Source organism: Marmota flaviventris, chromosome 1, assembly GCF_047511675.1.
Source record: "Marmota flaviventris isolate mMarFla1 chromosome 1, mMarFla1.hap1, whole genome shotgun sequence".
Taxonomy (NCBI): domain Eukaryota; kingdom Metazoa; phylum Chordata; class Mammalia; order Rodentia; family Sciuridae; genus Marmota; species Marmota flaviventris.
This window is the reverse complement of record NC_092498.1, coordinates 87,198,794-87,772,439: the sequence shown is the minus strand read 5'-3', so window position 1 is coordinate 87,772,439 and position 573,646 is coordinate 87,198,794. Positions and strand designations below refer to the sequence as shown.

The 573,646-nt window shown below is 40.6% G+C and overlaps 1 protein-coding gene and 1 non-coding gene across 6 annotated transcripts; one reads left to right on the top strand and one right to left on the bottom strand.

The window, feature by feature from the left end:
* Positions 1 to 60,407: 60,407 nt before the first annotated feature.
* LOC114096240 (U6 spliceosomal RNA) lies at positions 60,408 to 60,510 on the top strand. Its single transcript, XR_003583387.2, has one exon. It is a non-coding gene; the product is annotated as a U6 spliceosomal RNA (small nuclear RNA).
* A 48,017-nt stretch (positions 60,511 to 108,527) lies between these two features.
* On the bottom strand, positions 108,528 to 508,680 carry Creb5 (cAMP responsive element binding protein 5). 5 transcript variants are annotated; one of them, XM_071613932.1, is made up of 11 exons: positions 508,641 to 508,680; positions 435,214 to 435,285; positions 429,053 to 429,146; positions 416,080 to 416,201; positions 358,671 to 358,843; positions 215,793 to 215,919; positions 210,026 to 210,136; positions 127,470 to 127,793; positions 123,401 to 123,628; positions 115,878 to 115,986; positions 108,528 to 114,980 (listed from the first exon to the last, which is right to left on the bottom strand). In XM_071613932.1, exons 2-11 carry the CDS (start codon positions 435,265 to 435,267, stop codon positions 114,817 to 114,819), a joined length of 1,506 nt encoding a protein of 501 aa, XP_071470033.1. In that variant the 5' UTR covers positions 435,268 to 435,285; positions 508,641 to 508,680; the 3' UTR covers positions 108,528 to 114,816. The 5 variants fall into 5 exon arrangements, with proteins under 5 accessions (XP_071470033.1, XP_027795510.2, XP_071470034.1 ...); XM_027939709.2 differs by lacking the exon at positions 508,641 to 508,680 and adding an exon at positions 505,154 to 506,334; XM_071613934.1 differs by lacking the exons at positions 108,528 to 114,980; positions 508,641 to 508,680 and adding exons at positions 115,005 to 115,322; positions 505,154 to 506,334.
* Between the last annotated feature and the right edge of the window lie 64,966 nt (positions 508,681 to 573,646).

Genomic DNA, 573,646 nt, shown 5'->3' with positions numbered 1-573,646 from the left:
GACTTAAACAACAGCCCTGCATTGCCTCCGCTGAGGAGGCTGGAGGTCTGAGGAGGTGTCTCAGGTGGGTTCCCTCTGAGGCTTCGAGAACCTGTCACACTGTTCTACCCTCTTCCCTGACTCCTGAAGGTCAAATCACAGTCTCCAGTCTTCTTAGGCTCAGATGCATCACGCGTCTCTGCCTTCATCTCCGCATGACGTCCTTCCTGTCTGCCTGGCTGTGTCCAAACCTCCCCCTTTTATGAGGTCACCAGTCACATTAGATTAGGGACCCATCCTACGCTAACGTGATCTCTTGCTAATTAATTGCATTTGCAGCAACCTTTTTTCTACCTAAGGTCACATTCTGGGGCAGTGGGAGGTTAGAATGTCAGCATATGGTTTTGAGGGGACACAATTCAATTCATAACAGCATCCACTTCTGGATGGTTGATTCTGTTTGGAACACTTTCTTAATTATTAATTAAACAAGGGAGGGGTGGGAGAAACAGCCAAGGAAATGGTAGAGCAGAGGTTTTTTTCTTTCTTTCTTTCTTTTTCTTTTTGTACCACATGGGTGCTTAATCACTGAGTCACATCACAAGCTTTTTTTGGGATTTATTTTTATTTTTATTTTTTTGAGATAGGATCTCACTAAGTTGCTTAAGGCCTTGCTAAGTTGCCGAGGCTGGCCTCAAACTTGTGATCCTCCTGCCCCAGCCTCCCTAGCTGCTGGGATTACAGGTGTGCACCACCACACCCAGCACAGCTGATGTTTTTGATAAAGAATTGGGATGCAGAAAAGTGAGCCTGTGGAATGAAGCCATAGGAGTCCCTCCTCCTCAGTCATCAGAGCAGACATCCTTTTGAAGGCAATGACAGCACCTGAATTGAAATAGGATCTATGAAGCCACAAAGACTTAAGCTGCCAAAGCTTCTGCAAACTCTCAGTGGTATGTGGATTTCAGCTGGGTGCAAAATGAGCCAAAGTCCCTGGTCTAATGCCTTTGGAAACATGGGCATTCCTTCCAAAAGAGGCCTTCCTCTTTTCCGGTTGTCTCCAACATGGTAGGGACTGATCTGGAAGGAACAGCTCCTTTGGAAGAGCCCTATCCTTTCAGCCACTTCACTTCCTACTAAATACATTTTCTATTTCCTTAATAAATGCCAAAGTAGCATGAAATCCGACCAAGAATGAGAACTGGTACTTTGTTAATTTGTACATATTATTTCTGTTCTCACAGAAGCCAATTGTATTTCTACAAGCTGAACATCCCTAATGTGAAAATTCAAAATCCAAAATGTTTTAAGCACCAACATGGCACCTCCAGTGGAAAATTCCTCACCTGACCTCATGTGACAGGTTCAGGTCAAACATAGCCTCATTAAAAACGATTATATTGCTATTCGTGGTTGTGAATGCCTATAATCACAGTGACTCTGGAGGCTGAGGCAGGAGGATCACAAGTTTGAGGCCAGCTTCAGCAACCCTAGTACCTAAAAGTGTGTGTGTGTAATTACGTCCAGGCTGTGTATAAGGCGCATATATATAAAACATATGTGAATTTCGTTTTTAGACCTGGGTCCTATCCCTAAGATCTTTCATTATACATATTTAAATATTCCCAAATCTGAAGAAAACATTTGAAATCTAACATCTTTCTGGTCCCAACTATTTCAGATAAGTGGCATTTAGTTTGTATTCCCATTTTCCAGACGAAACAATCAAGGCTAAGATTTCAGCAACTTCTCGGAAGAATCCCAGGAGACCAGAGGCAGCTGAATCCTACATGCTCCATATTTGGGTATCAATCTTTAGGAATGCAGATTGGATTTTTTAAAAAATCACATTGAGAAAAAAAATTCATGTGTACCTTCTAGGTAAAAATGAGGAAAAATAAGGATAATGAATTAGATGATTTTGGTATCCATGTCATCCTAAAATGCATCTGAAATTATGACTTCTACTTTCCTGTTTTGGATGTAAGAACGAAAGGATGTAGGCTATCCATCTGTATTTTTTTTTTTTTCTTAGATGGAATTTCAGTGTCTCATCGTGGAATTTCCTGGTCCTCAATCAAGTATGTAGATTCTTGTGTCCCAGAAGGCCATCTATTTTTGCCTGTAGTAGAATTATAATCTGGTCATTTGAGGGGCAATCACTTTGGAGCCCTGTATTTTTTTGTTCTCTTCTTAAGATATCCCTGTGCTTTTTACTGCTTCTGCAGATGGTCAGGGCTGACCACATGCAGCCTCATTTGCACTCCACTGACAGGAGGCCATCAGTCCCCCTGGCCAGAGAAGCGCTTCCGCTGCTGTGGAGCAATGTAGGCCAGCGAACAGGCTTTGACTGATTTAGTTCAGGAATACGGGGCTTGTTGGTAGATATGGTAATGATGCCAGTAAAATTCAATTACTGTGTCTCAGAGGACCATAACAAGCGATAATAAATTAGCAAACATGAGCTTTGGAGTATCTGAACTGAAATTATAATGGGGATATTGAAAAACAAACAAACAAAAATCCTGAACATTCATTTAATTATAGACGCTACAGTATTCTCCACCAAAAAATTAGTTCATCAACGAATCCTTTGTTCGTGTCATAAAAGAATATGCCTGTGACACAGCCAGCACATTTTATCTTAATTACTTGGTATTGTGGTGGCCCGGAGCACACCTGGTCCTGGGCAACCATACACAGGGAGGAAACAGCCGCCTGGAAGGGCCCCCCCCCCACCCCCAAGGCCAGGGCTCTAATCCACTCTGGGCTCACAGATGCTCCCGCCCATGGCCTTGGGTTTCAGGTTGCTATCCAGGGCTGCAGTATGAATGGGAGATGTAACCTCAGAACCCCAGCTAGTGCTTAACCACTGATATCCACCAGGAATGTCAAGGCTCCCATTGTCTCGTTAATTGGAGCCAGCTTTCCTGCTATCAGATCTCTGTCCATTCCTAACCTTTCCTCTCTGTCTTTCTTCCTTTGTGTGGCAGTTTATGGCCTCTCCTGTCTGTGCCTTCTATCCACGAATGGTGCACTAAAAAGGCCCTAATAGGGAGAAGGTGCCAGGGTCGCCTCCATGCCATATAAAGAACATGAAGAATCCGTTGAGGTTTCTTCTCTAGCATGAATTTCAAGTGTGTGAGGGAGAAAGAACTTGAGGCAGTGTGGATCTAGCTGGAAACTAGGATCCATCCCAGATAATGTTAAGTTCAAATGATTTGTTCTGGATCTCTTCCTTCGCTTTATTTTCTTTCTTGTCAGGATTGCAACATTCAAGTGTACCACACGGAACTGATGGACAGAGATGTATAAAAGAAGATGGCGAAGACACTCAAGATATTTTCTGAATCTGGAGCAGGGCATTTTCCATCTGTAGTAAATATCTTATGGATGTCTACTGGGACCCTGCCCCTTTCTTGGAGAATTAGTGCCCCTCCCAATCACTGCAGGATTATACTTCTTCATGACCCAAATTGTATTTCTACAACTTCTGACCTAAACTGGATACAATAGAATACCTCAGGAGTTGGACCATCAGCCAGTTGCTCTAGAGCTCCCCGGTGGTAGATAGAACTCTAGAGGTTGGGGCCACCATGTTCAGCCCCATGTACAGAGCATAAGAGTGTGAAAGTGCGGTTTTGCAAAGACTCTAATACGTTGAGAGAGGCAGAGACCAAGATGGTCCAGCCCTAAAGAGACAGGCCAGGCACTAGTTTGGTTCTGGGTGACTGTCTACTTTCTGCTTCCAGATTCCTGTGAAATCTGGCTGACTTTATCAGGTATCCATTGATTCTTCCAATAATTTCCCTCCTTTTTTGCTTTAATTGGTCTCAATAGGTTGTTTTGTAGTCCCTCAGTGTCCCCCACTTCTTTCTAACTAGCAAAAGAGTCGTAAGATATTATCATATAAAAAATTTCCTTGGGCTTGAAAGTCATTTGAAAACAAGGTCATGAATTGCTGTAGCGTGGTACTTTGAACACGGAGGCTCCATGAACTGAGTGTTGGATGGATGGTTAGAGTGGACAGCAGTGAGGGTGGACTTACTGTAGAAGGGAAAACCTTTCATAAAGAATGACCCACTGGGCTGGGGCTGGGCTCAGTGGTAGAGCGCTTGCCTAGCACCTTCAAGGCCCTGGGTTCGATCCTCAGCACCACATAAAAATAAATAAAATAAAGGTATTGTGTCCAACTACAACTAAAAAATAAATATTAAAAAAATATAATGACCCACTGTGTCCTGTTGGCCATTCCCCAGCATTTGCACGTGTCTTTCAGTAAGCCCTTGACCCAGTGCCATATCTCAGGAGGCCTCAATCCTTCACTACCTCTTACCTAGTTCATCTCATAGCCAACACCTTTTCCCCAACCATCTTTTCAGAGGCTTGAAAAAAAATCCTGATGTTAACAAATGATAAGATCTTAATAGATTATTTCAACAGGAGCAAGGGAGCTAGCTATTTGTGGCATGCTACCTTAGGCCTTGCCAAGATTTGGGGTGATTCTTCTCATTACAATGAGACGGAAGTTTTCAGGACATCAAGAGGGAGAAGCAGCCAGGGGACTTTACTGTCCCTCCATTTCCATGAAATGTCATGTTAAGCAGTGCTCATATTTTGCCCACACCACTTCCTGCCCTTTGTCAAGAAGGGATTTCATCCAACGTCCCAGCTGTTCTGGGGCCCACACGAGGAACACACAGAGGGGTTGCTCTTTGGGGCCTCTGTGCAGGCAATCAGTGACTCTCCCTGGGGCAAATGCCTGTGGAAATGTGCAAACTCTATCCTCATTTGGCACAATGGAGAGTAGAATTCTCTCCACTGTCTAAATAAAGGGTGACATGAAGTGGAGATTGTGTTCCCCACTCCCTTGGTGTTAGCTGTGTTCTGGAAGATGGGCATGGGGTGTGGTGTAACTTATATAAGAACTGTGATCACGGTTCATCAACCTTGTCCGTTTGTCTTAGGAAGAAAAATCAGAATATAAGGTGTTTAGTCAGCTGTAACACAAACCTCAATGTGCAAGCCCTGTAGTAGGTACTTTGAATGTACCTCATTTAAATGTCTCAGTTGCTGTACAGTTTGACTATGTTACTTGACTATGTTACTGTTAACTCACTAAGATGTTAAGTAATGTGCCTAAAAGGTCACCCAGCTAGCTGGTAACAAGTGGAGCATGGACCAAGCTTACGTTGATTCTGAGAACTATTTTAACTGCCCTCCAATGTAGTATTTCTCAAACTTGCCTGATCAGGGTGAGGTGAGTGCAAGTTAAACATCCGATCCTGGGTCCTACTGCAGAGCTAATGAGAACCATGAGAAGAAATGGTTATGGGAATCTACTCCGGGTAAATCTCATCAGGCAAGTTAGATAAATGCTGCTATAGTGCCTTCATGCTTTTAAAAAAAAATTGGTAATTCTTAGCAAGGTGTTTGCTAAGAAAGTCTTTTCTTTTTAATAAACTTTTAAAAATTTTGGAATCACTTTAAATATACACGTAAGTTGAGAAGTTGAGAAGTAGTGCAGATAATCTCATGTACGTCCTGTCACCTTGTTTCCCCTGTTAACATCTTAGAAGACCATATTTGTCGAAACTAATATGGACAAATCCCTATGAACTAAACTACAGAACATATTCAGACTTCACCAGTATTCACCCACAAACCCAATTATTGCCCTAGGATCCAGTCCAGGGCACCTCGATGTGTTCAGTGCAGAGCCTTTTGGTAGTACATGTGCTGTTTTAGTCAACTTTTCCTCACTGTAATCAAAAAGCCTGACAAGAAAAATGTAGAAGAGGGAAAATTTATTTTGGCTCATAGTTTCAGCAGTCTCAGTCCATAGGTGGTCAGATCCATTGCTCTGGGCCCAAGGTGAGAACATCATAGAGGGAGAGCTGGCCAATAAAAACAACTCAGAACATGGTCATCAGGAGGCAGAAAGAGTTCTGCTCACCAGAGACAAAATATAATCCCTAAAGACACACACCCAGTGGCCTACTTCCTCTAGCTACACCTTAACCTGCCTACATTTACCACCCAGCTAATCCATCAGTGATAATGTACTAATTAGGTTAAGGTTCTCATAACCCAGTCATTTCTCTTTCTAAATGTCCATCCGTGCATTGTCTCACACAAGAGCTTTTGAGAGACACCTCATATTTAAACTATAATATAGGCTGTGGACTAAAGTTAATCATAAGAGTATTCAACAGCCTAGCAATTGCACCCCTGTATGCCTGGGTAGTATGTGCAAAAATGTTTACAGCAGCACTTTTTAGTAGAAGAACACCTAGAAACAACCCATTATTGATATGGTTTGGGCTACCCTAACAAGTCAACTTATTAAGAGGAAAGGTTTATTTTGGGTCACAGTTTTGGAGATCCCATTGTGATGGGTTAACCCTGTTGCTTTGGGTCAGATAGCACATCATGACAGAAGCATGTAGCAGAGGAAACCACTCACCTCATGACCAGAAACAAAACATAGAGGAGGGGCTGAAGCCTCACAATCCCCTGTGGGGGCACACCTTCAATGACCTAAAGGCCCCACCTCTTAAGAAAAAGTTCCACCACCTCCCAGTATTGCACAACTAGGCAGCAAGCCTTCGCCACATGGACCTTTACTTAAGATCCAAACTGAGGCAATGGGGGTAATGACTGGAAAGGGGCAAGAACTTTTGGGGTGCTGGACCATTCTAGTCCTTGGTCTGGATGCTTATAACATGGGTGCCATTCAGTTGTGAAAATTCACCCAATGATGCATTCAAGACTTATGCAATTTTCTGCATATGTTTTATGCTTTAATTTCACTTCTTACACACACACACACACACACACACACACACACACACACACACACTTTACCCTCACTGATGGAATCAAAACCTCCAAGTTTGGATTTTGAAAAAGTGCTCTAATGATTCCAGTAAGCAGGGCCAGCTTCTTAGGTGTGTGACCTTTGTAGTCACACAGGGTCATGCTCAGGAGGGGGTTTTGGGGCCTGGTTTAATGCTATACCCTTGCTGTCTTAAAACTCTAATATGTTTTTTTCTTTGACTGGTGTTTTGTGAGTGAAGTTCTACAGGATAACGGAGCAGGAGTGTGTGCAGAGGAGGTATGTATATGATGTGTGTCTGCCTGTCCCGGCTACCACATTCACGTGTAGCTTTCTGGATATTCCATGAGCTCAGGAAGCTGGTGGGCTCAGGACACAAGGGTGTTGAGCCAGACTCAAAGTAATTGCAAGGTGAGGGTGTCAGGTCTACAATCAAGTGAGTGGAGGTGGCCCATGCTTTCTGTCCCAACCAGAACTTGCTTTGGATGCAGAAAGAAAGCAAAAGTGTCCTGAAAAGATGAATGGCCAAGAAACCCTGGTACATCCTGGTTAAGTCCATGCATCAGGCAACCATTTACCCTGGAGATGATGGCTCAGGAGGAAAGGAAAAGAGAGAAAAGCCCCAGGTTCCTTTCTTTCCTCATCTGTAAGCTGAATGCAGAGATTGTGGGTGGATTGTGTATATATCAAGAAGTGAGCTGAGCCGGAGCTCCCTGGTGCACACCTGTAATCTCAGCTACTTGGGAGGCTGAGGCAGGAGGACCATGGGTTTCAGGACAGCTGGGCCACTTAGTGAGACCCTCTCTCAAAATAAAAAAGAGAAAATGAAAAGAAAAAAGGAAAAAGCAATGAGCTGAGTTTGTTTTGTGTAGCATCTCTTTTGATAAGAATGAGATCTGCATGCATGTATGAGCTAGGAAATACAAATTGTATAATTTTGGTGATTTCATGTTGTTAAATGCTTTTTTCTACTTGCCTTGAACACTGGCATTGAATAATATAAAAGAACATGAAAAATCATACCCATAACTTCAAAGTCTGTTTTCTTTACTTTGCATGACAATAAAAAGCAAATAAAAGGCACATAACAAGTTGGGTTAGTGACTGAAGGGTAACAGCTTTAAATTTAGTTCCTTAGCTGCAGTTTTCCCCTACTTTTTGAACAGATCAACCCCACATTGTCATTTTGCACTGGGTCCTGCAAATTATGTAGCCAGTGCTGCTGACCTCAAACCCAGAGTCACTGTGTCAACTCAATACAGTGGCGGTTGTGCTGCTCTGGCCAGAGTGGGAAGACATGTTGGGCAGAGGACTTTTGGCTCTGCCATCAATGCAATCACAGCAATGGAGGGGGCTTATTCTACACTGCCTGCGTACCTGCCTGTATGCTCCAGGCAGGAGATGCTTCCACACCTAGATGTGACCTGGGGGGCCTGTCAGATCTTCCCAGAGGCCAAGTGCTTTTTTGGCGGGGAGGGCGAGATTGGAGAACCCAGGAGTGCTTAACCACTGAGCCACATTCCCAGCCTTTTAAACATTTGTTTATAGAGACAGGGTCTCACTGAATTGCTAGTATCTCACTTATTTGCTGAGGCTGGCTTTGAACTTGTGATCCTTCTGCCTCAGCCTCCAGAGTTGCTGGGATTACAGGCGTGTGTCACCAAGCTGGATGGCCAAGTGCTTTTTGATACAGAAAGTGAACTGGCAAATGCCACATCAAGAAGCATTTAGACATTTGACCTGCCCCAGGCATTTGGCTTTCTCCTGTACCACCCTATATCATACCACTTAATCATTTATGTGCACCAGAGGGCAATTTTCTTTTTTAGCTTGAGTATTAAATCAAAAAAATATCTTCCATATCTACAAAACCTGCCAACTCATTAAATACAGAATGGGGTGTTTCTGCACAAAGGCGGCTCAGCGGGTTTGGGATCGCAGCTTTAATTTATATCTGAAAACAAATTAGCCTAATGGAGCATAGCAGATACAAATGGCGGAACAGTCAACCTGCACTAGGAGACCAAACTCAGCTCTTGGGCTAATTAATGAGCACAGTGACATGCTCTTCCACTTCGAAAATTTCATTGCCCTGTGCCTTTGAGGATAGGATTTGTATTTTTAAAAAGAATTGCCAGCTGGTGTGAGGTCCATCTGCATGGAGCAACCCTCTGCATGGAGCGGGGTGTGCTGCTGGGACACTTGGAGAGCAACGCTGGCCGCAGGCACGAGGAGCGACCTTCCTGTGCGAAGCCAACTGCTGGTGGTCTGGATACACGGGTGCCTTTCTTGTCTTGGTGAGAGCTGTGGCCCCTGGTGGTAGAACTTGTGACCAAGGATCAGGCATAGTAAGTTGGTGGCCAGGTCAAAAGATCACCCATCCTCTCTCCTCTTGTTCCCCAAGCCAGCCTCACTGGTACCCTCCCACCAATTCCTGCCCCTCCCTCTTGTTCTCAAATCCCACCCCTCACCCACCATTTCTTCTAACTTAGACCCTGATAGAATTCTTGGAATTTTCTGGAATTTCACAGTTGTTTTCCAACTGGTCTCCTGCCTCCTTCTACCTGCCTGCTAGGTAGAGCTGTGAAAGGAGTCCCTTTAAAAATAGTAATATGGTTGTTTGGATCCTGGGATTAAAATCCATGATCTCCACAGCTGTGAAGACAGAGCCTTTCTCCTGGGAACCTGCTCTGGTCTGAATATATCCCTCCAAATTTATTCATTGACATTTCATAGCTAATACGGTAGTGTTAAGAGGTGGGAACTTCAAGAGGCCACTAAGGCAGCGCTCTGGTGAATGGGGTTAGTAACATTATAAATGAGGTTGAAGGGCCAGGCATGATGGCATATGCTTGTAATCCCAGCAGCTCCGGAGGCTGAGGCAGGAGGATTGCAAGCTGAAAGCCAGCCTCAACAAAAGTGAGGCCCTAAGCAACTCAGTGAGACCCTGTCTCTAAATTTTAAAAAGCTGGGGGTGTGGCCCAGTGGTTGAGCCCCTGGGTTCAATCTCCGGTACCTCCCCCCAAAAAATGAGGTTGAGGGAAGTGTCCTAAGCCCTTCCTGCCCTTCTGCCCTGTGAGGACACAACCTTCAAGGAGCCACAGTTCAGCTGGAAGCTCAAAAGGCCCCATCCATTCTGTCTTGGGGTGGGGGTGAGGCTTCACTGGGGCTTGCTTGTTCATCTCAAATTGTGTCCTCTCAGAGTCTCAGTCACATTGGATTTGGAGAGCTGAGATCTTCCCATGACCTACATCCAGCCCTTGGAGGTCTAGTGCCTGTGCTCACCATCTCAGGCTGCCTAAAGGCCAAGGTGAAGGTTGAATTTAAGTGATGGGGTGTTTCCATTTTCTATCTTCCATCACAGTGACCAGGAAACAATAAGAAGGAAGGCATTTGGCATTTGGATTAGTTAAGTGAATAACATCTGCATTGAAACTTTCCAAATGCCCAATCAGCTACCCCATAGGACGGGGGAGAAGGCACCAAATAGACATGAGGTCTGAATGAAAAATGCCCGCCAGAGCCTTTCTTGCCTGAAAAGAAAGCCCTTGGCCTCGGGGAGCCTGCCGGTGAGATCCTACTGGTTGCTTCCAAGACCAGAGCCCTGAGCCCATCACTGCCCAGTCTCTCCCAGATTTGGCAGGGCCCAATTCCTCCCCTTCTTCACTACTTCCTCCCGCCCACCCCTGAAGCTCATTTCCCTTCTTTCTCAGGCTCTGCTTGTTTGGGCCAGTTGCTAAGCAGCGGGGAGTGCTCTGGCCCTGCTTGCTGGCCTCTGTCTCCCTGCAGATGCAGATTCAGATTAACCCTATGTGGACAAACCCATTAAAAACCCAATGCAGTGTGGCAGTGCAGAGGACAACCCCAGCCAACAAGTCACATCTGGAGCTTTTCTAGCACCAGCTCCTTTGTGGGAAGCAGGGAGGTGGGATGGAATAGGGACCCAGGGCCACTTGCACTTATTCTAGAGTTCTGGCCCTCTTCAACTAAGTCTCAGTTTTCTCATCTGTAAAAGGACTTATTAAGATGATAGTTTCTGCATATGTCTGTTCTGAGAATTCAATGAGTCAGTATTGCAGTGTTCAGCACAGCATCTATGAGGTGAGAACTTGGCTAGCTTAGCTGCTATTAATGACTTTCAATTGACATATGTATCATCCGCTTGCACAGCAGTATTAGTTACCTGGTTAAGGTAACTATTAGTTTTCCCACTTTGGGGATGGAAAACATAGGCACAGAGAAGTAAAGCAACTTTCTCAAAGCTAAACAGCTCCACTAGGATTGGAGTCAGATTCCCTAAGGACTTGTACTGTGTTTTTCCTACTTTGTCAGTGAGTCCCAGAGATATCTAAGTCTCCAGATCAATACCCCCTGACCTTTCTTTGGGGAAGAGAAATTATTTGGAAGCAATTGACTCCATGGGCTTTGCCTCCTGCTTTGAAACACTACAATTTTGGATCAATACTAAATCAGCCCCAAGATGCAAATTATATGTGCATCCATTCCCTGTCTGGTTTAATGGGAATGAACAAATAATGTGGACTTCGATCCAAGTGAGAACCTCAGGAGTGGAAAAGGAAAAATTGACCTTGAAGTACACGGTATTGAATCATGAGTCCAATCCATAGATGTGACAAGGCCATAAAAAAATCTGAATTTCATAAAAGAAAAGATAATGAGAGTGTGTCATGCTATTCATGGGAAAGCAGATGATTTTAAGCCTTTTTCTTCAACCTTCTAATGATTCTAATTATTGTACTGATCCCACTTTTTAAAGTCAGTTAATTCTGCTGGTTACCAAGGAGGCAGAGGCTCACATTAGATTTCTGAAACTACTCTTCCTTTGTGCTGTTTTTAGCTCCAGGCTGGACTTCACCCAGCCTAGTCCTTGTCTCTCAGGGAAACCCAGGAAGGAGCGGTGGGTAGGACTTGACTCCTGGAGAATCAATTCTAAGGTTAGTCGATGCTATGTGTCATTTGATTATCACTTCCATAATTTTTGCTAAATCCTGGACCATTATTTCGTGAATAGTCTCCTTAAATTCACTCACTTATTTTGTAATTTAAAAAAATACCACTGGATTAGTCAGGATAGGATAGGCTTTGTTGCAGTAATAAACAACCCTGAATATCATAGTGGTTGCACCAGCAGAGTTGCATTCTTTTTTCTTATAAGAGCCAGTGTGAGTCAGATTGCTGTAGAGCAGCTTTTCTTGCAGGTAGACAATGATATTTCTATTCTGGCTTCTTCTCTCCCATAATGCCATCCTTTCAAAATGTAGCTTCCGGGTGCAGGGACCTGGGGGCAGGTTGCATAGTGGCTCAAAGCCTTAGCCCAGAGGTGATGATGGGTCCTTCTTGCTGAAAAGGGTGAGGAAGTGGAGGAGACCACAAGGGTATGTGTTGAGCAAGAATGCTATTGGCACAAGGACAGGAAGCCGAAGCTGACGTTATCACTGGCTAAAAAGAAGAGACGCTCATCAACACCTGTCCTGAGAGCCATGCATTAAATTTGAATTATTTTTGCCTGATAAACATTCTCAGCCTTGGGTTTATTAAATATTTAGTTTGTCCAAAAGCTATTGGGGGGGCAGGAAATGGGAGAGAGAGGAGAGAGAGAGAGAGAGGGAGGGTGGAGAAGGGGAGAGAGAGACAGAGACAGACAGGCCTTATTATTATTGGCCTTAAATGGAAACGTTCTCCCAAAAGAAATCAGACATATTGAAGGGTCAATGGATGATTAATTAATTGATTGATTAATTTTTAAAATATTAAATTTATTTTTAACTGATACATAACCTTACAAATTGTACTCATTAATGGGGTACCATGTGATGTTTCAATACATGTAAACATTGTGTAATGTTCTTGTTGTATGATTCAGTGCTCTCCGCGTCATGCCTGAAACCATCTCAGCAGACTTCATGTGCCACACTCTGTGAAATGCTGCCCTATGGCCTGGACCACCTGTCACCTCATCATCCAGCATGGGAAAGTTGTGTGTGTGTGTGTGTGTGTGTGTGTGTGTGTGTGTGGAGATTGACTGTGTGCCTGGTCCTGTGCTTGGGATCCTGAAGACACAGAACTGACAGTGACAACCTGCCCTTATGAGTTCATAGATGGGAGACAGAAGAGTCAACCCAGAGTTATAAGATGGCATTAATGGGGTATTCACTGGGTGACCACTGAAGGACAGCAGATTTTTTAGGAGAAGTTCTGTAATCTTCATGTTTGATTCCTCTTCATTGTTTAATTCCATTCCTTTTAAATTTTGCTTTCAGGAGTTAGGAGTGGCATTCTGTTCCAGGTGAAACCCATTGGTAGAAGCAACACAAAAGCCAGCCAACGTTTTCTAGGTACTTTGAATTGACAAAGTATCGAGACATCAGACATTCCCAGAAGGCCAAACCATAAGACACGTGGTACTGCTCCAGGATGTGCCAGAGCCGGGTTGCAAGTCATTGACAAGGTGAATAGCAATGTCAGAGCAATTCTGTTTACTGATTGAAGTTCCTAGCTATAGAGAATAGGTGGCAAGCTATTGCCTAGACCAGCTGGTCTGAGCTGTACCATGCACTGTTGACTCTGTGCACAAGTTGCCCTCTCAGTGAAATTGGAGGACGGGACCAAATGTGGCACTCCTGTGCCACGAGTGTTTTTCATGCAAAGGAAGCCCACCACCTGTGGATGGATGCCCTTTGGATTCTTGCTCTGTGAGCTCAGCCTCCACCATCTGCTATTCTGGTATTTGTTGGGCTACACTTTTAGGAGCTAGGGTACTGGTCTTTACCTCATCACTCTCTTTTCCATTCACTTGTTTTAGAACTTGCTGTGTGCCAGGCCCTCCTCCTGGTGCTCTTGCAATATTAATGAACTTAAACTTTACAATGATGGGTATGCATCATACCCATTTTGGAGGCAGGAACATGGAGGCACTGGCAAATGAAATAACTTGCTCAAGGTCAGTTATCTAGGGAGGGGCAGAGCAGGATTCAGTCTCAGGCAATGGGGCTTTAGAGTTGCGATCACCACCCTGCGCTATCTCTGGGCAAAAATGTTGAAAGCATAATGATCAAATGAGTCAGGCAATCATAACATACGCAAGAGAAGATTTTTTTTTTTAAATTAAAAAACGATGAGATGTCAAGCACAGTGGCACATGCCTGTAATACCAGTGGCTTGGGATTGAAGTAGGAGGACTGTGAGTTCAAAGCCAGTCTCTGCAACTTTGGAAGACCCTAAGCAACTCAGCCAGACCCTGTCTCTAAATAAAATATAAAAAGAGCTGCGGGATGTGGCTCTGTGGTTAAATGCCCCTGGATTCAAGCCCCGGTATACACACACACACACACACACACACACATACACACACACAAAATGAGACAAAGAAGTTGTTGTACATGCACTTGGGTTAAATTCTTTTAAAGCAGAACTAAGAGGGAATCATGCACTGTGGGAGAGAGAGAGAAGTGGGAAATGCCTACAACACAGTGGATCTGCCAGGCTTCCGATATCTTAACTCATTTACTCCTGACAATAACTGTAGGAGGTAGGAGCCATGACCGCACCCCTCATAGAGGTGTGGTTGAGTGACTTGTTCAGTCACCAAGCAGGTAAGTGGTGGAAGTCCTGTGGCAGACTAAAGTGCCTGGAGGCAGAGGAAGTGCTCCTGACCACAGCTGGGACTTTACATGAGCAGGCTCCAGAATCCACCTCTGAAAGCCTTTGTAAGCCCAGGCCTCCGTGGGAGATGCCTGACACTGAACAAGTTTCCTGGGTTGCAGGAATCTGGACAATGGATGCAGCTGCCTTGACACATTGGGCAGCTTAGAGGAAAGAAGAACAATACTTAGGGCCACACATCCACAACACAAGTCCATTCTGGGTTTAAAGTGCTCAAGGGACTGATGGTCACTCTCATTGGCGGGAATTGCATCTACCACCTGCACAGTTGCTTTGGACCAGGGTTCCTCAGCCTTGGCATGATGGACTTTTGGGGTGGTCTAATTCTTTGTTGTTTGGAGGAGTCTGTGCTGTGCATTGGAAGATGCTGAGCAGCATCCCTGGTCTCCACCCACTAGTTATGGGTGTCTACTCCCCTTCCCCAAATGTAACAAGGGAACATGTCCAGGCATTGCCCAGTGTCCCCTGGGAGGCAAAAATACTCCTGGTGGAAACCCACTAAGTTGATCTTATTCTTCAGGGTAGTGAGCCACGAAGGCTTCTAGGAATTAGCTTGATCTGATGTAGAGGAGTTCGTATACTCTCAAATTCCTTCCAACTTAACTCTTTTTTGCAGGGGGTGCTGGGGTGCTGGGGATTAAACTCGGGGTGGGGGGCAGTCAACTCGGGGTGGGGGGCAGTCAACCAATGAGCCACATCGCCAGCCCTTTTTTGTATTTATTTAGAAACATGGTCCCACTGAGTTGCTGAGGCTGGCTTTGAACTTGCAATCCTCGTGCCTCAGCCTCCAGAGCAGCTGAGATTACAGGCTTGCGCCATCCCGCCCAGCATCAGTTAAAGTTTGATATTGGTACGGTTATGGCTATGGAGAAGCGGGCTTGGAAACACACCCAGCACACTTCTTGATGGTCCTTCTATTGTATTTCCCTACACCGCACACTGTCAGCTGTGTGCATGTATGATCAAGTTCTTATTTTGCACCATATTGTCCCCTAGTGGTCACTAGGCTTCCTAGCACACCGAAGAAAGGCGCTAATAAAATCACTTTTTAAGAATGAAGCCCAGAAGGAGTCGGCTGGGGAAGTGGGCGTGGGCCGGGGCCCTGGGCTGTTCCCACCGCGCCTTTTCCTTGCAGAGCCCCACTCCCTGTTCCTGCGAGCCCACGCCCCAGCTTCCCGCACCCTACCCGCGACCCCGGTCCCAGCCCAGGGATGCCAGGCCTCTTTGCCCACATTTTCCGCAGAAAACGTCTATTTTCGACAGAAAGCCTCCTGTGGATACCTGTCCAGAAGCATTTTGTAAATGTCCCGAAGAGTTGCTGCGTGAAAGCCAGACAAGATTCAAACTGGAGAGGGAACTAAGGGGAGGGGGAGAGGAAGGGAGGGCAGAGAAGGGGGAGGGGAGGGGAGGGGAGGGGAAAGATTGTTTCTAAACTGGACCTTGAAAACTGACTTCCCCAGGATGTCCCTGCAAACGCCCCCCTTTTCCCCTCCCCTCCCCCACCCCCAGACCATTTAACGAACCCCAGTGGGACAGCAAGTGCTACAAATGCATGTATTTGCCATCTTAAGAGCTTTGGTAAGCCTACTTAAATTTCAGATAACTAGAGACTGTCTAATGGCTTCTCTTCCGTCAATAGGTGACATTATGTAATGAGTAATCCTATAAAGCCTTGGAGGATAGCTTTAAGAACACAATGATGTAAAGCAAGGGAATGGCAGCAAAGAAAGCTACTCTAGTCTTCCAGGAGCAAAGGCTCAAAAGTAACTTGACCTCCGCAGGTAGACTTCTCTATATATTTAACTGTCTCAAAATACAATGCTCAAAGAACAGGCCACCCAAGCCTAGAGGGTGAAGTCATGAGAGAGATCCTGTGTGTGTGTGTGTGTGTGTGTGTGTGTGTGTGTGTAAAGGGTCTGTTCCATTTTGTTTAAGGGCATGGGAGCTAGAATTTCTTTTAGCAGGTAATCGAAACAACCAACAAGTTTAATTCTAGAAATGGGCCCAGTGGCACACACCTCTAATCCCAGCAGCTTGGGAGGCTGAGGCAGGAGGACAACAGTTGAAATCCAGCCTTAGCAACTTAGTGGGGGCACTAAGCAACTCATAGAGACCCTGCCTCTAAATAAAATATATATTTTATATTTTTTAAAAGGCTGAGGATGTGTCTCAGTGGTTAAGTGCTCCTGGGTTCAATCCCAGGTATCAAAAAAAAAAAAAAAAAAAAGTTTAATTGTACATTAGAGCCACTGGAAGTGATGCTGAGCTAATAAAGCAGCTCTGATTTTAGGCCACATTAATACACCACAACAAATAACAGAGTCTAGAGGTCTGGTGGAAATTTGCAGAAGGCTTGCAGATTAGCAGCAATGGTTTCCCTAAGACCCAGGCTTCATGGGCTAAACAAACATTTCTTCATTTCTGTATTATACAAATGCACACTAAGTGAAGAAACTCCACTACTGCCTTAATCCTGCCCCATGTTTTAAATTTCTCCTTCTTGCCTGTTATCCCACACCTGTAATCCCAGCGACTATGGAGCCTGAAGCAGGAGGATCAAAAGTTCAAGGCCATCCTCAGCAACTTAGCAAGACCCTTAGCAACTAATGAGACCCTGTCTCAAAATACAACATAAAAAGCCTGGGGATGTGGCTCAGTGGTTAAGCACCCCTGGGTTCAATCCCCAGTTGGGGGGGGATCCCCTTTCTCCTCCTGTAAATAGCTTAAACAGCAGCCGGTTTTAAACACAAAGCATAAAGCAAGCATATATATTTTATGACAAGGAATCTGTGTGAATGTTGGTTTATGTTTCTGAAGCTCATTTAATCTTCGAATGGCTTTACCTGCTCTGACTCTGAGCCTGATAGAGGCTCTCTAAAGGCCCCGGGGACAAGTGCAGAGCTCATGTGAGGTTCTTACCTATGGCTTTGTCAGCATCAGTGTAGGTGACAACCCCAGTAATTTGTGAAGTTCCTCCTCGGGGGCACTGTGTCCAGTACACCCGAGAGCATCCAAACCCCACTTACAGCCTGCATGACCCAAGGGAGCTACCGTGTGGCCAAGGAGGCAGGAGGGCCACGGAAAACTGCCAAGTGGCTAAGTTGGCTCCGCCCTCCTTCCCTCCTCACGTCTCTTTTCCTCCCTCCCTTTCTCTCCATCCCTCTCTCCTTTTCTTCTTAAATTGACACATACATATGTGTGGGTACCAACTGATATTTCAGTACATATACACACCATGATAATGCACCAGTCAGGATAGGCATATCTGTCTCCTTGAATATTGATTATTTCTTTGTGATGAGAAAGTTCAGAATCCTTCTAGCTATTTTTGAGACATATATATCCATATGTATAGTCACCCCGTGGTACACAGGCATGACAGAACTCGTTTCTCCTATCTTAGACGATCTTGGTAACTTAGTCTTCAGTGACCAAACTCTCCCACTTCCTTCAGAACTTCAGAATCCTCTAATCAGGGGATCAGGATAAGGACAAAATCATAATGATTGACCATCATTGCCCATCAATATAATCAGTTGATCATGCTAACAGAATGGTGAAAAACCACAGGAGCAACATGTAGAGTTTGTCTTTAGCCATTCGCTGTCAATGGCAATATGAACCCATTGTCTTTTTATTGGATGGCCTCTTGAAGCCGTGTTAAGTTTGCTAAAATGATCATCGTAATAGGATACTTCTAGAAAGGTCACAGGAGGAGACCTCTAGAAAGATGACAAGAGAGGGAGACCTCTAGAAAGGTCACAAGAGGAGCATCATAAGAGGAAACTTCTAGAACAATCATAAGAGGGAAATTCCTGCCTGTTTAACAGGTTGCTGTTTTAAGAGACGCTCTTACAGAATAGATTCTCCTTCTAGGGAGTGAAACCCATCACCAAGCCTGCATGGAATCCTGTCCATTCTTGACCCCCCCTTCCTTTCTTCCTCCCCTCCTTCTTCTCCAGGAAAACTGTGTTGCAGGCCCAATGATGGCTTCAATTTATGATAAATTGTTTTAGCCCCTTTAGGGCTGAAAGGCAAAATATTTAACAACTGGAAAAGTATAGGCAGGGGCAGTTCCCAATTTTGTGAAGCTTGAAGCTTATATGATTTGAGGAGCTTTTTTTTAAAAAAAATTATATAGATAGACAGATAGAGACATATACTCACACACATATATTATACCTATGTATAATTCCAAATACAAAATTAGTTATAAAAGTGAATATCAATTCAGGATGGAAAATTATATCACACAAAATTACAGAGACTTGGAGGTTTAGGTACTATCTTTCCTGAAGATCCTGCATCTGACCTCAGGTATCACCTATTCAGAGTGGTCAGCAGCTGAAAGTAGATTGTGACCACACCCAGGTGGGTCCCAGTCACTGCCAAAAAGTGTTCTGGAGCCAGCTGAGGGCTGAGTAGCTCCTAGGGCGAGGATAGCAGTTTGTATGGGCGAGGTGAGTCTGAGTCCAGCCTTGCTCAGTGCTTGTGAACTTGAACCTCTTTTCTTTTAAATCTGTAAAGCAAGGTGATCGGAAGAGACCAGGTATAAAGCACACAGCCATATGCCCAGCATAAGCAAACACACGGGGAGCCTTTGCCTGATAGAGAAATTTATTTTAAAGATTGGTACTGAAAGTTATTTGTGTGTCTCTTTGCATTTGCCTCACATCTCACCCCCTTTCACTCTTCACGATGAGAGACATTGAATAGCATTGAAAAATCCATTCCCTAGTTAATTTTCTCCAGCTTGCCTTTTATACTGTCTGTCGGATCCAATCCATCATGTATGTAATCATATTATACATTGCCTCCTCCATGAATAAGAAATGAGTGGATGCTGTTTTGTTTTCTGCAGTTTCCCTGTCATGAGGGACAAGATGCAGGATGCAGATTTCAGCTCTATAGCTGAACGATGCAGATAATAAATCATTTTGTGTTTCTGGAACGGAAGACAGGCTCCCTGGGGGGCTCATGGTGGTGGGGGGTGGAAGATGGGGCTTCATGATCAGCACTTTGGAGCTAGTTGGCTCTGGCCACAGGGAATGAATGGAGAATTTAGGATACAACCACATTCACCTGGTGGGGTGTGGGGAAAACTCTACAGCCAGCGTTCCAAAATAGTCTGGGTAAAGTGCCTCAGACTTGCACTTTCTCTCAAGCGTCAACGAAGTATTAGGACTCAAAAGGGGTCCCCAGTGCTGAGGAAGGTTTTGCAATCTGAATGCCAGGAAAGGTTCCGGTTTCCTTAGCTGTAAAACAGGAAAAAAATCTCCCTTGCTTGCTTCAGTGGATCATGGGGAAAGCAAAATGTAATGAAAGTGACAACGCCTTGCCTATCCAGGGAGAGTGCAGAACATTGCCTTGAAAAGCAGTAGTCTGGGATATCAATATGAAGTCTTGATGATGAACTTCTCAAACAATCCACTTTTCAGCATTAATTTCCTCATACTCCTTGCATTTGCATGTTGCTGTTGCTTTATTGTTTACACAGTTTAGAGCAGTTAATATTAAACTGTACCGGCTACTTTGATTGAAACTTGGAGTGCTAGGGGAAAGCAACTCCTTCATGGTCTTGTTTTCAGGGACGATGATTTCTAGTGGATCGCGCCGCAATTTCGCAATGCGATGAAATAGCGCCACCGTGTGGTTTTAAAGCATATTATCCCTTGCTACTCATTTGCCTTTGAATTTTTAATTATACAATATTGGTAAATAAACGTCAGAAAGTCTAATTTCTGTTTAAATAAAAACATTTGTCTATACTCTCCTGCTTAGAATACATTTAAATATATATTTAACTTATTGAAGTTAAGTTAAATTGTTGAAATACCCCTCAGCTGAATTTGTGAATAGCTTAGTAGAGAAAGAAATTTCCCCTTATTCTGGGTATGGATGTACTTGCCCAGTACATCCATGAATAGCACGATTTTAGCTAAAATTCTCCTTTTGTGATAATTGTAATTAAGAAAATGTAATTTTCCTGGGACATGTTCCATAATCATCTGCTGGAAAGTATGCATATTTCACAAAATACATTTTATTAGAGATGTGGGGAGGGCATATACTGTAATTTATATTTATATTTAACAAGAAGTAAGAATACTTTTTAAAATAAGTGAACCCGTCTAAAACCACCTGCATTGGAGTTAATTAAGCAATTGAAGGCCAAAGCACTTTTGGGAAAGGTGTGATAAACCTGCATTGGGCTATTTTAAACAGAAAGACCTGAATAAGGATACATAGATTAGGAAGGATATCATAGCAAGGGATGGTTCTCTGCTTAAAAACAACAACAACAAAAGATTATGAACGACAATAACAAAAGCAACTAAGTATTTAGCAATGTACTGTGTAAAGCATTTTACCTGCATTGTTGTTGCATTTCATAACTTGGAAAGAAGTTCGATAATGGACATGTAAAGAATATAATGGAATAAAAAACATACTAGCCAATGGAAGCCAAACGCATTCAATTTAGGAGCTAAGCAAGTTTGGGCAAGCAGGACCTATAGCGATTCAGCGTAGAACACTCTGAGTGGTTGACGCCCTCTGGTGGCCATCATAGGAATTTACAAATTAAACACAATTTTGGGTGGGGGCGGGCGGTACCAGAGATTGAACTCAAAGGCACTCCACCCTTGAGCGACATCATATAAAATACCTATTTTGTATTTTATTTAGAGACAGGGTCTCACTGAGTTGTTTAGCGCCTCGCTTTTGCTGAGGCTGTCTTTGAACCCGTGATCCTTCTGTATGCACCAGGATAGGAGTTGGAGAGTAGAGTCCTGTCCAGGGGACCTGAAGCCACTGTTATGTGACCAACAAGCTATGGCCAGCCGTCTGATTTCCCCATTTATTGAAGTGGAAAAATAGGAAGCATCTTCTAATAGATATAACATAGACACTCATGTACATATTTGTGTGTGTGCATATACATAGGAAATGTCTAGAAGAATGGATGCCAAATTGCTAGTAATCATAACTTCAGGGAACTGAGATAAGGAGGCAGAAAAATTAAAACATTAGTCTTTCACCTTTATCATCCATTCACTGGTTAACAACAACTTGTATTTCTTTCATAATAAAGCAATCTTCAATAAAATTAGCCAGTGAAAAAGAGAACCTAACATCTGCCTCTCTGAAACAGAACATGCCAGAAGATGTAATAAACAAGTTAGGGAAATGTAATATGTTTTATGATTTATAACTGAAATATTTAATTGTAAATATTAGCCATCAGAGAGCCTGACTAACTTGGCGTACTCTGAAAGTTTTGGTGGAATCGGCCTTAGTTTCCTGATATTTTCTTTGCTCCTGAGCCCATAAAATGGAAGAGCTGACCTGACCACCAATCTACCATGTCTTCATTAGCTGATGAACCGCATGAACCAGCAGTTAGATCAAGAAATGTGGACAACCTCTTCCAATTTAGCTCTTCTGTAATTGTTGCTCTTGTTTTTTTTTTTTTTAAGTTCCTCTTTACAAAGCTGGCACAAAATGGGAAGTAATATTTTATAGACCAATATTATTAAAAGTCACCCTGGTATCATTTCTTAATACTGGATCAAAATATTTAAAGGGGTTTTGGAAATCCATATAGAGTACAATTATATAAAATAAGAATTAGTGACAGGGATATGGGGAAAAAAAAAGAACAGGGTAGGAACATGAAGAAGAGCCAGACACGAATCCATAAAGTGCATTCGTGAAAGTGAAGTTCTGTAAAACTTTTGGTAAACGTGATTCATAAATGTGGTTTGGAGTTTACCACGGGTGGAAACAAAGAAGAAAATAGGGTAGATTCCAGGAGTCACAGGTCTACAGGGCACAGATGAATCTGTTGTTAGGGAGAAACGACAGCTCCTGGGCTCTGGAGACCAGAAAAAAATGATTTCTTGCTTGAGTGGCTTCTACTTAAAAACAAGATGTTGTTCATCTGCTGCAGAGGAAGACCGAGGGGAGGAGGTGGGGATGATGCTGATACGGCTGGTTACTGGTCCTGCTTCCCCACATGCTGAAGTGTGACATTAGAGAAGCACGTAGAGGCAAGCATATAAAGCAGGGTTTCTTTAAAAAGGGGTAACATAGACTTCTCCAGGGAGGGAGAAGGGGGCCATAGCTGGTATGCTGGTATCCCAGGAAGTGAGGATGCTTTACCTTTTCATATGTCCTAGACTTTGTTGTCCTCCTGCTCTCTTCCCCTTATCTTTCTCCTTTCTAGGCCCAGGAAATGCTCCAAAGGTGGGAAACAGGTGGGCTGAAGGGGTCAGCGAGGAGTGATCCAGGCAGGAAGGGGGGCAGAGGTAACTAACAACTCCCTGTCGGGAGTGACAATCCCTGGGACAGGTCACCTTAGGAACAGGTTGAGGCAGGGGCAGGTTATCCTGATAAGGGTGGAGAAAGGGCTCCAAAGGAATCCAGGTTTCAATTCCTCCTTTCTCCTGGATGACACCCTGACTACCTGCCTGTCTACTTCTGGCTTCAGTGCAGGCTCACTCTTTCATCCTGGCTTGAAGAGGGCCACTGCTGTCAGTCTTTAGCCACCCCCCCCCCAAGTCCCTGCTGTCCTTTGTTAATGACTCCCCCCCTTGACCCCCAACCCACCCCCAACCTCTCCTCAGAGGGTCCTGAAACTTTCCAACTATTGGGCTGAGCTCCATGGACCGGGTCTACGGGACCATTTCACACTTCCTCTAAGTGTTTAATGACACAATTCTGCCTCCCTCCCCACTTAGGTCCCTTGAATTTAGTTTGTCTTCTCTGAGAAGGGCAGCTGCACAGGTGGGTCACATGATACATTTTTTTTAATAACAGTGGTCCCATTGCCTTGGCAACATTGTTGAGCATTTTCTAGAACGCTTGCCTATATTTACAATTCCCCTTTAGCTGTAGAGATCCCACATGAACCCTGATGATTAGGTTATGTCTGCTTTATTTAAAGCCTCCTGGGTGCTCTCTTCCTTATATTTCATTCTGGCCTTGTTTATTTCCTCTCAGCCATTGCCCACGGATAGTCAGGGTAGGGTCGACTATGACTCCATCACCTTTTAAATCAGCCTTCAAACAAGGCCATTCATTCCCACTGGCTGTTTGTGTCCCTTCCTCCTTGCCCCCTCCTTTGCGGGTTCTTCACTTACCATCCAAGTTCACACATAAAAAACACATTGCGCAATGACAGACTGTGATGTCCTCACCCAGGGCAATAAATGGACTATTCATCTCACCAACGTCTTGGCCTCAGAAGGAGACTTGAAAGGAAAATAAACAAAGTTGTGAATTTGTGTAGGTGGAACCTTCCAGATTTCCTTTCCCAGACAGTACAAGAAAATTAGGCCAAGTGCCCATAAAAATGTCGGCACTGACGTGCCTTGATTCTGCACAGTTTTCCGACACATGGGGCAGGAGAGTGGTGCTGGGCCCGTCAAGCTTTATACTCTAGGTAACGGATGGACCAACTCAGGGACCGGAGACCCTCTTTAGGACCTCTGTTTCCACTCGCTAATTTTGGTCATAGGTGGATGATCAAGGTCAAAAACAACAAACCGTACAAGTGGGCACACAAGGACCAAGGTCACGAATGGCCCTGAGGAACAGTCAGCCCACCCTGCCAGGAGCTCAGAACCTCATCCCACATGGCCTGTCATGTGTAGTTGTGTCTCTGCCCTGTTACCTGCTGTCCCAAATGTACCATTTACAGTGAGGAAAAACCGTCACTTCTTCTGTGGAAAGGAACACGTATTGGGCCTGCCACTAAGCTGCTGGTTGATCTTACGAGGAAGTGAGTCATAGTAACACAGATTTCTAACAAAGAAAGTGCAATTAGCACTAGCAGCGGCTCTGCCTCGTCATCTACATGCTCAATATGTACCCTAGCAATGGGTTTGGGGTAAACATTTCTTTTTCAAACATTTTGCCTTTTTAACGTGATGCTAGTTCCTTGGAGGCATTGGTTTTTGCAACTGATTAGCTTCATGGTGAGCTGATCCATTGTCATTTGAAAGTGACCTTTGATTCATGGAAACCTCATTTCATGAAGTTGCCTTTTCTGATATCATGATTGCTACCTCTATTTACTTTTAGTTTGCATTTGCTTGAAAATAGTGCCTATAATTTTCTTTCGATGCAAACAGTTTATGGTGAAATATAACACACACTGAAATAAAAATGCACAGCTTGATGAATTTTCCATAGTGACTATCCCAACAAAACTATTTCCCAGAACAGAAATAGAAAGTCACCAGCATCCCAGAAGATCCCCCTTAAGTCCCCTCCTAGTCACAACCCCATACTCAAGATGAACACTACCCAGACTTCTAACACCATAGATTCGGTTTGCTTATTATTGTACTTTATAGCAACGAACTCATACATCTTGTACTATTTTGTTTACTTCTTTTGTTTATCATTATGCTAGTGATAGTTGTCATGGTTTAGATAAGAGGTAACCCCGAAAAGCTCATGTGTGAGACAGTGTAAGAAAGTTTAGGGGTGAAAGGATTGGGTTATGAGAGCCTCAATGTAATAAGTGTATTAGCCCCATGATAAGAATTAACTGGGTGATAACTGGAGGCAGGTGGTATATGGATAGAGGAAGTGAGTCATCGGGGCATACCTTTGGGGCCTATATTTTGTCCCTGGTGAGTGGGTGAATGGAGCTCTCTCTCATCTTCCTGATTGTCATGTTCTGAGCTGTTTTCCTCCACCATGTTCTTCCACCATGATGTTCTGTCTCACCTCCAGCCCAGAGTAATGGAATTAAACATGTATGGACTGAGACCTCTGAAACCATGAATCCCAAATAAATGTTGCCTTCTATAAAACTGTTCTTGTCAGGTCTTTTGGTTATAGTAACAACAACAACAAAAGAGCTAAAACAATATTCAATGTCTCTACATAAAAATAGCACATAGATTCTCATTCCTGATCAGATCCATTTTATTGAACACACCACATTTTATCCATTCCTTGGTAAAGTGCAGTGGCTTGTTTCCAGCTTTTGGCAATTGCATAGAGCTGCTATGATCATGCTTGTACCTATCTGGGTTTAATATAAAACCAGGATGAAATTCATGGGTATTTGGATATGCTGACGTTGATTTAGTGGTTAGTGCCAAATGGTTTTCCAAAGGAGTTGTAGAAACTTCACTTCCAGTGACAGTGTGTTGGATCTTTAGTTGCTCCAAAGCATGAGGTTCTATCAGTTATTTTACTGTTGTCATTCTAGTGGCTGCTGGCTTCTCACTGTGGTTTCGGCTTGAATTTCCCTGATATATAATAATTCTAAACACCTTCTTGGTATTTATTGGCCAATTGAGTATTCTCTTCTATGAAGAAGTGCTTGCTCATGACTATTGTCTATTTTTCTATTGGTTTGTCTGCCTATTCTATTTAACTTGTAGAAATTCTATATATTTTCCATACAAGTCTTTTTGTGAATATTCATATTGCAAATATCTTCTCCTACATTTTTTCATTTAAATGATACATAATTATTTCCCGCCTTAATTGTTAGTACTTTTTGAAACTATTTTAAAAAAAAAAACCTTGCACATCCTAATTATAGTCATGAAGATATTTTCCTAATTTTTTTCTTTTTATATGAGAGCTTTTTAATTTTATTTTTATTTTTTACTTTTGTAGGGCTAAGAATTGAACTCAGGTCCCCTGTCATCTTAAGCAAGAATTTTACCACTGAGCTACACCCCAGACCAGTTTTTATACTTTGACTTGTTATTCAGATGGGATTACTTTTGTGTGTGGTGTGAGGTAAGGGATGACGTTTCCCCCGCCTCCTCTTATGGCTCTCCAATTACCCAGCACCATCGTTTTGATAGGGGAGGGTACTGGGGATGGAATTCAGGGCCTCAAGTGGGCTAAGCAAGTGCTCTACCCAAGTCCTAACCAGTACCACCTCTTGAAACATTTAAACTTTGCCTTCAGTGCTGTGGGATTGTCTTTATCATAAACCACACAATCATCTGTTTCTGGATTCTCTGCTCTGTTCCTTGATCTATATTTTGTGTGTGTGTGTGTGTGTGTGTGTGTGTGTGGTATTATCTAATTGTCTTAATTGCCTATGATTGATTTTTAACTCATTTGTGTCATTTTGGTTTATGGATGTCCCTTATTAGTGACATATAACTGTATTTAAATTTTTATAAACTCACCTTGATGATAATTCTGTTTTAAAAAGGGAGTTTTATTAAGGCATTTATATTTATTGTTATAATTGATGTGTTTGGACAAATTTTATGTTTTCTGTCTTGATTTATTTTATGTTTCCTTTCTTTATCTTATTTCTAAAACATCTAAAACCAAAGTAATCCAATCTAATTTTCCTATTTTTTTTTCTATTTATATGAGAGCTATATCATTTTACTTATTATTTTTTTATTTTATGGAGTTAAGAATTGAACTCAGGTCCCCCATCATCTTAAGTAAGAATTTTACCACTGAGCTACACCCCAGCTTATTTTTTATACTTTAACTTATTATTCAGATGGGATTACTTTGTGTGTGGTATAAGGTAAGCCTCCAGGGTCAGACTGCATCTACTCAATAAGCAACTCTGCTGCAGCCACCTGTGTTTTCCCTCAGAATTCCTGTGTCATGTGTTGAAAACCTAATTTCCAAATTCATATGTATTTAGCCTGTGAGGGGTAATTAGCATTTCATGAGGTCATGAGAGTGGGGTCCCCATGATGGCATTAGCAGTGTTGTAAGAGGAGGAAGAGATCTGAGCTAGCACACCTGCCCTGTCCCACCCTGTGCTGCCCTCTGCCCTGTCACCATGTGGGACTAGCTTCTCCAGATGCTGAGCAGATGCTGGTGCAGTGCTCTTGGACTTCCAGCCTCAGAACTGTAAACCACATAAACTCTATTATTTATAAATTACCCAGTCTCAGATATTTTGTTATAGCATCAGAAAGTGGACAAAGTCTCTGTGCTTTAGGGACTGGATCTTTTTTTTTTTTCTTTCTTCATAACTATCATCTCTCGTTGGCTTTCTCGTTTTGTCTTTTCTCTGGTTCTTCCTAGAAATTTTTCCACTTCATGGATTATTTTCCTAAAGTAATGCTTTTGCTTTTAGGTATTTTACTATCAATTTTATTTTTCCTAGTATAATTTTTAGCTTTCTAGGGTTTATTTAATCTCTTAGCCTCTGAGCCAAGAGACAGACATAAAAAACCATAATCGAGGAATAAAGCCTATTTCTACCTTTTTTAGTTTTGCTTTTTGGCCTGGCAAGTTGATTTTTGTATTGCTAACAAACTCTGAGCCTTACTGGTCTTGTTTTCAGTTCAGCTCCATGACCTTAATAAATCCACGGAAAACCTTCACTAGTTATGGTAATAAACCAAGGGTCAGTCTTAGTTTTGATGCTGTGATAGCTCGTATTTTCTGTGAAGGAGGACAGATTTTGGTGAAGCATGGAGAGTGGTTCCCTCTGAGATTGCTAACAGCCAGAATTCCCAGGACCTTCCTCCACTGTAACTGATGCCTATAGCCTTCTCATGTGCTTCTCCTCAAATATATTTTTAAATAACAATAAAAACAATACAGTTAGAGGCAACCTTTCCACCTGCGATTCTCATCGGTTCTTGCAAACCATTGAGTGCCATTCCTTATTTTAGCAATGGCTGCCTTTACAAGCCCAGGTGCTGAACAGAATTCTACCAGCTCTGTGACCTTGGATATCCTCTTATCAACTCATGATCTTGGTTTACTCAGTCCAGGCAATGAAGCGATTAAATTAAGCTCATCCTTTAAATTCTTTACAATTAAAAATCCTGCACTTTCATGAAATTCCACATACAGTCATGCTAAGTTTTACATCACATCAAAAATGGTCACAAAAACAAACCAGCTTGCAGAAATCAGTTTCTTGCATTAGTAAGTTTTCCTCCATAGTGATTTACTTTCATTGACTTTTATCCAGAAACTGCTGGCATTGTGATAGTAAAGTGCTGGTTCGTAACCAAAATCTACTTGCTTGGCTTCTCTTCACTGGTTAGTATAGTCAAGATAATATATCAGCACCATGTACATGTGCCTGTAAGAACTTTGCAAGTGCCACTTCACTGGCTTCTGAGATCAGTGCATGGCTAACACATTAACCCACACCTGGAGGATGAGTAAGATCTTGAAGAGGGGGTAGAAGAGGAATCTCTTAAACTGTGTGAAGTGGTCAAAAATAGGAGAGACTCAGTTATGCTAGAAAACACAAAGCTATGATCTATATCCTTTTCCATCACATGAATTTCCCTTTGTTTTCCTCCTCTTCTACCCCCCAAAGAAGACATTTCTGGGTGATGTTTTTCTGTTTATTTAAACCAAAATCAGTCCCTTTGTAGAAGACCATGGCAAAAATAATCAAATGGATCAATGCATCATCACATAATGCCAAAATATCTAGTATACAAGTACACAAATATACAAGTACAAGAAAATGTAATCCTAAGCCTGTGTATACAGACACACACACACACATATGGGTTGTGTGTGTGTATGTGTGTGTGTGTGTGGTGTGGTACTCGGGGATTGAACCCAGGGGAGCTTAACCACTGAGTCACATCCCCAGTCCTCTTATTTATTTATTTTTTTATTTTAACACAGGGTCTCTAAATTGCTTAGGGCTTTACTAAATTGCTGAGGCTGACTTTGAACTTGTGATCCTCCCGCCTCAGCCTTCCAAGCCTTTGAGGTGACAGGGGTGCACCACCGCACCCAACCAAGTCTGAATAGTTAGTCTGCACAGCTGGACCAGGGTACCGTGCACAGGTGTGTAACTGGCCCGCACTTTCCCTCTGTTTGATCCTTGGGAGTTGAGTATAGGGATCTTTGTGGGAACAAATGGAAGATGGACCTGTTTCTTTCACTGTTTAAACAACCCCCTACAATATAAAATAACAAAACAAGGATCATTTTAAATGTTAAAAGAAGTTTTGGTAAGGATTTTTAAAAGTCACTTCCAAAAAATATTTTTAGAGTCCACGATGGGAATGATTTTAGATCAAAGGCGTTGTTTCCAGCCTGTGAAATCCCATTTTGTGCCCACAATGAACCAAAGTTTAATCCTCAGGAAAGCAGGGTTAGCACAGACTTGCGGTATATTATACCAGAGGTTCTTAGAAACGACCTGTAAGATTCATGAAAAGCTTGTGCCAGTGAATTCAGAGGGAGGCAAAGGAAATGTGTCCACTGCTCAGCGCAGGCTCCATTTGTCTTCTGCCCTAAATGAAAGGCAGATGTTGCTCTGGATCCAGGTGAGACAGTGATCATAACTACACATTTATCTACTCAAGGGTTGAGGGCATATGACCATTACATCAAAGGCAATGCCAGGGACCCAGTGACCCTCAGCCAGGCTTCCAGACAGGTACAGGCCAGAATATTTTAAAAACAAGTCGAGTAGGTTACAAAATGTTTCAAGCAAGGTTTCTCTGTTCTGAGATCTTTTGAAAAAAACAATCAAACTTTAAGTCAATTTAAGAATATCTTTTAAAAAAAATTGAGGGAGAAATAGTAGCAGCAAAGCAAAGGTACTGCACATCTATTTAAAAATCTGTCATCAAGAGTTGTCACCTTCTAAGCAAAATATTGTCGAATCTTTGTGTTAGGAGGGAGCTAGGATATTATCTCACCCAACCTCTTTAATTCAAAATCGCTGAGGCCACAAACATTTGCTGAGCCTTATAGTGTACCAGACAGAAGAGAAAACTGAGACCTGGGCACGGTGGCACAGGTCTGTAATCCTAGTGGCTTGGGAGGCTGAGGCAGGTGGATGGTGAGTTTAGAGCCAGCCTGAGCAACTTAGAGAGGTCCTAAGTAACTCAGTGAGACCCTGTCTCTAAATAAAATATTTAAAAAGGGGTGAGGTGTAGCTCAAAGTTTAAGTGCCCTTGGGTTCAATCCCTGGTACCAAAAAAAAAAAAAAAGAGAGAGAGAGAGAGAGAGAGAGAGAGAGAGAGAGAGAGAGAGAGAGAAAGAAAGAGAGAGAAACTGAGGCCCAGGGAAATTAAGTGGTTTCTTCAATGTCACACAGAACCTAATAGTTGTTTTTGTAGTTTAGGAATTGCTCCTGGAGTTCAGCAGCCTAAAACCACACAGTCTTGTGGAATCACATTTCTATGGTAGGGAATCTGGTCACCCCAAGCTGGGAGCTTTGATTCAGGGTCTCCTCCCAAGGCTGCAATGGAGGTGTCCATCAGAACTGGGATCTCACATGAAGGCTCAACTGGGAAAGGGTCTACCTCGAAGCTCATTACCTAGTTGTTTATGAATTCATATCCTTAAGGTTTGTTGGTCTGGGGGCTTTAATGTCTTGCTGCTATTTGCTGGAGCTTTCTCGGCAGTGTGCATCATACCTGTAAGCCAGTAAGCCTGACAACAAAATGGAAGTCACTGTCCTTTGTAACCCAATCACAAAGTGACCCTGCTATCACCTTTGCCATATTTAACTAATTAGAAGCCAGTCACATGATCCATCCTACACTTAACAGAAGGGAACATATAAAGTCACAGTATGGAAGGTAGAGATCACTGGTGGCTATCTTAGGAAGTTCGCCTCTTATACAGACTTAAAATATACCACAAAGTGCTGCCTGCCACAGATAATGGACTTTATGTAAAAAGAGACAAATGGATTCCTTTATTCTGAATCACATAAAGTTGTATCAGAAGAGAAATCCAGTGGATTTCCATTAATAAAATCTTTATTTTTTAGTATCTCACCAATTGCTTAGTGTTTTAGGTGGTGATCCAAAAATGTTTTCATTATGGCAGTCAGAATCCAAAGGGCCCTCTCTCCTTTATCTACACATTAATCGATTTATATTAGGGTAACTGTGTAATTGATCACACTTGGGGGAGTGGAAAGGAAGAACTAATAGTAATTTGATGTCAGAATCTACAGTGGTGAGCGAGGATACCCCTGGGAAGCCTGGCCATGTGGCCACCTCCTCACAGTCCCCATATAACTCCTTCCTCAACCTGCAATGTCAAACGTGGGTGTCCAGGAAGGAAAGAGACATGGAGTTGATCCTGACCAGATAACTCTGCCATCCTCTGTCTGAGTTGGCTTCTCTGGGTGCCTTTTATGACCTCTGGAAGCCCTTGAGATTTTTGCTGCCCTCCTGTCACCTCCCTTCACTAGTTCTCACATAATTCTCTGTTGATTTGTGAACAAATATGAGATGTGCCATGCCTCTCTCAGGGTTTTGAGATAGTTCTGTTGTTCTTGAAATCTTCCCTTTTGTTTCATTTTTAATATATTCGATTGCAGTTATGCAGAATAGTTGGCTAAGTTTGCCGATGGTGGCTATTTGGATGAATGAGTCTTTCCTTGATGTGACATTGACACCATATTCTCAATCCAAACCAGCAATCCTACATTTCATCTAGTGCATACTTAAAAATGAAGATCTGAAACACCACTGCCTATTAGTTGTTAATTACTTTTTCTCTTTTAACACTCATGCTCTGTACTTCCAAACTAAGCACATAGCAGGCCTTCGCAGAATTAGTTGTTCATTAATTAAAGGCTGCAAGCATTTGAAAATACTGCTGAAACTCAGGGAAATATGAACTGGCTAACAAAGCAAGCATTTCTTTGGTAACCATGTCTGCTGAAGTGAATAGTTTCATTAAGAAACAAAAGCTGGTAAAATAATTACTTTGATTGAATTGATGCGCATACCACTTTAAACAGTCCTGAACATGGAAATCATTTCTGTATGCACATGGCATTGATTAAAAGCGAGGTCTAAGAAAGTTTCTCCTATGGAGGAATTTCCAGGAGTAAAATACAGGCACGTTGGAGTTTTTCTTCTGGAGATTCAGAGAACAGTGCATCCTCCATGTCTAAGCTTTCGGCTGGATATCTCTCAAAGTAAGTTGCAGCCATTCAAGGACAAGAACTATGGTAATCTCCCAAGTTTCACCTACACACGTATCTACCTTTTTCTTGACCAAAAAGCAAACAAAACACACACATACACACACACACACACAATCTTCTAAAATACTTCAAACTTTACAAAAAGGTATATGATCAGGCTGGGGTTGTGGCTCAGTGGTAGAGCACTCCCCTCGCATGTTTGAGACCCTGGGTTTGATCCTCAGCACCACATAAAAATGAATAAGTGAAATAAAGGTATTGTGTCCAACTATAACTAAAAAATAATTTTTTTAAAAAAGTATACAATCAAATACAATCAAATGCTTATAATAGTCTCACTTCCCACAAGCAACCATTATTAACTATTTCTTTTCTTTTTGGTAAATGGTTGTTATTACTGTGAAAGCAACACTGACTCTCCATTTTCACATCCACAGAAAAAGATTTTGTGCATAATATTCCAAGACATTTTATTGCACTAGTACAGGTAAAGGTTAAATCACTTTATTGACTGAAGCATATTATTAACAATTTCTTATGCATCCTTTTAAAATTTTTCTACATATATGTAAGTGCAATTTTTCTACATGTGTACTCACCTTATTTACTAATAACCAGACCTGAATATTTATATTATTCTCTATTATTAAAAACTTGCATACATGTAATCCTAGCAGCTCAGGAGGCTGAGTCAGAAGGATCATGAGTTCAAAGCCAGCCTCAGGAAAAGCAAGGCACTAAGCAACTCAGTGAGACCCTGTCTCTAAAATAAAATACAAAATAGGGCTGGGGATGTGGTTCAGTGGTCGAGTGCCCCTGAGTTCAAGCCCCGGTAACCGCCCGACCACCCCCCCGCCAACAAAACAAAACAAACTTGCTGTCATGAAAATCCTGGTCTTTGTGTATGAGTATAACCATTTATACTGAAGCAGAATTGCTGGACCAAAGAATATATAGGTTTTTTTTTTATTCTGATAAACAGTGCCAGACTGATTAAGTCTATTTACATCCCAAATGTCTCCAAATCTAGATCAACTCACAATTTTCCATCTATAGAGAATAAACACCCTGTTTCCCTACTTAGTTTATGTTATTAAATTGGTTCTGCATTGTCTCCTAAGTGAATAACTTTCTTTCTGATTCAATTTTCTTAAATCGTGATTAGGGTCGAGCATCCTTTGGTATATTCATATCACATTTCTATTTCATTTTCATTAAGCTTTGTGCTTCTATACCAGGTGCCCATTTTTCTTTCACACTCTTGGTGTATTCCCTCTGCATTTTGAATGTTTCCATTAGCTTTGGGTGGAGTTGCACATTTATATAGACATATACCAAATCCTGGATCAAGGGTTCTTCAGAACAATCTAACTGCCATAATGTTTTCATATATGAGTTTTATTACCCTTTAACTGTAATGGTGCTGGGCTTTAAAAAATACACAAGGCCTGTCTCTTGCAAAGTGGATTTCAATTTTTAATGTCAGCTCCTAGGGCCTCACTCCCATCTTTCCCTTAATGATGTGCTGGTGCTCCGTGTCAGGGTCCAGCGTCCTGTTTCTGTGAAGGCATTAACTTGGGTCCTGGTTTTCATTGGCTCTCTCTGGCCTGCTGTCAAATACTACAGTGATAATAAAAATAATTCTGTGCCTGGCTTTGAAGTGTTGAAGTTGAGGGTCACTTGGAGAGGCTGATTTTATCTGGCCAATGCGGGAGGGGTTTATGGAACCAGGGCTCATGTGTTTGTCTCTATCTAGCTAATGTGACTCTTCAGAGAGGCTATGTAAATAGAATATATTTATCCCTTCTTTTGATTTATGTATTTTCTTAAAAGTCATGATTTACATTCCGGTTCTCTGTCTCTCTTTATGTTGCTTTCTGAGAAATGCAAAACCTGTGGTGGAAATGAACTGTGTTCCAGGATCTGGCTTTTGGGAGATTTTCAAATCCAACTCTTCTTGGTGTCATTGGAGGTGGGGCTCTCCAGGCCTTCTTCCCAGGCCAGAGGCCTGAAGAGTAATGGATTATCTCCCTCTCAGCAGACTCCATGGGAGATATTCTCAGTGGTTTATGCATTCTAGCCAGAAAATCCTCCCTGCAGACAGAGGGGAGTGTTCTTCCTGCGTTCTCCAGCAGAGGCCCACTGGGATTGAGCCTGGCTCACAAAGTGTAAACCCCATGTACTGTAAAGAGAAGATCAAGGGCACTGTTGGCGCTGAGTGGTTGTTCAAAAGTTTCCAACTGTTCTAAGTTTGCAGAAACAGAGAGTGAGTTCTTGTTGCTTTAGCCTTGGGGAATACTTAAAGAAGGTGTCTTTAAACACCCTCTCAAAATGCCCAAATTTTTAGCAGGAGGAAAGAAAACCCTAATAGGAACAAAACTATCAGTTTCACTTGGGGATAAGAAAAATAGAAAGGCAGGAAGAAAATAAAATACAAAGTTTCCCAGAGCAGACTTTTATACTTGTCTGTGCAGGAGAAATTTGCAGTTTGAAAGCCAAACCATGGGTAACCAAAACATTGTTTGGTAGATCAAAAATATTTCCTTTTAATATGTAATCATATCAGAGTTAGGAGAATGCAACACCTTTCGTGATGAAGCAAGGGTTAAGCTTGGTAGATGGACAATGTGATTTTGGAAAATCAGCAAGAAAAATCTGTGAGTTCAATTGAAAGAAAGAAAGAGATTTCTTATAAGAAAGAAACCTTTGGGGTACAGTTATTTCCACCGCTCAAATTCTGGATCAGGATTATTGAAAGATTGATGCCATTACCAAGGACAAGTTCAACCAATGCAACTCTATCAGGGAATGTTTTTCTGGTTGTTCAGCAGAGCTTTAAGGACAAAAGGTTGGCAAACACAATTACTGGTCACATTAGGCTTTCATTTTGTGATTCGTATTCCCCAGGGGGGCTTCCAATTTGAGGTTTCAATTGACAAAGGGCAGATTCAGGGGATTATTTACTTTGCTCTCTTTCCATCTGGGCTTCCACATTAATCGAATGGATTCATATGGTGCCATTTTTTGTTTCCTTTAGAAATTTGGTCATGAAAATTAAGAATCATAATTCTAATATCTCACAGTCTGTGAGTAATGGCAGGATGCTTTATTACCCTGACCTTTCCAGTTTTCTAAGTTTTGATTTGCTGAATTCTTTCCTCCTCTTTCTTGCAGTTTACTTATTATGATTATTAATGAGGAAGCAGAAAAATGGCCATTCAGTCAAACTTTAGGGAACAGGACATAATAAATGGTCTCTGTCTAGGATCTAACATTTGCCCCTAAATACAGTAATTATTAGGTTGCTTGATGATATGCTGAATTTTACAAGGCTCTTATTAGGGAAAGAAAAAGAACATAATAAATCCACTAATGTGGGTAATGACTGGTATGGAAATTGAAAATGGTTCAAAATTAACCCACTCCTTTTTTCCATCTTCTAAATGCCCCCTGGGTCCTAATATTATTCATCATATAAATACACTCACTTTTCTCTCATTTCAACTAGTTCTGCGTTGCCAAGAAGCTCCAGAATTATTTGCAATTAAGTTCTATCTGGACTTATCCAGGCATTACCAACAAGCTAAACTAAATCTAAAGGAAAATAGAACAAATCTGCATTTGTGGATTGATTCACTGTCTCATATGCTCTTTATGTCTTACCCACTGTTAGTTCCCTAGCATTCTGAGCAACCTTGGAGCTGGAAGGCTCTCAGTAAATGCACACTTAGCCTTACCAATAGGTGCTCAGTGTTTACTGCTGGAGTGCCTCATCGCACAGACTTCTCTGTTTGGGCTTTCCCATTCTGTGTGATAAAAGGCAAACTTATGTTAAATGTGGGACTTTCCATGTGCCCTTTAAAGAAACCAAAAGACAGGGGGTGAAGGGAGCATGAAGAAGATGGAAGCAGGAAAAGTATAAAACAATGTTTTCTGTTCCATAATTTAAAGAACGCTGGAGGTCCAAATCTGTTCTCTTCACCATGTTCTTGTTTAACTTTCAGTTTTTATAAAACACTGCATTTATAAAATTTGTCTTTTGAATAAATTCTCTGTCTTTCCTAATTGTAGTATTTATTGAGGATGAAACTAAAAAGATGAAATGTGATTGAAAAGAGACCTCGGTGCCACCCAAACTCTCTCTTCTTTCATGATTAAAATTCTAAAGGAAACAAAAATGGCACCATATGAATACACTCGATTAATGGGAAAGCCCATATGGAAAAAGAGCAAAGTAAATAATCCCCTGAATCTGCCTTTTGTCAATTGAAACCCCACATTGGAGGCCTCCATGGAGAATAAGAAATTATATTATCAGTGTTTGAAAAAGTTTAAAGCTTAACTGAAATGAGGATGAGGTAGTGAGGGAAAAAGTCAAACATAACTAGGACCAAATTTCAGCTTTATGAAACAAAAACAAAGAATAATGAAGACAAAAATAAGACTATAGCCTTTTGTAAACTACAAAGATTAGAAAGTTGCTCAACCCAATATGAACCATCTATGAGAAAACAAGAGCAAACATCATACTGAATAGTAAAACACTAAAAGTAACCACATTAAAATTGAAAAGAGGGAAAAGATGTCCAGGATTATCACATAACTCAATACTATATTCTAGATCTCATCAATGTAATAAAATAAGAAAAAGTAACTCAGATCTCTAATTTAAACAAAATAAAATAAACAACTTCTGTGCAATATCATAAAAGAAAATCTTATGCAACAAGCTGAGAGGAAATAGTGATATGATATACAATAGACAAAAGGATTAATATTCAAAATTCATAAACAGCCTATTAATCAAGAAATGATCAACAAACCTCAGAATAAAGTTAATTCACACAAGAAATATTCAAATGGTCCATAGACTTCAGAATCCTGAGCCTCATTTTGTTAGTAATTCAACAATGAAATATCAAATTTTACTCACCTTTGGTAAAAATTAAAATGATTTATAGGTCAAGGATTGGAAAATATGGAGAAAATGATACTGATGAAGACTTTGAAAGGCAATTTATCTGTATCTGAGAGTCTGCTTCTAGCTGTGTAGCCTAGTGAAATACTCATATGAACAAAGATGTACATGTTCAATGCTGTTCAGCAGCATAGTATTTGCATATAATCTACACATATCCTCCCTAATACTTCAAGTCTTTCTAGCTTACTTGTAATACCTACTATAACCCATACATCACTTCATTCAAGTGGATTTAGCATAGTACTTAGCACATGGCAAATTTAAGGGTTCTTTTTGTTGGGAATTTTCTGGAAATTAAAAAAAAAAAAAAATATATATATATATATATATATATACACACACACACACACACACACACACACACACACATTTTTGATGTATATTGTATATTGTGTGAAGTAGTTATCAAGGCTATTTCTCTTCATATGGAAACTAATGACTCCAATGCTATTTATTATCCAGGCCATAATTTTCCCAGGCATTATCCTGACCCCATTGTTATCAAACAACAGACTTTATGTTCCTAATCTTTCAATTCTATTTCACTGTGTCAGTATCACTTGTTTTAGATATGGTAATTTTTTGGAAAGTGTTGATACCTGGCAGCTCCTTACTTTTAAGAATGCCTTAGTTATTCTAGGTCATATGCTTTTTTACATAATTTTTTTACATATACCTATTTGTCTATGTATTTAATTCAGTTAGTTTTTCCCCTTACATTTTTCCTATTTTATGCTTTGAAATTTTTTTTGATGCTTGTTATTTTAATGAATCATCATAATAGCTATTATTTATCAGGTGTTTAGTATGTGCCCAATACTGTTAAAACACTTCATGAACTAGATTTCTAAATCATGTTTGTTGAGATATAATTTATATATGGTACAATTTGCCCTATTTAGTTTTATTGTGATATAAATTTTGATAACACAAATATGAAAAATGACAACATATATGTGTGGATATATAGTATTACCATCAAGATACATAAAATGTTGCCTTGTTCTCCTTTTTTTTTAACAAATAGAGAAATTTATTCTAATATATTTTCATTTAACCCAATGGATTACCAACATAATTTGCAAAGAAAATAATTGTTAGTAAGTTATTTCATGTTCATTTTCTTTGTCCTAGTAATTCTTTGGAATCTAATGTCTATTTAACAAATAGCACACCTCAATTCAGACGAGACATTTCAAATACTCAGTAGCCTCATGTAACCAATGGCTGCCATGTTGGCTCCTTTCTCCATCTTTCACCTTTTGGTGAGACATATGCTGTAGGCTGCATGATAAGTTCCCTGTTATGTGGGAATAACTTCAGTTAGGTCACCTTCTCCTACAAGTTTCTCATAATGGCTCTTTCTTCTTTCGCCTCCTACCTCTCCAAGTTTATGAAAGGTGCTTCACAAAATCTGTGTTTCCCTCAACCTTGCCCTTACCTTTATAAATACCTTATTAAACAGTGTTTACTCTGATTGATCTTTTTCATCCTTGAATCTTGAATAATGGATCTTTAATTAGAAGAGAGTAAAATTACCTCATCTCATAATGCAAGCAATGTATACACACATACCAGATTGATTATATATTAAAATATAATGTATAAAATGCTAAAACTTTTTAAGAAAATATTTATGTAACTTTGTGAAGAGAAATGGAAAACAAAAAATACAAAATTAATAAAAACCTGAAAAATTAGATGATATTGTAGTTAAAATTTTAATGTGTAAAAATTTATCAAAAAGAGTTGAAAGAGATATAAATTGTATTACTGGTCATTTATATTTGTTTTTGATACTTACGTTGACTTGGTTTCTCCTTTGGTTGGCTTTTCCTTTACTGTAGTTCTTCCCTTTGCAGATTTTCATTTCCTCCTCATGGAATATTTTGCCAAGAATGTTCTGTAGTGCAGGCTTTCTTGCTGTAAATTCTTTTAGCTTTTGTTTGTCATGGAAGGTTTTTATTTCATCGTCAAATTTTAAGCTTTTTTTTTTGCTGGATATAAGATTCTTGGTTGGCATCCATTACGTTTTAGAGATTGGTATATGTTGTTCCAGGATCTCCTCGGTTTGAGATTCTGGGTTGAAAAATCTGTTGAGATCTGAATTGGTCTTCCCTTATAAGGTAATCTGATTTTTCTCTCTTGCAGCCTTTAAAACTCTATTCTTATTCTATATGCTAGGCATTTTCATTATAATGTGCCTTGGTGATGATCTGTTGTAATTTTGTACATTTGGTGTCCTATAGGCCTCTTGTATTTGATTTTCCAGTTCAATTTTCATGCTTTTTCCAGTTCATATTTCACTGAAGAGGTTGTACATTCCTTTGTTTGAATCTCTGAACCTTCCTCTATCCCAATAAATCTTAAATTTGTTCTTTTGATGGTATCCCATAATTCTTGGATATTCTGTTCATGGTTTCTTACTATCTTCATTGTGAGGTCAACTTTATTTTCAAGATTGTATATTTTGTCTTCATGGTCTAAGGTCCTGACTTCCAAGTGATATAGTCTGAAGGTGATGCTATCTATTGAGTTTTTTAAATTGGCTTATTGTTTCTTTCATTTCAAGGATTTCTGTTTGTTTTTATTTTTCAGTATCTTTCTCTCTTTCTTGAAGTAATCTCTTGCAAACTGTATTTGCTCTCTTATCTCTTTGTTGGAGTGATCCATTTTTGCCTGTATCTGTTCACTTATGTCATTCTTTAATTCCCAAATCATTTTAGTTATGTACATTCTGAACTCCTTCTCTGAAATTTCACCTATTGTGCTATCTATGGGTTTTCTTGTTGTGGTGTCTTGATTTGTTTGGGGCACTTTTCTCCCTTGTTTTTTTTTTATGATGTCTATGAGTCTTTCTCTCTTGCTGTATAGATCCAAAGTATTACAGCTTCTGCCCTATTGTCTTATAGTGTTTCTATAGGTTACCAATACCTCACTTTTAAGGAAGAGATTAATATTACAGCACTCAATGTATTCAACGTGTACCCATATATCAGTTACCTTCTATTTTTACATTTACAGTTTTGTCACTATAATCAGAAATGATGAGTTCAGTTATCTTCTACCTTATAGTCAGTAGGTTTGTGTCATGGTTTACATTTTCTAATAGTAGAAAGGAGGTCTGGGGGTGGGGTTGGCTGAGATGTTTATAAGGTAGGATGTGAGAATATGGAGGTACTGGATTATATGACAATTGAGAGGGTTATCCTAAGAAGTTGGCTGTTAGTAGGAGAAACAAGAGATAGGCAACCCCATGCAAGACTCCCTGTTACCTCAGCAACAGGATAACTGTTAGCATCCCTAGTAGGGAAACCTCTAGTGCAGCCAGGCTCACAGGGACCTTGGTGATGTCTTACCAGGTCCTTATTTTTGTCTCTTGATAGAAGTGACAATATCCCAGTTTTGTGACAGTGGCAGCCTCAAGCCTGTATATACACTGGTGTTGGGCTGTGGAGCCACGCTTTGGTAAGTAAGGAACCCCAGCACAGGGTGGCTCACCATGTATCTTCACATGCAGGGTGGGCCTCTCCTCCAGAACTCTGGGCCACCAGTGTGGTGGGTGGGCCTCTCCTCTGGATATTGGGCATGGTGTGGTGGGCAGGCCTCTCCTCCAAACTCTGGGCTGCAGTCCATGAATTTTATTAACCGTCTGACATTCACATAAAATATTTACTTACATTGATCCTATTGATTAGTTTAGATAAAATTCACATCTTTTCAGTACTGATGTATCCAATCAATGAACAAGGTATAAACTTCAGCTGATTTATAGCTGGCTTAATTCCTCTTAATAGCTTCTGCATTAAGTGTTGAATATGTTGATACATTTATTTCTGATACTCTTTTTAATACTATTGCAAATTTTATGTAATTTTTGTAGTATATAGAAATATAATTGATTCTTGCATATTCATTTTATAACTAGACAACTTGTTAAATTTATTATTGATTTTAATAGTTTATAACTTTGGACTTTCTACCTATGCAACCATATTGTCTGTGAATAATGTTAGGTTTACATATCTCTAATCTCATACTTGTATTTCTTTTTATTGACATGTCACTTGCTTGGATTTCCAATATAATGTTAAATAGAAGCGGTGAAAGCAAATATCATCATTCTCTATCTCAACAAAGTATGTGTTTGAGGTTTTTTTTTTTTCCCTAGAAACTTTTTATCATACTAAGTAAGTTTTCCCTCTCCTTTATTTTGTGAAGAGTTTTTAATAGATTTTAAATAAATTCTTAATTCAGAGAGGCTAATAATTTAGTTATAATTTTCCTTTCATGTTTATGAAGAAGATTGGGCTGTAATTCCTCACTTTCAACATCTTTGTCAGGTTTTGCTATGAAGGTTGCACTGGCAACATATTTTATTTCTCTGTTCTCTGAAAGAAGTTGTATAAGATTGGTGTTATCTTTCTTTATTGAGAAGAATTCACCAGTGAATTATATGACTATTATGGCTATTCAGATTTTCTATTTCATCTTGTGACAGTTTTTGTTTTTTGTTTGTTGTTTGTTTGTTTTGTGTTTGTTTTTGGTACCAGGGATTGAACTCAGGAGTGTTTAACCACTGAGCCACATCCCCATCCCTTTTTATTTGGAGATAGGTGCTGAGAGCCACTGCTGAGTCTGTATGGCCCCTGGCATTTTGCCAACAGTATTGATTGACAGGAGAGGCATTACTATCCGCCTCTGCCGCTACTTTTGAGTTCTCGCACTATTTTGGAGTTCTCGTGGGGATTTCCTGGGATTCCCCGAGAGTTCCCATTGGTTGGGGAAGTGCAGGAGGAGGGATTTCCGGGAGAGATATTTCCGGCTGGGGGTTCCTGGACGAGCCGCGTGGCATTCGGGAGAATTCCCCAGGAGCGTGTGTGAGGTTTTTTTTTGCAGTTCAAAAATAAAGTTTGTTCCTGCTTCAGTGGCTCGTGATTTGTGTCCAGCCAGACAGCGGCAATTGGTGGCCCGTACGGGGAACGTCTGAAGCTTTGGGGTAAGTGAAATTGCTTGGCCCTAAGGGAAGGCGAGAGAATGGGTGACCATTTTAAAAAGCAATGTGTTCTTGTTTTGATTTGTTTTGTGTTTGTTTCAAGCTGCCTATCCCTAGAATTTTCTCAGGCAGACTGGGAAAAATGGTTGGCTCAAGGTTTGAAGTTGTTCGCCCCTGAGGAAGAGATAGAAATAGACCACAAATGCACATGTCAAGAAAATAGGAAAATTGATACAACGATTTTTTGTTCTGTTTTTGTTTCATTCTGTTTTGGTTTTGTTTTGTGTTATCTTATTGGGTTGCATTATCTTTACAACAGATAATTAGTAAAAAACAAACTGAAAGAGTGTTAAGTAAATTCTTAGAGGTTCAGACCATGGAGAAAGACATTTTAGACCAAGCAAAACAGAAGGTCTCTCAAGCTAGTCAGACAGAGGAAGAAAATTTAAAGGAAGAAAGCTTAGAGGAGAAACAGCTATTAGGGAAAAAGCTACAACAGGAGGCTGCTACTAATACCGTTCTATCACCAGAGGGCGTAATTCAACCAACAGCTCCACCTATGGAGATAGCTGAGTGGCCCTCAACCCCAGTAGTTGATAGATGGGATCCTGAGACAGGACCTCAAAGATTAGCATGCCCTGTACTTGAGCAGGCAGGAGGGCAGCGAATTCACCGTGCTTTAGATTTCAAAACAGTGAAGCAGTTAAAGGAGGCTGTAACAACCTATGGTCCTCAAGCACCCTTCACTGTAAGCATGGTCGAATCCATTACCAACTTGGACATGACGCCAGCAGATTGGGCTAGTATGTGTAAGTCTGTGCTAAATGGAGGACAATATTTGTTATGGAAGGTTGCCAATGAGGAATTTTGCAGGGAGACAGCTAGGCGAAATGCAGCAGCCGGTTACCCTCAAAGAAATCCAGATATGTTGTTAAGAAAAGGACCTTATGAGGGTCAACGGCAACAAATTGAATATGATCCTGGCGTATACGCACAAATTGCTGTAGATGCGGTTAGGGCATGGAAAACTTTACAGGGGCATGGAGATTTACAAGGTCAATTATCTAAGGTAATACAAGGAACTAATGAACCTTACGCTGAATTTGTAGATAGGCTTATTCAAGCAGCTTCCAGAATTTTGGGGGATACAGAACAAGCAATGCCATTTATAAAACAACTGGCTTATGACCAAGCAAATCATTGCTGCAGAGAGGTCATTAGACCATGGAGACATGAAGATTTAAACACATATATTAAATTATGTAGAGACATTAATGAACAAGGACAAGTCTTGGCAGCAGTACAACAGGCTTTAGATGCCAGGCCAAAAACATGCTATAATTGTGATCAAACAGGACATTTTAAAAGGAGTTGCCCCATAGGAGGAGGGTTTAACAAAGCTAGGTATCAAAGGAATAGAATACCGGGTATTTGCCCACAATGCCACAGAGGGAGACATTGGGCTAATGAATGCCGTTCTCAAACCACCATAGAGGGTACTCCGTTATCAAAAAATGGACAAGGGCCAGTTGTTTACCCATGATATCGTGGAGAAAGGCATCGGGCTCCATTGCCAAAAAACGGACAGGGGGGCCCAATGCTCCGGGGCCCACGACCACAAATGTACGGGGCACTGGAGGAACCCAGAAACACCATGGAGGAACCCAGCAACACCATCAGGGTAGTGCCCAGGACACATTATCCATCAGATCTCATCAGACGAACCAGAGGGAGCGCAGGGTTGGACATCTGCACCTCCGCCAGAGCAGTACTAACTCCAGAGATGGGAGTTCAAATCATTCCCACAGGAGTAAAAGGACCTCTTCCCCAAGGAACAGTAGGCTTATTGTTAGGACGCAGTTCTTCTATGCTAAAAGGACTTATGATAATTCCTGGGGTAATTGATCCCGATTATGAAGGTGAAATAAAAATTATAGCTAGTTCTCCAAAGGGTATATCAGTAATTTCACCAGGAGATAGAATAGCACAGTTATTAATAATACCCAGCCTACATGATAAATTTTCCAGTAGTAGTATAGAAAGAGGTTCCAGGGGATTAGGCTCCACAGGTGTAGATTGGGCTATGCTGTCTTTGAATTTAGATTCTCGCCCAATGCTAAAACTAAATATTCAAGGACATGAATTTAATGGGCTACTGGATATAGGTGCAGACCTTAGCATCATATCTCGTCAAGAATGGCCAAAACATTGGCCGTTACAACAAGCCACTCAAACGCTTCGAGGCCTAGGAGTGGCAACTAATCCCCATATAAGTGCAAGGGTATTAGATTGGAAGGATCCTGAAGGATGTGAAGGAACTATACAGCCATATGTATTGGATCATCTTCCTATAAATTTATGGGGATGAGATGTCCTAGATCAATTAGGTTTGACATTAACAAATAACATCAATCCTAATGCGCCCACTACTAGGGCTAGACAAGGTTTCAGGAAAGAAAAAAGATTAGGAGAACAAAGTATAGCAGCACCAATTCAAATAGATCAAGGAATAAATAGACATGGACTGGGTTTTCAGAAGGGGTCACTGAGGCAATAAAAATTACTTGGAAATCAGATAGACCAGTATGGGTTCCTCAGTGGCCCCTGACTAAAGAAAAGATACAAGCAGCCCATGACCTGGTCAAACAACAATTAGCGGAGGGACATATACAACCTTCCATATCTCCTTATAATACTCCCATTTTTGTCATTAAAAAGAAATCTGGTAAATGGAGATTATTGCAAGATTTAAGAGCCATTAATAATGAGATGGTTATTATGGGACCTGCTCAATTGGGGATTCCTCAATTGTCTGCTTTGCCAAAAACCTGGTATGTTTTAGCTATAGATATTAAAGATTGTTTTTTTTTTCAATTCCAATTCATCCTGAGGATAGTCCACATTTTGCATTTACTATCCCTGCACTGAATCATGAAGGTCCTGATCAGAGATATGAATGGAAAGTACTCCCTCAAGGGATGGCTAACAGCCCAACTATGTGTCAAATTTATGTTAACAAAGCAATCCAGCCACTTAGAAATCAAAATCCTGAACTACAAATATTTCACTATATGGATGATGTATTGTTAGCACACAAAGACAAAAACACATTGCTAGAATGTTATGCCTCACTTACAAATTTATTAAAAAATTATAATCTAGAGATAGCAATAGATAAAGTACAATCAAATTTTCCAATTAATTATTTAGGAGTTCTATTATCCTCAACCATGGTCCGTCCACCAAAAATTCAAATACGAGTAGATCAACTCAAATCACTTAACGACTTTCAAAAGTTATTAGGAGACATAAATTGGATAAGGCCTTATCTAGGCATACCAACAGGAGAGTTGGGACCTTTATTTGATATCCTAAAAGGTCCATCAGATCCAAATTCACCCCGCATGTTAACGCCTGAAGCAAGAAAGGCATTAAAAATTATTGAAACATATATGGAAAATATGCATTTGGATAGAATTAATATAACTTTGCCTTTATTATTTATTGTAATACCAACAAAAAATATTCCTACAGGAGTATTTTGGCAAGAAGGTCCATTATTGTGGATACATTTATCTTATTCTCCTAACACTATTCTTACTAGGTATCCTGAGGCTGTAGGACAATTAATACTCAAAGGAATAAAAGCAGCAAAGGGAGTGTTTGGAATTTCTCCCAATAAAATTATTATTCCGTATACTATGGATCAAATTGATGAGTTAGCTAATGAGTTAAATACTTGGGCAATAATCATGTGTAAATCTAATGTTTCATTTGATAATCACTTACCATCTAATCCTTTGTTGTCTTTTTGGTCTTCACATCCTGTAGTTTTTCCAAAAATGACAAGAAAAACCCCTATCATGAATGCTCCAAATGTATTCACTGATGGGTCAAATAATGGTACAGCAGCAGTAGTTACCCCTGATCAAACTTTTACATTTTTAGTACACAAACAATCAGCTCAAAAGGTAGAGCTTAATGCAGTTTTACAAGCTTTTGTGATGTTTAAAGATTCTGTATTTAATTTATTTTTCGATAGTCAGTATATAGTTAATGCTATAGTATCCCTTGAAGATGCTGGTAGGATTTCCCCTTCCTCTACCGTTTTCTCTTTGTTTTCTGCTATACAAAGTCTAATCTGGGACAGAAAAGACCCATTCTTTATAGGACATATCAGAGCACATACAGGATTGCCTGGAGCCCTTAGTTTGGGCAACGATTTAGCAGATAAAACTACACATGACATACATATTTTCTCTACACTAGAAGAAGCTACACATTTTCATAAAAGGTTCCATGTCAATGCTAATACTTTACAAAAGTGTTTTAAAATAACTAAGGAACAAGCTAGACAAATAATAAAACAATGTCAAAATTGTGTGACCTTTTTACCACAAGTTAATCTTGGAGTCAATCCTAGAGGACTGATACCTAACCATATTTGGCAGATGGACGTCACACACTTGCCAGAATTTGGAAAATTAAAATATTTGCATGTTATAGTTGATACTTCTTCTGGATTTTTGATGGGCTCCCTTCATGCCGGAGAAAAACCTAAAGATGTTATAGCTCATTGCTTACAAAATTTTGCCACTGTGTGTGTTCCAAAACAGTTAAAAACAGATAATGGTCCTGGTTATACTTCTACCTCTTTTAAACAATTTTGCTCATAATTTGGCATTACTCATATAACAGGAATCCCATACAATCCTCAGGGACAAGGCATAGTCGAAAGAGCTCATCAAACAATTAAAATGTACTTATTAAAGCAAAAAGAGGGAATTGGAAAGGGGTATATATTCCCCAAAGATAAACTTAAAATAACCCTTTTTACTCTAAACTTTTTAAATTTGGATTCTTCAGGACTTAGTGCTGCGGAAAGGCATATGTGTCCAAAAAATGTACATAAGCCTAAGGTACTTTGGAAGGATATTCTAACAGGACAATGGAAAGGTCCTGACCCAGTGATTGTCTGGAATCGGGGGTCTGTTTGTGTATTTCCACAGGGAGAACAGCAGCCGATTTGGATTCCAGAGAGATTAACTAAGGTCCTGACCCAGTGATTGTCTGGAGTCGGGGTTCTGTTTGTGTGTTTCCACAGGGAGAACAACAGCTGATTTGGATTCCAGAGAAACTAACCAAAGCGAATTCTACGGACCAAAAAAAAAAAAAAACAAAACAGGTGATTTGACTCAAATCCATAACAGCTGATATCCAGAGCTCCAGTTTGGCTATTCTTACATCTGCGACAGTGATTAACCAGGATGCTTTTTTCAATATTTATTTTATTATTTGGCTTTTCCCATATCATAAAGTTCTATTTTATTTTTGAGCTCATACAGACCTAGGTTAATGTTTTTCTGATCAGTTTTATTTTTTGACTGTGGAGTTTTTAAACATTGCAATGGAGATTTCACCTAGGTAAAGCTACAAGGCCTTTACTATTGTCTTATGTGTTGTATGTTATGTGAGCACACTTCTGTTTTGTGTTGTATGTCTGTATGTGCGTATGTCCATATATCATATATGAGTAGCGCTCATGAATAAATGGATCCGAATTTTTTTTATTCACATGATTTTAATGGTTTAATTTAGATTGGGTAAACAGCTGTTGAAAATTGTTTTAATATGTGAACAAATAAGGAAGTTAACAGATCTGTTTGTTTACTTTCACCTTTCCTTTTCATTATATTTAATAATTCTGTTCAGGATAATGTAATTGTTTTCTTAGTGCCTGTTGGAATGTTACATAATTTTTTTTCTTAGCATCATTGCCAGAATTCCTATCTTCATCCCAGTGCCGGTGAAGACAAAGATAAAACCAAACTATAGCTTCTTCGATAGTTATCACAACAAACTGTATAAACTGATGTATCAATGAATAATAACTCAACAAGTAGTGCTCAATCAAGGAGTCGATTTACTTTGGGAGGAAATGGACATATTGACAGATTCCTCTGCTTTGAACTGCTTGCAGAACTTGCCTGGACTATGTATCACTTGTATGCATTGTGAACTATCTGTTGGTGCAGCGAATTGTGGTAGTGCTGGAGTATTTTTGCTGATGGTGTCACCGGTGGTACAATTTTTCAAAGGAGCACTCAATTGGCTTAGTGTCATGGCATTTTGCATCCTCCTCCCTTCCACTAGTGATGGTCTAAAGTTTGGGGGCCAACAGAGGTGAGGCAAAGAACCTCACCCCCCCACTGGTGCATAGACCTATCCACAAGGATGGCTGTATGCTGGACCGGTAGTCAGTGACGGGTATGATCCAATTGCAATGGTACCAACCTAAGACAGGAGGCTGATGCCTAGAGGTCAGTTCATCCGATGACAGGTAAGGATCATATGTTGAATTGGACTACCTAACAGGCACGGTCCCTAAGCCACATTGCTTGTTGTTTAATTAAACAGAAGGGGGGAGATGCTAAGAGCCACTGCCGAGTCTGTATGGCCCCTGGCATTTTGCCAACAGTATTGATTGACAGGCAAGGCATTACTATCCGCCTCTGCCGCTACTTTTGAGTTCTCGCACTAATTTGGAGTTCTCGTGGGGATTTCCGGGGATTCCCCGAGAGTTCCCATTGGTTGGGGAAGTGCAGGAGGAGGGATTTCCGGGAGAGAGATTTCCGGCTGGGGGTTCCTGGACGAGCCGCGTGGCATTCGGGAGAATTCCCCAGGAGCGTGTGTGAGGTTTTTTTCTTGCAGTTCAAAAATAAAGTTTGTTCCTGCTTCAGTGGCTTGTGATTTGTGCCCAGCCAGACAGCGGCAGATAGGATCTCACTAAGTTGCTTAGGGCTCACTGAGTTGCTGAGATGGCCCCAAATTTATGGTCTTCCTGCCTCAGCCTCCCAAGTTGCTGGAATTACAAGGTGTGCACTTGGACAGCTGACCTGGGACGGCTTTTGAAAATTCTTTGGTTTTCAATGAATGTGCTCATTTCATTTGCCTTTCAAATTTGTTAATATAAAGATAACCATATTTCCCACAGCTCTCTCTTCCCATAATAAAGCTGCAGATCAAACCACCTTAGAACTCAGTGGTTTAAAATAGTAAGTATTTGCATAGTTCAGAAATCTGCAGATCAGTGACATAGACAGAGCTCAGCTAGGTGCTTAATCTCCTTTGGGCTGGTCTCACTCACTTGTCTGGTGGCCAGGTGGCTGTAGGTGGTCTAGACTAGCACTAGCTGGGGCAGCTGGGGAGACTTGGCTCTTCCCCATGTATCTCTTGTCACCCAACATATTAGCCTAAGCATATTCTCATGGCATTGGCAGTCTTCTGTGAGAGCGAAGAAATCTCATTCACACATGCTTTCAAGACACTTTTGCATTTCTTTTGCAGGCTGCTCATTCTCCAAAGCATGCAACCAGTCTGAAATCAAAGTCATACTAGAAGAACTCTTTAAAGAGACATGCAAGAGGAAAGGTATCTAGGAAGGAGTGAAAAATTGGAGCTTTTTTTTTTTCAATTTACCATGATTATATATTTGTTTTACCCTTTGAATTTTGTCATATTTGTAGTAATGTTCTTTCTTGTTCCAAAACTGGTATTTGGTGCTATGTCTCTTTTTTCTTGATAACCAGCCATATTATTTTTAATAATTTTACTATTTTTTTACAAGCCAACTTTTGGTTTTGCCTATTTTCTCTATTGCATATTTGTTTTTATTTCATCAATTTTGGATTTCACTTTATTATTTTTTCCTTATACTTTCCTTTTTCATTTAATTTTTTATTGATGCATATTACACTCAACCTACTTCCTTTAAACTTTCTCTTTACTCTTCAGAAGCTTTACTTTAATATACCTAGGTGTGGTTTTCTTTATAATTATTTTTTGGGATATGAGCCACTTTATAAAGTGAGAACATGAAACCAGTAATTAGTTTTGAAGAATTCTCAGATCGTGTCTTTTCACATTTTTCCCCCTGGTCATTCTCTATTCCCTGAGAATACTAGAAAACATATTTTAGAATGTACCAACTGTGGCTCCATATGCCTCCTTTCTTTCCCCTATATTTCTTTCTTTCTGTACTTTAATTTCTGTTTTCTACTGACCTATCCTTTAGTTCATGAATCTTTTGTTGCTGGATCTAATCTAAAGTCAAATTTAATGTTATAAATGTTAAATTTCTAATTTCTGTTGGATGTAGGATTTTATTTTTATAAAATATATTCCTAGATTTTTGGTTAATTTCCATGTTATAAGCATATTAATAATAGACATTTAAAAATATCTGCCTGATAACCTAACATTAGGATTACCTGCAGGTATATTTTTAAAAAAAATTTTTTCCTGCTTTTTAGTCATTTGCTCCTACTTCTTAGAATGTCTACTAATTTTTTACATTTTCCATTTCTAACTAGTTTTAGACTTACAGAAGTTTCAAATACAGTACAGGTTGAACATCCTTAATATGAAAATCTGAAATGCTACAGAATGTGAAACTTTATGAGCATTGTATTATACTACAAGTAGAAAAGTCCACACTAAGAAACTTGGTTTCATGCACAGAATTTTTACAAATAGTGTATAAAATGATCTTCTAGCTATATGCTTAAGATGTATATGAAATACAAATGAATTTTACATTTAGACCTGTGTTTCATCCCCCAAATATTTTATTATATATGGTAAATATTCAAAAATATAAAACATTCCAAAATCTGAAAGACTTTTGCTCCTAAGAATTTGGGAAAGGGATGCTCTTCCTGCATGATGAGTTTCTTTATTGCTCTCCCCCAGCTCCTCCTAATGATAGCATCTTGCAAAATCATAGTACAATTATGAAAAGAAAAAAAAAAAGATGCCATTGTTACAAAACTATCCACTAAACTACACACCTAATTTGAATATCTACCCTAGCTCTCCTAGGACACAATTCCACAGTACAGTTAGTTGCTATCTCTTTAATCTCCTCAAATCTGTGACAGTTCCTCAGTCTTTCTTGTTTTTCATAAGTTTGAAACTTTTGGAGGACACTGATCGCGTATTTTCAATTTGGGTCTGTTTTATGCTTTCTCATTTTTAGTAAGCCTACTTCAGGGTAACCTCCTGCCCTTCTTCCTTATCAAGGGTTGTGAGATGTTAGTATGTCTTACTGTTGTTGATGTCGTCTCTGATCCACTGATTAAGGTGCTGTTCTCCAGTTGTCTTTACTGTAATGTTACTGTTTTCCCTTTGTAATTAATAAATAGCTTCAAGGAGATACTTTGACATTGTGCAAATACTTTCGTTTTTTTCTCAACTTTTGCCTAGAAATCACTGTTACATGCCTAATAGTAGTTTTCTACTTTCCTCTTCCCTTTTATATTTATTAATTGGAATTATTTTGTATGGAAGAGTTGTTCCACCCCCCACTTACTTTTTCAGTTGTTATTTATACACTACCCACATTAGGATAATAGATATTTATTTTCTTTCTTGAGTTATAGTCTGATGTTATTGTTATTTTTTTCTTCATTCAAATCATTCCAGCATTGACCATGAGGAGCTTCTTTGACTCCTGTCAAGAGGAGTTTTGACAGACCCCATACTCTTTGAGTATTTCCCTATTTTTGGCATCACAAATGTTTCAGACTGAGCTTGTCCTTACCCTGCCCAGCTCTGCAGCCCCTTCTTCAGGGAGCTTTGGCTCCTTTCATGGGAGATAAATGTTTACAAAATCAAGATCTGATCATGAGCTGGGCTTCTTTCTTGAAGCATGTATTTTTGTTCTTGTGTGTACACAAACATCATTTTATTTCTCTGTATGTATACACTCTGAAATCTTAAATTCATACTGAACCCTTGGGTTCTGATCTAGCATCACAGAGTCATGGTGAACTTTCCACTTTCCAAATTCATCACTTCTTTCTATGACAGTGGAAAAGTTGGTTTCCATCATCTACAACGTTTTCTCTTATGGTCAGTCCCACAATACCCATGAACTAGCTGTAGAATGGTTGACCCACATCCCTATGAGAGAGAAGAACACTAACCAGGCTACAGCATTTGTATACAATTCTTCTTGTATTTAGATTTCTAGTATCCAGTCAAAACCCTTATTTTTCAGTTATTTGGGTTTTCTTTTCTCTTCCCACTCCCTTCATTGCTGTTATGTCATTCATCTGTAGTAGGCAGGATAACATGTTGTTGTATGCTTTGTATTTCCTCTTTTCCTTTTCCAAGGGTTTAAAACCAGGCAAAGTAAGAGCCCAAATTTAATCATTTAGTAGAAAAAAAATGTTTTAAAGTATAGCACAGCTGTAAGATGAAATGAATCTACGTCCCTCAGTTATTTGGTGGAACAGAAATTCCCCACAACCTGTATGTGGGAGAGAAATAAAACTCAGTCTTATTCAAGCCACTGCATTTAGTAGTGCTTGGGGGTGGTATCTTTGTTTTAGCAGCTTAACTTTTACTAGCCTAACTAATACACCATCTATTTTTAAATAGATGCCATGCATGCTTTTCTGGAGACATCTTGAAGTTTCTCATCACCAGATTCTTAGAGTATACATAGACATGGACCAAGCAGATAATTATGAATGCATTAGTAACATCAATGAACAAATTACAATGCTAATGACAGTTAAAATGTTTTCTCATCATGCTTTACGATCTCTAATTAGAACACCTTTCATTTGAAACCACATCTCTGTAGCCAATATACTATAATTTAGAATGGCTTGCAATTCAGCCACAGAATGTTAATATTTTCCCCAGCCATTATAAAGCAAGAATTTAATAAAATCATCAGCTAGGTGACTCCTGAGGATAGTCTCCTCAGTTTTCTGGATGCACATAGGTGGAAGAAAACTGCCCAATCAGGGGAATGAAAACAGAAAGACACCTGGCCAGATGATAATGAGAACCACATCAATGTAGGGAAAGGAGAAGAGGCCCCCGAGTCCTGTTCAAATTCCGAAGTGTCAGAATATGAAAACCGTCCAAGGGAAAAATCATGTTTGTCCTACGTGCGCCATGACCTGAGGCCGGGCCTCTTTTGAAAGGCTTTCATGTTTAGGTCAGCAAGAAACTCAGGTTAGAAATGAAAGAACAAAAGGATGAGAGCAAGAAGGAAGGAAGGGAAGAAAGGAGGAGGGAAGTAGGAGTAGGAGAGATGTGTAGGGAGAAGCAAAAAGCAAGCTCCATAAGCTGCACAGAGAGGGTAGTTTATGTTTCTCCCTTGGAGGTCGTAAAACTTTCCTGCGGGGCCTCCCTCTGCAGATGTGTGACACACCCAAAGGAAGTCTATGCGGGGGCTCCTCGGAGCAGGAATCACACCTCATCTTCAGGCCCTTCCAGCATTTGGCCAGGTTTCTGTGAACTTTACGCTCATGCAGAGTTTCTTAGGCAGCCACCTCCCTTGTACGTGTAGGAAAAGAGCCAGAGGCAACAGAAGAGTAGCTTTTCTCCAAGGTCTAGCTTGGAGGCTTTTATATTTTCCAGTGACCCCTTTGCCATGTCACCATTTGTACTCCCTGTAGCTAAATCTTGCAAGAGCTAAGGACTCCCACACTAAGTTCTCTCCTAAGGTCATCAAGTAGAGCAGGAGGTAGAACAGAACATCCACATGAACTTCCCAATGAGAGCACAGCCTGGAGTCTCTCCTGAGGGAGAACAGGGGACCAGGTCTTCATGTACAGTTGGCCCTCTGTATCTGCAAGTTCTGCAGCCATGGATTCAAACAGTGTGGAATTTAAAAAAAAATAATAAAATAAAACATATGTACTGAACATATACAGATTTTTTAAATGCAATTATTTCTTAAATGATACAGTATAGCAACTATTTACATAGCATTTATATTAGAGATTATAAATAATCTAGAAATGATTAAAAATATATAGGAGTAGTTAGAATGGCAATCAACAAAAATACAAAGAATAATAAATGCTGGTGAGGATTTGGAGAAAAAGAAATGCTTATACACTGTTAGTGGGATTGTAAATTAGTACAACCACTATAGAAATCAGTATAGAGACTCCGCAAAAGACTAGGAAAGGAGTCACCATATGACCCAGCTATACCACTCCTTGGCATTTCTTATGGTTTGGATGTGAGGTGTCCCCCAAAAGCTCATGTGTAAGTCAATGCAAGATGGTTTACATGAGAAATGATTGGGTTATGAGAGCTTTAATCCAATAAGTGAATTAATCCCGATAAGGATTAATTTAACTGAAGGCAGACAGGGCGTGGCTAGAGGAGGTGGTTCACTGGGGATATATATTTTGTATCTGGAGAGTGGAGTCTCTCTTTCTGCTTCCTAATCATCATGTGAGCTGCTTCCCTCTGCCATGCTCTTCTGTCATGATGTTCTGCCTCACCTTGAGCCCCAAGGAATGGAGCTGGCTGTCTATGGATGGAGATTTCTGAGATGGTGGACACCTAAATAAACTTTTCTTCTCCTAAAATTGTTCTTGTCAGGTCTTACAGTCACAGCAGTGGAAAAACTGACTAAAACAGTATTTATCTGAAAGAATTAAAGTCAGCAAACTATAGCAATATATGCCTATTCGTGTTTATAGCAGCACAATTCACAATAGCCAAGTTATAGAGCCAGCCTGGTTGTCCATCAACAGATAAATGGGTAAAGAATGTGGCATCTGTACACAGTGGAGTTTTATTCAGCCATAAAGAAGAACAAATTATGTCATTTGCAGAAAAATGGATGGAACTTGAGATCATTGTGTTAAGAGAAATCACTATGACTCAGGACTCATACTTTTCTCTCACACGTGAAACCCAGAGAGATAAAGGGAAAAAGAAAAAACAAGGAGGAGGGATCTTCTGAAATTAGAAGTGAGATCAGTAGAGCTAAGTACAGGGTAAGGGAACAGGAGGGGGAAGGAGAAGAGGGAAAGGGGAGCTTCGGGGGAATGAAATTGACCAAATTATATTATGTGCATGTATGAATATGTCACAATGAATCCCACTATTATGTATAATTATAATGTGCCAAATTAATTTAAATAAACTAGATTATGAAAATAAAGCATTTTTAAAATACAAAAGTATATGGGTGTGTGTGTGTTTGTGTGTAGGTTATACATAAGTTCTATACCATTGTACATAAAGGACTTCGGCCTCCATGGATTCTGGTGTTGGAGGGAGGTGTGTCCTGGAACCAATCAACCCCCTGTGGATACTGAGGAACAACTATGTTCTTCAGTGGTCTTCTTATAGATTCTAGTTATAATCTATGGTCTCCATATGTATTCAGGTTGTTTGGTAAACTCTAGCATCACTGTCCCCACTCCTTCCTAGACAACTCAGCCCTTTCACTTTTTGACAATTTTTTCCCCCAAGAGCATGGTGATTTTAGCTACAGGACTGTTAATTATAAATTTACATTAATTTATACTGAGCAAACAGGAAAGAGAATGTAAATCTCATTAGCCCAACATTTACTGACAGAATTTTCTCTTTTATCTCTAAAGTTTAATGTAAACTCATAGTGCATGCTAACCTTTTCTTGTTTTCATTTGGGGGTGTTGGTTTGTCCATGTTTTCAAAAGTATCACTGTTAAGATGTTAGTGAGATACATTCAAACATTCTTTAACAAACTGATCTTAAGAGGCTGTTCAGAGGATTATGAAAGATAATATAAGCAAATATTATTTACAAGCTATTAGAAGGGGAACTAGGATAACTAAAAACACTTGATTAAACCCAAAAATGAGAAAAAAGAGAAAAAAAAAGTAACAGGTGGGACACTCAGAAAACAAATGGCAATTTCAAACTCAAATATATTGGTAATTATGTTAGATATAAATGGATGATAACTATAAGTAAATGACCAATTTTGTTAAAGAAAAAGAAAATGTCGGGGGCTGGGGATGTGGCGCGCTTGCCTGGCATGCGTGCAGCCCAGGTTCGATCCTCAGCACCACATATAAACAAAGATATTTTGTGTCTGCCAGAAACTAAAAAATAAATATTAAAAAATTTTCTCTCTCTGTCTCTCTCTCTCTCGCACTCTCTCTTTGAAAAAAAAATATAAGAAAAAGAAAATGTCACCCAGGTATTTGCTACTTTCACAAGATTCACCTTAACTAGGAATGATATAGAAATATTGAAAATAAAAAGATTGAAAAAGATTTAAAATATACATATTAAAATAATGAAACTAATCAAACTATTATATTTGGTGAAAAAATGAGCTTCAGTGTAAGAAATATGACTAGATATTAAGAGGAACTTTTTTCTTTTTTTTTATTTTTTCTTTTTAGATATACATGATAGTACAGTGTATTTTGTCATATTACACACACATGGAGTATAACTTTTTGTAATTAGGATCCCATCCTTGTGGTTGTACATGGTGTGGAGTTACACTGGTTGTATATTCATATATGAACACAGGAAAGTTATGTCTGATTCATTCTACGGTCTTTCCTATTCCCATCACCCCTCCTTTCCTTTCATTCTCCTTTGTCTAGTCCAATGATCTTCTATTCCTGCCCACCTCCACCCTTATTGTGTATTATCATCCACATATCAGATAGAACATTCAGCCTTTGTTTTTTTTGGGGGGGGATTGTCTTATTTCACTTAGCATGATAGTCTTTAATTCCATCCATTTACCAGCAAATCTCATAATTTTACTCTTCTCTGTGGCTGAGTAGTATTCCATTCTGTACGTGAACTACATTTTCTTTGTCCATTTATCTGTGGAAGGGCACCTAGGTTGGTAAGAAGGATATTTTATAATGACAAAAGATAAAACACATTCAATCCTGAATTTGGATGCAATAAATAAAATAGCCTCACTTTGTATAAAGAAAAAAAATAGGAGAAATAAGGAAGAAATAGGCATATTCGCACAATTCACAAAAAGTACAACCTTGTACGTTTTAACAAATTCCTCTCAGTATTAGATAGAACAAAAAGAAATTCAGCAAATATGTAGAAAACTTAGGAAGCAGGAGTAACAAACTATCAAATTTGTATATAAAGACTTCTATACAGACTACTTTCCACTGCACAGGGAGCATTTATCAAATGAAATCATATTCTTGGCTATGGAACAATCTCAACAAATCTCAAAGGATGGAGACCATGTAGAATATCTTATCTGAAAGTAGTGGAATTAAGCACGAAATCAATAAGAAACACTATGGGGAAATCCCTACATATTTGGAATTTAAGGTAAACCCTTCTGATAACCCATGGGTAAAGGAGCAATTACATTGAATTCAATAATAAACTGAACTAAGTGGTAAAATATGACAGATCAAACTTGTGGGATGCAGCTAAATCTGCACGTATAAAGACATGCATAGCTTTACAGCCACGTATTAGAAGGGAAAGCTAAAAGCAAACAGTCTAAGCACCTTTCTCAAGGGACTGGGGAAAGTTCAGCCAGTGAATTCCATTGAAAGTAGAAGGAAATGATAGAGATAAAAGCAAAATCACGGCAATAAGAAATAGCTATACAACAGAGAAAAATCAACAAAATCAAAAGCTTTTATTTGGAGAGATCAAATCCTACCAATTAGTAAATCCTTAGTAATACTGTTCAAGGAAATAAGAGCAGTCAGAGAGAGAGAGAGAGCAAAATCCAGGATATGAAGAGGAAGACATCTGCGCAGAAAACCTCCAGTTTAAGGAAGAAACAAAACCAATTTTATTCAAATTCTTCTCAGAGAGTTGAAAAAGAGGGAATACTTTCCAACTTATTTTATGAGATCTACAAACTGGGATAACAAGACCTGAAAAAGGATATTATGAGGAAAGAAAACTACCAGCTTCTCTCTTCAATAAAAAAAAGATTTTCAAAATTCCATGAAAATATTAGCAAATGAATCCAGTGATCTGTAAAAAGGATTAACCCTCAATGACCGTTTTGGGTTTCCTTAGAAATATAAGGCTGGTTTCACCTTTGAAAAACCTTTGTAACCCCTCACATTAGCAGAAAAATGATTATCCCAATAGCTGCAGGAAAAGTCTTCTTGATAAAGATTCTCAGCAAACTAGGAATTGAAGGGAATTTTTAAGATCCGATTAAGGGAACTGCCAAAAACGATCTAGCAATTGAGTGTGGAAAATCGCCTTCCCTGTGAGATCACAGATGAGGCCGGGGACATCTGTTGTCATTGCTTGTATTCAGCCTTGTACCAGGAAGAGGGACCAGGAAACAATGGGGTGACTCCCAGGCACTGAGACATAGTTGAAGCCCAGGGAAGAGTTGGCCCTTTGAAAGGTGGAAACTTGTGTCAAGTGCTTATTCCCTGAGAGGCCTGTGGTCTCAGGAGGTTTGCCCTTAGCAACAGGCATGACAAGGAGAATTTCAGTAACTCTGATAAAACCTCAGATTGACCAGGAGCTTCCTGACTACCCAAATGGCCCTGGAAAGAGGTGAGAGATTCTATCCCTAAGGACTGAGAACACTCTTGTAGGACCTAAGAGAGGCCTCAAAATGTTACTGTGTGATCGTTCATAGTCGTGATCCTCTGAACTTTCAGCAGGTATTCTAGTTTCTTCTGCTAGATTTCCAGGCCTTTGTCTATTCTGCAGTCTAGAGAGGTGAACTGAAAGTGGCAGGAAGAGCTCTGTTAGCATACAGAGGAAAGAAGAGGCTGGAACCTGGGATGGATGGGTGAAGCAAAGGATCCCGGAGGCTGGAGGAAGGCAGGAGAGAGGATAGGGATGTGGAGAGATCCAGCCCTGCGGGTGCTGTTGCTGTCAGAAGCCGGGAGAGAGGAGAGATTTGGGAAGCAGCCAAGGTGAATGGAATCTGTGGGGGACAGGGGAGGAAAGGGAATCTTTAGAAAGAGCTCTGGTGAGGACATGACACAAATTTTCAAGGCTTTCTGAAATCTTTCTTTTGGGGAGGGCAAAAATGCCCCATTTTAACCAGCTTGCCAAAATAAAATGCCCAGTTAAATTTGAATTTTAAATAATGAACAATTTTTAAGTATTAACATGTCCTGAATATTGCATCAGGCGTACTCACAGTAATCACTCTTAGTTGTTTATCTGCAGGTTATTTGTTATTTATTTATTTTGATACTAGGGATTTAACTCAGGGCCATTTAACCACTAAGCCACATTCCTAGCCCTTTTTCTACTTTGAGACAGGGTCTCATTAAGTTGCTGAGGCTGGCTTTGAGCTCTCAATCCTCCTGCCTCAGCCTCCCCCACTGCTGGGATTACAGGCATCCGCCACTGCACCTGGCAAATTATTTTTACTTTGGTGTCCTGTATTCTTATTCAGTAAAGTTTGCAATCCTATTAATATCAGAATTCTAAATGACACTGAAAATTTTGATTATGATATCACCATTATTTATCCATTGCAGTGTTCATTTGCATTTATATATATACTCATATACATATGTGTGTGTGTGTGTGTGTGTGTGTGTATATATATATATATATATATATATATATATATATATATATATATATATGTATATGGTATGTGAATACAAATGTAACTTATTAAAAATATCCTTTTAAGTTGCTGAGGTCAGTTGTGGCCTAAATGGGGAGTTTATGTTTCTGGTAGACTGTTGAGTGAGGAGGTTTTCCTAGGTTACGGGCACCAGGAGAGGTATGACCTGTAAGGTTTTACAGTGGAGAAGGAAGTGGGTCTATGGGAGCCTGGGCAGCTAGGTAGGAAAGGAGGGAAGCTGGGAGCACCCAAGACATGCTTTTGAGAATGGATTTGTATTATTCCTTATCTACAACTGGGACAACACTCAAAATTCTTTTTCTCACTTTTCCCATTGATTGTGTCCATTATTCCCTTCTTCAGCACATACTAATAGTACTACTATAGAGGCACACTGTTCCTGCTCAGACCAAAATTGCTGAACAATCATCCTCTATGATTTTAACATCTTTTGACTATTGGTTTCAATTCTGCTTGATTTTCATTACATATTTTTTTCTTGCCTGAATATATTTATTTCCTTTATTCGTTTTAACTTATTTCTGTCCAATTTCTCCTTAGTAAATTATTGATCCCCTCTCTCAAATCATGAATATGTTCTCTCCAGTAAGTGATATTAAAATACATATTTCCATGTTCACTTGTGCAGCATATACTAATATTGGAACAATCCAGAGAAGGTTAGCATGGCCCCTGCACAAGAATAATGTGCAAATCCACGAAATCTTCTGGATAAGCAGAATTAATATTGTCAGTGGCCATATTACCAAAACCCTATATAGATTTAATGCAATCCCATCAAAATACCAATGACATTCATTACAGAATTAGACAAATCAGTCATAAAATTCATTTGGAAGAAGAAAAGACTCAGAATAGCCAAAGCAATTCTGAGCAAGAACAATGATGCAGGAAACTTCACAAGATCCGATCTCAAATTATACTACAGAGCTACAGTAAGAAAAACGGCATGGTCTTGGCACCTAAATAAACATGGAGACCAATGGAACAGAACAGAAGACAAACCCACATACTTACAGCCGTCTTGATATGGGATACTTGAGAGTTGCCAAAAATATATGTTGGAAAAAGATAGCCTTTCAACAAATGGTGCAAGGAAAACAGACTATTCATGTGTTAAAAAAAATAAAGCTATAACTCTGTGTGTCACCCTGCACAAAAGTTGAATCAAAGTGGATCAAATATTTAGGAATTAGACAAGCAATTTTTAAACTGCTAGAAAAATCACAGGATCAGCTCTCCATCACACAGGTGCAGGCACCTACTTGCTTAACAAGACCCCCAAAGTGCAAGAAATAAAACCAGAATCAATGAGTGGGATGCATCAAATTAAAAAAGCTTCTGCACAGCAAAGGAGATGATTAATAGTGTGAAGAGAGAGCCCACAGAATGGGAGAAAATCTTTACCAGCTGCTCCTCTGATAGGGGATTAATATCCAGAATATATAAAGGACTCAAAAAGCTCAGCACCACAAAAACAAATAACCCAATCAATAAATGGACAAAAGAACCAAACAGACATTTCTCTAATGGTCAACAAATGTATGGAAAAAATGTTCAATATCTCTAGTAATCAGGGAAATGCAAATACAAACTACACTAAGATTTCATCCTGCTCCAGCCAGAATAGCATTTATCAAGAATAGAAATTATAATAATGCTGGCAAGGATGTGGGGGAAAAGGCACCCTTGCACATTGTTGGTGGGATTGCAAATGAGTACAAGTACTTTGGAAAGCAGTATGAAGATTCCTCAAAAAACTAGGAATATGACTCAGCTATCCCACTCCTTGGTATTTATCCAAAAGATCTAAAATCAACATACTATAGCAATACAGCCTCTTCAATGTTTATAGGTGCACAAGTCACAATAACCAACTTGTGGAACCAAGCCGCAAGTCCATCAATAGGTGAATGGATCAAGAAAATGTGGTGTATATACACAATGGAGTTTTACTCAGTCATAAAGAAAAATGAACTAATGGCATTTACTGGCAAATGGATGGAACCAGACAACAATAGGCTAAGTAAAATAATCAAGACTCAGAACATCAAGGTCAAATGTTTCCTCTAATATGTAGAAGGTAAAGCACAATACGGGAAAGGGGGGGATGGGTTGGATATCCTAAAGACATAGGGAACAATGAAGTAGAAAGAGATAGAGAAGGAGGGAGGAGAAACCAGAAAGGGGAGGAAATTCAGAATGAATCTGATAAAATTATGGCATGTGCATGTACAGCTATACCACAGTGAATTCCACCTTTACGTGTATCTATAAAGCATCAATAAAAAATAAATTGATGAGTGATAGGTAAACCAGTAGAGCAGAGAAAGGAGAATGGGGGAGGGAGGAGGAAAGATGGGGGAGGAGTCACTGAGAACTGAAATGAAACAAATCAAATTCCATATGTGTATGATCTTTATTAAAAATGAACCCAATTATTATGTATAACTATAATGCATTAATAAAAGAAACAAGGCAAAATAAAATGAAACTTTAAAGTAGAATTATTTAAAAAATGTATATATAGTCAATTCTTTGCAACTTTATTATTTCTTTGTTAGCTAATTTTCAACATGCTTTCAAATTTACATTCATACAGGTGTATATTCACCATGCCCAGGGCTGCTCTTTATGCACTTGGGCTGAACTGTGAGTCCTGTGTGTGTACATTTTCTGGGGTTCTTTTTTTTTTTGATCCTTCATAGAAAATATAAAACTCCATTCATAAGCATGACTTACAATATGTCCTGGGCACCACATTTAAAATATTATTTGGTTTGTATGAGTCTATTCCACTGAGGAAGTCCAAATAAACAGCCTAAGGAGTCAGTGTCACCACTGAATAGAATTTATTTAACATTCAGTGCATGGAAAATGCGCCAAAAGATTTGTGCTGTTTATACAGAATGAGTTGTAAAATGTGTGAGGGCTAAGAGAGTTTATAGCAGAGTCCCTAAGAGCCCCCTGAGAAAGCCCCCCATTCATCCGGTCACCTTGTCTTGGCTTTTTAAACATAAAGCTCTGTGTAAATAACGTGGAAGCCATGCTGGCATCACAGATCCTTTAGGATAGGCACCAAGTACCATTTTAGTGTGGCTCTGTTTTCTAGTGCGTTGATGGCTTTTGCAAAATATCTCGGCTGATGTCTTGAAACAAAAGCAGAAAAGCCAAATTTTACTGCTTTCATCTGACACCCTGGGAAACCTGAATCATTTGAGTTTAAAATGATTCAGTTCCCTTGCCTGACAATGGAATGTAATCAGCACATAGAATAATGAGCAGGCTTGTCCAGTGACATTACCTGAGACCAGTCTTAAGGAGCAGAAGCCAAATAATGGTTATCTGTGAATAAACAATGGGCCCAAATCCTTAACATCTTTTCTCTATTCTATTTATTAAAATGTTTAAACTTTGTTTCTTTCTTAAAATATAGTTGGTACCCAGTTACAAAGAAGCCCTGCCCTGTCAAGTATCAAGGGTTTATTATAAAGTCAGACTAAATAACATGGTATGAGGAAAATCTTGATCAATGCATGAGAGCAGAGAATCCAGCACTATTTCCCTCTATGAGGCAACTGGGTGGTTGGAAGAGGGGTCACTGTAGATGATCAAGGAGACAGGTGGGTGGGGTCTCACTGTCATTAAATACATTGAGATAATAAGGTATCTACATGGAAAAAAGTTAAATTGAATCCCTACCTCACATCACAGGCAGAAAAAACATCCCTAATAGATTATAAATTTAAATGCACGAATCAAAGCTTTAGATTTTTAGGAGACAATGAAGAAAATGTGTTTCTAAACTTGGGGAAGGGAGAGATTCCCCTAAAGAAGACACAAAGAAAGCCTGCTTTTTGCAATACTGGGGATTGAACCCAGTGACAGTCTTCATTGAGCTGCAACTCCAGCCTTTTTTATTTTGAGAGAGGGTTTCACTAAGTTGTCCTTGTCATTGTCTTCTTCTCCTTCTCTTTTATCAAAGAATCCACAGGTTTTGGAGATGTGATCCGGGATTTTCTCTCCTTTGAGATTTAGGCCACAAGATCATCAAAAAAAGCTCTTCCTCTGTCCCCTCATTTTTTTCTGAGGAATCTCTTCAGATTCTACTTCCTGAGCCCCCTCATTTCTCCTTCATTTTGACAGTTTTCCTCTGGTTATCTTTTTGTCTGAAAACTTCCCCAACTTTGAGTTCAGGCAGTCCTGATGCTCGTCCCACTCAAGCTGGGCATACTCAGCTCTTCTAAGACTTGAGTTTCACTTGCACCTCAGGCCCCAAGTGTAGCAGCCAGAGATGCAGAGAGGCCTAGTCAATGCATCCTGATGCTTGGGCAAAGGGAACACAAAGGAACTTGTTGACTATTTATCAATTTATTTACTAAACCTTTAGAGCTATTCCAAGAGCAAGTACCTTATTTAACCCAGACTTGAGCAAATTCTGAATGAGTAGGAATAAGATTTATATAATTTTATTTTCCCACACTGCATTGACTGGACTTGCATTCATGATACCAGGGTTCAATAAAGTATTTAACAGAACAGATTAAAATTTTTATTACACACTACCACACAAAGTTCTCCTCATGGGTCATAATAGATTGAATAATTGGTTCCATTCCGTTGCCTTTCCCTGTATCCAGGGGTTTTGCTACATGACTGCATTTTTTTCTCCCACTAAAGGTAGAGTGGACATTCCTGACTGCCTTACTTGGTTTCAGCCATGTGACCTGCTTTGGTCAATGGATATGAGCAGGCATGATTCAAATGGAGGCACTCTGCTCCCACCACGAGGACGCTAACTACAACTGGTCCATAAAAATGAACACTCCATAGAGCAGACCCAATCTGAACCTGCAGTCTGGAGCCAGACCCAAATGCAATCAGCAGTGCTAGTCTAGCCAAGGTGCAGATGCATTCATAGCATAAATACTTATTATTGTATACCACTGAGCTTTTGTGATTGACACAATGTTATTTTGACACCAGGTGACTAATTCATTGGACTAAGAATTACTATAGGCTTTCAAGGGACATCAAGCACCAAGGGACTGGTTGGCAGTAATGACAGTTTTTACTAGCACACCATCATCATCCCTCATCATCATCGTTATTAGGAGAGTAATTACTGAGAGCTCTGAAGCACAGCTTCTGAATCTGATTCCTGGCTTTGCTTCATAATAGCTATTTATCCCTGGACAAGTTACTGCTTTAAGGCATATATATATATATTTTTTTACCTCCTTACTGTGTCCACCTCTTGGAGATCTCAGTAATAATTAACTTATCAAAGTCACTGAGAAGTTCTACAAGAAAGAAAGCCTGAAATTTCTTTAATCTGGTTTTCTCCAAAATTTTTTTTCAAATCCTATTTATTTATTTATTTAGTAGAAAACCATTTAAAAACTCAGGAGACCTCCATGACTTGGGACATGCTGTGTATGATAATTTACCACTGGTTTTCAGATGTTGCCCAGTGGTCAGCAGCACAGTCAAATGCCCTCCCCGGCAGGAGTCTTTCCCAGGTTCTAAAATAGTTCCTTCCTAGACACAACAAAAACGTATTGTCTTTATCTCATTTTCTACTTAACGTGATACTAATCAGCAAAGTCTAACTCAAATCCTCCGATTTTAAACATTGAGCTCTTAGATAATGCTCTAGTATAAGATAGAACTCAATCCAATAATTTTAAAGTGGGAGATTAAAATCAAAATTATACTATCCACAGAACCACCACGCTTCCTTTGTTTTTCTCACATCTGTGCACACTGTTCCAAAAACCCAAACTTCATCTTTAGCTCTTGCCAGACTGCCAGATCTGCATTTGCATTCTCCTGTTGAACATTTTTTTCTAGCACATGACACTCAAAAAGTCCAGAATTAAATCAATCGTTAAGGAATCAATTCCTCCTAATTTATTCAGTACAGTTGATAATAACACCACTTTCACTGGGACCTAGGCTAGGAACTTTGAGGTTATTGATCCTTCTTGTCACTTCATCTCCTAATTTCAAGTGGTTACTGTTTTTTGTTTGTTTTGCTTTGTTTTGGTATCAGGGATTGAACCCAGGGGCCCTTAACCACTGAGCCACAACCTCAGCCCTTTTTAATTTTATTTGAAGTCAGAGTCTTGCTAAGTTGCTTAGGGCCTCGATTAGTGGCTGAACCTGGCCTTGAACTTTCGATCCTCCTGCCTCAGCCACCAGAGCCACTAGGATTATGGGTGTGCACCACTGCACTCAGCCAGTTGCTGGGTCTTATAGATGTTATCTAACTCGTCTTTATATTATTTACCTCCTTTTACTTCCATGATGATATTCAAGGTCAGGGATTGCTTTCTATGTGAAAGGTCAGATGTAGATATTCCAGGCTTTGGTAGTGGGGAGTGGGGCATGGGGGGGTGCATATGGTCTCTATAGCAACTGCTCTTTTCTGTCCTTGTAGCTATGTTTCAATAAAAACTTATGTGCAAAAAAACATGATGAGGGAATTTGGAGGAAGGCTGTATTTTGCTAAGCCCTGCTGTAGGCCAGCCTTTATCTCCACAGCTGGCACTTGCATTTGTTTAGAAATTTACAGATGTGTGTGTGTGTGTGTGTGTGTGTGTGTGTGTACGCTTTGTGAGCTGCCAGACATTCCACACTATAAACATTATCTTAGTTGACAGAGGAAGAACCTGAGGTTTGGAGGAATGACGTGACTCCCTGAAGACCCTCAGATAGTAGTGATGGAGCCAGAATCCAAACCTAAGTTTTCTGCCAGAAAACCTAACCTTCTGCTCTTGGAAGTGATCTGAAGCACTATCTCTTCAAAGGCCACCAGGTTTTTTCTTCCATCCTCAACATTTAGCCCCATGATGGGATCACGCCATTTTTCTAAGGCCCAGCCTGGTCCTTGTGAATTCTCTACTCAAAAACTTCCTTGGACTACCTGGCTGTTCTGTTGAAAAATTGCCTAAGACCTACTTTTATGCACCATCTTTCTTGTGAAGAATTTTAAGACCTACCCAATGGTCATGGGTCAGGTTCTCTGGAAAACAATGTCTGGATGGAGTTTAACATACAGGATGATTATTAAGGAGCCCTCTGGGTCAACACCCATGGAAGGGAGGATAAGAGCAGAAACTGCAATGAATGACAGATTCAACCCAAGCCTAGGAGTTTTGGAGCCACAGTGGTCCTTAGAAGGTGTTGCAAGTAAGCCAAGATGGTCATGCCTTTCACTTCCATGTCAATTGGTCAGTGGATGTGCACATCTCAGGATGGGGCATGGCCTTAGACAAGGTCACTTTCTACAGACGGAATGAGTTCTTGAAGGAGCTACCAGCTGAAAGTTACAACTACTCCTGCAGCTAAAACACGTCCTTCACTGAAAGGGGATTTCTCAGTGTCCACTACATTAACTGCATGTTGAAGCCCTCAAATTAACATTTCTTATACAGTTTACTAAAGTCTCTTTGTATCATAGTTTTGGGTAGACTCACATTATCATATTGCTATAATTCTGTTGTCCCTTTCTTTGTAAGTTCCTGAAATGATGTGGACAGAGAAAAATACAGACTTCAGAATCAGATACAACATGTGTGAATCTCAGTCTTAACTCTTCCTAGCTGTGTGAGTGTGGGCCACCTGCTTGATCTGACTGGACTTCTGTTTCCTGATATAGAAAATCATAGGACCTACCTCAGAGAGTCCTCATGAGAGCAGCAGGAAATGACAAGTACAAAATGCTTGACACATGGAAGTGTTCATTAAATATCAGTTTCCTCTTTTTTAAGGGAAGAGATTCATTTTGGTGCCCAACTGAAGCAACTGTCATCCTGCCATAAACACAGAAGGCACTTGGTACATCTTTGCTGAATGAAACCTTTGCAAGCTTTTGGAAATTCATTCCTACTATGTTAAGAGTTCCTCATGTTGGAAGGCCTATGCATGTTAGATCTAACTGAGAGACTTTGGAAAGAGAAAATAAGTGAGAGAGTGAGACATGGGGATGGGGAGAGGGAAGTAAAACTCTTTTAATGTTTCTTTGCATGGGTTTGAGTGTGTGTGTATGCATGAGGCTGTTGGGACCACTGGGTAAACACTTCATGAGTGTCTCATTGAAAATCCATTGCTTAAAACCCATCTGTTTTAAGAACCATAGGGCAACAACAGAGTCGCAAAAAATGTACCAAGGCTTTGTTCTCTTAGTTGGCAGTGCTAAGACAGTTCTGACCCTCTCCTTGAGGCTGTAATCTCTTTTGCAGCAAACAGCAGTAAATGTCAGCTCTGAAAGCCACCCAGTTTGACAGCAAATGATTTAAGCACTAAGGGTGACAAGAAGACCATATTTTATTGAGCCACTGGGCTGGCTTTGAAAACTTACTTGCTGGCATTTCATATCAGCCTGGCAAACATGCCTACAGTAGCAGATGGAAGTGTCAGCCTGGGAGTTTATATTTTTTTAAAAAAATCTCAGCTTGTAATAAAGGATGGAAATTGGAGCTGACTTGCTATATTTCTTAAAAAAATAATTTTGGACATTCTCGCGGTCCATATTTATTTAAGTATAAAGTGGGTTATTTCAGAGAATGATACTGTTCAAGTCCCAAGTAGAAGCGAAACATGTATTTTGGATGCCATCACTCACAAATTTCAAGAAACCCTTGAGACTGGGAGCAACTTCTTGATTTATCTGAAAAAAATCATAATTTTAATGGGAATTGCAGTTAAAACTGGATTTTCCAATAAACAAAGCTCACTAACAGACAGCGGTTCTTATTGCCTTCAGTGAAGACACATCATACATATGTGCAGACTGTGATCTGCACAAAGGTGCCCAGCTGGGAGGTGAATGGGCACTGGAATCTAGGAAATCAAGCTCAGGCTGTACCTACCACCTGGCTGCATCCATTAAAAGGGAGTGTCTTTTTAAAAAAAAAAAAAAAAAAACTCAGATGCTTTCATTAAGGATAAATAATTTTAATAATTCTACTTCTCTTTATTATACATCAAAGTTCAAAAAAGCTCAAGGGAAAAAATATATACCCATGGATCCTTTTGGTGCTAGAACTGTTCTGCAGCTTGACTGGAGTGGTGGAAACACCAATCTATGCACATGATAAAACTGCATGGTACATAACACACACACACACACACACACAAGTGAATGAGTATAAGTAATGGGAAATCTCAATGAGCTTGATGCTATGCATTAATGTCAATAATCTGGTTGAGATATTGAGCTACAGTTAAATGGTACTATTGGGGCTGACCAGGCACTGGGCAAAAGAGATCTCTATTATTTCTCACAACCAAGTGAAAATACACAATGACCTCAAAATAAAAATGTTTAATTAAAAAAAAATAGATATCCATGATTCAGGGGAAGCTATGCCTTTTACTGGGTGGTCCTCCTCTTGTTTATGGCAAAGTTTTAACTTTCCTGGCTAGTGGGAAAAGATGAATGGCTAGCCCATTTCATGAATAATAATGCGACTTGGCCAGGACTTCAGGGAAATGATTCTTGATCACTGTCTGTGCATATTACAACCACCTTATCTCGAAGTTGTCTTCCACTGACATTTTAGAGAGAATATAAATATGGGTGTGCATGTTTTAAGTAAGTCCCAAGAGGCAGGAGCCCAAGCTTACAAATCTTCAGAAGTGTTTTAATAGTCTGTCAAACCAAGTTGACAATGTTTTATCCATTATGGAAGCTATTTCCATAATGATAAAATTAATGGTTTAGAAGGAGATGGAGAGATTCTTTGACATCTAAGCACAAAAGTCATCCCAGGGGTTTTGCAGATAAATCAAACCCAGTGTTCTCTCTGTTAATGAAGAAAACCCATTGCAAGAGCATGCCTCTGTTCCAGAAACATCATTAGCAGGGAAGGAAATAATAATGAAAATATTGGGAAATGTTCCAAGCTGTCAGACAAAAGGCTGTGCAGATTAAGAAAATATTAAATACTAACTAAAAGGAAGGCAAACATCACAGGAAACACAGACCACACTGTGGGCATTCTGGTTTTCCTGCTTTCTCTCTCTGCAGTTTGGATAAAGGACTTCAGGGGCAGAGAGAGGCACCCACAAATGGGGAGAGTGCATTTTCTCTTGTCTCCTTTTCTCCACTCTTTCACAACTCCTCATTCAGTCTCCCTTGTTTTTTTCCACGAGAAATGAAACCACAGGGGCATAAACTCTAGGCAGTTTTTTTTTTGGCTGGTGTGTGGTAGGGGAGGTTACTGGGGATGTGGCTCAGTGGACCAGTGCCCCTGAGCCACATCCCCAGCCCTATTTTGTATTTTATTTAGAGACAGGGCCTCGCTGAGTTGCTAAGTGCCTCACTAAGTTGCCAAGGCTGGCTTTGAACTCACAATCCTCCTGCCTCAGCCTCCCGACCCATTGGGATTACAGGCTCACTCCCCTGCGCTGGGCCTCTATGCAGTTCTGACAGCACACCAGGGACCAGGTTGTAGATGGCTCATTCCCTCCTGTCCTTCTTTGTTCTGTCTCCTGTCCCTCTTATCCCTATTGTCTCCTTTAGATTTATCTACTAATGCTCCACCAGTGCTACAGGAAATTAAGATGAATACTTTTATCCTTTGAATAGCTTTAGTCAAATAAATGCACATTAAATGTGTCTGTCGCAGAAACATTTTTTTATTTTCTCAGGCAGCTTCAGAGAGGGATACCATCCCTCAGGCGGAAGGTACTCAGTGCCTCTGTGCTTTTCTCATAAAACGGATGGTTTCATTTAGTTTTGTCAATGCTAGCAATGAACTTGGCCAGTGGGCTCATCTGAATTAACCAGATGCAGAGCCTTTCATTATAAAGCTTCTTGAAGCAGAGCTGATGCATGTAAAAGGCAAAAGGCAGGTGAGTTTCTTCCCCATTGACAATGTTAGAATTACAGAAAATTAATTTTAATAAGTGAAGAAAACGTTATTGAGAAGGATAGAGTTTAATGGGTTGGTTGAGGATGGTGCAGAGATCTGCTGATCATAGTTAGAAATAGCACAATAAGGCTATTTTTGTGAATGAATTTCATTTTATTTTTTTTGGAGCATTTGACCAGGAATCACATTTGTACCTTGTAAGGTTCCTTTTATCTAGCAAATTGAGCAAAAAGGATTAAGATCATAGAAGACAGAAATCATTTATCTTTTATAGGACCTTATTCTAGAGTCTAAATTGAACCTACCTGAATTTCTATCCCATGCTCTCTCCTCTTGGCTCCACATCCTACCTGCAGTGGATTCCCATGGCTCTTTGGATTTCAGGGTGATGTCTATAGTCACCAGTGTTGGGTCTGATCAGATCTGTTAATGATCTGTTCCTACCCACTGCTGCCTTGCTCCTGCCTTGCTCCTCCTAACTATTAAGATAGTTAACGATCTTATTAACTATCGTCATTCCTCTGGTCTCATCTTACCTTTTATGCCTCACTGCCAAGCAGTGCCCAATCTTCTCTTGATTGTGATAGTCACCTAGAGTAGCCAGGCTGATCTGGGCTAAGATCAGTTTCCTCATGTCCAAACCCTTCTCTCGGGGTCTCCCTAAGACTTTATTAGGTTCCTGGGGCAGAGATGAGCCGGGCTAGGTATCTGTAATCCTTGCCAAGGTGTTGTCTGATAGTATTGCAGTGTTTCCCATAAGGAAAATTTCAATCTCAAAAACACCAACTAGGGGCTGGGGTTGTGGCTCAGCAGTAGAGCACTTGCCTAGCACATGTGAGGCACTGAGTTCTATCCTCGACACCACATAAAAATGGATAAATAAAATAAAGGTATTGTGTCCAACTACAACTAAAAATTAAAAAAAAAATTTAAAATGCCAACTCATTTTCTTATTCTCAAACATTTCTTTCTGTCTTCTTTTTTCTTTTTTAGAGTGATGGGTATTAAACTCTGGGATGCTATACCTCCAAGTTACATTCCCATCCCCATTTTAATTTTATTTTAAGACAGGGTCTTACTAAGCTGCCCAGGCTGGCCTCGAACTTGTAATCCTCCTGTCTCAGTCTCCCAAATTGCTGGGTTTTCAGGGATGCATCATGCCTGGCTCAAAGGCATGTTTTTTTCAAATAGATGCAGAAGATATTTCAGAACAGGAAAGGGGATTATCTCTGCATAGCACATCACATCCTTGTTATGGTCTGTGCATTGTTAGAACATGGAACCTTGCTAGCCATGTCATCTGAAGTTTCTTTCTCCTGGGAGGGGGAATTCACAGTTATTTCTGCTGCCTAGGTCTTTTCTAGATAATACTCCTGGGAACTCTTCCCTCAAAAGTGTGCAGCAATGCTCAGTGATTGTCTTAGAATCTCATCACTTTCTTTTTCTCTGGAATGCAATGAATGTTTGCATCTTTCTTAGGATGACATGGTTAATCTCAAGATATGTAAAATAGCATGCAGTTCCATGGTTGCTGTGCTTTTGACAAATTCAACTGATCATTTCTAAGAAGAGATGGAAAGGACTGTAAGAACAATGGAGATGAAGAAAGAAATGGAACCACTCTTCTTTTTTTTTTTTAATTGCCCAGTTTGCTGTTAAAATAACTCAAATATTGTAATAAAGAGAAACAATATTGCCTTCTATTAAGCTTGAAAAGGATGAAAGGAGTGTTTTTTTTAAACCCTGGAGGATTGTTACAAAAATCCAGTTTATAAGTATCAGCTACTAAATTACAGACAAGAATTCAGATTCCAGATACCTGTAGGGTACAACAGTACAATCAAGAGCAATTAGCCAGGCGCAGTGGCACAGCTTGTAATCCTAGTGGCTCGGGAGGCTGAGGCAGGAGCTCCTTGTAGCTCTGTAGTGTCAGGATCCCTTTTGCTTAGGTTTGTTCCCCAAAATTTTCATTACTTTTTAACTAAAAATGGTAATTGATGTACACTTTATAAAGAACAAGTAAAGAAATAGTGATCAGAATTTCATTTAAACTTAATAATTATTCACCTGAAGAAAAACTAAAAAATTAAATCTGATCTGTATTTCAGGGTGATCTGGTAGGAAAGAAACTTTCCATTTAAGCAAATTTTTATTCCAAATTATCTTCCTCTGCACAATGAGATATTCTTTACTGTTGTCCTTATAAGTAGCAGATGGGAAAAGAGCATATCTTAATGTCTACAAGCATGGTGGAAATTAATAGGTTAGTGTTGATGCTCCATCTTAAATGTCTGAGATAGAAAGTGCTTTTAGGACAGCAGATTCTTATTAATGATGTGGTATGAAGGAGAGAGAACTCAATAGTCACTAATGTCCCTGGTCAATCATGTTTTCTAAATCTCTTTGTAGTCTGACCTGAGTTATGTAACTTGAAAAAACTGATAGTCATGAACAAAATATTAGCATAAAATTGAATGCTTCTAGCACTAGAAAAAAGATTATTTCCTGCCACGTGTTGTGGTGCATGCCTATAATCCCAGCAGCTCAGGAGGCTGAGGCAGGAGGATAGTGAGTTCAAAGCCAGCTTCAGCAAAAGTGAGGTGTTAAGCAACTCAGTGAGACCCTGTCTCTAAATAAAATTCAAAATAGGGCTGGGATGGGATTCACTGGTTGAGTGCCCTGAGTTCAATTCCTGGTATCTGCCCCCATCCCCCAAATATTACTTCCTATGTGTTCTTCCCTATAGTCTATTCATTAAAACCCCGTGTGTAGAGCTCCTCACTGACAAGGAGGCTGGGTTTTGTACTATGCGCATCCATATTAGGGCTGAACAGCCTGGCCCCAGGAGAGCCAGTCACGGTGGGGAACTGCTGCCATCTTCCAATTAAGGTTTGAATCTGTAATATCTTGCAAATGTTGATGTATTAAAGACTTGGTTCTAGGTGCAGCAGTGTTCAGAGGTGGAACCTTCTGGAATTTGGATCATGAGGGCTCTAACTTCATCAGTGAATTAATCCTTTGCTGGATTCATAATTTGATGGCATTATTGGGAGGAGGTAGAAACTGTAGGAGGGGGGCTTAGTTAGAGAAAGTAGGTCACAGGGGCTTTTCCCCTGCTGCTGCTTCTCTCTCTCTCTCTCTCTCTCTCTCTCTCTCTGTTTCCCAAACACCCAGCTGTGCCCGCCATGCCTTCTCTGCCTCACTACAGGTCCATAACAATGGAGTCAGCCAAACATGGACTGTAGTCTCTTGAGCCAAAATAAAACTCTCCCTCTTTAAGTTAGGTATTTTGTCACATGGATGGAAGGCTTACACACCTCCTCAACTCACACACTTAATATTTTTCCATATGGGTATCTTCTCTGTGCACTGCTGAGATAATGAGCCTTCTTTTCCATAGTATTGTTTGCTCTAGATCCATAATATGTCAGAGGGAAACAATGCCTTCCAAATCATTCAGTTGAGCCATCCCATTTTGAAGAACAGGAGAAAAGCCCTAGAGTAGTGGTTAGAGTAAAATAACATGGTTGGTTAGGGCATGGCAAATCAGACTGGATCTTCATTTCTAGACACGATTTTGATGAATTAATTGAAGTCACTAAATTTCTCCCATACAGATAGCTTTGAGGCATGGTGTTGTGGTCAATGATTTATGTATTAAAACCATGTATTTTTCTAACACTGTGGAAAACGCTGTCCAATTAAACTTTCTGTTATGATGAAAACAGTCCACATCAACCGTGTCCTGGTGATGGATGGGCACTTGAATGACGAGTATGACTGAGAAACTGAATTTTCATTCACTTTTTACAGTGCTCAAGTAATAGAAAGTTCCATCTACCCTTTACCCAGCTTCCCCTGATGTGAACATCTTATAGAACTCTGTTACATCTGTTAAGACAAATTAAGGAAGAAATTAACCTGGCCACAATTCTATTAACTAACCTACAGACTTTAATGAGACGTCACCAGTTTTTGCATCACTGCTATTTTCTTTGCAGGATCCTGCGTGGCATCTAGTCCCCATGTCTCCTTAGCCTTGAAGACCTGAATTTTTAATTGAAAATTTAATTTCAATTTAAATGGTCACATGTGGCTAGTGGTTACTAAATAAACCATGTGGCTGTGGAGTGCACAAAGCACGTTTCCATTCATGGCAGAGGAGGAAAGGCTGTGACTTAGGTTTGTCATATCACTACTGAGTGGTGGCTGAAAGCTTCCAGGGTTTTCTGAGTCTCGGCTGCATGCATTTTTCTACTGTACCACAGCTGCTTCCCCACAGTGACACATGTGACTTAAAACTCACAGGAGACTTTGTTGTAACATTTATTACTAAGATATGTGGAAAAATCTATATGTCTTAGGGCATCTTTTAAAAAAGCAAACAGCCTTTAGAGTGGAAAAGGTCTCACTATTCTGGAAGAGCGGCTTCTCCTCTTGCTGACCTCCAGATCGATGGTGGATCCAAGGCCCCAGTCCTAGGACCTCTTTTGTATTTACACTCTCTCCCTCAGTGATCTCATTCAGCTCTGTGGCTTTAAATAACATTTATAAATGGATGGGCCCAAAATTTATATCCTTAGGCCTAACCTTGCTGTGAAGCTCCACCTGCTTCCCTCTGGAGGGATGTGAGCGCCTACCAGGCACCTCCAATTTAGAATTCTTCCGTGTGTGTGTGTGTGTGTGTGTGTGTGTGTGTGTATGTGTGTGTGTTTGAATTGACACAGAATAATTGCATCTATTGATGCAATGCAGTGTGATAATTCAATATGCATATGCAATGTATAATGATTAAATAGAGTAATTAGCATTTCTTTGTGATGGGGAACTTTGACCTCCTCTTCATTATGTTGAGATAGATGATAAATTGTCAAACTTAGAATTTTTGATATTGTCATCTCAGTAAAGGGCATAGCTTATCCAATTACTCAAACTAAAAACCTAGAAGTTGTTCATGATCCCTTTCTGCCTTGTTTTTACTTACAATCTCCAACCATCTGCAATTGCTGTTTCTCCAAAATACATGCCTGCTTACCACCTCCTTCAGAGCTCCAGCATCTAACCAACCAGTCTCTTATCAAATCTTATAACTTCCCTCCTTAAAAAGCATCGAATGGCTTCCCACCGCCTTGGAAATGAAATCCAATCAATTTGTGATGGCTTATAAGACCTTAGAAGATCTCCATCTACTTTTCAGACTTCATTCTCTTTATGCTTTACTTCTGACATTCTGGCCAATCCAGAATGGAAAGACCAACCCATCAAATAAGAACTTATTCACCTCCTTGCTTCGCAGCTGCCCATCCCTCTATCTTCAAGTTTCACTTCCAGCATAGCTGGTGTCTGTTATTGGTGTATTAATTGAACTCTTACTTCCACAGAGACCTTCCCTGACTGCCCACTCACTCTCTTCCACATTGCTCTGATCATGTCATTAACACTTACCCACTCTCTGAGGTGACCTTATTCATTCTTTTTGTTTCCTTGGTTATTTCACTAGGATGTCATCTCTGTGAGACATGAGACCAGGGACCTTGCCTCAGTTGGGCATCATATCTTTAATGCCCATACACATTTAGGTTAAGATCAAAACTCAATCACCATTGTGCCATGAATGAATGGAAGAGAGCTCACCTACTAATACTTATATCTTGGGCCCTGGGGAGTAGTGAACATTTATTTCTATTGCTTGTTTAATGATTTTTCTCAGTGGCATTTCAAGGTTACACCATCTGTCTGGTGAGATTAATGAAGTGATTGGCTACAGCTCATTGGGCCTCATAGTCAAACAGGTAACAGAACAACACACCAGAAGTTAAAGACTTTAGGGGCTAGGGCTGTGGGCTCAGTGGCAGAGTGCTTGCCTGGCATGCTTGAGGCACTGAATTTGATCTTTAGCACCACATAAACGTAAAATATATTGTATCCTCTTAAAACTAAAAAATAAATATTAAAAAAGAAGTTAAAGCCTTTATATTAATTAGGCTAGGCTAGGTGAGGCTGCAATAACAAATAAAACCCAAACCTCATTAATACAAAAAAGATTGTAACTCACACAAATGCCAGTGCAGTTTGGGTCACTCTCTAAGAACCTCTTCTTCATATGGCAACTCAACAACAGAGACTTTCTATGCTATGATTGCATAGCATAGTGGCATTCACAATAAGTGGCTTCTAGTTTCACAGCCAGAGAAAGGGAGCTGGTGGCTCACAACACAGCTTCCAAGTGCTTTAGGCCACAGGGGACAAACATATGTCTGATCACAGCTCACTATTCAGAACAAGCCAGAAGACCTTGGGGGCTTACAATACCAAGGGATAAATGAATATCTGGTGAATAGAAAACGTCTCTGCGACAGTCCACTCTCACAGGCACGTAGAACAGCTAACACCTCTCCAAGGGTGTAATCTGAAATTCCATCTAATCATTGCATCCAGCTCAAAGTGCCGGGTGTCTAAGTGGTATGCTTTGTATACTATCTCCACCAAGATGGGGCGAGGCTCACGTAACCCATAGAGCTATGAACTGAAAGGCTGAGTTAGCTTCTCTACACACAACCACTATCCATGAGTGACAGGGCAACCACCAACACCTTCTGGTAAGAGAAGATTGTGAGACACTTGGCAGCGTCCAGTCAATATTCAGGTCCAGGGTTCCCCAGAGCCTTTGGTTTCCACCCTCTAGAAGTTCCATCCTTTTTCATTGTTTTCTGTGGTCAAATGTGAGTGAGTGTTGGGGAGCACCCCAGAGCATTGCATGGCTTTCACAGCCTATCTCCTACTTCTAAAATATGGGGCCCCAGGTCATTATAAGTCTCAAATAATCTCTTTCCAACAAGTAGCAGTTTTCTTATCTATCGGCTTCCAGTTTATTCTGTAAGTCAACAATCTCATCCACCATAGTTCTTTTAGAGAAATTATTTATTTATTTCTTTGCTTTCTTACCCCTCATGGCCAGGGTTAATCGTGCTGTCTACTTTGGAGAATATCTACTCCTTTCAGAGGATTTTCCCTGAACCTTTTCATCCATCAGAAAGGTGTTATTGGGCACCACACTGTTAGTAGAATTTTTCACCCTGAGTTGCTTTGGGTCTTTGTTATTCAACTGTTTTCCTAGTACTTAGGTATCAAGGAGGGGTCCCTTGACCGACTCATCAGGCCTCACATTTCTTAAATATATATCCTTTCTTTTCTGCTTGCAAATGGCCATTTCGTCCACGAGAGCTTCTCCTTCTCTTAACACCATGCTACACGTAGTCCACGGCCCCCTCTTCCCTAGGGCTACAGGTCCACTGCTCCTTCAGGCTCTTCAATTAATGTCTTCTACACAATAGCAGCAACAGACTGCATCCCTCGGAATACCAATTTTCCAAAAGTTGACAATGGTTTCCTTACCCTCCACTGCCTATCTGCTGGCACAGAACCACAGATTCCAATTTTGAGTTCTTCTGTATGGCAGCGCCCTTGGGTTAGGTGATGTCCCAGATCTCTTCAAACCATTGTGTCCTGTGATTCCAAGGTGCTGCATATTGATTCCTCCTCCAGTAAACCCCACTGCTCAAACACTATTGTCCAGAGCATGTGCATGATGCTCATAAAGAAATCAGTGTAAAGAGAAAACATGGTGTGTAGTTTCCTCCTTTGCTTGCTTAAAAATAGCAGGAGATGAAAGAGGCAGCCATGTGAAATGTGGGGGAGCACCGCAGGAGATAAATGACACCTAATGTTACCACCTAGAATTAATCATGGTTAAAAGTAATGGATGTGCTTCCAGCCCTTGCCCTAAGCATGGCTATGCAAATGTATACTAATATACTTTTAAATTAAAATAAAATTCTATTATTTATATTTAAAAACAAGAAGAGGCAGCAGTGTGGTGCGATGGTGTATGTCTTCCACATTTTGGGTGCACTGGTACCATGGCCATCCAGTAAAAGAAGAGAGACAGAGAGCAATGGAAAATGTAGGCAGCATGAGAATAGAGGGTGGAAATGGTGCTAAAGAATGTAAATGAAGCCCCGTGTGGTGGGGCACACCTGTAATCCCAGCTGCTCAGGAGGCTGAGGCAGAGGGATAAAGAGTTCGAAGCCAGCCTCAGCAACTTAGCAAGACCCTAAGCAACTCAGTGAGACCCTGTCTCAAAATAAAATACAAAAAAAGGGCTGGGGATGTGGCTCAGTGGTTAAGTGCCCCTGAGTTCAATCCCTGGTAGCAAAACAAACAAACAAACAAACAAACAAACAAACAAAAACATGGTTGAGAGGAATAATTCCTATAATCAAAGAGGGTGTGGTGAGCACAGCAAGGAAGACTCAGCTTCCCAAGTCTCTGGCAGCCACTCAGGTAAGGAGTTTATGACCAGTTCCTCCTGCAAAGGACTCAAAAAAGAAAGAGGATTAACCATTAAAGCTCAGGGTCTCAGAGAGCTCTAGTATTGCTAGACTTCAATTACCTCCTTTAGATGTTTGAGTTTCTGTTCATCCCAGGCTTGGTAAGAGTGACAGCCAAGGTGGTGGAGGGGTGGATTACCATCATGGTGGAAGCTGGTGGGAAGAGATCAGGCCCCAGGCACCATCCTTACATGAGGCTCTTCCTTCAGAACTGAAATTCTCTGAGCACTGGATGAGAACACTACTTCAGAGGAAGTTTAAGAAGGCCTCTCTGCAGGAAAAAAATAAAATAAAATGGACTCCTCCCCTGATACTTAATTAGCTATTTGACTTCAGGCAAGTTACTTAACTGCTTCATTGTTTCTTTCTTGGTCTATAAAATGGGGATAATAATAATATTTTGCTTGTGGTGAGAAACAAATAAGATAATCTACATGCAAAGCATGTGTTCAGTGCTCATCAATTGCTAATGGTACTAATGATGGTGATGATGATGCTACTGGTGTGTAGGAGTGAGGGAGGCTCTTAGCTGTAGCTGCCCGTCGGGAGCTTGTCACAACTCAGTGCCTAGGCGGTGCCTCATCCATGGCATCAAAATTTTCTGGGAGTAGAATCCGCACATTAGCACTTTGATTCCAATGTGCAAAGTAGAGAAACGCCCATTGAAGTTAACACATTTGAACAACATACTTCCTCTACAAGCATATTACATTAATCAGGGATAATTTGAAGAAATTGTATACTAAAGTGGTGAAGAATGGTCCACAAGAATAGTGGGTGTGAATTGATTCATTTTTGTATGTGTTTGGCCAACATTACTCAATCTCTTTCGCATTAAGCACTTTAGCAAGTGCTGGGGATTCAGGAATGAATGAGAGAGAAGCTAGTCTTGAGAAACCAGCGGTCAAGTGCAAGAGCTACAAGAGAAAATCTATCACAAACTTCAACAGCAATGTCTCCAATGAAAGAAGAGTGCACAGAGGGGTCCCAACTAATTTTATTATGGCTAATATCTCTTTAAAAGAAGCACTGAAATCAATCCATCAAAGGTTTTTTCCAGTTTGTATGGTGGGTATTTGTTATGTTGGATTTGGGGTTTTGTTCCTTTCTGCATATTTGAAATTATTTCACTAAAAAGGAACATGTTATATTGCTCTAAGTTTTACAGTGGGGAGAAGTTTTTCCATGCTTATATGATTATATCAAAATGGATTCTGCAGTTGTGTATAACTAAAAGGAACCAATTTTTTAAAAAAAAATACAATGGGAGCAAAGAGGAGGCTATTTGTCAACTTGTACACAGGGGTTATAGGAAGTGGACGAGAGTCACGGAATGTTTTCAAGAAATCACTGATACTTTAAAAAAAATTTTTTTTATTTAGTTTTAATTGACAAATTATAATTGCATGTATTTATGGGGTAAAATGTGATGTGTATGCACGTATGCATTGTGGAACGATTAAATCAGTCTAATTAACATACTCTGGCCTCACATATTTATCATTTCTTTGTGGTGAGAACATTTAGAGGCTACTTTTAGTAATTTTTGAAATATATAACACAATATTACTAATGTTAGCCACTGTGCAGTACTCACTAGAACTTTCTCTTCCAGTCGAACTGAATACTGTACCCTTTAGCCAACATCTCCCTCTTTCTGTCAGGCCCAGCCTCTGGTACACACATTTCCACTCTTCTCTTTCTGTAGGTTCAACTTTTGGGATTCCACATATGCCCGAAATTATGCTGTGTTTGTCTTTCTGTGCTTGTCTTATTTCCTTTAGCATGTGGTTTTCTAGTTTCATCCGTGTTGCTGCAAATGACAGGAAATACGGAGTATATAACAATGAAGAACTATCCAGCCTTAAAAACAAAAATTCTGGCATTGAAGCTTTTAAAGTAAAAAGGTTTCACAGGGAGAATTTCATTCTAGGAAGATGAAGGGGAGAGAACAGAGACATGGAAACAGGGGTATCATTAGAAGACCATTTGCTCTGAGTTGAGATTTGTGAAGGCCTAAGTCTGTGAGGGGGTTTGAAGAGGAGAAGAGACTAGAGACACTCTGTAGTGAACCCATAAACCTGGATACTGATGGGATGTGCAGGTGTTAGAAGTGTGTCCTGAGTTCCTGGTATAGGCTCTTGGTTTGTGTCGTCATTAATTCAGCAAGTGCATGCTGGGTAGACAACAGTTGAGAAGCAAGGAAAGGAGGAGGATGAACTACTTTGGTGATGTGTTACATTGGTGTGCTCACAGTACATCCAAGTGTCCCCAGCAAGAGAACACATGGATTCAGGATGGGAGTGGGAGCCAGGGACACAGATGTGGGATTATGGATTATCAACTTGATTGGATTGAGAGATGTCTAGATTAAAAGACCTCTGGGTGTGTGGATAAGGACGTTTTCAGACATGACTGTCACATGGGACAGCAAACTGAGGAAGGAGACCTGCACTGAATGGGGACTTTGCAGTCCAGTAGGCTGGGGACTTTGCAGTCCAGTATGCTGGGGGCTTGGATAGAAAAAAGGTGGAAGGAGAAAGACAATACAAATGCCAACTCCATTCTTCTTGAGTGGGTGCTTAGCTTGCTACTGAGAATGCCTTGTGACTCTGGACTCCAGCTCCTTCGCTCTTCCAAAGTGGACTCTGACCAGCAATTCTCCAGGAAGTTTCCAAGCCTCCAGTACCAGATTGGACCTGCATCATTGGTCTCTCTTTTTCTGAGGCTTCTTGGACTGAGCAGCTCCTGCTTCTTTCAGCTGTCCAGTGTGAAGACCCAGTGGCTTTTGGAGTACTTCTGATAATGTAAGCCAATCTAATATCTAATAAATTTCTTTATATACACACACATATACATATATAGATAGATATAGATTTAGATATAGGTAGATATAGATACATATATACAGATCTCCTGTGGTTATGTTCCTAGAGAGCCTAACTAATATAGGTCTTCATCAGCAGTTCATCTCCCAAAGTAAGGGAATAGATTCACTCTGGAAGGTGGCCAATGTAGAACCCTTGAACACATCTACTTTAAAAATCATGGAGCCCAGGTGACAGAACACACCTGTAATCCCAGCAGCTCAGAAGGCTGAGGATTGTCAGTTCAAAACCAGCCTCAGCAACTTAGTGAGGCCCTGTCTCTAAAGAAAAAATAAAACAGGTCTGAAGATGTGACTCAGTGGTTAAATGCCCCTGGGCTTAATCCCTGGTACAAACAACAGAAAGAGAAACAAAAAATCATGGAGACTGGAGTCAGGGGAAAACCATTCTACTAGGGCGGAGAAGAAACAGACTAAGAGCAGGTAAAACCAGAAAGAGTTGTGACTGAGCCAAAGAAGGTGCATATCTCAAGAAGAAGATGGCCTGAAAGGTAAAAGTCCATGAAGAAGTCACTTGGATACTCAGGGGGGGTTATCACCGAATGCAGCAATTCATTTGTGGGCCAATGGTGATTACAAAAATGAATCAGAACACCCAGTTGTAGAGGGAGGGATTTGCAGCATGGTGGGTACTCAGGAAACACTTGTTGGATTGAAACGTGCTGGGTCACTGCCCTTATTGAATAGGCCTGGGCCCCTGGGGAGGGGTAGGAGAGGTTAGAGGAGAGATGAAGTCTTTCACTGGATTCACTCATTTGTTCTGAGAGCAGTGGTCTTGCTCATCCATCTATATTGCAGGCTCCCTCTCCCCAGCCTGGTGGAGTGTGCTTTTGCCAATAATCTACAGTTCAGATCCATTACCAGTACGGTCACCCCTTTGCCATATATAGAAACAATAAGCACAAAGAAGACGCGCTGTGGGGGTGGGTGACTCAGGAGGTTTGGCAATGGGGTAAACAAGCATTTTCCCTCCGTGGTGATAGACCGAAGGCCCTCCAGGCAGAGACTGCTGTCTGCTTCTCCTCGTTGGCGTCCTCCTCCTCCTACTATATTTTTGTATAGCTCCAAGCATGCCACCAGTACCCACAGCAAACCATTAATTAACACTGGGTTTTGGTCTAGGTTTGAAAACTGTAATGGTGCCATGCAGAGGTAGGGGTGTGTGTGTGTGTGTGTGTGTGTGTGTGTGTGTGTGTATGTGTGGTTTTCACAAACCATAATAGTCACTGCCTCTCTCATTCAGTGCTTAATTCTTAGCCTCTAACATAGTAGGTACTGAAGCTTAAATAAGAGAGGCATCCCAGTCTGCTCTGTTCTTACCTCCATCTCCAGGATACAGTGGCTTCTTTCCACCACCAAGGGACATCCAGAAAGTATCTATTGACAAAGGTTGGGAGGACAGAGATGGCTTGGAGTCATCTGGTGCTCTGGATTTCCTTAATACTTTTCCTGATTTGGGCTGTGTGGGTTGTGTCAGCTAGAGTTCAACCAGAAACACAGTATATATATAATAAATCTTTCTATATATATATATATATATATATATATATATATATATATATATATATATATATAGAAAGATTTATTAGAAGGAATTGGCTTGCACTATTGCAGGAGCTGGCTAAGCAGATCTGAAATTCACTGGGCAAGCAATCAGGAAGAAAGATCTGAAGCAGAATGGAACTCAGGGGGCATGGCCGAAGCTGTTGTCTGCAGGTGGACTTTCTTCTCTGTCTCTGGGAGTCTCAGCCCTGCTTTTGTGGACTACAACTGATTAAGTCAGGCCCACAGCATTATCTTGTTTAATCACCCTTACTTCACATCAGTCCATTAGTGACCACAATGACATCTGCAAAGCCCTTCATGGTAACATCTACATTAGTGTCTGATGGAATAACTGGGGACCTTAGCTTAGTCAAGTTGACATATCAAAAAAGGCATCACATGTGGTTAAGAATAAGGTGAATAAAAGAAGAGGTGTGTGTGTGTGTGTGTGTGTGTGTGTGTGTGTTTAGAGGAGGAAAAGGGAGAAGGAGTGATGCTGGAAGTCTGGGCCCTCCATGTCCTTCATGCCCTAACTCTGCAATCCCAGGAACCCCCAAAGTCTGTCTAGGGAAGGTAATTGGTGTGTAACATTACTCAAGGAAACTGTGACCTGAGGCTCTTCAAACCTTAATACACTGAGGTAAGTTTCCTGGTAGAGCCCAGTCCAGTGTTTTAGAGAGGCGGCAGCCCACCCTGTTTCCTTGGGGACCCAATCACACAGCTGGACAGGGCTGCTTTATTTTTCCTCCTGGCTCCCTCTACTACATGAAGTTCCCCATCGTGGCGCCAGAGGGCGCCCGAGCTGCGGCAAACACCGCTGACTCCCAGAGGAATCCAGCAGGTGCGGCGACGCTGGGGACCCTGGAGCAGGGAACCAGTTCCCTAGGTGACTGGCTTCCGGTACCCCAGATCACCTACCAAAGCTGCCTCGTTTACGTGCTCCTTTCAGGGACGGGCAGACGGACTCCCGGGAGCCGTTCGATTTCCTTTGTAAGGGGCAAGAAGGGTTGGTTGCTGGGAGGTGGCGGTCCCAAGGGAGGAGAGACTAGGACGTTCTGCGCCTCAATTGTCAACGTTTCATGGGCAACTCTTGAAGCCCGCGGACAACTTTTTTTTCTCCGTGTTAGGGTGTCAAAAGATCCGCTGTTTGTGGGAAAAGGACCTGGCGTCAGCGCGTCCTGGCAGCTGCCTCCCTGACACACGCCCTGCACCCCTGCTGCTGGGCAGGTCTGCATTTCCCCCACACTTAGCTGACCCTCTCATCAGCAGCCTCTTTCCTCCTAAAAAGTCAGAGGTCCAAGGTAAAGAAACAGATGTTTTTTGTAGCCTTGATTTGCTAAATCAGTTGACTAATGTCACCAACCCTCTTTCCCCTCTTTAAACATCCAAAATCTTCATGGGATGTTTTAAAAAGCAATATAAAATTTGAAAGAAAAAAATCACTACAGGATTCAACTAAGGGTTTAATGCAAGGGCACTATTAAAAAAAATTTGGCATGGATTTTTGCAGTTCTCAAAGGTGCACAGTGAACAAGAACAAAGAGAAGAACAGACAGTTGGAAATGGTAAAGAATAGTTTCCTACTCATAATCTGCGCTCAGAGCACTCATAATCTGCACAAGAGGGACATTTAAACACTCAGAGAGACTGAGCAATAAACATATTTCTTACTCAAACCCAGCAAAGGTCAGGGAGGGAAGCCCTGCTCTTCTTTCCTGTCTGATGTAGGCTGTGCGTGGCCTTCGCTTGTGTGTGGTTTTGGAAAGCTCTGACAGCAGAGGGTGTCTGGGAGACCTCTCAGTTGTCAAGGGTCTTCTTATGTTTCCTAAAGAAACTTGACCTGGATTCATTATGCCATGTCACAGAGCAAAGAGAATTAAATATTTTTCTAAGGCTGCAACTAATCCTGAAACTTAACTATGGGGGGAAGGGGAATCCATCTATGAAAGGTTTGTGAAATTTTTACTGGAAATGTACAAATATGTTGTATTTAAAGAGCCTCAGATGAGGAAAATGGCATTTTCTCCCCCGCCCCGCCCCCCAATGTTTTTCAACTGTTTATTCCCAAACCTCTGTTCATAGACTTCAATTAAAGAGCATAAAATCTTTTTTTGAGTTATTTAGGAATATATATATATATATATATATATATATATATATATCTGTATGTATATATCAGTGAAAGCAAGGAGATTCTTTGAAAGATCTTGCTAATGTATATTAGAATAAGACCAAACCTGATATTTATGATGTTTTTTTTCCTTAATTGAAATTGTAGGTCCACATTAAGGATTTTTCCCTCCCTTTATAAACATGGGCACAGTACTGTAACTTCCTTTATTTACAATCAGTATATCCCATGGTTAACAAAGAACTTTTTAGAGAAAAATGTGCCCTAATGAAATTCAGTCATTCTTTATAAAAAGAAAAAAGGATCTTTTATATGCATTTTTATATGCATTAAATATATAAGCATGGTGTGTACCTGGTAAAGTTGATTTTTTTGCTGACAGTGTAACACAGGTAAATCAACAGAGTCCAAGGCACATTATAGGGTACAGTTTATTGGGTTTTACCTTCAGGTAAAGACTTCTATTAAGAATATACAAGAGCCTGCATACCTAACCTGCCTTGTTTTCCACAGGGCTGTATACATAATCTCTCTTTTTAAATTTGTTTAATCAAAGCTTGCTATATTGAATACATTTAATTGGAATCCAGTGGTTAAAAAATATAAAAATTTACTGCAGTAGAAAAGTTTTGATTAGTACTTTCCATTAGCAAGTGTTGTAGCATAAACTCTCTAACAACGTGTTTGCATTCAGACAAGAACTGACTTAGCAAAACAGGTGATGCTTTCAACTGTACAAATATATTATTTCCCATAAATATCCCTAATGAAAGAGGTGGTGTGTTCCAGAGGAAGCAACTGCAATGAAGACTTTTAAATCACCTAAAAAAAAAGAGGTTCCAACCTTGATAAATATGTGCACGAGGACTGGAAAGGTGAATTATTAGGTGTGGAAAGCTGAGTCTAGAAAATCTGTCCTTCACAGATAATGGAGTGAACTTTGTGAGCATGTGGCAGATGGGAGCCGGGAACCAATGTTGCTGTCAGGGTCTCACCCTTTCTTCCCACCTCAGGAAAAAAGTGACCTTAAATAAAAAGAAAGGGTGTTTCATCCAAATGGAATGTTTCAGGAAAACGAGTCTACGCTAGAATTTTCTAAAATGAAATAAAAAAAAAGAAAGAAAAAAAATCTTAATACTTTTTCATGTAATTGAAATTTAAAGTGTTTCAATTCTGAGAATTTTTTGATTAATCATCATCCAGTATTTAGCTCAGTTTGCGCTTCCTAGTTAACAACAAAAATAAAAGTAAAATGCAGATTTTAAAGGGAATTTTGGTTCCCCTTTTCCATTGATGAGCCTCCTACCCAGGAAGGTCTCTGTTCCTCTACTGTGTGCTGGAATCTGGAATCAAGATGGGCGTAGCTACACCACTGGCTGTTTCACAAGTACCAAGTCAGGTTGTGTCTCACCAGTGAGGGAACCTCTGACTTCATATACCACATGGAAAAGCCTCATGTACTGGACACAGAGGTCTGAGTCTAGATTTTTCTGTTATGTAATTTCAGCTAATTCTTAAGAATGAGTTAAGTGCAATGAGCATTTTCAAGTTTATCATTATCATTATGCTTTGGTAAATTCCTAGCAACTGTAATGCTGTGTGTGTGTGTGGGTGTGTGTGTGTGTGTGTGTGTGTGTGTGTGAGAGAGAGAGAGAGAGAGAGAGGGCACAAGGGGAAGAGGCCAAACAGAGCAGCAAGAAAAGGGGAGAGGTCTTGGGAATGTAGAAAGTCCCTACTGTGTTATACTGTATGTTCTTTTCTACAATCGCATTCCTAATGCATTTAAAGAAGAAGAATATTAGGTAGGAAAGCAAATCCCCTCTTCTTTTTCCAAAGTGGTGACAGTGGTAGGAGACTGTCCCGTTTCTTTATTGGTCAGCTGCAGTGGATACACAATGTGAAGGATGTCATGTTGGTTCACTCCGTGTGTATAGTATTCATATTGAGAACTGAAAAAGTTCAAAGAGGAACTTGTGCACGCACGCTTCTCTGTTTCCCTTCAAATTTCATCGCCCTTAGCTGACAATGAAAACATGAAGAGCATCTCATTCTTTGTTACATCCCAGGGTTCTTTGCAAAATTAATACCTCTATCTAGTGAATGTAATTCCATGACAGCAGCAAACAATGCAAGTTCCACTGCTGTGTGTGAACAGAATGGTGTATTGTGAGAATACTGTGCAGGAAAATGACATTCCATGTTAGAAATGTTTGATTTGATTGTGGTGAAAAGAAAATGTTAATGTATTCAAATCAAATCCAAAGCAGTCAAAAGAAGCACACTATGTAAAAGAATGTCAAGTTCCAGATGAAGGGTCTTTGATTACTCTTCACCTAACATTCTGATGTCAGTTCAAATTTTATTAATTAAATCTAAAATTACATAACATCCTAATCAAGGGAAATAAAACTGTAGTTCAAAGCCTGAATGGAATGCAATTGTATTCCTTTTAGGTATCAAGAGAATCATTTTCCCAGTCTTACTTTCAAATAGGTTTGACTGAATGAGAACTGAAAGTATTGATTATTTTCATATGTTAAGAAGTAGCTTAATTTACATATAAGCCACATACTATTAGGTCATTCAGTAATAATAATAAACACCTTTTATTAAGCATCTGTGAGGTGTCTCACCCTGCATAGGGTTGGTTTCCATAAAGAATTAGAAGGATACAGTTTGTCTTGTGGAAGGCATAGATCCATGGCTGTCAGGAAATTATGCAATACATCTTGGGATTCAGGTTTCTCTGTACTTTATAAATCAAATTTTTAACTTTCAAAAGATAACTTCCACTTAGTTCCCAAAGACTATAAATTCTGAATTTGTGGGGTGAGAATTAGTAAAATGTTTCTTTAACATTTCCAAAACCTGTATAGGTCAAGAATTTTGAAACATCCTGGATATGTTGTCTACTCAGGCTTCATTATCCCACTCTGTATCTTGAACACCTCTGTATCACCTATACCAACTATGTCTGCGCTCTCTTCCTTTGTAAATGTGTCTTTGAGGACTGAGACATTTTGGCCATTGCAGGATCTTCAATGTTGAATGAAAGAATGAGCAAACACATTTTACAAATGTGCCCCCAATTCACACTTTAAGGAAAAAAAATTTTCATTAAGAATATAACTATTTTTAATACAAAGTAATAGATAGTCTGAATTAAAATTAAATCATACAGAAAAGTGTAAATAATAAGATAAATATCCCTCATGATTCTACCCAACATTCAATGACATCCACTATCATTTGGACATGTATTTGTCTAGACATTTTTCTAGGGATATAGACATACCTTTTAAAAGTCAAAAATGTGCATTTATACTACACAGCCTAAACTACTTGTTCACTTAACAGTACTGTATCAGGTGTTAATAAATACAAATCTTTATTCTGTTTTAAAAGGTACCCTGCATATTTATCAAAAGGAATGTAATCAATTATTTACAATTAACCACTGTTGTTGTTGTTATTCAGGTACGTTTTATTTTGTTTTAAGATGAAACCACAAATTAAAAAGAGCAATAAGGAAGGCATCCCCTCTTTCCAGCAAGGACCAGTTTAAAAACCTCCATGTGAACAATCAGTCCTTCTCCTTTGCTGGAAGAGTGCTTCTGCTTCTGCTTTTCAAGGATCTTTTTCCGAAGGTGTATAGTGCTAAAGGAAATTTGGTTTCTTTAGCTAATATTTGGAGTGTCAGGAAAAGAAATCATGAAATACCTGGATACTTGCATTCCTTCTGATTTGGAGAGTAGGATATTCTGTAGATAGAGAAAGCACAGCACTCTTCAAACTTGCACATAATGATCAGAAAGTTCTGACTACTTTTTATTTCAATGAAGACTCTTGCTGTTGTGAGAAAAACTTCCTTCTAAAATCTGTTATTCAGGTAGTATTGACTATTTAAGAATAACCTCTCTGTAAAATACTTCAGTTCCTTGTTTGGGAATGATAGGTAATCGAAATAAGGGACTTTAAATAATGGTTATTATTTTGTAGATGTTGAGCTCATAAAATTATTGCTTAAAAAAGTAAAAAAAGGACCAGGCATGGTGGCACACACTTATAATCCCAGCCACTCAGGAGGCTGAGACAGGAGGTTCTCAAGTTCAAAGCCAGCCTCAGCAAAAGCAAGGTGCTAAGCATCTCAGTGAGACCCTGCCTCTAAATAAAATACAAAATAGGCCTGGGGATGCAGCTCAGTGTTCAAGTGGCCCTGAGTTCAATCTCCAGTACCCACCCTGAAAAAAAAAAGTAAAAAAGGAAAAATGGTTAGAATATTTCACAAGAACTTAAAAGAACAGCAAAACTGCTTGCTCCTGTTGTACCCTTTCTGCTCATTTTTCTGTCACTCAGATGTGATTTTTCAGTGACCATCTTCACTGTCATTTACCTATGTCTGTCTGTTAGGTCAAAAGATGACATTTTCTAAGGTGCTATGAAATCAAAAAACCACCAAGACCCACTCCTTGGGAAGCACGTGCTAAGGAGGGTATAAAAAGAAGAGGGATCTCTAACCAAAGTTCCATTCAGAAACTTCTAGAAACAACAGTAGTGCTTCTTGGTGCCCCTGAGTACAGAAGAATCTGGGGAGATTTTAATGCTTCTATGGAATTCTCCTATTTCTTTGAAATCTTCCATCAATGGCTGGATTAAAATCCTTGGTCCTACATGAAAATCCAGCTTTGCCGTGGCTGGGAAGGAGGCTGAAGGTTCTTTGGTATTGTCTCGGTCCCATCATCTCCCGCTGAGGACAGCCTGCCTGGTAAGGAAGGCCGCCTTTGGCTTGCTGTCCCCAGAAGGATGACGACTGCCCTGGTTGTTTGAACAACATCTTTCTTGGTCATATTTTGATAGTTGCCCACTGTTTTTCTAACACAGATGAGGAAGGGTGAGCCTCTTAGGGGAAGTTACTGTTTCTTTCCTGAGATGCTCAGTAAGGAGGATTAATGTGGGCCAGGGTGGGGAGCAGGGAGGACCCGGCTAAAATCTTGGCAAGGGCTTAAGAGTGGGCCCCACCTAATAGCTGACAGAACGCACGGTCCTGATCCAAGCTGTTCCACAGATGTGAGCCGGGTGCCTCCCAGTTCCAGCTGATGTGGCTTAGCGATGAGATGAAATGGCACCGTCCCCTCAGGAACCCCCATTGCTGAAAATTTTACTCAGGAGATAGGCTGCTTGTGATAACAGTGTGTTAGGGACCCAGCCTTTCACACCCGTCCTTGGGTGACCTCAGACACAGGAGGCAGAGACAGTGAAGGAAACCTTTGCAGAGGAGAGCCTCCCGTTGGTGGTGACGCTCTGTGCCCCTGAGAACACGCGGACTAGCGTGGGAGCCCAGCCACATGGCTGCAGGGTGTGTGGGGAAGAACTGAGGTAGGCGGCCGGGCTGCTGATGCAGATATTTATTATTTCACTGAATGACTGCTGAGTGACAGGGGGGCCTTACATCTTAGCGGGCTGGCATCCATGGAACATATTTCCAACGTGAATCGCAAAAGAAATAACAAAAATATGAAATGGCTAATTAGGCAGCCATTTCACAAAAGCCCTGCCTGATGACAAGTTTCTTGGTCAGTCTCGCCATTTGCTAGTCTCCAAGCAGAATGAAGTCAGAGTCCCTGAATCCTGGACTCAGTGGAGGCTGGGCGTGGGGGTGGGGGGCAGGCAAAGAAAGAATAAGGCTGAACTATTCCACGTACCTTAATACATTTATAATGTGTTGGTGAATTAATTGCCTTTTGGAAAGCTCTGGGGGCACTTCAGTTTTGGGTTGGAAGGTGTGACCTCCAGTCATAGAACAAGGATTCTAGTCAAGTCGGCTTGCCTGCTTGCTTTTCTTTTCTCCTTTCTTTCTTTCTCCCTTCCTTCCTTTCTTTCTTTTTTCTTTTCTCAGTATTGGCAATTGAACCCAGGGGGTACTCTACCACTGAGCTACATCTCCAGCTCTTTTTATTTTGAGACAGGATCTTACTAAATTCCTGAGGCTGGTCTTGAACTTGAGATCCTCCTGCCTCAGCCTCCTGAATTGGGGAATTACAGGCATGTGCTCAGGAAGTGTGCTTTTTTCCAAGACATGCCACTGCTTTCTGGAAGCATGTGCAAGACCATGGGCTCTTATTTCCCCCTGTACAAGTGGCACAGAGAACTTGAATGCTTCAAAAGAAGCATTCAAAACAGGTAACCATGCTCTTGAGTGACAAAGACCTATTTCTATTCATCTGTGCAGGAGTAAACAGTGTATAGCAAAGATGAAAAGAATGAAAAATGTTTTCTCCATTGTTTCAGGCTAACAATACACAGCTCCTTATTTAGAGAAAAGAGCCCAGAGAAGACAACACTCTGGTAGCTTCCATAGCTTCCACAAATGATCTTCTAAGCATTGGAAGAAAGATGGTGAATTGCAATAGTGTTTGGCTTAACTACATAAAGGGAGAAGATCCATCCAAGAAGCAGAGAGGAAATACACACAAGGTGGAAGAGAAGGCAAAGGTACTTCGATTCTCTTTTATCTTGGTATGTATGGACTAACAGGCCGACATGGTAGGAGTTATTTCCTTGAACATTCCATATCACCTTAGGACCTCTTTGTTTCGGTGCTTTGCTCTACAAACTACCCTCAAACTCAGTGGCTTAAACCAACCGTATTGTTTGCTCACAGTTTTATGGATCAGGCATTCAGGAGGGGCGTGGCTAGGCAGTTCATCTCTGAGCTGCATCTCATTTACTTTGTAACTCTGTGTGTATATGGTGTGCCCACACACGTGTGTGCTCAGCATGGGTGCTGGGGATAGAACCCATGGTCTTGCACATGCTAGGCAAGTATTCTACCATGGAGCTATAGTCCCAGCCCCTAACCCCTGTAACTCTGATGGAGCTCTCTCTCTTTTTTTATTTAATTCAGTTAAATGATGCCAATGAACTTAATAAATGAATAAATCTCATCTGAATCCAGGGCTTAACCCTATGGTTCTCTCATGTTGGTCTGGCTGAAAGAGCGTGAACTGGAGACATAATGCAGGTCAGCTGGTGGGAGTTTCCTCCTGTACAAGTGGCACAGAGAACTTGTATTTTCAGATGCAAAAATGAGGATACAGAAGCTGTAATCCAGGGCAAACCAGCCTTAACTGACCTTCCTTGCCATCATTCCCATGGCTTTGGCTCCCTGGTGACATCCCCACATGAGTGTGCCTGAGTGGGCTCCTTCTATTGCTCAGACCACCGATGTGTGTAAACACACACACAAGCCTATATGTTTACGTCTACCTGCCTGCCTACTAGAGAGAGGGACAGGGAGCGGGGGAGAAAGAGGAACTGCTTAAAATGTGACTTTGGTAGGTAGGATCGTTGCTCCTAGTAAACAGTACGGCCTTGTTGTAGAGAAGTGAAGGACACTCTCATACTGCTCAAATCCAGGTCATATTAGAGCACATTTTACTTACACAACTTTCTCCAACTACATTTTACCACTAAGGAAAAAACCGAGGCTGAACCAGGAAGGCTTTTTCCTGCCTGGATGGGGATGCAGCTTCCTTGAAGGGCTGATACCACTGGCAAGAGAGAAGTTAGAGCTGTGGCTGCCCAGCTTGCTTCTTTCCAGAAAATGGGATTTAATTAGACATTCTTTTCAACAGCTCTTACTAATCAAAGGATTAGTAAGGCCAAGTATAGCCTCTCAGGAGGAAATATCTGGAAGAAAGATGATTTTGTGCACCTTGAAATAGGAGTAGGGAAAATATGGAAACAAATATTTTTGGCCTTAGGGTTGGGAACTTCAAAATGCCATATTCAGTTCTTCAGAGTCTATTTTTCCTTTTAGATTAAATGTCCCTTTTACTCAGATTTTAAGGTCATTTTCTTATGCTTTCATCACATTTCTTCTGTTTATTACCTTTGGACTTTACCTATTGGCTAGAATAAAGAGGGTATTTGTTACACTGAGGCAAATTTAGACAAAAGTTTGTGCTTGCCTAGCCGGGAAAGTGTTTGGAGGACCCAGATGATTCAGGTCAATTGGTGATCTGCTCTGAGCTGAAGACCCTGCCGCCAGGGACTGTGAGGTATCAAGTGAGTCTAATCCAAGCCAGGCGTGGAGGCTGAGGCAGGAGGATTGTGAGTTCAAAGCTAGCCTCAGCAAAAGTGAGGCACTAAGCAACTCAGTGAGACCCTGTCTCTAAATAAAAATAGGGCTGGGGATGTGGCTCAGTGGTCGAGTGGCCCTGAGTTCAATCCCTGATACAAAAATCCTCTCCCAACTTCAGCCATATCGAACATATTTATCTGGTAAAATTGGTTAGCACAGAGGCCAAGTATTGGGTATGAAGTCAGGCTAATATAGGGGAAGGGGTCTCACTGCACAGAAGGTAAGTAGCATGGTTAGAATTCCAACCAGGGAGCCCCATGGGACTGCTTGATGGGCACATGTGTGTGATTCCAGGGTAAAGAGTTCCACCAGGACAAATGGCCCCCTCTGGACAAAGCCAGTGGCATTAGCAGGGAGATGGCCAGGAGCTGCACTGCGCATTTCAGTCCAGGTGTGCTTTTCTGGAAGCTTGCAAGTTACAAGTTCATCACACCACTTTTGGACTAACTTGAAGGAGGTAAATGGGAAAAGTGAAGGCCCTAACTTGTGCATTATTAGGCAAAAAAAATATTGCCAGTGGACATCAGAGTCCTTAAGTAGGATTTTTATATTTTTATTTTGTGCTGGGGCCAGTTGGGTGTGTGTGTGTGTGTGTGTGTGTGTATCGGATTGATGATAGGTAGAGATGATATAGACAGATAGATACTAGATAGAACATTTATGTCTCTGACATTATTATAGAAATCTATGGTATATATTCAGTTTTCTGAGCCCTTTCTTGGTGCCAAGCTCTGTACTAGGTGCCATATGGGATTATAGAAATGAATAAGCCACACCACCAATCCCACAGATGCTATCGTCTAGTGGGAGAGAAACACACATAAATATTGATATGAAGCACATTGTGATAATGCTATGATAAAGAGATGACTAGAGCCCCGAGGGAATAGATGGTTAGATACATTCCCATTGGCAATATCTTGGAAAAGGTTTTATGGAAGAAGAGGGTCGTGGGCCTGGGCTTAGAGGATGTGGGAGCTCCGCAGGGTCAGTGGAAGGATTCCTGGCAGAAGGGGCCAGATGAACAAACCTATCATCCAGGGAGAAGGTGCAGGCCTTGCACAGGGAGAGGCATCTCTGTAACGGCAGGGACAGAACATAAAGGTGGTGAAAGGACAGAGAAGTCAGCAAAAATGTGAAGGTGCAAGGTAGTTTGGGGTGAACCAGTGGAATTATATTTGGATGCACCAAGTTACTGATTCTGGGCTTTGCTTGGTACACAGTGAAGAAACATTGAGAGTGCAGGACTTGGGGCAGGTGTGTGTGTGAGCCTGTGTGTGTGTGCTGTTTTGTGCATGAGTGTTTGTGTATTTGTATGCATGTCAAAGAAGGAGAGAAAAGGGAAGGGAAAGAGAGGGAGGAAAAGAGACACAGAGGAGATCTGTGCTTTCAGAAGGAACTCAGGTAGCATTTTGGCAAACAAGGACAGGAATGGAGACAGGGAGGCCAATGCTAAGGCTTGCTGACTGGTGAGACTGGAGGCCAGAGGTGGTATGAAAGCCTGGGAGATGAGGATAGGAACTCTGCAGGACCAAGCCTGCATGGTCTTCTCATACCTGGGATGGGCCACAAGAAGAAGGAAGAAGTTTGCCCATCCATGTATGCTTTCATTATTTCACGCAGGAACCAACCTGGGGATTGGGTTACAATGGAGGCCAATCCCAAAACACTGAGAATAGGTTAGGAAATCATGAGATTAATTCAGGTCCAAGGTACACACACTTGGGATTTGTACTTTTAGAAGTGATGGATGAATGTAGGGAACCTATGGCTCATGAATGATGACCTTCATTCATGGAAAGAAGGTCTCATCAGAATATGTGACCTTCCCTCCTTAACGTTTCATTTAGTGTGACTTAATATATTTTTGCTCAGAAAAAAGAGCACTAAGAGAAAAAGCTATTGTTTTCACTAAGAGAAATACAAGAGGTGTGTGTGTGTGTGTGTGTGTGTGTGTGTGTGTGTGTATGTGTGTGTGGGTATTCACATACATGCAGCCATTTGATGCCTGAAAGATATTTAAAGTGGGGTAAAGTATTTTTTCCCTATAAAAATCACCTGTTCTTTGCCTTTTCTTATGATTGCAATGTTACAGGTGCAAGTTTTTAATCTTTTTAAAGTGAAATTCACCTAGATGCGATGCCTCTTGGACCTGAATTATTTTAGGTTTAGATAGAACCTGGATTGTTTTCGCAAGCCTTGGAGACGCACCCACTCAGGTTCATTCATGGTTGGACATTTCTTGGTATTTACTTACATAACCCTATCAGGACACAGCTTCAATATTTTATCAGGTTTAAAGGGGAGTTTTCATCACATGGCATTGTGTGGCCTGCAGAATGGACTAGGAAGGAGAAAGAAGGGTCTTGGCCTGAACTAAGTGACATAACTTTAATATACATTCTGATATTGAAATTTTATCCACCTGATAGAAAGACTGCAGGTCAGTATCACTGTATTGGTTTTGCTTGTATCATGAAGCTGGCCATTATAGTGCAGCATGCTTTACTTAAGAGCATCTCCCCTAGCTGGCTTAATGGACTCCTGGACATAAAAATTGCATACTCCTGACCTGTGCCTATGCTGCCCCCATGTTCTGGGGAACTGGGCAGAGTCTAAGTGCTTGATTTGGCTGTTTGCATACCAAAAGGAAGCTCAAATTATTCTTATAAGTGAATACTTGGAAGGGAAGTGGAAATTTATCCATTAGCTGAAAGAGCGGAACGCACTATAGGATGTAGAAGAAGCACTCTATTTGATTATTAAGTGTTTTGTAATCTGAAACTGTAAGTTAACAATAATAAAATGACGTGACCCAGGGGCAGAACAATTTTTTAAACTTTAACATGGGAGAAACAACACCACTGTGGCTACTCAGAGAAATCGCCTGGATGCTTTCAGAAATTTGAAAACATTCTCATATAAGTAAATATACTTCCCACATCATGTACAACTACAAGAATGGGAAGTTATACTCCATGTATATATAATATACCAAAATACATTCTATTGTCACGTATAACTAAAAAGAACAATTTTTTTTTAAAAAGAAATATTTTCCACCACCATTTAGAATCACCCTAGGAAGCAAGTGTTTTCTATCTGATTTTTTTTTTTTATTGTAGTGTTAAGGATGGAACATGGAGCTATTCCCCTGGCCCTCTACCTGAATTTCTAACTAGTTCTTTGAGTTTTGTCTTTCACTAAACTGTCTAAGGATGAGAAACACAGTCCTAGTTGGAGATACTTGCAGTTGCTTTTCTATGAAAGCTCCTCAGCCCCCTTGTTCTGATCTGGCTTCTTGGTAGGTCAACCTGTTCTTAAATGAAATCAGTAGATTTCAAATTTGCATCAGCTAGAAGTCTGGTGGATCACAGGAGTCTTCCTTCCCAGAGTTTCCAGTTTGAAAAGTCTGAAATGGATCTTGAGATTTTGCATCTCTTACAGGTGGTGGTGGTGCTGGGACCACACTTGGAGAACCACTGAATTCAGAATTATTTTTTCCTCTAAATTATTAACTTTCTTACTCGATTATATTGATGAACATTCTATTGTATCAGTGTAAATGGATCTGCATAAATTATTTGGTACTGCATAGTTTCCCACGATATAGCAGCCCAATGATTATTCTATAGTTTCTATAGATAGATTTTTCTCTGTTTCTTTTGGTTTCTCGGACTAAGACTTTTACTGTTGTGACCATTATGTATCGAGAATCCAGTGATTTCTAAGGCATCTTCACTGCTGTGAACAATCCAATGAGCTTAATGGAAGCTTTTCTCTGGTGATAACTGATCAACTAACAACAATAACAACAACAAAAAATAAAAATCAAATTAGGAATCATAGGAATGAACAATGTGACTGGGTGAAAGGAAGGCCTAAGCAAAAATTGAGATGGAAAGTGAACAACAAAGAGATTGAAATAGAAACAAGCAGTTGAGGCTGTGTATTTATGAATGAATGAAACCTGCACCTGCTCCAGTGAGGATAAGAGGTCTTTTTAGCCCTTTTGGTTCTTTCCTACCACTTCCTTTGCATGACTGAGGTCTCTACACTAAGGCTACCTGATGGAGAATCTGTACCTATAGGAATACTTTTCAAATTTTATGGCTCATCAAAGATCTGAGGCTTCTTGTTAAAAATGTCAACTCTGTGTCATATGTCTGGGGCCAGGCCTGAGATTCGGTGTTTCTAACAAGCTGCCAGGTGATGCCAGTGTGGCTGGTCCACCATCCCCAGGGCCAGCACCCGTGCAAGCATGCAGCAAAGTAGCAGGGCAGGGTAGGCCCCAAGGAACCACACTGCTTTCTTAGGATCATCGCGCCATTTTGTTATCTTGCAGCCATGCCACCAAATGTTAGCTGGCGTCACTAAGACAGGGGTTTATGTTTTACTCCCTGTGATTGAAGTGATCCTGAGACCTGAGGGTTCATATCATGATATTATTTAGTTATTTTTCAAATCTCTAAGACAGGCATCTTTCTCCTTTGCTAAATTGTTAGACTGTCTCCACTTTTCAAATGAGTCTCATAACTTGGTTTTGAAGTCAACTGTAGATTTCTGGCTCTTCTTGATTCTGAGTACAAAGATGAACAAAGGCAAAGTGGGCAGTGATCCCACAGCTGCCTTTGAACACTAGTGCTTTGGTGGGTATACAGCCCCCAGCCTAGGGAGTGGATAGTATCTGCTGATTCTTTTCATAGGAACAGGGCAGCTTTTTTCATTTGCATAAGTTCAGTCCTTTTCAATGCCTGATGTGTATTCGACCCCAGTGAGCTGCTGGTCAGGGCAGTTCAATAAATTTTTATTGAGCACCTTGTGCATTTATGACCCTCATGAGGATATCAGTCTAGGTTTTTAAGTTGATCATAACCCAGGAGAAACACTTAGACAAAAGAGGAATTCATTTAGATGAAGACTGGAATAGAGTCACTAATCAGTGACCCAGAAGTGAGGAAAGTCTGCTGGGTAATGACAATGATCCTGCATATCAGGATGGCCAGGTAAGTGTTCTTTGGATTCTTCAGAATCCCCTCCTACAATTCAGGTTTTCAGCTTCTGTGTTAACCAGACAAATCTGGCTATTTCCATGAAATTCACTGCTTTACCAAACTCTTCCTGCAGTCAACATACGCTATTCTGTGGCCTGGTGAAAGTGAGTTTTTCTTAGTCTGTATGCATTTCTTCAGTTTTGCAAAAGTAACATGTCCTCAGCCCTGTGGTGGTGTTCATGTAATGTCACCTAAGGAGATAAGTATTGTTGTCCTGATATTACAGGTGTAGGAACTGAAGTCTTGAGAAGTTAATTTGCAGATTCAACAGCCAATGAAGGAACCATCATTTAGGACTGGAAATGCTGACTTAACAACCATTGTACTCTCTGTGGACCTGTGGGCTTTGTGCGTTTATAGAAGAATGTTCCTTAATGCATTGCTCATTTACAATTTTTATTTTTATTATCCCTGATGAATTTCTGCTGTACTGTACTATTCAGGAAAAACTTAAAAATGTTTAAAAAGTAAATAAAACTAAGTGGCTTTGGGAGATTGGTTTTGTAAACTCCTTAATGTGAATCTAAATATTTTAATCTTTTATTAGTTAATGCTATTTTGATTTAGTCAAGAAGTAGCCCAGGCACAATAAAGTAAGTATCATCATTCCATCATTAATGTTTAATTCACAGTGTGTGGACTTGGAGATGATTGTTATAGTAATTGGATCTGCCAGGGCAAAGTCCCTGGGATCTAAGAGAAGGGCTGCTCACCCAAACACACAAATGAGGCCTTTGTAACTGGGACCATGTTGGGAGAATTTCATCTGAATGAACTAAAAAAATCAGCGTGTATCCAGTTTTAATTTATCTTTGAGTTTTAGTTAAATGTTCTCTGTTTTCCTGTTCTTGTTTTATTTTAAAAGAGAATTTCCTTATTTTGTTGTTCTAGTATGACTTGATTTGAATGACAATGATATATTTAATTTCCAGGGCCAATAGGAAAAATGAAACAAAACAGTGGCCTAGAAATCAGGAGGCCTGGTATCCAGTTTCAGTTGTGTGACCTTGAGTGAGTCATTAATGAACTTGGGCCACTGATTCCTTGCTGTAGAATGAGAAATTTGAACTAGCTGCTCACTGGTGGTTGCTTTCAGTTCTAAGCCCTCCTTTTCTATTATTGCTTCTTCCTACTATCAGAAGCATGAAAGTCAACGTCTGTTCCTTTCTTCTGCATCAGTCAAACCAGGAAAATTGCTATTTAAAGAGCAAAATGAGACAAACAAAAACATCTCAGTGGGTTAACAAAACAGAAATTATCTTCTTGCTTCTATAAACTCCAACATGGCTGCCTGCCAGTCAGCTAGCCTGTAGACCCAGTTTTTTTGATGGAAAAAAAAATTGAGAACTTTTTATAAACAACAGGCATACACCAAACATAATTCTGATGACTTTATGCATGTATTTTTTCATTCAATTTTTATAGCAGCCCTATGAAGTAGATACTACTATTAGACCCCTCTTCTATAACAGGAAACTGAGTCACAGAGAGATTAACTACCTCACTCAGGTTTAGACAGCCTGAAAACAGTGAAGCCAAGCTAGAGACCCAAGTAGTTTGTGCCAGAGCTTCCCTCTTGAGAGCATGTGCTTGTGGAGGGAAGTTTCTTTGAGTTGCCTCTTTCTTGGTGCCTGCCCATAATAATTGGCTGAAAACTAAGGGACATGTGAGAAGGAATGTGTGAAAGGTCTTCATAAACTGGAAAACATCATAACCTAACGTGCTGCTCTCTGAAACCACTCCTGGCCTCAGAATCTTCAAAGGCTTCCTGCTGTCCACCGCTTGAAGTTTCAATTTGTTAAATGTGTTGGACCTTCACCATCTCGCTTCCAGATTTCTTCTCTCCTCCTCGCGCCCCTCCCCAACAATATACAAATCACCTTCCCAGAAGAGGTTCCAAATATTCTCACCCATTTGTCTATCCAGTCTCTGTACATCATTTCCCTGCACCCTAGGCCAGCACTCAGCCTAAATCATCTTTGTACCCTGGTGGTACTAACAGTAAGTGCTAAATAAAGAGAAGGAGATCCATAAATAACACAAGATTTAAGGTGGTCGAGGTGAACTCCATGAGATTCAGGTAGAGTGGCTTTGAGCAAGAAGCTTCTGTCTTGCAACTCTGTTCTCAGGGCATAGGAGATGGCAAAAAAGCAACAGGAAGCTGTAGCCCTCACAGTTCAACCAGAATGTTGAACTTATGGTTGATGAAGAATCCTGTACAAAATGGAGTTATTGTGTGACACTGTTGTGAAGGTTCTAGGATCAATCTCCAGAATATAATGGTTGATGTAGTTACCTATGAAGAGGCTTCATTTAATTGATTTGTACAGGAGGCCTAGTCTTGCCTCACCTTTGAATGAGAGTTGAAGAAGAAAGTGTACACAATTAAATCAATGCTCTGAGTTCATTGAAATGGAAACACATGATCCAATATGGCAGCTGCTATCCATTCTTCATGTCTTTTTTGCTAACAGAACCTCATTGTGTTTGGGATGGTAACATGCCCAGGCTCTAGGGATGGATGGTGGATGGTCTTAACCAGTGCTTCCAAACTTTATTCATGACTTAGCCCATAGAATATGATTATATTTGCATACCACACTGTGCTAATCTGGAGGGAATTTGTAGACATTAATATAAGGCTTGGATAAAAAAATATATTACATTCTCTTTAAAGTATTTAAGTAGGATAAGAAAAATAAAATACAATTATTTTGAAAGATATATATTATTAAATTTGGATAAAAATTTTCAAATCAAATATTTTCTAATTTTTTGATGAGAAACACAAGCACATTTCTAGAAATCTAAATGATAATACTAGGTTTTAGATTTGAAATGGTCAAATATGATTTCTCATCCAGCTTCTTGATGATGACTTCTTCAAATTCTTGATAGTCATCACAGTTTTGCTCACACAAATTGGTGGCTAAAAATATTGACACCATATGTACAACCATTCCAAATTTGTAATAGTTGAAGTGATTTTTTAAAAAAATCTGACATTTCTTTGACAGATAGAATTTCAAAATTTCACTTGATAATGTGAGGTCTCAATTGTAGTGAAAATTTTTATATCAAATGATTCAAAATAATGATGAAACTCTATTTGCAGGATGCATAGTCAGCCTACAGATAGGTTGGATGCTATCAAAATGGCACATCTATTGCACAAGGACATACCCTTGATGCAGGTAAAACCTTAAATTAAGGATGTGTAATGCGAGCTGGGCCTATCAGGGACCCCCATTTAACTTCTTTTATCCCCAAGCTCTTATGAGCTCACCTTGGTTCTTGCAGTCTCCCCATTGCACCCCTGACATAGGAACATTTCCAGCAATGTCATAGACTGCTTGTTCCTTGAGCTGGCTGCTCCAGGGTACATTCAGGTGGAGCATGCTCCCATGTCTCTACCAAGCGCCAGATGTTTCTCCCTGTGGTCACTACTTGAAGGGACCAAGGCACATCATTGAACAGGACTCTACTTAGGCCTCCTTCCTAGGAGTTCTGAAAGAGCATGATTATGGCCATAAAAAACTAGTCATCCCCAAGAGACAGGGATCCATCTATACCGCACAATTATAACCAATAGGCCACACCCAACATGGCACTCTAGCTGGGAAACTTAGGTCTAACTAGTGTGATGAGCCTCTTCCCCATATTCCAGTCTATTTGAAAGGTAAGAGTAGCCAAGTAACTTAGTTCTAGTCAGGGAAATCCAGTTAAATTGTCTGAGAGCATGAGTAGTTCTTTTTTTTTTTCTCTTGAGTGGAAGAAAATAGATAAACCTGATGCTGATCCCTCCTGCTCCTTCTGCCCTGAGTCGGGGTGTGCGCTGGAGCTTCAGCAGCTGTCTTGTGAACAGGAAGCAATGAGCATCAGGAAGAGACCAGGAGTACTACAGAGCTGCTGGTGTTGCCATCATCGAGTTCTAGGACCAGTGCCAAGGATTCTAGCTCCAGATTTTTCTTATTATATGAGAAAAATAAAGTCCTATTTGTTTAAGCCAGTGGATGCTGAGTTGTCTGTTATTTGCATTCAAACATCTTCCTTATACAGTCATTTTACTATATACCCAAGGACACATAAAGAATGAAAAACATTAGACTCCTTTATCTATTTATGAAAGTATTCCTTAAGACAGTTCCATTCATGGGCAAGTATAATGCTAGTTTTGCAAATATTCTTTAAGAAGGAGAACATAAATTTGATTATTCTGTGAAATGAGTGTGGATATTCTGCAACACACATAGCTTGTCCATCTGGAGAGCACCTTTCCCACACATTCTGTGGTAAGACCTTGACGTGTGCAATGAGAATGAGCTGCAGCTCCTTGCACAAACTGGGCAACCCAACACCTCCTTTCCTATGTTAACAGAGTGGCACAGACTCCAAGGCCTGAAGAAAGACTTCTCATGGGAGCTTGAGTAATGGAGCATTGGTTAGCTTCTATTGCTTCCAAGCAATAGGACCCATTTGAACTGTCATAAACCAAAGGAGACATTTATCAAAAGGACCCTGGGCTAACTTATGTGAAATCAGGCTGTGTGCAGAGTTGGGTTTGCAGTGAGTCATTAAGAACTGCTTAAACAGGAAATAAGCATTTGCACAGCTCTGTGTCTCTTGCTTCTCCCTCTGTCCTGTTGACTTTCTTTCTTTCTCTGGCCATAGACTAAATTCCTTTGCTTGCAGAAACATGGCTCCTGGTAACTCTTTTGAGTTTTACATCTTTTAGATTCAGCTACAAGAAACACACACACACACACACACACACACACACACACACAAACTCTCTAGGTTTCCTGTCCCAATAGCTCCTTGCTGGGACTCATTGTTGCATAATGAGTTAAGGGAAGAGTATTAGACCAAGAACCTGTAGCCAAAGGGTGGGTCATGGGAACTTCTTGCAGGAGCCAGTTGGATGGAGTTGGGAAGAGAAATTTTCCAGAGAAGGAAGTGGTAGTGATTGTGGGTGGAGTGCCACAGACAGCCACTATAGAAGCTGTTCCCACCTTAGCCCTGGGTGAGTTTGTCCTGACACAGAAGACACATATGGAAATCGGCATTGGCTTAAGGTCACAGGAAATCAATAGGCAATTTGGCATTAAAATACAGAAATATTAATTTTTACTCCAATTGTTTCAGTAATTTAAAAATAATAGTTGCAGATGGACACAATACCGTTATTCTATTTATTTATTGTCTATCTGGAGAGCACCTTTCCCACACATTCTCAGTTTGAATGTGGTGCTGAGGATTGAACCCAGGTCCTCACGCATGCTAGGCAAGCCCTTTTCTACTGAGCTACAACCCCAGTCGCTGTAGTAGTCACTTTTAAACTCATATCCCTTTTAAGTTCATGCTACCATTCTTTGGAGCAATTAGCATTGCTTTCTTGCAGGCTTATTGAGAAGAACCATACTGTTCTCTTGACACAGAGACTTCTTTAAAAAGAAGTTTGGGAACAAGGGTGGTTCCTAACCTTATCCTGGAGAGATATTATTCTAATATCCTTGCAAATACAAATGTTTTGGAATCAACTATGAGATTAAAAGAAAAATACAGCAATGATCTTTTTTGGAAAGAATACGTGTAAGGTCATTTTAAAGTCAGACAGTAGAAAACCATTACAAAATGTGACAAAATAAAATCTTCCTTTTGCTGATGGTTAATGCTTATATTTTGAATTTTAAGGCCTACAAGCTGGGTCATAATATCTAGAAAAAAATAGCCTAATAAAATTACCATTATCTAATCTTCAATGAATATTTGTTTAAATTCCAAGCTTTCAGTGGAACAAGAATTCATTAACCATTCATTCAATAAGTATTTGTTAACATCTGCTCTAATCTGACTTTGTGCTGGTCTCCCCTCTGTACTTTGATCTCTTGGTATGTTTTGAGAATAAACGACTAGATTTCTTTTTTTTTTTTTTTTTTAGAGAGAGAGAGAGAGAGAATTTTTTAATATTAATTTTTTTAGTTTTCGGTGGACACAACATCTTCATTTTATTTATTTTTTTAATGTGGTGCTGAGGATTGAACCCAGCGACCTGCGCATGCCAGGCGAGCATGCTATCACTTGAGCCACATCCTCAGCCCAAACGACTAGATTTCTATGAGGTAATTTAAGCAATACCAACTATTTCTCTTCAGCAACCATTTTCTTTCTATTTGGAAATCCTGTTATCTCTTCACAAGAAGCTCCAAACACATGAAACCCTGTTTCCCCTGACAGAGCTGATGGGATTCAGGGCAGTGGGTAGAGGACCTGCCTAATATGGCCAATCAGTTCCTGTCCTGCAGAATTGGAATAAAAAGATGGTGACCTCAGGGATTGGCGTTAGACCTTGAATTGGAAGACTATAGATGTGCTGGTGGGTGAGGCCATCATCTTGGAGCAAGAAATGGTGGGCCCACCCAGAAGCAATTGAGTGAGTATACAAACCAGTTCACACAGAGAAAAGCAGAAATGGAGCAGAATAAGTTCCTATGGGGCTTGTCTGAGAGAAGAGCCATTTATGACTTTCCAGCGGCTTCCTTTTGATAACTGCTCTAGAACCTAGTTGGGCTCCATGAGCTATCTGTTATGTCTTTATAAGACATCCTCTATCACTTGAGCCTATTGGACAGTGTTCCTGTTTCTTTAAGCAAATCCAGTTGGTCTAGGAAGTAAATCAATCAAGATCAAAGTGAGAGAGCCAAATTTAAATAGAGAATGCTCCACTTATAATGTAATCATAGAGGGTGGATTGTGTAAATGCAATATGAACCATTTTAGATTCTCTTGCTAAATGAGAATGAAGGAGTAAGAATGTGTTAGGCATGAAGTAGCATCTTCTTATTTTATTCATTTAAAGGAACATGTAGGCTGCTGCCCTGAGAAAGTACCAGGACAAGTAACTTACAGGAGACTTTTCCTGGTCTATTGGGTCTATGTTGTAGTAATATTGCTTTCAAGAGATTTGTGGAAGTTTTCTGCCAATTCAGCCTCTAATGGCACTAAGCCAATGTGATGTGAATAAAGACGCAGTAACAGACAACACACAAGATGAAACATTGGTTACTAAAGACTTCAATGGCTTTATTTGGGATTATATATAAAACCATTTTCAGCAATATGTTTTTGCTAGGTCCACTAACAGACAACTATTTTTCAGATGTTATAGATACCCATCCTTTCAGTCCCTTCAAAAAGTTATCTATAGTTGTCAAAAGGAAGTAGTCCCTGAAGAAGCTCCATGTTTTTATCATCTCACAATGAACATATAGTCATGTGTTATTTGATGAAGGGGATATGTTCTGAGAACCATGTCATGATGTAATTGTATTGTTGTACGAATGTTATAGAGCATATTTAAATAAATTAGGATAGCTACGCCATCACTAGGCAATATCATCTAATGGGACCATCCTATATGTGGTCCATTGTTGATCGAAATGTTATTATGTGATGTGCGATGGTCTGAAGGTCCCTAAACACAAGATAAGTAGACCTGACTAAAAAAAAAAAAAAACTGCTTTTGTTGAATATGAAAATATGTAATGGGAAATTAAAATGCCATCCATTTAACAACCAATAACCAACTGCAAATAGCCAAGTGTAAGGTGGAAGAACATTAGAGACACATGAGATGAAAGGTAGAAAGATTAGAGTTGTCTATATTCAAAGTATAAATCTAAGATCATAATTTTTTTTTAACCAATAGAAATGACTTTTGAAACTGTAACTGAGCATGGGATGGATATTAGAAAGACTTTCTTGGGAACTATGAGAATGGTGAAGAGCCTAAATGCAAATGCAACAGGAAGGATTGCAGCAGAAAAGCACTCATTTCATTCAAATTATTTCTGTCACAATTGCAAATATGTTGTATTGCAATTGTGTATGTGTTGGATGACATGCCCTGGTATATGGTTATAAGATATGGCTGCTCTGGCCACTGGACCAGGTGGGTGGATATTCTGAGAGTAAGAAAGAGGACAAAAGGGAAAAGACCGGTCATCCTTCCCACAAATTTTTATTGTGTGCCTGTCATGTGTCCAGTGTTCAAGAGCTTGGGTCACAGGGGTGAACAAAATTGAAAATGCCTCAGCTCTTATAAAGTTTACATTCTGTTGGGTGAGTCGGATCATAAAAATAACAACAAAATATACATTGTGTTACATGGTGAAGAGCACTATAGGAAAGATGAGAAAGAAAGATGAAGGTGAAGGAATGAAAAAGAAAAATGAGGGTGATGGAATGAGAAAGAAAAACGAGGGCTAAGGAATTTTGTATAGGATGGTCAGAAAAGTCTCCATGGAGAGAGGGAGACCCTTGAATGAGTGAGCTGTGCTATAGGTGGGTGAAGAAAACTGTGAGTAGAGAGAATGGACAGGTTGTGAAAAGACTCAAATAGATGGTGCTTGAGATGTTGGAGGCACTTCATAGGTTATATCATGGAGCTGGAGGGGTGGACAGGGAAGTGAAATGGTGGATGAGTTTAGGGAATTAATGGGGTGAGGTCGGTCATGGAGGGCTTTTAGAGAACTTGAAGTAGACGGTGGTAATGATGTTTGTTTTGCCCTGAATTTCATGAGAAGTCGCTATCAAGTTTTGAGTAGTGAAGGGACAGGGTTTGACTTCCGTTATCAAATCTTCCTTCTGGCTACCAGTTAGGAAATTATTGTAATGATCCAGGTGAGACACACTGATGTCTGAGACAGGTCATAATAGTACTGCTAAATGATAGTTAGGATTCTGATCTTGCTGACAGATCAGACATGAGAATAAGAGAAAAAAGGAGAATGACTAAAAAATTAATAAAGGAATGAAAGTCGGAGGAGGAAGGAAAGGAGGGATGTGTCTAGAACACATCAAGGGGTTATCACCGCCCTTAGGGCTTCTCAGGAAGTCAGGGAAAGAACTCCAGGAATCGATTGTCTGTGTTACTAGTATGTGATCCTTGGCTCCTAGACATACAGGAATATGATCTAGACTGGGATGCTTGTATTTCTTGCCTGTTAAGATGTGACAGTCCCAAACTCTTATAGTAAAATGAAGTTATGTGGCCAACCCACTACAGATGTATTAGATGTGACCTCAGCTAGTGTTATGGCTTGAATATGAGGTGTCCCCCAAAAGCTCATGTGTGAGACAATGCAAGAAGTTTTACAGGAGAAATGATTGGGTTATGGGAGTCTTAACCCAATCAGGGGCTGAACTGATTGGGATTAACTAAGCGAGAAAACTGGAGGTGAGTAGAGTGTGACTGGAGGAGGTGGCTCCTCTGTGGGGGTGTACCTTTGGGGTATATATTTTGTATCTGGCAAGTGATCTGGCAAGTGAGCCACTTTCCTCTGTCACACTCTTCCGCCATGATGTTCTGCTTCACCTTGAGTCCTGAGGAATAGAGTCAGCTGCCTATGAACTGAGACCTCTGAAACTGTGAGCCCCCAAATTAAACTTTTCCTCCCCTAAAATTGGTCTTGTCAGGTCTTTAAGTCACAGCAGCCAAAAAGCTGACTAAAATAGCTGGAGAGTTGATGAAAGTGGGAACATAGTAACATCAGGAAAGGAGAACTCTCACCTCCTCCTTTCCTTAGATAACGGTGACTCTAAAAGGGTAAGCAGTGGTGTCCTAGGCCTGAATGAGAATATGTGAGGAACAGATATCACTAACCCCAGCCCCGAATTTCATCATACGAAGGTTACATATATTATTTGCATTTGAGTGCTTTATTATATTGGAATTGCAGTGATATTAACATTTGTACAAATGCACAAAATCTTGTCTCTTCTTGCTAGAAAGAGATGTAAAAATCTGACCTAGTCCAACAGTCTTAATGAACTCATTGTCCATTGGTAACAATAAATGTGTTCAGGATGCAACAAAAAGCTTAACATAAAATTAAACATATTAAATGCTGCAGCAAATATTTACATGTATGTACCCCCAAGTTTTTTCTCCTTCCAATAGGAAGGTGGTTGCTTTACAGATAGACAGACAAACACAAATGCTTTGCTGTTTACAACGACAAACAACCCCAAGTCCAGAACTTAAAGTGACAGCACCTTTTTTTTTTTTTTTTTTTTGGGTGGGGGGACTTCCTTAGTCAACACTTACTTTACACAGTGCTAAACTTTTTTTTTCTTTAAATTATAATTTTGGACAATATTTCTATTTCCATTGTCCTAGAACATTGTGTTTGAACGGAGCCTTTTTTTTTTCTGGGTCTTTTCAGAAGATCCCCAATCTCATGCCCTCACCAGGGAGGACATTTCAAGCTTATATTTTTTCCAAAACAATGGTGGTAGGCAGCTTCCTCTCTCTGGGAGGTGGATGGGGTTAGCAGAGGTTAGAAGGAGAGGGGTGAGCAGGTCTTCTTGTCTACTGGCTGTCTGGTTGGGAAGGGTCCTTTCTCGTAAGCCCACTGTACTTGGGCACTGCTGATACCTTCCAGTGTGTCCTGCCGTGTAGGAGCACTGGCATTCCAAAGGAGCCAACTAGAATCTAATAAGCTTGTTGTGCGGAAGATTTTAATGATGTATTTAAAGCTAATTTATTCAGGTCCCACATTCTCAGTCCTGAGGCCAACTTATATTATTTTTTAAAAAATTCTATAAAGTTCTATCATATAAAGCTTAGTGTAAGAAAACCTTAAGTAGCTTAGGAAGAGCTTTCTAGATCCTGATGTCTAATGAGCTAGATATTGTAAGTTGGTTTAAATATAGCAGTTGATAATTATTGATTCCTTTCTGATAATAAGCTTGGAAAGGTATCACAGTGCCACTTTCAGAATATTAATCTTTTAACAAATGCTGGCAATTTGGCTTTTCCCCCCTCTACAGCTTGCACTTAAATAGGTTTTTCTTTTCTTCAAAAAATAGACGATTTATAAGGAAAAAAATATATAAACATTCTTTAAGCAATTTGGCTACAAGCATTACATCACCGAAAAACTCCACAAGAAATAGTAAAATATTTTGAATGGACATACACTTTTTCATTTTCACAACAATGACAAGATAGTTTTTTTTTTTTTTTAATTTCTTTGTGTGTTTATTTTGGTATTGGATCTTACTTGTAAGTTTATTGCTCCGGAGTTTTCTTATTCTTTCTTAGACTATAATTGTGAAATAGAGGTGCTGTCTCTAATCATGTTAACAAGGCAACACTGTATTTTTTCGAGACCTAGGAATGAAATCGATAGGGCCATTGCTATGTCGGCAGCCCCAGGAACTATGGCTAGGACAACAGTCAAACGTGCACCATGATGCACAAAAGAATAAGTCTCCTGGCTCATTCAGGACACTTTGGTTTGGAGGACGAGATAGAAAATTCTTAAGTAGCTTAGCTGCTGCCTCTCACATCTGTTGCATAATATAACATTTTTTAAAAAAACATGCTAAGAATAAAGGACAAAGACTATAAACCTATAGTGTACTGGCTCTTCTTGGCATTCTTGTAGCAGGCTTCACCTAGGCTGGTGTGAGAAACACGTCTTAGCTATGCTACTCACGAATGCGCACAAATGTACCTGGTGCAAATATTCTGTAAAGTATTTTAAATGACGCAGCTCAGAGCCTTAGAAGAAAGGCTGAGGAATCCTTAAAGGGGGGGGGGGGGCAAAGGCAAGTTTAAAGATAGGGAAGAAGTTAGAAAGAGAACAAGAGAAATGGAAAGGAATCAAAAAAGCTAAAGTGCAATTTTAAAATATAAATTATTTTAAAAGCAGAAAAGAGATTCTAAATTGCTCCTGTTCGCATAGGCACGGTTTTATTCAAATGTAAATGGGTTGTTTCCTTTCCCTTCTCAGATACACTGCACAATGGGGCTTGAATGGCTTAAAGCTGCTGCATCTTGTTTGGGAAGGGGCGGGAAACTCTAAGGAGGCTGAGCAGTGCAAGGCCTTCTGGGAGATGGGGAGAGAATCAGAGATGAAGCTGTTTTTGCACTTTTACAAGAAAGCTGTTCCAGTTATAGTTACTGATTCCCTTTAGCGAAACTCTGCTTCCTAAATTAAAGAGCTTACTTTAAAAAATGAAAAGAAGAAATAAATGTTAAAAAGAAATGGTTCAGAATGTAGATTTAAAAATAACTCACAGAGCAATACAAATCCTCGAAATATCTATGCACAGAGATCTAAGCAAACATTTCCACCAAATGATGGTGAACAGCCATTTGAAACCCTGAAAAATGAAAAAAAAACACACAACTAGGGTAGTTCATTATGGACTAATACTTTAAAAACAAGTAGATCCTACAGAAGAATACTGTTCAAATGGAATGTTTAAAAATAACATTTATTAATAAATATCTTATAAAATTCTAAATTAATAGATTCCTGTTCAAATTTTGCTTTGGTCCTTGAATTCCACTGTATACACACATACATACATATACACTTTCTTAGATGGTTTTAATTAATCAGAAAGAAGCACATTCTATCCTAACTGGATGGCTAGTTTTATAGCAGTTACTGATGCTTAAAAGACCAAAGGCTGGTCTTTTACTGTAGCTGGTTTAGGGCTTTAATGACAAACTCAACTAATCTACTAAAATTTGCTTAACTAACAGGCAACAACTACCTGAATATTGTCTGTTGACACCTCTCTCTGGGAACATGCACTGCACTTTATTTCATTGACTAGATGAGCTACCAAAGGGCATTTGCTCTAAGTCACCCTACTTATTATAACATATGCCTTGACGGCACACAAGCCTCTTGTCTCCCTCAGGGTGTGCTGAGACAGTGAGGTGACCTGCATGCACCATGATGGGAGGGTATGAGTGCAAAGGGAAAACATCAGACTTGACACCTGGCTTTGAAATTAGTACATTCATCCATGGCTGGGACTTCTATCCCTGTCCCAGCCATCTTAGATGGAGAAATGCGTCAAGAACAAATAATTCAGATGCAGAAACCTCCACTTAGGTGAGGATTCATCAAGTAGAAATGCTTTCAGGTGTACTAAGTTGTTAGCCCCAGCACATTAGGCAGGGGAGGCACTGTAGAAGTTTCCAGTAAGCTGGCAATGGCTTCCGAGGCAGATCCAGCCAATGAAGAAAGCCACACACAAATGAGAGGCAGCGCTACAGGGACCTTTCCTCCCCAGGATGGCGCTCTGAAGGCCATTTTCACTGACTTGTAAATATGTATACATGGCTGGAGAGAGAACTGGCTTAAAAAAATGTTTTCATAGATTGGCAAGATTTGTGATCTGGTGAAGGCTCGGCCTTTAGGTGAAGTCCTGACTATTGGTATGCCAAATGCTGGATGTGACCAGTGAATCTTTCTGTTTGGGATCTCAAGCACTGGCAGCTAGCTGGCATTTCCCATTTACTGTATTTCCATACTGTGAATGAACATACCTAAAGGCCCTGCATCTAACAAGAAGGCAGTTTACTCTAATTATACGTTGAGGCGGGTTTGCTAACGTGTGTGGTTGGTTTGCCTACTTAGCATAAAAAACAGACATAATTGAGCTATAAATAATGCACATCAGTCAAACTGTCGAGTTGCTGAATTAAGCAAACTCAGGCAAGTTCTTAACTGCAAAGGCTTTCAGTTTAACAACTAAATATTTCAATCAAGAGAAGTAACTAAATCATAATTTTAGTGACAGGTCACTCCCTGGGCATTTTGATATTACTAATGGATTTTTTAAAAATCCATTTCATTAAGTGCTATGCATCAGAAAAGAAAGCAAAGTTTTTGTTTACTTAAAGCAAAACAAAATGAAAAATTTTAAAAAATACCCCCAAAACCCCAATCATTCCAGTTCCTTCTTTTCCTTTTTCCTGTGTGCTGGGGGGAGGAGGACATATAGATAGTATTAGGAAGGAATTCTAAAAAAAAAAAAATTTTTTATTTCAAAACAGCAATACAAATGCTAACTTCTTTTTAAAACTAAATCTTAAACATTTCTTAAGAAGCCAGTCAGGTTAAACCATTGTTACTGTTGGAAAAAAACATAACTATGAATTCAGTATTTAAAATACTTGAAAATGATATGTTTCTCCAAAATATAATAGAAAATCCTTTTCGTTTGCATTTTTTTATGCTTTTCTTTTTTCATTTTTTTTCTTTTTTTTTGTATTTGTTCTGATTCTTAGACCATATATCCAAGTCCTAAGTTGTACTGAACCCTCAAAACCATCTTTCAAAAGCACTGCATACATGGAAAGATTGTTGATAAATATTGATTTAAAAAGTAAGTTATTAGATAAAACTGAAACTAGTTATAAAAATCATGCTTCATGGTCCTCATATTTTCTCCTTTTTTTTTTCTTCTCCAAAATAGATTCTTAAACTATGGTGAGAGAAAAAAAGCCACATCCTTCCCTTTTCTGAATTCTTATAAAAGTGACACTTTCTGTAAAATACTGTTGTTTTAAAACCCATACAGAAACACACACACACACACACACACACACACGGAGGTCAAGCATTCAAATGGAGATGAAACACCAGCACCTGCCTAGACTGCTAGAGAGAAACACTAGCCCCTATTATTTGTGAAATGCAATATTAAAACATGAGCACAGTAGAATGGCTTGTTCCAAGGAGGCACGACTGTGGTTTGGGTCCTATCTGTTTTTTTTTTATTTTTTTTATTTTTATAATGGGCAAGTTCACGTAAGCTGTTGAACATATAAATCAGAATTATTCAGAAGGGTGGAGTGAGCAGCCTGTGCCACTTATATCCATGGGATTCCGTCAGCAGCCACGGAGCGCTGTGACTGTTCTGGGAGCTGAGAGCACCCCAGGGAAACACTGGACTTGCTTTCTACAGGAGTGAGTCTGCTTTCACCCACCAGAACAGCAGAGCTAGTTCTATAGGCTTAAGAAAAAAAAAATAATAATAAATCTTAGGCTATTAGCAGCTGATGATTGAACAATGTAATCTGTGTAGTGAATAGAGCCCTTCTGAATTATTACATAGTGCATGGATTTTCAACATTATAGACAGGTTGTATAAAACCAGTTGTAATTCTAGGGTGTGATGTTATAGCCCCGCAACATAATTTGGACTTTCACAATTGGGGCTTACAAATCTCCCTCTCCTACTGTCTCCACAGCTGGCATTCAACAGTGCTTCACCTATAACTAAACCACCTTTATTTACTCTGATTATTAAAAACCTTAAATCAGGCACATTAAACATCTCCTGGTTACTATTTTGTAAAAAGCGAGAATTGAATGAACTCCAGCTGTGGGTTACAGGCAAATTAAGCAATGGCTAAGTCCATATTTTTGAGGTTTGCTTTTTCTTTTCTTTAAACATTATTTTTTTCTTCACATGTAATGCTAAAGGGGAAAAACATAAAACAGAAGAAGGTTAAAATGAAGAGTAAACAGGGAGCCAAGATAAAGTGTAAATAGAGAGGGAAATTGGGCATTTGAGCAAGTGGACCAAGAGAAGAGGAGAGGAGGGGAGGTGCTTGGTGGTTTTATTAGGACGTGGGTGGATCTTCTAATTTGTTTTCTGGTAAGACAGAAACAGTTGCGGAAAGGCTGTGTGTTTAATCTGGGATTCTGGTGATGTCACAGCGCAAGCTCAACATGAGTTATGACGTCATCAGATTTCCTACCCAGTTACCTTGATCAGTCTCACTTGACATCTAGGTATGCCTCATTTTGGCTAAAAGCTGTGTTTTAACAAGAGTCATTGTTTCAGACAAAGGGCTGGACTGATAAGAAGGAAACTATGGCTATATACAGAAGAGGTTCCGTTTATAAACAAGTAACTGGTACCAGAAAATTGGAGAAAAGCACCAAAGCGTTTCCCAAGCCGACAGATATTAATTGCATAACTCCCTTTTTTTTTCTTATATAACTAAGTATAAAAGACAACATTTCCATAGTAACTATAAAAATGAAAGCCAGTCTTTGAAGGGCTGAGGAGTCTTCCAGCTCTGAGTTAATTCTAAAAATGCCCTTAGGAGAAAGGGTGCATGGTATGCTACAGCTCTTCTTGGAGGCAAGGTCTGACCCATGCATTTTAAAGGATTGGATTCAGGTCTGTTCGGTGAGTAGTGAGCTGACTGAGGGTGGAGCTTCCCACCACCTCACTGACTGATGAGGAAGTAGTGATGGTGTTATGCTGGATGACCTGCTGCTGTGAGCAAGCTGGGACAGGACTTGCGGGAGGACTACTCTCCGGACCTAGGAAAAAACACATATGCACACACCAATATAGCTTTTTCTTGTGTGGACTTGCAAACTCCTCAGAATAAAAACAGGACCAGACATTGACTTGACATGGAAGGGTTGCACACATTGTCTTCTGGAAGTTGAATTCAAATTTTCATTTTAAACTGGGGTCACAAAGCTATACCTCCCGGGTTTATCATTACAAGCCAAGCCATGCTTCCTGTTTCGGCAAAATGATTTCATGTGTTTGAGTCTTGATGTGTGAACTTCCCCATCTTGGATTCTCAGATAAACAGCCATATATCAAATGTGGAAAAATACTCACATGTGGAGGGAGAATCTGTGTTGCTCAATCTAAAAAATTATTTGAAAATAAATTGATCTTCAGCCACAGATCACTAGTCCTTCCCCCAAACCCTATTCAACTAGCATTTAACCTACTGACTTCCGGGTGCAGAAACTGGGATCAAGATCAGTTTATCTAATGGTAAACTGAAAATGGGTCACTAGCTTTTCAGCTCAGTGGGTCCCATGCAGTGTATGCTAAGGCACTGGAAGCAGTTCACCAAATGCCTTTTTCCCAGTTTACAGATTTCTCAAGTAGACAAGCCACTCACTGGTGAATGGCTTCTAGCAGGCTATTTTCTTACCAGCTACAAAACAGGAATTTGATAGTATTTTGCAATATAGAATGCCAGGGAAAGCATAGCCCAAATCACCAGGAAGTGGTGTGTATGATGTTGGATTGGATCAGTAAAGAGGGATCCTCCTAGCAGAATAGGCATTCACGGATTCCAGTATATATGCCTGGGAGTACCACTACCCTTTCCTTTGCTCTTTCAGTAAAATTCAATACAAAATTTGTGGCAAAACACTGGATACCAAAAAAAGCAAGAGTCTGGGACTTACTTAAATATCCTTGTGATTCTTTCTGCATGGCTGTTATTGGGCAGTCTTTATGTGTTAACAATAACTGTTTCAGCTGGGCCACCTCATTTTTCAGCATAGACACTTCATTCTGGAAAGAGACAGATTAAACTCATGTTGAGAAGACCAGAGAGTATAACCCAAAGCCCTATGCCGTCTCAACAATGAAACTAGCAACCTTTTCTATTATGTCTGAGTGACAATAAGACCATTTTATTTAAAAGGGGTCCATCTGAAGGTTTGAAGCTCGCCTTCAATTTACTAAGGACTTAGTTAGACTTTAAATCAAGAGCTGAACTCTAGTCAAAGGCCAGACATGGAAGGGTTTCACACATTTTAGGTGTGCTCTCGAGCCAGGTGATGCAGGTGAGAAACCCCACTGCACACTTTCTGTCTGATTCTAGAAAGATAACACCCATCCCAGATCTGCCAACTTCATTTGTAAGACAGAGATAGAAACACCACAATATCATATGAGTTATTGTGAGGGTTAAGGGAGGTAGCAGATGTAAAACACTTGGAACAATGCATAGTGCATGCTAAATATTCAATAAATTTAGTCATTATAACCTTCACAATTTCATGGTTACATTCCATACAAGGACAAGGAGAAGCACATACAAGAAGTTCCATTTGGGTTGTGACTGAGCAACCCAGCCTGTGGCCCACTTTGAAGGGAGCATTGAAGCACATGGTACAGTGTTGGCTATCTGCTGTCAGGAAAATGTCAGCCCAGGGAGACAAGAAGTAATAACATTTGGGGCTGTGATTGGATTAATCTGATCAGTCTGTTAACTATTTTGGCTAATTTCAGTCTATAAATTCCTTTCTTCTACAATATCAAGATTGTAGGAGTTTTCTTATTTACTCAGATAAGTGCCTTAAATTTTTACTTTTATGTAGTAATCCACAAAGACTTGTTCATAGCTTTGTAGAACAGTGTTCTGGGCACCCATTGTCTACAAATATGAATGTGGAATAGATGGTTGGCTGGAAGGTGCTTCCTCTTGATAAAAGTAAACTATAAACATCACACTATCTAAAATAAGCTGTTTTAAAATTGTGATAAATAATACCCTCTCTGGCCAAGGCTGATTTGTGGCTGGCAGGCATTATATTTCACATGTAGGAAAATTTTTAAAAGCATGCACAGAAAAGGGTATTGAATGTTGCTGTCATTAAGTTGTATCTACACTTGCCGTATGAACTTGGCTTTTCAGGCGTGTATTTTTCACATAGAGAAGTAAGGATGGGATTCTAAATGTTACTTTAAAATAACTAAAACTTGTTTCAAATAACATCTCCCATTTCCAAAGTTATTTAAAACACTGAGTACAACATTATAAGTAACTGCACACTGAGTAACATTAATAACAAGGTAATAAAAATCTCATCTACAAAAGCATTTCCCTTTCTCCTCTGAACTACAAAATAAAAATGCCTGTTTGAGAAATTAACCTTAATGATGAATAAGTCACTAAATTGCACAGGAAAATTGCTCTTAAACCTGAGAACATTCATGAAGGTAAACAGTACGTCCCACTTCCCAATGAGTAGGATTGATAAGGGGTCCTGTCACAACCCAAACTGACCCTTGTCAACCCCTTCATTTATAGGATAATTTATGTTAGCCTTAAACGCTAACTCTTTCCTCTCCAAAATTATGCCAAAATTCTTGTTTTTTCCCAGTTCTCCTTCTGCGTAAAATAACACGATCAAAGAAAGTCATTGTTAGACCATCATATAAAATAAATCTCTGGTTAAAAATAAAACAAAACCAAAAAACCCACAAAACAAAACCAAAAAACCCACAAAACTGACAAGGAAACGCAGATTGTGTGTGTGTGTGTGTGTGTGTGTGTGTGTGTGTATGCTTCAGGATGAAATGTCATGTTATTTGCATTTTGACCACAGGAATAACATTTTTCTGAAATCACCATTCCTGGACATCTGCCCTCTGAGTAGAGGTTCTCAGCTTCAGATAATATGGACAATTGTTTGAGAATGGAATTGAGTTCCAAATTTAGTGCATTCACACTTTTCTACTGTGATTTAGAAAACGATAAACAAGCCAATATGAAACGAAAACTGAGTTTTCTCGCTTTCTTGAACTTCAGGAAGAAAAACTAATCCTGCTTGGTGGCCATCTTGCAGAGGGTGAGTTTAGGCTCCTTTTCTTCTGCCACCCTGTTCCAGGCAGTTAGACCCTTTGAAGGTAGTACTTGCTCTCCAGGCATGAAGAGTTCATTGCTTCTTTAAAGAAAACAATATGAATCCCTTTCTCTGGGTTTCTACACACACCAAACCATTTCACAATGAACCTTTTGCTTCTATAAAACTGTTTTACTATAGAACAGCAGCAAATTACAATTCATACACATACACTCCTGATCTGTTTCCTCTGAATAGCAAAACACTTTACCGACAAACCAATATGTTCTAAGAATAGAAACCAAGGCCCTGAGAATTTCAAAGGTCTATAAAAATGTAAAAACACAGAGAGTGTAGTAAAAACTGACCATCACTTAAAGATTATATGTGAGTATGGACATATTTCTAGTGTAACGCGCTAGTCATTGTAGTCATGTTATGATTGAAAAATAAATAACTAATATCTTCAGTAAAGAAGAAGAGTCAGCCTCTTGTTCAGATCATATACACACATAACTATGATACTGTAAAGATTAAGTAAAGACCTAAAAGGCACAGAAATTCATGGTGCAGATCTATCAGAGAAAGGAACACTCAGCTGGTGGGTGGGCATAAAGGGTTAGTCCCAGGATTCAATCCCCACTACTGAGAGAGAGAGGGAGAGACAGAATGAATGAATCATGGCTGTTTAGTTCCTAAATGGCTTCATCAACCAGGTACAAAACAAGACAATTGTACTAGTTCTCTAAGTTCCTCCCAGAAAGAGAGCTTCTTATTCCATGAGTGTTTTTGTGTTGCTTTCTATTGAAAAACTGAATTACCTGATTCTCTAATGAAGAACCCAATCTTGATTTGTATTCATTCATTGACTACCATTAATATTCTCAAATATATTTATTAATCTTTCAGGTCTTGGATTTCATAAGGAATCCAGCTTCAGCATCTCTTGTGCTCCCTGGCCTCATCAGGGCAGATTCTAAAGCAATATGTCCATACGTGTGTCCACATTGTGAGAGACTATGGCACCTTCAGCAGTTTCCAGAAGGGCACTTTGGCTTTAGAAAGGTCAAGAATCACTGTCCTAGAAAAGGAGAATGGGTTGTGTACTCTGTACTTGCAGAATTATTTTAAAGATTCCATATTGAAAGACCGATTGATGTAGGAAATGCAGAATTACTAGACCATATTTTAAGAAAAATCCTTTCAAGGTAACATAAGTAGATTCACCTTGAATTCATGTTGGAAGGGAACAACCAGATAGCAAATGTTTCAAAGTGCATGAAAGAAATCAAATGTGGCCTCCAAGTCCAATAGGGAAATAAAAGCCAGGACTTCTGGAGGCATTTTCTTACTCTGAATTACCTTACTTTATGAATCAAGGAAAATCACCTGTTGTAAAATTCCCCTATATAGGTTATAATAAGAGTTCTAGGTCTCAGTAGAAACATACTTTGCAAAAGCAAAGTATAAATAGTAAGTATTGACTCTTTTGTGGTAATCAATCTTCATTTTTTTAAAAAAAATTATAAACTAATTTGAGTTTGCTACTATAAAGCAGTAAGCCATTTAAATAGAGACTGTAGGAGGAAAAATCCAGTTGGACTGATCTATTTTTAAATCCATAAGTTTTTCAATACTATGATAACATTCTTTAAACAAGTAATCCAAGGAGTCCCTAAAAGCTACAGTTACAGTTTCTTTGTTTGGGGAATGTCATTTTGATATGTGATAAATCCAGAATGTTTTTTTTTTGGTGTGAGCAGTAGTTCGTGCCAAAAATATAATTATCAAAATGGGCCCTACGATGTACCCACCGCCCCCTCTTGTTTTTAGATTAGCGGAGACCAGGTTTGGTTCACTCTGCAACAAAGGGCTTTCAATTTGTCAAGCAACAGTTCCCATCTGGCCTATTCTCTTGCCAAGTCCCAGACCTGGGCTTGTGTGTCTAAAATTTCAGCAGCAACTTAGACCATGTGTCTTTGCACTAAAAAGGAAAAGCAATTACTTCCATGCACCCATGGAAGTGCAGATGATTTCCATATCCTCTACTGAACTCAAATGGTCTACTGAGCACCACATCAGTGGTGATTTTTAGCCACTCTGTATCACAAAGAAGGATGTGAATTCCTTTAGTTTAAGGTCTTTTTAGAATGAAAGATCGAAAAGCAGTGGGTTAGGTTCACAGAAGTCTTGCTGGATTCCTCCTTCTGCTCCTTACTGGTTGGGTGATATCTGGGAAGTCTCCTCATCTCTCTGAAACTCAGTTTCTCCCTATATAAAATGTCAGTTTGGGTGGTTTCTAATTTTCCCTTAATTCTTTACACCTGTGCTGACCTCTTGGTCAGATTTGTTGTGCGACTAGGAAATGAAGCCTGGGGTTTTGATTTTTGTTTTCTTAGGTTTGGTTTTTCCAATCTGAAATGCTGGAGCCTAACTAGAAGGTTCTATGCTGGAAAACAACCCCACCATGGCAGCTGGCCATCCAGACCTTGGGTATTCCGTTTGGCTGGAGTTTGTTTGCTTAGCACCTTCCATTTCTGTTTACTTAAAATTTGGCTTACTGAACCAGCCTCAAGAGAGACACCTTTTTGTGTTGACAAAGGTCTAGTGAGAGGGAAAGGGTCACTCAAAGGTAGCAGAATCTGCAGCATCCTCTCCAGCATCACCGGGCAAGATGCAGAAGCTGCCACGTCACAGAAAACACTGGACGCTTGTGGCTTCTGTCCTTCTGCAGAGCAGTGGTTGGAAAATATCAACAACTTAGTCTTTTAAGAGGTTTTTCCTTCTTTGCACTCTGCATTAATAACCAAAGGATATTAGTTTCTGTTACATGAACTCAATAGATTTTTCCCTCCTGGTTTTCAGGAGCTAGATTTCTTAAAATCTCTTTTTCCTAGCCATTTTTCTCTAAAGAAATGAAAAAAAGAAATCAGTGGTCTAGTAAAGGGTAAATTTACCTTGAGTATTTTGTGAAAGCAGTTATAAATATGTATATGTCAAGTCATGAACTCATCTGACCTCAAACTCAACTAGCATCATTGCTTTCCTGGCTCTCTCCTAGGACCTGGAGGAATTCGGCAAGGATGCATTTTACTTACTACTGACTTAAAGACTGCTTGTATGTGATAAGTGCCAGCTGGTAAGCCAGTGGTTTTTAACCAAGGCTGATTTTGCACCACTACCATGATCCCAGTTCTAACCACAGGGCATTTGGCAAGGTCTGGAGACTTTTTGGTTATCACTGTTGGGGGTGGGGGGGATATGCTCCTTTGCTCCTGACACCTAGTGGGCAAAGGCCAAAGATGCTGCTCAGTAGCCTACAATACATAGATCACAACAAAGGAAGATGGGGCCTAAAAGCCAACAGTGCCAAGATTAAGAAAACCTGCATGTTTTCACCATCCATCCGCAGCCCTAAGGACTGGGAGCAAATTCCTGGATCCCCTCTTTAGTCATTGCAGAACGACTGTGCAATATTTTTTAGTTCTACACAGACCAGAGCTTTTATTAACATGTATGTGCAAATCAAATCATTTAAAAATGATTTAGTCTTATCCTTACCAATAATATCTGTGAAATTTCAGGTTTCAGGTTCTAATTACATTTTTCAATAAATATCAAGATGAAAGTGTGACTATTAATATTCAAACACTATCTGTGTTCTACCTCAAAGCTTCTCAAAAATTACTGTGCCTGCCAGATTCTAGGAGTGGCTTTAAAGGTACTTAGGTCCAGCCATTCCTCAGTGGATTGACACCCTGAAATCACATCCATGCCAAGGGTGGCCAATTCATAGCCACTCCAGAGATGGAGAATTCATCCACTGGTTCAATAAACACTTCTCAAGTGTAGCACTCTACTAGACACAGGGGAAAGACAGGGGCAGGGGTAAAAAGACACAGTCCCAACCTTTATGTAGCATACAAACTGGGGTGTGGGGCAATTGGTGTGTTATTTTCTTCCCCATATCTTGTCATGTTTCCCAGTCTCTTGCTTATGTCCATCTCAAAAAAGCATAATACATTTGGGAGAGGAGGAGTCAACATCTGTAAGTTATGAAATTTCATCCACGTATAACCAAAACTTTCCTCATCTACTTTCCCTTTGTACACTGAATGCCCTAAGGGTATTTCCATTCAGTGAAATTGAAACTGCAAAGGCTGCTGGGCTGCCGTGGTGGTGCACACCTGTAATCCCAGTGGCTCTGGAAGCTGAGGCAGGAGGATCCTGAGTTCAGAGCCAGCCTCAGCAACATAGTGAGGCCCTAAGCAACTTAGCTGGGGATGTGGCTCAGTAGTTAAGCTGCCCTGGGTTCAACCCCCAGAACCAAAAAAGAAAAGCAAAAGTTTTGGGGATTTGGCACATGAACTGCTTCTTCCTAAGGATGCACAAAGGACCAGATGTTGGGTGGGGTGGGGAATGAAGGTGATCTATGAACTTTTAAGGTGCATAGCCTCCCTACTTTGGCCTCCCTACCTTGGGCACCTCACCCATTTCTGCTTATTGGCCATCCTCTCAGTTCCTGGAGGTTATAATCTCACTCTTACTGCTATCTCTATTTGTCACATGTCAATTGTTTTTGCGGGTGAGCACTGCTCTTCTTTTGATGCCAGAACAAAGGCCCTGAAGCGCACTATGTGTGCTCTATGCCCTGGGTATTAGAGTTTCCTCGGCTTCTTTCCAAACACTCCAGAAGTGGCCTTATTATAAAATGTCCCAGTTAAGCCATTCATGAAAAGCAAAATTCATGCATGATTCAAATCTTACTGAGTTTGAAAACAAGATGGAAATTTGCCTTTTCTTTCAGAGCCAAATAACAACCATAAACCTTCCTTTCTTCCACTCAACAAAAAATATAGGTCATAGGGCATAAGCCAAAGGGATCCTTTCAACCTGGCAAAGTTGAACAGCTACCTTTCAGTTCAAGACTTATTCTGGGTCAACTGGTACTGTGTCAACTGCTCCATAGACATTAGTTCATTTATTTCTTCTAAACACTCTCTAAAGGCACCATTCTCATTTTATACATGAGGAAACTGAGTCAGGGAGGTTAAACTCAGCAACACTGCTGAGCCAGGGTTTGAACCACTGTCTGATCAAAGCCTGAGCTCTCAGCCCTACGACTTAGCTGGGTGAGTCCTCCCTTTTCAGAGCTTTGTAGGTAGAGTGACTGAAAACTGAATGGACTATTTTGTTTGTCTCAGAATTAATAAAGCTGGATGAGTAGGCTTGAGCCTCCTATGAGGGCGAAGTGTGTGGTAGGACTCTGTAAGTCAACAGGAGCCTGGGAGGCAGGAAATACCAACTGTGCACAGGGCCTTGGAGAACTGGGGAAAGAGACAGTGGCCTTGCACCTGAAGCTGCATGTTTGTCTGGGTGAGTTCTTCTGCTTTCTTTTCCAGTGACATCACCCAGACCTTCCTCTTCTGTCTGCAGCGGGTGGCAGCGGCCCTGTTCCGTTCCAGAAATTTCCGCCGCCTTTCGTCGGGATCTTCATCCACCACCCTTCGCCGGCGTCCCCCTGTGGGCTGGGGCGGCTGTATGGTCTGGGTTGGCTGCATCTGTTGCGAGGCTGGTGAAACCTGTGGGCACAGAGAGGGAGGAGGCCATGGTAACCGGGAGGGACAAGGGAAGAAACCGGAGCTTACTTTATAATGCAGAGCACAGGAAGCCAGTTGCTTTAGTAAGCACATCGAACTTGTTTTCTATGAATGAGATAAACAATGAAATCACACCCACCAAAGAAAAGAAAAAGCATCACTGAGCTTTAATCTGATGTTTTACCCAGAGACAGGAATGACTTATGAAAAGATGTTGTTGGGTGGATTTTTCCCTGACAGGCATTTGGCCAAATCATGATAGATGAAACATTTTTTTTTCTTCCTTCAGGTGTAAGAAATGTTTTTATTTAAGGTACTTTCCAAAGAACTTTCAAGTAGCCAATGGATGGCTATAGGGTGAAAACAGAGGGGTCCAGGTTGCCACGTCACTGACGACTGTTATCTGCAGAAAACCTCTGGCAGGTTCTTTTCATTCAAGGGGTGTTACAACCGCCTCCCTAGACAAATTCTGGGACTTTGTCACCACTGTGACTCTTATGGAAAGAACCCCGTGAAGCAGGAAGATGGCTGGAATCCTAGTTTCACTATTTCACAGTTCTTCATGCCCAGGACTAGCTGGACCTGCAGACTCTAGATGGGTCTGCTGATCCTCAGAGTTCTGAGCAAGGTGGAGGAGAAGTCTGAGAGCCTCCCAGGTGATTGGGAGGCCTGGCCTTTGATGCTGAAGCTGCCCTGATTCCGCTGCATGTGTAGGACACAGAGGGACAGCAGACATGACCACATACCTGCGTCATAAGGAAGTCCTGGGAGTGGCAGAACACTTTATTAAAAAGTTTTACTATGCTTATAGACTTCTTGTAAGGTCTGTATGGGACTCAGTGACATCTAAGGCTTTGGAGACCCCCACACATGTAGCTTTATTTCCCTCCATAAGGCAGACGTGCAGCACCTTATGAAATTTCTACAGCTGATTCTTTATATGTCTGGACACTTAATGCTTTCCCTAATTCACTTTGCTCCTTCCTCCTTCTTCATTCTTAATAAAGGGTGCTTTCCCCCCACCTCTCCTATTTCTCAGTCACTCAGGTTTATGGCTGTAATACCTATAAAGTTGTTTTACAAGAGACATTTAACCTGCAGAAATAACAGGCAAAGAGTTTTAAAAATGAAGTCAAACAACCTTTTTGACCACATTCCAACCCTCTGATTGACATCAATCAGGATGACTGTAATTGTACTAATGATGGCTACGGGTTGACATCAGCTGACTGATGGTGATAGATTTCAATCCTAACCTCTATCAAACCTTCAATGACTAACTGTAAAAGAATCAGGCTCAGGAGTGAGGTCGGACTGCATCTCAGTAATTTTATCTAAAGCAAAGACATTTTCTAAAATTCTTTATTGGCGACGCCTTTCCTCCTGATCACAGAGGAATAGCAAAATAAATTGTCTAAGGTCTTACTCATCAGAGTTGCTGATGATGACATAATCCTTGTTATTGGCAAAGATGTAGCACTGGTCATTTCAGAGGCTAACTCCTGAGCTCACTCCTGACAAGCCAAGCAGTAGGAGAGAAAGTGCTCTGTGATGGTTTTTGCCTTGATTGTTTCTTTTGTGAATAATTAGCGATCTCTTATTGCCAGTCTCAGGCAAGACTAGGCAAAACTGGTTTTCCATCTCTATTGCAGGGACCTCTCTCTCAATACCAGGTCCTCCCCTATTTCAATCAACCTGCAACTGGTCATGCTTTTCCTGTGCCTTTGCCCAAATGGGGTAAGCCAGATGGGGGTGGTTTTAGGTGCAGTGCAGGTTCTGGGTTTAAGGGAGGTGGGATGTTGGTTAAAAGAAATTCCTGATGTCCATGAAGTGACACTTGGACCTACAATATGATTATTTTTGCATAATTATTAGAAAAATTGCAAATGCAACCCTACAATCAGAAATTGTATTCCTGGTAAGTATTAAGACTTATCATTTTATATTAAAGTAGAATTTTCTTGGCAATGATACTCTGCCAGTTTGGATCAAATAATGAATTGTGATTTTTTTTAAAAAGCAGGGTTTATTCCAAGTCATCTCATAGTCTCAGAGATAGAAGGACTTTTACAAATGTCTATCCCTACTGTACAGATAATTATACTATTAAGCAATATGACAAGATCTCTGTGATCATCCAAGTTGATAAAATTTGAAGACTGGTATTGTAGAATACAGTCTAAATTATCTTATTCAAATTTTAGCAAGACCAAACCAGGATGCTTTTTTCTTTTTTTTTAAGTATGGGATAAAAAAGAAACTGTTGGTACAGCTAATTATAATAGCAATTAACTAATTGCATATACAATTGGCCACTTAATGACTTGAAACAGAGGGCAATTGGCTAATTGGTACTTAGCTAATGAATGACTTTTATATATAAGGAGCTATTAAACTTGCTGGTGAATAACTTTCCCAAGAAGGCAACCAAACCTTGATGTTTTTCCTTTCCTTAAAAATTCAGTACATATGAGACTCGATTTGCCTAGCTTTGATCTGAGAGTTTCCTTTCTCTCTTTTAAATTCATGCCCCACTGCAACATTTTACTAAAAATGTGACTAAAAAGGTCCAGGTAGTATTTTATTGCTCAACTTCTTCTGAATTGTTTTGGTTTGGAATTTATCATTGCTAACACATTTTGAAAACTTCTACAGAGATTTAATACTCACAAGAGCCTATGAATGTAGTCTATGATTACCCCACTTTGTAAAAACCGAGATTTAGGGAGGTTCATTGTTCTTTGTCCACAGTCACACAACAAGAAAATTGGAAAGAGAACCATTCTGCCACTCTAAAGCTCTTGTCTTTAGAGAAGGAAGATGGAGGAGACAGTGAATAAGCGCTACTGGCGGTCCCAAGCGTCCGACACGGTTCTGACACAGCTGGTTGGGACCTGGCAGTGTAGGATGGGTGGAGGGGACTGACGAAGCTCATCCTACTGGAGGATCCAAAGTGTCTGGGGCCAGCCATGTTCTTGGATGTGTCCTCCATCTGCTTACTAAAACCCCCTCCTGTATAGGGACTCGCCTCTCTCCTTGGTCTGGGTGACATAATGTCTGCCTGGTCCCCCAACTCTCTTTCAGTTTAGTCTAAATGCTGGCTTTCTTTTTAGCCACTCCTGGTGACTCTCCACCCTTGGGATTTGGCCTTTCTCTTGGTCTGATCATCTATGAGCTTGGCTCGCTCACTCTCTGCTTCCTCCAACGCATTTCACATTTGGTGGGATGAGTCACCTCTCCTCAGCATTTACACAGTACCTTACGCCCTAGCATCCATTACGGAGCTTCTTTGTCTGCATGAATTGTTACTCTTTAGATTTTAACATTTACTGCCACTCAGGAATATTGCCCTTTGTATTTAACTTCCATTTCACAGGTGACAAATTTGAGTCCCTAGGATGTTTTAAACTATAACAGATAGACCAGGGTTAGAATTAACTTCATTTTTCTCATTTTTTACTCATCTTTCATCATTAGCTTAAATTCCTCTTAATCCTCCCATTATCTTACTGTTTTTAGAAGCAGCTTTGAAATATGCTGCAAAATACATTTCGGAGAACTTCAAGTTTATAGTCCTCCCTCCCAACAAAATGGGCTTGAAATTTACTATAATATTCAGAGAAATTATGATCTGATAGTGCCTTATGGGTAACTGCTGCCTCAGGAAATGAACACAGCTCCCCAGAAGGTCCTATGGAACACCCAGGCCTGTCAAGCAAGGCTGCTGCAGGGTCCCCCACCCCCACCCCCCCCACACACGATTAGAGCTTGCACCCTTATCAAGAAGAACTAGAAGAGGAAATTGGTCATGGAGAGGGTCTACCTGTGCTTGGCTGCCGGTGTGCAGGGGCGGGTGCGGAGAGGTCTGGTGATGTGCTGGGTGTGCGTGAAGGTGGGAGTGCGAGTGGTGGTGTGGGTGGTTCTGCTGGTGATGGGGCTGAGGGTGAGCGTGGTGTGCTGGGTGTTGGTGCTGGTGTGGGTAGGGGTGGTGGGCTGGCAGCGTCTGGTGCTGATGTGGGTGCGAGTGCATGTGGTGGTGTGGCGTCTGGTCCTGCCGGGAGCCCATCATTTCCATCATGTGTCCCATGGTGTTCATATTCCCGTTGGACATGGCAGCAGGGTGGTGAGTCAATGCAGCCTTCAGCCTCTGCAACAGAACAAAACAAGTAAGGACAATGAGCTCACTAGTGGACACAATGGGAATTTTGAAGCAAATTGACTCATGGGTTCAGTTTGATAATATTTTACAGTACTATTGTCAACATTGCTACTCGTAGCAGGATAGCTTCAGTATTAACACATACTCATATATTGTGGGAGGTAGGAGGAGTAATGTCAGCCATAGCTGTTAAAGATTCAGGTATTCCACTAAAAGTTATTTCCTACTCTGTAATCATTCACCATATTCTATTGATAGTCAAATGCAAGTGCAAACCAAACAGAACCATTCAATATGATAACGCCACTGAACAGAGGGCTCCCATCTGATAAGTTGCTATATTTTGTAAGGATCAGAAGAATTAAAGATTCTACCTCTCAAAAGAGTTCTCAGATGCATGGAAGAAATGTTTCAAATTTTCAAATGCAGGAAGACTGCTGTTGTTAGAGTTCAAGTTAGCAGTAGTGATCCATAAGCTTTGGAGGCAGTATGCAAGTCCTCTTCAGTTGTTACCAAGTCCTCTCATGGTCCCTTCTGATAATCTAACTTTTCTCACATGGTTACTTTCTTCCAACTAATTTTTTTTGGGGGGTGGATACCAGGGATTGAACTCACAGGTATTGGACCACTGAGCCACATCCCCAGCCCTATTTTGTATTTTATTTAGACACAGGGTCTCACTGATTTGCTTAGCACCTCACTTTTGCTGAGGCTGGCTTTGAACTCGTGATCCTCCTGCTTCAGCTGCTGGAATTGTAAGCATGTGCCCCTGCACCTAGCTATTTTCTTCCAACTTTGACAAGGAAGTGAGGAAAGTAGAATGATCTCAAGTATTGCATTTGTACTCTTCTGCAATGGTATATTTCTAGCACAAAAGCATTGCTCTTTAACTCTTTAACCAGCAAACAGCACACAAAAAACTTCTACTTGAACTTAAAGCAGGAGTGAGCCAACTTTTTCTATAAAGAGCCATACAGTACATCTTTTCAACATCATGGACCTGACAGTCTTTGTTACAACTCCTTGTGCAGCCATAGGCATTATGTAAATGAATGAGCATGGTGTTTATTTTCCCAAACACCAATATTTAGGGACAGGAAGTTTGAATTTCATATAATTTTCACATCATAAAATGTTACTCTACTTTTGTTTTTGCCTCCTTAATAATTTAAAATGTCAAAACCATTCTTAGCTCTTAGTTGTACAAAATCAGATGGTCGGTTATAATTTGCTAAGCCCCTTCCAAAGAACCAGTGGGTTATCAATATATCCCAGCTTCTTCAAAATTGTTTTTCTTCTATGTAGGCAGTTATCATCCTCATCCCAAGGGGCACAATGAGCAAAGTACTGTGGAAGACAGTTACTCCTTGGAAATGTATCCTATCCAGAGATGAGAGTCTAACTGGCAAGCGCACGGTGGCTTCATCAAGTATTTACTAGGGGTTCAAGTTCTCTTCAGATTTGGACTCTTATCTGCCTGATGGCAGTGGTGTGTAATCAGTGAAAGAAGAGAGAGTTGCATTTAAATGATGATCAAAGTTACCTTATCCAGTTCTGTACAACATTCATGATTCTTAACCAACAAACTATTAGAAAATACTAATTCAATTAATCAAAATCTTTAGACATAAAAAAAAAACCACTCCATTAGGTTTTTTTTTAAGGAGGGAAGGATGGCATAGTCAGTGATGCAGATAGTTGTTGAAAACATTTCCTACATCCTGATCCACTAGCCACCCAATCCACCTGCCTCCTCTCATGAAAAGGTGTTCATGGGACTGCATGGTAATACCCAAGTGCATAAAGATGATCCTGAGGAAGCTTGCTTCCTGAATGCCTGGGAAAGACAGACACTGGCATTGTGTTGACCACTAAAAAGGAAAGTCAACTATGCTCCTCCTTTCAAGGTTTAGAGATGATTTCACTGTTTTTATAAAAATGCTCATTATAAAAAATTTAAGCAATGCTTTAGAGTGCAATGACATCAGCCCCACAGGAGCCAAATGTGTTGTTTATACTGGTGGGTGAATAACATTCCAGACAATTCTATATGCATAGGTAGAGATGGACAAACAAGTAGGATCATTTTACAACAGGGGAATCATGATAAAATTTAAAAACTCTCTGACAACAGCACAGCAAATGAATGCCGTTGAATTGCTCTATGTTTCTTTAACCTGAGAAAGTTTCTTAATGATATTTCCCAATTTAAGGGTGAAAAAAAAGCATGAAAAAAAATTATGTTGAAACCATGATTTCTTTTTAAAATTGATTTAGTAGATAGTATTGTTGAACTTTCTAAACTATGTTTTTATAATTTCATTACTATTAAAGTATATAATTGCATAGTAAAAGAAAGAAAATCAACTACTGCCTAGCCTTCTTCTCCTAAGCCCCTGTCTCATTCCTTACATGTAACTTTTGCATTTGTATTCTTCTGAAGTGGTAGATTTCTAGCACAATACATGTATCTTCAGAAATTTGCTTGGCATTTAGAAGGATATGTTCATGCAAACCCTTTTTCTATTAGGTAACCTTGTAATCTGCTTTTTGTCACTTTATCACTATATCTTTAACATCTTTCTATATCAGTGAATAGAGCTGACAGTAATGACTACCATTAATTGAGCACTCAATATGTGCCGGACCTTATTCCATGTTTTATAAATATTAAATCCCTAAGCCCCTGCAAAGCTAAAAAGAGAGGGGAGAGGCAGGGCCACATTCCCGAACTCAGCTGCTGGGAAGGAGGGAGGTGCTTTACCTCATAAGCCTGTTCTCTGTACCAGAAAGAAGGTGTGGGAAGGCATGCTATTCACCCTTTTCCAGAAACAGGAATAAATTGTGTTAAGCCACCTCTCCATCATCAAAAGGAAAGGCAGAAAACGATGAGAAGGGGTCAGAAAAGGTGTCAAGATGAGAGGTCATGCTGTGAGGTCCAGCGGTAGCCATGTGTGTCTGTTAGCAGACAACTGGAGCCCCAGGCACGCACACTCTGGAGCTTGGTGGAGGGAGGATGGATAGAGAGAATTTCCAGAAAGCTCACCTGCAGCACAGAGCTACGCAGGACTCAGCGTCTTCACCTCTTTTGTGCATTGCAAGGAACTGACACCCCCACCCCCATTTCAAAATACAGATAAGGAGGGCTAAGTTCTGCACCTCCCTTCTCCCTCCTCCACTTTCTATACCTTGGGGAGTTAGAAATGTCTTTGTATTGTTCAGGGGATGAGGATCAAAGCTTCCATGTGTAAATCAATCAGTGTAAAACAATTCCTGATAGTGTATGGTCCCAGTAGAATTATATTCCTTTTTTTAAAAAAATTTAGTTTGTAGGGCTGGGGATGTGGCTCACTGGTAGAGTGTTTGTGTAGCATGCATGAGGCCCTGGCTTCAATCCTCACCACCAAAAAAAAAAAAAAAAAAAAAAAAAAAGCTTGCGTTTGTGTTTAGTTATATGGTTTTTAGTATGATTATTCTATTAATATCCATCAATCATCCCAGATCATAAGTTTCAGGAGAACAGGAACCAGGTTGGATTTTGCTCAGTGTTAATTTCCCAGCTTTAGCACAGAGCCTGGTACATATTAGACATGGAATTAATATCTTTGGAAGGAATGGATGAGTGGAAATGTGAAGGAATGAATGAAACCTTCTGAGGCTCATGATGAGGGGTGCAGCATTTTTTTTTGTCCTGGGTGGCTGCAAGTGGTATTTGTATGGGGACATGATTTTATTGGTCAGCCAGGTTAGGACAATCAACTGCAGGAGGCCTGTGGGCAGATGGGCTATAAAAGCACTATCAAAAGATCTCGGGCTCCACACCCAGCCTGCCCTCTAGAAAACAATAACAGAGAAAAAAAAGAAAACACAAATAATAAATAAGAGGAATGAATGCACACTAACTTCCTCTTGATATATTTTCCCTAAAATGAGGCATGGAAAATGAAAAAGCTCTTTGGGAGTGGGGCATCATCGTGTTGTCTTTTCAATGCTACAAACAACTTTTCCCCCTTTAATTAGGAGCAAATGGAGCCTGACAAATAAATACTATGCACCAGATCTTCATCTCTCAAATAATTAGCTTGTACTGTTAAGGGAAATTACTTGATTGCCTCAAGTCTGTTCTTGCATGTTCTATGCCAAGACAATAACACTAGCAATGCTAATAACATTCCATTTAACTATTTATTCACCCGACAAATATTTACTGGGTCTTGACTATGTGCCAGGCACCTCACTAGGCACACTATTACCTGCCCACTGTCTGAAGCAAAGCAAACGGAAGATACATAAAAACAAAGCTTTTTTGAAAGCACTGGTGAGAAAAAATACACTCTGACCTATGGAAATGAAGGATGAGAGTCTCCCTCAAAAAGCCTCAGGCCTCTGGGTTGAGTTTACCCTCTAAACGTCAGCTGCCATCATATTTGAAGGAAAGCAGTGAAGATAAATGATTATCAAGCTGCTCTGCATGTGCCACATTTAATATTCTCCATGTCACTTCAAAACAGTCTGGGACAATTCTCAAAGTCCTAAGGAGCCTGCTGCTTCCCTATATACTGGTGCCAATAAGAGTAACCGCACTGTAAATCATTAAAATATACCAAATATAGATATTTGTACCCCACTCCCTGAGCGATGATAAATGACCAGTAAATGAGTCCAAGCTGTATTTTGCAGAATGATTTTTTCTTTTTGAAGCTGAACTGTGTCTTGTTTTAAATAACATTCTGCCTAATGCCAAGAAAAGGCAAGGGAGAGAGAAGGAAATTAATGAGCAAATAAACATATTTTTCAGCTCTGAAAACAAGGGCTATGACTGAGAAGGTCCCGCAGCATAGAAAGCAAGAAGAAGGCAAAAAAAAAGATTCCGTTGACTTTCTATCCTTTTTTTACCACATTCATTTACTTGAAAGAGTGAATTGGGAGAGACTCACAGAGCGTGACACACAGCTGGATCCAGTCAATAGGGGTCATTTTCACTTGCTCTGTGTATTTTACCAGCTCGTTGTTCACTGTTCCTGATGGGAGGGTGGGTTGCTGCCCTGGATCTAAGTTGGGACCCAGCCGCTCTTTCACTTCCCACATAGCTTGGTGTGCGTCCCAGCTGGTCTTGTGTGGCCCAGGTACACGCACCACCGTCATTACCGCCACAACCATGCCTGCGTTCCTGCAGGAGTATGCACCCGCCCACACCCACCCCAGGCAATTTCTCTCTCATTAACAGCTTGCTCATGCCAACTAGGAACATTTGTAGGACTTTAAAACTTTTCTTCTCCATCTTCAGTGAGGCAGATTGCTTGGACTTTATTGACTCTGAAAGCCAAGCCGAATTATTAAACATTATTTGAAAGTTAGTTGAGTGGTGGGGGGGAGGTTGGAGCATTCTTTCTAAAAAAGTTTTAATTTTGGCTGTTGTGGTTTGTTCCAGAAAGGAATATGATATCAAAATGTAGTGTTTCTGGGTTGACCACACATAAGAAGCTGTCTACATACAAATATGGCAAAATCTGTATTTCCTTTCTAAGGCAAAACAGTTACTATGGGTATCCTCTCCATTGGTGTAATGTGTGTGTGTGTGTGTGTTTTCTCATTCCCCCAACACCCCAAATGTAGCAGGTCACAGAAGTGGTCAACGCAGGCTTTTGAGTGGCCAGAAGGTTAATGGTATGAGACTATAAATTTTCACTGGCTGTGTCTTTTAATACTAATGATTAGTGACTTTGTTTTAACTATCAAGGATTTCTGAAATTAAGTCTCCAAGTTAGTAAAACAGCAGCAATAACAACAACCCCCAAACTGATATTTATCCACTGAATTTAATGATTATAAATGATTATAAATGCTCTGAACTTGAGGAGAAGTAGAGGTAGAAAGACAACTGTCCATGATGATCATGGGACAGTTATATACTATGAGCTTCATTGGCCAAGGTAGAAATAGTTTTAATACCCAACACACCTGGGCTTCAAGATGAGAATTATCCCATGATCTTGGCCACACAATGAATCTTAAACTCCTATTTCAAGCATATCATTAAGATAATGAACCAAAATCATACTGTCTTAATCATTTGGAATGAAATTCCCCTCTTTCAAAATTCTCGTAAAGTAACTCAGCTTCAATAATGCACAATTTAAATATACTTTTGCTTTAGATTTTGGTTTGATAATAAAACTTCAGATAAGTTTATCAGGTTGGGAGGAGATATGACCTAGGAAGAAAAGAACAGTGCCTGACTCAGAAAGAAAGAAAAAAAATCATATGATTTTTCATTTTATAGCATTAAAAACTATTAATTCTGAAAATATTAGAAACGATGTAGTCAGTGCAAACACAAAAAAGTTGAATTGTAGATTGATACTCAAGCTTATAGGAAAATGACTCAAGGAAATCTCACAAATAAGAATGGTACCTGGGAAGAGTGGAACATCACTGATTCTAGTGTAAGCAAGGGTGAGAACTAGCTTTTGATCACACCTAAGAGCAAGGTGATACATTGCACTTTGATGGTTACAGAGCCCAACAAACCCCAGAGACAAATCTTAGCAATTTCACTGCTAGCCTTTTTCATATTAATATCTAAATCATATATTAATTACAGTTCTGCAAGAGTGAGCCTTCAATTTATTCTTGTTAAATGAAGAAATTAATAAGTGCACATTTGTAGAATGGTTTTCTTTCAGATAATCACTTCTCTGCATCTCTTGGACTCAGCAACTGTCTGTTCTAATTCATCACAATTGTGAGCATCTCTGAGGTTGTCCACTTTAGTAAATTTCAGGACAAACTGCTGTTCTGAGGGCCAAAGCTAGTCTTAACAATACTAAGACAGCTTTTAAGTCTCTTGCTAAATAAACCACATATCCAGGTGTCTTCATCTACCTATCAAAAGAGGCAGAATCCCTATTCCATCAGAAAAGGGATCGCAGCTGGTGCTTGCTAAGTGTTAGGAGTCCATCTCTATTGGAAAACAGAAATGCATGAATGTCTCAAAGAAGGGAAGAAAAGCCTGCTATTATGGAGAACTTCAGAAAAAGAAGACGGATGACTTGAAGTGAGAAGTCTTGATTTTAAAGCCTGGCTCCACCAACCCGGGCTGTCACCTGGAGCTGCAATTCCTTCTCCATGAAATGGAGATATGTGATGAGACAAGAAACTATAAACCATAAGGAAATATAGAATTAGTGTGACAGAGTGGTGCTGTCTTAGGGATGGGGGTTGAGTGGGTGGAGAAGGGATTGATAACCAACTTTTGAGGAAAAAATAAGAAAACAAATTAAAACTTTTTTTGCTTAGTATTAAAATATTTTGTTTTGCTTTTGCTTTTTAAAAGTTCAGAATAAAGCACAATGGAATATTCATTCATAAAAAGAAATGAAGTACTGATATATGCTACAATATGCGTGAATCTCAAAAGCATTATGCTAATTGAAAGAAGCCAGACATAAAAGGTCACGCTTTGTATGATTTTATTTATACGAAATATCTGGAATAGGTAAAGCCATAGAGACACAAATAGATTAGTATTTGCCAGGGAGGGAGGGAGGGTGACTGCTTTACGGTCACATGGTTTCCTTTTGTGGTGATGAAAATATTTTGGAATTAGATAGAGGCGATTGGTTATGCAACATGTTGAATGCATTAAGTGCCACTGAAATGTACATTTTAAAATGGTTAATTTTATATGATGTGAATTTTACCTCAATTTTGAAAATAACTTAAAAAAAAGAAGCAAAAAGCTGAGGGTGTAGCTCACTGGTAGAGTGCTTGTCTACCATGTGTGAGGCCTTGGAATAGATCCCCAGTTTCTTAAATATATATATAAAAAGTAAAAGGTAAAGCAAAATAAGAATCTCTTCTTCTAACAGGGTGCTGATAGAAACTCCCAGCTTCATTGCATGATTAATAATATCCATTACAATGTCACCACAAGCAAAACAGAGGTGTGAAAATGATAAAGGCCAAAAACATATTTTTGCCCTAGAAAGTTAATGCCAAGTTTTTAGTATTTGTCTCTAGGGGATTGACGCCTCTGCAAGATACCAGTACTCTCCTTCTCTTGCAACTTGAACATCTTCTAGCTGGTTTACAACTAACAAAGCTACGCAGCAGCCATAGCCATCACTGTGTGTGATACAACATTAGTAGAAGGTGTTCTAGGCAGCCACTGTAGAATCAGGACCCACCAGAACTTGTCTACTAAGAGAAATTTACCAGGACACAGTGTAACAGCTTATGCTTGATTAACAGAAATGAAACAAAGAAAACTAACCAAAAAAAAAAAATACCCTGTCCAAAATCTTAAGGAAGATGTAACTGAAGGATGCAGGAATTTTATTTAACTCTGTAAAGATCAACACAACAGTTGGTGTGGTTTTTCCAGGTGCATCCATAAAACTGGATTAGAGAACCAAAATCTGATTTGTCTCTGCTCAGGCTCCCATGTATCTAAGCCTGTGTCACTTCATTGGCTTACCCCCACCAAAGATGTCAATATCACATTTTATAGGTTCTGGGTTTTCTCTGGGGAGTATGGATGGACATGCACCCTGATCTCATTTTGTCACCTACTGGGATGAACATCCTTGTATTCATATGTCTTGGCAGGTTTTCCTATTTCAAAAAAGTGTTCATTGTTAAAAGCAATTCTGATGCATTGACCTGTACATTAGGTTCAGTTTTGGGGTAGAGATGGTGGCAGTGGTGGTGGTGACAGTAGTTTATACATGCATGTGTGTCAGAAATGGGGGTTATTAAGGGATATAGAGGGAAGGGATAAGGGGGATGCCCGACAAGTTCAGCTTTAAATAGACTTTTCTTATTCCATCAATAGTTCCATACCTGGGTGAAACATTATCGATCTGTTCTGCCACTGAACTCCTTTGGCACTATAGGATGACCCCTGGTATTAATTCAGCCCTGGAAGATACTATATGCTGGTTTCCTTGGGAATTTTAAAGGTACTGAATATATGGTGAATGTAAAATAAGTATTTGTGGATTGCCTGCCTGTTTGCTGCCTTAAAGTCTCCTAGAGTGGTGCCTAATCGTGTATTGTCTTTGAAGCATTGGCTAGCAATTTTCTCCACTGAAAGAACCCTTTCTGGGGATGACAGCAGGAAGAATAATGCCCTTTGTCTTGCTGGCACACACCACTCACCCCTAAAGACCCAGCACCTGCAAACCTGAGTAACTTTAGGTGAGGGCTTATTTCCAGCTTTTATAGAAGAAAATTCTATTGGAAAAAAAAGTAATCCCTTGTTATTTTATTTTGGACGAGCATTTAATAAGAAACATAGGCAGTAACATATGTTAGAAAAATACAGATGAAACATAGAACTTTGCATTTATAACTCACTATGGAAAATCCATGCTAATGCAGCACTGAGTTGGGGATTTTAATTGCACAGAAGTCAGGAAATTCAGAGTTCAAGTTCCCACAGAAAACTTCACTCCATATGTGTATCACAGGGCCTTTCCTGAGTGGGTGACCTAATTATTTTGGCAAAAGGTGGTTAAATAAATAGTGATGGAAAGGATTTCTCCTCAGTGTTACAGTTCCCATAATCCCAAGCAAGATGGTCAGCTGGTAACCTTAGCTACATAAAAGGTACCCTTTTTAATGTATGACAGTGCCTAGGTATGTGCTTGGTGACCATCATGACAATAATCCCACTGTAGCACTTGATGTAGGAGGTACAAGACTTGGGAGTGGGATGCTCTAGGGGAGCAGATAGTTGCTGCCATATCACCCAGTTCTCTGGCAGATCCTTCCCCACGGTCTTGTGAGGGCGGCTGCATTCAGTAGGCACTGCCTTTAGCTCTATCCCCAAGGAACACCTCAATAGCTCTAATGCCCAAACTTCAGAGTCTGAACTTTTGACTAAAAAGCCCTCAGGGAAGTGGAGAGGAGGTTTCTCTGAACACACTCTGTCCAGCCCTTAGGAGAGTTATCCAAATCAGTTGCTCTGTAGGCCTGTCTTCTTTTGGTTTCATTCCAGTTGTGACCAGGGGCCATCAGACCCCTGCTGGAAACATTTGGTGTTCTAGCCCAGGGGGCCTGAAACTCACTGTAGTTAAGAAGTCTCCAGATCTTTCCCTCTGATTATGAGGTCGATGATTGTAAGGAAGTATGGTTAACTTGTCCCTTGGTATCCACATCTGAGGGTGTATGTGTGTCCAGTCCTGCTGGTGTCACTGGTCACCATGAACCAGTACCCACCCTGCCTTTGAGAATTCATCATGTTTAAAGAACTGACTTAAGTGAAGCCCAGCTTATGAGGAGAAGGGCCTTTCCCATTGAAGGGCTGCTTTCCTACAAGGCAGATGTTCTACTCTGGTATGGAATAAAAGCATTTTCTCCCACATGATCACAGGAGGAGAATGGGAGGAAGCAAGGGAGTCTGTTTCCTGCTTGACTTACTTTTAGGACTCTGTGAGTGATGGTGGTCCAAGGCCACTGGACCAATAGCCAAATCACTGGGAGGTTCTACCGCCCTGTTGAACAAGAGTCCCCGGCCTGCCTGTGTTTGGTCTGAATTATATGGTCCTTAACCTAGCAAACCCATTTGACAACATTTATCCTTAGTGCTTGAGCTTTGAGCAACTGAGAATCCATCATGCTACCTGTGAACCGTCTGATCTCTCTGAGCAGGACGGGCCTCTAGAAACCTTTGAAAGACTCAGGGTGAAGGACAATCATCACAAACAAGAAGATCCATCACAGCACAGTCTGTAGCGCTTTAGGCAAACAGCACCAGAGAGAACGGGGCTGTGAGGGGGGAAGCCAGAACAAAACACAAAACCTCCACTTTCCCCTTCACTTCTACATTTAAAGCATTTCAAAGAAGAGCCACTCACTTTATGAAGAATCCAGCCACATGTGCATGTATACAGTAGAAAGCCACACTTAGGAAGAGCTTTTGAAATATGCCTGTGAAGATGTATCTAAATCATGCTGGTTCTCACCTATACTTCAAAACTTCCATTAATACCTGAGTATTGGAAAATATTGAGTATTCTATGTCTTTTTTTCCCTCTAGTTTCAGAGATTTTGTAAAAGTTTTTTTTTCAGATGGTATGACAATCAGAATGCATTAACTGCTTGTCTCATTTTTAGCAGAGGAATCACAGGCCCTTGCTAAGCTATCTCTTTACCTCTCTGTTTCTATTATCTCCACGGTATACAATTCAAAAAACCAGAAAAAAAAAAAAAGAGATCTAAATCTACTGTTTTACTGCCTACAATATAAGTAATGTGTGTGTGTGTGTGTGTGTGTAACCATCTCTTTAAATCACATTGTCACAACTGAGCACCATTCTAAAAATGCCAAATAGAAAGCTTTCTGGTTGATTTATTAATTGAAAATGGCTTCTCCAAGAATTTCTCTCTTAACAAGCTGAAGATATCATTTTCATGATCTGTCTTCTTTCCCAGCTCAAGCGATTTCTTTTCCAACTCCACATTTCTCTTAAGCAATGGCTCACCAGGGAATGACTGGAATGACTGTGACACCGTAGCTCTCCCTAAGTCAGGACCTTCCTTCAGAAAGGACAAAGCTCTTTGCAGATATTGACAAAGATCAATCCCCACCTTTTGGTGATGTAGAAAATTTTTGTGAAGCAATGTCAAGTTACCTGCTTGGAAGTTAGTAAAGGAAATGGGAGAAATTTGAAACTGAGTTTTGTTCTTTGTGGTGCAGCCTGGTTAGCTCAGCAGTTTCCTGCTTAGAGGAAAAATGGCGGATAATAAAGAGCACAATGGAGAAGGCAAGAAGGAGAAAAAGAAGCAAGGGCAGAGGGCAGGAAAGAAAACACGGGAAGAGGGGCAAGTGTGAAAGCAAATTGGCTCTGTTAGAGGTGGAAAATGTGTTCCACCCAATGGTTCTGGTATTTATTGATTTACACTGAAAATGCAAGAATTATTGTACGAGAGAAGTAAACAGAAGATTGAGTCAGAATATTCCAAACTCAAAGCAAGCTCAGTTTACTTTTTGGTAGAACTGTCCATTCTACTGTGTTTTCCAGATAAATCAATTACCAAAGTGGTAATATCAAGTGGTTTCTTTCCTTCACCATATGCCAGCAAGAGTGTCTGGATTTGATATGGTGCATGAGGAAGGAATAGCACCCTATGGGGCTGTTTTTGTATGAGTAAGTTATATTTAGAAATGTGCCCACTTCTGTAAGGTTTTCAAACCACACATGGTTAACCAGAGGCTAACAAAATGGTTAACCAAATGTGTCAACCACTAAGCCAAGTGGAAATAGTGATGGCAGTTCTAGCGATGGGGAGTTGTTCTCCCATTTCTATGACACATTCCGACCAACAAACCAACCTACCAGGACCCAGCCTGCCTTTGAAAATTCATCATGTTTAAAGAGCATTCTTAGGTCTTCAGAACTGACGTAAGTGAAGCCCAGCTTATGAGGAGAAGGGCCTTTCCCACTGAAGGGCTGCTTTCCTACAAGGCAGATGTTCTACTCTGTATGGGATGAAAGCATTTTCTCCCACATGTTCACATTAAGTGAGCTCACCATTGGTTTTAGTCTGACTAACTGATGAGACTAAGCCCATCTGAGTGGGAATCATTTTTAAAGCAGAAGATGGATTGTTTTTCTTGGTACCAATTCAATGCCTGCTATTTCCCCCTCTCTTTTTGCTCAAACGAATCCTTTGATTTCTTTCCAAAACTCATTCACTATGGGAAGTGTATCATTATTAAGCTTCCTTGGTGGGTTACCACATATTGTATGCTTTGCCAAAGAGGGCGACTGTCAATAGTCAAGTAGTCGGCTTTTTATGGCTGGGTAGCATTCGCTATGAGTAGTGCTATTTTTTTTTTAAATAAGCTAAGTTGACTTGTATTATTTAGTAGCTCAAAATCCTTTCTGGAAGTGGGAGGGATATGTACTAAAATTCAATTTGTAAACAAAGAAAGAAAGAAATATACTCTTCTGTGACCAACCCCAACTGTTTCCCCTAAGTTAAAAAAAAAATCGAAATTAGATTCCAACAAGAGAAAATATATCTAAGTGCTTTTGTTCATTCTATTCAATAATCTTTAATTTGATCTGGGTGCCCAACATTGCTTCCTTGATGTTCTTGGATGGAAGATTAGAGACAGAGGGAAAGTGGGTGGAAATAGAAGCATGTCCTCATTTTTTTAAAGTCTCTTTCTTTTTAACTATTTTTTATTTTTCATTTAAAGATAGCATGTGCACCATGGGATAGGATTTGGCATTCTAGACATGCGTTTGTGTGACCCAGACTGATGATGCAGGTACTAACTACTACACAAAATCTACCTTCTAGAAAAATAGTTACCTTTCTCTTTGAGTCATTTTGGGCCAGGTTTCCCATGCAGAGATGGTGAGCTCTCTGAATGGGACTGTCTTTTCATTCCACTACTCTTGGAGTAGTTTTGATCTCAGATACCATTCAGATTTCTGTAATATCCATTATCAATAAAGTAGAGATTCTCCTGGGCTGACAGTGGGGTCATGTCCTGATAAACCCATCGTGTGATGAAATCAGTTGAAAATATATTTAATACACTTAATGTACTACAAACTGCAACTTAGGAACACAGAATAGCATCAATTCTATTTTCCATCTTGGTCTCCTGGCTGACTGCGAGATCATGGGAAATAATATATCTTACTAGCCCAGAAAATGTTCAAAATTTGAAATTCTAAGTATAGTTGTATAGTTTCTTTCTCTGTTTTTTGTACTAGGGGCACTTTAACACTGAGCTATATCTCCAACTCATTTTTTTTGACATAGAGTCTCCCTAAGTTGCTTAGAGCCTGGCTAAGTTGCTGAGGCTGGTCTTGAACTTGCAATCCTACTGTCTCAACCTCCTGAGTTGCTGGGATTATAGGCGTGCACCATCTAAGTATAGTTTCTACTGAACACATATTGTCTTTGTACCAGATAAAAATTAAACAGAACCACTGTAAGTTGTAGACTAGCTAAGTATTATCAAAGGGATGCTACAACAAATAATCTTTACCTAATGCTGTAAAGGGGGTGGGGGTTTGTTTCAAAGATTTGCCTTTCAAACTCAATGAATGGACCTGTTGGGAAAACTGACCTATTTTAAAACTAAGACAATCCTGGCCGGGATGTGGAGAGGGAGTTGGAAGATACTGTGCAGCATTAGTGCGACTGAGTTCCTCCTAAATGAAAATAAGTACCCAGGTAAGAGGCGAATGCACACCCTTAAGTCAACTGTGATCATTTCAGAACTTAATGGTTTCAAAATAAAAAGATGAAATCCATCACTCTCATAAATCAGACCTAATGACTGCATTAATTGATTCATGAATTTTAGATTTAGTATTCACTTGAGTTTTAAGTCTGGTTCAAAGAATACCTATAAAATATGGAAGGTGAAAAATTCAATATAGTACTAGTGTCTACAGTGACAGAGGTAGATTCTGTTTATTCTGAGAAAAGAAGTTGTCAGGACAACTGAGTGAAACATTTCAAATGCAATTTAAAGTCAGACTCTTCAAGTAACTGGAAAAAACAGTGAGACTGCCGTTTAAAGGAGATTAACATATTAGATGCACCTATGAGATTTCCATAATTTGGGGCCACCAAAATACAGAGGGACCTAAACTAACAACTTCTCATGCTCATGAGCTCCTGATGGAGCATGATGAGGCACAGCTTGAGCTCTGATGTCCTGAAGCTGGTCATTAAATGTTCCACACCTTTTTATTTAAAACCAAAAGAGGGTTTTCATCTGGCTCCACTTCAGCTAGGCTAATGGCAGCTTCCCTCCCAAAGATTCCTTCCACCCTTCCAACTGGCAAGTACTTGCTTCATTTCCTTGGGTACTGTAAGCGTCACGCAGAATGACTGGCTGAGTGTGGCAGCTCTTCATTCTGCACTGCCTTGGTGCTTGGAGGGAACGTGCTTGCTCATTCTTTCAACACATTTGCTTTGTGCACAGTAAGAAATGACAAGTAAAGATGCAGCCCATTCCCAAAGAACTCAAAATGTAATTGACTCCATTGTGCAAGATGCTATGATATTACAGGCGAAATAGGTATTTTTCTATTGAGATTTTTAGATCAAATTTAGATTGCTTTAACTTGAGTTAGAGAATGCTGGTGTTTGGGGGCTAACTAGCATTTTAAAACTGCAGCATATCAGATATATGTAGTTAACTTGAGCCTAAACTGAAATTTTTAATCATGGCTTAACACAGTGATTGAGGGCAATTCTGCCCCTTGAAGGACATCTGGCAATATTGGTGACATTTTTTGTTGTTGTTATACTTGGAGGAGGTGCTACTGGTATATAGAGGGTAGAGAGCAGGGATGCTACTAGGCATTCTAGAACTCACAGGACAGCGGCTAACACAGGGAATTATCCAGGTCAAAATTTCAATAATGCCAAAGTTGAAAAATCCCTGCCTTAACCTGAGAGCCAGGCTAACTAAACTATGACTAAATGACATCTATTAATAAGTTATTTATTTCATTTCTTTGAAGGAGACATCACAGACCATTGTGACATGGGTATGAAACTGGCTGGTTTCAAAATCCAACTAAAACACAAAGTATCTTCTTTGTGACATTTCCTCCTTATGCTTATCAAATTCATCAGTCTACTCTGTGGCTTGGGATGGCTGTGATAACAGTAACATCACAAACTTGGTGCACGTGGTGGTGCAAATTTATAATCCCTGCAACTCAGGGAGCTGAGGCAGGAGAACCACAAACTTGAGACCAGCCTCAACAACTTAGTGAGACCCTATCTCAAAATAAAAAATAAAAAGGACTAGGGATGTAGCTCAGTGGTAAAGCACCAGTGGGTTCAATCCCCTGGAACCTCAAAAAATTTTTTTTTTTTAGTTTTTTTTTTTTAACCAGAGATTGTAATGATAGGAAGAATTTTGGAGCTTCCTGGGCAAAGACTATTTCATTGTGAACACTGAAGGACTGAGGGTCAGTGAGATTATGGGTCATAGGATCACATGATAAGTTCAAGGTTGAAGGTTATTGGAACCCAGGCCTCTTGACTGCTGCTCCAGGCTTCCTCTGCTAGCCTGGGGACTAGTGTGGCACTCAACTGCATCTAGAATAGTAAATAAGAAACAGAGATGACATATGAAAATGCTAACAGCCATGTGCTCTGCATTTTCGGTGGCATCAACTCAATGTGTTTTGAGGCTGGGCTGCTTCTCATCAGGAACCACGGAGACAGTGTGAGCCACTGTGCCATGGGGGACTGGCTGGCCAGGGTCTGCTAAGCCCACAGGCATCTGTGTCTCCTCAGCTGGAGATAGGTGCTCTCCCAGCAGGCAACATCTGTCACCTTCTGGTGTGCCGGTCTGTGCAGGAGACAAGGCAGATCCCGAGAGCTTATAAGGAGTGCTTTGAAAGGGCTCCACCATATTCTCTTTCACCAATGGTGGCTGGGGCCCTTCTCTTGCTTTCTTCCTCTGGCTTCCTCAAATGGTTATGAGATTATATTCTGTTATCTCTCAAGTCATTCCAACCCTGTAGAAGTCTTTCAAAGGAATCACACAGCAAGTCTAAGCCCTGTCATTTTTCACTTAGTGAATTATTAGATTGGCATATGGACTTAGGCTGGTAGGATAGGAAAAGAGATATATACTACATTCATCAACAGAAAAGTCAGAACACAGGCTCTGAATTAACGAGGGACTTTAAGACTTCTACTTTCAAACAATCACCAAAACTCAGAGATTCCAATTACATTCTCATATACTCTTTTAGTGGAGAGGTTCACCATTTATTTAGTCAATAAGTGGGGACAGGGACTCTCCTCTTACTCCACCCTACCTTTTTTGTACAAATAATTTCAAATGAAGGCTCTAGAAATACACAAATAGGTTTCTATATAACTTTTTCTTATTTCTTTCTCTTCTCAGATCTTTTGTTAAACATCAAGTGCCCAAACAAGGTAAATTTTAATTTTCTATTTCATGTTGCTCATTTTCTTTGAAAGGGTTGGGGGAAAGGCATATACAATGGGTGGAAACAAAACTGGATACAAGTTGGCTATCTCCTCTTTCAGTGATCTCTCACTATTGGTAATATTCTCTTGAAATTGCCCCATTCTGTCTCTCTGATGCAGTGTGTACTGCCTCATGACCAAGGAGGTAGATCTAAGCTCATGGCCAGGTGAGTGTGTGCATGCCCAGGATGACATGGGCCAGGGGAAGAAGAAAGTACAAGGGCACATGACCAGGTGCTAGAAATAATGTAGAAATCTGCTCTGAGATTTTCCTATAGCCCTTTAAACAGGATCCTTGTTATAATTTCTGGATTCTGTCCAGTGGAGTTCAAGTGCATTCTTCAGGGCAGCCAGTTACTGTTCCACAGAGGTGTGAACGCGCTGGAGTTTAACAAGCACAATACTTCACATTGTTGGTTCAGAATAACTTTAATTCCTCTCTGCGTTGCCCCACCCCCAACCCCATTAAGAAGCTGTTGGATCCAGAGAGGCCTAGCCTGGCCAGGACTGGAAATTATCAAAGAATTCACAAGAAAGCTGTAGCAAACATTCTAGTATAAAATATAACCAAACACTAATGAAGAGCACAGTTCCCATTTTTTGCCTGATAATCGTGGAGGTCTGACTTTAGCAGTTACATGAAGTTTGTCCCCAAAGGTCTATTTTCTTCAACAAACAAAAACAAGCCTTCTCTTTATCAGATTCCAAAGTAGCTCTAACTAAGGGTAATTAATTAAGGAATTAAGGTGCTGTTCCACATAGGCAGTGAAGCACAGAGGCTCTGGAAAAAAAAGCTCTTTAAGCTTTTGGAAGCCTGTGAATCAAACAGATCAAGAACCCTGCCTTCACCCCAGCCGACATCTGGTGCCAGTTCCAGACAGTTCCATGCCGATGATTTGTATATTATTACACAAGGCAACATCCTAAAAATGCGAGCACCTCTCAGAGAATTACAGTGTTAAACTGGGACATACGACCCAGATGCTTCCTGAGGCGGTTGAACCCCGGGAGGTCTCTATACCGCGGTGAGTGGAGGCAAAGGCCTAATGATGTCTACACATGGGTTGAGCCTGATGGGGACTGTTTATTTTTCTAACTTGGAGCAACTGCACTGGAGACCATCAGAAAAAATGAATCAAGAAAAGTGTCCTTAAATTGTACAGAACTGTTATAGATTGCATGATTCTAGGGAATGATCCTGAAGAACAGCTTGTAAAAATCAATACCTTTAACAATAGTGACTTGTGATGTGGTTGAAGGAGACAAAGAAAAGAAGGCAGAAGAAGAAACTGAGGAAAAGCTTCTAAGGTGCAGAAATGCGTGAAAAGTGAACGGCACCACAGGCAGCCCCAGCCATTAGGAAGCATCTGGTGAACCTTTTGCAAAAGGCTCGAAGAAAGCTGTTTGGCATTAGAGGTGGAGCGAGAGAAAGCAGACATCATAACCTCTCGCTCGTGAACCACATCACACCCCCTCCCTTAATAAGAATCTTGTGGGCTCAAACCACAGGCTCATATCCGAACCTTTCCTGCCAGGGCAGCAGACAAATCTTGCTTTCCCACAGACCGGCGCGGAATGTCAGCATCCCACCACAGAGCTGGGGCTTAAGGATTCATCATCGGGGCAGCCAAATATGTTTCTCCACTCAGAACGACTCTGTTCTGGACCTCAGCCAGAACGACAAGACCAGGGACGGGGAGAAGAATCCTATAGCTAAGCAAACTGAGGAGTGGGGCAGGGAGCTTGAGAAAGGGTTGAAAGTGGCTAATTTTTCCACTTTGCCCCTGCTGTGGTTAAAAGCAGTGACAGATAATTTATCACACATTTTGATGGCATGCCAGCTGGCCATTAAAAAAAAATAAGAAAGAGTTGTTTATTAATTCAATTAGCTGGCTTATTTATCAGGGCTGGGTTAGCGGGGGCAGCAAGGAGGCCAAAGGATGCCCATGTCAAGCTGTCCCTTGCAGGCCCTGCAGGCAAGTGGAGATGCACATTCTTAGCCTCCAAGACTTGAAGTGTCCTACTAGCCCTGTTTAGCCTGAGTGCTTGGAGGGTGACAAGAGAGCCCATCAATTGCAATGAAATACTGGGGCAGGGAGATGCTCAAAACAGCACAAAGTCATCTGAGTGATGACAGTCATTAGTGTTTACCACTTTTTCAGGGGCCACTAGCAGACATAGTACTTTGTCCTTCTCTGGTTCATTTCTTTCTTTCTTTTTAATTCGTTGGTTATGTACAAGTCTGCTGATGTATCAGCATCTGCCCAGGATCAGAAAAATCATTTGTTTAGTAGGTGATTTATTAAGAAAAATCCACAAAAGGTTTATTGGCTGCTTTATGCCAATCTCTGCTTGTGATGTTTTGACTTTGGTTACTGGTTATAGTTATTCCTCATGTGGTGGGTAAGATCTGGGCCTGCCTTAACAGTGAGTCAGCAAAGGTACAGGTTTTAATTAGTTTATCCCAGGACCCCTTATTTCACTACATGTCCCTACTACCTTGCTCCTGGCTGGCCCAGTTATGTGGCGACCCTGGACTGTACATCTGTTGCTAACACTGGGTCAAAAAGTAGAAATGATGGGGGTTGGGGTCGGGGGAGGAAATTCTACAAATTTATTATTTTCATTGAAAAACAAAACAAATATAAGCAAATCATAGCGATGTATATATTTAATTTCATTTTTATTCAGAATATAAAAATTTCCTTTGTGAGCCTTACAAATAAAGTATTGTATAAACTTGAATGAAGACAAATACACAGTATGTTTTCACACGTAATTTACAGTAAGGGTTTAAAATGGCAAGAAAGGAATCTAATGTATGAATATGATAATCTTTTTTGTGACTCAGCTGGTTAATTAAGCAGCAATGTGACAAAGATGTGTCAATGATAAGGCCACACGGGTAACTTTAGCAGGGACATTACATATTAAGGGGAGATGTGATTTTTTTTTTTAAAGTCATTTCATTTGTTTATTTTTATGTGGTGCTAAGGATTGAACCCAGTGCCTCCTCACACATTGCTGGACAAGTGCTCTGCCATTGAGCTATAGAGCCAGCCCAGGAGATGTGAGTTTTGAGCCTAAGCCAGGACTGGGTCTGGGGCAAGAAGAGTGAAGTGCCTGAGTACTCTGGAGATAATTATGCTGGCTTCTCTATATCATGCTAAGATTTAGAACCTCTTCAGCCCTCTCCTTCCCTCTCTTCTTTTATTTTACCTCCTCCCCTCACCATTGGTAGACTCCATTTCCAGCTCATTGGTTACAAAATAGCTTCTCCCTCAATAATTTGCTAATTTCTAAAGGGCTTAAAGAAATACCAAATCCTTGATGTGGCTCTTTTGGATAACATTCTAAATACTTGACTTCTAATACCTTAAGAAAGGTCTATTGAGTTGGATAACAGTAAGTGGAATTAAATCCTGTCTTCCTGTTGACATCTTCGTCTCATCAGTTGTGACTAGCAGGGAGCTTCTGCTTTCAAAAATGGGAAGTTTTAGGAGACAATGCACTAGTATTTCTTTCATTTCTTCTTTTTATTTTCAGGTCAACTTAACCAAAAAGAATTAATTTTAAAATTGGTATATTGTGCCTCTCTTTCTTTTATTATTTCTTCTTCTTCTTCGTGTTCAAGTTTTGTAGTTTAATGTGGCACTTTAAAAGATGCTTTGCAGACCTTTAAGAAATTTTTTCAGCAACCTTGGGTCAAAATCTCTTTTACTGTATTTCTAACTAAAGTACAGGAAGGTATACATGTATGCAAAGTAAATGTATTTTTGAGAAGTTTATTCATGTAAGAGAAAACTCAACATAAAATTCAGTTATTTTAAGTCAATGTGTTTTTGGATTCAGCAGAATCTCTAGTAAAAGTTCATTTTTAGTTTTTATGAAATTGTAGGAAAGTCCAAACCCTCTGTACCAGCACACTGTATGCACTATGTACAATATTTCAAAAAGTTAATAAACTCTTATGCTAAATAATATACTACTTGATTGACAGGAAATTTCATGGAAGAATTCATAGCTTTTCTTTATAACCCTCTTGTCCAATCTCTCGATTTATTTTCAATGAGAAGTTACCATGTTAACAGTGAGGGAAATATTCTTGCATTGAGTGCAAGCCACCTCAGCCCCAAACCTTTACTTCGAAGTCTTGGTAGGAATGCTGTCAACAATTTCCCCCTGGACACTGCTTGACCTTCCACGTAAATATTTCTCAGATTGACTTCTAAGGTTTGCTACCAGAAGGTTCTCATAACTGAACAATAATTTTACCTTTCAAGACTGATTCCTTTTGAAATGAAAACACTGCCAGATAATTTCACTCATGCAGATTTCTTTAAAATATGCACCAACATTTTAGATATTCTTAAATTTCTTACTATAGCTATGGAAAAACTAGGTAAAAAACCCAACATAATTTCATATAAATTAGGCATATTAGTGATATTTCAGGATTCCTCTTGATATTTTTTCCCAGAGAATCAGAATCCCATCAGCTTTGCTGAATGCAGGACAATTAGAAGGCACTCATCTCTTCAAACAACTTCATTTGTTATTGTCTCTGGGTCCCCAGGGCATCTGCCCCTCAGAGGGTAGACTCAGCTATACCCCTGGTTCCTCCACTTGTGACAGCAAAGCTGATCCCATCCACAACTTTTTTAGGATGTAAAATATTTGGAGAAGTGTTGATAGGAATGAAACTTTCCTCCCTCAGGATTCAATATACAGAACTAACAATTCTATTCCTCAAGGTCCAGTTAAATATGCATTTGGTATCTAGCATTCCATATCCTGGCTAAGTCAGTTTGAATATATTTTACTCTGCTGGCATACAAAAAAAAAAAAAAAAACTTACAATAAAATAAGGGGAAGTCTAAGTTGCAGCTACTGAATCTCAAAAGAAAAAAGCACAGTCTTGAATGTGGGTATATGATTCAGTATATTCCAGAAACAACAGTAGAAACAATCATTATATCAAAGTACAGGTGGCAGGTGATCTAAACAGGTCTGATTTTGAATCACTTTACTACAGCATCAGTTTTGTTTCGACTGGGGAATGCCATTTCTATACTTGGTTAAAGGCTACTTTCTCCATTAAAAATGGGAAGGTTGGGCTGGGGATACAGCTCATCGTAGACCTTTGGCTAGCCCATATGAGGCCCCAGAGTTCAATGCCCAGCATAGCAAAAAAAAAAAAAAAAAAAAAAAAAAGAGGATGGGAAGGTTGTATTTTCTCTGTGCCAGGCATGCCAACTTGGGCAGGGAATTATTTGACTGAATACTAGTTTGTTGGCATTCAGTTTCTAGGACATACATGAATATTCTTTAGCATTCCTGCAGTTTTCTTGCCTCACATACAGGATCTACTCAAATGGGGTTGATATAGTATGGGAATTGGCAAGAAGTAGAGAAGAGGATCTGGCTCCTGTCCTCAAAAAAATCGACGACAGCTTAACAATCACAATGCCACAGAATTCAAATTAGGGGAAGGGACAGGATGGAAAGTGGCTGTAGGTGGAGACAGATCCTGCCAGCCTCTGAGGTGGCCAGGAAAGCAAATCATAGGCAGTTTTCTGCTGAGTGGTGAGGAGAGTTGGAGGGGCACAACTCCAAGTGTCTAACAAGGCTTAGAGACCTAGTCTAGATATAATAAGAGTTTCTTAGAGGATGTATATTTCTTCTCTCTCTCTCTTCTCACTGCCAAGATTCATTGTTTACTTCAAGTGACCCTGAATAATCACGACCTCCATCTACCCTTCTAACTAAAAGCAGATCATAATTTTGTTGGATCAATTTCATCTGTAAAAGGAAAAACATGGTCATTGCCACCAATCAATGACAATCAGGGTAGGTTGTACTAGGGAGCAGGCGTAATTTAGAAAAACAAATTATTTGTGCTATAAGAATATTCATTTTCCTCCCCTCTCCTTGAACTAAGAATTAATCAGAATGCAGAAATGCAAAAAAACAGATTAATTCCATTTAACAACTATCCCAGAATAACAAGTCTTACAAGCCCCTTTCTTTAATTTTTAAACTGTGGACTGCTTTGTGTCCCCACCCCCTTCCTTTCCCTCTGAAGCAGGCTGGAGATGGCAGGCCTCACTCCAGAATAGTACCCTTTACTCTTCTTCCAGGAAAGAACTTTTCAAATAAGGTCCTAAATGCCCATTCAGTGCTGGTGAGCACATATACACCTACACACGGCCGAGACATGCCAACTCCTGACACGGGAATTTTCAGAAGCACACCAAAGTCTCTGTTTGATTTAAATTTATTTATAATCACATAAAATCCAATTTGGAAAATTGATGCATGGGATTTTCTGAGTCACCAGAAGCTCTTTATAAGATTGCAAATGCATCAAGAAAGAAGAAATCTGTCTTAGCATGGCTGATATTTCACAACGGTAAAAATGATCAGTTTCCTCAGTTAATAATGAATGAGATGGATTTTTAAATCAGATATGCTATTAAATCCTAACATTAAGTCAACATATATTTGACATATCTGACTCATGACAAGGAAGACACAGGGGCAAAAGTAGCCATCACTTTGAAATAAGTTTATTTTGTTAACTTCCTTTTTTAGTCTTATTAAATTATTCACCTAATGTCTAATATTCTGAGTTCATACTAACTAATTAAAATAGTGATCTTTGTCCTCCTCTCCGAGTCATTTTTTTTTTACAATACACTAGGATATTTCTGAATTTCTTAGGGAGCTTCCAAAAATAATAATAATAAAAACAATTCAAATTCATTTTATACTCATACTCCTTATTACTTATAAGTTCATGAAAATAGTCTTCAAATCTGTAAATGGATTTCTTGAAGAAAAGCATGAAGGTTTTTATTATCTAAACTAGTAGTGGGGTATAATCATATCTCCAACATTATTGGGATTCACATATTTATAACACTATTTGTCTAACAATCATTGACTGATAGTCATATCTCAAATAGGGAAGTGAGTAAGGGTAGTTTCCCATCCCTACATATTTGATGTGCCAAAAGTCCTGAAAGTGTTATTTGATTTTTTTTATTATTTTTTTTTTGTGTGTGTGTGTGTGGTTCTGGGGATTGAACCCAGGGCAGATACTCTGCTTTCAGATAAATAATCATTCTCTTGTCACTAGTTGACTTAATAATCACACAATGTTTTCTTGTTAATTGCATATTAAATTACAAAGTACAACTAGAAAACTATTTACATAAAGATGCTTTTCAAGTTACGACAAGTTCTCAGAATTTTCTTGTAAAATATTGCTCTTTCCTAATCTTTCCATGAAAACCCCCCCTCCCCCATAATGTAAAAGCAATTCAGCATGGAAACATCCACAAACAGTAAGAAAATGATCAACAAACAGCTCTCCATCAGAGGTATGGTCCCATAAATCAGAGCATATTCGTATGACAACATGTCATTCGACCAAAGAAATCATGTTCTCAAAGACTATACATAGACAAAAGACCAAAAGAAAATATTCCATAGTTATCTCCGAGTAATTTGGTTATATTTTCTTATTTTTACTAATTTTTCCTTTCAGTTTTTTCAGCACTTTCTAAAAATTATTTTTTGAAAATACTCTATATCATTCAATTTAAAAACATATTTAAAAATTCACCAAAACAAGTTCAAAAGAAACATTGTGAAGATTTATATTTTGCAATTAAAAAAACCCTCCAAAACAGTGATGATTCACAAGTCCCAGAACTTTCAATGGGCAAACATCTGGCCAGCAGATTAATTTATTCTTGTTCTGATTGTTTTGCAGTGATGTTTGCAGGACTTCCCACTGTCTTTTTTTTTCTTTTCTTTTCTTTTCATTCAACTCTGAATTACCTACCTTGTTACTGAAATGTAGTTAATGGAATGCTTTGTATTTTTAAATCAGGTGGTATTTTTCTACTAGTCTTTTTATACCAGAGCCACTTAAATTAGGTAGATAAAATGAACTAGGGAAGGAAATTGCTATAAGAATTTTCTTTTTTCAATGAAACAATATCAAACTGAGGTTAGTGTATAAATGCAGCCTGGAATAAGACTATTTCATTCACAAAATGGAAGGGCAAATATGAAATTGTGAGGGAAATGTAAGTACAGTGACACATCAGGGAATACTATTGTGAGAGCAGACATTGTTTTCAAACTCAAAACATTAAATCGAGGGCCACAGTCATGACAATTAAGTTAGGAATGGCTTTGGAGTGTGGAGTTCCTTACAATGATCTACTATGTAAAATGGTGCAGCCACTTTGGGAATCAGCTTGGCAGGACCTCAGAAAATTAAACATAGGGGTAGTGTAGGACACAGTGATTCTACCCAAGAAAATATTACCAACCGACTGGAATATACCCAGGAGAACTGAAAACATTCGCCCACACAAAACCTTGTGCAGCGAGGGCTCACTGTGGCATTAGAGTCAAAAAGTAGATACACACTAAATGTTCAACTGATGAATGAATAAATACAATGTGAACTAGCCATACAATAGAATATTATTTGGTAATTTAAAGGAATGCTACAAATGAAATAACTTTGAAACATTATGTAAAAGATAAAAAGCAGTTACAAAAAGCCATATATGATATGAATGGATTTTTATGAAAGTATCCCCAAAAGGCAATCTATAGAGACAGAAAGTAGATTAGAAGTGTCCAAGGGCTGAAGTGGGGGCAGAATGAATGACTGTTAGTGGATAAGGAATTTCTTTGGGGGATGATAAACACACTCTGAAGTTAGATAGTGTTGATGGTTTCACAATTTTATAAATATAACCCAAACCCATGCAATTGTACACTTTAAAGGGTGAGTTTTGTGGGATTTAAATTAGAGTTCAGTTCAAAAACATTTTTAAAAATTCTATTATTGGCCTTCTGATTATGAGATACAGCTCCTCCAAACAAAAATTAAAGATAATATAATTTCTAAATCACTTCAAAGACATTTCAAATTCTGGCTAAAAAAGTTCAGTTTTATGAATATGTTTAGATTGAAACATAGAGTTTTTTTAAAATTCTTTTTTTGATGTTGATGAACCTTTATTTTATTCACTTATTTATATGTGGCGCTGAGAATCGAACCCACTGCCTCACACATGCTAGGTAAGTGCTCTACCACAGAGCCACAACCCCAGCCCCAAACAGAGATTTTTAAAAGACTTAACCTGAACTACTAAGTGAGAATGGTTTTTAAGATGGTACAGCTTGACTTCCTGGCCAAGGGAACGTCCACAAGATTTGACTTCTAACTCTACATCAGATATTGATTTGGTATGCTCAGGGGAAGGTAACGTAGTGTAAGTTTCCCCCTTGAAAAAGTTGATAATAATTTCTAGCTGTCTTGTAGAATGCAAAGGAACAAAAGAACAAACATGTATGGTCTCCACAGGGATCATGGGATCATGGCAGGGAGAGGATTAAAAAATACACAGGCAAATGACCCGTCTGTGTCATATTGTAGTTAAGTGTCATCACACTGACTTAAAAGTGGCATAAGAGCAAATGAAAACACTTAAATGTGCATGAAGAGAGTGATCAATACATTTCGATGATGGAATCAACTAACCGTAGAAATTGATGAGCTCTAATAATGGACATACGTCTGATAATTGTAATTGTGAATATCAACAACAAAAACGTTTTGGAAGAATACACACAGCATAAAACCACTTATAGACAGGTTAAAATAGCTAAATACGCCATATTGTTAAGGAACATACAAATATATTATGTGAGAATATCCCTGGATATGATAAACGGCCATTCAGATAGTGGTCTTCAATCCTCAAGGGGCATCTGCCATATGGATAGGTATTTATTATGTTGTTTCTTGTATGGTTTTATATGTCTTAAGCACTGCATGATTATTTTTAAAACTTAGAGGGAAATTCATAGGTCACTTTCTACGGGGTTTCACAGGAGGATAACAGAAGACCTCTAGGCGTTGGCTTCTGAGCTGGGCCTTAAGACTGACGGTTTTCACAGGCAGAGAGGAAGAGGAAGGTGTTGCAGGTGAAGGGAATAGTGTAAGCTAAGAAAAAAATAACAAGCATTAGGGACCACAAGTTTTCTTTAAGTCACACAAAGCATTTTAGGTTTCAGCTTCTTACAGACTTTTCAAACACAGAACACAAAGGACAAGGCGATTTCACGAGTCGTGGTGTCGAAAGCTTGATGCATTGAGAACAGAACATAACGAGAATTTCAATCTGTGTTCGGAGGGTTGCAAACTTGTTCCTTCTTTTTAATAGTGAGAACAAATTGGGATCCCTGGAATATACCACTTGGGAGATGGTGGGAGAATAATTTTATCCACCAGTATTAAGTTGTTGCCTGAGGACAGCTGAGTAAATAGTAGACTGAAGTCCGTTTGAGGGCTGCCAGCTAGTTACACCCATAATTTCATCTCTATTAACAAAAACAACTCACACTGTCGCAGTGCCCTGCTTTGGCTACCCCGCCGTTTGCAGTATTTGAATTATGGAGTGTCACTTGAGGAACATTCTATAGCAGTGGGGGCTGTGTTTTGATGTCCATTTGCTACCCGCCCCCACTCTGCTGATTTATGACATACCATGCCGAGACCTAAATCAAAACTAGAAAATACGTGTGAAATAATGCAAAACAGAGTCGAAGGGTTGGCAATTCCGTAATTATACCTAAAGGGAAAATAATTATGTAATACCATATGGCAACAGCCAGTCTCCGAATAACAAATGTCCATACTGTAAATGTAGAATTCTGGGAAGAACGCACAGGGTCTTTGAAGAGAGGCCGAGGAAAGTCCTGCCTTTTAAAAGGACCCAGAGATAGCTTTGTGAACGATATTTGGCCTTTGATAAGACCGTTTTTAACCCAGGAAATGAAGGCTCCAGCTAGGGCACTGACAAATGAAAGCAGAAAATGGGACAAAACTCTAATTATTTACTGTTTCTGCTCAGTCTAGACTACTACCTGCAGCAAGCCATTGGCTTTACCTGCCAGTTCTTCAAGTTTTGGAAATGTGAAAGCAACTTATTGATATAAAACAGAAAACTCTCCAAGTCACAACAGCAACTAGGAACTAGGAACTAAGTCAACCTCAGAAACAACTCAAACTGGAGAAAAGAAAGGTAAAGATAGGAAAGGAAGATGGAAGAATTCCCCAGGAGTCAGGAGCAGGGAACGCTCCTCTGTAAGTCTGTAGGTTCGTGAACAACCTCTATGTAGAGAGAAATAGGAGAGAAATGACCTGGGCGACACTCCAGCGTCAATCTTCGTGCTGGAAAACTACCCTCCTCTCCTGGGCATGGCAGAGCCCTGGCCTGGGAACTGAAACGAAAGTTGCTAAGAAAAGATTAGGTGACTAAGGCTCCTGCTAGCCAACTTCCCTCACTAAACACCAGTCCTGAATTTATGTTCCCTGAGTCCCTCAAGTCTCTCACCTGGGGGGAGCCATACGAGGCACTGGCCTGAAGTTTTGTGGACTCTGGGGACAGGGGTGACAATGGAAGCCACTCTAAACAGGGAAATCGGGGAACAATATGGACTTCTTTAAGATGGAGCTTGCCAAATGATGGTCTTCAGGCCCAATCTGGCCAGCTTTGTCTTTGGAAGTTAAGTTCTATAGGGACACGGCCATACCTGTTAACTCAGGTGTTCTCTATGTCTGCTTTTGAGACATACCAGCAGACTTGGGCAGTTGTTACAGGCACCATGCAGTTCACAAGGCCTAACATTTAAATCACTGTTTGTTTGTTTATTTACAGAGTAGGTATGATGCTAACTTGTCTCAAATTTCTGAGCTTGAATGATCCTCCTGCTTCAGCCTCCCTAGTAGCTATGACTAAACATGCAGGGCACCATGCTGGGCCAACCCTGAAATATTCATTAGGTGGCCCTTTTCAGAAAAAGTTTGCACCTGTGCTTTAACATACCATTATCTGGAATAGCTTTCAATTGTTAAACACTTGAAAATAATTTATAAGACTAGCCATCGAACTGGACATAGCCTTTAGGTAATTACACGTAAGCTTTAGAGCTGAAAACGACTTTCCTGGGTTCTTTATGATTATTTGGCATTGAATATATAAGTATCTTATATATTATTATACAATTAAGCTATAACATTTGAGAGTGGATTTTTTTTTTTTATTTGGCTCTGCACAAACAACAAAAACCAACCTGACAATAGAAGCAGGTAGAGCACAATACAAACAATCTTAAAGTGATTTTTTTCTGGAAACCAAGTTAGTTAGGAAAGTTTTAACTTAAAAAAAAAGATATTAAAAAGGAAATTCTGAATGGGAACTTAAAGGAGGAATGCACGTGTTTAAAAACAATGGTTAACAATTCTGAAGCCCTTTAAAATACTGCCTGGTAATAACTCATTGCATTCTCAATATAACTCATGTGTTATATATTGTGCTGCCCATTTTATAAAAATGGAATTGAGATCCGTGAGGTTAAGAAAGCTGCCCATGGTCACTGACTGGCAAATCGGTAGACCAGAGAGGGACACATGTGTCACCTTCAAATCCAAGCACTTGGTGTTTTCCACCCTGCCTCACATCCAGGGCACAGGAGGAGGAGGGCTTGTTCGGGGAAGATGAGCTTTCTCTTCCTAGATCCATGGGAGCTTGGACAAGTCTTTTAGCCTCTCTAGTATCAGTTTATTATTATTATTTTTTTAAAGTGCTAGTTTTATAAAGGAGAAGACATTTTTCTTTGTTCTATGAAAACTATAATGAAAAATTTTACTCCATTTAGCTTTAAAATGTCTTTAAAAGAGAATTTGCCTTCTTCTGTTTCCTTTGTTCACAACAATCCTTGCTCTTTCTTTTCCAGTATTTGACAGAATGAATGGGTAACTGGATGTATGGAGTAGGTTCTGCGGTGGACACACCTGCCCCTGTTGCCCTGAGAGGCAGGACCCACTGTCCCTCAGCTCACAGCCTCTGCTACTGGGTTGGGCTTCACGTCCCCCTTACCCTTCCCTGTGCCCTACTTCCCACTTCCAGTTTTGCCCTGGCAGTTGCCCCTCAGCCTGCCCAGGTCACACTGCTGCCCTGGTTGTTGTTTGGCCTCAGCTCCCAACACCTTTGGGTTGTTACCATGTGCATTTTTTAAACCAGGGCCAACAGGTTCCAAGCGTCTAGCCATCTGAAGTAGAGTCTTTCTAAAGAGAGATTCTGCCAAATTCAGAAAACTCCATCAGCGTCTGCTCTCTGAGGAAGTGGCTTTTACAAGTGAAACTATCCCATGTCCCTTAATGTCTGCGCCTGGCAGCCAAGCTAGGTGGCTGCCCAAGAAAGTGGGCGAGTTTCAGAGAACTACAACTACCCTTTGCTGTCTAGTTTTGACCAGGCCAGGAAGAACAAGGTGACTTTTTGCTCCTGACAAATTTATTACCAGGGGAAAATAGAGACTCACACATCAACCATGCAGAGGAGGCTGGGATACTCCTTGACTCCAGAGAGCACATGTACTAAACCTTTTCTTAAATGACCAAAGAAAAAAATGACAAACAAGAAAAATGTCTTCTCCTGAGAGATTGGGCCCCACCTTCCATCCACCCACCCACCCACAGGGAACCATAAATTAGATATTACAAATTGGCAGCTGATGCCTTAAACATTATGAAGTGCCAGGTCTGGGCCTCAATACAGATACTTTTTTGTTTTAAGCACTTGCCACTTAAAAATACACTTAGAAGTTTCTGGAATGGATAGGGCTATAGATGAAATGTCCACCAAGAGAGAAGTGAGGCCTGCTCCTCACATGGACTAGGAGCCTGATAAGAATCACTTCACATATTCACAAAGTCCCCAAGGTAGGTGTCATTATCTTCCCATTAAAGATGAAGAGGAGCCCTAAGACCCAGGGTCACCAGTGAGTCCCATACCTTCATCAGGCAGTGTCCAGGACACAATCACAAAGTATACTTGGTAAATCTCCCCTATCCTAGGAATGCTCCTTGATCCTCTGAATTTTTCCCTTGAAAAGTCCTAGAGAAGGTGATTGTGAAATTAAATGTCTTGTATTTCTCCCCTAAAAGAAGATCCATATATATTTTTTCTGCTTATAGAACCATGAGGGCCTGAAAGACTAGTTAATCAAAATTCTATCACAGAACAAAGAAGGAAATTGAGGCATTGAGATGCAGAGTCATTTATACAAAAATAGAAACTAATCAGCAGCCAAGCTCTCCTTTTTGCATGATTTTAGTGTATACAAGGAGATGATTTAACATACATCTGTTCTTTGGAAGGCTTCCTACAACCAACTAGTTAACTTCTCATCTAGTCACCTTTGTTTAGTTTTGGCTTTTATTTAAGCAAATTTCAAGCATACAATTTGGTGTTGTTAGCCAACGTCACCCTGCTGTATAATAAATCCTCTGAGTGTGTTCATCTCTTAACTAAAAGTTTATACCTTATGACCAGCATCTCCCCTTTTCTTCCACTCTCCTACCACCACATATTTTCCCTCTCTTTTAACATAAGAGAGACAACACAGTGGGGAAAAAAAAATTAGTACTGATGTTGCAACTCAAAATTTAAGGACCATTCGTTTTTTTATCCACAGTCAAAACCAATCAGTGGATGATCCACTGAAGTGACTGCCTTTACCAGAATTGGGTTTTCTCTCCTTTTCCTTAGTTATTTTTTTGGTCTTGAAAACCAAAACACCGACTGGATTAATGAATGCAAAATGGATCATGATGAAAGATCCAAAATCTATCCACTTGTTAAAAAACAAAACAAAACAAAACACACAGTTCTATTCTTCTCCTTCCCGTAGTTTATTCAGGAGGGCTAGCTAATGAAGACATCCCTGGGCAGGACTGCCCGAGATCATGTAAATGCCCTGCTTTTGTTGGTTCTTGGTCCCTACCCTGCCTTTGGTGGTGGGATTAAGTTTACCATAACTGGAAGCAGATGCCCCAGTGTAACGGCCTTCCATAGATGCCCGAGCAAGCTTGGAATCAGCTACTCCAAGCGGCTACAGTTCTGCTCTTGAAGGCAGAACGACCAACCAAGTTGAAGCTGAAGCATGGACTCTACCCTTCCCTCCCCCTCTTGGCTGGTCTTCCTTCTTCACACCTCCCTTTTCCACAACTCTAACCTCCTTTATTAAAATTTCCATCAAAGGCAGGAATGAGGCTGTTGGGAGAAGTTGTGGGGGGCCTGTTCCAGTCAGCTCAAGTTCCCTGTCTGTCACTGGCCAGCAGTAGCTCGCTCTGGCCATGGCTGTATAGAGCTGTGGGGCCTACTGCCAAGAACTGGCCTAATTTCACCGTTGGCAGTAGCCCTCTCTTTTGTGGTAATGGAAATGTCTGATTTTAAGGCAGGAAGAATGCGCCAATGATCCCACGCATCTTTTCAATCTGATCCAATTTCTAGCTTCCTGGATTGTCCTCTTGAACCAACTAATAGACCTCTTAATTTTGGCCATGGTCACACTCCAATTGTTCCTGTGGGGACCAGAAAAATTACATTTCAATCAGGTACCCAAGGATGTGTCCCTGGTCGTTCTTAATAAGGACCTAACTCCAAGGCCCTGTTCTATCCATTGGAATGTATAATTAACTCAACTATTTCACAGCTTCAACAAGACACACACTTTGGGCTTCTGGACATGTTTGTTACATGCCTGGGAGGTTCCTAAGCAATCCAGGCTTCTGCTGAACGAGGTTACAACTGCAGGATTGGCCAAAACAGGACTGATTTATCCAACTGAATTTAAGTACAAGAGAAAGAAAACAATAAAATAAATGTCATCTTTTTACCATCTCCATACTAATGCTTTACCATTTAGACCATAGATAAATGTGTTTTTCTTTATCATGCCAAAAGACTGAGTTTACACCCAAGGACTCATGGCTATAGTCACAATGCTCTATGATGCTGAGTTACTGCAATATGACCGCAGCTTCAACTTAGTCGTTCTGCCTTCAAGAGCAGAACTGTGGCTACTTGGAGGCAGAAGCTCATTCCAAACTTGCTTGGGCATCTATGGAAGCCTTTTTTTTTACTGGGGTGTATCTGTTTCCTGTTTCCAGTGAGCTTAATCCAACCACCAAAGTCAGGGTAGGGAAAGAGAACCAACAAAACCCAAGGTGTTTATAGGACTGAGTCTTCTGAATATTCTGGAAGAATGAGCAAGGTCTCACTTTGCTTAGGAGAGGGGAGAGGGGTGAGGCAGATGGGAGCTCTCCTCAGTGAAAGCTGCTCAATTCAGATTGTATTAACTGGTTAAAACCTCCTTCTCCTGGGAAGATGGCCAACTGGCCAATTCATTTGGGTGGGAGGAATCTCTCTGTGGCAAAAAATGGTAGGACTGGATTAGATTCACTACTAAGTGTCATTGTTTGTGCAACCCTCTTGACCCTTGATAGGAAGTGAGTGCTTAAAACCTTACTTACTCATAGAACAAGAACTAGAAGAGACCCTATGTAGGCATTCCCATCCCAGACACACTGACACTGTCCTCAGGAGGTTGCCCTGTGTCCTCTGATCCAGAAAGGAAAGGCTCACGGACTATAAAGTAACCCACTTCATGCTGAAGGAAGGTCTATCTTCCTGCAACTTTACCAATTGTTACATCTCAGATTGGATCTTGGGGCTCCTTTACCCCTTCTTCATGCAATACGGATTTTAGATTGCCCGTTCTGGTGAAGAAAAAGAACATCACCTCACTTCTAGATTCATGACAAACAGAAGGCAGTGGGTATAGGTGCCTCCAATGATACTGTCACCTCCTCAAAACCTCTCTATCTCCAAACCCTCTTACTTCCTGCAGGAGTCTCTCTGCATTAACCGGTCCTTATTTCCTCCTGAAGGTCCCTCCCTCCTTTAAGGCCCTTTGGTCACTCACACACTCCAGACCACCCACCCTCATTTTCCTCCCCACACCCACTCCTCTCTTTCCGGATACATCCAACTCAGATTCAGCTCTAGCCAAATGAGTCTCTCGGTGCAAAATCCTAAGATTCTATGGTTGATCCTTTTGTGTGTCTTTTTCAATTGATCTATTTTCAAATACTTTATGAACTTTCAGTTTTTCCAAAAATCTTTTCTTCAAATTTCAATTGTTTCTTCTTACAATGAAATTAAACTCTATCATATTCGCAGACCACCTGAATGGATACAAAATTCCTTAAGTAGGAATTAAATTTTAGATGCGTCCTGGGAAGGACTACTCTTTAGGGAACTACTTTTAGGTGGAAGAAGATATAGGCAAAATTGGCTGCTTTTGTTTCCTAGTTGATCACTTTGGAAACAAGAATTGAATGGATACAAGTGTTTTGCTATTGAATAGTTTTGAAAGTAACTTTCTTTTACATGAAGAAAAACAGAAATAAAATTGAGAGTGGCAGGAAGGGTGTATGGCAATCAACAGTGTGCCTGCTCCCCTCCCCAATTCCAGGTCAAAGATTTAAAACACTCGTCAATCTATGCCAATATCTGCCGTGATTCATCTTGGCATATTTAGAACCATTTTGGGTTGAATGATTATTTTGAAATATCTCCAATCAGAACCACTGCCAAGTTCAGAATCAAGGTTTGTTATGATATTTACTAATAGAAAGATTCCTAAAAGAATAGAGCAAATCTCAAAGAAAATAATGTCATGACTATTATCAACATGGAAGAAGACTGGCTAACCCAGGTCAGAATTTCCATTTTCTCTTTCTTTTTCTTAGATGTATTTCCCATGCTGTCAGTGATGTACTGCATGTAGCTCAGTCTGGTACACATAATCATAATGAAAATAAATACAAAATAAATTCACACACCAAGCAGGGCAGCATGAATTAAAAAATGGTCTAGGTTATTTGGGTACATAAATCATGAATGAAGTCATTTTGGCTTTGTAAAAATTAAGTCATGACATGAAGACAAAACAAAGAGAACTGGGTAATTCCCTTTCCAGGATTTTTCTCCCCATATGCAATTTGAAACTAAGTGTGTATTACTCTTTGTTATAATAAACACACAAACAAAAGATGCAGAAGTAGACGTCAGGGTAGAAATAACATTTGGTGTCCAATTCTGTGTTTGAACTGGTATAGTGATGATTTGTATATACTTCATATTTTATAGAGGTTCAAAGTCTGAAATCACCCTGTTTTTCAAGAGCTGTCTTGTAAATACACCTTCTCCATGCTGAGACAGCATGGTCATCCATGCTAGAGGGGACTAGTGAGTTAAAGGGCCACAAAGTCAGGAAAGTTTAGCAAGCTTATCTGACCCGGCGCCTGAGGAGACTTCCTGGTTGTTATTTAAGGCTTAGTTACCCAGGAAGGCTATTCCCAGGTCTCCATTTTCACAGCTAAATATCCATGATCTGAAGGGCAGTCTTCAGGCTTACAGCTGAAAACTTGACATTCCTACCCCAGGTGCTCAAATGTCTGCCACGCAGTACCCCATTCAACTACTAGGCTTTCTGGAGGAAGCTAGCTAACAGTTAGCCAAGGTTTGATGGGATGGTATAAATCCTATACTGAGAGCCAAGGTTGGAAAGATCGCTTTATTTTTACTTGACAGCTTTTTATTTCTCATTTAGTCAAATAATTTCTAAATAATTTTAAAGAGATGGCAAAAGACATAAAGAACATAAACATGGTAGTTAAATTAATGTATAACATTTAATGAATTCTTATAAAGCACTTGTTTTTAAAGACCTTGTCTTTTCCCACTGTACCAAGAAAACTTCTGGGACTAGGGTCAGGGATGACTTGAAGTTAATTCCCAAACTGTCCAGCATACAGGCATTAACATCAGCTCTCTGCTCCTCTAAGTAGAGAGAGGAGACTTAAAACAGGGTGGTAACAATGTTGGCTCTCTCTTCACCTCATTGATTGTTTCTTTTGCTGAGAAGAAGCTTTTTAGTTTGAATCCATCCTGTTTATTGATTCTTGATTTTATTTCTTGCACTTTAGGAGTCTTGTCAAGGAAGTTGGATCCTAACCTGATGTGATGAATATTTGGGCCTACTTTTTTCTCTACTAGGCACAGGGTCTCTGGTCTAATTCCTAGGTCCTTGATCCACTTTGAGTTGAGTTTTGTGCATGGTGAGAGATAGGAGTTCTGTTTCATTTTGCTGCATATGGATTTCCAGTTTTCCTAGCACCATTTGTTGAAGAGGCTATTTTTTCTCCAATGTATGTTTTTGCCACATGCATGTCAGATAGAGCACTAATTTCCAGGATATATAAAGAACTCAAAAAAACCCCAAAACTTAACACCAAAACAAAACAAAACAAAAAACAACCCAATCAATAAATGGGCTAAGGAGCTAAACAGACAATTCTCAGAAGAAGATATACATTCAATCAATAAATATATGCAAAAATGTTCAACATCTCTAGTAACTGGAAAATTGTAGATCAGACCTACTCTAAGATTTCATCTCATACCAGACAGAATGGCAGTTATCAAGAATACAAACAACAATAAATGTTGGCGAGGAGGTGGTGGAAAAGGTACACTCATACATTGCTGGTGGGTCTGCAAATTGGTGCAGCCAATTTGGAAAGCAGTATGGAGATTCCTTAGAAAACTTGGAATGGAACTATCATTTGACCCAGCTATCCCATTCCTCAGGCTATACCCAAAGGACTTAAAATCAGCAAACTATAGTAATGCAGCTACATCAATGTTTATAGCAGCTCAATTCACAATAGCTAAACTGTGGAATCAACCTAGATGCTCTTCAATAGATGAATGGATAAAGCAACTGTGGTATATACACAATGAAATATTACTCAGCATTAAAAGAGACTAAAATTATGGAATTTGCAGTAAATGGATGGAGTTGGAGAATATCATGCTAAGTGAAGTAAGCCAGTCCCAAAAAACCAAAGGCCGAATGTTCTCTGATAAGTGGTTGCTGATCCATAATGGGAAGGGGTATTGGAAAAATGGAGGAACTGTGATTGAGCAAGGGGGGGGGCATGGGTAGGGAGGGAACATGGGTGAAGGAAATATCATAGAATGAAATGAACATAATTACCCTAGGTACAGGTATGACTGCATATATGGTGCCATGCTACATCATATACAACCAGAGAAATGAAAAGGTGTGCTGCAATTGTGTACAATGAATGAAAATGCATTCTGCTACCTAATTAGAATAAATAAATAAATAAATAAATAATGAAGTGTTGGTCTCCATTTGGAAATGTGCTCTGTTATACCTCCTACTATCTCCCTCTCCTTCAATATTGCTGGATTTGGGATTCTGTGCAATCTATGAGAAACAGATTGTCTACAGAAAATACTAACATTTTGTCTCTAAAATACTAGCCATTTTGTCTCCAATTTGGGAGCTACATTTCTCTTTTTATTGTTAGTGCTCACCCTTTCCTCCAATTTATTTTTCTTTTTCCTTTCCTGTCAACCTATGTCATGGGTCCAGGAGAGGAAAAAAAAATACAGCAATCTATAAAGACATGAATCAGGCCAATGTAATTTTTGTAGCATCTGCTTCTCCTGAGAGGGGAACGCCTAAACAGGGAACGACAATAAATGAGCATTTCACTTTACACCTAAAACATATTCATGTTTCTTGGAGTGAATGCTGGTAGGGAATATTAAATGAATATTCTCATATTTGAAAGTGCTCATTTCATACAAGAGTAAAAACACCTAGCAAATACAGACACTTGTGAGCCTGACCTTTCACAAAAACTTAGAATGTATTCAACAAAATCACCAGGGACGACGTGAATAGGTCCACCATCCCTTCTCCTCTGGACAGTTCCTATCATGATACATGTTGCCACCACAAATGAAAGAGCCAACGGCTAATCTATGGTGAATTCTGCCTTGGCATCCATTCCAATATTTTATAATTCAAAATAATAAAAAATGTCACTCACTTAAATAATGGTGAGATAATCAGCTCATTTTTTGTCACCATTTTGGTGACCAGATATTTCATAGCTGTGTAAGCAGAGCATTTGATTATAAATTTCATAATGTGTACATCCCCAAAAGACTATGTGAAGGCAAACTCAGTCAGATCAGACACTGACTTGACCAAAGATGATTTATGAGACATCAGCAGAATACGTGACCCTTCTAAATCTCATTATCCTCAGAAATAAATTCTTGACAACATCAGAAACAGAAATTACCATCAACATTTATATTTGGACTCTAGGGAAGAGAACTAAATTCTCAATTACTTCTAAAAACATATAAAACTGACCTAAGTTAAAAAAGAAAACCTTGCAGTCAATCCACAAAGAGGGACATTTATATATCAGAGGGAGATAGATAGTAGCTTTGCAAATCAATAATATTTGCATAGAGTTTTAAAAAGTGGAAAAACATAATATGAAAATAGAAAACAAATAAATTATAGCTCAGACTTTCTTCTAACCTCCCAGAATCCAATAGTCTGAGACTATCCAGTATGAATATTTGCACTAAGCAAATATTTGTACATATAAACTCTCTCGTTTTAGTTTTGATCTTTCTCTTAAACATTATGAATTTTACAGCTTGGCAAAGGGTTGTGTTTGCCATCCAAAACCCAAAAGACTACTTTTAAAGATTAGAGTATAAACTTCTCTGTGAGCCTTTTTAGCAGAGAATCAGGCCCTGCATTTCAGCTCTGGTTAACACCTAACACTGTGCAATTTGTTATAATGTTAACATTACATAATTTATACTTTGGTTGAGATTTTTTTAAATAATGAATGACATAAAAGCATGCAAGAGAACTTAAAAAAAATGACTTTTATATCCATCGGGTTGGAACTGAAGGAAATTTCTCCAGCTCCACAAACAAAATTACTACCCTATTGTCATTAATATCCACATAGCCCTTCATTGCATCACACTCTCAAATATCATGAATAAGAAAAAAAGATCAGGAAACATTTCTCATGGAAAAAAAAAATATCTGCTATAAATCCTCAAAACCCCAAACTAAGAGCTGGAAAATTTGTCCTGAAAATTTTACTGAGAATCTCTGAAAATACATTGCAGGGCCCTTCTTGTTTTTCGGGTCTATGTTGTAAGTGGCAAGGGCCACGGGAAAAGTGGTGCATTGAAACAGCCCTAGCTTTTAAAGGTTAAAGTGTGGTGGGATAATTGAAGGTTGATAGTAGAGGACATTTAACTGCATGGGGAACTTCAGTGATGTTTAATGACATTAAAGCAACAAGCCCAAGGTTTTTATATTCCTGAAGACTATAATTTTCCCCCCTATTCCAAGCCCTTAAGAAATAGTGGCCTATCTTTAAAGCAAATTATAGAAAGAAAAGGGGACCCGCCTTTGAGACACTACATATAGCACTCCTAAGAAGAAATAGATATGTCTGTGTAATACACACACCTTATATGTATTTTTTTTTGATACTAGGAATTGAACTCAGGGGCACAGGACCACTGAGTTACATCCCCAGCACCCGCCCCCCCCCAACTTTTTTGTATTTTATTTAGAGTCAGGGTCTCACTGAATTGCATAGTGCCTTACTTTTGCTGAGGCTGGCTTTGAATTCATGATCCTCCTGCCTCAGCCTCCGAAACCACTGGGATTATAGGTGTGCGCCACCACGCCTGGCCTTCACCTTGTATCTATTGACAGCTACTAAGGAGGCAGAAGCCATGTAAGGGATTCCTGTGCTTGAGGTGGCAAGCATGTTTTCATATCACAACAGAGTAGACCATTAGAAAAAGCTCATGGGAAAGACAAGGGAGTTTCTGATCCAATCACCCACAAGAATCTCAGGGACTGACAAAGATACACAAGTTATACTTTAAGCACGGTTGGGCACTTTCTGCCATCATTCCCAATTTTTAAAGCTTCTGACAACCTGCATCTTTCAGGGTAAACTCTGTGAAGGTAAGAATCAAGGTCCACAATTAGGTGAACAATTTGATAAATAAGACCCTTGGGAACCCTATATATATATCCCAATCGTTGATTAAAGTTAAGAATCTTTAGTGAATTTGTTACATGTCTCAGCTATAACAAAATAAAGCACTAAAGATGTGTGAGGAAACAGGTGACTGGAAAGAAATGCCTGTCTCTTGGTTTCAGGTTGCATGAAGGCCATCTAAGAGTGTCAAAAAGAAAAAAGAAAAAAAAACACAATAATTTAAGAGTAACTATTTTTTGAAGAAAAAATATATACACTTAGGCATACAAGATGCTTTTTCTGTTTTCCTTTTTGTTGATTAGGAGGGAGCATTTGAGGTACAGAATGTTTAGGAACACGATGACATGGAAATACAAATTATTATGGGATGGTCAGTATACCACAGCATTATTTTGCCTTAAATTCCATAGACTTATTTGTCTTGCAGCAGGATATTCACACCTCATGCTGTGTATACAATTTCAAGACCTCGCCAGCATTAGTATAGCAACAATAATGCATAGAAGAGAAAATTTTGTTGTAGTTGTTTCTGTTTTAACCCCAGGGGCACTTTACCACTGACTTACATCTTCAGCCATTTTTATTTTTTATTTTGAGACAGGGTCTCACTAAGTTACTGAGAGTCTTGCTAAGTTTCTGAGGCTGGCCTCAAAACTTGGCAATCTTCCTGCCTCAGCCTCCTGAGTCACTGGGATTATAGGCATGCACCACCACAGCCAGCTTGCCAGAAAACTCAAACCACCAAGTATAATAGATTGAAGTTTCTTTTAAAAATAGCATAATCTCTCTGGCCTGAAAAGGTGGCACATCATTTCGACATCTAAATCATGAAAATTTTTTTAATACAATAACCAATTTTATTTTATTTTTTTAATTGATTTTATTTTTTTGAAACACGACAGCAGAATGCATTACAGTTCTTATTACACATATAGAGCACAATTTTTCATACCTTTGTTTATATACTATGTTTACACTAATTCATATCTTTATACATGTACTTTTTGGCATTACAATTCTTGTTACACATATATACCACAATTTTTCATATCTCTGTTTGTATATAAAGTATGTTGACACCCAATTCGTGTATGAAAATTCTATTCATACAAAATTTGCTTTAGAAAAATAATTCTTTTATCTAGGATTTTGCTTTGAAATGTGAAACTTTTAAGTGATTTCACCCTAAATGACAATGAAAATAATAGCTTTTGAGAAATGTGGTAAGCAAGTTTATGAAACAATCTAGTATGGGTGTCACTTGCCACACTGCATGAATGTTTGGGGAAATCTATACAGCTTTAATTTTCATGCCTTTGCTAGTAAGTCTGCCTTTCTTTTCTCTTCAAACTTTCTTCCTATAGAAGTTTGAGAATGAGATCACTTTTATCCTTAACTAGTTATGGTATAGTTTAGATTCGGAGGTTTGACACAATTTTATCTTGATGTCGAAAATTCATTTCTAAAAATGGTTTGGCTTCCAAAAACAACCAGGATCACACTACTTTTAAAAATGATTTAAATTTACAAAAATCACAGAAACCTTCTCAAGTCTTGGCATATATAATTGGCTTATTTTCCTGAAATATCACTCCCCCCAACAAATATTTCCACAAAACAAATGATAAACACACACATGTGCGTGCACGCACACACGCACACACACACACCACAACATTTAAAGTGACTACCCATGGGAAAGAATTTGGACTGTGTCCCAGTCACACAAAGTGTCAGCTACATGACTTGCTCTAACTGAAAAGCCCCTGCCCTATTTGCATTTGTGATGTTGGTAGAGTGCCATGAGAAAGGAATCTTTAATTAAGGTTTGAGTTTAAATCTAATTGGATAAATGTACTGTGTGGAGATTTATGCTGGGTCCTTGCTCAGCAGCTAAAAAGTTCCCCACTCAAAAAACATTCCACCATCACCCTTCTTAGGAATAAAGTTGTGCTCACTGACTCACCATTTGCCTTGAGCAGAAACCTATGAATTTTAGAACAAAAGGGACCCCAAGGACCTCCTAGTCCAACACCCATAATTTATAGGTTAGGAAACTGGAGTTCCGAGCAGTTAGCATCTTGCCCAAAGGCCCACCCCTGGTTAACAGCAGATGTGGAAGTCCATCTAGGGTCTCATCCAAGTTCTTCTCTGCTCCAAGGAACACATTTCACACCTAAGCAAACAACTATATATAAAAATATAGTACTTCTCACCTTAATTTATTCTTCTTTTGAACATGGGATTGTCAGGCATATACTGATTGATGTGGAATATTTGGATATTTGAATGACTTTCCTTGATTTCTTTTCTAACCCTGTCAGTCTTACAGTGCTCCGTGCCCTGTCATAGACCCCAGTCAACAACACCTACTTTGGCTTAAATGTGTGGGCAGCAGAGGAAGTTCCTGTGGACAAAGTCCTGAAAGGTCTTCCTGTGAGGTTAGCATCCTGAACATGCTGCTTTTGGTGCAAGGCAAAGAATATATGTTCCTGCCATGTGGAAGTACAATGGGAGATTAATCAGCATTTTCAAAGTGCTTTGAAAATCAAAAGTATTACTGTTACACCTAATTAAATTTCACTCTTATATGTTCAGCAACAATTTCATTTGTATTTGCTTCTGTGCCAAGAAAATAGCATTAATATGGAAGACAGTCATATGTGGGTATGGTCTCTTACCTTTTCTTCTTTGATACTCTATTATCACTTTTTCTTGTCTTTAGACATAGAATCTGCCACAGTTATTAGTCAGTGCTATATTTGGCAGTGAAATACCTCTTTTATAAATGCTGTAGATTAAGCCCAGGACCTCATTTATACTAAGTAGATCTCTACCATTGAGCTACACCCTCTAGCCCCGGAGTAAAATCCTTTTGAATAAATAGGTTTTTCTGTGTGGCAAAACAGTTTACTAAAAAGGTAAATGCTGATTCATAAAGAGGCAGCCATAAATGATAATATATGCCCTACCCAAGTTAGGGTAAGACTGCCCATCAGATGAACACAGACGTGTGGAGACAGCCTGGGCTGAAGCAAAAACTGTGGCGGGTCTGAATCATCCCTTGGGATCTTCGAGGTGGTATCATCAGCGGGACCTTGTAAACACCTTTCCCTACTGGGCAGGCCACTGTCTTAACCTGCCGAGATGCATCAGAATGGCAGAATAATTTGGTTGGTCTGGTTTTGCTGCCACATGTAGGCACCCAATGAAGTCTCCAGGGAGAGGAGAGAGGTGTGTGTGGAAACTCAATCTGATTTAGAAATCAACTCTCCTGTAGGTAATGTTGTGCTCTAATAAAGACCTGGAAAATACAGACTCAGAGGGTGTAATTAACAGAGTTGGGAAATCAACAAGCCAGAAAACTGTTGATAGAGAAGTATTTCTATTGTTCAAAACATATTTTGCGCATTAGGAAAACAATGCCAAATTCTTTCTCTTGGCATCTACCCTTGAAAGCACATCAGCTAATGAAGGGGCATCAGAGCTGACGTCATAGTATAACCGGCGGCCGGAGACCTATTTGTATGTGGTTAGACGCTAAGTTCTAGTTTACTGCTGATGTCATTAGTCAGACTTGCATTAGTGATACTGGCAAGTCTTCTTTTGCCTCCACATAACAAACAACCATGACAAACCACAGACAAACATCCACCTGAGCACTTCACGTGCTCTGAAAAGGTGCATGGTGCGTCCGTTCTGAACAGTTCCCACTGCAGGAGCCGCAAGAGCAGTGATGACACAAGACGCCCCTGTTTTACATTCACTACACAAAGGCAAGTGACCCTCCATCCTTGCCTGAGCACAAATGAATGGAAGTGCTTTTGCAGCACACTTACTTAGCTAGAAATGCTGGCAGCCGATGCTCCATCCACTTGGTGAACTCGGCAGGAAATAAAGAAAATGAAACCCTCATTTAAGAAACGTGGTTTGATCTGCATGAATGTGTACATTGTAAAACTCTAATTGTGCATCTACAATTTCTGGTAGACTGCACATATCTACTGTAAAACCCACAAAGCATACCGCACATCTGCTCTGGCTATTGAAATTCTAAGATAGTGTACTTCAAATACATTTTTCTAAGAAATCCCTTGTAAGTGTAAACAACCAAAGTCAGTCTCCACTTTCCTGGCAAAGGTAAATGTCAAAATTGAATAAGTTTATATTTTGTAGCTTGTTTTCTTTATTTTGAAGCTATTTTCTTTTGACTTATCAAGATACTTAGCTCAAACTCTGTTGAGTTTCCAATACAATCTTGGTTGTTGTTCACAGAGGGATGCTGGGCAGGTATTCCCAAAGCTCACTTAATCTTTATCTGACTTATGAAAAAAAAGAAAAAGAAAGAAAGAAAGAAAAAGATGTGTGTGCGTGCCCGTGGCTCTACGCACACACGATGCATGTACCCATTGCTGGGGTAATCGCCAAAGTGTTTTCTAACAAGGGAAGTTAATCACCCCAGTGCAAACTAGGGTGCACAGGACTAAACCCTTTGCTCCTCCATTGGCCTCTGGACAGTGTGTGCTTTTCATTAATGCTGTTCCCTCCGTGGAATTCCTGACGTTCTCACTTTAAATACACTTTTCTGTAAGTCAGCTAACAAAACTAATTAAGAACTGTGAAAGGTTATATTGATAGAGTAAAAATATATAAACCAGCTCTGACAATTCTCCTGGAGGACTCCATACATCATGGGGCTTTGTGCTCTACTTCGGGCTCTCTTTGGCTACAATATAAATAAACTAAAGTAAAATCTCACGTTTTAAAATGACTTTAAAGAACCACACATTTCCTGAAAGAACCATTTCCAAATTACATGTAAACATGTTTAATCAGTCTTTACTGCTCTAACTGGCTGGGGGATTTCACAAGGGCATGACTTGGGGACACTTGGTGACCTGCCGTCTGGTGGCACAGACCCTCATGCTGCCTACATGGGTCGACAGTTTGCTGTCTCGCCGAATTGACAAGTTAGCTCAGTCATGACTGATTTGATTGACTTTTCCCGATGGACTGCCCTCTATTCACATACCAGCCTTGCCCCGCAATGCACTGGTGCTTTGAAGAAGACAGACACTCCACCAAGGATCACAACAAAGACAAAAACTATAAATCACAGAATTTATGGTGGTATTGCTGAATGAATGGTCGAGTGCAAAGCAGTGCCTTGTCAGGCTCTAGAAACAGCCATTGCTCTCAAAGCCCCAACATCCTCACATCTGAAAGTATGATGATCAAGGCAACAGAGACAATAATGGCTCCGAGGCTGATGCTACATGACAGTTTGGGTGCTACTACCCTGGCACCACCACCATTACCACCATAGTTCCTGCAGTTACTACAACTGTTTGCTACACCATTATGACAAATGACTACTACAGTGCTGCTATCGGTGCTCCAGTATAGACTGCTGCCGGTACCACCACCACTACCACAATTAACACCGTTATTCAATATCTTCTTCTCTTCAGATTGGGGCCCATTGTTATCATGACACAGCACCTAAAGCATCAACTCCGGGAAGGGGACATTTGGGTTCATCAGCTCTGCTACTTACTAACCGGGTGACCCTGGGCAAATTACTTAATCTTTCTGTCCCTCCATTTCCTCCTCTGTAGAACAAGAATGCTACTGGTAAACATCTTGTGAGACTGTTGCAAGAATTCAGAGTGTGGATACTTATAAAGCATCTAGAACAGTGCTTGGCTTAGGGACAACACTTTGTAACAGTGTGCTACAAAGATTAGCACGGTTGACTGATAACTGCAGTAATGCAACATGATGGGCGGTAACTGTGTTTAACTTGGTACCTGTAAACAACATGTTGCAAACTGTCAAAACTCATTTATTAATGGTTGATTATACAATCTTAGAAAGGTGAGTGCCTGAGTCAATTACTCATGACACGACTGAGTGGCTGTGCCCTGCAGATCTAAACACAAAGCAAGGACAGCCCATTGATCTCCTCCTCTGTTTTTCTCTCTGTCTGAAAACTGCTACCCACTCCCAACAGATACCTCTGAACATTCATTAAACTCTTGCCCAGGTCAAATAGATAGATGGCTGGGGTGACACAGATAACTGATGGGATGGTTGAGGAGACCAGTTTGGAGACCATTAGGGCTCGTCATGGTGATTATGGAAGTTTGGGGTCCTCAAGTAAAAGTCCTGGAAGAGATTCCTAAGTGCAAAATAAACAGGTCTCTATCTTGCTGAAATGAAAGGGCTACTAGGCACAATTTGCTTTTACTGAGTGAGAAAAGGAGCTGGCAGTTCCCTTTGACTAGTTCTAGCCTTGACTTGCCTTCTATGACGTTTCTCTCTTACATGCAGGGCCATAGGATCCCTAACTGGGCCAAGGCCAGTAATTGAGTTCCAACAAGTAAGTAAACCCTTCAAGGTTGAAGACTTTGCACACACAAAACTACCTAAACTGTACTTTCTGTGCTTCTGCAACTTCCTATAGCAATTAGATATAAGTTGCTTGAGAAAATAGAATACATTTTATTCTTTTATACCCCCAGGGACTGTCATGGTGCCCAGCACACAGCAGGTTTAAACAAATGTTTGCTAAATCAATCAATGAGTTTGTGAACTTGATCATCTCTGAAACACTTTAGAAATATCTTTAGCTTCTGACACACAGATTTTAGGGGTTACCCTAGTAATAGTTGGATCTTTGGTTGACAGCATTCATTTCATTCTTTTCATAGTGAGCAGCTGTCAGGCTCAAGTTCCACAGTCATCAGCAGAAATGAGCTGGGTTCAGTGTCCAATCATTGTTTAATACTGCCCAAAGTGGAACTTGTAACATCTCTGGCTTACTGAGGTTTATTATTATTATTATTATTATTATTATTATTATTATTATTATTAGCTGATATGTGCTTCCTGCACATCACTTCCAGATTCATCTTCCAGAAAAACTGATTTCACTGTGTCCCTCCCTGTTCATAATCCTCCAGTGACTCACTATTGCCTAAGAGATAATGGCCGTTTCCTCAGGCTGGCACTCCAGAGCCTCCAAGGTCTGGCCAGAGCCCAGCATGTCTGGCTAACCGGACTTCGGTCTCTCCTTCACAAACCCATCTCTCAGCTTAGCAGGCCTGCTGCCGATCCCTGGACAGGGAGAGTTGGTCATCTGGCAGTGGGTACATCTATTGGAAAGCTGGTGTCTTCAGTAGCTCTCTTTTCACACTGTTTTCTTCAATTGGAGAAGTCAGAGCATGTTCCTCCTTCCATGACCTCTCGTTTCCTGCTCCTTTGCCTAGTCTTCTCTCCAAGTCCACCAAATCCAGAACATTGGTCATAAACTGTATTTTTTACATATCACTCAAAACTGTTCCCCCAATTTCTGGAAGCTGCTTGCTTTTCAGACTTCTCATATAACCCTCCCATAACTGCTCAACCTAATCAACCTTAAACTTTCATTTATCCCTAATACTGAGGACCAAAATGCAATCTATAGGATTTGATAATTTTAAAGATCCAAACTTACCCATTGTTACTGATGAAGTTCAGGGAGGGCCACCCTATCATTTTATGTAATGCCTCAGGGTCAAGCCTCAAGAACAACAGTTTTCCAAGAGAGATTTTAAAGGCTGCTATTATTCTGGTATCAATGGCACCTAGCAAGGTAGACAGGAGCAAAAGCGTGGTACCGTATCTTGAAAATGTGTTATCATCTAAATCAGATGATGAGTGGAGAGGAAAGCAGGAGATAAAAAGGTAGGAGAGCTAGTTGGGGAAAAAGAAGTGAAGTTTTGTTTTATGTTCTCACAGCTCTAATAAGGACCGTGTTGGCACAGGGCTATTTTCCAGCATGCTCTTGGCAACTGAGTTATTCCTCTAAATGTGTTGGACACATAGGCACAATATAAACTGACATGCATTTTTAACTATCTGCTGGTGGCTTAGCCTGCCACTGCATGGAGGTAGGGGGGACACATCACAGTGCTGCCCCCTAACTACAGCAGTGAACCCTCCTAAGAAATGGAAGGTCCTGCCTTCTCTTTCAGAGCAGGTGGCCAATGTGGATGTACAAAGGAGCAGAAACTCTATACCACCATGCTCCTGAGAGCATGCTTCTCATGGTTCTGGCTCTCTCCTGGAACATTTGAATTATTCATGACACACAGTGCCATCACTACAAACAGGCAAGCAGGAGCTGCAGCCCGGCACAAACCAACTGAGCGCCTGTGATGTGAGAATAGAAGTTCTGTGGCTTTAAGAAAGAGCTGGTGCACCAGGCAGCAGCAAAGCCTGGGGTAGCTTCAGCTGTGATCTTACCTCACTCTGCCTGCTGCAGTGACCTCACCCACCACAATGCCACTATTCATGCACCCGGAGTGGAACGCTGCACAAAAGCTTCATTTAGGCACATAAACATGAATATTTAGCTTGTTTGATTAAAAATGAAACCTAGATCTTTGGCTTTCTGCAGTGGATGGGGTTGAGGAAAGTTTGTCTGTTTGTTTTCTAAAATATATTTAAAGACCTAGAAAAGAATAATTGAAAAAGTATTTCTCTCAACCTTACCCCCCCACCCCGTGAAGAACTATATTCCCTGGTAGGGATGTTTTTTCTCACTCTTTCTTCTATCATAGTCTTTTAGGTACCACAGATTTTCTACTTACTTTTAGAAAGTCAACCATGGAAAATCTAATTATTGAAACTTTTTCTTCAATTTTTCAAATTTTCATTCATTTTATTTAACCAAGCAGTCCATTATGCCTCTCTGTGAACATATGTGCCTACACAGACCCATATATACTTAGAATAAATTCCAAAAGTGCATGTCATTCAGTTACTTTCAAAGTTGTAATCTACAGAGTTGTAAAGGGGAATTGGGAAGAGGTTTCAAAGAATCCACTTCCCCAAAGGTACCTGTGGAATGATTGTTAATTTTAATTTCTCAAAAAATATATTTTCCTTGCTAATAAAATATCCCTTAAAGAATTAGAAAAATAATAAGTTTTTAAAGATGAAAATAAATATCTGTCAGGATCTAACCCTTAATTTTCTGATCATTGGCATTTCCACCAATTTTGTGTGGTGTGTGTGTGTGTGTGTGTGTGTGCACACGCATGTGCATGTGTGTGAGAGAGCACAGGCAAATAAGAGTATGAGAGTGAGAGGTTTATGGATATATGTTATCATAATATTATATTTATTTTTCCATATAATATACTATTGTGCCAATGTGACCTGAATTGTTGCACCACATTTCACTATTTTCTTATCATTGAGCATTTAGATTATTTCAGATTTTCCAAATCACTTCCATAGTACTTTATAATAGCATCACAGTGAATATTATTGAACATAAATTTCTCCTGGCTCTGTGATTATTTTTCTAGGATTAGTTCTTTTAGGTGAAACTGTAGGATATAGACATCTTCAAGGCACCTGGTATCTCTTGCCATGATATTTTCTAGGGAGTGAAATCATGTGTAAGCCACAGAACTGATATTTTCTCAGCATATCTTCTTTGGTATTAAGTATGCTATGGATTGTTATCTCCTCAACATTTCTTTCCACCAAAAAAAAAAAAAAATGTTTATTTTCTTAACCTTCTAACGATTTCTGAGTTTAAAAAAATCATTTATAAAAGAACAAGAGTAGATAAGCTCTAGTTTCTTCTTTTAGCAACCTGACAGGTAGGAAAAATTCCACTGGGTTTTCTAACTATATAAGGGGATAAGAATATTTCATGCATTATTTGAGAAGACAGACATTATCCTGAAAGAGAATACTACAGGAGACACTAAAAGAGTTGTATAACTGATAGGGCATGGTGGCACATGCCTGTAATCCCAGCAACTTGGGGAGGCTGAGACTGGAGGATTTTGAGTTCAAAGCCAACTTCAGCAACTTAGTGAGGTCCTAAGCAACTCAGCAATACCATGCCTCTATTAAATAAAATATTAAAAAAGAGCTGGGGATGTGGCTCAGTTGTTAAGGCCCCTGGGTTCAATCCCTGGTACGAGAAATAAAAAATAAATAAATAACAGTTGTATAACTGTGTACATTTATTAGACAAGTCATATTTTAAATACACTACACCTAAGATGGCTACTTAAATAGAAATCTTCAGTTAGTTCTTTGGAAAAGTGAAGAATTTCTTTGTTAATGCTGGAAATTATATCAGTGTTTATTGTGTAAATACATATTTCTTTGTGAAGATTTTCTTTAAAACCAGGTATTCCTTCATCTCAAAGCATCTCCTGAGATAAGTGTCAATTACAAAGAAAAAAGTGGCAACTTTACAGAGGAGGCATATGGCAGATCCACCATGACAGGTCACTGGACAGATGCAGTGATAAGGGCTTATATCACAATAATAAGATTTATCATCATCATGCACCCTCTGACAGGACCCCCTGAAAAGACATGTCACTTCTAGAGTATTCCTCTAAAACACCCATAATCTCAATCTAATATTGGAAAAACACAAATTGGGGGACCTTCTACCAAATCACTGACTGGCATGCTTAAAAAATGTTAGATCTTAAAGAAAAGGCATGATCATAGACTGGATGGGATTAAGAAGACATGGCAACTACATGCAATGTGACTCTGCATGCTGGAACAGAAAAAAGACAGTGGGGGAAATGAGGAAATCTGAATAAAGTCTGTAATTTAGCTCACAGCATTGCACCAATGTTCATTTTCTGGTTTAGATCCTTGTATTATGATTATAAAAGACAGTGACATTAGGAAAAGTTTGGTGAATAGGAAAATTCCCTCTACTATTTTTTGAAACTTTTCTAAGTCTGAAATAATTTCAAATTAAAAGTTAAAAAATAATTAGAACTGATAATTAAAAGAAAAGATGTACCCATGATGGACAAAAATTTCACATCACTAAGGAAGCAAGTCCTATCTGGAAGGCCCTGGATCCTCCTGCATATCTGCAAACCACAAGTAATTCCATGACTGAGCAGAAAAACACTGTAGTTTTGAAATGGCTACTTAAACCTGTCTTTGTTGAAATCTGAGAACATGTTATAGACAAAATGCTTCCAATCTCCACATGGTCAGCAGGCAAATTCCAAATGTGCCAGTTTCTCTTTTCTGAGGAAATGAGAACAGCGGCAATCCCTTGAAGCAGAGCTGAGGCTTTCTCAGAATACTGGGGATGGCAGCTGAGCTCATAAAGACACAGAGAGAATTGGGACGCCTCTCTCTCCACTCCATCCCTACTGGCCCTGGCTCAGTTGGCTGCTGTACCAAATTGCTTTCTTTGTTGGCTGGTGAGGAAGGGAAGAAAATTGCCTTATTTGTTTGGAAGAAGACTTGAGAATCTAAACCAAAACCTTTCATCCAGGGATATGTCATTTACTTCTTGATGAGATTATCAAACGTTCCATTTCTAATCTTATGATGTTTCAGAATCTGTACTCAACCCGACAGGTAATTGAAAGATTCCATAGGGATAATTAGGCCTATGTTGAGCACAGTTCTGAAAGCTGATGGAAACCTGAAACCTCATTACCTGTTAAGTGCATTCCATAAAAATTAGATTTCACCTCATGACACTTCAATTCCATATTTAAAATGAGAAGTTAATATATATTTAATTTGACAATTATTACATGCTAATTAGGTGTGAATGTTTCATAGAAAATATACCTTCTCGGGGTTTAATTGCCACATTGCAAAAACATCAAAATAAGACTTAATATATATGTTTTCATTGTCTTTTACTAATTAAAATGTGACAATTATGGAAACTGCAAGCATCTTTAACTACAATAAAAAAGAATCAGATATCTTGCCTTGAGCCTCAAGATATATTTATTATATTTTTTTGTGTACTGAATATCTATAGTACAAATTAAGCATGATTAACAGACAGCCATCCTCTTCTTTAAAACGAGATCCACAAATTCTCCAAAATGGCAATTTGGGAATTTATAATGTTGAATGAACAAGCAAGTCTAGACAATTCCATGCTACATACCATTTTATAGAAAGCTTTAAAAAGAAGCAACAATTTAATATTTTTAAACAATGCATGTATGTGTGGAAAAAAAAAACCACTATTTTTTAAATGATCAGGATTGATGAGCACAAATCAATCACTGCCCTGAGGTGGTGACCCCAAGGGTGAGGCAGGAGGACAGAATGTGGAATAAGCACATCAGTGGTCAGAAATACCTGGTGCCTGTCTCATTCTGGGGCTGGGCTGCATTCACAGATATTTGTTGTATCATTGTGCTTTATAGCATACATGTATGCTGCATATATTCTCATTTCAAAAATGATATCTATGGTTATGAACAAAAGTCAGAAAATACAGTAATATCCTTATCTGGGGTTCTGCTTTCTGATATTTCAGTTACTTGTGGCAAAACAGTCTGAAAATATTAAATGAAACCAGAAATAAGCAATTTGTAAGTTTTAAATTGCTGTTCTAAAAGACTTGATGAAACCCTCTGAAGGATGTGAATCATTCCTTCCAGTGTACCCACACTGTATATGCTACCAGCTTGTTATTCACTGAGTAACTATCTTGGTTATTAGATCAACTATCTTATTATCACAGTGCTTATGTTCCAGTAAACCCTATTTTACTTAATAGCGGTCCCAAAGTGCAAGAGAAATAATGCTGGTTATTCAGGTATATCAAAGACATGACATAAAGTGCTTCCTTTTTAAATGATAAGGTGAATTTTTTAATAAGGAAAGAAAAAAAATGTATGCTAAATTTTCTATAGTCTATAGTAAGAATGAATCTGGTCTGGAATTGTGAAGAAGGAAAAATAAATCTGTGATAGTTTTGCTGTTGCACCTCAAACTGCAAAAGTTATGGCCATGGTGCATGATAAATGTTTAATTAAGATGGAAAAGGCATTGAACTATAGGGGTCAGTGTTATTTGTGGTTTCAGGAATCCACTAGGGGCCTTGGATTGTATCCTCCATGGGTAAAGGAGGACTACTGTACACTTTATCATTTGCATACATTGACTCATTATTAAAAGTCATATTTTCAGCCTAATACTATATCTAGAAAAGATATACTGTACTTTTTTTATATTGTGCATGTTAAAAAAAAAAAAAAAACTATTAGTTGCCAAGAATGATGTCAAATTTCAGCTCTTGGCTAACTTCTTGGCCAAATGGATTCTACTTCTGAGGCATGTAAAACTATTTATCTTGCACAAAAACCTGGCAACTGCATTAAGCATTTCTTCTACTCATACTGATGTATTAGGTACCCCTAGCAACCTAATAAACATAAAATAACCTTAAAGATTGTCTTGAAAATCAGCTGATTCCATCATTATGGACATTGTTGTAATGAGACCCATAAAATGCAGATGATATTTCATAGCACTCAAAACGATAATTTAAAGTCTGACTTAGTACCAGCATCTATAGTCTTTTGTTTTAATAAGGACAATGCACAACCAATGTATGGAAGTTGACTGGATTTGGCCAACAGAACCCTGCCTCACAATTTGAAGTATCCAATGACTCTTATTCAAGAATAACTTCATCAAATGAGTTGATTTCCAATTAAACCACTTCTTTAACTGTTACTTTAAGTAGGTGGATGCTCCAACAGTTGGGTGCCACTCAATGGGGCTTGCAACAGAGGCAATGGAGACTCAGATCAGAGGAGAGCCTTGTAAATCAGCCCCATGAGCACTGAGACATCCATCAGGGCGGTGTGCCCTTTCTCCACTGCCGCAGTCATGAAGTCATGGGCCTGCCATGGGGCTAACATATTATTAAAATAAATCACTGGCCTGGAGACTTGCATTTAAATACCAATTAACTCATAAGTAAATGGGAAGGAGCTGACTTGTCTCACCCAGAATGTTGTTTGGAGGAGTTGCTGAAATTACCACTTCTTCTTCCATAGATGCAAAACACCAAGAGAACAAGGGGCTGCAGGCAGTGCTAAGGCAAATTCCCCTCCCGATTTTCTTCCACAAAGAAAGACGCAATTGGATCAAGGTAGCTTCAGTAGGCTCTTGAACTTTCAAGAGCATTAAATGCCCATTGATTGTTAAATGAAACAATCAAATAAATAAATCTCAGGCACTTTCTCTTTGCTCCTTTGCTTTATTTCTGCACAAAGCTGTGGCTACACTGCAGACCCCAATGGAATAAAAACTGCCTTGAGATAATTCTCCCTCTTCACTGAGTTCCTTTCTAAGCAGAATCTCACAGGGGCACCCAGACTCACTGTCTCAAGGGCCAAGACCTACAAACCATTTGAAATTCGTTATCGCACATCATGTGACAGTAATTCAGGCCTGTTTAAGCAGAGGCTTTCTTATTTAGCATTAGGGTCTTATGGCAAGTTCTAACTTCATTTTTTTTTTTCAATAGATACTGAAATCTAACTTCTCAAGGACACAGGTACCTCTGCAAAGCCTGCTCAGGGTATTTGAAGAGTCTCCTCCAGAACCCCGGACTGCTTCTCCTTGTTTCATAATCCTGAGCTCCAGTCACTTGTTCTCCTTGGCTGGGACACATTCTCTCTAGTTTACACAGGGTCGCATTCAGAATGCAGTCTCTGTCCTCAAGATTAACGACCCTGCTGTTGGATAGAGAGCTTTCCCTTGCCAACATACTGCTCTTTCTCATGACAGCTAGAGTTATAACTTGGATTTCAAAGGAGCCCTACACATTTATTGTCTCATTCATAAAAACCTAAGATACTCACAGATTTACCACTAAATCTGGCTCGTATGGAATTAGATTTGCATAGACTACCAGAGCTTGCACCCCAAATGAAACAAAACACTACACTTGAGCTCTTCCCTGTCCTAGTTCCTAGTGACCTACAGACATGTTATTAAAACCCATGGCCTATTAAGTCATTATTTTTTATCCTGCTTATCCAAAATCATCAGGTAACAAAACCATAACATGAAGCCAGCCACATGGCCACAGGCTCAGCTCAAGTATTTTGACCTGGCATATGGCTCTGGCTTTTCTCCTTTGGAAACAAAGGAGAGCACTGATTCTAGAAGGGCCTTTCTGGAACACCTTCAGGATTGGCTCCAGGCTCTGTCTCCTGTAGTCCCCTGAGAAAGCAAGCTTCCCTTCAGGGAGGGGAGCTATTAACAAATCAAAGGGGGAAACTGGTAAATGGCGGCTGGTTTTCTGCATCTAGTACACACTGTGAGGCTTTGGTCTTTGTAAAGTAAGGTCAGCTCTGTCTCTCCCGCTACACCACAGGTACCCAGTCATCCCGGCCAGCCCAACCTGGTGAGGTGTCCTTGTCAGAACTTCTGCAGAGGGAAAGCGAGGGTGTGCGTGGGGTGGGGGTGGACTTGTTGGGACTGGTCCTGAGTGTCTGGCTTCAAATTAGGATTCCAGAATGTGTGTGTGTTCTCTCAACTCAGTCCTTGGAGCAGAAAGGTGAGTCCTTTCACCCTCACAGATCTCAGGCAGCTGCCAGCACACCCTCTGACACTGCTTCCTCCCTTACCTAGGGGAAATTAGTCTTAATTCCCTTTGGACAGAATTCTACCTTGATGCAGCTGTCTCGTTGCTCAGCCACTTTGCAGTTCTAAATGCTTCTTTCTCATTATGGGATTCATTTTGGCTCCAGCCTTAATGAGAAGTGACAGATGCCTTCATCAAAGATCACAGAAGTGATGCTGCTGAGATTTAAAAAAGAGACTTTGAAAGGACATCAAGTCTCTGAGCAGGTGCCCTGTGTGTCCACATACAGGTACGTGTGCCCATGCACGCATGCACAGTTATGTCTCTCTTTCCCTCTTCCTGTCTTGTTCCTATAAGATTATACACAATGGCAGCCCTCATGGTATTTACTCACTGCAGAGAAAAGGAGTTCTTGAATTGCCTCCGAAAAGACTTGTTTCTCATATGACTGTAAATGTAGGGGTTTAGAAAATAAGATATGAAAAGTTTTCTTTGAACTTTTTTTTCCCCCCAAAAACAAAAGTTTCTGACTTGTTTTGACCTGAAAACCAGAGCCTAAAGCTCTACCTCCACCAGCCTTCCTGCCCTAGTATCCTAAGAAATGTCTGTGAACCAATAATGTTTTCTCAGGGGAATTTCATTACTGAAAGGGCTCATTAGGAAAGACATTAAAATACGAATTACCTCATAAACTATTTAGTTGTGTACCCAGTGGGAGTGAGCTTATTAGGATCCAAGCTTTTCACAAATAGAGCTAATCAATTAAACTTCATGAGAAACCAAAGGGATTTCAAACAGAATGGATAAGCCAGGGACCATATACAGAAGTGCTTGTCTGGAAGAGCCATCTCCCATAACTGGGAAAGGTAATGATCAGATTTTGGATCAAGAAGGTAATTCAAATATTCCTATCTTGGGCCATGATCTCCTGAGGTTCAACAGTTTCCAGATCAGTGTTTTTCCAGATTGAAAGTCCTAAGAACCTCTTGAGGGTGTCAATTAAAATGCAGGTCCACTTCTCTAACAAGCTCCCAGGTGACACTGAGAGGGTCCAGAGATCCCACTTAGAGCAGCAAGGTCTTAGATTATGAAATGTAGCTGCGAGTAGCCTTTATGGTTTTACAATGGGCCATCATAGACTAATGTCATATTGAACATCATATTTCTTGTAGCTCTGCATGGAGAGAAAGAAGGAGAAAGTAACTATCCTTATATGACCAAAATTCTCCTCTCATGTCACTGGAGAATTTATTTTTTTAATATTAATAGTAAACCTATCATGCTATGCCAAGAATGGAGACTTGTTAAATTAGTTGGAGATCTCTTTAGAGACCAACTGCTCTTTAAAAAATATGCATTTACTTTTGGCACATGGTAATTTTATATATATTTATGGAGTACAGTGTGATATTTCCATACATGTAAACAACATGCAATGATCAGATCAGGATAATTTTGTATATATGGAAGGGGAAGCCTGTCTCCCATTACTATTATATATATAATCTCAAACATACATAATTTCTTTGTGTTGGGAACATTCAAAATCCTCCCTACTAACAATTTTGAAATATATTCAATAGTTGTCAACCATAGTTACTTTGCTGCATTGTACAACATTAGAAGCTATTTCTCCTATCCATCTCTATCCCTGGATCTCTTAGCTATCTTCACTTAGAGACCTTTTTTTTTTTTTGATGAGGGGTTACTGGGGATTGAACTCAGGGGCACTTGACCACTGAGCCACATCCCCAGCCCTTTTTTGTATTTTATTTAGAGACAGGGTCTCACTGAGTTGCCTAGCACCTCGTCATTGCTGAGGCTGGCTTTGAACTCCTGGCTTTGATCCTCCTGCCTCAGCTGCCCGAGCTGCTGGGATTACAGGTATGTACCATTCTGCCTAGCTGAGAAATTAAGGGAAATTCTGCAGCGTGTTTACAGTGCTTTGATGGAAGGGTGGAGATGGCTTTTATTTTCCCCTCAGAGTGAGGAAACCTTATGCTCTACAGATTCACCTGCTGGCATTGAGCAGAATGGAAGTTTGGGGCTGAGATGGGCGTTCAGCAGCAGGATTGGAGAGAAGCACCTGTTCTTAGGCAAAAAGCAGGAGGAGCCTGAGGGTCCTGTTTAGCATTGACATGTTAATCCTGAAAGCTTTGGATTTAGCTTTGCTCTGTGGTCTCTTAGAAAACAGCAATGTCACTGCCTCACTAATCACTTTGCCACTTGGTGAAGGAAAACATCCGCATGCTTCAGCGGGCAGCCTGTCGCTGCAGGGGGGAGGAAGGAGAGCTCTCTGCTGTCTAGACAGCTCCAGCCCATTGCTTGGACAGCGGTGGCTCTAGTGGGTGAATCATCTGCTCTGGCCAAGGGGTTCGACTTTGCCCTGCACAAGTGGGTTTCTAAAGTCAGCGGTTCAATAGCCACTGGCACAGAGGAGGCACATCTGTACCTGCCTAGTTTCCAGAATATAGCTGGACACAACTAATAGGATCATGGTGCTGACATTATATCGAAGACCTCTGCTGCCCAAATTCATATATCCAAGACCTGATTCTCAGGACCTCATAATGTGACTGTGATTGGAGACAGAGCCTTTACAGAGGTAAAATGAGGTACCTACATCAGGTCTTAATCCAGAATGACTTGTGTCTTTTATGGGAAGAGGAGATGGACACAGACACAGCACAGAGGGAAAAGCATTTGAGGATACAGGGAGAAGACAGCCATCTACATACAATTCAAGAATAAGAGGCCCAGACCAGACCCTCCCCTGCTTAGTCTTGCAAAGGAATCAGCCCTGCTGACAGCTTGATCTTGGATACTCAGCTTCCAGAAATATGAGACAAAAATATTCTGCTCTTTAAACCATCAAGCCTGTGGTACTTTGTTACAGCAGCTCTAACAGACCAATACAGACACAATCGTTATCCTAAGTTTTCTGATGTCTGCTTCCCTGGTTTTTATTTTTTTTTTCTTGCTTAAAAAAATAGCCTTGCATCACTATGGACAATGAGCCATGGCACCTTAGGGTCTGTGTCTCCACTCCTGGTCATGAAAGCAAAGCAAGAGAAAGCAATAGTCTGCCATACTAGATGGAAAATTCCCAAGAACATCAGGATAGGTGAATGGTGGGGGTGAAGAATAATTCAGGTTTTAGGTATTTTAGGTAATTGTAATCTCTGGGTGGACAAAAACGTTAGTGTTGGCCTTATTAAAGATGAAGAAGAGATGAAAAATTGCCCTCTTTCTAATATGAACTATGCATAGAGAATTGCTTCAATTACTCCAGTCCTTGTGGGTGTGGACTGAATCTTTCTGCAGTCGGTTCCATCACTCTTATCTCTGGTTTCGATGCTAAAAAGAATCTATCAATTGCTCTGACATCAAAAAGTCAAAATATATCAATCGAATGTGAGAACAGCACACTGCGGTTATTTTTAAGGGCCATGAAAATGTCGATATCCAAAGCCAGTGGGAGATGTGTGCTCTTGCTAATGACCAATCCCAGGGACATTGATTTCTATTGTTTTATGATCATCATTACTCTGGTTTCTAAATCCAGTAATGGTGTGGAACTGCCATAGGAGGGTTCACAGTAATAAAAGAAGAGAAAGTTCAAGATGTAGTTAATATCAGAGATATGGAGCCATCTCAAAAGAATGTAATAAAACTTGATGGGCAAATGGGCACAGGACAAAGGGTTGTAGCTGGGGTAGTTTCAGAGACAGAATCCCCTCAGAAAGAAATGTGTTTTCTTTCCTTTCTCTGAATGGTGGCTGCCTTGTCTCTGGGAGTGATGGAAGGGGAAGCCTGTCTCCCATTACTATTCTATTATCAGCAGGAAGGGGGTTCTCAGATATTTTGCAGAATAAAGGGCTTTTGTGGACAGCTCTGGGAAAGTTACCATTTCTGACATGTCCCTTGAGGAAAATGGTGTTTAGAGTTCTGAATGACTGATTTTTTAAACACACTTTAGGAACACCACCCATGGGTGAGAATCGGGGCCCATCTTCCTTACAGTTGTTTGCAGAAGATTCACCTAGAATTTCTAGGGGCAGTGCCAGAGACAGTTTGAAAGGAGCTGAATTCCTCTGCATCTTTGGTAATGCAATAACCTCTAGTCAGGTAGAAATCGGTTCATTTAACAAGTGTGAAAAATCCCTTTGTGGCCAGGTCCTATGTTCATAATGTGTTCTTGGTGCTGAGAAGTTTAAAACATGAGATCCAGAGACAGCATTGCCCTGTTGAGTTTCTTTGGCTTGCATAAATATCAAACTACACTTAACTAAATGGTAGAAATGACATTCCAAGTCACAATGGAAAGAGAAAATAAAATTTCCCCTCTTTCCCAAAACATTCATGCCATCTTTCCCACTGCCTTTTTATTTTCCAAAGAGTTACATGCATTGGAGGATTTTCTTCTGGAAAAGGCAAAACTCTCACCCTGTTTTAAAAGAGATTTTAAGTAATGCTCTGGAAAACTGCTTATGCCCATATTTTGATTATCATTATACACAGTCTCTAAAGACCTATTTTCAACCAGGGTCTTGGTATACTTGACATATTTTTGTGTTAAAGGAGATCTTCCTTTCTAATTCTCTTGAATCCTTTCCTTCCTGGATGACTAGAAAAATTCCTTCCAAAGTTTTTTTTTTTTTTTTTTTTTTTTTTTTTTTGTGTGTGTGTGTGTGTGTGTGACTAGTGTTGTCCAAACAAGGAACATCATAACTCAAGAAATGGAAAGCCACGTGGCTTTTGTGATAAGCAAGACCTCAATTGTAAACACTCCCAGCACAGGAAAAATGCCAAACTGAAAAGGGAAGTGGATATTGAACAGATTCTGCTACCAAGAAATCTGCTTGGAAATAAATAGATGGTCAGAGATGAGTATTATGAGATCTGAATAAAAACTCAGAGAACAAAATATATATAAGTTCATGGTCGTTTACTGACATTTCCCCTGGATCTGTTCAAGCTCTCTTCCCTAAATTGTTATATAGATCTCTCACCTATTTGTGCATTAAAACTGCTTTTATAGACCTTTCTGGCTTCTAACCTAGATATTGGCCAATAGTTTACATAAATCTTAAAACTGCCTCCTCCCCGAATCCTTTCTTCAGCCACCTGATGCAAACAAGATCTGGTTCCACTTTTCCTAAACGAATCCACACTAACACCATTTAGAAAAAAAGACAATTCCATGTAAAATTGGCACAACTGCATAAGCTCCCTATCATACAAAGAGCAGAATGAATATGCCAGTGTGGGGGTCTCAGCTTCTCAGCTGCTTGCTGGACCCCAAAGCTCTGTGGAAGAACTTTGTGAAACTTACTTTAATGTTTTCTTAACTAAGGTAGGGTATTTAACTCGACCTCCCCATCTGAATCCTAATAGATCTTTAAGACCCAAATCACAAGCAGCAGCTTCCCCAAGACGGAAGATGGCCTAAACCTCCAATTCTCCTTCTTATGCTTGAAGTGATCAGTCTCTCCTCTGTACTGGAATATAGTTTTATTAGTAAATTTTTGACTCAGACCTTGTGAGGCCAATATGTGTAAGCTGTTTAGAGGTTGGGCCTGTATCTTGGGCATCTTTGTAAAATCCACAGCTTGACCGACTGTACCAACTAATGCTCTTGAAAAAAATAGATACATTTTATCAATTAATTTTTAAACTGACATTTTCATGTTCTTTCCCTCCAGCATCTCCAGGCTTCAACTCACTTTGTTTCTTTTCTCTGGAAAACCAGCCCTTCCCACCCTTCAGATCTGCTTGGATGATTGCTGTCTCATAGAAAGTTCAGTGACCATGGCAATGTTCTTATCTGTGATGTCCAATATGGTAACCACCAGCTACATGTGGCTGTTGAGCTCTTGGAATGGGGTTAGTGGAACTGAGAGCTGAAATTTAAATTGTATTTTAATTTAATGAATTTATATTTTAAATAGTCACAAGTGGCAAGTGGCTACTATATTGGAGAGCACAGGGCATTGGCTCAGCTGAGAAGCCTTCACTTTGAAGACACACTGGGGAGAATTCACTGCCATCAACATGAAGCTGGATGAGCCACTTACATTGTACTTGATTTTATCACAACATTATCATAATGTACTTAGTCATCTATTTATTTACCTGATTCTCTCACTGGAGTGTAAATTCCTAAAGGTTTGAGTTATATCTTATTCACAGTTGTATTTGCAAGAAGTGAGTATAAGCTGGCATTTTGAAAGTGTTCAATAAAGATTTTTTTGAGTACAAGAATGAGTGGAAAGAACTCCTCACTCAGTGAACTGGAAGAGACATTTCTTTACAATAAATCTAGAAAACAGATCTCTTGGAACAAAGTGAACTGGGAACTAAAAGATGAATGGTGATGATGTGACAAATTATCTCTTGTCTAGGGAACACACGCAGCTCTTTAGCTTATCTCTCCTCATATAAACTCTGTCTCATGCTCAACCGGAATTTAGGAACTACTTGCTTGTAGATCCCCCCCGGTCATGAAGCCATGACTCCGTCCAGACTTGCTCTGTAAGAAAATTCCCTGGGGACAAAGTTCACTGCAATGATGATGTGAGATAAGCAAGCTTTTTGCTGGGATCCCATGTTCTCACATACCCGGTGCTGGTCTACACAACAGATGGACTCTTTCATCCAACTTGAAAATAATCAGGTTTTCACACCCCGTTATCATGGGTATGGTTGTTCCAAAGGGCTTGTTGGCAAAGGACCTTTATAACCACCTCCATCCAAGGGACTGGGATCTTGAACTCCTTTACTAGCATTTCTTCCAAACCTATTTGCAGAGCATAAGGAAAGCTCTCGTTCCAACTCATAATGATTCTAGGTATTTTGGAAAAAAAATAAATGCCCAAGTTGGCATGGCACTTCTCATGTCAATTTAGGGTATATAGTTGAGTTTCAGGGCTAGACATATTCCAAATATTTGTATAATTTAAGTAAATAAGCATAGCAAAAGCCTATTTTAAGCAATGGAATTTCATATATATTTCTTGGTGAGCCTTTGGTCTTCTGTGTAATTTTATCCCTGATATTTTAACATTTAAATATTTAATGGTATAAAATGTTTTTATGTTCCTGTGTTTGTGAACTAACAAGCCATAAAACAATAACATGTGTTTGAAATTTGAAAGTATGCTGTGCTGAACTGTGTTTTCTAAAATAAGTCTAACTATTTGAAAAAAGTTTAAAAGTCATTTTTACTTTCATGTGTTTCAATTAATTGATAAATTTAAAGCAACAGCTGTGTGACTCCCATGGATTTCTATATCTAGATCTCTTAATGGACACAGTAGCTAAATGCATCGGTCAAAACTAGCAGTAAAATTCTAGAACTGAATTTTTACCACATCTTTGCTGAAGATCAAAAATGAATTACTTAATCTCTTAGTTTCAATTTTCTCTCTAATCTCTTAATTTTAGTTTTCTCCTCTCTGAGAAGTATGTTTTAAATGTCATGAATTAAACCAGTAATTAATAGTAAAAGAGAAGTATCCTTTGAAGCAGGAAAGAGAAATAAGAGAAGAAATTTCTATGTAGTAAATAATTTCCCATCCTTCATTTAATCTCCAAAATAACAGATGGAGAAATAGAGAGCAAATAAGCAACCAGGTCATGTCATTAAGATCTGCATACTCAGGCAGTCTGTTCCTAGTTTCAACCAGTGCTTCATCCTTCTTCTCAAAGAGAGAAGAACAAAGGAAGGAGAAGGAGGAAGAGGAGGAGCAGGAGGATTGGGAAGAACTCTCACTTTACTTTTGATTTCAGTGAAGGCAGTAATTTCTGTAAAAAGACTAGCCTCTATGTGAAAGGTATGGAAATACTCTGTAGATCTTAAAATATTAACTAGCAGTTGTTATTAACATTATTAAAGACACACAGACTTGGTATTTTCCTTTCACCACACAAGATTTCAAATGTTAAAAGCTAACCATGAAATTCCATGACCTATAGTAATTTGAACTACTGCTGAGGTGCAGATCTGAACTGCATTTGCTACCCATCTCCTGTTGGGGACAGACAGTCTGCCCTCCATCCAAGGTCACAACTGCAATGTGGGTTTGTTCTCCACTCCTTGCCCTGGGTGCAGGGAATTGATATCCTACATGCATGGGCCTGGGGACTCATGACAGGGCCAGGAAAACCTCTCAGGAATGTCAAGGAGTTATTATTGTTGTTATAAAAGAAAGAAAAAAGAGAGAGGAAGAGCCCTATTGCATAATTGACACTGATAATAAATATTTGCTGAGTCATTGCCACGTTTCCTTGGCTCTTCCCCTACTGAAATCCACTTGGCCATGTTGTTTTTAGGTTATGAAAGCAGAGATCCTGCAATGGAAGGGTCACATCTTCCCTAGAGTTACCAAGAATGGGGTTTCAGAGCTCAATTCACAATAGCTAAGTTATGGAACCAATCTAGGTGCCCTTCAACAGATAAATGGATAAAGAAAATGTGGTATATATACACAATGGAATATTACTCAGTCACAAAGAAGAAGGAAATTATGGCATTTGCTGGTAAATGGATGGAACTGGAGACTACCATGCTAGGTGAAATAAAAAGCCAATCCCCCAAATCCAAAGGCCAAATGTTCTCTCTGATATGGGAATGCTAACACACAATTGGGAACAGGGGAGGAAGATTAGAAGTTCATTGGATTAGATAAAGGTAAATGAAGGAAGGGAGTCGGGATGGAAATAGGAAAGACAGAATGAATTGGATGTAACTTTTCTATCTATCTATCTATCTATCTGAAAACCCAGCCAGCGAAACTCCACAAGAATGAGATGTATATCCACAAGAATGGGATCCTAATTATATGGTCCTTGTTTAGCATCTGGATTTGGCCACCTTAAGTGACAGCTGCCATTTTAAGGAAAAAGTTTCTCTTTCCCACTCAAGGGCCTTTCTGAGAGAGGCTCACCACTCCCTCAAACCAATCCAACCCTTAACCACCAGCAATTGACCCACCTAGCTCTGACTCCTGAGCCTCCCCAATAAAAGTCCCAGAACTCAAGCCTGTTTTGCCTCTCTCTCCTATAGAGAGATGGACTTTATTTGTCAGAGTTGACAAATAAATTCTCGTGTGTATCTCTGCCTGGTCTTTGTCTTTCATTTCTCACTTACCTGTCTCTTGTTTCTCGCTTTCCCTTCATTTTGGTGCTGAAACCCAGGATCAGGTTCCCTGGTGTGCCAGCTCCCCTCTTGGAAGGTCACTGAGCATCCCTGGGTCTGATCGGGATTCCATTGTGGGACCCGGCCCTCCATTCTGCCAAATGCCCTCTCTGCACCCATTACTGGACATTTCAAGTAAGACCCATGTCTCTGGTCGACCTAAATGACCTATGGGTCCTGGGAAGTGACTGTTGATCGTTCGGCACTCCCTGGGTTACTGTGTGGTCAGGGATACCCCCAGTCACAGCTTTCACAGCTACAGCTGATCCCTACTGTTGACCACGTCTACAGGTGGTCTCTTATTTGGGTCCTGAGTTCTGAAAAAAAAAAAAACAAAAACAAAACCATAGAGAATAATGGGGAGTTGTGCCAGGTGAGGCCTCTTAGCCTTGGGTTAATCTCTAAGGGCTTCTGCCCCTTCTGCTGGTTTCTGCCCCTACTATGTAGTCCTAGCTGGGCACCCAAATGCCATTACAGGTTCCTGCTGCAATGCTTACCCAGAGGTGGTGTCAACCCCTGAGCATAACCGTCCTCTCAACTAAGTGATACTAGAGACTGGGGGATACCCCACCTCTAAACTTACCCCCTACATCTTACCATGGGTGGCTTCCCATCCATTCCTTCCCATAGTCCCCTAGGCTTCCTCCTGGCTAACCTAGGGTCTCTCTCTTTCTCTCACCTGGCACCTAAACTTATCTGCTTGTACAATCAGACCTGGCCTCAATATCCTTTAGATAGAGACTCAAAATGGCCGCTTAACAACACTTTAGATCCCAATATTATCAGGGATCTTTTCAACTATTGTGAGCATTTGGGAAAATGGAAAGAGATATCATATGTTCAGGCCTTCTCCTCTCTACATTCTAAGCCCTCTCTCTGCAACACTTGCTCTCCTGCACAAGTCCTCTTAGCTCTCCTCTCCCCTATGCCTGCTTCCAAAGGGATACAAGATCCTACCCAGGACTCCTCCTTCAACCCAGAAGATGAGCCCTCACCATACCACAATTCTCTTTCTAATGAACCCTCCGCAGCAACTGTCCCCACGGCCCCTCTGCCCTTTTCTCCTCCTGCCACATGCTCATGAGCTGCCCCTGCCTAATCTGCTTCTCTGTGTTCTCTACACGAGGTGGCTGGGGTAGATGGTGTAATCCAGGTTCATGTGCCTTTTTCTTTGCCAGATCTTTCACGGATAGAAAAGCGGCTTGGGTTCTACACTGCAAATCCCACCATGTATATCAAAGAGTTTCAATATCTGACTTAAGCATATAATTTGACCTTCCACAATGTCCATATAATCTTGTCTTAACCCCCTCCTGATCGAGAAGCGCAGGCAAGTTTGGGAGCAAGCTAGAAATTACGCTGATGAGGCACATCAGACCTCCCCTTCCCATCTGATGGGCACTGAAACAGTCCCTGATCAGGACCCCAATTGGGATTATAATTTGCTTAGAGGAGTAACTAGTAGAAACCAATTCATTACTTGCCTCATGGCAGGATTTAGAAAGGCAGCTCATAAGACTATAAATTATGAAAGGTTCCAGGAAATCTTCCAAGATAAGAATGAAAACCCTTCAACATTTTTAGACCGCCTGACCAAGGCTTTATTGAATTATATTAATCTGGACCCTGAAGACAACTACTAATGACCTACTTTTTCCCCCAGAGTTCCCCCAATATTAAGGCCAAACTAAGGCGCCTCGAGACAGGTCCCTAACTCCCCAAGCTGAGATTCTGGAAGTGGTTTTTAAGGTATATAACAAGAGAGATGAGAAGGCCCAGAAGCATAAATATCAAGCTATCTGTCTGGGCTTAGCATCCCTGGTTCCACTGGCCTGTGGAAGGGTCCCTCGGGACCTCCCAGACCCTGTTTTAAATGTGGTCAGACAGGGCACTGGGCTCATATATGTCCTAAGCCTTGTAATCCTCCGGGCTTGTCCTAAATGCCATCCGAAGGAACACTGGACAGTTGACTGTCCCTGAGTCCATAGTGGCCCCCAGCCATCTTGCCCTTCTGGTTCCCCTTTCCAACTCTTAGGACTGGCTACAGAGGACTGACGAGGCCCACATCCCCATCACCTGACCGTTACTGTCACTCCTCAGGAACCCAGGATAACTCTGTGTATTTCAGGTAGGACTGTCTCCTTTCTCCTAGACACCAGGGCTACATATTTAATCCTCAATGTGTTCTACTACTCGTTCTATGACCTCTATTGTCAGGGTAGAGGATAAACCTTACCAACACTTACAAACAAGTACCTTATTTGTACTTTTGCTCTCTAATTTTTACCCACTCCTTTTTGTTCATTCCACAGTGCCTTGTTCCCCTTTTAGGAAGAGACATCCTCACAAAGTTGGGGGGGCTACACTTTCCTTCTCCCCTTATATATGCTTCCATCTAGACTCACCTGCTGTTTCCGTGATCCTCTCCCTTACCTTAGAATCATCTCCTATTCTATCTGCCAGTGCCTTCCCATTACCCTCTTCTGAGGTGGACCCTGATGTCTGGGATGTCTCAAGTCAATCTATCACCTCACACCACAAACCCATTCACATCTGTCTCAAAGACCCCCTCCATTTTCTGGCCCAATCGCAATATCTGCTCTCCCAACAAAAACTCTATCATTCGAGTCCTCTTGTGAAAGGGATTCCTTAGACTTACTCATTCTCCTAGTAACACCCCCATCTTGGCAGTAAAAAAGCCTAATGACTCCTACCACTTGATCCAAGACCTCCCTTCCATCAACTCTGCGGTCATCCCAATCCATCCTGTAGTAACCAGTCCTATACCCTTCTCTCCACCATTCCTTCAGGGACCTCTTACTTCTCAGTACTAGAGTTGAAAGATGGCTTCTTCTCTAATCCCCTCCATTCTGACTCTCAAAGACATTTTCGCCTTTACACGGACAGACCCTGAGTCTTATGACTCCACTCAGCTGACAATATTAAGGCCAAACTAAGGCACCTCGAGACAGGTCCCTAACTCCCCAAGCTGAGATTCTGGAAGTGGTTTTTAAGGTATATAACAAGATAGACGAGAAGGCCAAGGGTTGTGAGACAGCCCTCATATTTTCAGAAAGGCTTGGCTAAGGATCTAGTATCCACACGTCTCAGCCTATGGCGCTACAGTATGTTGGTGATCCCCTTCTTTGCAGTCCCTCCTTTGAGGTCAGTCATCAGGACACCAGTAAACTTCTTAACTTCCTTTCTGCTTGTGGCTATAGGGTTTCTCCATCCAAGGTACAGTTTTCCTAGGCAATGGTAACATACCTAGGCCTCCCCCTGACCCCTACACACAAAGCCATTACAGTTGATAGAAAGGGCCTTATTGTTAATATACCAACACCCTCTACTAAGGAAGAAATGCTCTCCTTTCTAGGTATGGCAGGATTCCTCAGAGCTTGGATTCCTAACTACTCTATATTGGCTAAACTTCTATATGATGCAGCCCGGGGCCCACTCTCTGAACCCCTATTGCACTCTGTTACAAAGCCCCTCACCAGGCTCCAGCAGGCCCTCCTCCAGGCCCCTGCTCTCCATCTCCCTGATCTTACAAAAATGCCCTTTTCACCTTTATGTGGCTGAAAAGCAGGGATTTGTTCTAGGGGTCCTCAGACACATGCTAGGGCCAACCTTTGCCCCTGTGGCTTATCTATCGAAAGGTCTTGACCCTACTGTTTGCCTATGAACGTTGGCCACAGCCTCTCTAGTCAAAGAAACTCACCTTTGGGGCCCCACTCCCAATCTTGACTCCCCATCACCTAAAGGAACTCCCTCACCTACGAGGGCTTACATTCCTTACCCCCCTGTCACCTTTTGTCTCTACAGGTTTCCCTGGTGGAAGACCCCAGTCTTACTTTCCACACCTGCTCACCTTTAAACCCTGCTACTCTCCTCCCCACTCTCCAGGACTCTTCCACCTCTTCTCCTCTTACCCATTCAGGCATTGAAACTCTGGAAGAGCTTCTTCCATCCCTCCCACATACAGGAAGGCCCGTTGCTCCAGGCAACATACACAGGGTTCACAGATGGCTCCTCCTTCCTTCAGGAGGGAGTTCTTTGGGCAGTGTATGCTACAGTTTCTCTGACCTTGGTGATGGAAGTGGCTCCCCTCCCCAATAATATATCCAATCAGCAGGATGAACTTGTTGCGCTCATCAGAGCCTTCACTGTGGCAAAGGGAGCCTCCCTTAATGTCTACATTGACTCTAAATACGCTTTCCACATATTCCTCTCCCATTCTGCTATTTGGAAGGAGTGCGGATTCCTTACCACCAAGGGAACTTCAATTACTAATGCCCCCTTTATCTCCGATCTCCTTTAGACCTCAAAGCTTCCCACTGCCATTGGAATCTCACGTTGTGAATCCCGTCAGACACCTCCTTTGTGACACTCGGCAACAACAAGGCAGACTCTGAGGTGAGGGCCACCAGCCTCCAACAGCCTACTCCACCTGCAGTCCTCTGCCTTGCTAGTCCCCCATGAACTCTTCCCCACCTGACACTCAACAGATGCTCACCTTCCTTCACAACCTCTTTCGCCCTAACACCACATCTTTAAAACAATTTCTCACTTCCCACCTTAAACCCTCTCCAGAGGACCTACAATTCCTCTCTACCCTCTCTGCCTCCTATGAAATCTGCCAAAAAACCAATCTCACCTCCAATCTCCGCCCACCTGCCTTCCCTTTATACCAGGCAAGAGGACATCTCTCTTGCTCTGACCAGCAACTGGATTTCATCCATATGCCCCGGGTCAAGCGGTACAAATTTCTCTTGGTACTTGTTGACACCTTCTCAGGACGGGTCCAGATGTTTCCTACCACCAATAAATGTGCCCCTACCATGGCCAACATCCTTGTTGAACACATTCTTCCCTGATTCAGCCTCCCCTTCCCATGTTTCACGGTCTGTAGCTAAGGCACTCAGCATCTCCTGGCATTTTCATATCCCCTACCATCCCCAGTCCTCTGGCAAGGTGGAACATATCAACTGGACCTTGAAGAAAATTCTCACTAAACTATCCCTTGAATTACATTTAGATTGGACTAAACTCCTTCCCTTGGCTCTTCTTAGGTCACGAGCTTTCCCAAAGAAGCCACACAACATCTCCCCTTTTGAGCTTCCATATGGATGGCCTATCTCCCTGCTCAGCTCACCACCCTCTGATTCTCCACTACCCCTGGCTCCTCATCTTTTCTGGCCCCTTCTTGCATACATTAGGAACATTCTTTGGCAATACAGTAATGCTGTTCTGGGCAAAGCCTAGTTCTGCCTCTTCCCTTCTCCCACTCTGTCTCCTGGTGACTTGGTATTTTTTACCCCACCCCCAAGAGGCCCCCCCTTTCTCTTCTCAACTCTCCACAAAATGAACTGGACCCAATCGGATCATTCTTACCACTCCCTCGGCAGCCCACCTTGAGGGCCCCATATTGGGTTTATAACTCTCATTTAAAACAGTTTTCTCTGCCCTTTTATACAGTGACACCCACAGGCCCTCTCAAGCTGTGTTTCTCCAAGACCAGAACCTCCAATCTTCCTTCGGTCTCTGAGGACCATGAGGACACTGCAGAACCTTTTTCATTTCTGCCCTCCTCCCTTATTCTGCACTCACCTCCCAGGGGTACTATTACCAGGAATTACCATTCCAATTTCTAGGAGACTTACAGCAACTTGCTCAAACCATACTAACCATACAATCCCAGCTTGATTCTTTAGCTGCTGGGGTTCTGCAGAATTGAAGGGACCTTGATCTTTTTACAGCCAAAAAAGGTGGACTTTGTACCTACAGGGGGAATGCTACATTTATGTCCATCTAATATAGTAAAGGACAACAACTCTAACAGGACCTTGAACATTGGAAACAACAGCTCTCCTCTACTGAAGGATGGCAGCTAAGTAACACCCTTCTCCAGTGGGCGCTTCCTTTCCTGACCCCTCTCCTTGTCATAGCCTTCTGTTAATGCTTGTCCCCCACATCATTAGAGTGGTTCAAGACCAAATCCAAAAAATCTCTAATCAAACTATAAACTAGCTTTTGCTATAGGAATACCAATCCCTCACCAAAAAATGGGGCATCGGGGTCAGCATTCTACCACCACTCAACCTCTGTCATCATTCCAATGACATCCTTCTAATGAGGGATTCAAACACTGCCCCTTCTCAGCAGGAAGCAGTTATAGAAGATTGACCTAGTCCCGTTCCCTAAGGGGTCCAATAAAAAAACCATAAGGGCCTTGCTTAGCAATTGGATTGCCATCTTAAGTGATAGCTGCCATTTTAAGGAAAAAGTTTCACTTTCCTGCCCAAGGGCATTGCTGAGAAAGGTTCACCACTCCCTCAAACCAACCCAACCTTTAACCACCCACATTAGGACCTACCTGGCTCTAATTTCTGAGCCTCCCCAATAAAAGTCAAGCCTATTTTGCCTCTCTCTCCTATAGAGAAATGGCCTTTATTTGTCAAAGCTGACAAATTAAACTCTCACGTGTATCTCTGTCTGGTTTCTTTCATTTCTCACCCATCTCTTGTTCCTCACTTTCTCTTCACTAATTAGAATAAGTTATACTCCATGTACACATGTCAGTATGCACTCTACTTGTCATGCATATATAAAAAGAACAAATAAAAAATAAAAAAAAGAATGAGGTCTCAAAAGCCAGGACTGGGTTTAATCCTTGGTATATCACTTGCTGGCTGAGTTATCTCAGTTATCCTCTGCACCTTAGTTCATCTGCTTGGAAAGATGAGGCGAGCTACCTCAGGGAGATAAGACGTGTAAGTGCACAGTCTAAGTGCTTTCTGTGTAATTCCTTACTGCACCTTTACCACATGGAAGGCGCACACTAAGATGGTTCACAATCTGCACCCAATGCACGTTTTATACTATATAATTAGTTCCTCTTTCATTCATTTGACAAATAGACATTTTGTGCCAACTATGTGCCATGTATTTAGATCCTTCTCTTTAGGGAGCCAGACACCAGTAAGGAGGTTACAGTCTGGTTAACAGAGGACTTACTCAACTTTAAAATAATAATTAATATCACCCCAAGGACTTAAACCACTGAGATTTCCTGTTTACCTTTCTTGCTTGAGAACGGATTTGGCAACATTTAACCATCCAGGAATGATGATAAAGTTCAGCCATTCTAAATTCATATACTTACATGGTGACTATGAAATGAAAATGGTCAGAGGCTGATTTGTCATAAATGGGATAAAAGCAGGATCCATATAATCCTACTTCAGGTCATTGTGAATGATATAAACACATATCTTGCTTTATTGGCAATACTTTAGTAAATATTTAAACAAAGAGAGTCCTGGCTAGATAAAAATAGAAAATGTGGAAGAGACACACTCACTGGAAGTCAATAATTTTGCAATAAGTAGTTTAATAATTATAAAAATCAGAAAGCTTAAGGAGTTTAGGAAAAAAAATAATAAAACACTGCTCTAAGCAAAAGTGTGATGTAAAACAAACAAAAAACTTCACAAAACAAACAAATACACAAAAACACACTATTAAAACACATTTTTATGCATGTACTTTTAGAGTGTAAATTTATAATTAATATAATAAAATAGGAAAACTGATTAATTGATAAGAATTTGAACAATGCCGTCATAGGAGTACAGCCTGCTCTGTCATTACTTTCCTGGATTCTAGTATTTGCCCCAAGTAAGGAAATTTGCCCTAGCTGCTCAGGAGACTGAGGTGGGAGCATCACTTCAGCCCAGGAGTTTGAGATCAGCTAGGGCAACATAGAAAGATCCAGTAACAATCAATCACTCAATCAATGAAATGAGCTAAAAAGAGGAAAAATTGCTTTGAAGTACAGAGGAAGGGACTGAGGTGTAGGTAAATGATAGAACAGTTGCTCGGCACATTGCAAGGACCTGGATTTAAACCCTTCCCACACCACTTAAAGCAAAACAAAAAGGAGAGAGAGAGAGAGAGAAAAAAAAGGGTACAGTATATAGTACACAGACTTAGCAAAGAAAATTCATTGAACAAATACAGAAAATGCTATCCAACATTACCCATGATATCAGTACAAAATGAAAAAAACTGGTGGAGATTTTGCTAATAAATAATAATGCTTAATACTTCTGAAAACTGCTATAAGATGGACATCTCATATTTCAGGAAGGAATAAAAGTATAATTTTTAAGAACTTTGATAGCATATATAGTCTTTAAAAATGTTTATTCCCTTTGGCCTGTCAATCCTTTCAGGGACTCTATCCTAGGAAATAACTAAAGGTGTAAATAGATAATTTCAGATCAGTTTTTTGTTTATTATACTTTTATAATCTAAGGAGTATTTCTAGAGAGAATACTCAAATATCCAGAATTAAAAATAATGTAATAATTAACTCGTTATGTGGTATCTATAGGAAAAATTACATAATTATTAAAATGTTTTCAATAAATTTTCAATGATAGGAAAAATGCATATGGTATGAAAAAATTTAAATGCAGGATATAAACTTCACTGTGAACACAATTTTTATATATTGCACATATAAGTGAGGAAAAAATTTTTAAAAATTATTTTAACCTATCCTCAAAAGATTTCCACCTTGTACTAATTATGACTGAAACTACACTGGAATCCATGAATGCATGCATTTTTTAAAAGTCTTGGATTAACACCGAAATGTCCAAGTATTTGATATAAGGCCACCTCACCTTCAGAGGGTGCCCAGTGGTCTCATGCAGAACTTCTCAGCAGAGCTGCACTTGACCGTAGCTGGCAGGACCCCCAGGTACCAATATAGGGATTTGGGAAATTATAGGAAGGATTTGCACCTGCTCAAACATCCCTCTACCATCCACTTATTATGGATCCTGAGATTCTACCTTGCAGAAATCAATCATATGAGTTAAACTCCTACCTTCTCCTGAAACTTTGAAAACATGAATAGCCATAATGTGGGATGACATCTTAAATCATCGCAACACCTCCATCTAAACTAGTATATTAGACTGTTTGATTCTATCAACATTTTGAGAGGCACCTAGCCTGTTCAGGAGAGTTGCTGATCTGGGGGTGTGGCGCTGGCCTCTGCTCTCAGGGAGTTTGCAGACAGGTACACAAACAACGAAACTCTATGGGGAAGAGACACAGAGATCAAGTGGAGTCCACCCTGGCTCTGTCTACCTGGGGGAGATGGAAAGACTTCCCAGGGAGAATGCATTTGAGCTGAGTCTTGACAAAAGGAGTGATGGAGTTTGCAGAGGTCAAAGGAACTGTAAGCAGAGAGGTGGGAAAGGATGAGCAAGGCAGTCAGACACAGCAAGAAGCCCGGGGAGGAGATGGCTTAGGTGAGTGATATTGAGAGGTAGAACTGAGTGGAGAAGGGGTTGCAAGGGAGAGGAACCAGACTGAAGCTCACGTGCTATGGAAACACAGGTGCTATGCAGTCCTACACAGAGTGTCCAAAGGGAGAAGGATGTTCCAGAAAGGGTTGCCAGTGAAACCCTTGGCCAACTCTGAAATTCTACCCAAGTGTGCTCCTTACACCTCAGATCCTGGTCCTGGGTTGAAATCAGGTTACTGACTTGCCTGGTTGCACCTTTAATCTCTGGAACACAAGACCACAGTTGGATGGAGATCTCGTTCTCCTTGAACACACCTTCTTCTCTGGTGACTGTGCATGTAGTTTCGAAGTACAACTACCCAGAGTGTGTGCCTTTATTGTTGGGACTTAACTATTCTGAGAACCTAGCAATTCCTCTAATTCATACTAAGGCAAATAAAACAATCATACAATACTCTCCAGCTAGCTTCTCAAACTAACAGGATAGAAAGAGAATTTTGAAAGAATACCAACAGAGAAAAAATATATACTCTCTGTTATTTTTAGACTAGAAGATTGGATTATCCCTTTTGTTTTTTATGAAAATAAAACACCAAACCTTTAAGAAAACTTTGCCTCCTATCTACCCCAATACCACAGCTTCCAACCCCTTCAAAGCCTGAATTTTCTGACAGATCTTCTGTACTTACCACATAGAAAACCAAGTCAAGGCAGAACCATCATCTCAAAGTGCAAAGCAAACTTTCATTATTAGTTGTGCTGGCAAAAATCTTGGGAAGTGTACGTACATTCCAAGAAAAAGACCAAAATACATCTCTGCAGAGCAGAGCTTCCCTGTAACAAGATTTGTTAAATTTCCTTTTCTCCCCCTGGCTTTTCTGACACAAGATGAACTTATTCCCACAGTGTTCCAAAACAGACAGGGACACACGTGTGCACACACGTACACACATACACGGGGAAGACGCGCTGAAAACGTTGAGAGAGGATGTTCTGAACCAGACCCTGTGCAGTTTCCTTGCCCAGATGCGTCTGACCTCAGGCTTGGGAACATTAAACAAACACAAAAACAAGACCCAGCAATGCGCGTGCTGGGCTGGATGACAGAGGCAGTGAGCAAATATTGGGATTGTATTTCACCTATTACCATGGTGACCCAAACAGGGTGGATACTGGCAGAAAGAGAAAGAAATAAAACTGGGAAGACAATGAGTCCTGGGAGAATGTCTGAGCGTGTGCAGGAGGAGCCAGCTGTGAGGGTGGAGAAGGGAGAGCCCTGAGAAGAGATCTGATCAGACTGAGATCTAGTTCAATAACCTTTAGTGCTTGTGTAAGCAGAGGGCTCCCTCAGCACTCCACATCCAGGGCAGCACAGAGCTGTGGGAGCCTGAAGAAAAAGTAGTGACGTGATGTGGAGCTATTATGTTGGTCTATGTTGGGCAAAAATCAAGGTAATTTTCATGCAACGCCAAGAAATGAAACGCTGACTGGCAAATGAGAACAGCTTTGTGTTTGGCTGTCATGACCACCAAGCCCCAGGATCAACCAGAGAATTGAGCCCATTCCTTGGGGCAACCTGATGGTTCCCTTCGATTCCCAGTTGACATGTAAGGGACAAGCTGTCTGACCCTCTGTCTCCACCAAGTACTTTGCTCCACTAATCGAATTCTGCAGAATTTGTTTCAGGGACAGTCCTCTTAGAAAGCACACTCAGGGTGGTCAGCAGAAGGCTTTCCCTGTCCACTCCTGACTAGCACTTGGAGAGGGAAGTTCAATGAACTTGACAATCAGGAATCTCGGTTCTAATTCCCTTCTACTAACAGCTTGTGATCTTAGACGAGTTCGGGTCTTTGTTTCTCAAAGGAAAGGATTTTGCTAAAATAATCTCCAAAACCCTTCTCTGCTTTGAAATTTGGTGATTGATAGACAGTTGATAATTTATAAATTCTTGTTTCTAAGAAAGATATAATCAAATGGATCATCTCACATGTTTGGGTTCTGACTGGCACATGGAATATAATTTCTTATAGGAACATAGTCTGTTCTGGGGGACATAAATAAATAGTTGCTAGCGCCCATCAGTGATTTCATAATCTGATTATTTATGTTTTATTATTATGTTTTACTATTTTATTATGTTTTATTAAAGAGGTGACAAATATATTCCCACATGAAATTTTTTATAGGTAAATTGGGAAAACTGGCAATGGCAGGTGAGAGGTCACACTTTTAGCCGACAGAATGGAGCTAGGGCTTCTATTAATTCTCAACGTGTAGCTTTTCTTCTTTAGTGACAAGAGCTAAACTCAAATTTAGCACTTGGCCATTCGGGACTATGGAGAAGACTTCTCTTCAGGTTTTACTCAATGAGGCTTACAGAATTTAATAGGCACAAACTAAAAAGTGGCCTGTCTTACTTGATAACACTAACCTTTACAAAGGTCTGCTTTTCTTCAGAATTAGCTGCCACAGGGACACCAGGGATGACCTGACATAGTGGAAACAGGACAAAAATCAAAGAAGAACAGAGCTCAAGGCCCGGTAATGGTGATATACTATTGTGTGATTCTGGAAACGTCACTTAAATTTTCTGTGCCTTTAAAATGAGGATTAGTAATATTTTCCTGCTGATCCTCCAGGGTTTCTATGAGGCTCCAATGAGACAGTGTATACGGGAATTTACAAAGCCCTTTACTAATATAAATTCATAGGATGATCATCCCTGCTACTTAATCAAAACATGATTAAGGACCAGGACCAAAGGCCCAATGCCTGGGTTCACATACCAGCACCAAATTTCACCAGCTATGTGTGTTTCCAGAAATCACCCAACACCTCAGCGTATCCTTTGGAAAGTGAGATGAACAGTATCTCCCTTATCAGACTATTGTCAGGACTAAATGAGAACACATGGCCAACATGCTTGATATGGTTCTTGCCACATACATAAGTGCTAGCTTAAGTTGGCAATCACTGTTTTCTACCTTAAGAAGGCAAATTGCATATTATTAAATGAGAGCACAGGTCGTTGTTGTTTTTTGTCACGGATCTTACATAATTCCTACTGGTCTACCCGTCAAACAATGGTTTTCAAGCTGTGAAGCAGGATGATTCTGAAAAAAAAAAAAACCAGTGGTCACTTTAGTTCAGACCATCATTGTGTTCTGATTGCTAGCTGCAGGACACAGGTCCTCTGGCTTGATTCAAAAGTTAATGAGCACTTCCTTAAAGCCAACAGCTCTTCCTGCCTGGCTGCAGAGCTCCAAGCAGACAGCCTGCTCATTCAGGGCCCTCTATTCCTAAACTTTTAGGAAACGAAGCTGGGAAAGATTAAGGCAAATAGGCAAATCAAAGAACTGCATTTCTCAGAACTGCCCGAGAGATGTTACCTGGAGACTGTTTCTTCAGGTGCATAGACTTTCTAGGCAGCTCCACATGGAGTCAGGCTTCTCTGTGATTTATCTGTTGGACAGTGGGTGGCCAAGGGGCACTCGTAGGCAAACAGTCATCCAGCCCGATAATTAGGGAGGGAAAAGGCAAACACAAACACACCCAGGTTGACATTCAAAACAAAGTGGATATTTAACCACGGATGGCTCATTATACTGCCATAGTTCTTGTCTGCCAGTGTGTGGGGAGGAAACCAGGAGCCAACAGCAGCACTGTTAGTGATTTATCAGTAGAGCTGACCGAAAAGGCACAGTCCTTGGGTAGAAACGGGAAGGCTGCAGCTTGTTGGCTAGCTTTGTTCTTAAATGATGGAGGGATCCCTCTTAGTCTTTAGTGGGCCTTGGGGTCCTCCCGTATGAAAAGAGGGGTTCAGACAAGGTATTTTCTAATTACCCTCCATTTCTGAAAGGCCTTGACAAGACAGTCTTTTTTTTCCATTCATTCATTAATGCATATACTTAGGTATTTATTCAATTAACCATAAACTCAACTACAGACAAGGTATTGACAATCAATGACCAAAATAAAGCATGGACAGATCATCACCATGGAAGAAACAGCTCGAGGTGTTGACAGCCTCTCTCAATTCATACGAGGGCAGCGATAATAGAACTTCTATTTTCTAAGGAACACTCATATTGCTTTTCTCTCAAGGGGAAAAAAAAATAGGATGGCTGCTGTTTGCCAGTCTCTTTCAAAGAAATCAAATGTAGTCAGCTCCTCTTTATAGGCTGCTTACTTGGCTTGGAATTTATCTGGTTTTATCCTTTCCTTCTCATCCCCACCTTTGTCCCTGCCCACTCCATCCCACCCTTTCTCCTTAGTGAGGTTTGGTCCCCTCCCATTATTTCAACTGGACTTGATTGAATTCAGACCTCATGCATGGGACCTTTTACATTTCAAGGAACCTAGATGTTGAAGGAAAGCAACTGAGAGAGACGGACATGGAGAATGAGAATAGACAAGACAAAAATGTGTTTGGGTGAAGAGGCAGTGGAGCTGGGTTAGTTTGTGTCTACAGAGCACTGGTTAAACCAGGGAGAAGCTCCACACCACCAACCACTCTGCATCTTCTCCAGGTGATCCGGAGGCTGAACTATCCTTGCCATCTTTTATATGTAAATATAAATAAACTTGATTTATATTTGATTTAATCTGAAAGTTACTGACAGCTTAATACTATGATATTTTTAATCCAAAGAATCAATGTAATGATCAAAGAGCTTTGATCACAAGTGAGATCAGCCTGTGCCAAGTGATGTTTCATTTAGCCAGTTTTTAAACCTCTCAGAGCCTCAGCAGTCTCAGCTATAAAGTGGGGACGATGCTTTTTCATGGTGCTATCGAGGACAAAATTAGGTCACAGCCCAAAATACCTTCTTCCTCATATCAATACTCTCTAGCCTTTACTAACCCCTTCCAAACTGAAGCTATGATGTGGGTAGGCCTCCAAAGCCCCCAGAGAACAGCCATTTATATGCCATCACTTCTTCTAATCAGTTTCTAGAATAGTGGTCACCTCATTCTTAGTGAGACACGTATATGGATGAATCCCCCAACCCCTTACTGCTTATTTGGCTACTAAACTTATTATCAATTTCTTTAAAACAAATTTCTTTCAATTTCATTAAACAAAAGTGAGATAAAATTGGCTCAATTCTCCCCAAAAGAAATGAACACACATCTGCGTGACTCTGGATGCCGAGTTCCTTCAATCCAGAGCCTCCTGAACACTGCAGAGACTGGAAACCTGTCCCACCGTGATTCACACTTCCCCCACCCTCCGACTTCTCCTCCCTCCCCTTTCCCATTTCTCTCTGCTTATGCCCTTTCTTCCCTCCCTTTCCCCTTTGAATGTTAAAAATGTCCACTAGGTATCCAGTGTATTTCTTCCTAGCCGACCCCATTTCTACCTAAACACCCAGAACCCAAGAATCTGGAAAGAAGAACCGATTGGGGGTAGTCAGAAAGATGGAAGTCTCTCAGGGCTTTGAGTCTGCTCTGCCCCAAGGAAACCTAGTATGCGCAGATGCACTTATATAATTGTGAAGCCATATGCCCACTGGCCTAATTCTGCAGAAAAGGAACAAAGCCATAAAACTAAAACATAATCAGTCAGAATGATGATAACCGTCGATTGGACAGTTCATTGATAGTAATGTACATTAGATCCAAAGATCGGCACGTGTGCTTCCTGATTTAGGATGGCCCAGATTGACACACTTGAGAGGTTGTTAAGAATACCCATTTTGCTCTCTCCTGCAACAGAAATAATTGAGGTTCTGCAAGGAAAACAGATGCATTCCGATGGGAAAGCCCTTAGTCAGATGGCCTCTAACAAAGTTGTGCTTTGAAAGCGAACCTGTCTTAAGCTTTTGTCCACCTCCCAGACCTCCACATTTCACCAGAGATTCGGGGTGATGTCTTTTGTCTGGGGCAATAGGGAGTTTGCAATGAACCCTCTGACACTGTCCCCAGGAGAGAAAGCCTGCGGTGGCACTGTGTGGGCAACACCTCCCTTTAGCTCTCTGGTTACTTGTGTGCTCTGAGAACACACCCTGCCGAGTGCATTCATCACAATAGCCCATGTGTGACCTAAGGAAAAGTCCTTGAAAACAGTGAAACAAGACTCTCAGTTGAAATCTGGAATCCATTCCAGTCTTACACAGGAAGAAAATTAGGCATAGAAAAACAAAGCCCATCGTTCAGAGAAACCTGGAGAGGCTCTGGCTGACATTAAAATCGAGCAAGATTTTTTTTTCCCCCCTCACTACTTTGGATTTCATAAAACATTTTCATCTGATCAGCCCCAAAGCTGCTAGAAAATACCATGTGGTTAGCTGATGGCAATGACCGGTTTCGCCAGTGAATAAAACAGGCAGAATAAGATCAGAAATGCTGAATGACATTTTATAATTCACTTACTTGACTCTTTTGCGCATAACTAAGTAAATGCTATTCTTCTAAACATAAGGGGGCAATACTACCATTTCCCCCTTTGGATTAATGTATTGGCAATAATAGGGGTAGTAGGGGTGGGAGTTGGAGGCAGAAAGAATAGCTGTGCTCCCTGGGCCCCAAATCCATGGTCGAGTTCATTAGCCCCGACCTCATGGGCCTGGAAATATTTATTCACTTAGAACATGAATCAGCAGAGTGGTGTGCTTGCTCAGTGAATCCAACTCAGCCAAGGTTTGTGGACTAACACTATTTTTATAAGTACAGACCAATTCTCTTTTGTTTCCAGCAACATTATTCACCATTAATTTGCCCTATTATATGATTTCTTGCATGCATGTAAATGATTCTTAATCTGTACTATTTTGGGGGGCATATTCCTTCTTTGCTAACAATTGGAGAGGCAGGGTGATAGTCAAGTGGTGGTAAAAAATCCAGTGAAAAATCAATTAGCAGAGAAATCTGTTTGGAATTGGAACTTAGAATCCATCTAAAGTTTGTCTAGAAAATCCCTCAAAAGGAAGACAGACCCTGAAGGAATAAGAAGATTCCAGAACCATCCAGATGGGGGCATACTGTCTCAGACCCAGAACCACAACACTATTCATTTGCAAATGAAGAAATTAATTTTGTTTTTTTCTTAAGTACCTTCACAGTTCATTTTTTATTTTCCTTAAAAAAAAAAAAAAAAAAAGAAGGTAAATGGCATTACTTTGGTCTCCAAAGCAGATGCCAGTTTGAACTTTATTCTGCCAGCAAGTATTTGGTTTGGCTCTGAAAGGGTTTGAGTTGAAAAAATATTTGCCGAATCCAAAAAGATTTAACGAGCTTTGCTGAGAGGCTGGTGCCATTTGGCACGTCACAGGGGCTGTGGCACAGTAAAGAGAGCTCTCTTGACCACAGATTTTATTTGCCCAAAGTAGCCAACACTGGGAGTTCAGTTGATTTCTCGGGTCAAGAAACTGCACATCAGATGAGTGAAGTTTCTAAGCGAAAGTGACCAAAATGGGCTTCAAAAAAAACTTGCTGACATTGAAAAGGAAGTCCCTGGGGCTGGCTCCACCCCGTGTGGGAGGTGATGGCTAGCTTTCAGAGCTGTCCATAACCTCCTCACACCAACCAACACGCACAGTCTCCAGTGCAGTCAGCAGACCAGATAAACCTCAAAGTTCTAGCAAATGCCTTCCTTATACAATATCAGACACTAAAAAATCTGCTGGGCTGTATTTTACAGTCACTTGATACTTGACTAATTTTGGTGTTAGAATTTAACTAAGCAAACACTGAATGACCTATTTTAAATAACTTCTCTAAATAGTACCAGCAAGTTTACTTTGTATTGCAGAGAGAGAGGGGCATGGCTTTATCAATCTTTAGTGGAATATAGATGCATAAATCTATCACTGAGATTGGAAAGAATGACCTCAGCGCACACAAATATCACGTTAAAAGTCACTGAACCTTGTCACCTGAAGTCACGCTTTTTAGTACAGGTTGCAAGGAAATGAAGCCTCTCATCCTTTCAAATCAATACCACATCTGAAAACTATAACAAACAAACCACAAAGCATTTCCATAACAGTGTGTACTTAAGAATTAAAGGTCTGTGTTAATGACATTTGGACCAAAAAAGTTCACTGAAGCTGTAATTACCTTGAAGAAGGACTTAGAACTTTGGATTATTTCACATAATGAGTAAATCCCACCCCAACTTCTATGGATCTCCCCAAACCTCAATTGTCCCTTTCATTAACACCAGCGCCAATGTAACACTTGGGACATGCTTATCTGATGCCAAGGGTCTGTAACAAATATCTTCAAAAGGAGCCAATCTCTAAACTCTGCCTTTCCAGAGAAAGAGCAATATGGGGGGCGGTGGAGGGGAAAGGAAGCCTTCTACCTGGCTTAACTAACATTTGGGTGTCAGAGTAAAAATCAGAAGAAAAATTCATGAAGTAATAAAAGGATGATTATAGCAGTTATTTACCATTTTGGCTTCTGAATGCATTGGCTGGACTTGGGGAGAAGCACAGGGGTTACTGAGATTTGGACCTTGCATCCCCATGATGCTGGAGTTCACTGACATTTGTCTCTCCATCTAAGAGAAAGGAAAGCAACAGAATTAGAAGTCTGAGAAAGACAGTCAAGGCATAGACAAAGATGCCACTTCCCTTTCAAGCAGATCCTTTAGCATTTCTTTGAAGAAGCCCCAGAAACCCACAGGCTTGGTACATGGTGAGCAATGCACTCCTGAGCCTTGAGCTGAACCAAGGACATCAAGGAATCACTCAAAGCTGTGCCATCTAGGAAGATTCCCCATGCAAAGAGAACTGTGATGTCATGAAAGATGATTTCCAAACAAAATCACTGAATATTTCCACTTTTGCACCCATTCCAAGTACCACTAATTATGCTAATTTTTATGGCTGTAAGAAATAATATATGCATAGAAAAATGCTAAAAGGATATATAATATACCAAGTGGTATCTCAGGATATCTTTGATATATTCCCCTATAAATTTTATATAGTAAACATGAATCTTTGGGGGAATAAGGAAAAATAAACAATCTTAAAAGCCACATTTCCCAATGCACTGGGTCTTCCTGTTGCTCCATTCCATAAATACAGTTGAAATGAGGCAGCAGGAGTGTTTAAGCCACTGCCTGGGTGTATCTTTTCCTTCTTAACTTGGTCAATGCCTCACTGAAGAACTGAGCCTTAGGTAGCTTCAGGGTTTGGATTACATATGAATGACTGCTCCCGCAGTATCCTCCTCTGGCCTTCTGTCTCTTCAGAATTAATATCATCCAAATACCTGAGCTGGGTTATGTTATTTTTGTCTTCAGGGTATGCCTATTAAGAAGTAAATGCAAGGTAAGTGTCCCTTATCCAATGTGCCTGGGACCAGAAGTGTTTCAGATTTAGGATATTTTCAGATTTTTCAAATATTTGCATATGATAATGAGATATGCTGGGATAGGACCCAAGTCCAAACATGAAACTCATTCATGTTTCATATACCCCATATATGCATAGGCTGAAGGTAATTGTATATAGTATGTTGAACACTCCCACATTTGACTACCACCATCATATGGGGGCAGATGTGGGATTTTTCAATTGTGGCATCATGTTGGCACAACCAAGTTTTAGGTTTTGAATTTTCAGATCAGGGATTGCTCAACTTCTACAGCAAAATTTTTATTTGAGTCAAGGAAGAACTGATTAATAATATTTTCTGTTTGGTAGAAAATGAACACTTCACAGAATAAGCTAAAGCAAGTACATTTATTATTAATATCACCCAGAAAATAACTAGACTTTCTTCAGAGGGAAAACCAATTCTTCAATATAATTACCAAAGGGTGAACATAAAAACAATAGCTGAAAATTTGGGGAGCCAGGTATTCACTCTAAGTTAACCTGGGAAGTGTTGGAAAATATGGGTGTTTCTAATCAGTGGAGGTTCAAAGGATGGAGCATGGAAATCCCACCAATTAGAGGGAAGCTTGAGTGTGATCACTGAACTAAATGACCGTGCTTAGTCAAGGGGTCTTCTCTTGCCGAGATTCTGCCACTGTGATTCCTTTTGTGTCTACTCCAGGGGTTGGGTACAATTATGACATTAGTCTTTGAATTAGTAAAAGTGTTAGCGAAAAGCTCTCTCCTGACTGACAGGTGGGTGCTTAGCCTGATTTTAGCCAATAAGCTGATCAGTTATCCTGCAAGGTGTGGATACAGGAAACTTTTAAGAGGAGCTAGTAAAAGCAAATTTTCCATGTATTCCCGAGTATTTCAGTAAAACTTTTTGAGCCTTATCAATTCAGTAAAAATAAAACATTCACTCCATGTATCTCCTAAATCTCTGGGCAGCCTAAAAGTCTAATCTTTCAATCACTTTTTAAAAAATTGTAAAATACATTTAACATAAAATGTACCATTTTAACCAGTGGTAAGTGCCATGAAGTTCATCAAGTTCAGTGCGATTAGATACATTCATGTACTCTAGTGGGTAAGTCATAAAGAAGTCAAGAGTTTAATTGCCTCCCAAAATGTATTGCTACATTAATACAAATTTGTATTACTACAAATCCTATCAGTATGTATAACCATAATGTACCAATAAAAAAAGTGGGAAAAATACATACTACTTATAATCCTCACTCTCAGAGGCTGGAAATGGGAGAGTCAGAATAGCATTTGACCCCTTCTTCCTCTTTGAGAGGGAAACCCAAGTCCAAATGAGCTTTTTCTCTTCAATTTTCCAAAGAAGGATCTTGTATAAGTACAGATGTTTGTCCAGTGTCTTCTAAACTACCAGCTGTACCAAGAGCGGAGAGCAGTCTGCTCGTGGCTTCTGAATCCAGAGTCAGCAAGCCTTCCATTTTTGGGAAAAGTTTTCATCTATGACTATTTCTACTCCATGACTCATCATATACTGGTTTCAAACTGGCTTCATTTTTCTATCTATTAAAAAATATTGCATTTTCCATCTTACTGACGATTGTCACATAGACATACAGCGTGGGCAAAGCGCCTCCTCGAAGTAAGGACAAGGCCCCATCTGCACTGTGAGCTCAACTTTAAAAAGTTGCCTGGAATTAAGAGGCCAGGAGATGGAACAAGTTTGTTCAATAATGGGTAATATTCAGCACTGCTGGTAAACATCCAGGCAGGGACTCGGGGGTGCTGCTCAGTGGCATAGTGCTTGCTTCGCATGTGCAAGGCCCTGGGTTCAATCCCCAGCACCACAATAACTCCCAAATAAAGAATTTTCCCCTCTTCACACACTGGAAAATAAAAGCTAGACTGTATATATGTCACTGAGCTTTTGTAATAGTAAATGTAAAGTTCATGTTCCCAAATTATTAATGCATTTGACTTTCAAGACAAGAAATTACACCCTCTGAAATCCTTGAAGGCAAAACCTGCCCTGGTCTTCTTAATCTCCATCATCTAGCACTGTGCTTGCATACAAAAGGTGCTTAACAGAAGTTTGTGGAATGAATAAATGATGACATCATTTTCCTTCTGACCTATGTTTTGTGAAATGTGCATCCTGGCAGCAGGCATTACAAATCAGGTATGAATCTCACCTTCACCTAAAGACACAGTCTGCAGATTTAAGCCCAGGGAATTGTGGTTTCCCAGAGCGTGATCTTTGGGAAAAGATCCAAGTTATAGCAGAGGAGCTGGTGACAGGACACTAAGGAAGAAAAGTCTGGATTTCTAGGGCCTGGAACTCTTAGGATCTACTTCTGAAAGACATTGTGTTATTTTCCATTAGTAACATTTGCTTCACATAAGACCAGGGCTTCTCAAGCTCAACACTGACATTTTGGATCAAGGAAATCTTTGTTGTGGGCAGTATCCTGTGTATTATAGGATGCTTAGCAGCATCTGTGGTGTCTACCCACTATATCAGCTTCCCCATGCCAGTCCAGTGCCGACAACTAACAGCATATCCGGTTTTTGCCAAATACCCCCTGGGGGACAGAACCACCCCCAGCCGAGAATCACTGCTCTTGGCTGACACCTACTGTCATGGCAGTTCTACACATCATGCACAAGGGTTTGAGAACTCCCGAGGGAGTGGCCTCCCTGCCTTTTAGTCCATACTGGCTCTTGACCATGAACCTGAATCTTTGCTTCTATCCTAAAGTATGAACAAGAGGTCAGGCTGTATGATGGGATAATGTGGAAACTGGTGCCAGGTATCTTTTCTCAGAGCCCTTTCAGCCCAAGTGTCCTAACTTTATCCCTAGGAATGGTCCACAGCTTAGCCAAACTGAGGTGGGGGAAAGTTGTCTGTAGTAGTATTTTTCTGAATACGGCATAGAGAATACTAATTTTGGACAAGAGGAAGTCAGAACCTAAAGGAAGACAACTTGTGACGGAAACTTCGGTACAATTGGTTTAGTTGAATAAAATCTGGGCTAACTGCACTGAGGTGCTGTTCTCCACCATCTAAAAAAAGTCTAAGGAGAGCATTGCAGGTGAAGTCAATTGGCATCACCTGTCCACCCTCTAGCTCAAGGTTACAGTGGCTGTTTCTAGCCTGGACAACCAGGCATCTGTAGTGGGCAGGCCAATAGCTCTCAACTGAATCCACAAGCCCTTCTGTATCCCCCAGCACCCTCCTACAGAAAGGAGCACACACAGTCCTTCACCAGGGCCGGTCTGACCTCTCAGGTGAGCTGAGATATGCATTCCATTTACTGCACTCCTAAACCACGTGATACTGGACAACTCTCTTCAAAACTTCTTACTCGGCTTATCATCTATGAGGCGATTATATCAGTAATTATAGATACCATATCCCCACAAGATTGCTGTGAGGATAAAATTATCTAAAAACATGCAGAATAACTTCAAATACTTTGCAAAATACTGCTAACCAGTTGTGGGAGGGTTTGGGTTGAATGTAGGGCTTTAGAGAACTCCTGCAGCCCTGTAAATAACACCACCAGTTATTTTCACCAACACACAATCTAGGGAAGAAAGAAGGAAAGGGAGGAGGTGGAAGGACAGAAAAACTGCTTTGTATTAGTCCGAATCATTCTGGTATGATTATCTATTACTTTCAGAAGGGATCATATGATGACTATGAGTAGAGACTCAAGAGTCAGACTACCTGAATCCCGATTCTATCACCTATCAGCTGTGTGACGTCAGCCAAGAAACTCAGTCTCTCTGCCTCTGTTTCCTCATGTGTAAGATCAGTATAATAACAGTACCTACCCTCATGGGATTGCTGTGAAAGTGAAGGGAGGAAATGTACATATCATTTAGTAGGTGAAAGAATGGGCTTTGGAGACAGAATTTCTGGGTTCAAGACTCCACAGCTCTGCTTTTCAGCTGAGCAAGTGACTTGCCTGACTTTGCTCCTTCAGAAGATGGGGACAGTAAAAGACTCATCTCAGAATGTTCCTTGTGTTAACAAAGTACTTGGAAAGTGACCAACATATGGTAAGTACTCAATAAATGCTGCTAGCATGATTTATAGAACATGATATGGATAAACACATATTAGCAGCTATTATGTATGATCATTATTATCGTTATTACTATAATTATAACTCTCAGTTCTGGCTAGACCACTCACTGGCAATTTAAAGCCACTGTATACAACTCAAGTTGGGGACTCCCGAGTGCAGTCATCCATCAGTATCTGCAGAGAACTGGTTCCAGAACACCCCTTCCCTTTTGAAACTAAAATCTGCAGACACTCAAATCTTTTGTATCAGATGGCTTAGCATTTGCTCATAACCTATGAACACTCTCCTGTATAATTTAAACCATCTCTAGTTTTGAACCAGTTATCACCAGCAAGAAGATGAGAGACCCTGTCTCATAACAAGGTGCTGAAGTCCAGGAAAGTCAGTAAGATGCCTGGGGATGGGCAACGGGGCCCCAAAGGCAAACTGGCACTTCAAAGCCCTGAACAAGTGCAATTTATGTTTAATTCCTGAAACAGGGTTGCAAGACTTTATTCAAGCTCAGCCCTCCCCTCTGAAGCAGCTGCTTTCTTGACAGACAGCTTAGAGGTCAGTTTTCCCTTTCCTCTTTTAAGAGTGGCAAGCCACAGGCTGGGGGATGTCATGAGTAGAAAAGTAGTGATAGAGTGCATGCCTAGCAAGCATGAGGCCCTCAGTTCAACCCCTAGTACCATTAAAAAAAAAAAAAAAGCTAAAAGAGTGGCAAGCCATAGTTGGAATGAGGTGCTCCAAAGAGACACCCAGAAACTCTTACTGGCATCAAGACGGCAGAAGATCCCGGCATTGTAGGGTTGGGCAGGGTCCCAGGCATGGAGGCTGGCATGGGCTGTCTCTGTCTGTTGTGGAGATGTAGCAGAGAAGATAGAGAGCCTGGGACAGGCCTGAAACAAAGAAAACAAACAAACATTATTTCCAATGCTCTGAGCCTGTCTCACCAGAGTCCAGGAGCAGTGGGGACACCACCCGTCCGACGTGCAGCCGATCAGACCCACTGATGGGACAGCCACATAATTGTGGATATTAGGGAAATAATAACAAATAAAATACAAGTCTGATTTCCTTTGCTGCTTCCTAGATAACACATCAAATTCTACTTCATTTCCTGATCCCTGTTATCTAACTGATGTTCAATAAAAACAAGCCAGTAAATCTCCCATAGCCATTACTTCTAAGGAAAGGGATTTTGTGGTGGAATCCTGGGTCTGAGCCTTTGAAGGGTCTCAGGGCTGGAGATCTGGCTCCATGTGTTCAACACACACTCTCCCACACCCCTGCCTGGAAGCTCACCTGGCTTTGCTCTGGATACACTTTCATTCTCTGAATTTGCTGGATAAACTCCATTTGTGAATTCCTGACAGAAATCGATTTTGACTTTTTCATAGTTCTCCACAATGAGTGGAAAGAAACAAAGTCAGGACACAGACCAAAGCAGCCCGCCCATGGGTCACAGCACTGTGGCCAGCCTTTCCCCAGTGAGCTTTCCATCACCAAGCTCTCATTTCCTAATAACTCGAGGTGTTAGGCTGTTTGACAGAAAACTGATTTGGGCCTGACCTGCAGAACTTGGGTAAGCATTCCTTCGGGGAGTACACAGTTTGAGCTGTTGTTTCAATTTGAAAAAAAAAAAAAACCCAGAAAACTTTAAGAGCCTTACATTGATTTAATGAGCCAGGGAATGTAGAGCTGAGGGAAAAAGGGAATTATTTGTGTTTATTAAAAATGGCAAACAACTGACCTCCCTGGCTAAATTTTGAATCTCCTGATGGGTTTGCTCTGGGGAGCAATATAAATGTCAAGCCATTAAATTAAAGACTTAACAACAAACAAAACAAATAAACCAAAAGCTCTCGGGCTCTCTGAGTCTTCCATGTTAAACCACTGTATTCTGAATGTTGGGCTAGAAACTTGTACTTTCAGAATTAGTGCATGTTCTAAAGAAAAAAGAAGACCCCCTCATGCAAAGAACTGGGTAAGGCTACAGCCGTATGCTCCAGGCAGGCCCAGGCCTGGCCTCCATTAGGGGAAGCACAATCTCTGCTAGAGTTCCCTTGGAGTAGGGAGAGGAGGCCCTTCTTTGGCATCTCTGGGTGACTCACAGGGAAGTGGGAGACTGAGCTGGGGAAAGAGAATGCCAACACGTTCTTTCTTCACATTGCTGTTAAAATTCCAAAGATTAAGTTTTCCACTCTTTTTGCCCAAGAGCTCTTTTGGAAATGTAGCTAACCATCATGGTCACACACATCCTAGAAGGATTAGTCATAATTAGTCAAGATTTATACGCTCAGGAAGGTGAATATATGGAACTAGAAAAGAATAGAAAGCCCTTTCACAGAAGTTATGTTTATGTACACAAATCACAATCTGTTTTATTAGTAGGATGTATGTATGCGGACATACCTAGAAAGGCTGATGTAAGGAGGTGGGAACAATGAAATGAGCATTTTTTCAGAAATGCAAATGAGGTACTAAGGGTATTTCCTGATGTATGCCCTTGGGGCATCTGGAGTACACACTGACAGTAAGGTGTGTACTCCAGGTGAAGGTCCTCAAGCTTTCCTAGTTTGGGGAAACTGCTGGTTCCAATGCTCCAAAATACCACAGAAGGTTGTGACTTCACCAGGTTCGTAAAGTATATTTCATTCAGAGGTGAATAGCTCGAGTCAGATAGGTATGGAATGTGGCCCTGTCAACAAAGCTTGTTTTATTTTCTCCAGTCTGAATGTTTTGTTTGGGAATGCGATTAAAAAGAAAACTGTTGTATGTCACAGCATATAATGTTCAGTAATAGTTCCTCCAAACCCAGGATTAATTATCTGGACTCCCCAGTTTCATAATAAGCAAGATCCATTGAGGGGACCCCTCATCACCCATCTACCCATTCATTAGTATCTACCCAATCTGCAGAGATGGATATACATGCATCTACATATGCATACACACACACACACATACGCGCGCGCACGCGCGCGCACACACACACACACACACACACACGCACGAACATGCACGCACACACATATACTGCCTGTGACCATATATCTGTCACTAGAGGAAAGCTTCAAGGGCCAACAGGAACAAACACACACTGTTATAGAAAAGACAATGAAAAACATTTCTTTGTATTACTTGGATTCACGATACCATGATTGTGAGCATCATTCACGTTCAGTTTCTAACCTGACATATTAAAAACAACTCTGGTCATCAGTTTTTATTGATGTGTTCTTTCTGAAAAAGAAATCAATTAAACAACTCAATAGTGATGTGAAAGGGAATGCAAAAGTAATTAAATTTAAAATGAGTTTTCATTTTACCCAAATGATGGAAACTATCATATGGAATAGTTGGGGAATGGTGTGTTTAATTTAATTCAATGCTCTGATTAGGTTAGTTATTTCCATGCAATGCACAGATCTACTAGATTTTAAAATATCAAGTATTTTCTCACTAATTAAGAAAGACTTTCAGGGTATTGGGCTCTCTTGGGATTATAATAACAGCTTCCAAATGGTACCAGTCAGACTGATTAGCAACATATACTTGGGTGGGAAAATGGTTATTTGAGATCCCTATACGTTTGAATTCTGAATAATTCTGAGGTTCACACAGACTTTATAAATTATTTCCCAACTCCCACTTATCATACTGATAGAGTTCTCTAGGCTTCTTGCTTAGGCTTTTACACCATAAAAACTGAAAAGAGTAAACTGCCTATCCATCCTTAAGTATATCAAGGAGCAGGGCTGAGGTATTGCTCAATGGTAGAGAATTGTCTAGCATGCACAAGTGTGTTTGATTCCCAGCACCAGTAAATAAAGAAATAAAATAAAATACAGGACCAGACTGAAGAATTTTCTATGTAACTAGGCCCATAGAAGCAAACATTTGTCTAGAATACTTGAATTGTTGAAGCAAGAGTGGTATTGGAATAATTGCATTAATTGTCTAACTCCATTTATGTGTTCTAAAAAATGAATTATTGTTATTTAATATAGTATATGGGCAGAAAACTTTTTATATTGCTCTTGAACAACGTTTCATATTTTTCAAAGGATTATCACAGCCCTAATTTCACATGACTTGAAACAATGCCACGTGGTAGATAGGTAGCATTATTCCCACTTTACTTGGGAGCAAACTGAATCCAGGTACGTTCAAATTTGCCCAAGGTCACACAGGTCATGAAAAGGAGCAGGGCTTATACTCAGCTTGCAATACAGAGCTTCCCCCAGTACACCTTGCTAGCTCCCACAACTAAGTTATTATTGATTTTTTTAATGCTAAAATAAACTCATGGTCCATTTCCTTTGATATTCACACTGCTCCCTGGACTTTGCATGAAGTAGTAAAACACTGGGGAAACTGCTAACATGCTAACACAAGAACTCTCTTATCCATGCGAAATTCTATTTTCTTCCTTCAACAAAAACAACAAAATAAAAAAAAGCAAACAAAGACCTCCCCAAACAACACATTAGATTCTGCAAGTAAGATGACAAAATAGCAATAAAGTTGTGAAAACAAAGACCCAACAGTCTTTCCTCCAGTGCAGGCTTGTTGCCATGAGCTAATAATTCCAGACTTTGAGCAAGCCGAGCCTCCTTTTTAATAACCATATGCCTCTAGGTAAAGTATTTCTACTAAAAATTATTGAGGCATGGAACAAGGTAAGATGTGTGAGCTCATGTTGGATTGTTCAATTACTAAACTGAGTCCTGCAGCATTAAGAGTTTTCCAACTTGACAGATTATTCCTCTTTATACACTTGTATAAACATACTGCTTACGGCTGAAATCTATGTAAGCTTTTCTTTCAATTAAAATGTCAAGGATGACAGACTGTGTTTTCACTGTCCTTAGTAGAATGATAGGTACCACAGCAAACGATTTCATGTCCTCATTTTTCCCCCCCAAAAAGAATGTTTTCCAGTCTGGGGGTGTCTGAAAATCCAGGACTGTGTCTGCCAGTCTTCCTTGTCCCCCGGGGCAAGCCTCGCTCTCTCTAAGGAGCCAAGGGCCAGAGTGTGGGTTTGCAAGGCCTGAGAGGGTCTCTGTGGAGTGCTCTCTTTCTCTGATCTTTGAAAGCCCTATGGTCCTTTTCAAGCCCTATGGTCCTGGATTGCCTATTCAACTGTCAGGACAGACAGATCAGCCAGCGATGTGCTCAGGCAAAGGAAGAGGACAGTGATGAAGAATATTATCTTGGAAAACTGGAACATCAGTGTTAGCATGGAAAGGCCATAGACATCAAAGAAACCTTAAGACAATAGAGAAATAATAATGTCAGGACTCGATGGGAAGCAAAATTTTAAAAACTTCAGAGCAAGCATATGGAAAGAAGGTTGGGGCAGGCAGTAGGAGATTCAGAGGTCATATTGGAAGAGACTTTTCTGAATTTTGGAGTTCTCCATTTCACCTGTCCAATGAATAGGCAGGCTGTAGGCGATCTCAAAGTCCTTTGGAGTTCTATTCCGTTCTCAGGTTTGACATGAAAGCTAGAGGCTTTTAATTGAGTCAGACTCTAAGCTCCATTAAGACATTTATTCGCCCCTCACTGCTGCGTGCCCAGGGCTTAACCCAGCATCTGGAAGGTAGGCGGCAGTCAGTGTCTACGTTCAGTGATATTAAATATTAAATGACAAAATAGCAATAAAGAATCTAGTTCTTAATACCAGGACTACATCTGGAACATGACTAGACCCCAAACAGAGGGTGTTCCGAGAAAGGGCCTTACAGTCTATGGGGTCCACACTTATTTCTCTTGTAAATGTAATATCATTTCACACACAGACTAGAAAAAGGGTATTGATTGCTCACTCTGCTTGCATTTGTTTATGAAAAGAAATATGTGCTTCTTTTGTGTCTTCTTTTTTTAAAAAGTATTTTTAGTTATAGATGTACACAATTCCTGTATTTTATTTTATTTTTAATGTGGTCCTGAGGATCAAACCCAGTGCCTCACACATGCCAGGTAAATGTTCTACCACTGAGCTACAACCTCAGCCCAGATCTTCTTAAATAAATTCTTTTGGCCTAATCTGACAAACTGGTTTTATCCAGGGTGGGGAGAGGGAATAGCTAAAGAAGAGAATATGAACACTTAAATCTTAAGAGAAGGCATTTTCTATTGTGAAATGCTTATTTACTCATTCTTTTACAAAGTGAAATTTTAAAATTCCTGTTTTTGAAAAGAAAGCAAATTGTCACGATAATCAGAATGTGAAATGGAAAGACGATATATTAATTTATTCCATGTGTAATAATTCTACTATAAAATGGTTAGTGAAGAACATGGGTTCAGGAGCCAGACTACACTACCTATGTTGAAATCTGAGCTCTGCCATGTACCAGCTGTGCTATTGTGGACAAATTACTTGATCTCTCTGTGCTTTGGGTTTCTCAATTGCAAAATGGAGGTAACAATGATATTTACCTCATAGCATTATTTAGATATACTACATGCTAAATAAATTAAATATGTTTAATAAAAAGTAATTTTATTCTGAAACACCAAACAACAGATAATCCCCTTATTTCAATCAAGAAATTATTTAAGTATGGAATCTTAAAGAACACTAGTCCTTACCTTTAATTAAGAAACTACACTTTGATCAATATAAAAATGTTCAATATTTCCTGCATATTTATTTCTTTAAAAATTCATCCACTTATGACCAAGACCTTCTATAGAAGCAAATGGACTTCTCTCACCCACAATTTTGGAGAATTGCAAAATGACTTCATGTTGTCTCTCAGAAAGAGCCCTTGCAAATATTTCCTTAGAATGGAACTAAAATAATTCTCCAGAGATCAGTCCTCAATATCTTGTTTTTCCTGAACAGTGACAAAATCCAACAGAAGCAATGATTGGGAAGACAAGAAAGGTGTTTAACCTACATTTAAAATCACATCATTTAATTATTGTATTAACTGAAAATAATTCAAGGAGACACAGTAGGATCCTGTTGCCATATCTTTTTTGAATGACTTCATAGTCTGCCCTAAGTCTCACCACCAATCTTCTAAAGATACACAGGCCAATACAATATTTCCCCTTTTAACAAAGGAGACAAAGAAATAGAAACATTTAGCTCTAGAAAGGTATGAATGCACCAGCAGCTTTAAAACATGCATTCTCACCAGGTACTGTGGCACACACCTGTAATCCCAGGTACTGGTAAGGCAGGAGGATCTCAAGTTCAAGGCCAGCCTAGGCAATCTAGAGAGATCCTGTCTCAGAATAAAAGTGAGAAAGGGCTGGAATGGAGATCAGCACTAAAGTGCCTGCCTGAACCTTGTGAGGCCCTGGGTTCAATCCCTAGTACCACAAACTAAATAAGCAATATAAATAAATTAATTAAAACAAAATAACAAGAATTTTCCTTTTCCAAGATTTCTTAGGTCCAACAGAAGATCTCTATTAAAAAGATGACACTTCCCCTCAAGAATTTCTCCCTCCCTACCTCAGAAAACTTGGAATGGGTCCATCATTTGACCCAGCTATCCCACTCCTCAGTTTGTACCCAAAGGATTTAAAATAAGCATATCACAGTGACTCAGCCACATCAATGTTTATAGCAGCTCAATTCACAATAGCTAAACTATGGAACCAAACTGGATGTCCTTCAACAGAGGAATGGATAAAGAAAATGTGGTACATATACTCAATGGAATATTACTCAGCCTTAAAAAATAAAAAAATTTATGACATTTGCAGGTAAATGGAGGGACTAGAGAGTATCATGCTAAGTGAAATAAGCAAATCCCAAAAACCCAAAAGCTGAATGTCTTCTCTGATAAGCACATGCTGATCCATAGTGGGGATAGGGAAGAATAAAGGAATTTTGGTTAGTGTAGAGGGGAGGAAGGGGAGGGGTGGGGTTGTGGGCATGGGAAGGATGGTAGAAAGAGAAAGACATTATTACCCTATATTACATGTATGATTATGCTACCCTATATTACATGTATGATTATTACCCTATATTACATGTACAGCCAGAGGAATGAGAAGTTGGGCTCCATGTGAGTGCAATATGTCAAAAAGCACTCTACTGTAAAATAAATAAATTTTTTTAAAAAGAATTTCTCCCTTCCTACTTTTCTTTTGATGACACATTTAGGTGTTCAGGAATTTTTTCCTCTATATCTATATCCTATTTTCTGCCTTACCCTAGTCTGCCATCTTATCCTATAAACTGGTAAAATAGCAATGTCAAAACAGGTTGCTATCTGGGGGATGGGAAGTCTGTCTCCCTGTGATAGAACGTGGCAAAGGTCCAAAGATTCCCACCCTCTAGCCTCTGCTGCCTCCTCAACTGTGACCCTGGACTCCACACACTCCAACCAATCCTGACCCTCTCCCACCTTCCAGAAAGTTCCAGCTTCCTTCCTGCCACAGATTCCTGATGTAATCCTTGCCTTCTCTAGGAAACCACACCAGGATGGACCCTTTTTGTAACACTCTCAATGTACCCCCTACTTTCCCCTATCATTTATCACTATTTAGTCAATCAATGAATCAATCAATCAATTACTCATCAAAGATCAATCAAGCACCTAACATATGTCAGAATGGGTGTTATCATTTCAGAGGGGAAAACTGGTTTGGCCATGTAGGTCATTTGCATAATTCTTTTACAAATTTCCAATTGGGCAGGATATAACAAACAAATTAGGTCTGTTCTGTTTTCTCTTAGAGTTTACCATCTCAGTTGATTGGAGTTCATCAATGATGCAGATATTTTTAAAAAAAAAATGAATTTCCTCCTAATTAGATAATAAATTTCATAAGTGAGAGATTGTGTCCGCCTTGTCTACCACAACAGAGACTTCTGAAACTTAAGAAAGTGCATGTGTCTTGTCGGTGTTTAATAAATTTTCTTGAATTAGTAAAAACAGATATCAAGGATCTTCTTTCCCATTAACAAGGGTTCTTGAGAAAACAATATTCAATAAATGATCTTTGCTAACTAATGAGAAGAACGTAATTGATCTTCAAGTCATCGGTGAAATTCCAAAATTTACATTAACAGCCTCATACAACCCCATTTCTATTCTTGAAAAGCATATGGGACTACCCCCAAGGCAATTTGTGCTTTTTGCCAGTGTCCCTGAAGTTGAACCCACGCTTTCAGATGAGCCCTAGACCCATTTGTTTTTGCATCACTTAAATTAATTTCCATTTGAAATTATATTTTAGGCATTTCATTAAAAAAAGGCCACGAATCATTCTGGACCACTCATCTGTCTCCAATATATATAATGTTCTAAAAATTGGATGCATGCCCTGCAACAAGGTCGCACTTTATAATGCTCAGAGCGTTTGCTCCAAGGCACCAGTTACAGCCATACTATGGTCAATTTAGCATCTTGGTTCTGCATTGTACGGACTTACTGATGTTGACAAGGGTGATTTTGGAGTACTCATCACCAGGGGTATCTGAAATTAAACATACCACACAATGCAAATTGGGGTCTCTGTCTCTCTCTCTCTCTCTCTCTCTCTCTCTCTCTCTCTCTGTTGTTTTGAATCAATTTTGTACAACTGATGCCTTAGTTTTATAGATGTGGTATCTGATGTCTTGGAAACCATACCTTCTTTTTCTTTAAATGAAAGCCTGGCTGTGAGAAAGCCAATGTTAGTAATAAAACATAATACAGCTAACAGATCTACATCCTGCTGGAGCCTTGGCGTGGTTTTATAGTGTATCGCTGCATGTACTCAGGCAGAGATGTTTACTAGTGCTTTCAAGTGTTTTAAGCGGAGAGAGTAGTAATAAGAGGAGAGATACGAATTTATGGTCATTCTGTTAAGACTATTAAATCAATCTTTCTTTTTTTTTTCCTCTTGGCTTCTTTAATGACTGATTTCTGTACCATTAATCTGAATTAGTCATGCAGTCAGCCTGATTCATTTAAGTTAACCAAAAACACGGCTGGATTGGTTTCTGCTGTACTATTGTAAGAAAAATAAAATCCATTTTCAAAATCTGATATATATATATTTTTTTCTTGTAATGAGCTAAAGGCTCTTTATAAAGATCTTTTATAAAAGACCCTAAATGCCTCAACAGTTTGGCTTTAGCTATGGGTCAGACGTTCAGGCATGAAGAGATGGCTTTTCAACAAGCCAATAACTTCTCGGTTGCATCAATTATTCATAAAGTTACACTCAGAAAAAGGCAAGTAAATGCAGATCAAAAGACACGAAATAAAAGACGATTTTGAACGTAGCTCAAACAAATGATGCACATCTGACTGGTTGGGGAAAAATATATATCTTTAAAGAGGCAGATCTCTAAATAAAATTTCTTCCTAATGTGAGTTGTTAATAAGCTTCCTCCTTGCTTCATGTGGACAAATAAGTAGCCCTCTGATTATAAGCCTTGTCATTTACATGAGATTGCTGCTTGCATTCATTCACCATAGATGAATAATTCATGAAAACTTTCACTAACCCACTTCCCTGGGTATCCTGTAGAGGCAGAGAACCCTGAGCTCTCACAGGCCGCAGGGACAGCCCCACCCCCACACCAAGCTCTAGGTTGGCTATTCTGTTTAGGTTTCTTTTGGCTTCAAAGCTTTTGGGTTATCATATTTTAATTGAGTAATCTGTGGTGGAATCCACAAGGAGACTCCCCCATACTCATATTCCAAATTGACAACTGAATTTTGTAGCCAAATGACAATTGCTTCAGTTTCAGGAGACTTGGGGGAAAACAGAACCTTGGAACAGACACATCGGGTCACCAGCAGCAGCCAGCTGCTCAGCCTGTGCATTTTACAAGGCTCTTCACTCTGATACCCTCCCGATTGCCTTTATCTAACCTCTCCTTGAATCTTGAGGCAGGGTCTCTTCCATACCTGTCCCGGGTGACCAGATTTATGGCACCCTCCACCCAGCCACTTGCTGGGATTATTTCAGCTCTTTAGGAGGTGGTGCTGGAATTTATTAGTTTCACTGATTCACTGGCAGGAAAGGGGATGTGTCCAAGGTCCAGAGGGAGTGGCTTTTGGCAGCTGTGACTCCACATACAGACTATGCAACCTGAGGCTGCTAAAAGAATGATTTCCCAAGTTCTCTTCTTAATGATAAAGTAACAACATTGCTGAGAGGATCTCTTGTTCTCCAAAGAAACCCTGGCAAGGAAGGAGGTATTGCCCCAGCCTCCCCAAGTTTAGCAAATGCCTCCCTAGGTTACATCTTGATGGAGGGTGGCAAGCTGTTCTCAACCACTGCCGAATCAAACAGCCAAAATCCATAGGAGGAGTGTATGAGAGACGCTAAAGAAATCCTCATCAGGCGAGGGCCAAACGTTATGGAACTTGGAGAAGTTTCCAGAAAAGCCCAGGAAAATAGTTGCTAAGCCAGAAAATAAGTCCCAAGGGGAAAAGAACAGGAATTAAGAAGTTTTCAGCCAATAGAAGAGACACTAGAGAAGGAAGGGAGGTGACAACCATGATCTTCAAGTTTCCAAATTACTAGATTCAGGGAATGCTCACCAGTGACTTTGAAACTCAGCCGAAGCAAAATAACAGTAATAAATGAGCAGCACATGGGATTTAAGTTAGCAAAGAAGATCTCCAAAGAGCAAATAGTGTAAAACAATTAAATGGCTAACTGAGGTTCTGGAATTTCCTCTTATTAAGCTCTTAAAAAAATAGATTTGACCCTGTCTGACCTGGAATCTAAGGAAAAGGAGGAAGAGGAGGAGGAGGAGGGGGAACTAGTTGGCAGACCTTGTGGAGTCCTAAGTTGGGTCCATTATTTTCACTTATTCCAGTCAGGGTGGCTGACAGAAATGACAGAGATAACGCTGGCTGCCATCAGAGACCAGGAAACTGAACAAAGCCACCTCGCGTGGCTGACAAGGCCCAGGCTCTGGGTTGCCTCCTGCCTCTGCCACAGACCCAGAGTGGAACCTGGGCACTTCATGTGACCTCTCTGCTTTCTCCTCAGGGAACAGCCAGGTGGCCATCATACCCACATCCCAGGTGTGGCGTGAGCGTGATTCAAGGGAATATTTTAAGTGTGTTTGGCCCCTGTAAACTGACCAATGCCTATTCTAGTCAAGAAATGACTCATCTTCAGAAAATAATTACTAGTATCCTTTAAAGTACAAATTAATGCTATATTATTCTAAGTTTGAGGGGTAAAGTGTTTAAGGAAAAGACCCAGAAACATCTAACTCTTCCAAGGGACCTTGGTGTCTTCCATAACTGTGAGGCCTGGTACAGTCCCCTTTCTCTTCTCTGGGAAACTTGATCCCATCTCTCTAGTCCAGGCTGGTCCATGCTATGTGCTCTCACAGCATGTGTGTACCCCTCAGGCTGGAGAGAGAGCACTGAGCTTGGCCCACAGAGCCCCACAGAGGTATGTTAAATGACTTAATGAGGTTACCTCATCCTACCCTGTCACTCATCTCCTGGCAGCTGTACCCCTGTGACATGTCCATGACAGGGATCATTTTTATTTTTATTTTTTTAGAGTGCTAAGCAAGCACTCTACCACTCAGCCACACCCCCAGCCCCATGACAGGGGTCTTTCTAAGAGTCATGGTAACTCAACCCACTCCTGATTTCTAGGGACTATCAGGTTAGCATTGACTTGAGCAAGGAGTCCAAGCAAGGGTGGAGTTTCTAGGAAACTGTACTCTTCCTTGTGCAATCTACCTTGAGCTACCTTTCCAGTTCTCCCACTTTACAGAAGCACTTATCATGAAGCTAAATTGATATTAATCTGAAACACTTAGTAGAATAGGAGCAATAAAGTTCATGACAATGATACTTGGCATTTATTTCATACTTTGCATACAAGGATCTCAAAGGGCTTTTCAACTAGGCTTTGCTATTTTCCAAATAATTCATGGATGGACTAGAAACACAAGCAAACAAGCCACTGTTAATGACTTCCCAGGGGACAGGGATGGATCTGTCATGAGATTGAGATTGTGGCTGTGCTATACATGTAAACACTCCCACTACACACAAACACCTGCAGACATGCACAGGATACCCGGTCCAAACACACTTTTTGCCTCTATTACCCAGGTCAACTTCAGAACCCAGTTTTACATTTTTATAGGTTTTATTTTGATATTTCTCCCAACCCTTTTAGGGTATTTATAATTGAAAGATCTGCATCTTTTCTTCAAAGGCATGCAGATTAAAAGGGCTTCCATTTCTTTTAAGTTCATTCTGAAAAACAAATTCTTTAGGTTTCAATGATCAGTTACAAGCCACACAGGGGTTTACATATTAAATGTCTCTTCTAAGGCATGTTTGCCTGCCCTGGTGGCCCTACATGTTGCCAAAGAGGGTGACTTACTCGGTTTTCTAAATTATTCCCCAGACAGTCCTACTCCTACCCTCAAACAAATGTGGTACCTCGGGTTTCAAGTTTAAAATATAGTTTGGTATCATTTCAGATGTCTTCCTACAGCTTAATAAATATCTTCCCTGGAGGCACTCAGGGCCTGATTTTAATTTGTGGTAGGGTTATGGGAAAAGTAAATGTCAATTTTAGCTACAGATAATAAATCACTAATAGAAACAGAAAGTGAATAACAGTGGACTTAAAGAACAGGTCCCTCTTTATGTTTGCCCATGGGGAGGAACTGTCCCCCCCAAAATCCCTTCACATTAGGTTGAAAGCTTAGTTTCTCCTCTGATCCCTAAAATTAAGTCTCTCATCAGAACAGAAAGGCTGAGTTGTACTTTCTCAGATGTTAAATTGAAGATCATAAAATGGTACAGCAAAAAAGTGGCCAAGCCCATCATAGCATGGCTTTGAACGTGAACAGCCCACAAGGGCACCGATGGCCTCCACCTCTCACTTGCCTGGTGATCCTGGGCTATGGCCTCATTGCCTCTAAGTTTCTGTTTCTTCACACATAAAGTGACCAAAACAATAGTCTTCAAGGACCTTTGCAACCCTAAACTGTTATGAGCAGATATGATCCAGAGTGGGTAACCTGACTTAGGGAGAGATCCAGAAATCTTACTTTAGGGAAGCAACAGATCTGTCATGAATAGATTTTCCTCAAAGTCAAGGACAAATGGGTGAGTAATTCCTCACTGGCTGCTCTTGAGCATTCCTTTTCTTGAACGAGAGAAAGACTCCCATTTTCCCTGAGTACAGGTAGCATTTAGCAAAGAAGGGCAGGGACCCAGGAGAGGGTATGGTTTCTTCTCACTTATGAACAATAATCATTTTAATGACTATGAAAATAAAGGCTTTACTCTTTTATGCACTAGAGTAAGTCATTTGTTGTTAAGCTGAATGACTCGAGGGGTAGGACAGATCCCCAAATCAGCAGTTCTGTCTTTTCAGTGTAGTGCTGTTAGATCCACAGGAACGAGATCTAAAATGGGTATTTGAGGTGTGACAAAATCCTCCCCGTCTATAAGTTTCCAGGAAAAACATTTTTCCTAGTGACTCGTAGATGCCAGGTGATCCTCTCAGGGAAAAAGCTAATTTTCCGCAAGTTCCAGTGTTGGGTCCTGTGGATGATCTGTCTGGTCCACAGTGCCCATGACTGTTTTACCTGTCCACTTCACTGAGCCACCAGTTGCCCAGAGGTCTATTGAAACATCATTTCTGGGTTTGTCTATAAGGGAGGTTCTGGAAAAGGTTAGCATTTGAACTGGTGGGCTGAGTAAAGTGCTATGCCTCCCTCATTAGGAGGGCACAGTGTGACCAGAGAGAACCTAAATAGAACAAAAAAGGTAAGGGAAGGTGACTTCTTAAGCTGGAACATTCCTTCTCAGCCTTTGGTCTGAGACTAATACCATTGGTGCTCCTGGTTCTTCAGATTTTGACTAGAATTTATACCATTTTCTTTCCATGTCTTCAGTTGGCAGACGGCAAATAGTGGGACTTCTCAACCTCCATAATCTAGTGAACTAATTCCTTATGGTAGAAAGGAAGGAAGGGAGGGAGGGAGGGGAGGAATGAGTGAGAAAGGAGAGGAAGGGAGGGAGAGAGAAAGAGAAAAAGAGAGAAAAAGAAAGATAGATTGAGCTGGGCACTGTGGCGCATGCCTATAATCCCAGCAGCTTGGGAGGCTGAGGTAGGATCGTGAATTCAAAGCCAGCCTCAGCAAAAGTGAGGCGCTAAGAAACTCAGTGAGACCCTGTCTCTAAATAAAATACAAACTAGGGCTGGGGATGTGGCTCAGTGGCCGAGTGCTCCTCAGTTCAATCCCTAGCATCCGGCCCGGCCCCCGCTGTCCCCCAAAAGAATGATTGATTCCTCTATTTATTGTGGGTTTGTGTCCTGATAAACCCATCTATTTTAGTTTGAAATGAGCTTTCCCCAAAATCTCCTGTGTTAATGCAAGACTCTTCAGAGGTGAAATGACGTGGATTGTGAGAGGTGTAAAAACTAATTAGTCCACCCTAATTTAAATGAACTGACTGGGTGGTAACTACAGGCAGATAGGGTGTGGCTAGAAGAGTTGGGGCACTGGGGCTGTGCCCTGGAAGAGTTCATCTTCCCTGTGGTCCCTTCCCCCTCTCCATCTCTGCTTTCTGGTCACCATGTCCAGAGCTACTTTCCTCCACTATGCTCTTTGACCGTGACGCTCTGCCTCACCTTGGGCCAAGCACAATGGAGTAGGCTGACCCATAGACTCTGAAATCACAGGCCAAAATAAACTTTTCCTTCTCTAAGTTGTTCTTGTCAGGTATTTTTGTCACAGCAACAAAAAACTGACTAACATACCATCCTAAGTTGAAAATATTGTAAGGCAAAAATGCATTTAATACACCTAACCTCCCGAACATCACAGCCTAGCTTAGTCTACTTTGAACATTTGTTCAAAACACCTACATTAGCTTATAGTTGGGTAAAATCACACACACACACACACACACACACACACACACACACACACACACAAACAAGAAGCTTACAGTATAACACAGTGTTTAATATCTCATGTAATTTATTGAATTTATTGAATTTCACTATCCTGAAAGTGAAAATCAGAATGGTTGTATGGATATGCTTTCACAACACCATAAAGTCAAAAAAATCATTAAATCAAACCATTTTATGTTGGGAATGGTATGTATGTATGTATGTATGTACGTATGTATGTGTCATCTCTTTCCTATTAGTTTGTTTCTCTGAGTAACTTTGATTAATACAGTGTCCCATCTTTTAGATTATTTTTCATAGAAAGCTTCCTACATCTCCTTAAATATATTTGAAAGGAGTAGCTTGGTAGAATCCAGGCCATAACTTGGACATCCTCATCCTGACTTCTAGTTATTCACCAAGTTCTATCGACTCCACCCCCCCCACTAGAGACCTGGAATCCATCCACTTGGCTTTATCCCCACTGCCAAGATCCTGGTCCAAAACACTGTGTTCTCTAACTTGATTTCTTCCAATAATTTCTGCCTCTAGTTTTCCTCCCCTCCAATCCAACCTCTGCAGTGCCACCAGAATTATCTTCATGAACCAAAGTTCTAGACTGACACTTCCCTGCTCAACATTCTTTCAAGCATTAAGGATTTTTACTAATTTATTTATTTATTTATTTTGAGAAGGCATTTTTTTAAATGTTATGCTTCTTGGATGTCTGCTCTACTACTTCCCACCTGGCTTGGTATGTTCCACCCATCATGGTTTCCTAGAATGTGCCCAGCTCTTCCTCCACCAGGGCCTTGATATATCCTATGGCCTTGCCTGAGATACTCAGTCATCTGCCCTTTTGTTGACAACTCTCATCCATCTTTTAGACCTCTGTTGATATATTGCTTAAATTTTTCTGTGGTCCCTTAATTAGAGGTATCTCTAATTTAGAAAGTCACAGCCCCCTGTGCTTGCCTTTCATGCTATTTCTAATAACATATTTGTAGATATGATTATTAGTTCAATGTTTGTCTCTTGCCTTAGACTCATCATTCCCTGATGACAGGTGCTATGTATATTTTGACTGCCAGAGATAAAGTCATAAAGTCATTCTGATTTCTTTTCTTTTCTTTTTTCTAGTTGTAGATGGGCACAATACCTTTATTTTATTTATTTATTTTTATGTGGTGCTGAGGATTGAACATACAAGGCAGGCAACTCTAATGCTGAGCTATAGCCTCAGCCACATTATGATTTCTTTTGACCCTGGGGAAAAGTTGTGCCTACTTCCTGGAGAAGGAGAAAGGAGAATACCATCTCACAGCTGGGAAGCTTTCTGGAAGTTAAGAGGGTGATTCAAAGTAATGACCACCAAAGGCTACCCTAAATGCTACTGGCAGTAGATTGCTCTGACACTTTGAATTACAAGGCCATTTGTCTTGACAAGTGCAAAAGGGAAAATGCCAAGCCAGGTGTGGTGGCACACACCTATAATCTCAGCAATTTGGGTTGCTGAGGCAGGAGGATTGCAAGTCTGAGGCCAGCCTCAACAACTAAGTGAGGCCCTAAGTAACTTAGCGAGACCCTATCTCAAAATAAAAATAAGAAGGGCTGGAGATTTGGCTCAGTCATTAAGCACCCTTGAGCTCAATTCCTGGTACCAAAAAAAAAAAAAAAAAAAGTGGGGGGATGCTCACTTAAGGGCTTGTGATTTTTGTTCTAGGGTAGTGCTGAAAAACTTAACTTTTCTTAGTATAATTAAATGTTTTTCCATTTTTGCTAATACTTTCAATGGCTGAAACTCTGCAGAAGGGTTAGACCTAACTTTTATGTCACGTTTCCAAGCATCAAACACTTGTGCCAAGTAAACCTCTTTAATTAAAATAAGGCAATAAGAAATACAATTATAAGTGCCATGGGATACGTTCCTTATAAGGAAGAAAACTGAAAAAAATACCGTATGTGTGTGTTTTCTCAAAAACAAAGCAAACCAAAGCAATGATTTTAAAGTCCAGAATGGCCAAGAGAATGCATTTTCTCTGTGGAGGGAGCTTAGGTGTGACAGAGCAGAGGGGATATGCAAGAATGACTGACTGCCTACTGCAAAAGCCTGGCAAATTCTTGGCCTATTGGTCCACAGCCAGTGTTTGTCTTCATAAATGAATTCCACATCTTTATTAAGTTAAGTAGTTCTCTCTTATTATTTGAAACATACTTTAAATATTTGGTTTTATGACGTCCTCGAAATTGATACAATTCCCTCCAGATCAAGGAAGTTGGAAAAAATCAATTAGCTATTTTTTTAAAACATTTGGAGCGATTATACAAAAATTACGCTTCAATTTGTTCATTATGATGAATATCATTTGACGTCATATGTGACCAACAGATGGCCACAATTAAACTTGTCCTTCTGATTAGTTGATTTTTTTTCATAGAAAATCCTTAAATGATTATTAAATAAACCTCTAGTGTGAGTTGATCTGTAGAAGTATATGTAGTAAGAATGAAAGATTTTAAATTAGAATCAACTTTTGATAATAAAAACTGCTGCCTGCAAAAAACCAAAACATATCCAAAGCTCAGAGGCCGCTCCTAGTCAGGCCCTCCACAGAAGCAAGTCACAGGGTGTCATCCCGAGAATGGATCTTATTAAGATGAATTTTATCTGACATAGATGGAATTTCAAAGTTGGCCTTTTTACAGATGAGCTAATTGGCTTTATCCAAAATAGAAGGAATTCTTGGGGCCATTTAAATCATTAGAATTGCTGGTTCAGAAGGCAGGGTAGGCTAAGGAAATGAAGTCCAGCCCTAGCAGAAACTAGACTTGTCTTCCACACTCTTCACAGCCCAGTTCTCAAAACCTTCTAATGGGTTTCACTGTTTTCTTTCTCGTGCTTATCATAATCAGCCAACCACACATTTGCATCCCTAATGGACCCTTTTCAAAAGTGTGTTGACATTTCAGTAGGTTTTGAATAGCTCTTAATGCTTCTCTCCATTTGGGTAGGTGCCCACAGATCTCCATATATGGATCTCAACCTATAGACTGGCTGCTTTACTCACAGAGCTATTTGTTTTTAATCCCTGGGAACCTATCTTAATTACACTCTTAAAAAAGTGAAAACTCAGAAGTCAGATGACTCAGAAAATGAGCATCTAGTTGGATATCCACATACAGGGCCACATCTTAACTCTGTGAAACTTGGGCCAGAGTCAAAAGTATCATCCCTGTGGTAAATTCACTTTTTTTAAGCTACTATTTTCATCAAAAGGAAATAGGTATAAATAAGACCATCCAGATAAACACAGGTTAGGGGAGAAAGCTGAGACTAACAAGGATCTCATCATTGGAGCACAAACTTTCCAGCATTTTTCTCCTTACATTTTCTACAAAGACTAAGAACCCAGAGAGCCCCTCTGCTCCCCACTGTGGCTTTAATTAAAAAAAACAAAACAAAACAAAACAAAAAAAACAATGTAACCAACAGACACACAAAAAATATTTTTAAGTTTTTTTTTTTTTTTTAAACACATTTACTTAGCTTCTGCTAAGGGATGAATAAAAGATCATCCCTTCCCTGAAGAAATTCATCATCTATTAAGGCAAACAGACAAGGCCTGGAAGTTGGTGCAGGGTGTAATGGGAGACACCGCCCCCCACTCTCCCACCCCGCCCCAAAGTGATATCTAATAACCTAGGAGGCTCCAGGGCACAAGCCCCAGCAGAAGACACAGTACTATCTCCAGGAAAGAAGAGACTTCGCCCTGAGCCAAGTGCGCATGCGCCTGTGCGAGCAGGCATGTGCATTGGGGGTCGGGGAGAGTGTTGATGGTAGAAGCTCCAAGCCCAGTTATCTGTGCAAGGCAGGGTCATGACTGTATGTCAGCAAAGGCGGAGAAACCATGAAATAACGACAATCATTCACAGTTGATTGTGAGATGAAAACACTCTCTCTGGATGATAACAGTCCCATCTAGAAATATAAACCACATGGCTGATGTGCATCCCATTCAGGTGGATCCCCTTTCCTATGCCAGATTGGGAACTACATATATTTAGAATTTTTTAAAATCCATCTTGCCAGTATTTCAGGTAGGTGGCTGAGTTACAAATTGAGAGAACTGTTCGATAGACTATACTGCAAGACTTTGATCCTTTTTGAATTAATTCGTCAGCAATGGAATAAAAGGAAGAGAGACATTTGGGGTAAGTGAGAGGGAGCACTTGGGCAGGGGACAGCTTTTCTTTGAATCAAAAAGCCCTTCTTAGCCCTATTGTTCTATACTGAGCTGCTTTCGAAAAGGTAAAAATGGAGCCAGAATTTGGCCCCAGTTTTTTCTGATTCTGAAGCCTTTTCCAAGACAGAAAATTGGGATAACTGTTTTTTTTTTTCCTTTCCAGCATTTGTACTTTCCATTTATTCCTTATTTTGAGCTCAATAAATGTTGATAGGCATAAGATGCTGATGGAGAAGGTAGATGTAGTACGTAACAACCACAGTTATGCACTATTTTTACTGGAAGCGTTGAAAGTCCTTTTCTGTGTTAGGGTGACTTTTACTCTCCTGCCTGGGTACTTTTTCAGCAACAAATTAATTTTGGTTCCTAGAGAGCAAGATGCTATGTGATATACTGCCCTGGCAAAATAAAAAATAGATTTTCCCCACAACTTCAAACATAGTGCTAAAATATAAAGATAGTACCCCCCATCTTTTTTTTTTTTTGGTCTACATTGACTTGAAAACTTTTGATAAAGTACATTGTTGTTCCCTGGTTTCTAAGCCGACATTGGCAGTCACTGAATGCATCCTTTCTTTCAAAGGAAAAGAAAGAAAGGAAGAAAGGAAGGAAGGAAGGAAGCAAGCAAGCAAACCTTGGTCATCCTGGCTTAAACACGAAAATGAAACAGAGGTACAAAACAAGGTAGTTTCACAGAGCAAATGGTGCAGCCCAACCCCCCCCCCCCCACTTACTGTATGCAGCTTGCGCAAAACCCACTCCTTCTGTGCTTCTGCATATGAAAAATTAGGCTGTAAAAGTGTCAGCCTTCTTTTGTCAGGAATAGCTAGTAAAAAATAATTGGAGGCCATTTAATAGATATGATGCACAACATTCATAAGATAGTTAGTCCAGGGATCCTTAATATGTTGCTCCTGAGCTTCCTCATGCCAGGAAGAAAGAATGTTGACATGTGGGGAAGTTATAATATGGCCTATTAAATAGAGAGGCTATAACAGAATTCAGCTTCCCAAGACCATTCCCAGCAAATTGAAAATCTCATCCTATGCCCTTCCTCCATGATATTGGGCATCTCTGCACTGCATCTGTTTTAACAAAACATCGGGTATTTCCCGCCCATCTGTTTCTATTGGATTCTCCCCCCTTCTCCAAAGGAGCTGGCATTATAATGTCAGACAAACGATTAGAACAACCATGCATAGTTCTAGACACCAATGAATAAAATATATCCAAGACTGCACATCCCTAGAGTGTATTATTCCACTTACAAAGTGGTATGATTGACATTGGGGAGTATGGCAGGGCGGATTCAAGTATTTTTGAGTTGTGGGGTTATTTTCTGGTAATTGCCTGACTTGAAACTTTAGTTTGTCAATCAGGCAGTTCTCTTAGCCCTATAAATGAGGTGCTTTTTTTTTTTTTTTTTAAGAGAGGGGGGAAGTGGGTATTAAAGGAGAACTGAGAAAGTGGCTAAGCTCCACGGGCCCTTTTCCTTGTCATATAATTGTTGTCAAAAAGATTCACTATTATGTCTGGGGATGAGGGAACTCCATGGCATTTCACTTTCAGTAAAAACGTCTCAAATCATTTTTCAAACATTTTGAGGTTTGGCACAAACCTGAAATCCATCTTGCCAAGCACTTTCCCCCCTTAATTTTTAAACCCATGTGTCTTTCAAGGGAAATTTAATCCGTATGTTTCTGATTCATTTACACTTAACTCATCAAAAAAAAAAAATGGTGTTTTGTAAGAGCTATTTGATGTTCAAGGGGTCTTACGGGCTTCTCTCTTTTTATAAGTCTGAAAAGCCTTTCTTTTTGAGAACCAGAAAATCGTATTTTACCAGCTATAAGCCAAATGATTTGAGCTATGTCTAAAATGAAGAACCTGCTGAATTTAGGAGGGAAGAAAACAGCAGGCACAAAGCCATTGATAAACATCCTCCTGTCTGCCTGCTCATAGCTGGTGGAAGACCTTTCAAACTCGCTCCTTCCCAGAGAGGCCTGTCCCCTGAGGACAAGGCCAGCTGTGAAGCTGAAACAGGAAAGAACTACACCCCATGGCAAAAATTCCCTCTGATTCTAGAGATTTGCAATTGAGATTCCCACCTCAGAATCAGTGGAAATAAAACCTGTTGCATCTCATGAGATGAATCTGTTGCCTAGGAAATAAAACAATCATCAAATGCCTGAACTAGGAAAGACAGAACGAGGTTTCTAGACGGGTAGTATTGGGATTATCTTCCAAGGACCTCTGGGTAGAGGGGGTGAGTAAGTTACTGGAGGAGATATGGACCAGATGGGGCTCTTGTTTCCCATTCTGGACTTCCACACAGCAAGATGTTGGTGTTTGTTTGTTTGGTTTTGTGGTACTGGGGATTGAATCCAGAGGTGCTCTATCACTGTGCTTCAATCCCAGACCTTTTGAAGAATCTTAGGGTCTCGCTAGGTTACCCAGGCTGGCTTCCAACTTGTAATCCTCCTGCCTCAGGCTCCCAAGTCACAGGGGTTACAGGTGTGTACCAGTGTGTCTGGTTGCACAGGAGGGTCTTAAAGAAAGTAATCTAGGATAAACTTAGTTTGAAAATAAGTGCCTTAATTTTTGTAAGAGGACATGTAGGTCCAGGAAAGGCATCTTAGAGTTGGGAGAGAGGGTATCCCAGGTCTCCTGACCCTGGCCCAATCACTGCAGTGACCTTCCCACTTTATCAGAGTTTTTCAAGTCTGGGTGCAATTCATCAGTAGGAAAATTTGCAAGAAATTGGTGAAAACAAGTTAATCTGACATCACTAGGACTTTAGGAAAATGAATGAGTATAATACACGGATCAAACAATATGCACAGTAAAGATTAAGAATGCATGTATAGAGTTGTCCTTCAGCATATTGGGGAATGGGTTCCAGGAACCCCCCCTGCCATACCAAAATCTGCAGATGTTCATGTTCCTTGCATAAGATAGCATAGTATTTGCACATAGCCTTTGCACAATCTCCTGTATACTTGAAATCATCTCTAGATTGCTTATAATACCTCATATAACGTAAATAGTTGTTCCACTGCATTGTTTAGGGAATAATGGTTAAGAAAAATATTCCATACAGAATTAATATTTTTGTCAGATATTTTTGATCTAAGGCTTTTGAAGCCTAGTTGGCAGAACCCACTGATACAGAACATTGTGCTGACTGCATACATATCTATAAGCTGACACATGATAATATTGGACTATAATATTAAATAAAATTCTTGCTGCTGTTACTCATATCAAAACAGTTTCAAAACCACTTTGCCATAGAGAAAACCATATTTTGTTCGCTGATAATGAAGCCAATGGCACTTTTCAGTTTGCCTCATTAGATATCAAAGGGCTAGAAAACTCAACATGCCCATTCAATCCTACTGACCACTGCCCTGTTCTACCAGAGGTGGCTTTAGCCAGTTTGGGACAAATAGGTAAAGAACAAATGGGTTGGGGAGGAGGTAGACAACTAATTGAGAAAAAAAAAATGGTCATGTTTGTCTTACAGTGACTGACAAACAGCAAGCAGGATTTCCCACGTGCATTTTCCAAACACTTAACCATCGTTAATTAGTTACAAATATCCTTCCAAGTTCGGGAGGCACAGTAGCTCATCTCCACACTACAGAGTTTTGGAGACTCCCAGAAAGCTGAATATTATGGCACCTGGCTAATGGCTGTGGGAAGATGAATTGGGTTAACTGGCCATGCAGAATCTTGTGATACAGCATTATGAACAGTGATGCTCAGCCAGCGGCCTCTGTACCTGCCAGACTAAGAGCTGCTTCTATGGGAAATGTATACAAGTCATTAAAAGCACTATGAATGACCTTTTGCTCTCTTTTTTTCAGAATCGTAATGAAGTGACAAGTCTTCTGTGGTCACAAGGTGGGGGGATCTCTTTGGGACTGAACTGTACAAAAATGGAGCTGTTTGGGAATTATGGTCTAAAAACTTCAGGTAGGGAGGCAGAGGGAGGAAGCAGCATGATTCAGAGTCCAGAAGTCACATCCTGCAGGTGGGTGGGTGCTGGTTCTGGGGTGGCTTCCAAGTTCAGTCCTCATCGAATATACACTCAGTGTAGCCAGGGCTCACCAGGGAGAGGGCAGGAAGAAGAGAATGGGGGGAAGCAAAGAGCTTGAACTCAGGTTGCTTATCTCATGTCATTTGTAGCTCATGACTTTTGGACCAAGGGTCAAGATGCTCCACCCCCCTAATGGGACCCCTTGTTTTTGACTGGGAGCCAAAACCAAGTTATCTTGTCTGCTTCCCACTCCTCCTTCCACACCAGAGGGTGGAATCTACCCAGCCAGGGGCCTCCCAGCTTCTGGAAGCCCTGCTAACTGTGGGGCTCTATGGGTCACTCTTCTGTGTCCCTGCACATTTAAATCTTTCTTTACACACTGCCCAACCCTCCATCGCAAGGAGCCGGGATTCCAAAGAGAACTGAGAAGGATTGGCTTGTGCAAAACGATGGAGTTCCTGGCACCAGAAGCAGACTGGCCGGGCAGGACAGAAATGTGCTTCCCAGGGCCTCAGAGCTTGATTCTTCCCCTGCTGCCAAGTGGCCTAATGGTATCAGGTGATTCTCTTCACATTTGTAGGTGACCTCAATTTCTGAATCTGTAAAATTGTTGAGTTGGACTGCATGATCTCTAAGGTTCCCACATGATCACTGCATTTATAATGCGAAGATTATTATTCTACTGCTAAGGAAGTTCCCGATGGTGAGAGTGAATCCAAATCAAATGACATTCCTTAGGTCCTGTACACTGACACTTCCTCTTTGTCCTTGGAGGAAGGAAATGGCAAAGAGCAGCCATGCCCTGAGCTAAGGCAAGATCCAAATGCAGAATAATCGTCTGGCTAGAGGGAGGTCACCACATGATCCACATTAGCGTAGATGCTGGTGAGAGCAAAACTAGAGGTGAAAACGCAACTCGAGAGCAATTTACAACTATGTTTACACTAAATGGGTTTATTATAATTGCTATTATTATGATTAATTCCAGAGGAATTAAATGGGATCAGCCCTCAACTGCAAAGTGTTGCTGAGCAGACTGAAGTATTATAATAAATAAGAAGGCCAGGAAGAGGTAGATGCAAAATAAAAATTAATTGATACCATGTAAAAAAGAAACCTACTGTTTAACTAAAAAGGATGAAAGAAAGACTCAGCTATTCTTGGTACTGAAATGAACGAATGTAGATCTCCTTCTTCTCCTCCTTCTTTTTTGTACTGAGGAGCAAACCAGAGCCTCATGCATGCTAAGCAAACACTCAACCACTGAGCTATATCCACAACCCTAAATTAGATCTTTTTTTTTTTTTTTGTACTGGAGATTTAACTCAGGGACACTTTACCACTGAGTCACACCCCCAGCCCTTTTTAATTTTTTTTTTTGAGACAGGGTCTCATTAAGTTGCCTAGGCTTCACTAAATTGCTGAGGCTCGTCTTGAACTTGTGATCTTTCTGCCTCAGCCTCCTGAGCCACCATGATTACAGGTGTGCACCATCATGCCCAGCCTTAAAGTAGATCTTAAACCTGATCTTCTGACCAATCAAGAGTTGGTAACAGCCAGTGGTATGATTTTCTTCTTACATTTCTATCTGCTCATGACCTCACTTGTATTCTGTAACTCAATTTACCTTTCTGGAAGAAAACTGATAAATGACAGTATTTCTCATCATATTTTTGATGCCTGAACTATATCAGCATCCAGACTTCCGAAAAGCTAGGTAGTTCTATTCTTAAATAACATCTACTTGGGCTGGGGCTGTAGCTCAGAGGCAGAGCGCTTGCCTAGCATGTGTGAAATACTGGGTTCGATCCTTAGAACCACTTAAAAAAGGAACAAATAAAATAAAGGCATGCTGTCCATGTACAACTACAAAAAAAATTTTTAAATAACATTTACTGAGCACTTTTTATGCTAAGTGCATTACGGTAGTTATAGATTCCATTTCATAGGTAAAGTAAAGGAGGCTAAGAAAGTTTCAAACAATTGTCAAAAATCACATAGCTAGCAAATGGCAAAGCCAGAATTGAAACCTAGATCTAAATCCAGTCACAGGGCACAAAGGCATTGGGCCATATTGAAAATGAATAATCACACTCCTCCTTTACAGAAGAGAGTGTGTGTGTGTGTGTGTGTGTGTGTGTGTGTGTAGAATCATATATTTTGTTATCTTTAACATAGGTGGTATACTTCTTTACTTCTTAAAGACAAAAAAAAAGACATAATAAAATTGGAGTGGACATATAAACAATACCAAGTATTAAGATGCAGAGAACCAAGGTGTAAAAGAAAAGTCTAAGAATCTAGGTTAAGGGAGACCCACCAAAGATGGGCACAAAGAATTCCAAATACTCTCAGATCCTAGTCCTATACAGACACAGAGTTACTGCCTAGTCACTGATGTGTGTGTCCAATACGCCTGTCCCCACTCCTTCATCAAAAAGAGCTTGTTTCGTAGAGTTTCCTTTAGCAGTGACATGGGGCCTATGGAGGGCAGAAGGGCAGAGCCAAGTGGACACATGGGTCCCAAAGGCTGCAAGAGGGCCAGCTGGCCTCCCTGCCATTTCAGCTCATGCTGCTCTCAACATGACTTCAATTGTTTAAAGATCTTTTGATTTAAAAAACAAAAATTTCACGGGCTCTTAAAGCGCAGTCGCTCCTGGTAGGCATTCCTTATACTAGACAGACTCTCGGCCCCGTTTTCCCATTAAGATGAGTGATTGAGTGAGTGCATTAATGGATACCTTGGCGTTGGTCTGGAGCCATGTTATTGCTTTTTCCAGGCTTTGCTTTTGTGGACACATCCAGTTCTATTTCAGACATTCAGATGGAAAAGAAAACATTTATAAGGTGGAATGCAATTTTGAGCATCACATGGAAAGAAAGGAAGACTTTGTTGATAGCTGGATGGATCGTGGTTATTTTATAACTACTGTCCCACTCTCTATAATGATAGCAAACTATTGATTAATTCTTCTTGGGCACAGTGTTGCCTCATCAATCATTAAATAAGCTCTCCATCCCATGTAGGTACAGGAAAAAAAAAGATGTATGGCCTTGTTATAAAGTGTTTGTGTACTATGTAGTGGACTCTAGAGTGCTAAATCAAGTCAACTCAGTTTTCAAGCATATAATTTTTTGAAGAACTGCTCTCGTTGTAACCAAAATTCATGAAAGCACCCAATCTCTAGCCCACATTCCAACCAAACTGGAAAAGCCTGCATAAAAGTTGTAAACTGAAATCTGGGCCACAGAATTTTCATAAGCCTGGTCCATGTTTGTCATTGCCGCCATTTTCCTTCCTCCTCTTGGTTATTTCCCCATGTCTGTGCTCTCTGACTGTCCGCTCAGGCAGAGACTTGCACATACATCTTTCTGTACTCTGATGCAAAGGGCAGTCCCCTTTGAGGGTCATGAGAACCAAATAAAGAGAAGGCCGGAAGGAAAAGCCAGGATCTCACTTGTAGCTGCTGCTATTTCTTGAAATTCAGGTCCAGATTCGCCCACCCTGTTGTCTGTCAGGCCTGCAGAGGTTAATTCTCAATACTACATTGTGTTAACCTAGTTTTTCTGACTAATGCTTACTATGTAAAGTCTTTTTTTATTTTGGGTCCTGGAAATTGAACCCAGGACCTGGAGCATGCTAAGCATACACTCTCTCTGAGCTACACCTCCAGCCATTAAGTAAAATCTGAACCCATGTTTATGTCGCACAGCTTGAGACACCCTAGGGCCCAATCCCAGCACAGATTTGCACATCCCACCATGGATGTGCCTCTTGAGCCCCATCGATGTCACATAATTTGCCCAACTCTGCCACCGTAGCTGTTTCTCACTTGTCACTTTTGAAGTCCCCTTCTCTTCAATCTCCCAAAACATCATTTATATACCTCCAGAAAAAATATGTGAGAGGGAGACTGCAAGTTTAAAAGGTAGCCTTGCCCAGCTGAAAATAGGCCTCTCATACACATGCTATTGCAAAGAAAAACTTATTTTAGAGGACCGGGGGATAGAAACCAGTTCTCAAGACTGAATTCATTCACTTCCCTTGAACTTCATTCATTCATCCTTCACAAAGTCCAACTGAGCATGAGTGAGACAACAAGAGTCCTTTCTCGAAATCCATTTTCTATTATCGACCCTCAATCCAACCACCTAGGCCACGGGGAATCTGGCAGGTTTTATCAAGTCCTAGTCTTCAACTCACTTTAACTAGAATCATCCTTTTACGCCTCTGTTTCTAGCACCTGATGGGTTCACAGACCTCACTGACTTCCAGAATTAAAAAGAAAGTGACATGAGATGGGAATAGTGGCACACACCTGTAATCCCAGCAACCCAGGAGGTTGAGGCAGGAGGATCGCACATTTGAGGTCATCCTGGGCAACTTAGTGAGAACTTGTTTCAAAATTGAAAGGGATGGGAAGTAGCTAGGTGGTAGAGTGCTCTTGTATGCCCTCCCCAGGATCACAAAAGAAGAAAGAAGGAGGAGGAGGAAGAGGAAAAGAAAAGAAAAAAAAAGAAGAACATCACAGAAGAGAGGCTGGGGAAAGAAGAGGTATGAGTGATGTCCACAATAAGATGGCAGTTAAAGTCTGGGGAGGCTGCACCTGCAGCTGGGATTGATGCCAGGAGTGTCCCATTCAGCCTTAAAAGTCACCTTCACCTGTCACCAAAGCTCCACATGTTCTGGATTATCCTCATTTTATAGAGAGAAAATAGAACCAATGACACAGAGAGGTTCTGTGGCTTGTCAAAGTCACACAGATAGAAAGTAGAAGAGTGATTTGAGCTGGACCACAGTGGCACACTCCTATAATCCCGGAAGCTAAGGAGGCTAAGGCAGAAGGATTGCAAGTTCAAAGCCAGCTTCAGCATTTTAGTAAGGCCCTTAGCAACTCAGTGAGACCCTATCTCTAAATAAAATATAACAAAGAGCTGGGGATATGACTCAGTGGTTAAGTACCCTTGGGTTCAATCCACAGAACAACAACAACAACAAAATCTGGAAGTCAAGGAGGTCTGAGATGATATCAAGTACAAGAACAGAGGCATAAAAGGATCTTGCTCTTTTCAGGAGACCAACCTGTACTTCTTTGACCAGTATCCACTGATGTGTTCAACAATGAAAAAATGGGAAGGCAAAGAGAAAGAACCCTGAGCTTGGCATTAACTTATGGCCACACTTAGCCATGGACAGATATCACTATGCTCCGTGCCCCTTTTGTTATGTCACCAAAACTCCTCCTCCTCCTTCATCTAACACTGAAGCATGGCTCCATAGACCCTGTGGAAGGCAAAGCCACAACTGAAGCCACACCCCCAGGAAATGGGAAACATGAACAATGTCATCAGGATTCCCCAACTGGCTATCTGAGGACTCATAGACAGGCACAGCTCTCAGCTCTCTCTTTACCAAATCATGGTGGTGGGGGAACGTGTATCCGTGATGGCAAGTGAGACCTAGTATGATTGGCAAGTCCGACCCTCCATTTTCATATCAGTGAAAACAATGTACACAGAGAAGAGTTCAAGATCTGAACTGGGACAAGTTGAATCAGATTGATGGATTGTATCAATGCCCATATCCCGGTTGTGGAATTGTACTAGAGTTTTGCAAGATGTTACCTTTGGGGGTACCTGTGTAAAGGGTATGTGTGATCTCTCTGAATTCTTTCTCTCTCTTTCTTTCTCTCTCTCTCTCTCTCTCTCTCTCTCTCTCTCTCTCTTTCTTTCTTTCTTTCTGTACTGGGGATTGGACCCAGGGCACTTTACCCCTAAGCTACATCCCTAGCCCTTTTTATCTTTTGAGACGGAGCCTCACTTAGTTGCTGAGGCTGGTCTCGAACTTGCGGTCCTCCTGCGTCAACCTCCCGAGTCTCTGGGAGTACAGGCGTGTACCACCACACCTGGCTCTGAATTCTTACAACTGTACGTAAATCTACATTTATCTGAATAAATTTTTCAATTAAAAAACAACAGCAATCAAAGAAACCCCCCCCCAAACAAATAAAGCAGTCATCAAATAGTGAAATTAATGGCTATTACCCTTCTGGGTTACCATGAGTAAGGGTGATGAACCAAAACAACAGAAGTGCCACCTAGTGTCACAGGTGACACAGAGAGAAGGAACACAGGAGAGGTGAGTACTCCTCGCATTGTCTCTCAGTCAGTCAAGGCATTTCTGATCATGGGTGAACAACTCACAGCCAAGTCAACATAAACTGTAATGCTCTAAAAAAAGCAATCATGCCCTCTTTATTCCTGAGGAGTCCCAAGCATACAATTGGCACTTGCCAAACTATGCACAATGACTAATAACCTTCACCATGGATTTCATTTCAGCTCGAGTAATTTCTCTCCACAGATCAGCGTAGTAATAGTCCTTCCCTACGCACAATTAATTACAATGAGGCTACTATCCCAGATACAAAAACAAAGACTTTATTAAAAGACTACTACTTTGGAATTTGACCAAGGAATAGAAATAGTGTCTAAAAAACATTTGTCTTTCTGGGGCTGGGGCTATAGCTCAGTGGTTAAACACCTGCCTCACATGTGTGAGGCACTGGGTCCAATCCTCAGTACCACATAAAAAATGGATAAATAAAGAAACTGTGTCCATCTGCAACTAGAAAAAAAAATCCTAAAAGAAATTTGTTTTTCTAACAAGTTCATAAGTTTCGCCTTTCATGATCTCTAAAAGTTTTAAATCTTAAATCTTATTTAAGAAATCGATATCTGTCCCTGAGGGGCCAAGGATGTAGCTCAGTGGTAGAGCATGTGACTAGCATGTAGGATACCTTGGGTTTAATCCATAACATCGCAAAACAAAACCACAGCAAAAAACAAAACTTGATCTTATGTTGGAATTATAGAAACATATCAGATCGTGATGTATTCTTTTGGAGGAATAATTTTGCCCCTTAACCCTGCCCTGCACTGTCTGAGCAACTGAAGCACAACAGCATCTGTGTTCTTAGCACTATTTCGTGAATCTAAAGAACATTCAGGAACTTTTCGGGAAATTTACCAGGCAGGTAAATTTCCTGTCTCTTCTACCACTCTTTTTAACAAACTAACCTAGGCAATTATGTCTCATTGAGGTCTTCTCACAGGTAACACTTAAAAAGTAAGAATTTCACTACATAAGGAATCTGCATTCCAGAAAGCAAAAGCAAAGGAGGAAAGAGAAGTCTCTCTGCATCCTTCCCCGTTCATTTCTTCTCAGGCACTAATTCATCTTGAATTTAAAATGTATCTTTCTCTGAAATGTTATGCCAAGTACCTTTCAGCATTACCCCAAATAAAAACAAATAAGCAAACAAACAAAACTCAAAAACCAACAACATAGAAAACAGACCCAGAACTTTCCAGAAAGAAGTGACTTGAAAGATCATCTAAGGTCAATTTGGGAGGGAAGGGCTTATTGCCCACCCCGTCAAGTCCTTCACTGTAAAACAGCACCCCCCGACACCTATGTTTAAGTGATGCCCTCAAGGTCAAGTTCAGGGTTAGCCTCTCATCTTCTACCTGATCAGCTATTTCCTCCAAAAATTACTTCTACCCCCCCCCCATTCCTCTGCCCAAAAATGGAGCAAGGGGAGAAGACCTATAAATGATCAATCACATCCACAACATTCATGAAAAAAAATCACGTAAGTGCCCCACACCTTAGTGTACACCCAGCTGAAGATGGTCAAGACTAGGAAGGACACACGAAGTTCAGGAGAACCCAGAGTCTAGATGTGGGTGTTGGGCTTACTCTTGCCTTCTAGAGACCACCTGTTTGTAACTAATGATGCTGGATTTTTTTCAAAACGCACTCAGCCTGGGCAATGCTAGATCTATTTTATGAAATAGAGATGTGGGAATAATTTTCAAAACATAAAAATCTCTCTCTCACTGTGAGATCCTTAAAGCATCAGGAATAGTATCATTGACCCCTCTTCATACATTAACAGTTTATTCCTTACTCTCAAACATTAACTAGCTGTTCCTGAAACAAATCAATCAAGAAGTTTTTAGCATCCTTCCCGGTACCCCCATATATTATCTTCATATTAACTCAGGAATCTGAGTCGTCAAGACAGCCCTGGATTAAGTTCACCGTCAAGTGGAACAACAGAAAGTTAAAATTCTCAAGTGAATGCACAATCGCTGTTCACCTTAGCTGAAATAATAGGTGAGGGTTTATAACGACTTTTAAGGATCATCATATATTACTTTAAAAATCCACACAGTCATTTCTTAATAATAAATGGAATAACATTTTCACATGCAATACAACCCACCAAATAGTTTTCTGGTCACTTATAATTCACCAGTTACACTCAAAAAGTTCCCCACACCCACACACCATCACTTTGACCCTTCCGTTCACGAAAAAACAACAGTTTTTGAGCCATTTAAATGGGAGGGAGGGAGAGGGAGAGAGAGAGAGGGAGAGGGAGAAAAAGTGAGAGAGAGAGAGAGAGAGAGAGAGAGAGAGAGAGAGAGAGAGAGAGAGAAGAGAGAGAGAAAGAGAAAGGAATATAGCCTGGTGGAAAATAATACACAGCTGTGATAATATCATGTTTTTTAAAATACCATAATATAGTTTTACTTTTAATAATAAAAGATAAAAAAGGGGCGTCTGTGAATAATTAGAGATTGCAGTCTGAAGCCAGTTACAGTCACTGCAATTGATAATAAACTGAAAACCCCTTGAGAGCAGGTAAATGCTTTGCAACCCTGACCCCCTGGCTCTCACGTTACTTAACTACCCTGCGGTTCTTGCATTACATCACCATTCGAGCGATTGGTCCCTGCGTTTTAACTCTCTCCCTGTCTCCTCTGATTAGGAGCGACACCGCAGCAAAGAAACTTCCACCGAGTTTGCTCTTTCTCGCTTCGCTTTTTATTTGTGGCCTTTTTGCTCCTGTGGCTTTGGTTTGCTTGTCTTTCTTTCTTTTTTTTTTTTTTTTTGTGCCCAGCCTGGTCTCTGCTCAACTCATTCAGGTCTCTGTACTAGAGCAACAACAACAAAAAACTCTGATCAAAGTGAAAAGAAATGCCTCTTTGGGGCAAGAAGAGGAGCGGAGGGGCTGAGGAAAGAGGAGAAGTAAGAGGAGGGGGAACAAAGACAGGCAGAAATGCGAACGGGCTGGGGGGGGGGAGAAAAAGAAGAAGAGGAGGAGGAGGATGAAGTCTCATGAACAGAAAGCAGTAGGGGCAAAAAAAAATCTCTAAAATCAAGAAAAAGAAAATAAAATTAAAAACAAACCTCATGGACATCACTGAGGCTGAATTCCCTCCTGAGGTGCAGAACATGAGCGCTCTGGAATGAGTGTGTGTAGAATTTGAGCCAAAGCTTAACTAGCTTGAGTGAGTCATATCCTTCCCATTTGATTCCAGGCCAAGTGATGATGTAATGCTCTGGCCCTTCTTTAGCGCCTAGCTCTGGCTCTCTCCCTCCAGCTCGCTCGCTCTCTTTCTCCTGGGCTCGCCCTCCTCCCCCTTCTCCTTTTTAGCTCAGTGCTGGTGAAGTCACCATTTAAATCTGGCAGAACTGAAGCAAAAACTTCAATGTAACCAAAACAGCCCCAGGCCGAGTTCCAGGCTCAGGGAGCCTTCGCGGTGCAATTGCCCTTAGAAACGGGTAAACAGAGGAGGAAACAGTGCCGCCTCGGGATGGTCTGACAGCTGCCATCAGAGAGCTCAGGGAGGGACCCTGGGGTGTGCAGCCAGGGGTCCAATGGTCCTGATAAAATAATAATAATAATAATGAAAAGTTGATTTTTTTAAGTGCCCCTGACTTTGCAAAAGGGGAAATAACAAGGAAGAAGCATGTAGAGATGGGGAAGCAGGGAGTGAGCACAGGTTGGAAGAACCTAGAATGAAAAGACCAGGTGACAGGGTTTCCATGGCCGAGGGCCCTTTTTTCCTGGAGCGGGATGGGATTTTCTGTTGCCGAATGCCAACCATCTCCCCTCCAGAGACTCCTTTGCATCTGACCTCCCTGTCAGCAAGGGCAAAACCACTTCTGCTCCAAACACGCGCCTGTGTCTGGAGCCATCAAGGACTGTGAAAATCACAGCCATTTCTGTGCTGGCCCATGCTGGCTGCCGTCTGATGGGTTAAAGCAAAAGAACCTTAGCTACAAAATACCTCCCTGCCTTTTTGAGACCAGTGGGCTGCTCTCAGGTGAACTGTCCAAACAGGGGATCCAAACAGGTCCCTCTTCCAAATGAGGCAGGCCACCCTTTTTCTTGCTGCAGGAGTGTGCGGGGGGCGGGTGGGGCTGTCCGTGAGTCTAGAGAGGGTACAGGGAGAACAAATAGTATGTGTGTCTCTTTTTTAATTACAGAGGTTGGAAAAACAGCCTGGGGAGGCAGGGGGGAGTCAAATCTTATCCTTCACAAATGTCAGTGAAGCCCGTTTAATTGCTTCACACTTCCTAGACCTGGTTGGGACACTTATCGGCTTTGTTAGCAAGGCTTTTTAACCCATCTCCACTCAGCTTTCTATTTCCCCTTGCCCTTCATACCTCTTTCAAAAAGAAAAAAAAATCTTTGAAAAAGGGAAATTCACGAGAATTTCTTTCTTTTCTTTTTTTTTTTTAACCACAAAAGCAGAAGAAAGGCATTAAGCTGCATTTTTTTTCTCCCCCTCAAACATGATCACAGCTTTTCTACAATCTGTTGCCCCTAATCGCTTTTGTGGTCAGGGAATCAGGTAAGTGATACAAAAGTTCATCTCTATGCACACTGCAGAGGAGAGTGGATCTTGCCTTCCCAACTCTGGTTTTGGAGAAATCTTGGCTTATTAAACCTATCTGCTGTTGGGGCTCAGGGTTGTTCCCGTGAATCCCTTGGAATTTAAATCAGCTTCCGGGACCATCTCTGTACTCAGGATGAAGGGTTAAAAAGCAAGATTTGTCCAACAGTCTGCATGACCCCTGGGGGCTGTGGCAGGAAGAGCTTTCTCCTGCAGACTGCCCTCTGGCATGACATCCTCAATTGATGCTGATGCCACAGTGGCTCCCAGTGACACCTTTATCAAGGCAGGCAGCTCTGAATTAGAGGTGATCAGCCATAATTACAGCTGGCGCCACTGAAGCCTGTGGCCTGACAGCAGCGAATGTGGTTGTTATAAAGTTTGGTCCACCATGTCAGTGGCCTGTATAACTCATTTACGTCTGACTCGCCAAGCAGCCATTGATTTTTCTTCTGCTGCAGGGAATAAATAAAACAAAATTTTCAATAGCTCCTACAAGCCTTTACACTTCAAGGCAGGTTGACAAGATTTTACATAAATGACTTTCTTGTTTTAAAGAAGCTATGAACCATGTTGGGTGGCAATGAGGAATTTTATTCTCCCTGTTTCACTCCCCCACCCCACCACAATTTCCTCCCTTCACCTTAGTTTTCATATTTAAATGTTTCTTTATGCTATTATTATAGATATACCAAAATGGATATGTGTAGAAGTTTCCAGATTTCTATCTTCCTACGAACTCAATGTGGGAAAATGCTCTCTCTAAGACTTTTCTTATACAATATCACAAGGACTGGGTGAAGTTGCCAGATAAAAGACCCCTGAGGTTTTTTGGTGAGGTAGATCCTGTGCAAAAGGGATCTTGTGCTAGAGTAAAGATTATACAGAGGCAACTGTTCTGAGCCTTCCCTGGAAAGCAGCAAGGATGGTAGCTGTGGCTGAAGTCAGGCACAGCCCTCTGGTGAGGCCCATGAACATCAGGGTCATGAGGAGGAAGGGACCTAGAGTTGCACCGGGGACCAACATGCCGCTGAGCAGTGGGTCTGGTGTTCTGGAGCCCAAACTCCAAGGACCAGGAGATGCCTGACTGTATCTGAGGAGAATGATGCCATTAAGCCACCAGGTCCTCAAGAAATGTGACTGACACTGTGGACTGATGACAGCGCATTGACAGACTGGTAAAACTTCAGCAGAGTGCTGGCCAGAATTGAAATCGACTTCAGAGTTGACAGGGGTCTGAACAGTCCCATTTTCACTTCATGGAACTGTTGGTTGGAAAGTCAGATCCCCTCCTGCCCTTCCAAATCAAGCATTATCACTGGCTGTTAGGTGTCTCCTCACTTGAAAAGAAACCCTGCTTTCCCCATTTTCCTTCCTGTGAGCAGCTAATGATAGGGAATATCCTGTTCCCAAAAGGAAATTCCCCTCCAACTCAAGCGCTTCCTTTTTTGCCCATATGGCCCTCAGGTGGCCTTGTCCACCCCCCTCCTCCCCGCCCTTCCTCATGCAAGCTGCTCCCCTGAAGAAGGGGTGCTTTGCAGATAGGAGTCCCTAAGATGCTAGATTCTAGTGGGAGCCTTTGGAGAAGGAGCCCCAGGCCACAGGCTGGGCCTCCGGATTAGCTGGCTGGCTCAGGAATGCTTACAACACCCTCCTCTGCAGAGCTGTCATCCTTGGGGAGAGGGTGGCGGGTACCGCGCAGCTGTTCTGTGTAACTCACTCATGGACTCCCAGCTCCTGATGACACGTTCGGCTCCAAAGAGGTGGAAACCTCTGAGATTTGAGCTCGGAGTTCAAAATGCTTTTGGACTCTCTCCAAAACAACACGACAGAAAAGGCACAACTGGAATTGCAGAGACTGAAAAGCGCAATAGCCGATAAAAGTAAACTCCATGTGCCGGGGGTGAATTTCTGAACACCTTATGGACACAGCCAACAGAGGACACAATAAAGACCCTTCCTAGGGAGGGCTGGGGGTTTTGTTTTTTGGATTTTTTTTTTTTTAGCTTTGCATTTATTTTTTTCAGGGAAAGGCATATCATCTTCTCTCTGACAGTGTTTTTAAAATTTAACCCACGATTCCTACAGTCCCAGGGGAGTTTGAGGGGCCAGATAATTTCAGAGTTAAATAAGCTATAATGACTATCACATGTACCCAGCCATAAACCTAGTATTAAAAATTATTCAGAAAAAAAGTGGCATCTCTTCCTTTTTTAATTTACAATAAGCATCCAGGTGGTTTGCGAAGGCCTCCTCTGCAAATTGCTTCCAGCGAACCTTCCGGTCACAGACCACTGCACACCCACATGGTGTCATTCAACATTCCCTTCGACTTGGGTGTCCCATGTTTTCACAGTGGACAGGGGCTGAGGGGCTGTCTGCAGCATGCATCCTAGGCCCTGTGCAAGCAGGATTAGCTGGCTGAGATCACTGGGCCTGTGAAAGCCAGCTCCAGGCACGACCAGGGAGAGAGTAAGAGAGGCATATGTCCTTGGTTATTCTTCTCTTATACTTACTGCATATCCAACAGCCCAACCTTGCACCAAGTACCCTCAGGCAACTTGCTGGCCTTTCCTGTGTCAAAAGGTATTTGTAATGCACCAGAGAGGCCAGGCTGAATGGGTCTCAGACAAGGAAAGAATCTCTAATGATGGAAGCATCCAGGAGAGCCTCAGGAATAGGTATTGGAAGGTCATGACAGCCTTTTGATTAGCTCTCAAATATCATCACTGATTCTGCCTACTCATAGCTTCTTTGTTTTCTTCTGATTTCTATTCTATCCTTACAATGTGTATGTCATTATATCTATCATAGCATCTGAAAGGTACTGATACTTGCTGAACATCTGTCAAATAAACAAATGAGAAATGAATGAATGAATATACTCTTCAGTCCAGGTATTATCCTTTTCACAATCTCCTCGCTGGACCCCCAGGCTTGGTAGGAGTGCCCATTTTGGTCATCCTGGACCAGATTGAGTGCCAGCAACAAGCCAGTTATGGAAAGCACCAATTCTAGTACTTGTCTTCCCTGCAGCCATGACTTCTTCGGGGCTGAAACTAGGCTTATTCATCTTCAGAACCTCAAACTGAGCAAGAACCTGGCTCACATGCAGTAGGTCCTCAAGAAATGTGACTGACACTGGACTGATGACAGCAAGGCTCCTCAATCTTTTCTGGAGATTGTCCCTCCTGAAAGTTCTTGTTCCCTTTTGCATTCCTGCTCACACTTCACATTTTTTAAGATCTGGAATCTAGAAGACCTAGAATCTAAAACTCCAGAACCCTGAGCTACTGAGTGGCCTTTTCCATGCTGCACTGTCCCTTTTCCTCTCGAGACTTTAATTTCTTCTTACTCCCATTTTCCTGTATCTACATGGTAAGGATGCCAGAAGGAGCTCCCCAAGGTTTGCCTCAGAGCAGCTGACACTAAACTACTGTCACCAGTGTCCTCCATGAAGCATCCAGGGGGAACTGAAACTTGAGGTGACAGGGACAGGAGATGGTGCTGCTCACATGGTTACTGAGGCATCCTAAGGAAAGAGAGACCTTCTCATGCTTGAACAAATGGTGGTGTGAGTCCTACTCAGAGTCCCTATGATCCAGGGTTGGGACTTCAGGAGGAACTAAAAACAAACCTAAAAAACTTTTGCAGGCAGCATGTTATGCAGGGTCAAAGCCTGCTGATGCTGTCACTGCACTGAATTCATGTTTAAGTGTTGAGCAGAGCCAAGGCAGGGCATAGGAGTTGATCAGGACTGGCTCAGAGCACTCCTGCCGGGGAGAGTTGGGCAGCTGATGAAGCAAGAAGAAGGTCTCTAGGGCAGGCTTGGTGGGGCACCTGGTTAAGGGAAGTAATCTAACAAATGCCCACTTCCCACTTGGACCAAATACAGTGACTGTGTCAGTCTGGGTGACAGCAAGGAAGGTACCGACCATGCACTGCTAAGCAAGCACTCACTCTGCAGCAGGGTGGCCACTGTCCAGCCCTGAGAGGGGAGGAGTGAGCTCCCCCTTGACTGTCGGGCTGTAGGGGCCTCATTGGCAACTCCTTGTCCAGGCCCTGGTTGGTGAGGACTCATTTGCTCCAGATATGCAGGAGCTCTGGTGGGCTCCATAACGTCATAGTAGGTTCCATTCTGAGCCCGTTGAGGGAAGAGGCCATGCCCCACAGATCTGGACTTCTTGGAAATGCTATCTTTCATCAACCTTTCTTTTTTCTCAATTGCATATCCTTTAGATTTCCGTTCTATTTTTCCCCACTGTATTTGTTGTTTGTGAAGAACATCAAAATTATGGCCTTTTCTGTCCTGTCTGCGAGGACATATGGAAAATGACATCTTTTCTTTGTATCCTAAGATAAACATATGATATGATCCTTAGTTATTATGAGCTGAGGTTTGAATAAAAGTTGTCTGATGTGCAATCAGGGGTGTGATCACAAAACCTCACCTCAATGTTTGGTACCAATGTACTACTAGCTCCTTTGATAATCCAGGCATAACTCATGACCTGGTTAAACTGTGTGTCCAGAAGCAACCAATGAAATACGCACAGTAGGCAGGATGGGAATGTATAGAGGGGATCCACTAAACATCATGATTGTGACCAGAGATTTTCCAAGAGATGAGGTTGAAATAGAGGCAGAGAGGAATGGAAGCTTTTATGGAATAACATCCAAAAGTAACAAATGCAGGGATGTGGGTGTAGCTCAGTGGTAGAGCTCTTGTTTAGCAAGCATAAGGCCTGGGTTCAATCCCCAGCACTTGGGGGGAAAATGTGAGAAATGTAGAGGGTTGCTTAACTCAGGCAAGAAGCTGACCTTACCTGGCTTGGCCACCTCCCTTCCACTCCTGAAAATCTCACCGAAGCCACACTTTGAACCAGCTCTGCAAACTTAATGCCTGAAGTTCTCCATGTACCCTACACTGCTGTATCTGAGGCTCCCCTTTTCTTGATGAATCTCCCCCTTTTATGTGAACGCAAATGTGTGGCTTTCAGAACCTGTCATTTACTAAACATTTTTTGTTCTTTTTCTGGAAAAGCAGTCCATGAAGACTTTCAAAAATCAGTGGAAAATGTTACCTCTTTGCACATTATCAATTCAAAACACTTGGGTGTCTTCTTTCTGAAAAATCTCTCCCAGTTCCCCCAAATATTTTGCAATTGCACATAAAGGCCTTCCCAGAAAGATTATCGTGGTCACTTGGTAGCAGTAAAGGATTGGTTCCAGGACCCCTGTGGATACCAAACTCCAAGGATGCTCAAGTAAGTCCTTTTTATAAAATGGCAGAGTATTTGCATATAACCCACGTAATCCTGTTGTACACTGTATGACTTATCTGAATGATAGTCCTTCAAATATACTCTGCTCCCTGTTTTAATTGTTGGGCATTTTTTTTTTTTTTACATGGAAAAAAAATCTACAAACGTAAGAATGAGTTTGAAGAGGGTTTTGATGGTATTAGAAATGAAAGGGAAGGCTTCACTGTGGAATTATGTTTGTGGTTTCATTTCTTTTCACATGGTTTCTAGCGGCAGGGCTCTGCGTATTTAATAACTGACCTTCCCTTACACCAAGAAGGGAAGTCCACCAGCACTGATTCATTAAAAGGGTCTCTGCAAGGAGAATTAGCCCTCCAACATGTTTGCCTGGAAGGAATGGGATTTTTTTTTTTTTTTAACCCTAAACATGAAGCTCTTGGGCTTTCCAAATGAAATTATCTATGTTTTTATTAACCGGGCCCCTGAGTTAAAAAGTTGGTTTTGATAAGGGAGAATAAATGAAAGAGAAAACTGCTGACATAATATTTTGGTTTCCAAACCCACTTCCACATTCTACTGTCCCTCTCAGGCCTGTACATGACTGTGGTTTCTGTATTTACACCAGAATCCTGGACCGAAAGGTGCAGTTAATCCTGCCTTACGCTGAAATTCGCTTCTAAAAACTTTAAGAAAATGATCCTAATGACTCTTTCGTCTGCACTAATATGTTTCTGTCTTTCTAGAAGTTTAGTACTGTGTGATTTATAAATAATTTAGTTTTGTACTCTCCATTTCCATGAGAGGGAAAGGGTTATTATAATGTTCAAGGGGTTTATTTAAGTTTGGGAGTAAAAGAGTTTAAATGTCTCATGCATTACAATGAATGGGGAATTCCTCTGACTTTAACAGAAATAGGAAGGAAAGTGACATTTGAGCACAGTCTGGGTCATTTCAGTGCCCTAATGCCCTTCCTTTTGTTGTTTTCTGAGATGGACTCCCAATATATTGCCCAGACTGGCCTTGAACTTCTGGCCTCAAAAGATCTTCCAGCCACAGTCTCCCTTTCGGAGTAGCTGGGAACACAGGCATGTATCATTGTGCTGGCTCTAAATCCTTTCTTTTAGTGTCCATGAAAACCAGAAAGCATGCTCTTAAGCTGGTATTAGAACATAGGTTTCTTGAGCAACAAGCATCCCTGAGAATCTAATGAAAGCATAAGCCTGGGACTCCAGGTTTATTACCTCCCAGTGTGAGCTAGGGTGTGGTTTAGTGATAGAGCTCCCATTTAGCATGGAATCCCCAGCATGAAAAGAGACAAAAACCACATTGTCATTGCCTTAAGTTTCTAGATAAGCTCTTTCACAGGCAAAGAAGAGCACAAATCGATCTCAATACCTTGAAGACTGATCCCCCAGCCTGGAACACTGACCAGGAGATATAGACCTTTCTTCTAGCTCAGTGGTTCTCAGATTTGGTATGTCTAAGAATCTCTGGGGAACAGATTAAAATACAAGTTTCCAGGTATTTTCTCATAGATTTTATAGTAAAAGTGGGCCCCAAGGATGTGTAATTTTAAGCAAAACCCCACAGGGATTTTGATATCTGATTTAATGATCTGTACATCACACTAAGGAAGATTGAATTCTACGTGGTCATTGATGGTCAAAGACATTTTATAAATAGGGGTTGGGGATGTCACTCAGGGATAGAATACTTGTCTAACACCCATTAGGCCCTGGATTTTATCCTTATCAACACACACACACACACACACACACACACAGGGAAATTTTCTAAATAACTTGAAGTGAATAAAAGAAGATAAATACATAAAAATGTGTATTTTCCCTGCTATTTAGATGTTAAAGGAGATTGTCCTTAACCTCCCATTTCTTAAGGTAATATATAGTAATCTATCCTAAAATGAATGATCCTTTAAAAACTGGCTACAAAGGCTTTTCCAAAACAGGATGCCTACTGTGGCTGGAAAGAAAACACGCATGTTCACAGTAACATAACACCCACCTACATGGTTTATGGAATTGTGGTCTCCAGGACCCTGATAAGATTAGAGTTTCCTGACCTGTGGCTAGTTCTGCAAGGCACTTCTCTTCTGTTTACTATCAAAGTCTCCAGATGTTTATTTTGCAATGTCCCTCATCTTCTAATGTGATAATCACAGGGAGGCTGATGTGGGGAGGGGCAGGGAGGAATATTAGTGTGCCTGGGGAGTCTGCTGTGGGGCAGTCCACACACCTTGGGCGTAACTGGGTTATTTTCTGGACCTGTAGATCATCAGTGGTGACCATGGTTCTGGATCAGAGTCCTGTGCAGGGCTCCCTTCTCCGGGGTCTTTTACCCATCATTCTCCCCCAAGGAAGTTAAAAACATTCCTCAAAATTTTTGAACTATTAGCCTTGTCAAGTGCCGTTGCACTTGAGAGGAGAAAATGCCAGTCTATCCACACCCCAAAACCAGAGAGATGGATAAAAGGGAGTGAGGATCACCATGCATGAGCCATCAAGGCTGCATCCATGGCTAAGTGGGAATTAAGTCTGAATTGCAATGATCCTCGTGTTTGATCAATTCTTTGTTATATTGATGTTGTCATAGGAACACAGAAACAACTATTGAAATGGTTACCACACCCACAGGCATAGGGAGCAGAAATGGTGGAAAACCTTGGTAAGCCCGGCACAGTGGCAAGTGCCTATAATCCCACTGGCTTGGGAGGCTGAGGCAGGAGGATTGAGAGTTCAAAGCCAGCCTCAACAACTTAGAGAGGCCCTAAGCAACTTAATGAGACCTTGGCTCTAAATAAAATAAAATGTGAAAAATGGCTGGTGGCTCAGTGGTTAAGAGCCTCTAGGTTCAATCCCAGTTACCAAAACAAACAAACAAAACCTTGATAGATGCTGAATGTCTGGGAAAATAATAACAGCAACAGCAATAATAATAATGATAATGATAATAATAATAATAATAATAATAATTATTATTATTATTATTCAATATTCCATATGTAGATATGGAAGAGAAAACACTGAGTAGCAATGTTCCAAGCAGTAAATGCCATGCACATGAAAGACGATGGTTCTGACAAAAGCCTACAGCATTTTTTTGGTTGGTCCCATCCTTCTAGTCTGTTCTGACACTTGTCGAAGCTCCCCACATCCTTTTCTTCAGGGAAGCCTCACATTGGCAGAAGAGGCACACCTCCAAGACTTGGAGAATGAAGAGAGATGAATCTTTATTCAAATCTCTAAATGAAAGAGTTTTGGGGCTGTAATCCTTTTTAAAGTTCTGAATACTTTTAGAAATAAAAAATATAGAATTGGCAGATGATTACCTTTTCCAATTGATGGGGACAAATGTCCTTGGTGTTGACTTCTTATGGCAAGCCTAGAGCCTTCTGTGTCTTAAATGTGAATTGTCATCGTGTGAATGGGTGTAGACGAGTGCTTTATTTCAAACTGAAATAGTGCCCACAAGGCCCAGTTGCTTAAGGTAGCACAATTTTGCAAGGTTAGGTGATTCTGAGCCTAAGAGGCCCTTAACTCACTCTGGGGCCCCTCCATCTTGATTGGTCAACATCTCTGTTGTTTTAACAAAGACATTTGTTAATAGTCTTTGATGTCTCTCTGTCTGGCAAACCTCAGCAAAACCCAGATCCTCTGGTCTCCCCTTTCACTACTTCTCTCTCTATTTCCTGACACCCTTTTTGTTCTTAATTGGCTTCAAGTCATCTCAAAAGATTTTAGCCAATAAAAACACATCTGCCTTATTACAAGGCTGAGAGTCCAAGGAAAGTCAAAGCTATACAGTCATCTACTGGCCCGTGGGACACCAGGTTAGAAGATGGCAAAGGGAGTATTTTGGCAGGAAGATAACACTGAGCTCTTGGTTCTGTTTCAGAGACACAACTGAAAACAAAATAAGCAAGGTGTCAGAATTATAATGGGTGAAAAGAGAAGGTAAGTGAATAAGCAAAAAAAAATAAATAAAAATAAAAGATTTCAGTGATGATTGCTAGGAAGAACATGAGAGTTCTGGGAACAACATAGGATTTTAGATTGAGGACTCGGGAAATCTTCTCCAATGAGAACATTTTTACCTAAGAAGTGCTAGGGAGAAGACACCAGTGTAGATACAGGGAAAAGGTATGCAGAGAGAAGAGCCTGGAAAAGTGGGGGCCGGAAAGAGTATGGTGTGTTGCTGCAATGAAAGAAAGGTGGTCGAGGAAGGAAGGAAGAGAAAGATAACCTGGAGAGACAGAGGCTTCTTGCAGAGACACACCACTGGAAAGTCAAAAGAAGTGAATGACATGGTCTGATTTTTATTTTAAGGAAATTGCATCAACTGCCATGTAGAGAATGGATGGTTGCAGAGGAAGCATTCAAGTTTGAGGAACAGTTGATTTTGCAATAGCCTAGATGAGTAGTTATAGAGGCCCACACGAGGCTGGTTGCAGAAGATGTGGGGGAGGACAGAGCCGGGCTAGACTGCAGCAGTGGAGACAGGAATTTCTGTGGAGCAAGGAGAAAGGACCAAGGATGACTCTGTGTTTTGACATCACCGAGTGCAAAAACGTTGTTTTGAATAACGGTGATGGAGAAGACCAGAATTATAGATGATTTGGGAGGGCCAAGAGTTTTGCTGGAGGCATATTAAATTTGAGATGCCTATTAGACATACAGATGGAGAAATCAGGAAGGCAGACGGGTTGGAACATCTGAGCTCAGCAGGGCGGTCAGGGCTGGAGACATCCACTGGGAATCAATTCTGATGGACTGTCTTTAACGCCATAAACTGGGCGCGTCTCAGGACTGAGTCATGCAGGATGCTTCCAGTAAGAGGTGGGCAGAGGAGAATTAGCCAGTAAGGTGGGAGAAGAACCAGGAAGGGGCCAGGAGAGAGTCCTGAGAGTCAGTTGCCAGGACCACGGTTACCTACAGTAACTAGAAGCCTGAATTTGTTAGAAACCAACAATTCCATCATCAGGTGGCTCTGACCTGCCCCAGAAAAAGATAAGATGTCTTATATTCAGTTCCTTGCACTTCCAGAAAGAAACTCTTATAATGCAGAAAAATTGAAGATTTCATTTGCAAGCAGCAAAAGATAAGGTGCTCACTAAAAACAAAAACAACCCAGCTGTGCGTGGTGGCACACACCTGTAATCCCCAGTGGCTCAGGAGGAGGCTGAGGCAGGAGGCTCGTGAGTTCAAAACCAGCCTCAGCAAAAGCAAGGCACTAAGCAACTCAGTGAGACTCTGTCTTTAAGTAAAATTCAAAACAGGGCTGGGGATGTGGCTCAGTGGTTGAGTGCCCCTGAGTTCAATCCCGGGTACCAACAAAACAAAACAAACAAACAAACAAAACATTCTATGTGGGGCCAAAAGCTTTTAGATTCTCCTTTCCAAGCTCCTTTTTCCTGTGTTATCATTGTCCTAGGGGAAGTTAAAACACTGCTCTGACACCTAAATAAAGATATGCAGTTTTTATTAGCAAGAGATAAACTTGATGTCCGTAAAAATTCTGCTTTATCCATTACCACCTCGAGACCTGGCAAAACAATAAAATTAAAATCACCCATGGGCATTGGATGGGAGACCTTTGGTTTCTATGGCTAGGGAGCAAGATGAAAAAGAAAATTGTAAAGCATGTTTCACAAACAATAAACTTTATTAATGTGTGTGATTTTAGTACTTCTACGCTGTTTCTCATTTTAAGATGGTCCCAGGGAGGTTTGGGGAATGTGGGCTTCCCACCAGGTCCTCAAAGCTGCTTTCTGAGAGTAGACAACAGGGGTGGACCTTTTCTAGAATCTTCTCCATCTGTGAGAACAGGTATCCTGAGGCAGATGTTAAAATGGAAAGGACCTTTTGGAAAGAATGATAATAGACATTGTATGAGACCCAGGATGCTCTGGGTAAGATAAATGAAGAGATCTGAGAAATTCACCACTCTGAATTTCAAAAAACAAATAATGAATTTTAAAATTTAAAAGCTAAATCATAGATGTTTATGAAAATCCTTATATTGTTCCAGGTAAATCCAAAGTTTACTCAACAGTCATGGCATTGGGCTTAAGTAAAACCATCCCTCCCCTGAAGATGACCTGTGCTGACTTGGGAAAGCAAGACAGGTGAGGGGTGTGAGTGTGGCGGGTGGTGGGGGGTGGTTGTCGCTGGAATCCAGGGAGCCTGGTAACCAGTGAGGCCAAATGCTCCAAGGGGAAAGAACTGAAAGAAGTCCCCCAAATTTCAAATTACCTTGTTGACACTCCTTCATAGAACATTTAGAGTGTAAACCTATGGAAGTTCAAAAGTGGTTTTGAAATTTGTTGGACTAGGATGATTGGAACTTTTTCATTCATTATGGCACGGTATACAAATCCTGTTTTTTTTTTTTTTTCCTTTTCTTTTCTTTTTTTTTTCTTTTGTGGTCCTGGGGATGGAAATTAGGGTCTAGCTTCACTTCCAGTCCCTAGTTAAATACACGTAACACACAGTTTAACACTTGTTTTGCAGGTGGAAAAAACTGAGGTGCCAAGAAGTTGAATCACTTGCTCAAAATTACCCCAGGGCCCCTTGTACCGGTTTCTGAGCTCTTTCTATTCTACTCAAGAGCTCTGGGATCTCTGAAGAGTATGTGTATGTGTGTCTCTCTGTATGGTATGAGTGTGTGTGTGTGTGTGTGTGTGTGTGTGTTTGTGTCTGTGTCCCATCCAATGATCTCCCTGAATTCACTCCAGTTTTCAGGCTCTGGGGAGTGGCGTGGTTTCCTGATGTGTCAGCCACAGGTTCAGGGCATGTCCTGTGAACCAGGTCAAGATGGCCATCTCTGTCAATCAGAGTTTATCAGAGCTTATTTCATTGTATGTTATTAAGTGCACTCGTGGTTTTGTAACTAAATAACTGCATTAGCAACACAGCATTTTTCCTGCAGTTCTCTACAACATCCTGGATCTGTTTTCACAAGAGGAGGAAGAGCAGCAGGGTCTCTGGCTTGATAATACCAACTTACAGGACTGAAAACCAAGCTGTCGCCTCCTCCAGCCGTGTTTCACATGGCTGCTGAAGTCAGAAAGGTGGTCTGACTTGGTCAAGAGTGCATAATTATTAACTAGATCCTAGATCCTGTGTCTTTGAATCTAGTATTTTTTCCCATCACACAACTGTTCTCCTTGTCTGATGTCCTAGATGTGTGTTTTGTTTGGGGAAGTGTTTTTTAAACTTGGTTGGCTAGATTGATTAGAACTTTTCTATTTTTTTCATTCATTACAGTAAAATACACAAATCCTTTTATTTCTTTTAGGTGCTAAAATGGTAATTAGGGTCTAGCTCTACCTCCAGCCCCTAGTAAAATACACATAATATACAATTTAAAATTTTAACCTTTTAAGTTTATAGTTCAGTGACATTAAGGCATGCTGGAACTTTTGAGGTAGGAAAGAATAAAAAAAGCACCATAATAATTGTAAGAAAAATATAAATTAATTAGTAAATTCTTACTAAATGTCAAGCAATGTGCTAAGAACTAATATGTACTCTCACTAAATTCTGAAAATAAATCTGGTTTCTATTCTTATCATTCTTTTACAAATAAGGATATAAAAGTTCAGACAGGTTAAGCAACTTGCCCAAGGTCACAGAGCTGGCATGTGCCAGAGTCAGATTCAGACAGTTAATTGATGTGTTTAGACTCTAATCCACCACACCTTCTTGCTTTTTCTTTGAAACCATTAAATAAAACAAAACCCTGAAAAGCTCAATACTTTCTTGGTTTTTCTGTCCATTTTTTTCTTTTCTTTTTTTGTTCTTGTTTTACTTTGTAATATTTGGTTTTCCTTATTTTTTTGCCTGGTTTTAACCTTTACATATTGATGGGCAACCGAGCAACCCAAGTCTTAGCAGAATTTTAGAAGAGGAAGTTGAGGCAACAAAAAAGATCAAAAGTCCCTTGCTTCCCCCCAATCAATTAGAATCAGTCTTTTCTAGTTGAAACTAGCCATGTCCAAGACTGGATCAAGGTAACAAAATCATCCTTATGCAAAAGCAGACCATACAGAGCCTGTTTTCTGAGAAGAGCTCGTGGAAAGCAAGAAACATCTATCTAAATGGGGGAAACCTGAATACATTTCACAGTAAGTGTCACTAAATGATTTAGTCAATCTAGAACATACTGTTTGATAAAAGATTGTTGTAGAAAATGTAATTTGAGCTTCATTAACAAACAAGGAACATGTACATACCATATACAGAAACAGGCATACACTGTGTATTTTTATATTAGGGAATGTTTGTTGCTTGACCTATATTTATTTATACTCTCAGGCATTTCAGAGAGCATATGGAAGATAGATGGAATTTAAAAAAAAACATTTGGTCAATTATATTTCCCCACGATCTACTTTTTGTATACAAGAGTTCATAATATGAAATGTTCCTGTTATTTTGGGTAAACTGTTTCTCTTATCTCAATGTGGGATAACAGAAACACAGCAACCCAAATTTAGGTGATCATTCTTAATGGAGAGAGACATATATAATCACTTACTAAAAGACAGTGAACTCAAATAAGCCCTGGTATTAAGAATGTTTTACTTATTCTTGCAGGTGGCAGAGAACATTCAGAATGCTGCAAGAAAGGACAGCAATAGCAGAAGTGGTACAGGAAACAAGACAAGAGGCCCCCCTGTTGAGGCTGGTGCACCTGAGACCAGAGCACCCCTTGGCTTTGAACTTGGAGTTGCATCCTCATGGGGGGATTGGAGGGGCACGGCAAGAGGCATGGGGAAGCAAGTGGAATTACAGAGACAAGGGCTCCTGACACAGGAAGCAGGCTTCCAGAGCCCTCTGTGAAGCAAAAAAAAAAAAAAGCTTTCTTTCTATGAGCCTGGCATGTAGCCACAGTTGTAAAAACCAGCCAAACTGTCCCCTGTTGCCCCCGATATGACAGTCCTATGTTGGAGATGGAGTGTCATTGTAATGCATTGTTCTTTCTTTTCATTTTGAAATAATTTCCAATGTTCAGAAGAGCTGCAGGTCACAAAGAGCCTTCCTGGAGGCCTCCCGCCAGCTCCCCACGATCAACATCTCCCACAACCCTGGTCACTCATCAAAACTAAGAAATTAATGTGGAAACACAGTATAAAACCATTAACTAAATACAGATTTTATTTGGATTTTATCATTTTTTTCATTAATTTCCTTTCTTTTCCAGGAAATAATCCAGGACACAAACATAATAATGGACTTTTAATCATTTTATTTCCTTGCTCAAACATAAGCTCTCAATTACTAACCAAAGTAAATGCTGTTTAGTTACTTGGTCATGTCCCCCTATATTTTTAGAGTCTTTCTTCACTATTCACCAACATGTGCCATATAGTTTGGTTAGCACCAATCTCAACATTTTTGCTTTCTCTCAATGCATCCTGATCTTTCCCACGTCCACCATGTAGCCCATGCTGTTCCTTTGATTTAAAGCTCATATTCCACAGCTCATAGCTCTACCCCTTATTTAGGGTTCATATCAAATGCTTCTACTTCAGTATGAGTACAGGGAAGGATCCCACCTCAGGGCAATAGCACAGCACAGGGCAAAAGGGGCAAGGCCTGGCCCCCAACAGAGGGAGGAAGCCCAAGTCCCTGAATGAGGGTATCACAGTGAATTTGAAAAGAAACCTCACACTCTCACACACTGGTACAACCCAATTCCATGGAAAGCTCGAGACGCAGCAACATACCTCATTCTGATACAGGTTGAAATTCTGGCATGAAAGTAATATCGCTTGAGTATTTCATATGCAAAAATGCCTGGAACCAGAAATGGTTCTGATTTTGAGGGTTTTTTTTTTTGTTTGTTTGTTTGTTTAGATTTTGAATATTTATATCTACATAATGAGACCTCTTGGGGATGACATGCAAATCTAAACTTGAAATTCATTTATGTTTCACATATACCTTATAGACATAGGCTGAAAGTAATTTTATATAATATTTTAAATAATGTTGGGCATGAAACAATGTTTTATGATGTGGAATTTTGCAGTTGTAATGTCATGTTGGCACTCAAGTGTGGAGCATTTTTGATTCTGGATTTTCAAATTGGAGATGCACAAACTGAAAAAGAGCTCATTCCTGTATTTCCTACATGTAATACTCCATTACTTTATTTAGAGTAAAACTTGTTCTCACCAGGCACAGTGGCACAGCCTATAATCCCAGAGGCTCAGGAGGCTGAGGCAGAAGGATCTCGAGTTCAAAGCCAGCCTCAGAAAAGTGAGGTGCTGTCTCAGTGAGATCTTGTCTCTAAATAAAATACAAAAAAGGACTGGGGATGTGGCTCAGTGGTTGAGTGCTCCTGAGTTCAATCCCCAGTACCCAAAACAAACAAACAAACAAAAACCTTGTTCTCACCCAATCTCTGTTTATAGGAAAATTCAACTTTTTGTAAACTTATTTTGTCTTAATTTTTGTATTTTTCTCACTTCTTTACTGCATTTAACATTCAATCAGATTTTTTTTTTTTTTGCAGCATAAGCTTTAGGGGAAAGCATATGTCTTAATGACTATAGCAATTCTTTTGTAGGTAATAAAACTTCACTCATATTTACATAATGTTAACATAATTTTATATAGTTATATGCATATAAAAATAATTTCTAAAAATTTAATGAAGTTGAACATATCCAGAGATATTTTTAAGACCCAGACAATGGAAAATAATATGTGACCCTTTATATTGGAATGCAGAGTGCATATTTTTTTCTTCAATCAAAACAGATTCAATATACTTTTTATTAATATTCTTATATATCTATAAGTGTCAAGTTAGCAAAGAAATTTAATAGAAAGTGAACAACATAAAATGAGATCAAGCTGAATGTACTAGCACACACCTGTAATCCCAGCAGCTTCAGAGGCTGAGGCAGAAGGATTGCAAGTTCAAAGCCAGCCTCAGCAATATTGCGAGGCCCCAAGTAACTTAGAGAGACCCTGTCTCAAAATAAAAAATAAAAAGGGCTGGAGACGTGGCTAAGTGGATAAGTATCCCCAGGTTCAATTCCTAGTAACCCTTTCAAAAAATAAGTAAATAAATAGTGAGATCACACATTAAACCTGGAAGGGAAACTACATGAAGTTTCCTTATACATCCACACAATGATGAATTCTGAAATAAGTAGATTTAATAGAGACTTAAACATGATACAATTTGACTATAGAGCATCTTAAGAAAAAGTCTGATTTTTGTCTATATGCAGTATTCAAGGCAGGAGAATTACATAAGAAAATATATGATTAACTTAATGTCATTAAAAGATCAATGCATTTTAAACCTTTAATTATCTTATACAATATTATTAGTCTCTTTTTTTAAAGGTAAAGCAAAAATTTTAAACATCTGTTAAAAATAAATAAATATTTACCACTTTCAGTTTTTTAAAATGTCTAATACAACCTTCAAATAAAAATTAAAAAGTGGACTAACTTCAAGAGCAATGAACAGATATTTATCGTTTCCTGGGCTTTGCCATTTTAGGGAGACAGGCTATATGTGACTTCAAAAGCCATCATATAGTAAAATACTTTTTCTATTTGTAAATTTAGACATTTTTGCAAGTTTATAGATGAAGAGAGCAAATTTTTTTCCTATATAACATCAAGGGAGTATTTTTCTTAACTGTTTAATCTTTTGTTCTTTGCTTCCATTTTTTTTTAAAAAAATCACCTCATGGGGGCTGCTTAGAGAATAAATCCTGTCCCAGAGAAAATACTCCCGTAGATTTATTCGTATCCTTGAATAAGGACATGAGCAGGTTAAGTATATTTTATTGAAGAAATAAAATATATTTGCAGTTCCTCTTACATATTAGCAAGTGGTTTTTATTCTACAACCTCTAAATATTCTATATCTTTAAGAATTTTAAGCCTGGCATGGTGGTACACACCTGTCATCCCAGCAGCTTGGAAGACTGAGGCAGGAGGATAGCAAGTTCAAAGCCAGCCTCAGCAATGGTGAGGCACTAAGCAACTCAGTGAGACCCTGTCTCTAAATAAAACACAAAATAGGGCTGGGGATGTGGCTTAGTGGTCGAGTGCCCCTGAGTTCAATCCCTGGTACCGAAAAACAGAAAACAAACAAACAAAAAAAGAATTTTAACACTTTCCAAACAGTAGCTTCCTAAAGAGTCCCAGTAGTATTTAAATTGTCAATAACAAAACTGGATGCAATTTCAAGCAGCAACTTGACAGGAAGGTTAGGTGCTTACAAGAGCACACTTCCTCCAAGGAATAGCATCCCTGTTAATTCTGAGAGGTGTCCTGCCTTGAGTGGGACTGAGTGGCCCATCCAGGGACTCAGGCATCTGAACTTCCTGAGCGGTTCGCTTTCTGCATATGTTTAGAGTGATTTGTTCAAGGGCAAGTCTCAACTGTCTCGAGGATTCCAAGATAATCAATTCTGTTTTCATTCTCTACAAAAAGGCAGCTCCCAAATGTTGGCCCCAGTGACCTACCTGATCCAAGTCAAATCTGTGACAAGCAAGCCACTGTAGCTGAATAATTAAAGGAATCATCTGTTGAAATGGGATCGACCTGTACCAATCATGCTTGACCTGATTCTCCTTCTCCCTTTCCTTTCCTCTTCCCTCTTTTTGGGCTATCCCATCCTGACTTTTATTTTACATTCATTTTTTTTTCCCCTTAAGCAAACAGGCATTGGACTGATTCTCAAAAAACTGCACCTGCATATGTAAAGGGCCTGTTAACACCAGGAAAGGAAAGTGATTTGGGCCTGATTCAAGGCAGGGAACTACCCACTGAATCATCGTTGACACTTCCAGGGTTTCTTTGGAGGTCTCCCATAAGAACAGGGACCCAACCCAACCCTGCAGAGCTCTAGCTGAAGGTGGTATGGCCACCAGCCATATTACTCATTGGGGATATTGAGTCATATACATTTATAAGGGGTGGGCCCAGAATATGAAATACCCTAAGGTGTTCTGTAGCTTGAATGATGCTGTGAGCCATGGAGCGATGGGGCTCAATTTCTGATTCTGGGTATAACATTCCAGTTTCATCTTCACAACACGTGTTTCTTATTTATTATCCAAACTTTCGGCAATCACTCCTTGGAACTTGACATTTGCAAATTTCCAAATAAGAATGTTTACTAATTATTCTTTTTATGAGCTGGAAATGGAAAATGATAGCAAAAAAGTACATTCTGTATAAAGTTTAGACCATTTGACCCATCATAGGTGGGATGACCTTTATAAGGGATTTTGTATCCTTAGAGTGTAAGAAATGTTCTTCGTTCTTTCTCAGGCTTTAAAATTGCCTCTTAGTATCTGTTCCATTAACCTCAAAAGCCAGAACATATCCATAGTGCGGGAACAGGAATTTCTAGCTGCTTCTACATCACTTCTCAGCCAGGCTGAATGTGATTTTTGAACAATGGCTTTGCAAGAAGATGAATAAATCTGCTACCATTTCAACCACTATTTGCTGATACTTATTGATTTAAGCCATTCCCCCTCATCCTTCCCAAATTCCTTTTTCTTACCAAAAGAAAAAAAAAATCAATAGATCTTGCTTGTCTGTCCCTAGTGCCTTCTTTATAAGGCTCCTAAATACATTCTTTTAAGTTTCATTTTAAACTGGGGCATTTGGTAAGTTGATAGTTACAGCATGCTCACAGCTGTGGGAAATCTGACATAAAAAATAACCAGCTCAGAAAAATGGCCCATGCACAACATCTTTGAGTTTTTATGTTTTATTAGCAATTTGGACTCATTACTGTTTGGGGGAGGAAGGAAGGGAGGTTGATGTTTCTGCAAGTTGTTTCTTTAATGTATTAAGCAGAATTTTCCAATCAGGTTTAATTCAGAGCCGGCGGCCTTTTTTGCTGGCTGCAGAGGATCTGGGCCATGCTGACCACTGGCCCCACTCTTCCACCCCCATTCCCCACCCCCATACTCCTTTGCTGAAATTCATTATCCAGCAACAGAGGTCAAGCTAGGTATTTCATGTAGCTTCCACAGGAAAATGAGATAACCTCCTGATCTCAACCCCAAACGCTCTCTGATCTTTCCCAGCTCTTGTCATTTTCTTAGTCTTTTGGGCAAAGGATATGATTGCCCGTTGGCTTACAGTGACCACATTGTCACTGGGGTTTTGAATTATGATAGCCAGAAAGAGCTGGGCAATATTTAAGAGCCTGAGATCACAGACTTCCCTGACACGAGACTTAGCCAAGTCTGTCTTCTTTTCAGAATCCTCATTATTTGCACCTTTCTGTGACTTCTGGGAGAACACTCACTCTCTCGGGCTCTCTTTTCCTCCTTTTCTGCTCTGTCATGGTATTAAACTCTCTTGCCCATCTGTAGGTGTTGCTCATTTTATTATGGAAAAGCATTAATGCAGACTGGATGAGTTCTGCTCCTAATCTCTTACGACCCTTAGTGGATCTTTGGAATATAAAGACACACTACATGCTGAAACGGTCCTCTGTAACAAAACTTGGGAAAAATCATCAGTTATCACATTTGAGAAAATGTTAACTACATCCACATCTCGTCTTCCCACTCCATTGCTCCTCCCCACCTCAGGAACAGAGGAGTTGAGATGGGAAAATTCTAGGCACTAGAGGGGTCTGAAGAATGAAAAAGAAACATTCACCACACTGAAACCATCACACTTGGAAGAAGAAAAGAAGGGAAAGAAAGAAAAGAAGCAAAGGGGAAAAAAAAACTACTAGTAGAATTTTCATCTTTCCTTAGAAAAACATTATGTTAGAAGTCCTACAAGGAGTTAAAACTGGAAATGACTTAGAATCTGAAATATCAAATCTTACTTGAAGGGTTGAATTGACTCAGTGCTTCTTGATGTGGCATATAGGTGGAAGAGAAGAATTTGAGTGGTAGGCTCAGCTTGTTTTTCCTAGGGTGGTAGCTCTCAGAAGGAAAGATAATAGAAGCTAAGTAAGCACAAATGAGAAAAGTCTCCTATGATGGATTTCTAGTATGGTAAAGCATTATATCCCCCAGTACTGGGGAGCAAACCCAGGGCCTCATGCATGCTAGGCCAGCACTCCCCCAGTAAGTGACATCCTCCACCTGCAGTACAGCTCCTAATCAAGGTCCTAGGACCAGTAGCAGCAACATCACTTGGGAACTTGTCAGAATGCACATCCTGGGGCCTCACTCCAGAACCACAAGTCAGATTCTCTTGGGAGGGGGCAGGAATCTGTGTAATTGCTGTCCAGGTTATTTCATGCTAAATTTGAGACACACTATAAACACTCTCATTTCTTCCCGGTAGCCTATACTTGGAAAGGAATAGTAATTACCAAGACCTCATTCAATCAAATAACAGTAGTACTAAAAAACACACAGGTATGTATAACAAGGTGTAGAAGAACACATTTGCTATAAGCAAATGAGAAAAGAAAATAGAATTATTTTCTGTGTAAACAGAGATTAGAATTTATCCACCCATCCATCTATCCCTCCATTATCTATCAAGATTAGAAGCACTAAATTTCTTGCTGGAAAAATCACAAATACTAGAAATATATGGAGAAAGAGATCACCATTTGAAAGCAGGCTTTTAGTCTCTGATATCTTAGATGGTTCCTACTGGCAAATATAAAAATGAAATCTTATGAGATTTATGGTCACATCTTACCTTAGAGAATTTTTTAGCCTTTGCACACAAGGGGAGAAATATTCCTGTAGGTAATATCAAATCCATTCGATTGACATACATAAGAAGTGGATTTTTTGCTCTAGGTCAAATTTCCATCTTTCAACAATATTGACTCCCTCACATATATTTTCCTCCCTAGCAATCAGTGAGTATCAGCTAATAAACCTGATAGTTAAGGAAAATAGGCAGATGATGGCTAACTCATAGACCAAAGGCTTCTCTGCCCCTTCATTATCCTTCCTGAGAGAACAGAGCCAGAGCCTGTCCAGGATGAAGGCTCTAGATAAGGTTCCTGACATGGCAGGCATGTTCATAGGTCATCTCATTAGGGTGAGTGTGCTCATCAACTGTTCATTGCTGTGACCAAAATACTTAACAAGAACAATTTAGAGAAGGAAAAGTGTATTCTGGCTTACAGTTTCAGAGGTTTAGTACATGGATGGCCAACTCCATTGCTCTGAGCCTAAGACGATGCTGAACATCGTGGCAGAAAGGTGTGGTGGTGGAAAGGTGTGGTGGAGGAAAGCTGCTCAGGATCTGGTGCCCAGGAGGCAGACAGAGAGAAGGGGTAGGTGCTACAAGGCAGATGAATCTTTCCAGGGCACGTCCCTAATGACCTACCTCCTCCAGTCACTCCCCACCTGACTGTGATTACCACCCAGTCAGTCCATTCAAACCAGGATGGACTGATTAGGTTACAGTTCTTGCAATCCAATCATTTAGCCTCTGAATAGTCCTGTATTAACAAGAGCCTTTGGGGGCCACCTCACATCCAAACCATAACAGTGTAAGGTGGTGGAGATGGGAGAGGCAGAGTGGAGGAGAGGTCATCATCGGCAGGTAAGCGCTTAAATCAGAGTTTTCAGAGAGAGATGACAAGTCAGCTTTATGGTTTGACCCCCAAAGACTTACTGCGGAGAGCAAAAATCAGCAACCTTGCACTGCGCAGGGTTCAGCTGGCCAAGTTTAACCACTGCCATTTCCTGCCCGGCAATCGTGAAAGCGCATTTCACTCACATGGCATTTGGAAGTCCTGGAGGTAGCATAAAATACTGAGCTGTGGTGAAGCCACCTGGTGAAGTCACTTACTGTTAGAGCTTTTTAGGTACTCCAAGGGCTCTGCCTCATAAAGCCAGGGGCCCCTTGGATATCTTGTCCAAATCACTTCAGGTTTCTTTTTCTCACCTTTTAAATCAAGATTGGTGGCTGACTGAGCAATAAGGTCCCATTTCAACCCACTAGAGTATCAAAGGAAAGGCCTGGCTTTCTTTGACTCACTCCCTTTTGTTTCCTATTGTAGGGATTTTTTTTTTTTTAACAAAATTCTCTGGGTGATCAGACCTGGGCAGCTGGAAAAGCAACATATTTTCCTGCTGTTCATTTGGGGACAACCACCTTGTCCCCGGGGGCTGGCACACACGGACCTAATACAAAATGCACTCATAGGAAACGGATCCAAACAAAGAACTGTTTCCCTATTACATGATGTTTCTGCCCAAGTACAACATGTCAGTTTCCTTCCCAGCTGGTCTGTTTGCCTATTGTTACAGGAAAAACGGTTGTCATTCATAATGTTCACAATTTGTCTACAACTTTCATAGTAAATCCTTGTTATCTTCCCCTTAAAAAAAATTATGTACTGGATTTTGAACATTTGGGGAGTACAAGGGAAGGATGCTGGTTACACAGGCAAGTGAATGAGGACCCTGTGTGAAGCTTGTAGGAAGCCAAAGTGAACCTCAAAAACAACTGCTACTTACTTGAGAAAAAAATAAAATCCAGAAAATACCAGAATTCTCTTGAATTCTGCAAAACTCTCTCATTAAACTACAGGGAGTTTTATTTATGAACTTTAGTTTCTAAACCCAGCAAGTAATTTAGGTCAGAAGACATGCAAACAGCCCAGAGAAAAGAGATGATGTGTTGAAAATACTTTGCTTTTGTGCAGAAAGAGGTGGAATCAATTCCCCTCTTGACATGTTGTTTTGGAGACTTGGATCCACTGAAGTCAGAGGGAGGGGAGGACGAGTGAGAGGAAGAGAGAATATTGTGGAAAAATCTATATTCTTATTTATTGTGTAAATTCAAGAAACACTGAACATCCAGTAAGATTGATAAATGTAAGTTATGAACAGTTGTGATATAATCAATGTTTGGGAAGAAAGGAGGCTGAATTGGGGAAAGGGAAACTTAGGTAGACATGAGGAGGAAGGAAGCAATAAAAGAAGGCTTTACTGAGGAGGTAACATCCAACCTAGGGTTTGGAGGCTAGGAAGAAAAATACCAGAAGCAGGAGACAGTAGGATCCTTGAAGTGCTTTTCAGGTACTCCAAGGATTTATATTTTGAACTTTCCCCTCTGCCCACCCCTGGGAAAAAAATCCCAGTAGGTGCTCAGTAAATAATTATTGAAAAACATTCAGATAGAGAAAATAGCACTGAGCAATACAAGGAATGGCCAAAGTGGTTGGAATGTTCCAGGCCTGGCAAGCAATGGAGAATGGCTAACGGGAAGGTTTGTGGGTAGAATAAAGGTGGAAAATTAGGGGGAGTTAGGCTATGAGAAGTCTTGTAGGCAATGCCAGGGAGGATGTCTTTTTCCTCTGGAATCTAGCACTTCCCAGCATGGACTGTAGGGAGCACAAGTGCCACCGAATACAAATAATGTAAGAATGAGAATGAGAACAGAAGAAGGGGAGATAGGACAAGAGGAAAGACGTAACTATATTTTTATAGGCTAAGCAAATATTAGATTAAACAAAGCTATTGAGGCTTTTATTCCATGGGATTTCTCACTTTTTAATAATGTAATATTTTATCTCCAAGTAAGCGTGGCAGTGCTGAATGCATTTCTCCCTATTGTTGATTTTTTTTGAGTGATTTTCATGCATCCTTCCACATGTAGATTATCAGTTCCAAGAGGACAAGGACTGTTTTTGTTCACCACCCTGTTTTCTCTGAATAACGCAATGCCTAACACATGAATGATGCTCAAAAATTGTTGAATAAATACCTGATAGTTTGGCTGGGTATTCTAGGGTCAAAATAATTCTCTTTTCTTTCTTTTTTTTTTTTTGAGGATTGTAGTTCTCTGTTTTCTAGTAATAGTGATGCTGATGAGAAGCTTGAGTCATTGTAAATCCTATGGTTTTATTGGCCATCTGTTTTTTTTTCTTTTAAATTTCCCCTAAACCCTTATAGAATGTTCTCCTTATTTTTACAGATAAACTATAAGCCATAATTGTTAAGCTATTCTGTGCAGGGCACATTTTGGCATTATCACCTGGGCAAAATACATCATTTACAGAGTAGAAGGGAGAATGCCAGTAACCTTAATTCATTTGAATGCTGTTCTTTAATGAATTTTTGTCCCAAGGCCACTCCATCAGAATTGTTGACTTGAAGTTTGGAGTATGACTGAGGGATGTGGAGAAACACTCACTAGCTTCTGGTGTCTTAGGTAACCATTTTTCTATTTTTTTTCCCTCTGTTCTAATAATGTCTTCTGAAAAATTCTCAAAATTTCAGATCTAATAATGATATCCATTGTCATCTTCTAGTAAAAAAGAAAAAAAAGATACACATGTGCATGTATGTGTGTGATGTATATGTGATGTGTGTGTGTGTTTGTGTGTGTCTGTCTGTCTTTCCTTTCCCTATTTCAAGAAATTGACTTGGTTTGCCATGTTCCACTATAGTATTTGTATTTTATTTTTGCATTTTAAACTCATAATTCATTAGAACTATAAAAATCATACTGAAATTCAATTAAGATTAATCTAATCCATATTAAAACAGATTTCTTCTATGTTTAAATTAGCAGGCAGCTTAAAAACTAAAAATGATTGCAAAATATGTTGTCACACAATGTGTATTTATATAACTTGGTTCCTAGCTCCTTCTGCCAAAGGATACCATGAGAATTAACAATAAAATGCTACTCCAGGGCTTTGGGCTGTCTGCATGCAAGTCCTATCTGGCTGAAGGACATCATCACAGCAAATGAAAAGAAGACTAGGACAGTTTCTGCAAAAAAGATTTAGGAAGAGCATTTTGTACCCAACACCTTATACTTCCTCCTTAGTGGAAAAGGTACTTAACTGCCTCTTTTGAAGCTCCATTTACCCTCTTTTGCTTTAAGATTTCCAACATCTTATCAGGCATTCAACTCCGAACACCATTTTTATGTTCTGATTTGCCACAGGAACTGATTCCAGCTGCTAAGGGGGACTTTCCAGACATTAATAATGGCCTGCAAAGGCTTTCCTAAGGCATGCCTAATAAACAGGAAAAAATCCCATCCGCCCAGCACACTTATTGAGTAGGTTGTTTAAAACATTGATTGTCTTCCACATTTGTGAAAGGACTGAGCCAGTAGGTCAGTGTTCCGAGGCCGAAGACCAAATACACTGTTCATTCTCATTTTTCAGATCTCTCAACATGAAGACTTATGATAAATTATGACATATGCATCCTCTTCAGAGTGATGATTTAAAGACTCAAGACCTAGCCAATAAAAGAACCATTGAGAAAGCATGCAGTTATTGCAAAGAGCCTATAGCATATCTCCATGCTGTTATTTCCCCTGTAGCAGGAGGCTGCTCTCTCTGCCCACGTTTTTCACCAGTTGTGCAGCAGCTGTTAGCCCTTTCCTTATCCCCCTCCCCAAACTAGAGACTCAACATGGCCTTCCCATCACCCCTTGCTTTAATCATCTTGGAGTCTGAGAAAGCCAGGCTGCATCCTCCTGGGACCTCCGTGAGCTGCTGGTGGGCCGCTTGGCCAGACCTCTGTGAGCTGTCTACTTGATAGTGTCTCTCACGTTTCTGTGTGCCTGAGTGCAGACGTGCTTTGTTCCCGGATGCCTGAGCTCCCTGGTGCAGCTGTAGGGACTGGCTTCTCTTGCAATGAAGATAATTGCTGCATGTACAGAACAGAATTCTTGCCTCCTCCACCACTGTTAAGCATCTCCAGCCTGCCCGAAACTCCAAAGAAAAGTCAATCGGACAAAAGCAGCTCTTAAAACAAAACAAGCATTGAAATAAGTTCAAGGGCAGAGGTAGATGGGAGCAATGTTTCTGACTCTAATTCTGTTTCTTTCTGGCTTCTCACAATCATGGAGTTGATCATAAAATGAAACCTACTCTTTGACTTTGGAAATTTTATCCTTATTCTTTGAAAAGTAAAAGTCTGGGACAGGTCTGGGAGAAGTGGCTCCCCCCAAAAGTAATTAAAAACTCATCCTATCATTTGTTTGAGGACACAATTCCTGGTGTGGAAGCCATCCTCCACCCTGATCGGAGCTTCTGTTTACACTGCATGCTCTGCACTAAGAAGGGCAAAGGTGAAGAATACTCACGGTCACAAATGCGTTGTTCACATCAGAGTCTCCTAAGACAGACTAGAATGTGCTTGCTCAGTGAGCAGAGAAGAAATGAAACCAACAGTCCCTCATTTTGTTCAATCCGTGTTCTGTGTTGTACAAAGAGATTTATACATGCAAAAAGCAATAAAAACATCCCTCAGAATATTCCTATGGATGAGTTTATGACTGCACTCTAATGAGCCATGCCAGCCTATCTCTAAGCAGCTGGCTTAGGATGGCTGATTGGTTCCACTACTTTACAAAAGAGACACAATGACTAGAATAGAGAGCTTTGGAGCAATTTCTTATTTTAAAATATAGGCCAAGGAGTGTGGTACTGGTGGGTGGCAAGAAGTTCAATTGCAGAGACAAGGGGGACCGGGGATCACCTCAGATCTAACACTACCAGCAGGAGTTGTCAGAGCAGGCTCTGGCTTGGTTCCTGAATCACTCCTGAACTGGCTGGTTATATCTGAAAACCAATTGTTCAATGACAACCCTTTCAAATTTTGAAATGGTCACCTACTTCTCTAATACATGGCATGAGACTTTTTTTTTTTTTTTGCAACCACATACGCCAGGTATTTAAGGCCCTCTGTAGGTGTGGCAGGTGTGGGTGATGGGCTTGGTGCCTTGCAGATGGGATCATTGTGTTTTCAGAAGGGATTATGTGTGCTCAGGATCCTGTCTGCACAGAAAATAGTTCATCATTTGAAATACTCTTGAAAAGTCCCCTTCTCCTTTTCTTTTCTTCCCTTCACAATAGTCTTGTGTGTTGTCCTTGGAGTTAGCTGTTCTGAAATGTTTTTCAGAAAAAAAGAGGACACTGAAAGAGGAATTAAAAACCTTAGATGTAGAAGTACAAGGTCAGAAAATTGCTTTGTTATACTCAAAAAGAAATGCATTACAGATAAGTTGCCTGGAAGAAACTGTAGATTCCTTACAGGGGTGAAAGTGCTGGCTCAACAAAGAAAGGTCTCCTCTCTCCATGACTCCCTGGCCCCTTCTTCCTGGGAGAGGAAGTTAGGAGCTTGTACTGACGCTTGTTGTCCTGCAAATTCAAGACTGTGCCAAATTAGCCTTCTTGGGATGTCACTTCCCCAATTATACACATTGGGTAATTTATCTACTATGCTGCTGTGAAAATCATCCGATTTTAACTCTGGGACACTGCAAAGGAGGAAATGATTAGATGCAAATAAATGAGAATATTTCCTTTTGGTTGCTCATAAGAAAGTTGTACATGGTGATATCACATAAGAGGCTAAATGCCATATTATCCCATTAAGTCTGGGAATGAGGAATGCTACACTCATACCATGGCAGTGTATTTATTTATTTTTTAAGTGTAGTGATATTCCAACACAACTCTCCTCCTGATCTCATTCTTACATTTTCTTTGTTGTTTTTATTTTCAGCTGAACTAACTGTAAAAAAAAAAAAATTAAGTCTGATTAGTTTCAGTTTTTGTCAATACTGCCTTTCAGGCTATTGTTATAAATAAGTGTTATGATGTGGTCAGGTAGCCAACACACACAGGGACAGAGCTGTGCTGCATTTCAAACAAATACCTAAACATAACTCCATTTCTTTTTTCTCTGTCTCTCTGGGTTCTTTGTTTGTTTGTTGTGTGTGTGTGTATGTGTGTGCATGTGCACGCTGGGGATTGAACCCAGGGCCACTTTGCTACTGATTTACATCCTCAATTCTTTTTATTTTATAGTTTTAAGACAGGGTCTCACTCACTTTTCCAGGCTGGCCTCAAATTTGTGATCTTCCTGTCTCAGCCTCCAAAGTGGCTAGGATTATAGGTATGTGCCACCACTCATTTCTTCTTTCATAATCAATAAAAAATTATTCAGTTTGCTCAATTTCTTACATTTAAAAAATGTCTTAGAGTGTATTAATAAATTCTTGGGGTTGATGGTGATTAATTCAAATCTGGCTGTTATTACTTTTATGGTCTTTGCATAAAGTTCAGTTGACTGAGGATATTAAGAGCTTCCTAAATTGCCCTGTTGTGCAAAACAAAGCTACAAACAAAAATTCCTATGCATTTACCTGTGAATAGGGTACCATTATGACAGCTAAACTCACACATCTTGATTAACACAAATTCCTTTTTTGTGATTAAAAATGTGCATAACATAAAGTTTACCATTTTAAAATCATTTTAAAATGATTTTAAGTATACTGTTTAATAGAAACCTTTTACATTTTATTTAAAGACTTTTTGGTATAACTTTTCAGACAGACCAAAAATTTACAAGGTAATACAATAAAAACCCATGTGACACCCCCCCACACACACTCAGACTAAGACATAAAACATTACAAATGGGATAGAATGTTCACCTCTAAAGCCCTTTCAGATCCCAGTCATTCCTCTCCCCCTAAACTACCAAGGTTGTCAGGATCTCTAATATGGTGATCATCCTTTAAATATTTTTTTTTTAGTTATCAATGGACTTTATTTTGTTTACTTATATGCAATGCTGAGAATCAAACCCAGTGCCTCATACATGCTAGGCAAGCACTCTACCACTGAGCCACAATCCCAGCCCCATCCTTTAGATCTTTAGGCTTGTCTTTAGAATTTTATCTCATAGGTGCATTAGAACCTTTCAATTCTGCATCAGATATGTCATTGGTATCCACTGTGTTGCTTGTTTATGTGGAAGATAATAAATATAAGGAAGATAATAAAGCAATAGCTATCAGGTGGTATATAAATAATGTTCTTTCAACTGAAACTTTCAGTTTCAGTTATCAGGTGGTATATAAGCTACTGAATATATGCGCATATTTAATATATAAGCAATATGTAATATTCAATTGCTTATATACACCACCTGATATCTTCAAACCATTTGCAATCTCATCACTGATGACCCCATCCTGCAAACTTAAAAAAATAAAGCAGTGTAGGCAAAGGAATTATCCAGGGTCACAGACATCTCAGATGCAGGATGTAGAAGAAAATGGTGTGGAGCGCCCCCCACCCCCACCCCCGCGCCTATCCCTGGCCTGCGATGTTGTGCTCTAGTGCTTCATAATATATTTATAAGTGCTCCACAATATGTAATAAATCACTATGTATTGATTTAAACAGTGCCACTTGCAAGCCTCAAAGTGCTGTACTGTATTACATACATAAAGGAGTCAAATCGCTTCGCCAGTCACTGACAGGCAGAGGCAGTTCAGTTAGAAGCTCTGGCTATTCAAGCCATGTCAGCAAAACTCAGTAAGCTGAGAACTGGAAAGGGGAGAGTGAGTAGCATCCACTCCTTAAAGCAGCAAGCTTTAGCTAATTGCTGAGGGAATATGTGCTATATGTCTTAGATTTTTAACTGTTTGGATTGTATACACCAGTGTTTTCAGTTGAAGTATTTTGTCTGAATTCCATAGGTATAAGAATATATATTAGTTGCTAGAAATGAAAGACAGCTTTCAACAATGCAGAAAAGGCAAGCAAAGGGGGAAAATCTATATGTTCTCTGCAGCCCCAAGTGACAGGCACTTACCAGACCGTTTTTTTTTTTTTTCCCCAAATGTATTTGCATCTAAAAGAAATTCAAATGGTCAGAGCTTGAATATTTAAAACTCACTCTATAAGCAGTGGTATGCTGGAGCCTGTTATACCAGCATTGGGAGAGCCAATTGTTATAAATGTTCAAGAATCTTACAAGCAAGTTCTTTTTGTTTTTTTCATTTGGTGCTGAGGATTGAACCCAGGGCCTCACTCCTGTTAAGCTCATGCTCTACTCTCAGAGCTACATTCCTAGCCTATAAGCAGTTCTTAAAATTGTTGGTAGCACCGGGCATGGTGGCACATACCTGTAATTCCAGTGGCTCAGGAGGCTGAGGCAGGAGGATTGCAAGTTCAAACCCAGCCTCAGCAACTTAGCAAGGCCCTAAGCATCATAATGAGACCCTGTCTCTAAATAAAATACAAGGAAGGGCTAGGGATGTAGCTCATTGGTTGAACACCCTTGGGTTCAATCCCTGGTCCCCTCACAAAAAAATCCCCCCAAAATGCTGGTAGCTTGAAATGGACCATGGTCAGAGCATTTACACCATGGAAATGGGCAAATGCTACAAATCTCTCCTTTCTGCTCTCTGCAGATGGTTTAGTTGCTTCTACACATCCTTCGGTGGTAGAGTTTGCCCTTGAATCTGATTTTTCCTGAACTCTGAACAGCCTAGGGATTCATTCATAGATAGATGGATGGAAAAACATCAAGGTACCTGACAGGTAAATAATGTGAGGTGATGTCTAGCATGTTCTCCTGGTTGAGTGGGAAACTCACATTTTCCTAAAGTGTAACACAGGAAACGGCTAGCATGGAAATAGCTACTTCTAAAGAAATAAAATAAATGTATAATGAATGTTTTCACCCACGCTCAGTCAGGCTCAATAAAACACTACTTGCGTTCATGCTGGAAATCTGAAAGGGCATGCCATGTCAACGCTCTGACAAGTTCCAGAATTATTTCTGTTCCCAAGAAAACACTGCACCTCAAAATCCCATCACCCCAACGTGCCCCAAGGGGAGAAACAGCACGGATTCATATGCAGAATGTTTTGTGAATATACCCAGTTCTGCTTTTCAAATAGTAACTATAGTCTAATTATTGATGAAAGGCTCTGCCAGAATGAGAGTCGTCATTAAAGTGGTGGCTTCACATCTTTTTGATTAAAAGGAGTATTTTCTATTCAATATTAACATTTTGCATGGAAATTATCCAAGGTAATCACTCCAACTCCCTGCCAAATCCAACACAACTTGTTACTCATTTTCCTAATTTTACTTTCTTCCTAATTTTAGTTTCACTCATGTCTGGAGACAGAGCTCAAGGCCATACCAAGTCTGAAGATTTTCATACACAGAAGAAAACAAGATTGAACTTGGAATATCCACCACCAGGTTTTTCAGCTTTGAACATGTGTGGAAAAGCAGCTGGGTACCAATCATCTTTTACTGAATCAGAGTTTCCTTGTATTTAAATGACAGCCTGCACTGAAATTACACATTGGGGTAGCATCATAGGAATCGGCTGTGATCAACTCATTTGTAACAGAAACCTATGCCTAAGAGCTCATTCCAGGTAGATGTGTGTGACTAGAGGGTCACAGAATAACAGTTCATTCAGTCTCTAAACTGTACACAGGTACCTTGCATGTTCTCTCTTGCGCCTTCACAATATTACTGCAAGATATTATCTGAACCCATCTTACAGATGAGGAAAATAAGGCTCAAAGAAAAGAAAGGGACTTACACAAACTCAGACCTGCTCTGGCCCACATCTTTCCAATACACCTCCTGTCTCAGTATGATGATCCCTTAATTAGACCACATATAATATTCTCCCATCTACAACTGCTTTCTGTAAGTACTTATGTCTTAAAATTAGAACCATTAAAAGTTTAGGTTACTAGAACAAATTTCTTTAAAATCATAACGTGAAACCATAATTTCCATTAAAATTTTAAAATACTTTAAAAAATGGAAGCTTTCACATTAGAAGTGAAGTTATAAAATTATGAATTACAAAATGGTTATCCTGATATTTGAACTGTAATAATTCACTGAAAGTAGAAAAAGTCATTAATTAAAATATTATATTTCAGAGATTATATAAAATTGGAAATACTTGCTATAAGTACAACTTAAAAACACTTTATTATTTTGGGAAGAAAGGATTATTCCGTAAATAAAATGCATGATTTGGTTATTTTTACTAATTTGCCTGGTAATGTCAATATTTTCACTTTGAACTACAAAAAGCACTTAGATCATATATCATGTGTCTTGTTTTACAAATGAGGATACCAAGACTCAGACAAGTAGAAAGTGCAGAGCCAGAATTAGAATCTGGCTCTTAGTATTCTCATCTAGAGATTTTTCTTACTTCACCAAACAGTGAACTTATGAAAGTCTGGAATAGAGAAAACACAAGACCTAGGCATAGGACATCTGATAGAACAATGAAGAATTCCAGCTCAAAGGTAATATGCACAGGAAAGAATGCAAATAACACCTTCCATCTCTTTTGATGGGAAGAAAGAATTAAGTATAATCTTATGTCCAACACATGTTGGTACTAAGTTCCTGGTGGATGAAAAGGAACCAAAAGCAAGTGAAACAAATAGAAAGGCATTGAAGTTTGAAATCTGTGTTTCAAGTTCATTATTCTATATGTTGTTTATTCCCCATGTTTTATACATGTGCAGTTGTGACATTAACAAGGCACCCCGTAAGGCCACTTTTTAAGCATTTCCTGAGAATCACTGTTTGTTTCCATTTGCTCCCCCTACCCGACCCAAGAGTGCCCTTCTATCCTGTTTTTAGCATAGTCCACCCTGTTCTGAAGGGACAGCAACAGTGGTATTCTCCTAGATTGGCCTCTAGTCACTATTGTGATTTCTAATAAAAACTACCTGGCACATGTTACTGAAGTATATTTGCTACAAGACATATTTGTTTTACAGGTTAATTTGCCAGAAGGTATAAACCTACTTTTCCTACTAATTGAGGGGGAGGGGGAACAGTAGAAACAGAATCATGTCCTCCAGCCATGAGCCCTCTTTATATTCCCCATTCTCCTTTTTACTATCCCTGCAATGCAATGCATTGCTGCCATTCCAAAAAATAACCCGTGAAAGGGGTTTTGTACCACTAATCACAGTACTTTGCTTTTCTAGGGCACTGATGCTCACTATCTTTATGTGAAACCAAAGAGAAACTTTGAGAAAACTTCAGTGCATTGTGCCAACATCCCATAATCCAAGGACAATTAAGATCGCCATTTGTGGTTTGTTCTTTTTAAAACAAGAGAATTGAATTTGAGATTTCTGAAGAGCCGTCTGCTACTAAATATGCCTAGGTGAGTACAAACTTAACATTGGAAAGCAATCGGTGATGTTGTTTTTCTTTGTTATTAAGAAACACGTGTTTCAGACACTTCTGATTTATTTTACATCACTGAACAGAATAACCTGATGATTTGTTTCTTACTCATCTTCACATTAATTTCCTATGGAAAGTAAATGTGCTGGGCCAATTCTTAGTGGCTGGTGTCCTGATGTTTCCGTGTTCCACCTGAAGGATTTCAGACTATCTGGGTCTACATGATTGAAACAGCATGGCTGTGTCCTGGCAGAAGCAATCAGTTCGGGCAGCAAAATGATGTGTAAATGGAAATGGCCACACAATTGATTTGACCAAGGCAATCAATACTGCTTATGAAGACAGAAAAAAAAAATGAGCAGATCAGCGGGCCTAAGGTCCCCCTCAGTGGCTGTAAGTACATATAATATGCAAATTACAAAAATAGAAAGACTTTGTTTCAGAGAAGCAAAGTTTCTACGGGTACACAAAATGCACAAGTCAGCAACTGGCACAGAGAAGGTGTTTAACAAATGATATTGTTTTGCACCTCTGTATCTTGGTCACGTAATTTTTCACATATTTAATTGGATTATGCATTTTCAGTATCAAGTACAAATGACATAAATAGATACTGGGGCTACTGGCATACATACAACTCAAAAGGTTGCAGCAGATATAAAGGAGAGCCAAAGAAATGGTGACAAGAACATCAGCCAGTATGTTTTAAAGAGGATGTCTGGGTGGGTTTTGATAAGGGAACTTCCTCTATAACACAGTACAGTTTTTGATATTGCCCCAGGTGTTCTCCAGTAATTAGGTGACTAATTAGCTCATTACTACATGGCAATAATATAACTTTGATATTTCAGATGAGGTACTAATGAGAGATAAGTCATTTGTTCCAAAACATAATTCTATTCATTTATTCATTCAATCATCCATTCATCAAATAATTATTGATGAACTTCTTCTATTGGTAAGGGATTACCAGGGATACAAGACATTGAGACATGAGCTCTTCCTCAAAAACATGATAGTTTAGTGGGAAAACAGTGAAAGAAAAGGCAAAATACTCTTTCTGACTCTGAGTCAAACACATTCCAATGGATGAAAGAGGATCTGTACTACACATGTGCCACCTCTAAGGTCAGGGGTTGGTAAAACATTTCTGTAAAGTGCCCAATGGTAAATGCTTTCCTCTTTGCAGGCCACATGTTCTCGAATGCAAATGTTTCACACTGTGCCTTAGATAATACGTCAACAATGGGCATGGCAGTGTCCATTAAAACTATCAACTTCGACACTTAAGTTTGAATTCATGTAAGTTTCACATGCCGTGAAATACCATTCCTTAAAAAAAAAAAATCCCCCCCCCCAATCATTTAAAATGCATCTTTAGGTGGCAGGCCACACAAAACAGGTAGCAGGTTGACTTTAGCTGACATATTATAGTTAATCAACCCCTATCCCAGGTTAAAGGCATTTTGGTGGCTTTCTTTCCTTGGAAAATCTTGCTGGTGAACAGGAATCACAGGGATTTCAACTGCCTGCTTTGTATATGGTTCACCTTTGGCCACAGTGTGTGAGGTCATCCCTTACAGTCTGTGTGTTCCAGGAAAAGTGCTAGCAGGCTCTCTTCCTTCTCTCTGGTGAGTACCAACAGTCCCACGTTACTATGTCATCCAGAAAAACCACATTTTCTTCCAGAAGCACAGAAGCCTTATTGGTACATTAAAATTATTGAAGGCATAGCTTGAATTAGAAAGAGCAAAAGTAAAGGGACTTAGGAAAGTGTCAGGTTTCCTCTTGCATTTTATTTTTTTTAAATACAAGGATCCTCAAGTATATTATGAAAACACACAGTGATACTTTAGTAATTCCATAGAACCAAATATTTAATGGCTCTTTTTCAAATCTACCTTCTTCTCTTGGGAAGGTCTAAGTAGAGCATGTGAGGCAGGCTTGGCCACTTATGTGCTCTGATCTAGTCTTTGATTCTGGGACAGCAAGGCCAATAAGGGCAGAATGTGTCATTTGGTGCCATATTGACGATGGTGTCCAGTTTTAAGTGTGGGCAATGCCCAGTGTTAGTAGACAAGGACTCTGGCCAGACTCTTCCTACTCCTAACTTTCTAGGTAATCTGGAGTCACTCTGATCTCTGTCTGCTCCATAGGGTTGAGCCCTTCCTTACAACCTCTGGCTAATTCTGAAAGCCCAAATAACCTTTGAATAAATTCCCTTAAGATGATAGGAATGAGCTTTTTCTTCTCATCACCAAGAACTTCCACTGTCATATGATCTGTGTTATCTCTCATTTATATTTCCACAATCTGTGAACAACTTTTACAGGTTAATCAGTTTTTATCCAAAGAAAAAGAACCAGATACAAAAGATGTATTGTCACCATTGCTGTTGTTCTAGGGGTAGCTTTTTAGAAAATTTACACTCAAAATTAATTGCAAAATTATAATAGCAGCAATAAAAAATACCACTTGCAAAAATAATTATTTCAACCCACAAACAACGATGAGAGAGCAAAAGAAAGAAAATTCATTTCAAACCCTTAGTGGTATTTCCAACCTGCCCTTTGGGTTTCCAGGTCAAAAACATTCTTACATCTCTGAAAGATTTCTTTCTTCTGAGTTTAAATGCTTTTATGATATCATAGTAACCAGCATTATCTCTCTTAAACACATGAAATAATCCTGATCCAAAGGTATTTGGAGGATGGACTTTTGCACAATTAACACAGTCAGGGCAGAGCTGGTGTGAGTTGGAATGGCTTAAGAGATACAGTATGTTTCTCCCAAACTGGTTGCTTCTAAATATTTGAGTAGATGACAATATTGGGCCTTCACAGAAACGTGTAGCTGAGGTTCTTCTTTTCCACTTCCTCTTGGTTTTCTTGGCAATTATGAATTGAATAATTGCTCATGGAAAAAAAAAAAAACAAGGTTGGGAGGATTGCCCAATGAAGAGGGAATTTCAGGTTTTCCTAACTCCCTGGCTAGACTAGTCAGGGTTCTCCAGAAAAACAGAGCCAATAGAATATATAGGAAGATTTAACTTGAGGGATTAGCTCACATACTATGAAGACTGAGCAGTCTCATGATCTGCCCTCTGCAAGCTAGAGGCCCAGGAAAGACAGTGCTATAGTTTTATTCTAAACCAAAGGCCTAAGAACCAGGAGAATCATTGGTATAAAGTCCCAGTCTAAGGCCAAAGGTTCCAGAACTAGGAGCAATGATATCCCAGAACAGAGGATGGATGTCAGCCTGAACAGACAAATTCAATCCTCCTCTTCCTTTTTATTCAATGAAGGTCGTCCACAGAGTAGATGATGCCTACTCCCATTAGTGAGAGTAATCTTTACTAAATCTATCCACTCAAATGCTATTTTATTCTAGAACAAACTTATACATCCAGAAATAATGCTTTATCAGCCATCTGGGCATCCCTTAGCCCAGGCAAGTCCATATATTAGCTTAGCCATAACCAGGATGAAGATTTTTCTCCAAAGAGAAGTTGACTCATTTGCATGTCCACCCATTTCCTGGAACATGCCACCATCATAGAAACAGTGATCATAGGTCATTTCATTTCATCTTGTGTCCATTAAGAAAAAAAATTTCTCAAACTGAACACAGTAGTACATGTCTGTAATCCAGGCCAGTTGGGGGGCTGAGGCAGGAGGATCATAAGCTTGAGGCCAAGCTGGATAACTTAGTGAGACACAGTCTCAAAATAAAGTAAATATGGCTGGGGATGTAGCTCTATAGTAAAGCACTTGGGTGGATTCAATCCCCAATACCTTAAAGAAAAAGCAACAACAATGAAAACTAAAGCTAAAAGGAAAAAATAAAGATCCAAATAATCATAATACCTGGGTTAATATTCTTTTTCCACATTTCCATGTTTTCTAATCCATATAAGCTCAGGCACTTGCAAGATTCCTGTGTATGAATGGCACAGATTTGGAGATCAGAAAAAAATCACTGTAATTGGGCCCAGTATTACATTACGTGAATAATTAGCTCCTATCCAAAACCCACAGGCAAACCAGACACTTCATCAGGTTTTTCAGAAAAGAGCTAAAATCACCATCAACAGAACAACTGTAGTTTTGTGCTAGTATCTAGGGAGATCACATTTCCACTTTGAAATCTTGTCTTTTATGAAGACTCAAAGGTATTTAGGATTTTGTCACAGTAGTAATTATAATATCAAGGGACCCACAGTTTTTAGGATAAAGTAAAGAAATTATTCTGAAAGCCATCACCTTTCCACAGCTCCAGCTCCTTCTAAGCTTATTCTTTATTACTCATCTGAAGACTGGGCCCAAACCTAGTCATCTGATTCAAGAGGAGCAGGAACTAGGATAGGAGGAGAACTTGAACCCTATCTTGAAAACAGAGACCTTTCATCTGAAATCAAAGAGTTGGCCACAGACAGCTGGAAATCTCTCCATCCAAGTCTATTAACATGTCTTTGCTTCAATAAGCATAAATACCACTAGATTTTCTGTGGTACATATAACTAATCATCATTCACAAGTAAGAGAAATCAAGAAAGACCGGTAGAAAGTAGTCTGGGTGAGACAACAAAGCTAGCTCTCTGGAAAAAAAAATGGAAATTAACACTGAGGGTCAGTAGACACTCTTGATTTTTAACACATGAAAAATTTAAATGTAAACAGATAACACACTGGCCTTGATTAATCTTTTCTTTTTTAACCATTGGTAATATGTGCTGATAAAAAATTCACATTGAAGCATGTTTTTCAGTCCCTTCACCCTCACCCTTCGCTCCTGCCAAGTTCATTCATAGATGGCACCAAATTTTGTTTCCTGGTTTGCAGTGGGGTGAATGTTGGGAGCCTGAGAAAGGCTTACATTGTTAGAGAGAGCTCTATTTTTGCCATAACATGAATTAATTTCATTGATGAGTCAGATTCACATCAGAACAACCTGAAATTCCCATTGAAGGCCAGAAATACTTCATTTCTATTGATCTAGAAAGCCTGAGGACAAGGTGCTCATGAAAGGGTTCCTAGAGTTGGAAGATGCTACCTCTATTCTCTATAAAGTACCTCTATTCTCCTCCCCCTTATTGTAAATTCGCATCAAGCCATCACTCAGCCTAATGACGTGTATGAGATGCGCGCCTCTCGCACATTAACCATGAGACCCTCTGCTGCATCATCAGGCTGCTTTCCCATAGAGCTGACCTTTGGCTCAAAGCGGTGATCGTGACAGCAGCAAATCCCAGCACTTCTTGAACTCCTTCTATGTGCTGAGCACTTTCTAGCCTGATCTCATGTATTCTCTCATTGAGTCGCAGAACTGTTGAAGTAGGTATATCTATTTACATCTATTACCTCCCTGTTACAGATGAGCAGATAAGACTAAGTAAACTTTCTTCTTTTTTTTATTTGTCCTAATTAGTTATATATGACAGTATAATGCATTTTGACACATCATATGTCAATGGAGTATAACTTCTTATTCTTCTGGTTGTACATGATGTAGAGTTACACAGGCCGTGTAATCATATATACACATAGGGTAGTAATGTCCGATTCATTCTCCTATCATTCCTACTCCCATATCCCCTCCCCTCCTTTCACTCCCCTGTGCCTCTATTTTCTAAAGTATCTCTATTCTCCTCCCCCTTATTGTAAATTAGCGTCTGCCTATCAGAGAAAACATTCAGCATTTAGTTGTTTGGGATTGGCTTATGTCACTTAGCATAATATTCTCCAGTTCCATCCACTTACAAGCAAATGCCATAATTTCATTCTTTATGGCTAAGTAACATTCCATTGTGTTTATATATCACAGTTTCTTTGTCCAGTCTTCTGTTGGAGGGCACCTAGGTTGGTTCCATAACTTAGCTATTGTGAATTGAGGTGCTATAAACATTGATGTGGCTGTGTCACTGTAGTATGCTGATTTTAAGGACTTAAGTAAACTTTTTAAGGTCGTACAGTTTCATCAATTTAGAGAGGATGTGTCCAGGGGCAGGGGCAGGGGCTGGGAAGGGATAATGGCCAAATGTCCCTATGGGAAGGGGGGGGGTGGATACTAAAGTGAATGGAAAATGAAATGATCCTCTCTAATCAGTTTGGAATGGGAGGAGAGTGCCAAACACATGAAGACACCTAGACATTCGACCCATATGCGCTAGCCTTCCAGTGACCTTGGACAAATATGCCCTAAAATTAGCTGGAAAATTCCTTTTGGGAATTTGCAAATGTTTTTTAGAATTTCCCAGGAAGGATTGTTCCAGGGGGAAAAAAATCTATGATTCTGCTGATGGATTCTGAGATCTACTCACATTGTTACGGAAATTAAGTGAGAGAGAGAAAAACCATAGTCTAGAAGTTCAAGGTAGGTGCCACTACAAACTTTCAGAACTCAACAACTGAGAATTCAACCTTGGGCAAACAGGCTTTTTTTTGTGGGGTGAGGGGATTGATCTCAGGGACACTTGACCACTAAGCCACATTCCCAGCCTTATTTTGTATTTTATTTAGAGACAGCGACAGCGTCTCACGAGTTGCTTAGCACCTCGCCATTCCTGGGACTGGCTTTGAACTCATGATCCTTCTGTTTCAGCCTCTTGTGCTGCTGGGATTACAGGCGCAGGCTTTCTTGTAAGGTCTCTAGTACCCTGGTGTCAGCCAACCCATGGTGTGTGTGTGAAGCCCACTCCTAGCCACTAGTATGCCAACATGAAAAAATAAATGATAAAACCCAGCCTCGTGTAGTCTCTTTGGAGGACTTGAACAAATCTGTATATACTCTGAGCCAAGCCAATAGCATGCTTGTTTTTATCCACCTCAACCAAAATGCTAGCTGTTATAGATGTACATTAATATCTGCACCATCTCTACTCTGATTGCATCCAAAACCCACAAAGGACAGTTCAGCCCGCTAGGACTACAAACCTCTTTCTTACCAAAATTGGCTTGAAGCGAACATATGAGCCATCAATCAGAACATTTTGTGTGGAAGGAGTGAAGTTCACATCTGAAGTGTCTGTGGAAGTCCTAGGAAGCATGGCCCCATGGCTGGCCTAAAAGCTCCTTCCTTGATAAACATTAACAGGCTGATTGGCAAAGCACACTAAGGCATTTGTATGCAGAAATGAGCTTTGTATGTGAAATAACAAAATAAAGTTCATCTTGAACTATTTTTTAATGGAATACAACGAAGTTAATAAATGCATGATTCTGTTGAACTGAACGGTTATGTTGGTATTAGTAACAGCTTCTCACTTTCTGGTGTTTTAATTACGTCTCCTGGGATGGGGAGAAGGACTAGGTGGGGCATACAGATTTTAACAGTTTATTTGGTTGCTGTCCCTACCTTTACTGCTGTTGAACTTAAAAAAAAAAAAAAAAAAAAAAAAAACTCCACAGGCGAAAATTCTTTGCATTGCAAATAAAATAGTTTTTCCCTGGTTTTTATCAGCATAGGTCCCACAAGGAACCAACAGCCGGTTTATGTCAATGAACAAGACTTATTGTTTTCAGATTTATTTTTTTTATAGCAAAGAGAGAGAGAGAGAGAGAGAGAGAGAGAGAGAGAGAGAGAGCTCGTGTTGAACAAAGGCAACAAAGAACAATGAAGACTCTTAATTTGGGGTTCCAGCACAATTGCTGGGTGGAATAAAGGCCATCTTGTACCCAGCTATTTGTGGGAGAACTCGTTAATTTTAGTCCTCCTGTAACTTGCTTCACAGGATGGCAGGCACACACAGGAACACATACATTCACATGCACACACATGTCTGTCTTTTTACCCAGTGGACAGATGTGTTTGCTATGTGTGTAATTCTGGTTTCCATGACCCATCCATTAGAACAAATGGGATAGGGACTGGAGGTCAGAGAAGCAGAAAGGAATGAATAAAAAGAAATCAGGATATTTCATCTGGGTTAAGAATGGCCATGGTCCTCACTGAGCTGGATCTATAAAATCTTTTCTTATTGTAGTTCAACTCACTGTTTCCTCTCTCCTAGAGAAAATGATGGAGTTAGAAAGGTGAAGAACACACAGCACATTCTGGATTGGGGGCATTTTTCCTCCCTCCAGAAAAATAGTGCCTGCACTTCTCCACCTTTACTATACCTCAGGGCAGATCCCTCCTGGCAGAGTAGACAGAGTGGAAGTTGGAAGTCAAGGGATCTTTGTGTTGACTGTGGCCCACCACAAGGTTGCTGCATAATTGTTGGCACATCATTAAACTCCTATGGGTACAAGTTTCTTTAAATGAACAATGGGTTTTCCCAAGGGGCCAACTGGGGATTAAACCCAGGGCCTAAACCTGTATTTTACATTTGAGCTACAATCCTAAAAGAGGTCCAGTATTTCTTTTTCTTTGGTGGGGAGGTGGAACCAGGGATTGAACTCAGGGGCACCTGAGCCACATCCCCAGCCCTATTTTGTATTTTATTTAGGGATAGGGTCTCACTGAGTTGCTTAGCACCTTGCTTTTGCTGAGGCTGGCTTTGAACCTGCAATCCTCCTGCCTCAGCCTCCTGAGTGGCTGAGATTACAGGCATGTGCCACTGTGCCTGGTGGTCTAGTACTTCTTGATTTCCCCATTAAAATCATGACCTCATTGTCCATAACCCAAATATCATCTAATGGGAAGGTCACTTATCATGCTCTTCAACCCCAGCTTCTGGATTGTTCTAAGGAACAATCTTACTAATCATCAGGTCTTAAATTCTGTGAGGATCAGTCAAGGTATTTACTAACATTAACTAGATGATGTCAGCTCCCAGAGGCACTGCATTCCCAATGGGGATTCTTTAGATCAGTAACAAATATAATGAAATGCAGGCCCCTGACTTGATACAGATAAAGAGATGGTTTGAGGTGATATCTTTCAGGATGATACTCATCAGCCATTTGGAGAAACCAACCTTCTAAAAGGAACCCCAGGCAAGGTGCGATGGCACAGGCCTGTAATCCCAGTGGTTCAGGAGGAGGCTGAGGCAGAAGGATGTGAGTTCATAGCTAGCCTCAACAAAAGCAAGGTGCGAAGTAACTCAGTGAGACCCTGTCTCTAAATAAAATACAAAATAGGGCTGGGGATGTGGCTCAGTGGTTGAGTGCCCCTAAGTTCAATCCCCAGTTTCCCCCTCAAAAGTCAATAAAAGGAGCCCCAGTTGTGCCATAGATTTAGAATTGGGGCAAGGAGCAAAATGTGTTTTAGACTGGGGCTCAATTTTAAAGAATTGCCAATGAGTCTCTCAGGAAAAACAAACTAGATATTAAAACTCCTTCTCAGGACTCTGCTGCTACAATGACCAATGAACTGAAGGTGAGGAAACAATATTCTCTCAGTACAACAGGGAGCAGGTCTTGCTCTGGGGATTTGGGTGGGAATCGCCAGCTTGAAGAAGGGAAGGCAGGAGTGTCGTGCATCTGCAGGAGGTATATGATTTTCAAATGCTATCCTGCCACATTCCCAATTTCAAGGATCATTATCTTCCAGCATGTGGCCGGCTCACATTTTGTAATCAATTTCAATTATGGAAATTACTATATGAAAGCTACTTTCAGAGTTCTTTCCTAGGACCTCCATAAAATAGAAAAATGCTCTGAATCTAATTTTTCTTAATCTAACTTTATCCCAAGTGGTCATTTAATGGAAATAATATAAAACAAACATTGTACCCAAATGGTAAAATGAACAGCCAAGTATGTGTAGTTTTGGTTACTTGCTGTTGGAATTATTTCTGTGCTGTTTTGTTTTTTGTTTTTTTTTTTGGGGGGGGGGCAGGTCCTACGGATTGAACTCAGGAGCACTCGACCACTGAGCCACAACTCAGCCCTATTTTGTATTTTATTTAGAGACAGGGTTGCTTAATGCCTCACTTTTGCTGAGGCTGGCTTTGAACTCTTGATCCTCCTGCCTCAGCCTCCTGAGCTACTGGGATTATAGGCATGTTCCACCGGGCCTGGCTTGTGCTGCTGTTTTTTTGAAAGATGTCTGGTCAGCTTTTCACCAATATCATAGTGGTTTGGCATTCCTTGAGCTCATGTTTGAAGTCAAAACACTACAGAGGTGCTAACATTGAGTTCAAGTGGTAAAAATGGACAACCTGCATGTGATGTCAGCACACTGAAGGTTGTTCATCACATTTTTATGGGGTGAGCATCCTGGGTAGAGAATTAGGATCTGTCACTCAGGCTCCTGATTTATTATTTAGAATTTTACCATGTGTGGCTGAGCTGAGCTTACAGAGCCCCTGAGGGGGCAAAGGGAGGTACCCTCACTCACCTATAAAGTTCTGGCACAGGTCATCACTGAAGTTAACACTTTCAACCAAATTCTTCCCAGACTTGCAGACAGTGAAGCCCAGATTTTACCCTGAGTGGGGAGGAATGGGAATACAAGGGGCTTATATTCCTCACCCACTGATGGTATAACTATGGTCTTTGATATTCAACTGATTTGTGTGTGTATGTGTGTATTTGTGTGTGTGTGTGTGTTCTTGCTATCAGTTTTGATGGAAGTGGATTCATGTAAAAACCACAAACACAAGCAGATGTGAGTTCCTGTGGTCTCAGGCAGGGTTTAGTAGCCTTTTTTTCTTTTCTTTCTTTCTTTTTTTTTTTTTTTTTAACACTGCTGCTGGCCTGAGATGGAAATGCTTCAGGTGTCAAAGGAACCTTGTTCAGAACAAACTTCTGCCTGTCCCAATGCAAGTGTAGCAGGGAACTGCTTTCTCCTACATAGCAGATGAGACACCAGTGCAGAACTCCTTGTGGTCTGTTCTTGATGATTATCAAAGAAGATGAGGTGAGACCTTTGATTTCATGTTTAATTCCCACTGCAAGACTTAAGTTCCAGTGAGAAACCAAGTAGTAAGAAATGATGGGTGCTTTGTTTTCAATTCACTCAGGGACTATAGAAAAGTGAAATATGGATTATTTATATTGAATTTGAATATATTTTCAATGCTTACCTTTGAGAAAAAGTGTATAGCTGAGGTAGAACAGAATCACCACCATGTCCATATTTCTGTTTTTTAGTTTCTATCTCTTGAGACACAATAGTTAGGCTTCCTGAAATGTTTAACCCCTTTTCTACAGCTAGTGAATGGTTCTTGACATTTTAGTAGAGCATATCTGTTTTAAGAAATTTTGTTTTGTTGTATTCCAATTTGTTTTAAGAAAATAAATTACTTATAATAAAATGCTAATCAAAATTCTTTTTTTAGGATTCATATTTTAGGATGTTTGTATCAGATTATTATATTTAGAAAATGCTTTAGGTCACACAAAATAAGACTAAGGCCATGAAACTTACCATACCTTCCTTAAGTATTAGGACAAACTGGAACCATTGTGCTGAATCATAATTATTTATAATTACCGTATCATAATGAGTCCAGAGGAATGAATGTCAACTGCAACCTCCTGAGTAGCTAAGACTACAGGCACATGCCAAATGCATCCTAATTTTAATTACAAACTTTAAAAAAAGCTATACAAAATGTATTTCAAATGAGTAGACCTATTAATTTTCCTCTCATACAAGAAATAATCAGAGCAAAATAATGGATATAGAATCTTTGCTTCTCTGGAAATTGGGAGGAAGTATGCATTTTCTACTTAGGATCTACACTTTATCAGGAGAAAAAAATATAATATTTTATTTATTTATTTTTTTGTTTGTTTGTTTAGTGGTGCTAGGGCTTGACCCTAGGGTCTTCAGCACATGATGCAAGTGCTCTACTACTGAGCTACACCCTCAGCTCTTTTAATTTTGAGATGGACTACCACTAAGTTGCCCAGGCTGCTTCTAACTTGTAATCCTCCTGCTTCAGCCTCCAGAGTTGCTGTTGGGATTACAGAAATGCACCACTCTAAAAAGCAAATGTCAGGTTTTGTTCTGATTTGCAATGTGAGTTGAAAAATATCACCTGTAGCTGATCAGTCTTAAGTTTTTCCACATATAATATGAACCAATTTTTAAAGGATATATGGAATATGTCATTAATTTCTGAAGCTGTAATAATATCAATTGCATTGGTGCATTCTCTCATGTTTATGATTAGAAGAGGCTACATTTTTGCTTTTACCTATCTGACCCACCTAAATCATCTCTCTCTCTCTCTCTGTCCTCCTTTACTCCATTATCTGTTATCATGGAATTTATAGTCTAGGAGACGGGATTTTAAACAAATAGTGATATAAACAAATTATTTTATCATGGAAGTGATGGCCATGCAGGGAGAAGGTGGCTGGCGTGTGGTGTTGCCTTTTCTGAGGCAGGGGATGCAAAAGGAAGGGGAGGATGAGGAAGTCACCTGTGGCATGGTGCTGAGTCCCTGCCAGTCCTTTGTGACAATTGGCACCTGTGTAAATGCTTTGACCACATTCCAGACATGAAGGTTGCTACTCCTCCCTCTCTGTCTCCCCCACTCCAGCAGACTTCCTTCAACATGATCCCTCAATAAAGGGCATGAGCCAGCAGCACCAAGTGGCTTCTGGCCACTAGCTATGTGATTCTTCCCTTCACTTACCTCTTTTGTCAAGTGAAGAGTACTGTGTGAATATATTTACTTATTGAAAAAGGAGATCAAAATATGAAAACAAAAGAACAGCACATTAAAAAAAAAGTAAAGAAAAGAAAAAGGAAACTGGAACAGACAGTGTCTAAGGTTTCCTCCAGTTCAGCAACTCTGTGATTTTGTTGCTCAATAATGATTTGTTGGTTTTACTTGATTCCTTTGGCATGATCAGTTGATGGGTGGCTGGATATGCTTTGTTCATCTCTCCAGAAAGCTTGGCCCACAGATCTGAGCTGCATGCAACAACAGCATGGCTCGGGAGCAATTTAGAACCATCAGGTGGGCTGCCAAGAGTTTGGGAGGTACATGTCAACTGGCATTCACCAATCTGGAATGTGACAGGGCCCAGGAAACAACATGAATGAGTGAGCAAAACAAAATTAACAAAGACCCTGTGGAGTCGAAGACTGAGTCAGGTAGGTCTAAAAATAAAACCCTACGCCAACACAAATATGGATAGATGAGGATGGATGATTAGAGAGAGAGAGAGAGAGAGAGAGAGAGAGAGAGAAGAAAAGAAATCTGAAGAAAGAATAAAGAGCAAATTGTTACTCCAGTGGAGAGTTTATGTCTTCAAAATGGCTAACACTTCTCATTCCTGCCTGTCAATGGGGAGAGATATTCTAGGAACCTCCCAGGATAATAAAAAAGCCCAAAAGTTTGTCAAGATTGATTGATTTGTGGACATATCAAGTGCTTACTAGCACCTGGCACATAGTAAGTGGCTAATAAAAGCCCTCCTTTAGAACCATGGGCCCATCTTTTAAGTGGAGAAGAAAGAATGAAATATCAAAATAAATTGAGTGTAAGGTACAGTAGAGAAATAAGGTACAAAATCTAAAAAAAAACTTATCAGTCAAAGAAATCATCAGTTACTATTAATTCATTCAGTGTCTTCAACTATCACATCAACATATAATGCCTGGATCTTTGTCCCCATGTCAATCCTCCTCCCAGTTTTCACATGATTTGATGGCCTGATGGCAGATCTGGATTAAGAAAAGCTTATAGTCCCCTTCCCATGTAAAATAAAACTATTAAGATATACAGTTAAAAAAGAAAAAAGAAAAAGAAAACCCATGAACTAGGTCTTATATACCTGCCCTATAAAATATCAGCAATATCCTGGAATGTGCTAGATGTGAAGATGCACGGTCATCTAGCTTCCCTCTCTTGCTCTTCCTGTTTAAGCTGGAGGATGAGGCCCTTGAAAGTTTAGCTTCTGTACTAATTACAAGTGGCCTGTGACATAGTTCCAATAAATGAAACACAAGTCAAAGTCCCTAGAATAAATAGCCTCAAGTAAATCCTTGATGATAAATCCCTGATGGGTTGGCAGCCTATCTCCCCACCTCCAAGTTTCTTATTCTGTAAAAACAATTAAACCTCCTTTGTCTGTTTGTTTCAGCCCAATGCACTCCTAACTGATAGAGTGCTCTGCCCTGAAGCTGCTTCTATCTTCTCCAAAGGCAACAGCAATATGTATGAAACATACAGCAATGAAAATATAAAATTAAAGGCGAATAGTAGAGACACAGACTAAAGTTCAGAAAGGAAAATGAACAAGAGATAGAAAGGCAAGATGGACAGGCATGGTGGAACATGCCTGTAATCCCAGCTTCTTGGGAGTCTGAGGCAGAAGGATGGCCAGTTCAAGGCCAGCCTGATCAACGTAGTGAGACCCTGACTCAAAATTAAAAGTAAAAAGGGCTGGGGGGTATAGCTCAGTAGTAGAACATCCTTGGATTAAATCCCTGGTACTAAGGGGAAAAAAATAAAACAGGCAAGAAGGCAGAATCTGAAGGCTGGGTAGGTAAAATTTCAGCGGATGGATAAAAGGAGAAGAACCACACAGGCAAAGTTCTAGATGTGACATACTGAGGACAGCGGCTTGACGGCCAAGGCAATAAGGTAAGATACAGAGGAGAGGGCTTGCAAGTCCTGTAGAAGTCAGGCCGTGGAAAACTGGGCTCACCCAAGGCTTTTGAGCAATAAAAAAAAAAAAAAAATCTTGAAAATGGAGTTTCACAATGTAAGCTCATAATTTAAATAAAAATAGTCAAAATGGTGTAACAATGTGCAGTTTAAAATATTTTCCAAGAATGAAGTACTTGAGAATATATGGATGTCTTTTGCCCTTCCCATTAAAATAGAGCAGCTTAATTTAATTTCTGAACATGCATTTATCTGGTCAACTGTTCTAAAAGGGGATTGACATGATTAATGCTTTGGATGACAATGCTTTTTTTTAAAAGAAAGAAAACTTCTTTTGGAAACCCAGAGGTCTATTCAGAGATGGGTAGATTAAAGCCAAGATGACATTTGTGTGGAAATTTGTTTGCCATTCTACGAGGCTATCATGGGAAACACCAAGATCATGTGTGTAAAAACACTGTCAGTCTCCAAAGAAAAGATGGGCTCCAAATTGTTATCAATTACCTTCCTTTAACTTTTTATTCTGGGAATCTCGACTGATCAGATAGTCAGGAAGAGAAGACAGGATAAAGTTTCAGACTCATTGATTTTCTTTTCACTCTGTGAAAGAAGAGACAGACTCCTGGCTACAGATAACAGTGATGTAGAGATTTGGTCTCATTTTATAAGCAGCACAAAATTTGCAGCCCAATAACAGGAGACAGGCTAGATCATTATCTTTTAGATGTAAAAATGTATGGCCAAGAGATCCAAAGAGGCATGTAGGGCCACTGCTATATTTCTATTACTTTGGAGAAGTTAATGAAGCCCTTATATCCACACTCCTCCCTCCCTAGTCACCCCACCATGAATACCCTCCACTGCCACTGCTGTCTCTGGTAGTTCCAGGGCTGGCCATATAGCAAGCGGCCAGTGAATCCAACATCTGGCCAGCATGTTCATGACCACAGTGGATTCAGCACTGTGCACAGGGTAGAAATGGTACTTTTTGATAGAAGGGATACTCTCTTTACTTTCTGTTTAGGTGTTCTCAACAGTAATTTTCTAGATGTGAGATGTACACAAAAGCAGAGGTAATGCCTTATAATCCAAAAGCACAGGATGAGAGAATATGCATAGTGCCTAATTTACTACATATCTTTTCTACACACACGCAAGCACGCATGATTGAATTGTAGGGTTAAACTGATCAATCTTGTTATTTGTGGGAAGTCATTTTATTGTAAAAGAGTTTTGTTTGCTTTGTTTTAGTATCTTTCTTTTGGAATAGCAATGCATCCTTTTGGAAAATCAATGTACAGGCTAAAAGCACAGATTTTGGAGCCTGGCAGTCCAAGTTTGAATACCCTAATCTTGTCACTTTTTGGCTGTGTGACCTGGAATAAAATATTTCACTTCTCTGTGTCTGAGTTTATTAATCTGCAAATGGGAATCCTACCAGTGCCTACTTCATGTGCCTATCAACAGGATTAAATGAAGGATTATGTTTAAAGCACCTGGAGAAATATCTGGAACATGGCAAAAGCTATGGATGTTTTAGCTCTTGTTATAATTGGATCTATTGGAACACATAATGGCCATTAAGCACCCATTATGATAGATGCTGTTCTACAAACTGAGGACATAGAACAAGACAGTTGAGAGCTCTGATCTTACAGTACTTATGTTGCAGTGGAGAAAGTAGATGATAACAACAAACACAACATCATTCCAGATCATGATACATTCTGTGAGGAAAACTATAATGGAAGACATCATTGAGGGTGACTGAGATCAAAAATCCATGCTAACCTTCAAGCAGGGATGTCTCTGGAACTGAGACCTCAATCTCCTCTCCTCTGTAAGGACCACTAACCAGAAGTGAGTAATGGCATTCTTCATTCTCCAAGGATCCTGTTATATTAGGCCCTGCTTTAACATCACATGCTTCTTTCACACTCCAGAGCTATTTTTAAGGATGGTGAACAAAACTTCTAAAGATCAAAACTATGGGGAAAAAGTAAGAGCTTGTAGTCACCCTTAATGAAGGCATCAATAGGAGAGAGGGAGGGAAGCACCAGAGGACCCGCGTTGTTCCAGCCCTACATCTCTTCCCAGCCCCAGCCTGGCAGATCAGACTTCAGACACTCATGTCCTGTCATCAGTCAACTTCAGGAAACTTTTCAAAATTGTTGCCCAATCTGCAAGGACAGGAGGTAGAGGAAATGGAAAAGTGAGAGAGGGAGGAAGTTCTGCTCCTTGGTAGATGCTGGAAATCAGGCAAAACATTACTGCTATGTTTACTCAGTCCAGGAACCTAAAATTTTGGTGTAGAGGGATAAAGGCTGTTATCTGGTGGAAATGGAACAAACTTCACTAGGTTGGAATGTTCGTCTTGACTCTGATGGGAAGAACATGGTCTGAGCTGTGCTCTGCAAGTGGTCAATGCTATTTTCATTTACAGCAGAAGATTCTTACGTGGGTTTAACTTTTGTAGTTTACAGAGTGTCCTCATACACAAACATGATAAATTACCATTTAATCTCATTTCCCAGTTCAGAGCCTTTGAAGATGCCAATCCTAGGCTTGAAATTCTTCTTGTTCATCTTTCATCCACATTCATCTCAGAGAGACCAGCCTTATATACCTTATCTAAGTGGGGTGCCCTACCCACTCAGTTCCTCGATGCTGAGATATCTAATTTTCTTCAGAACCCTATCCGAGTTTGTAATTATTCATATGTTGGTTTTTTTTTTTTAATCCAGCTTCCTCACTTGACTGTAAGCTCCACAAAAAGGCAGCCACTTATGTCCCTTTTACCTTCCAGTGCCCATGCAATGCTTGGCCAACCAGTGTGTGGCACATGCAAGGTGTTCAACATTTTTTGAATTAAAAAATCCACACCACAAACCTGGAAGGTGGACATTTGTTTCAAATGGAGAAATGGAATCTCAAGGGGTCAAGCGCTTTGCTCGGAATCACACAGCTGGTTGACAGAGCAGGGTCTCTAACTTGGGGCTTTTGATGTTTGAGTTTTAAGGTTCTTTCCTTTTAAAAGGTGCCATGGAGAGACATGGGGTTTCTAGGTATCACAGTGGGAGGCACATTAAAGCAGATGATGCTAAGGAATAAACATCTCTGAATCTTTGCCCTAGAGAAGGATCAGGCATCCTGCCCAAGATACATTCCGAGTGGATAAGATAGAAAATTCCCACGTCTCTGGGTTCCACTGGTGGTACTGAGCAGTGACTGAGACCATGTCTCTGAGGCCAGAGCTCTGGCTTCTAATCCTGCTCCAACCACTTATTAGCTGTGTACCTTTGGTAAATTACTAATGTGATTACTTTCTTCATCTTTATCAAGGGGACCACAGTCATGCATGCATCAGAGTGCTGATATTATAGACACCCTGTGTAGAACACAAGAAAGAAACTCCATATTGAAAGGACCTATAAACATATCCCTTCACTGTGCAAAGATACTCTCTTAACTAGAAGAAAAGTGAAAAATGGTTGAAAATATATTCAGAATTTCTTGAGACTCTTAACCCCACTATTGTCCTTTTATATGAAAATCTATCCCATCGGAATGAATATAATTTGCAAGCTTTAACCCCCAAAGCTTTAGGCATTGTCTGTTTTGCTTCACCATGTGTCTCTATATTGCTATAGTTTTGAGCGGCTCTATTTTTCTCGAACTTTTTCAGCTGTTGCGCACCCAGCATGATGCCTTAAGATGCAATATGTCAGGTGAAAATGGAAAACATATGTATTTTCAGCACTTTGTTTCAAGTATTCATGGGTTTCCAAAAAACTCATATTTGAGAATTAACATTTTCCAACAGACTAGACTAAGACGTAGATGTCTCATTGTCCCTGAAGTTGCCATCAGAAATAGATAATCAGCTGTTATCAAAAGTGAACAAAGTTTGCTAGTTTTCACAGATTGGGTGAAATTACTTAACCAAACTGGGACGTTAGGTCTGGAAAGGAGAAAATGCAAGAGAAAAAAGACAGCTGTCATTTGGTAGAAGGGATAAATGAGTTGAGTATTATGTCAAGTGAGTAAAGATAAGTGCAAAGGGAAGACATCCCAGATAAACATAACTGGCTCCAGAGAAGCCGTACTTCCTAAGGATTCCAAGTCTCCGAGTAGCCATCACATGAGCGGGGCACTGCAGGAGCTGGCAAGTCCACACATTCACAGCACGGTCAGGTGGGCAGCCACCTCCCAGGGCTGTTTGGAAGTCATCCATTGGATAGGAAACTGGGATTGGGAGATCTCCGTGGTTCCTTCCAACCTAGAGAGTCCGTATTTTCTGAATGTGCCACAGAATTCCAAATCTATGCTTCTTCAGTGAGCACTGATCAAAGTTCTATGTTTACAGAAGCATAATCAATACTGACGCATCAATACTGACGATTCTCTGATGGGGTGGAGACTCAGTGTAACCAATGATCTTTACATGTTCATGATGTTTCAGATAAACAAAGATAGACTTTTATAATTCATTAGCACTGTCCCTTCTACAAAGCTGAGATACCTGTTTGGACTACCTGAATCAAGGAGAGTCAGCACTTCGGGGGGGGGGGGGGAGAAGACACACAACTCCCAAGAAGCAAAATGCATCCCAGAAGGGAAATGTTGTGACCTTGTGTTGAAGGGACCCTACCTAATCCTAGAAGGCCAATGGGGTCTCTGAAAGACACAGTCTGTTCGCCCCCTGACTGTCCCTGCTATCTTCTGGAGCAAAGAATCGCCCTGCTTGCCAGCCTGCCTGTTCAGTAGAATATGAGTTGTTTGTTGGCTGTCCCAGATCTTTTCAGCTCTGCTGACAGAGGCCAGAAAGAAGAATTCAGGGATGCACAGCAGCTGCGCAGCTTGGCTGACCTGTGTGCTGGGTGTGTGGTTCCAGAACAACTCTCCAAGGGAAGGCAGGAGGTGGAAGGAGGGCAGGGCCATAAATTAGTAGGTTGAATTCCCTACAGACATGCCTCTGGGTGTCTATCCTCAGCTTCTCTTTCTTAGCATACTTGGGTGGATTAATATAAGCAATCTAATCTTTGCAGAGTGTTTGCAATGTGCTAAAACATGTCTCAGGGGATTTTGCACGTATTATCTCATTTAATTTCTAAAAGAACTTATGAGCAAGTATTTTTATTACATCAACTTTCAGACAAGTCAACTGAGGCACCACTTGGCTCAAGGTCACATAGGTTGTATGTGGTAAACTCACTGTTTAAACAGGCTGATTTAGAAGTCTGGGCTCTTAAGCAGGAAAAGAGGATAGAGGGAGAAGCATTGGGAGTCTGCTTACAGGATTTGCTTTTCATTTGTTTATTTGTTTCTTGTTCTTGGAGTGAGTGAGTGTATGTGTGTAAGTTTCTAGAGATTGAACTCGGGGTACTCTACTGGTGAGTTACATCCTCAGTCCTGTTCGTTTGACTTTGAGACAGGGTCTCACTAATTTGCTCAGGCTGGGTTTGAATTTACCATCTTCCTGCCTCAACCTTTTGAGTAGCTGGGATTACAGGCTATTTGTTTCTTTTGTTTTCGATGTAGTTAAATCTATTCAATTGAAAGGTCATTTAATGATCTCTTCCCATGCTAGGCTATCTCTCCTTGAGCACTAATGGTTGCTTCTAGTACCATGCCTGGCCAGTGATTGGTACTTAGTCAATGGTTGCTGAATGAATGAACACAGCAGAGGACACATGGAGGGAGATGTGCCTGGAGACATCAGAGACACATTATATTAAAATCAATCACATGCAACATGGGGTCTCTAATTTCTCAGAGGTTGCTGTTTGACTCTATGGGGCCACCCCTTGAGGCTGCGACCCCTACTCTCCATATCACCACCATCCTCCTGTAAGACCTAGTATTCTCCAAGCATACACTTTCCTCTGTCCCAATCCTGCTGTCATTGACTGCCCACACAGAAACTGATGATTTTCTCTAGAGTTTTCCCCTCCTCTTACCCCTAGAAATGCAGATTTCCTGTACCACATCCCCGGGGCTCTGGAGGGGCTTGTTTATTTTCTTTGGGTGCTGAAATACCTTCTGCAAGGTTTTGAGGGCAAAGGAGATTGACAGATGCTAAGCCTTCTGGGGCCAATCAGAACTATGAGAGGTGACCGGACAGGAGATGGACAATAAGCAGGTGTGGCTGGTTGCTGTAGCAGCCCTGGCAGTATTGGTTTCAGTAAATAAACAGAGGTAAACTCAGGGAACCTGCACAGTCTTACCATATGTGCTCAATGTGCAGACTGCAGAAGTCTATGGATAGCTGTGTGCCTTTAGGGTCTCCAGATGAGGGATATGTGTGCCACCACCCCTTGCCAATACCCTGGAAAGAGTTGATCATGTCAGCCCTCACTATATAGTACCATGAAGGGCTGCCTGTAAAAATGAGAGACACTTCCTCCACTGCCTGGAGAAGTTTCTAGAGATTGGAAGAGAGTGGACCCTGTTGTGTGGCAGGAGGCAGATCAGGAGCTTTCAGATCCATTATGCCATTTAGATAATAAACAATCTTGCAAGGCAGGCATCGCGGTGTCCATTTTATAGATGAGAAATTCAGATGCATCTCCAAGTGCACACAGTAATGACAGTACTCTTCTTTGTCCCTAAGCCCCATAGGAATTTTGATTTTTCTGAACACTCGGTTAGGCACTACCATGCACATGACTTCTACTTAGGACCCTGGTTTGTCTTGGGCTGAAGATGAGTTGAAACTTCTCAGCCATGAAAGGCTTTGGCCAGAGGAAAACCACAGAACTTCATCTTTTCCCTTTAATCTGTGAATGACTGTAACTGTACAGCCTGAATCCCTTTCCACATATTAAGACACATGTCATGGGAACCATAATTGGCCATTAAATGAATTTTACATATTTCTGAGCTAAGGCCTTTCAGGGTTTTGGTATTCCAACTTAAGCCAAAAGATTTAATTTAGCCCAGTGTTTCTCAACCATGATCTCATGTAAAAAAATACTGATGCCCGGGCTATACCCCAGAAGAAATGATTCAAACCTTCTTGGGGAGGAGGCCCAAGCACTGATTTTTTTAAAAAAAATTTTTTAAATTTTTATAAATTTCTCCAAATGAGAACAACAGGTAGCCAGGACAAATCCACTCTTCAAACTAATGCTCCGAGTGTCATTTTATCTAATAAAACAAATGGAAGTTCTAGCCGCCTTGAAAACCCTAAGTGATCTTAGATTGTCCTTCATCTAATGTTGGCTATCAGAAACTCCAAGCTGATCATATTTTAGAACAAATGCCCAAGCAGCCAGGATAGAAGACAGGGAAGCAAGATTATATGCTAATTATGGAAAACCAGACGCCCTGGCAGAAGGCCAAGGGTGTGGCAGAACGGATGGCTGGTGGGGGACAGGAGAAATTTTAGGAAATTAGAAATTTTAATAACTTTGCCCGTCCAGGGTTGCAACTGGCTGCTGAATTGTTTCTAACTTATTGCAAGCTTTGAGAGCAAAAACAGATGAAACAAGAAACTCTTGTATCACATTCCCGCTGCTTTTCACTTCTCAAGCCCAGGAACAGGAAAAAAAAAAAAAAAAAAATGAAGCCTTCCCTGGGCTCCTTTCCCCAGATCTGATTCAAGGCCCCCAATAGGCTTGCTTTCTGAACACCAGGGGGAGTCAGACACAGTTTGCATTCTTGCTTATTGTTTAGATCTCTTCTTGAAGGGTCATTTCCTTCTCTCCCTGGAAAAAGAAGCAATGTATTTGTGCTCATTTAGATGAGTTAAAGCCACAAAATGGCATTTATCCCATCACCTCTTGGTCTGAAGTGGTGACACAGGGGACAGGTGAAGAAGCAGAGGCAGGTGACAGACCTCCTAGGTTTGAATCCTAGGTCAAGTACTTAGTAGCTTCCTGGCCAGGGAAGGTTACTTAACTTCTCATGCCTTGGTTTTCCAGTTGGTAAAATAGAGATGGTGATAATAACATACCTCGCAGGATCTCCGTGAGGACTGATGGGTTAACACACAAAGTAGGAACGAGGCTGGCCCTGGAGCAGGCTGTCAGTGAGTTAGCTAATGCTAGTCTCCAAGAGCCTATCAGCAAAGTTTTATTTGAAATTTGATCTCTTCTATACTTCGATCACTCTAAATATTTTATACTAAAAAAAAAACATACAACTTTCATCACAGGAAAGGTAAAGCCAGTGGAGCATTTCACAAGAAGTGATAGTTTAAGGCACACACACAAAAAAAATGATTTATTCTAGTGATCTATAATAAGAATAAACAAGAAATAATGAAACTTTCTTCAAGTGGCTAATAATAGGTATGTTAAATATAAAATGACCCAACCCCACCCCCCACCCCAAGAATGAACTCGTAAAATGAGTGTACTCTGAAGAAGAAAGACAAAAATCTGTTGGGATATCCTTATCACAAACTTTTTCCAGAGGATGTAGGAAATTAGGTGAAGAAAAGGAGCATATGGTACTTAATGACAATTTAGGAACTTTTTTTTAAGTCTGACAACAGCCAAAAACACTCTAACGGTAATTCTTTCACTGAAATGCATGTCCTTTTATAATTTCATAAAACTGTTTTCATTGAAATAGCTTGTCCACTATGGTACTCTGTCATTTTTAATCAAACAAGCAGCCCATAAGGAAGGCCTGTGTTGATTTCCTTTACATACAGATGGAGGGTGCATTTTTCATGGAAGGAGGCCATGGAATCAACGCTGCTGTATCAAACATTCCTGATGACGAGGGAGAACTCCGCTTGCATGTTTTTTCATACTAGCGCACATAACTTTTTTCCCCTGTGGATCTTCAGCGAGGCAAGGCAGTTGCCTTGGCTGTATGGAATTCAGCAAACAGAAATGCATGACCAGTGACCACACACTCGCATCTGGAGGAGGTTTTGGCTGGCTGCACTTTGGGATTTTAACTCCAGCCACTAACAAGGATCCCCTTCTTTTTGACTATATAAGTCAACTCTGAGAGCCACAGGGTACAGTGACTTTTTTTCCTAGATCCTTCCATCTCTGTGAAGCACCAAGAGTGTAGATGAGAGAGACCCACTCTCTTGCCCTCTGTACTTCTTATAGTTGGAGGTAACAAAGTCTGGCAGAAAATGGGAATAAGAGGAGAGGGTGTTAATTAAAAAGTAGAGTGACATATTCTTTTCACTGTCCCATCAACATGTGGAGGAAAGTGGATGGACTGGTAAAATGGCTGACCAGTCAAAGCCTGGCTGGAGTCCCACTCCGCACAGCAGCTCTGTAACTTAGACTGAGTTCCTTCACTTCTCTAGGCCTCATTTCCTCCTCTGTAAAATAGGGGTAATGATAGTCTTTACCTTATGATGTAGTCATGGAAATTAAAGGAAATGGTGCTTATAAAATCCTTTTCCTACACTGTATTTCAAAATTCATAGCAGTCCTTTGAGTTGGATGGTATTGTACTGTTTTTTTGGCTAATGGCAAAACGAGGTTCACAGATATGATATCACAGCTCCAGAGTCACCTGGAAGGTAAATGGAAGAAGCTGGGTCTACGAGCCAGGATGGCCAGGCTTTAAAGTTGGGCATCCAGGCACTTACTTATTGACCCATACCACAAAATCCCAGAAAACTCAGGCCAGTCCTTCCTTTCACAGGAGAGAATTACAATCAATATATCTTCAGTGATGAGGCCAAACTGATTTAAAACAAATGTTAAGGAGACAGGTGGGCCAAGGAAATCAGTACTTCAAAGCATACCCATTGGTTTTTCCTTGGTTGGTCCATATTCTAAGCAAGGAAGATCCAGCAGCATACTGAGAAAAAGCTCCACTTGAACACCAGAATAACAAGAGTATTGACTGGGGTAATGCAGAGGTAGAAGGTTCAAGAAGGAGACAGGTCCTGTTTTTGTGCAAAATCTATTAGTGTAGTAACGAAAAGTGTTGGTTAAATGTGGTATGAAACTCAACCAACTTGAACTGCACACAAACTTGAGATTGCCAAACCCATTATTATTTATTAGCCCTTCATCAAATATCTGTTATCAAAACCCAATAGATCTCAGCCAAACCAAGCAACAATTAGCATTTTTAAGCATAAATGGAAAATGAATTCCCAAAGCCTCAGTTTTTCTTGCTGCTTCTAACATTGGCCTCAAATCTACACTGAAAAACTTGGAAGAGAAAATTAAAATGAGTTAGTAAATGTCTACTTCTTCTTTGGCTTTAGAATTCACACAAATTAGACCTACAGAGTATAATGATTTTACTTAATTGGCCTGGATATTTAATTTGTATTTATTTATTGGTCTCTGTGTTTGAGAATGCTTTATGTATTCATGTGAATTTAAAACTCTGGCTTAGGGCTGTGGTTGTGGCTCAGTGGTAGAGCACTTGCCTAGCATGTGTGAGGCCCTGGGTTTGATCCTCAGTGCCACATAAAAAAATAAATAAATAAAAATAAAATAAAGGCAAAAAAAAATAGTGTTAAGAAAACAAACAAAAACCTCTGGCTTAGACAGAATACCTGTAGAGGGCAGCATGTCATATTCTTTTAATGGATGAATCCACAGTCTCTTGCTAATGGTGATGGTGATCATCGTTATCACTATCATCGTCACCATCCTTCTCATTATTCCTATCATATTCCCGGGTTTTGATCTTAGAGTAAATTTCAATTGCAAAGTTGCAGGGTAGACAACAAGTCTTATGAAGATTAATTTCCTTCATACTTTTTATGTATTTTTATTCAAAATCAAAAAGGTTCTCTTCTTTGCACACCAGAAAACTCTTCCACTAGGTAAGATGTTGGTATAGAATTCTGCCATTCTGCTATTGAATAATTCAGAACAATCTAACACAACATGCAAAGACTTAGCACTAGCACAGTGCCACAGGCACAGGAATCAAACAGAAAGAAAATTCCTTACCAAGATATGTTTTCACTCGCATTTAGTCTGTGGTCCGAAACAAACCCTCCCTCTAGAATCTGTTTCTTTAAGATTCTAAAAATAAATTGATCTGTAAGTGACTTTGCTGTAATACATACAGTGAGTCAGATCCAGAGTAAGAGCCATTTATAGAATGTGAACTAAACATGTGCCTGAGACAACCGTTTAACCCTCACAAACAGAGACACAGCATTTCAGATTGTGCAGGGTTGATCTGTAAAGCTACTTTGCAATATAAAGAGCCTTACTGTGACTTTGGTTAAAAATAGTAGAATATGGCTAGAGAATACCACAAGATCCAAATATCTGGTAATACCAAGATCAGCATGAGAGTGTAATGTGTAATCTATGTGTGTATTCTCAGAACATATTATAGATATGGCCATATGCATTTGTATATGAGTAGACACTGAATTTAATGCAGAGTAACAAGCTGCTGATCCATATATCCTTCTACAAATGAGTAGGTGGGAATATTTCAACTTGCAGTGCATAGTGATTTAGAGTAGGTGAGTGGCCATAAATAAGTCATTTAACATCTCACACCCTCAGTTTCTTCATCTATAAAATGAAAATAAATATAGTCCCTACCTCAGGAGATGGATATGAGATAATGTATATAAAGTACTCACCTCCACCCTGTTCATCAGATCCTTTCTGGTCCTGGTCTAATTGGAATTCACCTGAGACTTTCTAACCATCTATCCCCTAACGAATGAGTGGCAAGTATTAGGAAATTCCACCACAGTGTTTGGGTGAGTTTTCTGTTGTCACACAGTTTATTTGGATGACAGGCTCTTCCTCAGTTAAAACAATAAACCAGCCCTTTTAGACAAGTTTAAGGATGTTATCTCCTATTTCGTTCTCCCTGGCAGTTAAGGGATGGTGCAATTTCCTCTTCACTCTTTTCTAAACCTTTGGATGTTCCTTTATTTCTAGAGTGTTTCTTTATAGTCTCATAAATAGATAGCTCTCAGGGCCACATTTGGTGGCTACAGGTTGGCAGAGGTTTTCTTCTCACTCCTGCATGGCTGATGTCATGAGTTTCTCTAAGTTGACAGATGGCTGGAGGGAGGGCGTGTGAGTGCGTGTGTGTATGATACACAGAGACAGAGACAGATGAGAAAGTGTGGACTCTCATAAGAATTTGCCTTGTAACAAGGATTTGCTGCCCTCGTTGATGTGAGTCTCCCTCACAAGCACACCTGTCAACTGTTGGAGGGCCACAGTGCCTGCAGGTGGATCTCCAATCTGGCTCACTGCACAGAGTTGCACTGCCAGGATATGACTTCCTGTCATGAGGCTAACCTCTGACCACCTCCACCCTGTTCATCAGATCCTTTCTGGTCCTGGTTTAATGGGAATCCACCTGAGATTTCCTAACCATCAATTCCCTAACAATCACAAGTCAATCTGTGAATGGGCTGCAAGTATTACGAAATTCCACCATGGTGTTTGGGTGAGTTTTTCTGTTGTCATAGTTTATTTGGATGACAGGCTTTTCCTCAATTAAAACAATAAATCAGCCCTTTTAGCTTCTTTTCTCCTCTGGAGACATGCTGGCCTTGGTACACAAAGCTGCAGTCAGGATGCCTGCTGGGTATGACCACACCACTCTGCCTTTCAGGTGTGGCTTCAGGGTCACACTTGCGTCTGGAAGGTTGACTTCACCATGCACCACAGACACGCTCTGCTACACAGGGGGGTGAGATCATAGGCTGGCATGAATTTATCATTTTTTTTAACAAATGGAGTTGAATTCACTACTGACCTTGATAAGGAGGCTAGTGATACAGGCCATATAAAACAAAACAAGACAAACTAAACAGTGGGCAAGCACAGCATACGTGGCCGCTGTGTTCAGAAGGTGACACTACTGAATTTAGTCTGTGAAGGTCTTGTCACATGCAAGTCTAGAAATAGCTATGACCTAAACATGGGGGTAGGAGACAACCCATTTAGAAATGAATGGATACATTCCATTGTGGTTGTATAGTGTTTAAAATCTATTTTGGGGCCAAGGGATATTGTAAATATTTTCCCTTGTTCCTAACTGTCATAACCCAAACTTTCTGGCTCTCAACATTTTTCAGCAATCCTGCATGCCAATAATTTTTTACATGCCACCTAACAAACGTTATTCTATCAGAGATGCGGGATTCCCTGTGAGCTCCCGTGAATCCCCAGGGCCAGCCAAGACTAGATTGGACCTTGTGACTGAGTCTAGGCTGAATATCTCTAGGGGTTTCCCTACTCTCACTGCATAATTCTGAGGCCACTTAGCTCTGATAGCCCTTGGGAAATGCTGCCATATTAGGCATGTGGAAATGTCCATGTCATACCAAAATTATTTTGGAAGTAGAGATTTAACATGACATTTTAGATTAGAATTCAATTTCCAAATTTGGGGCTGGGGTTTATGTGAAGTTAATTTTGGGGACTTTTCTTTGGTTTTGCAAACTGTTCATGCCAGCGAGCATGCCTTCATTCTTCAGCATCAGTAAGTCACAGAACATGTCTCCTTCTCCATCTGACCCTCTCTTTGTTAACAGAATTTCTGTGGCAGAAGACACAACAATCTGTGTGGATATCATCTGACTTTTAAAGTAGCTGGCTGGATAGGTTTATTACCGAATTCAGGTCAATCTGTGATGTCCTTCCTCTTGACCAATTATTCTTGTTGGTGTCAATAAGATGGTCAAAATGGGAGGAACATTGGGCCAGATATGGAAAAGAAAAAGGACTTACACCCTTGTTGGATAAATGGTTCCTGCTGTTTCCATAGAAACAGATATTGATTTTATCTAGAAATCATTACCTTGTGAGTACTTTCATTATCTGATAGAATTTCTTCTGGAAAGAATGATGATATTTGATTAGGTACCGGGCCTATGTGAAGATCTAGTGATACCAAGCCATGGCCCCAAAGGCTTTCTTTAAAAAAATTTTTTTTTTTTAGTTGTAGTTGGACACAATATCTTTATTTTATTTATTTATTTTTATGTGGCGCTGAGGTCGACTCAGTGCCTCACATGTGCAAGGCAAACGATCTGCTACTGAGCCACAATCCCAGCCCTCCATAGGGCTTTCTTAAACAAAAGAATGCTCTTGTAGCACTTCCCACTGAGATCTCCTCATAAGTGGCACCATCTCTTCCAGCGATTTAGTTGTAGAAGAAATAAAAGGAATTTTTTATGAGCATCTTATTTCATCAGGTGGCTCTATCACATAGACCTCAACAACATCAGCATGTAGAACTCTGGGATAGCTATTTTTGGCACTTCTAAAATGTAGATTCCTTCTATTTTTGCTGCCTCAATAACAGAATAAATTAGAAATCTGTTATCAGTTCATCCACTGAGCTATTAATTTTTAATGCTTTCACCAATTGTTGATTTCAACTCTATGTTTAATGGAGGCAAGTTTTTATGTTGTCTAAGTCAAAATAATAAAGAAAAACCCACCAGTTAAAGATATTGTATCAGAATATATTTGTTACTGAGTAAAATTTGGTTTAAGTTGAAGATTAGGTAAGGATCCCAGCCTGGGGCTTATGGAGAAGTTACATCCTAGAAATGATATCACGAGGCCAACCATTTGAGGATTCACCTAGTAAGATACCAGGGTCCTGTTATTGATAAACCTAAACAAAATCATTCACCATTTTAATATCTTCTTTATCTTCTTATTCAATGATTTATTGGTTAAACTGTTATTTAGGCATTATCAAAAGATTACTTGCTAATTCTGTATTCAGTTCAAAAAGTCACTCTAAGGCTTAGAGTACATCGGTCTTAGTAATGACCCATTTGGTAACCTAGTGACTTGGGAGGCTGAAGCAGGGTGATTGCAAGTTCAAAGCCAGTCTTAGCAACAGTGAGGCCCTAAGCAACTCAGTGAGACCTGTCTCTAAATAAAATACAAAAAAAAAGGCTGGGGATGTGATTCAGTGGTTGAGTGTCCCTGAATTCAATCTCCAGTAACTCCACCCCCCCCAAAATAAGGACCCAATTGGTAAGAATGACCTGAATAGCTATATGGGAACATTTTTGTCTATATTTAGAATTGGCATCAGAAGTTCCCAATTTTCCAAACCACTCTTGTTTCCAGAAAAGGCTAGCAACACTCAAGCATTTGCCATGCTAAATGCTTCATGTGCAGTATTTTATTTAATCCTCAAAACCAACTGGGAAGTTAGTTACTACTATTATCCCCATTTCTCGGGTGAGGAAATGAGGCCAGGGGCAGTTAAATCTCTTGCCCAAGTTCTCAGAGCAGGAAGGGGTGGAGCCTGGTTTCAAGTCCCTGTTTCCAAATTTCAGGTACTTTTCTTTTCTCTGAAATCCAAACTCATCACGAGTGACGTTATTATTTCTACTCAGCAAGGTTTAATTTCCTCAAATGGATATCTTTTCAAGTCTTAAAAAAAGCCTAATGTTTGACTTGTTCCAAATTTTCCAAAGAATCTATGAGAGATTGCAAAAGTTACTTAACTATACAGATGAAATATTCCCTGGTTCAAACTACATTTTGGGGGTGGGGAACTTAACCCAGGGGTACTCTTACCATTGAGCCACCACCCCAGCTCCTTTTATTTTGAGATAGGGTCTCACTAAGTTGCCTAGGGCTTTGCTAAGTTGCTGAAGCTGTCCTCAACTTTGCAATCCTCCTGCCTCAGCCTCCTGAGTTCCTGGGATTACATGCGTGAACCACCGCCTCTGCCTCAAACTACCATTTTGAAAATTATTATTTTGACAATCTTCACTTAATCAAGTCCATTTTATTAAAATGGTGTCCAAATTATGCAAACATTTACAAGTATGTCAAATCTCACTTTTGAAAGTGTGACATGCAACATATGTCAAAATAATTTTTAAATCTATTTTTTTTTCTAATGAAACAGGCAGAAAAGTCATTCATTGATAGAGCTGAGGCTCAGAAAAGTAAAATAACTAACCTACCATCTCACTTTTAGCACGTGAGCAGGATCCAGGATTTCTGACCTTGTGCTCAGTGCTATTTCCCAGGAGCCTTTGCTCTCCACAAGACTTGGAAACATCCTCATGTTCCCAGGGTCTGCTCCATGTCCAGCTGGAGTAACAGGCAAGTCTACATGTGTGATTTTTCTCGCTGAAAAGAATGGAGTTTGTCTTGATATAGAAAAATACACAGGTAGTAAACTATGTTTTCTTTTATAGTCTCTCAAACTTCCCCCTGTTATTAGTAGGCCAATGAGAGAGAAGGCATTTGTTCAGAAGAACTGTTCTGCCTTTGGAGAATATTCCCTGGGATGTCCAGGCATCTTCTTTGTTGGTGAAGAGCAGAGGTGAATAACCCTTCTTTTCCAGAACCACACTATGGGCCTTCTACTACAATCTTAGAGCCATGGTAGTTGAGTTCAAATCCCACCTTTATTATTTTCTAGCTGTGGGCTTTTGAGTGAGCTGTACAACTTCTTCCTGCCTGTTTTCTTTAGCAGTAAAAGGGAGACCATACAGTTGGTATCTACCCCATAGGATGATTTAGGGGCACAAATGAGTTAAATGTAAAGTTCTAAGGGTACCAAGGAGAGCAAGTATTTTTTTTTTATCTGAATGAACAATCCCCTGTATTTCTTTATAAAGTAAGAATGATAAGCCCAAGAATCAGATTGGATTCAGCCTTTGGATGTTCTCTGAAAGTCAGAAAATGCTCTGGGCACATAGTCAATGTCTGGTGTTACCTTGGAGAGAAGGTTATAGTGTCTGAACATACTTGCCTTTGTACAAGAGGGAGTTTCCTCTTTCTCATAAATCAAGAAAGAAAGTCACTTGCATCTAGCCTAACCCCACTGAAAGCTTGTTATCCAAGGATCAAGGGCTTAGAGGTGTTGTCTAGCCAGGACTGGTGTTGACCCCAGGCCTGATAGATCTCCAGGGAGTCCTGCGGAGACTGTGCTTGCAGGGGAGGGAGGCATGTCCCAGCTGCCTGTGACTGTATCTACATATTGATCTAGAATCTGAGAGGCCTACGGGTCCTGCAGGATTACTTGGGCAGAGCCAACAGGCAGCCTGGAACCCTGAAAACTGAGACAACTATTTACTCTGTGGGTGGCTGCTCAGGGAGGCCTAAGGCAGTACTGGTTCTGAAGTCAGAGCTGTATCTGATAGCGAAGCATATACTTTGACTTGGGGTAAAAAAAAACAGAATGATTTTTCCATATGTCATTTCTGATAGGATCAGTATGAGTGCAGGTGGTACATGAGTGAAACTTTACAGATGTCTCCTTCCCTTCAGTAGCGCCCTGGTTTGCATCATGATCTTACCTAGTGACTCAAACACCAAGATCTGATGGTCTTTAAAAAGAAGACACAGACGCTAATGTGGCTCCCCCAGCCCTATCCTGGCTCACTGTATATTCAGTCCTCATTACTCCCTCTCTGCTGACTTCTCTGGTTGGACTTCTACCCAACATGCCATGCTTAGCTTCAATGCCATCTTCTTCACTAAGCTGCCCTTTCATGCTCCACCTAGAGGTAATCTCTGTCCTTAGAATATATTGCAGTGCTATCAAATTTTGCCTGATTTCATAATGAATTTGTAAAACATCTCTGTCCTACTAGCTTATAAGGAACTGCTTCTTGTCATCTCTGTGTCACTCTGACACGTAGGCCACATGTGCTTAAAGGAGTCATTCAATAGATGGTCATCCAGTGAATAAACAAATATTTGTTGGTGGTAATTAACTTGAACTGAGAACCTGGTAACATCCAAGACAGACTCTGAATTGTGTAAATGGAGCTTTGCTCTTTTCCCTGCTATTACTCTTCAAGGCTGTTTCCTAACATTGCCTGCCAGGAACTGCTCCCAACTCCCATGATTAAATTATTAAGTGCTAGGAGAGCAGCAGCGCCTTCTGCGATTAAGAACTGGGTGAAACTGTGAAGGAGGAAAGCCCCCATTTGCTTCTAGCTTCAGAGGCGAGATCTGCAGACATTATTTTTGTGCTGCTGCTATCCCAAGCCAGTGTGATTCAGATGGTGGATTTAGGAATAGCATTTTCTCTTTCCCTCTCCTGTTCATCCCTCAACCGGAGCTACTTTTAATCCAAATACTCAAGGTGGAATATCAGATGCAGTAAAGAGAGATCAGAGTCCACATTTCTTATCTGGAACTTGGAACTGTCTTAAAACGAGATTCCATGCTTCTGACTTGTTGTCAGTTGTGTGGGTAAAAGACATACAAGAGATGAGAGGAGGAGGAGGATGGTTTATCGGTCATATTTTTCCTTTACAATTTGAGATAAATTTTATTATATAAATAATTAATAAGAATATTTCAGGTGTTCTTCTAAATTATTTTTTTCCCTCCCAGAGATTTTGTTAAATATCCTCTATGCTGGCTCCATACAGCAAAAAAGACTTTCCAGGGGGAAAATTCCAAATTGAACTCTTTGAGTATAGGGACTCTTTCACATGGATGATTTTAATACTGGCTTCCAAGAATCCCAACACCTTTTTCTTAACTGTGTGAACTTCAGGCTAATTGTGAATTGGTAATGGTTTAAGTGGGTCAAATGGGTCCATAGGGAGGGGTCATTATCCTAATCTTTCCATTTTGATAATATGTTTGAAATTTTTTATAAGAAGAAAATTTAAGAAACTTTGTTCACAATTTTATCAAAAGACGGAGTCTTTATGATGGTGGAATGTGATGGACATTATTATCCAAAGTACATGTATGAAGACATGAATTGGTGTGAATATACTTTGTATACAAGCAAAGATATGAAAAAATGTGCTCTATATATGTAATAAGAATTGTAATGCATTCCACTGTCATCTATAAATAAATTAAAATTTAAAAATAAATAAAATAAAAAGGCTGGAAGCCTGGAAAGAATTTTATGTAGAAGTCAGAAGTTTTGGAAATGCAGGGCTCTTACAGCTAGTGGTATAGGAGCTGCTCCGAAGGAACTGACACATAGTATTGAATCTGTTTGACTGAAGCTGGAATAGACCAGAACATGGAGCCTACTGGGAGTGAAGTTGATGTCCCCAGGGAAAGAGAAGGCTCTCACTTAGTCTTGGTCTTATTTTCCACTTACTGGTGACAACGGCAGCCATGGCTCTGCATGCTTAAACTAACTAATGTCAAGACATCTTGAAACTATATATTTTTCAATGTAATTGAAAGATCACTCTATAACCACAAGATAAAATCCCCAACGGATAGCATAAATAGCTGCCATCTGAACAAGTTTAAAATATCATTGTTCCAACTTCTAAGACATAACATTCCTGAAGTAGATCTGAATGCATCCACAGGCAAGAAGCCTACCTGGATTGCAAGTTGCCCCTAAAAGGTTTCCCTCTTGCACTTTGAAAAAGACATCTTTTGACCATAAGTTACTCTGAGCCCATTTGTAAATTACTGCTGGGTTATTTAACAGAAATTGAGATTTAGCAATCCCAAATGCCTAATGGCACTTGTTCAGACACTTAATGGCAAGATCTGATCCAAATGTGAGATATGAAATACAACAATTTCCAAAAGAGACCCAGGTTAGCAAATGCCCAGTAATCAATGGGTAAAATCAAAGTGGGTGAAGGAAGCCCAAAGCTTACCTCTAGCACTGTCCTTCAAACTCCTAATACAATGTAGCAATCATTCTTCATTCAGTTTGCATAGACTCCAAATGATCTTTCCTTCTTGGTGTAATGACTTAATGATTTGACACCTATGAGTCATCAGTGGCTCTTTGTAAGGAGGATAGCATCCAACAGGGTGACAGTGGCATAAGGTAGCATTCATTTGTGTTTCACACTCTCTCCTCACACAGTTCTCCATCCTCATTGCATCTGAGGGAGGGTCTGGACCCTGACTCACTCAACTTCAGATTCCATATACCAATGAACCTTAAAAATTCTTAGACGGTCACATATTTCCAATGAAACCTCTTTTTGTTTTCAAGGGCAAATATATATTTTTATTATTTGGCCAAAACAAGCAAAATATTCAAAACGTTGAACTTCCAGGGCCCCTGCTATTTCATTAATGACTCGCTGAGGACTAGAAATGAAAACTATTTTCTTTTGTGGCTCTAGTGGGCAGCCCTGTATTTACCCATGAGGACATTCTGCAATGGACATCTAATCAGACACGCTAGTCCTCTGGGTAATTCCAAATTCCTGCATAGAAGGAGTTTGGCTTCTTTTCCTATAATGGCTATATTTGGGGAATGAACCAAAAAATTGGCCAGATTTTTCAATACATCTTTGAGAATGGTTAAGCACAAAAATCCAGTTAAACAATAATGGGATTTGTGTGTGAAACACGACACTCTTTGAAAATTTTTGAAAAAGTTGCTTTCCTCTTTCCCCTCCGACTAATAACAATTCAACGTTATTTAACATAATCCTACTGACAGGTAATTTCTGACACGAAATTTATTACCAGCTTGCCCTTTGAGGGCATGTTTCACTATTAATGTTTCCTTTTAAAAGCTACAGCATACATTAGATTCTCATACCGAGTTCCCCCATGTTTTCCTTGGAAACCCCTACTTTCTGTGGTATTTTACATTACCCACGTCTGTTTTAACTGTATCCTTATACACACTCGCACATGGGTGCACATGCACGCGTGCGCACACACACATACACACACACACACCCCTCTTCTACCAATGTCCAGGAACATACTCAACATGGAAGCATTTTATTTTACCAATCTTGGGTTTACCTAGGACTAACTAAACAACAACCTTTGTATGGCATAAATTTAAATAAGTTTTTCCCGGGCCTAAGTGGGTACATGCCTGAGGTGAGCCAAGAGGCTTGATTTTAATCCCGATCATGCTGGGAAGTGGGAGGGCAGCAGGTTGCGGATGCTGTCCATATAGGGCCTGTGAGACCTGCTGGAGGGTGCTTCCAGCCCTCGCCATGCAGGACATCTTAGACCATTCAGAATATATTTGTAATTCTGACTCATTCAGAGAAATGATTTTTTTTTTCCTGGTGAGTCAGCGTGAAGCTTGGTATTTCCCTACCTGTGCTAACCATACAAGGGCATTGCTACCTGCAGAGTTAAGTCATCTGCCCCATAAGGAAACACACACCATCTCTGCTTTTTCTGGAAGAGCTTTCCTGGCATCCTGAGTTCAGAGGCTAGAACTGACTTCCATGGTGTCCTTCCTTAGAGAGGGGGCATCATCTAAGGGGCCAGCTGGCTGGCAAAGTGGTACAGGGATAAGTGGAAGGAATGCTTGATCTCTCTCTCTCTCTCTCTCTCTCTCTCTCTCTCTCTCTCTCTCTCTCTCTCTCTCTCTTTATAACTTTGGGGAGGTTAGGTTTGTTCCGGTTTGTTGCAACATACATATAGCAAAATTCACTGTTTTTTGTATATAGTGCTATGGGATTTGGCAAATGTATGTGGTCATGCAACTACCATCCCAACTACAATATAGAATGATTTCATCACCTTGAAAAAATTCCTCAGCCCCCTTTGTAGTGAACTCCTCCCCCACTCATCATATTTGTTTTAAAATAATATTCAGATGATTTACGACAGAGACATGATTTCACCTGCAGGTTGACTCATGAACACCTTCATGACTTAGCCTTACTGCAGTTGTGGGAATTTCTGGTGTGGAACTTTTGGGACCCCAATGCCACCAAAAGACTGAGGCTGTTTTGGGGTAGACCTAGTACCTCCCTTTCACTCTAATGGGCAAATTGCTTCTGCAGGGAACCAGTAGGAGTAATTCAATGGGTAAATTCTCAACTTCCTGGCTCTTCTTCCAAGGTTAAGAGGTACAGCTGTATCTCCACCAAGTTGAAAGGGAAGATACTTTCTTAAGTCTCTTACCTCCACCCCATTCAAACCAGGGAAACCTGGGGACACACATGTGCCCCTTCATTGGCTTATGCATCTCCCCCTCAACAGACAGACAACCACCAGGTATACCCTGCGCTCGCTCGCTCTCTCTCTTTCTCTCTCTCTCTCTCTCTCTCTCTCATACACACACACACACACACACACACACACACACACTAATGCACACACATACACAAGAAACAGGCACACAATAGCAGCCAAGTGAGTCTGTCTTCCACTGTGGCATTAAATCTCCCAAGCCACTGACTGGACCTCCAGGGCCAGCACCGTGCCGAAACCTGTGGTGCAAATCCTCCATTCCCAGAAGCTGGAACTGATCCGAGGTCCTTGCACATTAGAGAAGAGTTAAATTCCTTGGTTACTGGGCCATTAGCAGCTCAGCCATCCATTTTTCATTTGAAGAAACCTTTTTAAAGGTTGCATTCTTATCTTCGGGAGGCCTGTAAATGCAGTTCTTGTGTTTTCATTGGGTTTATTCAGCCTGGGGGATTTAGGGCCCTCTGTTTAGGCAGTAAATTTTCCCTTTTGTGTGAATGTATGTGGTTAATATACTTAAAAATCCATCAGGCAGGGCTAACAAAAATGCAGCCGCCTTTACAGAGAAGTTTTTGGCAAGAATTTAGTCACTCAGGATGGCTGTGCGGTGCTTATAATTGAATTGTGGTCACTAAGCCCAATGCTATCAACTTCTGTAAAAACCCAAAGCCAGATACCTCTGAGGGTGCCTTTCACCACCTTCCCGCCATCCCCTTCCCTTCCTGGCAGCTCACTCCAGTCACCCAGCTGGCAAAGGGGACACAGAAAGAAACTCAAGAACAGGAGACATCGCTGGAGCATAACCATAGACCATGAAAGATGTGCTCCAGGGCCTGGAAGAGAGTGCCGGAGACCTAGAGCAGGACAGGGCTGGGGAGGCCAGACAAGCTGCTCAACAAAACTACGAAGTCTCCGCTAGTGGCCCCGGGAGGCTTCTGACTCGTGGCTTGAGAACCACGTTGAAACTTAGCTATTCCATCCCACTGGGTGGCACTCAGGACATAGATTCCAGGCTCTCAAGGTCCCCTGCTCATGGCAGCTCAGACAGTCTGTGGTCATCGGCTGACCTTTTTGCCTTCCTGCTCTGACCCTGCTGCCCACCTATCTATCATCTCTCTCTCTGGCATTTGTGCCAGGCCAGTGTGCAAGACAGCTGTGGGCTTCCGCCACCAAGCCACCAGCTCTGCAGCTGGGCAGCACTGTTGCCGTGGGAGACAAACTACCCCCAGGCACTGGGGTGCAACACACTCCCACAGGGCCATGGTTCATGGCCAGATTTGAACCATTGAGCCAAAATGTGGCTGAAGGGAAGAAAAAAAATTTTTCCATGAATGTCTCCCTCACCTATGATCAAAAATGAATAAAAATAAAAGTATATGCAAGGGAACTGTTCTACTTTAAAACTATCTCTCTCTCTCTTTTTTTTTTTTCATTAGACTAAGGGAGAGCAAAAATATATTCTATCCAGTGCAAGGATTGCATTTCTTCAACAAGTATCATTTTAAAGAGGCACTGGCTAAATACAGCAATAGAAAGAACCAGGGCCTTTGCTTGTCTAGCCCTTTCCTTGTGTTATGTAAAAGAGAGAAGAGGGGCTCTAGATTCAACCAACATCCCAGAGCAAATCCTTCTGAAAAATGGGCTCTGAAGCTATTGCATCTGCATGCAAGTAAGGTCAGGGCTCAGAAATTCAACAAGATAGAGCTGAGCATGCTAGTTGAACACCTGTAATCCCAGCAACTCTGGAAGGTTAAAGCAAGAGGACTGCAAGTTCAAGGCCAGACTCAGCATGATCCTGCTTCAAAATAAAATAAAAATAATAATAATAATAAAAAGGACTGGGCTATTGCTCAGTGGTAGAGCACCCCTAGGTTCAATTCCCAGTAACCTCCACCCCCACCCCCCCCAAAAAAATAGAAGGAGAGAAATTTAACCAAAGAGGAAAATGGCAGCACAGCTCAAATGGTGCCGTAGCAAAGAATAGACTGCTCCACAGACCCAGTACCTAAAAGAAACTAAGCCAGGCATAAGATGCAACAGAGAAGCACACATTTCCCCAGAATTAATTGAACACACAATTTATTACACTAGAACCACTGGGCTAATTCAAATGATTACTGAATCCTTTTGCCAGTGGCTGCAAATATATCTCAGGTCTACATTTTCAGAAAATATATCTGCAAAGCTATTTAAAGTTGCACTCCTGACATCGTACTTTAAGCTCCAAGAGGAGTTATTTGACTTTCTTATTACTACCATAGATATAATGTGATATACAAGTAGGTCATAGATTATAAACGAACACTGATGACTAATTGCTATTGATTAATATTTATGCCAATAATGATAAAATTCTTCTGCTAAATTAAGGTAATTTAAGAAGAAATATTGAGATCCCATTCTTCTCATATTTGAGTGTGGTGATACTTATGCTTACATATAACCCATAGTCCCTATCATTAACCTTAACTGACCCAAGGGTTGCTCATACATCAGCACATGTCAGGCCATCACGTTGCCCCTTCGCCTAATGAACTTCAGCATCCTGGCTTTAAAAAAAGTGTGAATGACTTCTGGAGGAGTGAACAAGGAAATCTGCTTTTCTAAACTAATTTTAGGGTCGTTGATGCACATCTGTATGCCTGGGATCTAGGCCTGGTTAATGTGCTGGGCTGTGGGGAGGGCGGAAGAGGGAAGGCAGAGAGGTGGGAAAAAAATATTAAGTTCCAGAGCAGCTTCTGGAACAGCCCAACTCTGCCTGGCTTGGATTAAAGGCTAGCAGGCAGTTTCAACTACTTACTAGTCCCTCTTTAACAACTCACCCCTCCTCCCTTTTTTTTTAAATAAAACCCCAAAGTTCCCAAAAGGTATTTTACTTTCTGATATTTTACTGCCAATATCCTATCCTTACCATCTAGGTTCCACCACCACCACCCCATACAGCAGCATCTAAAAATCACAACAGAAAAGAACATGGAAAAAGTATGAGATCCATGAAGGCGTATAAGGGGTGGGGGTGGGGGGCCAGGACATGAACACTCTTTGTGTTGCCTTCTCCTAAAAATAAGACACAAACCGAAATGAAGGACAAAGGGAATTTGTGAGTGTGTGTGTGTGTGTGTGTGTGTGTTACAAGAAGAAGCCTTACAAGATCTCTCAGAGCTCTAATGTCATGATTAATAAACAAAGCTCTCAGCCAATGACACTACCCAGGAAATGCCATGTCCTGTGCTGTTCAGTGTTTATTTCAAAGGGCAAAGTCTGGAGGAAAACAAAGGAAGCCAGAGCGAGGAAGAGGAATTCAGTTTAACTGTACTGCTGTGAGCGGTAAAAGCAAACCAAGTCAGTCTCACTTTTTTATCTTGTTAAAATAATATCTTTTCTGAGTATGCATATGGTGAAGAAAAACCTATGGACACTGATCTTCCTTGGGGTCAAAGTCAGTGGTCTTCATCATTTTGTGGTTTTAGAAATTAAAAAAAAAAAAGAAAAAAAAAGCATGAGACCACTTTCCATTGCATCATACTTGAAGAGTTTGGTCCCCTAACAAACCCAGAGTGTCTATTCATTTAATCTCTGAAATCCCACCTGTTTGGAAGTTTTTCAAATCCACAAAGCAAATACCAAAACAGATGCAATTTTCTCCAAAGACAGCAGAGCAGATCCAGCCTGTTATTTCGGATGGATCCTCCTGTCATTGGGTGCAGTAGACACACACTGGTGCTTTCTAGCCTCTGAAAAGTCTCATCATGACCCTGATGCATATCTGCACATTCCTTTGCTACTACTCAAGGGAACCCTGTTTCCAGAGATAGGTAGCTGTTCTCACACAAAAGCTGAGCAGGAATAGCATGGTGGGTGCCAGGAAGGTCATAAAAGTGTGGGATTGAATCAAGGAGACGCGGCGCGTGTCACAGTGTCACAACAAAGTAAAAGTGAAATTAATATGTCGATTTTTTTTAAGTTAAAAATAATAGTTCTACCATAGGCATGGGATTTCTTGAAGAAGAGAATGTAAACATCTCAAATTAGGTAGGATAGCCTTCCTTGGTGGAATAAATTCTCTTTCCTGGATGCTTTAGTCTTACAAAATATAAAAGTAATGGTTGCTATCCAAATATGATCCTAAACACATTTCCTCTGTATTAAGGACAAGATTATAAGACAAGCAGGGAGTTGGTAGTAAAGCTTTCCAAATCTTATTTTAATTCCAGTTTTATAAAAACAACTTTATTGAGATAAAATGTAATAAAAGGTGTCTATCTCAAGCATACAGTTGTCCAGTTTTGTACATGCATACAGCAATGTAACCACCAATACAAACAAAACAGCAGACATTTTTTGTCACTCAAAAAATTCTCCCATGCCCCTTTGCAATTAGCTTCCCTCTCTAGACCAACATGCTTTCTGTCACTATAGAATAGTTTGCCTGTTTCATGCAAGTGATATCATGCCAAATGCAATCCTTGTGTCTTACTTCTCTGATGGCCATTTTGCCAAACCTGTCATTTTACTCAAAACCCCATTCCCCTTTACTCCTATGCCTCATGGCCAGAAGAGCAACCTCAGCATTGATAACAAGACCCAAGATGGATGAGTGCCATTTTTTAGAAAGTTGCTAAAATAGCAGGAAATAAGGAGCAGGAAGCAGTAAAGGTCAATGCCAGTTCATTTCCTTTTGGGGGTATTAATTTTAGTACATTGTTTGGGTTTCCCCAAAAAGATATTTTTGGAATAAGGGAATTCCAAGCATGAAGGCCAAAAAGAGAAAATAAGATTCTTTGGATTTGCTTTCCCACAAATGCCTGCAGTGTTGTCTGGTGAATCAGATGTGAGATAAATGCATGTTGATGAGATCAGGGGGAGACCCGGGTCCTCTCACAATATCTAAAAGAACTCAGGCAAAATGCAAAAGGAGGAAAGAATCGTGGACTAATTCAGAATCTCCCACTACTGCTGTCACACAAGCTGAAACCTTCCCTACCACGACTTAACTCCATCGGCTTTCTTTTTCTTGTTAGGATCAGACGAAGGGATCCAGTTCTTTGGGGACTCAGTCCTGTATTTATAAGCCCCCTTAGGGTCAGCAGAAATCAAATTACCAAAATTATCAGGCTCTTCCCTTTCTTGATGGCTTTCATTACTTCCCTCTGACTTGACTTCTTCTTATTATTTTTTTTAAATGAGAAAAGACATAAATTGTTCTGTGACCCAAGCATTCACATAAACTGTCAAGTCTTGGATTCCAGTTTCCTTTGAGCTGTTGTCACACAGTGACTGGAAGAAAATACTAATTCTTTCAGGTCCCTGGGGTCTGATGCCAGTAATAAATCAATTTACATTTTTAAAAATAAAGTAAAGGGATACATTGGTTAAAATGATTTATTTAAGAGTCATGTTTGTCATTAAGAATCTTTCCTCTTGAAAAAAAAATCATTTCAATCTCAATAATATTTATTTTAATCAATGGTATTATAATACACCAAAAGAAAATATACCTAGGATACAAAGCAGAAAACTTGAACCAACATGCTCTACACAGAGAAGAAATATAGAGAGGGCCATATTCCTGACTTTTGTTATATCTTATTATTTTATCTTATTATATATTTAATATTTAATATTGCATTACTTAGTGAGAAATTATCTACTGGATTACTGACCTAGATAGAATGGTACTTCATTAATTGAGTAAATTATCTGACTAATAAAAGATACAACGAGCAGGTTAATCAAACCACTAACATAGAAGTAACTATTAAAAGACAAAATGTTTGATTTTTCTGAATGGAAAATTGGCACCAGGCTCTATCCAGTGGGCCATCTTGCCTTGTATTTTCTAGTTTGGTGATAAAGAGGTTTACAATCCTCTTAACTAACTATTCAAAGGATCAATGGCCATATAAAGGACCCATTCACTGACATTTATCAAAGTTCCTCCTGCATTCTCATGTGTATCTGATGGCAGAAAATAACCCAAAATCTCACCATAAGAATAAATTCTGCCCAACATTTATATCCAATATGATAGAAAAAGAAGTAATCATATTTATTTGGTATATAGACTGTGGGTAGAGGTGGTGAAATCTAGTAAAAAGAGTAAGGAGACAATTGCATCACTAGTCTTCATTCCTCATGTTCTGCTGTGGTGCTTTCAATAAGTCAAGATCCGGGGCTGGGGCTCTAGCTCAATGGCAGAGCAGTTGCCTAGCATCTGTGAGACATTGGGCTCAATCCTCAATACTACATTAAATAAATAAATAAATAAACAAATAAATAATAAAGGTATTGTGTCCATGTATAACTAAAAAAAAATTTTTAAATAATTAAGTCAAGACCCTTCTATTCTTAGCTTTTCCCCTTGTCAAAAAAGAAGAAAGAGGAGAAGGAGAAGGAGCAAAGTAGAGGAGTAGTGTTATTCCCCCCTTACCTGGATTTTGAAAAACAAAAAGATCTACCTCAAATGGTTCAAAACATTCAAGGACCACACAATGTCAAGGATCTGTATCCTTTTATGCACACTATCTTGCTAAATGTTGTGTACTAACCATATTCTTACTTAAGCACTGCCCTTAAACTTGTGAAACAACCCAGATCTCAGCCACAGATCCCCTGAGGGCACATTCCTTCTCATATCGATAAGAGTTACACCCCTGTGAATATATTTGTGTTACCAAAAGAACCCTAAATCCACAGCAAAACCTCCCACCCTCTGTTTGCTAAACTCATAGCACCACTGGCCGTAACTTCTAACTAAATGACTAAAATGTAGGGGCATAAAGCTTACCAGATTTTGAAACATAATGGGGGAAAAAATCCAAAATCCAAAATATGGGCAAAAAAGGGCCCCAGAAAAATCAGTTATTTCTCAAAAGCATCATGTTCCTTGGAAGATCCACAAGCTAAATATCAACTTTCATACCAGGATGTCACACACATTCAGACTGCAGTCATAGCTCATTAGAGGCCACTGTCAACAAAGACCAACTCTGAGACAACTTCCATCTGGTGGGGATGCCCAAGCTCTGAATAGTGTTGCAAGCCAAAAGCAACCACCTCTCAGCTTGCCATCTGGCTGAGTTAGGAAGGCTGCAAAAACAGATAAGGGAACTGGTACAACATGGAACAAGGATCCTGAGGAATGGCTGCCCACATCTTTACAGGTGATCAAAGGCCTCAATAGATAGACTCAATCCAAAGAAAGCTCAGTGGATGATATTAGCTAAGTCTTCTGGGCTGTGGGAAAATAATTACTGTGCTTGTTTTTTTAGTGTTCATCTAATTGTACATAAAAGTTCTGTCACTGGGCTGGGGTTGTGCCTCAGCGGTAGAGGGCTCGCCTAGCATGTGCAAGGCCCTAGGTTTGATCCTCAGGACCACATAAAAATAAGTAAATAAAATAAAGTTATTGTGTCTGACAACAACTAAAAAATAAATATTTTTAAAAGAAAAAAAAAGCTCTGTCACTGAACACTCATCTGGAAGCTGTGGGATATAGTGCATGTGTTAATTTGGGGGTAGGACACAGTTGATGACCCCTCAGATGCTCACAAAGAGCAGTCAACTAGTGGTGTTAGTGGTGATCATGAGCCCCTGTAGGGGAATCACCTCATCATGTCAGGTTAACTTGTGGAAATCAACACATTAACCATCAACTCAGAAATAAATATCTCCTTAATTCTTTAACTTTTTGTTTAGAAAGAATTTTAGACTGACAGGAAGTTGCATTAAAACATACCAGGACGTTCTATGTACCCTTCACCCAGCTTCCTCCCAATGGTACCATCTTGCATCATTATCGTGCAAAAACTAAAGCAGGAAATTGACATTGGTGTCATCCACGAAGGTTATTCTGATTTCACTTGTTTTACATGACCTGAGCTCATGTGTGTGTATCAGTTCCATGAAATTTTCTCATTATCATATTAAGACCCAAAACTGTTCCATCATCACCATCAAGATTCCTCATGATACCCTACCTCCAGGGCATCCCCAACAACCCTAACTCCTGGCAGTCACTAAAATGCTTTCCACTTCTGTAATTTTGTCATTCCAAGAATGTCATATAAGTAAGATCACACACTAGCTAACCTTTTGAGAATGGCTTTTTCCATTAAGTTTAATTCCCCTGAGATCTCTCCAGGTCACAGTGCACATCAGTAGTTCATTATTCTTTATTGTTGAATGATACTCCGTAGTGTGAGTGTACCACACAGGGTTAACCACTCACCCATAGAAGCACCTTTAGAAACACACTCTTTAAAATAGTCCAGATTTGTGAATTCTGACCTGCTCAAATTAGTAGTATGAAGTAAAAAGAAGTGCCCTTTTACCAGATAAAAACATGCCACACCATCATCTATTCACAAATTGATCATGTAAAAAGTATTATACATTCACCTTTTGGGTTTTACCTTTTGGTAACCATATCAAGTTCTTAATTATATAACTTAATTTCATTGTACTTACAAAAACTAGCAAAAAAATTTCTGCCTCGATTCACATTTTTTTCCCTAGATTTTAATTTGGCAATTTAACTACAGTAATGCTTCAATGGCTTCCAGAAGAGTCTAGAATTTTAACAGATAGCTAATATTTTCCCACATAGAAGAATTAAATTAGCAATCTACTGAGTAGTTTTGACCCACCTTTGCTTAGTCTTTCAGTCATTTCATACTCTGAAATATTCCCAGCACAAGAAGAAGGTACAAGAGTAAAATTTGGTCTTTCCTTTCTGTAGCTGTTAAGACACATGACCATGTGCCCAGTGGTTGTGAAAAGGCCTCTATTGCTGTTTTCATTTCACAGATGGGGAAATTGAAGCCTGGAGGGCATGAGGTCTCTTTTCTCTGGTTATACATCCACCAGGTGGTATGCTCAGACTCACAGGGGCTCCATCTAGAGCCTGTGCCCTCAACACTGTATAACCACCATGTTGCTACCTACAAAAAGTCCATCCGCTCACCTAGTTGCCAATGCCTTTTGTATTTCCAACCCTTTGTCCCACATTGCTCTGGTCTTTATGGATGTTTTTCCCTCTGTGTCTCATGACCAATTTCTTTCCACCCCCATGCTCACTTGTTAACTGAAGTTTACCATGTAGAGCCCAGGCATCACCTCCCCCAACCCACCCCTCCAAGAAGAAGAAATGAAAGAAGATCCAAGCTTCCCCAAAGGGAGACCAACATGGCAATTATTTAGAGGGAGGAAATCCATTTGGGGAGATTTTACTTGTTGCTCTCGTTTGGTCCTTTTGTTCCCTCATTTTGGATTGAATGCATCCAACTAGAAAATGGACAGAGGAAGAAAAAAGAACACAAAATCCATATTGGTTGAAATGAGGCTTTGCAGAAACCCTAGGGGAGTGAGGTTGACAAGGAGCTGGTGTAAGTCATGGCAGGAACATGTTAATCTGGGGTTAGCTATTTATTTCTCCTTTAGGAATGAACACATATTTAGCAACGTATTTAGAATATTTTTTGATAGCTCCAATTCCAGTTACCTCATACCTTTGGCTACAGGCTAGTGGCATAACTCTTTCCCATTTTACCTTTCATTTGTAATTGAATAGAAATAATCTGAAAAAAAAATACCTTTGTTTCACACTGAATTTTGAAGCAAACTAAAAGTTTCAAAAGACTGGCCTGCAAAACTTTTTTTTTTTTTGGGGGGGGGGGTACCTGGATTGAACCTCAGGCACTTAACCACTGAGCCACATCCCTAACCCATTTTGTTGTTGTATTTTATTTAGAGACAGAGTCTCCCTGAGTTGCTTAAGGCCTTGCTAAACTGCTGAGACTGGGTTTGAATTTGTGATCCTCCTGCCTCAGCCTCCTGAGCTGCTGAGCTTACAAGTGTGTGTCATGGCGCCCAGCATGCAAAACTTGGATCTTGTCCATAAAGTATGCATTATCTGGCTATCCCACCTCTCCCATCCACTTACTCCTGCTCTTAGTTCTCACATAATTAAATTAAACACACAAAGATATTTGCCTGCTATGGTGAGTTTTCTCACAAAAGGGATTCTCAGGAAAGCCATGATGAAAAAGACTGTGCATGTATGAAATAACTCCTGGGTCTTCATGCAGTCAGTCTGCTCTGATTAATGCCCAGTCTTGGTCTGAACACTGCAAGATGTCAAGACCGTTGTGCATTCCTTTTCCGCTTCCTGTTCAGCCATCTCAGCTTCAAATAGTATTTTCTCTCCAAACCACCAAGGCAGGTTAGGGAACTCAGAGAGGCAGGTGTTAGAGAAGAGCAGCTACGGGAACCAAGGAGAAAGGAAGATCTGGGGGCACAGGGGGCAAAGGGTGGGATTGGAGGAAGGGGAAACGGGAGTCCCTGTAATGGAAGTGTCCTCCAACACCTGCACACGCTCCCACTCCTCACCACAGTCCCCGTCCCCACCCTCGCAGTGTGGCCACCACCTCTTTCATCACTCACATGTTGATACCCAGTGAACTTTGTAAGAAATGGAAACAAAGTCACAGGTGGCCTTTCTACAGAGGCAAGGCATGTCGCCAAAGGATGGAGAGTAGTGTCTTAAAGATCACTCTATAAGGATTCACATCATTTTGGCTGTGTCTGACTTGTTAGGCTGCTTATGAGGACAAAGTTCCAGCTAAAGATACACCAGTGGGTGGGGAAGCTAAAGACACACACATGGAGAGAGGGGGGGGGGGAGAGAGTTCTGGGCTTGCCCTGAAACTTAAGACTCAATATTACTGATTCATCATATAGAAATAGATTATAAAATACAGTGCTATGCAGAGCTATGTTCAGAGCTATGTGGGTCTATCATTCACATAGGGGCTCATGATTTCCAGAGGCTTGGCTGTGGAATGGGACATCGATCTCAGCTACACAAAGTGTCTGTAAAGGACCTTCCCTCTATATCACTCCCCACCCCAACCCCATGTGCACACCGTGTTAATATCTGACCAAAGTGCTTGCTAATGTTATCTTATAAAATTATTCAATACTTCCAGATACTCTTCTAGATGGCATTTTAATCAGTGGGGCAAGGATGAAACCTAAGTGTCTGTGTGTGTGTGTGTGTGTGTGTGTGAATGCTTATAATTAGCATTATTTGAAAAAGAAAATCCAGGATTGTACAGCATATTAGCACTGCTTGCTTGCTGGTGGATAAAACGTTGCTCTTTGGGTTTCAGAAGTACTCTGAATGTGAACACTGGGTTCGAGTGAGTTTTTCCTGCTCAGTCCTCAAACTCTCTCTCGTATCTCTCCTGTATATTCTTTAAATGAACTTAAATGGTACTTTAAGAGAAAGACTTAAGCTAAAATAATTTAGTTCAAAGCTGGGACTTCAATCACATCCTCCAGATCAAACTGCCAACATAATTTGAAGAAAAGGGAATGTTTCTAATCTTGTGTAACTTACTACACAAAAGCAGGCATCCTTTCCCTTCAGAAAATTCTTGTCAAAATCTGTCAGCCACCAAAACAGGAGGAGAGTTGAAGTTCTGTGTAGAACATACTGACTTGGAAGAGCTGTGAGTCTCATTTTGCCTTTTCTATATTATGTAAGATAGTAAAAAACAAAAAAAGGCACGAGATGCCCTTCTTCGCCTTTATCAAAAATGAATAATGAAAGCCTCCTTAAAATCCACCATAGAACATAAAAATATTTCTGCCCTATTTTAAACCAAGACCCCTTTAAATTCTTCAGGGGAATCTTTCCAGCTCTATCTATGAGGCTCTTCTTCGTGTGTCAGGTCAACCTGCAGAATGTAAATTGAGCAAGGCCAACTCAACAGAGGGATAAAGTAATGATGGATAGAGTCAAGGAAAGAAGGAGTCGGGCCCACAAGATGTTCAATCACTAGTTCTGGGTTAGAGGTGAGTGATATTACACTAGCTTAATGGACCAGCCAGTGCTAATTAATCTGGGACACAAAAAATGGCCACATGCGTCACAAGGAATTGTTATAATTCTTCAAGGAAGTCTAGCGATCACAGAAATAATTCACAAGTCAAGTGCCGGATGATGCTCTTGATGGTAGCTTTAAAAATGTTCCAACACCCCTCACAAAAGAGCCTTCTCGCCCTCAGAATGGTCATGCCTTCCTTTCACACATCCTCTCTTAAATGAGATAACCCGTTAAAGTGCTTAAGTTCATAAATACATAATCTTGATTTCTGCCCCTTTGCTGCCTTTTCTGACTAAGAGAAATCAACTCTTTGCCAAAGAAGTATAATTGCAGGTCCATTTTTCTCCTCAGAATTCAAATGCAGTTAAATGCATTGTCACTTTTAGCTCTGGTGGAAGGAAGTCTAATGAAGCCTGGTGTTCTTTTTTTCCATTTTGTTCTCCTGTACCTTTGTGAAAGCTGTCAGAAGGAAAATGGAGTCGCTTCTGTCAACCTTCACAACACAAAAAATAATATACCAACTAAATCCAGGAGGTCATGAAGGAGTGGCTCTCACACACATATGCCTGACAACAAGCACCATCACAAAGGCCTCTGCGTGAAGGGCGCTACAATCCACAGAAAGAACATTCCCATAAGGACCTCTACCCAATCGCTGCCTGTCAAATCTTGGATTGATGCACCTTGTTATTGATTCTGGTAACCAGAGATTACTGTTTTGGAGTAATTTATGTAATCTTCCTCATTTTCCTTTAAAAGCTTCTCTTTGCCAACCTCCTTGAATACACTCAGGTTACCATGGTACAACGCTCTCCTTTCTCAAACCCATTATCTTTAGAGAATCTCTTGGTTGATTACTTGGGTTGACACTGTAGAGAGCATCCTGGTTCCCACATAGGCTGGGAATCCTCCTCAAGCAGAACCCAAAAGACTCTGAGCAATGCTATGGCTCTCCAAGGGCCCAAAGTCATGAGACAGGAGAGGAGGTTCTAAAAGTAAGACCCATGTGGTTCTAGGATGGGACTGAGGACTAATTACTTACTCCCCTAATTCTGATTCAAGGTCAAATTAAAAGAAACCTCCAAAGTGACGTTGGGCTCCTTGTAGGATTACTTGCATAAAATATAACTAGCATCTAGTCCAGACCCTCCAGATCCACTGTTGATCATTTCTGATCTGGAATCAAATCCCCCTAGCCATTCCCCAAGGCACTATTATCACATTTTATTGGTGAAGAATGCACTGGAAATGACATATCCTTCAGAGTTCCCAAGGGCCAGTTGAAAATGTAGTAGAGTAAGCAGTACCAGGAAATCAACTTTCCACTTGCAAAAGGGTATGTTCTTCTCTTGTATTGCTCCTGAGACAATGCTGCTCCTGGTGGCCAAATGTCTACACCTCATCAGAAAACAATAACAGAGGATCAAATGGAAGATCTCATTCAACTCCTATTTATCCAACCCTTAGGTTCCAAGATTGTCCTGTCAACATGCATTTTTTAGCTGGGAAAGGAAAAGAACTACACTGCTTATTCTGCCAAAGAGAAAATGGAACCAGCAACTTCTGAGTTTGCTTCTGGAAGGTTTAACTATCCATTAACTACGCTTTTGCATTCAGGCTAGAACATCACACATTTCAGAGTTCATACCAAATCATGGGCTTGGTCCCAGGGCAAATTAAGCAGGGAGTGTGTTGGAATCAACACTGTACAGTACTATCTTGGCTCTGAGTCATTAAACAAACTGAAATTCTTCTCACTATTGAAAATCACTATCATGTGTTAATAACAATAGTAATAATAATAATAGCTAATGCTTTGTGTCCTTATAATGAATACAATGCTGAATAGTTTACATATGTATTGTCTCATCTATTTCTGATGACAGCTATGTAACTTTATTGCTTATCCACACTTTAGGGATGATGTAACTGAGGCATGGAGAAGGTTAAGCATGTCCAAGGTCACATAGCAGTTAATTGGCAGGGCAAGGCCTTGGACCCCAGTCTCTCTGGCCACGAGTTCATGCTCTTAACCAGTACAAAAGAGTTTGCTCATGGCAAAAGAAACTTGTTTTATTTGGATAGAATAATAGGAAGAGACAATTCTAGTGTATTCTCCTTTCAATAATTTAATACAAACTGTTCAAAGTGAGCAATTGAGATGCTTCTCAGCAACTGTGACTCACTCCTTCTGGATCCCAGCGTGCTGTTATGGAAATAAGTTGCAGTTTAGATCATACTTTTGTTGTAATATATGCAATGCACTGCAAGAAATTCAGTTCTGAGATATCCAGGATGGCTAAATACTCTCTTTTGCCCTTTGGAAAGAATAAAGTTGAAGTTTGTGTGAGTTAGAGGGTCACTGACTTTGAAGTGACAGTTTTGTCTCAGTCCCCATTGGCTTGGTTACCTGAATATTTAGTAAAAATAATTTTGGGTGATACTATTCATGTTTGATGTGGGGGGAGACACTCACCACATTCTATGCAGCTGCCTTGCACCCCCACAATCTCATAAAAATTGCACCATATTATCCCAGAGAGAATGGGAACTGAAATCCAAATTTTTGGACTGAGAAGATAGTTCAGGGGTAGAATGCTTGCCTAGCATCTACAAGTCCCTGGGTTCAATTCCCAACAATGGAAAAAAAGAGAAAAAGAAATCTCGACATTGAGGTCCACCGAATAGACAGGGTTGTGTGATGTTGTGATTTAGGAGGTCTTTGCCTAAAGCACTGTGGTAGGCATGATGAAAGAGAGACCAAGGATCGTATTTCCCAAGGAACCCAGAACACCATACCAGAGGTAGGCGCGTGACATCCGTCTGCTGAGCTTGTGACGCCAGGGAACTTCAACTGGAGTGTCATGAAAACTGGCCTGGCCCCTCCAATTTCAAAAGCATCGGTTCCTATCCACTTTGCTTTGATGGTGCACAAAATGGGTCTGAAATGTGATCTCTAAATTATTCCCTAGGTCGCTGCTGCCAAAAGAAAAAGCCATAAGCCAGACCCTTTTCCATGTTCAATCTTCATCACTAGCTTTGAAATTAAGACTGTGCTGGTGGAAAGGGTTGAGAAGTAGAAAGAGGAGGCCTCTTTTTGTTCAGACTCTGCCAGAGTTATTTATGCCTAAAAGGTCAATTTAGATTCACAACTGGATACCAGCATTAGAAAGTGTGAGATATAAACAGAACCTACCAAAGATGGTGTGGGTACACCACAGGAATTGAGGTAGAAGCAGAAAAAAAAAGATAGACTCTTTAAAACTTAATCTTAAATTATATTATTGATCATTCATCATATATATGTATTTACATGTTATAAATATGTATATATGCATAATATATACAGTTCATATACCTAAAAATTCATGAAGGGCCTATTATGTGTCAGGTAACATGCTAAGCTCTGGAAACAAGTAAGGGAAAGGTAAAAAGAAAAAAATAGATCTGATCTCTGAGCTCATGGAATAAGAGTCTAGTGAAGGTGATGAATATTAACTGAATATTCATACAAATACCTATCTAACCATTGCCCACTAGGAGATGCATCTAGAAGTACAGCATGACTTGGTTAGGAAAGTTAGGCAAAATTGTTCTGAAAAATTTTAAAAGCTGGGCATATCACCAAACTACCTTAAACTCATTTTAACTTTAAGCAGGGGTCCTATAATACTAAGTGGCAGGCATAGAAAAGAACACTGACACTGGATTGTGGGGGCATGGGGACTGGGTGGCTCAAGAAATATTTATCAAGTGACTAAAGTTAGAAATACCTGAGGGATGTTCAGGGACCAAGTAGGGTGTCCGGAGACTGATGGCAACTCATGGTCTTGAACCACATAAAGATCAGAGAACCTCATGCCCTTGTGAAGCTGGAGTGGCTTGTAGAGCTGCCAGATAGAAATTCACAATTTTAGGAGAATGAGGAGGAAGAATTAGTGGGAAACTCCTTGGATGTCCAAGGCTTTGGTTACCTGGGACTCACATGTATAAAGGGTCCTGTTACAGGTAACTTATTCTGAAAGTTGATGCTCAGAATTTTGATATGAAAAATATTTTTTAGGTATAACATGGATTTTTATCCTTAATGCCAATCAGGGTCCTATTCCACCTTGCTCCATTCCCATTTGCTCTTTGGTAATTATCTACCTATTATCCACTCTGCTCCAGGCACCGGGTGTGCCCACAGTCCAGTTAGTATATGGCACATTCATGATCAATCATCTGGATGTGCCACAGAATGAGTTCAGAGACAATCTAAGGGGGCTGGGAAGACTTGAAAACTTTTCTCAAAAGCTAATTGCAACTAGACCAATAACTCAAGGAATGTTTGGGAGACGAGGCAGACTCTATTTATCCAGGCCTTAAAGAGAGTTAAGTGGGTTGTAATCCTTGAAACCAGAGTTGAGGAGGGAGGTCACTAGACTTCCCTTCCCTTTAAGCTGAACAGAGATCATATTCATCTAGGATTTAAATCCACTCCGCCCCCTAATAACAGAATGGAGCTGTGAAAGCAGTTACCTATTCTAAGATAGTTTAACCATTTGACATCATTTATGAGGCTAAGAAAAAGAATCCAGTGATAAGCCTCACCTTTTTATTTATAGTTCATAATTTTAAGTCTTGTTTAGGGAGTCCAGAGGGTAACATGGACACGTTTTTCATTTTGTCATGAGAAAGGAGGCAGATTTCTTATCCAGTGGGTGGTGTGGGGCTGGGGGAGTGTTTGCTAAAGTCAGGCAGATGAACTTGGCATTGCCTGCAGAAGTGATTGACAAGCTGGCTCTCTACTGCACAGGAAGGAACTTGAATTCAGGGGCTCAGCACAGCTTCTTTGCCCACCAGTGGATACTCGGCTCCCTGCTGCTGGTACTAACCTCTCAGGAGCTTGCAAATAGAGTCTCTTCCTGTAGTTTTACTCTTTCCCACTTGGCAGGCTTTATGTCACTAATGGATCCGAAATTAATGGGTCCTTTCTCCCTTCCTCTCTTGGATCTCTGACAAAGTCAGCACATTCTGGGAAATGTGGCAAGCAGTTAGTTATCACCTGTGGCACATCTTGCAGGGCTGGGCCTGTGGCTAACTCCCCTCACACTCATGGCTCTCCCATTGAATGCCTGGAATTGCAGGGAAATGAATGCAAAGCACATTCACCATCTCCTAAGATGTTAGTCATAGAAATTTCTCCACTTAGAGATGGCACACACCAACCATTCCTGTGGCAAAATCTTCTACGTGTGCATGAAATTCAATCAACCAACACAAATGGAGTAACACATCACACACAGTGATAGGTCTGAGGGTGGCTATTGTTATGGTCACTTCTTTCTTGGCATGAGGCTAGTAACTCAGATTGAGGCTGACGCCATTTGCTGTCAGTATTCGCATTTGGATTTGTCTTGCTAGAGTTGTTGGCTTGCTAGAGGAGGGTAGCTGCAGCAGTGCCAAAGCCATTCATACCAGACTACTTGGGTTTGAGTACTGGTTCCACCATTCATTATTTATGTGACCTTGGGCAAGAAACTTAACCTCTCTGTGCCTAAATCTCTTCGTCTGTAAAATAAGGGTCATAACGCTATCCGCATATTGCATATAAAAAACTGAGGCACACAGGGGTTCCGTGACTGGGTTATATAGCTATTACTGAGCACACCTATGAGAGCATCTTGTACATAGAACATGTCAACCAATCATTATCATCGTCTCTGCTGATGATCCATGGTGATCCTTATGCAGACACTTGGGAAGTACAGGCTATGCTCCCTGAACAGGTTTTGCTTCACCACCTCCTCCAGAATGAGGCTAATTGACCCAAGCAGAATTGAACTCTTGACCTCTGCAGGCTTAGTTAGCACTGCACCTTCTCCACTGAGCTAACCAACCATCCAGGCAGCATAAGGTGATGTAGGGCTACTCACTACCAAGCTTCAAGCTCTCAGTTCTAAAGGACGCCATCCATCTTTATCCCCTCATCCAAAATTCCTTCAAGATTTAAGTACACCTTCTAAATTAATCTGTTTCAAACATTTGCTTAAGAAATCAAAGAAGTAAAAGCACCGCCTGCTTCACTCAAAATTGAAAATAGAGATATCAGTCTCTTCCCCCACTGGTTCTGCATTGTATCCCCCCCAAGTTCTTTGCAAGAAAAAAAAATTATGTTGGCCACAGTTGCAATCAGCTTTAATTCATTCTTTATTGCTGCTCTGGTTTTGTGTTATTTGAGCTGGTTTAACTGTTAAAAGCGTTTCAAATGTTCACATGGTCTGCATTAGGTTACCGAATTAAAACAGGAACAGCCCACCAAATGTAGCTCTCTGAAATGCAAACCACATGAGTTTGATTTCTTTGTGGTATAACTTTAATTGGGTTCAGAGGTCTCCGGGACTTACCTGTCTATCTGCTCGATGATGGCCTGATCTGATAAGATGAACTTAAAGGACTGAGGGATCAGAATTGGTTCAACTCTAATTTCAGAGCCAATGCTGCATTATTGCTCCATCTCAGTTATGACTATCCAAATGCAACTCAATCGGAAATCGCAGCATAGGAGCTTTGTGCTCCTTCACTTGTGTGCTAGCAAGTGTCTGGCACACCCAGAACACACTGGTCGCGTGCACACAGTGCTGGGAAACTGCTAAGACAGTATTAGCAATACCATGTTAGCATTGCATGTAGTTAGCTTTGCCTCTTACCTCCCCTCTACACCCCATAGTCTGATAAGTCAGTCTATTTTCTGACTCAATAGAAAAGAAAACTTTGGGGACTCAGGCTGTCCCTTTATTGGTCTTCTGATGACACTAGCAACCAGTCTTCCCTGGACCCTGCCCACCTTCTGGAACAAGGTTCCATACCTTCTAACTTTAATTAAACTGCCCCCTCCCCATTTCTGGAGGTGGGTGAAAATGGCAGGCAATGGTGGTTTTATCCTTGGCAAAAGTTAAACTTCCCCCATGTAGGTTTCAAAGAAATAGTCTCATAACATAAGCACATGGACACTTGCTGAGTGTTACGAGCAGATACAATGCAAGCCCCCCAAAACATGAGGCTGGGGTGGAAGAGAACATGTGCCTGATCTAATATGGAGGACAAGGGAGGAGAGAAGCTAAAGAAGACTACTGAGTTGTAAGCGTGGCTACCTGAGGGTTGGTATCCTGCTTGAGAGATAAATAAGCTATGCTGTGACTTTCTGTATTGAAGAAAGACCTGGGAACTGGGTAGAAGAGACAGAATGTCCTTGCCCACTCTTCTTTCCTTGCTAAGAGACAACTTGGGGGACACAAGACAGAGACATCACAAGGAAAATCCATGGCTATTCTATCTGGAGTAACAGTAGGCATCTGGTTTACAACTAAACAATGCTCATTTTCATTCAAACAGTGGGAAAAAGACATTTTACCTGTCTCCTCAAAAAGTTCATTGATTGCACAAAAGATTCCCTTGGGGGATCTGAAAAATGTTCAAGTCTTTTTAACCTGACTATCCACACAAGTCCACGAACTCTAACCACCACAATGGAGCTGATATTTTGGTGGCAACAAGGATGACAGCTAATGATATCAAGTACTTACTATGTGCCAGGTAATTTTCATATAGTGTCTTTTTGAATTAGCACTACAACGTTAGATGGACATATTGTCTTCACTTGAATAGATGAGGACAGGGGACACTGATTAGCTACAACCTTCCCAGTCAATGTAACTTGGATTTGAATTTAGGTCCAATGATGCCAAAGTTGGTGTCCTTTACCAGCAGGTATGCTGCTTTTCCTATTGTCTCAGCAACAAGAGATTTAAGACAAGACAAAGGAGAGGCATGTGGGCATGGTGGAAGTTGCCAAAGCAGTTTGCAAAGTGAGGGCTTTAACATGGAAGCTGCAGGGAGCCCTTTCTCCTCCTGCTTCTTCCTATAACGAATATCACCAGGCCGGCAAAAGTTAGGTGAATCCCACCATCTCAACACATGAACCCTGAGTATCGCGGAATCATTCCCATATTTATGATTAGTTATTGATAATGAGGAATGCTGGATAGGAAAATGACATCCCACACTAAAAATGGCCATAAATAAGATTTGTGCATTTCACTTTTTGTAAACTTCAATAACAACAAAAAGAACCGTAAACAAATATGAAGCTCTAATGACACATTTACTGTAGTGGTTAGAGGTAGAGTTACTGCTATCTGCAATTTACTTTGAAATGCATCCAAAAAACTATGACGAACCAATGGATGGCTAGAGGGATACATAACACATATAGGTGTATGACAAAACAAGAACAGTAAAATGATCATTGTAGATGCTCGGTGGCAAATTCACCATGCTTTAAGCTTGTCTATATGTTTGAAGATTTCCATTTGTTTGTAGAATTTCAAAGGAAAAGTGACTATAATACAAATCTTACATTTCTTGGTTTCTAGTTTCCTGACTCAATACTTATTTAGAAAGTTGGGCAGGTGGGAAGAAACTACATGGCTGGGGAGAAAGCCAGCACCCACCTTTAATTATGTTTTCCTTTTTGGAAAAAAAAAATAGCAGTTTGGGGAACAACTCCTTGAGCACTTGTGCCCCAGATACACAATCTCAAGAAATATTCTCAAGCCAAGATATAATAAAAGGCAAAAGAATAAATAAAAAAAATACAGTGGAGGTGAGCAGAACATGCCAGAATTCAATATCACCACACACTGTCTTAGGAAAGGCTATTACTGAATTGCACACAATCCTTTTTGATTTTAGAAGTGAGACTTGGAAGACTGTAAGGCTTGTGTGTCCTTAGGAAAAAAACAGGTCCTTTGCAAATGTTTGCTGAATGAATAAATAAAAGATGAATATTTTGTTGATATGAATATATGGATGAAGATCAAGGTGTTGAAGAATACCAAAAAAAAGAAAAAAGAAGCTCATTATCTTAACTATCGTTCTCTTCTTATTTTTTTAATTAGAAGAATGCACATACATGATGTCTCCTTCCAACCCTTTTATACCCACCTGAGCATGCACACTTACACATTATATTCCTTCCATATTAGGTCACATGGTGGCCAGAGACCCAGAAATGAATAAAGCACAACCTCTGTTTTAAGGACATACAACTTAAGTAGAGGCAAAGGCCAAGCCACTGAGACACAAGGTCTGAAGGAGTAGGATTCACGAATAACAGAGATCTCCTCTGGTTTTGTTAAAAGAGGATCCTGTTACAATATGGGTCCTGGATCACAGGAAACATTGACACCATACATAGTAATGACCCCATCTTAGAGACACGGTGATCCAGGACATTAGAGGCCAAAAATAAGAGACCCCAGATGATTCCTCTATTTTTACAGAGAGGTCAAGAGACTAGTTCAAAATAGTCCTGGACCCTTGATCTGGAGTCATAAGCCTCTCCTAGCATCCTTACATGTGCTCATGTGACTGGACATGTGCTGGTGCTGGTGAGGCTGGGTAGGAAAGGACAAAGTCTGGGCCCATGAAGACATTTTAAGCACTGAAAAGGAGGTAATGTTTTCCACTAAAGGGCATCCAGTTGGAGACTGGTCTGAGCTGGCTGTCGTTTTATAACCTCTCAACACATGTGTGCAGTCAAGGCTGAATTTAAAACCTATACCGTGAACCTTAGGAAAATAAACCACATTAAACAAGCACAAATTGAAAATATTACACAAGAGATTTCACAGGAAATTGGTCCAAATTTAGCCTTGCTCTTTATGTATTTAAGCCTCTTATTCGTTGCTTAGAACTTTATATCAGGATTTTAATATGAGTCTGCTCTCCCCCTTGGTCCCCAACCCAGTCCACCTCCACAATGGCTTGCTTAGTTTTACAAAACTTATTATTATTTTTTTTAACTCCCAAAGAATCTTGCTACCTTTGGCCTGCCCGTTCGGTGCTCATTAACACAAGTTCTAAAACAGTACACTATGACTCACGGCATCAATGGTAAGGTGAGGTTGAGCTTATCCCCCCAAATCCACTGAAGGGCCACAGACATGCCTCACTTCTCCCCTAAATGTGTGTGTGACCCCAGCACGAAGCGCTCTGCACTGGGCAGACTTCAACCCTCATTTTACTCAAAACACAACAGCAATTAGGACAAATGTCATCAGCAGCAGCCCATCTGGGCATCTCACAGTCTCAGTTACAGTTCTCTTGCACTACTTTCCTTTCTTCCATAGATTTATTTTGTTCTACTGTTGTTGTACTATCTTTCTCTAAATCTCTTCAAGTCTCACCAACCCCCTCACTGCCACCGCCACTTTTTGGAAAGAAGTCAAGCAGAGATAAATAAATGAACTCTTTGGAATCCTACAAAGTAACAATTCAGCTTTTACAATAACAATAGAATTATTGCAGACAGAGGTGTGTTATCTTGGTTCCCTTCTGGATGCCATGGCTGGCTGGTTAACTCTCTCCACCTAGCTCAGGTTTTCTGCCATCAGAATGCCCATGCGATGCTGCCAGGATGCTCCTGTCTGCAGCTCTTTGGAGCCAGGCAGTTGCCAGGTGGGAAAAGTGGTGCCAAACCAGAGGGTGTTTTCTTAGGACAGACACACATGCCTAGAGGCCATGCTGGGGTGTCCCATTCTTTCCCACTTGTTGCTGCCAGCCAGAAGGCGACTGTAGCTGGAGTTTGTGCTCAGATCATTTATACAAGACTTATTGAATTGAAGCTTGTTTTGTATTTAGATGTGGATTCTTTTTTAAATGATTCTGACACCTGAGATCCAAATGCCTCCCTGCTCTTTACTACTCCAATGGAAACAGCTTGCTGGCGCAAGTGACTAAATTTATCCTGATCCCTTCTCTTCTCTCTTGTAACTTTCTACTTCTTGTGGAAGTTATAAGGCTTCAGAAGAGTAGAGAAAGCCATACAAAGAGTCCAATACTAGGACTTCAGCAGGAACGAGGTAGGACTGTCCAGAGGGCTGTCAGGGACAGCTATACCCTTGGGCTTTGACTGGGACTGAGCTGCAGGGAGTTTCTTTGTTATATTCTGCTAATTGTTGTTTTAGAAAAAATAAAAGAATATCTCAGATCCCTCTGTGCTCCTAGCTGATCTGGGGAACTCTCTGCCTCCTCCCCTTCTCCTCTGGTTGCAACAATCACCACCTCACCCACACGGGGTCTTTCATCAGGACTCTGAGGGAATATGTGTTTGGAAAATACCCAGGCAGAGGTCTGACCACTGCAGGTGAGGACCACAGACCCATTCAGTGGTTTGGCTAGGAGAATTGCTTCAATTTTCTGGCTCATTAAAATATTATTGGAATCAAGGTGACCTAGTAATTTGATAAGCACATCAAGAAAGGGAAAACCTAGGATCATTCTGGATTCTAAAACCACAAGGTTCTAAAGATATGAGAATTCAAAGTTACTATGGGGGATGCAAAGGCAAGAAAAGCCCTTTATATTCATTACACTGAGGAGTAAACAAACTCCCCTGACTGCAAATATTATTTTTCAAATATGCAAACCAGTTTTAACCTAACAAAACCCTACTCGATGACAGCCTCACCCCAGGTAATGTGGGCTTGCTCTCTATGCCCACCGCCTCAGGCTCTCTCTCTGGGTGGTCAGCTCACGGTGCCCTTCGCCACCAATACAATTCTGGTGGTGGTGCTTTATTGGATTTCTCGGAGCATTAGGTTTCTGAGAGCATATAAATGCAAGGATTTTTCCTTTAAATCACTCAAGAGTCTGAGAAGGAAGCAAAGGATCCTTCAAAAAGAATTAGGAAAAGTTAACAGATCAAAAGAACAATGCTGCCACATACACTTCTTCCTGTTTCAAAAGCATGGAAAAGAGTGCAGCTGCTCAAATCCTGAGCAGTCAAGGAAATCAGCACCAGCCTGCAAGCTGGGGGGGTGGTGAGGAATTAGGCTCCACCTAAAAGAAAGCTCTTGATTACCAAGTTCAGGATCTAAACACACACACACACACACACACACACACACACACACAGAGAGAAACAAGGTATCCCCTGTGCTATTCATCTTAGATCCATTTATGTGTTCTTCTGTTCTATGTCTATACATTAAGGTTGTTCAAGGCTGCTAGAATGACATGAGATGCTAGGAACTTCTAGAAGGCTGAGTTTTAAGCTCCATACCTACATGCAATGCTGACCTTCCACTCCTTGCAAATTATAGGGCAAACAGCTTAATCAACAAAAATCCTGTATTTCAGCATCCAGCAGGTACTACCGACCAGAGTAAGCGTGGCTGAAAAAAAGCCACAATTTTCTTTGTTAACCTCAGAGTATATTTTGTGTAACTGTGCAGGCCCAGGAAGATGCATCTTGACTAACATCTTTCTTAAGATATCCGTGGTGCTTCTGTTTGATCTGGGTGGCCCCTTGTTCCCTTTCTGTACAAATGGAGACTTAGGAGCATCTCAAACAGGTCGCAATTACAAGACAGATGCTCTCCTCTAGAAAATTTTTTTTTTCTTTTCTTGCTCTTAGTTTGCTTTTTATTCCTAATGTTGTTATCCCCACATCTGTTACAATTCAATAAAAGGAGAATGGAGTGATAGATTTTTTTTTCATGACAATTCTATTGGCAAAGCAGACTGGCCTACCATGACATGGAGACATGTGTATTAGTTTCCTAGGGTCTGCAGTAACAAATTACCACAAACTGGGTGGTTTGAATGCAACAGAAATTTATTCTTTCACAGTTTGGGAAGTTAGAAGCCTGAGATCAGGACATCAGCAGAGCTGGTTCCTTTTGGACACCCTGGGCGAGAAGCTATTTCTGCCTCTCTTTTAGCTTCTGGTATTTTTGGCAATCCTGAGCACTCCTTGGCTCCCAGCTGCATCACTTCCAGGTCTGCCTCCCTGGTCACGTGGCCTTCTCCCTGTCTCTGAGTTCCTGTGTCTTCTTATGGCCTGCTTGTTAGTACAGCTGGCATTGGATTTAGGGCACATCCAATGACAGAAGCTTATGCAGATACCCAGAGAAATTGAGGCCATCCAATCCATTATGACCCCATCTTTACTTGGATCCAATCTGCAAAGACTCTATTTCCAAATCAGGTCACATTCACGACACCAGGGGTCAGGACTTTGACATATTGTTTGGGAGGACATAATTCAACCCATAACAACAATAATAGTCAAAGATGGAAATAACTGAGTCTTGCCTGTGAGATGAGGACCCACAGTGACTAGGAAGGAGGAAGAAGTAAGGGACTATCCTAGAGAAGTGGATTTCTATTCCACTCGCCTACAGTGCAGGCTGGACTATGGGAGAGGTGAAATTGTGGAGAAAGAGGGAAAAACAGTGAAATCCTCGAGGGTTAACTCAGAACAGAGAAAGAATGGAGGTCTGCAGATTCAAGGTGCAGGTGAGGACACCAATGATCTCAGTCCACAAAGGCTACTGCACTGCCTCGCCTGGGTCTGGGTATCTCCTATGTCCCTCCTGTGGTCACAAGTGTCAGTGTATCCTGTCTAAAAGAATGAACTAAAATGCTATATTGTCCTTTGTTCTTGCATTTCTACCTTTCCCTGAGGTATGGAAATGCGAATTCCCAGGAAATCTTCATGTTTTCCCACTGACAATTCTCCCCCCTTACCTCCAGTTGCTGAAAGTTCTTTCATGTTTGCACCTTGTGACTCCCAGCCCACCCCCACCCCCACTGCCAGTCACTTTGGAAACCACAGCTTGCTTCTCTGACCTCACTGGCTTTCCACGAGGACCAGGGCCTTGCTGCTTCTCTAGGAAACTTGGTCTTCACTATCTGAGAATTTACTTTTCCTTGTTTGTAGTAGAAAGAGAGGAAAGAATTACCTACATTTGTGATTTTCTATTTTCTTGCTACAGAACCCTGTGTTCAGAGAAAAACTTACATAGAAACCCAAAGAAACTAATGAATGTGGAACTTCTATGGTCCATGGGGTGACCTGAAAGATGGTGTGTCTTGCCCCACTGGCTGGTCTCCATATTCCTCCATCCTCTTTGGAGACTGGCTTAGTGGATTCTGGTGCTCATATTCTGATAACTTATATTTATGTTGTAGCATGTAGATATCACATTAAAATGATTTGGGTTTCTTTTAACAGTCATTTTTGTAAAGAAAAAAAAATGTGCAACTGAGAAAACAAGAGTTTTCAGACTGTGTCCCACCTCTTCTCCCTCAGGGTCTGCCATCTAACCTGCCTTAAGTCTGACATTATCCAGTTCTGTCTGTCTGCTCCCCTAAAACTCACGACACACCTAATTTCAGAACAATTAACAAAATTTGCAAGTTATTTTCATGCTTGACTGGAGAAGGAGACCTCCAATTAAATCAATTAATGGATAGGCGATGTTTTATAGAAGAATCAGACCCATCACCATAAAATCCAATATAATAATTAGACTTTGGAAAAAGTCCAGCTTTCCAGAGAACCCCATCATGAGAACATGAAGGGTCAAATGCTTTCTATAGAAACACCTAAAAAATAAAATCACTTCCTACCTTAAGACTTAAGAATACTCAATACAACATTTTTTTAATTTAAAAAGTCAACATGGGCCAGATTCCGTAATTCTAGTGACTTTTGAGGCTGTGGCAGAAGGATTGCAAGTTCAAGGCCAGTCTCAGCAACTTACCGAGGTCCTGAACAATAAAGACCCTATCTCAAAACCAAAAATAAAAAAGACTGAGGACTTAGTTCAGTGGTAGAGTTTTCCTGAGTTCAATCCCCAGTACTGAAGGGGGTGAGAGAGTCAAAATGAAATTGATTAAGGACAGATATAAACAATATACTCCATCTGACTTTGTAAAATGTGGCTCCCTGGGAAGAACAAATTAAGGTTCCATTGTTATTAAACTCCATGCTAGTGGAAGCCATTTCCCTTGGCCATTCCCTATCCTTAAATTCCTAGAATAAATGAAAAATGAAAAAAAAAAAAAAAAAAACCCGGCAACTCTACACTCCCATGAAATCTTACCTGAGGACAGGCTTTAATACTACGAGAAAGCACTGGATTTCTGTTTCTTTACAGCACTATTTGGACATCTTTTATGAAAACCCAGATGGGAATGCTCCTTTGTAATACTTTACCACGAAACGGTTTTTCTGTATGTAATATCCAGGGCCACAAATCCCTGGAAATCACTACAGTGCAACTTTCATTTGCCTCTCGTTTGCACAGGGGCATTCAACCAAGGAGAGTGCTTAGTGAAGGGGAACAACAAAAGAAGCCAAACTGAACACCAAGATAAGGACAGGACATTCTTCTGGCACATCTGTGATAGGGTGTGACACAGGTTGACCCCTTCTTGGCTGACTGGCAGGTATTTATTACTCAGGCATGGTACCTCTCTTGATCTCAGGTCTTCTCTGACCCTGGCCAATAATCTCAGCAGCTTTGGACAGGACAAACTGAGCAGCAGAGGAGACAAAACTGGCATTGGCTCAGCTGTGCAGAGTCTGAGGTGCCAACTAGAGGCTGTTGGATTTTTAATTGTTTCTACTTCTGCTTCAGTAGTTTTAAGGAAGGGTCTGATTCAGCAGCTTGAGCTACACACAATAGGTGGGGGAGGAAGAGGTTAAGTAGGAGAAAGGCTTCCGCGTCCACAGGCCTCTGCCTGCGACTGGCACAGCCTTGGCAAGGAACCAAGGAAGTCTCGGGAAAATCACGTCTAGAAGAATCATCTTGTCATGCTCTTTTCTTTAGTGAGCCTCTTTGCCAAGGGCAGCTTCTGCTGCGAACACCCTGCTGGGTTAAGAACACCTGCCTGCCCCTTCCCTGAGGCCCCTCAGGAGGGCTTGGGGGACATCCGGGGCCCAGTTATTCCAAAACGATAAACACAGCAAAGGGAGGAGGAAATAGACAGAAGCTGGACTCCTGAGAGCTTGTGTGCAAAGAGGGAAAAAATACAGCAAGGATGTGAATCTCCCGCCTCCTCCCCAGGCTTGCTGTTTCTACCAGGGTGCCCCCATGCTCCCACACGTTCTCTGCAGACCACTTCTGGGCTCATCTCTCCTGGAAGATCCATCTTATTATTGATTTTTCTATTTTTAATTCAAAAAACACGGTGGCCCGAAAGGAACTAACTTTCATCTCCAGACTTGAGAAAAGCCAAGAATTCATACACCAAAACAAAAGAGCCTTCCGTGTTCCAGGGGCCCATTCATTCATACAGGTTCCATATCTGATGAACTTTTAATTCAATTTGAAGCTCAACGGGTATGAAACCCAACGAAGTGAACCAAGAGAAGGACATCGTCCAAACATGTTGAAGCACTTGCGGGTGACGGCTTGGTCCTTTGTGTTCCACAGCTCCTGTGAGAAGCCTCTGTCTCAGGCAGGTTCCAAACTGCCAACTCAATGAAGCAAATAATAATTATTCCTAATGGCAATAATAATTATGGAATGCAGTGGACCCAAGGTCAGGTTGGTTGTCTGTGGCCTCAGGTGGGGCAGCCAAAGTCTCACACATTCTTTGTAAATCTCTGTCTTCTTCTCTTCTCTCAGTCTTTCATACACACACACACACACACACACACACACGGCCAAAAAGATCTGGATAAACTCACTCTTCTGGTTTTCTACAAAGTCCTGTATTACAGAGTTAAATAAAAAGCAGCTATTCATACAAAGAAGGAGGCTTGGGGACATATCTAATAATTGACACCAAACACACACACACACACACACACACACACACAAACTCATTTTCCTTTTAGTTAAAAGTTTTTAACTTTCTCTCAGACTTACAGTCAGAGACATAGTTCAATGGCAGATGTGAATAATTTGATGTATTTCTTTCTTTCTAGGAGAGACAGAAAGAAAGGAAGGAGGAGAGAAGTTCGGGGCTCTGGAGGAGTGTTCCCCACCCCTATTCCACTTCAGATAAGTCATAATATTCTGGTAAATATTGAAGCCTCCTTGGCAAATCCCTGAGCCCTGGCTAGTGCCACAGCCAATTTCCTGTGAAATCTTCACCCTCCTCTCAGAGGGAGGGGCTCCATCTAAAGAGATGCCCCACCCTTCAGTCTAGGATTTGACTGTCACCACCCTTTAGGATGTTAGCATCAGCACTTGAGTATCACCCCACTTGCCAATGATGTCAAGGTGTCAGAGAAATAAAAAGTAGCTCTTCCTGGGAACATAATCCATCAACCAATTCGTCATTTTCTAGATAATTAGGAATTGTTTCCATTTTCTAAAAATTAAGCAAAGGAGCCAACATGAATCCCCCTGAGGTTTTTTTTTTCTTTTAATCTTATTACATTTCTCTGTTACTGTGATTATTCTTTAAAAGCATTTCTAAGGTCCTAGTGCATTTTATTGTCTTGTAAGGAGGAGATTATACAGGGACATTGGGGCATTCAGAAAAACCATGCTATGCAGAATACACAGAGTGCACCTGGAAAAATTCTCCAAGTGTTTGGAATAAGGTTATATGCATGCCAAAAGGCCTAAATTATGTTCCAGTAAAACAAAATATTATGAAATGTGTGTACATACACATACAATTTTCATTTGGGTGCACCTGGACTGTAAAATGCCTCAGTCACCTTTAACAGGATGCAGGTTAGCTTGGATTATTTTAATTCATTCTTTCAATGTTTTAGAGAGGCTATGATTTGGAATATGCATGTATAAAGTTGCATTTTTTTTTGTTTAGTTTTGTCACTAAAACTATACCCTGCCTCAATGCAGGATAGAGAAAGACTAAAAGTAGACTTTGATTCCACTGCATTTATTCATCCAAATGCCCCCACCCACCCACCCAAGCAACACTGGAGCAGAACTAGGCTGTATTCACTCACATTCTCTCTAATCTAGCATTTTACTGCTTATCTCTTCAGGTGCTCAATTTGAGCAAGACTTTGGGGGAAAATGTGAAGAAGTGTCATGATAAGCAGAAATCTCTGAGAGTCTGCCAAATGCTTGGTCTCCTTCCCCTGCAGATTCTGAGAAGAACATTCTGCTTCTGACAAGTGTTCAATGGCTTGGTGAGTTGGAGATGGGTGTTTATTGTTGCTGTTATCATTCTGATTATTCATGTATGAAATGTATATGGGTTCCATGGACTGAAAACAATCCATTGGAAGTCAGCTATAAAGTATGATGCTTTGGGCTTGTGAATTGCCATATCTGAACCAAGATATGATAGCTATGTAATTATTGAGGAACTCATTTCTAGCATTTCGAAGGTGTCTGGGGCCATCTGTTCTTTGCAAAGGTCTGTGACCCTGCAAAAGCAACCCAAGCACATTCCAGCATGTCTCTACCCCTTGCCCACAAGGGTCCTATCGTCTTGCAGGCTTTACTGGCTTAACCACCAGCCAAAATGCATTTTGCCGAAGGGGGAAAACTATAAAACTCCAAGTTCTTTTAAATGTGTCTGGTAGCATTAAGAATGTTTATTACTCTACAGGAAATTTAAGTTGATATTTACCAAAAGCACAACATACTTGGCAAATTGATTATTAGATTACCTGGTAAATGTGCATGCACCTGCCCTACGGAATTTCTTCTTCAATAGCCCATATCAACCAGTGTTGTTGTCATGTATGAGTCAGAACAAGAAGACATACTTCTGAGAGTTTGTGTTAGAATTATTGAGGATTGGGGCTAGAGGAGATCACTTATTAGAGAATCTAGTTTCATTCTTTCTTTTTATAAGATGGAAAAATAGGGCCCAGCAAGGTCAAGGGGCCTGTTCAAACTTGTAGAGCTTATGAGTATAGAGTCAGAGCCAGCAGAGAGGGCTTCCAATCCCTCTAGCAATGGCTTTGCACCACTCTGTTGAAACAGAATTTTATCCAAATATAACTGAAAATATAACTGAATCTTTTTTTTTTTTTTTGGTGGTGATGAGTATTGAACCCAGGGTCTTGTGAATGCTAGGCAAGCACTCTACCAACTGAGCTATATCCCTAGCCCATAACTGAATCTTAATACCAAGAATTAAGAATTCCATTTGCATCCAAATTGGATGTTTTTGTGTTATTCTCATTCAATCACACACACACACACACACACACACACACACAAATCCATGAGGTCTGTATAATCTTTAACAAAATCTTCGTCAGAAAGGACATGAAAAATGATGGTAGAGAGAAATCCATTTGGTCTAACAAATTAAAAATACATGTGAGATCTCATCATTTTGTACAACTATAATGCATCATTGAAAAATGTGGAAAGAGAAAAAAATATATATGAGAGAACTTATTGAATAAATTATCTTCTGGATTCCCAAATGCCCAATTATATAAAAATACCATTTGTGCATGGGCAGGGTAGGCTGTGTGGAAATCCCTAGAACAGTACTTCTCTCTTAACTCAGAACCTATTTATTAACCAGTTCAGACAAAAGTTATTTACACCTTATGAGTCAGATAATATTACAAAATTAAAATTTCCAAATAATCTGAAATGTTCGCTGAGACGTAGCCCTGTTAAATGGACATGTTTAATCTCAAAAAAAAAATGTGTATTTCCATTCCCAAAGGACCCACTCAATTGTATCAGGCTTTATTCCTAAGATGCAGAGCACTAGTCATTTCCATTGGGATTCTTCAGTCAATAGTTAGGCTTAGTCATGAGACTAAACACATATGAGCCATTCGGACCTACTAGGTGTTCACCCATGCTTCAAGCCCTACAAACAGGAAATGAAGAGTCAACCCTGATGACAAATACAGAAAGTACAGTTACCATTATATTTTACATTATGGCAGTGTGTATACCCTCACCCCAAATATTTAATTATTGGTACCTTATCCAAGGTTTACCCATTAGTTAGGAATATTCTAACTAATGACAGAAGCTAAAGCCCCGTATTTCTGGTCTGCCATAAGGTAACCCCCCCGAATAAAAATGCCAAAAAAAAAAAAAAAAAAAAAGGAACAGGACAATAGGTTGCATTTTCCAACTGAACTGTATGGCAAAATTATCATCCAGGTCTCTTACATCAGACTTGTTTTCTTTCTTTCCCTTTTAATGTGTCTTTCCAGTTCTATTGCCATACAATAGGCCACTTTGAGCAAAGTGAAGATGAAAAAACAACTGCTTGATGAGACTAGTTCGAGAGAGAAGACCACACACAGTCGTGGGCACATAGCACTGAGCCCTCACAGAACTTACCTTGCCAAGTCATTTTCAAAAATTAAATTTGTTATGAGAATCATTAGCATTTAGTGTTAAAAAGGACACTGAAGACACTCTGGTGATACTTACCCATTTCACAAGTAAGGAAGGAAATTTAAACCTGGAGAAGTCAAGTACCTTTGGACCCATGGGACAGTGTGGTATAAGTGGTATGGGTTGTAGTTTGGGTTTGGAGGACCTGGGGAAAAAGTCCATTAATCCCTGAGCCTCAGTTTACTCCAATATGAAATGGATATATTAATTCCATGTGACAGAACAATTACTTGTGCTAAATTAGTAAGTGATAAAAGGAAATGTGCTTTGTAAATAAAGTACCTGGCAAAAAGAAGAGGCTGCTGTTGTTCTGCCTGGGAGGGGAGCCTAGAAGTTGGGCCTCTCTGGCTCCCTAAGTCAGGAGCCTGTGGCCTGCTCTTCCAATCATCCACACACTCTATTCTATTCTCACCCCCTAGGTTACGTGAACATTTTCTGGAGCTCACATCATCTAGAGCTCCAACCAAACTCCCGAAGGAAAACAAACCAAAAGAGAAAATAAATTTGAGACAGAAAAGAAGCATTGAATGAGCATGTTGGAGCTGGGACCAACTTTGTTAATCAATTGAATCAATCCTTCCTAAGTATATGAAGGAAAACAGGCCCAGGGAGGCTGGAATTTGGCCAAGGCTGCAGAACTTTTAGATGGCAAAGCCTAAACTGAAACCCTTGACCTCTGAACTCATGACCAATACTTTTCCATGACTCCCCTCTGACCTGATGTGGCTTGGCTCTGAGCAAGCTCCTAATTTCCAGTCATAATTTCTCAATAGGCTGCACGAAAGAACAAATGTCTAGACTTACTATCGGCACAGACTGGATGATCCCGGGCTATTTAATCTAGAAACAGGCTCTCATCTGTGTCTATCTGTTCCAAAATAGGGGCAAAAGCCTGACAGTGACACTTTTTCATAAGCTCTAGGAAATCTGCACGTAAGGTCTAGAAATGAAACCTTCTCTCCAAGAGAAGGTCACAGGTAGTCACCTATCCTGCAGAAACTGGAATGAATCTGGAGGTGGTGGCCCTGCACCTCGGCAATGGATAGGGTCTTCCTACCAGCCAAGAAGCCAAATGCAGAGCAACTGAGCATTAGAGACAAGGACGGTCACTGCTGTATGTGACTTCAGTTTTCTTACCCATGAGGGGACCTGTTTAGAAGATCTTGAAGATACAGTCCCACTCTATGCCTCTATGGACTCAAGACATTCTCTGATCTCCAGGAGTACTGAGGAACTCCAGTATATTTCTCCTGAAATATCAAAGAGCTGCTGACAACTCAGTGTGTGTCCACCTCTCCTTGGCCACCCTGCAGGTGTGTAGATGTCAAGAAGCTCTTCACACTGCAATCAGATGGACTGAGCACTAGCCAGCTCCCTATGCATGTTCTCTCCTTTTACGCACTCTCCCTATATTCTCTCCTTTCACTTGTCTTCCATGACATGAGGTTGTCATAGTCAGGAGCATCGAGAAAACCTGTGCTTTGGAGTCCAACAGACCTACTTCCAGAACTCTGCTGAACTCACAACTAGAAACTTCGGACAAGTTCCTTCTCTTCTTGGAGCATAAAAGTGGAGTAAATAATGACTACCTCTCTGAGCCACTGGAGAATATAGGGAATCACATGCAAAGACAGCTCAGGACCTAACACATAGTAGGTGTTGAATACATATTACTTTCCTTTCTTTTCTTCAGTATTAGTCTGCCAATCAAGGGATTTTCTAACAGACAGCACAAGACACATCTAGAAATGATCTTCAATTTTCTTTCCCAAGTGGCCCAGCCTTTCTGGGTTCCAAGTGAAGAGCCAAGGCACCAAGACACAATACTTGCCTGAGAAGTGAGAGGTAATAGCCTGATTTGGAGACAAGAGCGAGGGTGTTTTTTCTGCTTCTTGGGACACCCAGCCACATGCTCCTGTGTTCTGGCTCTGCCCCCTTAATCTGGCCACAATACCATGTGGTGTTACAACTTTCGAATGTTAAGAAACATTATATTTCCTCAAGTATCAGTACTTAATGTTTCGTTCCACACATAAAACCCTGTGAGTGGAAGGCTGCCGGGCCCCCTTGTCAGAGGTAATTTCTCAAAGCTCTGCATGGGATTTAACGGGAGCCATATGGTTAAGTCTGTCGACCCTCCCAGAAAGCATCCCCCTGAAGGGCCCTCATAAATGTTCTTGGGGCTGTGAAAGATCCAGCAACTTTCTAACAATAAAGCTATGTTCATAGCCATGATATTCAGCAAAACACAGAGCAGTAAATAATGGCTTCTGGTCTGAATTACTCAAAGGGGCCTACAAGTTGTCCTAGCTACGGGCAGAGGAGCAGGACAGCCTGAGACCTGGCCCCCAGCACCTCTAGCAGGAAAGAAGCCAGCCTGCCTGTCCCCAGCATTATTAGCCTGGGGTGGACAGTGGGCTCAGGTTGGCTTGAGGCATTGAAGAAAACTCATAATAATGGATTCAGACCCATGCATCTTTACAGAGTTGCTCTGTTATTTAGATCTTTAAGCTGTGACTTTGGTGGACTCATCATTTACTGACTGCTCTCCTTACTTATGTATTTATTTTTTAGAGAAACAATGCCACAAACCATTTAAATATACTAACATTCCTTCTTGATAGCACTTGGGGTGACCTATCAATTTACACAGTGATGCCTTACAACCTTCCTTAATTGAAGAAATAGCACTGCTTTTGACGTCAAGTCCTGACTTGTAATAAGCTTTCCTTTTAATTACTATTAATGGTTTTCTGTTTGTTTATTTGTTTTTCTTGGGCATGCCCACGGGGCCACATCTGCCTGGCACACTGTGTCAGGGCTGCAGAGAGAAAGGGGATAAAGAATCATAGTGTGAGAGGAGGTATCACTTCTAATGAGCAACAGAACCTTTTTATTTTTACACAAAACAAGATTTGTTTCCATAATAATTTACATAAAATTTAAAAGTATTAATTAAAGCATTATAATATATAGAAGTTTCTAAGTTTTAGATCCATTCTGCCTAAGTACAGCCCCATGCAAATGGGATTGATGACCAAATGTCTAAGAGCTAAATATCTTATACACTTATACAACAGAATTAGAATTGGTGTAAAATCAAGGAGGCATTCATACATAAATGGCTTCCTATATGCATATTTCCAAGTTTCCTGATATAGCTGGCTAAGTCACTAGCTTAACTAGAATATTCCACGCTTGTATGTTGATGTTAGATGCATAACACTTTCACTGTAAACAATTACTGTTAAGTAATTCTCGCCAATAATCTAATGAACTAATGCATTTGCCTAATTCCCTACAGAGAATTAAAAAGCATGAAGAAAAGTTATAGACTATTTGGGCAGTACTTCCCATAACTGTCAGAGCTCTATACTGCTATCCATTCTTGTAGAACTCCACACTCCATATTACCTTTATTGTACTCCTAAAGAATTACTGAGCATGAATTAAAAGACTCTCTTAGGAAAGCTGGGATCTATTAAGATTGTTGCCACCTGCTCAGCTAATCATTGACTCCTAAAAAAAAAAAGGTCTCATGTGATAAAAGACAAGACAGGCAAAGAAAGAATTTCCACTACCCTTACCTGCTCATCCGCCATTTTTCCCAGGCTCTGCTGACTTGATCCTGAATTAATGAGCCTGTTACATGATATCTAATAAAAATGACTGGAGAGAGAGATACTGTTTGGAATCTGCCACATACTTGGTTCAAGGCTGAATTGATTTCATCTCTATTAACACATGCTTATTTTCTGTCTCTCTTGTCTCCACACAGCCCATGGCTCACCCCCCCCCCCACCCCCCGGTCTGGGAAACTTATCTTCTAAATTTCTACCATCAATCAGCCAATGACACTCTTCCCGACAGAGCGTCTGCCAGTTTGACTGAGCACAAGTAGTCACTAGTTTGGGGATGCCTCCCACACTCCCTAGAGCTGTGTGTTTTTCTAGCCTGCCTAACCACACAAGTGCAATTTGGGATATTTATACTTACCTCCAGTTTCTATTGAGATAATAGCACTACTTTTACAGAACGGAGCACAGGGCATGGTGAAGGTTGCTATGGGATAGGATAGAAGTGCATATTTTATTTTTCTATCTACTATTAACACTATTTATTTGGGTTGTGTTTTTTTGTTTTTTTTTTTTTTTTTTTTTTTGCATTTTAATTCATTTTAGTATGCATGCCCTGGCTCAATGCCTGCCCCCAAAGCATAAAAATCAAAAGATTCCAAGGACATGTACACTTGGGCCCCAAAGCTTTCTCTGGTAACTTGTACCACGTTCATTTTTCAGTTCTTTATGTCAATATCACTCCCGATACATTCAAGCCTCTAAGCTTAAATTTTATAGCATGCGAAGAGGAAGAAAGAAAAGAGAAAAAGTAGGGTGGCTTTAGAAGCCAAGCACCAGTGTAAGGGAAAGAAAGACGGGGGACCAGGAGCCAGGCAGTCCCCCTCCCACAAAGTTCCAGTCGTGAACACACCCGCTGGCCACAGTACAAGAGCAGTGTACGAGGGCACAGGTGGGTCCCAGCCACTCTGGCTGGATGCAGCTTACGCACTGAGCCTGAATGAAGACTTTCATTGCTGTTTGCTGTTTTTGTTGGCCAGTAGCCATGGCAAACATTTGCAGGTGGCTTGGCCAGATTTTGACACTTAAATATTTGAGGTTGTGATAAAAATCAGAATATTACTACAATATGGTTCTGTGCAGCCACACACATGCGTGTGTGTGCACACATACACACACACACACACACACACACACAGAGAAGAATAAAAAAAGCTATCTACAATTTCAAATGCTCATTTAAAGACAGAGTCTCCAGAGGGAACTCATGTTTTAAAATAAGTACTCATTTCCTCTTTGCTGAGAGAAATAAAAGAGTCAACCAACCCCAAATGTTACCACCTAGAGTTTCATACTGAACCCACTGGTGAGATGGGCTGGGCTGTTTCTCCATGAGCCCCCACGATCATCCGATCATCCGGGCAAGGTTTTGGATGGGTCACATGGAGGAAAATGGAAATGACAGGATGTGTGGGTTTGAATCAACATAGTAAGCACAACAGGGAAGAATCCGAAGAAAAGAAATAGCCTCCCTCCTGCTTTGGCAATGAGACAGAGTCCTAAAAGTGACAATTATCCCCTAGAACACACCAGGAGAGATATATGAAACCCCAAGATGGGGATTAAATGGGAAGAGGGAGTGCGTCAGGAGGTCACCCATACCAGAGAGACACCCCCATCCATCCAGGCAGAGTGACACTGTCTATGAATGTCACCCAAATGTACAGTCCTGGGCCAGCTGGGTACATTATTGACAGAGTCAACACCCATCTAAAAATTTAGTGCTAACCCTTAAAAAAGACTGTTTCATAAAAACCCGTGCTGTACTAACAATGGCGGAACACTAAGGGCCTCCAAGAGGGTAGTTGGTGAGGGCAGAGGCGGGCAGGCAGGAGAGCTCCAGGGGGGAAGGAATGCTGTAAAACTGCTAGTAAACTCCAGCACATTTTATGTTTTTTTTTCCCCCCTTGAAAGAAAAATAAAATAATTATAATTAGCTGGCCTAACGGTAAATTGTCTGCCCAGAACCAGACCCTGACCCCCTAAAGTGCAGGTGTCCCTTGAGATTTGGATGCTGCTGTTAATGAATTGGCTCCACCCTCTTAGTACATTATGGATTCTTGCATTAGATAATGACAATATTTTTCTCCCGTAGTCATTGAGGAAAAAACAAAACAAAACAAGAAATCTTGAACAGATAACTTGCTCATTTAGCATTGACATCTTTAAACAAAGCCAAGGATCCAAAGGGCCAGATTGATTTTACCCTTCTTCAATGGGAAACCAAATGTGCCCATGGCAAACTCACAGAAGGTGTCAGTACGCATCCTGATATGCCCAGAAATGTGAGTGCCAAGGTACCCATTCTAGAGTATTCTGAGAGGGGTGGGCCAGTGCTATCCTCCGTGCTCACATGATCTGGGATCTATGACAACATTTAAAAAGTAGCAGGGGCAGAGGTGTCACATTGACAAATTGGGAGGAAACTTCTAAATTTTTTCAAAAATCACCATATCCATTCGTCAACAGAAAATTCAAACTGAATACTGATGCATGTACCCACAGAGAAAGCTCCTCTTCCTGTTTTAAGTAGACACTTCTGGGAACATAGAGCAACCAGTTGTCAGCATCGAGCAATACACATTTATCATAGCTCTTTGGCTTAAGTTATTACCTTTTTTTTCCTAAGAACCCAATGTGCTCTTAAATCTTTTATTTCATCTTTACTCTTATGAGGTTGGAAAGAACAAACTCCATCCTCATTCTGGAGATAAGGAAGCTGGGCCAGAGATTCTGCATTTCTAAGAAGCTGCAGGGTAATGCCCAGGATGCTGATCATCAGACCACATGGTGTAGCAAGCAAGAGTTGGAACTGGATGGTGATACTGAGAACTGAGAGCAGTTTCTGTCACATGGCAAGGGGTGTCTGGGATTCTATGATGGGACATGTCTACCATTTTTTCCTCAATGGCTCAGTGTTGTCCTTTTACATAAATGAGAGGAAGAGGGCCTGCTTTGGTTTGTCTATTCTGGAAATGAGCAAGGGCCAGTGTAGAGGAGGAAGAGCTAATAAGGTGGTATTAACAAGGAAGAGAGGGAGGGAAGAAGGATCAGGGGAAGGAGGACTGTAGGAATAGCCAAGCAGCACAAGTGTCCAGGAAGGGAGGGGTGCATTCAGCTGGGAAGAGGCTGGACAGGGGACTTCCCTCCACCATCATCCGGCACTTGTCCTGAGCACTCTGCTCTGGTCTCCATACCACCAGCAAGTGTACCTGCAACCATTTTCAAGTTTACAAACGAGGACAGAGAACAACTTGCTTTCCTCCTCAACATCCAGGATCAAAACAGCCTCTGTCAAACAGGCTCCCTTTTCTCATCAAAAGCATCACTGTGAATTCTCAGCAGTATCACATCAGCCAGGAAAACCAACCAGTCTGAGCACCAGCATAAAGGAGAAAGTCCAGAACATTCCAAGGACCAGAGACAGCCTAGGAGGTCTCCTTACCCGATCTGGCGGTTGGTAGAAGGTGCCTGTGTGATGACAGAGCTGGACTGGGGCGATGGCATGGCTTGCTGAATCACAACGCTGGTGTCATGGTTGGGCATCCGGGTACTGCCAAGCTGGTGAGCTCCGGGCCCCGTCATGGCCCCACCGACTGTATTATGCATCGGAATATTCTGCCCAGAGACGACAGAGGAGAAAGGTCAGAGGGAGGCGATGTTTCTTTCTACTCCCAAGCTCTCAAAGGCCAAAATTGGGAATCTGGTCATGTCAACTAAATAGAGAGTTACGGCTTCTGGCAAGCCTTGGGCCCATTCATCTTGTAATAACTTACAGCTACGAGGAGATGAAAAATAACTACTCAGTCTGAGAGTAGAGCACAAAGGGAAATGCCCCGAAGTTGGCTTATCACTCTGCCGCCATCCTGATGCGAGGTTTACATCAGGGATATTTAGTGCTTACCCTTTCTGACTCAGTATGATATACGCTGCACTTGAAAGCCATTCTGCGGTAAGTGCATAATACATGATTTAGCGAATTTGGTTCTGCATCCTACTTTGAATGACAAGCACACTGCCTTATTTCTTGGCTTTCAGTCCTAGAAGAGTGGCCAACTCGATTTTTTTTTTCCCTTTCCAGGAAACTATAACTTTTCCAAATCCTTATCAGAGTACTCAACAATCAGTAGAATGAAGATGGATGATTCAAATAGCCGACAGGGCATCAGGGATCCCTGACAAGAGTCACAGTCACAGCATTCTTTACCTCCATCAACTCAACCTCTAACAATTGTATGGAACGCCAGAATGGAGAACAGTGACTGCTTGTGTCTTTACTTGATCACTGTCCTTTCCTCTAGAATGTAGGAAGTGTGTGTTCACAACTCCATCCCATGGTGTTTGAAACATGGCAGGGGTTCAAGACACACATCATGTGGATAAACTAGTGAAAGAACAAATGACACACCTGAGTCCCTCGAGGGGGTCTAGCAGCATGCATTTATTCCTGATGACTGAAATGAAGGCTTTTGGGGTTAAAGTTCAAGATTCAACTAAAACATATAAGGTAAAAATGGGTTTAAAAGACAGGAGCTGGAAGGTGAGAAAGAAATTCAGAATCCACTAAAGAAAGGTGAAGTGTACAGCCAATCAAAGTTAACAGGGAAAGGCAATAAGAAGACCTCTGTGGCCAGCCTGGTATAGCCCTGCAGCCTAGAAGGGGAGAGAAATTCCAGAGGTCAGCTGGACAAAGGGTTGAGGATGGGAGGGGAGGGAAAAATGGAGGGTCACTAGCCATGTACTTGAGGAAAAAATATATATCTGTCTACGCTTTGGTGTTAGCAAAGAAAAAAATAAATGTTACCCAAGAGAACTGGAAGGGGTTCTTTGAAGTTCTTCTGCAAAGAACAGGATTTCCTGCACTATGTGTTAAATGATGGTGATAACATATAAGGGACTGAGGCGGTTGTGTCCATCACACAGCACCTTTCCCAGGTTCTGATTTCTAAATCCTGACCACACAGTTTGTCAAGAGTCCAGTTGGAACCTGGGCACCTGGTGCAGACTGTGAGCTGATTGTGTTGTTGCGGGATCCCAAAGGCTTATACATACACACGGTCCAAGGGCACCTCTTCCATACTGGAAAGCTTTTCTGACATGGGCAAACACTGTGGTTGGGTAAAGTAAGATGAAAGGAAGTGGTGATTTGTGCTGGGGTGGCTGTGCAGGCAGGAGTTATGCTCTATTTCTTTGTATAGGTTCTAGAGATTAAGAAAATCAGATTTTAAATAATAAAAATAAAGGAAATTGTGGGGTATATATATATATATATATATATATATATATATATATATATATATATTTTTTTTTTTTTTTTTTTTTTTTAAGTTGAACCTTACCAAATGCATTTCCCCAGTCTCAATGAGATCTGGATGAGGTAAACAACAACAGGGATCATATTTCCCATTGTTTACATCCTTAAAAAAATTCAAATTTTTTCACCTGCATTGTCAATAACACTTCGGAGACTTAGAAGGATTCTCTGAGTCTCCTTCTAGAATTATTTCTACTGATCTATGCAACCAGAGGTTATCGATAAAGCTGTGCAATTTAATTTTTAAAATCTCAACCTTTAAACACACAAAGAAAAATATGCATGAAACCTTCTTGAGTTACCAGGGACCCCTCTTCTAGGTCATCCCCATGTGCAGCCCCCAAGTCCTGTACATTTAAATTAAGCATCTCTCATCTCTTTCTATCCTTTGTCCCTCCTTCCACCAACCTACACTTGACCTTTCCTGGGTAGACAGTGGGCGAACCGGCCTCCCTCATTCCTCTGGCCTCTCTTCCTTCTCCTTCATACACTACCGCTGCAGTGACCTGTCTGAAACTCAAAACCGATGACATCACACACAGCTCCCACTATGGGTCCCTCACCCTGAGCCCCTCAGTGGCTTTGGCAAGGTACAGACAGCACTCTTTGTGTGACCACCAGGACCTGTGTGGGACTCTTCCTCCCTCCCAGCTCACCAGACACCACCTTCTCTCTGGCTCCCTGGAATTCATCCGACCTTCCTGGATTTCTCCTGCCCTCTTTCTGATTTCATTGCATTTCAGCACAAGGTCTTGGAATATGGCTGTTTTCTGACCCAGATGCTCTTTCTCTGACTCCGCCTTCAACTCTCAGACTGAGCCTCATGCAGGGAAGCCTTCCCTGACCTCCCAGTGATGGGCACCACTTCCTCTTCCTTTGTAGGACTCCTTACAAGTTTATCATGGGTTTTGATGATCTGACTAGTAGCCATTTCTCTCTTCATCTTTAAGGACAGGGCACTGAATCTGATTTATCTCCCTTGTGTCTCTATTGCCTCAGTCAGTCCCTGGCTTATCATAGCAATGAATGAACGAACCTTCCTGGAAAACTCAAGAGGACAATTTTGGGGACTGCTAAATATCCTGTCTATTCACCTTGTAATCTGAAGTAAGCTAAATTTTAGATATTAAGGCACTTATTCAATTGTGGTCAGGAGAAATGGAGAAAATCAGGATTAAGAAGAAAGCCACACAATCTGGGCTGGTAGTACATGCCTTTAATATCAATGACTCAGGAGGCTGAGGCAGGAGGATCACAAGTTTGAGCCCAGTCTCACAATTTAGGAAGACCCCTAGTAACTTAGCAAAATTAAAAAAAAAAAAAAAAGACTGGGCATATAGCTCAGTGGTATAGCAACTGTGGGTTTAATTCCCCAATATAAAATAAAAAGGAAGAGGAGAAGAAGAAGACAGCCACACAATGTGTATATTGGAAAGTTGGAAAGTAAAGTCTTTGAAAAAATATTAAATGAAACCTTGAAAGAAGATGCTGAGAAGTGAGTTTCCAGTCTTTGAACACTTTGACATAAATTACCAACAACAATGCTTTACATACACCACAAAAAGCCTTGCTTAAAATCTGGCTTTATACCACAACATAAAACAAAACAAAACAAAAAAACACTTGGTTTGATTTCCTTGAAGTAAAGCATGCTAAATCAAATCAGATAAAAGAGTAACACCCTTCTCCCCAAAAAAGCTTAAGAATCTTTTCTAAGATTCACTGAAAAGAATAAGAATTACTGCTGAGGAATATATTTCACATTCACACCCACCATTTTTTAATAAAAAATATCTGAACACCTACCAATTGTACATGTGGATAGTGTACACTGATCAAATTCAACCTCCCCACCAACGTTTCAGATAATCTTTGTCTCTGCGATCTCCTCCAGAGAAGGAAAAAGCTCCTGAATGTCATGTTCTAACTCTTCAATAATCTCTCTTCCTCACACAGAAAACTTGCAAATTCTTCAGCCTTCTTTCCCCAGACCCAGAAAGCAATTCCAAAACATTTTGGAAAAATAATCTGGCAAAAACATTATCATTCCATGTTTAGAGAAGGTGATTTTATTTTTTAAGCATTACATAGTAACTCAAACATGACATTATTTTCTGAGTTTACATTGTCCCAATTATCAATTCAAAATCTGTCTCATTGATAGAACAATAGCATTTTCATCTCCGGATAAATTGTGAAAAACACAAGCAATAAGTATGTCTTGCAGAGTCATTTTTGATAGTCCAGGTGGGTAGATCTGAAGCTGGTGAAATGATGTCACCGAGTAGATGACACTGGGCGGATGTCCACATGCAGAGGAGGATCCAAGGTGCTCCTCCAAGCTCAGCCTTTGGCCTTTTCTTGTTCGATACTTTTATCAACAGTTTGGATGAAGATGTGAAAAATCATGCTTGTCAAATCTGCAGTTGACACAAAGTTGGGAAGCATGGCTAATGTTCTGGAGAGCAGAATCAGGTTTTCCTCGAGCCAACTGTGTGATCTGGCCTCTAAAAATGCTAACATAAATCTAAGGTTGTTTTAGAAGAACTGAAACGTCCAGATCAAGGGAAGTAATTATTCCGCTGTAGAGTACATTGGGCTGACCACATTTGGCCACCACATTTTAAGGGGGAAATTGACAAATGCAGGGGGGAGGGGGAGGTAACAAAAGCAAATAAGGCATCCAAAATGCATCCCAGGAAGAATGGTAGAAGGATCAGGGAATATTTAGTCTGAAGAGAAGATTCTGAGGGTCATGCTAAAAGCCTTCAAATATTTGTGGGATTAGACACAGTCTATGTTGCTCCAGAGGGCATAATTTCAAAAAGTGGAATCATGATGATAAAAGTCAATAATAACTGCAATTTGAGTACCCAGTTTGAATCAGGCACTAGGATAGATGCTCTATAAACTGTACCTCTCATCTTCACAATGGTGCTATGAGATAGGCATTATTGTCTTCATTTGAAGATGAATAAAAGAGTAAACTCCTCACCATCACCAATACCAGGCCACTCACCTCTGGCCACTGTTAGAGTCTATAAACAAGTCTGGATGGCGCCTGGCATTTTGCCAGAGGGAGTGGTTTGTGAAGTAACGCCAGCGAGCCATTAAGTGTGGAGATTCCTTATTGGTTGACTGCTGAATCAAGTTTATGTTAATTAGATAAGCTGTGTGGAATGTATAAATACCTCTGTTGTCCTACAGTAAACGGCTCCCACTCCTGCTGTATCAATCTACACAAGTTGCTTGTCATCCCCCCACCCCGCCCCCACCCCACCCGGTTATTTTGCTGCAGCCGGACTGTGGCAGGCCACCTTCACTCCTTATGGGACAATGTTTCAAAGACTCAAATTTGACCTTCTTCCAGAATACATTTATTAGCATGTAGAGATATCCAAAGACAAAATAAAATTTCTTCCTGGCACAGGAGTGAACCCATGACTAGTGGCATCTGTCAGGAATGTCACCAATGGGACATTGCAACAGAAGGAAGATGGCACCTCGTGAACTCCAAGGTCTCTTCTGTGGCTACAAGTCTCTCATTCATGATGCATACTTCATACTATGGCTCAAGTGTTTCCGGATGATTGGTAATGTGTAACAATTTTTGAAAATATACTAGCCTGGGAGTTAGGAGGTCTCTTCTAGTCCAGTCTCTCTTCCCCTCCTGGTAGGCATGGAATCTGGGTCAATCACTCAAGCTTCCCAAACTCCGTAACCTCATCATTAAAAAGGAGGATGTGGACCACATGATCTCCATGATCTTTTCCGGCTCAAATACATAAGTCTCCTCTGTTACATTTTATGAGACATTAAACATCCAAACAGACTTTTTAGACTGTGATTCATGGGCCTACAAACTTTGATTTTTCTCTACAGCCATAAGATTTTGTAGAAGGGAGCCTTCTGAAAATTATAGCTTTCGCCAGGCCCAAGGGCTTCCGATTCAATTCACAAAAAGGATTTAACCAAAAGTGTAATCCACCAGCCATCAAAGGTATTCCAAAGGAAATGATCTTCACCTGAACTTCTCCCTCTTTGGTTGAAATTCCTTAGCACATCCTTTGACTTCCTCCCTTAACATCCAGTGGTACTTTGCTCTCCCTTGGTCTGTTCTGAGACATAAAGGGTGTGAATGGGACGAGAACCAGGAGAATAATGAGTCTTGATTGCATGCTCAGTGAGCTTCAGGTGGAGTGTAATTGTATCTCTGCATGCATGGGCTTGGAATACAATATGCAAAAATACAACGCGGTATAAGTGAATGTACATCCGTGTTCTTAAAAATAACTATAATTTCAGGGTGTAGTAATGAAGGACCAGGGAAGCGGCCCACAATTGAAAGTGAGCATATAGGCAAGAGGAGGTTGATTCCCATAAGTTCCCAAAATGTTATCTTCAAATCTATATTCCATCCAACTGCCGGGGTGTGGAGACTTTATGGGTTTTTCCATAAAAAGCCAGGATCATCCCGACACACGTTTACAAGTGGAGTTGTGCAATCTCAGAGTCGTCTGCATCTTAATGGTGCCCAGGGAAGGTAGGAAGACTTTTAGAACTTCTCGGATGTAAACACCCACGGACTGCATCCAAAAGACTCGAAAGCCATTAGCAGAATAGCAAAGGTTCTAACCCTCCAGGAAGTGCTGGGCTTTCAGGAGGTGCAGGAAGCACACTAAAGCGTCTTGACTCTGCCTTTTGGAGCTCTTAGGAGCAGTGAAGGTATTTGGGGTCTTACAAAGAGGGCAGGCTGCTCACGACCAGCAGTATAGTGAGGTGTCACAGGTGATGCAGGACACTTTGCTATTTCTACAGTGTCCCCCTCAGCAAGTCACATGGGACAAGATAAATGGCACATGGTACAAAGTCATCTCAGGCAATCTCTGCAGGACCAGGCAGAGAGCACAGGGTACTGAGAAAACTCCAGCATTGATTACATGCATATAAGTTTTGCTTTTTCAGAATTTGTGATTTATTCCTGGAGAATTCTAAGAGGGACCATGGCACAAGAGGAAAACATGGGCACCGAAATCTGCCAGATGGAGGTTCAATTTCACATCAGCTCTATATCATCTGGAGCATGTTATTGAAGTTCTCCGAGCCATACCTTCCTCATCTCCCAATCAGAGATAATCATCTAACGGACAGGATTGTGGTCAGGATCATGTGAGATGACAGATGTTCCTGCCCAGGATTTGACAGCAAATATGCACATCTTTCCTTTTAGTAAAGTTCAGAATGTGAAGCTGTAAGAGGAAAGTACATTCTGGTGGCTATTTCCCAAGAAAAATGAGTAGAAAAAAAATATTAGTAATGGCTAAGACTTAGGCAACCTTACTGCATATCAGAAAACTCATTTATATCTTATTGTTGGTCTAAGACATAGGGATGGTGGTTATTCCCATTTCACAGATGATTCACAGAGAGGTTAAGTGACTTTTCTCATAGTCACACAGCCAATAAGTAGAATAACTCAGATGCAGGCAATTTGGCTTCAGAGCTCTTAACCAGCTTCATAACCATGAAGCTGTAACTGCCTCAACAGTCTTGAGGCAAAAATATTTCCTTACAGAAGGCAGCATGGCAAAAAAAAAAAAAAATTAAGTCTGCCTGCAAGTCATACAACAGACATTGAAAGAAGCAATCAATTAATGCTGGTGCATGATCCTGGGACTTTCAGCAGATCTGCCACACCACTAATATCAATCAGAGTCATTGCTACCACCTTCGCACCTGGAAAAGCCTGAGTGTACACTATTCATTCATTTCAGAATGGCTGAGGGGTGTTCTGCAGGTTGTCTGCAAAGGTGATTCCTCCTAGGTAGAGGAAAGGTGCTGCAGTGGGTGAAGGGTGGCTTGCACACCACTGAAGTGACCCTCAGTGGCCTCACACACTGGTCCACTGTGGAAGCAGAGAGCCCCCAGGGGCGGGGGGGGGAAGAGTCAGCCTGAAGTCTGTCAGACACTCACCAGCAGATCCATCCATTGGCTTGTGTTCTCCTCCAATCCCCAAACCTGTGTCATCTTTTCTAATACCAGGGTGGAGGCTGCAGAGCCCTGAAAGCATCCTGTGAGCATTTTATAGCTATTCATTTAATACTGTAGTAAAATACTCAAGACAATAAATGTCTTTTCAGGTGCCACCCTCAACTGTGAGAAACAGTTTCCAGGTGGCTCTCAAAGATCCTGCCCCTTCCTTTTCAGATGCTCAATGCCTGGGACGGTCCATGTTTCTATCCTCATCTTCCCCTTTATTGTCTGAGTTGCTTCTGCTGGATAGAATCACAGGGTGTTACAGTTGAGATATGGTTAGAGTGTGGCCCCCAGGAGTTTCACAGGTTGAAATTCAATCCCCATTGTGAGGTGTTGAAAAGGTGAAAACCTAACCCACTATGGTGTTTAGAGGTGGGGCCTTTGAGAGGTGATTAGGATTTGATAAGATCATCAGGGTGGGGCCCCGTGATTGAATTCTGGTGCCTTCATAAGGGAGAGAGATCAGAGGATCTAGGCACACACACTCCCTGACTCTCAGCCCATAGTGCCCTGCACCACCTCTAGACTCTGTCAGCAAGAAGCTCTCACCAGAAGCAGCCTTTTGACCTTGAACCTCTGGAAACATGAGCCCAAATAAACCTTTTTTTTTTTTCATATAATTTAGCAGTCTGTGGTGGTGTATTATTCACATTAAAAAAAAGGGGGGGCGGGTTGGTGAGGACAAGGACATATGGTTAAAAGGAAAGAAATGACTACACTGTATTCAGGTTACTAGAATTCAAGGTGAGTCAATGTGTGGCTGGTGTCTCTACAGATACCCTGGACCTTAGAGATTCGTCTCATCCACTGTAAATGGTTTTACTGCACTCACTCTCACTGGTAAGCTCCCTCATTTTTCAAGTCCTCCAGAAGGCTGTAGATTCCATCATGGCACCAGTCTCCTGAAACAGTTCTTCCCACCTACTATCTCCTACTAATGTCCCCAAGCCTTTCACAAGCCGGTCCCCACCAACCTCTGCAATGTCATCCGGCAATCCCTGTCCCCTCCTCATACCAGTCACACACAGAGGTCTTGATGGCTCCCAAAAATTATGCCTCCATTTCACCTTTGCACACAATATTTCATATTCCCCGTCAATTCATTCTCAAGACCCAGTTCCAATACCCTCTCTTCTGCGGAACCTTCTGGCACTCTTTCTGGCCTACTTCATCTTTTCCTGCTCTGGGCTCCCACCCAACCTGTCTATACCTCTGTAGAGCCTGACTTATCTCCATGAGCACTTCCTTCCAGAAAGAGTGTGCTGAGGTCACCTAATGCAGCCAGCGCCTGCCTCCGTACCATGCCCTTGGAGGGTATGTGATGGGGTCAATCACTCAGCAACTGAGTGAGTGGTATGCAATCCTAAGCAAATGTATAGTTTCTCTCTGTTTCAGTTTTTTCATTTGTTGAACAGAGACAACTCTAACCTTCAAGGCCTGTGTAAAGATGAAATTAGGTATTACAACACTTAACACAATGTTGGAGACATTCAGTGTCCATTAAATGTTGGTAGCCATTATTACAGCTGCTATTATTCTTATCATCATCACTCCCAGTGCTAATGCCAGCTCTCCACCAGGTGGAATCAATTCACCCCGCCTCTGTCCTCCACTGGATCCTGTCATCCTTCTTTCAAAGCTCTTAGACCACGCTGTATATATATATTTATTTTGAAAGCCAGTCTTGCTCCTCTCTGCTGTGAAAGCTTTGATGACACGGATGGGATATGACTTCATATCATTGTCTTCAGGGCTTAATGCAAGGCCAGTGCCATACATGTTTGCTGAGTGAATATATAGAAAACAGCAAATAGTGTCGTAGAAAGAAAAGACAGAAATAGTCAACACTCTCCTTACTGCAGTTACCCATAGTTTAAAGGGAGTACAGAAAGTCAGAGAAAGAAGGAGATGGAAAACGTGGGACCCTGATAAACACCTTCTCTCTCTCTCTCTCTCTCTCTCTCTCTCTCTCTCTCTCTCTCTCTCTCACACACACACACACACACACACACACACACACACATGCACGCGAAACAAATGCTTCATCCAGAGTGGACTGCACAGTTTCTGAAGGGCAAAGGGATAGTGAATAGGTCTTCCTTTTCCTCCAAACTCCACCATCTAGCATGTCGAGATCTTGTTTAACTGCTCCAGTCTGTCAATTTTACCTTCAGGGGTTCCACATCTGTCATCTTTTCTTGGCTATCTCACTAGTTCCAGAGATTTTTTTTTTTTTTTGCCTCCTATGGTGATCATGCAATTTCTTCCTACTGTTCCTCTGTCTTCCAATCCTTCTGGTTCCTCTGAGACCACTCCAGACCCACTGTGCAATTAGTTTAAGCAACTCAGCACTTTCCTCCCACCCACCACTTTTCAACTCAAAAGCCTGCTATAGCTCCCTAGTCCTCATATTAAAAACCCACAGTGGTTCATCCCCATGTAACATTGAACAATTATTAAAATTAAAAATTTATATCTCCGTTAAAGAAACAAACCCATAGTTAGCCTTGACTTCAGGACCCTCTATGTCCAGCCCCATCCCCTGTTACTCTACCCTCAGCAAACCCTGCACTGCAGCTTCCACTGGCTGGTTCACCATAGGACTCTCAAATGCAGATTCTCACCTCCACACCTTTGCCTGCACCTCCCCCATCCCTGGAATTTCCTCTTTCCTTCTCCACCTATTCTAAATCCTGTTCTCCACACCTCAATCTGTTGAGTGATCAACGTTTTCTCAAGTGCAAAATGAGGATAGTCAGCCCTTGCTTCCTTTGACTATAAAGTTAAGATGCCATCGGGTTTGAAAGAGTTTAGCTCTTTAGACTTTTACACACACATAGTATTTTACAATCCTGCTGTTCTTTCCTCTGTCATTCACTCTATGAATGACACCCTCTCATTCATAGAATCACTCCCTTCCTCTCTCCTTTTCAGGATCATCTTAAATGTCACTTTCTCAGTGTCACCTCCCTCACTGAAGCTACCCCCTGTTATTTCCTACCTCAGCATGCCATCACTTTCCTTTAAAGCATGCTTCACAATGTGCACTTGTTAGCACTATTATTTCCAGGTTGCTGGGCTATAAATCCCAGGAGGGAAGGGACAGTACTTGTCTTGTTTGCTCCTTCATCGCTGGCACCTAGCTCCATGCCTGGCACAGAACTAGATGACGTTTGGGTGAATGGGCAAATGAGCTGTGATTTCTAAGGTGATGATATGAGAACGCAGAGCAACCAGTACACAATTTCCTCTCGTTGACGTTGGGCACACAGTCATCTTAAGCCTGGGATCTGAACATAAAGAGATAATGTTTGCTGCTTGGGGTCCTCATAAGTCATATCAACACGCAGAGGCAGTAGCACAGAGCTCCAGTCTCCTCAAATGGCCAGATGTCCACTCAGCTCAAACCAGAGCACTGAAATCAATCAGGACGGGCCTCCTAAGCAACTGGAGGACAGACAGGAAACGCAGAAGTGAAGTGATTACAAACAAGGAATCTGGGTCCTGAGGCAGGTGCAAGGAAAAGAGACCAGTGGCAATAATGACAGGCCAGGCTCTCACACCTGTGTGGCTTAGGGGAAGAAAGGGTATTTAAAATCAAGAGAGGGGCACTTAGCGTACAGCGAATGGCTGAGAAGTCACAGACAACCTGGGCTGGTGGGCTGGAGGCCAAAGGCTCATTCTAGAATTACTAAACAAATTTCCCTCCCATCCTTACCAGAACTTTATCAAGTTACCAAAAACAAGAGCACTTATAAAACTACCACAGGGATGCTGACAGGTCTGTTGCTTCAGCGTTTCAAAAGAATACAAAACTTAATGACCAGAAACATAAACATGGCGCTCACGCGGAAGTGGCTAATGACACACTGCAGACCTGAGCAGGCTCCCCTTTGCCTCTCTCTCCCCCCCAGCCCCCCTTTCTCAGCTCCAGATCTCTCCTGGCCAAAAGAGCTGGAGGGGAGGGCCGGCCCACTGACATGGAATCGCTAGAAAACTCCCTTGTCTGGAGTCTTGGTTGGGCATCTGTCTTCCTGAATATTTGGTAATGCCAGGCTCCTACCATAAACTAGAAATGCTATCTTCAGTGGGAGGAAAAATGTGCTCCAAGATTGACTTCCTCCTCCAAAACAATAGAGAATGAGAGCTCACACTTCATTTCGCTTCTGGCAGAACCCAGCAGGTGTCTCTCCATGAAAGGCCTGGCTTTGTAGGTTGTTTCAGTACCTCATCAATGTTAGGTTGCTGCTACACTGTTCTGATGATCGCTATAAATTCAGGAGCTCTTTCTATTCTGGGAAGTGATTGTTTTAACCAGGGACCCTGGGATTGCCATAGCTTCCAATTAACTAAAGCAACGTTACTGGTATTGCTTCAATCTCAGTGTGAAACCGGAAGTACGCAATGGGACAGAGGAAGCCAGTGAGAAGTCTGGTCTGCATAGTTGATGGCATCCTAGTATAAAGAGAAACCACCTTTCTCTTGAGAGTAGCAAATCTAACAGCACAGGAATATTGGTCACAATCGGACACAACAGTCCCCAAAGAAGCTTCTGGATATCCTGTATGAATAGAGCAGATTTAAAATTTTTCTACTAGCAGCCACTTCTCTGGGTCCTCAGGGTTCCAGAAAAGTGCAATAAGAATCAATGAGATGGTCTTGTATTTATTTATTTATTTGGGTAAGGTACTATAAAAACCTGCCCTGTGTCACTGGTTTCCACTCCCATCTCATTCCTTACTACTTTTTATCTTCTTCACTTTTTTCCAGATTTGTGCTGTGCTCCTTGATGCTCTGCTAACATCCAGGAGTCTGAGTACCCAGACCAAAAGGATTCTCCCCATATACATACCCAGCTCCCTATTTCCCCTCTTCCGTGCATCTGTTCCCATGCTACCTTCTAATGAGGCTCCTATGTAAGGCCTGACCACCTGGAAATTACAACTCAGTCTCTTTCATTTCTTTTTCTCCTCCTTTAGTCCATCCTTTCCCATTGATAACATCCTTCCTCACTTATCCCAATCCAAGTGCACCAGACCATTTCTGATCCCTAGTTCTCAAAATGGAATTCAGGATGAGAAAAAAGATACGAGAAGACCAGATGGCTCTAGTCCCCCTCCCCGGACCCAAGGATCTCTTTTATAAATTTTCTCCCTTGGATCTCATATTTTAAAAATGCTTCTTTAAAAGGCATGAATTCATTTTCCTATATATTTCCCTGTCTTGTGACACTGTCACAATCTTTAATTTCTAAAATCTCATTTCATTTCACCATCAGGTTCCACAGTGTTTCACAGGGTTGGCAAAATTCTAGTCAAAGACAAAGAACGGGAGGCATTCATTAGCCCAGGCAAACTTGCTGCAGGCAAACATAAACTTTCGATTGGAGAGTTTACCTGCTATATCACTTGGGATACCAACAGAACCCAGGTGGCACTCAAATTGGATATTTCAAGGAGCATTTGATAAAGGGGTTGTTGCCATTGTGTGAGCAGAGTGCCCAGTGCCAAGAAGTCACAGAGTTCAGTGCCCTGGGGCTGGTTTCCACAGGTATCCTTAGGGTTAGGGAGGAAGAGGAAGGAGAGACTGCCAGGGCACAGGGGAGAGACAGCTGCTTAGAAAGGGCACTTGACAAGAGCTGTGCTCTTTAAAGAAGGCAACCAACTGAAGGAGTCAGGAGAGTAGATATCCAGACCTTGTCTCGCCCCCATCTGGAGCATGCTATGGGGCCTCTATGGCCACTCACCCCAAATCAGTGTGAAAACAAGTTCAAGGTGCTTATCAATGTACTATCAGCCTTTCAGGGCAGAGAGCAGAGTAGAAATGGGTTTAGAGGGGCAAACACAATACCCAGTACAGTTGCACGTTCATAAACTTGCACTACTTTTTTTTCACAAGCAATATATTTGTAATATGTTTGTTCGGATAAAATTTGTACAAGGAAACAAAATGAATGGGAAGGAGAAAAAAATCATCCATTATACCTTAACATGTAGAAAAAAAAAACATTTTATTCTCTCTCTCCAGATATTGCATACATATGTATTATAAAATATATTTTATCTATTATTTTACATATATGTGGTGTGTGTTTGTTTGTGTGTATGTAACCCAAAAGATCAGAAACCTCAGTCTGTCTGACTGATGCCTTTTAAAAAAATATATTTTTATTAGTTGTTGATGAATTTTTTTTTATTTATTTGTATATGGTGCTGAGAATCGAACCTAGGGCATCACACATGCTAGGCAAGTGCTCTACCACTGAGCCTCAACAGTCCCACCGGTACCTTTTTCACTTCATCTCATTGACTATGACTTTTTTTTTAAAAAGCAGGTTATTTAACTTTATTTCCTTTTTCTTGATTTTAAACCATCTAAATTCAGACTGTCACTAAATAAACTTGCTCTGCATTTACCCATGCATTCAAAAATCATGATTGGACTGATAAAAACAATAGAAGGCAGAGCTAAGACATGCCTATCCCATGGCATGCCCAAGTAACTTAGCTCCACCCAGCAAAGATGAGCCCAGACAAGCACGGCTCCTCTGAACCCAGTTACACACCCTGAAGACGAGGTCTCACTTTAAGGCCAGAGCTTCCTATTTGTCTACATTCCTCCTGGTGAAACAATTGGGCTTGGAATAAGAAGGGCTTTATATGTGGGAGTCACAGAAGGAAGAATCTGGCACCTGGTGTTTATGGACCATAAAGCCATTACATTGCTAAGCTCAACTCTGCTCTCCGCCAGTTACTGGGCAGGAGGAAAGTGGGTACATTTAGAAGCTGCATTTTTCTACCCTGGACAGCCAGGATTTATGGGTAGACTTGCTAAGCAGAAGCACTAATACCATGAAATATTTTTGTCCAGGCGCCCTCCCCCAGCAGCCTCCCATTCTTGTGTTACCGCACCAAGTCCATAGGTCCCTGATCTTCAGCCACTGGAACATTCTTGAGTTCATTTTCATTATGTTGTGCTTTAGTGACAGCTTCAAGGTGCTGCAAAATTGCTGATTTATTTGATAAACAAAGACAGAATGTTTACAAACTTAAAGATGAGGTCTCTGGGGATGGAGGGACCCACACAAGAATCCTATTGGCATTGCCAGAACGTTCGCTGAGTCATGGAGGGAAAGCCTATTGCTCCCCCATTGCATGCATATTCATATTCTCAAACTGACGATGAAGGTGTGTGTGTGTGTGTGTGTGTGTGTGTGTGTGCTCACTTACTGGCTTCACAAATCAACGTTTTTTAAAAAATATTTGAGCATTGTCTGATTATTTTTGAAAAACCCAATGATAGGCCTATGCATACAGAAATATGTTTTTCAGACATCTCTTCCCGTCTATCCAGTTTACTAGTCACTTTATGAAATAGTTTTCAGACCCTTTTTGATGAACTTAGAAAGTTAAACCTGCCCTAAAGGTCAAATAGAATCTCAGTTCCAAAAGCCAAGAGCCTTCGTGAAAGTGTCTATCAGTAAGAGGTGTGTTCGGGGCAAGAGGTGAACCATAAAGTGTTTGCGTTTCTTGTTATCTTCACCCCAGTGTAGCAGCTTGACCCACAAGCCTGTTATGTAGTTAAACCCAGTCCTGTTTTCCCCAGGTAGCTGACTGACTCTCTCTCTCTCTCTCAACTCCATCCCCTTTTCATGGCACAAGGACAATGTTTAAAGATAAAAATCTCATCTCCCATCTGCTGGCACAGGAAGAGAAACCAGTCCCCAGAGCCTTGGGGCCTCCTGAATGCCTTGTCTTGTATGTGGCTCCATTTACCCTGACATCCTTTCCATTTATGCCAACACTCTGAAGGTTTAGGAGAGCACATCTGCAGGAAGCTTTCTGTATACATGCCCAAGCTATGATGCTGGATGCAGTTCCCAGACAACAGACAGGCTGCTAGTGCAGGAAGCCCTCCCAAACAAGACTTAGGGAAAACCAAGGAGTTGAGCAGAATGCTCGGCAGGGGGCGGGGAGAGACTATGGGCTTTTGTCTTAATTTTTGTGACATGATCCAATTAGATCTATTCAACAATGCCCTCTAATTACTAGCACCGATGAAATCCGCCTTGTGTTCCAGCTCTCCCCCCAAGTCGGCCTCCCTCCTTGGCTATCCCATATACACATTCCACATTCACATACACAATATACCTGAAGCTTGTGACATGCTCAGCTAAATAAAGGATCACAGAAAGAAAAGAAAAAAATCTGGGAAAGCCCTCTGGGCCTTCCAGGAGAGGCTGTGGCCAACAGTTGACCATGTGAATAACAGGGTGGATGGAAAGGGATCTCAACCCAACTCCAGGCAGGGGTGTCTGTGACCAAAGGGGTGTTGGCCTGCAGAGTAACAAAACCTTTTATATGCAGGATTTAATTGTTAGGTTTCTGCTACAACTTAGAAAAATGAAAAGGAACCAGAAAAAAAAAAATAAGATCCATGGACATTCAAACAATTACTAACATGGAAGAAGCTGAGAAAAGAAAAAGAGGAGAGACATGATTAGCAGGAATAGTGACAGGACTTGAAAAGGATAAACCATATAAAACAGGAGATGGAGCATGAGCACAGGCTGGGACCACAGGAGGGAAGGAATTCCAAGTGGGAGGTAAAGATTCTGTTAGGAAACCCCCAAGAACCTGCTCTCAGAACATTACACTTGAACAATGCCATAAAGAGCCTCAAATTCAACTCCTTGACTTGACAGAGGGAAAAACAGCACAGAGGCAGAGACCAGACAAGAATCTAGGTCTCTGGACTCTTCATCCAGGGCTCTTTCTGCCAAAGTTGGGTGGTTTTAGAATTTTATTTCTGAGAAGTGTGTGTGTGGGGGAAGTCAATCTTATCTCATGTTCATTTTTGGACCTTAATAAATTGGACCAATAAGATAATTATTTCATCTTGTGGAAAAGAAAAACTAAGGGGCCCTTGAAGTAGGCAGGAGTTAAGGTCAAGTTCAGCAGATGAGCCTCTACCTGGCATCATGAGCAGGAAAAGGATTCTCTTGGATGGACACACTGACCTTCAGGTCCAGCTGATTTGAGTCTCTGAGAACACCAGACCTGAGGACACTCAATTACACAGGAAGGACACTGAGCTTCCTCCCAACACAGCACAGTTATAACATGGACTCCTAGTCACGATATTTTCTCAAAAACAAAACAAAGCCAAAAAATAGCAAAGAGCTGCTTTCGCTCTGACAATTCTCCCTGACGCTTAAAGTGTTCAGCACAATTAGGGCCATTTACTCCATGCACGCTGGATAATGCTCTGATAAAAACTTTAAACTGCAGAGTGTGGCTGTGGGGACAGGAAAACACGATCGCCTCTATGGTTTCATATACAGATTGTGTCATACTTAATGCTGAAATCATAAACTATATATTTTTACCCCCTCCAAGCTGCCTATTGTGTGCTTATAAACAGGAACCTGGCAGCATGTCAGGGGTGCAAATTGATTTCCTTTCCCAAATAAAATTTTAAAAAGCAAATAAACAAGGTTAGGCTGGCTAATGAAACATTACATGCCAGGCTGGGGAGAATTCTTTTCAAATGTATTTTCTTGTGCAAAAGCAACACAAAGCATCCGTGAAAGGCTCTTTCATAAACAACATGTTTACACAAACATGCATTACTTGAAAGAAAGAAAAAGCTATTGTGCATCTCATCTCCCATGTTATATTTGGGTTGTGTTTTATGAAATAAATTAGGGGTGAGTGGGGAAGGGAAGTCCAGGGATGTTAGAGAATTTGAACATTAACTGAAGCTGCTTAAAAGTAAGATGAACTTATTATCGTTTAGAAAGTGCTTTGATCTTAGTGTCTTTTAATTTATCATGGAGACCCAATAAACCTACCTTGAGTGTTATCTCACTTGCATGGAGAACACTGGGAGAGAAAACTAAATCAGGCTCACCATGCTCAAAAGATCTCCAGTTTGGCTGACTGGCCTCGGTGGAATGGTCTCCTGGAGAGTGGCCTCACTCAGAGCCTAGACCAGCTGCAAGCAGTTTTAGTGGTTGAATGTGTCAGAAATGTCTCTAGCAATTGCCTACTTCACACTTCACCACAGAGAATTAATTCCAACTCAGCTCTGGAACCAAAGTCCTCCCCAGTGGACCATGAGTCCCAGACCAAATCCTATATCACCCTCTCCCTCCTTCGCTCATCTTCGAAAACCTTTCTGTGGACAAAACCAGGTAGCATGAACCCTGATGTCATTCTGATGTGCAAAGTCACAAGCCACATGACGCGCAGACAGAAGGATGGGACAAGGTCAAGACTGCTCAGGGAAGAGCAGAGTTGCTGTCTGCTGCCGGTCACATAGGAACAGCGAAACTTTTGCTTCTTGTTTTGAACCCCAACAATGTGCCTTTGTCTTACACTTACTACCTGTCATCAGGGGCATAGGCATTGTGTACCAGCAACCAGGGACACCCGGAGGAAAGCTTCCATGATCTCAGGATGACTCTGAGGATAACAAAAGGAAAGGTATCTTTTATCCTACTCAGGAGCTTCTGTTCAGGCTTAAAATATAACTGAGCTAGCTAGTTAGAAATACAGGAAAAAAACACTCAGAAATCACCAGAGATCCACAGACCCTAAGGTGTTCGGCTTGGCAGGTGTGAAGTCGCGAGGGGGGGCGGGCAGGGAGGATGGAATAGTGCCTTGGAAGCCAAGTTCCCTCCTTCTGCCACTCTTCACCAGGCAGCCTCACTCAGGTCTCTGGCCCCCTCTGAGCTTGCTTTTCTCCTCCACTTTTAAATATATGGCAAACTCTGTCAGTCTGATGGCCCTGATGATGAATGAGGTAACATTTGTAAAATGCTAAAAGGTTTCCAGCTCAAATACAAATGCTTCAGACCAAATACTCTGGATAACAGTTAAAAAGCAAAAAAGGGTTAGTCACAAGTTGGCTGAGAGTATGACCCTGGGAAGGAATTGCAGAGGGGTGTGTGTCCTGTGGAAGGATTTGACCAGAGGGTGGGTGGACATCAGGGGAAGGGAAAAGAAGGGAAAGGAAGCTTTTGGGCTTGCAAAATCTAAAACACAGATTATTTTGCTTCCAAAAAAAAAAAAAGGCCACTGACTTCCAAAAGTTTTCCTCCTTTTTCATAATACCAGATAATTGAATTATATAAAATCTTTCTCTATGCATATACTCCTACAAGGTATATATCAGTGTGTGAAAGTAGATGATACAGAGCTTTTCATTTTTATGCCAGGGAAATAATACAACATGAGTCTGTTGGGGGGCCTATGTACCAAGGGAAACCATCAGCTTCACTTCCCTAGCTTTTTGTGGAATTGGAAGAATCAGATTAATCATTGGCAAATTGGATAACAGATGTGTTTCTCAGCAAATCCACATCAAGCCTTCAGAAAGTAATTACCCCCTAAAGCTCGTGGTGTTCCTATGTACATTTGGCTTCAACTAAAGCCTTCAGCCACTTTGTTTTTATCTGACTCAAAGCTGGAGCCTTGGGGTGATACTCCAACTGCTGCTTTAGATTATAAACTCTTAACAGCCCCTCGCTCTAGGGCACTGTGTTTATTGATGCTATGTAAGCAATTTACAGTCCCTTAATAGCGCCTTCACCACAATGTTACAGTGTTTAAGTTGTTAAATTATATTTAGAGCTTCAGGGAAAATTACCTCATTGGCTTCACTAACATGGGTTATTGATATCATGCAGGAGTTACGGCAGCATCCACCTGACCGGGGACAGCTGCAAGGATATTTTACAGGCAGGAGTCAAAGGTGGAGTGCAAAATTTGTGCAGAGGACTTGAGGAAGGTAGGGGCTGATCGGGGGAGATGGAGAAGGGGAGTCCTGGGGGAGAAAAGTCAGAGAAGACATGGGCCTGAGGAGAGCAGGACAAGGTCTCATGGAGCTACTGATTAAACTGGAGAGCACAGGAAGTGCCAGGCTTGGCCATTTTGATTTCAATTTCTCTTGGCTAACCCCACAACCGGGTAGTCTGTTCCTGGTCTCCTTGCCCTTTAGAAAGATGTCCTGGATCCCAAGTATCTAGGGCATGGCATTGACTTCCAGCTACTCTAGCCACTCTTGAAATGGGCTTGGTGTGGAGCATTTAGCTCTTCAGGGCTAAAATACTCCAAGGAAAACAATGGAAATGATAATGGGAAGAACAGGAAGGAGGAGCAGGAGGAGGAGAAGCAGCAACAACCAGATAAGCAGGGAAGAGGAGGAGGAAGAGCAAGAGGAAGAAAAGAAGGGGGGAGGGGGGATGCAAAGAGCAACAGCCGCAGCAACAGCCCAGTCTTTATCAGAATAAAGAGAGACATAAAACAAGGATAAAATATCTTTGAGCCTGAAGTTTAGTGATGTCATATGACTCCTTTAGAAAAGCAGCCAAAGGCCAAGGTATTAAAAATCCACCAAAGAGGCGAGGAAACAAGCCTGTGAAACCAACCGAGTGGTTGCTGTGCTCTGGGGTCTTAGTTCACGTGACATCTGCTGGCTCACAAACAGTTGAGGGTTGGAGGCAAATCCTCAGAAATGACCAGTGCGATGACCAGGAGAAAACAGCATCCCTCCTCCACCAACTAGGTTCTGCCCCAGATTTCTCACTCAGGCTACTTAATAGTCATTAATCACCAAAATAAAACAGGAAGTTTAAGAAAACAGTCACGCAATGAAATAAACCACATTGCTCACCAGGCTGTTTTGGCTAACATGATCTTAACAAGAGGTTAGGGAAGGAAACAGCAGATTGTACGTGATTCAAAAGGTAGAGAATTACAGGAGGGGAAAAGGGGATCTGGACCGTAAGCACAGTTTCCTAGCAGCAGCATGAAGAGCAGCTAGGTGGATAGGTACTGAATCTCAGAATGGGATCATGAACAAGAACTTTAATCTTGATAAAAACTCAGTAATTCCTCTTTGATTTGACAGATATTAACGTCAGGCCTAGCAATTCTGATTTAATGTCCAGGATTACAGTTCCCAAACTGTGTGCCAATGTGCACCAGGGGCGTGCATGAACTCCACAGAACATTTAAATATCTGAAGGACACGCAACAGTTTTTGACATCTGTTAGACAATGTGCAAACTTAGTTTTGTCAGTGTTTCAAAATTACATCATACTTCATGCCTTTAGATGAGATCTCATCTTCGGGAGGCTGGATTTGTGGTGGTTGTTGTGATAAAAAGTGAATACCACACAAAAATCAATGGGGGACAAAAAATGAAGGTGGTAGCATCCAACCCAAATCTACGATTTGAGGTGTTGCCCACAGTCCAACGGGGACACACATCCCATTAGGAAGTAATCGTGGTTAAGAATGAAATAAAAGCATTATTTTTATTCTTTTAATATCTGTGCATTATTTATTTCAAATTGCTACTAAGATGCATGTATAGCTATTAAGTTGTTTGGACTTAACTACTTAATAAGCAGAGTGGTACAGAATTTCTTTTGGCCTAGGCATGCCAGAAAAAAAAAATTATCGAAATACTGAGGGTGTCTGGAACTGAGAAAATTTGATAACCTCTGGCCTAGGGAAAACTGATAGAGAAAATGACTTGTGGCACTATTTAACAAAAGGAGTAATTAAGAAGCCAGGTACAGTGACACACACCTATAATGCCAGTTACTGAGGAAGCTGAGGTAGGGATTACAAGTTTGAGGCCAGCCTGGACAATTTGGCAAGATCCTGTCTAAAAAGGGCTAGAGATATAGCTCAGTGATAGAGTGCTGGCCTAGCAAGCCCAAGGTCCTGGGTTCAATCCCCAGTACTGAAAAAATAAAAGTAATTAGGAAAATACATAATGTGGGTTAATTAGCCCTTAGGACAGTTGGGCATGTGGATACAAGGATAACCTGCTATGTTTTCCAAAGGCCAGTGGAGGTTCAGATGGTCTGGAAATTTACTGAGCTAACATCATGAGAATTTCTATGCTCTGAATTTTGGAAAGTTCCCAGTGCATGTAAGACCAAGAGCCAGATATTTCTGCATATTTAACTTTCTTCACATTTATCTGGCCCCCGCAATACCCTAGTGCTTAATTATCTTACTGCAATATAGTCTTTTCTTTGAGGGTGGTTCCATGAATATCATCTGTCACTATTATTTGTCACGGACCATTTATTGGGTAAGCTTGAGACGGTTTAGAACATCTTAAGGGACATTTCATTGATGGTTAAGAAAACCACAGGGCCAAGGTCTAGTAGAGCTTACTGAAGTTGGGGCCCAACACCTCAGAGTTTAATGAAGGCGCCCCACATTTAATTACAAAGTGTATGAATTAGGAAGCTAAAAAGTTGGAGCTGCATGTATCAACACGAACCTTCAAAATGTCCCACCAATGGCCAAATGCTTCCAACATGAAAAAGATCAAAAGAGCAGCATCAAACTCATGTGCCAGTATCTCAGAGTTCAAGCTCACGTCCAAGCCAGAGATGGGACCGGAAATGTTTATCTGGACAAAAAATTGATCCAACCAAAATTCCCACCAAGAATTTCCTATAGAAATTGTTGAGGTGCTGGGGATTGAAACCAAGCACCCTGGACATGCCAGGAAAACCCAACAGAAAATGAATGAGAACTATGAATAGAAATCAAAAAAAGAGAAAGCCTACGTATCCAAAGGTTCATGAAGAGATATTCCAACTTACTAGTAATCAGAGAAATGCAACCTAAAATAAGAACAGTAAAGTGAATAATCAACTAGAAATGTTGGTGGTGATACAGGAATCTGGGAACTATATCTCATCATAATGTAAATTTATATGATCATCCTGGGAATAACTTGGATGGACTTAGGAAAAATAAATATGTATATTTTCATACAGGTCCATACAAGAATGATGATCATGACAAAGTCCCCTCCAATTTATGGGACCTAAGGCACAAAGACAAATGGATGCTCACATGGCCCATGACTAAATTGTTTAAAGTGACCAATTGAGTAACAAATATATTCTACCACCTACTTTGGCAAATATTTATAATGGCCTAGAAGGCCAGGTTTGAATTAGTAATTCTCAGTTCCAGTCTCTAGGGATTAAAAAAAATGTGGTACATTCATACAATGGAATATTACTATTACTGAGCCATTAAAAGAAATAAAATTCTACACCCACTAGGACATGAATGAATATTAAAAACATTATGCTCAATGGAAGTCACAGCAGGTCATATATGGTATGATTTCATCTATAGGAAATGTTCAGAATAGGCAAATCCATAGAGACAGAAAAATTCTGGGTGCCTAGGACTGAAGAGATGGGGGATAAAAAGTGACACCTGATGGGTATGAGGTTTCTTTCTGGAATGATGAAAATGTTCTAAAATTGATTGTGGTAATGGATAAATAAAATAAGCCAGAAATAATAAAGAAGTGTGCAAGAAGGAGAGACCTTTAAAAGTGTTCCAAGAAAAAAAAGTCATAGCTTTTTTCCATAGGATTTATGTTGGAGATGATTTGCCACATATTTCTCTCACATAGATGTAAGAATATCTTTTTTTTTAAAGTTAATGCTAACATTTATTAAAACCACTGTTTTCTCCTGGCTCCATAACAATTTAAAAGTTATTAGCTTTTGAAGAAAGTTGTTGATTTCTCCACAACTTATAGCACATCACCATTCAACTTACACGCCAAGTAACTATATAATTTACAGGGTTGCATGCAGATCTCAGAACATAAAATAAATGTATTAGAATGCGTGCCTACGGGAAGAGAGGGAAACGGGTGGGCAACTAAAGATGGGGGTGGGCAGGAAATAGAGTAAGAATGTGAATTTTCTCTGACCAGTGATGACAATGTACTCGAATCCGAGAAGTTAGTGTATAGCATTGATTAATCCAATGCTGTGCACTTGAGATTTAAAAGAAAAATGAACAAAGATAAGTATAGCAAACTTTTAAAAAATATAAATGTATTTATTGTTTCTTAAGGAAACAGCAACAGTGACTGATCTACATTTCTTTTAATGGTCTGAGCAATAAAACACGTAACCCACATAAGAGCGAGAAAGCTTGTACATCTGCTTCTGTACAGGCTAATGTAATGCTCAGGTCAAAACCAAAAACATATATCTCAGCTTCCCTTGGAAGGGATAAGGTGCTGCTTGAACAATAAGTGGGCAACTAGTGGAGAACTTCATATAAATTAATCACCCTGAGACCTACCAGGAAAAGATAAGAGACCATCCAGAGTGCCAGGAAGAGCTTCCAGATGGGGTGGAGAGGGCAGGTAGGCAGATGTATATGGTTGTATTTGGTTTGGTTTTGGTTTGCCTTTTGTGTGGGCAGTGGGAGTGAAGTCGCCTCCTTAGATTTTATTTTTAAGGAAGAATTTTTTAAAAATAAGAAACTTTGCTAACATCAAGAGGGCTGTCTCCAGGACTGTAATGTTGATCTATGCAGTGCTGAAATGCACACTCCTTCACAGTGACAGGCCAAATGCTGGCCTCCAGTTCTTTATCTGCCTCTTGCTACCGCCCCACTGGCTAACGCTCCTGGAGAGGGGCTGACCCCGCCAGCCGGTTACATTATGCTGATTGGTCTGTTACTCCTTACTCCTGCAGGGGCATTCAGCACAGAGCAGCTCTAGCTTCATATGGTCTCTGGCCTCCTCTGCACACCAACTGGCTTCATAGATCATTCTCCCCACTCCCTTTGCCCTCCCCTCTCGGCTCCTGCTTCATAGATGCAGATATTATCTTCCAGAGTCAACAGCGTACTTCCTACCTTTTAACAGACCGTTCTGCCTGCTCAGATCTACTCAAAGGTGAGCCTGGGCATTATCCTATAGTCTCCTCAAATGCTCTATTAATCGAAGGAGCCCTGTCCTCTGGAGAAACTTTGTTTTCCTAAGAAAATATATTGCCCCCATCCCTTAACTTACTGCAAAGCACAGAGCAAGTATGTCAGCCTGCTGAAGCGCCTGTGTTTTATGGCGCTCACATCACCCCAAAGGAGGTCTATTAGCACAAAAGTTAAATTAAAACATCATGCATACTAGGAGACCTATGCTAGGCTGTTCTAATTAAAAAGAGATAGTGCTAGAGCTTTGGAAAGCACATTGGAACACACTGTTGAGAGTACAGGCCTTTCTTCGAAACTTGATAATTCATTGACAGCCACGTCCCAACACCATATCCAAAGTTCTTGTACTCTGCATCAGCCAGAATTTACAAAGAACCACCCATGTGCCCAGCTCTGAGAGAGAAAATAATAAACAACACATGAAACTAGAAAGCAATGATACCAGCACCTACATATCACATCTCAAAGTCAGCTTCATTACATTAGAAGTATGCGATCTAGGGGACAACAATAAATGCTATTACAGAAAGAACTGCCATCAAAAATCTGTCCTGGGTGTGGTAGCACATGCCTATAATCCCAATGGCTCAGGAAGCTGAGACAGGAGAATCGTGAGTTCAAAGCCAGCATCAGCAAAAGCAAGGTGCTAAGCAATTCAGTGAGCCCCTATCTCTAAATACAATACAAAATCAATCGGGTTGGGAATGCAGCTCAGTGGTCAATTGGCCTTGAGTTCAATCCCTGGTACCCCCTCCCCAAAATCTGTTCTTCATCAGCTATAGACTGCAAAGGACCTCAGAATATTCATAAAACCCACCACTTACCAAGCCAAGAAAAATCATGGCATTTAATGACCACAGTGCTCATTTAATATATGATTAACTTCACTTTACAGGTGGGAAAACGAAGCTCAGGTGTGTTAAATAGCATGGTGAATTGATGTTATGTGACTGTCTCCAGGCACCTGGTCCAAGGCACCCACCTCAACCCTATATCCATTCCCCCTGGGTTCCAGCCAGTCTCACAGGAATATGACATTTCAGTGACATTTTCAGAATGCCTTATTTTTATATTAAACACAGGATTTGGAAACTCATATTCAAAACAAAATTTAACTTCCTCTTTTTCTCCCACAGACTGGACTGAGATCTGTTGTGATGAGATCTAACCAATACAAGCCTGTCTCTTCAACTCAAGGTATCCTTAACTCACACAGTTCTATAACCTAAAATAATATTTGGAGAAGAGGCTTTTAAATGATAGGCACTGTTAAGCAGTGGCTGCAAAGAATAACAGAAAGCTACTTGTAATAACACAGAAAGATGCCTAGGATATATAATGAAGCAATTTTTAAAGACATGGGGTAGATAATATCATTTGGATAAGTAGGAAAGAAGAGGTGGAGAGATAAATGAAAAGTCAGGCAAACACAAATGTGTAGCCTTTCTTCTGGAATGCTATAAATTATGGTATATGAATACAAATTTTTGGAATGACATAAAAGAAACTTTTAATGGGGTTCCCGAGCGGGGGTGGGGAGAGGCACTTTGGGAGGCAGAAGGAAAGGAAGCGGTCTTCTTTGTTTTACGTCTTCTTGCACCGAGAGCTCTCAGGGTGTACATGTTGCTTGAAAGATGATATATCATGAGCTTTGTAATGTTTTGAACAACCAATAAAAAAAAAATTAAAAAAAGAAACAGGCAATAGACATTTGTTCCATATAACACAAGTAACCAAATTTCAGATGTTCCAGAGGATAGGAAAAAAGAGCAAGCACTGAAATCCTTACAAGGCTAAAAGGATCGTGCAAGATAAAACACTCTGGAGACAAAAAATAATAATAATAATAAAGTTGTATGGATATTAGGCTTGTGAAGATGGTGGTCAGTGTAATTAGGATGATGAAGGAAATAATAATCAGAGGCAACAGAGTGAAGTGGAGTACAAAGATCCAAAATGCTGCGGAGGTTCAGAGGCCACCTCGAGATGGAAACAGCCAGATGGCACGGGCTGATTTGTTTTTAACAGGATTTAACATTAAGTAATGTACCCCCCAAAATGTACACCCAGTAAATTAAGGCTGTAATTCCATCTTGGTGTTATGGTGACATGAAAATCCACTCAAGCTTCTCTGTCAGGGTTTATGAAGTTATCAAAGCCCCTTGATGGAATTACAACACTATTATGCACAGCTGGAAGGACATTACTCCTTATCTTAACAGCAGTTAAAAGCACAGTGGCACAAAAGGGCACTAAAATACCAGCTCCCTATTAGTGAGCAGCAGGGAATGGGGACACACATACACACATACGTGCACACACACGCAGACACGCAGCACGTTCATGACCCCGAGCATTATTCATTATTGGTTCGAGGTGCAAAGTGCTACATTCTTTTTGTTGTCTCCCTCGTAAGATTTAGCAGAACTGTTCACAGATAACTCAGTGTCTGAAACCACCAGTTGTTTTTGCCACCTTCTGGACAGAAAGGGACACTGGCAGGTAATTAATCGGTTTCCCTTCCTCTAATAAAAAAAAAAAAGCCATAAACATAATAAGCAGGAAAAATGAATGAAGGTATTTAAAAATAAATAGCACACTGGTTAGGAGCCCAGGGTCTGGATTCCATCCGGGTTGGAATCCGTCTCCACCATCGACTAACTATTACTTTGGTCAGCTCGCTTTCCCTTTCAATGCCCCAGTTGCCTGTAAAACAGAGATCATAATGGAAGTTACTCCCCTGGGAGTTATGGGGATTAAGTGAGATAATATCAGTTCAATGCTCAGCTCAGAGTCCAGATAAAAAGTAAGCCTTTATCAAAGGTTAGCTGCTATTAGAGCATCAATAGCATTATTATTTTCTTTATTTAGTAATATGTATATTTGATAACATAGGGTAAAGCTATAAATAGTTGTGAAGTAAGACATGAATAAATTTAGAATCATGGATCCATAATAGGATTCTTAGTTAAAGGAACAATCAAGAGAGCTCTAATCTTTGAGTTCCACACAAAAGAACAACTGCGACTATTTTAACTACAAGTAGAATCCAGAATCCACTAAGATGAAGTAATTAATTTATGAATAAAAAAGATGGATAAAAGTGAAGGAGCATAAAAACAATAGGTGTATACTTTCCATAAGTTTATTACCTAAAATATATAAACACAAGCAATTGCCAACCTTCTGAAATATGGCTCACACCTTTTCTCTAAGGGTCTGCTGATTGAGGTCTACATGTTCTTTCTTGCATAAGCTACTCCAATATACAGTTGATGACTTCTAGCTTTAGATTTTTGACAGGAGAGCAAGGGCTTGATGACTGTTGAGAAGCAACCTGAATGCAAAACCTGGATGTGTTTTCATAAATACTTTGGCAAACTTGTATTAATTCATATAGTTAATTTGATAGCATTTCTAAGAGATCCTCATTTTAAATCTTTGCAAGCATTCAAATGAGGCCTTTCTGTTCATGCTCATATTTTATTCACTTACACAGTATTTCATCAAGCTATAGAATTGCAAGAATAAGTACAACTTGCATTGACCATTTGGAAATATAAACTGATGTTTGGTAATAACCCCAAAGGACAGGTAGTAGCAAGAACTTGAGGTGTTAGGGCATCGGCAGCGATACATAGATATGTGTGTGTGTGTGTATTTGGTACTGGTGATTGAACCCAGGGGTGCTTAGCCACTGAGTCACTTCCACCTGCCCCACTTTTATTATTATTTTTTTAAAAAAAAATTTAAGACATAGTCTCACTAAATTGCTTAGGGCCTCAAAAAGTTGTCAAGGCTGGACTTGAACTTGTGATCCTCCTGCCTCAGCCTCCTGAGCTGCTGGGATTATAGGTTTGCACCACTGTGCTCAGCTCAGCAGTCATATTTTAAAGAGAGAATGAAGAGCACCAGTTGCTCCAGCAGGTGGGCTCAGCAGGAGTCTACAAAACTCCCCATGTGCCCAAGGGTACCATGGCAGAGGGAGGTAACTGGGCTGAAGGAGCCCTGCTGTCTTTTACTTTAAGAGCTCCTGATGTTCTTAAAATCCCACCTGACTTTCCTGTTCTTAACTCTCCCTTGCCATTAACACCAAAATTCAAAAGACCCCAAAACTAAGATCAGAAAGGAATAACAACGTATACAGTTGAAGAAGCAGAAAAATAAGAGCGATTTTTAATATAAGCACAGACTTTGGTGACATGACAGTGATAGTGTTGCTGCTAGAACTTAAAAACAATTATCTAATTAATAGTGTAGGAGAATCTTTGGGCTGCGCTATAAGAAGATGTGGGCAGAGGCAGCCCCAGGCAAAACAAGCCTCCTCCAGCAATGTCATGCAGCCTCAGATGGGGGGCTCTTTCACTCAGCACTTGCAAACACAGATGAAGATCACAAGTATATTCCCTGCCTTCTTGTTGCCCCTCCTCAATCAGAACCAAAACATGTTCTTAGGGGCCCATCTAATAAATTCATTCACCACAGTGTGACAATAAGACTTAATGATATTTCCCCCAAGGGATTATATATTAAAACCAATAAATAAAATATCAAAGTGACAAACTAAAAGAATAAAGTCAAACTGTGGGATTATAGGGCATCCAAGGAGGTTTAGGATGCTCAGAGAAATTGTACTAACCTCTCTAAAATCATATTAAGCTGCAGACTGGACGCTCCATACTATAAAGTAGATTGAGAAGCCAGCATCAGGGTTAGTTTTGGGAATGCCCTTTATAAAATATGTTGAAGTCTTCAATGTTCCTTGAAAATATAAACTGGTCTCTCAAGACTCTAGGTTCTATGTCAGATCTCCCCGAAAGACCCCCGCCTTACACGTGCACCACGCATCCTTGGAAACAGCCATAACAGTTTATGCTTAATGAATGGGAAAGAATGTCGATTTCACTTGCTTTACGACTTGGGTGATGGTGGGCTGGAAACCAAAAATGTCTGTGCTTATTTTCAGAACTGACACCATGACGATCCATCAACCCCCATTTATTAAGTTCCCACAAAATGATGATGGTGGATTTTGTCCTTAAAGGATGTGAAAGGCTGGGAACATTGGCTTCTTTTCAGCTTCAAGGGACCCTGCCTTAGAGACTGAAATGGAGTGACTACGATCAGCTACCCTCCCAAAGAGGGAACAAACCTTCTCCTGGCCTGAATAACATAAAAGTCCACAGGGAACACCTGACGAAGATATCACTTAATGGCAGAATTATTGCTTCTTTTATTTGTATGGGGGGAAAAAAGCCAGGAATATAATGTGAATTAGAGAATGGGCTATTGATAATATCTTAAGAAACAGAGTTTTTCCTTCAAGTTTCCTACCTACTTTGTGCCATAACTCCCACACTGAATAGTCCCTATTTCTTGGGAATGCTGTGGGGCTTAAATGAGGCTTAAGACACAGGCTTACAATGTAGCAGCAAATGAGAGCAGTTATGTAAGTTGAGCTAGCAACAGCCAGAGGATGTTTATACTATCTAGCAGCATAACCAAAGTTAGCTGTTAACCAAATTAACAGTGTTAATTAACTCATCAATTCATAAAAGTCACATTTACTCAGTACTTACTATGTACTAGGTACCATTCTCAAACCTTTTGATGTGTTACCAAATTGAATGCTCATAAGACCTCCTTGTGGAAAACACTATTGTTATCTCCATCTTATACAGAAAGAAACAGAGGCACCAAGTTCAAGCAACTTGCTGGTGATATATACAATAACTTTTCCGGTAGATGAACTGAAAAATGGCGGAGTAAAACTATTTTTAAAAAATACAAGAGCAGGTTATTCGTTTCAAGCCATAAATTATTTACCTTATATATACTTTATACTCTGCAAATTTCAAAGAATTAAAATCATGCCACACTCTCTGATCACAATGGAATTAAGCTGGAATCAATAAGAGGAAGATACCTAGAAGATTCCTGAATGTTTGGAATTGAAACAAAATGCTTCTAAATAAACCATGTGTTAAAGATGAAGTCACAGTAAAAATTGGGAAATAATTTTAATTGAATGATAATAAAAAATATATTTGTGAGCTGTGGGCTTGGACACAGCTAATCCAGAGTTTGAGGGCAGCCTGGGAAACTGAGCAAGACCCTGTCTCAAGATAAAATAAAAAGCACTGGGAATGTAGCTCTGTAGTAGAGCACTCACCTCATAAGTGTGAGGGCCTGGGTTTAATCCCCAGCACTGAACATGCAGATTATGGGATGCTGTTGAAGTTGTGCTTGGAAGAGAGTAGACAGCTTTACATGAACAGTTTGGAAAGGAAGAGATCTGGAAAGCAATGATCTCAGTATTCATCTTAAGAAGTTACAAAAAGAAGGGCAAATTGCATCTAGAGAAAGAGGAAATTGTGACAATAAAGCAGAAATCAATGAAGTAAGAAATAAATATACAGCTGGGTGCCATACTGCACAACTGAAATCCCAGTGGCTTGGGAGGCTGAGGCAGGAGGATTTGAAGTCAAAGCCAGCCTCAGCAATTTAGTGAGGCTGTAAGCAACTCAGTGAGACACTGAAAATGTAAAAAATAATTTATAAAAAATATTTATCTCAAAATAAAATGTAAAAAAGAGCTGAGTACACTGCAGTTAAGAGTACTAGAGGAGTGAGACAAGGTTAAGCAGTAGCCATGAGTAGGTAGTAAAACAGGTTTTAGAGAAAAACAAACCAGGGTTAGTTCAACTCCAGGCTTTTCCACTTAGTAGTAAAGTAACCTTAGACAAGTTCCTTAACTACCCTGGGCTCCATCTCTTCATCTGTAAAATGATCATTAAAGGGCCACATTTTGAGGTCTAAGTAAAACAAAATAAGACTGTACATCTAGATAATATTGACAGGCAACATGTAATACAAGCAATTTTTATATGTTCAGAAAACAGTGATAGATATTTTTAAAAGTACTAATACTATTAATAATGTCACTGACTCTGGGCTGGAATGCAGGAGGAAGACTTTATTCATGGAGTCCCATAGCCATGGGCTGATGAAGCCCTCCCAGTACTGCCTCAGGAGGCTACCAAGTCCTAAGGCAAAGAACTTGAGATCTGAGCTGGGTGAGGCCAGGAAAGAGCAGGAATAGAGTTCCCACCACTAGAAGAATCAGAGCCTGAAGAGAATTAGGCAGTAGGCAGGCAGGGGGCAAAGAACATTCCAGGGGAACACACTTCTCATGATGGAGTAGAAGAAAAGAAGCAAACAGACTAAGCAGATCCTCAAGAGGGGATCAAAACATAGAGGCGGTACTGAGCCGCAGAGGGTAAGGCGTGCATTTTATTAATTTTTTTTTTCTTTTGCAAAAAAGATGTTTTGTTTTTACTTTCTTATTTTGGAATTTATTGATTGCAGTAATTTTTAACTTGAGATCGACCCTCTTAAATTTTTAAAACTTGTGAATGGAAAGTATAAATGGAAAGGGTCTCAATTTTTCTAGGTGGAAAGAGAAAGGACCTAATTCTTAGAGAAGCTTTAGGGAATTTCTTTTTTTTTTTAAATTTAAAAAAATTTTTTAAATTTGTTCTAGTTAGATAACAAGACAGTAGAATGCATTTTGACATATCATACATATATGGAGTGTTACTTTTCATTCTTCTGGTTGTACATGATGTAGAATTACATTGGTCATGTAATCACATGTGCACATAGGATAGTGATGTCTGATTCACTCTACTATCTTCCTCTCCCCATTTCCCCTCCTTTCCCTTCATTCCCCTTTGTCTAATCCAAAGTACTTCTATTTTTCCCTAACACCTAGTTCCCCCCACCGCCCCCCCTCTCCCCCACCTCCTGCCTTATTGTGAGTCAACATCCGTGTATCAGAGAGAACTTCTGCCTTTGGTTTTGGGGGATTGCCTGATTTCACTTAGCATGATAGTCTCCAGCTCCATTCACTGACTGTCAAATTAAGGCATGCATTTTACAATCAATTTTTGTCATTAAAATAGAGAAGAGGTCATGACAGATTCCCTCTCCTGTGCTTCCCAGGCTTCAAGGTGCTTGGTTTCTCACTGTGGGCTCTGCAGGTAGGGGGCAGGTCTTCCCTGCTGTGCTTGGGAAGGGCATCAAGACACTGTGAGGAGTGAGGAGATTGCAAGAAAGCCCTGAGATCATCCACTCATAGCTCTGTGATTTGATCTGATGCCTTTCAGTTAGATCACAACATATTTTTTCTCATTTCTTCTTTTTAGATAAGAAACCTGAACAGAACCCAGCTTCAAAATGTAGAATCTCATTGGGACAGAAGTTGGCATGAGCCAGCCAAAGACAGGAGGGCAGAAGGAACCGCTTCCCTAGGAAACTCACGCCAATGAGATTCCATTCCTTCTTTCCTCCTTTTTTCTCCTTTTCATGATTTCCTCTCATTTTCTTCCTTCCTCCTTCCTTTCCTCTTCTTTCCTTCCTCTTTCTCCCTGCCTTCCTTTTTTTCTTTCCTTTCTTCCTTCCTCTCTCTCTCCCCCTTCTTTCCTCTTGCCTCTTTGCCTAAGGAAAATGGCTTAATCACGTTGAATTTAAGATATCTGCCGTCAATAGGGGGAAAACCTTCCTCAGACCAGAATTGGTTATCAAATCCCACCCAACCCAGCACAGCCAGCAGGACTGCCCTTGCATGACCCTGTTGCATCTTGGTTAAGGAGAACATCTGGGGGGGATCATGTGCCGGCAAAGCACACCACCTTATCTCACTGAGTAATTCACCCAGGACTGGGAGGAACCTGCAAGGGGAACATCATTACATCAGCCCTGTGCTAAAAAACAAATTTCTAGAAAAAAAGCACAGAGTTTTAAAAATGTATAAGTATCAAGGCAGAAGTGATGTGGAACCTCAGGGGTTTGGGAATGCAGACTCTGGGTCAGATGAGCAGGGCCAAATCTGGGCTTTGCCCCTTAGGAGGCGTGTGACCTGAGAAACTTACTTCAACTCTCTGTACCTCTGTTTTCTGGTCTCCAAACTGGGGGAAATAATGGTGCCCCTTTCAGAGGCTTGTTGTGAGGATTAAGTGAATTAATATACATAAGGAATACATAAATATTTTTATGGTGATGAGAAGGCATCTGAAACTCCAGTCTTATTCAACAAATGTAAATGAAACCAAGTGAGATCAATGAAAAAGGAAGTAGAGAGGAAGAGAAGGGAAAAGCTGAGATTTCTACCCCAGTTTGAAAATTCTACTGTTTGGAGAAAGGAAGGTGAAGGAGGGTACCCGGGATGCCTGTGAGAGTGTCATCTTGCAGCCCTAAGGTGCTGCCCTCTGTGATGCCCAATCAGGTAGGGCCTACCTGAATTGCTACACAGTTTACAATCCTGTTTTCCCTTCACCCTAAGTGAAGGGGTTTTGCAGCTTTCCTCTTCCCCTGGGAGAGGGAGGAGCCAAGCCCCATAGGGCTCTGGGCAAGGACACTAGGCCAGGCTTAAGACACTGAGGCCAGGGCTTCTATCTGTCCTTCCTAGAAGGCAGGACCTCCCCATCTGCTTCATAAAGGCTCCCTTGTCTTTCTGCATGCACACTAATCTCTGACAGGCAGCTCCCAGGAGCCAAGAAGCAGTGGGAACTCTCTAGCAAATTGGGCAAGGAAACAGCAATCAGAAGCCAATGGGATCAAAGTGACCCCTACTTTTCTTCAAGAAATTCCTATCCCTGAGGCCCCAAGGCACTGTTGGTCTGAGAATTGTCTGCCCCAGTGTCATAGGGTAATATTTCTCCTAAAGCAGATACAGAGTCACTCTGCTGGGGTTGGGGTAGCAATTTGGGGTAGCCCTAGAAAGAAACTGAAAAATGAACTCCTGTGTCAAAAGTCAATGTTGGAGCTCCATATTGACCGGCCATTTTGACTCAGGAATGTTTCTACTTGGGTTTACTTTAAAATATCAAAACAAATCCAGGTGAGGTGGTGCATGCCTATAATCCCAGTGGCTTGGGAGGCTGAGGCAGGAGGATGGCAGGTTCAAAGCCAGCCTCAGCAACAGCGAGGCACTAAGCAACTCAGTGAGACCCTGTCTCTAAATAAAATACAAAATAGGGTTGGGGATGTGGCTCAGTGTTCTAGTGCCCCTAAGTTCAATCCCTGGTACCTACCACCCCCAAAAAAATCAAAACAAAATAGTGATGTGGACCCATCCTTTAGGAGAAGGAGGATGATATGGAGGAGGAAGATAAGAACAGGGAGCAACCTCTCAGGGCACTGGCTCAGGATGGGAACCCCACAATATGTTCAGATTTGGTTTTAGTGCCAAGAAGTAAATAAAGGCACAGGAAATTCATAATCCTTTAGAATAGAAGAGGAGGCAGGCTCTGCCTAACAGTAAGGCCACTGAAAGCCTTAGAGAGTGTCATGTAGAATAGAGAATTCAAAAATGTATGAAAATACCCCTTAGCCCTTTAGGAATTCTGAATGCAGTCCTTTTCAAGGACATTCTTTAAACATTATGTTTTTTTGGGAAGTCCGACAGTACTCTCTCATGAGACTCAGTGATGGTGACACTTAATTCATCATCTCCATGTAAAGTACAGGAAAAAATGAAACCAAGAATGTAGGCAGCCCTGAGGGAGCTGATGGGGTGGCCACAGTGTCCACACATTTGATGGTCCTGAACAAGTCACTTGGTCTCAGTGTCCCTTCTATAACTTGGAATGATCACTCTTCCTCCATAAAGTTACTACATTCATGTTTTTGCAAAGGTTGAGGAAGCTAGGTTAAGCATTAAACCTTCATCATGCAAGCTTTAAAGGTTGACTCTTTCAATATGCACTGTGATTCCTCCATGGATATTTTAAGTCCAAAGTGAATCGTCAGATGGTGGTTATTTGTTTTTGTTCTCAGAAAAGGAAATTAATCAACTATGTGCCACACATAGTTCTAAAGTATTAACTACATTAACTCCTCTCTTTGAGGTTGATAAATGTCATGTATCCCATGTTACAGATGAAAAAGCTAAAGTTGAGAAGAACAGAAATTCCCCAAGATTGTGCACAAGTAAAACCTGGGATGTAAACAGACAGCTTGGCTCAGAATTCTGTGTTTTTTCACATATGCTATTCTATTGTTCAAGGGACCAAGTTGTTACTTTAATGTTTTCGTAACCAATAAAATATACCTATTTCCAAACACTTTGCACATTTATTTTTCTCCATTCTCTTAAAAAATTAACAAAAAAAAAAATGGAAAAGCTTCCGATCAGTGAGGTCCCAGGCACTACTGGTCTGAGACTCTGTGATGTCATTAAGATAATACTGTTCCCAAAGTAGATGTTGATTTGCTTTTCCAGGGTTGGAATGACCAGAGCTGTATTAGATCTCTACTGCTGCACAATAAATCATTGCAAAACTTAGTGCCTTAAAACAACAGATGTATTCTCTCACAGTTTCTCCTGGCCAGGAATTCAATCATGGCTTAGTTGGGTGGTTCTGCCTCAGGGTCTCTCTTGAGGGGTTGTAGTCAAGATGCCCTCTGGGGATTAATCTGAAAGTTGAGGGTTGGTGGTGTAGTTCAGTGGTAGAGCACCTGCCTAGCATGCCTGAGACCCTGGGTTCCATCCCTAACACTGCCAAAACCAAACAAAACGACCATCTGGAGGTTTCACTGGGCTGGAAGACCTGCTTCCAAGATGGTACACTCCTCTAGCTATTTTGGTGGAAGGCTTCAGTTCCTGGCCACATGGACCTTTCCATAGGCTGCTTAAGTGTTCTCATGACATGATTCTGGCTTCCCCCAATCCCCAAAATCCCAGTATATAAACACATGTAGAATTCTCAAATTGAAATAATAATTTTCCACTGGTTAAGTTTTAACCTAAGTTTTTAGTTAGGGTCTCCACTGGCCTTTTTGCTAGACTATTTTCAGAGTTTCTATGTAAAAGAAGACCTGGATATATCTGAGAGATGGCGCTGTGGGTTGAATTGAGTTCTAACCACCAGCTAGCTAGTGACCTTATTTGGAAATAAGGTCATCATAGATGTAACTAGTTAAGGTGAGGTCATACTAAAGGAGGGAAGGCCCCCAATCCAATGAGAGAAGTCTCCTTATAAAAAGGGGAAATTTGGACACAGACACACAGGAAGAATGCGATCCGCACATGAAGGCAGAAATCAGGGCAATGGATGCTTCTATGAACCAAGAAATACTGAAGATTGACAGCAAGACACCAGAAACCAGGAGAGAGGCATAGAACAGATTCTCCCTCACAGCTCTCAGAAGAAATCAGTCTCACCAACTTGATCTTGGACTTCAGCTTCCAGAACTGAAAGGTAAAACATTTTTGTTGTTCTAGGTCACCTCGTCTATAGCACTTTACTACAGGAGCCTAACACAGAAAGCTACAGACCGACAGACTCCAAGGACAAGGAGCCATGGCTGTCTAGGCTCCAGGGACTGACCATGGAGCTTTCCTCAAAAGATTATACTTCTGACCTCTTTTCCTGCAATCCATTAAAACGTACAAGCAAACAAAAAGCATCTGACCTTCAAAAAGCACATTCCCAAGCAAAACTGGCAAAACCACAGAATGGACACTCAAGGTTTCCTGATCTCACCAAAGAAAAGAGGAAATTTCATTTCTTTTCATGACCACAAGGTATTTCCTAAGCTCATGAAGCACATTTTTTTTTCCCTGCAGAAGGTCTTGTCTTAAAGGCCACCACCATCCCTGTCCACTGGCCTCCACCATCCGACAGGATAAAAGATGGGAATGTGGGTGGAGATGAGAGGGGACACCAGACAGTTTCGGCTCTGCTTGTTTATTTTGAGATACACTTGTGCTTCGACTTGGACCATTGCAACTGTGGTCAAAGGACACAGAATCTGAAGAACACAAACAAAGCGAACTGTGGCAAAGGGCCAGAGTAAAGTTTTCTTCAGCAGCTTACAAGGGGAGCCATTTTGCATGGCCTTTTATATGCTAATCACAGCCCCTTCCGATGTATTGAACTTTGTAGCAAGAAGGAAAAATAAATAAATAAGGCTGACTAATGGCTCGTTTCCCCAGAGGCGGCTTTTTATGGGATCATATGTTTTTTCAGCTTCTTAGTCGCAGTTTCCTGCTTGGACGCTAGGAGCCCTTGACATTGGCTATGACTTCGAGCACTCTGGACAGCAGCCGAGCCGCCCCTGAGCGGCTGGACTGGGGTCCAGCTGGACCACAGCACCTTCCCAGGTCACAGCCAGGGCGAACCCTGTCCCCTTCAATGAGCAGCGCGCAGTGGCAAGTCTTTCATCACCTTCCAGGTCGAGCATGACCCTTCTTATCTGATGTGGTGGAGAAAGGGTGGGGGGGAGGATGATTGGGAGCCTGTTCCAGTTCGTGGGAATTCAAAAGCAAGCGCAGCAACTCGAAATTGTGGTCCGTCCTCTCATATTTGCCACTGTTCCTTCCAACATCAGAGTGGATGATGGGAATTAGACAGTATTGAGTGAAAAATCCCCTCTCTGCCACTGAGTGACGAAGAGCAAGGAGCTTCATTTCTTAGCAGTAAAATGGTAAGTGATGAAACCTGCCTCGTGGAGCTATTTTGAGGACCCCATGGCAAGTAGTAGGTGCTCAATAAATGATAGCTAATGTCATTATCAGGTCTTCCAAAGGCCCACACCATAAAGAATCTCTCCTGGCAGACGAACATATGGAAATATCAAGCAAAGTGTGTTGGAACGGACCACATCTTGCAGTTGGGTTGAATAACAAATAAACAAGCAAAAATAACAATTCAATGACAGTCTTCCTGTTCTCTCTGTGTAGCTTGGGCTACTTCTGAGTGGGAGAAAATAATTCTGGAATGTCTCTTGCTCAGTCCCCCCCACCCACGCACACCTTCAGAGGGCCATGAAGCAAGGGAATGGAGCAGAAAGAAGAGAGAGAAAGAGAATTTTTGTTCTTTTATTTTCCCACCTTGGACTATGATGCGGGGGGGGGGGGAGGCAAATGGGTTGATTAAAATGCACTGCCCTTGTACTCTTGGGTAATTGCAGTTTAATTATACTTAGACCAGTGGTTTTATCATGTTAAATTTGGGGAGAAGTCACAAGATGAGTCATGGAAAAAAGTTTTGATAAAATTGTGGAGACTCAGGACATCTGTGATTTTTTTTTCCCCTTGCCTCACTCCTTCCCTTCTTTCCTGACCCACCCTTCTCTGCCTGCCAGCAGGGCCCTCTGCGGGAGCCCTGTAGAAAGTTCCCTTCCACCCTCAGCATCTCCTCCTCAGCCGGGGGCACTGCCGGAGCAGGCCACCAACTAAGCTGCACAGTCAGTGACCTCTTCCCTGCATCCTCTGGTGGAAAAGCTGGAGCCTGGCTCCTGTGGACTTAGCCCAGGAAGCCGCAGAAACACACGACAGAGGAAACCAGTGCTGTGCTCCAGACCACGGAGCTTCCGGCTCCTGTAGAAGAACCTGGAATCTGCTGCTTTTCTTCATAAAATCAGGCTCTGGCTTCCAAGTCTGTTGCCTCAGAAGGACTGGGGTGTTCCCTTGCTTATGGGGTCTTATTGCAAAGTCACCAATGTTCTGCCCTCTCATTGCCTCTCAGAGGTTGAACCTTTAAAGAGTGAGGATCAGAACATCCCTAAAGTTGTGGAGGACAAAAAAGAGATTCTGACATCATGTTCAGAGGATGGCCAAGAGGGAAACCAGAATCATAGTCTTTGAAAACAGCAAGAAGCACACCTATTCTGCAATGGCAAGATTATCTTAAAAAAAATTAACAACATGTTAAAGCTTTAAAGTGCTTTCACATAACTTAGAATTGAAATGCTGAGCATTCCTACTGTCACAGGATTCCCAAAAACTATCCCGCTGGCTGTTTTTCTTCTTCATGAACTATTACCCTTGATTATAGAAGCATCAATGTGGACTTGAAGACCTGCTCACTTACAGACAGGGAGAAGCTACAGGCCCCAAATTTCAAGAAATCTGTGAACATGTTCAAAGTGTCTTTGGAGCACATGTCAACGTAGGTCTGATTTAACTGCAAGGCTGATAAAAATGGAGGCCTAAAATACTGATTTGGTCAGGACACATGGCCAGTGGGTCTGGATATCTCAAACTCTTTCCAGTACAGTAGAGCCTCGTAGGTTCTGTGGGATCCTTGTTCTGTGGAATGCTCAGGCTGGCTTGAACAAGTTTCTCTCATGTAGCATTTCTTGAACTCTCTGAAATGCCAATGCACATGGCAACTCTCCACAAGAGGGATGATATTAAACAAATAGTGAACATATTTGGCAAGGGAGTACTTAGCACAGTGATTAAAAAAAAAAAAAAAACAATAATGGTTTTTCAAAGTGTGGTCCCCAGACCCAAAGCGTCAGCCTCACCTGGGAACTTGCCACACATCAGACTTTTGTGGAGTCAGTGGAGGGAGGGGCCCAAAACATGAATCTTTGATGAGGACCACGTGATGCTGGTGTTTCTGAGGCAGCCTGTTTCTACAGAGAAGCCACTTTGGTAAACACTGAAATAGAAGCGGCTGTGTGGCACTGACCTTAGGGTATTTGGTTCCAGAAACAAAAGGAAAATCAGGAGGATAGGCTCTTCCTGAGGCAGCTGGTTTTCCACTTAGGAAAGGGTGATGTTAATTGTGGTTGTGATGGATCCAAACTACTTCTCAGAAGTTGGAGAAACCCATTTGTGCCTGCCTCACTGCAACTAATCAAATTTTCCCAAAAAGGCCAAGGTGTAATAACTCAGCTCTGATTCTCTGATGTGTAGCCCTTCTCTGGCACCTGGTGGAAAAGTCAAGATCCTACCAATCACTGGTGATTTACTATTTCACAGATTTCCCTTTCTTCCTTCCTTCCTTCCTTTCTTTCTTTTTTTTTTTTTTTTGGTAAGGGGTGCAGAGAAGGTGATCAGATGTTAGGCATCTGTTGTCACAGAAATAATGAAATATGGATGAATTAAATGCCACAAGAACAGAATAGAGGACCTGACAAGGTCTGTAACATTTGTGAGAGGAAAAAAAGAAAGACAACAGGGGGAAGGGAGGGAGGAAGGGAAAGGAAAAGAAAAGGAAGGGAGGAAGAAGGGGAGTGGGAGGGAGGGAGGGAGAGAAGAATGGATAAACTTTAAGGTTCAGGAGCTGCATGGTCCCACTGGTTGATCCTGTGCATAGACCAGATTGTCCCCTGACCACTTTCTCAGAGGGACCATGACTCACGGGCAACTAAGCAGCACTATTTTGTGCACAAGTGGCCTCAGCTGTCCACATAGCCAATGTGACCAGTGAACATGGCCAAATTCGCCCAAACCATGAGCTCTACTTTGATGGTAAATCTGTCCAAAGCAAGGTTTATATTTCTTTCCCAACAATACTTTGTGTTAACCAAAATTCTGGTAATCCAGTATGAGGCATGTCTTTTCCCAGAAGTTGCTCAAATGCCAAAGAAGGCAAAGGGAATTAGTAGAAGTAGGATAAATAGTTCCACAGGTAAGTAACTGAGGATTAAGTGAATATGTTCTAAAGATGTTAAGATTTGATTTTGATTGGTCCTGAGGACACTTTCATGATAATATTCTGAACAAATCATCCTTGAATACTTTTTCTGACCTGGAAGCCAGCCTAGCTAACATCTGTCGAAGCTTCCTAAAAATAAATATCACATATATTCCATTACCTGAGTTGTGAAGGAAAACATTGGGGAAGCCCTCAGACTTTTGACTTATGCAATAATCACCTGTAACAACAGAAAGATTATCTCCTACTCAGTACAGATCATAGTCCCGAAATCCACCTTGGCATTTTGACTAAAGCCTTTGAAGGTTTTAGTCTGGGCACACTGTAGCCATGATAGGGACTGCTACCTGAAGTCCAGGAAAAATTATAACCATACAGAATTGGCTTAATTTCCCATCCCAGATTTGGCACTGAAATCCCAGCAGCCTCTGTTTCTTGGGCATATTTGTAGTGAAGGGAATGAGAAAAAGAATGAGAACCACTGCATTCAAGCTCTATGAGCACTTTACATATGCATTTTCATGCCGTCAGTGACATCTTCTGACATAAGTGATTACTATTGCATTTTACAGATGAGAAGTCTGAGGCTCATAATGTTAGGTGACTTCACCAAGCACACCACTGATACTCCCAGTCTCCTGCCACACACACAATACACACACAACATACCTGCTTGTGTTAGGGTGAAAAACACTTATCATACTTTATTATAAGAACCTGTGTTTTCTGAGTGATGGCTTTTGTATCCCAATGGTGCTTGTGGCTAGTGACCAATACCTATGTGCTGGGTATGGTTTATCTTCAGTCATTCTGCCTCCTTCATGAATTTGAAAGCTTCTGAAGAAGAAAAAGGCCATTGAAACTCTCTGAAGACACTTCTCACCTCAGAGGTAGAGGCACTTGGATTCTCCTTGCCTCCGCTAAACCAAGTAATGTCATCTTGCTGGGTAAGGACATTCTGTCACTCATTCCAATAATTCTTCATGGAGCTTCTTCCATGCATAAGGCAGTGGGGTTGAAAATGACTGGTGGGGCTGGCAGAGCCCTGTGATATAACATGGCTCATCATCCCAAGGACAGATGCAGCAAATATCAAAACTTGAGACAGGAAATTGAAAGTGCCATGAGAAGAACTGAAAAGCATCACAGAATTCTGGGGAGGGGGGGTGCCAAGACTGCATCAGTGAAGGGCACCAGAGAAGGCTTCGAGGATCTGGTGTTTGACATGGGCTTTCATGAATGGCTTAAATAGATTCCATCAAGGCTGAGGGAAGCTGGAACACTTTGCAAGAGGAGATGGCTGTCTGAGCAGGCACAGTGAGGAGGTGAAGCTATGAATGGGTTTAGGGCAGGAGGGCATATTCTATTTTCCTGGAGCAGGAAAGTCATGAAGGATGAGAGAAAACTGGAAAATTAAGCTGGGGTCAGATCATGAGGAATACTCAGCTAATTTTGAGTAGCCACACCCGATGCTATTTCTACTGTGTACTTGATCCCAAAAGAGCTTAGGACCCATCAAGGAACCTAACTTTCCCCATATGACCAGCAGTTCCCTCACTAGAACGCAGCCTTGGCACCTGGCCCACCCAGCACAGCACCTGGGACACATTAAGCCTGACATAAACATTTGTTGGATTGAATTGGGAGGACATCATGGAAACATTCCCAGTGGTGGAAGCTGGGGGTAGAAGGAGGGTTTATGGCAAAGCTTTCCTTAAAGATCCAACATTTAAACAAATAATAGTCATGACAGCCTATATACCAGTGACCAATCTGTCCTTCCGCCAAAACTCCCATGACACCCAGAAACAGCGGTGCAGCAATGTCTTGAATCCCAAGGTTAGTCCACAGCACTGGCCTCACCAGTGGGCCCTCTTCAAGGCAGCTGTCAAACAGTATTCCTGTACTGGAGTCTAATGTAAGCTCCAAATACATTCTCACTCCACAAATGTTCATTTTACTCCAGGAAGGCTGCAGTCACCACATCTAGGCATGGGAGGAAATGTCTCCCAGCAGGAGGATGTCACTCACAGAATGCTAGAGATGGGAGGATTGTCCCATGGGAGGTTTGGAACTACAAGTATGCAATGGGTGAGCAGGACAGACATGGTGGATCACCTGTCTTTGGTGGCATTATAAAATATATATTGACATCCAGCTGCCTTTCGTTCTGAGGTTCTGGGGCAAGCCAAACTAACTGCAGCCATGTCTGCAGAACACAGAATAATCTGGAGCTGAGATTGGAGAGTCTATGGAAGTCTGAGGGAGGACTATTAAAAGCCCACGACAGAGTGGGTACAGTCGAGATATTTTCATGTTATTTGTGGAGGTCAACTATGGCTTGATGGGGTTTTTTGCAAAGTTTCTATAAGATACAATTTTTAAGTAAATTATATTAAAACACACATGGACCATACAAAAATAAAAGAAGGAGCAGTCTGAAATAGTGGGAAACACAGGAATTTTCTAGTAGAAAGCCCCATATAGAAAGACTGGGTCTGCAACTTCCTTGCTTTGTGACTTTCAACTGAGTATTTAAACTCTTCAGTTTTAACTGCTCATTATGTAAAATGAAAACAAAAAATACCTATCTCACAGGGCTGTTGTGGTGATCGGGGAATAATGTAAACAAAACTTGGAGAACACTGCCTGACAAAGAGTAGAAGCCCAGTGAATGGAAGTGAATTTCATTCTCCCCAGTTTCTAATTTCAATGTCTAATAATTTAGTGTCCTATTTCCCCACACTGTCTAAATGTGTGTAAAATAGGCTTTTCACTTATCTCCGTCTTGGAAACTGTGAGTTGGAAAGAAACTTCAGAGTCATATAGCCCAACCTGGATGTAATCCGAAAGGATAAATTAATATCCTTTCCTAGAATGTTCTCTTGGCACAAAGAACTCTCTCTGCACACTAAAAACAGCCCTATGTATATAGTCAGAGACAGAACCTTCTGGAGAAGGAGGACCATGGAGGGGGTTCTGAAGAAAGCCAAGAGAGATTCCCAAATACATGACTTCTCTGTGGAAGGTAAAAAAAAAAATCCAGTCCTTTGGTCAAAGCTATTACCATTTTAAAATCTACTAAATACAGGGATTGAAGCAGTAGAAGGGTTATAAATAAACAATAAATCATGCAATTATTACTGTTTGAATTTTGGCAAGATAATAAAAAGAGCAAGGGTATAATCAGGAAATAATAGAAAAGATCTGCAAGGCACCCCTGCAATTAGTGATAAACAGAACTTGGCTCAGAGTTGGAGGCCCAATATGGCTCTCATTAAAGAGCCTTGGGACCTGTTCCTGGGGCCAACGTCCGCTAGCTTGGGGAGAAGTGAGGTAACCAAAATGTCATTGCACAGCCCTCCCCTCCCCACAAACTTCAGATAATCTTTTACAACAGTATTATAACCACCTGGGCTGAAATGACTACCTTATGCCAAGTGAAGACCAATCCACAGCCTTCCGAAACTCTAATTGAGATGTTTCCTGTTCTCAGCTTTTAGACTCTTTCCTTTGTAATACCATAAACACACACACACACACATGCACATACACACACTCACATGCACACTCAGGTACGTGCAGACACTGTGCAGTGGGCGCCTTCACTATTTTTCCTTCCCCCTTTCCTTTCACCTTCTTTTATTAATGGTACCTCTTAAAGAGATAAATGCTCCCACACAAGTGATATCACTTAAACAGATAAATAGTCCACACTGGAAAGACACAGAGCGTATGAGGAAAAACCCTGTCTTATTAGACTGGAAACAGACACACTGTATTAATGCAAAAAAATCAGCATATGGTTCTAATAGGCTTTCTTAAAATGATTTATCAGCTGTGATTAAGCCCTCAACCAGTATGTCTATCTTCATAAATAAAGCAAAAGTGCACCTTGCTCTAAAACATATCTGCAGGATCTTATTACCCAGCCCAGCACACTGTGCTCCATTTACAATGTGGCTCTGGGGAGACAAGAATTTGTGTGCAATCACAAAGTGTGTGCTCTAGAGACACTGCCAAGATTTAGGACTCTTATCTCAGAGATAGTCTTACTAAAAGTCCATTACAATGAAGGCTTATCCCCTTTCCCTCCACCATGGAGCTCAGGACTGCTGAAATATGAACAGGTAATTAAAAGGATATGCTTGATTTTACAGTCCACCCAGTGACACAGAATCACCAAACAGCTGTTAAGGAAGGGATCTGGCACTGGGAGCAGGTTACCCCTGCCAGGGGGTCGTAGGAAGTGAGGATCATTTAAAAAAAAATCAGACTTGGTCTCTTTCCTCTTTTCTATAAAAAGGAAAAGGGAATGCAAATATTAGTAATCCTCCTCGTTTGGACCTCCTTCTCTGGCTGGCCAATACGTCAAATGGTCACAGTGATCAATATGAAAGGAAGGAGCCTTGCAAAAGACTAAGGCTTGAGGATGAGGAAGTAAGTGCTATGACTCGGAAATAAAGGGGGAGGAACCGGGTAAACAAGTGTGAGTTCACTAAGTTGCTTAAAAACGGCCTGCGTCAACTAGTTCATACAGAGGGATGTGGCTCTGTTGAAATCATTCTTACCCTTTGATTTTAAAAAGTCAGTAAGTCCAGAGGGATGAGCTGCCTAAATCCCAGGAAACAACCACACAGCATTTTCACAGGTAAGCCATTCCTAGCACACACCAGAGCACCATTGCTCCCTTCCCCTCATCGCCCACCCATTCGCAAAGGTCAGAGACATGTGTAGCCGCCTTCCACCGTCCTGCGTGAGCTTCTTGAACATCTCTCCTCACGAATATCTTCAGTTTGATTTAAGCAGAAACACAAGCTCTCAGTACTTTTTTACTACAAACCACTGTTACATGATTTAGACATCTGCTGTGGCACTGTGAGATTTTGTCAAAAGGCAATCAGATTTAAGAAGGGAAAGATGTAAAATCTCAGAAGAGAAAATAACACTTGAGTATTCCATAGATGTCATTTTTTTTCCCTGAAAAATATACCAGCACAGTTTATTAGGGGTGCAGCGTGGGGTAGTTGTGGTCTGTGACTATTGCATTCAATTAGGAGAACTATCATAATGAGGTCAAAGTAGCTTCTGTCTCCAGTGGTCACAGACTACACCCCTGGCCCTGGCCAGCTGTCTTGCAATATGTGCCTCTGTTCACAAGGGGGTCTGTGGGAAGGCATGTGTGTTTGAATCTGTACAAACTACAACCACTAATGGTAGAGCAAGTCCAAGTTCTCACTTTGCTGATGAACCAATCTGTCATGCCATCTTCACAGAGCTGTATTTAGATAGCAAATGTCTGTAAGTGCTGGTACTAAATGTCACTGAAGGCAATTCTAGGTCATGATCAGAATGCCTACAAGAACTTCCAAGAAATGGTCAAAGAATTACTCATAAAGCACAGATTTCCTACTTTGACTAAAACATATGCATGAATGTGTACATTCTTATAACACACACACACACACAAAAAAAAAAAAAAAAAAAAAAAAAACACTCCAGCAGAGATCAGGGACAAGGAGGTATTTCCCTATCCTGATGTATGGGGAAGACACTGCTTTCAAGCATGACATCACATTGTGTTATTGTCTCTGAGAATGTGGTGTTTGGATTTCTGTTCCCAGGATCCCTTTGGGACACTTCTTGAGGTCCACAAAATGTCTGAAAAGACATTTTAGGTGAGATGTTGCAGGAGTATATGAAACTAACACTCCCTACCTGGGGATCAGCTCTAACTTCCTTCAGATCTCAGTATATTTATCCAAAATACTTGTATTTATAATTTCTAGATTGTTGAAATGCCATTTTACAGGTGAGAAAACGAAAACACATGTGACTTAGAGAACGACGGAACAGAATTCAGATTCCTTGTCCTCATGCATAACTCAGATGCCCCTCTGCATCTGCTGTTCGTTCCACACCTGGGCTGGTGGGAACAGTGCAAGAAACATTCCAGGCTGTCACTGGGTGGACCAGCAGCATGGAAAAGAGCCTTCCACACATCGTACTGCAAAAGAGGCCCCCAGAATTCTGAACCATCTTGAGCATTCTCTTTCAGCACTGGGGGACCAACTGGTGGGGCTCCAAGGTAGGGCTGTCAAGCACTTTACATTCTGGAGCACTGAAACTTCCTCTCCCCAAGCTCTGGTTAGACAGCAATGAACAGGAATGCCTGGCTCAACGTGCCCACAAATCCAGCCATAGCCTTGCATTCATAAATCCCCTGGGAAAGTTCCCAATCTTTGTGCATAACAAATCATAGCAGGAAAGCCAGGAAGGAGGTGACTTTTCTGCTAATGGTTGTGATTCAGTGGGACCGGTACTGCATCATCTGTAGTCAATCAACCTGAGAATCACACCAAACACAACCACTTTTCTTCTTTGGGGAGATGGCTGCTTGTAACATAAAGCAAGCCACAGAAAAAGGCTGCTCCCAGCACCAGCGCAGGCCAGAATTGGTCAGCACTGAAGTCAACTTTCAAAGTTTTCATATAACAGATGGTGTATTCTGCACACAACTCAAATCTCAGGGACGCCTGTGGTTGCAGCCACACCAAATCCAAAATGTGAAGTTCTCACTTCAGAAAGAAGGTGGGAATACCCTCAGTGCCAACAAATGAAGCCCAAGCCTGCCCATGGGACATTCCCCCTTCTCCCTCTAGAACAAATACAATGACGCACTTGTGCCTTCTAGTTGAAGACCAAAATGTCATCTTACACTCTGCTTGCATCTTGCCAGTCATGAATTTATTCAGAAAAGACATGCTTAGAGGAGATGCTGAGAGTAAAATCCTTTTGAAATTTCACTTCATTCAGGAGCCAGAAAAGACATCGGGACCCATCAGATAGAACAGAGTCTCAGGCGCTAACAGACTAAGTGATAACCTTTAAGACTCCAGAAAGCAAAGAAGAAAAGAAAAACCAGTGAGGTGAAGCCTGCATCAGGTGACCCACTGAGCAGGAGGAAGGTGTCACAATGCGTGCCTACCCAAGGGACTCACTGTGACCTGAGCTTTAACCCTGCCAACCTGTAAGCCCCTCTGGTTGGCCAGAATAGCCAGTCCTAAAAAGTGAGGAATGCGGACACAGGTAATTCAGGGGAGGAAATCCACCCTTTTGCTATCAATTTTCCTAGATTTTTGGACTTTGGTGGGAGATGGGTGAAGAACCAGGAAAGTATCCTACACAGCTCTGATAGGAAAGTCAGCGATTGCACCACAGGTTGGAATTGAAGGTCAACGTGCTAGAAATATGGACAGGAGGAATGCCCGGAATTCCAGTTCCTGGCCTCAGACTTATCAGTATGGAAATAACTTAACAACACACAAATGTTAAGCAAGGTTCCCAGAGTAAATCATTCCCATTCCTGCCCCTACCCACACTTAACTTTCACCTGGATTTATGAGATGATGGCGGCACAGACGATTTCTTGCAACTATTATACCATTTTCCTTTCCTCTTTTAACAATGCCAATTTCTTCTCACATCTCTGTGAGGGGCCCAGGTAAGTAACCTTGTGACAGATGCTCCCAGAGTCCAATTTTTGGTCTGATTTTTCAAATGTGAGTGCTGTTTTCTGCCTGGAACGGAAGCTTCATCTCTTAGTCATTTTATTTGAATCTGGCCCAGAAAGCAGATCTGTTTTCCTGCTTGCCTTTGGGAGAACAGCAGGAGCTTCCTCTGCATATGCAGAGGCCTCCTGTGCCCAGGTATGCAGCTGCCTCTGTGGGCCTGTCTGGTGTGTTGGAAATCCTGAGTTACTCACAGCTGGGGAAATTGGTTCCTTCAGAGGAGAGTGTCCATTTGATGGTGTGATTCCATTTGGGTTAATACCTTGAAATCCTTTTCTGGCTTGCCTGCCTCCAGAGAGGTAAGAAGGGATTTAAACAAGCTGAGGACCCAACCCAGCCTGGAATAGAAAGATCACCTTGATGAGAACATCTCCTGCTGGGAAAAGCTGCCTTTTTCATAGCCCCTAAAGCCAAGCTTCATAATTGTTTTAGTGAGGATCATTCCAGCCAAATAATTCAATTGCACTAATTTTCAGCTACAGTCAGGCCGCCTGATGGGAAGGCAGGGTAGAGCCAGTGAGCAGGCACTGCAGGCTGCTCTGAGCTGACCATGTTGCCTGTGGAGCTCCAGGGTTCCGCTGAGTTTTGGGCTACTTTTTTTCCCCCTGGTCGCTTTTTTTAGCCAACTCTGACCTTTGATCTTTTAAGATATGTTTCATGAATAGAATGTTCTAGAAACAGGACCTGGTTGACCACATGATGATGCAGTATGTAGTAAAATACAGCAGATGCTATGTTGATCAAGCTTCCAGTGCACATCCAGCACCAACTCCTCTACCTTTTAACAATGGGCTTTCCACTGAACCACAAGAGAGAAAGGAAAAGCAGCTTCAAGAAAAAAGTTGTATTTTGTTGTTTTTCTTACTTTTCAACATTTTAGTGGGTTTTTTTCTTTTTGATTAAAATGCACCCTATTTGACAATAATGCTAGGTCTTGAAAGTTACCCTAGAGACCAAGTATCTTGGCCGGGCGTGGTGGCACAGGCCTGTAATCCCAGCGGCCCAGGAGGCTGAGGCAGGAGGATCACGAGTTCAAAGCCAGCCTCAGCAAAAGCAAGGCACTGAGCAACTCAATGAGACCCTGTCTCTAAATAAAATACGAAATAGGGCTGGGGGTGTGGATCAGTGGTTGAGTGTCCCTGAGTTCAATTCACAGTACCTTACCACCACCAAAAATAAAACCAAGTATCTTTCTTGAACCCTTCAGCAATAACCCCAGCAGGAAGTGGTGATGACTGAGCATGAGGTAACAAGAATGGAAAATAAAGGGAAGATCTGTGGCCTCTTTCCTAAGCACACGAAGGCAAGGAAAGGGGGGTGACAGAGCAAAGTTGAGTCCTGTAGGGAGTGAGTAAAATCTGCCTCTGACAATACCAACAGGACTCAGACATGGTGGGGTCTGTGGGCATAGCCCCCCAAGCAGCTTTGTCAGGAACAGCAGGGTGTATTCAAGGAGGAACACCAGTCCAGTGCTACTGGAGTTTAGAGGCTACTATCTGGGTGCAAGGCGAGGGCTAAGTGTATAAAGGAATTGTCTGGGTGGAGTTCAGTGCTAAGCTGCCAGAATTGCAGGTTTTCTATAGAGAAAGTGTAAATAGAAACCACCTGAGACTGAATATCTCCAAAAACAAAGGAGGCAGAGATGGGACCTTCACAGAGGTAGGAGAAAAGCCAGAACAAGTCATGCATACCACCCACCCAGTCTCCTCTGTCTCACTCCTGTGTTTCTTTGTTTTTCAAATGGGGGAAATATTACTAGTATAACTGTCTGTCATTATTCTCAGTTAACTACGGGGACCAAAATCAAATTATCATTAATAACATGTTTAAAATGTCCTATGTGAACCTGAATATGCTTCATGAATATGTAAATGCTTTGGTCATTACCATACCCAGTCATAAGTGAGCAGGAAACACTGATGCAAGTCAAGGAGAGATTCCCAAATGAATGACCAGATTTCTCTAGCAATTATTATGGTATCTATTAGACTGGATCCAATCCCTCTCACCATCTCTTCTACTCTGTAGCATCAAGTAGAAACAGGAGTCAACTTAGGGGCACCTCAGGGGAGAACCCCCATCATTGGGCACAGGAATGCACAAACTTTCCAATTCTGACGGAAGCCTCTGGAAACTTTGGATCAGTTCTCAAAAGGACATCCAGTAGAGACCTCCCTCTATTTCACCACAGTATCTTCCATATGATAGAAAATATAAATAAAGCATGAGATAAATAATTTAAACAATTCATACTAAACTCAGAGAACAAGCAAACCTGCCACAGGTGAGGAGATATTCATCTACAGTTACTGCTACCATGACCTTCCCCTTTTGATTTGCCTTATAAGGCTGGCTTGAAGGCAGAGCTTCAAACTTCCAAACTTAGGCCTAGAAGGGAAGTCCTCAGTCTCAGGAGGTAAGATAATTCTTTACTGTGAAAGTCGGTTGGTAAGGATTCATCTGTTAAGGTCCAAATTATCCAAATATACAACTCTCAGAGGGAGATGATAAACCAATACCTGGTATCCACTTCATCAGTATTCCTTCAAGCTGTGGGCACAAACTCATTTGATATCAAGGGGTCACTCTTTGAAAGATAATACAGTATGCATTTTGCAGCTTTAGGAAACCCTAATTTTCCACTCCAAACAAACAAATAAAAAGTCCTGTGAGTTTTTTTTTTTTTTTTTTTATTGTCCACTCTATTTTAAAGTCAAGGCAGAACTTAAGATCACACCCTAGTTCAGCCACATATGTGGCAGTGGATAACCGTCTTTAATAATCCCTGGTAGGATTGTACTCATTATTTCTAAATCCCAGTGACCTAAAACATATGAAATAGCTTCCCGTTTATCCACTGGTTTAGTCATTCCCCTGAGTAGGATGCAAAGATCAAGCCAGATTCTCTTTCAACATCAAATTCCACCTAAGATGAGGGCATAATTCTAACCTATGAGGAGGAAGTTGAATGCTATTCACATCTACAGTGTGCTGAAATGGGAGGATAAGAGGAATCCTTCTAACACAAGCCATGGGTATTCCAGCCAGTGGGGTTGGAAAGAAATAGGTTGTCATCTCCAATATCATCGTCGAGGGGTGTTTTCTTTCAGTCATGCTGATAAAAAATGGAAAAGATCAAAAACAGTCTCATCTACTAGGATTAAGCAAACACAGTGACTTCTCAAAACCTGGATAAAACCAAGTTTAAGTTTCAGAATATTCTTTTTCTCTAGAGTTCTGGGGGAGGAAGGGATTGTTTTACACAAGTATCTTAGAAGCAACATGCTAACACAACCGGAAACATGCAGCTGTTGCAAGTTTGCTCAACTTGACATCTTATTTCCCATCCAGCACCACTCATCCCTGCCCCACAGCATGGCCAGGCTGACTGGTGGCTCACAGGAGCAAGGCTGGTGAAAAGGCAAAGGGGCTCCCTCTCTGCACCCTCTCTCTCCAAGGAACTGGTGACATCAGGTAACAGGATTTCTAGGTTCAGAATGGAATCAGATTGAACAGCTTACTTTCTGAACCAAGGCTGACCTGGCCAGGCCCTCTTCTGTGACTCCTATGGAGCTGGGATCCAAGATCTTAAGATTGGAGCTTGTCCCTTGCTCCCATGTGCTAAACAGCCGACACCCTCTGGGGAAAAGACTGCACTTTTCATCATTTGGGCAGGAATTCTAGAGCATGGAAATGTCCTAATTTGCTATTTCTGCATCATAATGAGTCATATTCAGGTCCTATGGGAGAATAGCAACACTTAGCACTTATACAGCATGCTTTTCATCTCAGGTCTTTAACCATGTTAGGCTGTAATGTTATATTTCTCTCAGCAAGACAAAGGAGTTCATTTGTTGTCCCTTCAATTGCCCTTCCTTCCTCACAAATACACAACATCTCTTATATGTTGAAGTTATCTCCTGCTTCCTAGATGTATATTATTCAATCTCTTTTTTTTTTTAAAAAAAAGGTAATTAAATATAAAAGATTGATTCACCCTTCTTTTTGTTTTCTCTTATTAAAATCCTGTTTTTCTCTCCTCTAATATGGAACACAGAATCAGCACAGATTGTCTACTCAGCGTTTCCATAAGAGCTAGGGTTCTCTTCTTGACTTGATTCTTCAAGCTTTACAGTCTTCTGCATCATCTCTGGACACTGAAGAGCACTGAAGTCTCTGTCTTGGAGGATTCTGGAAGATTCTGTCCATCTCTATACTTAGAACTCTCTACTCCCTTTACTTCTGGCCCAGAAAAGTCTTTCCCATTCTTGTGGAATTACTACACCAGCCAGTCTCTCTTCCCCCTGAATTCCAGACTTGTACATCCATCTGCTGATCCACTATCTCCACTTTAGTTTAAAAACAAACCTCCCAATTCCGCCCCATGCCCAACCTGCTCCTCCCATAGACCACTCCATCCTTCTAGTTGTACAAGCCAAAATTCTGGTTTCATTCTTGATTCTACTCTTCCTATTACTCCCCAGTCTAATCCATCCCCAGCAAATTCTGCTGCCTTTATCTTCATACTGAATCCAGAATCTAACAACTCCTCCATCTCTACTGTGGGATAATCTGCTCTCATCTTCAATCTAGATTCTTTTAATATCTTCTTAACTGTTGTCTCTGCCACTGCCCTCCAACAACTTACTTTCAATTCAACAGCCAACGTGATCTTTCTAAAACAATAAGGCAGATCCCATCACTCCTCTGCTTAGAATTGTGCTGTGGCTCCCCATCTCACTTGGAGTAAAAGCCAAAGCCCTTTAAACGACCTGCAAGGCCCTCCTGGATCAGGTCTTGGCCTTATCGGCATCTCCCCCCTCAAAGAAGCCCCTTTGCAATGCCTACAACATGCAGCACGTCATCCAGCCACAGGATTTTGCACTTATGTTCTCTCAACTCCTAACACTCTTCTCCCCAGTAGGCACCTGGCTCAGCCTTCTCCTCTACATCTCTGCTTACATGTCCATCAGTGAGAAATGCCCTCTCAGGCTCTCAGCCTCCCAGGGCCCCACGCTGCTGCATATAGCACTTATCACCATCTGAAATGTTAGACAGATTCTTCACTTCTTTACTCTTTGTATTGTTTATCATCTTTATTCAATGGTATGTTTATCAAATGCCTTGGACAGTGCCTGGCATATGGTGGACATCTGAAAATATTTCTTGAAAGAAAAATTAGTGAACAAAGGTATCCTGTGTGTTTCAGGACATGGACTATCCTGAGTTCTTAGCCACAGGCAAGCTGAGATTTGTGATGTCTGCTAGTGAGTTACAACATGCTTTTTTTTTGGGGGGGGGGGATCTTATTAAAGAGTTATGAGGCTATGAGTTTACATTCACATAAAACTTTGAGACAATTATGGAATATGTTATCTGCTCTGTGTAACATTGATACAGATATTGGGGCTTTTTGACCTGCTGATACAGATATTGGGGCTTTTTGACCTGCTGACCTGTCCTTAACATATTGGGATGTTTGGGGCAAAGGGTTTCAGGATAATCTATAGAATGTGTAGAACAGGATTTTCTCCAATCGGCAGTTAGATGGCTTAAACAAGGATAAATTCTCTATTTGCTCTTTAACAGGATTTTCTTCTAATCCTCCCCATATTTGTGTATAAAGAACTTAGAGATTTCAAACAAGAACGCTTTTAAACAAACTCTCCAGATAAATTAATCCATCTTCCACTTTACAAAAAAAGTGCTCATGAACCAATGCAAGTCTTTTGTTAAAGGGCTCAGAGGCAAAAAAGAAAAACCAGAAGAACTGGAGATGTCAGATTAAAAGGAAATAACCATCTGAGAGCAGAGAAGAAGGAAAAGAGCAGATAACACTCCAGGGTAGCTAATAAGCTATGTGTTGAATAAGGACTTCGTGTCTCTACTTTTTCAAGAGGCAAAAGAATAAATGAAGTAGTATGTGGAGGTGGCAGTGTGCCAGAGATGTCCACATCTGGAGAAATGGTCCAGGGAATAGGTAAAAGGGTATTGTCAGATTGGGGAGCATCCCTCCTACTCTTTATTTCCGCACACCCTCCAGCTTCCAAAGAAACACTAGGTAGAATCCACCAACGGTTCATTTGGCTGTTGGATGAGTTCTGTGCTTTAGGCCTCCAGAGGATACCCTCTAGTGTAGTGATGGCCACCTGAGTAAATGAGACAAAGAAAGAGGAAGCCTCAACAGCCCAAATGCAGACCAGCTTCTAGTGCATGCAAGTGAGGCTGGGGCATGAAACTGTGGCGTCCTAAGAGGCAAACCATAGGGCATGCTGGCTGCAGGACTGCCACCCACAGACCCATCATGAATCATCCCCACAGACTATGAGAAGCATTTAAAAGAAAGAAAACACATAGTTCTACAGTTGCAATAGTCCTTTCTCAATGTTGTTTACCTAATTATTTTAATTTTTTAATTATTTGTACTTCTTCCCAACCCACAAGGCATTTACAGCAACTCACCAAACATGGTTAGCATAAAAATTTTTTTAATTAAAAATCAGGACCAGAGAAAATATGAACTAGAACTGAAAGTCTAGTACACAGAGGAAGTAAAATATGGCTCATCATAGTGTTCTAAAAAGTTCTCCAAGTTAAGCAATAAATTTGGCTTTTTGTTCACCTAGCAGTCAAAGCGAAAAGAGAAACAACCAGTTACACGATTCTCATGTCCAGGAGGAGAAAATATTTCAGTTCTTTGGGGGAAGCAAATCATTTCCTGGAATTCAGTTCTGCAAGAATTCCTCACACTGGCTTCGTATAGGAAATCATGTATAATGCAATGGAGAATATTGAAAACCACACCCCTACCGTGAGCTTCACAAAACCATTCTTGGTGAAATGTCTTTAGGAAAAGCAAGAGCATTAAAACCATTCTACCAGACATGAAGACAACATGGGCCAAGCAGACATCTTTCAATGGCTCTAAGAAGCCAACTTTGATTATCTCAAGAAATGACCAAACTTAATTCCTCTAACAGTCTTCTACATCAGCGAACCTACCAAATGAACTAAACTGATTATTCAACCAGAGGAAATTTACTAGATGAGACTTTCTACTTGTCCTTTGCTATTTTCATGGCTTTTCAAAATATATTTCCATTGCAATGAGATATAGAATTATACCTTGTATTTTTATCAAGTTAATTTTTTAAAGTGCTCATAACTTTATTATTTGCCTAGTAAATGGTACTTATTATATAAGTATTTGCTTTCAAACAAGAAAAAGGCACTCTATGTCATTTAGCTGGGTAGTGGACGAGAGTGTCAAATATAAATAGCAAAGTAATTATAAATAAATAAAATGAATTGAGATTTTGTACCCCTCTTATATTTATATCAATTCTTTTTCTGATTTTTTTCCCCCTAAAGCTGTACAAACTGAATACAAGCCCTGGCCTATCATGATGTAAGAATGTGACATGAAAAATCTGGTGGAGGGGGATTATTATAATTTCACAGAGAGGAAGATTCAAAGACTTTGAAACACTCAGAGAAATGTCAGTCTTTTAAAATTTCCTCTCCAGTTGGAACAGCTGAAACTTTGGAATTCATGAGTACCTAGCTGGCCCTTCCTTTCAATCATCTTTCACGTTTTAACTTTCTGTTCATGGACTGTGTCTAATTTGTTTTTCAGTACGCTGTGGACATTAGTAATGCTCTATGACAGTGACAAAAAAAATACTAAAAAGCATCCTTGTCACCTTTATCTGTGACCCCATCTTCTTTATTTCATCGTGTAAAGTGATTTTATAATCCCCACACAATGTTATGATAAAAATAGAATATATTCTAAAGGATTTCATAAAGTGAATTTCTTACATTTGTATTTATTTATTTTGAGTTGTAGTTGGACACAATACCTTTATTTATTTATTTTTATGTGGTGCTGAGGATCGAACCCAGGGCCTTGCATGTGCTAAGTGAGTGCTCTACCGCTGAACCATAGCCCCAGGCTGATTTTCTTACATTTTTAAAAGATATGCTTTTTTTTAAAAAAAAATGTTTTTTAGCTGTAGATGATCATAATACCTTATTTATTTATTTATTTTTATGTGGTGCTGAGGATCGAGCCCAGGGCCTCACAAGTTAGGCAAATGCTCTATGGTTGAGCCACAACCCCAGCCCAATTTCTTACATTTTTAAGAAGAAACGATCCATACTTGTAACTAACGTATTTATTTCACCAACAAGAGGTGTTCAATAATCTGACCAGGTAACATAAACAGGAAGTAATTATGAATCTGTGGAAGATTATGAAACACATACAGTTATAAGCTGGGCCCAAACCAGATAAACTCCCCTCTCCTGCGGCTGTGATTCAGCTGTTCTCTTACCCTTTGACTCTTGTCTTCTGTGCTCACCACCCATGTAAGGCTGATGCTAAATATTTAGCAAAATAAAACCACTGGTTGAAAATCAAAATAGTGAGTTTATCCACACAGCTTCAAGAATCAGGTAACTTTTTTTTTGCTTTAATTTAATATTTGATACATTTATTTTCTCATGATTTATCCGAGCTTTGGATTCTACCACAATCAGGGACAAACACTTGCAAAGACATGAAGTAATATTTCAAGCAACTTCAATGGACTCTGTGGTGTCACTTGCTTTCCGTGTAGAAGTCTCTAGCCAGTGTTAGGGAAGCACCTCTCCAGGTATCCTCCTAAGCAAACCTACCCGCTTGCTGCTCTCCTCCTCCTGAGCCTTCCTGAACTCGTGCTCAAAGGAGCAGTCCAGCTCGCTGAAGAGGCCCACCTCCTCGCAGTTCTTCAGGAATCTCGTTGGGGTCGGAGTCTGATCTGAAAAAAGAGGCCCAGTGATCATAAATGGGGCTCTTTCTCAAAAGCCAGTGGAAGCCTGAACTAAATCCATGAACACCCTCCCCTTGGCTTACTAAGATGCCTGCCATGCATCCACAACCTCCCAGTCCTTTAAATGAAATGACAGCGGGCAAGCAAAGAAAACCACCAACTCCAAAGTAGGAATACAATGGATGGAAGACTGTGGTATTTGGGGACCCCCCCACATCTCCCTCTGGACAACTTTACAAGACCTTGCTGCCCTCCACTTGACTGGAGTTCTTATCACTTGATTATGCATTACAATTGTGTAACTTTGTCTTTTTTTTTTATTCTTCTTCTAACTGAAAGAAAATGATTTAGCTAAAATCATTCCAAAAATCTTCTGTGCCAATGTTAAGCCTGACTTCAGGGGGGCAGAAAGAAAAGAAACAAAAGACTTTCTAAAGTTTTACAGCAAACAAAAAGAAACAAACAATCATGATAGTTCCTTTTTCTTAATGGGAAAAAACTTCAGCAATTCTATCTCATTCTGAGAATCATAGAAGGATGATAAAAGGTTCCAAGTCAAACACATTCAGTTTCCATCATTTAAAAATATCATTATTAATTTTATTTTCCTTTGCTGTAGCCAAAAGAATGTTCTGAGAATGTTCTTTAAAAGGAAAAGAATTTCTTTCATATTCTTGACTTTCTAGAGAGCTTACTACTTAGAAAACTGGAGAAGTTGAAGTCATGATTTGTGGCATATTTTTGTAGCATTTGCTGTTCATGAAATATTTTCATGTGCATTTTCTGGAATCTAATCTCATAAGATCCTAGGTGGTAGGTAAGGTGGAATTGTGCCTTTATAATCACTAAGGACAGTCATCTGCCTACTGAAGTGTACTTGAGTTGACAAGAATAACAATGTGTGAACTACCTTTGTAAGAAGACATAAAGTTCATGGAGGGAAGGATAGCCACATAATTTTTTTTTCCAAAATGAGAAAAATTGAGACCCAGAGTGATTGAGGGTCTTGCTTCAGTTCTCCTGGGTAAATGATGGCGACACCAGGATTACAACCAAAGCCTCAGTGTTATTTCCATTGTTACATGTGTTTTCTCTACCTAAGCCTATGATGGACACTGCCAGATTGATGGTGGCATTTGTCCACCAGACCTACATGTAGCCTCAGCATCTCCTTCTACACAGTTCTTAAGCCATCACCACCAGGCAACTGATGAGTACCCTGAATTTGAAACAAATCTGCCATTCCTACACTCTATAAATATCTATATTACAATAAATTAGAACTACATTTACTTCTCTAAATTATGTGGAGTAGTTAATCCCAGTAAATCAGTAAATATCCACAGAGCTTCAAAGACTATTTTAATATCCATGAAGCAGAAAATGGTTGGATATCTCCACTGAATCAGCTCTTCATTCACTATGAGAAAGGGACATTAAAATTCCAAAAGGTTGACTTGGATTCCAGAGCAGCAAAATCCCATCTGTATTCTTCCTTATTCTTAACCTGATCTCCAAGATATGAAGCTGTCTTGTTAGTCTGCAGAAAGCCAACCACAGATGATCATAAATTGGGCATTTATGAGATATGGAAAAGATCGGCTTTTGTTGAGAATTATTTTATTAGCACATTAATTAACTTATTAAGATGTATACATATATATCTATGCATTATATATTTATATATAAAACTATTGCATGCTTATTGAAGTCAAAATTAATATTTGTGCAGGACTTTGTCCTTTACAAACATTTTCACTCATATTCTGTAGAATCCTTGTACTTCTATAAAGTAAATAGGGTGAATAATATTTTTTAAATTGAAAAATAAACTTCCTCACAGAAGGTCTCACAACTTGTAGCCATCTCACGACTAAGTTATCGCTTACTGTCAGACACAATTCCTTTTCAATCTAAATTCTGTGCTCTTTGCCCTCCGGGGTCCAAAAGGTTCTAATGTATGTGTGTAAAAGACAATTTTGACAATCCAGATACCTATATTTGAAAACAGCATGATTCTGGAGAAGTTACTCATATTTCTTGTCCTTCGTATTTCTTATCTTTCAAAGAAAGTTCTGAAGTTTTCAGATTCTATAAATTCTAAAGTCACCCCTCTAATGGGTTAGCTTCAAAAGTCACTGTCCATAGGCCAAGAAATATTTGACTATTAAAAGGACATCAAATGGGAACATCAGTAATGGTGGGAACTAGTGATAAAGTCAGAAGTAAAGCTTAGATATGCAGTTTTCTGACTAGAAGATGTAAGGCAAATACAGAATAGAAATAAAAGGTGTGTGTGTGTGTGAGACAGAGAGAGAGACATAATTTTATCATGAATTGGTTAACCTAATATCTCATGGTTTTTCTGAAATAGAACCATTCTTGGAACCATTTATATCCTCCATACAATAGAGCTGCATGATAAGCCTCCCAATTCTCTAGTATCTCACAAGAATAATTCTGAGAAGACACCTCAAAACAGAACTGAAATATGAGGCCACTTGTCATCAATAGAAATTTAGCATACAGGTTTTTGTTCCTCTATGCATCTTTGGTAGAGACTGAGCACTTACAGGCCATGATTCAAGGCAGAGTGAAAATCACTCCAGCAGCCTCCATGAGACTCCTGAACTCTGAGAGGAGTCAGGAGACGGTCCATGAAATTAAATGCAGGACAGCAGGTGAGGGGCCAAGCTGTACGCAGCTGAGGGGAGTGTCTCATTTGCTCCAAAGCAAAATTATTCCCAGATACCAGCACACACCTACATACACAAACAAAGGAGTTGGATGGAGGTTCAGGGATTTGGAGGACATTGCCCATCATCTTGGGCCTCTTCAGTAACAGGAAGCAAAAGCCATGGAGTGAGGGTGGTCATGGGTTGCAAAGACAGCTGCTTCCACCTCCAGAGCAGAAAGCCCAGAAGGTGGTCCTAGGATTGTCACCAAATGTGATTTCTTTGCTGCAGCATATTTAAAAAAAAAAAAAAAAGTCCATATCTATATTCACATTTGGCTCTTCCTAATTTTTAATTCATCTTCTTCTTGTGAATGAGCTCTCCTTTCGAGTTATGACAGGAACCAGAAAAGAGAGCTTAGCTTTTAACATATATTAGAATTCAGTACAGGATCTGTAGTTGTCTTTGATCTCACCTGGTACCAGTTCCAAGCAAGCCAGGAAATGTACAAATGTTCAAAGAGGGGGACAGCTCAATCTATCCATGGTTTAAATAAAGTGGTGGAATTTCTCAGTCCCATGAATACCTATATGAAATAACTGCTCCTACTGGAACTAGACCTGAAGTTAGTGGTTAAAATCCATGTTTATAAACTAAAATGCTTGCAAAAGTTATCTTATTGAGATCCAAGAGCACACACCAGTGACTTCTGGCATCAGAAATTTCTATATGCTGAATAATAATAGCTTATGCTTTTGTAGTAAGGAGCGTTCATTCAGTAGAGATAAAAGATGCTCCCAGGTCTTACAGGAACTGGTTTCAATAGGAATTCCAAGCTGAGATGATTGATTAAGGTTTTATGCTCACCTCCTTTTTTTTTTTTTTTTTTAGTGCTTCCATTTCAGGGAGGAATATCTGAATAAGAGAAGGGGATAACTCCGAATCTCAAACTAACCTCAAAGTTAATAACTTTTGAATTTGAACTTCACCTGACTCGAAAGGTTTCATACACCTGTATTGATGCTGCCTAAACACCTGCACATTCCCCCGCTCTCCCAGAGAGTTCGCAAATAGCACACTGGGTTCCCAGGAGACCTGAGCACCTGGTGTAAGAGCCAGCAGAAAACCTTACCCCCTTCTCTTCCTATACCTGGTGGTCCTGCGGGAGTCCCTTACGAATTGGACAAGAATGATTGGTACCAAATAAAAGAGGGTAAAATCCTGGCATTTGCTGCAACATGGATGGAGCTGGAGAACATTATGCAAAGTGAAATAAGTCAGGAATGGAAAATCAAACTCTGCATGTTCTCTTTTATATAGAGAAGCTGAAAAGTTCAACTCACAGAAGTAGCAAGAGAACATGGGAAGGTTGGGTGGTTAAAAAGAATGGTTAACAGGATGGGGGTACAGTTGGATAGAGGGAGTAACTCCTAATGTTCTATAGCACAATAGGATAACTATGGGTGACAACAATTTGTTGTGTATCTCCAAAGAGCTAGTAGAGAGGACTTTGAATGTTTCCAACACAAATAAGTGAAACATGTTTGATATGATGGACATGACAGTTACCCTAATCTGATCATCACATGTACTACATGAATTGAAATATCACACTGTACTCCATAAATATGTAAGATTATTATGTGTCAGTTAAAAACAAAAAGTTAATTTTAAAAAATATAAGCCTTAAAAGGGATTTTAAGATGGGCATGGTGGCACATGCCTATAATCCCAGTAGCTCTGGAAGCTGAGACAGAAGGATCAAGAGTTCAAAACCAGCCTCAGCAACAGTGAGGCACTAAGCAAATCAGTGAGACCCTATCTCTAAATAAAATACAAAATAGGGCTGGGAGTGTGGCTTAGTAGTTGAATGTCCCTGAGTTCAATCCCCAGTACACTCCCCACCCCACCCCCCCAAAAAAACAGAATTTAAAAAATGTCTCTGCAAAGTTTGTCATATTCCAGTATTTGGTTCCTTGCTGGGTCTATTTCTTGAAATGTAAACAGGATTGTCTTTTCTTAGAAGCTCTGGTACTAGAACAGCTAAAGAAAGAACACTTGCCATGTTGACAGCCTACTTGCGTATTTATCCAGAAGAGGGCCACAAACCTGGCTTTATGATTTAGAAATTCACCCACCAGGTACAGAGTAGGAAATTCTGCACCTTCACCTTTGTGTGTGTGTGTGTGTGTGTGTGTGTGTGTGTGTGTGTTTCCATTTCAGCAAGGAATATCTCAGTAAAAGGGATAACTCCAAATCTCAAACTATATAAGTTTTGACACATTATTAGTGCAACAGACAACGCATATATGGCTAAAACTACTTTAAAAAAGAAAAAAGCAGCTCTCAAAGATTTCCATCAGCTCATAGTAGCTATGGAAGCTACAAAGTAAAATTATGGGAAAGGGACATTAAAATTTAGAAAACTGGAGAAAACTGGAGAAGTTGAAGTCATGATTTGTGGCATATTTTTGTAGCATTTGCTGCAAGAGAAAGGGATAACTCCGAATCTCAAACTATGCCTGAAAGTTAATAATTTTCAGTTATCAACTGCTTCAGCCCAGCAAGTATGATTATTATAATGTAGTATAGCATGAGGCTAAATTCTGAAACCTGATTTTAAAAAAAAGTTTGATATACTCTACATTTAATAAAAAATCACTACTTATTTGGTTTCAGAACTACATTTGAGTTATATTTTCTGTTTCCTTTTCCTCATAGTAATAAAGGCTAGATAGCAAGTCATCAATTTGGGAGGGGGGACACGGTTCCTTCGAACCCCTTCATATACTAGAGAACAATGTTAACTTTCTAAGCAAAACTTTCTTTCTTATTGGTCTGATGGTCTCAACTATGGTATCAGAACTATGCCAAGTAATTTTATGTCTTTTGATATTTAATTAATAGTGGCTAGAAATAGTACAAAAGTCTCACTAATTCAGATCAATTATAATAAAGGCCAGTTTGCGTTCATGACCATTCTAATTACAGGATAGTTTCAAGGCATCTTTATTATTTAAATGACACAGCTTTGACCAACAAAATATGGTTAAATGGAACTCCTCAAGAGAGTGGCTCAAATCAATAGTGAAAAGAACTAGAACAACTTTAGTAAATTTATTAAGAGTTATTGTTCTCAGAAAATAATGATGTTAAATTAAAAAAAATCTTAGGTACTTTTATATTGTTTTTAAAGTTATATTTATCTCTGTAAATTTTTAGCAAATGCCTTTTAAGAGGTATTTTAAATATTTAGTTCCTATCTGAATTTTAATCAATTACTAAGCAAGATAGTTGATATTAGATGAATTTTTAAACACATAATCCTTTGTAAGTACTCTTAATCAGTAAAAATTTAGAGAATTCCACAGAATTTTAGAAAGGCTTCTTCTTTGAGATAAATCTGCCTTTTATTGAGTGTGAATGTACAAAGGAAGCAACGGGATTCCCTTAATAAATCTGATATCACCACTCCCTTGCATCTATCCCATGAGCCAATGCTACCATGAGGCAAACCAAGGTGATATGCTTTTAAACAATAGCTGTGTGGTACTTAAAAACCACCCTGGCTAAGGTGATCCAGTGGAGAGATTGACACACACACACACGCACACACACACACACACACACACACACATACACACACACAGAGAGAGAGAGAGACTCTTAAATTGTAAACTGGAATCCATTTATTGTGAACATGGAGAAATGGTGGGCTGAATGTCCTTACAAGTACTTTTGAGTCAATCAGAAAATGCACGGCGGGCTGGGGCTATAGCTTAGTGCAAGAGCACTTGCCTAGCATGTGTGAGGCACTGGGTTCAATCCTCAGAACCACATAAAAATTAAAAATAAAATAAAGGTATTGTGTCCATCTACAACTAAAAATGTTAAAGGAAGGAAGGAAGGAAGGAAGGAAGGAAGAGAAAAAGGAAAAGAAAATGCACAGAGAAGGGCATTTACTGTAGCACATGCCCATGTGTAATCCAGGCCTACTGTCAGCCATGAGCTACCTGGTATGCTCCAATAGCAATGAAGCCAGGATTTCAATTTACTTTAGAGAGGCTGAGCTGGTAAGGATTATTAACCCAAGATATCATGCTCACCAAGTGAACCAAGGGACCCAAGGCAAGATCTGCCCTGAATAGTAGAAGCTAAAGCTAAAGTTTTCCTCTTAGTTCCTAATTGCCTGAGTTCTCCTACAGTCTTTGTCAAGAGGGACTAGTTTCCAAGTGCAATAGAGACTGTAGGCCAATTTTTCATATATAAAAAAATATTGCAAAGCAAGGCCTCCAATGTAGTCAGGTGAATTGTTCAAAATTCTATGTTGCTTGACCAGTTAGAAACATGGATAAGAAATGGACAACTCCCATAAAGGCCAACAGCCAACTGCATTCTATTAGCCACAATAGATGAGGCAATCTGGTTGGAAAATAACTCTTTCTTTCTTGCAATGCTAATGTGTCAGAATCTCCTCCTAAAGACTTTTGACTGTTTGCTCCATTTGAAGACTATTGAATAATATAAGAAAAAGCTGTTCACAACTCAACAAGGACCTAAGTAACTTAAATTAAAAGGACTGGAGATGTAGCTAAGTGGTAACATGACCCAGGTTTAATCTCCAGTACAATTTCAAAAAGTATATAAAAATATATTCATATATTTAAATCCAAACAAATCAAAAACCAAAATATGTTCTTAGTACGTCAACAAATCTAAGTACATAGTAAGAAAATCATAGACACATATGGTCTTTGGACAAACTACTTATTCTCTCCATCTTCCTCATATGGAAAAAAATGTGCTGAGGATTAAATAATGTGTGTATGTAAAGTACAGGGCACAATTACAGGCATAAGGTAAAACTATAAATGGCAGCCATTACAGTTATCATGCTGCCCTCTGGTGCAAGCTACCTCTACCACCCTCTGTTCCATAAAGGTGCAAATGATTTAAACATTGGGAAGTAACTATATACCTTTACTGTCAGTGGAATTGTCAAGAAGAGGAGGTAAGTATGGGCTCATGGGCTCATGGGCTCATGGGCTGTGTGTGTGTGTATGTGTGTGTGTGTGTGTGTCTGAGAGAGAGACAGAGAGTGTAATATTTATTATTTATTTCCTCAATCCCTTTTTTAAAAAATATCCCAGTTGATTCTAAAAAGAATTTGGAGTTACATATGGCACCTTCCCTCTGGTTCCCCCCTTAAAATGCCCATGAATTATTAATAGGGTTTGTAGCAAAGGGCCATGACCAATGGATTTGGGCTGTTGGGGTGATCATGACCAGTCTCTTGGAGACAAATGCTCCACTTCATTAAATCATGTTCTCGCTTTCTCCATGGTGAGAATTAGCTTTAGAGCCTGGAACTAGAGATGGGCCCTGATTCTAGACCTAGCCTGGGGACAGAGTTGGGCTCTGAAGGATGGTATCATCACTTGCGCCAGATGATAAGTGCTGAGAAATTGGGAAGGAAAATGGTAGGAAGAAACAGTCTTTGGACTCTCCTGTGTATGCCAGCTTAAGAGACAGCCAGCTGTACCACATCTGTCCTGCAGGGCTGCTCTATCCAATCTCACTATATGCAGAAGTCAGGGACAAAGGAACCCTGATTTTAGTGCTGCACATCAGATCTTTTTTTTTTTTTTTAATTTTTTATTGTGGGTTGTTCAAAACATTACACATTTCTTGACATATCAGATCTTTACACAAATGCAGAGAGGTTTTCCTGATCACCAGATTTGAGGTGGCCTGCTGGCCACTTGCTGTCACATTGTCAAGCTTTATCTTCATGGCATGTGTCACTAGTAACATCTCCTTATTCACTTATCTGGGTTGTCTTGTGGTTGTTTAATTCTTCCACATTCTACTACTGTGTGTTCCATGATAAGAGGGATCTTAAGTATCTTGTCCAGTGCAGTACACCCATGATGACCTCTGTGAGCTCTCAATAAATGTTTGTTAAATAGTATGTAGACGTGATAGAGGCGCAACTTCAGCTCCTCTCTCTGCTACTGGGCTGGTGCCTGCCCCAACTTCCCTCCAAGGACAGACCCATTTCCTGCAACATTAACAGGCCATGACCTCTGGGAGTGGGATTATTAGGCATTTAAAGGCCTTGTCCAATGCGTCTCTTTCTTAGGCTTCCCACCTGAGATGTTGATTGGGTTTTACTTTTTGGGAAAAGTCCTCAGCACTTTTGAACTTCATCTTTTTCCCCATGCAGTGAAATCAATTACCTTCTAAATCACACACACACACACACACACACACACACACACACTCAATCATGTATATCTCTACCCTGAGGGATGCCCATCTCACTCTCTCCACAGGAAAGATGGAACTCACTGGTCCCAAAACGTATGGCAAGAAATAAGAAAGAGGGGCTATGTGCTTCAATCTTTTTTTTTTTTTACAATTTGCATTTTCATTTGGAATATAATTTGCTTGTTTAGGTACAAATTCTGTACCTAACCTAAAAACAGATTCTCATTCTGTTTTTTGTTTTCCTGTATAAAACCTAATGACCCTGTTTAAAAAAAAAAAAAAAAAGTGGAAGTGAGTCAAAATTTGGGAATTCCTGTGTACCTAATTATTATACCATTAAAATAAACTCAAACACCATCATCTTTATTTCTATACTAAAATTTGACCATGGTTTTTAAATTGATGGATCTGTCACGTAATAGCTCGTAATTTTGCAACTTATATGAGGAAGTACATTGTCCTCTTCAGAGTCCTATTTCAAATTTGGCACTTAAAACCCCCAAGAGCCCAACTTCGCTCACCATGACATTTCCTCTCATCAGAAGTTTTTAAACTACAGTTAAAGGGAAGGATACAGAACCATCATATCAGTATCACGCAGACCAATTCAAAAGGATAGGACCAAGGTAGGAAGGGTTGTCCAAGCCTTTGCCTCCTGAACTCAACACCACCATCCCCATTTGTGTCCTTATTCTGTCCCTTTAGAATAAGAAGTTTGTTTATTGTCTATCCAGAAGAACAGACTCATTTCGATAAAATATCATGACTTCTGCTTTTACTATCCTACCCTGTGATAATTATTACTGATCAGTAATAGTCATTTTTGAGTAGCAAACTCTACTTGGAATAAATAAAATGGTAAAATGGGTCTTCCAATAAGTCTATGAAAGTATTTCAGATCTTTGGAAACTTCTCTTTGCTTTCTTCTTCTTTCTTTTGAGCGGGGGCAGTGCTAGGAATTAATTCAGAGCCTCATGCATGCTAGGCAAATGCTCTACCATTGAGCTACACATCCAGCCTTGGAAACTTATTCTTGAATGCTATATCTATGACATTTTAACACCATCACTAACTGCAACACTTGTAACTAATGAAAGATAAAGTGATGTTCAAAATGAAGGTCAACAAAATGGCAAATGTAGTAGCCATAAATACGCCTACTACATTTTATCTTCTTAACATATGCTAAACCCCAATTCATCTGAAATGCAATTTTATGTAATTGAGTATTGCTTGGGAAAAATGTGGTCCAAGAGGGACTTTAGAGTTTTGCTGTGCTGTTCATTTGAGGTTCGAGTTTTTATTCTTGATTTTACATTTTAAGCTATATAAAACCATTCGTTTTCACTCATCTATTCACAAGACAGGGCTGGAAGTAAATACATTTTAATGAATATGTTTTTAATAAAAGTAGACTCCAAAGTTTTTGATAAATTGAAATTCAAAATAGATACAAATAAACCCGACGGTCAAATTTGCAATGTCAAACTAGTATGTTAAAACTATCATTACGAAAAATGAAGTTTGAGATAAGTAAACACTGAAGTATTTCCTAGGGAAAAATAGCAAAGTAAAACACCCAGTAGACAGTCTATTATAACTCAGTGTGGACACCACCAGTATATTACACAGAGTAGACTTCACTTCTCCAAGTGCAAGGAAATGGAGCCGAACTGAATATTTTTGCATTCCCTCTAGTAAGAAAATCCCTATGAGATGACGAACATGCAAAGTGAGCAGCAAGTTTTCAAATTTAGTACTCGATTTCATTTGGAGTATGAAATGGTCTCATACCACTCCAACAGCAAACTTGAGAAAGCAAAAGAAAATAAACCACTACATTATTCTTACTGTTTTTTTCCTCATGTTTATTTCTCCCTTCATTTTCTCATTTTAAATTTGACATTGTGAAAATTAAAGTTACTTTTCTTCCCATGATTTTCCACCTGACACTGCCCATGATTGGCAGCAACAGCCACACAAACTAATAAGGATATGGTAAAAAATATTGAAAGGCTGCAAGAGATTAATCAAAACCCTATTTCCTATTTTAGGCAATATATAGAAGAATGCTTCAAGCGATTGTTCACATATCTTTGTCTGCTTTTTCTTGGATCATCAGGTGGCATTCCTTGTAGGACCAGTTAGCAGCCTGCCTGAAAGACACTACACTGGTACCTACCACTAAAGCAGAGATCTCCCTACACACCTGCCACTCCCTGATATTCACCTCTAAATCCTCTACCATCAGGCAGTCTATTTCAGGGATTCAATATGGGGAAAATATAGGAAGAATTTAACATTTTAAAAATTGGGAACTGCACAGTCTACAGCCTTGCTACTTGCATATGTACATGAGTATGAAGTCATACTCTGTGTGACTCCATAGAACATCATAAATGCTGAAAGCTAAAGGCCAGGCCATGTTCCCTAACCTTTCTAGGCTATTATAACTCTTACAAATTGGAGTTTCTGCCCCTTTGTAGGGAAAGTTGAAGCTATCCCCCAAGAACCAACTCACTCAAAACAAAACATAGAGGGGCTGAGAGAGAGGGAGGAGAGGGGCAGGGAAGCTCCATGGTTTTCCAAATCACAGCACATCTGTACTACTATCACCGACAGGTCTGGAAGCTGTGTGGACAGCTCTGACACTGGGAGTATCTGAACTTATGTCTAAACTGGCACCATCACAGAGTTCACATCAGGGATCAAGGACCCTAAACCCTGCCCTGTTCAGTGAGCCCAGAAAAGCTGCTCCACTCCTTGAGTGCTTCCTGGTAATAACCTGTCTGATGACTCTCCGAAGATTTACAAATAACTGAGATGATAAAATACTTGGAAAATGAAAGTGCCATAGAAACACTAAATATATGAGCCAGGTCTGCCAGAGAAGTTGGTTTCTCTGCTGATACCAATTAAAACATGTTCATAGATGTGTTATATCTTTCATGATGCCAGCAAGTCCAGGGTTCAGATGACATATTTCTATCCTGAGAAGGGTCACAGGAGATTATGTGACTCCCTTGCCAGGGTTTATGAAACATTTTCTCTGGAATTTTTCGGCTGGATCTTCACAATAAGCCTGGGCATACGCAATTGTTCCCATTTTAGGGGGAAAGAAACCAAGGTTCAGAAAAGTTCAACTATTTGCTCAAGATCATATAGCCAAATGAGACAGAATCCAGGCTAGAGTTCAGGTTCCTCACTCCTATTCCTGAGTGGCCCTGACACCCAAAATGGGAAGGAATGGCCTAAAGTAATTATTTGCATTATTTATTTCTGCTCACTTTTGCTGAGCACTTGCTGTGTTTCCAGGTATTATCTCATTTAATCTCCCACTTCAAAGCAGGTACTGTTTCCTATGGAAAGCTTCACTGACCACCTCAGCCTAAAAAGAGCTCTTTCCACTAAAGCTGCACAGCGTTTTTCTCTTAACAATACTAGTCTGATATATTGTGTATGATCCTTCATTTTAGCTAAGTTTTCACATGCATGCTCTATCATGATGTCCTTAAGGATAGGAAATATATCAATCTGTGCATCTTCCAAGGCACTCAGAACAGTACTGTGTGCACTACCAAAGCCTAATTAATACTGGTTGCATGATTGGAGGTATATGATTTAAAAAAAAAAAAAGAAAAAGAAAAAGAAAAACTTACATGGAACTAAGTTTCACAGTGATAAGTATTTCACATTCCAGAAAATGAGAAGCCTCAGCTCTTCAATTATTTGAGTGAACACTACATTAGCTGATTGCATTTCTGCTCTACCTCAGACATGTATATTTTCAAAGTACAGAATGGGCCAGGGGTAATCAGCCCACCCAAAGGAGAATAAAATTCTTGTATGGAACTGATCTGACCATCCAAATCTTCTTTGCTTATGGCCCCTTACCTGATAACATATTGTCTGTTTTTATTGAGGGAAACTTCAAAGTCATCTCATGCTTGTGCCTATGAATCATCAGATGGTCCTCTGTTGGGAAGCGCTGTGGCACAAATAGAAAAAAGGAATGGAAAGGAGAGATAGTCAGTTTTGTAGCACATATTTGTCATCAGAGAGAAAAAGATTTATTTAACATTGTGAATGTGACTTGCAAAAGCAAAACAATCAGTTCTGAAAAAAAGTATGAAAGCATGAGTAAAGTTACAAACTATTCTAAGCAAGCAAATGTGCTGAGATATTTCTTTCATTTATACTCAAATATATGTATGCATCATGATTTCCATTAGTTTACCAAAGGGTTAACTATATTGCAGAATCTGGCTGAGTGCTGATAATGAATAAGAGATCTTTGCTATCAATCATTCTCTGAGTCCCCACACCTTCCCTGGGAACTTTTTAAAAGGCCTCTACTTCTATTCCCTGGATCTAACCAACTGCACTGACTAATTAGTACATTATATTTTTCTTTAGGAACTAGAAGATTTCATCTGAGGGTAGGCTTTAAAATTTTGTGTTTTACTAAAGGATAAAACAGAAAGAGGTAAATTAAAATTATATATATGTATAATTATACATATATATATATATAAAATCATTACATGATTATATATACATATATTTCAAAAATGTGCCATGCCCTAATATCTGCCTGATGCTGGCAGCTTTCTTTTTAAAAAGAAATAGCATTTAAATTAATGTTTATTATGTTCACAAAAAATTAACTACTAATGGCAGCATGAAAAAATTAAAAATTTCCCATTTCTTCTTATAAACATAAGAAGACCATATCCAAAATAAGAAACTGGATTTAGATCTGTGAGGAACTGGAATTTTGCAAAACCATATGGAACTTTTCTGTAGTGGTTACTGTTTTACATAATAGTGTAAAATTAAGTCTAAGGCATGACAAGTATGCTAGACATTTATCTATAGATTAACCCAAAGTAGGAGAAATGCATGACATAGAAAAGAATTTTGATTCATGTCAGACTTTGGGAAAGAATTATATGCCATGCTTGACATATATACTACAAATGTACACCATGACATCTGTATAGTATGTTTCTGTTTATGAAGCCCTGATCCATCCATTATCTGTTTTTTATAAGTAGACATACAATTTTATAGTAACATGACAGCTTATTTTTAGTATCCTATTCTCTGCATAGTAAATGCTTATTTATTTTTAATTTTCAGGGAATGATATTATCATTATCAATAATGCTGCTCCCAACAGTGAATAACCACATCATGTACATACACAAGACGGGGATCATAATTAGGATAAGATATACTCCATGTTTATATAACTATGTCAAAATATACTCTACTATCATGTATAACTAAAAAGAACCCAAAAACTGTGATTTAACCCTCTCAAAAAATGCTGCTTCCAAATATTTTTGGCTATCTGATTTCTGGTCTTGAGGTGGGACTAGATTTTCTGGCCCTATTCTGTTGGATGGAGTCATGTGACTAGCTCTGCACATTTAGTCATGAATGAAAGTGACCTGTCACTCAGAGGCAAGCATGGAATTACTGGTGTAAGATCCTCTGTTATTCCCCTCATCTTTTTAATGGTGTATCATGGTGACTTGCAATACTGGAAATAGTAGTCACTCAAAAATCCTAAATCTCTGAAGAATTATGAAAAACATTTCTGAATTCTAAACAATTTTGAAGCGCTTCCTGCCAATCTATAATAGAAATGAGTTTTTATGTTTTAAGCCATAGAAGCTTTGGGGTGATTTTGTTATTGTAACAGATCCTAGCCTATCCTGACTTAGATTGATATGTTGTAATAATTAAACTTAACAGAGTATCTGCTTTATCAAAATCAAATAAAAATACAAGAAAAGACAATTCTGCTGAACATTTCCATTTTTTGACAATTTTTTTTAAAAATCCATTCAGAACTTCCTAGTTCCTCAAGATTGACAATATACATTTTCAATTTCAAAGACTATAGATTTGTATTCATGAGAACAAGGGAATTCCCTGGACTGAATGCCACGAAATATTCTAAAAGTAGTTCTTTGTGTAAACAACAATTATTTACTTTTCATTATAAGTAAAAATTGGAGAGCACAGAATTGGAAATGCATGGCAATTAGGCCAATTTCTGAATAGGCAGAAGTTTGTTTTATGTGACATGATAGTTCTTTGCCTCTGTTTCATCTCTTCTCTCGTCTTTATAACATCATATATGATTGCACTCAATATGCAACACTACCACATGTGACTTAGAGACAGGGGTTAAATATTTTTGTCTTCTTGTCAAAAACATAATTTTCATGATATACATACATATATAATCAACATGCTCATATCCCTCATTTCATATTGACCAGACATTTTTTTCTGTAAAATAATAGCCTAATGTTAGGATGTTAGACTACTTCTTAATAATTCCCATACTGGCTCATATTAACTATCATTACTTTCAAAAGGAGACACTATAAGACAACTGTAATTTTTAAAAATCAGGTAGGAAAATAGCAGCAAATTGTAAATAATCAAAATGTACAGTCTGCGACAGATGCAGAGCTGAGAGTTACTCAAAATGTGGTTAACGCAGAGGGCAAAGGGAGAGTGAAAGTAACAATGGACTATGAGATTTCAAAGAACAAGAGAAACGTGTCTCTCCTCCCGTCTAAGGATTTGTAACTTAAAAGATCTCACAGGTATCGCAGGCCATGCCTAATAAAGCCAAATTTCTTTCCAAGGAGAAAAGGGAAGAAAAATCCTTCCACCTCTCCCACAATCAAATCCTGATAATTCACTTTCTCCTTTTCCAATCCCAGCCTGCACTCCCTCCCTGCAGATTCCCAGGACATGGAATGTGCCTAAAGTAAATGTCCTGATGGTAAAGATTAGCCTGACTGGGAATTCCTAATATCCCACCAGGAGACACTTGGAACTACTGGGTGACAATGATATTTTCTTAACTCTAAGTCCTCCTCAATTGAAAGATGGGCATCTTGTTATGAGAGCTGGTCAGGAAGAAAGAAATGCTTCCACAGTAAATGGGGACATTGAGTCTTAGATGCATCAAGGTGGGAAGGAGGCTTGGAATTGTCATCTAAAATCAAGAAACTTTGTAAAATCCTTATTTCCCACATTTGACCAAGTTTTTACTCAGTCTACTCAGTGTGCTCAAGGAAACGACCTGCTCCTTCACCAAGATGTTCAAGGTCATTCACAGAGCCTATGTAAGGGCTGGGGGTGTGGATCCATGTTAGAGCTTGCCTAGCATATTCATTGCCCTGGGTTCTGTCCCCAGAAACTCCTTCTCCCCCCGCCCCCCGAATTAAATTTTAAAACGAACCCAGTTCAAACTTTATTGTCACCTCCCAGGATTTGCATGTGACTTCATGGATTCTCCTTCATCTCCACCTGGCTCAAGGAAGGAGCATGCCCACTCCCACTTGGGTGTCTGTAGGCCCTGATCCGGGGAATCAGCATGTCCCCTCCTCCTCTTTCGCTGGTTTCTTGCCCTTGACTAAATTCAGCTTGGCTATCCTTTAATTTTAAAAAAGCTACCTCCCTCTCAGGCTACCATTATATCACACTGCTTCCCGTCACTGCCTAGTGCTCCTGAAAGAGTCCTCTATGTTTGCCACCTCCGCTTCCTCACCGCCCACTCTCTCATTAATCCTTCCATCTGGCCTCCGCCTTTCTCTTCTCCCGGGTCGGGCGGCACTGGGCAACCTATCTGCCAAATGCAACAGCCCGGCCGGGTTCTCTAACTATCCCTGCTCTAGCAGCATCTGACACCAGTGACCACACATCTGTGGCATTGATTTATGTATACCCTGCCTGACTCCCAAAAGGAGGAAAGGTAGCATAGAGTAATTCATAAAATAATGGGACAGCAGTGATTAGAAGTAGGTAGACCACTCAAAGAAGGGAGTTTAAAGCCAGAAAGATAAAAAGAAAAAAAATTTTAAAAGCAAGGCTAAACCCAAAATGCAAACCATACGCAGTCACTCTCAAGCAGGGGCAGCTTTGCCCCTGCCCCCAAGGGGCATCTGGCAAAAATGTCTCAATGTCTGGGGTTGTTACAATGGTGGAGTGTGACCAGGGATCTGGGGGATACAGGTCAGGGATGCACAGCCCCACATCAAAAAATTATTCACCCCTAAATATTAACAGTGCCATGCTTGGGAAATTCTGCCATATACTTCAAGGACTTATGTGTAGCTCTATTCTCCCTGACTTGTCTAATTATCAGGTGGTCATGCATAATCCTAGACGTTACTAGGAATCCCAGCTTGCCCCCAATTCTCTTTTTTGCCTTTGCTAGGTGTCTGTTGATCCCCTTCTATTAAATACCTTTCTCTAAAAGAGCTTCCCATTTACCTCCCCAGGTAAAGTCAGTTCCCCTGCTTTATACTTCGTGGCCCATGGTCTTTATTCAAAACTGCAAATAGAGTCATCAGATCATGTGGTTATAGATTTGATGTGTAGATTAGAAGCTCTGTGAGGGTAGGGACACTGTCTTGTGCAGTGCTGTTTCCCCAGGGCAACCAGAGTGCCTGGCACCTCCTAACTCCACAAAAATGTGCTGAGTAACTTGAATGAAACTTAATGTCTCATTGTCACACTCAAAGCAAAGGAAACTGCTCAGATTATTTGATTCTCTTGGGCTATCAAGATTTCTGGTTTGAAAAAAAAAAATGCTGAGAATCAGTTTCACCTCAGTTAGGGGATCAGGTTTTTACCTGGTTAGTAAGATGATATTTTGCACTCACCATGGAGAGTCCTGGTCTAGCAGTATTTTCTCCAGTTACTTATCAACCTATCTGTGTTTTCCTAGTGCTTCCTACTTCAGAATGACCTTCAAAACCAGTTTGCTTCAAAATAATTTTCTCTAATGCTTTCCTTATTTACACTTCGGAAATACACATTGGCACAAAATCCCCTGGTGAAACTTCCAGGACTGGAGCACGGGACTCTGGTTGCTCAGTTCACGGCTGACAACACCAACTCATAACACCGGAAACATTTTTGTGTTTCTCTGGCTTCTTCCCTCTGGAAGGCTCCCCAAAATCTCCACATATTCCCTGGGGACATAAATAACGATGGTCCTCAACAGCTCTCATAGGCACTGCTCTGCCCGGTACTGCCAACCCCACCAACCAGATAGGCAGGGAGAGCAGCTTGGGTCCAGTTTAGGGAAAGGGTGTGACTAATTACCACATTAGGAAGATGCCTATGCTTTGAGTTTTAAACTTGTGTTATATCCCATAAAATGAAGATCTCAGTAGGAAAGCAAGCAGGTGTGATCATTTCCCACAAATGGAAATGATTAGAACTGGGAGCTATGCAAAGGGTCAAAAGTAGGAAAAGTCATTACTAAGTTCCAAAGAGAAACGGAAAACTCTGACCTTAGGTGATGGACATTTCTAATTTCTTTCAAAAAGGCAGGTTGCAGTATAATAATCCTAGCAGCAGTCGTGGTAAGGAGACAGAGTGTTAACTGAGCACTTATTGTATACAGGCCCTATGATAATCCCCAGGTAGCATCTCATCGGATCCCCACACCATTTCTACTTGATGAGAGTCCTCAGAAGCCGAGAGATTCCACCCAGTACAGCAGGAGTCTTTCCTTCTTGAGATTTAGATACATAGGGAAACCATAGGTGCTAAAAAGTAAAGTTATAGAGGGTTTCTTTGACTCAAAGGGGGTAATAAAACAAAACAGAATTTAAGCTATGATAGTAAGGCATTTCACCAGTCATCCAGAGGCCCAGATAGTATTCAAGTGGCTTCTGGAAAAGTAAGCACTTCCTTTTCCCTTTCTGAAATGACAGCCCTTCATATCTAATGGGCAGGATGCATCTGGTTTCACCTCTAGGGGGATGTGATGGGCGGAAATGTTCAACACCACTGTACTTCAGAGGTAAGAGAGGAGTATTTTAACTATTCAAAGAGGAATATAGTGAGGGTGAAGATGATGAGGATGAGGAGGAGAGGCAGACTTTGACAGTATCTTGGTAAAGAAGGAAAGCTCAGGGCAGGCATGGTCGCCCAGTGAGAGCTTTCCTGTCGGAGGGCGGGTGCATTTTCTGTGAGCTGGAGGGAGCACTGAGGATCTGCACACTCACCTGGGAGCAGCCTGGGGCACTGCAGACAAACGGCCTCTCCTGCTCCAAATTCATCTTGGATTCCTCATAAATCTGAAGGGTCAGAGGGAGAGGGAGGAAGGAAAACAGAAATTCATGAATATCTCCTGCTTCTGCCTGAGACTCATGAGAAAGACAGTCGCTCAGAGCCCCTTTTCTGCACCCAATTCCCAAATTCAAGGAGGCAAACACTGACATGAATGAACTCAGGTCCTGCTTTGCTGGAGTTCCTTGGCTCCGTGCCTTCTTAAGTACATAATGGAAAAAAATGCCATCAAGATGTCACAGCCAAAATCCTGCCTCTGGAAAACTACCTGTGGGAGTTACCACCAGGTAAGACCCAACAGCACAGGAAGATTCTGAGGCAAAAGGCTGACTCAGCCCTGCTGAATGTTTCTGGGACTGACTACTTAGGACAGCAGGAGATATGACAGCCCCCTTGGTAATCAGTCCTCAGTGTGAGGAGGGCCGACCCTAAACAGTATGTTAAGTGATACCCGTGATGACCCCCAGCAAGCTGCAGTGTTGCAAAAGTAACCCTGGAATCAGTGTATCAGATTATTCTGCTGGTGAGTCATGGTCCCAAATTCCCTTTCAGCTCAGGTGTCTGATGAAGCCTCAACAGAAATTACCCATATTGTAAGGAAAGAGAAGTAAATAGAAGTCAGCAAAGGTACACCAGATATTTTGATAATTTTGTTTTATAAGCTGATTTGAAAATAATACAGGACTGAATCTGCTGACTTACTGATCTAGATAAATAAGCTGGAATGAAGTAATTTTAAGGAGAAAAATCTTATAATCCAAAATACATTAAACAATACTATGATCTTTTCTTAGGTAAATTTTCAGTCCTAAGTGTTTTCTTTAGGCAAAAATTCAGTATAGTCAAAATTACTTTTGCAAATCCTCCCCAAAGGCAGCACAGTATATATGTATGGGTTTTTGTGGTTAACAATCCACAAAGCAACATAATTTTCCAAAAAAAAAATTTCACAGGACGTAGTACACAAATTTGTTACACAATTTGAGTAGTTTTCTGTTTTTTTAACCAATTTTAGAGTTAAGTGTACATAAGTTACATGGGCAGTTAGTGGTATATTGTCTATTACTAAATTAGAACCTATTGTTTTTACTTTGTGCACAGGAAGCAATTTGAATTTTTAAAATGCTACTTTTGCAGTGGTACATACTTATAATACCAGCTATTCATGAAGCTGAGGCAGGGGGACTACAAGTTCAAGGTCAGCCTGGGCAACTTAGAAAGACCCTGTCTCAAAAAAAAGCTAGGCTCAGTGGTGCATGCCTGTAATCCCAGCAGCTCAGGAGCCTGAGACAAGAGGATCCCAAGTTCAAGACCAGTCTCAGTGACTTAGCTGAGGCCCTAAGCAACTTAGTGAGACCCCATCTTAAAATAAAATAAAAAACAAAAAGGGCTGGAGATATAACTTATTGGTAAAATGTCCCTGGGGTTAAATCTCCAGTACCAAATAATTAATAATAATAATTTTTAAATAAAAAATAAAAATAAATGCTATTTGTGAGTGATTCCAAAGGGACTCCCAAAGTCCCTTTACCCTTGGAATAAGGAGCTCTGCTTATATCTATATATAAAATATAAGCTCTGCTTATATCTATATATATACAGTAGTGTTTCTTCCACCAAACACTACCGTATTTGATGTGTATTCTTTAGGAAAATATGTGCATACTTTTACTTTTCTAAAACACAAAGAGAGAAGACTTGCCTTAGGTAACACTTTTAGAAAGATATTTAAAAATTTAAAAATGTAAACCCTTTAAACCATGCTTCCTCACCCCCATGCAGTTTTCACAGAGCAATGTCCTTTTCACTCTTCGTTTGGAAAGGCTTCCTAAGGGTGCCGACTAAGATAGTAATATCCATAATTTTACAGATTTCCTGTATCGAGCGTTATTATATAAGTTCTTTTGCTGTATTCTATACATACATATGTGTTGCTTATTGAAAGGAGTCATTTTTTAATTTAAAAATTGTGACATATAATAATTGTGTATATGAATGGGGTACAGTGTGATGATTCAATAGCACATATGCAAATTGCAATGATCAAATGAGGGTAATTGGCATTTCCATCTCCTTAGATATGTATCATTTTTTAGTATCTGCACCCTTCCAACTCTTGTGCTCTAGTTCTACATAACATATATGATAAATCTTTACAGAGTCACACTGCTGATTTATATCCAAAAAAAAAGAAAGAAGAAAAACCACAGATACTTTTGGGATCTTTCTGCCTGCCCTTGTGTGAAGAAAGTCACAAGCAATTAAATCAACTTCTCATGTCTCATTATTCATTTGATCTTGCCATCACTGATCACAGAGCCTTCCTCCTCCCCAAACACTGACAACTTCCTTCTGAGTCTCAAAGAGTGACTTTAAAGTTGATAAAATGATTTTGACCAAAGGTAGAATAAACAGAGTAACTGGGTTATCCTCTAAATAAATATATCTGTTTTTCTCGTAAAATTTTTAAAATGCTTTCCTGGAAACTTCCTGTCTGTCAGCTTGAGCACTGCCAGATCATTTAACTGCTTCATGCCTCAATATCCCCTCCTTTATAAGACATTAATCTTCAGGTCTCTTGTTCTTGAGTCTCACTGCATGGTTGAGTCATTTTTAAGTTATGGCAAAAGGGCTGGGTATCTAGTGTGTGTGTGCTTAGGTATGGGAGACATCTGTGGACAGGTGGTACTGAATCCTCAAAGAGCAAACATCCCCTATTAATAAAATTATAAAGTATTCCCTTATTTGCCTAGGTAAATCTTTCTTGGATACCACAGAGCACTTTACCTGCTAATATAATGAAGAAAAGCCTCTTTCAACAACTAACATTAGGATTACATGACAGTGAGATGGGGAAGTGCTAAATGCCCACACTTAGGGCCTACATCTGAAAGTAGTAATTAATGATTACACTTAAATTAATATCCACGCAACAGAAGTGGTCAAGAGTGGAAGTTCTGCTGAAAGTTGAAAGAGATTCATTAATAACCCAAAGCGAAGGAAGAGCTGACCAAGCTCAGGCACTTATAAGAAGAAAGCAGTTTTCCACTAAGGACACAAACGCATCCCAAACCTTGACCTACCCAAATGCCAACCTTCCCCATAAGCTTGGGGTTATCATACTCACACCTAGTATCTCTGTTTAATATCAGAATTGGTGACCCATCTTAATTATTGATTACAATTTGCCTATGAGTCATAGAAAATACCCTGGAATTATATTCTGATGCTGGTGCCTGGTGACCTAACAAGGCTCAGCCATGTAGCTGGGACTCATCTCATGGCACCTTCACGATGTGATGTTATGATCAATAGAATTTGATATCCACTGAGCTGGGTCAGGAGAAGAACTCTGCCTCAGAAAGTACCACTGGAGAAATACAGAGTCTGTCTTCAAATCGTTTATAGAGTTTAGTCACCACTATTGGTGACTATTCTGAGTGACTACGGTCATTTTATTATTTCCTTTTTTTTATTATATATTTTGTAGTTTTAGATGGACAGGATGCCTTTGTTTTATTTGTTTATTTTTATGTGGTGCTGAGGATCAAACCCAGTGCCTCACACCAGCTAGGCAAGCACTCTACCACTGAGCCCCAGCCCCAGCCCTTATATTTACTTTTTAAACATAAAAGAATCTGTATCAATTTAGTACATGCTAAGCAATAAATATGGACCAGATATGTTCAGCAACATAACACTGGAATAAAAGTGTTAAGGTAAAATGGCAGTTGCTGATATAAATTAAGTTTAAGTCTGAGGTGAGTGGGTGTGTTCTATAGTGGTATATAAATCTCAACTGCTTTATTTTGATGCTCCGCAGTTCCCACATTTGGCCTCTGCAAACAGCACTCCCTTGCTAATTCCTTTCTGTGTAGGCGTTGGCAATGGTTCCACTAAATGGTGCCACTCTACCCTGTAGGCTTCATTACTTTTGTCAACCAGTTATGATCTGGTCTGCTGTATTAGTCAAGAGCCATGGTTTATTTTTTATGGTCTATTATTATGGTTCTTTTCTAGCACATATTGCAGTAATTATTTTCTCAAACAGACTCCTGCTAAAGCCTTGCATAGATTCTTTTATCATTCATCAAGTGGGGGCAAATTACTCAGACATGATTTTCACCAGGTTGTTCCACATTTGGTTCTCAGAAGTCAGGCCTCATCTTCTCATTTCCCATTCAGTTATTTTACTAGCTGGGATTTTTTAATAAACCAAGTTTTACTTGGCAATCACCATACCCTGGGCACCACTGCATAAAGCTTCCATAGTAGGCGTTCAATAAATATTTGTGGAATGGATAATGAATCCTGAATCATCATAATAAACCACCCCAAACAGCTTGCCTGTTCCCTACTCTTGTGGAAGTGGGTTTTTTTTATTTTGTTTTATTTTATTTTTATTTTTTTACTTTTTTGGTCCCCAAACCAAATTTTCAATGAGGCAAGAGCTTGTGTGTGACCCTCCATTCCACCTGTGCCCACTTATGGCCTTTGAAGTCCCCAGACTTCATGGAAAAAAGTCAGAGGTGCTTGCTTTTGGTGAACACAGTGGGGTAAAGCTAGTTTTCATAAAATCTCACATGAAAATGTATTAACTCATTATAAGTTTAACCCGTTAATGTTGCCATAGACATGGAAACCACCAAAGTCTAGTCTGTTTGCTGTGTGCCATGTATGACCCCCGCAGAGAGCTGTCTGAAAAACACATCCCATAGCTTTGGTTAGAACTAGTCATAATTGTGGTAGACACTCTCATCATTTAAAAACTTTTAAATAGTACTAAAATTCTCAAAATTCCAAATTCAGATTTATTTGCTCAACAAGAGCAAAGAGTTCACGGAGCCTTATTTTCCATCAAATTTTTTGGAAAACAACAAAAAATTCTAAAAATAAACCCTAATAGTACACAAAGTCAATTGAGATTTCCATAGCTGACAAGGAGATGACAGGCTTGATTTACAATTCAAACCCTCAACTGCCACTGGATTCCTCTGGCCTCAAGGGAGCAAGAATCTCTTCCATTGTTCAGGGTTTGACCCCACAAATTCCTGGTCTAAAATGGGAAATCTGTCCACAATGGCTGATGCAATCTATTCAAATGCTTTGCTAGCCATGTAGGGATACACTGGGAATGATCATTTCAGGAAAGGCAAACACTGCAAAAAGCAAATAGTACTAAAAACTTGGATATTTTACTGAAATACTGGAAATACGTATTTTAAATTTACAGGTTGCAACTGGGCCCAGAGGGAGGGAAATGCCACATCACCTGGTTTGCTCTAGTTAGCCAAGAGTGATGCCTGTCTAAATCACAGGTGGCTGTAACCAATCCTCAGTTAACATCAACCTCCAGTCTTAATAGAAGAGCACAAATTTCCCCAATAACATCAGGCAGAGCCATTCAGTGATATGGGCTTAGGAATAGTAACACACTAAAAAGATTGTTTCAATCTGAAAGCTGGCATGTGCACTTACCATTACTGAAAGTTAGGAAAACTTCAAACCAAAATTTGAAGTATCAATGAGCACTAATGTGTTGATATGTTCTCCTTAGCTCTGGTAGAATTAACTTTGTTATGAATGCAATCTAGATGTGAAAGAAGGGCTTGAATTTTAATAATGATGTTAAAACCTTTGTCAGCTTTTATTGACCTGCGATGGATATGGAATGAGTCTCCTTGACAAGACTCATCAGAAAAGACCCTTTGCTACCTTACTGAGCCTACTAAACCACCAAAAGGGCTCCAGAGAAGGAAACTGATCCTCCCTAAAGTGTCTGGGACAGCTGATAAATAGGAGCTGCTTGAGTCAGTCTCTGCGGATGACACTCCAGATCAAACATGCTTTCCTTCTGGAAACAAAGATTATTTAATTAATTAAAATTGTTAAGGGCATAGCCAATTGTGTTTACACTTTGTGTTTCTGAGAAATTGGTCAGGGAGACAAGGAACCACACACAAAAATAACCCAACACACATCCATCAAAAACACAACTCTACTTCTATTTTATTCGAAGAGAGCTCAGTGGTAAAGCACCTGCTTAGCATGCAGGCTCTGGCTTCAATCCATAGCTCCACAAAACAAACTAATTAATTAACTGACATATATATCTATATCTATATCTATATCTATATCTATATCTATGCGCACGCGCACACACACACACAACACACACACACACACACATATAAAATACAATGCCTGATTCTACTTTCACAGCAAGAATACAGGATGATTCTCCTTGCACATTGGCTGACTGTTGGAAAATAATTATATATTCAATTTGGAATTAAGACTTTCTTTGGGAGAGATACTGTATCTTTCATTATTTTATTTCCTCATCTGTAAAACAGATGACCATTGTAGTAAAATAGGAACCATTCAAAGAGGTGTTATTTGAAGAGATAACTAACGGAAGCTAACTGCAGAAAAAGAGAAAACACTTTGGTCTTCAAGTATATCTTTATCCTTCAAATCTGAATATCGAAAAATGAGTTCTCTTGCATTTCAATCCAAGAAAATAAATTCTTTTGTGAGTATAGTTTTGCCTTCCCCTGTGTGTCTGTGTGTCTGTGTGTCTTCTCTGAAATTCTCTTTGTAATGTCTACTTCTTTAATGCCTTTGTCTTGCTATGTATGTGTTTCTCTGTTTCTTTGTGTCTACCCCCACACACACACACTCTCTCTCTCTCTCTCTCTCTCTCTCACACACACTCACACACACACACACACACTACTTTATCAGTAGTGTTCTTACTAGCTTTACTGGTAAAAAGATCGGGTAGGCTTGTTTCCTGTTTCAGTGTTATTCTTGAAGTAGGCTGCAGTTAGAATCTGAATTTCATTGGGCTATTATTATTTGCAGCTGTGTGACCTTTTTAACCCTGCTTTAAAAGTGACATTTCAGCCCTCAAGCTCAAAACGCCCGACTGCTGCAAAGTTTCCAAACCAGAGATTTATACAAGGAACAAGACCAAGAGTGAGACTGTACCTCCTAAGTGAAAATTTCACCTGAATTTGGTATGAATGGGATGTGTCCCTGTGCAATTTACGGCCAGAACGCTGCCCCGGAAGTGCTGAGCTTTCCCCGTAACCCCGTAGTGGGATACCACTGGTCCATTTAAACAAGAGAGACCCCCTCTCTGCAGAAGTACTCTCCATCCTCTAGCACCCCCAAAGCTCAGACTCCTACAACCTGAACCAGAGACCTCTTTAGGATTGTGTCACACACTCTATCATGTGCACAGACTGTCAAAACTTCCCTTTGCATGGGACCCACGGTTCCCAGAAGGAAGGATTTTGAAATAGCTTTCATCTCTGGAAACTGACCCAGGTCTTACTCCCCAAAGGAGGCCCTACCAGAAAAGTGCTGGGGCTCACGTCCTCGCCCTGACTTCTGCAGGGACCTGTGGTTTTATATATGTGGCGTTTATGCTGTATATGGGAAAGCATTCCAGTGGGATTGGATTTTCATATGTTAGATTCCTCTTTTTTTTTAAAGTTTTCCATATGTTTCTTTAGATATGAGGCTTTTTTTTTTCAAAGTTACAAGCTAATTTCAACCTTTGTTCTGCATAATCCTGTCTTATAACTTTCCTATTTGTGGGTTCAATAGTTCAGAACACACTCACTGAGCAGAGGCATTTGATGCGTGACATTGCCCAAGTCCCCGACTGTGCCGTCTATGCCTGAGTGTGTGCATTTAGGTCCGTGTTCCTATACTTCCTCGCATTTACAGCACACATCCCATTTCTAAGAAAAGCATATTTGACGTGTGTGTGGTTAACAAAACATTAGCGTAGAGATCCTCTGGTTTTGAAGGAAATGCTGAATGGAACCCAATTGCTTGGCTTGTTGCTAAGGAGACTGAATACAAACTCAGAAGACGCGCGACAGAAGGGGGCAACCTCTTTTCCTTTCTACCTGCTCTCATTATGAAATAAAGGAAAGAAAAGAAAAAGGATGAAAACTGGAACAAAAAGTGATCAGGGTTTTGAGTCAATATTGTCATCTGTACCTTTCCAGTGAGTCCTGCATTGCCATACAAAATAACTGCCCCGGGAAGTCCTGAAGGAAAAACTAGGAGAGCAAAGGAATTAAATGCAAAACTCTGTATGCTCTTCATACAGGTCAAAAGAAGCCTGCTTTACAGAAAATACAGGAGACAGCATTCTCTTTCTTTCTTTCTTTCTTGTCCTTCTTACTATGAGAGTAAAATTTACTTCTTAGATTATAACACATTCTCAAACAGGACTACTCTGCCTCCAGGTAATATTTAATATGTTTGTGGTGTGTTTGGTTTTTAAAGCATTTTTAAGTAAAATTAATATTTTAAAATATTCTGAGAAGTCACAACTTTTTCATCTTGCTTTTCTTTTCATACATGCAAATTTGTGGGATAGAATTGTTTCTTTCTATATTCTAAATAAGTATCCTTGCACCGCCAGCAACAAGATATGTTTGGTTAATCTAATGTATAGGCTGAAATAATAAATCAAACATCTGAAAATTTTTCTTCCTGTACCTGAATCTGAGCTACAAAGTGTGAGACTGTGATTATGCCCCCTGCCCTTGCTTTTGGAAGGGCTAGTGAGAAACTATTTCATCTCACTATTAAATTTATCAATTATTACCAATCTATGATTAAAAGACACTTGAGGATGATTCTGTCAAAATGGGTGTTTTTTGCCCTTGGCCTCAGCAGAAATCCAAGCATTCCCAAGTTGTTCTGAAGAAGCCTACAGTTGAATACCTGGAGACTTCATCCAGACTCCTAATGCACTTTGCCTCATATGTCAACCATGTGAACAACTGATGTGCTAGCAGGTCACTTAAAGGCCATGTTAAGGCAAAAATCTCATGTGATCCAAAGATTCTGTAATCATCTAACAAGGTCCCTTTCTAAATATTTGCAAAAGACATTTTTTTTTCGGATTTCCAAGAGAAGGTTTCATTTTTTTCCATAGCCAAGGTTTCAGAAATATGTGAAGGTGATTTTTATTTGCTACTTGCTGGGGGGCATTTAGCAAGTGGGGCAGGGACATGGAATACACTGTCAGGTGTGGTCCTGTGCATCACTAGAGTCTTGTGTGCGACTTTTGCAAAGATAATAATGGTATGAGCACCCACTGGCCCACACCACCTAGCTTAAGGTAAAAGGCAGATAAGACTAAGGCAATTGGAAGAGTAAAACAATAAAAACAAAGGCAGCATACAGGAGAGGAAATTAAAGAACTAAATGCCCATCTACTCTTGATATACTTTTCAAAAAACTGTGAAAAACTCATGCTAGACAAAGTTAAGCCTAGCAAGTGGTTAGATTAGATGCCAATTAAAACTTTATGAACATTCAAAACAGCATGTGAAATCGTCATTCCCTCTTGGTGTGAGGAAAGCCTGGGGTCTCTTGCCAATATTTCAGCTACACATGAGCAAACCCTTTCCGGTTCTATCCTGTAGACAGATGAGTGAGCTGGTATAAACGAGACTGGATTTCTTTTAAAATAAGTTATCTGTTTTGGCTACCTTCAGCCCCAACTGTCCTAATACCTCACCTCTCCATTGTGAGCAGTGCTGAGCCAACAGGAGCAGAAAAACCACTGGCCCCAGCTGAGCCGCGGTGCCCTGCCGGCATCTTGCCAGTCGTGATAACTGCATGTTCACTTCATATTATTACTGAGAGGGTGGCTCACCACCTAGAGCATGCATTCTTTCTTCTCCTTATTTACTTAAACAGAAACCACCACAAACTTCTAAACTCTGTTTTAATGTTACTATTGACATTAGTTCATAGTTATTAGGGGAACATCTCCCTCCTAACCAGCTTATCAATTAAAAAAAAGTTTAATACATGATATAATTATATTATGTATTATAATATAGTACTACATGTCCATATATGCTTAAATATGTAATATATATACTTTTATTTATTATATATATTGATATATATACTCTCTTCTAGCCAGTTCAGTTTTCTTACTGAGAAGTTAATATTCCCGTGTATATATATATATATATATATATATATATATATATTTGATATACAGAAAATATATTCAAATACCTTACAGAGATCACTTCATCCCCATGAAGTAAGTCAAGACTCTAAACTCCCGTCTAGCTCTACCATGCAACATGAAGAAGATAATGACCTCAAAAGGAAGCAAACTAAGAAAAATTGGGTCTACCTCTCTGCACAAGGTTCACCCCAGTTAAGGACTGGTAGACTTAGATTCTTAAAGTGCAGAATGAAGCTGTGTTTTTGAGTACTGCTAGATCATTTCCACGGACTAGAAAAGTCCTTCCATATCTTTTTTCTCAAGTTACTATTGAACAAAAGAGCCACTCACTAAAGCCTCAAGTACAACACCCTGGAAAAGGACATGGAAAGAAAAGGCCCTTTCCTATAATCCCCCCCACCCACCCACAAGAGGTGAACACAGTACCAGACTCTAATTCATCCAAAGGCCTAACTTATTAACAAACAAACGCAGCCTCCTTCCTCAATCCCCCAGGGCTCAGAGCCCCAAACAACAGCACCATTTTGGAGACCACACTCCAAATCAGCATGGAAAGAAAAGAGGATATGTTTTTTTTTTAAATGCCCCTGCTCTCCAAAACCTAGGAAGCTTCCCTGGGCATGAATGTGGTCTCTTTGCTCAGCGGGTAGAGGTCAGACCCTAGGAAAGACCCTGAACCTGGATTCTTCCGAGGCGGAAAGAAAAAAGGAGAAAGCCCATCACATGGCCCCAGAAGGGACGTTGAGAGGCCCAGCAGACTTCTGTTGGACGGCTGAATACAAGGGAAGAGAAGAAGCCAGCCCCCAGATGCACCCGGGGAACAGTGAAGCTTGATGAGAGGATTCAAGGACTCCTCCCTGGGGCTTTGTCCACAAGCTGCTTCCCGGAGAGTGGCCTGTGGACAGTGATCAATCACCTAACAACTTGTTCAAGTGGGATTCAGCCTCTCTGCCTAGGGGCAGGATGGGAAGGACACTGGTCTCATTCACTCACTCTTTCCTCACAGAGTCACTGAGCACCTGTCATGTGTGAGCGTCATGCTGGAGACACGAGGGAGCCTCACACCCCTCCACACACCCTTCCACACACCCCTCCACACACATTCACACTCACACCCTGCAGCAATCTTTTCATTGAATTGGACATAAGGCTCTTCCTGTCTTTTTTGTTTGTTATAATTGAGGCTCTATTTTCCTTTTAATCCTGATAAGTAAGACTGCATTATTTATATTAAGCTTAATCTGTCCAGGGGCCCCGATTTTCTGTTAGAAATCAACAGTTAAACCTCAGCCCCCCTTGCCACTAGCTGTATGAACTTGGGCAAGTTACTTAACTTCTCTGAACATTATCATTCTCAGATAATGGACAGCATTGGCATAAATTCTGACTCACAGAGAACGAAATGGGATGATATTTGGGAGCATTATAAATGTGGATGACTGTGCTCATAATACTGTCAACTTACAGCATATGAAGTTGCCAAGGTGTCTGATGTACGTGCAGAGAGACTCAAGATTCCAAAAAATGTTGGGCAATCTCTCCAGAAATCCTGACCTTCTAGGATGCTCTGAACCCAGCATTATCAAGTCAATCCTTATCTTCCAGTGTCCTAATCTGGGTCATACCAGCCAACCTGTGCCCCTGGCTAGATGTTCATTCCACTGGACTGTTTTAGAATGATGACAGTAATGCTCACTTTTCACAGTTGTTATAAAAAGGAAATGATGGTCAGTCTACAAATGGGTTTCCATGTAGCTATCGCTAACCGAGCAAACCAAGGAGCCTGGGACACGTTGTCCTGGGCTGGAAGGGGCCAGCTGGGGCAGCACATACCTGCTCACCTTCCTGCTGCTCCAGACCACAGAAACGCAGGTCGGGTATTGCACCGGCAAACCCCTGTCCTCACAGCACAGCAGCCGCCCTGCCCCTCAGTCCTAGCCCCTGGCAAGTCGCGTGGAGGCAGAGAGAGTGGGGTCCAGAAAGGTTCTGGGCTAACCTAAAAAACCCCACACCTTGCTACCAGCAGGTGCTTTAGGCTTCCATGAAAGCATTAAAAATATGATGAATATAGACAATGCCACTTTCTTCCTTTTTAGAAATCGAATCTGTGTTTTTTTTGTTGTTGTTGTTGTTCTTACATTCTCTTTAGCAAACTATATTTTCTTTTATCATTTCAATGCTTATTCTATTCTTGCTCTTTCTACTCTTTTCTTTTCCTGTCCCTTTTATTCCTCAAATGTCTCTGGTCATATTTAATTTAAAAATACTTCTGAATAAGGCACAAAGAGTAACTGGGGAAAAAAATAAGGCAGTCGGAACATAATCAATAAACTGTTCATCTTAACCTCTTGAGAGATGACGTCTCAGTAATAGCAACATTTCCTAACCCAGGGCACTGGGAAGTTAAAGATGAATAATCCCAGACCTCTGTCCCTAAAAGCAGGTCACCTCCCAGCGCAGAAAGATCTATATGTGTGGAAAGGCTAATAGATTTTATGTTTTTTAACACTTGGGAGTAGTCAAAATTTTATTTAATGAAAACATGATTTCTACGTTACACCACATCCTATATGTCAGGTATTTTTAATCCCAGAAAAGCATTTTCCATCAAGGCTGAAAGAAAGCCTTGATTGGTTACAGCTTTGATTTATCTTCTCCACTAAGTGCCTGTGCAGGGAACACCGCAGAGTGAAACAGTCGAATGCAAGTTAAGGAAGCAATAGTCCCAATTATTTCCAAAGGCCTCCATTTTCCTATGCACCAAAGGATTTCTGGTACTCTCGAAGAGGTAGGACCACTGAAATAAGAATTTCAAGTTCATGTTTGTAACATGCTCCACAGACCTTGAATCCAAGTCGTTAAGTAGTAGTATCATCGTTATTTCCTCATCTGTCCTCTACTGTTTCCAAAGAGACAGAAACAACCACTTATACAAACACACACAAAAAAATCCTCCGGACACCCAAGTTAACCAATGTCTCTTTTCTTCCCAAACCGCCAATCAGCCAGTCACCGGGCAAACAGCTCAAGCACTGGGCAGGGAAAACATGTTATTTTTCTGGGCAAGCCTTAACTTCACTGCCTACAAAACACAGCCGCACAGGGCACATCCCACACAGGGTGAGATGAAGACTCCCATCTCTCATTTGAAACCAGTAGTTACCAGTTAACGCTGCGGAAACTGAGGTCAGGATCCTCCAGCGCGCCCCTGAAATCTAAGCTCAGCTCGTGGATTTGCGAGCTTCTCTGCACAGACCCATGTCACAGCATACACCATTCCTGCAATCCCTCTCCTACTAAGAACACTCAGAGAGCCCCAGAAAGAGCAGCAGCAAAGAACGCTCCCCTCTCCACAAAGCCTCATCCCCAGCCACCCAACACCCGGTGGACTACTCAGAAGGAGAAACGGCTCAGTATCAGTGTTGGGCCATGAGTCAGCGTGGGTTGACCTCTAGATGTTTCTGAAATAGGCAAGTCAGTGAGCTGAGGCAGGAAAGAGAAAGTAAAAACAAGCAACCCAGGCACACTTCAGAGAGTCCCTTAAAAATGAGACTGCCAGGAGTCAAATTCCATGGTGTATAAAAGTCACTGAAAGGTACACCCCCAGCACTTGTTGGGTCATGGACCCAAAGATGACAATGAGACACTCCCAATAACATCTGGCCAAATAAACTGGGAATGGGGACTTTGCAGAGCCAGGCACCAACCTTTGCCCTCACTCATCAGCCAACCTCAGACCCATCCCCGACCCCAGCTGCTCTGAGCAGACCTCAGAGCACAGACCTGTTAGCCCAGGGCTGGGTTCATGCTTTCAAGACAGCTGGCAGAGCCACCGTCCTGTCCTCCCCTGCTTTCCCCTGTCTTCCTGCAGGGGATGTGTCCGTCTTCCAGCAAACCTCTCCAGAGGCTCTACCAGGGCCAGCACCACATTAGATGTGGGCAAAGAGCATCCAAGGACAGAGCTGAGGGCTCCGTTCCGAAGGGCCCAACTCAACAGGGAAAGAATAAAAGCCAAACAATCAAAATCGCAAGCACAAATCAAGGGAGTGACCTGGGAAAGCAAGTGCAGTTTTCAAAAGGAGAGACCAGGAGGGTGCCAGGATAATGAGAAAGGGGACTAGGGAGCAGGAAGCCCTGGGAAGGAGGTCAGGCTGGCCTCTGAGAGTGCCATGTCTGAGCGAGGTCTGCAGAAGGCGAATGAGCCACTGGAGGAGAAGGAGCAGGTGAGAGTGTCCAGGTGGGGCTGTAAAAGCAAAGAGCTCACCTTGGGGCTGAAGCAGAGCTGGCCAGGCTGCAGGGGACGGCTGGCGACAGAGGGAAGACAGGCAGGCTCAAGTCCTCCAACGGTTCTGAGGGTACATAGAAGCCCGGCCATCCCTGGCTACAGAGAGCCTTGAGAGGCTCATCAGAGGCTCTCTGTCCCCAGTTGAGATGTGAGCACCTTAGGAACTCCACCTCCATGCTGTTGTGAGGGTAACAGGCATCCTGGGACCGGGGCAGAGGGTGACAAGGAGCAGCCTCTTACCTTCTTTTCATAAACTGAGGATACAGCTCATCTCCTGCATAAACAAAGATTTAGACTTCCTCCAAAAGTAAGACTGCTGTCCTGGGGTGAGGGTAGGCAGGAAACAGGGACGAATAACTAGTTCCTGTGGCCCAGCAGGCATGGCTACCTATAGGAGCCCAAAGGAAAGATGCCCCTGTAGCCATGGCTTGAGGTTATACTGCTTGATTTCAAACCATGGCTGTGTGACCTTGGGAAGGTAATTTAACTTCTCTGTGACTGTTTCCTTATCTATAAATGGAAACAATAATTCCTATTCCAAAGGCTTATTTTGAGAAATAAATGTGTGTACATGCACAAGTATCCCAACAGAGCAGAGAATAATTCCTGGTATACAGTGAGTATACAGTACATATTAGTTAGAATGTTTTTTCCATCAAAAAACACACTGGTTTACCTTTTAAATAGAATGATGAAGCCTTTTCAATCCAATATTACCAAATTTAGGACAACCTCAGCTGCTATTTTTTTTTTTTGCTTTGACTATTAAATGCCATATTCTAAATTTTGTGGTTAAAAGAATATTTTTGTTGGGATAAAAAGTATATCAAATATAATTTTTATCCCTTGGTAGGCTAAATTTGTTTTGGCTTTGGTTTGGTTTTTACATAACTATAATTTTTTTAAAAGTATTGACTTGGTGTATCCATTGAATGCTGGTCATCAAAACTAATTGATAAATCATGTATTATCCCATGATACATCATAAATAACGGATGCTAGGACATGAACAGATTAATAAATTAACAGGGTATAGCTGGGCAATGCAAGTATGCATTTTTGTGCATCTATATTTTCTAATTTTTCTGTTGTAAGCTTTGGTTGACTGTATATGAAACAATTTAAAAATTCAATGTAGGATAAAAGAACTATATCTGCAAGTACAAAAAGATAGCAAGGACACTATTAGAATTTATAGGGCCTGCTCTGCAATTTGCAGTTAATTATCTATTCTCTCTTGGACAAATGTCTAGAAATCTTTGAATTTTAGTGTCCTCAATTGTGAAATGCACAGCACATTTCTTCCCACACAGGATTGTGATAGATTGAATGAGCCATGTAGTGAACACTCAATAATACCTATACAGTACTGCCTAGTCTTTAAGGCTACAAATTTTGGTTCTTTCAACAATTAGCTGTGTGATTTTTGGATAATTCATTTAACCCCTCTGTGCCTCCATTTCCTTACATCTCATATTGATAGTACCTCACATTGGTTATTAGTATATGGATTAAAGGAGTTAGCATTTGTAAACAATTTAGGACAGTGCTTGGCACATGGTAAGTGCTATGTTGCTGCCAGCACTTATTGCTCTTATGAAATCTGAATCGAAACCTTCTGAAAAGCATATGGTTCTATAATTGTGGAAATGTGGTCTATTTTGGTGACAAAAATAACAAGCAAGAATAGCACAGCATTTTAGTGTCACTCATTGGCAAACACATTCATTTTTATTCGTGTATAAACTTGTGATGTTTATGTGGCCAAAAAAAAGTTCAGATTCAATTTTTTTTAATTTGTTTCCATACATTTAAACATAAGCTCAGCAAACTCCTAATTGCCTGAGAAAACTTCTCCAATGAGCATTCTCTTTCCATTGCCTCTACGTTGCTCCCCAGCATGCAACAGAATTCAGAAAGACTGCATGCACATTCCTAGGCTGTGCATTTGTGCAGGGTCTAAGGTGGTCCCACATGTTTATTAAATACAAGTTTTACTGGAGGCCTATCTTGCTTGGAACCATGCTAGTCATTGGAGAGAGGTAGATGAAATAAAGGACACAGGCTCCAAGAGATAACTTAGTAGTCAAGAGCATGGGCTTTGGAGTAACTTAGAAATAAGTGTGACCCTCCACTCCATCTGTCTGCTCTCTAACATGAAGACCTGTGTGTCCTTGTACATGCTACTCACCTTCTCTGAACTTCAGTTCCCTAGTCTACAAAACAGGAATAAGAATAATAACTACCTCATAGGTTTCTTGTGAAGCCTGACTAAGAAGTTACCTGGAAAGCATTTGGCACAAGGTAAGCTCTCAACATAGTAACTATTGTTATATGGCCTTGAAGGGTGGCAGTCACAAGCTGATGACTATAGTCTCTGAGAAAAGTGAGATCAAATGCCAAGGGAGACTAAGAGAGCACAGAGAGAGAGTGACTCTATCCTCTGTTCACCACTGTTGTCTGCCCAATGCATTGCCCATGAGCCTTGGTTGATTGAGCTGATCTGCCCCTGTCTCTGATCACTAAGACCATATGCTCCCTGTCTCTAGTCCAAGACCCAATCAGAGCTCATCTTAATCCTTGTCAGCTGGGATCATCAAGGTTATCTTGAACCAACATCCGATGCATGAGTCTATTGAACAACATCCCAAAGAACTCACCATCCAGGTGCAGCCGGCGGCCTGCAGTGACGGTGAACTTGGCCCTTTTAAAGACTGGATACTGGTTTCAAGCAGCTCGGCAGCCCTGACAACACCTGGGCCAGGCCTTTGGAAGCAGCCTGAGCCAGGTCAGCACCATCCCCACAATGAGCCCAGCACCTCATGCTCATGGTTTGTCAATTCACAAGCCTTATTTCTGTTCCATTGATGGGTTCTCCTACTCATGACCTCTGTCCAGAACACTGGGCACTGCCTCATTCTCTGGGCCCATCTGCCTGTCCTGGATTTGCTGTTGGCCACAGTTTCTTGAGTGCTGACCCTTGGATTATACAGAAGTATGTACTGACCAGCTAAGGTCACTTGCCTATTGTCATTTGCTCTTATAGTATCTTGCTCCTCAGAGGAAACCAAAATTCACCTCTATAATTTGTAGCCATTGGGCTCATTCCATCCTAGGGGCCATCCTTAAGAAGTATAATCTTTGTTTAACATAGCAGAGTTTCTAATATTTGCAGGCATCCCTCAACCACCAGACTCCACTATTTTCTCTTTGGCCAAATATCTCCCAGTTCCTCCTGCACTTTCTCTTGGGATGGTCTACCTTTATCTCACTTCTTTTCAAGGATGCTGTCCTGGTCAACTTGGTAGAAACCTTAGGCTGCTGATGACTTTTTCTGTGTTCTGGGCCCCAGAAAACATTTGCATTTGCCTCTTAGGTTTAATATAGTAGCCCCTAGAAGTGAACAATGTGGGAAATTCTGACAAATGAGCAGGTTGATGTGACCCCAGGTGACTCCTGCACACCTCATATCATCCCACAAGAGGAACCTCTCGTTCTTCATATAGAAAGAAAATTAAGCACTGCAAACATCACTGGGAAAAGTAACCCATTTCTGTAAGTCCTCAACAGGGTCTGTGAACAGGTGCTATATTTGAAATATGCATTGTCCAAGGTGTACCCAAGAATGCACAGCAAAGGGCAGATAAGACTTCTGAGAACTAAATCTGTGAAAAATTGTACCTTTTTATTTTCAGATGTTAAAAAGGATGGAACAAAGAGCTAGAAGAAAAGATTGTGACTGCAGTTCTAGCAACTGGGATAACTACGTAGTGCCACAGCCAGTCCTAATGACCCTCCATAATCAAGAGAACAGTTCTGCTGGATGGCCTTCCAGATCTACTCTGTACTCCCCTCTGCCTGCTTTGTGTCCTAGGAAGCTGCGCTCCCCAGACTCCCTCAACTGGAGGATCACAGGCTGGAGAAGTCACAATACCTGCAGATTGTGTCTCCAAACATGACATGCACCCCCCACGCCTACAGGTACTGCCCTCCCTGGTGGGCTCTTCCCTTGCCCCTCCAGGTCCAGGGATTGGTTTTGGAATTTGCTGTAGTGAGTCCCTAGTTAGCCTGCCCACAATTCTGGACCTAGACCCTTCATTACGTTTTCCTTGACTACCCCTTTGAGGGCATCCTGTCTTCTTTGGGGGACTATGATTGATACAGTGTTCTGTGTCTCAGAACTATTTCAACCTTTCTATTTATCAACAGGAAGGGCCTGAGCCCCTTCCCCAGCCCCTCTCTGCTTCCCAGCTGTTATGAGCTGAGCACCTTTCCTCCACTGTGCCATTCCGCCATGATGTTTGGCCCACTCAGGCCCAGAGCCATGGCTCCAGCTGACCGTGGATTGACACCTCTGGAACTGTGTGAGCCCAACAGTTAAATCTTTCTTCCTCTAAGTTGTTTTTCTCAGGTATTTGTCACATGATGAAAAGTTGTCAAAAAAACTTGCTGTTTTACCTACTACTCACCGCAACTCTATAGAAAACGTATTTTATTATTCCCAATATATAAATGAGAAAATCTGAGGTAAGCAACCTCCCCAGGGACCCAGCTAGAAAGAAGGAGCCAGGAACCCAAAACAGCAACCCTGATGCCTACAGGGGTTCCACTACCCTAAATACCTTGTTCTATCAAGACTGAAACTTTCCCAAAACAGTCACTGGAAATTCACCACGTTGGGGACCATCACCATTCCCAACTCTCATGAAGTAACAAGCTAAAAGCTTGAAAACTCCCCCCACCCACCGCCACCATCTTATGTTTAGGATAAAAGTGATCAGGTAACAAGAAGAGGGAATTCATTAGAAAGACTACAAGAAAAACATTAGAATTTACTTATGTTAATAACACCTTTTTTTTTCCTAAATGAAGAGACTATTATGCCCTTTGGGCCTGTTTTTATTTCATTTCTTCAGTTTGCCTGGATCTGGCTTCTCCGTTGTCCTTATTTCTTATTTCTACCCCAGGAGGGGCCATGGGTTCTGTGAAATCACTACCTCACAGCTGCGCTTGCTCCTGCAGAAAAGCAAGAGAAATCCAGTCCTCCTGCTTCCTTTTTAAAACCTGACAGTCACACCTTCTACACTTCAAAGCCACACCGCATGACCTCAGCAGGCTGACATAAACGGACACTCATGCAAAAGATTATTCATTCAGTGGCTTTTCCATATGGGAAAGAAATAGCCATTAGTGAACCTTTGTAGAGTTTAACAGTTTATAAAGCCATTTTCCATACATTAATTTAATTTGGTTCCTAGAATGATTTATGGGATGGTTGTATTTTTTTTTCTTATTTTGCAGATGACGAATCTTGAGATTTAGAGAGGGAAAGTAATATGGTTGAAGTCACACTACCAGTAAAAGGCAGATCTGTGACTTGAATTCAGTCCCTCTGCCCCTAAATACTAGGATATTCTTAGAACAGCAAAGCAATCCATTTTCTAATGCTTTGGGATGTTTCTGAACTGGCTAGAATTAATCTAAGTGCCTTGAATCCTGACAATACTTTTATGATGCAAATACATGGATGCTATTCTAGAAGACTGTGGGTCCTATGGGCCATTTTCCTAGATAACAGGATGCAGACTGTCCTCTTGCCTTGGAGGCTGGAGATACAGCATCAAGCTTCTTTCCAGCACCTGCTGCCCCAGGTCAAGTTGCAAAATGCTCTGTGCTGCATTCTTGATTCAATATCCCAAAAATCCCCCTGTGTCTCAGCTTGAAAGAACCTCTAGGGAAAATTTAAAGAAATTCCAAATTCCTTGTGTCCTCTCCTCTTCTTCAGCAGTAACCACTATAATCTCATGGTCCCTGGAGTTCTCCTGAAGGTATAGGGGTCCTGACATCTTTAATTTAGCTTCCTATCTGCAGAGCCTACTGACATTCAGGAATAAAGAGGCAATTTCTCTCTCAAAATAAGACCTAGAGAGGACAGGATTAATGGATCTACTCTAAGAGTCCAGCCTATTCCAGCCACATCATATACAATTGTAACCATTCTCAAAAAATACAGAGCCTATCTCAAAAAAAAACTGCATATGCAGAGTATTTAACAAACTAACCAACACTTAGTCATTACTCTATAATACTTATTCATTTCACCGGGCCTATACTTCAAAATTATATAGCTGTGTCTTACAGAAGCCTGCATAATAGTATTTTCAAAAAGTAAAACACTCTTTTCTTATAATAATTTGAAACAAAAGTGCATATGGCATGGATCACTGTATGTGAACAAAGTTAGATAACCTACATGAAATGGGAAAATTCCTAGAAAACTACAAACTACCAAAGACTCAGGAAAAATATTTAAAAGTTGAATAAGTCTATAACAACTAGTTTGAATTAGTAACACACACACACACACACACACACACACACTTCCCAACAAAGAATAGCTCAGGCCAAGACACTGGTCTAGCATTCATTGCTGAATGCTACCAAACATTTCAAGGAGAATTAACACAAATAATTCACAAATTCTTCTAAAAAATCAAAAAGGGAGAACATTTCCCAACTTTTTTTATGAAGCTATCAGTGCCCTGATAACAAAGCCAAGAACATCACACAAATATTATGACAACACAGCAGTATTTATTTTGAATAAAGACACAAAAATTTCAACAAAATACTAGCAACCCATATCCAAAACATAAAAAGGAATTTAGAGCATGATTAAGTAGAACTGATACCAGGAATGCAAAGTTGGTTTAACATCTGAAAATGAATCAATAAATAAGTTATACCACATTAATAGAAAAGGGCACCGAAAAACACATCATGAACTCCTTAGACACAGAAAATACACTGACAAAATCCAATAGCCTTTCATTATAAATCACTCAAAAAACTAGGAATACAAGGGAATTTCCTCCAATTGATGAAAGCATCTACAAAACACCAAAACAAAACCTACAGCTAACAACTTACAATAAAAAACTACATGCTTTACCCCTGGGATCAGCAACCAAAACGGATACCAATCCACATTGTTTCTATTTCAGCAGAGGTTTTAGCCAGGGCAATTCAACAAGAATAAAAAAATAAATTAAAGATTTTCAGATTGTCAAGGATCAAGTAAAATTATCTCTATTCACAGATGACAGAATCCTGTAAATGTAAGAAATATTAAGGAATCAACCAATAAAAAAGAGAAACTATTAGGACTAATAAAGTGTTCAGCAGCTTTGTGGATTACAACGTAATCTACAAAATTCAACTACTTCCTGAGACTAGTAAATGAAATTAAGAAAACAATTTAATTTGTGATAAGCATCAAAATAATAAAATACTTGGGCCCAATATTATCAAAACAGTATGTATATTGTATCCTGAACAACAAAACATCATTCAAAGAAATTAAAGAATACCTAAATACATGCCAAGACATTGACAAATTGGAAGATTTAAATACTGTTAAAAATGGCAATAAATCCCCAATTGATTTACAGATTCATTGTAATCCCAATCAAAATCTCACCTGTTCTTTTTGCTGAAGTTAGCAAGCTGCTCCTTCAGCTTGCTAACTTCAGCAAAAATTCATATGGAAATTCAAGGACCCAGAATAGCCAAAACAATCTCTTTTTTTAATATTTATTTTTTAATTTTTGTTGGACACAACATCGTTGTTTGTATGTGGTGCTGAGGATCGAACCCGGGCCACACGCATGCCAGGCGAGCGCGCTACCGCTTGAGCCACATCCCCAGCCCCCAAAACAATCTTAATAAAGAACAAAGTTGGAAGAATCACCTTCTCTGCTTTCAAAACTCACTCTAAAGCAATAGTAATCAAGACAGTGCAATACTGGCTACTGGTGTAGGACAGAGCTCCTGGAATAGAATTAAGAGTCCAGAAACAAACCATTGCATTTATCAACAGTTGATTTTCAAGAAAGATGCCAAGATCGTTCAATTGAGGGGGAAAAGAATCTTTATAGCAAATAGTGCCTGGACAACTGGATAGCCAGTAAAATAATACAGTGGGACCTCCACTTCACAACATACACAAAAATCAACCTAAAGTCAAACACAGAAATAAATACAAGAAGTAAAACTATAGAACTAGAAGAAATCATAAGCATAAATCTTTATGACCTTGGGTTGGGCAATAAATTCTTAGATGTAACATCAAAAGTACCAGCTATAAAGGAAAACATAACTAAACTGAATTTATTAAAGCCTTTGTTTCTCAAAGAAAGCCATCAGGAAAATAAAGAGACTATCCACAGAATGGGAGAAGGTATTTGCAAAACACATCTGGTAAGGGTCTAGTATACAGAATATATAAAGAACTCTTGGCATTCATCAAAAAAAAAAAAAAGAAAAAATAGGGATATATTATTCAAATAGACATTTTTCTAAAGAAGACATGCAAATAATCAATAAGCATGTAAGATGTTCAACATCTTGAGTCATTAGGAAAATGCAAACCAAAAGCACAGTGAGAGACCAAGTTCAACAGAATTACCAGATGATTCCGCAATTCTTATTCTGGTAATACACCAGAAAGAATCTAAAACACAGATCCACACAAAAACCTGTTAACTTGTATATAAATATTCATGGCAGCATTATTCATAATAATAAAAAAGTAGAAATAACCCAAATGCCCATCAACTAATGAGTGGATTAACAAAATGTGGTATAAACATACACTTGCACATTATTCAGCTATAACAAGGATGAAATAATAAGACAGGCTACCATGTGGATGAACCTTGAAAACATTATGCTAAATAAAAGAACAAAGAGGGCTAGGTTTGTAGCTCAGTGGTAGAGCACTTACCTAGCATCCATGAGGCACTGAGTATATAAATAAGTAAAATAAGGGTCCATTGATAACTTAAAAAAATATTTAAAAAAGAACAAAGACACAAAAGGCCACATATTATGTGATCCCATAACTATGACCAACAGGCTCTTATGTGATCCCAGTGACATGAAATCTCCAGAATGAGAAAATTCACAATGACAGAAAGTAGATTAATGATTGCTACTGATTATCAGGAAAGAATAACAGAGCGATGAAAATGTTCTAACATTAGATAGTGGTGATAGTTGCACAATTCTAAGTCTATACTAAAAGAATTATATACCTTAAAAGGGGGAGTTCATGGTATATGAATCATATCTTAATAAAGCTGATATCTCCATTGGTAGATATGTAGATATATCTACAAGCTGGTTTCCTAAATTTTACCCCATTTTGAAAAAAAATGATAGTGGGTTTACATGTTAAATTCTCTAAGGCTATAAAGCCCGTCTCTTCTGAAACAAAATCAGGACACATTCCAACATGGGAGTTTTCCACTTTTTCATTTATTTAAATTACAAAGTCTACACACCCAATCACATTCATTAAGCTATTTTACAAACCATCTGTTAGGAAAGTGTTATGAGGACATGAAATTGTAGCTGTCACAGAAAATCCTAGAGGTATGGCCTCACATACGTCAGCCATCAGTTCACATCAAACATACATATTTCATTACTCAAAAAAATCACACCCTCATTTCTAGACTCTAGTCATGATGAGTTAATGGAAAATTGTAACTACCAATAGGCTCTTATGCAGAAAAATAACTCTCATCCATGCCTCCTCTAAACTTAGAGTGTCATTGTGTAACAAGCACAAATGCTAGAAAAAAATACCCCCCAAAATGCAGGAAGCAGAAGCCCTCACCTTGCAGTTGTGTGTGTAATAGGGACATATTACATGCACCATGAACATTTATTTGCTGAACGCTCGTGAGGATCTTTGGCTCATGGAACCCTAAGTCTTTCTTCTTGTTTTTCTTTGTACAGTGTCTCCTATGATTAGAATTGTGCTAACACTGAGGATTTTTAGAGGGTCTACATCTCTTTGATACCCTCTCCTTTCTTCTTCTTTTTCTGTGGCTCCTCCCCCTCCCAAATGCTGCCCCCACCACCTCCCACACATGGACAATGGTATATCCTCTCAATTCTACTCCTCTTAAATCTGTCCCCTTTTCTCAATGACTACCAACAGGCTCTTACGTGATCCCAGTGACATGAAATCTCCAGAATGAGCAAATCCACAGAGACAGAAAGTGGATTAAGCCACACTCAGTTTAGCTGCATTCGAGAGCAGCTCCCCATATGGAGAGCTGTGGGGAGCTGCTCCCTACTGCTCTGAATGACCACGCCTTCCAGTTCTGAAGCAGGAGGCTCCGACCAATCACTACATTTCATAGTGACTTGGGCGCTGTCCCAGCTCAGATAGCAAGGTGGGTCTTCAGGTGTAGGCGTACCCACTGGGGTTCAGTTACTCTTACCTGCTCCCCTTCTGCCCTTTTATGGATAGAACTTTCTAAGAACAGTGTCCCCCCAATGTGCTTCCCTCTCTCTCGTCAGCCTCTCATGACTTTCTCTTGCTCTCCCTTTTGGAGCGCTTAAGGCCAAGAGCCAAGGAAAGCCGTCCTGAAGCTTTTGTAAGGGTAAATTGTGTCTGTGTTTTATTCTGAGTCATCACAAATTCACACGAGTGACCTTAGTTCAGCTGCCCACACTGGACAGGACAGCCGAGAGCCCACCTTTAGGAAGCACTTACTGTGACAAACAGATTTCACTTCATCTTGGCCACAACCCTATCAGGAGAGTATGGCCATTATTCTTTGTGAAACAAGGAAATCAAGACTCAGGCAGGCAAAGTCATGGTCCTCTAGTCCTGACAGTTGGGTCTGCAGGACTCCAAGGCATTCACCCATCCAACCATCTTATACCTGGTCCTGCCACAGGGCCTCCAGGGCTGCCACAGGGACACTGATGACACTCAAGGCTGGCCATGGACTTCACCGCCACCCCTGCCTGCCATCCTTCATTGCCCTCTCAGGTAAAGTGTGAAATCTCTGACAAGGTCATTCCTCATGATGCCCTGAATCCTCCTGTCTTATTTATTGCCAGTTCCTTTGTCTTTTAGAAAACATCTCAGCTGTCACCATCTTGATAAGACATCTCACCTGAAAAATGAGTTAGGAGCCCCTCTCTTGGCTTTCCATGATGCTTTCTCCTCCCCACTGAAAGTCCTTAGAAGGCAACACCTCATATAATCAGAATTAAAATGACAGGTTCACTTCCAGCTCTGCCGTTTGCCAGGCATGTGCATGTACTGCACCTCTTGGTACCTCAGTTTCCTCATCTGTAATGTAAGGGAAATGATACTACCAATGTGTGCTTTGTTGGGCTTCTCTGAAGTTTAAATAAAGTAGCACATGTGAAGCAATCAGATACGATAAGCCTGTTTATAGATAAATATTTTCCGTTACCTCTCTCTTGACTTCTTTCTAATTTCTGTTTCTACTCTTCCTACAAAATTTCATTTCCTGCTTCTAAACTTAATTCTATTGATATGATTTTCTTACATTTGTGAAACATGTAATTCTTTCCAAAACTCCTCTTCCTCAAAGCAATTCTGTGAAGCAGACAAGACAAACCATGGTCTAGAGAGACCAGATGTCACCTGGTTACAGTGGGCCACTGAAATTAGCAGGCAGTGAGGTTTGTGTGAGCAACAGCAATGGAAGATGCCATCGTAGGACAGGAACTGAGGTGGCATGAAAAGCATTAGTTTCAAAGTCCTATTTGTGCACCTATTTACTTCTCTGAGCCTCATTATCCTCATCTGTAAAAAAGGGAGTAATGACCACCCTTTAAGAGAATAGCAAGGATTAAATGAGATAATATACACATTTAGATAGCATGTGTTCAGTGTAGTGAATATACTAAGCACCTAGAAAACATGAATGAATGACAACAGGCCCCCGAAGAGTAATGTCACTAAGCTGGCACAAACCCAGACACATTGGACCACACGTTTCCCACTGTTCATCCCACCATCCCACCAGCACACCCAGGTCATGTTCTCAATAGAACATGCCAATCAGCCCATCCATAAATGTGTATCCATGCCTGCCCTCTGCCTCCCTTGGAAGAAAACAGAGGGAAGGGGGTGTGGGGGAGGGGAAAATAGAGAAGGGGATTTAAAGCAACCCTTAATGATAAGATTCCAGAACCTAAAGCCACCCCTTGAGCCCTGGGACCTGGTGAAGAAAGACCAGCACTACATGTCTCTGATCCTACAGCTAGTCTCACTTTTCTTGCAGGGAGAGGATTTCTGCAATAGGAAAAAAGTCCCCTTTGCTAGGTCTTATCCTCAGTGCTCTCCCACTCTGCCAAAGCAGGAGAAAGGACTGTCAGCATGCAAACACAAGCTCTGTCTGCTGAGACAGGAACCCTGGATAACCGAACAAAGGGCGAGAGGCGTGGGATGAGCAGCAGCGGCTGAATGCCAGCTGGGAGGATGCACATCCCTCGCTGAGAACGTGACGGCCACGAGGCGCTCATGTTGACTTTTCCCAGAGGATGAGAACGGGGCCCAGTTCCACTGGGGCGTTAATGTGGAGGGTGTGGGGCGAGGAGCAGAGCTCTGACGGCTGCATTCCGTCTTGGCAGGGAGAGTGACAGGGTGTGGGTGTCCTGTCATCAGATCTGCACGACATCGACCCGGCCCATTACATCAGCAACCATCACATCCCTCAGGGAGCAATGATGGCTGAGCCCAAGAGGGTCAGCACAGCCCACAGCAAGGCTTTCAAAGCCAATGCTTCTCCCCTTCACTGTTCTTCCTCGGAGAATGGCCACTCCCATGGCCCACTGCGTCTCAGGCACCACCTAGGTATTTAATTTATATTCGTGCATTTAATTCCCACAACATCCCTTCCCCTTCCAAGAATGCAATCTCATCCATATTTTACTGGTGACTTAAGTTGGGCTCAGAGAGGTGAAGTCATTGGCCATGATCACACAGTTAGTTTGCAAGACTGGGATTCAAACCTAGGTCTGTCTGAAACAATAGCCCATGTTTCATTTCACCAAACCACATGGCCTGTAGAGAAACCCCAAGATCCCTCTATGGATGCAGTCTTTTCCTACCCATGAAGGTATCAGATTCATGTCAACTGATACTTTCCTACCATTCCTACTGCAACCCTCCCAATTCGCTTACTCAACATATATTCACTACATTGTCAAATATCTTGCTAAACACTGGAAGCTATAATATATATAAGACACAGCCTCAGCCTTCCCACAAGACCCCAAACCAAGCCTGTCTCCAACTCTAGGATTCTGCTCCAGGTTTCTATCTTGGTACCTATTCCTGATTATCCGTTCTAGTTACCCAATCAGTCAGACAGATCCCAATTAGGGGTGCTAGGGTCATGCTGTGTTTTTCCAACTCCCTCTCCAGACCTGGAGTCCTACCCTATGGCAAGAAATCTGATGGGAAATTACCCATCCCCTTCACTCTCCACCCCCCACATTGAACATTCAGTGCATATCTCTGGACAGGACTGTGACCATTAAGACCACAGTGCCAAGGTAAACCTTTATTCTACCAGGCTGCCTTGAGATTCTGTTATGAGGCTGGAGACAAACCTAGCTCTAAGCCCACCAGCCACCAGCCCTACCTCTGCAAGTGGCAAGGACAAAACGAGCTGAGTCCCAGGAGAAAACAGAAATGGCTCCTCTGTTTCTCTGAAAGCCAGTCTTTTACAAACTTTTCCTAATGAATTTTATATACCCAAGCCTATCAATTTAACATCCAATCCCTGGCATTGTTCACTGTCAGAAATATTAAATTCATTTCTTTCCTTTTTCATATAGCATCTCCTCAAATTTAAAAACAGATGTTCAAAATATTTTGGCAGAAGACAGATAGATGAGAGGTACTTTTAGATCAGCAACACCCTATATCCACAAATGTGTATTTACTGCCTGCCACAAGAGAAGACCTTGTCCCTATGTTTATTTTAGATATTTAACATATACAATAGATTTAGGTCCCTGAGATTAGCAGATGAGTCCAAAATCTACCAATGGCAAAATTCACCATTTCAATGAAAGCTTTACTTAGCAGCAATTGTTTGAACTATAGCCTGACCAGCTATAGTTCTGCCTGGGTTGCATGTAGCTTGAATGTCCTTCAAGAGTCCTTTCTGATTGAGGCTTGGTATGCAGGGTGGTGCTTGTTCCTGGACAGTGGTAGAACTTTTGGAAGATGGAGCCTAATGGGAGGCCCTTAGGTCACTGGGACCTTGCCCTTGGAAGGGGTTGTGGGACCCAGTCTCTCTCTCTGCTCCTGATTTGCTTGCTCCCAAATGCATGCCCACCATTGCTAGCTGCCATGATGTGACATGGCAAAGAACTGGGCTGACACCAGTACCATGCCCTTTCATCTCCCAAAATGTGGGCTAAATAATTCTCTTCTTCATAAGTAGCCTGTGTCAAGTATTTCATTATAGTGATGAAAACTGACTAATATAAGCATCTAAGCGCAGATCTATAACATTAAGGCAAAAAAAGAACAGGGGAGGTCTGTCCATATACCCTATGTGCAAGGGCACATGCAACACCCATATTTAAGGAAGATCTGCTTACCTGCTTTTGTGCTAAAAGGACACAATCTTTAAAGAGATTTTTCCATTTACCTAAGAACTCCACAAAGACCTTGGAACTACACCCAATTAGGGCTCCCTTCTGGAGAGAATGATTGTGTTTAAAAAAAAGTCCTTAAAAAAAGTCTTTTGACTGGGGCATTAGTGCCCTCTGAGCAGGCAGTCCATCACCATGAACCCCCTCAGCTAAGAACCATTGTCACAAGGCTGCCAGTGACCAAACCATAAGGAGGAGCAAGCCCATTCAAAACAGCACAAGACAGATTTGTTTTCCAAAAGCAAAGGAAACAAAATAGGAGACAGTTCTCCAAAGACTGAACATTCACAACCAGCAAATGCCTGCTGGAAATTTATATGCCACGAGTGTAAAAGCAGTGAAATTCGATAATCTCAAAGCCACAGATTTGTAACTTGCACTTATGTAAATATTTATGGATTCTTTGGGGGAAAAAATCAATCCTCTCAGCCTTTCTCTTTAGTACATGCTTTAGAGGGAACATTTTTTTCTTCTTGAGATGAGGATGTAAACTCTAGCTATAGCTTAGGAAAATTAAGTCAGCAGCCTGCCGAAGAATGATCTAGAGTCCGTGTATGATTTCACTCTAACAGATTATAGTGCTTTCTCTTCCCCAACACCAGTGAGAGCACAGGGAAAATAGGGTGGTCTCCTCTGTGGCCTGACCTTGGTGAGACTAAAGGAGTTAGAGTTGGCCAGGTCAGCAACACCCTTTATAATAAGAAGAAAGGAGAAACAGAGGTATCAGTCTCCATCATCATGGAGGAGTATAAATTGCACATGGCTCCCACCTGTAACAGACATATGTACACACCTTCAGCCTGATCATCTTGCCAAAGCCCTGACAGTAGGCTGCTAACAATCCCCCTTCCTGCTGCTCATCTAGCCAATCCCTCCTTCACATTGTGCCCAAGGTGATCTTCTTAAAATCCTGGTGTTGCTATTTTACCTCCCTCTCAGTCCCCATCTGAAGCATTAAAGCCCCAAAGCATACTCTTCACTACTTATCAGGAAAGTCAAGGCACTCTGTAATGCAGCTCCGCCTTCTAACCCCTGCCAGGCTGCAATGCACATTCCTACATACCTGGCATCCTGACTCTTTTGCCACAGTTTCAATGAAAGCTTTACTTAGCAGCGATTGTTCTGACTATAGCCCACCACACACCTTTGGCATTTAATTTACAAATCGTATTTTTCTTTTACTAGTCAGCAGTGCCCTTTCTCCCTTCTATATTTATTAAAATCTTGTTACTTCAAGACTTGATTCAAATGCTACCAAAAGGAAATTTCTGATCCCCTCTTCCCACCTGTTGTTCCACTCCCAAATCACAATGCGCTTTTCTGTGTGTCTGGCTCCGGTAAATAATATGCGCTTTCTACCTCGCCCATCTCACAGGTCCTGGAATTTAGCCCAGAAGGTTCTATGCGTTAAACATTGCAAAATATGCCTGGGAATTGACATATATCTACTGGTAAGTGAACTATTTCAGTGCCTCAAGAGCAAGCCTTGGCTGAGTACTTGAAGCAGATTTTATGTGTGACTTTAGCCTCATCCTGCTTCTTTCGTCAAATGATATGCTGAAAACCTCTGCTCACTATGTGACTTAAAGAACTGAAGTTGGTAGGGGTCCTGTATTAATGTACCTTGGGGAGATGGTCAGATCCCAGTCTGCAGTTACAAGGGAAGTACCATTTGAGGACAAGTGAGATGGCATGCTGAGGTCACTGTAAGTTCACCAAAAACTTTGGTATCCCTGTGGAAGTGGGGACAACTACACTCTGTCCTCCATGGCTCAGCAGCCCCAGGTCAAAATGCATTCCATTATAATAAGTGTTATGGTTTGGATATGCGGTGTCCCCCAAAGTTCATGTGTGAGGCAAAGCAAGAAGGTTTAGAGGAGAAATGATCAGGTTATGAGAGTCTAAACCTGATTAGTGAATTAATCTTCTGATGGGATTAACTAAGAGGTAACTAAAGATGGGTAGGGTGTGGCTAGAGAAGTTGGGTGCCTGGGGCCGTGACTTTGGGGTATATATTTTGTATCTGGAGAGTGGTGGGTGTCTCTGTTTTCTGATCATCATGTGAGCTGCTTCCCTCCACCATACTTTCCATCATGTTGTTCTGCCTCACCTTGAACCCTGAGGAATGGAGCCGGCTGCCTACTGACTGAGACCTTTGAAACTGTGAGCCCCAAAAAACTTTCCCTCCCCTAAAATTGTTCTGGTTCAGTCTTTTAGTAACAGCAGTGAAAAAGCTGACTAAAACAATAATCTAGGTCTCCCAAGTTATAAAGATCCCTTGGAGGTGGCACATCAACTTATTCGTATATGAAATGCCATTTGCATACTGGTACTACAATTCTTTGGAAAGGCACTATATGGGCTTATAGCATCCCTAGGAATAATATGCATCCCAGTGGGATCTGGTGACCTGGGACAAGGGTATTCCTTAGCTCCAATAGCTGTCTCCACCCACAAACAAGCACAGTGGAAGGGAAGGGAAGGCGGAGGCAGAGGTAGATCCCATCATGACATAACTGGCCATCTGTCCCAGTATCTGTGGTGTCCACAGATACTCTAAGGTAGCACTAGGGGACAATCTGGCCACCAAGGAGGAGAGGGAAACCTGGAAAAGAGAAGTCCTGGGAGAACAGAGTGCTGGCAGCATGGAGGAGCGGCAGGGAGTCAGCCTCTGCCCACTGTCACCACAGGGTCCCTGGAGCTCATGTTCAGGCCAATCTGACACCCAATGACCATGCTTGGGTCATTTTAATGACAGCTGCCACTATTTTTAAAGGAGGATGTGCTGGAGGGAAACACATTAGGAGAGAGGAAGCTTAACAGAAATAAGAGTTAGAGGAGAGTCTCTTTCAAAGAGCAATCGACTCAAGATCTGATCCGCTTTCAGCAAGAAGCTTTATAAAACCCCTTTGGCCCCAATAAGGCAGAGCAGAAAACATTTTAATACACAGAGATTTTCTTTTGTTTTACCACAACTGCACTGGAGGAATCACACCTCTAGCAATTCCATTGGAGATGCTCAATGTCACCAGCCATAACTAGAGCATCTGAAGTCTAAGGCACAGCAGGCCCAAACCTGAGGGCAGGTGCAAAGTGGTTGGGGTGCTTCATTTTTTAGCATGACTGGAAGGTACTATGGGCATTCAGTGGGTGAGACCACGGATGCCAATTATCTTGTCATAGACAATACATTCCCACTCAACAGATACTTGTCCAACATCCACCCACCAATTCTCAACTGCCGTTCATTCATGTAGGAGAAAAATTACATGAGAAGCTAACTCAATGTTATATGCATAAATTAAAACACATTTTGCATGATTTTAATATGCGCTGAAATATTCCGAAATGCAACCTGGAAATTAAGAGAAGATTACATTTGGTTTAATTTGGAACTTTCCTGAGAGTTGTTCATAATTTGGGAAAGTTTAGAGTTGCTGACACAAGGTATCCATATGGGACTACACATTTGTAACTGCCAACTTCCCATATTCATGGGGTGATCTTCAACTAAAATACAAGAACTTCATTCTTCATTTAATCTTCCAACATAGTAGTACCCAGCATTTGTAAACTGAAATACAGTTATTCCCCCTTATCTTTGATTTTTCTTTCCACAGTTTGGTTACCCACAGTTAACCACGGTCTGAAAATGTTCAATGAAAAATTCTAGAAGTCAATAATTCATTAAATTTTAAATCATGAATCATTCTGGGTAGCACAATGAAATCTCTTGATATCCACTCTATCCCTTGTGGGATGTGAATTATACTCTCTGTTTAGTCCATCCATGCTGTATACATGACCCTCCTGTTAATTACTTACAGCCATTCTGGTCGTCAGGTCGACACTCACAGTATCTCAGTGCTTGTGTTCAAAACACCCTTGTGTTCAAACAGGCCTAGGGGTGATGTGAGCTCATGCCTGGGACCCTTCCTATCCTTGGTTGGTTCCAAAACCCTGCTCTCACCTTCACTCAAGTACTTTTGGCTAAACAATTTTGACTGTGCTGTTTCTTTTCAGGATTCTGACTGATATGCATTCAGTATTCCTCAATATGCAGAGGATTGGTTTTAGGAGCCTCTATAGATATGCTCAAGTCCCTTATGTAAAATGGTGCAATATTTGCATGGAAGCTATGCACTTCCTCTCAGATACTTGAAATCATCTCTAGATTTCTTAGTGTACTTATACAATGTAAATCATGTATAAATAGTTGTTTGCCATATCATTTAGGGGAGAATGAGGAGGAAAAAAATATCCATATGTGTTCGGTACAGATGCAAATTTTTTCCCAAATATTTTCTATCTGCAGTTGATGGAACCTGCAGACACACAACTGGTAGGTACAGAAGGCTGACTGAATACATCATTTTATTTAAATTACATTCCTTTTATTTCTTTATTATATTTAGGGCTTCTTTCAATTATGTGCGTAGGATAGTATTTCAATCTGTAAAATTCATTACAAAATCATAACCATTTTTATCAACTATTTGTCATAAAGAAGGCTCATTTAAATCTGATGAGACCAGAGAACAGGAAGACCTAGTTTGGGAAACATCACTTTGAGCCACTGTAGGCAGAGAGCTGAGGTTCCGCAGTGAGGCCCACATTCATGACAGAATCACCTATCTGAGCTGGGCTGGGGAGGCTCAGAAGTGGACCAGCAGATGATGTGGGAGAGAACAGAATCAGGTCAGGAACTTGTTTTCCTTGCCCTTAGGAGCTGGAAACTAAGAGCAGAACCACACAGCAGGGACACCTTCGTACCACTCAGGCTGCTATAAATATACATGCACTATCTGTGCATAGACTTTAAAATACATCATCTATTTGGGAAACCCTGTGGAGCTTATTCAAGAATTTGAGTTCAGGGATCCTCAAGAAATATGACAAGGAGCCCATATTTACATCAGGTTTCCAGAACCCCAGGATGGAAACATCAAGTTAGTAATACTCTCTATAGAGGGGCACCCACATACTCTGTAGACTGACATACTCTGCGTACAAAACTCTGAGCAAACTTGTCTCACCTCCACTGCACATCCACAGCACATATGTATGCATGAATGTGTGTACACACACACACACACACACATACACATACGCTATGCAGCACCTAGACAGACTCAGATCATGCTGTTTTGAAGTTACAGCTCCACAAACTAGATTTGCCCAGGGCTAGTTTTCCAGGGGAGAGGGGAATACACATGCACACACACACACACACACACACACACACACACAGGCATGTTTTGGCAAAAGGACAGAGGGCATCCCAGAAAAGTGGCTAGAATCCAGATCAATTATAAAAGATTGGAACAGCCTGGACCTTACTTGTTTACGCCCAAACCACAGAAAGACCTACAGCAAGCCCAACACAGCTGGTGTAACTTTGGGTCTGAGAAATGTTAAATACCAGCCACAATGTAGAATTGCCACTTTCCAATAAAGTTATTGTAATGAATACACAAATTCAGGGAGGGTTCCTATCCACTAGGGGCATTGCAGACCCCACCCTCAATAAGGATGTTTACTTCTGCTTCCCTTTCTGCACCCATACCCACTCCATACTCACACCACAAACCCCTCTGAAGTTTTCCAGGTCACAGCCAGTGCTAGGAGCATACCAGAAAAATCAACATTTTTTGCCACATCACCTTGACTAGAGGTATGAAGAGCTTAATTTACCCTGACGAACCTGGGAAACCTTACAGACTTGTAAATCATACTTGCCACATAGCAGAGGTTCCTCTACTCCCAACTTTATAACGCCATAGGGAGACACATCCCCTGCATCATCAATGACTCCAAACACCCCATTACATCAGAAAGCAAATTACCATTTCTTTATGGCATTTGCTGATCAATGGATGGAATTGAAGAACATCCACCATGTGAAATAAGCCAGACCCAGAAAGTCAAGGGTTGAATATTTACTCTCATATTCAAAAGCTAGAGCAAAATAAGGATAAAAAGGTGGAGGGGGGATGAGTGTGGTAGAGGAAGGGAAAAAGAGGAAGTGCAGGACAAAGGAAGACAGGTAGCATGGAATTGACCCAAACTATTCTCTGTACATGTACAAATATACCACAATGAAATTCACCTTTGTGTATATCTATAATGCACTCACTTTAAAAAATAACTATGAATAAATAGAAGAAAGATTAGTAAAAGAGAGGAATGGGAATAGGATGGGGGAGGGAGGGAGGGAGGAAGGGAAAGGGGAAGTATTTGGGACTAAATTCGAGTCCATGCTTGTACAATTACATGAAAATGAACCCCAATATCTTGTGTAACTATAATATAATTCATACTACAATGTATGAATTAAAAAATTAATAATTTTTTTAAAAAAATTTAGAAAGACAGTGTTCATCTTCTATACCCCATGTTTCTCTTTGCCTGTTCAAAATCCACATTTGAAGAGAGAGAGGAAGTTGTGCAAAGCTGTGACAAGGTGGAGCATCTAGCCAAGTGGATACGTTATCTGCAGAAAATTATGGTTTAACATTCAGCCTTTTGAGTTGCTTAGAATACCCTTTCCTGAATCTATGCTGGGCATTTCCTAATTGCATATTTTCTCCAGCATGAGAAATTGCAAGCTTGGTAAATTATGTTCTTCAATATTTCACTTGATATACAAATCAAGAATCAGAATGGCAATTTAGAACAGCAGGTATCACGCTTTTGAACTGAGATAATGTTTAAGATTTTCTGCGCTCTTCCTTCAGTTGCTGTTTCCAGTGACATATTATATAAGGCACTCAGATACCCACTAATTGATTTAAAACCCAGCTTGCATATTATAAATACTCTTGTGCTCTTTATTATCTTGGTCCAACAGAAGGCATTTGAATCATTATTATAAATCCCAACAGGCTCCATCAAACAAATGACTTCTATTAAACTAACATCATCTTTTGGGAAGAATAGACCAAAAAAAAAATAAAGACAAAATTAAAACTTATCATCAATATCAATTTATTCTCCAAAATAACAGCTCCTCTTCTTCTTATAAGGAATGTATAATTTCATTCCTGCGGTCCAAAGGAAGTCCAAAGATTCAATCCCATCATTGACTCAACTCACCTCACAATCCAGATCTTTCAGTTCAGGCAGCCCCAAAGTCTAAGAAAATAGCAACAATGCTTGTTTTCTCTGTGAAGTGAAGGGTGCAAAGGAGACAGAGAAAGAGGCAGGAAAAAAGTTAGAGGGAAGGCTGACAGGGACTGTTTTAGGAGAAACTTATAGTTATCAACCTTGGTCAAATGATTTTAAGCAATCAATGAAGTTTTTTAAAAAAATATTTATTTTTTAGTTGTAGTTGAACACAATATCTTTATTTCACTCATTTATTTTTATGTGGTGCTGAGGATTGAACCCAGTGCCTCACACATGCCAGGCAAGCGTGCTACCACTTGAGCCACATCTCCAGCCCCCCCAATGAAGTTTTTTGAAAGTTCTTCAATTTGACCTTGATGTTAGGAGTAGTCCTCTTTAAGAGGCCCCCCAGTGATGACATCAGGTCCCTTAGAGAAGGATCCTAACACAATATTTGGCCAAACAACAATTACATAGTTCTAGCACAAATGCTATTTATTAGTTTCCAACTATTAGAGTCAACAGAAAACCTAGTTATAGATGTGAGACAAAATGTGAAGGCAGAGCACCTGAGCAGTATGAAAGTGGCCAGGGAGTTGTCAGAAGCAGGTATGTGGGAACAGGGACAAGGAGATTATCCTAGGAGGTCTGAGGGCTCCATCTTAAGCAATAGGATTTAAAGTCAACGAGTGTCTTAGTCCATTTTGTGTTGCTATAACAAAATAATGGAGACCAGGTACTTTACAAAGTAAAAGTTTATTTAGCTCACAGTTCTGGAGGTCCAAGAGCATGGCAACAACATTGGCTTCTGGCAAGGACCTCAGGACAGAGAGCGATCACATGGGGAGCAAGGAAGCAAGAAGGAAAGCCAAACTTGCTTTGCAAAAATCCACACCCAGGGCAAGCAATCCAGTCCTGCAAGACCTAACCACTCCACTCCATGAGACCAACATGAATCCCTTCCCAAGGCAGTCATGAGCCAGGCACTTTCTGGCAGGCCCCATCTCTTCTTAGTCCCCTTCCTTTCAATACCATCACACGGGGAAGAAAGTTTCAACATGAGTTTGGGTGGGGACAAACCACATCTACATCTTAGCAATGAGACCCCAAAATGTAAAAAGATGATAAACAGTTTAAGCATATTATCTGAAATTGAACAGTAGCTTCCAGACTCTACCCTCCCCCCACCCCCAAAAAAAGAACAATTTAGAAAAGATCACCTCTGGTGGTGAGTGGTCACAGGAAGAGATGATTTTTAACTAAGACATTTTTGCATGTGATGTACTTCACCCCTCTGCACACCTATGATAAGGAAGAAGAGAAGGAAAGAAGAAGAGACTTGGCCAAAATGCAGAACAGGAAAATGCCATTTAAAAAAAAAAAAAAAAAAGATATGAGTGGTGAGAAGTGGTTCAGACCTGGGTAAGAGGAGAGTCTCGTTTTTACCAGAGTCAAGGCTGGTTGTATGAGCTGAGAATAATGCAAAAAAACCCTGAAGGAGAAGATGTCACAAGGCCTATACCCCAGCCATCACCCTGCTCCTAGTGGTGTGACCATGAGAAGGACATCGAACTCCTCTGGGCCTTAGTTTCCACATTTATAAAATTAAAAAGATCAGACTAAATCAGCTCCAACAACACCTGGTCCCAGGACCCATGTTCCTGGGTTTGCCCTCAAATCCTTAAAACCTTGCTAGCTTATCAATTCCCCTTCCTGGGGCTCAATGCACAACCTCCAGAGACTATAGGATTTAGAGCCTCCACATTCTTGAAGTCACAGCTGGTGACCAGCCAAGCCCTTGGAAGAATTTAGGAGGTTAAAGACTCACTTCAGTATCTAGGGAGTCCTCCAGAGGACAAACCCACCAGCTCTGGCCCACCAACCCCAGAATCCTGGGACCAGAAGGGAAATGCAGAGCCCAGAGAACCACGAGTCTGAGTATCTTGTCCGGGCCAAACAAACTGAGATTTCTGAAATCTAAAAAAAAAAAAATCTTAAAAAAAAAAAAGCAGATCTAGGAAAAGTTGGAAGCAATAAAAAAAATATAACCACGCTTATGACCTTCCCCCCGCAATGGTTCTCTCACAAGTAATTTCTTGCAGCTTCTCGTCTCTTTCTTTAGTAGATTCCAATCTTTATAAACATCTGCTCCAAGTCAAAGGAGCCAGGGGGAAGAAAGGAAAGCCTGAGGTTTACCTGAAATGGCCAAGGAATGAGGGATAATCATGTCATTGGAGGCCCCCTTTTGGAAATGCCATGTAAAATAAAAGACCCTTGAGTCACCACATTATTTATCTTGCTCCTCCAGCCATGGCCACCCCACCCCCAAATACACACAGACAAACACCACCCAGACCCCTCCCCAGCAGCACTCCTGTGGGATCTGTGTTCTAGAGACCTGAAGAATGGACTGCCTCTCCCAGCTTCCCTCCACCCCACCAAGGTGAAGCATCAGCAAGGTCAGGCTCTCCTGAAGCCAAGGGTTAAAGAGACCAATACCCTATGACACTGAATGAGTTGGTCCAAATTTCTCCCTTTGTAGACTTGTAGCTATTAAAAGAATAAGATCATCCAAAGTACATGTATGAAGACACGAATTGGGTGCTCTATATGTGTAATAAGAATTGTAATGCAAAAAAAGTACATGTTTGAAGGCATGAATTGGCATGAACATACTTTATATACAAAGATACGAAAAATTATGCTCTATATGTGTAATAAGAATTGTAATGCATTCTGCTGTCATGTATTTAAAAAAAATAAAATCAATTTAAAAAAAAGGATCCAAGAACCAGAAAAAAAAAGACAAAGAACAAGGTAACTGTTTTAGTCAGCTTTTCTGCTGCTGTGACTAAAAATCTGACCAGAACAATTTTAGGGGAGGAAAAGTATTTTGGGGGGGCTCATGGTTTTCAAGGTCTCAGTTCATCAACAACCAACTCCATTCTTTGGGGCTCAAGGTGAGGCTGAACATCATGGTGGGATAATATGGCTGAGGGAAACAGCTCACATGAATGATCAGGAAGCAGAGAGAGAGACTCTACTCTCTAGATACAAAATATATACCCTACAGCCACGCCCCCAATGAACCACTTTCTCCAGCCACATCCCACCTGCCTCCGGTCACCATTCAGTTAATCCCATCAGGGAGTAATCCACTGATTGGGTTAAAGCTCTCACAATCATTTCCCCTCTGAACCCTCTTGCATTGTCTCACATATGAGCTTTTGGGGGACATCTCACAGACAAACCATAACAGTCACAGAGTGAGCAAAGGACAGAGTCAAGACACAAGCCCAGATGGACAGGTCCCTCTGCCTGGCCCAGGAGGAATAAGAAATGGCCTTGTCAGGTGCTCATAGCTCAGGAGAACAGCTACTTTCACACACACTACCTAGCATGTCGCAGGTACTCACCAAATGACTTTGTTTAATCCCAGCAGCACCTGGGGCAAAAAGATTGTAATTTTATCAAGAATCAGGTTGGGAAGATGTTACCCAGCTATTAAGAGACAGAATCAGGACTGAAACCCCAAACCATCCACTTCTTTCCTGCTGTCTGCTCTCAGAGAGAAGGATGAAGAAGACTTCACACCCTTGCATATGAGGAACATTTGGTTCATATTTTCACTGGTGTCATGTTTTGGAAGCTGACAGCGGCCACATCATGCTGCCAAGTTAGCCCCAAATGCTCTAGTCTGTGCACAGCTTCCTGGGGCTGGAGATGAGGGGAGGGAGGACCTGAGACAAGTAGACCAACCCAACACACAGACACACTGGGAAGCACCATCCATAGAAACAAAGCGGGAGGGAGAGACGTCTGCCGGAAGGTTCCTTTGAGACACACATGCCTATGGGTATCTTTTACAGTTCACAGCAGGAGACATGCCCTGGCTGATGCAAGGGCTTCTACTGGGGAAAGGACCAGAACCTAGGGATCATGGAGGTAACGCTCCACACATAGTATGTTGGGTTTTATCTGGTTTTTGTTCAATACAGTGGTTTTACCAATGTCAGGAACAGGTTGGACATCCTGAGCTTAGCAGCAATCATTCTGTCATTCTCTTGGAATTAGGACCCTCTTTCACTATTAAGTGAAACACTGCTCCTAAGATTCTTATTTACTTTCTCCACCTGACTTCTCTGTAAAGGGCCACAAAGAAATTTCCTCTTTCAGCAGCTTAGTCTATAAGCAGCTAGATAGAGCCCACATGAAGAAAGAACTCTTTTGCAAAATCAGTGGCTCTAGGATCATCCAGAATCACCTGCCCTGTAAGAGGCAACTCTGTTGCAGAGTGTATGTATAAACTTCTTGTGCAACATTGAAGACTAGAAAGGAATGGACAGTTATAGCCCCACCTGGAGGAGTCACATCCCCAGTGTGCAGTGGTTTGTGGGTGACAGAGTTCTCTTTCAAATTCTTTTCTTCAAATTCTTTACTAATTAGATTTTCTCTGGCATCAGGGGGAGTTGAAATGAGCTCAGGAAACAGGGCCAATAGCTTCAGGTGTGTGGTGTGGTGGGGGCAAGCCAGCAGGGCAGACTCTCTCCCTATGTTATCCTAACCCAAGTATTCAGTGGCAGGGGTAAGTAAGTACATCCAGCCAGACTGCCTTCCTTCATTTTTTGTTTGTTTGTTTGTTTGTTTTTGTTTTTAAAGACAGCTTCCCCTCTAACGGAGAGAGGCCAGTGGAAGAAGCTTACTTTTGCAGTGACTTAGTTGACAGGAGTGATGGTTGACCAGCTAAATTTCCCTGTGTTTCTTCCCCACAGTTCAAAGTTAGATGTTCTAGCCACCAACCCTCCTCAGTAGCTCATCTCCACCTTGATTATTTTCCCAGGAAAACTGGCAAGCCACCTGCCTCCAGTGGGCCTGTGTTGAGAGAGGATTCCTGGCAGCTTGGGAGGCCTTTCTATGGGGTAGAGGCCTCATTGTTTGGAAAAGGTGTTTCTAGTTATATTGCTGCCAAGACCTTCCTCTACATCCCAGATTTCAACTTCATAATCACTTAATGTTTTACAACAGACTGATTCAGACACATAGCAAGGGGCTGCCCCCAAGTGAGCATGGGCACCACCAAAATCTTCAGAACCCCATTTAATGATACTATTATATAAGCTTAAATGAGTAAAGGTGAAATGGGTGGAAAGGCAACAGGAAAAAAACTCTTCTGAATTTTGCATGGACACTGATGCCCAACTTACAAAACTGTTTTAGTCAACTTTTTCACTGCTGTGACTAAAGGACCTGACCAGAACAACTATAGAGGAGGAAAAGTTTATTTAGAGGTTCATGGTTTCAGAGGTCTCAATCCATAGACAGAAGACTCCATTCCTCAAGGCTCAAGGTGAGGCTGAACATCCTGGAGGAAGAGTGTGGCAGAGGGAAGCACACAGAGAGATCGCCACCTGCCCCATAGCCACGCCCCCATGAACCACTTCCTCCAGCCACACCCCACCTGCCTCCAGTTACCACTATGGTAAGCCCATCAGGGATTAATTCACTGGTTAGGTTAACTTAATCATTTCTTCTCCAAACCTTTTTGCATTGTCTCACATGTGAGCTTTTGGGGGACACCACATCTAAACCATAACAAAAACTAAATTTCCCATAACAAAATTATTCATGTTTAACCTAACTTTCAAATCTCTTAGCACCACTCTCTTCCATGTACTGCTAAAGAGTCCCTCAACACACCATTCTGATGTCATCAGGTTCTACCAGCACCATGTCCACATCTCAGGCAAACGCCTCCTAGAATTTGGGCATCTAGGACTGGGTCAAACTGCAGAGAGAGAACTTGATGGCTGGAGAAACACTTATCTCAAAGGGTCATTATCATCTTAAGTAGATTACTGTTTTACATGATTAGTCATTAGGTTGGGAAGCAAGATGAGTTGGTGGCTAAGGAAGTAAGGGGGTTGGGGGGGTAAGGGGACAAGTTAATAGCTGAGACTCCATTTCTTCTATTATTAGCTGTGTGACCTGAACACATACATGCTCAATAAATATTTCTGGAATGAATGAATGAATGAATGAATGAATGACTTCATCTCTCTTAGCCCAGATCCTCTGTAAAATGGAGCACAATCTGCCAAGGCTCCATCACCATTATGTTTGTTAGACACACTGGTGGCCTCTGTTTTGGAATCTTTATAAACATACTTGTGTAGTACTCTTAGAAGACAGACTTAGTCTGTCCCTTCAGAGCAGAGGGCAGGTTTGCTTACTTAAGTCCAGTATAATAAAGATAATGTCTCCCTCTGGAGCAAAGGTCAGGCAAGACTGCTTACCACATTAAAAGACAGCATGACTTCTAGGCTCAGAGTGCCTTGGCTGCAATGCAAATTCACCGTGTTTTCAAGATAGACCTGGGCCACTCCACACCAGCCTCATAGAAACTAGGAACAGAAACTGATGTGAATGTGAAGCTGACACTGATACTCACCATGTGTAACATAGAACTTTGTTTCTGACCCAGGAGTCTCTCATCTTCTGCCAGCATCCATGAAGTAGGCAGGCTCATGAGCTTGAAAGGAGGGTAAAAATCCGAGCTCTTCACCTGTCCTGACAATAACAGTCTCTACCTCATAGTATTGCTGAGTGTACTAAATGACAAACAGCATATTAATAGTTCTGCAGTGTCTGGTCCAAAGTAGGTACTCAATTAAAATTAGTTTCTTTTGCTGTTCTCTGTAATGAATAATCTTTTAATCTGTATATATTCAAACAGCATATGTTTATAAGATGCATTGCATTCTCATTCCTCCATAAGAAATATAATAGAAAATATGACTAAGTGATCTCGATGATATAGAGAGATGCAGTTAGAGTGAAACTGACTCAAGATAAACTCTAATGTTGAGTCACATTACAGTGATTAATATGACTTCAACCTACTCTACAACTCAGTAGCCAAAATCCATAGAGGACAGGATTCATATTCCAGTTTTCCTATCCACCAACTATAAGACCTTGGGCAAATTACACAGGGTTTTATCTTCCAAAATGCAGAAATTCAAATATCTACTCTTTGCCTAGTACCTTGAGGATTAAACATTGCAGTAACTTGCAAAGTGTCTAATGCAATGCATGACATACGATAAACATTGGATTGGATTTTTATTATTGGATGCTTATTATTTTAGTCAAAGCAAAATAATCTCAAGGAAAGAGTTGTGATGGTATTTGTATTTCCCAAAGTACTCTCACAATAGCTCTTCAATCTTGTCAATAATTCAGGGAGTTAGGCAAGATCAACATGAGCCCAGCTTTACAGATGGGAAAGCAAAGGTAAGTGAGGTGAAGTGGTTTTCCCAAGATCAAAGATCTCGCACATGGCAGACATTTTATTTCTTAAAGCTTCTTTCCATGTGGACAGCCACCAGAGACTGTGGAAAGGTAAAGCTCTCTCTGTGCTTTTGAGTAACAGCTCACACATGACCAGGAGCTGCAGAATGCATTTGGCTCAGTTCACCAGCCTTACGGGCTTGGAGCTTTTCAACCAAATGCAAACTTTTGGTGTGTGTGCATTTAGGTTTTGCCAAGAGTAGATGGCTTTCTATTTTTAAAAAGGAGGGGAGAAAGCACTTTGGAAGGGATTTAAATCAAACTCTAAAGTCTTCGTGGACATCAAATAACTCTTAGAAAACAACATTTTGATGAGTTAAGTATAAATGAATCAAAAACATATGGACTAAATTTCCCTTGAAATACACAAGGGTCTAAAAATTAAGGGGAAAATGCATTGATAAAATACATTTGGGATTTTATTGAAACCAAAACATTTACAGAGCCATTACATATCCCAATGCACCCAACCCCAGTGTGCTCTCTTCTGCCAGCCATGGCCAGTCTCCATGGGCCTCCCCAATAATAGGCTGCCAAATATCTCCTTTCTTGCCAAAAAAACCACTGGACTCCAAGCCCGCCCACTGCCGTTTGGATCCTGTCTCGTGTGCAGTTGATGAAACACCTTCAGCCCAAATCGTGGGCTTCAATCCTCCTGAATTTCCAAGCAGTAGCCTTGATCAAATGCCTCTGTGCGGCCCATCAGACTGAAGGCATAAGATCTGATGTCTGCCTAAATGGTTTTCTAAGTGGCTATTAAATTAAGCCTCCAACTTGCAGTCCTCAAGCTAGTAAACCATCAAGTTACTTTCCAGGCTTGTGAAATTAGCTAAAGATGAATTTAAAAGCTGGGGCAGGGGCTGGCCTAGGAGAACAGGGCTACGATATATCACACAACTGTGCACACCCCTGCAGCGGATCCCAGCAAGCTGGCAATGAGCATGTGATATTAACCGAAGCCCTTAATTTAAGGAAGCGGAATCAACCAACTAGTAATTAACAAATTATTCTTAAACAGGCCTCGCTTAAAAATTAAGTTGAACTACCATTTTTCTATAACTCATCAGGAAAACGCTGACTGGTACTTAAAGTAAACACAACTTACGCAGATGGTGAGCTTTCAGAGAGCACCAAACCTATACTTAAATAAATCAACGTTGTCGGACTGGAGCGCTACATGGATACTCAGCAGAATTCATGGGCATCTTTGCAAGATTTGGCAATGATTTACTGTCACGTGGAGATGACAGCTGAGAGTTCTAAGTTTTCCTGTTGGAATGTTTTGCACCCCTGAGACAGGTAAAGTCTACTGGAAGGAAGTGTTTGTCAACTGGTGTCCCAGGAGCGTGTCACAGAAGGAAAGATGACCCACCAAAGTACAGACAAGTGCTTCTGTGTTTGCTCACTGTCTCTCTTATTCATTCACTCATTCAAGAAATATCTGTTTATCAGGTGGCAGGCCTTTTGCTGGGCCCTGGGCATGCCAAGCTGAATGATACTTGAAATTACTCACAAATCACACAGACACAGAAAGAGAGGTCACAATGCAACTTGCTAAATTCTATTTCAGAAATGCTTTTGGAAGCACTTTGAGAAGCTGACTCCACTTGAGGCACTTTGGAAAGCTGCTTTTGGAGGATATGGCATAAAGGCTGGAGTCTGGGTCCTGAAGTAATTAGATTCTAATTCTGGCTCCAGGATTACTGGCCATGTGAACTTAGCCATTCAACCTCGCTGAGCCAGGTTCCTTCTCTGCAAATGGGACTGATAATGGTACCTCCATATAAAGATTCAATGAAAAGTCTGATGCATAGTAAGTGTGATTATCTTAACTGGATATTACAGGAACTTATCTAATGACCAGAGAGAATATTCCAGTTAGCACAGCAGCATATGCAAAGGCAGGGGTTTATGAATGGGGTGGCAGTTTGCAAGTGTAATGAAAAATTCATTCTAGCAGTTTCATGATGTATACATGAAGAGGAATCAGGTATAGATAGGGTCCCATTCTGAAAAATTGCACATCAATCCAGGAAGGTTGAATTTTATCCCATAGGCAATTGAGACCCAGCAGAGGTTTGACAAAGTTAGCTTTGGATTTTCAGCTCCTTCTGCCTGCAGTGTGGAGCTGGGCTCCAGAGGATGGCATCAGATCCACTCAGGATGTGGAGAAAAAGCATCAAACGAAGGGTCTGTTTTTACACCTTATTGTTGGTTTTTTTAATCACAGATAGGTAGGCTTGTCTGTATAACAAAGGGTAACAAAGTAAATTTTGCTACTTTGGGTTGTTTATCAAGGAAACCTGTGGCACATGTCAAAGCATAGCTATTCACAATCCTCATCCTGCTCTCCAAATCTTGGCGGGGAATCTGCTTGCCTCTCTTCCCATCCTACAAAATGTTAGCCCTAGATTTCAAAACTCGCTTTTGGGAGTACATTTGTAACTACTCACTTTTATTAGTTTTAATGGTGTTCACAAATCACAGAATGTTAGAAGTAGAAGGGAATTTATGGCAATTGCTAAATCCAGTTGCTCCCCACCTGGGGGTCTCTGGATTCCTAGGAAGTCTGTGAAAGTAATAACCGAGATCAGTGCTATTTTCAGTATTTCCAAAAGCTTGATATGTATTTAAACAGTCACACACACACACACACACACACACACACACACACACACACACAAGCTTCACATGCCAAGCAGAATGTCAACTTTCTTTAGTCTCGGCTACAGTTATTTGGATTCAGCATGGAAACATCAGCCATCTCATGTTTATCACAACTTCTTATTTATTGGTGATGATAAATGTCATTAATTTAAAAAGAAGATGAGTTAATTAAAATTTGTCAAACAGAAAAACAAATATAGAAGTAAGGAAAAACCAAGGACTTTTGGTATAAAGGTGGGAATTTGTGATCTCTGGTGGATCCTCAGCGACCTGACTGCCCCCTCCCCACAGTAACTCACCAACAGGGTCAATGACCTCATTCCCATCCACCCCCTGCCCATTTTAAGTGTGTACATCAGAACTTTCATTGTGAATATCTATTGGAAATGAAAAAACATGAGTATTCTGAGGTTATCTACCTATTAAGGGAAACTCTAAACTTCAGAAGATCTCAAAAAAAGAATGAGGTAAGCAGTATCTACTCTTGGACAAAACCCTATTACACAACACAAATGGACCTCCAGACAGCCAGGTCTCTCGCCCTGTACCCTAATAAACACTTACAGCACTGCACAGATGATGTACCACACTGCCATCCCACCACAAATGGCTCCTGAATAAAAACTTCTTTAGATAACTGGAAAATCTGCTGTGAGGAAGGATGACTAGTGTTTGAGCCTAAGAGTCATCAGATTTTCATCTCCTACATGTCTATTTTCTTTTCTATTCTAGAACAGATAACTTCAAAAAGTCATACAAAGAATAGGAAAAATGTTTATCTTTTTGAGTGACTATATTTGAGACATAGGATGATATGCCATTGTTTAGAGATAGTGGAATTGTATTTTTACATCAGTCATTAATAATAGGAGTACTGAGAATAACATCAGTTACAGTTCTATTTAATTAGATTAGAGTTGGCCAGGCACAGTGGCACATGCCTGTAATCCCAGAGGCTTGGAAGGCTGAGGCAAGAGGATCAAGAGTTCAAAGCCAGCCTCAGCAATTTATATAGAGTACCTGTGTCTTGATTAAAGTGAAATAAGCTATGCTTTTATTGTACTTCTTGAAATCAGTGGTTACCAGAATTAGGGTTTTGTAGGTGCTTAGTAAAATATCTGGTAACAGATTGAACTCACAGGCATCTTATATTAGTGAAGGTGCAGAAGGAAGGTCTAAGGAACTAAGACTTCAGTAGTATTTGTGCATACAAATAGCTTCATCTGGAGAAGATGGAATGGTGGTCTCTCCTGGCAAGCTTATCAAATTATGACTGCAGCAGAGTGACCAGGACTACAAGGGAAGCACCAGGAATAGAAGGCAATCCTGGCCCTGCTCTTAAGAATCACATGATCTTCAGTGAAATATTCAATCTCTCTGAACTTCAGTTTCCTCTTCAGTACAGAGACAATAATACCTACTAAATAAAACATCAAAAGTGCTTAATGCAGCACATGGCACACAGTTAAGTAGGCACTAATATAATTGATTATTTTCTCATCAGACATAAGCAGTAGTAGAAAATCCTTAACCACACCCCTTAACAGGTTTTCCACAATGCTTAACAGGTGCTTCCCTGTGTCACTGCAGGTTGGGAGAATCCTTTTCAGGTACATGAGATCATAGTTCTCTTCAGGGGGTGCTCAGACCAAAGTGGGGACAAAATCATGACTGGATTGCACCAAGATGAAGACCTTTGGATGCCTACTGTCCTAAAACTGGGTAAAGTCCAGTTAGAAACAACTCATTTTTTGCAACCCGTGAGTTTCTGCAAGAGCACAGTGCACAATTTTATTTGGGGAATTTTATGTAATAAATGCAACCTGTTCCCCCAGTTGCCATCACAGTGGTAACAAGACCTTAAATCTCACTACCAAAGGCTGTGAAAGGCTGGGCTGGTTTCCTGTATCAGAAGCAATGATTAGTCTAAAGGGAATCTCAGAAAAGCCCAGAGACCTTTCTCTACTCTGGAACTTAATCTTAAAAAAATCAACATTTGATTGTTTCCTAGGAAAAAAAAAATGCCATGGAAATTCCATGTGTTGTGGGGAGGAGGGGAGACAATCACATCTGAGCACAGGAGAATAATTTTTAATGACAAGTCTCAGAATCTTTATACTTGGCATATTTAAGATGGCATAATTCGGTTCTGACAAGGAACCAAACACCCCTTTAGAAATCTTCTTTCGATGTTCTTGCCACCCAATCAAAAGAATAATAAATACATTCATATTTTAGTCAGCTTATTTGCTGCTGTGACTAAAAGACCCAACCAGAACAACTGTAAAGGAAGAAAAGTTTATTTAGGGGCTCATGATTTCAGAGATCTCAGTCCACAGACAGCCAGCTCCCTTCCTCAGGCTCGAGGTGAAGCAGAACATCATGGAGGAGGAGTGTGGCAGAGGGAAGCAGAGAGAGAGACTCCACTTTCCAGATACAAATAAAGACCCCAACCACTTCCTCCAGCCACACCCCACCTGCCTCCAGCTCAGTTAATCCCATCAGGGATTAATTCACCAATTAGGTTAAGGCTATAACCCAATCCTTTCTCCTCCAAACCTTCTTGCATTGTCTTACATGTGAGCTTTTGGGGAACACCCACATCTAAATTGTAACAATCTACAAGTAATAAACTGGCCCCATTCTGGACCCACTCCATTGGACAAGGAATTGGGGGCACCCTTGGTGGCTTTCTAACAAACACACTGTGAGGACAAACAAGTCAACAGATTGTTTGTGGCTGGGATCCAGATCTCAGATATGTTTAAAAAACATTGGAAAAACTGTGTAACGAGAGGGCACAGGCACAAATGTGCACGTCGAAGGCTACATAAGACCTCTGTGGCTTGAGCTGCAAGGGCAAGAGCATTGATTTTTACTGGAGGGGGCAGATCAGGTTACAGGAATGCACACATTTAATTTTTATGAGACTAAATGCTCACAAAAACAAACAAAAAAAATCTGACTTTGTGACACATTAATGAAGTCAGTGAAGGGCCACTTTAAAACAAAACAAAGGGAAAAGAACTTGATGGTGTTATCAAAAGGTCTTTGGAAATAAACGGTAATGATACAAGCCACTCTGTCATGTTCTGTGATCCTTTTAGTCTTCTGGCTAGAGAAATATTAGATCCACGTCATATCACCACCTTATTTTTTTTTATGTATAAATACACCTCTATGGTATCACTCATCCCTTTCTGGTTTCTATCAAGAATATTTTTTTTTATTTTCTAGGTAAATCCAAGAGTCACTAATCTTCCAGCTCTCAACCTCGACCCAAGAGGAGCAAGCAGCAGCAGCAACATAGCAGCAAACCAGAGGATCCTCGTCCAGCCACATGTAATTTACAGCTGAGTGTTTGGTTCATCTGTCACATGAGAATTATACGACCCCACCACTTACCCTGAAAATAAATACGTGCTCCTCATTCAGGTAAATGAGATCGTTTCAGAAATAAATTGACTCACCACTAAAACTTGCCCTTTGCATGGAAAATAAATGTTTGAATTTTTTTTTCTCCTGATGAAGATGATATAGCTAACACTTAAATTTAAGAGGATGGTTATATGTTCCTCATTTATATTAGGGCCAGGAGAAGCTGGAGGTCCCTAGAGCCGGAAGCATCCCATAATAATGCTGCTAAATCAACTCTCAGCTTTTAGCAGTATGCAAAATCTCCCTGGCAAAAATGGAGGGGAGAAGGTCCAAACACATCTCCACCGACGATCCTACACCTGGAAATAAAGCAATCCTGCAAAATGACACTGAATTTTTACTAGCCCACACAAAGCTTTTAACTCCCCACTCCCTCCTAGGAAGTTCCCTTCATTTGAGCTTCAGAGACAACCTGGTAAATTAAGGAAGGTTTTTTTTTCTCCTTTATGGACTGGGAAATTGAGGCAGCACACGGCTACCTAGGGGTCCAGAGACTCACAAGATAGTTATAGGATGAATAAGTTTTTAAAAAATAAATAAATAACAGCCAGGCAGTCTGGGTGATCCTTCTAACATTCATTCAACCTCTGCTTTTAAAGGAATTGTAACACATGGCCCCTACCCTCAAGGTGAGTGTGCTCTAATGAGAAAAATAAGATATTTCTGTGCTAAATTAGACAACATTAAACAGCACCACCCAAGGCAGAAAAAAATCACTGATGCTAAATATATACTGTTTTAACTCTCATTCCCTCAGAGCCACAGTAAATTGTATGAATTTTTAGAACCACAAAAAGATCCTTAAGAAATTAATTCACAGTTTCTAACTTAAAATCATACAATAAGAGCCAGGGCTACTGTTCAGAACCTGTGATTCCTTAAATTGTTTATATTCATATAACTTTTTTGCTGAATAGCTAGGTAAACTATAATAGTCTTAGGTATAATTATTTACCAGTAAACTAACCACCCCAGATTAGATGACTCACAATGAAAGAAAAAGAAGTTAATGTGGCTTAAAAATCAACAGCCTGAAATATTTCACTTTTATTATTGAGTTACAATGATCTGTGGTTATCCAAAATGTTACATTTGGTTTTTTATTGTTGTTGTTGTTGTTTTGCAAAACAACAAACTTAGAACTCCAAAATCTTTCTAAATACTTACCACAAATTTTCAAATTTCTGTATTTAAAAAATTTTTTTTAGTTGTAGTTGGACACAATGCCTTTATTTTATTTTATTTATTGTTATGTGGTGCTGAGGATTGAGCCCAGCACCTTACACATGCTAGGCGAGCGCTCTACTGCTGAGCCACAACCCCAGCCCCAAATTTCTGTATTTTAAGGAATTCACTTAATATGGGGTAAAATAAACATTACAATGAAGCTAGGAAGATAATAGATTTTTAAAAGTCTACAAATAACTGGATCTGGGTGTTGAATTTTGGCATTTGATAAAAATTCTATAAAAGGAATGAAAAAATTAATGATGTAATGATTATAATAATTAGCCATTATATTTTCAGTTTCTAAGAATAATTAATTAGAGCATACCTTCGAGGTATTATTATCTCCATCATAAAATGAGGCAGAGGAGATGGAGCCCAGATGAACCGAGTTGCCTCTGGCCACCTGGGATTCCTGATCCTCACTGTGGCCTCCCAGCAAACACAGCAGCGGGCTCCCTCCGAGCTGTCATGGGGAAGGTCATTCGTGAAATGGCATAAACAAGAAGCTGGCTGTTTTCTCTGTCAACCATTCCTCTCAACTGGTGTTACTGACCCTCTCCACTTCTCATATGAGAGTCTCTTCAGACTCTGGTTTCCTTGGCAGGCTGCCACCAAAAAGTGTAGTTGAGTGAAGTGAGATAAGTAGAAGTCTGGATCTTTTAAAAATTTTATGACAGTAGGAGGAAGAGGGAAATAGAAAAATAGAAGGAAGATCAGCCGAGCTGAAGCAGGCAGAAATGGCACTATTCTGAAAGCAGGCTGCATGTGCATGTTGAGACACTGAGAAATAAACCCCTACAATAGGAATTAAAACACACACACACACACACAAAAAAAAAAAAAAAACCTTTGATATCAAAAGTATGTGGGGGACTGAGGCCGTAGCTCAGTGGTAGAGCACTTGCCTCGCACATGTGAAACACTGGGTTTGATCCTCAGCACCAAGTAAGAATGAATAAATAAAATAAAGGTAGTGTGTCCATCTATAATTAAAATTATATATTTTTAACAAAGTGTATGGTTCTATTTGTGCTGCTATATTTTGACGATTAAGAAACATATCCTTTCCATGTATAAAAAAGATACATTTCCATAAGCAAAATGTGAATACTCTGAGAGAAAAAAAATGGCCAAAAGGTACAGAGACACGTGAATGGACAATTCAAATTGCCAGCAAATAAATGGAAAAAATGCTCAAGGTCTCTTTTAGTTAAATAAAAGCAAATTAAAACAATTTTGAGGAGTTGGGTGGTGGCTTAGTGATAGAACACTTGCCTTGCACATGGGAGGCACTGAGTTTGATCCCCAGCACCACATAAAAATAAATAAACAAAATAAAGATATTGTGTCCATCTACAACTAACAAATTTAAACAATTTTGACCTAATAAATTGGAAACAAAATAATAATGATACCCTAAATCTTGGCTGGAGATCAGATGCAAGAGGCAATGTCACATAGCCTTGATGTCAAAGAGGCAACAGGTATAAGCTGTTTTGAAAACAATTTAGCAAACTATATCAACACCGTAAACTTGTTGGAATAATTCCTTTGGAAAAATAAGAGATACTGTTGAAGGGTTATGAGCAAGAAGGTTCCTCGAAATATTATTTATTGTCAGGGAAAAATTCAAAATAAATTATGCATCCAATAAACAAATTGGTCTAGGTAAATTACGACATATAGAAGATTAGGCAGCCATTAAAGTCATGTTTTCAAAAAAGAAATTATGACCTTGAGGAAAAGTTCACAAATTTTAGGTTAAGCAGAAAAAAAATTCAAAGACAAAACTGCAAATACTTTCAGAACTGTAACTGGATGATATGGATGTGTAAGGACAAGTTACACCAAGGATAAACATCCAAATCACCAACGGTGACTATCTTTGGTTAGACTTCTCTTTATCTTTCTGCATTTTAAAGAGTATTTTTAAATCAAAAAATAGTACATTTACCTTCAAAATTTAAAAAGAAAGCAAGGAATCTCTGAACTTGAGACAAAGGTATCATTTTTGTCACCATTTTGGTTCGAGACAGCTAGCATTTATCTTGACTCAGCCAGTCCATCTGGGAACTGGGATTGATTCATTCCCAGTGTTAAAACTTTCCATTTTCATGTTAAAACCATCCCCAGTTACTCTTTCAAGAAAAAGAGATACCCATTTTTTTTTCAGGGCAGTTTTCTCATGAGGTCAGCTTCAGGGGGAAATCTGGAGGAAAGATAAGTTACCAAGACCACTATTTTAAATAAAGTGCTCTCATTTTTAAAACCCCAAGATGACCACTTCCAAATGGCCGGTTTGCCTGTGCCTTTTTTGCAAGGCAGCAGGCACATAAATGACACAACCAAAAAATGATTGCTTCTTGTTCCAGAAGATATTCACAGGATATGCCAAGTGACTCCTACACTGGGTGTTTTTCTGAATGAATTTCTTGTAAGTTCCATCACATGAAACTAGTGTTAATACTAGGAATCCCTGGGATGTGAGGACCTCATTCCAAATGCCTCTGCCACATTGCCTTAGCCATTGGTGGGTCAAAATACACAACCCTTCAACTCTGTGTGTTACACATGACATAATTATAACATTCAATTATAAAGTTTCAGCACTCATATTATGTTTGCCCAAACATGGCTTTTGGCTAATAGTTGTCAGAATCTCTTTCCAAAAACAGCTTGATGTGATATGGCTAAGGCAATCAGAACCACAACAACAACAAAATGATCATAGCTGTTTGCAGCCACCCCAAATCCTGCAAATCCTACAATGATTTGTAGGACTGCATTTAGATTTAGAACTACACACCTGACCTGGCTCACCCCACCTCACATGACTGAATATTTTTCCAGGTTGCCCTTTGTTCTTTTTCAAAACTACTGGGGGAAAAAAAAAAAAGAGCTCATTTGCATCGCACTAGGACTCTTCTCTACCTGGAAGAGTTCAATCCACAGTGTTGGCTTGGTTTTCAAGTGTGGATCAAAAGTAATGAAGTGAAAAATGGATGAGATACCAATCTGAACTAGCAAATTTAAATTAACATTTGAGAGTGGAGGTACTTGGGATTGAACTCAGGGACACTCAACCACTGAGCCATATCCCCAGCCATATTTTGCATTTTATTTAGAGACAGGGTCTCACTGAGTTGCTTAGCACCTTGCCATTGCTGAGGCTGGCTTTGAACTCGCCATCCTCCTGCTTCAGCTTCCCAAGCCACTGAGATTACAGGCCTGTGCCACCGCTCCTGGCAAATTAACGTATTTTTAATTTTACTACTATTGCTCAGGAAACATTAACCTTTGTTTACCTCCAATATTTGAAAGGTAACTTACCTGTTCAGTGGAGAGGTTATAAATATTCAAACAAGAGTGAGTTAAAGAAGGAATCAGGAGTCTTTACTGGTTCCAACTCTAAATCTAGAAGGCTTGAACAGCAATTTTCCTTGCCCATCCCCACTGTTGTGTCTTCAAGAAACAATGGTGCTCACTTCTCTTATTTCTTTCATTTCAAACATTGTCATATTATTAGTGCCATGGATACAGCGTTAACTCATGATGTTATTCACAAGCACTATTGTAACTTGCAGATACTAAGGATCCCTGGTGACAGCTGCATAATCTCCCCCAGAGTACAGGCTAGACCTAGCGACTTGCCTCTAATGCATAAAAAAGACAAATGGGATGGGATGACACTTCAGAGATTGGATTATAGAAAAAAAAAACTGAGATTTCCATCTCTCACTTTCTCCTTCTTAGAGACTTTGCTTACTTTTGAGGAAGCCAGATGCCATGTTGTAAGTGCCCCTATGAAGAAACCAGTAAAGGAGAGCTAACGTCACACCAAAATCCAGCAGAACCTAAAGTCTTCAACAGCCCTGTGAATCAGGAAGTAGATCTTCCCCCAGATGAGGCTGAAATGACTTGCAATCCTTGCACACATCTGCATTACAGCTCTGGGAGAGACCCTGATAAGAGAACCCAACATAGCCACACCCAGACTCATGACCTACAGAAAGTCTGAGATAACATGTGGGACAGGGGGAAGTAACTTGTTACACAGCTATAGCTAACTAATACAATCACCTATAACCCAAACTATATACTTGACATTTTCTTTTCTTTTTTGTTAGAATTAGAGTGAAAGGAAACTTAACTCCCTAAATTTTAAGGGGAATGTCTTAGGAAGCATATGAATTGAAGATATTCAGAATTAGAAATAATTACTCAAGATTTATTCCCAATGAGAATAATAGCAATATTCAGTACATCAATCATAAAAGCTGTTCATAATTTAGATAGCATTTTAAAACCCAACTGGTGTTTTCAAATTCATGGTCACTGATTCCCCCTGAAAACAACTATGGAAGTAGGGATTATTATAATCTCCATTTTACAGGTGAACGAATTTCATAAATTCCATGAGAGCAAGGGACTTCTCTCTGCTTCCAGGTGCCTACCTCCATATGGTGTTCTGTAAACACTCGATACATATTTGTTGAGTGAATGCCTCCAAAAAAGTGTTATCTAAAAAGAGGGGGTCTTGTGTATGAAATTCCCCCAATTGATACATGTTTATGTATCAATCAATCAACCATCAATCTCTACATACATATGTAATATGTTTTTTGCGGAACAAGTAAGTTTCTCAAAGAAGGTAGGCATTCTGAAATCCCACTCTAGCTTTTCCAAAGACAGTAGACAAGTCATTCCCTACTTTCATTCTGTTTTTCTTACAGTTCTACTCTGCCAAAGACAGAGGCCTAGAGCTCTTTCATGAGCTAACAGCTCTTTCTTGGTAAATAAATTCTCTTCCATCAGCCATCACTTCCTATAATCTCCCAGGATAAGGCTGGAGGCAACAGACCTGTCTTAGAACAACAAAGGAGGTCATCAGCCAGCTCAGACTCACACCAGGCCCCATCCTTTCCTAGAAGGTGGGGGAATTTTGATTAAGAAGTTCACATAAGCTTTTAATTCTTTTTCTTTTCAAAGTTTCGACATTTCAAATTTTCAATTTCAATGCTATAAAGAAAAACTGCTTTTCTTAGTGGTTTGTAGAGGAGGACCTAATTTAGATTAGAATCGGGGAGATGCAGGGATAGTTTGTCTAGGTAGGGATGGTCTCAGTAGAAGGGAAAGCATGTGCAAGGTCTCTGTGGCTGAGAAAGTGTTGGGCTTCCTAGAACCTGACATTCTAGGGTTTGGGACCCACTGAGTGAGAGGCTGTGTATTCTTAGAGGAGGCTGGGCTCTCTGATACCTAAGGCTGTGGTCCCAATTCTAGCAGTATCTCCATCCCAGGCCCCTTCCATATTCAGTATCTCATGTATGATCTCCTCATATATGCCCCAAACTGAACTCCTCATCTCCTCCACAAAACCTGTTCCACTGCCATCTTCAACTTCTACTGTCTCAGGATGGAAACCTTAACATCTTCCCCTACTTCACGTTTACCCCCACACCCAATCCAGCAAACCCTGTCAGTTTTACCTTCAAAATAAGTCCAACTCCAGTTGTTCACCATCTCCCCACTTACCCAGTCCCCTCCACCACCACCCTCACTCAATACAGCCTGCTTTCCAACCACAGCAAGGGAGGTCATTGTAAATGATGGGATCTCTACTCTGAACTACCCAATGGCTTCCTGCATTGCTGAGACTAATACCAAAGTCCATGGCAGGGTTTACAACACCCCACATGATTGAGCTATTTTTCCCTCACTACGTTCACATTCACTTCCTCCCAGTTCCTCAAACACACCATCGAACGCACCTGGGCCTTTGTACCAGTAGCTCCCTCACCTCGAACACTCTATCTAGATATTCCTAGGAAGCAGCCCCCACTTCAGCATCTCTCCAATGGACTCCCACGTCACCTTATCAGAAATGCCCCCCTGGACTACTGCACAGAAAGATGCAAGGGCACACTTCATCCACGAAACCTACTTTACCTCTTTGTAGCACTTACTCTATGATGCATTACCTAGTCAACTCCTTGCTTAGAGATTTTGTGTTCAGTTCATTATCAACTCCTTAGAACCTGGAAGGGGTCTAGCTCTTCCAGAGGGCAAAGGTCCACTGGAAAGATGTGCTTTGTTGGGTTGTCATGTGACATCCCCAGAAATTCTTTCATAATGAAATGATAACCCCCAACTCCCAGAAGAGAAATGTACTGAGTATTGAATGTCTGACTAAGATGGAAGCTCTGGAGAAGCACGAAGAGGAACAGGAAGCCTGGCTAAGAGGAGAGGAAAGAAAGAGGTTTACAGCAGACAGATCTGTCTCTGGGGGAGGAGGGCAGGTCCCTGAGTCCCAGGAACACGCACTGTGGTGGAACAGAATGTGCGAGAGGAAGAGGAGCAGGGATAGAGCGATAAGGGGAGTGTGAGGGTGCCCAAGACAAAGTTGGTCTCTGCCACAATTTTCCCAAAGCTCAAAGGAAGATTTTTTTCAACCAGTATACAGGGAAGGAGATGAGTATTTTCAGAGTATGTATTTTCCTTGCCAAAAGACTGATCATGTGTTTTTACTTTTTTTTTTTTTTATAATCATGAAAAAAAAAATCCACAGCAAACTTAAATGTCAAACAATAGGGGGTGGTTAAGAAATTATGGTATAGCAACTCAATGGAATATTATGTGTAATCACAGTTTTGAAAACTATGTAGCAACATGAAAAAAATGTCTGTGGTAGAATTTTAAGTGAAAAAAGCAGAAATTTAAAATGTGTCAATGCTATGACTAAAACTATTCAAAATTTGGGTTCACTTCTGGCCAAGGCATGCAAGGAAATGTAAAAATGGAAAGTCAGTGATTCCCTAAGGCTGTGAGAGTCTCTGCGATTTACCATCCCACCCCCATTTTTTTTATTTCTAACATATTATCACCATAGTTCCTTTAAATACAAAGTTTTAAAATAAAGTGATACTTGAGGAAGGTGACCTTATCAATAAAACTGAAAAATCTCCCAGCCATCATTATCCAGGAACACTCACCAGCCAACAAAAGAAATTCATGGCAATGATATGCAAGAGTCCCTGTCATCCAATCACTTGGCATGATTAACCACCTACTCTCTGCTGTGGCACCATCGGTGAAATGCAAGGTCCTTTGAGGGAAATCAAAACTAGGACAACATTCAGTTCTTGCAGTGATGGGACGTCCCATTCAGGAGAAAGAATTTATGGCAAATACAGGAATAAGCACAGTTAGACGACACAGTTTAAAAACAAAAGTCATAAGAAAAATATTAACAAAGCACTAAGGAATGAATTAATTTTAAATTCAGGTTTTGGTTTTGGAGATCAGGAGGTGATGACTGAGGTGGGCCTGGGAAAAGAGTGTTTCCCCAGGCAGAAGGTGAGTGTGCGTGTGTGTGTGTGTGTGTGTGTGTGTGTGTGTGTGTGTGTTTCCAGTGAGCTGGAGGTGAGAATGAGATGTTCCCATGAGATGGTCCCTTAACTGCTGAGCTTCACTTATCTACAGAAGAGGCTAATTCTAGTTCCTAGGTAGGTTTGTCATGAAGCTCAAGATGGCAGATTGAACAAGAAAGTTGTTCCAATAAAGATTCAAAAATAATTCTGTTCCCCTTAATTCTCAGCTCATAGAAGGAACTGGTTTAGGGAAAAAAAAAAAACAGGGCAGAAGGACAAAAGTCATAGGACATTGCCCAAGAGGAGTTCAGAAGTCTTGGCAGTGACAAGTTTATGATGCTAAGAAAAATGACAACATCCGTGATGGTTATGAACTTCAAGCTGGGAGCCCAAGGAACAGTGATGGCCCCCACTAAAACAGGCATGTCAGGAAAACTAGCATGAGGATTGGTGCTTGAGAAATTTGAGAATTAAGGAACAGCAGGAGTCTGTCTAGGGTCCATTTGGATGCTAAGACTCTTGCCCAGGAGAGAGGTGTAGGCTGGTCACATATGATACATGCTATAAAATATTTCATAGTTGACTTACTGTTACTGAGGTCTGTAAGGCCCCTAGCAACCCCTCTCATCTTGTTACATTCATCCCAAATAACCAAAGACGTTGTTGGATCAAAATACCCTGTTTGGCATATATTCCAACTGAATTTAACGTACTATATTTTCCTCTGAGAAGTGTTAACTTTTTAAAATAGCTTCATAAGATAAAAACTCACATACCACACATTCACCTGTTTAAAATATTTAATCCAGGAGCCTTGCACTCTTCATAGATATGGACAATCAGCACCATGATCAGTTTTAGGACAGATTTAGAACATGTCCAACCCAAAATGAAATCACACACCCTTTAGTTGTCTCCCAGGAGCTCCCAACCCCACCCCCAGCTCTAGGCAACAACTGATCTACCTTCTGTTTCCACAGATTTGCCTACTCTGGACCCTTCACATAAATGGAATCATACAATATGTGGTCCTTTGTACCTGAATTCCTTTGCGTTAACAAAAAATAATCAAGATTCATCTATGTGGTAGTATATGTCAGTATTAATTTCTTTTTATCAAATAATATTACAATATGTAGATAAGCCACATTTTGCTTATGCACCCATGTGTTGACGGACTTTGGGTTATTTCAACTTTTGGGCTATTCCAGTTAATCCTGCCAGGAACATTCATGTACAAGTTTTGTATGGGCATGTTTTCATTTCTCTTGGGGGTATAATGAGGAATTGAATCACAAGGTTATAAGGTTTATTTTTAACTTCTTGAGGAACTGCCAAACTGTTCTCCAAAGTGACCATATCATTAACAATCACACAGAACCATACCATTGACAATCACATCAACAATGTATGAGATTCTAATTTTTCCACATCTTCATCAACACTGGTTATTGTCTTTTTCATTTAGTCATCCTAGTAGGCATGAAGGGGTACCTCACTGCAGTTTTAATTTGTATTATCCTGGTACCTAGTGATGCTGAACATCTTTTCATATGCGTATTGGCTATGTATATATCTTCTTTGAAAAACTCTCATTAGATCCATTGTGTGAGTGTGTGTGTGTGTGTGTGTGTATGTTTGGGGCAGAGTACCAGGGGTTAAACTCAGAGGCACCCAACCACTGAGCCACATCCCTAGCCCTATTTTGTATAGAGACAGGGTCTCACTGAGTTGCTTAGCACCTCGCTAAATTGCTGAGGCTGGTTTTGAACTCCAGATCCTCCTGCCTCCCCCTCTGAGCTGCTGGGATTACAGGCAGGCACTACTATGCCTGGCCTGTTTTTTTGTTTTTTATTTTTTTTTAATGATGCTGGGGGTCAAACCCAAGGCCTCACACATGCTAGGCAAGCACTCTACCACTGGATCATTTCTACAGCCCCTTCCCAATATTTAATTGGGTTACCTGTCATTTTACTAGGCTGTGTTTTTTAAATGCAGAATTTTTTCTTCCTTGTTTTTTATTGTGGAATGTAGAAGTAGCACATAGGCATAAATTGTCCATCAACAACCAGAAAATCAGAATTTTTTTTCCTCCCACATTAAAATATCTACAGCCAATCTAGTATGTGTGTGTGTGTGTGTGTGTGTATTTATGAGAACTGGTGGTTTTGGTCCTTGTCAGTAACCATTAGCATATCAAAACAATAATTGTTAAGCCTGCCAGGGTGACAAATTATAGTTGGCTTAATTCTTTCTTCTCAAGGTAAAGAGTTGGTGCTGCCCTTTTGGCATTGCTCTTTCACAAACCCTGGAGACAAATTCAAGGCCAAACCAAGGACACATTAGCAAATTCCTTAATCAGTGCAACATGTTTATATCTATTTTTATACATTTTTATTTTGTTGGCTTTGTTCCTTTTTTTTTTTTTTTTTTTGGTTACACAGTACATTTATTTATTTATTTATTTGTGGTGCTGAAGATTGAACCCAATGCCTCACACACATACTAGGCAATTGCTCTACCACCAAGACACAACCACAGCCCACTGGCTTTGTACTTAACTTGCAATGTGTGGACCCTCATCTTTGAAGAGCTGTTCCAAATAGTTCTGTGGTCCACTGAAGGATTATTTTTCCTCATGCTAAAAATGTCTGATTATAATCTACATCATTCCCAATCTGCTCTTTTCCACAGAGTCCTCTTGAAGGGGACATCTGCTGTTACAAGTTGAATTGTGTCCCCTAAAAAATAAATATGTTGGAGTCCTAACTCCCAGTACCTCCAAATGTGATTTTATTTGGAGACAAGGTACTGATCAACCTAACAAGTTAAATGAGGTCATTAGGGCAGGCAATAATCCCATATGACTATTGTCCTTATAAAAAGGAGAATTTTTATTGTTATATTGTTTACAGACACTAATATGTAACAACAAATCCCACCATTATGTACAATTATAACACTCCAATTTTTTAATGGCAAAAGGGGGTAGAGGGCTTTGGAAATAGCTCCAAAGAGGGAAGATCATGTGAAGACAGAGAAGATGGCTATCCACAAACCAAGTAGAGAGGCCTAGAACAGCTCCTCCCTCCCAGCCTTCAGAAGGAAAAAATCCTGCTTAGATTTTTTGAACTTTCGCCTCCAAAACTGTGAAAGAATAAAATTTCTGTTGACCAGTTAGTGCCACTTTGTTAGAGAAACCCACCCAAGACACTAATACACCTGGCTACACCCTGGATCTTTGTGAGTGCTGCCTTGGGAAGAGGGGGGCCTCACTACACACTGAACTCAGTTTTGCCATGAGGCCCAATGGATACATTACAATGTTTAGTTAGGTTGCTCTCAAGAATCAGAGTCCAGGGAGCTTTCATGAGGAGTCCATGGTTTCTGGATCCAGGAACCGTCTCATGAACCTGTGCCAGTTTCATGTTTCGGAAACTAGCTCCTAGCAAGGCCAGGAGCAACTGGCTCAATCTTCTTTCATGTTGCTTCTAGAAACTCTGCTTATAATAGTTCTGATAATCCACAGCCAGGGAGGTCACGAGAGATGGTCCATTTGCATTGGTGTATAGGTCTGTTTGTTTCAAAATTCACCTCCTTTTGGAGCCAACATTCCCCCATACCAAAAAAAAAAAAAAAAAAAAAAACCCTTCCTCCAATTTTCCCTATTTTTCCCTGTAGTCAGAAAGTAGTATTCTTCTTGTCCACAGAGTGTTCCTTGATGCTAGGTACGAGCCTGAGTCTTCTCCTGTCCAAGTCAAATACCTCCCATTTCCTCCATCATTCCACCTAAGATCTGCTTCCAGAACTTTCAACTCCCACACTGTCCCCTGTAAACAACTTCTCACTGGTCAGTGTCACTGTGAAGTGCAGATTTATGTTCCATGACATAACCTACAAAGCTGCTGTACCTGACTGTTTTCATTGATCAGAGCTGAATGTAACCCTGTGTTAAGAAAGGTAATCAAGTAAATCCAAGGAGAAATGCAAAAGTAAGGCCAGATAGCTGTTTTCAAATTAAATGATTCAGCTTTCTATGCATAGGGCCCACCCAGATCCATGCCAGTCTCCAGAAGAGAGGCCATGAGCCTCGTTCTTGGATTCCTGGAAATCTCATATGGATCAGAATCATAGCAGCGCATGAGCGCACGTACACACACACACACACACACAAACACACACACACACACACATCACTTCTCCACATTAGTCCAAAATGCAAAGGACTTCTTTCGATTTTGACCTTTTCATTAAAACACTACTGCCCCTATACCTCACATGGAACAAATGCTCTGTGTGATCTACTTCCCCATCTGGGGAATGGATAAAAAGTAAGCCTTATTGTCCTTTTTTATATTCGGGACAAAATATACATAACATAAAATTTACCATCTTAAACTTTTTTAAGTGTATAGTTCACTAGTGTCAAATATATTCACATAATTGCATAACCAATCTTGGAAATCTTCTATTTTTTAAAAAAATAAGCATTAAATAACTAAAATGGCTTTTAAAAGAACAGACTTCCTAAATAGAGGTCCTCAAATGTATGCTAATATTAAATATCAACCATCCACATAAATCACTATTCAGTCTTCCTTTTAAATAGCATTTGTACTTAAATTTTTTTTTCTTTTTTCCTGGAAAGAAGAAAAAATAACCTTGGGTTAAAGGGTTAACATTTCTTAAGAATGTCCCTTCCAAAGGACATGCCAAGTAATTATGTGTAATTTTTTTTTCTCCCTGATTTTCATAAATGCTTCTGAAGCAAATGAAAATAATAATAATAATAATAATAATTGTACTTCTCTGCTCCTGTGGCTTCCATCCTGCCAGCAGAGCCCACTGTTTTGTTTTTGTTTTTTAATGTTTTGAATGGTTTGGAGATTAGCATGGGTATTTAGCAAAAAGTACAATTTCAAATTACATGCTGCTTTATGGTGCCAAAACACTGTGCTCCATCATCCTTGATGACGTCCACAGGGTACAGCACTAAGAATGGTGATTGTTAGTCATCTGGCTTCACAAAACTGGAAGATGAAATTGTAAACAATATGTGCTTAGACAGGCCTGATTGGGGGAAAAAGGTGTCTTAAATAGAGTTTTAATTTTTAAATCAAATAATGTATTTTAATCAACAACATGTACCTTAATTAACATTACAAATAGATATTTATTCTAAGTGGGTAACAATTTATCCAAAGTATCCTAAAAGAGATGACCAGTGTATTTATAAGCATATACCCTGTAATGTGCTTGTCCTTATTGGCCAGGGATTTATATATATAATGGCAAAGTGTGGCAAGATCCATATTCCTTTAACTTTAACATAATGTTTAGAAAAGGATATGAAATAATCGTTCCCTGGTACTGGTCATAAACTGTACTACTGGTCAAAACTTATATACCACTCATTGAAACAGGGGCATAGAATTTGTTGGCCAAATCCAACATACCATCATTACTAGAAGAAAACAGAAACCAAATCTCAAAAGCAGATGGCAGTAGACCAAGTGCAAAGAAAGTCCATTGGCGTAGCAGGAGCTAAAGTGTATTATGAAAGATCATTCAGGAGCTGGCCTATATAGTCTATCTTGCTCAGTGAATGAATAGCTAAAGCCCTTTACCTTCAATCCCCAAAACAGATGAGCAACTTACATCATTAATCTCAATGTCTCTCCACAGAGTCTTCTAACAGTCAATCATGATGTAGCCTGAGAGAAAGTTTCCCTAGATACCACAGAAAACACAGATTTGCAACAGATGTCTCCATGCAACTTTTAGAATAGATCCCATGTTAAGAAGTTAACATACCCTTATGTATTTGTTAATCAATCCAGGTACATGCAGCCTGAAGGTGGGGAACCAGAGCTATTAGCAAGGAAACCATTTAGGTGCAAAGATTGCATGGGAAAGCATCAGAAAGAGTGTTATTTATAATAACAGAGACAAGTGCAATAGTTGGTACAATTGGAAAATCCCCACCTGGAGTTCATCCAGAGTAGTGCTTATATTTAGGTTACATGGCCCTAATAAATGTAAACACTTTTCTCACACTGACCACACATCAAATTAATAAGCCAGATGCCAACTCTCATCATTCCCTCAGTTTCTCCATCTATAAAATGGGGATAAGAGCTGTGTGTTAATAATTGGAGGATAAATTTCTTCTAATAAATGATAGTACAGGAAACCAAGATATTATCACTGCAAAATGTAAAAACAACATATAATGTTGTGTCTAAAAACTGGTTTAAAATCATATTTTGAAAGCACATGGTCAACGAGACATGTATTTGGAAATAGATGACTCTGCAGGGGATAAGGAGACAGGGTCAGGGTGAAATGACTCATGAATTCGGGAATGCAGAGGTTCTCAGCTGCGTGAAGTCACAAGGGACCGACAACGGGCCGTCTCCTCCCCTTCACAAGCAATGCTGCTTGTTGACTTTGCAAAAAGATGTGTGAAGAGCTGGAAAATTTTTATTCTTTGCATCCTTTAGTGAATACACCAAACATATATATTCTGATATGCATTGAGAAATATTAGCTCTACTAATATTTTAAAAGGTGACAAGTAGCAGGAGTCCCTTCAGTCCAGAGGGTTTTAACTGACATCTTGACACGAGCAAGTTTGGTCTAGGCAATGGCATAAAGCTTATTAAAAGTTCAGAGGGAAGAAACTCTAGGACATCCAGCTGTCTTGAATGAAGTGAAGATCTTCCCTCTGAAAACAGCTAAAGGCAAGTAGTACCTGGGGCAAAGAAGTAAATTGGCCGAATAACTGAAATGGGCGGATCTCGACCTCTTCCAAAACAGAGACTTTCTATGAGGCTGCATGTAAATCAAATTTTAAACAAAGGTTTCTAGGGAAGCAGACCATTTACAACACCCATATTTGCAACTTATAACAGAGCTCATGTCTGGCACAAAGAATTATCTTCTAAATTATTCATTCTGTAAACTTTTTTTTAATTAATTGTATTTGCTTCAACATGTTTTGAAGGGTGCAGATGCCTATAACAACTGCTTGCTGCCCTTGAACTCTGAATGAACACTTTCCTGCAATCCCTTTCCTTAAATAGAATCATAAAATATTAGAGAAGATTCCTTAGAGATCAGTTAGAACTGTGGTTCTCAACCTTTGTTGTGCATTAGAAACTCAGAGGAGCTTTTAAAAAATACAGAGGCCAAGGCCCCCAACCCCAACCAATTAAATCAGAATCTCATGCAGGAGGGGTGTGCGTATTTTTTATAAGCTCCACAGGTGGTTTCATTGGGCCTCTAGGATTAAGGACCATGATACAGACTGGCATTGTCCAGTGCGGTAGTCGCTGGCCACACGTGGTTATTGAGCACTTGAAACGTAGCTAGCCCAAATCAAGATATGCTGTAGTAGTGAAATGCCCACTGGATTTCAAAGGTTTAGTACCCCACCCACAAAAAAATACAAAGTATCTCATTAACATTTTTATGGAAATGACAATATTTTGGATATACTGGGTAAACAAAATCAAAATATGTTATCAAAAGGAACGTTGTCACCTGCTTCCTTTTACTGTTTTTTTTTTTTTTTTCAGGTACCGGGGATTGAATTCAGGGACACTGACCACTGAGCCACATCCCCAGTCCTACCATGTATTTTATTTAGTGACAGCATCTCACTGAGTTGCTTAGTGCCTCGCTGTTGCTGAGGCAGGCTTTGAACTCCTGATCCTCCTGTCTCAGCCTCCTGAGCTGCTGGGATTACAAGTATGCACCACGGTGCCAGCATCTTTTTACTTTTTTAATATGACTACTTCATTGAACGTTACGTATATTGGTCCCACTATTGGACTTCCAGTCACCTTTCATTGCTAATAAGGTAAGTGAGGCAGAGGAGCTCAATTAGTTCAAGCAGCACTTAGGGGTTCCCCTTTCCACCAAGGCTTTGCCTGTTGCCATAAAGCACATCACTGCAGGGCCACCAATCGCAGTGGGAGTTATGATGCCATAAATTGGACTTTAAACTGTCTCTCTGTTGTCTCACTAATTATTTCTTCTAAGATGCAATATCACAATAGATTCCCCTTATGAAAAAATAGCACCTCTCTGTTGTCCACACATTTGTTATCTGTTATTGTGGGGCTACCCCTGAAAGCAGAGCAGCTAGAACAGATGTTTAAAAGCAAATGTAGAAACATGAGCATAAGGAAAATGCAGAAAATGGATGAAGAGAACATTTAGCATGTTGTAGTTGGGAAAACAACCCCGGAGGCCTTCAGCACTCTGAGAGCCATCTTCAACTCACCATGATTCCCTGCTTAGAATTTAGAAGCTTGAGCCTTCAAAATATTGTTTTTCCTCCCAAGAGTCAATGTTTTTCTGGACAATGTTGTCTTTGCAGTGAGGCAAATCAAGCTCTTCACTTAGGTCCCCTGGTGAAAATGGACTTTCTCCTCACTGCCTGTGTCCTCTGGGGCATGGATTAGTACCTAGTCATTAGAAACCAAACTGACTTAAAGAGGAAAATCTTGTCTTGATAAAATTCAATGGTCCTATCAAATCTGGCAAATGGAGATTAAATGCATTTCTTCTATAATCACTTAATTCAAACAAAAACTTAGATTTTTGTTGTTGTTGTTGTTGTTTATGCTTTTCCCACTAAGGAAGCCAGCAGAGGATAAAACTAGCTGAAATGGGTTATATTCAAGAAATCATGGCTGTAAAATAGGGGCTCCTATTTTAATAAATAAAAGAATAAAAGAGTCCTAAATTCTGATAGTAAACGTTCATGCAAAAGCTGGAAAAGAAACCTGTGGGTGAGGCCAAACTACACAACTAGTAGATGCATTCAAGATTTCTACTGAGTCGTGTTTGCTACCCATCCTAAATACAGCATCATAAATAAAACATCATCCTAAATAAAATATTTGTGCTCTGGAGTCCTCTGGGTTGCATGCATGATTTCTATTAGTTATGAGAAGTCAAGTTTTGCCAGTCAGACCTCAAAGGGCACGCTGCCAGATGCAACTCACTTCTCACAGAGTGATGTTCACCTCCACGCGCTTCAAAACTGACCTGAAAAGATAATATATTCAGACAGGTCCTGGGCAAAAGTGCATCTGCTAGAGTGAACATAGAACCTGTTGCTCTATTCGACAAAAAGAAAGATGATTTATACGAACTTGAAATAATTTCAGCTCCCTTCCTGAAAAATGATAAAACACTGAAAGTAAAAGAAAGTGACGGTTTCATTCAGAGATGGTCTTTTAGACCATTTTTAGGTTTTCCCAGTGTTGACTCTCAAATGAAATCTGGATGGCATAGTTTTATAGGGTGTATCTAATAATAATGAGAAGGATTTAAATTAAAATCAACGAGGCAGGCCAATATTAGAAAAATTAACACTGCCGTTATGTATAAGAATAAATGGAATAGAAACTACAACTACGGTTCATGTGGCCAAGGCAGCCATTCAAAAGATCTGATAAAAATTTTGTCTTTGAAATGTTAATGGCAAAAGGCTTGAAAAGAGCAAAGCATCCAAATTTGTGGCTTATGTATTCCCTGTCAAGGGCATTTATGACAACCTGGCTTGTGGAAACAGGACCCTGCCTGGTGAAGGGCACTGGGGCCTCATTTGGCACTCTCTGCTCTGGACCTTGGATAACCTAGGAGATGTCACCAGATCTTGGGCTCTCCTTTGTTCAACAAAGAGTTCCGCTCAGAGGATCTCCCCTAAATCCAGATCCCCTAAATCTGCATGCAGACACAAGCTTTCTGTCAGACTCTCCATGCCAAAAGGAGTTCTTCACTCTTTTTAAGACCAGCTCAAATCAAATCCAACATGACAGTTTTCCATCTGTGCTAATTTTAGGATAGAGATTAGAAATGAGAAACTTAAGGAAATAGAAAAAAAAAAGTAACTGAAATATGTATTGCGTTTGTTTCTGTGGTGCTAGGGCCTCCTGCATGCTACGTAAGTGCTCTGCCACTGAGCTACATCTCCAGCCCTGAAAAAAAATATCTAGTGTCCAAGTAATATCTAATTCCTTTGCAAATTTATCCTAAACTTTATGTTTTACTTTGAAAGTCCCAGAGCCATCAATAAGGGCTTCAAGAGTTTTAAACATGTTTCCAAAAGAGTGTTATCATGACTTGGTAATTTCTAAAGGGCTTCTCTCTTTTTCTCTGAATTTTCTCATGATTCCCAATGATGGAGTACTAATAGACACGCAAAAAAAACAGTAATTGCCATTTTTTCCCTAATTACAAAATGTAATAATTCTTTAGTGAAAACAGGAATTATGAGGTCATTTTTAAAGTGCAAGGCTTTCTATTCAAAGCATTGCCACAACATAGATAGCTTAGTTAGTTTACAAATAGCAACACAAAAAGGGTTTTTTTGGTGTCTTTAAGTCTGCCCAGCAGAGATGAAAGTGCTTCTTTCTCACCCTTAAATATTTGAAGCTGCTGCCCCTAAGTCTATTACCTTATCATAATGGTATAATTCTTTTAAAGAGAAATAGTCCTCGTTTTGAATTTTTAAGCACTAATTTATAAAAGCATTGGTTGATTCCCATAATGCAGCTGATAGTCAAATTGGACAAGATAATGAATTGACTGAGATCACTGTTCCACCTTCATCCAAGAAAGCTGCCTCTAAAAAAAGATCTTAAATTGCTGTAGAAATCCAATTTGTACGAAGCAAAAGAAGCATATAGATGGGAAACACCAGCCATGATCACATTAATTCTGTGACTAACAGCACTGCTTTGAAGTGAAGAAGAAGAAAAAAAAGAAAGATGACAAAAATAATAAGTCCACTCAAATCCCAATTTTAATCTACAACGAGAAAAAAACCAACTACCAATACAAAGTGCACATTTAAGGATCCGGTTATCATCACACTCCCAAAATTTTCAGTTGACAAGGAAAACTCCAAATGCTAAGGAAATACTATAGGACAACGACACATCACTACTAAAAAGTAAATTATAGTGGGAAATCAGGAGACGGAGAACTTGACATCAGTACAAATAACTATGGAAACTCCATGGTTGATTGTTTTTGAACACGCAGGTGTGGGAAACTGACACGTAGTTATAACAAAAATATTCTACTTACTATAATTGAAAATCTATTCAGGAAAAGTCTCTCTGACAGACTGCTGCAATATCACAGAGATATAGAAATAAAGGAATGGTTTCTACTTTTTGTGGGAACGTTCTACACTATCTGCGCAGGTATAAACTATATACAGTTACAACTGACTTTGACTTGACAGGTAATTTATGGATATCAGCAATTTGCCTTAAAATTCAGTTGGCTTGGATGTTATCAGTTGAGCAAACGTGTTTACTCTGAGTGAAGTTGAAAAAGAAAAATCAACAGGAATCAGTAAGAACTTTAAAACTATCAGATCTATATAAAATGCTATGATCAAAGGAAAATAAGGGAAAAAAATTTATGGAGAGACATGGTGAGTTCTTTTTAAATTTTAAAACCAAAGTAATAGCTGACAATCAATAGCATCCTTCTTCAGGGAAGTACACATCTAGGTTTGGATGTGGGAAATGGGGTTGTTTTGTTTTGTTTCTCATTTTTATCTTTCTTTTTAAAAAGAACTCCTTCTTACTAAAATTCAAATACTTGTTGAAGTGATTCATGAAAGCTTGTAGAAAAGAGAATTCTTACCTGACACACTACTTAACATGCTTCATTGCTATTTTTACCAGAAATCGTGATTTACACACAGAGACACACATACAACACCTTCCACACAAAATGCTATAAGTCCCAGGGAACTGAGAAAAGCAACATTAAAACTCCTAAGAAATCCATTGAAAACACAAGACTGACCCCACTTAGCTAAGCACCAAGTTCTTTCTCTGCTTAATAAGCATAATTCTTACCATTATCTGGAGAATAAAATCAGCAACGTGTTGCTTCCTGCAGTCACCAAATCAATTTTTTTCTTCCTTTCTTTCTAGTAACTTCTTTCCACCAGCAAGATTAGGAAGAAAAAAAATCTTTTGAGTATTTGCCTCAGTGTTTCAGACCAGAAGACTGTGAAACTAGCTCTTAGTAAAAAGAAAAAAAAAAAAGGTCTGGTATTTTACAATCACTTCTGCAACCCAGAGGTACCTCCTAGACTCTGTACCTCCTTCCCTCCCTCGTTCTCTAAGTTTCTTTTAGTAATGAGACTAATTTTTCCAGTAGCCTTGAACTCCCTAGATTTAACTGACATGGAAAATGTGACTAAAAACTTGTAGAACTGTCTAGTCTTCAACCCTGCACAGAATCAACCCTGTGGTGTTAGGGAACACCTCACAAGCAGCTACATGCTCAGTCCACACTCCTGTGAGATCTCTGCAGCACACCACCAAATAACAGTGCGCCATCTAGTCCACAAGCGGCAAGCCCCATCCCAGAAGGGGGGACACCTTCAAACCCTGGGAGCTAAGAACTTGTCAGGGTTCAGCTGCTCTAAAGGTCCAATTGTTTATTTAAATAAAAAAAAAATATCGCTACTGAGATAATCCACATCTAGTGGATATGGGAAAATTTAGGTTATAATGGCACTACAAACTTTTACATCTAACTTTGATTTACAAGATAAAAGCCAGTTTTAAATTAAAAGGGCTTTCTGTTAATAGAGCTTATTATTCTGAAGACGGGAATGATTTTCTTCGAAAGTTGTCCCTGGGTGCATGCCTATTATCTTTGCTTTTCCCCTTCCACTAATGAGCATTTATCTAAAGAGCCTGTTAATCCTCTGATGTGTGCTTCTGGTCAGAGGTAACAGTTTGAATAAAACCACTAATCACTGATCACTAAATCACTGATCATTAATCACACTCTCCAGTGCCCGTGACCTGGGCCATTTTTTCCTTTAGGTTTATGCATCACAAACAAGAAGTTTAACATTTAGATGCCCATGTATTGTGGGGGGGGGGTATACTATTTCATCTCTAGATGTGAATAAATAATAAATACTGCCACAAACTTGGGGAAGGGATGTCAATTAGACCCCAGACAGGAGTTGCACAAATGCCTAGCCTACAGCATGGCTTTCCCTTTGAAGAAAGTAGATCTGATTATAACAAAACACGTTTTCTTCAAGAAATTCCCACCTATTCAGAATATAAATTTTCCTTTATTTAGCTTTCACTAGCTCCAAATCAGAGAGCACCCTAGTCCCTGGTCCCCCTCTATCCAAAAGCCTGTTAGTAAAATTTTCATTGGATTTCTGCTGCACACTTTCCACACTACCCAAAGGGTTCTTTTTACTTTTTAGCCCTTGAACAAGTCACACACAGGGTGTTTTTATTTCAACTGCCTATAGGGAGATTCTGACTCAATTCAATGACTTATGTATTTAACTTCCTCTTTAAGCATAGAAACTTTAGGTTAAGAACAAGAAAGTAACACGTGCAGCAGTTTATTGTATGGCGCTTTGAGTTCAACGACTCAACGCTCCCTCACTTTGGAAATAAAACATCTAATCTTGATTCTTTTTGCTAAACCTGACTTAGTCAGCTCCTGGCTTCTTAGTCTTCCCTCTTGGGTTAAAAGGTTCTAGGCAGGCGCTGTGTCAAGTTAAATACTTTGTTGTTGTGGGTGTGTTGCTTTCCTAAGCCACCGCAGGGACGCGGGACACAGTACTATCATAACGCTTCCAAACACTTCCTGAGATCAGGGCTGAGCATTTTCGCCCTGGAGAAGGGGGCTTGCTGGTGACTTTCTTAAATAATAGAAAAGGGCAGATTGTGCGCTGATCAGGTACTGAGGTCTCCTCAGACACCAGAAGCTCTTACCCACACTCTAGGGACAGTGTTCGCCCCAGGGAAAGCTGTAAAAGGCGGAGGCGGGTCTACAGTGATAACGATGAGGGCGGGGGAGGGGCGGAAAAGGAGGGATGGGGAATAGAGGGCAATAAAGATGCCCAGGGAATGGGCGATTGCACGAGTATATTGGGGGGTGGGAGTGAAAAGCAGAGTTGCTTTGTCAGCATTCTAAGCCCCAGAACCCTTGAGTATCTGAAGCTGTTAATCAAACACTTACTGGCCTGCAGAATGACGTAATGGACCTGTATCCAGCCTTTATTCCTTGACACATATCAGAAACAGGGAAAAATAAAAAAATTTAAAAAAATAATCAAACGCACTCTGCAGACTCTGACAACGAAATATACAAGCAGCACACTCCAATTCTCGGCCTTGAACAAGCATCATCAAGTGGGGGCGGCACTCGTTCAGGGTAAACTGGAGGCTTTATCTATCAGACACCCCCAGGAAATGAATCTAAGGCACAGAAGAAGCGGCATGCAGCCCCCGGGAGAAAACATCTCCTTAGTTCCTTCGTGTCTTGCCCCTCTAAGAACTTCGAAAAAAGTTTAAGTGTTTGGGTTGAGAGTCTGCCGCAGAGGAAGTCTTCCACCGCCGGTGCTGAGAACTGTCTGGGCGCCACCGCGAGCTGTCATTTGGGGCAGCGGCGAAGAGGTAATGATGGCAGCGAGAAAGAGGCGGATGGAGGAGTGCACGCGAGCTGACAAATAGCCTCGTCACTCTCGAGCCCGGAGCGCCTGGAGTGAAAGTCAAGTGCCCAGCGAGGCGACCTCCCCTCCCAGGGCGCGCGCGCGCCCACCAGCTGCAGCGGGCAGCCCTACCGGAGAGGTGGCAACAGCCGGCTTGGTACCGGGAGAAAGCGAGCCTCCGGCACACTTGCCCGCCCGCCCCCTAGGTGACCCGGTGTCCTTGCAGCGCCTGCTGGAAGTTTGCAAACTTTCTCCGGGGGTTCCGCCGCATCACTGCAAAGCAGGCTACGCGGGGCGAGGCTCCTGGCTGGTCGTCTTCGCTGCTGCCGCTGCCGCCGCCGCTGCCACTTGACCACACTTCTGCAGGGTTCCGCACCTTGCCAGGTCTCTGGAGGCAAACACACACCCCCGATTCATAACTGTTCCCCGTGTCAGGGAAACTCACGCGCGCTCCCACACACGCACGCACGCTGCGGCGAACACGGCGCTGGCTCCAGTTAGCATCCCTCTAGTCGCGCGGCGCAGCGTCCACCGAGACGCGCTCCCGGACGGACACGGCGTGGGGTCTCTGGGATGACCACAGGACACAGCAGAATTCCACAGTCCATCAGCAATTGCGGCCGGACTTCCCTCTGGTCCGCCAAAATGTTTACAAACACAGATCACCCTCCAAAAATATGCATCGCATCTTCCCTACTCCTTGCCCTGTGACCTGCCCATTGGACCAAGTAACCTCGCGGCTACTGCCGAGAACCAACCCCTGCAAACAAGTACACTCCCGAGATGGCTCCCGCGGCAAGTGCAACAAAAGTGCCTAAATGCAAAACCCCAGAAGTGGCCAAGCCGTATTTTTAGGAACTTACCAAACAAGTGTGGAGAAGGCAAGAGCGGAGCCCGGGTGAAGGGACCACGTTGGACTGAGCAAAGATTACAATACATTCTATTTAGAGTGCATTACATCACCCCCCCGGTGACGTCACGTGGGATTCCTGAACTTCTAAATCATTGCGGTCCGCGGGGGAGGGAGGGAGAGAGGGCGGGGCCCGGCACGCTGAGGGGGCGTGACCGCCCCGGCCCCGCCCCGGGCCCCGCCCCTGGAGCGGACTCTGGTGCACCCGCCCTGGAGCGGTGGCGGCGGCTGCGGCGTCGATCGCGCAAGCAACAGCTTGCAGAGCCCAGCGCCGTGTGACACGGCTCCCTGACATTAGTGGTGTGAGTCAGCTTGGAAACAATCCTGATGGTTTCAGACAGGACCACGGAGAAAGTGCAGACCCGGGCTCTCCCGCGGGAGGGCCTAGTAGGTTCTGAAAGGTGTAAGGATTTGGGGATCAGAACGGGGAGCTGGGAAGGGGATGCTGAAGGAAGTGGGAACAGAGTTTCTGCAAATAGAAATGCGGGACGCTCCCCATCCCCCCATCAGAAGATGTCCACCTCCTTTTGCCTGCGACAGTCATGACCTCATTGCAGTGTTCCCTGCATGCTGGCTTCTCAGAGCACTCCCTGGACACCCCTTCTTCACTGCCCCTTACCCCACCTCACCTCCAGGAGAATAACTTCCTTATAGTGCACACTCACTTGAAGCACACAGCCCCCACCCTTTCCAAGTGCCCCCCGCTTCATGCATCTGAGGGACTGTAGGGAGAGTCCTCCTGAAGGCGAAAGGTGAATCTCAGCTAGATCCCAGTGATGAGCCCGATTTAGACTCAGCGTCAGAGCCGGAAGGGTCCTTGGCGATCGCTTTCAGAGCCTCCTGGGTTACTGGCCCAAGCTCACCGGCTGGGAAGCCGCAGAGCCAGGGCCAAAATGTTGGATCAGCGCGCCTGGTCTGCAGTGAGAAAGGAGCCTGGCGTTTTCAGCATTGGCCAGTCATCATCGCCATCACCATCATCATCCCAGCTTAATTTCCTTTCAAAAGTTCTCTCTGTGGGTAGTATTCAAGGGAAAGGCATAGGTTAATTTCCAGCCGGATTCTAGATGACCACCGCCATCCTTGCAGCAATTCACACTTTGCAAAGCAATTGAAACCATGTGAACTCTTATTTCTCACAACAACCCTGGTACAATAAGGAGAAGTAGGACGAGTGTTATAATTATCACATTTTACAGGTGGGCTAAAGCAGACTGTAGAAGTTTAGAGGACTGGCCTAAGATCATCTGCCAAGCAGGTGGTGGCACTGGGACAATTCCAACCCCTATTTTCTACCCCAGACCCCATCTGGGTTCCTTTATAGAATAGGGGTGCACGTTTTCCCTTCCTGTGGGTTATTGGTGGTTAGAACGTCTGGAAAGAACTTCCTGGCTGGGAGTTGGATCTTTGCTTAGGAACAGTTTAGCCCCCATTAACAAACAATAATCATTCCTGACATTTATGTAACATCTGACATTTATATAGTACCTCTCATCCCAATGTATCACAGCCGTGACTATGCACTTTGCCAGAGGATCATGACTGGACTGGCTAGAAATTATAATGCTTCGCCTGGATTGTCACATATATCTGAGCTGTTTTTGACATATTAAATAGAAGATCTTTCTATTTCCTTTCTGTACTTAAGTTTAAGTGACCCCCCCTTCCCCTTTAGTGGTCCTTGAAACCACAGGAACTGATGGCTGTTTGTTCCTCACGGCCTTACTCAGAATTCCTCCATGAGTTTCCTTTTTCTTTTCCACATGTAGCCCTGAAGGAACAGCAAAAGAACGGCTCCAGTCCTAACCTGAATCTTAACCAATAAAACTTTAAATATGACAGCTCCATTACCTGAGTTATGGAAGGAAGCAATAGCCCACTCAAGAATAGCTTCCTACCCACATTCTGACTCAATTACCAGCACAGCCTTTCCCACCTAAAGCAGGTATCCACCTCTTTCTCTCTCAGAGGAAAAGTGTCAACAACCTAGAGGCAAAAAAAAAAAAAAAAAAGAGGGACATATAATTCAACATTTTAGTGCTCAAGCTGAGAGCTTATCCTCCCCCACCCAGGCCCAGTGGACTGGTGTGGACTGAAGGAATAGAGTGGTGAATTAAATAAGCAAAGCCAAGAAAATAATAAAAAAAGATTTCAAAACCTATAAGTAGTTAACCAACATCCAAATTTGAAATCTTTAATTCCCAGTATTCTCTAAACAGAAGGATGTATATATGAGTTTTCATGTAAGTAATGGGGAGAGTGGGAAGAATTCTAGTAACGCATGTGAAGAATGATACCACTTGCATTAACAAACGTGCTTGGCACAGAACAAGCACTGTGTAAGCACTCACCCTCTTTCTATTAATGAAAGCACTGTGGCTAATGCTGTGATTGGTGGACATTTAGTGATTTGAGCAAACTTAACCAAATATTTGAAAAGGAAATGTTTGGCCCCATAGTTCCCTCAATCCCACACTGCCCTCCCCATGCATAGCCTGCATCAAACAGCCTCCCATCTATCAAACCATGTCAGCAGAACCCTCATGTTTGTGGTCTCGCATTCCTGCCTACCTCGTGCTCACCCAGTTTCTTCCAGGATTTCTCAGAGCCAAAGTAGCATGGAGGCTGCAGTTCAAGGGGCAGCCATGCAAGGGCATCCAGGAGGGAACCTCAGCTGGTGGTCACTACAGCTTGGAGCATTTGCCCCTGGGGTGCCAGGACCACCTCCCCCCTACACACACACACACACACACACACACCATCTCACCTCCAAGTCTCCACCCTCTGTGGCTTGTGAGACATGTGGAGACATGGACCCTTACACCAGAATCAAGGTAAACAGACTGGGGTTACCATACAACCAAGGTCTGCCCCTCCCCCATAGTCATTCCTGGTGCCAGCGAAGTTGAAACAATGAAGAGCTGGTGATTAATAAAATGAATGGTCTCCTTCTTCCTAGGTCCTAGACTCCCACAGAAGTACTCAAACTTAGCAGAGAAAGTTGCAAGCACCTGGGCAGCCCTTAAAGGCAATTTCTGGGGTCAGACCTCCTCAGGGACTTCAGTTCAAAGGTTTGACATGGATAAGATTCTGCATTTGTGATTCTGTTGCAAGTACCTTGGGGACCCCATTTTGAGTGACTCTGGTTTAGTGGATTCTTAAAAGGACAGTGACCTGGGAAGAAGCTGGTAAGGGGAAAGGGTAAATCTACAGCATTAATTATTTTTTCTTTTTCAGTTTTCTCTATTTTTTTGTTTTTATTTTTTATTTCTTACTTTGCAACGCTAAGAAATATGCCCAGAGCTTGTATGTTTCTTACTAATAGTCTGGTGGCTACCCAAAGACTCAGACCCCCCCTAGAGAAAGATTATTAAACCCAGGGCACTTAACCACCGAGCAATATTCCCAGCCCCTTTTTTTACTTTTTTATTTTGAGAGAGGGTCTCACTGAGTTGCTTAGCACCTCACTTTTGCTGAGGCTGGCTTTGAACTCACAATCCTTCTGCCTCAGCCTCCTGAGCTGCTGGGATTGCAGCCATGTGCCGCTGGTACCCAATAAGAAAGATTCTTCTCACATGTTCTGCACACACCCTGAGAACAATTCTTACCCCTTTATTTTGTCATTTGTGGCTTTTTCCCAAGTAGGAGAGATGCTGCTGAAGCCCATTTGGTGACTAAACCCCTTGCTTTACCCTTCCTAGGAATTTTCTATTCTTTATAAGATGGATTTCACCAGTTTTTAAAATTATTATCTTAATTGAAGGGATAAAGATTTCCAAATAAATGAACTGAAAAATACATCAGAAAACAATAACCACCATGACTCAGTTAACTAAAATCTACCAAGCATTTACTGTATGCCAAACCCTGGACTAAAGGCTTCATGTGTGTTTTCACAGTCAATCCTCCCAACAAATCATTCTTACTTTGCAACAAGGAAATCATGGGGGCGGGGGGGGTTGGGTTACCGACCCAGGACCACACTGCTGGAGCTTGTCAAGCTGAAGGAGGAGCCCACCTTACCAGTGCCTATCCCAGGACCTGTCTGAAGGGTAGCTTGTGCTGCATGGTCTTCAGCCCAAATCAGCCTGAGGATTCAAGAAGCAGGAAGCTTGAGAGTAAGTTAGAGATGGGCAGTTTGTAGGGAGAGCCATCAGCCTCTACCTAAACTCTGTGCCTGTTTAGCCAAGGAGCATTACAGGCAGGGCCAGCTTCTGGGCCTGCTAATGCCCAGGTAACTTGGGCCTCATGCTCAAAAGGCCCACCCCTGGTTTAAGCCTCTACTGTCACCATTTGAAAATCCTTTCTCATTTTATCTTTGAACTGTGCTCTATCTATGAACTGTGTGCTGGGACATGGATCACACACATGAGCCGAGATCTGTGCACAATGTGTGCCTGCTATTCCTTGCACCCTGTTTGTACAGGGAGATCATGTTGCCTCATGAACACAAAATGCCAGGGACCCAACAGGAGTTCCACAGGGGGCTCAATGCAGGGGTCCACAAGACTCAAAACAAATGCAAGGTGAACAAGTGATGTCTATGACTGCTGGGAGGTGAGTAAGGCAGAGTGCCTCCCAGCCCTGAGAGGCCCGGTTTTCCTTTCAAAGCAGATCTTTCTTGGGACACAAAAAAAGGCAACAGCATTCAAAAAAACACAAATTACCAATGACCCTATCTTGCTTATGTTAGATCTCTGTATGAGACAGCCAGGCACAAACACACACACACACACACAAAAAAAAAAAAAAAAAGAGAGAGAGAGAGAAAGATAGGGCAGTCTGCAGCTCCTTTTCCTTGCAGCCTTTTCTTATTTCCAAGTAAACAGAAAGTGAAGAGTGAGCAGAATGTGTCCATTAGAGACAGTGGTATTCCTTTTATGCCACACATCCAGTGCTTTGGTCAGAGCAAAATACATGCACGCACTCCAGCTACGGAATACAAAATGTGTGCTTTGGGGCTGGGGCTGGGTCTCAGTGGTAGAGCGCTTGCCTAGCACGTGTGAGGCACTGGGTTTGATCCTCAGTATCACATAAAAAATAAATAAATAAAATAAAGGCATTGTGTCCATCCACAACTAAAAAAATTTTTAAATGTATTCTTTGAGTTAACTTCACATACAAGTTAACTGTCTTATATTTACTATTAAATGCGTGTTGTACAATATAAAGATGAATGGAAAAATTCATACTAATAATTTTACATTTAATTTTTTGCTTTGCAGAATGACATTGCATAGCAAATAAAAAGCACTATGACAGATCAAGAGATTGACTACAGAAAAGGGGGGGGGGAATCTCTCTTTAGTATCATTAGTGGCCTTTTCCCCCTAGCTTGTGACAAGGAATACTGCACTTTCAGTTAGCACTGGGACCAAAAATTGTGTGGCATGCCATGAATATACCACCATGTCCCCAGTTCCACCCTCACCATGCTCAGACTAAACGCAGCAAAGCAAGAAACTTGACAGCCTCAGCTTTATCATTTACTAAGTGTGTGAAAGGCCAGTTCTTTAACCTCCCTAACCTTTAGATTCTTCATCTATAAAATAAACATAATATCAGCATCTACCTGCATGATATCTCAAAGATTAAACCAGTTAATATGTTTCAAACATATGCCTGGCATATAGTAAGTAATGGAAGAAATGTTGGAGACTATTATGCCTTATAAAGTTTGGTGAGAATTTATGAAATAATTCACATCAAGCACAGTGGCCATCATTTAGAATGTGCTTAGTAAAAGTTAGTTTTGTGAAGCTATGCATGCATCAAATGTCAAAGTACACTCTACTATCATGAAGATCTAAAAAGAACAAATATAAAAAAATGTTAGTTAAGTCAAATTACATGTGAGATGTAATGTTGAAGTCCTACAGATTGGAATGGAGGGATCAATCCAATTAGTCCTCAAATTAAGGGTCTTTTTAGAAACCACTTGCATTAGAAGGAGATGTTGCTTTTCAACTAACAAATCCATGCTCAATCTGTGGGCAACAGAGCAGTTTTATACAGGCTGATGTTCTAGTTAATCCATAACAATTTACCCTTCTAGTTTGGGTACAGATGCATCTTTACACAGGCAGTTTAATAATGATTAACTCTTGTACAGTTTAGAGTTTCAAGACTCACTTCTCACAAGTACAACTTGAAAATGCCACCCTCTTATGTTGGAGGTAGGGTGCATGTCAATTCCAAAGAGTTGCTTAATGAAGGAAAGACAGGTCATTTGGCTGAAGCACAGGGGACCTCATTTGGAAGACCATCAGTGGCTGATGACTTGACCTATTCTTATATAGAATTTTTGTATTCATCATCTTATAAAATGTAATGTTTGTTCCTGAACCTGGCTGAAAATCAAGAGCTTCTCCTATCCCAAAGAGTATTAGAGTGTTAACATCCCTATAAAAGTCACACTTATCTTAACATGTTCCTTTTTTTTTTTTTAAAGAGAGAGAGACTTGATTAAAAGAAAAACTACTCAATCCTTTTCCCCCTTGCTTTGGGATTAAGTGAAAGAGATAGACACCTGCTCTGAATAACGACTGAGAAGAAAAATGCTGTGTCAGCACACTCCAAAAATCCTAGTCATTTCCTGGAGATCAATGCTAAGTGGAAAGTAACGGTTTAACAATAATTAGGCATGTTTTATATATAGGGAGGTTCATTTAGACTAAAACATTATTGATATCACATAAATTAATACTGAGCATCATCCCCCATGAACTGACATTTTATGTACCACGTCTTTTTATATCACCCTAAACCACGTGTTTAACTCCTGTACCACTAATGAGAAAGGTTATTCTCATCTCTTTAAGGGCATTGATAAGTATCTGATTTAAAGGATCCTTGAGAATTTCAGTAGATTTTAAACCTAATTGATCAGCCATTCCACTTCATACTCACAGGATACAGACTCTTTAAAACCTGGAAAGTTACTCAGAATCTCATTTGAATCATGATTACTACCCATGGGGGGAGTCAGAAAAATATAAAGCTTACCCACCCCTACCTCCTCTTCCACCCTTGTTTTAAATGTTGTCTAGCCAGGCTCAGTGGCATACGCCTGTAATCCTATTGGATAAGGAGGCTGAGGCAGGAGTATCGCAAGTTCAAAGCCAGCCTCAGCAACAGTGAGGCTCTAAGCAACTCAGTGAGACCCTGTCTCTAAATAAAATACAAAATAGGGCTGGGGTGTAGCTCAGTGATTAAGCACCCCTGGGTTCAATTCCCAGTACCACTCGCCTCTTGCCCCCCAAAAAGTTCTTTCTATAGTTTCAGTGACAGTGCCCTTACTTGACAACTACAGGGAATGCTGTATAAATGGCACAACAGAATGTTGTGCTGTTTAGCAAACCTGTCTATTTTTGTGACTGCTGTGGCTATTTAATACTATGGCAAGTCTGAGGAGAAGGAAAGCATACTATAATTTGTGAGCACCAACTTTGGACCAAGTCTGTTTATATTTTCTCTCATTCAATCCTGACAACTCCTCTTTTACTGATGGAAGAACTGAAGCTCAGAGAGGCTGAGTAATTTAGCCAAGCTCACACAGCTAATAAGTAAAGCAGTTGATTTTCAGATCTAGTTCTGACTCCAGAATCCCCATCATCCATCACATCCTGCTGTGGTCTTTATTTCAAGATGCCCCATCTCTCTTTTCACCCTTGTGCATAACATTACTACATTTTGTTGAGCAACTCATCCTATACACACACACACACACACACACACATGATTTGGGGAGAATTTATACATTTATGTAATATATATAATAAATACATATAATATATACACACATACATATACCCAGAGGTGGGAAACTGATCTCAGCAATCATTTTCCTGAGAGTTGTATCCCATCCTGCATTTGTGGAGGGGTCAACAAATCTGTTTGATAAAGAACAGAAGGCCTGCCAGGCATGGTGGAACATTCCTGTAATATCAGCAGTTTGGAGGCTGAGACAGGAGGATCACAAATTCAAAGCCAGCCTCAGCAACAGCAAGGCGCTAAGCAACTCAGTGAGACCCTGTCTCCAAATAAAATACAAAATAGGGCTGGGGATGTGGCTCAGTAGTTGAGTGCCCCTGAGTTCAATCCCTGGTATACAACCCACCACCCCCCTCCTCCCAAAAAGAACAGAAGGCCCTACAGAGCAGGATACTGGGCATCACCTGTGATCCAATCATATTATAGCCCCTGTAGTGTTGAGGGAGGATTCTCTAAACACTGACTGAATTTGGAGAAAAAAATGAATGCAAAGGCAATTAACGAGTGACCATCATTGGCTGCAACCCTATAGCCATATTTCTCTCATTGGAATAATTGCTCATCAAGGCTTACATTAGGATATGAAAAATACAAGGACCTCCACAGCCCCTTTATGGTCTCTCTGTCTTTCTTTCTTTCATTCTCTTTCTTTCTTTTTTTTTTTTTTTGTGAGTGTGGTGCTGGGGATTGAACCCAGGGCCTTGTGCATGAGAGGCAAGCACTCTACCAACTGAGCTATATCCCCAGCCCCTGGTTTGTTTTTTTTTTTTTTTTTGATGGTAACATTTTTATTGTTTCTGCAGATTACTCGAGTAGTGTGTGCTTGTAAAAGCCTCAAGTAACACAGAAGTGTATAAAATAGAAAGTAAATTTCTCTCTAAAATCCCATCTAGAGATAACCTCTATTAACAGTTTGATGAATTTCCTTTCAGAAATTATATCGCACATATAAACACAAATTGTACGAACGTGATTAAACTACATATTCTGTTCTCAAACTGCCTTTTCTGCTCTACAATTTATTACAGACATCTGTCCATGGGAATACAATAATATGACATCATTGTTCTCATGATTATATAAGTTTCTATTGTTTGGGTTTTGTTATCAATTCACTACTAATGAATATTCATGTAATTTCCAATTTTTTTGTTATTATAATCAGTGCTACAACGGGCAATTGTTCATGCTGTTGGACATGTCATATGTGACTACTTTTTGTAGAAATGGTATTGCTGGAGCTGGGTGCAGTGGCAAAAAGCCTATAATCCCAGCTACTCTGGAGGCTGAGGAAAGAGGATCTCAAAGTCATTTCGGGCAACACAGCAAGATTCTGTCTCAAAAAGGCGGGGGGGGGGGGGGGGGGGGGCGGGGGGCGGTAATACTGCTGGTCTACTGCTGGTTCACAGGCTTCCAGGCACTCCTTGACTTAAGATGGCATGATGTGATTTTTTTTTCTTTATGATGATGGGAAAGAAGTACACAGTAGAAACCATACTTGGAACAAAATTCAACCATTGTGTTCTTTTCCCAGGCTAGCGAGTTGCACTTGCCAGTTAGCCATGCAACCATGAGTTGTTAACATTGGCTGCTCTATGTTGCTGGTGTGCTGTGTTGCCAAGCTGTGATGTTCAGGAGGATTGGGGCTTAAATGCATTTTCAACTTACCCTGGATTTGTTGGAATGTAACCCCATCTTAAGTCAAAGAACATCTGTATTTTAAATTTTGTCACCTACTGCTTGATGGCCAGCTTTCCCAAATGGCGGTACCAATTGACCTCCAACCTACTGTGAGAATACCCCCTGTCCCCCCACCATGTTCATTCAGGTCTATTACCCAACATTGGCTTTGTTGCAAAAGTATTAAGCAAAAGGAAGTATCATGTCTTTTGTTTTAGTTGCCACCCTCATCAGTTTCTAGTTACACTGAGCATCTTTTCAGGTACATCCTGCATTCACCTCTCTTCTCTCCAGCTGATTAGATTTTGTGTGTTTAATTTGTAAAAGCACCTTTATATAAAAAAATGGAAGTCTTTTTCTCTATCATTTATTTTGTAGTCTTTTTTCCACTTTGCCTTTTGATTTTTAATTTGAATGTGGTATCTTTTGCCAAATAGGACTTTGAAATTTTGATGTGGTCAGCTTATTGTTATGGTGCCAAAACTTGGGGTCCCCATAAGAAAGGCCTTTCTCAGCCTCTGTGCTCTATCATATCTAGTCGGGCCTCCTTCCACACTCTGAGTTTGGCAAAATGGCGACGTGGTAAGTAAAATAATAGAAAAACGAATGGGAAGAAAAAATATTAATTATCTGGTCTTAGCAAATAACACAGTAACCTCATTTTACTTTAATTTCAAGAGAAAACTTTTCAATATGTAGGCATGAAGTAGAACTGAGAAAGACACGGACAAATCCAGGGAGCTCTGGGATATAGACTATATACTCTTATTTGCCATGAAAACATCAGCGAGTGATTTTTAAACTTGAAGTCCCAGATGATTCCACTGATTAGTAGTTAAATGAAAAATTGTGCTCTATGTGTGTAATAAGAATTCATTCTGCTGTCACATATAAATTTTTAAAATTAATAAATAAAATGATAATTCTTTTGAGTTCAAAAATAAATAAATAATAAATATTCATTAAAAAACAAAACAACCACCACCAAAACAACAACAAACAAACAAACAAACAGGTTTGTCAGTCCAGCACAAAGCCCTGGCCTTTCGCTTGCAATGTTAGCCAGACTGTGGTCACTTTCAGGGGTACTACGATAGCCATGCTTCAGCTGCACTTTGCCTGGGAGGCTCCTGTTTTTCTGGAAGTAATCTTTGTCTTCTATCCCTTTACCACCGAGAGATCCCTAATCCCTACTCATGAGGACTGTCACAGAAAGAAAACACTAGATCCAAGGTCTAACTCAAAAGGAGAAAATGGCGAGCCCACTGCAGCAGTGGAGCTGGGAGCTTAAACTTAGGGCTTGAGTCTTAGTTTCCATGAGTTCAAACCCCAGTTCCAAGGGTTTTGAACTCACTGTTCAATGGGGATAGAGTTCTGTTCAGGATGATGAAAAATTCTGGAAAGAGTGATGGTAGTTATACAATATACTTAGTGTCAGTGAATTGTACACTCAAAAATAGTTAAAATGGGCTGAGTGTGGGGGCACATGCTTGTAATCCCGGTGACTTGGGAGGCTGAGGCAGGAGGATCTAAAGTTCAAGACCAGCCTCAGCAATTTAGTGAGACTCTATCTCAAAATAATTTTTTAAAAATAAAAATCAGGGATGTCATTAAGTGGCAAAGCACCACTGAGTTTAATCCCAGAATAAAAAAGGTTAAAATGGCATTTTTGTATGTTATGTATATTTTACTACAATAAAAATGGGATGAAAGAAAAAGAAGAAGAATTCCATTCCCACATCTTACTAGCCATAGAGGCAAGTTACTCTCCATCCCCTTCTCCAAACTTCAGTTCACTCATTGACAGAATCGTAGAATGGAAAAGGCAATAATGGTTCTGGCTTCAGTGGTTCATAGTAATTAAGTTAGCCCATGTTGCAATGGTCTATGATCGTGAATTTCATTAAAAGATCTTGTGTTGGAGAATACAGTCTTCCATTTGGAGGATCTGAGGTAGAAACCATCAATTTCGGTTTTACTCACAAGACAAACATCTCTGTTTGATTCTCCCATAACACTTTAGCTTTACCTTTAAAGGCTGCCATCAATTCATTAGTTCAAATAAATTGGCCACGTAGCAGCAGATCTGGGTCTCCTCATTGCAAATCCTCAATACCCTGAATCCGGAAGGAGAGGAAGATGCCAAATGCTCCGGAGGCTGGCTCCAGCCCAGGAAGGCCAGACAGATGGGATCCTTACATCTCCCTATCTTTTTATGTCAGCCACACCCTATTCCAAGTTTTGTTTCCCCAAATAGATCCTTCTGGAATACAGCTGCCATCACTCATTCTGTTGTCAAGGGGTGAACGGCTGCCTTCTTAGAGAGAAATGCCACTTTGTAAATCAGCCACCAGGCACTGTTTATCCCACTGAGGGATGTCACACATCCACACATATGGCACCTAAACCAAAGCTTTGGACTTCTTCTCCAACCCACATGTTGAATTGTTTCCCTTCTAATTTCTAACTTATTATACAAATAAATTATTTTCAAAATGAAATTCTTCTGGAGAAATCAGTTCCCACATATCATTTAACCCTTCCATCCCAGGCATTATCATGATGGGAAAGCTACCTGCACAGTATATCATTGTGGCATTTAAAATGTGTTATAAAGGAATTTCTATAGTCATAAAAAGAAATCTATTTTCCCCCTCTCTTTTTATACTCAAGATTAAGCAATCCAGAGCTTAAGGAGAGAGAGAGAGAGACCAAGATGGGGACAAGGAGGAATATAGAAGTTATGCCTTCATTCTTACAGTGTCACCTGTGATTCCTTAACTTGCCAGAATAAAAATAATAATAATAGTTGCCAAGAGTTTGGGCCCTGTTTTAAAAATAAAAAGAAATCGCAATTAAAATGATTAAACTAAGTAAAACAGACACAGGAAACATACAGAAAAAATATATTTCCTGTGCACTAAGCCTCTGATCCCATTAAGTACTTAAATAATATCTTCCTGACATCATGACTATATAAATAACATGTTACTTTCATATTTATGACATTGAGAGATTATATTACTCGTTTATGAAAAAATATGTTTAATTTGCAATTTTTAAATGACACTGATACAGATTAGTATATATTATACAATTAGATACATATGTTGTAGCTGCTTGTTTTATATTTTATAATAAATATCCCCAACAGGTGCAAAAATAACCCCTAAAATAAAACAAAAGATAATGTATCTCATGACAATAAAAGCCTATCTGCCTTGCATCCAAAAGGAAAGGAAAGCATATAGATATTTCCATTCCACATCCTTCTTTCTCAAGGTTTATCTAACTCTCCGGCACCTTGCCATATATCTATAAGTCTTTGTATCTTCTGATTAAAAGAAAATAAGTGTAGAATCATGTTTGCTACAGTCTGCTGCCAAAAGCCCATGTCTATAATCCATCATTAAAATGTGACAGCGTATGGCTACAAAGAAAGAAAAACCTCAGTCGTCATGCTCATTTGCAAATGTTTCAGGGGCCGAAGATTGTTTGGCAATCCTGCTGTTTCTAGGTTATTTGTGGAATAACCAGTTTAATTGAGCTGATGATTGCCTTGTGTCTGCATTGCACTTCTGACTTAGATCTTTATTTCTGCAGTTGGCATCGATTTGTGCTATGTGGCAAGGGAATGGCATGCATTCAGAGAGCCTGAATCCCAGGGTTCCAGCCCACCCTTTCTTTTCCCTTGCCAATCTGATTTCTGAGGAATTTGCCTAGAGTTGCTACGAGGGGGAAAAAAAATAGGAAAGGAACTCCTTGCCCTCCTGTGAAGACCATTTTTGTAGAATATCCTCTTTGGGTTGGGATTCTTGGCCCCATTGAGGTATAAAAAGTTTTTAAACCTTTATTATAGTGGAGGCCTATTTAGGATGTTCTCTGTAATTGGAGCGTATCCCACTGCATGTAGTACACAATGTAAACCAACCTGTTGCAACGTGGAGATACTGCAAGTCAGATATTTGCTGCCCGACAGAGCCAGTTGGAAAAAGAAACGGGTGGGGGGAACCTGGGCTAACACCAACCTTGTCCTGACATGCACTAAGGCTGAAGCAGGAAGGAAAATTGAAAACAGAAACATCAGAAAGATCAGTGAGAAGGCAGGGCCTCTCTTTCTTCCTTTACTTTGTTCCTAACAAATGTTCATCTTCACCCACTCTAAATCATGTCACTGGAATGAGGATTGTATTAAAGGGAAGTTCACATGCAAAGCCAATACATAAATTGCCCTGGATCACTAATGCAAATGGCTCTATTCTGCAATCGGAATGGGCTCCTTCCCCTTGAGAGTAGGAGAATACCCCAGGCTAGCTGAAAAGTAGGAATCTGAGATTATGATGAGATCAACAGTTGTAGTTTAAAAGGGTCTGTTTAAATGAAGACCCTGACATAGACCTTTTCCCCAGGAAAACTTGGGTATTGTTCTGAGGTACATAGTGAATTTTGAATAAGAACCTCCAAAGATTCCCCTAGGGAAAAAATGGCAGCTCTTTTCCCCCCTCAGGGAAAAGAAAGGAGCTGTATCCTTTCAAAGTAGAAGGGAAGAAGATAACTTTGATGAACATTTCCTAATACATGGAAGACACTCTGATTCAAAGAAAGTATAAAACCAACAGGTGTGGCAAAGTAAAATAGAAAAGCATGATAATTTTTAAAATTCTTCCTTGACAAAATAAGTAAGTACAATGCAAGGTCTAGATGATGAATTTCCAAATGAGTTTTTTTTTTTTTTTTTTTATGGCAGATTTTAAACATTGCTTCATGCATGGGGAAGTCAAACCAGACCTGAACACTCAATGGGTGCATGTGTCACTGAATGACAATGACCACACGGTCAATCATGGGTGACATTTGACTGCTGAATGTCGAAAGATGATGGACTCTCTCCTCATATCAATTCCATGAGAATGCAAGGGCTTCCTAAGAACACCTGGCCCTCCCCTGCAGCATCGCTTGTGTTCAAGGCTCACTTATCCAGAATTAACAGTTACTTCAAGCTTTCTTTTTAGTATTTAGTACTGGCATAATACATCTTTCTCCATTCTTGAACTTTTAGTCTACATATGTCTTTATATTTAAAGTGGGTTTCTTGTACACAACATACAGTTGGGCCTTATTTCTTTTATTCACTGTCAGTTCCTGTCTTTTAATTGGTGTATTTAGACAACCTATTTAGTCACTAATTAAAGTGACTGATGATGTAGTTGGATTAATATTCACCCAATTTGTAACTGTTTTCTATTCATTGCCCTGGTTCTTTGTTTTGGTCTTTCTTGTTCTGCCTTCTCTGCTTTTCATGGAGCATTTAATATGGTTCCATTTTCTCTCCTCTCTTAACATATCATACTACTTTTAAAAAAAATTTCACCCTAGGGTTTGCAATATAGGTATACAACTAATCCAAGTTCATTTTAACACAATACCACGTTACTGGGAGTTCAGGTACCTCAGCAGAGAGTTCCCAGTTCCTTCCTCCCATCTGTTACAACATTGTGGTCATTCCTTTCACTTATCCATAAGCTATAATTACCCAATACATTGTTGCTATTATCATTTTGAACAACTGTTATCTGTTAGTTGGTTAGTTTCAGCTGAAGGATCAGGGAGATGGCTTCCAAGCTCTTTAAGACGCCCCCGGAAGCTAAAAGTTGACCTTAATATACACCATAGTAAAACAGAATATGTAATTAGGATCTAGCAGAAACAGTAATGAGCTCAGAGTCCATACTTCATCATCAGATATGAAATTAACCAAGAACAGTTGAAATGAGTAGGGAAATGTAGCAGAGAAGGGATAGGAGGAAAGATGGTTGGAAGTCTACAGCGTAGCTTTATAAAATGCACATTCCAAGGAGATAAGGATTCTGATAGTCAGACCCCACAGAAATATTTGAAGTTTCTTGGCTAAACACATTGCTACTTTGTGGACTTGAGACTTCTTTAATCAAAAAGGATGGTCAAGTCAACAAAGAGAGTCTGAAGTGAGATCAAACTTGACCTAACTATAACTGGAATTGTGTCATGAGACAGAAAAGGTCCAAGTTGCAGGCCCAAGGTATCACCTGTACCTAGCAAATCTCTTCGGTCTTCCCAACCTCCTTTTCTGGTACCCATAAAGATGAGAATTTGACTGGATGAATTACAAGATTCCCTTCCACCAAAATTATAAGATTCTAGGAAGTGCGGTTACATGGAGGAAATATTGATCTACCATCAGTCAAGGACAAGAGTGAATTAGAAAGACCCAAGGGTGAAATCCTACACGAGAACTATTGTGTAATCATGAGATATAATCCCACATAAGCCTGGGCTGTCAGAAGCAAGGCCACGACATGTCAAATGCACTTGCCACTTGAGGAGAATCAAAGAAGACACAAACATAGCATGCAGTCCAAGAAGCCAGGGTATACTGGCCCTTCTGATCAAGAACAGAGCAGGGCGAAAAGAGTGCTCTTTGACATTCCTAGAACAGCCACATTAGGAAAGGAAGGATGCCCTCCAGATGGACCCTGGCTAGGAATGCAGAGGTCACTGGGAGGCAGGCCCAAGAAACATAGAAAGTAAAATGCTCCTTAATACATGGAAAATAAAGAGCAAGGAACAGCAGGGTGAGACACAGGAGAGGGAGGGGGAAGATGAGAAAATGGAAGATTCATTTGTTGTTCTGATATTGGGTGAGAAAACCCACATCTAATCTTTTCTGGACACCAGGGGGATACTTAGATTGGGTTGAAAGGAAGTCTCATAAGTCATTACAGAGGGTCTGAGGGTCTCTGACTGACCGTTGAGATTAGAGTAAGCCTGAAACCACAGCAAAATTTCCTGATGGCACAGGTTCTTCACTAAGCAATTCTTCAAAAGCCAGCTGATTTTATTTCATTGATTTCACGCTATAATTATATTAGAAAACATGGAAATATTTTGAATACAAGTCTCATTTATTCATTTTCTAAAATGTTCATTCTATGGCTGGAGGCAGTGACAATCCCAGCTGAGGCAGGAGGACCACAAATTCAAGACCAGCCTCAGCAACTTAGTAAGACACTGTCTTAAAATAAAAAATAAATCAAAAAGGACTGGCAATGTAGTTCACAAGTAGAGCACCCCTGGGCTCAATGGTTCAATCCCAAAATATGTATTCATTCTATGGCATAGTGATATTTCTGTGGCTACAAATCAAACCTAGTTAAATGATCAAGGAGAGTAGAGGAAGAAAAAGACAAAACCTCTATTGAGTGTTCATATGCTAGGCACTGTGCTACGCTACCTCCATGAGTTCATTTGAGCTACACATCAGCCTTTAAGAGATTGTGATTATTTTCTTGTTATAAATGGAGCAATGACTAATTCCCAAAAGCATGGGTAATGTGTACTTACTAAAATCTACAAAAGGTTTGAAAACCATACCAACATATATGAAAAAAAATGTTATTGATAAAATCATGCCATAGTGATAAATTTTAACTAGAATAGAAAACTAACCATGTAAATGTAATTGTTTTACTCTTTGGATAATTTTTAACTGAAAAGAAGCTAACAGCAAACATGTTTAAGATGTCAAGACTCTTAAGATTGTTTTCCTTGCTCTGTTTTTAAAAATCTACAATTTGAAGTTATCAACAAGGACTTTTAAACAAATACAGCCGGGGGAATGTGCTGTGTGTTATGTTCAACCCATCTTCAAAGAGTTAAAAGTGCATAAGGAAAGTCGAAGCTTGAGTCCAAATCATAAACTTGACTTGAACTCTGTTGTCAATTGCCAGGGAAAGCATTCCAGACTCTAAGAAACTGTTTGATTTTTTTTTTTCTCCCCGTTCCTAGCATCAAGAAAATGCTGGAGGGCTTAGAGGGCTCCTGGCATGTAAATTGTAGCCATCAGGAGAAAAAAAAAATCACTGTACTTCCAAGTGATGCTTTCAAAGTCATTTTCCTAGAGTTCCTTATATGGCTGCCACACAGGCAGGGTAAAGGTGGGATAGAGAACCCACCTCTGGTTTGAAAGAAGCACTTTGCCAAAACCCCAAGATTAGAAGTAACCAAGCAAGAGGTGACTGTCAGTATTTAGGAGAACTTTATCAGCAATAGATGCAAGACATCAGAGCCAGAAAAAAAAAATCATTTACAATACCACTTTCGTAGAGTGATCATAACATATTTCATTTCTGGTTTAACAAGGTTATTAACTTTTTTTTTAAGAGAAAGAAGTTTTCTGTATTATAGAATTGTGTGCCTTTTTATGAACAAGCTGCAGAGTAGAATAAAACACTATCTTCATGAGCTTTCACACAGCGGAGCAATTAATTAACTTATCTCCGTGAACACTGTTCTCCCTGAAACTTATTAAAAGTCTGATTCATCAGTAAAGCCCCAGGCAATCATCAATTGCCTCATAATAATACAAAAGAAAAATAAGCTATGGTTATGTTCTCATTTACTATCCTAAGGAGGTCTTCCTTGCCCTCTGTCTTTGTTCGAAAATATCTCTATTAAGAGTTTTTCTTTTTTTTTAAGAAGGAAAAAAGAAAAAGAAAAAACCCTTTTGCTTGACATGAAATATGTTATGGCAGGGAACTGTGGGAGTAAATTACAGAGCCTCCAGGATACCAGATTAAGAGGAGACGCTGGACTTTCTCAAAGACACACAAATCATTCAACATGTAGCACAACAGGGCATACAGTGTGTTATCGATGCCGAGTTCCAAGCACCATTGTTAATACAGACCAGAAGAGGAATTGTTCATTAAATAATAAAAGGAGGAGGGGAGGGAGGCGCAGGCTTCCGTGTTCAATAATCCAGCACAGAAACGCTGCTTTCAAAAGTATTATATAGCTTAACAGTTACGGGTCTGCTTAGACTTTCTGTTTAAATTCAACACCCAAATATCAACCTAATGACTTTGAAGCAGAAACTGTAATTTCTGAACCCTTAAAAAAAAAAAGAAAAAAAAATTTAGTATAGTTGACAATGTCAATAGCGCCCTCTTCAGGAAGTTTCAATCACACAACTTCCTTAAGTTTGATAAAAGGCTATGTAAGGTGAAGGAACATCATCAGAGAACAAGATTAAATTGAAGAAAAAAGTAGCATACTCATGATGTCTCCATTTCACATGAATGATATCTCCATTTCATATGGAAATTTAGGAATTTTCAATGAAGCAAAACAATACTACAACCGGTAACCCTGTGTTATTGTATATTTGTGTGTATGCATATATCCATATCCATACGATAAATACATGTGTGTATATATATGGAGATATATATATATATATATATATATATATATATATATATATATTTTGGTGGTGACGTTTTGTCAGCCAGAACTGATTCATTTGAGAGAGGAAACATTGAAATTTCTAATTTGCCTTTTTTTTTTTCTTTACATTGGGATCTTATAAACTCATTTCCTTCCCCTGTTCTACAATTGGTTAGTTACATTATTATACAGCATTTCTCATATTTCTTTTAAGATGCAAACTGAGTTCACTTTTTCTGGAAATACACAAATAACAAATGTGCATAACTTTTTAACTATTTTCCTAATATTTAGTAAATATACTTAAATTGAGCCTCTTGCGCATAAGGAAGTCCTGACACTGTTGATAAGTTATACCTTATGAATCTAAAGGTAGCTGTCTAATAAGTTCAGATAGTTCCTCTCCATGATCAGTGACTTCAAATTCAGACCCCAGAGCCAGAAAGTGCTTCCAGATAGTTATGACTAAATTTTCTACCCATGTCACCACAGCCTTGAAAGTCAGAGATGGGAGCGTCTTATCTCACAGCTGTAATGCATCAAATGACCTTGTGACAATGATTTCATCTCAACTTCTTGTAGCAAGTTATCACAATTTGGAGGAAATTTACTTCTAATTTCAGAGACACCTCAAGAGTTATTAGGAGTGACACAACACATACCAGCTCTGAGAGTTGAGGCATTGCCATTTTGTGTGATCGATGAAGAAGTGAGCCAAGAGTTCACAGACTTAGTTTCAGTCTCCATTTTTCTGTATTTTTTCAAAGTCAACTTTCTGCGCCTCAGTTTCTTCATTAGGAAAAAAAATTAATGGAAAACTTCTGTTTGGAGAAATACTTGAAATAAGATATCCGGAAATGCTGGATGACATATAATGAACATCTTTTTCATGACTGAGCTCATCAAAAAGGAAGGGTAAGAAAATGGTTGAGCTGGGAAGAGCTGGAAAGCAGGTGTTTAGTTCCATCTATGGCTGCCCTGTAGGCATTTGCTAATCCTGATAAGCCAGAGGCTTATGAACGCACTGGGACCTAAGTGAGATGGGGGAATTGAAACAGAACTCACAGAAATTCAGAATAATGAAAGGTGCATCGTCCACATAGCCCACATAAAGAGAAATAACAGGGAAGTCTTCTGTCTCCACTTGGGCTCTGGGTCAGAATATTACATCTTCCCCGAAAATTCATAATCACAGGCCTGACTTTCAAAGGTTTGGAGTTAATTTGATACTATCTGTGCCAGCCAGGAAAACTCAAGTAAGAAATTAACCCAAGTGGACCCAGATGGGTAGTGACATACAGGGTTTCTGGGAGAAGTAGACACAAATCCCCTCCTAGGGACTCACCTTCAGCTTGGGTCTTGTAGGATTCCTCCAGGTCTATCTGGCTAGGGACTTGAAATCCAAAAATATAAAGTGCATGAGGAAGCAGATCCATGAATGAGAGTTGGCAGAAACACCAGCTGAATCAGACCATCAGGAATTCAAAATATTGGAGTGGACTATACAGAAGAACGCAATCAGGTATAAAATGGTAGTGAAATAAATAATGAAATTAAAATAAAACCTCCTAGGCATGGTGGTGCACACCTATAATCCCAGCAGCTTGGGAAGCTGAAGCAGGAGGATCAGGAGTTCAAAGCCAGCCTCAGCAAAATCAAGGGACTAGCAACTCAGTGAGACCCTGTCTCTATATAAAATACAAAATAGGGCTGGGGATGTGGCTCAGTGGTCAAGTGCCCCTGAGTTCAATCCCCAGTACTTCCCCCATTCCCCCCCACCCTGCAAAATCCCAAGAGAATAATAAGATGCTTTCAAAATACCAGATTTTTTAAAAACTAAAAACAAAAATTTAGAGGACAAGGATAACTTGATAGATTAGTCAAAGCTGAAGAAAGAATTGGTAAACTGGAAGATAACATTCAAGGAATGAACCCAAACAGAGGGAAAAGAAGCAAAGAAATGCTAACTGTGAAAGAATACTTAAAAAGAAATGGAGGACAGGTGACAGATGGATAAAATGTCTAGCTGAAGTTTAAGAAGACAATTTTAGAGAAAATGCCAGTGATCATAGCATAGAATTTTTGAGAATAGATGAAAGAGAAGAATTTTCAGATTCAGAAAGTGCAAGTCCCAAGTTACATAAATAATAAGAAACTCACACCTAAGCCCAGCACAATGAAGCTACAAAATTCCAAAGACAACATGGAAAGCATCTAAAGAAAAAGGACAGATTATCCACTAAAGAAGGGTATTTAATCCAGCAGCAGACTTCCCAACCGCAACAACAAAGCCCAAGTGTCACAGGAAAAAAATCAACAACATATTTAGAAAAACGATAGCCTAGAACTTTACATAAGGCAAAAATACAAGGGCAAAATAGACACGTTTTGGCACAAACTAACACTGAGGCAGCTGACTGCCAAAGACCCTCAATTAAGGAAATTTGAAGGGTGTGCTTCAGAAAGAAAGATAATGATTATAGAAAGAAGGATCCAGATGCCAGAAAGGAAGATAGATAAAGAAAAAGAAAATACATGAGTGAATCTAAACGAAACTTGACAGTAAAATAATCATCATAATAATATCTAAATTGGGAAAGTAGAAAAATCTGGCCCCCAAACAGGAGGTGACATATTATGTAAGATGGGAGAGAGAACAAAGTAGGCAGATTCATAAATATATAAATGTATTTGTAGAAACATGTAAATCAGATAAAATGGCACTATTTTAGAAGTAAGAGTAAAAGACTGCTTCCACTGGGTTCACCCCCCAAGCTATGAGCAAGAAGTCCTGGGGTTCTGCAGAATGAGATGAAAACACCAGGATAGCATGACATCTGAAGAGTCTTGCAATGCCAACGTCCTATTATTCAATTTCAGTAATATTTACATCTTTAGTGCTATTTTATCATAATTTCTTTTAAACTGAATTATATATGTTTGTTTTTAAAAATACAGATGCACAATGTTTATAACGGCACAATTCACAATAGATAAACTGTTGAACCAACCTAGATGCCCTTCAATAGATGAATGGATAAACAAAATGTGGCATATATACAAAAATGGAATATTTCTCAGCAATAAAAGAGAATAAAATATGGCATTTGCAGGTAAATGGATGGAGTTAGAGAAGATAATGCTAAGTAAAGTTAGCCAATCCCAAAAAACCAAGAGCCGAATGTTTTCTCTGATATAAGGAGGCTGATTCATAGTAGGGTAGAGAAGGGGAGCATGGGAGGAATAGACAAACTCTAGGTAGGACAGAGGAGTGGGAAGAGAAGGGAGGGGACATGAGGTTAGAAATGATGGTGGAATGTGACAGACATTATTATCCAAATTATTATCCATTATTATGTCTTTATGGACACTAATTGGTATGAATATACTTTGTATACAACCATAGATATGAAAAATTATGCTCTATATGTGTAATAAGAATTGTAATGCATTCTGCTATCATATATAAATAAAAATTAATTAAATAAAAATACAGATTGCAGGTCTGGGGCTATAGCTCAGTGACAGAGTACTTGCCTAGCATGCGTGAGGTACTAGGTTCAATACTCAGCACCACATACAAATAAACAAATAAATGAAGGTGTTGTGTCCATCTACAACTAAAAAATACATTTTAAAAAAATACAAATGCATTTGCAAAGAAGACTAATGTTAATAGATTCTTGTTTCTTTTTTTAAGAGAATACTTAATTACATAAACACTGATGTGGTATTTTTTCAATGACTTTGGAATTAATTTAAGATCCCTGGATTAATACAAAGAGAGCTACAACTTGAATCTTTTACATATAATTATTTTAATTTTAACAGCAAAGAAATGTTTACAAATTTGAGTTTAAATTGGTTACAGCATTCAACAGCAAAGGGTTTCACATCCTTTTGATTTATTTCAGCGGTAAAAATAAAAACTGGAAAATACTTCCACAGTGGCTCTTTTTTGAAGTCCTGCTTTACTCTTTGCACCAAGTCCGCTGTCAGCTCTCTGTTGGTACCATGTGGTGTCAAGGTTATCTAGTTGTCAGTCTACAGGTGATAAGAAGGACAGATACTAATTCCTGTGTTCCTAAGACATTAATAAACAAATGATATATTCCTTGTCACCCTTTAGGTTAGGGGAGGTATCTACTTTGACAGCTTAGATTCTTCTTAAAATGAAATGATCTGTTTTCAACTCTGAAGATCCTGATGCCTCCTCCAGCCTGGCTGTCTAAGGGATTGGGGAGGGAACTCGCACTGGAAGCAGAACACTGTGATACCAGAAGAGGCACCATGATTTTTAAGCCACCAAGTTTGTGGTAATCGGCTTCAACACTGGCCCTCGGAAACGAATACAGATACCATTCAAAAGATGCTTGTAAAACTGTCACACTGTGAGCTTTGAAAAGAAATTTGCTGCCTTTTCTGGCTCTGTTATGATATCATGCACTCATTTTACGTGCTCAGTAGTGCACGCTGGTGCTGCCATTGTTCATCTTGCAATTGTACTTTTCCAGTTAAAAATGCTCGGCCTTCGGCCTCTTTTTCATTCCCAGCGTGTCCAGTGGGTGGCCTGTGATGTCTGGCTGCTAACCTTAAGCGATATTTCATCCGATCTAATAAGCACTCGGCTCAGATGGTCGCCTGTGCAAATGCCACAGGGAACAACTCCCATGGGACCCTGAAGAGTATTCATTTTCCAAAGAGAATTCAAGCCTACATGGATAGCATATAAAACCAAGACTTCTTAAAATGGAAAGAGCAAGGGGGTTATTTCACCCTATTTATATGCTCTTAGAAAAAGGTAAAAATTTAAATCTTAAGAGAACTAGATGGCTACTTGACATTTCAAAGACACAGAAATCCAAATAGGAAACTTAATGCTAATTTCCTTCCCCAGCTTCTTTACTTCCCAAACTGGCTACCCTTTTCCAACTAACTTTTCTACTCTTGTAATTTTCTGATCTAGCACTTTTCTCCCTCTGATGTAGCCTCCAGTAGAGACACTGAGTTCTCATTTCCTCCTGGTCCCTCTTTTTCAGCATAAAACACACGTATTACACCTACTATTACTCTGACTGCCCCATGTCTGGGCCCAGAGGCATGTGCATTGGTCTCTGCCTCCATATGCTCCACTTGGCTGTCCTGTCCTGCACAGTCGATGCTTTTCTCTGCCGATATCTCCATACCAGCCACTCACTACTCTGCAGTGGTCCCTGCTGCATTGAGCTCTAGTATAAAGCCAGCCTGGCTTTTAGGGCTACCCCATCTACACAGCTTGTCCCCACTGCCTTCCCTCTTCCAGACAACAAGTCAATCTTCACTGATTCATTACATTTAGTTTTTTTTTTTTCCCCTTGACAATTCAGGAGAAAAGTCTGATGTAAAAAAAAAAAAGAGAGAGACCCATCCCTTTCTAAGGTAGTTTAAAATGTGGGTGTAGTAGGCAGAGACAAGTAAGCTCATCAGCATGTTGGGTGCTGTTGTAAATGTGAGACCCCCAGAAAGGGCCAAGGGGCCCATTCTCTGGGCACAGGCAGAGTAGGAAAAGCTAGGAAAAAGAGGTGATTGAAGATGAGTGGTCATTTTGAGAAGTGACTGTTTTCCAGAACATTCTGCAATGATGTCTGACATTCTATGATGTGTGGTGGCTGATCTTTGGTGTGAAATTGACTGGATTCAGGGATACTGAGCTGGTAAAGCATGATTTATGCTCAATCCTCTCAGAGCTTCAGCAGGTAAGGAACCTGTCTCTCTTCGACTGAAAGGGAAGCTCAGGTGGTTCTGCTTTGGGGTAGAATGATTGGGCCTCCCCAAGTACGTCTGTGAGGGTGACTCTTTGGGGCACATTATCAGATGGAGGCCCAGATAGAACAAAAAGCTGGAAGAAAGACAAAGTCTCCCTCTCTCTCTTTCTCTGTCAGCATGGTAACTCTTCTTTTCCTGTCCTTCGATGTCAGAACCCCAGGTCCTCTGGCATTTTGATTCTTGAACTTTCACCAGCAGCCCCACAGGCTCTTAGGCCTTTGGCCTCAGAATGAGAACTACACCATTGGCTTCCTTGGTTCGGAAGCCTTCCGAACTTGGACTGAGCCACGCTACTGGCTTTCGTGGTCCTAGAAATGGCATTTCCTGGGATGTCTCAGCCTCCACAAACTAGCCAATTCCCCTAAGAAATCCCTTTTTGTATGTCTCTCCTGACAGCTTATGGGTTCTATCTCTGGAGAGCTCTGACTAAAACATAATATAAGAAGACGTAAGCAAAACTCAGCCGCTATTGGTATCCTATTGGAAAGAAATTATCCACCTTTCTATGGTTCTCTTGCTATGGTTCATCTCGTAGTGATTGTCTTCTCAGGTGGGTTAAGAAAAGGTTGTTTTTATCAGGAATTGATCAATGAACAAACCCATAAACTCAATCTTCTGGGATATTTGGGATTTTTCTAACTAGGAAGGGGAAAGAAATATTTCCTAGGCTGTCCACAGTAGTGCTGTATTGCCCCACAACTAGACAGAGATAGAACATGAACTTGAAAATAATCTATTTTGTATTTGATTTTTTTCCTATAAGCTATGCTAATCCCATGGGAAATCAAAATCTGAAATCTACCTGAAATTGTACTAAATGTATACCACTTTTATAGCATCATGAAAGTGAAAATATTAAGTTGGGTCACTGTAGTATCTCAATCCTCACAATCCCATGTGGTAGATGCAATTGTTCCTGTTTTTTACACACAAGGTAACTGGGATTCAAAGAAACACCGTGGGCCACTCAAGGTCATATACCAGAAAGAATGGCTACATGTTCCTCCAAGGCCAGCCCAGCTGCCATTGTGGCCTCCTTCTAAAACACTGACTTTGTAGCCACGGAGAGTACAGGTCCAGGTCAGTTTCTTCCAGCTACCTCTAACCATCTATGTCCCAGGCACGATGCCAAAGATCTTCCTTTGATTTCTAACTGCCTACTGGTGTTTACTCTCTGTTTCCTCAAAGTGCCTCAAATAGTTGTGAAATGTGTTTTAATGTTGGCAGCAGTGGTATTCTGCTATTACTCTGCAGTGGTCTAGCACTGTCACACAGCAGACCTTGAATCAGCCATTATGGGTCAAACACTGGATGAAAGCGTTCTTGGTACCTTGTGCAGGACTAGTTCCATGGCTGACAGGGAAATTGAGCAATCCAGGTTCTGCATGACTTACCTGTGGCCTGAGAGAGCTCTAATCAGCCTCACACCACATGTCTTTAGGGTCAATAACATTTGGCAGGATGATGTTGTCCGAGGAGAAAAAGAATTTGTGGCTATGGCCTTCAAACCCAGGTGTGCCTTGGAATCACCTGCAGGGCGGGCTTGTTACAACACTAATTTCTGAGCACCCCCTCCATACCCCATCCCCTGGATCTGAGGTGGGGGCTCAGGAAAGTACATTTTTAAACAAGCTTCATATGCTGCTGCTGCTGTTTGGCTGGGAACTCCACTTTGAGACCCACTGACCTTGGTGAGTGGTGTGGGCTTCACCTTAGAATGTCCTGGAGAATTTTTTTAAAAAAACCTTTGATGCCCAACTACGCCCAGGCCAATTAAATCCTAACCTTGAGGTGTGACCCAGGCATGAGGATGTTCAAAGCTTCAAGGGATTTCACTGTGTATCCAAGATTGAGGACACTGGCTCTGGATGCTTGAGAGCGGAATGCAGGCTTTCTCCACGGCTTCTGAGAGTGGGGCAGAGCAAGCAGCCTGACATCTGCTTTTTCTGATAGAAAAGAAAATGTTGCTATAAACATTGATGTGGCTGTGTCCCTGCAGTATGCCGTTTTTAGGTCTTTTGAGTATAGTCCGAGAAGAGGACTAGCTGGGTCAAATGGTGGTTTCATTCCTAGTTTTCCAAGGAATCTCCATACTGCTTTCCAAATTGGCTGCATCAATTTGCAGTCCCACCATATGGAGCCAACCTAGATGCCTTCAATGGATGAATGGATTTTAAAAATGTGGCATTTATACACAATGGAATATTATTCAGACTAAAAAATAACAAGATCATGGCATTTGCAGGGAAATGGATGGCATTAGAGCAGATTATGCTAAGTGAAGTTAGCCAATCCCTAAAAATCAAATGCCGAATGTCTTCTCTGATATAAGGGAGGAGACTCAAAATGGGATAGGGAGGAAGAGCATGAGAAGAAAATTACCTCTAGATAGGGAAGATAGAGAGGGAGAAGGGGAATTGCATGGAAGAGGGAAGGAGTCCTCCCTTCATTATACAGAACACAAGTATGACGATGTGAGGAAAAAATAAAAAAAGAATTGTGTCACATTAGATTGGGTAGAGAGAAGTGATGGGAGGGGAGGGGAGGGGAAGGGGGGAATGGAAGGACAGCAAAATAAAATAGACATTATTATTGCTGTGGGTATATATGTGACTGCATGACCAATGTAATTCTGCAACCTGTATACTCAGAAAAATGAGAAATTATATCCCATCTAATTCAAATGTATATGTCAAGATCATTGTACTGTCATGTGTAACTAATTAAAACAATTAAAAAAAAGAAAATGTATATGACTCTTAGAGGAAATGTGGTTAGCTATCCTAGATTTTTACACACAAAAAAATTATGAATATCTCAAAAATCACAGTGATCACAACCTGAAGAAAACTTAAAGGCCCACAAAACAAATTGAAATAAATCTCATTGCTTCTTTGGATGGCAAATAACCTAAACAATTTGAGAGAATTTATTAGAGCAGTTGACAGTGTCATCTCCAGGCCACCTTTATCGTGAAACTTTATCCTTAGACATAATGCATCTTATCCATTGTCCCCATTATGTTACTGTGGCTCAGCTAATTTAAAACCTGTTATTTCTCATCTTTGATTCAGTGTAAATTTCATCTTTCAATGAGAGTTTTTCAAGACAATTGTTCCAACTTTCAAAAAGGCATTGGATTATGGGGGAAGTAGGTTCCAGAAACTACAACCTAGAGAATTTGATGTCAAAACCCTAGCAACGTTGTAGAAAGAATTATTTAGAAAACACTCAGCAGTGATCCCTGGGAGCCAGCAGAGGTTCCCCAAATCAATCTTTTGCCAAATCAGTCACATTTCCTTCTTTGACAGATTTGCAGTTCAGGAAGACCAGGAGACTGTCATAAACAAAAATATATCTTGATTTCAGCCAAGAATTTGACATCATGTAGGCAAGGTGAAGACATGAATGGCAGTACAGCTGAGCAGATCTGAACCTGACTAATAACTAGACCCAAGGGAGGCTGGCTACTTGGATAATCATGACCTTCCCGAAGGGCAGCGACTGTGGCAAACTCCCAAGTGCTATGGATGGCTTATCCAGACCAAAATTTCAGTCAATGATGGATGAAGACAAAAAGACAAGCTTATCAAAACTGTAGGTGTAACAGAGCTGGGACAGAAGCCTGATTCATTACATGTCAGATGAACTAAGAGGCAAAAGGTATCAAACTAAAATAACAAGCTGACATGGATAAGAAGGAATGAATAGGGATAAAGGCAAAACCATCCATTTAAAACTAAATATTAAAAAAAAGGGTGGGAGATTGAGATTAAAATGTCATGTGAAAAAAAAATTCCCAGAAGTTTTAAGTACCTGTAGCCTTGATATGATTAAATGGGCCTTACTTTTTAAAACTCTCAAATCTCTTTGAAAATCGTATGAAAGCAAAAGAGAATCTCATAGACAATGTCCACAGTCATGAATTATTTACTATTTCAGGGGGATTGTGGACCCCCTGGAGCCCATTTTGCTCAGGAGTCACACACCCCAAGCTATGGAATGTTGAATAATATAATTGCCGCCAAACTATCTTTTTTTTTTTAACAAAGTGTGAAATTAAGACAAGACAGATAATATCCCTAAAGGGCTTAGTACATCTTAATCATAGTCCTAGATTACAGTATTCAGCTTGATGCAGACACTAAAAAACTGGAACACATTTAATAATGAAGGAAATTTTTTAAAATAAAAAAAACATTCAAAGGAACCTGGAGTTTAGCCTTAAATATTTTATGGGAATCATAAGATTTCCAAAGGTCAGAAGGTTGCCATTTCAAAAAGGGCACATATTTGTTCTGCACAGCAGTGGTATCCAGTAGAATATGCTAGCTAGATATGTCATTTAAAATCTGCTAGTTCCCACAAGTGAAAAGAGCAGTTGAAATTAATTTTAATAATATATTTATCCCAAAATATCAAGAATGTTGTCATTTCAACATGTCATCAATGTAAAATTTTTTCCTGTTTTTGGAATCTGGTATTTTCCATTTGCAGCTCATTGTAATTCAGACTAGGCACATTGCAAGTGCTCTAGAGCCACATGTGGCTAGTAGGTAACATATTTTTAAAATATAGCTCTATAGCAGTCTAGGGTATAAAAGATGCAATTAATAGTGTTAGGGAAGAACTTTCAAGTAGAACTGTCCCAAAACATTAAGTCCCCTCAAAGAGTGATAGGTCACTGTTGGTGGTCAACATGTGTCAAGGGCTATTTCAGCATTTCCACACAGGGTGTGGTCTGGTCTGTAGTTCATTCCCTATAATTCTATGATTGATGGGTTTGGAAATTGAGATTATTTAAATCACCAATGTTACGGTATTCTGGAACAAGTGGTTAGCCATCCTTACCTAAGAAGATCCTGCTGATTTAGTTGTAAAAATACTCAGCAGGTCTCAGCAACAGAGCCAGTTGGTCCCAGCCCCTTCTGTTATCCATGAAGGCAGCTCATATGCTTGGCTCAGGCTCTGACATGAGGCTGAAGAGAGACTATTATCACATCACTGAGCTAAGCTCAGTCTGGAAGTACCCCACCTAGAACATGTGTCTCACATACACACTTAATTGTGCACTCATCCAACCATTTTACCTTTAGTTCCATGTTTGCATTAAGTTCATTAACAGAAAATTAAGTGTTGAGCTATGTAAAGAACATAAGGGTCTTTCTCTAAAGGAATTTCAAAAAGGCTATTCAAAAAGGAAAGCAACCCACAAAGCAGAACCATGCTGTGTTTAACCAAGTTAACCAGGACCACACTGTCTAACAGCTGATGATTGGTACCAGTGTGCAACCAGTCCCCCCCAAAACTGGATAAACAATATTTGATGAACCAGTCCCTTGAAGTCCACATACAACTGCAGACTGGAGAAGCTGGAAAAGGCATGGCGGGAAGGAGAATAAGCTCTGGGAGCTGACTGCCTGAGTCCAAGTCTGTTAGCATATCTCACTAGCTATGTGATCTTGGACAAGTTACTTCCTTGTGCCTCACTTTCCTCATCTGTAAAATGGGAATGATGATAGAACTTATCTCAGAATTGTGAATAAAACAACTAATGTAAAACACTTATTACCTCCTAAATGTTGCTCTCTTCTCACTGTCAGTTGGAGTAGCCCAGATAGAACATTCCAGGCTCTGGTATTTGCTTCCTTCTCCACCCCGCCCCCCACAACCCCTCAATAAATGAAATGGTCCTGGCCTTTTGCATATTTCTTCCAGATCCGAACAGCTACATCATTGATGATAGCTTCATGGACCACCCAAATTCAAAACCTAAACTGTTTTCATGACATCCGCATCAAGAAATAATTTTGCAGGGGCTAGGGGCATGGCTCAGTGGTAGGGAACTTGGCTAGCATGGTGAGGCCCTGGGTTCAATCTTCAGCACTTCTGAAAAAGGAAAAAAAAAAAAAAAAAGAATTTTGCAGATAAACTTTCCAAAACCAAGCAAAGGAATATTTTAAGTGCTCACCAACTTTTTTTTCCCTAAAGGAGGTCTTAGGCAAACTTTGATTTAAATTTTAATTTTTCACAGCTTTAACTAGGTATATTTTATTTTTAAATATTTTTTTAGTTATACATGGGCACAATATCATTATTTTGTTTATTTATTTTTATGTGGTGCTGAGGATTGAACGCAGTGCCTTACATGTGCGAGTCAAGTGCTCTACCACTGAACCACAACCCCAGCCTCCTAGGTATATTTTACATATCACAATGTTCATCTCTTTTGAGTTCAATAAGTTTTAGTAATACAACCTATTTTTTTATTTTTATTTTTTTGGTATCAGGAATTGAATCCAGGGACATTTAACCTCTGATCCACATCCCCAGGCCTTTGAATTTTTTATTTTGAGACAGGGTCTCACTAAGTTGCTTAAGGCCTCTCTAAGTTGCTAAGGCTGGCTTTGAACTTGCAATCCTCCTGCTTCAGCCTCCCAAACCTCTGGAATTACAGGTGTGCATCACCATGCCCAGAAATACAACCCAGTTTTTAAACACTTCCACTATCTTCCTTTTTCCCCTGTAAATTACCTGAAATTCTTCTGCACCACTCACATCCACCATTTGCCAGGGCAGAACAGCACCAACTAATATACAGTAGGGAGGGGAAATCTATCTAACAGAACCAATCAAGTATGAAACAAGTTCCTCCAAACAGTGATGAGCTCACCTTTGTTGCACATTATTTAATTGAGACTGGGTGCTGTCTGTCAAGGATTATTCCAGCATTTCTGCACAGGGTGGGGCTGGGAAGGCTAATCCTGAAGACCTACTTGCTCTGATGCTATTATGATATGATTGAAAAGCCAGGAACTGAAGTTCTTTTAAACATCCAACATCCGCTCATGTTTCCATCTCCCCAGCAACCAACCTGTCATCTTTATAGATTTGCCTTTTCTAGAAATTTTATGCATATGAATACACAATATTTTTTAAATCATCCACATTGTTGCTTGTATCAGTAGTTTATTCTTTTTGCTGTGTTAATTCACTGCCTGCATATAACCACATTTTGTTTATAAACTCATTTGTTGATGGACATCTAGTTTGCTTCCAGTTTGGGGCTATTATTAATGACACTACCATGAACAGTCACACCTAAAAGTTTATAGAATGGGGGGGCTGGGGGGGCTGGGGTTGTGGCTCAGTGGTAGAGCACTCACCTAGCATTTGTGAGGCACTGGGTTAGACCCTCAGCACCACATAAAAATAAAAAATAAAATAAAGCTAATAAAACGTTTATGGAATGGAATTGTTAGGTCATACTGTAAGTGTATATATACTTTTAGAGAAATGCCAAATTTTTTCAACATTGCTGACCTATTTTGTGTTCCCACTGGTAAAGTATAAGGGTTCCCGTTTCTCTGCAACCTCTACAGCACTTGATATTATCAGTCTTTTTATCTTAGCCCTTTTATCTTAGTGTGGTGGTAGCTCATTATTTTAATTTTTATCTCCCTAATGACTCATGATGTTGGTCATTCTGTTAAGGGCTTATTTGTCATTGTATATATTCTTGAATAAAGCACTTTAGTCAACTATGTTGAGGTCCACACTTTCAAAAGCAAAGCCTGACCAGAGGTGATCTTGGTGACCACTAATTTCCTCTTTTCCCCCAAGCTACTGGTCTATCCCCATCTGTTATCTTAGCATTTATAAAATTTGAAAATCATACACAGAATAAGAAACAAGCATCATGAAGTGTTTGATTCATTGATGATACTTTATGAACATTGTCAAAACTCCTTTTTAAAAAGTGTTCTCATTTTTCCTAAATGTATGTACTAGATATGTACATAAACATGAGTATGCCGTCCATCATAGAAAACTGGGAAAGTATATGCAAATATTAAGAAAATTTAAATGACTCATTATGCCACCACTACTTCTTAACATGTAGTCACTTTGGTACTTTTAAAAAATTTTTTTTAGTTGTCAATGAACTTTTATTTTATTTATTTATATGTGATGCTGAGAATCAAACCCAGTGCCTCATACATGCTAGGCAAGTGCTCTAGCACTGAGCCACAAACCCAGCCCAAACATTTTTAACATAGTAAGAATCACTTTTTTAAAAATCTATTTCTAATACACTTATAAGTTCCAAGGTGAAGAGAAACTTTCTTATAAACTCTCTGAAGCTGTGTGTTTCCTCCTACTATGTGACTATCAATGGAGGGACAGGGCCTGCTATTCTGGTGTCCAATCAGACCATGAGTCTGAGTTAACTCCATGACAGGGGACAGAATCAAGTCCTAGGCTAGGTTTTCCTAGGAGATAAAAGACTATTAGAACACGTGTTCAAATGCTGCATTTAATAGGTAAGGAAACCAAGGCCCAGAGAACCAAAAGGACTTTCCTGTGACCATTCCCAGAGCAGAGCCTCACAGGAACTAGAGCTAGAGGTCCTTCCTTACCTCACCTGAGTGCCCTCCCTCTGCTACGCCGCTTCCTCCAGCCCACATAAATTCGATTCCAAGCTAATTCAGAGCCCACTCTCTGCTAGGCAGATCTATATTTTAAGATCAAAATGAAGTGTTTCAACATAATTTTTAAAGTTGTTGCATGGTACTCAGTTTTGATAACAGGAAAGTCATTTATTCCACAAAGGGCACTTTATAAGGCTGTCTTTCCAAAGAAACACCTTAAAAGAATTCTCTCTGCCATGTGCAAAATATCTACTTAATTAACATGAACACTCATATTACTAGGCAATTAAAATGATTTATTCAAAGAGCTTTATAGTCCTGCCTTAATACCAATCTATAATAAACTGGAGAAATAAGAGTAATAATACTATCGTCCTAGTTAAATATAAGCATCATAAATAATATTTACACCTCTAAGCAATTCATATATCCTTCTCAAATAATAAGACTGTAAAGTGGAACTTTTGCTTCTCGATTGTGCAGAATACATTGTGGAGCTTTATTTTGCTCTTTGCAAGGCTAATACTCAAACAAGAACTTTTCCTGCTCTATTTTGGGCTATTTTCTCCTTGAGGAAATAAATAACTTTAAACTTACAGGAACAACTCCATTATTTTACCTGGCAGCTTCTTCTAGGCCAAGCCCTCCTCAATGCAGAGAAACAAAATTACTCCTAGTCTCTGGTTCCCACGCTTTTATATTACTGTATTATAATTTATTTGTTGTTTGTTAGTAATGTATTCCTCTCCACCGCCCCCATGAAATCATTGATCTGCCATCCTTGAGGGCAGAGTTGCTGTGAGGATTAACTAATGGTGTGTGTAAGGCACTTACCCAGCTCCTGGCACCGAGCAAGTGTGACCCCGTGTAACCTGCCATTATCATCATCTGCTTTATTGACCGCGTTCTGGGCTCTCGGCTGCCCAGAACAGACTCGGACACACTCAAATATAGATGCCAGTGGGGTCCCTTGAAGAACTGGTACCTTAACCGTGTAAATAACTGGGCCATTAAAAATGGTACCCTTTGCCATGAAAATTCTCCTTACCTTCTTCACCAGATTTTCCTGAACCATTATTAGGAGAGCGGTGTATGTCATCCAAGTCACAAGCACTGAGGCTGTGAAAGTGGTCTGTCCTCAGGGCTCTCACAGTGGCCTGTGAGACGGACACACATGGGGACAGTGAACAAGGGCCCGAGGAGGGCTTACTACTTTGGGAGACCAAATCAGACCCTGGGAGGCAGCAGCGTCATCCTGGTGCTGAGGATGGGGCACAGGGAGCATGGATACTGAGGGCCTTGGTCCCATAGGCTGCTGCCTGCAGGGGTGCTGAGGAGGGCACGGTCAGGGGACCGCTGCTGGTCACCCTCACTCTTCTGCGGTCACTGGGGTCCTTGGCTTTTTCCACTGCCAGACATTCTCTTCCCCTCTCTGTCCTTGCTGTTTTCTCCTCTCTTCTCTCCCTGTCATTGATTTTTTTTTTTTCCTGCTTCTTGGCTTTTCTCTGTTTGGAGGGCTTTCTTCCATCTATGGGACAAAACTCCGTCCCTGGGCTATAAGTTACCTTCAGGGTCCCCCAGAGGTTGGAGTTCCCCCTTTCACTGCTGCTTCCTGAAAAAAGGTGTCTCTCTCTGCCACCAGAAATATGTTCATTTTTCTTATTTCTGTGTTTAGCAATGTTTGAGGTGCCAAAGCACAATCTTTGAATAATTAAAGCCTTATGTTGGCCGCCCTGGGGGACCTTCTACTGCTAATAAATCCAGTGAAATACTGTTTCTTCAACTCTCCCAAATACTTCTCAGAAGGCACTGGAGCTACAGTGTGTTTGTGTGTGTGTGTGTGTGTGTGTGTGTGTATGCGCACGCACTTGCATGCTTTTTGGCTTTTTGTAATATATATACTTTCTGTCATTTACAAAGTAACCCCTACCTATTTGTACTGTTATTTAACAAGTATGAAAAAATGTTTTCCACAAAAACAGTTTCTCAGAGTCCAATAGTAGTTAGAAGTGCCAAGGTGCTATTGCATGGCAGGGTGACTATAGAGAACAGAAACATACTATATACTTCAAAAAAGTCAAAAGAAAGGAATTTGAATACTTTCATCATAAATGATAAATGTTTGGGAAGATAGATATGTTGACCCTGATTTAAACATTTACGATGTATACATGCATCACAACATCACATGGGACCTTGCAAATATGTACAATTTGGGGTGTTCTTTTGCATATCAGTTTAAAATAAATTTAAACTAAAAACACAATGCATGTAACTCTGACACAATTTTACCAGTTTCTACAAATTAAAAGAGGTCCATACTTTCGTACAATGCTTTAATACCTTCCAATTCCCAAGCTATCAGAATGACACTTTTACACCCCCAAACACCCCACCTTTATGAGGTGTTGTAATTACCAGACTCTTTCACATGTAAGACTTCATTTACTTCACTTAGCAACTCTGTATTATTTTCCTCATTTACGGATGACAAAAATGAGACATGGAGATGTTGAGGTTTCTTCTCAGACCCCTGAGCTGAGCTGTATGTGGCAGTGGCCATGTGACTCAGGATTGCTAAGACTGGGACAGGGATACCTCCTGCCACTGTCGTCTATGTCATCAGAGGATAGAAAAACATCCTAGAACTTTTCTAATCAGAAATACAACTACTTCTCCTTTCCATTGTTTCTTCTGCTAATAGGTGGCTTCTTTGATCATCATTAAATTAATGCAAAGGCATAAAAATTCTCACTTCTACCTATGGTTCTTCTATGAGCAAATAAATATAATTAATGGACTTAACATTACAAGAAGACAACAGAGTCTAGGTTTATAGACTCCATGAATATTTTCTAGTTAAACACTAATGATAAGCACTGGCTTAGTCAGTTTCCACAGAAGCACAGCCTGAAGCCCAGATGCAGGCTATGATATATGGAGACATAGCTCCCAGGAGACACTGGTGAGGAGGGATGCAATCAGAATGGAGACCAGGAAGGAGGTGGCATCTGCAGTGTTAGCCTGAACGTGTAGGAGATCTGCAGATACAGGCATCCTCTCCCTGATGCAGGCTCCCTAAGGCAGCTTTGCCTTGAGACAAGGGAGAAGGATGGAAAGGAAAAGAAAGACTTAACTCCTAGGTTTGGGGATTAAGCCTCAGGGTTAATAATGGTACCCTTTTATTTTCTCTGGTGTGGAAGATGGTAGTGGGGAGTGGTGCTAAAGAATCATAAATTCCCTCTCAGACACAATGACTTGGGGATGTCAAGTAGGTATTCACATAGAAAATCACATTGGAAGTTGGATATAGGAATCTAAGCTTGTGGGGAGAGGTCATGGAGGAGACGTAAGACTGGAGCATCAGCTTATTGACAGTATTTGAACCACGGAGACTGATACAGATCAATTAGGGAAGAGATGGGGGAGAAAAGAGAGGGTGGCCAGAAATGATGCCCAGATAACTCAATGGTAGATAAACAGAGAAGTAACAGCCAGAAAATGGACTATGTTAGGAGGAAAACCAGAAAACTACAAGTTTGCATAGATCATCCAAGGGGAATATAGGCATTCCCGGTCTCCCACCACTTCAAAAACATACCCACCTGAGAACATGACTAGATAAAAGAAGGTTCTCCATCCCACCTTCCTCTCACCATCCATCTCCCATTTTCATCTGCCCCAAACCTTACTATAGTGCTGTGCCTAGCAGTATAAAAATGTTCTAGGCACACACACACATACACACACACACATGAACAATTAGAAACACTATAATACCTAGTATTCACCTGATATTCCCAAAAATATCAGGAGATCCTAATTGAGATGCCAGATGGTAGCTTTAGATCTTTGGAAAACGTTGTGATCAGTTACTCTGTGATTCAGGACATGTACTTCAGAAGGAATTCAAAGAATTGAATAGGACTCCTATGATAAATTCCCTATCTCCTTATTTATGTAAATAAGTTTTCTTGGCACTTACATCTTTTAAAAAGACAAAATAGGAGAGAAGTGCTTAAACTGTCTCATTATAATGATAAGTGGTAGCATCCATGAATTCATGAACTATGGAGGGAGGAGCCCTAACCAACTTATAAGAATTTATGTTTATAATACAATTTTCTTTTCAGGCTAATACTTCATCAAAATTTGTAATCTATAATATTTATGTTATATTGGTCAGGTGTATAAATAACTAAATAATTAATGATAACTGAATCTAAAAGAAAAATTTTAACTTATGGAAACTTAAAAAAAATTAGCTTTAATTTTGATTTTGAAAACATGATTTAGTTGCAGAGAAGTTGGTAGAGCGATAAAATACATTGAGAATTTTTTTTGTGGGAACTGTTGAATGAAAATGTAAATTCAAGGATGAAGGAAACAATGTAAAATTTCTATTAAAGAAGTCTGTGTTTTCCAAATGGATCATGGTGAATATCAAATTTCTATGGTGTTTAGATTCCACTGGGCACGTTTTAAAAGAGCAATATAACAGTTTTATTTTAAGATGTCAATATTTATGAAATACTAGAAATTCTATCCCTCACAACTATTTAAACTTATGATGAAATATATAGATGTCAACTCTAAAAATGTGTAAGAGTCTACAAAATTTCACAAAAATTTTTTTAGGGGCTCCATGAGTAAAGATGTTTGAAAACAACATGTGGAGCCAAAAGAAAAAAGGATTCAAAGAGGAAGCAGTGGGGTAGGTTAAATGCTGCTGAGACGCTGATGAGAACAGTCAGGTTGGCAGCAGGCCGGTCATTGTTGACCTTGAGAGCAATACAGTGCAAGTGAAGGGGCTGGTCACCTCACTGGAGGAAGCAGGAGTTGCAAGTCAAGGCACCTTTTGATAAATTTTGCATGAAAGAGAACAGACAAAGAAGGCAGCAGCTAGAGGAATAGAAGGGATCAAGAGAAGGTAGACAAAGAAATGAGATACTACAACACATCCATTGCTAATGGGAAAAACCCACAGAGAAAGAAACATGGATGATGGGTGAGGGCCAGGGAACAAGTCCAGGAGCAAAGGTGAGGAGGGATCTGGAACACAGGTGAAATATCTTCCACTGCAGTAAGAAAGGAGGAACATGACATGGGTGAGGAGGCCAGTACTGTTACTTTTACGGGTGAAAATGGTGATGGAGAGTGACAAATGTAGAATCAATGAATCAATGGACCTGATATGGTCCAAAAATATTGTAGTGGTACTAACAGGATAAATGAGAAGAGCAGTTAAGTACCAGAGAGAGAAGAGTGAGATTGATATTTCAGAGGTGGTGCCATTGTTGGCCTGAGCAGAGGAATTGATGATGGGAGGAGAAGTGGAGGAAAAGGTGATTGGAGGTGCTGAAGTCAAGGAGCCAAGAGCCTGGGGTATTGGATGGATCACCCACATGGATGTGGAAGTCACCAAGAATAATCCACAGGAGCAAAATGAAGAAGACAGTGAACAGGTGCCATCTTATAAACCAAGAGGTGTAATGGGAAGGCTAGTTGAAGAGGGCTATAAGAGAATCCTGGGTGAGTAGTGGGACACCATGAATGTTAAAGGAGTTGGAGTTTCGGAAGGATGAGGGAAGACAAATCATTTCTAGCAAGTAATAGGTATCCAGGAGGATATCTATCTTACTTTGATGCTCTGAGGTGTATGGAACATGAGAGAAAAAGTAACCACCACTAAGACAAATGTCAGGAAGGTGGGTGCAAGGGGATCAAAGGCAGTTCAGAAAGGAGTTGACCCTGGGAGGGGGTTTGCTTTTGGCAGACTGGGGGTGAGGATGTGGGAGGGGTGAGTCTAGCTGAAGGTGGAGGGTCCAAGAGGTCTGTGCTTCTGGTGATTATATCACTAATGACAGAAGTATCTCTGTTGGCCTCAGGGACGAAGATGCATCATCAGTGCATTCTGTAGTCCAGAGGATTTAGCTAGAAGATATGTGAGCAAGTGCTCTTGACACTCAGCCTCTTCATTTTCTATGGATAGAAAAAGCAATAAAGCTGAGCAGAGTGTCTCATGCCTGTAGTACCAGCTACTCCCAAGACTGAGACAGAAGGATTGCTTGAGTCCAGGAGTTTAAGGCCAGCCTGGGTGAGATCTCATCTCAAAAACAAAACAAAACAACAAAAATGGAGAAGGAAAGAAAAAGCAATAAATATGGGGTCAAAGAGAAACTATGCCTATAAACTGCCTCTTTCTAACTGGCCTTCAGAGTGCGGTGTGTCTGTTGCTATTTTCTTTAATGTTCTTGCAATTTGGGTATGCCACCACCAGGGAGCAGTAGTGCTAACTGATGAAATGAATTTGTTATGAGTAAACTGAGAACACCAAACATTAAGCCTCTCATAGATAAGACTCAAGAGCAAATTGTAGAAAAATAAACAACTAGACCCACTTCAACTAACCTAAATTATAAGCCTCATTTTAGTGCACAAATTTTGATTAGATGTCCTCACTATAAATGTTGCTCTTCTAAACATGGGGACAATGTGAATTCAGTTAACTCAAATAACGAATACCAAGGAAATTAAAAAGAAGAAACTAATATTTGAGAACTACAGTACTCCCCCAACCCTCAACTCCTGCTTGACCAGCATTACTCCTTCCTTTTCACAGAAAAGAAAAAGAGTTTCAGAGAGATGCAGGAGCATCCAGGGGTTACAGAGCTAGACAGTGGGAAGCCAAGATTCAAGCCCAGCTCTGCCAGCCTGCACAACCTGTGCTTCTTCGAGGCCCCCAGTGCTACTCCAACAGGGTATATTAAGACTAGAGAGATTAGCAAAATAATATGATGTGCTTCTCACCCTCAAGATGTTCCCAACTTAGTAGGAGATTCACACCCATGGTAAGTTCCATAAGAGAAATCCAAACCCACTGCCATGTGCCTGAGATCACAGCTGACTGGGAGTGGCAAAGACTACCTGGAGGACAAGCCCTTTGGGATTAGTTTCAAAGGATGCACTGCCATTCAGTATGGGGAGGACAGTTCATGGCTACATGCTAGGTCTCTGAGAAGCAGTTACACTCCTTTGGGGGTCAGTAGCCCAAACTTACTCATTCTAGTCTTTTTTTTTTTTTAACTGCATCTTACCCAATCAAGGGAAAATTATGTGTTTGGCTTCTTCATATGCCAGGATCAGGAACATTATCAGCTCAGTGCTGCTGTATTTAAGGGGGTGGGGGGGACAGAAATAGAATTGGGTGTTCTCCTGATGTCACTAACAATAGAATACACCAAGATCTCTCCAGTCTCAGATTATCCCCTGAAATATGTGGCTCCTCAAGAAATATCATCTTTGATCATGTTTCTCTTTTAATTGACCCAAAGTGATAAACAGTGACTACTTTGAGGGCTTAGCTGATTTCTCCCTTGCAAAGAATATTAACTGGCAGAATGCTTTCACTCCCCATAAGGGACCTTTTCAAGTAAATTTAAAACCCATAGATTCATTTAGTCATCAAAACAACCAGTTAAGGGTTGGGGGAGTGTAGCTCAGTGGTACAGCACCAGGTCTGGGGCTCCATCCTTAGCACCAAAAAAAAAAAAAAAAAATCAAACAAACAAAAAACCAGCCAAAATAATTATTTTCCCATCTTAAGCAATGAGAAAACTGGGTCTCAAAGTGCAATTTTTATCTGGTTTCCTTAGAGACTTCACATTTTTATTTTAAATACATTCACAAAGCTTTTTTACCCAGTTTTCTTTCTAATGGTTCTACTCAAGGATTGTGTGGATGGTTGACTGCTACCACAGTTAAATATATAATGTAACTTTATATATATATATATATATATATATATATATATATATATATATATATATATATTATTTTTGTATTATATAACAGCAGGATGCATTACATTCTTATTACATATATAGTAGAGCACAATTTTTCATAGCTCTGGTTGTATACATAGTATATTCACACCAATTCATGTCTTCATACCTGTACTTTGGATAATAACGATCATCACATTCAACCATCATTAATTATCCCATGATCCTTCCCTTCCCCTCCCACTCCTCTGCCCTATCTAGAGTTCGTCTATTCCTCCCATGCTCCCTCTCCCTATTTCACTAAGAATCAGCCTCCTTATATCAAAGAAAACATTTGGCATTTGGTTTTTGGGGATTGGCTAACTTCACTTAGCATTATCTTCTCTAACTCCATCCATTTACCTGCGAATGCCATGATTTTATTCTCTTCTATTGCTGAGTAATATTCCATTGTGTATATATGCCACATTTTTTTATCCATTCATCTATTGAAGGGCATGTAGGTTAGTTCCACAGTTTAGCTATTGTAAATTGTGCTGCTATAAACATTGATGTTGCTGTGTCCATCCTTCTCCTCGGTCGTAACTTTATATATTAATGAAAGCATATGCTATTGAATCTAGACTTGGAATAACTGTATTATCTGTTGAGAATAATTAATGGAACCATGAATTGCAATTCTGTATCCCTATTCCAAATATTGTCTTTTTCACCAGTAGAAAATAAAATTTGTTTATATCTCTCATATACTTGAAATTTAAAAGTTATTTGTATAATGAGAAAATGTGGCCTGGTGCCATTCTGCACAGCTATAATTCCAGCAACTCAGAATGCTGAGGCAGGAGAATAGTAAGTTCTAGGCCAGCCTCAGCAAGTTATGAGACCCTGTCTCAAAAATCAAAAAATTGTGCAGTGATCAGTGATGGAACACTTCCCCAGGACGAGAGAGAGAGAGAGAGAGAGAGAGAGAGAGAGAGAGAGAGAGAGAGAGAGAGAGAAAATGTATACATATAACATTCTATGTAAACTTAAACATTATTTGTATTATTTTAAGCCACTAAACAAATGTGACTGTTATTAATCTATCATTTTAAAACAGAAAATGCAGCTTATTGAGGTTTTAGTTTTGTTTTGTGCCAGGGATTGAACCCAGTGGATTGGCCCCTTTTGGTTACTTAGAGATACATCTGGGTTTATGTGTCCACCAAGATCTCACATGATTGTGGAAAAGAAATTCTCAAAACTGAAAACAATGCACTTCGGAAGAGGGGCATGGACATAAGGAAGCTAAAACCATATGATTGTTTACTATGATAAGTTTGAGAAGCATTGATATTCAAACACTTCTTTTGGTCTTGCTGCCACATCCCCAGCCCTTTTTTATAATTTCTTTAGAGACAGGGTCTCCCTGCGTTGCTTAGGACCTCACTAAATTCCTGGATTCCTGATCCTCCTGCCTCAGTCTCCTGAGCCACTGGGATTACAGGTATGAGGCACCAAGCCCAGCTAGAGTTTTTTTGTCTTTTCCCACCAAACAGTCACATTTCTGGTCAAAAGAAATAATCTAAATTAAAAACAACAGTTAATGAGTTTGGTATTTTGCCCTTCCTTATGTTTATCAATTGCCAGTGGCATTATTCAGCTACACTACTCCTAACTACTGCTCCCAAATAGACACAAAATGTAAATTTTCAAGCTACATAGATATTAAAATGGGGTCTGGAAAGGTACTAAAGATAAAATGGGGAGGGGGGTAGTTTCAAATGTAGATTTTACAATAAAAATACCGTGTACTTCTGAGAATTTGCTTTAATCAATATTTTAAGTCATATTGTTGCCTAATTCTATTAGCCAAATGTAAAGGGCTCACTGCAGGATAGGGCTAAAACACTTTGCTAATTTATGTTTATTGATAAGAACTTGGCCAGAGGAGAAAGATTCAGCTTTTACTTCTATAAAGAATGTAGCTTTAGAGTTTGGAACTTAATATCGCCACAGTGCTAGTGGGAGGAGTACAGTTAGAGGCTTCTTTTGGTCTTGCTGCCATCAAAGCTACAATTCCATGCCCTGGTCCCCATGCCCTCTACCAACAGACACAGTCACAGGGTCCCGGGTGCTTTCTGTTCACTGGCTCATTGGTGAATAAATGCACAGTTAAGAATTTAGACTGCAAGCAACTAAACCAACTCTGAAAATGTATTGTAAGCTTGTGGAGCCCTGCTGAGTCCACAGGAAGGTTGAAGCAGGCCTGGAAAAGACAGGAACCAAGGGGCTTCATGGAGCTGGGAAGTGGGCCCAGGTGGACCCTAAGGCTGCATGCTTTCATCACTTTTTCTCATACACCTGAGTCAACGTTCTAGAAGAGACTGTTTGCCCAAAGTCAGATCACATGCTCACCCCCTGGCTGGACTGGGGCAGGAGAGGAAGGATGTGGCCCCTTTTGGTTACTTAGAGATACATCTGGGTTTATGTGACCACTAAGATCTCACATGATTGGGGAAAAAAGAAATTCTCAGAATTGAAGACAGTGCACTTTGGAAGAGGGACATGGACACGAGGAAGCTAAAACCATATGATTGTTTACTATGATAAGTTTGAGAAGCATTGATATTCAAGAACAGCTTAGCCCACACAGCTCTACATAATAGGCACTATGGCTATTATTCCTATCTTACAGTAAGATGAAAAATAACCCTGAGGTTATTTTTAAGGAATTTTTTTAACCTTGACACTATTGACATTTGGGTCCAGAAAATTTTGTTTTGGGAAATTGTCCTGGTATTCCACACTATCCCTGGCCTCCACCTATTAGATGTTGGTAGTACCCTCAACTGTGACAACAACAAAAAAGTCTCTACACATTGTCAAATAATCCCTAGACAGAACAGAATTGGTCCCATTTGAGGACCGCTTAGATAAAGTAATTTTCCCAAGTGCCAACACCAGTAAGAATTGCTTCCACACCTGTCTGAACCAAGCCCAAATGGTTAACCATGTATGTGAAACACTTCACAGTTTACAAAATACTTCCTTTAAAAAAATGTATCAAATGTTGACAGATTATGTATAATCATATATATCTATGGGATACAAAGTGTCATCATGAAATTTATATTCATATAAATTTATATAAGTTTATATAAATAAATAAACAGGGAATGGTGGAATCAGGCTAATTAAATTATCCATCACCTCAAATACTTACCATTTAATCTTCCTTTCTATCTGAAACACTGTACCCTTTCATTGACATCTTCCTCCCATTCCTATGGTCTGGTAACCACCATTCTGCTCTGTGCTTCTGAATTCAATGGTTTTAGATTATATATACAATATAAGTGAAAACATGTGGTATTTGTCTTTCTATGCCTGGGTTATTTCACTTAGCATAAAGTCCTCTAGGTTCATCCATGTTGTCGCAAATGACAGTATTTCTCACATTTTTTAAGGCTGAATAGTGTTCTGTTGTATATGCTGTATTTTCTTTATCCATTTATCCTCAGGTGAACACTTAGATTGATTCTGTAACTTGCCTATTATGAATAATGTTGCAATCAGCATTAGAGTGTGCTATCACTCTGATATACTATTTCAGATCCTTTGGATATATATCCAGTAGGTTGCTGGATCACATAGTAATTCAATTTTTAGTTTTGGGGGAACATTTCATAGAGTTTTCTATAATGGCTGTACTAATTTACATTCCTTCCAACAGTAAACCAAGAGATTCCTTTTTCTCTGCATCCTCACCAATACTTGCTATTTCTCATCTTTTCTATAATAGCCATCCTGACAAGTGTGAGTTGCTATCTCATTATGGTTTAAATTTGCATGTCCCTGATAATAAGTGAAGTTCAGCAGTTTTTTGTTTTGTTTTGCTTTCATTTATCTGTTGATCATTAGTATATTACCTTTAGAGAAACATCTCTTCAGGTCCGTTGGCCATTTTTAGAATCAGATTGTCTTCTTGCTGTTGAGTTGTTTGAGTTCCTCGTGTATTTTGGATATTAACCTCTTATCAGATGCATGACTTGCCAATATTTTCTCCCCATCTGTTGGTTGCCCCTTCACTCCTGTTTCCTGGACTGTTGAGAAACTTTTTAGTTTGATGTAAATCTTTTTATCTATTTTTGCTCTTGTTGCTTGAACTTTTGGCATCAACACCCCCCACACACACCAAAATCATTCTCCATTGTTGTGTAGTTTCCCCCTCCATGTTTTCTTCTAGTAGTTTTATAGTTTCAGGTCTTATGTTTATGTCTTTCATTCTTATACCAGTTGATTTTTGCTTATGGTGTGAGATAAGGGTCCACTTTCTTTCCTTCATGTGTGGATATCCAGTTTTCCTAACATGCTTTATTAAAGAGATTGTTCTTTTCCCATTGTGTGTTCTTGGCACCACGGTCACAAGTAAATGGACCATAAATGCACGGGTTCCTAAAGCACTTTCGCCCAGATTATTTCATTGTGTCTGATGACATTCTTGTGGGCGAGGTAAGACAAGTTTGCTTGACTTCATTTCTTTTGAGGAAATAGAGCTTTCTACAGTTTTGACTCACCTAAGATCACTCAATGCTCAATTTTTCAAGCCAGTACTTAAAAAACTTTTTGGGTTGGTTTTTGTTGGTTTGATTTGGGAGTTATGGTCTTCTAGTTTGCTTCCTACCCAGTATTTTTTCCAACTTGCCAGTTTTTACTATGGGATAGAATTAAAGTTGGGAACAAATTCCCCCATCAAATTTTTAGGGAGAAACATAAATTATCCTTGAATAATTTTGTTCTGCTGTTTTAAAAGAAGTGAGAAGTCAGAGGAAAGGAGAGAGAGAGAGAGAGAGAGAAAAGGAGAACTAATGCAGCTGTCTCTCTTTGGTTTTCTCCTTACTCTCACCAACCACAGCCCCCCATCCCAATCAATTTCTACCCCAAAATAACTAAGCAGGAGAAGTTTGGAAGGTTTCAACCCAGGGTGGCTGCTTCTCACATGCGGAGGCATAGCTTCATCTCTGACTCAGAGGGAGGACTGACTCACAAATATCATATTACCACTTAGCCTTTCGTTGAAGGTCTCATGGCCAAGATCAGGTCAAATGCAAGGCCATGTGGAGGAAGAGATCAGATGAGCTCATGGCACAAGGCAGAATGGCTGCAGATGCTTGGGAACAAGAGACTTTGACAGCTGGGATGTTCGTGACTTCAAAACAAAACAAAACTCCTGGTTAATCAGGAACTAAGGCAATGCCTGGAAGAAAACAGCAAGCCCTGGGACACCAGTAGAGCTCCCCAGCCTTGTCCCATCTGCATATAAGTGGTGACCAGCAATGATGTTAGGAACCACTATTGATCTTCATGCTGAGAGTGCACACCAAGCCTGACCTATCCAAGCCACCAGAGCCCCTGTCAGTCCTTGGGACACAGCAGCTGTCCCAGCCTTGGTGAATGTGTGACTACTGGTGAGGGAGGGGCGTGTAGACATGAGGACTTTGTGAGGAGGAGCCCCAGGTTAGACCAGCTCACCAGGTCTTCTCTTTTTCTGCCTTCCTGATGTCATAGCCCAGTGTGGTGAGGTAGACAGAGCCTGTGAAGTCGGCAGACCTAATCAAGCCGAAGCTCTGACTTTCTGTAGGCGTGTCCTTGACCTTGATTCTTCATTTCTTTTGGACTCAGTTTCTACATCTGTAAGTTGAGAACACTCAGACTTGCTTCCCCGGAATTCCTGTGAGGACTAAATGAAAGTGTGCAAGACACCCAGGACAATGGATGACATACACCAGGTGCTCAATACATGCTATAAAGGCCTCCATTACAGATCTTCAAAACTTAGCCTTTTCTCTCCACACCGGCCTCCTCCTCTGCATCCATAAGTGCATACTGAATGCAGTGGCGTGAGTTGAAGTCCTGCCCTCCCACCAGACTCAGCTCATGATTCCCCCCAAAGCCCTGTCCTTTTAAGGCAGCTTTCCTTCCTTTCATGAACCACAGCCACTTCCGAGAATTCTTTAGTGAAAGAATCGGATAGAGTGGTACTAAATGATATTCCAAGCAATTGCTGCCACAGTGAACTCCTGGCATGATACTCTATTTACTTAGTTCTTGTCATACATAGAATGATTCCAAGGCATACACTCCAGGCTCTCTGAAGGCATATCTTACTGCTTTCATCCGGGCACATGAAGTCATCCATCTTTAAACTAGAGAGATAAAAATTTATCAGGAAAAGAAAAGGATTTTTAAAATGTTTTTAATTGCTTTGATTTTTACAATTCTTTTAAAAAAATCCAGGTTAATAGAATACCTAACCAACAGCTGCAAATAGCAAAATCCTAAAGAAATCGTACAAATACCTGGATATCTAATTCATTACCCCTTCATCTCCAACAATTTATATGGGCAGATCCAACCTCATTTTCTCCCAGTAGAAGCTTCTCTCAAGAAAGGATAGGAGACTCAGAACCCCTTTCAAATTTAAGCTTAAAAGTTAGGAGATTTTAAAAGTTATATCTAGAGGAAGTTTCTTTTCACAGAAGAACCTAGACCCAAGCTGAAGGAAGATGTGCTACAGAATTTGGACATCAGCAAGGTGAAATTTAGGAAAAAAAACAGAAATTCACCCTTCCCATCCATCTCTGTGGCATAATGAATATACTTCAATTTAGGATTTACCCTTGACTTGTTTGGTTATCTGGGAATTCAAGGAAAGTGGGAGTATTCCAGGGCCAGGTGTTTTTGTCTTAGAATGTGCCACAACACAGTTTTCTTCCTTTACATGAACAAGTATGGCAGAGGGAACAGTTGTCCTCCCAAGAACCACCTTATCCTCCCTAATGGTGATGACCTTCTTCCTCCCCAGCAATGGAGACCCACTGTCAGCCCCCCTTGCAGCTAGATTCAGCCATGTGACTTATTCTAACCAGTGAGAAGTGTCATATGACAGTTTGCAGACACCTGATTAAAAAATTGTAGCTTTTAATGATTTTTCTCCATCCTATTGATGAAACAACACTCATCTTGGTGGTGGCTGACATGAGGGCCGTCCACACAGTTTGAGCAACATAGCAGAGAGAGCCTAGCTCCCTTACCTCATGGGCACCACAGCAGTCCTGACCACCTGACTATCATTTTACATGAGACATAAAGGAACTTCTATCTCCTCCCTGCTTTGGGGGTTCTCTCTTACAGTCTAATGCAGTCCTAACTCAGACAAGAGTGTAGTGTAAGGTCTCAAGTTAACCCACAAAAACCTGTTGATCAATCCCTAGGATTGATCTGGGCTCTCACCCAGCTCTTATTCATGAATTTATTATTTGTAAATTTATTATTTGGGTAAATAACCAACAAGTATGTTACTTCTTTTCTAGTTAAAATGCACTCATAGTGACAAACCATTGCCTTAAGCAGTAGTTACCAAACATCTTTCTAAGATGTTGTTTTTGTGTGTGTGGTGGGGGATTACTAGAAATTGAACTCAGGGGCACTCGACCACTGAGCCACATTCCCAGCCCTATTTTGTATTTTATTTAGAGACAGGGTCTCACTGAATTGCTTAGTGCTTCTCTTTTGTTGGGTCTGGCTCTGAATTCGAGATCCTCCTGCCTCAGCCTCCTGAGCCACTGGGATTACAGGCCTATGCCACAGTGCCTGGCACCTGTTTCTAAGTTGAGAGGGTCTTGCACACACCTATCCAGTCATGATATATGCCCACTTTGCACTGAGATAGCAGCCCAATAAGGTGCAAAGCCTTATTTGCAGCTTGCCACATCTGGGGAAACTCCAAGCACTGATCGCCTTTTCATTTTGCCAAGAAGTAGAAAATGACTCATTGTCTCTAACATGGGCTTAAGTGCCCCCTGATTTATTTACCTATCTGCATTCAATTAGAAAAGTGCCATTATTTTCTATTTATTTATAGATGTCATTTTGGTTATGCCCGCACTTTACTGTATGTTGTTTGCTTCCCCCGAGCAAAGAGGTGTGTTTACAAAGCCTTCCCCATAATTAGTGTCACTCAGTGGAACAAGGCACTTCTGTTTCATACCTGCCACAGCTGTCGTGCTGTCTTCAGAGTGAACTGCACTGATGGACGACTTGAGTCACCCATTGCTTTAAAAAGTAGCAGAAAGTGTGTTATTGCAGTGGCCTGGTGCTCTGGGAAGCCATATCAGGTGTTACACTCTGTGACAGCACCGAGCTCAGAGAGAGCCTCCTCTATTACATTTCCAGTTAATTACGCCTTTACTTTTCAATAGCTCCATGTCATAAAAACGTGGCAGGTAGTCGATTCGGATTAGCTTTATCCTGTCTGGCAATGGCAGGCCTCAGACGACACGTTAATCAGTGGCTGTTGGCTCTGGGATTCTATACATGGGAATAACATGGGGCATGTTAAGTGGCGGGGGGCAGAGGGACAGGGGAGCATTTTTATGGGTATATATTTCATTAGAATTCCAATAAAAAGACCATGTCTGTTTGAGAAAAATATAACATGCTTCACTGCTGTTTAATTTTTCTTTAGGACACTTTTCTATTAACATAAATTGCTTGGAGGGAAAGCATGGTGTAGGTAATATTTTTCTCCAAACATAAAGCCTTATTAAAACTTCATGGGATGTTTTTAAAATAATGTCCTGATCCTCTCTATTGCTTTGGTAACTCAGATGCAGTCACAGGGCAAATGGACTTTGTCCCGTCCCATACCACGCCAAGCCTTAGCAGCAAGAAATTGAGTCATGGATGAAGGACTTGGCCAGAACTTCTCTGTGCTGTCCAGAACAGGTGCCTCATGGGTACACTGGCTATCCCAAAGGGACCCAGAGCCTCAGAGCTCTGTCCTTCAACTGTCTCTGTAATAAATGAACACTTCTTTCTCTTGCTGGGAGAATCCCCATGGTGTATACTCAAAGTGCACTGGAGAATAGAAAACTTCTTGGATCCAGGAAGATATCACCTGCAACAGAAGACACCACCAACAGTGATTTAAAGCATAGGTAAGTTTATTGCTTGCTTAATAAGACATTTGGAGGTAGCTAAGCCCCACTGGTCTGGAGAATATGTGGAATCATCAGGGACCCAAACCCTCTCTATTCTTCTGCCCCATGTAGGCATCCAACCTTAGGCATGTTCCTTTAGGGTCAAAAGATGGCTCCAGGAATCAGATTCTGTCCTTGCTTCCTGATACCTATTATTATTATTTTTTTTTTGGCGGGGGGTGAGTGGGTACCAGGGATTGAACTGTGAGCCGCATCCCCAGCCCTATTTTGTATTTTATTTAGAGACAAGTTCTCACTGAGTTGCTTAGCACCTCACTGTTGCTGAGGCTGTCTTTAAACTCAGGATCCTCCTGCCTCAGCCTCCCAAGAGGCTGGGATTATATGCATGCGTCACTATGCCCAGCAGGTACCTCTCTCTTATTATCATCCAGCTAACCTCTTTTCCAGAAACCTGCAGCCACATTGCCTCAAGAGATCACCCCTAGCAAAATGGCTGGGAAAGCAAGTTTCTGTATTTTTTCACTCTCTAAAGTGGGACAGGGGCAAAGGAGAAAGGAACTGGGGATGGCCAATAAGCCAACCACTGAGTCGACCACAGGAAAGCCCTGGTAAGGCAACGGGGGAGCTTGAATTAGCCAGTGGCCCTCCTCCTACATTTAATTTGGACATTGTAAGCACAGCATTACATTCTCGATCCTGCAGTCAGAGGGATCTCATCATGATTACATCCTGATCAAATTCATTACTAAAAAAATTCTTAACTGCTCCCTGCTGTTCACAGGACATAGTCCAGACTCCCTGATGTGCCTAATAGTGTCTTCAGTGGTGCACTTCTTAGGTCTTTTGGAACTTTGTCTGTCAACTATACCACCCTTTGTGCTTGACACCGGTTATTCTGAATTACTTTCAGTTTTCTAAATGTCTCCCCACCTTCTCCCATTTCTGGATGTCTCCCCTTCTGCTAAGACCTTATCCTACATATGTGCACACTTTTTTACTAAGCTAATCTTCTTTGCTCTTCAGTTCCAACAGGAGAATATATAAGTAATTTCCTCTGGGAAGCCTCCCCAATTCCAAGGTCAAGTTCATTGCCCCTCCCATGGACTCTCTAGAAACCCATACTTCTCTTTCTAAGCGTGGCATCCAGGTCAGAACTTTGGGAAGAAAGTGAGGCATTTTTATGGGCCACAGGACAGCCCTGGTAAGGCAAGGGGGGAGCTTGAATTGAAGACAATTTTTACCTATTTCTTTCATTTCCTCTGACTCTGGAACCCTATTCAGGGGTGGAAAGGTGTTGACCACAGCTGAGTAATTTAGTGCAGTGGATAAGAACTGGTGCTGTGACGTCAAACCGCCTTGGTTCAAACCACAGCTTCACCACTTATTATGTGAGAGATGCTGAGTTACTCAACCTTTCTAAGTTGTCTCAGTTTCTTTATCTGTAAAATGAGGATTATGGTGGCATCCACCTAGATGTGATTGGTTATCCATCCAACATCTAAATATCTATCACCACCTAGAGTGAAGGGCTTCTGCAAAAATCTTTCTACTGTAAAGAAAATGAGATCCTAAGAAAAATTGGTCCCCTCTGCTTCTTCTGGGGATTGACATGAAGAATGTGACCCCTAAGATTATAGCAGTCATCCTACCATTTTGAAGGGAACCAACCAAAAGACAACTCAGCACAACAGCTGAACAAAAAGACAGAATCCATTCTCCAGCAAATGCCGTAATTTCATTCCTTTTTATGGCTGAGTAATAGCCCATTGTGTATGTATATCACATTTTTTTTATCCATTCATCTGTTGAAGGGCACATAGGTTGGTTCCATAGCTTGGCTATTGTGAATCGAGCTGCTATAAACACTGAGTAGCTGCATGAGGATGGAACTGGAGACTATCATGCTAAGTGAAATAAGCCAGTCCCCCCAAATCAAAGGCTGAATGTTCTGTCTGATATGTATATGCTAACCCATAACAAGGGAGGGTAGGGAAGGGAAGTATACAGTTCATTGGATTAGACAAAAGGGAATGAACGGAAGGGAGAGGGATGAGAATAAGAAAGACAGTAGAATGAATCAGACATAACTTTCCTCTGCTCATATACGAATACACAACCAGTGTAACTCCACATCATACAACCACAAGAATGGGATCAAAATTGGAATGGGTTGCACTCCATATAGGTATAATATGTCAAAATACATGGTACTGTCACATATATCTAAAAACAACAAAGAGAGAGAGAGAATAAATATGAATCCGGGTTATTAACAGTGCCAAATAATAAATATACCAATTCTGTTGCTGCCCAGCCTTTAAAAGCCCTATTATGAGAGGTGTTCCTGCCTTTATCACATAAGTTATTTCTAGTTGATTTTTTCCATATCCACAACTGAAAAAAAAAAATTAAGGTAATACACTTTCTGTGAGGACTGTAAGAATGTGAAGAATTCAGCATGTGAAGTTCCCAGTGCAGGACCAAGCCCAGCAGAAGTCCTAGCTACATGATGTCATTCATCATTTTCAGCCAGGGGACTCTGCAGGTCCATGAATAGATTGTCCCCCATGCAGCTCAGGCCAGTGCAGACAGTTGTGGGAGAAAGATTCCTCAAAGGAGGAGGCCATGTCAGAGTAAAAGGCCTAATTTCCACACTATCCAGCCCAATGCCAAAGACTCTATGATGAATAATCCGAATAATTTTTATTATAACATGGCAGACTCAGCAGCTTTATTCCTGTCAAATGATACCAGAATATTAAGCCTCAAATCATGTCTACTTATTTAAAAAAATTTAAGAAAACTAAAATCAGACACTTTAAAACTGCCAGTTATAACTAGTTGCATGTGGTTGCCATGAACGGCCTGGTTTTCTAAACTGCTTGATTTATTTGGGGGATGTTAATTTACATTTGTCCCCTTCACTCATCACTATCCCTTTATTACTGAGCTTTATTACTGTGGACTATAAATTCCTCCATAGCATATGGACCACATAACTTTCTCGGATACCTAATTAACAAAGATTTTTTTTTTCCTGAGCTGTAATTATAACAAAATATGGTACATTGAGCTTAATTTTCAATTTAATGCTTGAAGGTGCATAGGAAATTTAGCTCCGTGGCTCAGAGATGGGGAAAGCCACCATGTATACACTCCACTCTCACAAGCAGGTCTGGGAAACAGATGTTCGTAGGAGAGATGAGGATAATGAAAATGTGTATATGAAATGATATCAATGATTAAAGGCCAGGATGTAGTTCATGCTCATTAATAGATGGGGAGAAAGGGATAGGAATGGGAAATCTCAAAGTTATCAAAGAACATAAAGGACGTTCTGCTCTTGGCACGGACAACCTGCCTTCCTTCTGGCTCCTTCACAAACATCTTTCTTCCTCTTCTGTGCAGTCAAAACTGTGTGATGGGCAACCTCTGGGTGCGTGTCCTGAATGGGAACCATCTCCTGTGGGTAGAAAAGAATGTGGAGCCCTTTGAAATCCTAGCGTTAAGAATGATCAGGACTTAGGATTGTTTTATGGGAGAATCATTTCATGAAGCTATTCAGGAGAGTAGAATCTATCATATTCAAAAATCATATCTTTCCCCCCCGAAAAAATCTAAAATGCCTTTTCTACTAATGTATAGATTCAGTGCTTGCTCTCCCTGCCATTCTAGTCACTGATCACAGTTTTTAATTTGTATGAGGAGCAGAGATTATATAACCCACCTTCCATCATTACATGATTATATAACAGTGTCTGATTTCAGACGAGGGTACAGCTCAGTGGCAGAGCACTGTCCTGGCATGAGTGGAGCCCTGGATTTGATTCTCACCATCACTCTTCCTTACTCCACCCCCATCCCCCAAAAAATAAGGGTGTCTGATAGAAATTTATAAGACAACATTATGTAAATAATACTTAGGAAGAGTTCAAAATTCATGGTACCTTTGGAACTCTTTATGTTATAAAGAGTTCAAAGCCCAACTCAAATAGGATCAAGCAATGAAAGGGGATGTATTGCTTATATGATTGGAAAGTTCAGAGATAAAATCTACTTCAGGCAAGGCTTGACCTAGCATTACCAATGATCTTGTGTCTCTCCATTTCTCCGATCTTCCTTTTGCAGTTTAGCTGCATCCTGAAGCCCTTCACAGTGACCTTTTCTCCCTGCCTCATCCCTGAAGCTCAGGGTTCTTGCACAGGTCACAAAATGAATCTGGCTTTCATTCTTACACCCAGACCCCATGCAATCTAGTAGATTCCAAGGAAGGCAGAGAGGAGTTTCTCCAGAAATTCTAGCAAACTTTTTTTTTGCTCCCATATCAATGAATATTATTAAATTAAGGGCCTGTCCCTGAACTAATCACTATAGCCAGAGGAAAAAGATACTCTCCAGTGAAGTTTTAAGGAAGCTAAATTTCCACCAACACCATATGATAAAAATGGAAGAGGGGAGCGTTCCCAAAAGGAACTTGAAGGATTATAAACTAGGAGGAGAAGACACATGTGCTGAACAGCGAACAGCAACAACACGTATACTCTGGAAACTTATCCTCAACAGGTGGCCTCTCCTCTTGACCCACCATGGAATGGAACACTTCGGAGGGTGTCAGATAGGTGAACAATAAACTATCTTTAAAACAGATGTAGGCACATATAAGGATGGGTATTGACAACTTAGTAAGGACACAGTCATCACATTAACCTTTCCCATTTTGACTTTGAAAGACAAAAGTAATCCCCGAGGGCTCCATCCTACCTATTCTGGTGGATTGCTGTATCCACAGGGAAAATTCCATGTGTTAATTTTCTTCTCTAATTTCCATGGACTAACACCTAATCCACAACTTATAATGCCTTGATTAGAATCAGTAGCAATAATTTGATTAAGTAGTTTACCTATAAATAAAATAGAATTGATGTCGTCATGGCAGGGATCATAATACCTACCCTTTCCCCACAGCTACTGCACAGGGAACAAACTTCACAACAAGCCCTCACGTTTCTAGCACAATTTCACACAGAAAAACAATAGGTGAAGAACTATTAATTGGATTGAGTGAATGAAGAAGATAAAAACAGGTTTCAAAATGAAAAAGGAACAATCACCAGGTCACAACCCCAGCTGTACATCACCTCCTGGTGCTCCTCCATCACTGGACCTAAGGGTCCTGTCTAACCCTTAAAAAAAACTTAAGTTCCCCTGGTCTGATGGTGGGCCTGCTTCCTCACTCAGATCATAGAACTTAATAACTCTTGAGGAAAAAGCAAAATTAACAAATTATTAAAGTTTACATTTCTCCTGTTGGTCCTTTCTCCTAAAACCAATGCCAAGTCTTTCATACCCTCTGTCTCTTTTCTGACCACAAATGGACACTTAGGTTGAATGGAGATGGGGAGAATTGGAGTCAGTTAAAAAAAAAAATCCATGACATATTAAGGTTACACTATATTGCTAATCTGATTTGCAAATTAGAGGAAGCTAAGAATAAAAGTGTGTTCCACCTGTATCTGTCTAAATTCCTTCAGAGGAAAAGTACATCAAGAGGCAAAAACTGGCAATAGTCTGGTAAGTACTCTTTTGTATTTTCTTTTAATGTTCTCAGGTTATATCGCTGTCTAAATACCCTGCTGAGAGCTCTTCAGAATTATAGAAAAATCAACCCATTCCTCCCTGCCCAGTTGTTGCTGATACTCAGTGGACCATCTTCACCTCCGGTGGTCATTGCCTAGAATTATGGAGCTGACAATGACCACTAGGCCCAATGCGATTGCACTGGCGGGCAGACACCTGGCAACGTTTGTCTGTGGAATTCAGTTTCCTATGCTGCCTGTCTTCCCCTAGCACTAATACTATCATTTAAGAAATGAGAACAAGAGCTAGGCCAAAGTCAGGTTGGTTATGCCATAAATAACCTCACGTTTGAGGCAATTTATGCAGCTGCCCGGTAAGCCAAGCCCCAGAGGCTGGCACACACAGCCGCCGTGCATATGGCCCAGAGGGGAGCGTTCTGTGCAAGGAATGTGGCTGTTGGCACCACTTTGTTCTCTACCTGGACCAGCTTGAATCGCTGTCTCATTGCCAGGAAACCTAGCAGACCTTTGGGAACTCTTTAAGAAAAAAGCCATATATTTCATGTGACTTGTGAATGGAAAGATGGATACTGTCAGCGAGCCGTTTTCCTGCCAGATTGGGCATATGATGAGTATAATGGGAATTTAGATTATACAGAAAGACCCTTTTCATAGACCTCATTTAGTAATAGCTAACAATAATGATAGCTTCCAGTATTGAGTGCCTATATGAGCCAAGTGTATGCTGGTGTTTTCCATATACAGTCGTCCCTGGGTATCCAAGGGGAATTTGTTCCAGGACCCTCTTGGATACCACATCCCTACATTGCTCAAGTTCCTCATATAAAATGATGTAGTATTTACGTATAACCTACAACATTCTCCCCTATGCTTTAAATCATCTTCAGATTACATCTAATACCTAATAAAATGTAAATGCTATGTAAAGAATGATGGCGAATTGTTTAGTGAATAATGACAAAGAATAATGATATGTTTGGTACAGATGCGATTTTTTTTCTTTAATTTTTACAGTGCTGGGGGACCAAACCCAGGGCCTTGCAGATGTGAGGCAAGCACTCTACCCCTGAGCTGCATCCTCAGCCCTGAATATGTTTGATCATCAGTTGGTTGAATTTCCAGATTCAGAGCCAGAGAAAAGGAATTTTCAAGTTCATTATTTTTAATTTCCACCACTACCATGCAAGGGGCATGTGCATGCGTGTTTACCATTTTATAAACAAGGAAGTGGATGTTCAGAGAAGCAGCGTGATTTGTGTGAAGCTAGCCATGTGCCCGTGATGAGTGGTGGATCCCATTTTCTTCGGCCCTGAGCCCATGTTTTTCTGCCGCAGTCCATGTTAAGGCCATCCCCGCTCCCTCCCGTGGGGAATAAGAAGCCGCACAGATGACGTGATCCTATGCACACCAAGCCTCTGGACGGACCAGTGGGAGTGTTGGGATGAATCACACACAGAAGGTCAGCCCACGAAACAGCCCGTCCCCAAGTCCAGGACAGCATTTCTCCCCCACCTGGAAACTCTCTCTTCTCACGACTTCCTTGGCCAGAGCACTGGACCAGGATGAGTTTTCCAACCAGGTGGATGGTTTGGAACACAACCATCCCTCATGGATCCAGCCCTCCCAGCTCATGGTGGAGGCTTTGCTCACAAATGGTTTGAATTACAGGGAATTTAAATGTGTTCCCTTTTCTTGGACAAAGTCGAGGCAATTATGAAATAACCCCATTTTTAAAGTGTGTTGTCCATATGCCACTACAGCTGAGTCTTTCCAGAACAACAGACGCTTGGCCATTTCATGTGGAGTCACACCCCACATGCAGAGTGGATGTACAGGATCAGGGAAAAGGATTCCAAAGTGAAATGGAAGCTATTGCATAGAAATATCAAGCTCTGGAAACCTAGACAGTCGGGGGTGGGAAGAGGGGCAGAGTTAGTATTATTTCGAAAAGAAAAAACAGCTGTTTGATGATACTCTAGGAATTAGAAAAATCTCATCATCTGCCAAAAATGACCCAAATGTTGTGACATATTAAATGTTGACATCGAAACATGCTCTAGTATGAGTTCCCCACTGCTTACTCACTACAGTTTTTAAAGGGGAAAGTTGTTTTTGGTTAATAATTTTGTATTCTTGGACTTCATCTAAAAAACTTCCCTCCTTCCTGCCTTCTGAGAGATATTAAGTCAAAGACTGCATTTTGAACTGAGCAGTGAGGGGACAGGTCTCACAAAAGATAAATTAATGCAGTCTCGTGCTCTGGTCTTGAAATGCAGAAATGGCCGGAACAACACACTGAAAATCTCACAATAAAAGAACATTAAGGAACAAAATTGCATCAGTGTCTTGAGAAATATTTCTGAAAATTAAAACTGCATGTTTGCACATGATGAGTAGATTCGGCTGTTTGAACAGTTTTATGGTGTTATAAGCCCCAGGGCTATGATGGATAAGATTTGCTAAAATGAACAGGGAGAAGTGTCCGCAGACATCCACAGAGGTCCTCTACTTCCCTGCAGCTGTCCGCCTCAGCTTCTCACAGCTGGGATCGCGGTCCCCTGACTTCTGCAGACTCAATTGCCCTTGCCCTTCCCTCACCCCGCTCTCACCTTAGAGTCCAGAGCAACCAGTTTCCAAGAGGTGAAGTATGCAAATAGTTTTAGCCAGTCTCCCCAGTCCTTTCCTCCCATCAAAGCCAATCCCATGGAACTTAATGTAATAATATTTTTCCCTTTTTTGTTGATCAAAATTCTAATGGCTGAGTCCTATCATTCATGGCTATTGGGCACTCAGGACTCTGGGTTGTAGGTTCAGTTGGATCCACTGAGATGGATGTTGGGATGTGATTCCCAGATGCCTTCTCAGGATGGAAGGATGGAATCCCCAGCTGCTGGGAACACCACCGGAAGATGGCCCTCAGCTGTTAGCCAACTTTGAGAATTGCTTCTGTTGGAAAAAAGTGCCAGGCCCAAAGTAATGCCTGCTACCAGTAGCAGCTAGCATCCAGAGACAGATTGATGTGGGGAGATAAAGGCCTGAACCCTTCATTCCCCAAACTCTGGACAATTCTAGGGGATTCTTCTAAAGAGTCCCCATGGGGTGGGCTACTGCATTTGTTGGGACAGGACTGTGGTCTGAATGTTTGTTTCCCCCCAAAATTCGTATGTTGAAATCCTAATCCCTGATATGATGATATTAGGAGATGAGGTCTTTGGGTCAAGAAAGGGATTAGTGCCCTTATAGACAAGACCCCAATGAGCTAACTAATACCTTCTACTATGTGCAGACACAGTGAAGTGACACATAATGAACCAGGAAGCTCTCACCAAACACCAAATCTGTCAGCACCTGGATTTGTATATTCTGGCCTCTAGAACCATAAGAATAATTGTTTGTTATTTGTAAGCTATGCAGTTTTTGATTCTTCATTATAGCGGCCCAGACTAGAACAGCATCTCAGTAAACTCTCTCTGCTCTATCCTGCTTCCCAACACTTGTTTCCACAAGCATTGATCCCAAGTGTATTCCAAAGAAACCTCCTTCATCTGATTTGTGTCTCAGATCTGTTTCCAGAAACCCAGCCTGCACCACTCACCCAACCTGCCAGTCCCAGCTTTTGGTAATGCAGTGTCTGGACTTGACTCTTGAACAGAGGGTCCACTATGGAGTTTGTAGCTTCTGCCTGGGCTACCATGCTAAGATTCTCTGTCTCTGCTGAAGACAGGCCTGTTATGCTGCCTACCCTCATCACCAGCACCCTCTGGGCCCCTTCTTGCTGTTTGAGCTGCATCACCTCTTACACAAGCTGAGGATCTGTGTGCACTCTGCCTCCAGCCTATCTTCTTCTGGCATCAGTTTCCATGACAACACAAGCCCTTCAGACTGGCCTCATGCTGACCATCTGCCAGAACCAACACAGACCATTGCTGACTCCTGACCTTGAACAGTGTGCTTGGTTCACCCATTGGGCTGAACCTCTTTAATGAGCATTACTGCCTCCTGATGGCACCTAACCTGCCCTGCTCTTCAGGTGATTTAGGATGAAGCCTGGCTCCTCCCAACATCGCTTGTCTTCAACACACAACAAATCCTATGAAGTAGCAAGTAACCTCAGTTGCTCAGTAGGATCTAAAAGTGACAGCTGAAAACTCAGAAAAACTTTTGTTTCTCCTGAAATCTGTGACTTTCAAGGTTGCATGGGCCCAGCACCAAGTGACACAGAGGGATGAGCTGCAGATGCAGATGGGGTGACATTCACAGACTCCCAAAGCTCTTTTTTGACCCTTATAATTTTAGAGAAATTTGAAGCTCAAGAAATCATGAATGTTGTGATCTTACCATTTTAGCTCTGAAATCACAATGTTGAGCTAAAATGAACACTGGGGTTGCAACCACCTGTTGAGTTAGTTCGATTTACTGAACACCTAGAAACCTCCTTTGTTAAGTAGTCAGTAATTCAGACTTTGTCATTCTACATATCTCCACTGATTAGTCTAAATGTGTTACAGTTACTTTCTTGGCCATTCCCGGTTCATGACAAAAAGGGGCATCTTTCCACTTTGGTCTTCCTACTCATCCCCACTATCCTTTACATGGTAGCTGAAAATACAGCCACATCTAGGCAGCAAATGGGAGAGGAAAAGGGCCATGGAAAAATATAGGTGTTTGTACTTGAGTTCTTATATTTAATAACTGGGTGTCATTGATGGAGGAAAGCAGAGGAAGATAGGATATTCCCACTTATGTCACTACTTTCCTTTTTCAAGATCATCCTGGTACTTGCTTAGCTGAGATTTCACTAATAAAAAATCTATGTTCTGAGTCTGTGAACAATTCTGTCCCCCACCCACATTTACTAAGCAGAGACTCTAGTTTCCACACGGCCTCTTCCTTCCCTCCCTCTACTCAAATAATAACTGTCTATCAATGTCGACTTGAAGCTCCATTTCCTGCACAAAACTTTCCCAGCCTCACTCCTGACTTTCAAGAAGTGGGCAAAGGTGGATATAATCTAGTGATCTTGGGTATTGAATAGATGATTGATGTGCAAAAGGCAAGAGAAAGCACTGATGGCTAAGGACCTATGTAGATCTACCACTGAAAGTCATAATCTTGGGGCAATCCATTGTCAAACAACAAGTAGTAATTGAGCATCTTTTATATTGTACATTGGGCACTGTGTTAAGTATGACAAGGAATGTGAGACAGAGGTGCAAATCCTGTCTTCAATGGGCTCAGTATGGGCAACAAAGACAAGAGGGCCATGGGGAATTCAGTACTGAGCAGGAGGTAGGCCTTGTGAGTGTTATAGTTTGGATGTGAGGTGTCCCCCGAAAGCGCATGTGTGAGATAATACAAGAAGGTTTGGAGGAGAAATGACTAGGTTATGAGAGTCTTAATCCAATCAGTGAATTAACTCCATGATGGAGTTAACTGAATGGAAACTGAAGGCAGTGAGGGTGTGGCTGGAGGATGTGGCTCATTGCGGGTGTGCCTTTGGGGTACATATTTTTGTATCTGGTGAGTGGAGTCTCTCTCCACTTCCTCAGCATCATGTGAGCTGTATCACTCTAATACTCTTCCACCATGATGTTCTGCCTCACCTTGAGCCCTGAGAAATGGAACCAGCTGTCTACGGACTGAGACCTCTGAGACTGTAAGCCCCCAAATAAACTATCCTTCCTCTACAATTATTCTGGTCAGGTCTTTTAATCACAGCAGAAAAAAAAAAAAAAAACCTGACTATAAGAGTGAGCAAAATCCAGAGTGCACCTCTCACTTGCACTAGTCAACACTACAATCCCTAATGTAGACAAAGACATAAAAGACCTGCCTGTTGGGTGTGAGTGATGTATGATGTATTACAGTTTGGTTCCAAAACTATCTCAGTGAGTTGAAATGATGGGAGAAAATAATTTTCCCCAATAACAAACAGGGATAAGTATAAAATCTTTAAAGAAAAATTAGAATGATAGAAAAAAAATGTTCATGACACATTTAGAATTAAAAGCTGAAACAAGACCATGCCTAAGCTCTGATGACAGTTATATAAAAATTCCACATGAATCCCTTAAAGAATAAATGTAATCAACTGTTCAAATACAAGTTAGCACTCCCATTTGGTAGATGTTCCCATTAAATGATATCGGAATTTTAGTTAATGACAAATCAAAATAAAATAGCAATCTATTATCAAAAGAAAGCAGCAACTACCTTGCAAAGCTAACAAAATCATCAGCCACATTTAAAATAAGTGTAGTGTTCAAGTCAAAAGCAATAATAATCTCACTATATTGGTGCGGCCAGATTTATGGTACTGTATGTCAAAATGGCTATTCCATTTTAAGTGGGACATTAGCATCCATCAATAGGAGATTGGTTAAATAAATTATAGTAATCCACACAATGGAAACCAGGTAGCTATTAAGATGATGATGTGTAGCTACATTTATTGACATGGAGAGATGCCTGTGACAAGTTATTTAATGAAGGAAAAAGCAGGCTACAGAATAGGCTATATAATGTTACCCAGTCTGTAGAAAGTTATGTGTCCATATATTTTAACACATTCAAAGTGCTTATTTAGAAACGTAAAATATAAGATACAGGGATGGTTTAGCTGGCCCAAGAAGAGACCATGGCAAAGCGTGGGGAGAAGGAAAGAGAAGGTGGTCGCAGTCCTCAAAGACTTCCATCTAGCAGACAAGACAGCAAGCTTAGAGCTGTTTCCTTCTCACTCCTACTACCACGTAACATACACCAAGCATCTACTCTATGTGCCACCAGCTTCCACACAGTAAATAAGATGCTATACCCTTAGGAGCCTAGAGTAGGGTGGAGGAAAAAAAGACAGTATAGTCCCTTTCTGAGTCTGCCATAGCAAATAACAACCAACTTGGTGGCTCAAAACAATAGGAACATATTCTGTCACAGTTCTAGAGGCCAGGCATTCACAGTAGAGTTTGGGGCTTCACATGTTCCCTAAGGCAGCTGTAGGGGAGAATCTCTTCCAAGTTTTGATGGCTATTGGTGTTTCTTGGTGCTCCTTGGATTAGTAGCATATCACTTCAATCTCTGCCTCTGTCTTCACGTGGCCCTCTCCTCTGTGTCTGCCTCACATCTCCCTCTTGTCTTTCTCTTATAAAGACACTTATTTATTGGATTTAGGTTCTAGTCAAATAATCCATGGTGATGTCACCTCAAGATCCTTAATCACATCTGCAATTGATCCTTTTCCAAATAAAGTTATATTCACAGATCATAGGAGGACATATCTTTTGGGAGGACATCATTGCATCTACTATAAATGGCTAAGCAGATATTTAAAATGAGATATGATACAATCTTTCTAAAAGTATGTGTAGACTGTGAGAATGCAAGTTAAGGGTGGCGGGCATTCTGGCATAGCCCTACGGGGGATGTCTGGAGTGCCCACTGGACTATTCATTCACAGCAGGGGAACTATCACACCCCCCTCCCCCAGCTAGGGGGAGGAAATTGGCTCATGAAGGGCAAAAAATATATATTTTTATGTAAAAAGCACAGATATACATACAGAAAATAATCATAAACCGTTTATCTATGGTATTAGATTTTCAATGGTGGGGTGATTTGGGGAAATAAAAGTCTAAAAAGGCTCCTTCAGGCAGCAAAAATTAAAAATGGCTGAGGAGCATTGAAGTAGACCAGAAACCCCACAAAACCAAGGAACATGTCATAGTCATCCAGGGATAGCCAAAGTGCTCTGCAACCATTCATTCAATGATTGAATAAATGCATGAAACTCCAGGACACAAGCAGAGTGACCTGCTGAGCAGAAGCATTTTAACTAGCAGAGCTGACTTCTCTCAGCTAGGTCTGACACGCAGGGTAGTGAGCAGCCGTCCTCAGAAGTATTCAACCAGAGGCAAAAGGAAGATTTTTCAGGAGAAATATGTCAGAACTGGTACAAACATATTTGCTAAGCTTCATCAGTGCATAACACACAAATGTTATATTACCATGAACACCCTTAGCTATCTGTCCAGCTGTTTTGGCTTTTAGACAAAACACACCAAGTCCGATTATTTGCAAGTCAATGTTTTTTATGACCACGTGAAAGCCCTAACCATCACTTTAGCCTACCTACTCAAGGAAAGTACAGTCACCTAATGAAAATTGGCATGGTTCCTTTCCAACCACCCTTCAACTGGGAGACACAGTTCAAAGTGCTTGGCTGTTTCCTTTTCTTGCTGTTTCACTTTCACTCTCCTGTTTTGCAAAGACCCTAAGAAGACTAGAAATTAAATGAATTATCACACCGTAAATTTTAGATAAGTCACTCTAGTTCAATCTGTCATTGGCAATATTTTCGATTTGGTCCATCTGCAAAGCATGGTGGGCTTAGTTATCATTAGACAGAAATGATCCCCACCAATAAAGCAAATTAAATATGCAGAACAGGGGCAAGTCTCCAACTATAACACAAACTAAAATCATGGCTTTTCTAAAAAAAAACTTAAGTTTTATGTTTACATAGGAGATAGTTTAACCCTCTTCTCAATTATCTAGAAATTAGGTAAAATGATGAGATAATTGATCAAAGGTTCTATGAATTTGAGTCACTTAGAACAGCTGGGTTTTCAGAGCTGATGTGTGATACCAAGGAAACCTTCAAAACAGGAAATATCAGACTCAACTTGAGAGAGTCGAGCTGTGGTGGATTTTGTACTTTTTGATTTTGCACAATGATTTGCAGATGTCCTTGGAAACCTGTGGCCAAGCGAGGGCGGCTTTGGGCCACACTCACCCTGCAGCAGACCTGGCCTTGCAGGCTCCACAGGGAGGCCCTGTGGACTCGCTCAGCTGTTGCCAACGTGGATGAACTAGTGAGAAAGGTGTTTCAAATTATTTCACCCTTAAGAGAAAACAGTTCCATAAAGTCATTCATTTAAAAAGCACTTAAGCATCTGCTCGTAGCGAATGTGTTTGGTTTGATTTTGCTTTTCCGACCAGAGCCCCATGGGAGAGCACAAAGTTGTGAGACCTACTCCTGTATTAACATCAGGAGAATTTATGCCCCTCTGTCCTATTAACACCGTAAGGTGCCAAGGGCATAAATCATCACGGTATGTGGGGAGAATTGCAGTTTATCATTGACAAAGAGCGGCACCCTTTCATGGCTAAAACTGGATACAAAATTTCTCACTCCAGGGGAATTTTTTCCACTGGTGGAGGTGGCTCTAAAATCTCACACACTATATTCCAGCAATTCTATTTAGAAAGAGAGAAAAGGAAGGTTAAACAAGTTGGCAGCAGGTCAACAATACTGCTGTTCTGATTTTTGTGAATGTTGAAGGTTTGAATCAGGGTTTGTTTTCTGAGTGCAGGAGCTTGGGCACGGAGCCAGCCTGAGAAGCAACAGCCCTAATTCAAAGCCTTTTCTCCCCAGGTTCATCCCATTCTGATGTGGAAGGCCAGTGTGAGGGTGAACTCTGAAAACTTCTGGAGATAAAAGCACAAGCACAGCCTTCACCTCGTCCTACAACCCACTAGCAGCATGACTGTAACCACATCTAAGGTGAAGAAGAGAAAATAATGCAGGAAAAGGGGCATCAGAGATTTCCACCTGTCAATCACCATCTCTCCCTGAGATGTGAATGGT

What these genes read in the sequence shown, in the direction of transcription:
- Creb5 (XM_027939709.2), bottom strand. An exon ending in AGGAGGAGAGCAGCAAGCGG is followed by an intron (nt 358,844 to 416,079) that starts GTAGGTTTGCTT and finishes GTCTCTGGGCAG; the next exon opens with AATATTCCGATGCATAATAC. An exon ending in AGAATCACAAGGATATTTAA is followed by an intron (nt 114,981 to 115,877) that starts GTAAGTCCCAGA and finishes GTTTTTTCCTAG; the next exon opens with GTCCGGAGAGTAGTCCTCCC.